The sequence below is a fragment of the Grus americana genome, chromosome 6 (genome assembly GCF_028858705.1).
Source record: "Grus americana isolate bGruAme1 chromosome 6, bGruAme1.mat, whole genome shotgun sequence".
NCBI classification, from domain to species: Eukaryota; Metazoa; Chordata; class Aves; order Gruiformes; family Gruidae; genus Grus; species Grus americana.
Window position 1 is genome coordinate 26,540,898 of NC_072857.1, and position 549,667 is coordinate 27,090,564.

General features: G+C 39.9%; 2 protein-coding genes and 1 pseudogene across 6 annotated transcripts; 2 read left to right on the forward strand and 1 right to left on the reverse strand.

The window, feature by feature from the left end:
- Positions 1-38,917: 38,917 nt before the first annotated feature.
- On the reverse strand, positions 38,918-318,668 carry CWC22 (CWC22 spliceosome associated protein homolog). Of its 5 annotated transcripts, none has more exons than XM_054829280.1 (20): positions 318,658-318,668; positions 72,432-72,546; positions 69,488-69,555; positions 68,543-68,659; positions 68,150-68,407; positions 67,543-67,671; positions 65,114-65,282; positions 64,693-64,746; positions 63,624-63,759; positions 62,874-63,080; positions 62,691-62,753; positions 62,229-62,324; positions 60,864-60,945; positions 59,567-59,627; positions 46,696-46,773; positions 45,420-45,572; positions 44,372-44,499; positions 43,358-43,459; positions 43,074-43,270; positions 38,918-39,754 (listed from the first exon to the last, which is right to left on the reverse strand). In XM_054829280.1, the coding sequence occupies exons 2-20, from the start codon at positions 72,456-72,458 to the stop codon at positions 39,171-39,173; spliced, it is 2,709 nt and encodes a 902-aa protein (XP_054685255.1). In that variant the 5' UTR covers positions 72,459-72,546; positions 318,658-318,668; the 3' UTR covers positions 38,918-39,170. The 5 variants fall into 5 exon arrangements, with proteins under 5 accessions (XP_054685255.1, XP_054685257.1, XP_054685252.1 ...); XM_054829282.1 differs by lacking the exon at positions 318,658-318,668 and adding an exon at positions 73,124-73,201 and having other exon boundaries at positions 68,150-68,404; positions 72,432-72,543; XM_054829277.1 differs by lacking the exon at positions 318,658-318,668 and adding an exon at positions 73,124-73,201 and having other exon boundaries at positions 72,432-72,543.
- On the forward strand, positions 53,102-59,383 carry LOC129207810 (uncharacterized; annotated as a pseudogene).
- UBE2E3 (ubiquitin conjugating enzyme E2 E3) lies at positions 318,505-376,280 on the forward strand. The gene is made up of 6 exons (XM_054829283.1): positions 318,505-318,911; positions 320,107-320,309; positions 322,466-322,516; positions 372,429-372,561; positions 374,353-374,500; positions 375,646-376,280. Exons 2-6 carry the CDS (start codon positions 320,116-320,118, stop codon positions 375,741-375,743), a joined length of 624 nt encoding a protein of 207 aa, XP_054685258.1. The 5' UTR covers positions 318,505-318,911; positions 320,107-320,115; the 3' UTR covers positions 375,744-376,280.
- The last annotated feature ends 173,387 nt before the right edge of the window (positions 376,281-549,667 follow it).

Here is a 549,667-nt window from a genome sequence, read left to right on the forward strand (position 1 = left end):
GCTGAAGTTATCCTTCAGAAGCCCATTTTACTCTCATGAGATACTTCTTTCTGCTCATTCATTTTTCAAAGCCTTTTGCAACTTTAAGATTGCAGTAAAGCTGACTTTTATACCTTATTTCAGTAGATCTCTCTCCCTTGTCTGACCTGTCACATTCCTTGGAGACATTTGGTAGTTTTTCAACTTCCTAAACATTTTACTATTTAAGAAATAAATAAAAATATTCTTTTAGCATGTCCCAGTTAACTTCACAATGCAAAACATCCTTGTGCTAACAATTCCTCTAATAGATCCCTTGATTAACGAAGACCTTGCTCTCTCACACTACCTTACCTGGGTGACCTGTGTTCAACTTACATCTTGCTGAATAGCTGATAACTGAATACAATTTCTGCTAAAAGACAGTTTTAAACACACTTATTGCCTTAAAATATCCAGTGTATTGAATATGCCTCCTGTGCTGACATCACAAACATGACATTTTGAAACATCAAACATTGGGAAAGGTTCACTTAAGAAAAACTAATTTATCAATCTGATGTCTCTCTTGCTTATGATACTCCACTCATCAGTTCAGGGCTGCTAGCTCTCAGAATTGTATCTTTCAGTATTAGGCATTTTTGTTAAGCCTGGCTCATGCAGTCATAAAAATCACTAGAACTCTAGCTTTTTAAATATCCCTCTAATCCTTGCAGAGATGACTGAAAATATCAACCCTAAAGGCTCAAAAACTAGAAGGGAATTAAAGAAAAAACAATTTCAATTTTTTTTTAGGACCTGACAAGATTTTTGAATGTTCAGAGCTGACAATATTTCTGGCAGCTAGGCAGGAGCGTTGGTGTTCTCTCAGCCATGCACTTGATCGAGTCCTGTACTGCTGATATGCTTTATCACTGTAAGAAACACAAGAAAGAAAAAAAAAAAAAAAAAGACCCTCAAGTCAAGTCCTCATGTACCTCAGTCAGGACAAAGCTCCAAAAATCAGACCTGTATTTGGCCACCCAAGGTTTTCCAGGGTGATCTCCAGCCACTTGTTCTGGGCCAATGCTGGCTGTTGGTTTACAAGATTCAATTTCCCTGGTGCGTGCAGTCCATAAGTGCATCAGAAGGCAGGTGTTTCCTCTTCCCCCGTGTTCCCACGACCTCCCCCTTCCTTTAGCCTTTATTTTCCGAGACTAAGGAAGTCTACCTATAAAAACCCAGGATATCATTTTCCCCAACCAGAACCCTTCTCTGCACCCATCTCATTCTCATCACAAGCAGCAATCAAACCAGTTCCCTGAACTCCAGATGGGGACTCATCAGTTTTGCAATTGCAACATTAATGCTTCCTTATCCCTAAAAAGCAGGATGGTTAGGCATCACTAGTTCATTTACCAAATACTTATAAAGAATATACAAATCAACTTTTTTGTTTAATCATGTTTCATTAGGTATAGCAAAAAACTGGCAAGTATCGGTGAGAGTTCTCAGCTATTGTAATTCAGTCAGCTTATGCTAAATGGCCAATTCAATCAGTAACCCAAACTGTCAATTAAATGCCACTTTATTTTTTTTAAATATTTATCAGTCCTTAGCTAGGACATGAACAAAGAAAGTCCAGTTCAACTGTCAGCAGGAACAGACTGTCATCTGCCACAGGAAGCCACGTATGAAAGCAACTAGAGTTGAGAGATCCCACAAGATCTTGCAAGATTCCATGCAAAAGAATGGATATTAAGGACTTAGTTTCTAGAAGAAATTTCCAAATATATACAGCTGCAAATTTTCCAATTACATTTTCTCCTTCTCTTGGAAAATCCTGTTTTGTAGCCAAAGTCTTCTCTAGAATATAATCAATTTAGTCAAAATGTTACTTTCAGAAATTGCACGGTCATTAAACAGCATCGTGAGCATCTGTTTCAGCACTGTCGAACAAGCATCGCAAATGGAAAAATTGAAAACTTAAGAACTCTAAATTTTACAGGAGCAACTTCCAAAGGGTTTTTTGTTTGTGTTTAACATGTAAAGACTGTTCCCCAAATTCAGAGCAGAAATCAAAATTGACACTGAGAAGTTAAGTGAGGTAGCAGCTTTTGCTTCCAAACACTTTTAATCAACAAGGTCTTAAACGTGGAGACCCTTTGTGAACTAGGCTGATACTGCAAGTCTCCTCAATCCTGCTCATGTTTTGAACTGGGGCATGGCAGATGTAGCTGTTCTAGAGATGATAAAATATTTTTCAGGAAATGGGGTTGTATCCTAATCCTCACTTCTCCCCCTTTGATATATGAAAAATCTCTTCTAAAAAATAAGCAAAAAACCCCAAACCAAAACAAACACAGGCAATAGGGAGAAAGAAGCATCTTAAGGGCTAACACTATAACTCAGTGCTATAGCAGAACCTTCAGCCACAGTACATCAAAATCCTGGTATTGATCAACCTGGAGCTCTTGATCTATAAAGATATTCAAGATTCACATCGGATCATGACAAATTCTTAGGAGAAAGTCGTGGGCCAGTCACCATTTGCATTTTACTGAGTTTCTCATTGCCTACTTGTGCCCTACCTTTACCTTCCTCACACTGCAAAAATTCCCAAAGGTAACTGGAACGTACAAAGAAGGGGAGCAATTTCACATCCACCTTTGGGTTTGACCAGCTTCATAAACTCCAATGACCAAAAAATTCAGAAAGCTAATCACCTATGGATTAACCACATCCAAAATGTCAAAAGCTGTAAGACACATGTAGTCTGTCAACACAAGAAACAAAATTTAACAGGTTACTCTATCCTATCTCCTATCCTATCCTAACTTTGGGCAGATCAAAGTTCTTGCACAACTCCTTAAGCAAGCATGATACGTGACACCATCGTATTCCATTGCTACTGCTGGGCCATGCATATACACACACACATATATAAAACATATATGGGCACCTTGTCAGATTCTCCCACTTTACCCCTTCCATGAAGCAGTAGTAAAACAGACATCCTGGAAGCCAGATGCATGAGCCAATACTCAAGTAGTTTTAACTCTCAAGATAGCACCTGCAGTACAGTTACCATTTATTGGAAGTCTTTTTTATCCAGCTTCTCAGTGAGAAAAGTCTTGCATTTCAATACCTAAGCAGTATCTATTACAGAAAACAAATTAAAATAAGCGACTTCACAGGCTCCAAAACCAAATAGAGGTAGGTCACAATTTTTTTTGTCATGATTTTCTGAAGTAATTTCAGACTGCTATAAAATAACTGCATTTAAGGTCTCCTTTCAACATGCGCTGAACAATGTCCTCCCAGTTGTGCAAAGGTGTTCACCAATAACTTCTGTACCAGGTAAGGTTCTCCTAACTGCGTTTTGAATTATACTGGAAATCCAAAGGACAAGATCCATACCTACTTACACTTGCTATAGCATTAGGTGTGTCTACATCAAAAGGACAAAACATGACCTAGGTACTAATGACTCCATTTTTGCTCTCAAAACAATCTGTCAGTATGGGACACAGGCTGATCTAATGGCTGCTCCTGCTGTGAGGGCATATCTTATTTAGATTATCTGAATAATTCCTGAATAATAATAAAGGAATGGTTCAATCATGCTCATTTTCTAGATGCGAAGATGGAGAAGATAAAACAGTATAATTTTAAATGACCTTAACTCTTCTTCCTGCATCTGACTGCTTGGACTGTAAACAGTAATTTAGGACCACTTCATCTGTTCTATTGTTGGCCTTCCCAAACTAGACAGACAGATGGACCAGGGAACCACAAAGTTAAATTACTTTTCCTTTTGCAGTCATTCATCTGATTCCTTTAATAAACATGCGTATTTCCCGGTAAGCACAAATTCTGGGGGGAAATTAGAGAACCTGAAACTTTGCAAAGTCTTTATTGCAAGAACAACCAAAAAAAAAAAATTACTATAGCTCCAACACTGAGGTCATTAATAAATACAGCCTGCCTAAATTTTTCATTTCACATCCTAAACAATGTTATATTGTACTCCTAAACAGTTGCCACTTCTCACTCTCAGGACATCATAAATTCATCGTTATGTGATGTTAATTCCCATTTTTAAAATACACAGACCCTTCTCAATGCACACAAATTCACATAAATTATTATCAGTGATAAGCATTTACTTGCCATTTTTAGGCATTAACATCAGTAAGCATTCTGGAAACAAGTTCATATGAAATACCAGTTACTCAGTTTGCCTTTTTTTTTTTTTTTTCTTAAATACGTAACTAGACTTCATACTCAGTTGATAAAAGACATGAACAAGGAAGCAGCTGATTTTCCTAAACCAAATCACACTAACAATTTACACCTTAGCATTCTGCAGAACACTGAAATAAAAACACTGCAATTTCTCTAACGTGCATAAAAATCAGAGTGAACTCATTTACTGAAAGTAGAAATCTAATCAAAGAAAGCTGCATGGAATAGCTATATTCTACACAATAATAAATTCAGGAATAACAAATAATATTTCAAATTCATTCTTGTGCAAGAGAAATAGTTGGGAACAAATAAATCAGTGTCCTAAAATTCTGTCAGAGAGTGAACTCATTTGGGAACTACAGCTGTTGTGCTTCAGAGATTTAGATTAAAATCCATCATTATCTTTCAGTTAATACTCTTTCATCGACCAATCAGCAGTCATATGGTGTTTACCAACCCTGGTCACTTAACCCACTTGAATGGCCTTTGTGCTATAATTTGTACTTCAATACAATCAGATTACTTCTAATCTAAATGATTTGTGTCCTTTATGGGACAGATAAACACTAATCCCAAGGTTCCTAAAACACAGCAAGCCTAAACAGCGCCAGTATGGCATCCACTGTTTGTCGTTTTAATAGAATATTTCATTCCACTTAGGAAATATTTGATTTGATCATACTGACCCTGCCTTTTAGATACTTATTCCAAATTTCTTATATAGACAAAGAAGAAAAATTTATCAGCAAACACCACCACTCAGATACACAAAATCAGCAGCAAATAATCAATATACTAATATTTAGATACTACTTTTTGATGAAATTATTTCTCAGGAAAAAATATATTTATTCTTTAAAAGCAGGCTAAGCAAGGGGGAACATTTTAAAACTCTGTTCAGCAAGGAGTTACACATAGTAACAGCCCATAGTCCCCAGTTCTCACTTTAAAAAGTCCGCCTCTTCAGAATGGTTTTCCAAGAATTCAGCCATTAAAGTGTCCTCAATCATTTCTGTTCTTCAGTTAATCTTGGGTGACACTTGGAAGAAATTGTACTACAGTGCAAGTCTAACATCTAATTACATTTAACAGTAATACGCTTAGGCTCTGATCTCACAAATGCTTCTGCACAGGTGGATCAGTGAGCATGCAACAATCTCCCTAGAAAAGGAGGGACCCACAGATGCAAAGATATTTACGTAATTGGAACCAGGTACATCAATGTATCTGTACCTCAAAAAATGCTGGAGTCAGGAACAAGAACAATTGAATAGTTCAATAATAACCTCATGGTGACAGCAAGTATGCAAATACCTTTGTACTTAAAGATATTCTCAGTGTTACCCTATTATATTAACACATTCACCAACATATATATTTCTTACCTAAAAAAAAAAAGTGCAACTGAAATTCCAACTCCCTACCAAACATATCACCTTGTAAAATATAATTGATTATATCCCAAGTTAAGCCAGGATGAACCTACTCAGAAATGGATAAAACATTCCCCCCGCAAAAAAATTGATGTATGATTTTATATAGCATTTGTAACTATTACCTTATGCAAATCTAAACATGTTTACTTGTAATACCTCAGTACATCTGCTTATATTTCATATTAACTAAAACTCTTTCCTAGTTGAAGACCTGAACTAGAAACAGAAAGTCCATTTTCTTATGGTATCCTCATTCACATGCAGAGCTGCTCTCAGCAGGTGACCTCAGCCTACCTCGTAGTGATGAGTGAGTGAACACACACACACAGAGAATCAGGAACCATCACCATTGCCAAAATTCTGTTTTACAACTGAGGCACAAGCCTGACACATAAAGCTTTAAAAAGCCTCCATCCAGATTTGAGAGGAATGAGGCAGATGATCTTATACAGCAGCACATAGGGCATGAGAGGGATTGCACTATGAAATTTGCCATTCTGGCAGCAAGTACTTCCAGGAGTATTCAGTGAATGGGACGTATACTCCTTACTCTACTCTGAAAACAGCTCTTTTGATGTTCCTTGAACTTTAAGCAAGATCCCTGGTACATATTACAAAACATCCTCCTTGAAAGGTCTAGCAGAAATTACAGCTTGTTTGAGATTTCCCAGGAGAAGCTGCAACAACCTCAGAAGTGCTAGGAAGCTTCTATAATTCACTTCTGGAATTATGAGATAACACATCACCAAATATAGAGTTTAAGAGGACTGATCTACCTTTCCAAGAGCAGTAACCTTTGCTTTTCACTACTTTCTCAAGCTCTGCCACAACCTCAGAAGGTTGCACAGCTCCTTGAATACTGTATTTCTGGTATCTTAACTGCAGTCATGAAGTAAGCACAAACTATAATGGTAAAATGGCAAGTCACAGTTTCTCTTCATTTACAAGAATGGAGTCCAATACCCAGAAGCCAAAGATACAAATACGACGACCCACACAGCCCACTTGCAGAATTAGACCCACGGCCAGTGCTTGGAGGTCACTTGGAAGAGGGGGAGTGTTGTTATTTTTTTCCCCAGATACCTACAAATTCCTGGACCAGCTGTCCCAAAGACTGCTGGTTCCAGAAGAGACCGTAAAGTCCACAAATACTGAACAAATATTTATGAATATCAGAAAGTGATCAAAAGTTTGAAGGCTGAACTTGTCAATTCTACAAATCCTTAGATACTTAATTAATGAATAAACACCTGGCAATATGCAAAATATTACCCTCTGTGAACCCCAAAATATATGTCAGAAACTGTACCTCCCATCATGGGAGTAGGTAAGAGTCTTCACTTACACACTCAGTAGTTCATGTATACATTATCATATAAACTGCAAAGGTACCACACAGTTCTCTGAAGATTAAGAGCAGTAAGTCTAAACTTCACAAGAGTGAAAAAAGAAAAAAAAAAGAGAGAAAAAAAGAATAAGGATGGACCTACAGATCTCTCATGACAAACCACAACTCTCAGATGTGAGCCTGCAAAGGGTCTAGCCTTTGTAGCTCCATAGACATAGGACTAAGACTAAAGACTGGACTAAAGAATATGTAAGAAATGCCTATAGATCACAACAGATTCAGAATTAATAGTGTGTGTCCCATAGAGGTGCTAGAAACAGGTATACCTCTAATGTTACTGCGCTCTTGGTAGAAGGTGATAAGTCTTAAACTACGCAGCTGCACACCAAATGAAAAGGACCTCTCATTCCACTCCTGTATTTCAGATGGCTCCCCCCCAGCGATTACTGAAAGCAGCTGCCCCAAAGAGAAACCAAATTTCTGGAGATAAAAACAAGGCTGAAGTCAGTTCATTTCTGTGATATCCCTGATTTTTTTCCCCCTCCCCACCCCAGAAGAAACACTTAGACCACTTAAACTATTAAGAATCCAGAATTAACTAATTTGAGTTTACAGTATTGTAGTTAAGAATATCAGAACCACCATATAAGAGATGTTGTAAAGACAAATATTCTGAAACTAACAGAAACATCAATAGAGAAAATTCAGGTGTAAGAGTAATACAGCAATTACCTCTTTCTTCGAAAAAAGTTTCTTAAGTAGTCAAAGTAGCCATTTGAAAAAACCCTCCCCAAAATGCCTTAGCTAACAAAAACAGTTCGCCTGCTAAGGGTTTTCCACCCCATTATTGGAATTAAGTCACACTGGAATACTATTTCTCCAGTATCAAGAAAAAGTTCAAGCTAGATTCCAAATATATGCAACAGCTGCATTAAACTAAGTTTGAGCAAGAAAGATGACATCTGCATTTATATTCTTACCTGCTATTTTTATGCTTTAAGGAAGAGCCACATTCCCTCCTTGCTCCAACGAATTGTATATGTGACAAGGAAGCAAACAACCATAAGTCACAGCAACACAGACTTTTACGTTCTTGCCATAATAAATGAGAAGATGCTTACGGCTGCTTTCTTCTCCTCCAGCACACCAGTCATCTAACTAGGGGAAACCATTAAACAACTAGAGGTGTGAACCCATTCTAGTTTTCCACTTCATTAAATCATACATCATTTTCACATAGGAGTCATGGAGCTATAAATCATGTGAGACAGAATGAGAGCTAATTAAAGGGTCAGCTAAGCATACAATTTTCCATTGTTGCATATCAGAGAGCTCTAAAATTGCCCATATTTTCTATAAAATATTGTCGAATATTAAAAGACATTTCAAGCACATAGGTATTTTCTTCTAAGAGGTGGGCATTACTATCTGAAAGACATCAATATTTAATTTCCTAGCATGGAAGCCACATGAAACCCTAAGTCAGCCTTTTCTTTTTAAAAAACAGACTTAACTCTGCCTTGCACACGTGTTGCAGTGCAGTCTTGTATACAGTCCTTGAACTTAGTCAATTTTTCTTCCAATTAGAGCAAACTCCTATGCTTCTGAAGACAGAAATTCACAACCCAAGAAATCTCTACATGCGCTACAGCAAAGCATTAATCAAATGCACATAAATCTGGCAGTTAAACTTAAGTGTGAGCACTTCAGGCTATGTACAGGATTCCTTTGCCCATAAGGTATGGCTCACTTGAGAAAAAACAATCTATTTCCTGATACCAGATTTCTGAGTCGGTGCAATTACATGGCAAAAGATCTTCTTTGAAGGGTTAGAGGTAAATCCGATGCAGACACGTTAACTGAAATATATATATATATCTCACAACCCAAGAGGGCTTTTAAGTATGCATAATATTGCTGTGACACTTAGAGCATCCATTAGCAGGCAACAAACCCATTATACCCAAGCCATATGAAAATACAGTATGAGGATGATCCTCTCAGAGCTTTTACTTTCAAGGATTTTTATAGAGATATGAGTATATGTTTTATAGTTATTCCTTCTTTACCTTCTTTTTAGTGACCTAATAATTGTAGCTACTAAAGCAATTTATCAAATGCAAGAGAATTAATCTCAGAGTAATTATTAATTTAAAATATACATATTCATCAGTCTCAATAACGTGTAACTGCAAGGAATAGTCAAGTGCTTATATGGCAGTCTTATACTCCATTTTTTCTAATTTTGATCTCCCACCACATACCTTAAAATAAGGAAGAACAAGTGGTTTTCCACTCTGAATGTATACAGAGGTTTGACAACTACACTTTAATAATAAAGACCATTCTTATTTTACTGTACTGAAGGCAAAAAAAAAAAGTATGTTAAATTTTTTAAAAATACTTTTATTTCAGGTTTGACTGACTGGAAGAGGGGCTCAAAAACTTTTTTATTAAAAATGGGGCAGCATCCATCTAAAGATTCACATTTTACTTGTGTATCCCAAGCATCCCAGAGAGTCACTGGCCACTCTTGCAATTTGTAGAACTAGGCTGCAATCAGGAAGGGGAGCACAGATCAGATACACAACTAGGTCAAATACTAAGCTCACCAAGCCAACATGGGGGTCAAGAAATTAGAAAAGTCAAGAAATACAGCTACTGAAGGAAAGGCCAAAGGCCAAGGCAGGTGTGGAGGATGACCAGGAGCAGAAGGGACGAAAAGCAAGGGCCAGGCAGGGCTGCCGGCGGTCAGCCCACGAAGCCACAGCTCACTCTCCTGCAACCTTCAAACCTGAACGATCCCAAGCAATCTCAAGGAAGTTTTTCATCTTCACACTATCCCACTAACTTTAAGAAGCATTTGGCAGTACTCTGGTAAGTGAATTAAGTTCTGCCTATGGCTTTTCTGGAAAAACATAAAATACAAATCCTAGTAACAAGCATTCTAGAGAGATTCTGATAATGTTTAAAAAAAACCCACTAATGCCCATTTTTGAAAACCAGCCCATTCAGAAATGCAAGCTGAAACGATCCTTTTAAACAACATAAAATACTTTTGCAGCCCAACGCCAGCTACTTCAACCTTATAAATAATTTTAAAATATATCTGGTTTTTGCAAAAAGTCATTGACATGAAAGGAATTTGAGGGTTGTCATAGGATGGAAGAAGCAGTGTAACAGTAGCAACATAACAATAAATGACAGGAATGGATTCAAAAATATATTTAGTCAAAAATATGTAATCAGAAACATTCAATACTGATGTAGTGTCACACAAAATGTGATCTTCAGCTCTGTAAAAACGAACCACTCCATACAAAACATCATGTAAATATTACACATTTATACGTTAGTAGGGTACAAAAGCGAATCTGCCAAGACCCCCACGCTCAGCATGAAACATGCTGTTGACTCCTAACTCCCCGTGACAGTTCCCATAGTTATCACAACAACATGGTAAAACAACCAACCTCTGGCCAGCTGCGTACGGCAGACGAGGCAGGAAGCGGCCGCAGGGCTGCATGCAGAGATTACAAACCCCACGTGCTCTTGTCCACCACAGACTCCTTGCCAGCCCTTCTGCGTCATGTCATCTGGGGTTTAAAACCACCATTTGCTTGCTTTTTTTTTTTTTTTTTTAAAACATTCACCAAATCAGATTAGTATAAATCTTTTCCTCCAAACAAGAAGGAAGTTTTCCTATCCTTGCTCAAGATCCAGATGTCCACTTTACAGATGGAGAAGAAAATTCAAATCCTTTCTTACAAAACTACAATACAGAAATTTGATCAATATTCTAATTTACAGTTAAGAAAGCAAGGTGAAAAGCTTCCAAGAGCTACAAATTACACATAAGAGAGGTCCATGGGTTTCCTTCAAGGGCAGACATCTCTCCAGCTCTTTTAAAGTGTAACAACAAACCAACACCAAGTCATATGCAAAAATATTGGCTAATGCAAATTCACCGAAAGAGTTAAAACCAAGCATTAGAGCATTCATGTTTTGTCTGCCTCTTGCTTTCTCCTCCCCATTCTGATTTACATGATAAATTGTAATTATGAAGGGGACGATTGAGATTCATCAAGTTTACAGGTAGCATATGGGATTGTGACATAGCTGACAATACAACCAAATTGTGAAGTTGACAATATAACCAAATTTTGACATTAATTCTGTCAACATTTGTTATTACTGATCAATGCAACTTTCTCTGATGCTTGCTGAAGTCTGTAAAGCTCCATTGTCTGCTTTCTTAAGATGTTTTTGTAGCATTCTTGAGTTGGTGAGACTAACCCACATGCCAAGGAAAGACAGCAGAATTTGCTTTGAAATGTTTTCTCAAATCTGTTTGAAAGAGAAAGAAAATGCCAGTGTAGGCGGCTCTTGTCTAGCCTTTCAGGAATATCACTTGCTCTAGCGCGCCTGTCACCTGCCTGCTGTGGAGAAGGGGTCCAGAGTACAGTGGATTTAGTCTTACTCAAACCTAGACCAGTAAAGCTACAGCAGTTTCAGATACTTCTAAGCGAAAAGTGATTTCAATCTTCAAAATTCAGTTTATACATTTGCAGACACACAAATATTAATTTTAAGCAGTTTAATACTATATAGAACAAGGCAATAGCACCAAACATCCCTACCCATATGTCAGAGTACTTCATATTTTTCATATTACCTATGGGACTAGGAGTGTCATAACTCTATTTTGGCTGCCCAAAACTGTCTATAATAAGGTTCTACTGCTTCTGATGTCACCTGTCTAAACGAATGTGCTGAAGTTCTCCAGACTGGGATCTGACAATATCTGAGCAAACACCAGTGAAATTCAGACAAAGCACCTCAAGCCTCTAATGCTGCTCCACACAGAAGTATGAAGTTCATTTCCTCAATCATTCCATAAAATCCAGAAGCCAGGCTCTGGATTTAAACATTTGAAAAGCACTGATGAACAATTCAAGATTTACCATGATTCCTTAGGACAGAATTTACAGATTCTATAACTTGCCTTTTTTTAAAAAAAAAAAAGCTAATAGGCTCTTTAAATTACAAGATCATGTTTTTCCTCTCCTCACAGACTGGAGATGAATCAAGACAATCAACATAAGAACAGCTACCTCCTGAAAAAAACTACCTCATTTGCTGTAGAAGTTGGAAGAAAAGCAGGAGACTGCAAGAGAAAAATATTCTTTCAAGGTTACGGCACTTGAATGCTGCAGTGCGGAATCTATCTGTAGCCTGGGCTCTTCCACAGAGCTGCTAGTAATGCTAGGCAAGTTGCTTAAATCAATCCTTCCACAATCACTAATTGCGCACGCCTTTTCTGAGAGCCCAACTTGATACCTGTGAGCTCTAGTTTATAGAAGTAAGTGCTGAATCTCGTGCTGCCATTCAACGCAACACAAGCTCTGCTGTGAACATGTGATACGTCATTCCAAGTGTTGATGTAGCAGACCCCACGACTCAAACTGAGCATCTAATACTGCTGAAGACCTCTCTCTGTGCTGAGCCTCCCCCCCATGTCAGGAGAAGACCATTCATGTTATGAAAGTGTTGCAAAGATTTATTTATTTTACTGTTTGTGAAGCATACAGCTACTATAGGCTGAGCATCAGTGAAAAGCCCACATTCTCGGAATAACGTTTGAGTGACAAGCCACACATTATGTCTATTAATGTGGGTATTCTTGTTTCTCTGATTAACAAGGGACCAAGTTAAGCATCAAACGTTATACCGACTACGCACAGGCCTCGCCATATACCAAATATGCAGCTGTTTGGCACAGACTGCACCTGCATTGCAGATAACAGACTGCAGAAATGGACGAAGGCAGGATCTTTTTCCGTAAACCTTTGACACTGATTTATAAGGGGTTTTCTTAATTAGTAACATGTATTAAATAATCTCATTTTAAAAGAAAGATGAAGTGCATCTAGGCACTTACATGCACTTGCAATTCGAAGTCAAAGATTCACCAGCCAATTATTAGCAGGTGGCCAAAGGAAGAAAGATTATGCAATTTTTTTTTTTTTGTCATATGCAGTCATGCAAAGATAGAAACTAGGCACTCCTCTGCTAGCTTGTATTAGCATTTCCATTATAAAATCCCATTAGGAGGTTCCTATACCTTCTTTGGAAATCTTGCTGCACAGGGCAGAGTAAGAACTTTGAGAGTGTTTACTTAATATCCTACCCAAACTCATCTTCTCTGGGATATGTCTTGATAATGAGTCTCTATGCTCAATTTTTTTTTTCCTGGCTTAGGAAAACAAGCTCATTTTTAAAGCTCAAAATTATGATAGATACAAATAAACACTGTAAAGCATAAACCAAGTTACATAAAAATCACATTATACTTTTTTTTCCTCTCTTCCCATTTTGAAGCATACTGTACTAAAGCTGCCTGTCACATCACTAATCCTTAAACTAATTAATCTTTGAAATTGTATCAAATTGTAATAGAACTAAGGAGACCTGATAGTCTACTGTATTTAAATGGGATGTACTGAGAAGTGTCAAATTAAAACTCAACAGCATGAGCTGTTAAACAAAATCTCCTACCGTACGTTTAACTTTCTGGTACCTGCACAAGTACATACAGAGAAAACAACATGGTCTACAGCCATAACCACTTATGCTATAAACTCATTAGATCTTACAAGTGCAGTAAGGCTGAGCAGTGTTAAAGAGTCAGTAGGTGGCATCCTCTGCTGGGAATCAGCACTACACCAGCCACTGTTATGCAAATCGTTATGAACCACTTGGCACGAAAAGACACTGGTTGTAGAATGGCACCATTCTGGCTGCCATGATGCACCAAAGTCTCACAAACTCCAAAAATACCATGGCACGTTAAAAAAAAAAAAAAAGTATGTTTTAAGGTCACAATATAATTCAAGCTTCATGTCAGTTAGTTTTACTTTGCTCTCCTGGCCTTAACCCTATCATTTCAGTCAGGTACAGAATCGTTCTTCAGTGCCTGTAGTAAGCAGTTACATAGCCTTCCTTTACACGCGAGACTTACCTTAGTCTTACGAGGATCGCCTTCCCTGCCACACAGACGCAAATAATGGGGTGAACGTCATCATGTTATCACAGAGTGGACTGGCTTTGAGCTTTGTGGTTTGTTTGCAAAAGGAGACATTGTGAGACATCTCTCTGTATGATTCAGTGAGCCGAACAGTTCGCCAATAGAAAGCCAAGAGTAATGAAACGCTGTCCAGTACATTCCAAAATCGTAGCATTTTACCGATACCACAACCCATCATCCTGTCACACAGCAAAATCACCAGGAAAAGGTCTAGAAAATTATGAACCAAGATGCATAACTATGCAGATCCTGCTTTCTGCCACAGAAGAAAGTGCATTTCGCCTATTTGTAAACTGAAACCTGTTTATGCAGGTTTCTGCATCCAAGGCAGACTCACAACATTTTAAAACCTATGAAACACTTAAACAGAGAAGGCTATGTAATTGAAAAGAATTTAGGTATATAAAGCGAGGTGAAAAGGACTTTAGATGTCTAAAGCTTCTACTTGTACTCATGTTTAGTGCCCCCTCCACCTTAAATTCCTTATCATAAATGTTTAACACCAAAAAAAATTGTCAATAAACAAAGTGTTATTGGATAATTTCCCTGGGAAATGAAGTATTAGCAATGTTTTCATAACAGCCTAACTTGCTTATATCCAAATAATCATCAATAATGTAACAGCACAGTTCTAACGTGCCTAGATGTGTATTAGCACCCCCTGTCATTACAAGATCTGTCTGGCAGTTCAACAGCAGCAAATTGGTAAGGTACCAGTATTGATAAGCGAAGGACTGGCACTGCACTGATATAGTTAGATTGGTTTACAAGGCTTCTATTTTTACAAGCCTTGGCAGCTCAGGTTCTCTAATGAATTTTTAACATGTCAATTAATATGTTTATAGAAAGCAATGTCAGCTTTAGCTAATACATAACAAAAATCACAGTTGCATGCAAAATGTACAACATACGTGTTAAGATTCTATGCTTTACATTTGAGAAATTCAAAAGAATTATTGCAGATGATCTGATGAGAACACTCATCTAGAAAGGAAACACGATAAAATTGCAAAAGTTAATGGGCATGATTCATCACTCTTGGAAATGTTAGCTCAACTTCATGAAATGTGATGTATTGCAGGGCGTAAGAAAAAAAAAAAAGGCTTTATTTTTGGCAGACAAAGTAAGACCTTAAGCTCCTGTCATTAAAAGCCACATAATACAAAAACAAATTACCAAGTATTTTGTTATTTTTACCAACATGCAATTGATGCCATAAATTAGGCAATGCTTACTTAATAATATATGCTTCCACTGAATGTAACTGTATTAGAATACCAGCTACTGCTTTGCAGCACTTTCTCCAGCAACATAGAATGACGTCAAATGACTGCACTGTTTTTCTCATAATTCCCCAGTTTGCTCTGTGCATTACATAAAATCAGAAAACAGATCAATTTTATGAAAGACATCTTTGAAAATCCTTAAGACACAAATTTTCAAAATGTTTTAGATGTTTTGATTTAAAAACATTGTCATTTGTTAAATAATGAAAACTATGAACTTCCAGGAGTAAGATTATGCATGGTCTGTGAAGCTGCAGTAAAAAGAGAAATTTTACCTTTGAAAAGAACCCGTACATTTTGCACTTGTGGACAAAGCAACAATAGAAAATAGCCCTTCAACCAACATTTGAACTGCATCTGTAAAGTTAGGCAAGCAGAGCATCTGGTGAAAACCTACCAACCTCTGCAGCTAGAGGGATGTTACAGTCACACAGGAGAGTGAAGTTCCTGTAATTCCTTCAACTCTCTGTGCATTCATCAGCTTGAGGATAAAAGATGCAAGTGCAGTCTATGGATTTAGGTAAATTTCCCCTCTGTTAACTGGGATATTACGGCATTTAACATCTGCCTTTTCCTTCGCTGCAACAGAGGTAATGCAGGATCATATCAGATAAGATATTCACACTTGTATCTTTATGGGTGACATATATTAAGTAGTACAATTTTCTAAATGAAATGCAAAAGTTACAGGACCAAAATATTTATCTGTTACAAGTTGAATTCAAGAAATTTCAATTGTTTTAAAGCAGATAGCAAAGTGATAGCAGAATTTCAGAAAGCAAGCTACTCAGACTGCAAAGTCATCTTTTCTTCCCATTAACTACAGATGACCTAAGCTTTGCAGCGTATTTCAGTACACTAGAGAGAACCTTACACTCCAGTTCCGTACTTGGTTACATCCCAACACAGCCTGACAAATGTTTCAGGATTTGAGACTACCACAGCTGTACCATATGTTCATTTTTAAAATCACACTAATGTGTCATTTCATAAATTCTCAAACTCTTAGAGCAAATATTCTTAAACCACAGTCCCTTGTGATAACCTAAAGAGCAAAGACTGCAACGACGGTTAAGCATCTGTTATGTTTTGTGCAGCAATCCTCGCTGCTGTTTGAAATCCTAGGACTGGCAGAGCTAATTAACTAACAAGCCTACACTCCCCCAAAAGATTATCTTCCATAAGGTTTCTTCCTGCTTTTATACCGCCTTATCCCTGAGCAACTGCACTCAAGTAGGAAGATATCCTCTCAATTAAAACTTAGTTGAAGAGATCCAAAAGAGGAAAAATTAGATGCAGACAGCTGAGAACAGTTGGTTACGAGAGATTGATGCTGGTGCGAGAGTGCGCAGCATAGACAGGGCGCAGGGGCGATGGACAGCTCCCGCTAGCACGGGAAGAGGCGAGGCGGCACAATCTCTTGGTACCAGCTAGTTTCTGTTAATACTTTTAAGTTCAACCAAGCATCCATTACATTATTCATTGGGGAAAAAACACAGGAACATGGTAACTTAGCGAAGGTATCATGTAAGAGGATTGTTTCTTTTCTAATGTCTTACTACCTTATGGATTATTTAATCAAACAACAGAAAAAGAAGTTAGTAACGTGACCAATTTCGCAACTCCCAGTTTCTCTTCTGCCTGCAGGGTTCACACAATCACATCAATCCTTGCTCACTGGAAAAGGTGTGAGGTACAGAAAATCCATCTGGGGCAACCAAACACCATGAAAAAGTTTGTGGCCGTGCAGGAACACCTTAGCAACCAAGAAGAAGAAAACCCACATCCCTCATCCCTCCCTCTAAGCGGTCTACTGACCTGGTGAGTTGGAAGGAGTAGCAAGATTATTTATTTGGAAAAGGAGAAGCAGCATAACCCATTCAAACCCACCTAGCATCAGCTCTGGACTATGCAGAGACACCACTTTTTCCCCTTTTCAGAGCTGAAGTAACAGGGCAGGGGACTGCCCACTGGTAAGCACGATGCTGCCGTGAGAGGCAGAAGCTGCACAGAGCAGGTCCTCCCAGCATTTGCCAGCCTGAGCATCTCACCGGTGTCCCACCATTACCTCGTATTTTGTTGCAGTAGCAACACTTCATCTACATCTATTGCAATCACACACACGCGTCCTCATCAACTTCAGGTTTTTACACTACCCTCTCATACTACATTTCATTCAGATATGAAAACTTACAGGTTCTTGACAGTAATAGAGGACTTGCTTTGCACCTCATTTTCATACTTTGTGAACGACATCACTGAAGTAGCAGCAAAGACAACAGGAAATAAAACTATCATCTCCCTCTTACTGTAAGTAGTAGTTTGCTGCAGTTAAATGTTCACTTTGAAGATTTATTTAAACTTTTGAGTGCTCACAGTGCCACACTTTTCTAACTTTTCCATTCGAGCTTAATAAAGACCTGGTGCCCAGAAGATTTAAAACCCACGAAGAGAGTTCCCTAGTTTGTTTAGGAGTCAAAAGTCATCAGAAAACAAACATGAGCATTCATACATGCATGAATATTCTGATAATTGCTCTGAAAACAAGGAATTTTCGTGTCTGTACCCACAAAAAACACAACCTTGCACCTACCGCTCCTTCACACGCTTCAAAACATAGTGTCAGCAGGACTTAAAGTTTAACATTTTAAGCATGCCCTCACTGTCCACGGGCTCGTGATGAAGAAGCCTGTGAAGCCAAGCACTTACACTTATCACGGGTGATTAGCTCATCAAGGATGACTCCTGCATGTAGGTTAAATCCTCCTTTACTGAAGAAATTTGCCTGTCCCAAAGTCGTCGTGATTTACAAAACAAGAAAGCCGACCCACGCTCACGCAACTATTTGTTAAGAAGTCACTCGGTACGCAAGGAAAACAGAGCTCGGGCTAGCCTGGAAGCCCAGGAACAAGCCCCGTCCCTTTCCGAGGTAAGGGAAATTACTACGCAGATCTCGTGCACTGCTGAAGACCCTGACCTATTTACAGGTGCGCCTCATCTTTGCTGGAAACAAACGTACAGCTGGCAGAGACGCCAATAAACCCGTCCGCCCGGGCAGGCTGAAGCCCCGGGGAAACCCGCACCGCCGCCCGCTACCTGCGGCTCCGCTCCCCGCCGCTCGCCCCGCTCCGCACCCGCAAAGTTTGCCCGGCGGCGCGGAGCGGGCGGCCGCGACCGGTGGCTCCGGCTCTGCCCGCGGCCGGGCTGGGCATCCCCGGCGCGCTGAGCGCTCGCCCCAACTCCACCTCGCCCTCCGCCGCACCGTGACATTGAGCAAGGTCCCCGCCGGCACCTGCCGAGCCCCGGGGCACCGCTCACCCCTTACCTCAGCTGCCGGTGACGGAGAAGGAAGGAAGGAGGGAGGGAGGGAGGGAGGGAGGCGGCGGCGCGGGCGGGCGGCCGCGGCAGCCCCGCTCCGGCCGGGCCGATGCGAGCGCGTCCCAACTCCACCGGACCCCGACGCTCGCCCGCCGCCGCCGTCCCAGCGCATGCGTCCGGCCGGCCCCGCCGCTACCACCGCCCCGCCGCCGCCGCGCCGCCTCAGCGGGCACAGGTGGGGCGCGCGGGCCGGGGGGTCGCCCGCGAGGGCGGAGCGTGCGCGCTCGCGGCTGGGAGGCGGTTGGCACCTGCGGCCGCCTCCCTTCCCTGGCTGAGGGGCGACCTGTGGTGGTGCTGCGGGCTGAGGGCTGGGCTCACCGCGGGCAGTCCCGGCTCGGTCCCCGCCGCCGCCCGGGAGGTCGGGAGCAGCGTCTGGGTGGCTCCGCTGAGGGTTGAACTGCCCGAAGTTGTGTCGCAGCGCCCGCCCCGCCAGCGGGGCCCCGGGAGTCTCTCGGGGAGGGTGGGCGAAACCTGCTGCTGTTGGAAGTAACCTCTACAGCACAGCGCGTTTATTTTCCCTGGGCAAACCCGGAGACGGCCGATGGCGGTTACCTCAGTGTTTTCCGATTCCTCCGGAACTTGTCGTGCCAAAGTACCACAGCCGTGTCCCTGAAGCAGCACCTTCCAAACCAAACCCCGGCTGCAACACCGTGCCTTCTGCTTTTCTTGCCCCCTTCAGTTTCTCGTCGTCAGGGTTTTCTCTTTGTTTCCTAAACTTAAACCGCTAGTGATGCTCCCAAACGTTTGGCTTCCTCAGCCCACCTGTGAGTGGTGCAAAACAATAAACATTGCTGGTGGGTTCTGTTTTGTAAACTTACAAAGCCGTATCTCAAATATAATCATTACACTAGCAAACATCAGGTTTTGTAAGTGTACTTAATAGAAAAATAGTATGAAAGACAAACATTAAATTCAATACAAACAACTATAAACATTTTTATAGTGTCAGCTTTTATAACTCGAATATCCCTCCTGTAGAACACGGTGCAAATGGGAGAAACCCTACAGTACTTCATTTGTTCCTCTGCAGAAAAGAAAAGAACATTCAACATTGAAGAAAACCTTCTTGCTGTATTTTAATTTCAGCTTTTGGAGAAGAGCAGTGCTGCTTAATACCGTTAAGAATTGCATCATTCCTTGTTTACTGGTTTATGTTCAATAAGTTCTTTTATAAATCAGGACAGGAAATTTTCAGAGTTTGAATTAATCATCCTGTGAAAACATGAATGTAGCCCTTTTTCTGGTGCTTTACCTACCACAAACTTCTCGCTCAGAAGAAATCTGACCTCTAAAGCATCACTGAGTGGTTTTGAAAGATTTGCTGATGTCTCCTACAAAAAGCAGCTGAAAACAGGACACATTTCTTTTTCCCAGAAATTTTGAGTTTGGCTGAATCTGTAGTGGCAGAATAGATGACACAGTAGGAAGAATCCCCTCTGAAACTGGGAACATCATTGGTAGAGGAATTGCAAGCGTACACAACCCCTTCAGTAACACAGCTCACAAAAATAAAATAGAAAAAGACCCAGGCTGGCAGGATTTGGGGTCACTCAGACACCAAATTGATTATTTTGAAAAGGAATATCCATGTATGATCACACATTAGCAATATCCAACATTTTCATATTTGATTATCTTTTGTGTATCCTTTAGCACTTTTCAAGACAAACTTGCTGTAATCTAGAACAAGTCTCCAAAATATGTTCAGAAATCTCAAAGTATCTATCATGACTGGAAAAAAATAAGCAATTTTCTCTTCATATCCAGCTGTTAAGTCCTATTGTAAAGAACTAAGAATATAATGTTCATGCAATATTATTTTTCTACATAAGCAGCTGTTGTAGTTGCCATAGAGATGTTACTCAATCTCAAATTGAAAGGTGGTCTACAATGACCATGCACCATATTAGCTGTTAAGATGAAAATGTTTGAGAACCCCTGTGAATAGTATAACATTCTTCAGAACAAATACATTTCTGTTCAGTAGGCTCATGAATTACTTTCTATAAAAAAATATTTCAGTGAATGCTAACCATCAACCTCCTACAGAGAGATGTAATGGTGGATAGATAATTGTATATGGGTTTGAACATTTTATATGAAAGTATATTTTGGATCTATCTTTGAAAGAACTGTTCTCATCAGAAACAGCCACATTTAACCCATAATTGTAAACATCTTTGTAAAGCATTCCGGTTAATCTTCGCAACCCGCCATTCTTGACTCCAGCTCCCTATCAAATGCTGACCTCTAGAAGATGGTATAGGTGGGAAAGATGGAAAATTTTAAATGTCCTGTGGTCTGTATTATCAAAGCATCACATTTCATCTCTATCAAATGCTGAAAGCACACCAGAAGTTATGAAATTACAGAATCGTTGTACAATTAGTATTTCTTAGGAGTTGAAGAATATCACAACTGTAAAAGTGGCGTGAGCAACAGGAAGACCATTTAACCTAGGCAGAGCTTATAAGGAGGTAACTGCTCTGTAAACTCAGAGGAACCTCATGGGAAGGAGAGGCTGCTACTTGCTGCATTTCCACTGAAAAACTGCATAAACCAACTTACAAACCCAGGTAGAGGTGGGATGCTATCCTGAGTCAAGAATATGCAGAGTAGGAAAATGACATGCTAAGCATGAATTAGAATTGCATTTTAACTTTTCAATTTATTCAGAACTTTAAATTTGGTTCTACCAAAATAAACTTAGATGGTTTTCATTTTCTAAAACATCTGTCACTGAGAATAGATATAGTGTGATGTGATTTTGTCACTGAAAGGAATAGATCTGTGCAGAATGGTGTGTGCAAGCAAACCTCTTAGGGATGCCCGCAACCCAGAATCAGTTAGGGAAATCCCCAGAGCTGGGAAGTATTTCTGGCCAAACTGAATGGTAATATTAAAACTGGATGACATTTTGTATCAGATTATGAGGAGAGGTCACCATTGGGAGGCTTCAAGCAGCCTCCACAGACATAGTGCAAAAAATCTAAGTAACGTTTTCCTCCAGAAAACAAGGCAACTGCTGAGTTCTCCACACTAATCCATTTTAGATGTATGAAAGGCCTGCTACTTATTTCAAGGAAGTCTTCCTTTACTTGACTGTTGAGAGAATTAAGGGTCAATAATTTATTATCATCCATTTGAAAATTAAGCTGCCTCTAAGCACCACAGGGCATTTGAGTTAGGAATATAGGCCTTTTTTTTTTTTTTTTTTTAATTTTTGGTCTATGCAAAGTATGACATTAGTGTCCTAATGCTCCAAGTGTTGATTTGCCTTTCTGGTGATCCCATAAGGCCAGTAATGCAAGGCACAACAAGAAGAATAAATACTTCCAAGGCACTTTACACAAGTCTCCCTCTGTGGAAGTAAACCCAAGTGTTTCCAATACAACTTTTCAACTGGCTTCTCCAGTAACCTATTCAAAATTAGCCTTGGTGAGAAATGTTTCAGTAAAAAAGACTTCAGAAATTGGGAGACCAGATATAGAAACAGAGACTACAGGCAGAGTTAGTTTGATATTTCCCCTCCATTAAGTACCAATTCTTCTTATAATGGGAGATGTTTCTAAGTGATTACTTCAACATATCATCTTTCCCAGGGTAATTGGCCCAGACTCTCTGAACTCATATTCTCTTGATCTTAACTGAATATGGGCAGCATCCTGTGTTTGCTTTGAACTCTACCCATTCCAAGACAGTAATAGCCTTGTCACCATGTAGATGTGAAGAAAAACTTTGAGAGGTGTGTGCTTTTTCCCCCCCCTGAAAATTTTTACCCATTTCTATGGTCTTCAAAATTAACGTCTGATAACAGAGTTTTAATAAAACACAGCTAAAAATCTAACCACTTACTTTCATGCATGGAAAAAGTATGGTGAAGAAAGTCCCACCGATTACTGAAGTATAGTCTTCCATGCCTGAATCCTAATCAAACCAAGGTTTTCCTGGTATTTTCTTACAATATTGCTTCAAAAGACTTTCTAAGACTTTTTTTTCCACTGGCATGCAGTTTCTTCTTTGTCACCGTTTGGGTTTGTTTTTTTTTTTTTTTTCCAGTAAAGAAGTTCTTTAGAGTTGTTTCTGGATCAAGTTTTTGAGTTTTTTTGTTGTTGGTTGTTTGTTTTTCTTTTTCCCTAAGACACTTGAAACTGCATTGATTTCCTTACTCAAATTAAAATTCACAGCTGTATGCATGTCTTGAGTTTCGGTTCCTCTAAGGGAATCTGACATTTTATAACCAGATATCTTATATGCCTGTACATTTTCTAGCTTCCTCGTTACTGCCTCTGGGGAAACAATCCCAGATTTAGTAGATCTCCATCTGCCTCCCCTGTAAAAACAGACAAAGCAACTGCTTAGCCACCTTGCTACTTGCTAACTAATCTATCTTTATTTTTTAAGTAGGGCAATGATTTATTTTGTTGTTCTTTTTTACCTTGCATCTATATTTGATGGAGAGCTTGTTACTTGAGATGCTTTTTGCAATTTGCTATTAACTGTTTACTGCTCTGTTTATTTTTCCTCACAGAATTCCAATTTCCTAGTGTTTTTAAAGTGTGTTTAAGTGTCCCATTTGTCATCTTAACTGCTCGAAGATACTCCTTTTTTTTTAAACTTGTGTCTGCTAGCTATAGCTAGAATGCACAGTATCTGATGAGTTTAGCTTGGGGAGGGTGCCTGCAAATTATCTGCATTAATCAAAATAACTTATTTGATAAGTTGTTTATATGAATATACTCTCTGAATTATCTGCCAACCATTCAATCTTACATAGCTATGCTATTTGTACTGTGTGACAGGTCACTTAGTTCCATGATAGTGTTTCTATTTCCTGATTGCATGTTGAGTAAAATTATGTGGATTTAGATTGTAACGTGTTTGGCACAAGGAATTCTCTTTATTATCTATGTCGTGCTCAGAAAACCACATCTATGAGCTATGATTAGAGTTGTATGTGCACATTCAATATAAATAATAGACAGAATAACCAGATACTCATATGAATGCTTCTTCACAAATCTGTTGTCAGTTATATACTCACAATTCTTTTCAAAATTACTTGTGAACAAATGTTTGTGTTTTATACTAAGTAAAAACAATATTAAAAGTTGCAAATCAGCAATAAATATTTTGTTTTAATGAAATATTTGCATTTGTACTTCATTACCTTTCCAGCTATGTTAAATGTTTTTATCTTTTTGCAGGATGTTGTTCCTTTGAGAAGCTGAAACAGAAAAAAAGTGATCTAAAGAAGAACATATGACATCTTTACAAGCACTCGAAAAGCAGCTAAACTCTTCCTTTCAGTCACAATCTGTTCCAAGAATGAGAGCTCACTGGTACGTATTAAGACTATTCAATGTTATCCTGTCCCCTGAGAATATCGGTTTCACAGATAACATGGAGGCCTGTTCCTCTGCATAACCGATTTACTGTGAATGCTGGAAACACTAGAGATTTTGTAATTTAGAGGATAAATAATTCCAACAACAGACAGGGGAAATCTTTGCAAAAGAGAGTCAGATTTTTAAAATTCTAATTCAGTTCAAGAAATAATATAATTCCTAGACAGGGAGGAACAATCGGGCAAAGAAAGTACATTAGTAATATAGGACTTAAGAAGTTGTAAACTGGTAGAGAGAACATCTGAAAACCTCCTGGTAAAGTACCTGGGTAGGCTAGCCAGATGGCACACTATTTGTTTTCACTACTTCATTTAAGATAGAAACAAATTGTTCTTCAGCTGAAAACCAAAACCAATTAGAATATTTCTTTCCCTCAGTGTTGCTAAACCAATGTCCATTAAAAATCACCGAGGGTTTCCAGATAATAACTATACAGTTTCTCTTCTGAAGTACAGGTGAAAGATCAGCATCACCTCCTGAGTTCCCATCTGTTTTTAAAAATACTACTACCTGCACAGCATAGGAGATGAGGAACTGTGAGAAGGGTAATATAAGGAATTTGAGCTAATGCATTTGTTCTTTGGTGTTACTGAGTCAAAAACAAGGATGATGTATCATGTATGCTTATATATTGGAAATTTTTCTATTAACATAAAAATAGTGCAACAAAATATGATTCCAAGAAAATCTGAATTGAAAAGATCATTCTTCAGCTAAGGTATGGTCTCTTCTCTAAGAGATCTGCCACTTCAAGGACAGACAAGAAGCCAAGCATATGCAGCATAGCTTTGCCACTTTACCCTGATGGAAAACTATGAAATGCAAAATCCAATGTAAACACTAGTGGTTTAGATCACATGGGAAACTAGTCATCTTCTGTCTTGTGCTGTGGATTGAGAAAGGTACCAAGGACAAAAGTAATCTTTTATTCTTTACACAGCCAAAGCTTACCTTGGAAAAGTTAGCGGGGGGTAAAATGAGAAGGGTGGTGGTGAAAGAAAGACTTTTCTTTACAACAGCCTCAGGACCTTCTCTGAACAAAGAGAATAAAAGAAAACATTATGAAAATGCATTGCGATCCTTGATTGCAAGTACTTGAATTAATGCTATTCAGTATGAAATCTCAGTGCATCATCCAGTATTATAAAATAAATAATAGTCCTTCTAATTAATCCCCAGGGAGAATTACTCTAGTGACAGCAAGAATAGGATTTGGCTCTAACTGCAGCTCCGTCTGTATCTTAAACAAGACTACCAGTGCAAATTCAGCAACACAGGTGATATTACTTAGCTACTTAACTGCACAGGTATAGCATGCCATACCATTTGATGTATGGGTGTAGTCACATCCATTAGGTGCTCTATGCTGGTATTGCGGCATATTCCAGTACGGGAAGGCTATGCAAGCACATGACTATACCGGGATGTACGTACAGACATCAGCTGTGCTGATACCAAGAGCCACACTAAAAGTCTGTACTAGCATTACCTGCGTTATTGCACACTGCGTGCTATACTATTATTTCTGAAAATTCATAAGTAACTACTGGTTTGTTGTTTTTCCCTTACCAGCAAACAGACTGCGTATCAAGACTTCTCTTTCATATGGAAACTTTTCCTTTTCCACACTAAAACTTTTCTTTTTTCTTTTCTGTTTCTGTCAAAAGATTACTGTTTCAGAAAAATTCAGGACAAACCCCAAACCTAACTTAGTTACATCCATATAAAATCTGAACAGAGACCAGGTCTAAGAATATTTAAAGGACAAGCTGCAGCTGTGCTTGTTTAATTTCAGCAGAAATGTGAGAAATTGCATCAATAGGGTGGATGTCTCTTAGACACGCTGGATGACTCATATGAATCAGTCTACAGGGCACAGTAATTGGACACCTGCAAGAGCATGTTTGTGCCGTAAGAACAGCACAGAAAGAGAAACAAAAGGTGACCAAGAACAAAATTTAGATTATTCTCATTTCCTACATTCATAGGTTTCTTTATGCCTGCATAGATAGATGTATTTGAGTTCCAGAAAGCTACTTCTGCTTAACCAGTAGGAGGGCAGGATGTATTATGTGGACATACCAATTTGAAAATACACAGGGATTTTATGCAGTGTTCAGACTGGATTATACTATTGGTTAAAAAGTAGAATCGTGATTATTGAATTTTAGTTGGCAGATAATGCAGTAAAATAACTTCAGGAAACTTAAGATGGGTTCCCCATTTTAAAGATTAATTTTAATATGCAGCTTTGTAATTACATTGTATATTTTTAAAAAACCCAACACAGTGTATAATTAAATAGCTGCTTATTAAACATACAACCCCACAGCCTTACAAAATTATACCCCTACAATTACTGTATTTGCCACTAACTCCCACAACAATTTTTAAATAATTAATCTTTCCTTAGATTGTTTGTATGGATCCTGTACATTAAGATTTTAGGAGGAGAATAATCCTGATAGAATAGAAATTACATCAACACTTCAATTCTACATCTGATTTTCTCAGGGTTTATAACTCAGCTGAAAAAATAGTTGGTTTTTTCCCAGCACATTTTCATTCATTCATTTACCCATTCATTCTGTAGAAAAAAGACAGGAATAGATGCCGCTTAATTATATACTGAACAGATCAAAAGCTGCCTCCGTATGATTACACAGTTCCAGAAAAGAACAGTCACCAAAATAGTATCCACCAAAGCAAATTACATGTGATGTAACCACAGAGAAGTGAACCAAACCTCATGTCCAAGGTAAAAATCTGCACTACTGTGAGATCTGCCTTCTCTCTAGGAGGAGGCTCAGTGTGTGCAAAAAAAAAAAAGCACAGCTTCAGCACTGTCAAAAGAAAAAGCAGAATGGGAAGATCTCAGAAGCAAATTGCTTAGACTACAGTCACACAAAAAAAGCAGCACCTACTCTTGAACTGGTGGATTTCTCACCACACCGAGCCCCTCAGGGATGACGCTGCTGGAGCAGAGCGGAGGTGGTCCCTCCATGAAACCCTTCCCGTCACTGCGCCATCACCACGGGCTGAGCCACCCTCGTGGTCAGATGTCTGCAGGCCTCGCGGGCCAGAGGCGCTGGTTTGTAACGCGTGCCAGGCACCGTGCTTCCTCACAACCAGCACAAAAAATACATCATGATGTTTCTATTTCGTGAGGCCTCTGTTGGCTGTAGAACAAATCCCTCTCCTGGGTGTTGCGAGTGCCAGCGACAGGCTGTGAGGAAATAGAGCAGCGGTCCCAGGGATAACGATAAGGCACAGGGATCTCTGGGGGCTTTTCAAAGCCTGTTATAAGTTTTGGAGAATGTGTAGATTTGGGTGCCAGATTTACTGCGTGTGCCAGAAAGGGGAAGCAAATTCCCCCTGAGCTCCTACCACATCCATTTGATGGAAGCTCCAAGGGGACCACTAATGAATATTCTGCTTTCCTCGTGGATAAGAGTGTGCTTCAGTGAGCAGATACGCATTTATCTACAAAACAACAAATGCAGTTTATATATTAGGGAGGTTTTATCAAAGGTGGTCCACCCTGTAATTATGCTGAGAAATGAATTGAATGGAATTTGAATAACTTAAGGTAAATGAGCTATTACCCTACAGGATATTTCACCAAATGATTCATGTGCACTCGCTCTTTCCCTCTTCCCTCTCACTTCACCATAAAGGTGAAATGAATAAGTGGATCAGGACATCAACCATCGTGGCTGCAGTAGTGTTCAGCAGAAATTAAAACCAACCTTCCTTACACTAAACAGTCCAGATACATTAAAACAGTAGGATTTTTTTATACATGTATTTTCACAACACTGGCAAATAGGAAAGAATCAGGCAAGACACTGGGTAGTCTCATTTTTTTATAACAAGAAATCCCTATTGGAAACAGCCACAGAAATTAATGAATTAATTCTGGGTTCAGGCTGAGAGGAAGACAAAGTGATGCTCTGCTCAGATCTACACCTACACAAAGTCCCTAGCGCTCATAATTTTTAGCTCATTAGGGACAACTTTCCATATTTCTTTTCCCAGTAGGCACAGGAAATCGGCACTTTTGAAAATACGTGACAGTCTGACAACTGCGTGGCACAGACAGGCTGTTGCGTCTCAGCAGAGGAAAGGATCTGACACGACTGTCTCTACTGCCAGCCATTGTCCTACAAAACTGTACAGCCTCCACCGATTCCCTTTGGAGTTTAAAATCTTCATGACAGCAAATGTAGTGGGGAGACACTCTCGCCTCCCCCCCTCGAGAGCGTGCATTCCTTCCTTCTTCACAGTAGAATGAGGAATACTAAATGGGAAAAAAACCCAATAAGTTTCTCAAGAACTCTTTGCAGCTGCAGCTTGGTTGCTGCCTGCGGGCAGCCCCTGTTGTGCCGGGCAGCATCAGCCCTTCTGGTCAAAGGCCGTTAAGATTAGAACCTAGAAATAACATAAAACAGGATGAGAGAACTTGCTACAATTCTGATGGAGAGGAATCTGTGGGACAGCCTGGGAAGACGCAGCCAGCCCTGGCTGTCCAGCTCTGAGCTTCTCCGGCATTCACCATGTGCACGAAGAGCATGCGTGTAACCTAAACGGAGCACATTGTGTGCAATGGTGTCTACAATAAGCCCAGGCGATTGTTTCCTGTTCCTGTATGAGCTTGCATCAGTCAGCCTGGAGGTTCCCACATGTTCTCCTCAGGGCTGCACCAGGTAGGGTGCAAGGGGCAGCGCTGGGCTCAGCACCGGGCTGGTTCTGGGACATCGCCCGCCCTCCCAGCACTGCTTCCCTCAGCTGCCAGCCAGGCTGCTTCTCCTGCCGTCAGTTCAGCTGGCCAGAGGGTGTGGGGAAGGGCCCACTCAAGCACCTACCACTAAACGAAGGCAGAGAGCGAGCGAGGCAGATGGGGCAGTGCTGTCCTGGGCCTTGCCCTCCAGCCTTTTTGTGTGACATCTCCCTGTGCTGCGTGCCAGGCTGCTGCATCCCTGCCTCTGGGGTCACACGTGGCCTGACAGCGGATTAATAAATCCTGAGGGACTGTGTTCACACTTCCTCCTGCTTTTGCCACCTGCTGTAGCAAGTCAGGGACACAGCAGCTCTGTAATGTCTATTTGTGATTGAACTAAGCAGTTCAAGGGATTAAGATGGTTTTCAATACGTAAAATATTTTATTTCACTGCTTTTTTTGGTCCTTGGTATGAAACAAATTAAACTCTCACTGTTCCTGAAGTAGTTTCAAACGAAGCTGCTCGACCACCTGGAGCCACAACAAGGGAGAGGATTTTTCACACCCAGTCTCTTTATCTTATTCATTAAATATCTTTCCCTTTAAATAGCTTTTTAAATTTATTTGAACTTAAAGTCCTTGAATTATCCCCTTTGAAAGATTTTCATCTATTCTTCAACCATTTAATCCTTGAATTCAAGTTGTCAGCTGTATAAATTGTATCAAAGGTCTTTGGGGGAATTATTTGCCTCATTTTTAGTTACATGACAAATATTCAGTAAAAATTAAAAAGTATTAACTTAAATGTAATTAAAATTATAGGAACCACCAAAAGATACAGGAAGTAACCTACCTGGAATAATCTCATTCATTTGGACTTTCAAAAAGCCTTTAACGAGTCCTGCACAAGAGGCTATTAAAGAACCCAACCAGTTGTGAGGTAAGAGATCAGGGATTTGAAACATGGTGCTAGAATATAACGCATACAAGGACGTGGTCGATATTCTGCGTGGCAATGGTTTAGCAGTGAAACAGTCCCAGAACCGTGTTCTAACGGTGTGTAGTTCTGCTAACTGTCATTCAGCTTACTTTCAACAAAAGCGATAGGAAAGTAAAAGAACTTGAATTACTTGAAGGGACAACACAATGACAGCTGAAAGTCACTGTTGACAAGAACATGGTAATGGACAGCAGAGGAAATCTTGTGAATTATTCATACAAGTGTGGTGTACCAACTGCAGAAGAAAGACTGGAGCATCACTGTGGACAGCTCCATCTCCCTGATCAACATTCCGTGGCTGTCAAGAAGCAAACATACAGACTCTTCCAAAGCATTAGGAAAAGCAAAAGAATACAGAAAATACAATGTCATTTTGAAAATTAGTGGTATGGTCCCATCAATGGGGATGCTGTGTTTGATGGTCCCGGAGTACGGTGTAGAGTCACACAGGACAGAGCGAGAGAGAAAGGAGAGGGAATGAAAATGATTACAGGCTGTGAAGGCTTTCCTTCTGAAGTGAAGCTCTGAAGAAGTGTTTACAGAAAAGATGAATAGAAAAGCACTTAGTCCTGGACATTGCCAATAATGAATATTATATGGAAAAGAAAATGAGCACTTCTTACCCTATCTCATAATAGGAGAGACATTCAATGAAAATGAAAACACCACATTTAAAACAAATTACAGCTTTTTTCTTTTAATATTGTAGACAATTCCATAATAATAGTCTGCAAGATTTGTGGCATCATCTTCTGAGGCACTGACTGATAAGGAACTACATATTTCACATGTAATTCAGAACAATTGGGTGGAGTAGAGTCCGTCCCCCCCCTTTTAATTTCTTTATAAAAAGAGATTATCATGGTCTTCACAGAAAAAGGAGAGACTGGAGTTATTAAGAACAAGGAGGAAGATGGAGTTAAAGCCAATGCTAGGGTTAAAGTGCAAATTAAACTTGTCATTCAAGATGAGAATTTCACAGACTGATGACAACTGCCAAGCAACTAACCTTGAAACTCTCTCCCTCGACTGGAGTTTGATATATGGATCATTAAAACAATTGGTCTTCATGCTGTACTTTCTTTATAAACTACAGTGAAACTGCAATTATGGAAGTAAAGCCTTCCTATAAATACTGTGAAACAAAGGAAGTTTTTGATTATATATGCACCCAAAATGAGGTAGACCTCAAGAGTCTTGGGTAGAAACCCTGCGCACTAAAGCCAGTCATTGCTCCTTGCCACGCTGGTAATCAGAGTCACGCAGACCACAGGATGCGCCACCCATCTGTCCCGGTATACTGAGGCAGGGCCTCATCTTGACGTGCGTACTCCTCTAGTTCAGCTTCATCTTGACGTGCGTACTCCTCTAGTTCAGTTTCAACTTCAATTGCTCTGGGAAAGGAAAGTATAATTGCATGTATATAAAACATCAGAATGTGACACCAAAATATATACTAACAATGCTGGTATCTATAATCCCACCTTTTGAAGTGCCTGCCATTAGGTACTATAAAAAAATAAAATACCGTTTTCCACTTTGGTGGCATTATATTACACCACATATATCACCACAGGACCTCAGTTAATGTACCACACACAGTATTTTTTTTCCAGCCATATTTTGCAACATCAAGCCTATGAGTATTTTGTACTGTTTAACAGGGTATAGATGAAAAATAATGTTTGGGAGCTATTCACATAGTACAGTGATAAAGCTCATTACACAGAGTATAAATAGCCAAAATGTATTCTAATGAACTATCTTAATTCACACATACAACAAATCCTAAGCTCTTGTGTACAGAAAGAATGAAAATAGAAGACTTTGTATGCAAGTGCATGTGTTTATACATATGTGGAAAACTGAAATACACTTCTCCAATATGTCTGCGCCTCTGTAAAGAGAGAGCTAAAAATGAAATGGGAGGAAAGAATTACTTTACAAAATGAAACAAACAAACCAACTCTGCGTGCACAGGGATGAATTTAGCCTGAGGTTCCACGAGGAGCATGGAGGCTGCATCCTTCCCTGCCATGGGCATAGTGACCAACCCATCCTCACAGTTTCTCCTCACAGCCATAACCACATAAATATACTCAGCAAGAGTGGAGGAAATGATGGGCTGTGAAGCACTTGTGGATGACATCTCAAAGAATTCCCGTTTTAAACAAGTACAGTGATCAAAATAGGCTGATGCAAATAGATGTAACAAGGGTTTTTTTCTGTGCAAAGAGATGGCAGGAACAGAGCTGCAGAGGGACTTTTTTTTTTTCCTTTCCAAATGCATATTTTTCATTTCTTATTTCAATCACCGCTCAGGTAAGTCACTTGGCTTCAATTTTTTTCTTAAACACTTTCGTGTCCCATCTCTGGTGACTCACAACAAAGTGTGTAGCACAAGAAGAAGGGGGCCCTGTGAATCTAATCAAAGAATGAGAGCCTACGGACAGAAGTCCAACCTCAAGGCCTGAATAAAGGAAACATTCATTAAAAGTGTGTGGCCCGTTCCAGGTAGTCATCACTGAAGTATTCCTTCCTCATACGAAGCCATGAAGGCTGTCTGCACCCCTGGCATTATACGATCTAATATGTCCACTTTTCAATTGGCTATTTCAACCCCTAAATTAACAAAACTTTTTGTCCCCCATGAAAGTCCTCTGAGACTGAACTCTGTTAACACAGGTTAACTGACAGAGGAGACCAGGAGAAGGCCACAAGAAACCCTATTGACTTCTTAAGCCCGCTTCTCAAGGTGTATATACACACACCAGATCTGGGGCATGCGATGCCATTTTTAAAGGGAACAGAAACAGGTGACCCTCTCTTCCTTTTAGAGGGGCACATGGGAGATGGGAAGGGGAAGACAGTTTTAGATCTGATGTCACACATTTCCTTGCAGAAGCGCATTTAACACTCCCACCAGTAAGGGGTGGTGGTGAGAGGGAGGATGGCATTCTCACCGAGACTGAAGCAGCAAAATAAAGGGCTGCTGTCAGCCACCTAACCAGGACCTGCGGTGCATCGGTATAATCTTTCTCCTGGCAGTGCTACTGGCCCACATTATTGTTCCAGGGGAATTTTCAAGTTCTTTGGCTATTCAGGCACTTCTCATTACCAAATGAAAAATTGGGACACTTCCCAGTTTCACATGAAACAACCACCTATGAATGAGAACCAGGAAGAAGATGAAGGAACATATTTGCAAAAGCTCACCTTGGTGTAATGAAGCTCTTCTCTCCGCACTCTCTTTACAGCCAGGAAGATCTTTCAGTTCATCATATGCTGCAGTGGTTTTCTTCACCTGACACGTAAAGCGGCCACAGTAGGTGAGACTCCCAGGGCTCAAGCCACCCGTCGTGCAAACCTTCTGTGCCTGTGAACAGCTGACCAGACCTACTGTTTACCTTGCTTGAAACATTGCTGGAGCAACAGTCATCAAAACAGACATCAGCGCAACCTGCCCAGCTCTGAACTTGCATGGTGAGGGATGACAAGGAGGGGACTATCGGATGCATCTTCCTCCTAACAGCCTTGCCCAGGTATAGGGGATGGGTAAGCTGGCCGAGCAGCGGACACCTCTCTCCATGAGCTTCTGCATGAGCCTTTACAGCCAAAGGCCTCAGGCTGATTGCATAGTCTGCCAGTACGAAGATAACAACTCTTAGTATTCTCTACAGGCATGCGGAAGCCTATGGGATCCAACTCTATGCTATATGCTGATCCCTCTTTTTCCGCTGTTACTAATACCACTACAGCTCCTCTGAGGCAATATCGGCATTTACGAGACCCTTCAACTGCCTCTTTATCTAAATGCAGAAAGATTTAAAACTCCATCAAAGCTTCTTCCTAGCAAAGGCGGTGCAAAATAAAGGCCATCAGAATGAAACATTTACAAATACAAGACTGATCAGGCTCATCAAATTTGCAATTGTCCTGTAACTCACTATGCCAAGGTAAGAAGGCAGGAAGCATGCTGCACACTTGTTTTTATGGTATGTGTGCACACACACTGTTCCTTTAGCCAAGTTATCCTTTAAAGATCATGTTTGATGCATTATGCAAGTGATATATAGTAAATTTTTTATGTGTATTTTTGGCATTCTACTTTTCTAAATGGCCAACACTGCATGTGACACAGAACAAAGTTCAGAAGTGCTAGAAAAAGAAAAAAGGAAAACCTGTAACTGAAGAGCAGGAGAAAACGAGGAAAAGCCTAATGAGAGTAGGAATACTGAGCAACGCAAGTACAGTCAGTGCAGGAGCAGCATCTGTAACCAAACAGGTGAAAGGTCTTATTCCTCTCCCTTTTAAATCAACAGGCATCTCTCTAGCTTCAGTATTACTCCAGAGCCAAAAAGGATGCTGAAAATTTCCAGTCTTTATGAGATGGAGTGGGCTTATCCAAGGGGACTTGAAAAATGTAAGGAATATAATAGAAAAAGGTAACTCAAAATGGACATGGCTTAAGCAGAGTCAAAATGTGACAGTTTATTTTCTTAATAGACTTGTCTGTTGTATGGGTTAACAAACTGTTTTCCCAACACCACTAAGGTTTTAAATTGCACCTCCTCTTTTTTTTTTTTTTTAAGTTAGAAGAAAATGCTTGATGATAATCATGAGTAGACAAGAAAAGAAAATCCTTGACTTTAGACTCAGCCAAATTACAGACTTGCTTGAGGATAACATAAAAAGCAGAACATCTCTGAAGTGACCTCAAGTTTTTCCAGCATATAAAGTAGTATTTTGCTCATGCCGCTTTTAACCTAGTAATATATGTTTTATGTAGTTTTAATTAAAATACTCCTTTAGTCTGCATTTCGACTTCACAATTTCTTAAAAAAATATTGAGTAATAAAAAAGTTTTTTGAAAAATACAAACTTACCTTATTGAAAATAAAGTTTTCCTGCTCTCTGAGTGTTATTAGAGAAACTGGAGTCAATTCTTTCTGCCACCGTAATAATAGACTCTTGCTTTTTTAGATTCTCCAGGAAAATTAGCCGTATGGCTAGGCACATTTCCTCAACAGCAAAAGATAAGTCAAAATTGTTTAAGAATGATGAATGAAGATGAACTAGTGTCTTCTTTTATATTCATAAAACTGTACAAATTTAATGAGAGGGAGGCACTTAAATTGCTACTGGAGCTTGAAGTGTCCACCCTAGCTCATGTATTTTTTGGTGGCTGACATGTGCTAAGCTATTTTAGAGTACAGCTTGCATCCAAAAATCTTAAGTAGAGTTACGTTACTGGAGCCTGAAGTAAATTAAAGAACACCATACTCCTAGGTTAAAATAATATACCATCTACATCTAATTAGTACTACTAGTAATTTTCAAAATTAAATTTAATTTTCAGTATGTACATGATCTGTTTGTAAAATTCACTTAACGTGAACAACGCAGACAGAAAAATATTTTTGTAGCCAGGTTCCCATCCCCATGCAGAACTGTGGAGATGAACTATCTAGGATCTGAAGACTGCAATACTGCTTAAATAGCAACTAAAACTGCTTTAGAAATCATGATCCATTAATGACAATTCTGAAGTATTTTTATCGGAGTGAATAGTTTTGTCCCAAAATGTATCTTACTGCTCTCATGCTGAGGTCACATTTTGATGATTTATATAACAAGATGGCTTAAACAGTGGTAGTCTTTTTTCCCCCACAAAGAAAACATTTAGACTTGAGTATATGAATAATCAAGCTTCACAGATCTTGCTTTAATAAAATTATAGTTAGAGAACAGAATTACGGTTCTTACAAATACCATGAACACTTCAGTCAAGATTCATTCTTACACGGATGGTGAATCAACTGAGTGAGCCCACAGCTCCTCTCTACAACACCTAATGCCACTACCGTGAGGAAACTCAAACTCAGCCAGGGAGCTCTAGCTAAAGGGATGCAGTCTCTCTTACCGTATCTAAGGACTTGCATACTACAGCCACTTCTGAAAAGTACAGTTTAAGCATACAAGGTCAGAACAGGTCATCACAAGTTCCTTCCCAAACATCTTTTTGGTTCGTACCAGCTCAGAGCCAGCCAAGTCTGAACGTCTCCTCTGGCAGCTGTGTCCCTTGAACAGCGAGGGCGGTTAGTACATACAGCCCAAACAGGAGCTCACACTGCAACTGCACGAGGGACTGTGGCACCCAACCCAAGAAGCTCAAACACAGCACGAAGACCAATGCCCAGATGGCCAACACCGCATCGCTATGAACACCCTCACTCACAACACTTGAGTCCAATGGAATATGTTGCTAGTTATCGGGCCAATAAACAGCACATTCCTCCGACATAACATTTTCACTTGTCTGAGTCAAGAGCACTCATGACTGAAACTTCCAGTTCAGTAAGACCAAAGCAGCTTGGTGTTTATTTTATCCGAGAGGCAGCCAAGCCATTACCTGAACACAGCCCAGAGGTATCTGCGCTAGGTGACTTCTGGTAACAGAGGTCTATTAAACAAGGTCATAACCAGCACCAACTGCAGAAAGCCGAGGCTAGGCTGCTCCAGTCATGTCCAATCATGCTTTTCAGTAACAAGGATTAACAACTGAGCAAAAGTGTGTTATAGAACTCTACTTCTTGAAGTCTTTCAGTCAAGACTGCTATTCAAAACACAACCTAGAGCTCCAGTATTAATTACAGACTAGACATATGACTCAGTACATTACTGCGCATGGGCTACAACTGGCCGCTCCTGCTGAGGAAAGCAAGCCCAGGATCACTTTGGGTCACTCAGCTCTACAGCAATTGAGAGGATGGACTGGAAACAAACCAATCCCCAAAATGCTTATGTCACTGGGCAACTCCTGGAATACCCTCATTTGTAATATGACATAGTATTCTGACTTCTTTTCTCTTATAAAGCATATAGTAAAATAAACAAAGGGCAGGAGGACTGATCAGGGCTACAGAGCCCCACACAAGAAAAGATTACAGGTGAATTAACTTATGGAAAAGAATATACACCTTTAGGTCTATAAAATCACACACAAGATGGCAAGCAGGAAACGACTACACACCGTTAGCCAGAAAACGCACTGGAGAGTGGCAAATGAAAGTATGAAAGTGATCAGGCAGAAGCTATCAAAGAAACATACGGCACAGTAAAATACTGGAACTCCTGGCATGGGATGCTGCAGAATCCCCCCAAAAAACACCCAGAAATTGTAACTGCAGCTAAGACCCCAGCTCAAGTCCTAGTCTGACTCTCTCCGTTCTTTCACCATCAAAGAGCACATATTTTTATTTTGGTTTGTACCAGCTCAGAGCCAGTCAAGTCTGAACATCTCCTCTGGCTAGTATGAAACACCACAAAAAATTGGACATGTTTAAGCTGGCATTTCCTGATCAGCATGTCTGAGATCAAATGCTTTATTTTTTAAGAAATGTTTTATGTTTTTGCATTTATTGTTTTAATATATTTCCATTTATTAAAGATGTAATTAACAAGCTTTTTAACTTGAACAGAATATCTCAAAAGTTATGGGTTAATAAAATTTACGCTAATAAACCCATAACACAGTAAGGGGAGTATTACTGTAGATAAATTAATTTGTACAATTAAACCATTATGAAGTACAGATCATTTTCAATAATGTTTGCAGACAGCTATCAAAGCAGCATAATAATTATCAACAAAATTCTTTTTAGAAAGCATTCTGTCAAATTAAGCTTTCCTGGAATTAACACACTGCCAAAAATGCACAAATCATTTGGAAAGTGAGAACTGCGTTGGACAAAAACCCACCACAGTTTAAACAACATATACCTCATGATGCCACTAAAGCATTTTTAGCTGTGTGGTTTATTAAGATAGAAACCTTATTTTTTCTCTGCAATATGAATTTATTTTCCATGCAAATGTTTTCAATTGAAAATGTTTTATAACATGAAAGCTTGCAGTAATAAATTCTGTTAAATACAGAAAAAAATTTTAAAATGTGACATTTTTCTTAGAAAAATGTTGTGACAAGATTTAGGCAAAATGGATCTACTTCCTTAGGAATTGGTGTATTTTCTGCTATAAAACAGCTCAAATTTTCTATGCTTTATACAAGATGAAATATGATTTACACATGAAATGTGTAAGTTCTCATATGCCCAGCAATTCCGTTCATTTCACAAAGTAAAAAAAACCCATAGTCTTACAGCATCAACAACTGCATAGCATACAGCTATCACCTCTGTCTTTCCTACTGACCATGTCCACACCATTTCCTATTTCATGCCAAAAGACCTTCAAAATTTTCCTTAGTTACTAATGAGATTTAGAGTCTTAACCAGATGATTTTGATTCATTACTCATGCAATGAATGTTGAGCTAGTTGCTTCAAATGACTCCAGGTAGAACAATTTTATATTAGAAACTGCTGCAGCAACTGATTTTTTTTTTTTTGCAAACTTTGTTTCCAATAAACCTGAGCACTTCAAGCCACGTAGTTCAAAACATCTAAAGCTTTGAAACTCCTCTTATTTCGATTTCTTGGGGGTTTTTTTATGTACTAGAAAAGATGTTCCACTTACTTTGTAGGACTAGAGTTGAAGTCTATTACTTAAAAATCAAATTCATAGTTGAAAAAAACCCAACTTTTTTTTTTCCTCCCATCTCTAAGATCAGAAGTGTAACTAGCTCAGGATGTTACAATATTAAAAAACATTGTGAAAAGTAACAGAACAAGTTGACACAGTTTCAAATGTGACATTTAAAACAGCAATATTGCTTTCCCAATTTTTAACTCTTGAAGAAAAAAATAAACTGAAGTATTTCCTGAAAATTTTGGCCAAACTTGCTTTCATGTTTGCAAAGCTGAAAGAATATACAGCTATAGAATGCCTGAAGTGCTCATGCTGACATTTGAAAATTTTTATAAAGTCTTCTCATTTAACATTTACATTGTAATTTGAAATTTTTACATTTATCACCCTAGCCTCAGTATCTGACCTACAATTAACAAGCAAAGTTAAAACCCAATGTTTTTTAGGCTACAAAGTTACAATTAAAATACTTGAAACTAAGTGACAAACACACCCATTTCGCTGAGATCTTAACAGTTTTATTCACAAAATAAACAGCTTTGCCTTTGCAAAAGAAGACTTTAACAGAAAGACTCAATGCAATAGTTATAAAAAAGTGGTACTGAAAATTTGAAAAAATCTGATAAAGTTTACAAATGCAAACTGTCACTTTGTACAAAATCTTTTTTTAAAGAAAGTTCAGTAATAGATTTTAAAACATGGTTTCAACAGCTCAGAAATGCACATTTATTTCAAACTCTGGTTAGGTATTACTTTCGTCTGTGTGGGGAATTCTCCCTTCGTCTGTCCTCCTTCTTTCTGGATTCTCTGTACTGGTCAGAATAACGGTTGTACTTCTCTCGGTATTTTTCTGAACCATTTCTGTATCGGTCTTCTTGGTCCTCCTCTCTCGGACTTGAATTATTATGGGCTCTCTCTCCAGATTTTGATCTTTCCCTTTTTCTACTGCGATGTCCATTATCTTTGGTCCAGTGTCTGTAACTTTCATCATCAGACAAAGAAGCTCTTCTCTCTGCTTTCTTCGGTTTTGAATTATCGTGTTTATTTTCTAGATCCTTACTTCTTTCATGGCTCCTGTCCTTTCCACTGTGGTAACTGTCTCTGCCATTGGACTCGTCTCTGTGATATTTTGATAGGTCATCTCTCCTCTGTGATTCTCTCACGTTTCGGTGATTTCTTTCTGATTTGCTCTCAGTATCACTCCTTTCCTCTTGCTGCCTCCTTCCCATTTTCTTTTCAAGTGATTTCCTTCTCCTTTCTTGTTTTTTCCCAGAAACTTTATCAGATTCTCTACTTTTCTTTTGCATTCTCTTTCTTTTGGCTTTAGGAACATCTGAAATTATAACAAATTATGGGAATAAGGTTGTATTTTAATTTATTACATCTAACTTGTTAGACTACATAGAAAGTTCTAAAGAGTTATTTTGTCAGAAAACTTTTGTGGGTCTGTATCCGGACAATTGTTACCCCCACCCTCAACTGAATGTCTCATGCAATGGGGGAAAATTCATCCGTTCTTGAATTGAGCAGGTACTGATTATTTTTAAATAAAAATTACGTTACAGGATTTTTATTTTACATAAAGAGAAATTCTCTGTAAGTGTGAACTGACTATCAAGCCCAAGACTAGTTTCCATTTTTCCTCTAACCTTCAATATTTCTCAGTAACTCCACTGTTTAACAACACTAGAACCTCATGTTAACAAAAAGCAAGGTCACAACACATCATCCCAAAACCTTAAGAGCATACAAACAGGAAATTAGGGATTAGCCTTCTGCATTTCATCCCATTTGCAATACCTACACATGTATGAAGAACATGATGCAGATTAAACCAAGAAACTTCTTCAGCTTACAAAAACCCAACAAACCTGCACTTGAACACAAAACATTACTAAGCAGTCATGCCAGTGTCAAAATAGAGTAACTCACTAAATGGGAAACTGATATAAGATCTGCAAACCTGTCGATCCAAGAATTTTTTGGTTATGTAAGATATGCTTTCATATTTGAAAAGATTTGAAATTCCACATACTGACAAAACTAATAACCTTGCTCCCCCCCGCCCCTTCCCAGTTAATTGCTTAAAAGGAAACAACTCAAATTTGTACAGATGTGGCTGTCACTTGAGTATGCATCAGCAGGACTTTTATCCCTTCCCTCTCTGCAAGTGATGCCTGACTTTTGAGAATCTCTACCCATTACCATGCTCTTGTTGACTCAATACAAAAGGACCAGGCATAGGCTGTAAAAGTCATATCAAAGCACTCTCACAAATATTTTTTTTTTTAAGAAAGATCACCTTTCCCAGACCATTCAGTCTCTTAAAATCATTTGCTTTTCCAATTACTTCCTGGAAAAGCTTATCAGTCAATGGAGATTAAAAGCAGCAGATGGGGAAAAAATCTCCAACACTATCCTCTGAGGAAACAGAGGCATGCTGAAATGGCTTGAGATAGTGGTACCACAGCAACATAACAATGGCTCTTTGGCTCATTTTCAGGAGAAATAGTGCCAGCTTTGTCAACAATTTAAGATTAAAACTTGTGTATTTCTAAATGCACAGTAGTGCTCATCTCAGTGGAAGAGGCCTTACTCTTCCTGTTTGCCCTTTATAAGGAACCTCTAGATTTCACTCGACAGTATTTACCAGTAAACACTGAAGTTATAGCCATTTAGAATAACCATCAATTCACCTTACTGTATGAACTATAGTATCATATCAGCTGTTTCTAATCACTTTTTGATAATATTACAGCCATAAACTGATGTATAGTACATCAAATATCTGTGTTCTACAGCAGCTGGTTAGTCTTATGTCTGACCTAAGGCTTCCTGGCATTCTGAAAAAAATGTGATGGTTGATCACTTCAGATAGATTTTAATACATTAAGTTTTTTAAACAGTATTTTCCCTATTATTTTACATCCACCAGAATGCAGAAAAAGACCTGAGAAAGTAAATACAAAGGAACAAGCTGCTTTGATAACAGACAAATTTCATCTTCTGCTGGTCCTGTTTTGGTTGGCATGACCTCTCCAGAGCACTGCTGAGCTAGGTGGTGAAGTTTCACACATTAACTGCCACTAAGACAGTGATCTCTAATTTAGCTCTATGCTCAATTTCTAATCAGCAGTTTTTCTATTTTCTCTTATATATTGCACTGTTGAAACACTGAAATACTGTAGCACATTCCTCTGAGAAATGGGTTTCGACTCTACCGAGTTATTTTAAAGATTTAAAAAGCTGCAAACACAGGAAGGCTTGGAGTTATAACCAGTAATGGACCTCAACCAAGTTTACCATTGAAGAATATAGCTGTATTTAAGTACACAAGAACTGAGGGGAGGGGGGAGGAGTGAAACCAGGCTGCAAAGATATCAAAATGCAAGTTTTAATGAACGTGTTCCTGAGTGGAGAAAGGACAAGTAGTAAAAGGGAAGGTCCTAAACTTACAAGACTAAAGTCTTCTTACTAGCAGACTGCAGACTCAGTTGGTTTGTCACTAAGGACTTACCTCTCTGGTTCCTACCAAGCAGCTCAGCAGAGCTGCAGCTGTCTATGCAGGAGCCATCTGGCTCTTTGCTGAACTAATGCCTCCTCTGACCCTGTTTAACTGTGCCCTCCTCCAGTGCTTTGTCGTCATTCATGCGATTAATGCGATGACACACAAGTCAGATGTTGTACAGTAAGATTGCAATGGAGAACAAAAATGCATTTCCAAAGCATGAGCGGTTCACGCCGCTTTTATTTTATTGATCAACATTTTCATTTCAAAGGCATGTGATAAATCAAATTAACTTTGAATCAGCAAGCTTCTGTACTATAAAAAAAAAGTCATGCTGTGTTATCACCTGCTCCAGTTATATGCAGTGGGGGAGACTGCACACACTAACTCATGCTAGCATGTACTTTATAGATTAAGCAATGTTTATGATGCTTCATGTCAAATAGAAGGTTCTACATCAGCAGGATGGTATTAAGATGCTAAATGCTAATTATAATGCATAAAACTACAAAAATACCAAGCTGTCAGCAAAAGCTAACTGTTCCTTGGAGATTTTTCTACAGACAAGAACCTTCACTATATCACTACACAACCTCTTCCTGAGGAAGAGGAATTAGAAATGGAGACTCAGAAGGACAGTAATTCAGCTAGAATGGAACAATGTTATTTCTGAACCATGAAGAGGCACATACTTACAGGGAAGGACACAAGTAGTATCAAGGTCACTCAGTCAAGCCAAGCAAAAAAAGAGCTGTAGACATCAGTCTCTACAGTTCACCAGGAAGCATCTCACAGAGATACTAAGAGAATGACTCTAAGCCCTCTGTCCTCCACTAAACGGAAGTGATAGTACTGCACAACAGGTATCGACTGTGTAAAAAAGTAATCTACAAAACAACACTCCTCAGATATTTAAGTCTCTAAAAATGGAACTCAAGTTTTTCTGAATTCTAAAATAAATTTCCATTAACAATATTTAGTATTTTAAAACTTGTAAGTTTTTAAAAAAATGACTAGTTTTTAAAGCAAAGAAACAAACACTGTCTATAGCCAGTTTTCCCCCAAAACAAGTATACATAGAAACAGAAATAAATAGGTGTATAAACAGAAGAGAAGTAAATATTTATATCCAGTGTTTAAGTACCTGAGTCACTGCTGTTGCCACTACTAGATGAGGAGTCACTGCTACTGGATGACTCTGAGCTACTACTGCTGCTGTCAGAATCAGAATCTGAAGAAGAATTTGTCTCTGAAGATGAAGAGGAATCTGATGACTCAACATCTTGTTTCTGTGTCATTATCATCTTTGGTGCATTTTTAAGATGTTCCCGTAATTCATCCCTAATTAACAAAAAAATACTTTATTTTTTTTTCAAGGGCGGGGGGGGGGGAGGAAAGTAAATATTGAATCAGAAAAGTGTTCCTCACGTTAGTCCTCCAAGGCCAATAGAAGTGAAGAAATTGATGGCAAAGCGAGTGTTTCTTGGATTATCCCGAGGCAACAATCCCTCAAAGAAAGGCTGCAATGTTCTGATGAAAACAAACATCTAAATTAAACATCATGCCATCTTAGCACTAGTTCTCATTGACATTAATAAACTGATAAAGAAACTGTATGGATCTCCATAGGACAGCAGAATTTTTCTCTTAATGCATTTTTCAATACTTTCATTGTTTATACCGTATGTGATCAAAATGCTATTTAAAAACTTGATCTTTTACGAAAACATAAGCTACTGTCAGATTATGACAACAGAAAGCCTGATGTTGGGAAGCCCTGAAGAGATTTGTGAAATCACAGTAGCCTGTGATAGCAAAGGATAATACTTGTTGACCAAGAAGTTCAAAGATCAAGGTACCTATACTGAAATCCCAAACAGTTTAAGTTCACACGAGCTAAAGCATCTACTAAATTCATCATACATAGAAGAAATCCCAATTTACAGGAAATAGCTCAAGCAACTGAAGTGAACATTGCCAGAATGCAATGCATTAAATCACATACAGGCTTAAAAGAATGTTATTTACACTATACTTAAGGATGAGCAACTAATCCTAGAAAAAATGGAATAGTTACGTGCTTTTTTCAAAGTTTTGTCAGAAAAAGAAGCCACAGTAACATTTATTGCAGAGCTATATAGCTGACAATATATAAAAACAGACTTGCACCTGGAAAAATTCTTATACAAGCTGAACTATCATTGGGAAAAAAAACCCAACATACAAACATCTTGCAAATGGTCGTGCACATACCTGAACCCAAATTGACGGTAACATACTCAACAGGACTCTCTGCAATGACTGAATCTACACATGAACTTATTCTTGAAGTACTGCAGCTACAGAACCGCAGTCTTAGTTGAACTTGAAAACGGAGTTATCTGTACTCTCAGATGAAGAAACTAATAAATTCACAGTTTTGAAAATAAAATTCGAACTTACTCATCTTTTAATCTTGCGTTTAGATTAGGAAGTCCCATATATTCACTGAGTTCCTGAAAGAATATTTTCACAAAAATTCTACTGGAGGATGTGGTAGTTTCTTCACTCAGTATTATACATTCAAGGACCTGAAAATATTTAGAAAAAACCCTTAAGTTTAAACATACATTTTTTTTATTTATCTTAAAAATGTGTGTCCTCCTGAAATAACTAATAAAGTCTGATTTTTTTTTTTAATTTTTTTTTCCCCCCAAGAACATAAACCCTGTAATTCCTCTTCAAGACTGTCTTTGTCAAAAATTCTTTTCTACCATCTGGGAGCAGTTTCTGATATTTATACTAGTAATTCTTTACGGATTTATTTTATACAGGAAAGCTTCATAAGATAAAATCAGGTGTGTGAACTTCTGGGAAGTTAAAAATTTGGGACTTAAGTTCTAAAGAGGTGAAATATTTGGACTGACTTGGGTGTGCCTGAAGAATGACAATTAGACTGGGATGTGAAACAAGAATAAAACAGTAGGAAGAGAGAAGTTACGTTGATACAAAAATATGACATTAAAATGAAGAAATAAGTATCTCAGAATGCAACAAGATTGCCTTTATTTATCTGGCACTTAAATCACAAAATGGCAGTATTTTTAAGTTCCTTATAATTATATAAAACTTTTAATTTCATATTTAAAGATAGTTTTAAAAGGTTTCTTTAGGCTTTTTAAACTGTTCTGCTATTTACATTACTGATTAAAAGTTCAAAATTCTAAAAAAATACATTTTAATCAATCGATTGCAGCTGAGCTCCACAAAACAGCACTTAAGTTAACAATACTTAAGAATGGAGGAGAGAGGACAATGATGCACAGGGGGCAGAAAGACATGAAGCAACACAGAATTGTTCAACAGTTGTCTGAGAAGATACCTAAAATAATCCAGTTTGCTACAAATACAAGTCGTTCCAAATTGTAGAATAAATACTAAAACTAATGTACTGAATACTGAGGATTAATCATTGGAAGAGAAATCTAGGACAATAGCCATTTTTACTTACACTCCAGGGAATTGAATCGGTGTACAGTAGATGAGCAAACATCTTGGCAACATTCCTCAGTTTGTTCGTTTCCAAACGATGAATGGTATCATACTGTTCTTTGAAAATAGCTTCAAAGGATTCCATATATTCTTTTTTTAACATGCAGAAACGCTGAGACAACATTGCACAATTTAAACCACCAGATTAAACAAAACATTAAACATGCAAATAACCTACATGTAAGTGACCTAATGGTGCAAATATTTACTGCAAGATTTTGATTTTAGGAGGAGAAAATACCTTCAAATGGATACATTTTATTGCTTTCAGCAGTTTGTCAGAACAAGAAACTTATCTGCATTGCAAATTAGTAATTATCAATTTTGAACTACAGCAAATTATTCAGCAATTTCTTTTACTTCCATACATCCAGTAGGGAATGTAACCTGATGTAACTCCATCAAATGTAACTTTTTTCATAACATCACTGACTATTTAAAATTAGAGAGGCAGCAGGGAACACAGAGCTAAGGTATTTTGGACATAAACATTCCAAAGAACATGGAAATTGACATTTATATGCTACTGAACACGTAGATTCATATAGTCAGTTACGAAGCACTAACTATTGGCAGAAGTATTTCCTCAAATACTGGATAAAGTATACAAATGGAAAAAAATCCCCACACTCCCTTTCAGCATAACTTGCTCCCTTGAGAAGACAAGTATTTTATCTTAACTAGTGAGATCTGTCAATATCATAGATAGGGAAAACTTCACTAAGAAATAACTGCAACTAAATTAGCAGTTAGTTATACAAAATCAAAGAGCTAGCTGTTTACTGAAAAACAAAGCAGCCCACCCACAACCCCAGGACAGTAAATATTCAGTCTTGTGCTCTAAATAAAACCTATTAAGTAGCGATGAACAAAGTAGTAAAGGACAGGAGTCTCCAAAATTAATCTTCAGCACTGTAAAAAGGTAACTCATAATACTTTTACCTCTTTTTAGTACCATTCCTTTGTCACTGATTATTGTTCTACCGTAATGAGAAAAGAGGGAGCCAAAAAAAGCAACAATATAAAGAGAAAATGAGTCCTCTCATTCTGCAGTCACTATGCTTACTACAATTAAAATGTTAATTCAATCAACTAATGCAATCAACTAATCAAACCATTTTCAGAATGATAGAAAGACTATTAGTTTTATTTATCCATTAAAATTTAAGTTTGACACACAAAAACCCCAATGAAATTATCTACCATAAAGTGCAAAATCTGAAAACAGCACTCACCCCTGCCAGTAACCCAAAGAACTTCTCATATGTTCTTTGCTGAGCACAACAGTCAAGTATCATATTGCAGAGTTCTTTCTAGTTTAAGAAAAAAAAATAATTGCCTAGGTAAATAATGTGTGGCAGCAAAAAACCATCATTACCAAATACCAAATTACATTGATGTGAGCTTTGAAACAAGGGCATTTACATAAAACTTCATTGGCAGTATCAGTAGTTTTCTGAGTTTATCATGTTTTAGAAATTATCTGGGGCATAAATATGAACTTTTGCCATTTAAATTTCTTCTTCTGCTCAAGCTAAAATTTATGAGTTAACACACTGTACATCTTGACTGACTTTACCAGAGTGCAAAAAAAGAGGCATAAGATTAAAAAGAGAAGGTTTGAGGTTTTGTTGTTGTTGTTGTTTTGCTTGTTGTTTTGTTTAAAATAGCTCCAATCCCTGCCTTTATAGAAAATGAAGATTCTTTGCAACTTCCAAATGTGAAAATCACATACAGACAAGCCATTTGGAAACTTAATTACAACATGCATGCTCAGCAGTGTATTTCCAAAATCAGAAATATCTGTAGATTTTGGTATATATTAATATTTTAATTATTCAGCCATCATTTTCACCACAAGCTTTGCTTACCATAAGCAAGCAGAAGGCAGTGTTTCACTGCAACTGCTTCACCAGACAGGCCTGAGGGTGACATTCAGAAAGACTAAACTCAGCTTGGGAGACCAATCTGCCTAGACTTCCTCTAAAACCAAGAGAGTGAGAGGAACGTTTCTAAAGAAGCTGTTTTAGGCTCATGTTGCAAGTCACCCTCTAGAACAGCATCTCTCCTCCCTGGCTAGGAAGGAGCAGAGGAAGCCTAGCCACATTAGTCTCCCAAAACTTTTGTGCATCCCCCATCGTTAACAGCCTGCTTTCCATTTTTCCACATCTCCCTGGTGGACAGGGATGTAAATACCAACTGCGGCAGTCCTGCAGAAGATGCTCTCCTACCATTGATACAAACTATCTAGACCAGTTAGAATCAGTCTTTTGGGAGTACAAGTTTTCTGGCTCCCTTTCTCCTTGTTCCCCAATACTATCACCCCAAGATCATTATCAAATCACCCTCTGGCAGCTACCACCTCCTGTTCTTTCACACACACCAAACCAAGAACCAGAAGGAAACACACGGGTGGATTCTGCTTTGTACCTCGCCCCTAGGAGCAGAGCAGAGAGCAGTGATCTAGGCAAGTAAGCATACATGAGCTTAAAAACAACTTACTCCTCTGACCTACTATGTAAATTACAGATTGTAATATAGCTATGAACTGGTTTAGGGCATGTTTTGAAACATTACTTAAGTGAAGCAAACACCTTTATATAAATTAAGAGTCATGAAACACACAGCACAAAACAGGACTGCAGTTTTTCCCATTAACTTATTATTATTTTCTTGTAAGACCAACTTCATAGCATAAACCAACTTATGACATTCCCAAATAGGTTTTCAGGTGTCAGTCATATATCTGTCACTGTTCGTTTAATTTCTCTTTAAACTAATAACACTCCCATTACAAAACATTGGATAATTTCAAGCATTTTGTCCTCTCTCTCACACCAGTTTACTGTACCATATACCAGATTTCATATCCTCCCACTTGTGCCATTCTGCCAAGCACCTATTTCAAAAGGAAAACTCTTGCCCGTCACAAAAACTCAGAACAAATAAAAAGCCAACCATGCTGAACAAGAAGAAAATACCCCCTCCAAATATTGAGGTAGTAATGTATGAAACATCCTTACAAATGTGTTTAAAGGCATTGTTTTCAACACTGTCACATCGTGTTAGTGTGATGTATTAAAACGTGTATTAACTTTTTATATTATTCCATTTTATAGTAATGCTGCAGTTAATCAGTTTTCAAACAATAAAAAGGGTAAAGTGCTGATGCCACTGCTAATAAAGTCAGCAAGACTTGAAAAACAAATTAGTTTTCTTCCTCATCTTAAATGCAATTACAACACTGGTATCCCCTGTGGTTTACAGTAATTAAATATTTTAACATTTTAATTAAATATTACAATGATTTCTAGGAGGGTATCTTGAATAATCACATGTATGAAAATAGATTTGCCCACAAAGACATTCTTGCTAGTGTTACCAAAACAACTCCAGGTTAGGTCTAGAGGAACTGCCTTCCAGATTAAAAATTAACAAACTTTCAAATGACTTAATTATTTTTTGAGAGATGCAACAAGTTCACATAATTCTAGCTTCATTTATAGCATTAAAGGTTAGTTAACTCATTTCCATGCTCCCAATGATAACACTTCTGGTGATGTTTATGGCAGGAAGAGCTTGTTTTTTAGTCCATCACTTGCTGTAAAGAACACAATGAATTTGTTTCCTGATTTTACAGGCAATTTATATACCATGTTGTTCCAACAGTTTTCGTACAATGCTCAACAAGTGATTATTCAGCTTAGTTAAGAAAGTATGTATAGCTACCCAATCATGAAGTAAAATGCCTTGAAAATATCTGACATCCCATACAGATGGTGAATGATCTTTTGTAAAGATCTTTAATTCATTATTGTATCATGGAAAAAACATGGCACTTCCCAAAACTGCTAAGACAGAAGATAAGGAGAAAGCTCCTTTAAATACACTGCTTTTCTTACAGTTCTGCCTAAACATTTCCTACTAGCTCTTACCCAAACAGGATAATGGTTTAGACAGACCATGGCTTAACCTAATATGGCAAGTATCAGGGTACATTTAGAGATGCTGAAGGATAAACTAGGAAGACACGAAAAATCGGACCTGCTTTTTTCCCCAGCTTTACCATTTTAAAAAACAGGCATACTCTGCCCACTCTGTATTCTCCCGGCTTCACACAAAGGCTACGCTCACTGCAGATAGCTGAGTTGCTTTAGCAGCTTCTTTCTCACTCCCTCCTGATCATGGGTTTATTTATACAGTTACTAGGTTCCCCCCCCCCCCCATTTCTTCTTCCCTTATTTTTTGCTATTTCTTTAATGTTTGCATTCAGCTAAGACTGCTATTTCGGAGCTGCCCCCCAAGAGCAACACATTTTCCACCTCCCCTCCCTTGCCAGCCATGCAGCTTTGGTCCATCCACAGCATACACAAGCTGAAGCAATCATGAGACATTCGCACCTAATGCAGCTCCTTAAAATAGAAAACTATCAATCCCAGCACTTGGTTTCTACAATCATACAAGGAACCAAGGGAATTGATTTGCTGGAAGCAAACACAGTAAAGGACATAGGTTGGTTTAAATCAATGTGAAATTAGAATTATATGAAATTTGTGCCTTGCATTTTATACATTTATACATACATACTGCTTTTACAGATGGTATGTTTTTCCTTTTTCCTCTCAGCTGAAGTGTATTTTACTTCCGCTTAATACCTTAGAGCTCTCTCTACTGCTGCATATTTCAATGTGTGTAACCATCATATGCACCTATTTTTTCCAGCATCTCTCCTCTTCTTCTTCTTTATTCGTAGAATTACCACTTCGAGCCACGGCTGGCAAAGCCATGGAAAGTGTTTCACTAGGCAGGTGGCTTCTGGGCAAACTATGTGCAATGTTTTTGACAGCTACTATACTGTCTCCAGGTCTGTCCTGTGTTTGGTCAGCTAACGGTCTCTCTCAAAATTTTACTGTCCCTTTATTTACCATTTTTTACCTCAGCTCGTTTTATGCTTAGAGCAATGTGTGCTTAAAGCTCAATACGGTTATCAAAAATCTTGCACAAATCAGACCTATAACATATAACACAGAAATCATTAACTGGATCTAAGGATAGATATATTTTTAATCATGCTGCTACAAGCCTGCAACACACGCACGCACGAGTCTGGTGAAATAACAAATTAAAGCCCCGCTGTATCCGCTTCCCTTCTACCTGAAGGCTACACATGCAACAATTTTAAATGATGTCACTGAGGTAATGTGAGGAATTCCATCTCCTTAGGTTAAATGCATACACACGTTTGGAAGATCAAAGTCCACCCAGAATTCTAGCTAATGCCTGTTATCAGTAACACACAAAAGAAAGCTGGAAAGGGACTGTTCACAAGGGCATGTAGCAATAGGACAAGGGGTAATGGCCTTAAGCTGAAGGAGGGGAGATCTATATTGTGAGGGTGGTGAGGCACTGGGACACATTGCCCAGAGAAGTTGTGCAAGTCCCCTCAAGGTTGGGTAGGGCTTTGGGCAACCTGGTCTAGTGGAGGGTATCCCTGCCCATGGCATGGAACTAGATGATCTTTTGAGATCCCTTCACACCCAAATCATTCTATGATTCTGTATGTATTCTATACCTTCATTCTGTAGACATCATCATGTACCACAACATATACAGGAAGGGCAATGTGCTTCCCAATTATATAATGAAACTGGCTATTTTTACCTCATTAGTATATTTAATGCCATAAAGATATGCAATTATAGAAAACTATCTTGTGCTTATTGGAAATATTTTAACATAAACATCACCTGTCACATTTATAGAATATATGCAGCCTATTTTCCAAAATACAATAAAGCTTTAAGCACTCAAGATAATTGAAAATTAGTCTTAGATTTTTTTTTTTAAATATTTTCTGGTAGCAAAAGAAAAAAAATTGGTAAGACCTGAAAAATTTAAACTCACTAAAACTTATGAGCATATGCTTAAAATAATCTTATCTAATAGATATCGTGTATTTAAGGGAGCACTTTTTAAAACATAACCTACCTTATTAACTGGAGAGAAAGAAGGTAAACTGATTCCACAAATGGGTCTTTCCAAATTTTACCTCAATATCCAGATTCTGCACCAATACATGCATTTCCTGATGTTCTGTATCTTCATGGATTACACTGATGTCACACAAATTAAAGCCACCGAAGCAGCAAGACCTTGTCTATCAAAGTTTCATATATCCTAGCTATAGAGCGCTCAGAAGCGGGGTGGGGTTTTTTTGACATTGTAGTCTTCTGAGGCTCCTACATTTATGAAAACCAGGTCTAAAATACTATGTAATCTGTAAAAGTTTTCATCAGTGTAAAATGACCAGACAGTAACATAACATAAACAAGTATACAAATCAACACTTTGACTTGAAAAATGTCAAAGTCAAATTTCTAGTGGGAGTGTGGACCTACTTCAAACTCAAGGCTACTGATAACACGAAGACCTTTGGAAGACTCTGCAGGAACAGACATCAGATTGCTTGTGATCTACACATCTCTGGCATCAAATATATTATTTCCATTTTAAAGATATTATTCACAAGCCGTATAAGCTAACCTCTGTATCTTATGTACTCAATAAACACCCTGTAAACTGATGGACTGTCAAAAATATTCCCAGGATCATAAAGGTCAAAAGAGCCAAACAGTTTAAGAAACTATGTCCTGTACATAAGGATTGGTTACTGCACCTTGGATTAAGAAACAGCTACAAGCACACACAGTCCTTTTCAACACAAAGGAAATCAGGCCGCGGGCCAGCTTTTCCAAAGTTTTGAAATATATTACAACATTCAGCTATAAATGTTTTTAAAGAATTAAGAATTTTTAAAAATTATGTATTACATAATATAAATTCTTATTTTACTGTTATTTATCATACTAAAACATCTGTAAATTAAGATAACTAATGTCTTGAGCCACACTGATGTTCAGATGAGCAATTTGAGAACAAGATCATTCTGATTTTGATGGAACTTGCAGATTTATGGCAATGTACTTGAAAAGAAGTACAGTTAAATTTAATAGGACAAGGGGTAATCTGAACTAAATGCTATGATAGCCCAGGCTAAAATAGTATATATACGATTCAGAAAATCAGATGTATCATGTCATTAGGCTCATACTTCCAGACATTAACAACAACAAAAGAAGCAGGGAAATAAAGGAAGTTTATGCATTAACAGTACTGTAATTAAGCATACTTTTATAACCTTAATGTCAGTTACTGCTACGGACTTTTTTTTTTTTAATTGCTAAATTATGAAAATTCAGATTGATTCAGCATCTCAGGCCCACAAAAGTCCTCCTTCAAAAGACAGAAAATCTTGAGGATGATCATCTTTCCCAGGCAGCAGCAAGCCTGTGAACTAATCATGGTGCAGTTGCCAACCCTACCAGTTGCAATGCCCTACAGTAACAAAGGAAACCGATGAATCTAAGAAATCATCAGCTTGATCAAAACATAATCATCAGCTTTAGACTATCCCACTCTATACCAGTTTCCTGGACTACAATCTCACTGAATGTCAAGTCAAAATAAATACTTGTTATCTTCAAGACTCGATGCATAAATAGCACAAGAGAGACACTGACACCCCCACTCCTCCAACTAGGGCTGTTTTGAGCAAGTGTGACACCATCCTGTAAAAATGAAAATGTGTCAAATGCATAGTTATTTCAAGAAGGTTGTGCCTACAATAACTTTTCTCTTTTCAAGTAAAAAAATAAATACCCTGTGACCCATGACCTTTGCATGGGGTAACTACATTGAGGGGCAGATATCCTTACAGAAGGGGCTCTAATTTAATTTAGCAAAGTTCCAAGCATTGCTGTATACAAGTTTAGTTCTCACCACAACCAAAAAAAGGAACAAAAGCCTGAAAGCCAATCTGGTTTAGGCACATTATGGTTGGCTGTTTTTTTGGTTGGTCGTCCCCACTCCCCTTCCTTGAGGGAGACTGGGTAACAAGGTAAGACATTTGCCTTTCTGCTCTCAGCTTGAATGATGCTAAGAACCTTTTAAAATTAAGTATTCTGTGGGAAGTAGCATCTTAAAAAAAAAAAAATCTATGTTCCTCATGTATGTTTTCCTAAAGATAGATCAATTCTCTAGCTAAGTAGTTGTCACTCCTGTCTAGATTTGCATTATTGTGAGGATCCTCGACTCTCTCTTTCAACTAAAAACATTAGAAACTGAAATGTACTCCACCAAGAACAGAGGCAACAAAAATTTCTTAAGGGAAAGCATAAAGTAAAAAGCCTGTTTCTGACATTTTAGTCGGACTTGTTTATGTGCTTTCCTCACAGTTCAGAAGCCAGAACAACTGGTAATACCATACTCCCCTAACTACAGTTTTAATTTATTTAAATTTTCTTCTTTGGTAATGCATGGGATTAATGCAGCTTTAACACAGATAATAACAGTACTTTTTTAAAAACAGAAATAGTGTGCTCTGCCAAGGCTGAACATATGCCCAAAGAAGCAACTGTAGGGCTTGTTTAGAACAGCTTCTCACCGGCTGCAGTACAGACTACAAACTTTTTCAACTTTTGATCTGCAGGCTTCAGCTGGGTCTAAAATAATGCCAAGAAAGCTAGCCTCCTCCTATTTATTGTTAAAAGGAAGAATTTCAAATATTTGAATTTCTTTTTTCCTTAAAAAAAATAATCAGAATAACACATGAGAATTAAATTCTGAGTATTTGACTACTTAAATATTACCACTTAATGCAGAAGAGCAGAACTAAGATACCAAAGTCAGTCAAATCAACAACAACAACAAGCATTGTTAAAGCTTAAGAATCCACATGGAAGAGTACGAGAGAGTTCCAATGCACAGGAGATGCATACAATTGTCTTCACATCTGAGTTACAGTAACGACATTCACAGATCTGAAAATGAGGCATGCTAGGTTAGCAAGAATCCATTTGGAACCTACTTCTCAAGTGGGGATGGATGTCAACACAAGAGATAGTAAAGTAGTAAAATGTAGAAGGTTTTCATACCTGGACAAGAATTCAGAAGACATGTCCGAAACAAAGGGGGGGAAAAAAATAAAAAAAAAGTCAGAGCCAGGAAGATAGCAATACCATTTAATCTGCTGAAGTCGTAAGAAACAGAGTAACAAAAAAACCCAAATTTAACCTGAAGAGGCTTTTAGTAATAGATTTAGGAAAAATTCTCATAATAGAACTGAAAAAAAGTTACAAGATTTCTTTTAAGAAACAGTGGTGGAACAGGAAAGGATCTACAAAACATCACACACAGAGGGATCCTAAAAATCTGTAATATAGAAGACTGTGAAAAAGGATCAGGAAGAAAATTTGTGACAAGAGAGTTTCAAAGTGGCTTTGGGACATTTATATTAAACAGACAATGTAAAACCACAGAGGAGTAATGCTTCTCCTCATTTAAGGTAACCATGACATGCCAAAAAAGGATACAGACAGAAGAAACCCAAAAGGTTACAAAAAACCACAAAAGATAACCAAGAAAGCACATTGCTTACATCTATCAAAGATTAATAAAATACAAAATAAAATTATACATTTTAGGAGATTTAATTTTTAATGACTAAAGAAGGGCCCTTTTGATACAGAAGACAGACATTGAACATGCTGGAGTCATCTACAAAAAGATTAGAAAGGGCGAGAACCAGATCAAGTGTAATCAGGAGGATTAAACTAAGACAAGGTCCAGATACAAGAAGCAGGTATTATATTTCCAAAATGCTGGAGCAAAAATAAATGAATGAAAGAGTCAAGGAAAAAAAGAAAAACTGGAAAGCTGGAAACAAAACCTAAGCTTGTGAACCTGGAAAAGTGCTGAAAGAAAAGGTGTTTTCTAGAGAAAGAAAAATGAGACACTGTAGTACGCAAACTTTTCACCCAAAAAAAGGGTGTGGGAAAAAAAATAAAAAGGACAAGGAGATGGAAATTAGTATTTTGAGGAAGGAGAATATACAGCTAGAGACTAAAAATTAACTGCATGTAAATTGGATGGGAAATGGAAGATGGATGTTTAACAGCATCATTCACTTCTGAAAAAGCAGCATTTCAGTTCATGGCAAAATGAAAAAAATGTGTTAATCTCAAGCTAGAACACAATTTTAGGCTAGTAAATAAAAAAAAAGGCTGCCAACATTCCCCTCAGTACCCGGTACTAAACTGCAATGCCAAAAAGCAGTATTATGTTGTTCTGTTCCATAGATGATCCATTTGAACCTTAATCCTCTTTCTGCCAGTCAGAGCTGTGCGACAGATCCATTACTGGTATTAAGCATACAAAACACTTGTGTTGCACAGCAGTTAACGTGACATGGTAATTTGATAATTCAACCACTGATAAAAACTACTAAATATATTCCTGAACTCAGCCCCACCAAATCACGCCAAAAGTCTCTGTAAATAAAGGTTTCTGGAACAATTAACCTGCAAGAAAGTCGTTAATACTGTATAGTTTCAAAGCTGTTCTTCATGTCTGTCTTTAGGTTTTTAAGTTGTATTTAATCGACACTTCAGTACTCAAAACCTGTGGAAAACAGTCAGTGACAAAATACCTGCTTTTCATGATAATCACCATTTGTAGTAGACGTTGGCATAGAGCTTGAGCTCTTACCTACAGGGTCTTCACCGTAAGAAACAACCAGCCATGACATTATCACCTCTACTACACAACATAAATTGCAGTTTTCTTACAAGCATAAACAAACTTTGAAGAGTCACCCAAGAGTTCAGCAAACGTTTCAGGAATTTCTCAAGGCTGGTTAAAGCTTTGAGTCATAAGGTGCAAAGAAATTATAAAGACACATCATCCTGCAATACAGGTTGCTGAAGCCTTCAGTAAGAGAGACCCAAAAAAGTGCTTTTTATGGCTCAAAAATAATCTTGTCATTTGTTTTGATAATGAAGGCAGGGGAAATCAATTTGCTAAAGGCTTCAATCAGAAGGTATGAGCTTGAAAGAATAAAAGATTATTTTCCTTGTTTAAAACCTGGTAGTTAATTCAACCAGAAATTCCTGTTGAGTGCATTCCGGTTTTTATCCACACAGACTCGAGCCCCATAAATCCTTGAATAATTTTGTCTGTGTCATGCTGTACTTTCTGCTCTCACACTGATCAGGAAACCTTGTTTTCTTCCTTTTTGCCCCCATAAACACTCCTTCAGAGCTGTAAGTCTACACAATGAGCAAGTCAAAGCTCTCACATCTCTGATTAAGGTGAGGTGAAAAGTAATGATAATTATTGGGGGGGAAAAAGAAATTGGCACAAAGAAGATGCCACATGTGATAAGACGATGCAGTTTTACAGGAGTTTTGAACCTTGAATTGTAGTAATTCCTACAACTAGTACTGAATCATAGGTTGATACTGATTTATCTCTTTAGATAGACATATACTTCCACCCACACAAAATGCCAAAAATAACACTTTTGCATTTTAAAAGCATCTCATTCATAGCAATTACAGCTGAATCATCACTACATCACCTCAGATTCCAAAATAAATTGCTACAAACTGTAATATTCAAATACATAAATTCTTATTAATCTAAATGTAGTAGTTCTCAAAGAATGCTATAAATTTTAATATTAAAAACTGTGATGCTTAGTGAATTTTGCACATTTTCCAAAGCACAAAGTGATAGCAAAGAATCTGTTGGAATGAGATGTTAACGGAACAAAGTAATATTGCCTAGAGACTTGACTAGACAGCTAGCGGGATATCGTATTTTGTCTCCTCCAATCATTTGCTCTCTAAAGAGACATGAAAGTCAGTAGCAACATTTCAGAGATTATAGTGCTGCTGGTCACACAGCTACTGTACTCTAAATTAGTTTGCATTGTATTTAATCGATTCCCAACAGTTCCGTATATATTTAATTTACTTAAGTCTCAAAACTAGATCTGGGAGTTGATCCGAGAGCTCTCCTACAAAATTAGGAATAACAGTTTTTGTTTGCAGTGCAGCAGAAAAAAATCCCAAACATGTTTGCACATTTATTTTTTGTACAGAGTAACATTCATGTATTTTTAATTTGTGATTGATAGGGGAAATATAAAGTTGCTCAAAGATGAGACAGAAATAAAGCCCTTCACAGGATTATGTAATACAAAAAAAAAAATATTTAGTAAATTAGCACCTCAAAGTATATGAAAAGTAACACTTTAAATTCATCTGTGTATGTCTGATTCTTTTGCTTTCAGTGAATCCTTCACTTACTGCAAATAAAAATAAAATAACCTGGCAGCAAATAAGTCATCAAATCCCAAAAATATCAAATAAAGTGCTGAATGAAAATCCACTTTTTTTATACACCTAAGATTCTGACTAATTGGTTGTTTTTTGGGGTTTGTTTTCTTTCTTCCCCCATTAAATCTATTTTTTCTGAGCAGATCTTGCCCACAGAATAGTTAGTAGTTGACAGAGATCACAATGGTATTAAATACCAACAGTTGAGTGGTTCTCTGAGCAGTTACCTAACAAGCAGCGTTACACAAGTTACGTCTCCATTGTATGATCTGGTACATATATTCTAGATTGTTCTCTCTATTCTTTAGAGCTGAACTGATTTGCTGGAAGACAGGATTTTTTTCTCTTTACAATTCTTCGGGTTATGCTTCACTGAGAATTATAATCCTATGCATGCTTAGTATTGCATTTCATGCACAGAATTAAAGAATTAGGTAAGAAAATACACAATCATCTGAATTCTTAGTTTACTTCCATGTAAACTGCTTAGTAACAAAATAGTACAAGAACTGAAAAAAGAATAGAAAAACCAATTTCTGATTACTAGATTAAACCAAGTTTTCAAAGAACACCTCACTGTAGCCTAGATCTCCACTTACTAGTTACTATTACGCTAATAAAGTTGCTTCTACACAGTTTCAAATAAAACAGAATAGTGATAATTAAAACCACAAGAAAACGAACAGCCCTCAAGTGCAACTCCCATGATGATAGCTTACATCTGACTGAAAAACTGTTTATATTATTAGATGAGTATTGACATTCTACCAGGATCTAGTGTAAGTACCAGCTGAAGGACAGTTTCCTTTCCTTGAAAACATACCATTTGTATTGATCTTACACATAGTGTCTGAGGACAAAACAGATATTGTCTTATGATCTCCAAAGATTACAACAAAGCAATCACTTGGGTCACAACAACCCCATGCAATGCTACAGGCTTGGGGAAGAGTGGCTGGCAAGCTGCCTGGCAGAAAAGGACCTGGGGTTATTTGTCAATAGCCAGCTGAATATGAGCCAGCAGTGTGCCCAGGTGGCCGAGGTCAACAGAATCCTGGTGCTTATCAGAAACAGGGTGGCCAGCAGGACTAGGGAAGTCATCATTGCCCTGTACTCAGTACTGGTGAGGCTGTACCTTGAGTACCGTGTTCAGTTTTGGGCCCCTCACTACAAGAAGGACATTGAGGGGCTGTGTCCAAAGAAGGGCAATGAAGCTGGTGAAGGGTCTAGAGCAGAAGTCTTATGAGGAGGGGCTGAGGGAACTGGGGTTTAGTCTGGAGAAAAGGAGACTGAGGGAAGACCTTATCACACTCTACAACTGCCTGAAGCCAGGTGGGTGTTGGTCTCTTCTCCCAGGTAAGAAGCAATAGGACATGAGGAAATGGCCTCTAGTTGTGCCAGGGGAGGTTTAGATGGGATAGCAGGAGAAAATTCTTCACCAAAAGGGTTCTCAAGCACTGGGACAGGCTGCCCAGGGAAGTGGTTGAGTCACCATCCCTGAGATATTTAAACAACATGTAAGCGTGATGCTTCTTAGGGACATGGTTTAGTGGTGGACTTGGCAGTGCTAGGTTAATTGTTGGACTTTATGATCTTAAGGGTCTTTTCCAACCTAAATGACCCTACGATTTGAACTGCTTGACAGAGGATCCAATTGCATAAGACAAATGTCTTATGAAATATGTGTCAGCCTATTTGCTCTAAAGGTTGTAAGACTCATTTTAAGGAACAACATCTGTAAGGCATCACTCTCATTCACCTGCTTGCTATACAAACTAGGTCCCAGGACAAAAGTAAGGATTCTAGATACTACCACAGTACTATTTCTTAATAATGTTTGTAACAAAAAAGAATAAGTAAGGCTTACAGTCTGACTTTCAGGAAAGTCCATCTTCAGCAATTTGTGAGCACATTCTTCAAAGTCTAAGCTGCAATAATAGAAAAAGTACTTCTCATTATCTGTGCAATATACACTATACTAAAAACATTTCAGAATTGACTGCTGGTGCTGAAACTTCAACCGTTTTGAAATAAAGTCTCTCATTAATATTCAAAAAGCAGACTGTTTTGTTGGTTTTTGGTTGTTGTGGGGTTTTTTAATAAACATTTTATATTTCATGAGTTTATATGCGAAAATTAATCCAAGGTTACTACATTTGCAGACAACCTGAAAACGAGGTGACTCGGGTCATTATTACTATTACATCATCTTACAAATCTTAGCAAAACACAAACATGAGCTCATTTTGCACATCATGAAAAACACTGAAATGCAAGCACTGTGTTTCAGCCAGTATATACCACACTCTCCTCTTTGCACTCCTGTTCTTGCATGTTGAAAGCCTTTAGCTACCAGTACCTCACCCCACCTAAGTATAAGACGAACAAACTTAAGTATAGCAAGAAAGTATTCAATGGTAACTTTGAGAAATATAGAGTGCCTTTTGTACATCTCAGTATAGTATTAATTCATTTGTCTAATGATCAATACCACAACTACATTATCTCACCACTCATGCAGGTTCAGACCTGCAGAATATTGTGGGCCATGCCTACTTTCAACAACAGAATTGAGTGGCACACAACAGATTAATCTCTCCTTTCGCCCAGGCAACACAGGAGCTATACCACCACGTTCTGATTATTTGTGCCATGTACTGCAAGGGGATTTCATTCCCAAGATGAACACAAATACAGTACGCTTCAGGGTTGGTATCTGTATACTTATTTTCCAAACAATGCAGATGGTAACAGGCCTAAGGAGTACTATGCTGCAGAATTCCTTACTCTTAGAAGTGGAGGAAGTCTACAGCACCTGTACTTTCAGAGTCACACTTTTTTTCAGAAATTCTTAAGATGCCGTATAACCTGAAGATCATTGACTTTTGTTCACTCAGAAAAGTTTTGATTACAGCAATCCTCAGAGAAAAGTCCCAATGCACTACGCAAACAACTTGAAACAAACAGGATTTATCTTAGAATGAGAATTTGGGTACCCATTTGTCAAAACAGTCTGCTTTATACAATTAGGTCAGGCTCCATAAAGAACATTTCCCTGCCTTTTTTTTTTTATTGCACACTAAAAAAAGAATTTAAAAAGAAATTCCAGTTCATCCATTTCAAAAGAACTATACTCATAGGTGGACAAACTATATTATATTTACCTTGACTGAATAGCAAGATAAATTGTACGACGGAAGGAGACCAGGTTAATTTCTGTTTTGTCATGGACAGTAACTTTCTGACCTGAGAAAAACAAACATGGTTTTGTAAAGAGCAAAACATTAAGGCAGATATATGTAATCTCTTAGAACAGCTCTATAGATTTATTAAGTCTGTAGCACACTGTATAATACATTTTCTAGAAATATTTAGGACTGTTTAGCAGGTTTATTTTTTGTTGTTACTTTTACAGAGAAAGGGAAAAAAGCTGCATTTGCTTCATTCATAACTAGCAGGTAAATATTTAGAGATACAGTTTTAAGAAAATTAAAACTGTACCTCTGAATATTTAACTCCCCTTTTAAAGGCCTTTCACATAACTTAACCACTGCAAACTCTGGGTTTAACATTTTTTGTCTACATTATTAGCACGGCATTTTCACATAATTTAACTATACAATGCTTTATGTAGCTTTCCTGATTTTAACAGGAAATTCTTTGTTTCTGTCATGTGTAGGATCTACGTTTCAGCATTCTGCAAAGTTCTGTTTTGTCCTGGAACAAGTGTAAAAGAATCCATTCCGAACCACAGCACTTCTGGGACCACCTTCATTCATGAGGTATTCACTATTCCTTCATTCTTTTAAAGTTTATTAATAGCATAAGTGATGAAAAGTTATGTGAATTCTTATACTTTTCATCAACCTGGAAGCTCTGCTCTTCTGTGAAATACTCCAGCAAACAGGTGAGGAAATCCATTCCTGGTATTCTACAAGAACAGGACTTGGCTGGCTTTTCGATTACTCACACAGCCTGCACAAACATTTCAGTTATGCTTCTCCATCAGTTTTTTTCCTGGTAATCAAATACATTCTTTGAAAATGTGTAAACACTGACTGCTTCCACTAAAGATCAAGAAAGGGGGTGAATTGAACTAAGAAGTGAGGTATAAAGGATGTAAATAGAGTTGTAAGAAAACCCATTCTGATTTTGAAAGTGACTTACAAATACAATAGAGCACTAGAAAGCATCCAGAAAGGTTGTGTCTGCTAGTTGTTAAGGAAGTGTTTTCACATTTGTTATTTTTAATGTCTTATGTTTGGCAAGGCTTTCTTGCATGAAATCGATAAGGTAAAGAACAATCAAGCAAAGTTGTTTTCTGTTTTCGGCCTGTGCTGAATGCTTCCTTTTAGGCCATTACTTTTACATTATTTGCTAGTAAACACTTAGATCTCAGAATAGTTTAAGGTGAAAACATCCCTTAACATTTGAACATTCTTAGTTGAACGAAACATGTAACAAGTTACGCTTTTCTTTCCTGTTTCACCTACAGCCAATCACTGGAAAGGTGCCAGTCATATACTTACCATCTTCATCCTCCTCTTCATCATCATCTTCATCTTCCTCACTACTTCCAGCCTCTTGATCCGCTTCAGATTCACTGTCACCTTCATCAAGAATTTCTGAAAGAGCAGTATCCCAGATTAAAGGAATACAGACCGCAGTAGTTTCATAACCAAAAAAATTTGGTCCAACACCTGAGAGTGAAAGGGTGTCTCACATGGACAACGTGGCAGAGCCATAAAAATTGGTGTATCATAACCAAATGAAAAGGTAGCTGGAGAAATAATACTGGAGAAAATAGTAGGAATACATTGGAAAGGTCTACGATGAACTGAAAGACAGTTGTTATTTGGGACACAAGTAACCAGCCATGGTTAAATAATAAAGTTTGGTAACAATAGTTGGATAAGTAAATGGTCTATAAGTAAGTGTGTAAATATCAAAGTATTATATATAAAACTGTGTATACACACACACTCCCCTACCTTTCTTCAGCATTTTGTATTTCTCTTCATTTTCCATAAAGTTTGGATCCATCTTGAAAACATCTTTAGAATAAAAGAGAATCTTTATTTAAAATACAAAATGAAGAAAACAATGAATATTTAATCTTAAATTTGTTTTCATGGGGAATGCAGTCATAGAATTATCTTCTGTTTCTAACTTACTAAGAACATCTTCTGGGTTGTAGTCATCTTCTAACGGCAACATATGAGTAAACTGATCCTCCTCTTCCACTAGATCTAATCCCTCTGGAATGATTGGATGATCCTTGAAGCCATCCTTCCGTACAGCAAACATGACTTCTATCATATACTGCACACGCACATCAATTTTAGATTCATGCAGAATGTGTCGAAGACGGTCAAAGATTGCTTTGGAAAAAGACAGAAATGTAAATGTGTACTGGTTTTGGCTGGGACAGTTAATTTTCTTCATAATAACTAGTACAGGGCTGTGTTTTAGATTTGTGCTGAAAGCAGTGTTGATAATACAGGGATGTTTTCATTATTGCTAAGCAGTGCTTACACAGAGCCAAGGCCTTTTCTGGTTCTCACACCACCCCACCAGCAAGTAGGCTGGAGGTGCACAGGGAGTTGGGAGGGGACACAGCCAGGACAGCTGACCCCAAATCACCAAAGGGATGTTCCATACCATATAACATCATGGTCTGTATATAACTGGGGAAGCTAGCGGGATGCATGATCACTGCTCAGAAATGGACTGGGCATCAGCTTTTTTTTCCCCCTCGACAGGCAGTGAGCAATTGCTCATTCTCGTCCCCATCCCACTGGGGGTGAAGTGAGCAAGCAGTTGCATGGTGCTTAGTTACCAGCCAGGGTTAAACCACAACAACATGAAAAGGATTTACTAACACAAACACCAAAGAGACAAATGTTCTGGCTAATTATACTTACCATTAATACCTCTAGGAGAAACTTCTGTTAATTTGAGCCCACTCTCTTTAATAAACCCAATTGCTACTTCAATACTGTCATCAGTAGGCCTTTCGAGCAGCAAAGTGAGCATTTCCAAACATAAAACCTCATGAGCCTATGGAAAGAATATCAGTAAAGAATTTGAATGTACAATGTTATACTATTATTACTGATTTACTTGATGAAGCAGTCCAGCCTTGGAGGGTGCCACAACACACTTAATCACACACACAAGGCAACAGTACTGGGACAAAGCTAATCAAAAGGAAGTAAAAATTTCAAATACAATTTTACAACCTGTAAAATTTTACACCAGCTTTGTAGTGAATGTGACTATGCTATTGAAATGAACAAGCAAGCAATGAAAAACAATTTGCCAACAAGAAAAAAAATAGAATGCATTTCCAAGAAGCAAATAAAACAGCACTTACATTACAGAAACTAGTTCTAAGTACATTGTGTCTATACTTAAATCATGTCTTCCAGGATCAGGCATATAAGCAAATGGCACATCTCAAATTAGTTTCCTCTTTACCAATATGCTGTATATTCCCAACGCATTCCTGAAACACTGCTTCTTGCATTATTTAAATTGGAGTATCCTGACTTCTAATACATAAAAATGTGACATAGAGCTGGATACAAATTTGATTTAGATGCAACTGAGTCTAGTTCTGCCTACAAAGATGTTTAAGTCAGATGACAGTACTGCAAGGAAGTGCTGTTTAAGATATGTAGGACAGAGCCTCACATGAAGCTTGCTTTGCATCAAGGTCTGTCTGAATACTAGCCCAAACACATTTACGAAGTCTGAGGAAGCTCTGGAGTATAAATCCAATGGTAAGCAATGATAACTGCATAGGCAATTACCAATGTCTTTTCTAAAAAGGTCCTAACAACTTACAACAGACATTAAAAGGAAACCTGAGCTCAGATTTTCAGCAGCCTTTAGAACAGTGAGAGCATCTTCACTTAGGCTACTGCTGTCTTGAAATTAAGGAAATGGCCATACAGGGTTTGGATTGAGTAGAAACATGAAGTAACATACCACATTCTGATTCATCAAGTGTGCAACAAACTTTGAAGACGTTAAACAGAGTTGCTGCAAAAGAAATAAAATAGGAAATTTTAACACATCTTATATGGAAGAAAAAAAAAATACTTTTGTGTATGCATCTCACAATCAAATTAAGTCATTAAATTAACTATTTTGGGATAGTTGAAGTGATAGTTTTTCTTTGGAAGTGTACAGTCCTAATTGTGAAAAAACTATCACAGTACCAAACCAGAATACGTTGTCAAGCTTCCATGATACTCTAATACTACTATACTTAATGTACTAGTGATAGGTCCCGACCCACAGGTCTTGGTTGTGCTCCTTCGAAGTATTTAATTTGAACACACTTGACACAAGGTTAACACCGCAGAATTACAAGTTTCAGCATGTTGCTTCCTCACATTTTACATACCTTATCATTTCTGCGATATCCTTTGCGAAAATTTAGTATCAACCTCTTGAGAATCAATTCACCAATATTTGGAAACTTTGAATTGATAATTGCCACAAGAGCTGCATAAACATGGGTAAAGATTGGAGAGGCACTCTGAGCTTGCAAAATGGATCGAGACAGCAATCCCCTGTAAAAATAGATAAGTTTAAGATTTTTCTGGTAATTAAACATTTAATGTTTTTATTGAGTACATATCACATAAAATAGTATTGTACAGTTGGAATAGTTAGAAGATACCAGATGGTCATTTTCAAACCATTGTTTACCATGCCACAAAAGGAGTTTTGCAAGATACATTGCCCAAATGTGTCTGAGCCAAGAAATTTTTAAACTGATACCTTATCTTTCATTAAATATTGTTCTTATTAGAACTACATTTGGAAGTGATAAGCATGTAAAAAGTCTTCATCTTGTATCCTGCAATTATACCTCTTTAACGTCAATGCAGGCTCTTCTTAGCTTTGAAATCTGCGATTGTGCTGTTTCTTTTCCTCAGTTGAAAAAACAAAATCCTGTTTGTGACTGAAAAAATATCTGCTCTGTAACTGTTTATGAAAAACATAGAATTGTGATCTAGTATCATGATAATTTAAACAAGCAAAATTCTAAGGAATAAAAATCACAATTCCATAAAAGGTTCCTAAAAAATAAAGATGGACCTAGAAGTAACAAAACAGAATGTTCAGCAAAACTAGAATGGGCAAAGTAATGCTTTTCAGTGTTTTTCTCAAATGAAACTGCATATTTTCAACATAATAATGTTTTGTAAATGAAAACTGATAACAAAAGACTATACTTAGAGCCTAAATGAATGTCAACACAAGGCTCATGAGATAATTGTTCTTTTATTGTACTAACAGCCTCTCTCACATTTTTATCAAGACTAAAGTTTGAAAAGAATCTGAGACTCCCACCCTCAGTATACTAGAGCATTAGAAAAAGCAAAACTGAAATTGACTTTTGCTGTATTACTCCACTACGAATGTGGGCAGGGAGGAGGGGACAGGGAAACCCCACCAAACGTGAATTGTCAAAGGCCACACTAGTGTAAAACTCTATCTTCTCTGTGGTCTGTTGAAATCCTCCCGAAAAACTCCTAAATGGTACTAAGTACAAATTGCACAAGGATCTTATTCCTACTTACTTTGGAGCTGACAAATGGAATAGAACTCATTTCATACAAGTGCACAGAAACAGAATGTTTCATTTTGAAACTATTAGTTACTTCTCACAAACTGAAATTGGTCTGGTTCAGATCCTATTTACCCTCTAGACAGAAAATTCAGAAAAGCACTTAACAGCTAGGTAAAACTTTATGTCATTAATTTTATATGCACCTTTGTGCAAAATTGGAAGTAAAAATGAACTGTGAGAAGGGAAATGGTGTCATTTTCCATGTAAATTATTTTGAAATGTATAGGCTTCTAAGGCACACACAAAAACTTTCAGACAAATGTATTCTAAAAAACATGCAATAAGCTCATTTTTAAACTAAAATATTACTGCTTGTATGAAAATGAAGTTCTGGGGACATGAAATGCAGGCAAGTAAAAAGTAGCTCTACAACAGACTATTCAAGACTTCATTATTACTTTTAACAGAAATCACATTTAGGAACCACTTGCTCACTCTCCAGATTTTACTTCATTCTCTTCTGTTATTTTTATGCTATTTGCAGGATTCTGATCTTCCCATCAGATATGACATACATGAAAGTAACATATTCCTTAGCTACAACCTCCTCAAATAACAGTGATTAAGTTGTGACAAAAAAAAGTGTTGCTATCTGCTTAAAATGTAACAGAATTATTTCTGGGTATTTTGTTCGGAGGGGGGTTTTTTGGTGGTGGTGATTTGGTTTTGCTCATTAAAATGCCAGCCTATCTAAGAAACCCATACTCTTTTAGGCTAGCATATTTAACCTCTATTGACATGAAAATTAAGCCAGTCAAGTCATCACACAGTATTTGTACTGAGCTCAAATAGCATTACAACAATAAACAATGCAGCCATATAACAGTAGTAAAACTTGTTTTGCTAAATACTGGCTACAAATATTATTTGTCCCACAGAAAAAAATCCCATAATACAAGAGTAAATATCCAGAGACACCTATAAATTACAAGTCATTCAAGTAAAATGTGTAGGTAAAACCTTTAAGAAAAGGAAAAATATACCATCCGTTGCACTCTTATTCCTCCAAGCGTACAATCCCTTCCCCGTTGGCCCCTTCCCCAAGTAGGGGACCACTCTGCATAGGACAATATAGCCTATGGTTAATTTTACATCTGACTAGCATCCATACACTGCACATAGCACTCTGATGTACACATGAACAGTATATTAGCAGAAAAGCAGAAGAATTGTTTTAAAATACTAAGACTTACCTTCCCCGAACAATATTTTCCTGCAGGAGCTCATGAATGATGTTTTCTATATTAGAAACGTTCACTTTATTGACAAGACCATTGATCGATTTCTTCAAGGCTTCCCAACTCATCCTCTGATATGCCAAGCTATTACAAAGGTATCACAAATTATTAATGCATAAATTTGAGGTAGCACCAAGTGATTTTATATATATATAGATGAAAACATGAATAAGTTGTAAAGAGTACAATAGGTAAGAGAATATTCACTGCATAAATTTGAAGACTAGTTCACAATTATACATTTAACTACTAGGAAATCACTGAACCAACATGATATACAAAAACGTAGTTCTCCAGATATGATATAACCCAGTATGTTCTGGTTTTGAAGATATTCCAAAAAAATCCCTTGTTATGTTCTGTATCCCACTTTTCTATTTAGACTTTGCAGCAGAAGCAGGTACAGTCATAATCTGATTCTCTTACCCTTCTTCTGATAAAAATATACCTTCAAAAGAATGATCACAGCCCTCAAAAGGTATCCCATGTTCACCAACATTCACTAAAACCCTTTACTGTTTTGCTTCTCAGTCAAAATTCTAATATGTTACTTTCAACTCACCTATTTTTATCAGTGATTTGCTCTTGCATCATCCTGAGCTTGGCAGGTGGAATATATGCACCACCTGTGCGAGTAAGGATTGGATCCACTTCTTCTTTCTTCTTCTTTGAAGTGGTCTCATCATGAGCAAGTGAGCTCTGGACTGACGACCTCTCTGGACTCCTACGATCAGGTGATGAGTATCTTCTCTGCTTCCTTCGATCAGATTCTCTCTCCTCCCATTTTTCATGGTGTCTCTCTCTCCCCCTTTCCAACCTTCTAAAAAAAAAAAAAAACCCACCAAAAAACAAAACACACCACACAGCACTAAAACACTCAAGGGTTCGTGAAAAGTTTTCACATTTCATTGTTTTAAATTAATATTTTATTACTGATTAAGAAAAGGCTTGATACCTTCCATCTGAAGTTCTGTCATCATAGTATTCCCTTCTTGAATATTCCTGATCATATCGGCTGTCATCAGAGTACCTTCTCCTTCTGGGAGATGGAGATCTGTCACACTCTATATCCCTATTTGCAACACAAGACACAAAATTCTTAGTAATAGTCTTAGAAAAGCAATGCTATTAATTGCTATGTGCAATACAATGTTACGTATATAGTAACTGTTCCACTTCTACAAACTGAGTTTCAATATACACATCATTCAAATAGAAGATACTTGTAGAATAATTTGTTGTCAGCAAAAAAAAATAAAAAAATCAAAAGCAGCACTGTAAAAGGAAGCTCCTCCTAGACCTTAAAATTAAATACTAAATGGCAATAACATCAAATACCAAAGGTAAATTCAACACCGTTGAGTGTTCCTTGGAACATATGCATTTGTTTCACCTACTTTTGCCTGTGTAGCATGAAACAGAATAGACACTATTAGCTAAAAAAAAGATACTGTGTTTAGTACAAGAGGTTTCATTCTATTTAAAATGTAAAAAAAAAAGGTAGCAAACTGGTCACAGTTCATCTCATGCCTTGGCAGACTGCACTTCAAATGATATTTCTCCACCTCCCACTGGCATCAATAATCTTGCTCTAAAGTGACAATTGTGGTATCACCAATATGCAAGTCCAAGCAAAAAGCTGGCATCTAATTTTCATTTTCAAGTCCCATGACAATTTAACTGCATGCTAAGGATTTTCTTAAGATTTAGTTTTAATAACAAATCTATTCAACTACCCCTGTATTGACGTTCACGTATTTTATTAAGCCTACACTTATTTTTCACTGCTCACTTATGATAATATATAAAAAGAAACAGAACCAGATTTTTTTCTTTTATCTAACTCATTATGCAAGGTATATATACAGAATTAAAGGGTATTACTATCAAATCATTCTACCTGTCTTCTGGAGACAAACTTCTTTGGCGTGAACTGTAGTTTTCCTTCCTTTCGTAGCTGGAACCATGCTTTAAGAAAACAGAAAGAAAAATCAAGCTCCAGCATTATATGTTAATTACTGTCAGCACACATATCTTGACATCAAAGAGTTCCATGCCTTTGATTCCCTACTCCTTCAGGGTCATCAAATAAAGCTAATGGCAGTCAGTTATGACGAGGAGAGCTGGTTCTAAATAACAAGTACTGAAGCAGCTGGACTCCCTGCTACAGGATGCTGCAGATGCCAAATGCTTACATGGGTTCAAGAGACTGGATAAACACTGAAAAAAAATTCACATGGGTTACCAAAGGAATTATCTGGCTCGGGAAGTTGCAAATAGGCAGAGACTGGGAGAGTATGTGTGCAAGTACTTTTATGGTTGCCCTATTCCTAAACTTTTCAGCTATCCACTGCTCCTGGAGACTAGAATAGACAAACCTTCCGTCTGCCTTTTCTGCTTCCTTCTCCCATATGCCGGTTTACACTTTGTTGCATCACATGCAGTACTATTAACAGAATTCTACCATTTCTTGTTTAAAGAGTGTCCTTCCTCTCTCCTAAAGATCCCCTTTATTGCATTTTTTTCATTACCTCCCTCCTCTCTACTAAGGATTTATTCTCTCATGAGTCATTTCTAGCTTCTACATTCTAAACATCTAAGTTACGCTGTTCCACTTGACACATCCTGGAAGTAAATTTCATTCTAGATTTTTGAAATATAAGTTTATAGGATTGCTTAAGGGGTAAACACATAGTTCACAGCAAATTCTGTGGTCTGAACCATGACATATAAAATTATGGAGTCATATACAAAAATAGGAGTATGACAGCATCTACAACGCACACAGAAAGACATGAACCTCATCACGATGTTTCAAAACTACTTTGGTACAACTAAGAAGCAGCTTTTATGACCTCTATACTTTCATTGTAAGGGCCATCTCTTCCCTTAAAATATTATTTCATTTTTTCAGAACCACAATCTCATGTTATCAGCTGTGAAATAAGTAACACTTCACCTTGATGCAGAAACTCAACACAAGGATGTGCTAATGCACCTTGACTGAACTATTTTGCAGAAATATTCATCTCATCAGTTGAGGTGGCATTCTATCCATTAACATGCTGGCACAGTAGTTTTTGCCCCACCAAAGAACCAGTTAAAACTGCTGGGTTAGGAATACAATGACACCTCCTGCACAAACAGACCCTGATGGACAGTTATACCCAATGATGTCCAAAAACTTAATTAGAAAGAAAGTAGCTTTACTAAATAGCAAGTGTGGCGTTTACAATGAGCTGTGCAAGTAAAATCAACATTGACTGAGGCTTCCTAAAGAAATAATAGCAACAAAAAGATTACGAGCATCATCCTATCAACAGGCCGATGAAGCTGACTTGCTATCACTCAAATTGTGTGTGTGTGTATTTACATGTAAATATATGTATTTATATTTTTGAGGCCATTATAACATATCCTAGAATACAGTCTTCTCTAGGGTATGTTTCTAATGCTGTGTTAAAATTATTCCCTTATTATTATCTTGCCTGAACCAAGACAATTGTACAAAACAAATGCATTGCAGCACTTACTGGGAGTATGCATCTGTACAGAACATCCATCTGACAATTTAATTCTAGAGCATAGAGCAGATCATAATAATACCATATAGCAGATCACTGAAATCATTCAAGGTTTAAAAAAAAATCCTTAAGTTGTTGGGGTTTTTTTCCCAAAATAATATAATGCAAGACTGTATCCTAAGCTTCCAAGAAACCAGTAATAAAATTCTTTCAAAAACACAGAACAGTTACTGTATTTGAATAATATTTAGCAGATGGGAAGAGGTGGGTCTTTTTCCATTGATGATCCATTCTCATGAGTTCTACATCATCTGCCTTTGCCCAAGCAGACCCAAAAAGACAAGTGTTAACAGAAATAAAACAGTGTTACAGATGTCTCTGTATTTGGCAGTTCTCATGTCTCCTTGCAAAAAGAGCTATGTTTGCTGAAGAACTTGTCACTCTCCGCTCTTTGTGACCAGGCTTTCTGCCACAAGTTAGTCATCTTCCTTGTCCATTTTGATTAAAATTATTAACAGAAAGTGTCCAAACAGTGCGCTTTCACTAATTGGCTTATTTTGACAGATGAAGGAACACTACCACAACCACCAGACTGGGAAGATATGAGAAGATATCAAACTACCCCTCAAGCATCCCTATTAAAACACACTTCAGTCAGAAGAGCTGGAACCAAAAGAGTGAAGAAGCCTATGCAGGGTTGACCTCTAGAAACACAGGCAGAGAAATTTCACAGATTTGAGACAGCGTATCAGAGGATTATTGTTCCACTAACCTGTCCCAAATTTAGTGTACTTTACAAAGGTGGTATTTCTAAATCATCATCTTAGGAGAGTAATTTTAAACCAAATTTTTCCTTCTTGCATTCCTAAAAAAAAATAAATCCATTCTTATCCATTCAGAAATATACCACACAGCTTTTAAAAGGGAAAGCTTTAACTTTCTCTGTAAGACATACAGTTCCCACATTAACTGCTACTTCCTGCCTCTATCTTTTCATCTTTACATCGATGTTCATTTTTCAACACCTCTTTTCTCCATTCCTCCACTGGCTTATGTTCTTTGTTGAGCCATCATTCAGTCAGTCACTTTTCACCAATTACTTAATCACTGTATGCTAATAATGTTCAGAACTTCCATTGTTAGGACAATAAGTATTAGAAACAATAGTAATTGACTTCATAGTAATATTTTTCTTGTAAACAGCTGCTGTCAAGTATGGATAGTTTGCTTGACATTCAGGAAGTTTTATTTACCACATCAACTGCACACCAGTAATAAAGAAATAATCAAACCCCACAACTTAGGTTTAAGAACACTTACATTTACTTGTGTCACCCTGCTCTTCATCTTGACTTTCTACTTCTTATGAAGTTCTGAATGTGCAGCAGTAAGACAATCCAAAATGGAGTTCAGCATATGAAAACCATTTCATCTATAACACAGAGAAGACAATAAAAAACCTTTCTATTGCACACAGCGCAGGGACCTGTGGTTTTGATTTGTTCTTTAAAGCTACGCTTGCGTAACTCCTTAAAACAAAACAAGCAGCCCCATCCCCCTCCAAGCCAGCCAGACCCCTGACGGTTACCCAGCACCTGCCGCGGGAGACACAGGCTGTAAAACGGCAGCGTGGAGCTGACCGGCACCACCGCCGCGGCCACTCGGCACAGCCAGCCCACAGACCGGGGTCCAGGTAGCGGCAGGGGAAGCCGAGGCCCTGCTCACAGGCCCCGCCACAGGGCGCCCGGGCCCGGCCCCGGCCGCCCACCGAGCTCTCCGCGGGGCTGCGCAACCGCCCGACCCGGTTCCCCCGCCCGCTGCTGAGCTACGACCGGAGAGGGGAGGCCGCGACCACCCAACCGCGGGCGGACCCGCCGGCGAGCGGCGCCCAGGGTCTCCCCCCACTCCCGGGAGGAAGGCGGGAAGGGGAGAAGGGAGACCGGCCGCCCCGCCCGCGGGAGAGCGGGCTGCCACCCACCGACCCACCGCGGCCCGCCCAGCTCCGCACCTACCGCCCGCCGCCGCGCACCGACAGAAACACCGTCACTTCCGATGGAACGCGGCGCACAATGAGCGCGCCGAGCTCAGGCCCCGCCCAGGCGTTGGGCGAGCGCACGCAGCTCCGCGAGCACCGCAGGGGAAGCGCGAGATTTTGGCCGCGCGGGCACCGCTGCGCGACGGGAAACGTAGTTCGGCGGCGGCCGCAGCGCCCGGCCGCCATCTTGCGGTCCCGGCTGCGGCCCCGGCCGTGCCATTGCCTTCGAGTCTGTTAATTAGAGCGGACGTGTTTGTAGGGGTTGTTGCAGGGGAAGAAAAACCCGGCAGGAAATAAGGCAGTAAAGTGACTCCTAAGTGAGCAGCTTTACAGCAGGCGTATTACTCCTTCGAGCTCACCCCGTGCTTCTCTAGTGCCGACTTTTCTCAGGTGACACATCTCAGAAAAAACAGCCCCGTTGGTACCAAGTGTACGGGGCTCCTGGCAGAAACACAGGTCACAGCAAACAAGCACTCAACTCACTTCCCTTAAGGAAGAGAAGCTGTCCAAAATCTTCCAGCATCTCTGTAAAATTTAGTGAATTTACTGAATGAATTTAGCACACCTGCCCCTTAAATACCACCTGTGGCACACACTTCTGTCACTTACAATGAGGTGCTGGTTAAACATTCCCTGAAATACATCCAGGACATACATAACCCATTGTACCATCTTGCGAGTTACAACACTGTTGGGATACCTGCTTATTGGCGGGGGGGGAGGTGCGCACCTCTAAAAGTTTGCCGTAATTTAGCACCACTGATTCACGCTAACAAAGGGCCTGTGGCTTGTTATAGGCACAAATTTGTTTGGATTGAAGACCATAATTCAATGCACAGGGAGGGGAAAAAAGAAGAAAATGCTATGTAAGGCCTTAAAATGCTTATAGTTCATTTTCAGCTCTTGTGAAATAATGAAAATAATCTCTTAGAGGACACAGCAGATCAGGGTCAGAAAGGCATTAATTCAGCCAAAGGCCAGATGGTTCTCGCAGGGACATCTGTACCAGAGCCGTGTGGCAGCACTGCTGCGCTACAGACCGCCGGCATCCACATCCGAGTCCCTGTGCGTGCCTGTGTAGTGGGACACGGGATTTGCTGAGGGGAAGAAGGTGGCAATGAGGTGGGAGCAATGCTGGAAAAATGCTGCTTGCAATTTCCTCTTTCAAACAGAAGGGAGAAACGCATCAGCAGCAGAGTAATTCTGATGAGCCATAGTGTACGTTGGCCTTATGCTGACTCACAGCCAAAAATACAGTGTTATCTGCTAATGCATGCCCTGTGTTCCTCCCACAGCTGAAATTTGCTCAGCTATGATATTCATAGACCAATCCTTAAGATTGTTTCTGGGGAGCCACAGGTATTTGTCTGCAGCACCCCTGCAAGGACCAGGGCGTGAAAGCATGTCATTTTACTTGTCTTAGTCATGTTCCCCCTTCCCCTCCTGTGAGAACCGCACCCTCAATCATGCACTCTGGTTGTGGCAGTGGGAAAGGGCTCCTTTACTTTCTCACAACTAGGTACTGTCAAGAGGGAGGTGCCTTCCGCAGTGCTGTAGAGTCCTTGTCCTGTCTCAAGCCCCTGGGGCAGCTCAGGTGGCCCAGAATCTGGGGGACTCCTGGTATCTGGGGACCTCCTGGTTGTGCCTCGGGTCACGTAGCCTTCCTCTGCCACATGTTTTGCAGCCCCAATGCACTGCCTTGGTCCTCCGGGTTGGTAAGCCAATCTGAATGAGTTTTTAGTGGCTGTGGTCCTAAAACCTGCAAAACTCAAGTCCTCCCTAGCAGTTTGTAAAGCAGGAAGGGACTGGATAGCCAAACCACTCACTTCAGGTGCAGATTGACTACGGTAAGGGCTTAATCTCCCCTTTGCATTGTGATGCTGGCCAGTCTCACGTGCCAGACATCAGCATGGGGAAACATAGGGAAAAAAAAGCAGAGATGCATTATTTCCTGAAGCAACAGGAAAATGTTACTGAAACGTTGCAGAAAACTAGCTCATTCAATATACCACAAAGTATGGAATAAACAGTGAAATCAAAATGGTGAACTAAAGAAAGCAAAATGAAGACATTTCATTAAAAAAAAACCCTAGATTTTGAAATTTATGACTCATAGTTCTGTGAGAAAACTCATGTAAAGTAGAAGTCCTATTCAGTGTTTATTTTTGAGGAAAATACCTTCAATACAGAGTTACTAGAAATCTTCCACTGACTTATTCTGCAAGATTTATTGCTTAGGCTACAAATTTTAAGCTCTACACTTTTTTGGAAAGCATAGTTCTCAGCATCTTCTTGTTACTTTCTAAAAATTATTTACTGTCAGGAATCCCAGAATTTTTTTCTTGTTCACAACAGCTCACGCTTATGTGCAATTGCTGGGATAGCTAACATTTTTAAAATGACCTTTCAGGACACTGATTTGCTTCCTTTATTATTTAGCAGTCTCATTCTTCTGTTAGCACTTGATGTATACCCCTGTGAGTCAGTTCTCATTGTGGGAATGAGGCTTCTGCTTTTGGAGGATTGAGATGTTGATTAAAAAAGGTAGTTACTGAAAGGATGGGGATATTTGTTACTCTTAATAACAAGAAAACTTTAATTTGTACATGCTCTGAAAGATTTGTCATTGCTTAAATATATGTGTATAGAACACTAGATGAGAGTATTAAAATTTAGTTGTGCTTACACGTTTAATACTTCACATTTTATTAATTCTCAGCAGTACGGAAATACAGTGTTTCTTTTGTGAGAATTCTCTTGGGACAAGGGTATTTTTACTGAAATAAGATGTTTTTAAATCCCAGTGATTTAAAAACCACCTCCTCGTTGCGCCCTGTGTATTGCTTGGCAAAGTCAGGACTACAGCATCCTCTGTATCCCGTTCTTGCTTGAAGTGAAGTGAGGGGCTGGTGAATTTGCAGAGCTGGGGCCTAACAGCTGTGATATTGTAAACACCATGGGCTTAGCATGATGACTTTGACTGAGACCTTATTGCTAATGGAATTTTTTTTACATTTGATTTGCTTATTTCCTAAGGGTAAAGGATAAACTTAGCTATATAGCTTGTAATTGTTACCATAATTATGCTTCACTTTAAATAGGGCTTGATTCTACCACCAGGTTCTGTCTTGCAGATGATTACCAGTGACACTAGGACAAAATATCACTAACCAGATGTTCTCAAAAGCTATAATTTAAAAGAACCATTGCTCCCAAACATTTATGCTCACATTGAGTATATATTAGTAAATATGAGTCTGGGATTTATTTTTTTATTCAAATATAGGAAAATGTTTTAATCATGATAACTTTCATGTAGTCATACCATATAGTTAAAATTCAGATCCAGCATTTCATCCAGCAAAAGTAAATGAATGCCATTAAGACGACACTGTCACTGAAGAAATACTGGTTTTCATGAACATATCTAGTTGGCTTACAAAATATGTAAAGGAGAGAATAGATGAAGTACATCATAATCAAATAATTGTTTTGACGTATTGTTAGTATTTGTTTCCATTCTGCTGTCATCTGTTCTCAGCATTCCTAAAATGATGCTACCTCTTTTCTTTTGGACATGCACATCTCTGTTTTAGTAGGGTCACTAGTAGTAATGAGTGCCACATACAAAACACACACATCTCCTTTTAATATAACAAGAGGAGAGTTTGGCTCAAACTCATGCCTAAGAAGTTATTTACTACCGTTTTAGAGCCTACAATCCAAATTCCTGACCATTTCTGCAGATGGCATTTTCCTGATTTGCAAAGCACATGCTTTCCTGCAACATCAGTGCCCTACTTTTCCTCCCTCCTTCTCACCTGTCACTCACTTTCCCACCACACCTTTGTCATACTGCCTGCCTGTCCTTTGCTTTTTCTCTTGTAAACTTTCAATTAAGAACAGCTTCTGAAGAGCAGCTCTGGTTTCTGTTCTCTGAAAGTGTGAATCTTGGGGGGGAACAGGCTGTTCGGCACCAGTTGTACTGCTTTCTGAGGAATGCTGCTTATGGCCTGCCACAAGAGATTGCAGGTCTTAGGGAGGGAATCCCTAGATGCTAAACGTGCTCTTACACCAAGGAAAGAAATGTGTGCCCTTACTCTACAAAAATTCCCAGTTTTCTACTTGTGAAAGAAGTTTACTCTTATATTGTATTTATCAGGTTACCTGGAGCTTTTTGTTTGTTTGGGGATTTTTTTTAAATTATATAAAATATTAGGTGGGTAAAAGACTCATTTTATTCCATTAAACTATATAGCTGCAATCATAGAAACTGTTGATGATGCAATAAATACATTTCTAAGATTACGCATGGGTCAGGGTCCTTCGTGGGTACTTCAGTGACTCAGGTAACTTGAAAGGGCAATCGCTTGGCTCTGCACCTTGCCCCGAGAGCGCTCAAAGCATTCAGAGCCCCGTTTTTTTTCTTTCAATGCCAAAACAAGCAAACACTCTCAGAGCTCCTTTCTCTTTAGGTCAGATGACTCATAGTTTTTATAGCTACTCTTTCATTCCACTGCTTCATTTAGGCAGAAGAAGGACACAAGACAAAGAATTCTGCGTACTTCAGTTTTCTTCAAGCAGGAATCCAGCTTCCTGCTTTATAAAGGCTTGTTTCTTATGCCCTGCTCAGGGAAATGACTTGCCTTTTCCCCCACTTCTTCCCTAACTGTTCTTAAGTTACGTGTTCCCTGATCCTTAATGATACCATATTCCTGGCTGTTGGAATGGAATAGCTTATTTTCTCCTTGCCCATATAATTTCTGTTCAGGACTCCTGAGTTGTTTTTCCAGTTTTGCCAATGACTTGCTGCAATACATTGGGCTAATTGCTAATCTTCCTCGCTATTCAGAGAACCCTTTTCTAGAGGAACACAGAAAACGCAGCTTCCCGGGGTGTGTTGGGGGTTTTGAGATCTAGTTTATATTTGATCACAGTTTTTGGGGGGGGGTATTATTATTTTGTGGATGAAACTATATAAATGTAATGCAATTAATATTTTTAGTTGGTTTTTTTTTTAAATATTTTCTGGTAATGTTCATTTTTACAACTATCAACTGAATTTAATAAAACTTTCTCAAGGTTGGAAAATGCTACAAGTTGGGGTTTTTTTCTTTCTTTTTCTAGGTTCTTAACATTTTTTCTTTACTGAACATTATAGTACTTCTGTTTTGTCACATCATGTAACAGAACTTTCATTGCAACAAGTATTACAGGCTTAAATCCTCAGTGCTCAACAAAAAAAAATCCTGACATAGTGAGTAGGGGACATTCATGATTTGACAGACTAAGTCTGGTTAATCTGGTGCAGCGGTTTAAGACTTAGGCACCAAGATTTAAGCTGTCTGCCCTGCTCTTCTGTCCAAGACTATGATTGCACAGAAGAGTGAGAGAAAGGGAGCATCAGCCCGTGACTGAGATGGTTGCGTATGCTATGCAGCATTTTAACTCAAAACCGCTTTGGTTTAAACCAAGATACCAGTCTTTGCTCTCAAGCACTTGAAGTGTTTACAAAATGAGTACAAACCTGTTCTCAAACTTTTCCAAAGGCCAGTAGTGCCGTTGTAAAATTGTGCATCATACCCAATATAAATATTCTGCACTCCAGAGATAATAGCTGTTTTTACTTACAAAGTCATAAAAGTCAACTCTTTCATTTACTTTGCAATACTAAGAAGAATAATCAATAAAGCAAGAAATTCCTCATCAAAACAAACACAGGGATAAGGTACGTAAAGTAATAATAATGGGAAAAGTATCTGAATTTTTTTTCTGATTAGAACTAAGTTTTAACTACAGAATTTTATTCCTTTGGCTTTCAAAATGATTTGCAACTGTGGTGCTTACACAGGAGACTGAAACCAGCATGTATCTGGATGGTTATACAGATTCTGACAATATGAATTGTTAAATGCTTTCACTAGATATTCTGCAAACCCACTGCAAATACATCGCCTGCCCGTGAACTCTCTATGGTTTCCCATTCTGCTGTGAAAGTAATCTTTTTCCTGACTCACACTGTGTAAACAGGTGTCATCAAATAAAAAGGCATATGGCATCAATGTGGCGGCAGCATCTCAGGAGAAGGACGTCCTGTGGCTGATGGCGCACGTACCATCGCTCAGGCTGTCCCTCTAAACGCCCTGGGAGAGAGGAACACGGACAGCTGAGCGTTCCCTCGGAGGGAGCCTGAGGACAGGGACGGGTAATAAACAGGCTGCTTCGAGGTGCCTTCACCAGGAGACAACTGATTACCTCAGAGAAACAAGTTCATGTTTTGAAAGCAGCTGAATAACACAGGGTGACATAAATTGCACTTTTCAGTTTCTTTGTTTAAATGTGGAAAGCAGAGTAGGGGCTGGGAAGGTGGGATTCATTGAACAAGAAATGGAAAGGGCAGTTTAATACTTTATAGAAGCAGTGAAGTTTTCCCTTTCTCTTTTCCTAAGTTAATACTTTTACTATTGGATTATGGAGTGAAGCTCCCTTCTGCTCATTTCTCCTCTGGTCTGCTCATCTTGCAGTCCCTTTTCTGTCACTCTTACATTTTATTCCTCATCAGGGTGAATGGAGAATACCTTCAGTTTTATAGTGGGTCTAGTCTTGTGGTTTGGCGATGTGCTTTGAGAAATGTAAGTTTTAATTCTGTGAGGGTGAAAAGATATGCGTGTCCAAAGCCTGCACTTCTTGAGTGGATGCTTTAAGGAGCAGGCAGCAGTGCAGGTCGAATACCCCTAGACCAGCCTTTTTGAATCTACTACACTCCAGATCCCAAATGTACAGAGTCTGAAGTAGAGCAATGACTCTGGTTTCTGTCTTGAAGAGAGTAGGAGGAATTCAGGCACATCCTCTTGCTTGGTGTGCCTTGCACAGCTTCTTGCTCAGTGTGTGGGCTGCCTTAATTGCCTGAGAAGCACTCAGGTCTCTGTGGTTGTGGTGGAAGAAGCATCTAACCGTAGCAATCCTAATCACCCTGCAGGAGTCATGCAGCTAGTCTGTAAGCGTAAGATGGCTAGGATCTCTTATCTCTATCTCAGTCTGAAGTAAATTCTTGCAAGTGGAATGGAGTGTGATTATGGAGTCTGGAATAAAAAAACTCAAAGACGAAAACACACAAGAAACAAACAAGCAAAAAGAAGCCCCAAAGAAGTGTATATTCCATCACCAGTCCTACATGGATGCACAAGAAACCCCAGTGACCTCACAAAGCTGCCCCCACGTGCACAAAGCAGGTCCCCAGGTAACAGCACCTTCACCCAGTGGAACCAGTCAGAGTGTGGCAGGACTCTGTTCAACCCAGTACCGAAACTCGACCCCTCCAGTTCCAGTAAAATGCATGAAAGCAAGAGTAACTCATGAACATTATTAAACAAGCACATACTGGAAGAAACTGCATGAGAGTGCTCTAACTATAGCTCTTTGGACATTACTTTCATATGCGCTTATATGTATTTCTGAGTTATCTCAGGGCATGTCTACTGCACAGTGCGGTGGAGTGGGGATACCTCAGCTAAATTAACTCTAGATGAGCTAGTTCTGGTACCAGAAACTACGTAGCTACACTAAATAGAAATCTGTGCTGTCTGATGCATCTTGTTTCATTAGGTTAGCACAGTGCTATGGACGGGCTAGCAGGATCACATCGCTTCTGGTGTCTGAATTAACTCATGCCAAGTAGCTTTATGTATATTTAGGACAGCAATAATCAACGTAGAATGCTTCTCCTTCTTTTAAGTGAGCACAGTGATAGATAAGATCTTAAAATACAGTAACACCCTATTCATAAAAAAATTAAATCAACATGAGAAGTTGTGCCTTCAGATAAGGCAAATTTAAAATATAAATTTCCGCATACTGAAAATGCTGAAAGCAGTGACAATTCAACTGAGACTAACAGCAATTAAACCAAACATAATTACAATCTTTGAAACCTGCACAAAGGGAGAAAGGATAACGTGTCCAACAAATTCATATTCATCAGCTTAGTGTCGTGCATGAATACTCCATTAGTAAGCCACAGGAAACATAGTTTTAGTCATGTTGTTTTCCCATGGCAGTTTTTGTCATTGTGCTTGAAATGATCCAAGTTAAAAATCATCCACACGCTGCACTCCCCGGGCTGGCGCCTCTCCTGGCATACGCAGCCGCAGCTCCAACTCCCAGTCTTCTGCAAATGAGCGGTAAAGGTTTGTGTCTAGCAGCTCGCTGACAGTACCTAATGCTACTGGGAAAGCAATAATAGCTGCTCCAGTATCTTACTCTGGTAGCCAAGTCTGTGCAGTTAATATTGCTTTAATTAATCACAGAATGATGGATTGGAGGCTGGTTTCCCTGCCTGCATTATTAGGAGTAAGGCATTTATACCCAACTAATTCCCATTCCAGTTAATTGGTGTGACCTTTAGCATGCTGTAGAATTAAAATTTGGTGCAAGGCTCAAATATTTCCAGATAGCTGTTACAATGCACCAGCCGTAAGACATTACCCCGCACCTCAGCTGACACAAGAAATTGCATCCTCTGCGGTTTCAGTAGGAGGTCAGTGAGGTGAGCTGAGCCTAGCCAGCAAAAGAAGTCTGAAACAACAAAGCTGAACTTGTTCGGAAGTGGAGTGGGACGTGGCTGTGCAGTCCCTTCTGCTGCCTTTCTTCTGGCAGAGTAATCTCTGCTACCAGGTGTTAAGAAGCAACATGTGTGAGAGAAAGAAAGAAGGAAACTCTTACAGCACCTATATACTGCTGTTTCAAAGGGATTTACCATCTATGCTGTGAAGTCCCATCACTGTTATATTGTAATAAATGGTAGAAGATCATGGATTTACAATATTAACTCATTTTAGTACCGCAAATGGGTGACATTCGTGATACTCCATCACAATTTTTATTTCTTCCAAGAAAACACCAGCAGACTCCTACCTTGTTTGGAAACCTCATCAACGTAAAGCTATCCCCATGAGCTCAGTGGGTAGGGATGATCATATGTGGAACTTCCACACAATTTTCACTGTGTGAAAACACATCACATATGTTTTCTATTATTTTTAATGACAAGTCTCTCAGCTGCTTCTCATAGTAGTCAAAAATCTGCTCAGCTCCTGTTTAAAGCAGGTTCCTAGTCTGTACGCTAGATTTTCCTTTCTTTTAATTTTTTGGCAATGCTGTTCTTTGACCAGCTTCTAGTCCTGGAAACAGTCCCTGTCCCTTCAGGCACCTTCTACCCTCAAAGTAATACGCAGAGTAAGCATGTTATTCAGAAAAGGAGGGCACAGCAAATGCAGATTGGCATAAAGAAAAATAATCTTTTTTTACTCTCAGGTTTTGCTCATTCGTGTTGTTAATGTTTGTTTGTTTGTTTGAAGTCATTCCTATTTAGTGGTGTGGATTGGAGCTGGAGGTAGTGCTGTAGGTACAGGTCACTCTGGTCTGCGTGGACTGGTGTTCTCCTGCCCTTAGGTTCACTTCATACTTGTCACTGCAGAACCCCAGTTCTTTTCCACAGTGATGGGAGTTCATTAAACCAAGGCGTTACTCTACAGCCAGCTCCCTGAAGAATAAGTCTGTCTAAAAATTTGAGGCTATACCATGAATTGAACTGTGTCATCATTTGGCAGCCTTAGCTCATTTAGCAACTAAAATCCTTTTTTAGTAACTAAAACCCTTTCAATTATGTTTTTTGTTTCTTTATGCTGATTTTTTTTTTTAGCCTCTATGAAATATTTTTATATCTCCTGGCCTTTAAAGGAAAAAAAAAATCTCTGCTGTTCTGCAAAGCTGGGGCAATAGATCTCCCTCATGGTGACACGACATTCAGTGCCAGAAGGTGGGTTTGTGCCCTGAAACCATGGGACAGGGTATGACAAATGCACTTTTCTTTTGGCCTACCTGCATTGAACTGTGATTGTATAGCAGGATGCGCTGGTTAGTGGTTTGGGGGGTTGTGTCCACATTCTTTGCTAAGCCTGCAAAGCTTGTGATATAATCCTGCTCTTACTGAAACCTTCACGTATAATTTAACGCTTTAAATAGAAAGGGACTGTAACTGTAAAGATATCAGAAACAAGAATATTCCATCCATACTGGAAATTCCATCTAAATTTTGTCCTGTTTTAAGAACCAATGAATTAATTGTTGCATGCTTCTAAAAATGTGACTAGATGGTTAGACCATACTTCAACTTTGCCTTTCCAAGCTAGAAATGGAAAATATGTGTTCTTTCCATAGTTTATCTTTCACAACAGTGAAAATAAAAAAAAATAGTCCCTTGCTCCTTCTGTCACCTTTCTGCTGTATTTTTATGATTATTTCATTGAGTAGAAGCAGCCACTCGTGCCTTTAACTAAAGGACAAGTTAGCATAACTGCTTCTCTGCTACTAAACTGGCATTTGGAGCTTGGGTTCATCTTTCATCTCTTCGGCAATGCAGAGGGAAAGGTACTGGAGCTAGTGACTGCTTGCAATGAATCTCGTATGAGATTAAAGCATAAATACATCAGGGTAGATGGTATATCATAATGTACTGGAAAGGACCTGACTATATATGGTTTGCCTTATATTTAGTGGACCTGAAACATTAAAGCCCTGTATATTAATTACTTCTTTCAAATTGCTTCAGTTTCTTGATAAATCATGGTCCTGATGTCACGACAGAACATCCAGATATTGGCAGGACACTGAGCACCCCTTGGAGCTCCTGGATCTTGCAGCATATCCAACCGTGGGAGTTCATCTCAACAGAGATTTAAAAACTTAGAAGGTTGTTTGAAAACATTTTCTTCAGAGGTTAAACACACTAACAAAGCTGGGAAGATCCCGTGAAGTATTTCACAAAGAACTTTATTATATACAGAACAGTAACATAATTGAAAAAATAAAGGCAGGAGAGTATGGTAACAAGAAAAGTAACAAATTCTAAACTTAAGCATATTTGTATTAAAATACTTAATTCCTCTATAACAGCCAACTAGTGTTGCAGTAAGCATTAGGTTTTGTACAAAATGTGATGCCAATATTCTTTTTTTGGAAGTGATATATTTTAGTTATATTAAAGAGCAGCTCTTCACTATGTGAGATCAACAATTGTGTTCAGGGTGAAAGTGATCCAAGGATTTTCCCTGACTTGTGATTGTAGCTGGTCTAAATCCTTGCAGAGCCTTAATGCTGTCTCCTGTCTCTCATATTTATCTTCTTAATCGTAGTCCGTATCATAGCCATTGTTCCTTAGTCCTACCCAGAAGACTCTTTTTTCCTAAATCAAAGCTTCTTCTGGTGGTGTGTAATGGAAGAGTTAGCACTTCAATCTAGAAAAGAAGATATTTCAGTCAATAAATACAGATGCACTAAATAGATAAGAACAATTACTTTGGAATGACAATACGTATGTAATTCAATATGATTTTAAACAAAATACAGAGTTTCTGTCATGTTTAAAAATACATATATTTAAAACCTGGCAAAATTACGTGTTCAAAATAATGAAAACAAATGTCAAAATGTTGATGCTCCTTTGATAGTTTTACCAGTTGTAGTATGGTTTTGCACACCGTATATTCAACGGTAAGAGCTCTTGGCCTTTTTCCACTTTACCTAGAGACAGATGTAAGATCTGTTAACATTTTTTTCCCTTTAAATCGCTATGGTATATTGTCTAAAATTCTACCGAGAGCAGTGTTATCCAGAAGAAGTCACCATAACAACCCCCTTTAGAACTGCGTTCATCATGTCATGAAAAGCTACATTTGTTAATTATCTTTTCTTAGTGCAATAGCAGACCTTCAAATTAATAGCTATTGCAAACTATAGGCAAACAGTAGGTGCCTGACTTAATTAACTCTGACTCTGTGTGATGTGATTTGTATCTCGGTGTTCCTTGTGCTAAAAATGGGCACTGGCTTTCCTATGGCATATGGCTGTATTTCTCCAAAGGGCTGTGATATAGCAGCTGTAGGATCTAGAATACTTTATTGTTATTCGATGATTTTGTTAGCATTGTGGCCTGCAGATCACAAGATCTGCAAGCACCAGGGCACAGCTAATAGACTAATGCCAAACTAACTGCATTATTGTTTTGATGAAGAACTCCTATAAATAACAAATAAAACCCTATTAATAGCGATACCAGAACAGATTTGCTGTATGGTCTAAATAGAAACAGACTGTATGATGACATGGGTGGGATCTCCTGAAGGGCAGAATCCCATTGTACTCAAGGAAGAGATTTCTTATTTTCCCCTGCAAGGCTAAATTCTAGTCCCAAGCACTGCCTCCTCCCTGCACCACTGCGCACAGTTCCTCGCAGCTACCCAGGGCAGGACCTTCAGCTGCTCGGCTGCTGGTATGGTTATACTGCTTTGCTGTCCTATTACTGGTAAAGTATCTACTTCACAAAACTTCTGGGGACTCCACGACTGCAGTAGAGCACTGACAAAAAACTGTCTGCTTCCCAGGAGCCCTTCTGGACAGACAGATTTCATTCTCGCTCTGGGGAGGATCATGTGAAAGAATGATGCTGTTCTCTTCTGAAAGCACAAAGCAATCATGAAGGGGGCTCACAAAAAACCTGTCTGGGTACAGGTGGCACCTCTGCGTCCCGCTTAACAGGAGGCATTCCAGCGCACTGACACATACGTCAATTTGTTGCAAATTTGTAAAAATTTTATGGGGCTTTTTTTTTTTCTTCAAAATACGCAGTTGTGAACGTCCCATCCTTTTTGGTCCTGGTGAAAAGACTTCTACATTTTCAGGCATGAAATGCAGCACGGAAGTATACACAAAACCAGTAATTTTCTTTAACATTTTGCTACAGAATGTGTGGTAAAGCCCATATCAGAAAATGACATATATAATAACTACCAATCGATTAACTAATAATTATATCAATACTTAGAGTCACACCACATTTTAATACCTGATGAATATTAATATTTTTTCATTTTTAATGGGCTTTCTCCTCAGATGTTAAATTCGAAGGGAGGCAGTGTACTCATCTTACGGTTGGTAACTGTACTTTCTATTTTGAGCTGAGTCCTTATGGTCTTTGCAAAGTACCAAATGCTTCTATTTCCTATGAGAAGGGTTTCCAAACAAGCCTTTGGCAATATTTCTGAACAAAGTGGGACCACTGTAGAAATAAACTGGCTTTGCATCTCAAATCTCCATGGGGCTTATGAGGCAAAATGACTTCAGCAGAGAAAGTAGGTTAAAGCAAGGACAGCCAGCCTCCTCAATTAACAGAGCTGAAAATAAGCACAAATACTCACCCCATTCCGTACACTTCAGATGCAGTAGTTCTAAAAGAGAGCACAGGTCAAAAAGAATAAAATTACTAAGATTTACAAAATCATGTTCTTTAACTCTTACTTGGATGAGGCGTCCTGCAGATCTGCTACGACTCAGCTTTAAACTGGGTTTACTTTATAGATGTAATTTTAACAATGGCATTTGATATAATCTTAAAATGTGACGGTAGTCTGGTTTTGGACATGAGCGTTTCCTGAAAACCTGATTTGATTTTCTTTTTGGTGTGTGTTCCTGCCAGTATGCATTAGTAAGCGTTGGAGGGTTTGGGGTTTTGTTGTGGTTTTTTAAAGCATTGGATCATAGGTAATTTGCTCGTATAAGAATTAACAGGAGACAGAGTGTCTGGGTAAGCAATTCTTTTTAGAATTTCTTCTTTCAGGCACAGATTCACTAGGAATTAAAATGTGTTCATATTTTTTCCCTACCTAATCAAACAGCTGTTGTTATTTTCTATGATACCGATTGTTAGCAACAACATGGATTTTTTCCCTACCTTCTACCTATAGCTGTAATGAGCCGTTACTTCTGGAAATCCTTTCTTAAGATCCCTAATATATTGTTCCACTGCTTCTCGGCTCCAGTTCTGAATTACCTTGAACGTAGTTATTAATTTTTGACACTGAGGAGTTTTCATAGTTCCAAAATTTACTGATAATGCTTCTACCACTTATGTGTCATTCTCTATAGTATCACTGTGTATCATTGTGGGAAATTAAATTCTGAGAACACAAGCAGCTTTTTTTTCTCAGCTTTTCTCCCTTCTTTTCTTAATGAAACAGTGCCCCCAGGAGCTTTTATTTAGGAAGGGGCAGCTTAAGAAAATTAAGTCAATTAACTATTCACCAGTATATTATCTCCAGTATATTCCAGTATATATTATTCACCAGTACATATCTCTAAACATAAAAATTCTACCAGGCGTTGCAACCAGAGATGTTGGTTTGAAGGACAGTCGAAAGACAGTTTATTTTGGTTTTCTTATTTTATGCCCAGTAATAAAAAGTCAACTAAATGACTGAATTCTTCTAACATTTCCAGTACGGAGAGCTCTGCCTGCAGAGGACATCTTTGCTGGCATTCCGAAGGAAGGGAGGATGCGCTGTCTGCCGAGGACAGACTGCAGAGCATCGCTTCTCAGCGCGTTCCTTTATTGCCGGGCTGGTTCTGTCCTTTGCCGGTTGACATCGGGACAGCTGGCGGCAGTTCAGGAGGCAGCGGGAAGCACTGGCTGGCTGTTTGTTTGTTTGTGTGTGTGTGTGTGTGGATAAGCAGAGGAGAAAGATGGCGTGAAGTGAAGAAGAACAAAGAGAGAGCAAACAAGGAGCAGCTTTAGCTACAGCAGAGTCATAAGAACACAAACAAGAAGCCTATTAGGCATTTTCCCTAAAATACATGAAATACACATGAACATCATCATGAATAGCCTCTAAATCTCATAGAGACAGATTTTTATAATAACCTGAAGCGATACCATTTTTTAGCATTTTTTTAGTGTTAAGAGCCTCACTACTTTTTGCAAGTAATACACAACAGCTGAGTGACAGCATCATGACTGTTGAAACACTGAGAAATCATCATCATAGCATCTAGTAAAGTCATCATCCCCAAAGGAGGAATTGCTAAAAGCAAAATTTGGAAATGAAAAACTGACAGTTTCTCTGTCAATGGGCCTTGACATTCAGAGAGAGCATGAGGGAGAGGGGAAGGGTAAGAGAGAAAAAGAGGGCTTGAAAACAGGAAAGGATGACACTTGGGATAAAGATCCCTTAGTTAATCTTTGCATTCAGTGTAGAACTGAATTCAATGTATTATTAGCACCACAGAGCACAAGAAGAGTCATAAGCGGAAAGGGAAGGGAAGGGAAGGGAAGGGAAAGGGAAAGGGAAAGGGAAAGGGAAAGGGAAAGGGAAAGGGAAGGAAAGGGAAAGGGAAAGGGAAGGGAAGGGAAGGGAAGGGAAGGGAAGGGAAGGGAAGGGAAGGGAAGGGAAGGGAAGGGAAGGGAAGGGAAGGGAAGGGAAGGGAAGGGAAGGGAAGGGAAGGGAAGGAAAGGAAAGGAAAGGAAAGGAAAGGAAAGGAAAGGAAAGGAAAGGAAAGGAAAGGAGGAAAAGGAAAAAAGGAAAAAAGGAAAAAAGGAAAAAAGGAAAAAAGGAAAAAGGAAAAAAGGAAAAAAGGAAAAGGAAAGGGTGGGTTTTGTGGAAAATTAATCACTGGCTTCAGTCTGCAAACTATCCAAAGCTGTCTGCAGATTACCTACCATATACAGACAGGACGACTTGGACTGTGGATCTTCCCAGAAAAGATGATACTCCACCTAATCTGACTGCTTGATAGTATTTTAATGTCATAGTTATCTACAGAAAAGTAGCAAATTTTGTGGCTCAGCAAAAGGGTGTACATCAGAGTGATGCTACAAGTTTGTGCACGGGCACTAAACATTTAGCTCTGATTATCTCATTGCTGGGAGCGGCAAAGGGAGAGCGAGGGACCGACTGGGAACTGTAGCTGACAGCCTGAGGTTGGCTTTGTGAGAGGAACAGCCAGGGGAAGCGGGCATGGCCCTTCGTTTCTCCATAATGGTTGGTCTTCTCTGGGGGTAACAGATCTTACTGGAGAGGAAAGCAAGAAAAAGATTCCTATCAGTGAGCTCCACACCAATGAAAACTATTTCAAAATAATCTAAAATGAAAGGTGAGAGCATCTGCCTTACACAGCAATTACTCCATACAGCAGTGACAAAAATAAAATCCGTGAAATGGAAAGGAAGAATCCCCTGGATGGTCCTGGCAGACAGAGTCTCCCCGTCACTCCCATACACGAGAGTCACTGACACATGCCGCGTGCTGTGACGTTTCGCAACGCAGGCTACTTCACACCAAAACTGCGGAGCTGGGAGTGTGTAAGTGCAAGGCCATCAAAGTCGCACGTTGATGCGCTCCACTGCCCAGCTGAGACACCTTCTGTCCTCAGCAGGGTCCCCTGCTGCTCTTTGCTCGCTCTCTCTTACTGCTGGTTCAAGACAGCTGCCCTCTCCACAAACAAAATTTGTTCCCCTCCAGTATTTTTTACACCACTCTGGTGCCCTAATATTGTCTAGCCCTGACAAACATCTACCACAAACAAAATTTTGGGTAGTTGTATGTCTTTCCATCCCATCGCATGGGTTGGCCATAAGTTGAAATTTAGAAATGAAATTAGAAAACTTCCATATGCAAATAATAGCTTTAAATAATTTTCACTAACTTGTCATGGGAACAGCTCAGGACTTCGTCTACCGCTGCCCTGGTTTCGGCAGGGATAGTGTTAATTTTCTTTCTGACAGTTGGTGTGGTGCTGCGTTTTGGATTAGGATGAGAACAACGTTGATATTTCAGTTGTTGCCAGGCAGTCGAGGACTTTTCAGCTTCTCATTCTGCCCTGCCAAGGAGAAGGCAGGGGGTGCACAAGAAGCTGGGAGGGGACACAGCCAGGACAGCTGACCCCAACTGGCCAAAGGGATATTCCATACCATACGACGTCATGTCCCGTTTGTCAGCTGGGGGTCGTGCATAGCATCGACTTCAGGTGATAAGAAATTGTGCTGTTCATCCACTTGTTTTGTTGTATATTATTGTTATTGTTATTATTTTTTTTCTTTTTTGTGTTTGTCCTATTAAAATGTTTTTATCTCAGCTCACGAGTTTACTCACTTTTACTCCTCTGATTGTCTCCTGTCCCGCCGGGGGGGTGTAAGCGAGCGTCTGTGTGGTGCTTAGTTGCCGGCCGGGGCTAAACCACGACAACCACAGAGGTAGGAAGTTTAAACAGTAGGCACGGTCTCCCCAAAGAGCCTGCTAACAGCTCTCTTTAGCAGAGTGACCTAGTTTTCTCAGGTATATCTCAATTTAACACCGAAAGCTTTAGAGGTCAAAGCCAGCACTTTGAACTCTACCTGGACACTACGCAGAACATTTCAGACTGATAAAGAGGCGTAAAAGGCTGGCGATGTGGTAAGATCTGTGCCAGAGGAGCATTGCAGTAAACCAGATGTTGTTGGGATCAGGTGTGCAGCCTGCCAGGTGTGGTTAGTTCTGAGTTGTACAGATCTGTGTGAATGAAAGTATTATAAAACACACGTACAAGAAATACATCATAGCATTCCTACTCCCAAGTTCCAAAGAGTTAAACTCTGCTCTCAGTCGCGGGAGCAGCACCAGAATTAAGTGTAACTCTGTGATGTGTAGCTTTGTTGTCTGCACAGGAGATGTCTAGATTCTGCAGCTTCCACCAGCTTCATTGCACAACCACAAAATATTTTTACATGGAAATTATAAACTCATTTTTGGTCGCAGAGTGTGTCCATTTTTTATCTCGCTGAGCTTAAAAACTTAATTATTCCATGCTGTATTAGAATTATAACTAATTAGATTCAATAATAATAATAATAATAATGATAGCACTGTAATTTATCTGTTGAATGCATCTATGGTAAACAATCTTTTAAAGGCTATACTAGCTTCTCAAGTAAATGTAAATAAAGGATTATAGAGCTACCCTGTTAATCTCTATATTTTGGATCTTTGGCACAACACATCTAGTTTTTCCAGTCTGCATCACAGCACATCCCGTAGGGATGGAAGAATAAACTCTACTCTGAGAAAATTAAACAGGTACTCGTTTAAATTTTAGGTGCCATGTGATAGTTATGGTAACTTGTATTTTGTGCTTGATATAAGCACAGGAAAGTTGTGGTCCACCTAATCAGCACACCTTTGCACTACTGGGCATTCAGTGCCCATTGCAAATCTTTATTTGCCATTCAATGGATTTATTTTGTTCTGATTAATAATCTGACAAATTTCTGAGCTTTGGGAAATATTTCACCATCTGACATTCATAGATATAACACCAACTTGATGATTTTATTTTCTGGCATTCAAAATTGAACATTTGCCTTTACCTGGAAGTTTGTTCTTTCCAGCATTAACTCAGTCAAATATGAAACCTGGAGAGGTGTATCAATGAGTACGACATTCCGTCTCCCAGCACAGCCAATACTTCTCCTGCTCTTGAAGTTTCTTGCCCTTGACAATTGTAGTCAACATGTCCCAACTTAAGCTGGCAATACCAAAATGTGATCCCACACAGCAAGTCACGTGCTGGTAGAGCAATGACCTGCAAGCGCATACGTAGCGTCACTCCTGCTTGAAACTACAGCATGCCAGCTTCGCATTTGTTATTTAGTTTGTGTGTGGGAGAGGAGATCTGCTTTTTTTTTTTTTTAAAGGAATATTTGTAACTAATTTCCCCATCTCTAGAAGTAATTTCCACTTCAAATTAGAAGTAATTTCAATTGCAAAAGCAGGCACTGATTTTTCTCTTTCTTGATTTGATTTCTGTGTGACAGTCAACTTGCCAAAGACAAAATGTTGTGGAAGAGGAGGAGATAATGGATGGTTTTATAACTGGGGTGGAGTGAATTTTACAAAACATGGGAGAAAGGTGACCTCTGTTCAGAACACTCCCTGCTCATTAGCAGATGGCTGTGGTTTAATGATTCCACTGTGGTGCAAAGAAGGAATCAAATTAGATGTTGTGTGAAGTTGTCATTACTCTGTGTGTTTCTCTGTATAGTTCCAGCTTAAAGCATGTCGTTCCTTTCATGGCAGCCCCTCAGATGACTGTATCTCATCCTTTCCACATCAAAGTGCTGTCAGCACTTTTATAGTATAAAAAGGATGCAGAGATAATTTTACAATGCATTCTCTTCAAACAGCATTGACTTGTACACTTGCAATGTTTCTTTTTATTCTAGGATTTGCAAAAGAGGATGCGCCAAAATGAGTAGCATCTTAAAACTGAACAAAACCAGGAACAGAAATATCTACTCAAAATTCGACCGAAGCACCTCTGCAGGGATGGTGGGATTTTAGAAAGTCAATTCTTCTCAAATGCTGTCTGAATTATATTTCAGTCAGCTAGTAAGAACCATTGTGAATGTGCAAAACATGTCCATTCTTTGAAAAGCATGGATTGTCTCTGTTCATTTACTAGCTGAAAAAGTACAGTACCTTAAAAAGCCTTCAGTGAAATCTATACTAAGTCAGATCCCTCTCCCAACATCAAAGGCAGAGCCTCAGCAAGCAGCCAGTGAGCTGGGCTTGCTGTGTTGACCTTATTGCTTTATGACAAAGTAAAAAAAAAAAAAAAAAAAAAAAAGAATACAGGAAGGAAAAGAGTGAAAGGAAGCAAAAAGACAACTTTGTAGGATTGGCTTTAACTTTGTAGGACTTTCTTTAAATCCACTCTGCCAAGAAATGTGCTTTCTTCTTAGATATTCATCATGCAGCAACGCATATGTAATCTGTAACTGTTTCACATTGTATTTCCTAGCTATGTTCATCATTTGCCAGCCATAAGAGGCTGTCACAGAACTGGGTTATGATAGGACAGGGAACGGAAATGTGAAAAACTGATAGATGAACTTCAGAAGGGCAGGCAGCCAGCGTGTCGGCCAGCAGACAAGCAATTTGATGTGGTTCATCTGCCCACCTCCCGCCTCAGGTATTCTCAACAGCTGGGATTGGAGCGATATGACGTAGGACTTTGCCTCTTTGCCCTGGTGGAAGGATAAAGGTGGTGGATCTTAGTACGTCATTGGTGCTGAACTGTGCTTACTACAGTCAACCTTTCCAAAACAAATAACATACGTCGGTTTTCTGATATTCCTCCTGCTATTTTCTACATAGGCAAGAAATAACGTAGCAAGGTCTGGAGTTTCAGGTGGACGTGGTGTGCCATTCTCAGGAAGACTTGGGCATCTCTGCGATGGGATGGGAGTTGAGCGCAACACAGCACAGAGGAAGAGTTCCGGACAGAACAGACCTAGCTACTGCCATAGAAAGGATAAGGCTTGGTCAGCAGGCAGGAACTGCATGTTTCTTTCACAGAGAAGTTCTAGAATTTTTGTTTTATCTCAAATTTCAAAGAATTCAGATTTTTGTACAACATGAAATAGAACTACAAATCAATAAATAATTACCAAAGTGTTGCATTTCATTTTCAAGGCTATAGTACAACATTCAAAGATCTTTTTTTCAAAATAAAAAAGCAAAGTATTACTGTCAAGTAAGGTGGGCATGTTCACATGAAAGCATAAAGTTCAATGAGAGAAAGAGAAAAGTGAGTATTTGGATAACTCATTCTTTTGAACTTGATGGAAAAAAGATTTTTACATTTTGGAAATTAAAATTTACAGCTATATACAGTATGTTTGTCAGATCCATCTCTGTCGAAATGCTGTTCACGTTTGTCTCAGAATTATAAAAGATTTGCACTCAAACTATTTCTTCCTTCCTCAGTCATCTGTTGCTCCCTCATCTTATTAGCATATGACCATCAGTGCTGCGTCCTTGACTCTTCACGAACACAGAAGGACAAACAATAATGTTTCATCCTGCACAGAGGTCACAAGCTGATCTCGGTTATGTGAGTGTAAAGCTGGAGAAACTCAGCTGAGATCAATGGACTTACTCAGGCCTGAAATCAATTATTACTCTGGTGTAAGTGAGAGGGAGCCCAGCTCATCGGCCGTTCTGGCATTGAGATGCAAATGGGAACCGCGGGGAACGGCGGAGCATTGCCCAGGCGTCTCGGCGGCGGCCCGGGCCGCGCGGCGCTCCTTGGCACTACTCGTGCCGAACAGGCGAGCAACAATGCCGGGGCGTGCCGGGGGCTGCAGCCCATGTCGCTACACGGCCAAGGAGCAACCAGGGAGAGATTCAATACAAGTGGGTAATTGTTATGCAGCCATGCAAGAACAGAAACAAAATGCAGCTTAAATGCTCCTCCCCCAGCCCAGCCCTCCCAATTATGCCTCCGATACCCACAGTGGTAGCTTGGTGCCCATTTTTCCATTTCGGTCTCTGGCACCTGTGGCAGTCTCTGGCACCGAAGCAGACCCCAGCGGGCGCCTGGAAGGCAGCGCTGTGCCAGGTTAGTGACGGGCTGCATCAGTTTAGATAAACCGATGCTTCCTGACACCCACCCTGTGAGAGCCACCTTGTAGGAACAGGCTGCAAACACACACCACAAAGCTCCGCTTCATCTCCTTCCTGTGCCCTACCTCCTACCGCCAACCAACAAGCAATTAAGAGCATGAAGTAATATATTGTGCCAATTTAAAAATTACACTTCCCACCCCATGTGTGTCATTGCATCTCTCTTTACACAGAGAATTTAACCCAAAGTTTCGCGTGTCTCCTATTAGTGGCTGAGTCTCAATTGTCCTCGCAGAGGCGCCCCGGTAGCACAACGGGATCTGCGGAGGATCCCCAGGGAGCCTGCTCCCCAGCTTGCATTAGCTTTAATAACAGGCAGCTTAAGAGTTTTGTTTCTTTTGCCAGATCGGTCTTCTCTCATATAGTAACTATTACTCTATATAAGACAAAATAACACTGAAATAGATATTTTTATCCTTGGTGATACTTATCCACTAGTGATTTTTTTTCCCCTCTAGTAGCTGATGTAAGTAAATATGAAGAACAGAAATATTGATTAGGCAGGTAATTCTGAAAGCAAAGAATGACATCAAATTTAACAAGCAAACTAATCCTCTGTTTCTTTTCGTTCATTTTTTATTACAATTACTTAATGCTGTTTACCTTTCTCCATTTGTTATGCTACAATTGGCAAATCTGGGAAAAAACAGTAAATAAATATATGACACCTTGATAAACCCCTTGATCTATGGCAAGGAGAGGATAAAGCCTCATTTGGAAGGGATCAACAATAAATATTAAGGAATTACTCAATTTTTTTGAAGTTTGCTTTTTTTTCAAAATTCAAGTGTACAAAATATTAACTCAATTTTACAGTAAGTTGGAACTAACTTAGCTTACGCTTTGAAAATGGGGGGATTCCATGGTGGACAATATTTTCTTGACTGGATTCGTCACTTGATTTTGAAAAATCTCTCTAATAGGGAAACTTTCTTGTTCCCCATTTAACTCCCTACTGCAAACTCCGTATGACTTTTCAAGCTGTTGGCATACCTACTGTATCAATATGCTGCTACTAAAACCGAGGGTGGTGATTTTCTTCATCCATAGCACTTCTAGACAACCTGGAACATATATCCATGTTCTGCCCACTAGTTATGTAAAAAATATTCATCATAAATGCAAAAGAGAAAGCTGCCAACTCCTTTATTATCACCTCCTCACTAAGCTCTCGCAGTTAAGAGATTTAATATGGAGTATAAAGCCACCAAATTAAAACCAGTGTTTCAGGCACATCCTGTTTCGGTGAGAATTACGGATCTTTGCTGAATATGGGCCTCAGAGCTGACAAGAATCAGGATAACAAACGATTGCCTCTGCTCCAGCCCAAAGTCCCCAGAAGATCCAGAGGGGTGCTGGGCAAAGGCTGAGGAGGGCAGGGGTTTGCCACTCCGCTTGGTCAAGCCCCGGACGTAAGAAGGAAGATCGTTACTGGAGCCTCTGAGAACTGAAAGGTGGTTGGGGCTAAGAGGTCAAAACGAAGGAAATTTCTTCACATCAGTGTTACAGAATGAGATTACATGAATTAGTAAGAACTCCATACTGAGGGCACTGAAGATAGATGGAAGCGTTATGTTTCTAGTTATGGGGTGCGAAAGGCTGTGTCACAGCCATGCCTGCAGTAGATGTTGTCACGCTGTGGGCCATATGCTTTTAAGTTGCTCAGGAATTAATAAAGTCACGACTCTGCTTCCCCCAACCTCCCCCAGAGGTCAGCCAAATTACGGGTTGTGCTGCCCTGGCATGCTCTCTCACAGTAGTGATACTTGGAAAATCAAGTCTAAATACATCTTCTTCTCACAGGGAACACATAATGATTCTACAGACAAGTATCGAGACAGCAACTTTGAGATGCAAATATCCTAGCTGTGATGAGTGAGCTAATTGGACTGCGTAGGACGCATACAAGTGGAATTCCAGTTTTATATATGGGCACACGCTAAATAAATTTTAGGCATTGTGATCTAGCTAAGCTCCTTTCTGCAGAGCTTGAATCCATCAATCACCTACCAGATCTATAGCATTTATCTTCTCTTGCTAGCCACAAATCTGAGACAGCCCCGATACATGTCAGTCAAACTTCTAGAAATATCATCCCTCATCCTTGCCACTGAGTGTATTGACTGTACAGAGAATTAAGGCTGATTAGTTAGTTATCCGAGGGCTCTTGTAGAGGCCAGAAATAAGAAATAAGGACTGCATTTAGGGCCTTGTCCTTCCTGCGCTGCCGAGTCACCTCATTTTCTGCAGACTTCAGTGAGGAATGGGGGACAAAAGCCCTTCATGGAACGGTGTCTTTGGGGAGCAGCGTTATCTCATGACAGCCAGCAAAGCCGTGCTGGCAGCGGGGACAGCTACTGCGCTCACCATGCATCTGATGTTACTCAAGTGACATTACTCGGAATATTACATAGCGCTGGTGTGTCAGAGTAGAAGGGCACTGCCGCTGCCAAATTCTGCGTTTGTACTTACAGAAATAAAAGCCATAATAGAAAAGATATATATATATATAAAAATTCCTTTCCTCTGTTACTATGGTGATGAATCTTAAAAGGTACTATAATAAATACAATGAGTAATAATTATTCCATGTAAAAACAAACAAACCAACCCCTTGCTCTAGTTCCCTTGAAATGTCAAACAATTCTGACTGGAATGGGAACTATCTGCTAAGAACAGTGGAGGGTGTCTGCTTTACAGAGATGAAACTAATGAATTAAGGGAAAAACCCAACACTGATATGATAGATCACAAAAAAAGAGGCTTTTACTAGTTGTTTTTTTTTTTAAACTGGAGTATGCTCGTGGTGTTAAAAGGGTGAATGTATAAAAGCAGTGAATTGTAGAATCTTTAATGTTGACCTTCTTTTGATAACTTGGCTTTGGCGTTGCCTCTGCTTTTAAATGAGAGCACTCAGTTTGTAGTGCTGGCTTAAATTCACTGTCTGGCTAGCGAGCTTCGGCAGGCCCAGTGCTTCCCTACTTTAGACACTAGTATTTGTATGGTTTTTTCCTCCCCAAAGTAGTAAATTATTTATACAGCACCAACCTTTTTTAACCTAGCTTCTGACAGGCTGGGATTTTTCCAATCTCAGTTGAAACTGTCTAAATAATTTATCAAGTATTCTTTCAAAGTACAATGAATTCTGAAACCTAAGAAATGTTAAATGAGATTCTTTGCCCTTCCAGTGTGAGTGGGTTACTGAGGTTAAGCTAGTATTTTCTTTGAACTTTTTTCAGTCCCTGTTTTCTCCCATTGTATACATTCCCCTTTATCCCTCCGAGTCTATCTATTCATTTTTATGACATTTTCTATTTATCAGACTTTTCCTTTGTGTTTCTGTATCTCTTGCTAACTCTTCCCTTGCTGATGTCTTCCTATACCTTTTATTCTTAGTTACAGTAAGACAGCTTTCCCTTTAGATGGTCCTCCAGAGAAAGGACCCATTGATTTCTGTGTCCCAAGCTGTACAGGCACTATCAGTCCAGGCAATGTCCTCAGTGTCAGATTTGTCAGTCCAGCCTCAAATGTAACTGAACATTCTCCCGTCCCCATGAAGAAAACAGTGATGAACAGCCTTAAGATCTTTGGTAAAGATGAGCACAAAGAAGTTTGCATAGAACTTGGATCCGCAAACAACATGTCGGCTTGCAAGGACATACTTCCAGGTCAGGCAATATTTCCAGGACACCCTCGCCTCCCCATTTCTGTCTGGTCAAAATTTCCTCAAAGATAGACTTTTCTATAAAACTTGGATAATTATGTCTCAAAGTGCCAGTATAAGAAGTTTATAAAAAGCACAAAAACCGACCAAAACAAACCCAAAATGACTGGGGCTATAAGCAGAAGAAAACAACCACCAACCAACTCGAAATGACTTGCGCTATTCCAAATTTTCCAGCAGGTATTTTAATCCTTTAAAAATTTTGTCAAATGTTTCAAGTGGCTTCCTTTACCTGAATCAATTCATCCAGTTCTACCCACAAAAGAACTTCCAGTTTTCTTTTCAGAAGGAAAAAATAATGAAGTAGCACCCCATACAGATTTTTACTTAGACTCAGCAATTCAGTATTGTATTCTTTATAAATTAATGATATCATGAACTCTGCTTCCAGATGTCTGAAGTAGCATCACATCTGAAAACAGCAGCAGAAACATAGACTAGCAGCTGAGTTTCTGTTAACCTGTTTAAACTGAACATGACTCCTTTCAGGAAGCTATTTCATCGTAAGGTTTTAAAGCAAGTCACAAGTTGCTAAAGGGAACAACCGTCGCCGCAGCTATTGAGAGCCAGCAAGCTCTGGTCGGTAGCCGTTACTGAGCCACAACAGCTGATTTTACAGCAGCTGTCCTGCATGTGTCCCCATGTCAGAGAGGAAATAGTGCCCAGGCACGATCTCGTACGAAGCACTCGGTAAGAAAAGGCAGAAGGTATATGGGTAACCCGGTAACTATAAAATGGAATAACCCCTATTTTCTTTCTCTCCTTCATTTCGTTATGATGTCACACAGCATTTTTCAGAAGTCTTGCAAGGCAACTTCTTCCCCCCTCTCCTTCATCTTAACTTTTTCTTTCTGCCATAGTAACAATAAATACCTTACACAAACTGAGCGTAAATTGACCAATGCTCACTACAATCAATCTCCTGTCACCTTCTGCTCTCCTAAACCCACAAACTGTGGCCTCCACTGTTTGGCCCCATTTTTTCTTGAACAAGAATGGCAGGATACAAATCAGAAAGGAAAAAAAAAAAACCCCACAGCAAAAAAACGGATGCAGACAGCAAACTAACTAGCAGGCAAGCTTCTTATAATTATTCTTTGTGAATTACAAATATATTGCAAAGTTTTTGATTTATGCTTGCTGAATTTTGCCATTTTCTGACTTACATTGAATTCCTTTTCCAAAGGTTTTCTTACACAAAACTACATTCTTGCTCTAAGTCTTAAAAAAAAGAGATTTGTTACATCATAACCTTTCACCATATATAACAAAAGATCAGTCAAGAATAAAGCCTTGATCTTAATTTGGGGAGTAACAGTTTTTCCAATGTATGGCCACCATGATATTACTAAAAATACTTTACAACTCTGTGTGTAAAGATTTGTTGTGAGATATGCAAGTTTGCATTATTTAATGATATCTATTTGTGGAGAATAATTTTTTAAAAGTCTACAAAATTTTAATTTCACTCCAATACTCTAGTTTCCCTTTTATATTTGATAACAGTGTAAAATTTAATTATGAAGAAAGCTTTGTCACTGAATAGCTATCCCTGCTACAGTATTTTTCTTTTTGCAAAACAATATACTTTGATCCTAAGAAATAGTAAAGCTATGTTGATTAATTCCGATTTCCCAGTAGATGGTGCTCCAAGTACAAAAACACACACTTCAACATGGTCTTAAATTTATGTGTGGATTACTTTAAACACATTACATGTACATTCATTTACAGATCTTATGTGTTCATAAAGATTGATGATATGGAGGCACAGTGGTCTATGAAAAATTCAAAAATCAGTGTTTCTTCTATTCAAAAGTTTTGGAAGCTGCTGGCTAGATGTTTCCCCTCGTATGCCTATGACTATAGCACATCATTTAACTTCAGTATTAATGGTTTTGAGCATGTCTATTCTACCACAAGTGACAACAGCATTTTTTTTTTATTTCCTTTTGCTTGCTTGGAGTTTATGCATTACGTTGTTAAATGCCAAAATTTACTGTGCTCCACTCCAGTAAGGCGTAGTAATTTGAATGGCTAACTAGATATTAAAATACACCATATATTATATACAAACACACCCACTCACACAGATTCACAAACTGGAATATGCAGACACACACTATTAGGTAACTATGAATTCACCTGATACCTCACAGATATCTTTACATAAAATATAGTGAAGCGCCATAAAAGAATTACTGTCAGGACAATGCTTTCCTTGTTAAGTGTGTGCAACATTTCTTTCTAAAAGATGTTAGACCACATTATGAATACAGAACTTCATTGCAGAACTTGATCTGTTTGCGGTGCCAATTGTGTATAATCACTTCAGTGCTGTAATTGTTTATATTTTGTATCATCTATTTTAAAAAATGACATTTCAATCTTTCCTCATTTCAAATGGCTGAAATGTTTATTGCCAAAACACAATATGCAAAAAGAAAAAAAAATCTCTAGCAAAATTCCAACCAGAAAGGTTACTGTTCTCAGCAAACAAAGCTGAGCTTAAAAACGTTTTATGTATTCTAACGTACAGTTGCCTCTGAGCGCCTTATCAGCAACCTAGCGTGTTGTTCAATCTGTATGGAAAAACTTTCCGATCAGGGTGAAGTGGGCACACAACACAATAATAATAGCGTTAACTTGTTTGAAGACGCCTTGTGTTTGCATCAGTGGCAAACCTGACATACAAATTCTTTCAAATCCATGAATAGTAAGTTTGAAATGTGTACTAAATTCGAAGATTGATGTTTGCAGCAGAACATTGACGCACAAGATTATTAATTGCTACTTTTATTTTCATTGGTTGATAATGTTAAAATATTTCATGTCTACATTTATCTCAGTCTCTGAACGTAGGTATTTTAGGTAACATGGCAATGACAGCTTTAATGGGAACAGACTTGGTCACCCTGCTGTGAAGGACTACTGAATAATGCTATTTTAATCTTTCATGTATTGACTTTCTAACGCTTTTAAATACATTCAGCTACAGACACAAAAGATATTGAAGCTCTGTTTAATAAACAATTTAACAGGATTCTGATCTTCATTAATAAATTACAGAATATATTTACTTATATGAATGCCTGACCTGAATGTCTAAATTTCTTCTTTGCGTCTATATTTACTTGCTAAAAAATCCCTTAATCATCTAGCTTGAGATAACTTTTATTAGGATTGTCACTAATGATATGTTTTGTGGATTTATACAAAGATTTTTTTTTCTGTAGTTTTCTGCCAATGACATGCTATTTTCAATACCATCCATTTTTGATAAAAAAAAATCCTTGTTGCTTGATAAAACAATACTAAGGGTACTTAAGAAATGAGGTACCAATACTCTTATTTCCTGAAAAGTACCAGGAAGACAGGGGGGGAAAAAAAAAAAAAAAAAAAAGGATGTTTGAGCCTTTAAGTAATCGTTACATGCTGTTTACACCCTGCTTCTGCCCAGTGAATGGAGACTTGTGTCGACGTATGACTACACTGACTGCAATGGTTTCAGGGCACAAGGGGAGGGCTCACACGAATCAAACAGCAATGTTTCCAGTTGCAAGAAAACATAAATCATGACCTGTGCTTCCCCATTACTGCAAATAATGAGATTTTTAAAATTATAATATTTGATTTTTAAAATTTGTTTTATAGTTTTACCGCCTTTTGGCTTCAGATTGTCAACATTTTATTTTTTTAGTTTAAAAATAATTCCACGCTTCTAGTTCTCTTAGCTACACTGGCAGACCTCTTCCGTGTGCTCAGCTACGTCAGCATAAAAACGCTGTCTTTGCTATGCCAGTCAGGAATGTGGTGCTGCTATACCAGCCAAAAAATTCCTTCCGTCAGCATGTCTTGGAGCTGCACTAGGGCCTCTGCCAGCCAGGCTAGTCTGGCAGAGCTGCAGAGGCAAGAAAGACAAGCCTTCAGAGCCGTGCTAGCTGAGGACCTGCATTGCCAGAGCCCGGGTTGACCTCTCAGCACCCTAAGTGATAAACAACGATCAGCAACTCCAACCTGGGCTCCTACCTTGAGGATGAAATCTAAGAGTTTTGTCCTGAGGTGTGTTACAGCTTCCCTGCAATGTCAGCTGTGCACAAGGGACGCTCTGGCATTGCAGAAAGAAAGAAATGACGAGGAGTATGGCCCAGGTGGAACCGTGGATGCCAAAATTAACATCTCCCATGCTCATTTAGACTATATTTTGAGAAAAGCCCATTTCAAACTCTGGCTGAGGCAAAACTGAGATTAAGCCTACCCCTCATTCTGTCTCATTTGTTTGAACGTAAAGCTTTCTCAAGCCGGTGTATGATTTTTTTTCCTCCACATTCAAAAACAGGAGAGTGAAAAGCATGACCTGAGCTCTGACGCTGAGCGAAGTCTACACCAGAGGCATGCTCCCAGGCACTTGGGGTGGGCAGGGCGCAAAGAAGAGGGTTAGCAAAGAGCGCAACGTCTCTGGGTTTGGTCAATAACCCTGAGATCGGTGCTCTGAAGAGAACAGTGAGGGAGAGAAAGGAGAGCAAACAGGGCATCATCCCAGCTGTAAAAAAAAAGCTTTACTCAGAGCACCTTTTTGAATTAAGGTGAGCAATAATTTTTCTACCTCTCTGCATAGCTCTTACCCATTCTGTTTATACGGTATTTCAAAACGAAGGATCGGAATAAAATATTTGAAGTTGAATTGAATCGAGAAGACAGACATTATTTTAAACTGAAATACAACTAATATCAAGGCAGAGAAAGGGAGAAGTGTTTGAAAGTCAAAACACTCCTTTGCACATCTCTAATGTTTTCCATCCCAGGATCTCTAGTGCTTTACAAGCTTAATGTGATTAACTTTATGCTCAGTAAGCAGTTCTACCCATAAAAATAGGTAGGTCTTTACAGGATTAGGGCCTCAGTTTGTCCTTAAGGTGGTGAGCAGTGAGTATCGCTTACTGCCTTAACAGACAGAGCTGTGCAAATAACAGATACTGTGATTTGCCTGAAGATCTGTCAAAATGAAAACTGTATTGGATTAAAGTGAAACAAACAAAAAAAGTGCGCACATTTGCAGCAAGCTGCAAGTAAAGGAAAGCAGAAAGTAAAAAAGAAAAAAAGAATTAACATAATGAAACATGTCCTTTGATTCAAAAATGAAACATTTCTTTCTTAAAGCTCTTGAAGCTTCATTCTTTAGAATAAAATGGAAATTATTTAAAATTACCAGTTAGACTTGAAATAATAATTCTTAGTACGTCAAACTGAAACGTCTACTTTTCTTTGTACAGAGCATGTCAATTTTCACATCATTAGAAATATTCTTTGGTATGAAGTGTTTTTGGGTCTCTACGTTACGAGGGGTTAAGCGGAGCTTTTGACACGCGCCTGTTTTGGTAACGCATCCTCTCTGACAGGCCTCCAAGGATTTCTGAGCCCGGCTTTGCCGTGTCCCGCGGCCCGCGGCTGAGGGCATGCCTCGTGCTCCTTGGGCAAAGAAACACCACATACGGCCTTGACGCGTGTGCCTCCAGTGACCAGTCCACAAACAGCCATGGTCGTGAGAGACCATTTCCACCATCCTCATGTCCCCCATTGCCTCACCAAGAGAGCGGAGCGCTTGGCGCGTTACCCCTGGCTAACGCCTGACGCGCACTGGGCCAAGTGCCTGGCCCTGCATGAGGGCGGGGGCAGGAGCGGACGGGGCGCCCAGCACAAACCCCACGGTAACACCTCGGGGGCGCTGAGGGACGCGGAGGGACACGTTCGCAGCGCCTTCGCAGCCCCCTCTCCCTCCGCCGGGCAAGCGGCGGGCAGCGCGGGCTCCTTCCCACAAGATGGCAGCAGGCGGCAGCAGCAGCGAACGGGGACAGAGCCTCCCCGGGGCTGTCACGCCACTTAGGCCGTCGCCTCCCGTCCCCCTCCCGCCTACCCGGGCAGCGAGGCCCCCGTTGCAGGGCGGGCGCACAGGGCGGCCCGGGGCCGGTCTGTCGGGAGTGCGGGTCAGGGCTCGGCCGCCATAGCCATGAGGCAGAGAGGTGTGGGGCAAACAAGGCAGTGGCGCAGCTTCTCCTGCCCCAAGAAGGCAGTAGTTACGGCATGGCTGTCCTGCTCCCGAGCCCTCAGCAGAACTGCCTTTTGGCCTTACGCAGCTGTGCCCAAATACTGGAGAACAGTCAAGCCAGCAGTGGGGATGGCCCGCTTAGGGCACAGCACGGCATGGCACGGCACGGCCTGCCAGAGGCACGCATCAGTTTTGCACCACTAAGACCAGCTGCCCGTCAGTCAGCAGCCACCGCAGCCTGAAGCAGTCTGAGTTCTGGATGCCATAGGCCCATCTACCCCTTGTGCCCAGGCCGGCGCTGCGGCCCTGTCCCTTCTCCCCCAGGCATCACTTTCTCCTTTCTGGCTCTTCTTGTATCTCCTGCTATACTCTCTCTGCACGCAAATCCCACTGAAAATTACTTTTTTTTTTTTTTTTTTTTGGGTTGTGCTAGTTGGGGAAAGATGTAGGACTCTAAAAAACTTGCCTATCGTATTCTAACAAAATTCCACTTGGAGGACAAGCCATAGCAGAACCACCCGCAGGGCAAAGGGCTGAGGAGTCCAACAGCGAGAGCACTGCTGTTAGGGACTGCGAGAGGGTTTCGGCAACTGTACAGAAACCAGGGCTCAGGGCTGAGAAAGTCTGAAAAGTTCCCTGAGGCCTGCTGCTAGCTTGGCGGAAGAAGAGATTACAAAAATAGTTTTTCAAAGAAGTCATACATATATATTAAAAAAAAGATTATTTTTCCTCTTAAAACTATTTAAAATTTAATGTGAAGTTATGTACGGAGCAAGCATGTGCTAAGACTTACACTTAGTATAATTTACTGCTAAACAAAACCATGTTATTAATTAATAAGTGCCCTACCCATTCTAATGAGTTAAAGGATGTTACGTTTTAAATTATATGAAGAATCACTGAAACATTTTTAGATTTTTAACATTATCTCAACCATTTTATTAAGAACATATAATGTGCTACTGACTACAAATATATTTTCTATATATCTTTATAACAGAGCAGATGATGGGTTCTGTTTACTTTTGAAGCTGTATTTTCAGGACTGCAGAAAAGCTTTTGGCCAAATGACTTTGTGCTGCAGTTCAGCAGGAATAGAGAGAATATGTACTTCTTTTCCAAATAAGTCATTTCATAGTCATGAGATCAATTTTTGAGTTGAAAAGAACAGCCTATTTTGGTATTTCAAAATCCATGAATAGACACAGCAAGTGAGGATGAACTCGACTCATTATGGAAGCCTGAAGGTCCCAGCGCAGTTTCTTGAGAACAATTGCAAACAGGTGTCTCTGGGGATTTTCAAGACTACCTACAGGTCACCTGCATCCGTTGATTTCTTTGGAAGCAGGCATGTGATTGCCAGTGCCGTTTCGAAAATCTCCTTACCCCTCTACTGCAGATAGAGAGTCCTAAAATCTGTCTGATAGCAAAAAGAAACAAGCTTCCAATTCCCTAAGTGCAGTTAGTACTAATATAATGCTAATATATGTTTTAATAAACAATGCTACTGGATACATAAGAAAAAAGAAAGGTTTACTAATAACATTTTTTTAAATTTCAATTTGTACATCTTTTGCACTGTAATGGTACATTCAGCTTGCAATAAATTAAAAAAAAAATCTACTGAAATTGAAGATGTAGCGAACTATTTTTTAATGCAAGTTAAGGTTTCTATCCTAGAACTTGAATAAATGTATGTTAAACTTTTTGCTTAAACAAAAATGTATATGAACAGTGTGTAGTAAGAAATATCCAGCTGGAGTAAAGGCTATGTGCAGTAGCAATTTTCAACGATTATGCACACCAGTAAGAGCAAACATTTTTAGAATAACAATGAAAAGTGCAAATGCAAACCAAGATTAACAGCAGTTATTTAAATCAAGGTTCCATGATTCAGATCTGTGATTTATATCACTTTGATTTACATGTCAATCCATCGTGCTTACAGTATTTTCCTGCAATGCAATTAAGCTCACGAATTGGAGACCATATCGTTGTATTGAGCTGCAAAGATATCTTTCTAATCTCTCTGATTCCATTTTACTCATCTGTTAAGAGGGAATAAAAACTTTTGTCTTTTATGGGTGAAGGTACCATGCAAATGCAAATGATATTATACAAAATGGTAATTGAAATGGTAAGGGAGCAAAGGGTTTTAATAAAATGACAATTCAAGACACATGCAAGTGTCCCTGTGTGAATGTTGATTGAAATGAGGAAAGTTAAGAGTGAATTTTAAGTGCCCATAGAAAAATGCATTGAATGTTAAGAGTAAATTAAGAAGTGCACAGGCCAAGGGACCGAGCCGTCTCAGAAATGGATAAAGAAAGAACTGAAATATTCCTTTGAGGATCTGGGACAAAGGATCTCTCAGTCCTCGATAAGAGTGCAAAGCAGGTTGGGGAATAGGCTGTGGGGAACACAGGCGTAGTGACACTTCAAAAGACCCAGGAACTTGAAAAAGTTGAAAATGCAGTTAGCGACAGATTTGGATCTGAAGAGGGAAAAAAAGGAATAGTGAGCACAGCTGGATATGAACTTTGATGTTGAATTACGCAAGGTTTAAGAAGAATTAGGGCCTTCAGAAGAAACCGTCATTGGAAATTCTGAGGGGTGACTCCAGGGCAGAGCAAGGGCCAAGTTCTCCTCTGCGCTCCCCAGCCCGAAGCTGCAGCTGGCAGCTCGCTCTGGTAGAGGCCGGTCCAGGTGAGCCCGGCACGCATCGCTGCGCAGGTGCTCACAGCTTCTGGGACGCACTCGCTCGGAGGTGTCTAAATGAAGTGAACAACAAGGATAAAGAAAGCAGTGATGGCCTCTCAGGTGCGCAAGAACCAGCTTTGAGATACTACTGCTGACCCTTTTGCAAAGTCTGTGTGACAGGCAGGGGCTTTCAGATACTCTTTAAAAGAGTAAATTTAAAAAAAAATAAAATTAAAAGTCTTTTAAAGGTAAATTTAGGTATGGGCATGATGTACGTACACTGAACGATAGGGAAGCTGCCAGCCCTCTGTAAGGCTGTGAAAACTATCCTTTCCTGTTTTCAGGAGCACTAGAGTTGTGGCAGTAGTCTTTCAGATTTAACTCAAAATTGCAGAAAAAGAGTACATCGGTATGATGTTAGGAGGAGAAGAAAGATGACGAGATGTCTGAAGAAAAGAAAGATGTAGTTTAGCCCTTCTCAAACTGACATGGGCATCCGTACTAGCAACATAAGACTTATCACTGTACGAAAGGTACTACTGAAAACATTATATGTGAATTCTGCTTTTTAAGGAAACCTTTTTTTTCCAACATGGGAGTGTGTGAGTGGGGCAAAAGAAGACGATGCGACTTGCTAATGGACACTCTCTCAAAAATGGCAGAAAAGAATTTCCAGCATTACCTTGCTAATGCAAGAGCTGAGGAAGAAGGCAGGAGAATCTCACCTTCTTTTGGGAGGAGGAGTTCTTTGGCTGAGGCTATTTACTGAGGCCAGGGTACGGAAAGCTTACTGAACGTGAGGAGAATGGTGTCTCTGTGAAATGACAGACTTTTGCAGCGAGTAGGAATTTAATGCCAAGCAGCCACATCTTGCTGCTGGCATCTAAACTCTCCCAGTTGGTGTGCTCCAGAATTCGCACCCCAAAGTGCAACAAGAACCAGTACAAGAGAAAGGATCATCCCTGTAACTCCTACTGTCTCTCTGGAGACCGCCTCAGACGATCAAGTCAGCAGTAACCAAGAGTTTCAGTGTCAAAGGACATTTTCTCTGATAGACCAATCAATCAAGTCAATCCCTCCTCTCCTCCATGCCTTTCCCCCCACTCTTTTGAATTCTCACAATTGCCACTACTGATGGAGCCTCAGTGCTGAAGACAACAGCTGAGAAAACACCAGTACTGAAGTTTTTATGGTGCCCAGTTTAAAAAAGGTCAGCTCTTTTGAATTGAAAAATAAATAAATTAAAAATAAATACATAAATCAGTCATTTAAATGGATTCCAACTGAGGAAATGATAGGACACTGAGCTATACTCTGTCTAAGATAAGGCTGTCTTCTCACTTTTCATCATTTTACTGTCTGCTCAACTGGTTGGCAGTTACGATGCTGACAGTTTAATCCTAATTTCTAAATCAGTGTCAACAACTATTTCTTTCTCTGGAAATGATACAGAAAGACCATAAATGACGTAGAGCACAATGCCAAACAAGCCCATTCCTTTTGGCACACCAGGAAAAGAAAAAAAAACCCAACAAAAAACCCAAATGCCAAGAAAATATATCCACAGCAATTCCTTCTTCCTAGGAAACAGCAAACCAAACACATTTTCCCAGCTGGCATGAGCAGTTACAACTGTCAGAAGATGTGACCAAATTACATTTGATCCCTTTGCTTGTTTAAGTTATAGATAGTTGTGCTTCTAAAAATTAAACTGGCAAACTAAAGAAATCCTACTGGATCAATGATTCTGTGCTTTTCCTGAATCAAAATAGATCATCACTACAGGAGAAACAAGGGGTACTAACTTTAACCTGAAATCAAATTAAATTTACCTTTATCAGGGGAAGAGGGATAATACAGAGCATGTCATAATTTTTTACGTGTAAATGGAGTAGGTTCAGTGCACTTTTATTTGAAAAGCAGCTGTTAGTGTTTCTAAGATTTCAACAGCCCTCAGGCATGAACGAATTCACTAACTTAAGCAATGGTGTCTGGATCAAATGTATGCATAGAATGACTTACCTGCTCTATGTCCTTTGGGTATGAGGTTTTGGTTGTATAGGGATGGACTGTGACCTTGGCATGAGCCTAAATGTGTGAATGAGGTAGCTCACTCTATGCTGCTGCTGCATAAAATGCAGCTTGGGAAGTAAAACGCGCATTGTCACAACCCACTTCTTGCAGGCACCGTACCTTGCGCCAACCTACCCCAGTGGAATGGATCCCTTCCAGCTCATGTCTTTTTTATCCTGTATCGCTGCCAGACAGCATAAAACCCCTTTAGTTTCAGTATGGATCTCGTGAAGCTTATTACGAGTAGATGCTTATCAAGAAAGGCTTGCTTCTGAATGTTTCTGAAAAGAAATGCTGTCCATTATTTACCTAGGAAGCCTTATTGTGAAACCCCACCAACAGCCTCTTCCCAATCAGCTTCTGCTACCCTGTCCTGAAGCCTGGGCCTGGAAGGTGCACGGTATCCTCAGCTCCCCCTGGGACCACGCGGTCCTGTTGTCTTCAGTGTAGAGCATGTTCTCAACATCACGCAGGATGTGGTCTTCGGGCCTCAGTTCACAAACACATGTGCTTAACTTCAGCGTGCGAGTAGTCCCATTAACGCTGAAGTACTTAAAGTTAACCATGTATGTAATTGCTTCCAGGGCTGGTTCCTTAATTAGCTACACTCATCCTTTAATCCTCCCTATCTTTTAACCTCTGTACTGTTACGTGCCTCAATTTCTTTAATCAGATAATGAACGTTAGGGAAGTTGTTATTTATTGCTTCTCCTTCAAGACTTGAACTAAAAAAGAAATAATAAATGGACTGTGTGTAGAGACTTATTATTAAACATGGTAACAATAAAATAACAATGGCATAAAAAGATGTTTGCAACTCTGTTAAATAAATGACTTTTCACACTTCTCGAAGTCATGGAGGGATTGCTTGATGAAATTTTTCCCTGAGTTTAAAAATTGCACATTCTTTATATGATAACCTTTCAGGTTTAAATAAAGTCCTATTACACTGGCAAAGCAGCAAAGCAGAACTGAAATGCAGCAATGCAAAGATACCAGAACGGCCACGTTGAAACAAAACCCACCACCAACAAAAAGCCAGCAAAAAAAAAACCAAAAACAACCAACAATTAAGTTGTAGAAACACAAAATCGCACAGGGAAAGCAAACAAACGAACAACACCTCTGGCCAAAGTAGTGTGGAAGAGGCCATTTTCCAATTACTGTTTTTCATAAAAAGTGCCTGCTAGTTGCACTTGGATATGCTGGTTGCGCTGCCTGCTCTCTGCCAATCTCTCCTTATCAAGTCCGAGGCTGCCAGGAGGGCAGGAAAGCACATTTGCAGTCGTCAGGTTTCATTGCCTTTTCTACTCCCTTGACCTATTTTTCTTCCTAATCTTTAAATATCCTCTTTTTCGTAGTTCAGCACATTAGCATTCCTCCAAATTTTTAATTATTCTCCCCGGTAATTCCCTGGAGCCCTCTGCTTGAACTTCCTTTTTCCACTTGCTTTACCTCTAAGTAATGAGCACCTATACTATACTTTACTGGAGTCTAAACCCCTGTAAGTTTTCTTTACTTCATCTGTATGCTGCAAGCTGTCCCTTTTGGAGAGTTGCCTTGCAGTTTGACAACACTGGGAGTCTATTCTTTCTCAGATGATATTCTTTCTCAGATGATTTCCCTGTCAGGTTCACTGCTACTGAAAACAGGACTACTGACAGCATACGTTTTGAATCCAGCCATGAAAATCGCTTCGTGATAATCTTTACCAAATGCTGCATTACATGGTATGACATTTGCTACTGGGCCGGGAATTCTTCTCTGTTTGTAAATCTGCTTTTATGACCATATTATTTTGAACACTTCATTTCATGCCTAGTACTGAAAAAGGAATAAAGTATCACAGCGAAGCATTAGATGCTTACCTAAAAAGGGGTGCTAGCCTATGCAATTTTCTTACAGTATTGCTCACTTAATATAGTGAATAAGCCCGAGGTCCAACATGATTCCTTCATAATGTACACTGAACTGTATCACTGTCTTCCTCAAGCCGGTTTGCCATTGAGCCAGATGTCCTCTACCCATCTTCTCATTACTATGATCAATCTTCTCTCCACTGATCAGAATTTAATCCTATTAAATCACTCGGCTGGCAGTAAACGTGTATCATACACGCACATGCTTGCCACAGCAGATTACTATAACTGCCTTTATTTTTGGAACATGCTCTCAAGGCTCCCCCAGGCTAATCCGTACAACCCTGCTGCACGGCTGCGGGAAGCGGCACAGCCCTCCCGCGGAGGAGAAGCGGAGCGCAGGCACTGCATGGAGGGCACAGACCCCCCAGCCTGTGCTCCAGGAGCACCAAGCTCGAGCACGGGTGGCAGGGAGGACAGGGCAAACGGCACGGATGTTACGGGCCTGCTTTCCACCTGATGCAGCTGCTCGTGCCTGGGCGGGCAGCTGGGACCAGTCACCGCCTATGGTCTGCGCAGGCTTCTACGTATCCTGATACAGTCCACTTTTCTCCATTTTCTTGAGGTTTTTTATTATTCGCCCTAAAACAGTAATAGAGCGATAAAGGTCTTGACTAGAGGAGAAACGTTCCCAGTCATTTAGTAATTTGTAGCTGCCAATGTTTCAACTAGTTTGGGTCACTAGAGGGTGCAGATTAGCCTCTTCAGTCTCAGTCTGGACATTTGTCTTGTGACATATAGACCCAGCCAGCCTCCTGATTTACGGTATTACGTGCTTCAGAGAGGAAGCATCAGTTACTCATTTTGAGTCTGTTTGCATGTGTGCGGTTTTCCTTTTGCAAGCACACACTACCGGGGTGCTATGTTATGTACAGCAAGATCTTTTTATGCCTGTTCCTGCCATATAAAAGCAAAGATTTTGTTGATATAACTATTGAACAGAATAGCAACGTGAAAAGTTAGGTATGGCTTATTTAGTCTTTTAATAGTCTGGAAGCAGCACATTCAAATTATGTCACTTCTTTTAAAAACAGAGAATACAGGCCAAAGAGATTTTTAGCCTGTAATTGAGCTGTTTTCAGATAAAATGTACAGAGTTTTCAGTAGATTCTTATTCCTTTCTGTGTGTGACTTGCCAAACTATTTACGCCACTTTACTGCTGCTGATAACATATTTTTATAACTTAATGGTATCTAAACTTTTTAGGATTAACAAAGTGGCAAGGACGTAACAGATTACACTTGAATTAAAGTGTTAGTAACTTCTACATTTGAGTACATAAATATCTGCGACCTAAAGGATATCTTCTGAGCTATAAATACACAACTGCTAATGTTTTTCACATTTTATGTAAAAACATGACCATTATATCCGAACCTGGATTTTGGTTTGCGTGGCAATAGTTTTAGATCACATTTTCATCTAGCAATTGTAATGAGCAACTTGGATTGACAAATATTCTTGCCAGAGAACTACTGGTTTGGAAAATAAGAAGGACGAGAAACCCTTCCTTGTTCTCTGTGCCGGCTAGACTCTTAATGAGAGATAATGGTGATGAGCTGCAAAGCAGAATGGTCCAGCAATGTTCTCCTGAACGATAATCATCTAATCGTCCCAGGAGCCGCCCAGGACAGCATCCTGAAACCCCTTGCTGAATGAAAGCATCTGTCCAGAGCTTAATTAACAAAAAGTTATGCATTTAAGACTACTTAAGAAAGTTAAGATCAGTTAATCAAGAGTGTATCTCTGAGTTCACATGGTCATTAGTGGTTCTTGTGAAGATCTAAGCTATTGCAATAAAGAAGCAGAGAGTTTATAAACTTTGGCAGAAGGAAGCAGATGTGATTTTTTTTTATGTTATATGCAGCTGGATTCACTTGCTGGACCACAGGTAGTTCAATAAATACTATTTAAATGAAAGCCTTTGCCCGCAATCATCATTTTGCTATTTAACTTGCTAAAGAGAAATTTCGTTTATGAACTAGTCAGGAGTTAACAGTGTGAATTTAATTCTTGACAGTACTCAAATCTGCCATGCTGCACAGGAGTCAAAATGTCATAAAACATTATTAACAACATGAAACTAATGCCCCATGCAGGTTCTCCAACTGCCAGAAGTACACATAACAGCATAATTGTGGCAGTGCAGACAGTGTCTGGATGCCAATTTGTCTATTACTATTTTTATGTCTACAGTCTCCACTCTGGATCACAAGTTCTGTTCCACAGCAGAAGTGGATTGGCAACAAAGCAACCTGAAACAGGTCCAACAACCTGTTAGGAAATGGGGCTGCAGATAAGTAAAGCTTAGTCACTCTCTGTCAGAAACAGAGAGGTCTGAGTAGGGAAAGAGGATATAGTAAAGACAGAAGAATTAACATAAACCCATTGTCTTTTTCTACTGTGAAAAATGATACCCCTTCTATGGTAGGGAGCTGCTAGCACAAAAGGGGAAAGTAGGAGCAGCAGCGTCTTCAGCTTTTCCCAAAGACATGCAAAAAAATTGATGTCTTTTGTGGAATTGTTTTCAGGATCTAAATTCATAGACTTCATTAATTATAAAAGTCTCACATGCTATCCAACAGCAAACCGCGCGCTTTAAAAATTCTGGTTCAAAGTTTGTTCTTTACCTGACCTGTTAGATGACCTCAGATAATTTAACCATAAAGAACCGAGTGCAGCACTAGAGAAAGGACCTCTGAGGAGCGGGTGACATGAAGGGGAGACTCAGTGTCGATGCAGGGGCTCGGCAGGTGGGAGATGTCCCTCGTTCCAGGCAGAGCTGGCACAGACGCGCGCTCTGCAGAAGCATTGCTCACAGGGGAGCTCTGCTTTTGGTCCATCGCGGGCAGCGCGAAGTGGACGAGCTCTCCCGAATCAGTGTTTGGCGCTCTGCACAACCACGTGAGGTGTCCCTGCAAAGGCGACTGTGATAAAAGCACTGTGAGGTGACTCCAAAGGGCGTCTGATGAGCACGGTAGGGCTTTCCAAGTGCAACCGGGGCAAGGGCGGTGCGAGTGAGGAGCTGAATCAAACCACAAGGAAAACATTACTTTTCTCAGACAGTTCTTATCTCAAAAAATGAGGAACCCCTACTCTAGAGTTGCGGACAGGATTGTGACTGGCCTCGATTCTCTGCGGAGGGCTGGAAGAACATAAAACCCACTGACAGCAAAACAGTCACTATCCAGCGGGGAGATGCCATGGGAGATGTAACAGTAGCCTGTAAGTAGATATATTTCAAGGACTGATACCATATGGATTATTTACATGAGGATGCTGTGCAGAGAAATTTATGGTGGAAATTTAAAGCACACTTAAATCCCCATGTGGACATCTCCTCACAGTCTATATTTGAAAGTGGAGCAAAATACAAGGCAGCAGGAAATAAGAGTCTGCTTTTCTTCAGCTGTGGAATTCAGCACAGAGCAACTGTGTTAGAAATTATTCTATTCTGAATCAAACTAAGCTTAGGAGAGAGGTGGTTTAATCAAATCTTAGTTCTAGTTCAGTCGTCCATGTCCAGGAAAAAAAAAAAACCAAACCAAAAACCAAACAAAACCCCAAACCTGAACAAAAAACCCAACGTCATATACCAAAATAACAACATCATTAGATGAAAAGGCTTGAATCAAAATTCCTAGTCTAAGGTAAATGTTAAAATGGTATTCTTTTGCTCATGAGTTAGGGACATACATTACAATATCATGCTATTTTTTAAATCTGTTCACATACTATATATTCTTTGAAAAGTAAATATAATGCATTTCTTTCAAAGGTACCTTTATAAGCAGAGACAGTTAATTTCCTTAAGGAAGATTTTTTTCAGTATCTTGCCTATATTCCTTGCTATAGTGTAAAGGACCAAAAAAAAAAAAAAAACAAAACCAAAACCCACTGCATTTTTCTCTCTTTTTTATTTTCTTTTGTCTTTCATTTGTTTCTTGTATTGTTCTTGCCATTTGCCGAACATAAATGTCTAGATCAGTGAAGAGATCCTTGTCTCTCCACTAATCATTAGCATTTTGAGACAGATTCAAGTCAATGACCTACGAATTAAAAGCGCTACAGCCTGTTACCACTCTACCAGGATAGTTTGCCCTAGTGTTAAGTGTCATTTAGCAAAGAGGTCCTCTAGTTCGTGATCTTCTACATTTATTGTTTAATGAGGAATTAATCCTGAAATAATTAATGCCAGTTTTTATTATTACCATGTATCTGTAGGCTTCTGTTCACTCCAGCTATGAATACAAGGGGATTCACTCTTTTCTATCCTTCATGGTTCAATCCCTGTAATTGTACTTCACGGTCAAGGTATCTGTCAACACATTGCTCCTTTTACTGGTTGATAGTTCATACAACAATGGAAGCTATCTGCCAAGCCAGCACCTGTCTTTTCAATAATTCAAGATATTAAATAAATAAAATGGAGTATGTACCCGCTGCCTCATTTTCTTTAAACTCGCTCATCCCTCTCATACACATTTCATGATAAAAGCCGGAGGTTAAGAGGCACTGATTTGTCATCACCACAGAAAGTGCACTAAGTTACAACCAGGGAAAACTTTGCTTTTCTACCTTACTGTTTCCCTACAAGAGGAAAGATAGCTTCAAGCCGCTGTCACAATGAGTGTGACAGTTGTTCAAGTTAGCCAAGATGTGTGCATAAAGTCAATGTGTTATACTGCCTGTGCTTTTACACAGTTATAACAAAATTCCGTCCCTTCACATGGAATCACGTTCAACACAGTATTTTTTAGGATATAAATTACTCTGACTTTTTGAATTAAGAAAATCTCTACCTCCTGTATGTTATTTCTATTGTTTTATTTTCTTTAACTTCTCAATTGAGATAGCTAACCAGATAAAGTTCAGACCTAAATGTTGAGCACAGCAAGGTTAGAAATTTAACTGTTACTTCCACGAAAATTTTGTAACTGTTCTGCTATGGTCTCCATCACAGAAGTATTGTGATTACTCACAATGAGCCTACAAAGTGTAGTTTGAAACAGAAAACTACTTTTTGTTGTTGTAGAGGTGGGGAACTGGCCCACAGGGACCAAATCCAGATCCTCAAGAGCTGCTTAAAGATCTTCATACCACCAAGTTAATTGCAATGTTGTTTGGCCACTTGGAGGATCTGACCTGGCAGAGTTGTCCAGTGTCATAGGTGGAGTCGTTAGTACAGAAATGGTCATGAAAACAAACCTTTCATGCTGCAGGCCCTAGGCATGAAGGTATCGTTCCATTTAATTTTTTAATATCTACTTTGAATTTTGTTTTTCAGTTAGCATATATTTGAATAATCAAACATTTATTTTTATCAAGACAAAGTCTGAAATGTGAGAATTCACCGTTCTGTACTTTTCCCCCAAGCAATCTGTGGAAAGGCAGTAGCTGTATTTCACAGATAACATGGCCATTAGCACCTCAGTCTGCTGCTTCTGACCAGCGGGATTGTGTCACACACGGTTTTGGTATCAGAACTGAAAGCAGCAGTTATCCACTTTAATTCATTTTTCCCTTACAATTTCAGACATGTTGCATCTGGTTAGATAATACACGTGGCAACTTATCAAAAAGCAACAACAATTGTGATAACTGAAAAACGATCACAAAAAAAGCCCAAACAAACAATTAGTAATGTAGGCAAGCGCATGGGGGGGCAAGGAGGGGTTTGCAGAAATTCAGATGGCAATCTTCCTTGCGTACAGCCTCTTCCAGCCTGACGGTTTTCGGAGCGTGTCCAGAGTTACAGCAGAAGCGTTACTCAATTACTGCACTGCGATGTGGATGATTTCAGTGGCATAAATGGGTTCAGATGGTCAAAGTGCTAGCATGGCCTTGTCCTTCTATGATAAGAGGCGGTTAAATGAGGTTTGAGGTTCTAAGTAAAGAGATATCGGTCTGCCTATTTCCATGGCAAACCACCACTGTTAGCGATCATTTTAGCCTGTTACGTAAGATCAAGCTAGGGTTTTTTTTTCAGATAGTGTCGAAGATAATGACTCTCTTGGAGAGATGACAAAATGAGAGGAGCAAAGAGAGAGGAGCAAAAGAGCAGCTCATGTCTCTGAGACCGTCTCTTACTTGCAGTCCGTAGGCCAGAGAAGGAAGGCACTGCCCATTGCCTGATCGGTCCCTCTAGATACAGCAAACGCCTTCTAGTCTTACACTGAAGTTGCTTTTTTTGATGACAGGTTCGCAGCATCACGGGCAAGAGTCACCGATGACTGTAAAAGGGGTGAGGTAGTTTGGTTCCCTTTGATACACATCTCCTCACCCCAGCGAGGGCCCGGGGGCACTGGTGAGTGTAGGAAGCGGCTGGATGGGACATACTTGATGACAGGAGAATGTTTCTTTTGCTCCTTCTGCACTCTTAGCACTGATATCAAATTATATACTCCTCAGGGCCATGGCTGAATAAATCTGACCTTTTTGCTGACTAATTTCTGACATACCATTTTTAGTCTCCAAGCTCCTGTCTTTGCCCTCTTCAAAGAGCTTTGCTTTGTCTGGCTGGCTGTGTAGTGTGCACAACCAGACCCTTAGCTCCTGCCTGAAGACTTGGAGACTACAGCGTTTGGGAGTCTTGAGAGACCCTGTGCTTCCCAGTCCTGGAGCGGCTTGTACCTGAATCTCCAAATGAGCCCCCACAGGCTTACCTCTGAATCAGGCCCTAAACTTTCTTCATCTTAACGAGCTACCTTTTGTGATCAGCAAAATAAACTAATGAAGCTGCTGCTTTGAAAGCTTAAGGGTTTGCTAAAGACTCGGGACTTTGGACTCATTAGGAAGGATTTAGGAAGAAGCGAAGCACGCACATGGAAACCCATCCACCTCTCCACAACCCGACGCTGGAAGTGCATAAACTCAGAGTGCCTGGAATTTTGCTTCTGTGTCCTAAATTGCTGCAGGGTACAGCAGCACAGGTACCTTTCACAGAAAGGTAGTGGCCATCCAGGAGACCCGAGTTCAGCACCCTCTCTACCCAGTTCTACTGTCCGGAAGAGTGTTATCAGCATCGGCCTAAGGTTATTTGGGGAGAGGACAAAGATTCTTTCCCTCTTCTGGTGGACTGCTTTTGAGCTATTCAATATCAAAAATAATGGAAAAAGGAAAGAGAGAGAGAAAGAGAGAAAGAGAAAATATAAAAGAAAAAAAAAAGAAAAAAAAAGAAAAAAATAACTTATATCCCCAAGGTATTCCTCTGAGCAGCATTCTGGGTGAACTGCATTTCAAGGACGAATCTAAGACACGGCTGTAGTCATTGAAGTAGGGACCAAACCTCTGTGCTCCTTTGGAAGCCCTGTGCGAGGGCCCTTCCCCCAGCAGGAAGAGGAGTTCTGCTGCTGCTTGTGTAACTCACACCCTCACATGCATTCTCTCTCTCTCGCTCAGCACATTTGCCTTCTGGGCTGCTTTAAAGCCCACGCAAAATTCCTTGATGATGCAGAGATGAAGCCTGCAAAACCTCTGCCCAGGTATTGCCAGCAGCATCCCCATGACTCCGTGGATTTGCACCACGCAGCATCATTAGCACTTAGACTGCGAGCTGCTTGGGCTAAAGACCCTGTCAGTGACTAGTTTTGGCAATTAGTGTGTGCAGCTATGACATTTGAATGAATCACAATGCATCACCAGGCTACCATGTCAGGCAAAACATTTTAGAGCACAAAGTGAATAAAAAGAAGTGAAAAAAGGCCTTGGCATATTTAAGGAAAAGAATGTTTTTACTCCTGCTGTAAAGGGAAGAAAAAATAAAAAAAAAAAAAAGAGATTGATTGCCCAAGTGTGCACATATTATAAAGCTGTCATTTACAGGAATGAAGCAAAAATAAACTCCCTTGCTACTACTGACATAGTCTAATAACCTGCATTGCCTGCTGTAGAATCTGCACAGAGCTAATGACTTCAGGTCTTGCTGACCCTGTATGGCTCAGTTCCCAGAGTCCTACTGAGCATATGGGGAAAACAGCCAGGTTTTGTACAAGCACAAATGTTTGCTTGAGCTGAGCCCAGGACCAATGCAGTCTAACCATCATCTTGGGAAAGGAAGTTTTGTTGCCAAGTAAAAATTTAATCTGGAAGCTGAGAGTCAGTAAGAAATAGAGTTGTTTCCTTAGACAGTCCTTCTCTGCTATGAAAATGAAATCCATAGTAAGAGGAGCAGATTGTAAAAAATTGTACTATGATGATATCTAAATACCTCCTAAAAAAGGATTGATGACTTTAGTCTAGTCCTGAAGGGAATTTGCAGAACTGCAGGGCCACTGGCACTGATGTGGGGATTGCAGACAGCACAAATCAGGCTCTAAATAATGGATCAAAAAGAGGAGCCTCGAAAGCTACTTTTTATTGCTCTTTGGGGAATAGCGCAGACTATTATAAAATACTGCAGGTTGTGAAGCTCCAATAGCATCGTGTAGTTTAAAGGAAAAAAGCCTCAAGGAAGACAGGGAAAGCTCAGTGGCAGCGAGCTGGGTAGAGCTGCACCTCTCCGCAGTAGGAGACAGCGGCACACGGGGCAGGGCCGGCGGGACGCCCTGGAGATGGCCACGTCCCAGCCTTACGCAGTGTTCAGCACCCTGCCCCTCAGCCTTCTACAACCTAATGTAAACTTGCAATGCCTGGGTGATTCAGCTGGTCCCTTGCGATCCTACATTCTTCTCAAAATAAAGCAAAGTTAACTATATGACCTGGTTAAACGAGAGCAATCGTAGGATGATGATATTCAGGTTTATTCAGCTGGTTGCTGCTACCATGTTTTATCTGAGCACGGTCACACCAGGAACCATCTCTGTTCCTTGTGCCAACAGGGGCAGGCATCATCGGCGTGAAACAGCCTTTGTTAGTTCAAACTGTTATTATAAAATGTAGGACAGACCTATCCCCAGTCAAAGCCCTACAGCGTGCTTGTTTATAGCTTCTGGGGTCTTCTCCCAACTGATTTTTGGTTGGAAAACAAGCAACAAAAATACAAGATCAAATATGACCAATTATAAATTCAATGAAAATTAAATACAAGATCCAACTATAAATTAAAATGCAGCAGAGAACGGTCATTTATTTTCACCTGAAACTTAAACAGGCCGATAGCAGTGAATGCTTGGCTATCTCCGAGCAAACCAAGAGCTTGGTTGCCAGACTCAATCTCTGGTGACCAACTCTTTGCAGCTACATGCAAGATTCAGTAAGAAAACAGATGGTACACTGGAGCTTTGCTTCATGAAGAATAATAGATGAGTAGACAGAGCCTCTCAATCTCAGAGCGGCGCACAGGGTGATCAGAATCCTAATCACAACCACGCTGTGATAAAAGAATCTGGATGAAGAATGAATTAAGGTGGTTTGGTCTGTTTTATCAATAAAAGTAATAGCAAGATATATTTCTTACAATTCTTTAAGTAGAAGACGACTCGCAGGAGTGATACATACTGCTTATAAAGCAGTGTGAAGTGGGATAAATCACACTGTCCATTTAATGGTTGTGCGTTTGCTGCCTCTGTATTATCAGCAAGATTATTCCCTGCATTCTGGCAAAATGGATAAGAATATATAAAAGATACACAGACCAAAATTCTCCTTCTGGCATCTTTTGTGCCCATACTGTGAAGGCTGGTACAGGTTAGAAAACAAATCATTTCCTTTATGTTGCGCTGTTTTGTTATTATGATACATTACAGACTTAATACCGGATTCTGTCATCTAGAAATATTTGAGCAAGATTTCCATATTTGAAAAACAATTTCATGTCAAGAAGGTAATAACAAGTGAAATAACATCAATATAACTAGAATATTAGGAGAGCCTAAAAGTAACGATATTGCATCCTAAGGTATTAGAAGGAAATAGCTTGAATTATTCAGCAAGTAAACTGATGTCATGTGGTCAATGCACTACATGCTTCGCATATCCCAATTAGAATTAATGTAATAATAAAGATTGATTATTAAGTAATAAACACTGGCCAAACAAATTACTGTAAACATAAGTCAAATCTGCTAGGACAGCATATCTCTCTCCTTCTGGTTTGCACAGCAAACCTTGACACAAGCCAGAGCCGAACAAGCAATTCTTCACAAATTTTTTCTGACTTCTTTGTAAATATACATCAAATTATCTCAGAAGAAGTCACTGAAAATTTTGTGCACGCTTTTTTCTCAGTGTGTTACTGTCCAAGACGTGATAGAAAAAAAATATTTCTTTGGGCTTACTTATATGAGACTGCACTGCAGTTACCTATGCTGGTTATAACGAAATGTGATAAACTGTATAGGGAAGGCACACATTTTTCTTTGTATTGCAGCACCAAATTCGTTTGGTAGAAGCAGATTCATTTAGGGACTTCTGGGGGTTTTTTTGTTTTTTTTTTCTTTTACTGAAAGTAAATAATGATTTATGCTACAGGGATTTTAATACTGAATTGAATCCCTTCACAAATGGCAATTCAACCAGAGTGAGGAACTGCAAGGCCTTGCAGCTTTCACGCAATGCCGCTCCTGCCTTCTTGTCTCTCAGATGGTGTCAACTGGGACAAAGTTGTGCCACGACATAGTTAGTGGCAGATAATCTGTCCTAATAGTTTCCTTCTAATCCAATGGAAATAGTGCATTTTCGTCTTCAAATACAAGCTTATCTTGCCCACAGACATAAAATGAAGCTGAATCGTGGATCCTATGGGCTAATGCCAAAAGGATTTTTTAGCTAAAACAAGACTCTTCAGGAGGTCTCACAGAGCCTTCAGACCGTGGGATGGGATTCAGTCTTGTTCGATATGCAAGCACTGACAGAAAACCTATGAGCCACCTGTGGAAGCCCCTTCAAGTCCTTCATATTTGTTTTCGCCTCTTCGGGGTGAGGTGAAAAATTCCCATTAAACAGAACTTCTGGCACGGCGCTACTGCTGACCTGCTCTCAGATGTTGTTCTTTCATTTCTTCATGTCGGGCAAACCTTCAGGCTGCATAAAGTTATAAGTCTATCATTCTAAAGGGGTTTATCGCTAAGAAACAACCAAGGAAATGGAAATAGAAGAGTGCCCACCTTATGGTGGACGGCACTGCTATGAAAAGGCAGGTCCATGTTGCTGGCGTGGGTCAAAAGACAGTGAAATACAGCTTATATGAACAAAACTTTTTTTTTTTTTAAATTAATATTTGGCATTAGATCACACAAAGAATTCACTTTGAAATATTCAAGACCGATTAGAAAATTAACAATGGAATACATAATTGTTAGAGGGTCAGTATACCTGTGCAAGACTTAAAGTAGCATAGAGAGTACATTTCCCCCTTCAGGATGTTAAAGATGAAAAAATGGAAGGCTTTGTTCCAGATTCACCTTATTACAAAATGTCTGTCCACATTGCATATTGCTCTGGTCGGCATGTGTGAGAAATACTCGATGAGATGGGAATCCATTCAGCCTTTTCATAGAAAGCTTACTTCCAAAGTTACCGTAAACCAGTACTCTGAGGAGTCATTGGTAAAGGTGACAAGCTTGAAAGACGCTACCTGTTGTTTCTAAATGTTCAGATAACAAATAAGGAAACACAAGACCACCGCTTGATGCCCTAGATACTTTATAATTCATGACCACTTAGTAGAGAACTTAACTGAGATTCAGTGCTTTGGAGACACTTGTTCAAACACACATTGCTCTCACCAAACCTCTCTCCTCCGTCTCTCGGCACACTGTGCAGTCCTACCCTCCATCAGATGTACATGCGGTATACGCCTAGATCTTGAGATAAACTAACAGGCGTCTGAAAGAGACCCCAAATGAAATATTCATGAACTGTCATAACATTCATTACCATTTTATGATTCTCTACTTGGTCGAACAACAACACTTTCTAGCACTCTATTAAATCAGCTAGCAAACTTTATAAATCACCAGCTAAACTACATGAATCTGTCACTTCTTAATGTACTGTCTGGGCTCCAAAAATACTTGAGCACATGGCAAAGTCATACTACTTATATGACTCTCTTTGCTGTCATTCTTCAACATTGAGTTTTCTGGGTAAGCTCCTACTGTATTAGGAATTCACCATCTTTTTATGATTGAGTTTGAGTTTAGTATATAGATGAGCCAAAGAAATAGGTAAAATCTAACAGATATTTATTTTTGCAATGATGAAAATATATGTAACTTGTCTAGAAAAAAAAAATACAAATGTGCATGGACTCACCAACTAAAATTTTTTTTTGCTGAGCTGTAGTGAATAGAACGGGGACGTTAAGATCTAGCTAAAGCTCTGCAAAGCTGCTAACGCTGGGCTGAAAGCTAACTCAGGCAGCTGGAAGATGATGCTAAATCCTAATGAAGGAAAGTGGAAGTGACTGGAATTGCTGAGGACACAGATGACCTAAAGAAGAATCAGACCTGTCCGTTTCCATTAACATTGTCACCTCTCGTTTCAGGGCTTTCTGGGCAGAGATCTTCCCAGCTGCCTGTAGTACGCTTTTTCCACCTATCTGTGCAGGCTAAGAGTAGCTTTCATACCAATATCAACTTTTATCAATGACGTGCTGCCCAGGATCAACATGGTCCTTTTATCTGTCGTATTCACTGGAGTCAACACCGCACACCTCATCGTCCTCCTGGTTTCTTCCCTGGTTACACTGGGTTTTGCTTACCCCGTCTCTCCACGTTGCTTGCTAAAATCCAGAATCTACATAGTTCTTAGTCATGACAAATTTTGGACAATTCTGTCACGGCTGACTTTGGCCACATCAGCCTAGTCAAACAATGTAACTGAGAAAAAACTCTGTACGTTATTAAGTTAAAAAAAAATAATATGCATCTGAACGGAAATAAAACTATCTCCCGAATTTATTGGCTGTAATTGCATCTGACACTTGCAATATTTTCAGCAGTATCCATTCTGTTGATAACGTTCTGCAAGGTCACACTCACAATAAATTGTGTGTTCTGAAACGGAAACTTTCTGTATCTGAACCTTTGGCCTTTTTTCTACTATGCCCTGGGTCTTACTGATTTGCGTGACTTTTGCCCCTGAAGCTATGGAAGCCTAAGCATATTTTGAAGCTAATTCCTTTCCTCTGAGGAGCTGGTAGATAAGCTAGAAATTATTTACGCACAAGGTTAGCCTTTTGATGCCTGTCATGTATTCTGGTGCTTGAAGTTAAGCACTCGTTTAAGCGCTTTGCCAGGTTAGGGAAACAGAGCCAGGTTCAGGGCCCCTGACATCAGCAGGAGACGTTTGCAGCGGCAAAATAACCTTTGGATTTAGCCAAGAGTATTTATAACCATTACAGGAACATTCGGCATGCCTATCTATTTATGTATGCATTTAAAAATTTATACCAAAGGCAGAAAATTTCAGAGTGGATTGTAAAATTTGGGTAGATTAAAGTTGTAAGAGATTTTTAGTGTAACTACAGAAACATTGTGCTAAGTGATATGAAGTATAATTTTGAATTTCAAGTTCAGAAAAGAATCACCACAGAGAAAATGTTAATTTTGGACCTGTTGACATGCTAGCTTTTTCTTAAAAAAAAAAAAAAAAAAAGATAAAGCTTTTCATTAGTGCTTAAACTTTTGTACTTCTTTCTTGTCAGTAGACCAGACCAGAGATTTGGCTTTAGAGTTGATTCTGAGCAATCTGCAAAAAACTCTAGATCTAATTTAATAAAAATCAGCTAAGTCCAGCCTAGCATCCTAGTTCTGGCTTCATCGAGAGCAATGGCAATACTCTCGTTATCTTAAACAGGGGCATATTTTATTTTTGTTGAGTAAATGCTATCACAAAAAGTTCTAACATCTTATTTTTTATAAACACTTCTCTGTAGAGCATGTTACCAAGAGATGAGCTTTCCCTGGGAAAGGTCTGAGCTTCTTTTGAAGAAGCCCGTAGCTTAGACTAGAGATGAAGTAAGTAATGAGCAACATGTATCTACTGCCAACTGAACTCTTAATGTTCGACTTTTTAACTTGGGAAGAACATTTGTTTTGCACATACCTTTCCAAACATGATTTATTATACTTTATGGTCACAGAGCTGAGTGTTGCTGAAGTTAGGAGAGCAATATGGCAAAGGCACTAAACCAACAAAGCATCACAAGATGGAAATGATTGCCAATTTTCCATTGGAGTTTTTTTTTCCAGAGGAGAACTGGTTTTGATTAATCAAACATTTCTACAGAGGATAATCTTTTTCCTCAAAAAATTTCAGGTTATGAAGTTTTTATCTTTAAAAAGTTCATTTAAAAGAAAAAAAACCCCACACCAAACCACCCTGTTCTTTCATTAAACCTCACTTTCCTGCTCCTATGCCTGTTGTATTGCACTAACTTCAAACTTGGTAGTGCATTACACAAGTAGTGTTCTCTGACAGAAGACAGCAATTTTGTTGCATTTTATGCATAAGGGAGAATAAAAACCAAGATGAGAATTCATGGTTGAATTTTATTGTTTTCACTAAACTTGAAGAGCACTGCTTTCCAGTTCAAGATATTTTGTGTGAGCATTCTAATTTGTTATTGAAGTTTATGGATGTGACAGCTTTATAAACTGTCAAATGTTCCAATGGAGATAATTCACTACAGGTCAAAAGTTGACTTGGTGTAAATTGTCACATTCCATAGGCTCTAGCTGAAATTTAATGCTATGATATCAAAATTCTCTGATGCACAATGCAACATGTCATAATGGTACCAAAATTATCCTCGTTTCCAAATAACTGCCGTTTTGCTTTAGGTGTTTAATTGTTTTGTAACAATATTATTACTTCGCTTCCTGATGTGATGACGAAATTTGCTAAGGACTGGCTTTTTCAATTCTGGGTTGCAAAAAAAAGCCCCCAAACCAAACAACAATTTAGCAGATTTGCTTATACGTTTGCATCAGACATAACAATGGCTTGGAAATTACTGCCACCGAGATGTTCCAGCCTTAACAAGAGTATCTCACACCAATTTGTATTGTTAAAATGAGATATTTATATTTGAGATGGAGAAGGTGAGATTCAGGTGCTCAAACGTGTTTGTCTAGTGACATTTGAGACATCCCAGGGTATCAGTGACATCCATGCAGGACGGGCAATGGGATGCAGTACATAGGAGAGATCCAAGTTGCTCTGAGGCAGCAAGCGAAGGCCAGACAGGATACCCAAAAACCAGGGACCGAATGCCATTTTTCGATGGCTGGGGTATCTGAATTGTTTCAGCATGTACACATTATATAGATAGAAAGTATGTAACATTATATCATTAATCCTCCCAGTCACTGCATAGCTGGACAAATAATTTCTACTGAATTGTAAGAGAAGGTGCTATGAGGTCCATGCTTTGCTTCTGATAGACGTATCTTGATGTAGGCAGGTTAGTTATGGACCTTGTGCAGACACCTAATGTAAGATAGTGTCATGCTTGCACACTAACAAATCAAGACGTTGAGTGTCTTACTTGGGTAAAATCACAGGGGAGTGAAGCAGATGGAAGTCACGGGATTGTATATCATGTCTGAAGTAGCTATTTTTCCTTAATCCTGCAAAGCTTTGTCTAGAGAAATTCTTCTCTCTGCTTAAACCCTTAGGAGAAACAGAGCATTATTCCCATCTGAATTTAGTTATCTAATTTTTACCAGGAAATCTATTTAGCAAAGCCCCCTGAGACCCTTTTCCTGTCAGGGGAGGCAGGTGCTCTGAATTCCCTGCTGAAGGAGCCCAAGTTAAGCTTCACTCAATTGCTTTCTGGAAGGCTTACATTTAGGGATGAGATCTCAAGGTCAGGTAATCTAATATCATTCTTGATGATCAAGCAACGAAAACTTCAGGGTTTTTGTGTGACTACAGCAAGGATTTTCAAGTCTGCTTTGGTGCCCTAGCTACTTTATTATCCACCGCATCTTTCATCTCCTAGGAGAAAAGCTGTTTTATCAAAAGTGCGCATTCTTTCACATGACATTAGGGAGGCTGCCTCACATCAGACTCCCACAGTCATAGAACAAACTATAATGGTCCAGACTCTGCTTTCAGTTATATCAGCTTGGATTTTGAGTCACTGGTGGACATAATGAAATTATACAACATATGTATTATGATAATGTGATATGATAATGATGATATAGCGCTTAGAGATAATCAGATGAAGAATTATTTGAAATATGGTAGTATAATCAATAGACAGTAAGTAGGAAAACAATTAGATAACCTTTTAGGAAAAGCTTTTTGTAAAAAAAAAAAAACAACCAAACCCCACAAAACAACAGAATTTATTTAAGGAGTTTGGGATTTATGGAATCCTGGCTTAAGAATATGATCAGCATTTTTTAAATAGACACTCTAGGACTCAGAAACATGACAGATTTGTATCACAACTATGCCTAGATGGAAAGGTGGGAGAGAAATAACTTTGCAAGAAGAAAATAACAAATTCTTCCTTGACCATTGTCTAACAAAAAAAATACATCACCTAATGACATTAATTGTAGACAAATTAAGAGCACAAGAGGATCTCCAACATCAGGCTTTGTTTGATAAAAACTTTGATGCACATGGGCAAGATGGACAGCATAAGGCCAGCTGAACCTCATGAGACCTTTATCCAGCTCTGCTTGGGCACAGTCACATATAAACCTCTGCACTTCATACTTGCAACACTGGCTCCTAACGCTCGTTTCGCAGGCTAGATTTTTCTAGTGCACATAGGGGCGTTCTCCTGGCTCTAGGCCCATCCTCTCTGACTTCTAGCCATGAGCCATTAGCCAGATAAAAGGAAACCTGGGAGAAAAGGGAAAGGAAGAAGGAAAGGCCATTAAAAAAAAAAAAGGGGGGGATGTGGCCTAAACCCAGACAGCATGATCTCAATGGCTTCTGTAGGGTGGCTTTGTGATCATTTCAGTGCCAGCTGTGAGTACTATCAGGCCTTCAGCAAGACAGATTCTGGCCCACAGTTTGATCTGCTTTGCTTAGCAAATCTCTCTGTTCAGGCTTTCAGCACAGCAGATGTCTATCTCCAGCTTCAGACGTCTGAATGCCTTCCAAACCAGCAGCAGCAGAGAACAACTTCCCTCCAAGTTCCAAAATAAAAGCTACAAAAATGGGGATCAGATCGCTACTGATGCTGGGCTGGTAAACGAAAGGGGTGCCATTCTTTGATCACCGTATGGCATTACATTAATTCATACTTTTCAGGATCAATCGGGTCTGCACCGAAATCACTACATAATAGCAATATTTTCATAATACTATTTAATTAATGCAGCTATTTTAAACATTGTTTTTTAACATACCTCCAGATACCTCAGACTATTGAGCCAATGTCTAACTTACGGGCTCCAGCTTCCCACCTACAAACTTTCAAGAAGCGACCACATGGTGTAACACCGCTCCAGTGTCTCTTCTGCACTTTAAACAACCACAGACATTCTTGCAATCCTAAGAAAATCATTTTGGCCTTTGATGAGACACTTGGTGAGAGGGCACTGGATTGATAACCCAGCCTTTATTAGCTGGCAACGCTCCATGGAGAAGAGGAGCAGTTGTTACCAATGGCCATCCTTCCCTCACCACCGAGCCACCTCCACTGCCAACCCAAGGCTGCAGCTGCCTGCGCTCACTTCCCTGTCCTCCTGTCCTCCCCGCCATCCTCACGTCCTTCTCCTCAGAATTTCCAGTGCCTATTCACTGCTTTAGCTAACACATTCTTCCATCTATATTTCATCCTTTTTTTTTTCCCACATTAAAAAACAACTTTTATGAGCATTTCAGTTTTTCTTCACTCTTTGTATCAAATATTTTAGGTTGCTCAAATAGCCGTTAGAAAAATCTTTAAGTGAAACATTCTGTAAATAACAAAGTTAATTTTAAGACATTAACTTAGACTCAGATCTCATATTGGAAGACAGCCCTTTAGTTAGTGCAGCAGAGCAAAGGAAACCATGGAGCCCCCCCATATATGAAAAATGCTACAATTATGTTTCTAAATAGCATTTGATCTGTTTCCCAGAGCTACAATACTCATTTTTCTCCTCTTTCTTCCTAGTTTTTCTTTATATGCTAGGTATTTAGCTGAAGGCAAGAAGCATAAGTTACAAATAATATTTTCAGATGTTAAAACAAATAGCTGAGTCGGTAGGTAAACAAGTTTGCAGCACATTTTTGATGCTATTTGTTTTCTTTGTCCCTATACAATTCAGGAGCTCTATTAATCTTAAAGTATGCTGATTTTTCATTTCCTAAAAAACCCTCGTGTAATCCATTTACAGATACATAAGCCTCATATGTGAATAAATTGGTGACCATAACAACTTGCAATAGCTGAGATCCAACATCTGAAAATGAAATAGACTGACCTTGGAATAAGTTCCTCAAGTTCTATATATCAACAAAGTGATGCAACATAATTTGCCATAACACGTACAACAGTAAATATCAAGGGGATGAAAACATGACTCTCATTTTACTGCATGTGACTAGACTTAACTTCTTAGCGTGGTGATTTTGGTCATTTCAAGAATTTGGGAGTAATGAGGTCCTTGTACATTAACTAGCTAGAACTAGTCTCCAGATACGTGCAGCAAAGGAGTTACTTGTCGGGCAATGAGTCCCAGGAGATGTTGAACATTCTGGATCCAATTCAGCAGAGTATTTAAGCACATATTATTTCACTTTAAGCATAGGAGAAAATCCTTTGTTTCAGCTATGGTTCTCGGTGCCTTGAAGAACTAAATTCTGTTTTCCTAAATTTGCAAGCAATATAACCAATGAAGAGAATAACTCAGTCGGATGATGCAAGTCAAGCCATAAAGAATGCACAGCAACAATAAAGACTACTTGTTCCAGCAAGCCTGTTTCCTTTTAGCTTACGGCCTCTCTGCTTTGCAACTGTCGTCTTATATCCATGTTTTCTCTATCACAGCTAGTTAATTCCTAAAATACAGTGCACAGCAATATTAATTTCCTGAACGTCTCTCCTCCTTGAATGAGGCAGATGTGCTTCAGTTCCATACTGGCTGTCGGCTTCAGTTATTGCGGAGCCAGCCGAATTGCAGTCACGGTTGTCGTGCTAGTTGACTTGGCGAGAGCAGGCTTGGTCTGTGAGACGACATACATATCCCTGCATTCTCCCCGCTTTCCTAAGGATCCAAACCAAATTATCCTGTAAAAAACTGTTTAAACCAAAACTTGAAGAACTATTGCAGAGCCAGTTATTTTTGAGGAGCAGAGTTTTGGGGTAAATAGTGACATCAGCACTTCTTTGTTTTGAAGATTTCAATATATTGAGGTCCTAATGAGAAGAATAGGCTTCACTGCTACCCCTCATCAGAAAAGCAGGATTTACTAGCCTAGGCACAGCAAAATTTTAATGCAAATAGCATCTGAACTGAAGTAGCTTTTAATTTTGGCGGCTGAGATTAAATTGATGCATCACCACCTGTACCGTTCCCAAGTAGGATTCCTCCAAAAGTTCAGAAGGGTCACTCACATTTGTAGTGCTGGGTTCAGTTTCTCAGATCAGCAAGACAATTCCTATTTTGCAGAACTGTTAGTGTCCATCCTGTTCTTGTTCTCAAAAATTTTAACAAGCAATTAAAAAAAAAAAATCCATGCCAAAATGAAAGTTTGGCTTCTCAAGAACAGAAATATCTGGCACCTGACTGATGGAATTTGGAGTGCTTCAGTCCCCCTGTGAACACAATATCTATTTGATGTCCAGCAGAGGAAAGAAGAGAACAGTAATCATTGGCATAGTTAGTCTTTTCATAACCTAATGAGGTACATAAGCCTGCTAAAGAGGGTTTGTTTGGGGGGTTGTTGGGGGGTTTTTTGTGGGGGTTTTTTTTTCATAAAAAGCTTTCTAGAATACATGTTGGGCGTCTGTGCTTTTGCCTCCCAGTTGTTGAATGCTGTCCTGTGACTTTGGTTAAAAAATTGAGACAGACTCCAATAATCTGTATTCAAAGAGTAACCGAATTCCATATTTTCTTAAAACTACACATTCCACCAATAGTTTTTTTCATTGCTTCCAGCCTATACAAGCACAAGTTTGTTCAGTTAGCTTCTGGCGACGATCCAGTCAGATGGTTAGATGCTTGAATGAACTCGGAGAAATATTTTTACAGTGTGAAGAATTTGTGCTTAATCACTTGGAGAAAAAAATATTCCATTTTGATTCTTGGCTACAGTACTTATCTTAAATTGCTTAGTCACGTGAAAGTAAAATTTCACTAGCTAGCAATATCCCTTTGAAATTTCACTTGCAACATGCTTTAGCTCACCAGCTTTGACCCTTATAGAAAGCCATCTACACAGCTGTTTAAATAAAAATATATACCATGATAACCCACAGCGTGCTTCAGTCATGCAGAAATGTGAGCGAACAGCTATTGATTGCAGTGTCTGACATGACCTGCTTGTAATCAGGAAATCAATAACCTGGATTCCTCCTCTCCTCCACCACCACCCGCCTTTCCCCCAAATTCCAAACATAACTCTGCGTTCAAATAATGCTGATATTGGGTTTCCATCCCAATTGTGCAACATAAGCATTTCTCTCATACTTAAATAATTTCACACATTCTACTTTGGCCCCAAGGTCTGGACGGTGGTTGCGGAAGGAATGTATTAAATAGTGCAGAAAGAATGTTCAAAGGAGGCCTCGGAACAAGGCAAGGATATAGCAGAATTTGGCTGATATTAAAATCATAACTGGCATAAGAAGAAAATATCCAGCAGAGAACACTGGTCAAACTATTGACACCTCATCATTTCACCCAGTTGACAAAATAGTTACCGAGCACGATCTCCCACCCTGCCTAATCCCTTACTGCTACGTTACCACGCGGCAGGGAAGTCGTAGCCCTTTCGCAAGATGCTGGTTTTGATCTTTAGCACCGTTATACCTAATTGACATTTCCGAGTTAGCTTGTCACTAGGTACTCCTGGCTTCCTTCAGCAGATTTACACAATGTTACGGCGCTTGAAAACATTTGAGGTTATTGCTGAAGAGTGAAACAGGGCATGCAGACAAACTAATGGAAGAAATCAAATATTTAAATAACACATGTAAAAGACTTCAGGCATCTTACATAGCATCTCAGAAAAGAGTCAATTATGGTGCACAGAAAGAATCTAATAATAATCAAAGTAGGCCAAATGCAAACACTGTCATCCTGGCAAAAAATTTGAAAGAAGCTATACAAATAGCAGGGAAGGAAGACAAATACGCACACTCCGAGCATGCATACCCCAGAGTACCCTCACTGAATCACCTTATGAGAACATGATCTACCAGGCTCGGGGAATTCTGAATTCAGATACATTTCACCTGAAAAGCCTGACAAACCCAAGCTACTTTGCCCTCCAAAACTGCCACAAACTCAGAAAAAAATCACGGCAAGTACTTTTGTACTTACCCTTTTTTAGCCAGTAGAAAGAATCGGAACAATGCACCGTGTTGCATCGTTTCCACTAGGCTTAAAATGCCGAGGCGGCAGCTAAGAGCAGCAGGAGCAGTAATCAGGAGAGAATAATGCTGCGGGAAGCGCAAAGCAAGGATCCGAGTTTCAGCAAATATTCAGAAATACACAATTTGCTTCCTTGCAGCTTCTGAAGGTTTTGCACGCATACAAGGTACTGACAAAACAGCAATGTGTTCCAAGACAAAACACAAGCATAAGAACCCTCAGTGAGACGCATTAGGAGTTATTCAGTGAATGTTGAAAAATAGAGTTGTCAAAAGGATATATGTTTTTTCAGTGGAAGCTTTTTCAAAATAAACATACATTTTTAAAAACAGCATTCTCAGAAAGAATCTGGTTCTGGTACAACAGGTATAAAAGTTCATCCTTCATTGAAAGTACTATTCACTAGCCTCCAGTCTCTTAAGCACTGTATAAATTACCACATCAGTGTATGAGGGTACAGATTTGCTTCCCTAAAAGAGGTCAACGTAGTAAACTTCAGGCAATGCTTTTGTACCGTCCCAGGCTTTTGTGACAAAAAAATTGGTGACTCTGGGAATGGGTTTCCACGGACTCATATGCTTGTGGTGTAAGACTTCACAAAAAACTATCTTTCGGGATAAAAGTTTGTTTACTCCTTAGCAGGCTTTCACTTTCATGCTCTCACTTTCAGCCTGCGGTGCCTGGGCCAGGTTTGGAGGGCTCTGGCGCATGCCCAGCCAGCGATGCTCTCCCTCGCTCTCCGGGGGACATTCCAGGGCTTAAACGCCCCATTTCCCAGAACTCTAAGGTTTGAGCGCTGAGGGTTTGTAACCTAACACATAGGACACACACGCTGCTCTTCGCAAAGGTTTCCATGCTTTTTCTCAGAAGTAAAGAGAACCTAAACGTTCTCGTGGAGGCAGTGTGGTAAATGGGATCAATGCAGCGACATAATTTGTGATAAGAGACTACCCACAGCATTTTTGAAGCACAGCTAAGGTGGAAACTTAGAAGTGGAAATGAGATGCCATTTTGGGAGCAGAAGAGGGATGTGAGAATTTAAAGTGAAAAAAAGCCTACAGAGTCATAGCTGATCTCCTCACAACCCAGACAAAACCAGGAAAACATTCCTCCCTGTTTGCTCCTGACTTTGCATTAATCTTCAGAGTCTGTAGAGCAATACAGAACACTTTCTGTTCCAAAGCCTGCTTTTTTACCAGGGAGTCTCCTTACTTGCCCCAGGTTTGTTTCCTCTGATCTTCACATCAGCAATACTGTGCCTAACTTTCATAGTCCTGCTGCAAAGCACCCCTTCCCTTCTCCTCCCCACGTTTTCATGTAGTTAAGAAAATTAACTTGGCCTATCAGAAATCATTAGCATGTAAAAATAAAAATACATTTTTTCTCTTTTTTTATGGGTTTATCAGTTACTCTTACCTGCAAAGTAGTAGAAACATTCAGCTCCCTCTGCTTCTGCCTCTCAGTGATTTTCCACAAGTACCAAAAATGCAAAGTTTAATTATCATAGATTGGAAAGAATAGCTGTGTACCACAGCCTTGCTACGAACTGAGGTATTGAACGCTACAGCAATCTGATTAAATTGCATTGCAGAGACCTCAAATCATGCGACATTCTAATCCCAGGACTAGGCTTGCTTTTTCCCTTTTTTGAAACAAATTTTGATGATACTCAATTTCTCACTTCTCTACATTAAGACAAACCTTACAATAATCAAAATAAGTCCCAATCGGATTGCTGTAAGCATTTCAAAGTACAGCATACCACAGTCAGTCAGTCACTCTGTCTGTCCCACCACCTTCTCACACTTACATTTGACTGATGCTTTCCAATACATGGAAACATTCCCTTGCAAAACCCCTTCTCATCTTTCAGTGAAAGCCTTGCCCTGGCCAGAGGCTTGGTCCTCTTTTGCGTTTATTTAACTGGTTGCCATTCGACATGCAATAGTTAACACATGGTGACAAGTGCAAATCTCCCCCCTTTGCAATCATTTCTTCCAAGACACAAATGCTTGCGCCTCATCCTGGCTTGCTTGAGAGCAAGCAGAGACTACAAACAACTATTTGTTTCCTGGAATAAATTTTTAGGGAAGGTGTAAATTTGCATTCATTGCCATTAATTAGATCAAGTTAATTGGCAATTAACTCCATTTAAAAAGGAAGCAAATGTTTAGTCTAAGCAAATCCTGGTCTGTATATTTGTGTGCTTAAGAAACTGGAGTTAACTTCTATGAGTGCATTTCATCAGGTAGGAGAGTGAAGCATCACTTAGAGAGCTCAGCTGGGACAGAACAAAAAGGCCTCTCAGAAGCACCAGTCGCGGCAGTTCTCATTCTGAGGGTGTATATGGCTGGTTTTCCACTGGTTTAACACCGTTTGTAACAAAGGAGGGCTGGCACTCGAGGCCCTGTGGAAGAAGTGAGTTCCGAAGCAGTGCTTTCAAGGAGGAAGGCATTGGCAAAGCTGAGATAAATGAGTATTTCTGTCAGCAGTAAGGCCAACTTAAGCATCCTCTGTGCCCTTCTTGCCCCATACTCTTCTCTCTGGTGCTGATACCACAGCTGGTGTGGCTGCGTGGTAAATGAAATCAGGGCAGTGATCCCATTTAGGAAAATTGCTTAAAACCATCAATAACCCTGTAGGTACCATTGTAAAGAAAGGACTTAGATGGAGAGAGTAGAATACATTATAATTGATCTTTTCTCCCTAAAGATGGAGCTGGGAAAGCCTTACCGTGAGGGAGGCTTCAGTCTGTGCCGTGGCTGTGCAGACCAAGAGGCAGGACAGGACGCACATCGGGGAGCTGGTGGGGGGGCCCCGGTGTGCGGCTGTACGAAGCGCGGCGGTCGGAGAGCCGTCCGGGAGCTGTGAGGAGAGGCGAGCTGTGCTTCAGCATCCCCCGTTTCTGCCTTTTCCAGCTGAACCGCAGTGACAGAGCACCGAGCTGTCTGACAACAGAGGGGGTTTTTTTCCAGTTGCATAAGGAAGCAGTCAAACCTTGCTGTTCTCGTAATTTGTCTCCAGCTCAGCTGACTAAAAGATGTGCGAGTCAGGAACTAACATCTTTCTTATCAATTTTCCAACCATTTTTTATAGATGCTGTAAACTACATTGAAGCTATCCCTTTTCAGTTCACTGTGGTGGGCTGTGAGCATGCAACAGAGCTCAGTCCATCTTACGTAGCTAATTTCAAATATTTGCTACATAAAATTATTAGTTGATAATATTTATTTAATGCCTTCATGTGGCAACGGTAGATTATACCATCCTACTACATAATTATTAACAGTCCAGAGGATCCTTTAGTCGTTAATGACACAGAATATTTGGATACTGCAGCAGTGTTGCTTGAATGACTCTTTCTTTAAAAGCTGTATTATATCAGAGATTTGTTTCAATTTACATTACCACTGATGGTCTCTCTTCAGCCTTTACACAGAATTCCAATTAATGTCAAAGAGGAGTAATCACACATGAAATGAATGGAGAATATACCCCTTAAAATTTAATGCGTACACGAGAGATTCTTATTAACTATGGTCTTACTTAATTTTTATACTAGAACATTAACTATAATTTGCAGAATAAGGAGTTTCTGAATTCCTGTCCCCCAAAGAAAAGGATGCGCTGCTGTTCATGCTAGTGTAGCCTTGCTGAGCTCAGAAATGGGGCTGGAGGCTGTGGAGAAAATGATGCACTGAATTCCCCAAACCACTTTAAAAAAAAAAAAAATCTCAAAACATCTCACACTAAAACCACACATGAGATTGAACCTCTGAATTGAGATTAGTTGCCATGAAAGCTGATAGGATATAGTCTAAACCAACAAAATACCACACCCAGATAATGAACTAGTTAATCAGAAATTGAGATGCAGTATTCACTGTCTGTGAAGAAGGAGAAGGGCTGAGAATAGAAGCAAGAATCTTGACAGGCCAGTAGACAAGCTTCATAAAAGGTAATTTTTTTGACTGTAAAGGGATGAGCAGGAAAAAAGAGACAACAGCATAAGTAATATATGAAACTATGATGGCAATACAGCTTCCAAGCAGTAAAATGTGGTGTAATTTGACTGAGACAGTTTACGTAATGTCTTTTCAGTTGATGACAAAAAACCCCGAAAGAACTCACTGTACCCAAAAATGCACCACTTCCCTGGAGCATTACTGAACTAAGGCTAAATTTAAGGTTAAAGCCCTCCAAAATTTCATCTTCATATAGCTGCTTATTGCACCAACTTAACTGCTTTGCCCTCTCTTGAAGGTTTTGGCACTTTTCTTACAGCCACAGTGAAGGACGACGTGCAAAAATCTCAGGGCTCTTCGAAGAATGCAGCACCCAAGGCCACGCTCTCAACACCTGCCCTCAGCACTGTGAGCCGAATCAAAGCCTCAGTGAGCCAACGCAAGTGCAAAAGTGGCTGGGGACAAGATGTTACGGGAAGAGGATAGCACTGAAAGGCAAAAATCTCTCGAGGACCATTGATTTATACCGGGGAGAAACAAAAGCAAAACAGAAAACCTGCCACATGGCCCTTGCCTGGCTTGTTCTGTCCGCATTTGGCCTTCAAACAAAATGTGTGCACCCCTCGAGAGTACTTCTAGTATGGAATCAGGGATAGTGGGATGAAGCACAGCATTCCGGAGTTATTTTTGCTTACTTGAATTCATCTAAATCTAGCATGCACTACTTGAGCATTTCATTTCTTTCTGTGTGGTTTCCAAGTTAAAATGGTGCAAAAGCATAGGCAGTAGCCTACGTAGGCTGTGTAAGTAGGGAGAAAATACAGTTTGGAGAGGACTGTGCTGGTTTCTAGAAACACTGAGTCCTCAAAAAAAGGTAACGAACCTTACTACTGTTGCTTTTAGAAGCTTCAGCTTTTCAGTGAGCAGACTGGATTGTTTAATGAAATCCAGGCCTTGTAGGAAGGACTCACTGGCCTCTTCAGTTTTGTTAGGTTCAACATCAGCAAGCAGTGACTCAGGCAAGGGCGACTGTAGCTAGAAAAAAACCCAAACCAACGGAGGGTGTCTGCTAAAGTTGCAAGAGATGCATTAGCCTTGGTATATGAAGAGTCAGTATTTCATGACTGTAGGTGTAACTTAAAAGCAAAAACACCTACAGAAAATACTTGGAAAAGGACTTGGGAAAAGAAGCATCAGGGAAGCAATGCAGAAACATGAAGCGATTCCTGTGTAGCAGACCTGGCCCTACTCCATACCACTAAGGGACCATTTCTAGAGCACGTGCTCCACCTCCGTCACACAGTCAGTCTGATACAAACAAGCAGTAGACCTGCGTGTGTCCTAAAGAGACCTTCACATCATTATCTGCACCCATGGGAAAAATCTGGATAGCGCAAGAAGGTTATTGGCACGCACGGCAACAGCAACCATTAGTAACAGAGGAAAAAGAAAGCGTCAACATATCCCTATCCATAAATTCCAACTATAAAAGGGAGCTTTCAGAAATGTCAGGAATACTCTTGAAGGTTACACAAATCATGCTTCTCAAAATGAGGAGAAAGAAAGTATTGGCAGGGATTCCCAAATGCATTGTGGGCTGATCGGATTAAATAGAAGAGCGGTATGATTAATGACATGGAAGAAACAGATACTAAAGTAGAGAATTTGTCAAGTATAAGGATTCCCAGAGAAAAGGGCCAGTCATAGCATCTCAACTAGTTACAAGTGACACTGGCAAGAGTGAAAATGTGCAGCTTTTGGTTGAGCAAATTGTGAGCGTATGACTTACAATGGACTGGGTCACCGGTCTTCCAGTAGGCGTTGTGCCCACAGCTGTGCCATGGAAATGCATAGTGAGCACCAGCTCAGGGACAGCAAATTCCTGCACTGTGCTTGCAGTAATGACTTTCATCCTGAGACCTCGAGCCAGCTTTCTTCTAGTCGGTGAGTTGAAGGAATAAACAGACAGTAAGTAGGAAAGAATTTATGCTAAAATGGAAGGACGCAAACCAAGTTTCCACAGAAGAGCCATATGTTGCACCATGCAGCAACTCCGGTGGGCACAGCAAGCCCCCGCTCAGCTGATAGCTACAGCAGGAGAGAGGATGGTTAGGGAGATAGAGAGGGAGCAAGAGACCATGGAAGAAGAAACAACTGTAATATTGTAAATTTAAACAATCCCAAATATAGTATGTTGATATAGTGAAAATGCAGCTACAGGACCTAAAGCAGTCAAGACTCAGTAATCATCTACATACTGTGGTTGCATATGAGGACAAAAGTAACATGAAAAACACAGGCATCCTCCTAAAATATCCCAGAACACAAATGCCAACACACAGAAGATAACTTGCAAGCTCATCACATTATTGTCTGAGACTGAACAACCTCACTCTTAATGCCTTGCACGCTTGCCTACAAAAAAGCACTTTGGGAAAAGTTACAGACTCCACCCAGTTCCTGTTGGGCCATGGCAAGCTTGTGTTTGAAGTAGCACGAGTGGTTCAGTCAGTTATTATGTTTGTTTGTTCAAGTTTTCAGCTAAATTTAATGGTGTTTCATTTTAGGCCTAGTTAGATGCAGATCTGAGGAAGGGACCTGATGCAGCAGAACAAGTGCTGGCGGTCCACGCTGCCTGTACCCTTGGCACAGGGGAGGGGAGAATATCCTTTGATGCCCCGAGTGTGGGTAAGAATGCCTGGAAGTTTGTTCCTTATGTCTACATGTAGTATTTGTTCTTTAAAGGTTTATTTTGAAGTAGTCTTGCTCATCTAGACTGTATTCAATGGCCACACCTACATGAAACGCTAGCTGTTGGCATGCCACTGATACATTATGTATCCTCCTAAAACCTGTCAAAAAAGATGCGAAGAGAGGAGTCTAAAGCATTCGCTTGGCTGGAGAGCGTTACGCAACGGAACTACAGGCTGTGAAAGTCCTCACTGCTTCACATCGGTGCAACTTTAGTAGTAGAGATTCATCATTTGACACAGATCTAAGAGTGCTTATTTTGTATTTAAGGAATAGGCACAGAAACCTATGTAGAGAGCTGAATGCATGTTCTGGAGCAGCCAGCCCCGGAAGACCGCAGGCAGCCCGTGCCAGTGAAGTACACCTCTTGGGACCTAACCTGCCTTCGCCATGCACTGGGTTCAGAGGATGCGGGCCCAGTTCTCTCCTGCCTGGATGTGAGCATCACCCACTGACATCAGTGCTATTACACGCATCTTGCAGTGCAGGAGTTGGTCTGTTTGTGTGCGATTTGAGAACACTTGCAAAAAAACCACTAACAGCGTACGAGAGCTCTCAGTTATCCTCTGAAGACTAGGCTGTCTGCCAAGAGAACAGCACATTAGACAGACACATCAATAATTCCCATCATCTATCTATCAAAAAAAGAGATTCTGTTTACCTTAAAATGCATCATATGTGGATTTTACTATGCTGAAAAGAGCAACACTTGTAGGTCTCTGAACTATCATAATATAACAGGATTGGTTCCCCTTAGTGCTGCTCAGATGCAGCTACTGCCTCAAGGAATTTATATTAATTCAGCAAATTCCATCCCTTCCTTGACAGGAGTGGGCTATTTAGCCATAAATTGCCTAAACTCTATGGCTATAACTGATCAAATGAGGTGTGCCCGTACATAATGTTTAACCAGAAAATTTAACTAAAGAAATAAAATTTGAACATCCGCCAATAAAAGCGGACGGAGAAGTGGCAGCGATGGTCTCGGCAGCAAAGCTATTCCCAGCACTGGGGGCAGGACAAGCGTTTCAGAATGTAAAATTAGGTGAGTCGAATTCCAAGCTGGTGATTTCAATATACCTTTTAGAAGGTTAAATTTAAACTGAATGCTGTTGAACATGCTATTTGAATGTCATTTGCTCTTCTGCTGCTAAGTATTTCAAAGGTGTAACACAGCCATCTCAACGGAGAAGGAGGCCGGCTGTGTTCTGCGTCGCATTTTGCCTCTTACTGGGTCATTTTGGCTGACGCTGTGTTTTCAGCTGACTCTGCCTGTGCTGCTCTCCCTGAAGTAAGGCAAACAATTCTTGCCTACACATCTGAAAAACATTTTGATTGATACAGAAAAAAAGGCATTTTGGTTTGGTGTGCTGCTGTTTGCCTAGGAATGGACTTAAAATTTGGGGGGAAAAAAAAAATCCCCCCTCCAACCCTCACTATGAAACTTCTAAGCATTTTTACATCTAAATACTGACTTAGATCATCTGGAAATTGGGAACCTGTAAGGAGGATAAATAACTTAAGAGTGAAGATATGTCTGGACATCCATCGCTGTAAAGAAAGACTAATTAAAGAGTTTCTAGATAGCCCATCTGACTGAAACTTAGTTGCTGAACTTGAACCAGACACGGGTATTGCCAGATCAAACCCTGGACTTGGCAAAAGAAGAAAAGACTGATCTAGATTTTTGAATAGCCTAGTTTACATCTGGGCTGACCAGCTTTGTTGTCAGTGATTATTTGCTCAGTACTGACATTTTAATGGGAGAAAGTCACTCATCCGAGCGTGCATGGATCGGTTTGGGCCTGAGCAGTACGGGCCGGTGGATGAGACACACCTGTAACAGCTCCAGCCCCACCAGGAGCTGGGGTCCTCGAGCCATCAGACATAGTGTGTGTATTCAACATATTCTGTGCTAGGTACAGTCATCCTTTCATTTTTATCCCTTTGAGAAACATAACTTCAAAATTCCCAGTAGTTTGGTATAAGTGCAAGCGATTAAAATATTATATGTGAAATATACTTATGGGCATAGAGATTAGGGAAAAGAGAAGACGGGAAAGGGGATGAGGGGCTCAGAACTTGGGCAAGTAAGGGTGGGCAGAAAAGGTTAATTAGATGTGTCAGTACCAGGGGTTTGCATCCCCTGGCCTGGTCCCGCCTTGCGAAAGGTGGAGTCTGGGAGGATCACATCTCTCTGAACGGGGAGCAGAGAGCAGATGTTCCTACCCCAAGAAGGTTCTCTCTTTCCCAAGCTTCTGAGGGCTGTCCTCTGGCAGGCCACTGGCTCTACCTCCCTCCGTCTGGGGTATTCCCAATGAGGTTGGGCAATTACCATTTGTCCCTCAGGCTAACTATCTACTCAGACCTCCTGGCCAAGTCTCAAAATAACCCCAAATCCCTGCACAATACTTGGGTGACAAAGGCTGCAGCCACTCGAGGAACAGCAACAAAAGGCAAGAGACAGAGCAAGTTATAGCTACAGTAAGGAGAATTTCTCAAAGCTCGTCCCATCAAACCCACCGTAAGGTGCTGGTTTTTAGCGTCCCACGGGAAGCAGTTACGAGAGCCAGCAGCACAGCAAGCATTTTCTCTCTGGGATATTTTGAGTCATTAAACGTTACTAAAGACATATTTGACCTTGAAAGTTTTAAAAGCAAATCTTTTCAAAACCTGGTATGTGGGGCTCCGTGAGGTAATGAGTGATGTGAAAGAGCCAAACATTAGATTCCAAGTGCTGTAGTATGGTTGAAATTTCATGTTACCTAGAGGATAAAGTAAAATTCAGTAACGTGTTTTGAAACAGTGTAAGCAAAAAAGATTTCTTGATTTTATCAGTGCTGTTCAAGATTTATTTGAAGCTGGCATGCAGCAGAGGATCATTTCGTACTATCACATTCTCTTTGGATGGTTCAAATGTTTACCATAAGCAAAATGAAATAGGATTTCAAAATAAACTGCTTCTTCCTTGACTTTACCCTGGCAAGGTCCAACACAGAGACAAAGGTGGGTGATTTTCTATTTAATCAATGGCCAAAACTTCACTTGCTGGCTTCCCCAGGAGACTATGCTGTCCTCGACTGCTTGTGAGACTGGTAGTGGTGCTAGAGCAGGCAACAGTTGTCTGTCAAGACAAGGGTTTGAGTAATCAAGATGGGAGAAAGGCAAAGGAGACAGAGAAGTATTTTCTCCTTTCTTGCTCTTGGCGAAGGGCGAAACCAAATCTTGTTCTAGGCTAAATGAGATGTAGAGGTAGCAAAAAATGTTATCTACAAATATCACCAACCAAGACACAGTATTTCTTTTGATTTCCCAGGAGATAGGACAAGTAAAACATCTGCTATCACCTAGCAATATCTCTCTTGCAGAAAAGATCTAACTGGGGCCAGGCTTATGGCATTTGTCTGTACTGCCCCAGGGGAAACCCCTGCTTGGGCACAGCAAGGGCTTTTTACAGCATCCACTGCGCAACGCAGATCTCCGGGTGAAGGACAATTATTCCTTCTGGAAAAGGACACATCATGTTCTTGCATTAGAGTGAACATTCAATTTATTGCAGATGGATCATAACAGAGCCCTGATGCCATCTCTAACCTGGGCATGCTGCCATGCTGCAAGTTCATTCCAGCGATGTACTGAGATGGCTTTGCTGCTCTTAGTTTCGAGTCTCTTTGGAGACAGTCCAGGCAGGCTTTCCCTACTTTGTGACAGCTTTTGGCTAGCTTCTTCTGGACTCAGCAGTTCATTTTGAAATTTCCCATGCTCCTGACATTGCTCCTCTTTGATTCAGGTCTGCCCGAACCATGCAAAAAAGCCGAGGAATCCAGGCCCTTCTTCAAGTGTGGAGTTTGGTCTCCAGATGGTGAGCATCCACACCTTGCTTCATCTTTTCCCAGCCCCTCAGATGCCCTCTCAGTAGGAAGACTGAGGTGTTATTACACTCCCTCCTGTGCCTCCCGCTGACAATGGTGCAGGGAGGGCCTCTGCTGAGCATCACCTGCAGCTCCTCAAAAGCAGATTTAGAGCAGAATTCCACCTGCAACAGAAGTAATCAGAGGAAAGCCCAAATAGTGTCTCCTAAATACGTAATGCTCTCCCTCCCAAGGAGCAGGTCTTCACACCCTCTCTGACTGAAGACTGAAGACAGGACCAGAAGTTGTGCAAATCCAGATGATTATTTCTGATGCTTTTAGATGCTGGCTAACAGTTCTAAATATTTGCTTGCTGTTGGTAATCATCCAGGTCTGTGAATTACTCAGAAAATATTCAATTAGCAAGAAATTAATTGCGTTTTTAATTGTCCGCTCTTCTGTGATGATATATAGTATAAGCATAGCTCGGATGAACATAAATGCAGAAGATTATGCGTGCAGAGTTGGAAGCCTTCCCTGAAAAGCTTTTTTCCAAGTCCTGACTGAAGCTAGCAAAATAAAAAGAAAGATAATTGTGGGAACTGGGGAGAAAACAACTGCACTTTTAAAGTCACGTATGGGGCTGGATTCAAACTCAGGTCTGACACAGGACGTGCACCAACTATAATCATCCAGCCAGTCCCTCAGCACCAGGTTCAGCATGTTCAAACCAAACCATCCCTTTCTTCAGCGTTTCCTGTCAGGCAGGCATTTCTGAAGCCTCAAGTCAGCTGACAGAAAATGCTTGACATGAGGATAAAGGATGGACGCAGGTCTTCCAAACACAGCACTTGCTATCTTCAGGACACTTTGGCGTTAGATATAGATTAGCTTGCTGTGGTTCAGGACAAGGGAATGAAGAGATGCAGGACAGGAGCTAAAGCACTTGGCCGAGCTAGCGTCCAACTGAGGTGCCGAGCTGCCCTTCTGCACCACAGATGTGCCAGCTTGGCTCCTCAGGCCCTTTTATTGATGCACTCTTGGCTAGGTGTTTCCAACAGCTTTGGGATGTCTCATCTCCTCAGCGTGCCAGAAACTCCATTTCTTGGCCTTTGAGGCAGAGGATACCTCCTGTGACGTTTTATGGACACTTGAAGGAGGTGGTTGAAAAGACAGATACATTTTCCTGAAGAACTATGGAGAAGCTTACGCTGCTTTCAGTAAGGAGTCCGTTAAGCATTGATCACTTCTAGATTTTGCACAGAACAGTGTGTGCTTTTAAAATAATAGCAACTGTCTGTAGCCTGCCCATGACTGGAGTCAACCTAAAAACAGATGGAGCAGAGACCATGCTGGCAATCCAGCCTGCCAGGCAGCCCCAGCTCTGCAATCCACGTCTTGGCAGTAGGGCTCCCAGTATTGAACCTTACATTTTGTTGGGGCACCATTTCTTTTGTTCATCACACCCTTACCGAGAGATGCCTTCGCCATCGATAGATGCATCTAGTAAATGCACACTCAATACACTCGATGATATGGCAGTGTAAAATGATGTGCTATCACGGGAAGCTCCATACGGAGTTTGAACGAGCAGTAGATTTGCCACTGAGCGCAGATTTAAAGTTGCCAGACTGGTTCGGTATAATGAAGGTAGCTGCCTGCTCTCTTTCAGAAATCAATGACACGTTGTCAGCCAGTGCAAGATAAACCGAGAACTCTGAACTAAGGTCTTGACAGGTAAAATGCCTTTGATTTCGCCTTTAATTCAGCAAGCTCACAACATTACTGGATTCTCTGTATTAATAATAAATACATACTGAAGCTCTTGTCAGTAGCAGAGTTTCAATTCTAATGTGGTAACAACATACCTCTGTGAACAGCACGGCTGGGAAAAGCAAGACACTATTCACAGTGTAGCCCAACACAGAGTCAGGAAACGTGACAGCTGTTTAACAACACAGGGAAATAAAGTGATGGTAATAAAATTTGTAATTAGATCTATAAACTCCTTTCTTATTTTCAGCACTATTTGTTCAGTCAAAGAAATCCAGTGCAATTATTTTCTTCAATTTTTTTCCCAGTAAAAGGTCTGAAAAAATGAAGATCCTGAAGAACTGGTTTGGACCTCAGAGCTCTTTAGGGCAGGAACTCTTGCATATATTTTAATGATAGATCCTGGGCACGGATGTCATTGCCCCAAATGACAAGCTGTTCACGTTCTACTTGCCCGTATTGCCATCCTGCAGAGGCCAAGCACACGTGTCCTTCCCTCCAGCACAGGCTCAGGACTGTGACCCTGGGGTCTGGGTTTCGGATCTGCTGGGGGAGCGAGCTGGCGCCCTTCCTGGCACACAGCGCTGGTGTGTAGGTTTGCACGGTGACGAGCACAACGCAGCCTGAGACCTCAGCTGGAAGCGTTAGGAATTACCATGAGAAAAAAAGAACAATAAGCGAAATATGGTGTGGAAGTCATCTCATATCTTAAACGCCAGTCTGAGGGTTAACGTTGCCTTCCTCTGAGACGGGCGGAAAAAAACTTGCCTTTCAGTTTGTTTGATGAAAGGCAGCTTAATTTCTGTATTTTAAAAAGAAACAAAGTTGTCTTTCATTAACAGCCTAAGTTGAAGACCGGTAAATACTGTGGTATTTTTCAGACCAGATCCATTTATTTCAACAGATCTTTAGAAAGTGGAGAATTTACTTCTAACTGGTGTAAGCGGGTACACAACACCAGCCGTGGCCGTGAAGCAAATAAGCCATTGCCATCATTAAGATGTTATACATTATGCAATTGCTGTGGCTTGGTTTGCTGTTTATATCCACTCAGAGTGAACTGGATTGGATCCAACAGATTTGAACCTATCTATGACAGCCGAAGTTGGCCCTTTTTTGTTAATGTAAATTTGAACTGCAAGACCTCTGAATTGATTTTCCTAGAGGAAAGCTGAAGAACTGTATTTGGAGGCTGTTGAAAGCATACAGTGGACTTTTACATAAAAAGAATGCATTTGAATCTATATTTAACAAATCACTGGATATTAGTTGCATTGAATTCAGTCTCTTGGCCACAGTAACATTAATTTAATCCTCATCTCTTATCTCAGTTGCAAAGCAATTCTGTATTTACTGTACTGTATTTAGTCTGAGGGATCATTAACTCCATTAATAACAACAATCTGGAAATTTTTCTAATTTACAGTTTCTCCATTGATCATTATTTTCTCAATGCCATGAATGATTATGAATCTGAGTGGTGCCAAACCACTGCCACCTTCGCTGACTTCAGCAAGAGTTGCAGCTGGTCTGCAAATTACGGCCTTTTAGTCTTATGTTTGTGGCAGAGTGGCAAAGCCAGGAGGTGAGGGCTAGTGGTGTGGTATTACGCTGGCTTTGAATTCAGGAGAATATTTTCTTGGAAATCTCAGAAAATAATATGATCTCTCTTCCACATCCTAACAAACTCTTTCTCTGAACCTACCCGTCTTCTAAACAAGGACTGTAAATTACTGCAGTTATGGGCGATAGTACAGGTATATTGCATGTTGTCATACAGGATTCTCTAAACATTGTAATACTAAATAGAGCTATAAAGCCGATGTCAACAGACCAAGTTATGACAGTCAGACACGGTATTAACATTCCTGGGTACAGCTGGTTTATTTGGTGAACCTGTGTCTTGATTTTATTTTAGTGTTTTTATTGCTATTCAGTTTTGCAAGTATTCAGTGGCATCTAGGCTTTTTCTCAATACCTTCAGTCATATAAATTGAGGTATTGATTTCTGCAAATAACCTAATGGTCTTGTTGAATTATTGGCAGACTATGCTGCACTTCTCTTGTTCTGGTTAGCAGCACCCATTTAATCAAACCTTTAAGACATTTAACAGAACATAAGGATGGTTACCAATCTTCTTGGAAAGACTTTAAAGCCACTGCCATCACCAGCATCAAATGAGCAGTCCAATGTATGGGTGTTTCATAGTAAAAACAGATCTGATGATGGAAGCTTGGTGGACACAACTCAATATGAATCTACTTTAGAAAAGATTTGTTAAAACCTAATATATAGCAATAGCCAAACAGTAAACTGACATAAAACTCAGACACTGCTAGTGCATAAATAATAACGGGAGGTACTATAGAGTCTAACCTAGATCAGGTCAATAATACCTTGCAAAGAATAAATGTCTGTGACTGAAGCACGAATATGAAAGGTGCGACCCCTCTCTCCATTAGGACATGAAGAATACCTCTAAGAACTCAGCAAAAAATTTTGGATTGATCTCAACATTCTATAGCGAGACCTATAGAAAGGAAACATCGATGTTCTCATCCATATCCCTAAGATAAAGATACAAGCTGTTCAATTACCACTACTAAACGCTAAGCCAATAATCACTACAGTATTACGTTCTCCTCCCAACACGAACGTGAAAGATTTGTTACAAGTGACATGACACCACGAGTCTCTGTGCACGTCTTCATTGCAGCCTTAGCTTGGGAGCGGCCCTAAGGGCGCACAGGCACTCCTGAGTGCCGGTACCAAATCCACGAAGCGCTGATACGGGGAGTTATTTGATCGTCCCTCTGGTACAGCTTTACAGCACAAGTGCTTATATTCAGGTGAAACCCATTTCTGTCATAGGTGCTCAGATGCTCAAGAATGCTATCAAAGACATGGATCTTTAACAAAAAAAGGATTAGATTTAATTTGTCTTATTTTTTCCTAAACGGTTCAGCACTTGTTTTGGTATCTTAAGTAAGCTGCACTTAAAAAAGAGCCTCACTGCACAATGAGCCCATCTTTTTTTCCCAAGATTCAGCCATCTTATTTTTCTTAATAGACATCATGAAAGTTTTTCATTGACATATGATGAAGTACTGTATTTACACTAAATTACACCAAGTACATAAAAAACATCAAACACTTCAGAGTATTTCTGTCAGCTCTAAGGCTGGTATCATTCATGACGATAACTTTGCTAACCACACCAGCCAAATAATGACTAAGATAGTTATTGTCTCTAAACACAACTGCTGAAGAAGCTGTTTGAATGCCTTTCTAGAGATGCTAAGTACTAAGTAGAGAGGGAGTGGCTTTAAATCATGGTGGGAAACCTGATGCAGGATTCTGATTAAATGATATATGAAAATAACAACTGCAAGAATACAAGTTGAGAGTTCCTAAGTCCAGAAGTGAATACCAACTGCATTTATTTAAAAGATCCATTCAAGGGAAGTATGTGCAAAATACAAACGGTGTCCAGTTTGATGGAGCAAATAACTAACATTTTTTTCTGCTTTTCACTAACAGAGAAGACAGATGACATTTTAATTGTGTAATCAAGACTCTGATTGCCACTGGTGACAGAAGATGCCATGAGAGCCAAATGGCTATGATGGATAGGAGCACTTGTATTGAATTTGTGCAGTGTATGTCTCTGCTTGAAGTGGCGCATGGTTTTGTTTGGGTTTGCTGTGGGTTTTTTCTGCTGACAAAAGTCCTTGCAATTCTGCATCTTTTTAATAAAGCAGCAAAGGGCATGATGGAAGCCTGTGAAGATAGGAGAACTGTGCTCCAAGTTTAGCATAACTGCTGTTTTCACGTTGGTCTTCAAAGTTAGTTTCGCTAGCAGGGTATGTGCAACTGTTTCACTATTTGCAAGAACAATTTACAGCTAATAGCTCTGTGCTAAGAATCACAACTGAACACTGAATCACTCCAATGGATTTCTTACAGTTTTAATGCTTGCTCTCTCTCATTAACAGCGGCGAAGTTTCCAGGACTGCGTTCTCAGATTCGTGATTTTGGAGGTCTTTCTGTAGCAATTTCTGCTCTGGTCATATTCCCTCTTACACATTTTCCTGATTTTTAGGGTTTGTTTTGGTTTGGTTTGGGTTTTTTGTTTTGTTTTGTTTTGTTTTGAAGTATACAGTTGCAGCACTCTAGACCATTTATTCTCCTTACTGAAACATTTACCCTTGGCAGGTTTGGAAGGAAGGTCTTCGATATATACAACCTTGTCCTGTATCCTTGATGTGCTCACGTCTCATAATTAGGAGGAGAAATTTGGATCCATAACGAACATGTGGTGGGGCTTTCAGTCCTAACTGTTTAGCCAAGCAATTACAGAATCACAAAAGTTCAAAAGGCACACAAGGAAGTGTCATAATCAGAAATGTAAATGAACCATGATACTTGTAAGAAGCTAATTAATAGCCTAATAAATCCCTGTAGCAATGGATTAATTCCATTAGAACTCTGGAAAAAGAGGAGAAGCAATTTCTTCATTTACATGGAAAAAATGTTTCAAGGATACCTTGTGAGTCAGACCAGCACTGAAATTTAGAAAATTATCTGACATCCCCCCTCCAGAAGTACAAATTGTAACCTAAAAATAACTTTGAGCGTTGCTGAAGGATAAGCTGGTGGAATAAGAGTCCTTCAGGAACAAAGAATAAGCATTACCTCTCATTTTCAGAAGTTCACATCTTTTTCCGTGCATATGTAGTCACCCCTGACTTTATGCTTTTCAGCTAGCTACATAAGAGCTCTTCTGGATTTTCTTTTGACTCGGAGACATCTTTTCTAAGCTAATTATATAAGGAGGTCTACTTGCTATCAAGTCCACATCGCCTGTGAAGACCCACTTGGTGAGCCAAGTGCTGTTTCCCTGCGGGTGGCAGCAGTACCTGCTAGCCACGCTGGCGCTGGGGACGAGCCAGGCCTCCGTCGACTCAACTAGAATACAACATGCTGTTTTGTCATAGCACACCTGCCAATATCGTATTATGCAACGCTACTGCAATTTGAAAGTAATCGATACCTGCAATTCCATCATTTATAGAAACTCATTTAACTACAATGTACTTAAGGGAAGAGTGAGAGGCTGGTAAATGCCTCTTAAAAGAGACAAATTGTTCTATGCTAGAAAAAGAAAGGACAGGACAACCCCACATCCCTTTCTTACTTTTTTAGTTTTAGATGCTGTAACTGAGTAATGTGGTAAAACATTTGTTCTGGTCTGCATCCCTCCGTACGAGACCAGATGTGCAAGGTGAGACGAGAGTCCTGCGTCATCCTGGTCACCCTGCGGAGTCTTTGAGGGATGGTGGAAGTTTGGGGATCAGCAGTTTCTCTCCGTAGCCGTATTTGCTCAGAAGTAGCTGTTAATCGTATGTTTCGCCACCTCGACAATTTATGCCAATATAACTTATTGGCTATATTGGCTGTTTCCCGGTCTGCCTGTTTTCACGCCAACCATTTTGTAATCAGATCACATCACTCTTCTGTGAGCCAAATTTATACAGCATAATTCTTTCTCCAACTTCAAAATAAAACCTTTAAACTCAATTACTCAGTTTTTACTTACCGTCTTCGCTGAACAATAATTGTATGAGCTCAAGTCTTTTTTGTAAAAATTTTATATTAGTGTTTTGCATATAAAAACATCACTACAATCAGATACCAGAGAAAAAGAAATAGTCTAAATTATTTTATTCTTTCATAATTTAAGAAGGGAAAACCCTTAAAAATTGTAAGCAGACCTTTATCCAAAGGTACCAATCTTTGTAAAGGAGCTTATGTCAATGGGGCAGAGGGAGCGATTTTCACACTTACTTGTAACTGCTTTTGAAACTGAGGGTGTCAGCTGATATTTCCAGAAAACTAAATACAATCCCCCATTGGGCAAACCGATTAGTCAAAGATTTCTGGTCCTTTATTCTATATTTGCACTGCAATAAAATTTAAAGCCTTCCAAGAAGCAGCCAACGTGCAGGGAGAAATGGGTGGAGATGGAGGACAAATAAATCAGCCTAATGACATTAATTAGGGCTTCAGTCCTTCACTACCGATGCGCACGTTTTAAGCTCTTCACTTGAAGTGCCTTAAAGTTAAGAGGTACAGTGGGTATCTCACAAGCGCCAGCTGGTCACGAGCTATGATGTCATTCACTTGCAGGTCATAGTTTTAAATGCTGCCAGGATTGCCACTGACCAACCGATGAAAACGTTGTGCCCGGGGTCAAGTGCTGGAGAACGGTCCAGCGCAGCGCAGGGTTAGGGCAGAGCCGCCAGCGCCGGTGTGAAGCAAAGGGGCCCGTGACCCCGGGGAACGGGGACAGCGTCCTTCACAGGCACCATCCTCACCACCCGCAGCGACTGGGCCTGGCCTGGCCTGGCCTGCTGCAACCCGCACCGTGCCCGTTCCGGAGGAGGTTACGGGGCTGCAGTTACCGCCACGATGCGCAGGTCTTTTCTCCACAGCTGAGTCGGCCATATTGGGTTTGGTTGTTTATTTTTTAATTAACATAGTCCTTAGAGTTCACCAAGTGGCTTCATTTTACCTAGATCTGAAGATGTGCTGCTTTCTTCGCCAAGGCACTTGTCTTTCTCTGTCAAAGACCTTACCTTCCTGCTAAAACATTTTAAAGCAGGGAGAAACAGGAGTTTAACTCCGCAGGTGTGGAGGGTGCTCTACAGGTGCAGTGAATAAACAGAGTTAGAAGGCTTCCGTCAGCCTAAAATACTCCCTAGGATTAGGCTTGGTAAAATAATAATAATAGTTGTAGCACTGGCTGAGGCTTGCCATTGAAAACCTACAATTTTAAACAGCTGTGGCTCCCAAACTATGACAGATACCAGCCTGTATACCTCTACATTTACCCCCTTGAGTTTCTGTTTCTCTTTGTCTGTGAAAACAGTGGATCAAATTTGCCCTTTGGGTAATTCCCCTGATTTAAACATCCCGTATTTCCTCTGAGCAGCAGCGCACAGAAGCAGGGTTGACTGCCTAGCCTGTGACATGGTCTCAGTGTGCTCAGTTCTGATTAAAATTAGTAGTTGCAAAGCTATTGAGGTATCTGAATCTGATCGCTTATAATTAGAACAAAACTGTCACGGTAACAAAGCGACATGAAAATGTGTTGTTCCTTTAGAGAGGAAGCAACTGCAGAGGAGCCACTTTGCAGATATAGCATTTTGCATAGCTAATAAATCTGATTAACTTTCCAGGTCATTCTGCATATGCAGGATGGCTTGAGTTTAGAGATAAACAAGCTCTGGAATTTCCTTTTTGTGACAAGTCCCACTTGCAGAAAGTATTTCCAAGCACAACTGCCAGAAGAATAGGACATTTTGAGCTCTCCGAAATGTTGTGACATTATTATTTTTATTTTTTTAATAATACATTTCAGCACTCCTGAAACCTTGATGATATATTCTCATGTCCTGAAACAGGCTACTCTTGAGTCAGCTTAAGTTTCATAGTAAAGCACTATTTTCAGGAGTGTCGTTTCATAGTAAAGCACTATTTTCAGGGAGCTGCAATTTGTTAGAACGTCTTTTCCCTGGTTCTGTTCTCTTTGACGAGCCAAGGACTCCTGTTGGGATATGCATCCCACTGACAGTACTGCTAATAATCAATTACAGCTCATTGGCCACACAAAATCAGTCAGAAACATTGTTATTCATTAAAGCTTTGAAAGCACTGTTATAAAATATTTTGTTAAGAAATGTTAAAATAGGCTGAGTTTTAAAAATATTTATCTGGAGCAATAATCAATACTGCTCGCATAGTTTACCAAGAGAATCTGTCACCCTCAAACTACATGTTTTTTAAAAAGCATTTGTGCATTTAAATACAATGAAACTGTCTCTTATCCTGTGCTAAACTTGATTGCATATGGATGAGCAACTGCACAGAATATTTTCAGAATAAAATCTAAATCTGTGTTGTGTGATCAGAGATGTAGCTCTCCGTGACCTTTGTACGGGGGTGAATGGGAACACTGGTTACAGCAATGGAGATACAAAAGTAGAACTTAATATGTTGAGTCATTTTTAACATAGTTTTGGTTGGGAAAATTTGACTATTTTTAATCACAAGTATATTTTTGTGTTTTTCTAATGACATTTGTTACATCTTTGCATATTCAGAGATTTAAAAAAATGGAAAACCAAGTGTATTTGCATCATCCCACAGAGGACAATCCCATTCCACTCTTTCCTGTTCAAGGATTTTTACTCATGCTTTCCTCATCGTTGTTTCTTCTGAGGGATCTGAGGCAAAACTATGTATGTCTCAAAGCGTGAGACACCTAAAAGTGCAGCAGTGCCCTTATTGAGGAGTGCCGCAATTGGTCACCAGCAGGTCTTCTCTTTACTGTCCAGTGAACAAACCACTTGGAAGTGGAGAAGAGCCAAGAAAGGGTAACTCTTCCTTGCTCGTGATTGATTTCATTGCAGAACGAGACGTTTTGTTTCCCAGGAGCTCCCAACAGGGACAGATAGACCGGCTGATAAACCGAGTTAAAAAATAAATAGGGGAAGCATTAAAATTACAACTTTGCTTTCAACAGTACACCGCCAAAACCTTGCCCTGCCTGGTAGTGACGTAGCAGGGGCCAGTTTTTGGCAGTGACTACCCCAGCCCTGCCTCCTAGCTCGACCCGGCACTGGCCTGCGGGCTTCCAGCGGGGCAGCTGCTCTCCGTGCTGGCTACAGCGTTCAGCCGCCTGCGCCAAGAGCTCTTGCAAACTGTCCCAGTGTGTCTGGTAATATCAGCATTAAAATGAAAGCCAGGAAAGCTCAAGTCTTAATTCCAGACCTGGCATTCACTTGCCATGTCTAATTATATGTTGCATTAAGTATTCATGAAGAAAGAAAAAAATCCATAAGTGATTGACTGTAATAAAAGGGATTTAACAGTCTGTCCACAGTTCAAGCTGCATGCCAGGTATGCAAAGCTTGCACTGTGGTTGTGACTCTGGTCATCATGATGTGCCTTGGTGTCCTTGTTGCTGTCTTCTTACCTTGGCTGAGTGCTGGGATGAAATCTGGTTTTTTTTTTCCTTATGTACGCCACTATACTCTGTCTGTATGGTGGGTTTTAGAAACCCATTATGCTGTACTTAGGTTTCCCAGGCAACAATTGCAATACAGGCTTCAGTATCTGAGTTATTTGTGTTGACAAACCACATGCAATCTCCCATTACTACAGCTGTTGACTCTAGCACTTCACGGTTTTCAAACTTTTATAAGAGTGAAGGTTATGTATCATTTAATACGGGGAGAAACTAAGGCAGCCGGTGATAGATCTGCTCTGGTACACGGCTATCGCACAAGCTACTATGCCATGCTGTCTCCTTGTGGAGTTGGTTGGTTGGTTGGTTGTCAATGGAAAATGCAAGAGTGATTTGAAAAAGTTTCATTAACTGCATTTGCATATTCATAACTTGAAAGAGAATTAACACATAAGTAAAAAAATAAAAGCATTAAAATAAAAGCATTAAAAAGGAAAATAATACTTGATCATACATTCTTACCAATTTTTAAGCAAAAGAAAGGAAATAAAACATTTTCTTTTAAACTAGCCTTCTTTATGACATATCTAGTATTGATATAAAGAGGGAAAGAGAGCCTGAAACCTGGCATGCAAATCAGAGTTCAGTGAGGAGAAAGATCATCTAATTCTGTAGCAGGTACACAAAAACCTGCGAGCAGTACACAGCACGTGTTCATCATTCATGCGTGCTTCGCTTCCTTGCTAAATCGGCGCTAGCCACGAGGTCTCACCAGGAGGACAGGGCACAATGTGACCTGCCCCCGGCACCGGGTCCCCTTGCAGGAGGCTGGCTCTGCCCCAGCCCTTCTGCAGGCATCTCCCTCCCAGCAGAGCGGTAACTTCTCACTGCCTCTCCCGGAGAACGACGCGGGGGTCCATACACCTCAGGAGACACAGAAATACCTTCTCCAACTCTTTTTCTCCTCTTTCTCTCTGAGGCTTTGGGCAACGTGGTCTAGTGGAGGGTGTCAGTGCCCATGGCCGGGGGGTTGGAACTAGATGATGTTGAAGGTCCCTTCCAACCCAAACCATTCTATGATTCTATGATCCTCTTTTGGAATAGTCTTAGTCGTACAGAAAGATTGATTTTTGCCATTTAAAAGAGTGCAAACATCAAAGAAATGGCAGCTTTTGTAAAGGACTGAAACAAAGCTCATTTAAACTTTTTCTTAACAGCAGTCCTGAAGGACCCAGGATAGGAAAATTAATGGAAGAAGACGCAGTTTAAGTTACCAAAAGCATTGGCAGACAGCAGCTTAATCCCAGAATTGTTGTGTCAACTTAAACCCTTCCTCTGGCAGGGATTCAATTCTTTTCATCTCTCCTGGGAGCTTGAAAAGGTCAGAGAGAGAACATTACTCTGTGTTCACACGCAGGCTTGATCCCCTTTCTAGAAAGCCATCTGTGCTTGAGGCTTCAGCTAGCAATTCAGGAACGGAAGGAGCCAGGTAACCTAACTGGGATGGACACCGTTCAGTTGTTGCTCACACTGCACACCCGTGACAGGCAGCCACAATCCTTGGTGGGTCCTCAGCAGGTGCCAGGCACCCATGGGACCCCGTGGAGCCCATGGAGCCTCCTTGGCTGACAAGGCCACCTGTAATCATTTTCAGCATTTCCAGTTGTACTCAGTGCACATCCCCATGTAGCGGGGTCTGGAGCATGTCTGACCCTGCTGATACCCTGGAGATGCTTTCCCTGTCATGGGGAAAGAGGGAGTTTTGCTCTTGGATCTTGGGGTTTGTGTTTGGTTTCTCTGTTTCTCTATCTGGTGTAACAGACCTATCTCCACCTTAAAGATTAGAAGGGAACAGAAGAGATATGTGATGCGTATCTGTTCAACTGCATATCCCTCAAAGCGTACAAATAACCTACACCTTTCCCAGATCAGATGCACTGCTGAACACTATGATCACAGTGCATCAAAACCGCACTCAGAGGCACAACAGAAAAAAAACCCCTCTCTTCTACATGTAATGGTGATCTATGCATCAAGGCCTTATTATTAAAATTCCTTATAGTCAGGAATGGAGCCATGGGCGTGGAAAAACTCCAGCTGAGATGAAACACGAGAGCCATCTGCTCGGCAGCAAGGGCTGTGCAGGCTCATCGCGGAGGGCTCCCTTCTCCCCTCTGCTCCCTCTGTGCCCAGCTCAGGTTTCTGCCCAGCCCCCCACGGGGACAGGGATGGGGACTGTACCTACAAGTACAACAGTATATGTATGTACATATGACCTTAGAAATTGCAGATCAATACAAGAAGGTTTAGTTCTTGCTCAGTCATTTTTCATGTGCAGGAAAACATGCACGCATTCATGAATCCATACGCACAGAAAGAACTTGTAGCATAACCCAGAACAAAAAAATCTGCGTTGCTGAACTGCGCTTCCCTGAGATGCCAGGGAACGGAGGACAAAGCCACATGCACGGAAGCCGGGCTGCAGCACGAGAGGTGCTGAGGAGAGGCTGAGCACGGCCAGGCCCTGGGGAAGGTACACACACGTGTTCTGCATCCCCCACGTAACTGTCTGCCTCCCCCCTCGCTCTCCTGGCCCCGGAGGCGCAGCAGCAGATGTTATTCCCGATACCAACACATGGCGGGACAGTCAATAGGAAATGCAGGAGAGCCCGCGCCCCGTCTCAGTTCATTTTACCAAAGGCGCTGGCCGCACGCTCTTCCCTTCGCTGACTTTCCAGGGAGCATTTTTGCTCCTCGTCATCTGCAAGGTCTTCTAGGACCTGCCAGGATAGCCAAAAATCTTCTCTAAGCACTTGATAAAGGTTTCTGCTCTGCACCCACGAGCACGCCAAAGCCTCGGCTCATCACCACGCTTCCCGAGGAGAGAGCCTCCTCTTCTGAGCTGCCACTCTCCATCCGTCTCGTGGCTCCTGAACAACGACTGAAAGGACAGCTTGGCCCCAAACGACTTTCCCGTCATGGCTTCCAATCAGCCTAATAAATTTTCATAGTCACTTTATTTGAGAAATTTAACAAGACACTACTGCCTTTTTTTTTTTTTACGTCAGCTGTCATAGACTTTATAGTTTTCAGGAAGTTTGAATGCTCAAAGGAAGGATTAGGAATGAATCTACTCTTGTTCCTATCTGAAAGGTTTAAACAAGTTTGGTTTAACTTAAATTTCTGTGACACACACTCATGATTTCATACTTTTAAAAGTATCATGTTTCTTAATACTTTCTAATAATTCAATGTATCTGTAAATGCCTAGTCATCAACAACATTACTCATTACGCTGAACCCACGTAGATATGATTGTCAAAAATGGGGGTAGGCAATTGAGCCCTCTGCCAGAAAGCCACACACATCCGTGCATACAGCTAAAAAAGAAGAGTTTTAGGCATTTCTATTTTAGAGGTGATACAGGTTGATTTGCTACATTCTTTCAAGCAGTCCTGAACATTTTTCTTCATTCTTTTTCTCCCAGATATTCCTTCTTTATGAAATTCACAATACAGTATAAGAGTGTATATTTTTACAAAGCATAAATCTTCCTCTTTTCTCTCCTAAACTGCCATTTCTAGTTGCTGAATAAAATTATGATCACTTTTGTCATACTCTGTATATTAGCACTGACTGATCAAAGACAAACTTTGTAAGACAAGTGTCAGTGTAAACATGTACACTTTAAGAAAGTTTAGAGTTTGAACTCAAGAAATAAAAATTAGAACTGCAAACTCATCTTGACATTGGGCCATATTTTGAAAGAAGACAATGAGGGGAAGATCTACACTTTAAATAGTCACTTTGTTGTGCTTGATATTGAAATCCCATGGACTTTCATAAAAGGAGCAGAAATATTACAAACAGAGAAGTAGCAAATGGAAGAAGCAAGCATCAAACTGCAAAATGTCTCGTAGAGAATACACCGTGGGAACTGTTCATGGTTTTTCACTGATGGAGCAGAAAAGAAACACTGTGGAAAACATAACTGAACAACCCCACTTATTGTTTTCAGACAGATTTATTTCCATCCGGACTCCTTGGGACCATCCTAAAATTACTTCTCAAAGCCTGCAAGCTCTAGAGTTACTGCAGGAAGGATTGGAAAGCACATTTGGCTCGTAAAGAAACCAAATAATCTCTGAGTATCTCTGTAATAAGTGACTCTCAATCACAAACTGGCTAGGCTACATACTAATTCTGTATATTGAAACAGCTCATTTATTGGGAAAATGTTGTCCTGAATTTATCTAGATCTGTTTTAACAAAATATACCAAGATACCACCTCTGGCTGCAACCATGCTCCATGTGTGTGGCATTCTCTAGTAAACGGGTACTGAACTGTGGTCATTCATGGACCCAAAACTCCATAGTCTTGGTGGATTATCCTAAGAAAGTTAGCTGAAGATTTTCAATTTCATTTTTTGCCCAAGGCTGTAAGAAAATTATTTGAATGTATTCAGATATCCAAGAGTGAACTGAGCTTGTGAGGTTCTGATTTTTGTACATTCAGAGATCTAAACATAAGATAAAGTGGTGATACAAATCACTATTTAAATTTGCATTTATAGCTCTCTGCTAAACACAATAAAGAACTCCCAGCAGATAGTATTTTTATTTGTGTGTGGGTGTACTGCAGCTCTGCATTTCATTCTCAAAGCAGCACTTAGCAATATTTATCCAGTTATTTGAGTCTTGTATAACATATACAGTTCTACTTTTAGATACAATATCAACTTTGGAATACCAATACCATAATATCCTTTTTCAAAAACCATAAAGTTTGCACTGTAAAAATCATTATATCAAATTAAAGTCCTGCCACATTGTTTCAGATTTTCATGGAATACTGTAAGATCGCTTCTGTCAGGCTTTTAGCTCTACCATAGCAAATGGCTGAAAATTCGCTGTGTCTATACACAGAGCGTCGGCAGCGCGTGCGCACCGTGCGGCGCAGCAGTGACTGGCCATGCAGCTGCCTGGGGCAGACACAAACTGCGCCCTTCACCAGGTGTGGGCAGCAGCCCAGGACGTGATCCCTGTGTTTCAGCCGTGTGGCAGCAGAATGGGATTTATCCTTGAGCCCAGTCCTAATGGCATCCAAGTAAAAAACCCTTCTATTTCCCCCATATGTGACCCAAGCAATACAGATAATCGAGATTGCTGCTATAACCCCACAATAAGTAAGTGTGATGCCAAGTGAGACATCCCAAGAGCAGAAAGTATTTAAGGGCATTTTTCCCTATCCCTCTCACTCACTGGAGAGCGTGTCTATATTAGTGCTTTAGCTCAGACGGCGAGTGCCACTTTGAATTGAACCTCCTTGTAGTCCCTGCTGCCCTCAACGTTTGCTTCATGAAGCAGAATCCAAGTACACAAACTGGATTCCTTCAGAATAAAACAAAGCTGGAAGATATTCTCCAGCAGTGCATCTACATTACTCCCATCAGTAAAAGACATTCACTCTGCAGGACCAGTCCAAATAAAACCATGAAAATGCATAACGAGGATGTCAGGTCTTCAGCAGCAACTGTTCCGCTCTGCAGATCTGCTCTTGCTGACCTGCACTACTGACTGACGTACAAGCCTAACCTGCATGGTTTGGTTTTTTTGCTACTGAACGCTTGCCAGGCAGAGTATGACTGAGTATGTATTTCTTATCACATAAACCACCAAGATAATCCCTTCGTGTGATGGACATTTGTTGCATCTCTGTTCAGCATCATATGAGTTTCTTGGACAAAGTCCATCATTTAGATGTTGGCTAGTGCACATGTTTATTTTCAAAGGAGTTTTTAATCCACTGATGTTTAAAAGATTTATTGGTTTAATTATTAGTTTATTTTCTGGTTTATTACTACCCTTTGATGTTACTGGTTATTACAAAGCTTCTATAAAGGCCGTTAATTACTCATGCCATTCAGAGATCTATCGAAGTATGATTTAAGGCATCACATATATTGCTTGATGAAGAGGAGATCGTAAATTCTGTTTCACTCATTAAAGAGAACATTTTGCAGAACATTTTCATAATGGTGCAATGAATACTAAGTCTACATCGGGACTGTCTGATGGAACATAAAGCTGAGGAAAGGAGGGAGGTGAATTTTCCAAGTGCCACTATCTGATGGCTGTGGAGGAATATCTGGGTAAGAACACTACAAGATGCTTTGGGAGTGGAGCACCCATCAGAGACTGAGGTCTGCTGTGCTGAAAGAGCAACACTCAAGTCACTGTCAGATGAACTTCATATTCCCACTGTAAGCAGGCAGAGAATGGTGTCTAACCTCCATCCTCAGCAGGAGAATTACTGTTGCACACTGCCTGGAGTTAATAGGGGGTGTTCCTGAGGCCCTGAAAACTGGAAAATCGCGTTGTTTGTGTCAAGGAGAAAGGTTAAAAAGCTTATCATACATCCAGTCACATTACTTTCTAATGCTGAATGGTTCTTGCTAAGTTACTAGTTTTCTGTTGTGAGAAAATCAATAGTCTACAATGATCATCACAGCACTATAACAAGAGCCAGGATTATCACGTGAAAAAATTTTGAAATGTTGCTTTTCATTGGCTTCAAAACAGATGAGAAGTAGACAGCAGCTATAAGCATACCCAGATTTAAAACATTAGTTCAAAATCTGCCTGTGAGTTTTGGAACAGGTATTACATCTCAGTGGCAGAACTGACAAAAAGCTTTTTTGATGTGCTAATGAAATAGAGACTGACACTGCAAAGTTGAGAGCCAAGTGTCAGGCTCCCAAATGAAAGAGGTCAAATTTTAGGAAGCGGAGTAAATGCAAAAGACTGAAAACAGTGGGAGTTGCAGGCTTTCAGCAGCTCGCTAAAGCAGACTCTTAATATTTAGAAACTGAACTGCAAACTTAGTATTAGTCCAGATGTTAAAGATAAAAAGCATTACAATGATCAGTCCATCGAATTCCAGTTCCAAATCTCTTCCAAAGTATATGCGCCTTCACAAATCCACTGCAAATACAGCCTTCAGCTTTTGGCAGTAAAACAGTACCACGGAGTGCAACTCTGAAAAAATGAAATCTCTCTTATCCCTTAACACAGACCAAAAGAAAGATTGTGCATCTGAATACTACCAGATTATCAGAGTTGGTGCTAACAAAGTTCCTAACTGCTTAGAAGAAAATTACTCAGGGTGCACCCTAATCTTGCAACTCTATTTTATAATCTGAAGGTGTTTTCAGTGACATCTCTTTGACACAACCCCGCCAGGATTGCACTGAGGGCAGCTCTCCCAGCTCCAGATTCATTTACATCGTCATAAGCTAAAAGCAGCGCTTCTCAATTTCTCAGCTTAAGAACCAGCCGAACCAGCTAACGAAGCTCCTGGTTCAGTGCGCTGTGACTAGACGCTCCACGTAACAAGCAACTTTGTTGTCTTCGCTTCTGGATGGACTGAAACGTAACTTGCAGAGAGCGAATATACTCTAACAGTTCAGCATAGGGAAGATACAGGTGTGTATTATAGACCTGGTTTCGTACAAATGCTGGCAATCCTACAGTCATTGTAACACTGAGTCAGCCTTTAGCCTTTCCTGTCACTGGTGGGTGCAACCACTGGATTCTTAAAATCAGATGAAAATACAAGAGGAAGAAGCACTTAACTCATTTGCATTACGTTTCTCAAAAAACTTATTCCATACTTGACACTGTCACCTCTGACACAATATCTGTATGACGAGCTTTGACCCAAAGCTCTACCCTTACTGTTATACTTGGTGCCAGTGTGTTGACAGTAGGTAGCAGTATTCTGCACCCCTTTTTATGGGCCACTGCAACGAAACTCTGCTTCCATTTCAGCTGACATGCAGAGAGCAGCTCCAGACCATCAGCTTGTTGGATGTCAGTTCTTGAATGTCGGTCAATACATACAAACTTAATTCAGAAACGACCAAGGTATTGCAGCTTGCATCCAAACACTGTTTAAAGCCATTAGATATGCCTCCTATTCCTTTTGATGGAAACCAAATTGCTCCCACTCTCATATAGAGTCTGAAGGTCATACTTCACCCTTGGAAAAGCATGCAAACTGTATTTTAAAAGTTCCACAGTGTATTTTGTTGGTTTTTTAATTACATTCCATACTAAGAAATGGTCATTACTTAATTTCTGCTAATTTTTTTGCTGTTATAATATTAAATTATCTGTTGTCTAGTGGAATTTCCATTTGGTAGATTAATGTAAAATCCTGATACACAAATCCCGTAAGATTGCCAAAAACTATTGCTGCACACAAGAGGGTTGTGAGGAAGCTCTGGTTGGGAAGGATCTGTGCATTTCAGGAACTGTGTGAAGCTTTAGAGGTCAGATACAGGGGTCTACGTCTCCCTTAACCCGTCCTTTCTCCACCAACCCGTGGGGAATAAGATCCCGCAGATACCCCACCAAGCAGTGATCCTCGCCCATGAAGGTCTCATCGTAGCTCGTGCCCTGAGCGATTACTGCCGTTATTGGTATTGCAGTCCCTCCTGTGGCGGCCTGTGCACAAAGCTGGGCCTCCACCTCCTTGGGGTGAAATTATAGTCAAGGTGGGTTGATGTCAGAAATCTTCCTGTTTCTGAACATAGACCAGAATATGACATGTTAAACTCAATCACTGATAGGCCTCAAAAAGAAAGTATCTGCCAAACAGGAGCTTGCAAATTTCTGGCTAATTTAAATATCTACAGGAAGATGCATATTCTAAAAATAAGATTATTCTCAGCCTGCTTTTTTTTTTTTGGTAAAAATTTTTTTATCTAAATATTAATACATTTCTTTAATGGATCTCATGGATGCGAATGCATCTTTGCTGAGATGAGCAATAAAAATCTTGTTTTCTGGCATTCTCCTAAGTTTTGGACTTGAAGTCATTTCATTGTGAACAAATAAACTTTGGTCATGTGAGGTTTTAAAGCAGAGCAAGACTTAAATATAGTATATCTTTATAATCATAATATCTTTTTCTTGATGTACGTATTACTTATATTCTGCCCTATGTTTGTGTCTGTAAGTAAATAGCTGGGGTTTTGTGTCTGTAAAAAAGAATTTAGCCTCCAAAATTGGTAGAGATTTTAAAGCACTTTCAGACCTCTTTCCTAACTGAGTACCAATTAGGATGAATTTGCCTGTAGTAATGTCCTAGCTGAATCAACAAACATTAACTAGAATTTCCAAATCTGTTCCATTTTCCCACACCAAATGCGTTCTTTCAATGTAACTGAAGAGCGTGATTTCCCCTGATCACAATGGATTAACATGAGTATAGGTTTAGACTACATCATTTAACAATCAGTTTATTAAAGATGTATCTCTTGTTCTGCCACGGCAATGAAAGCCATTACCAACTGCCTGTGTTAATTTTGCAACAGATTACAGTGGAGATCTGTATAACCTGTTAATGTAACAGGGGGTTTCCAGTGCTTCCACTCTGCGAGTCAGTAAGAACGCATCACTTATTAAATAGACCACCAAAGGATTTTGATAGCTGCAAGTTACAGCTACTCTTATTTATTTAGAATGATGCAGGAACCAGTGCTAAAGATTAGTCACATTAATATTGATGATAACATGCGAAGAAAAGGCATGTATTTGGTCTACAACCACAGATGGCTAAATTTATTTGTGAAAGCTGCAGAGCACAATTAAACAGAGATGCGGTGGTTGTAACTAGCAAAATGCAAAAATACCAGGAGTTTTTATCTGAGAAATCAGCACGTGTGAAGTCAAATTCAGATGACAAGGCGAGGGCATGCGAGAAGCTACAAAGCTTGAGCAGTTGTGCTTTCCAGTCTCGCAGAAGCAGAAACTCAGACATACGAACCAGCCAAATCCCATCAGCTGCGCTTGTTGTCTTCTGCTTAAATTACCCAACCATTGAACACTGCTGCAAAGATCCTATTTATAGGTTCAGTGCCTGCTTTCAGACTCTGCCTTGCACAGATCATGTTATGTTGGCTAAAAGATGACCAAAAAAAGTACAAAAAGCAACTTTCTGTGCCAGGGTTAGCTGAGCTGCTGACCCCACGTCCATTGGAAAGAAGCAGGTGTTATAGTACAGTCTCAGATTTACTCTTACTCTATGTGCGTTGATGATTTCCCCTCCACACGTGGTTAACGTTTTTGAACAGAGTGCTTCCTTTCTCCTCTTCTAATATTAAACCCACAGAAAATTGCTTAGAAAATAAATGAGCGTACATTTAATGCTGTAATGCGATAGTACAGTGACTGAAAAATTAGTCACAGTCAACTGCCTGAAGTGTGGAGAAATGATGTGATGGAAAAATGTGGCTGTTGGAGCTACAGAGGAGAAGAGCGGAGAGGAATGTGATGATAGTCAATAGACACGTGAGAGCTAGTTGCAAAAAAGGAGGAGGTGATCAGGTCTTGATGCTCGTGGCTCCTTCGGAAGTAATCATGAATCATTCAGGTTAGCCTTTGGGAACATCATTGTCAAGGTAAAGAGAGTCACACACGGGGATGCTGTCTGAGAACAACCTCTAATACTAGACGTATTAAGACCAAATATGGTATCAGTATCTTGATTAGACTTTGACCAAAGGGATGGATTACATGAGTAACTTTAGGTTATAATGGAAAATACCAACAAAACCCCACCGCGTTAAAACATCAGGAAATCCAAGCCATTCCAAGAAAAAGAACCAGCCAATCTCCTGAGATCAATATACTGAAGTTCAGTGTGAGACACTGACCCTGGGCCAGTACAGCAGTTTGGCAGAGACATACTGGGCAAACCAAAAAGTAGCCAGGTTTGGCTAACAGAGAATGGAGGAAGAGCAGCATGTCACACTGCAGAAAACTCTCACTGAGAACAGAGGACCAACAGCATAAAACAGCTTTTGAAACATTTCAGATAGGTACCAGAGTAAAGACTTAATTTTTTCATCGACTCTCCCAAACCAGTTGAAGTAGCTTACGATGCTTGTGCTTATCTTAAAGAGCAACATCAACATATCAGACTGAATTCTTACACCATACTCTGTCGCTAACAATTCTGAAAAATAACAGTAAAAGTCTTTGTGGTGAGTTTATTAGTTTCATGGTGCTCTGGAAATGTGAAGTGCAGTACAAATACTGAATACGAGTGAATAAGTCGAAATCCTGGGAGAGGACCCACAAGGAGGAAAGAATACAATTTATAATAAAAGGGAAGCCCTAAAGATACTAAGAAAGAAATCTGACTGATGGCACAGGAGTGGGCTAAGAAGATCCTTCTACTCTTCCCTCCCCTGAGACGGCAAGTTGGGGGAGGTACACTCTGAGTTAGTCATCTCCTGGCCAGTAAAGGCCCCTAAAGCCCTTTTAGAAACAACCACGGTAGTCCTTTCCCTGAGAAGACTCACACACAAAGAGCTAAACGCTCCAGTGGGCAAGAAAGGAGCAGTATGAGCCAATATTTTTGTTTTACTTTCACAAGTAAAATTAACTTTTCACAGGCCTAGCAAGTCTGGGCTTGGGGGCTAATATAAGTAACCCAACACGTTCCGCACAAGTCAAAGAGATGCTAGCTGCTGGAGGGCTGCTGCATGGCAGAAGGCTTACTGGGATAGGATCAAAGATGTTTGATTTACAGGGAATTCAGTTAAAAACAGAGAAGGCAAGCAAGAAAGCTTCGTTGGTTCTCCATTGCTTGTGCTCGGTGCTCTCTCTCTGGCTTGATCACTTCAAGCGGGTTCTGTTGAGGCACATACACCTCTCGAGAAAGCACCAAGGGAAAATCTTAAAGGTGTCCGAAAAGCAGCAGAACTACTGAAAACCATGGAGACCACAGCAGAAAACAATCTTGCCGGCGTGACAGAGCGCCCATCCTGGAGGTTGCAGAGGCTTGTAATTTTACAGTGGAAGTCGCCAAGCAGGAAGCCTACAAGACTTTGCCACGCAGGGAATCTTGCTAGGGGACTCCAGCACGCACCCAGGCTTCTGTTTTGCATGTTGACGGCAGAAGCAAAAGAAAACCTGCAAGAAGCATGAGACGAGACTTTTTTCACCTTCAAAGCGGGATGAGTTTCTTTTCACTCCTGGTGCTAGGCATTGAAACAAGGAAAACTGCAACCACAGGAACTTCTGAGAAATGATGCCTGCAGGCGACTCCCTCAGAACTGTCATCCTCCCCTACCCCCGGAGCCCGCGAAAAAGAGGAATCCTTCAGCATGAGATAAGAGTCAGCAAATTAAAGCTCTCGTGGACCAAAGGAAAATAAAGCCAACTCTACCGTGGGACTCGCATTAAGCCTTTTTTTGTTCTTGCTATCAGAGCAACTAGCTTGAATATCTATACTGATTATAATTGTTATGCTACCACGTAGAAAAGAAAGCTTCTGTAGTGAAATCATAGCCCGAGCCATTTAGTGATTAGCAGCTCAAAAATGGCACTTTCAACACCACCCAGATATTCAATAGCATCGCTGCAATGCACCTTGTAATTGACCCAGCCCATCTTGCAGGAACGCAAAATTCAGGTTGAAAGTGTTTCCTTAAAAAAAAGCACGATGAAGTCCCGGAACAAATCTATTGTGGGGCTAGTGGGACTGTAGCACTCGTTTTTCCCATTAATGCCTGTCTAGTGCAGTACATGGACTCCCGCATCCCAATACCCTCCGCTCAGGTCAGGGCTGGATCTCTCCCTGTACTGGCCAAACCTCAGGGTGATGAAGGTGCATATAGTAATCACCAGATCCACACCTAACAAATTAAACCAAGGGAATAATTCAAAGACCTATTTAGAAAAACATGTATTAATGACCTCACTACAAAGTGGCCTTTAGGGATATGAAACAGAATGATTGCACTGTGAAATCAGAGGCAATATTGATTTACATGTGGGTTCATTTTTTATAATTTAATTTTAATTTCTTAAATCAGTTGCATCCTCTCTATTATGCCAGATCCAATAAACAATTAATTGTTATCAGACGTTTATTATTGTTACTCATGAGGCTTGAGTACTGGGACACATCAAGACATCTGTATAAAACTCACTTTTGGTTGCATACTTCAGCTGGCACTGCACCAGCTCTCTAGGAGAGCTCAATATGTTATTACATTCTTAGTATCCCAGTGGGCTTTAATTATAATAATTTAACTTACCTACTCAAGCCAGAAAAAGCTGTGAAATAATGATTTTTCTGATCAAAATAAAAAAATGTAAGAAGCGTATTTTGCTATCATTCTGCTCTTTTTCTGTGTTACTATAAGGATAAGTATTATCTTTATTTTCACATCTGGAATTTACTGTAATAGAAAATCCTAGTGAATTGTTCTTGCTGCCAAAGAAAGCATCACATAATTAGTACTATGATTGTTGCTGATTTTAGGACCATGCACACGCGCGGGAGAAGGTAAAGATAAGAGAGCATGTTTTCAGATTACATCTGAGAAAACAAGAGTAATCATCATATAAATGAGTGTATTTTTCTCAGTTGTCAGAGTTACAAATCCCCATGTGTTAACAAATGGAAAATAACACATTCATTGCAGCCAATCTAAAATAATCCCAGTGTGAAGAAAGCCAGCAGCAGACCTGCCAAGACGTGCAGCGTCTCAGTGTGACCACACAGACTTCATTGGTCACAAGCGGAGAAGAGCGCGCAATTACATTTAAATGCCGATGCAGCTGCCAGCGTTGCTATACCTGGGATTCACAGTTTATACTACAAAATAGCAGAATATCACACCTGCGCGTTGACAGGTGTTCACTTGAATGTTTGAAAGCTTATGAAGCTAAATCATTAAGCTGCTGCAAAAATGGTGCGTGTCTTGAGTCTTGACATATGGAATAGCTTTTCTAACATCCTTCTCTCGGATTCAGAGTAATTTGAAAAAAATATATGTCTTCTCTTGATCTTTAATACGCTCATTTGTCCCATGATCTTATCACACTTGTATTTGTTGATTGAGGAAGCTCAATGGTATGAATTAAATGGTAATTGCTCACAGAACCAGACTTGCCAGAGAAAGTTTTCAGCTTGTTGAAACGCACAGATCTACATCCCAAGAGTGTCTTACTAGAAACATCTTCGTTAGGTTCATGGCTTAACTGTGTCTTATGCTTTCCCAATTAATCAGACTTCATAACCCCTGAGGTTTCTGTGCAAGCAAGATTTGTCAGTAAGTTTTGAATTCAGGATATTCAAGAAAAGTAACTACTTTGGCTAATAAATCCCTCAAGTAACAATTAGCGTTATCAATGTTTCATACGTCGGTTATGATTCCAGTAAAATTGCCAAATGTCGTCTTTTATACATTCAGCCAGACACACTCATAAGGTTTAATTCCTAGGAACACGGAAGTTTGCCCTGGCTACTGAAAATGCAGCCAACAGGGTTTTTTGCGAATTAGGGCTGCGTCCCTCACAGGGGTGCCCAGTGCTCCTTGCTACTGCACTGACAGTGCAACAAGGCTGTCACCAAGTCAAACCCCCAAGGCTTCATCCCGAGCCACTGATGCGAGGAATAAACTGTTCCAGATGCAAACCCAGGACGTTTTAAAATGTAGTTAAAAGAAAAAAAGGGGGGGGAAGGAGAAGACCTTTTACATTCTTTATTGCTCCTCTATACACCGTATTCTAGGCTTCCTCACGCTACCTCTAAGACTGTCACTAACAGCATGAACCACTCAGCTCAATTAGGGAAAGACTGATATAATTTCTCCTCTTGTCTGAGAGCAGTGAGTTTGCACAAAATGTAAGAGAGGCCAACAGCATGCCCGTGGTTCAGGGGACAGTTAGGATATAGGGGGTTTTTTAAGTCCTATTATCCACCAGCTGAGGAGAACACTGCTCAGAAAACCATAAAATGAAAGAACCTGATTTCAACCTTGGTCCTTATATCCACACATCATAAAGATTTATTTCATTCTATAATTCACTTAGTGGTTGCATGAAGTAAAATATTTCCTGGTGTACTGTGAAACTTACACCTGAAGTTTGGAGGTGTCGCAGACTCCATTCTGATATTTATGAATATTTGTACTTGAGCAAGGTAAAGCGGTAAAGAGAACTTGTAAATCTGTCTGCAGATCCAGATGTTCATGGTTTTCCTGCATGGTAACTCAAATACCTCCAGCAGAATTGATAAGGCAGTATTAAGAGCAGAATCACAGAATGGTCTGGGTTGGAAGGCACCTTTAAAGGTTGCCTTGGTCCAACTCCCCTGCCATGGGCAGGGACATCCTTCACTAGATCGGGTTGCTCAAAGCCCCATCTGACCTGGAGCTTTGAACAACCTGATCCAAGTAAGGAACGAGTAACAGAAAAATGCACCATCCATAACTTCTCTACAGTAGACTCTGCAGCCCCTTGCTTATACTAGAATTCATAAGAATTCATTATAGCTTGAGTGAAGCTTTTTAGAAACTACTCAGTCAAGAACCGAGATAGTTTCAGTTTATATTAAAGGAATACTGTCAAGGAAAAACAGCATGAGGGTTTTGGTTTTCTCCTGTGCTTGCAGCATTTCATCCCTGCACCTCACTCGGTTTGGATAGTGAACGTAGACTATTCACTTTTCTATTTCGCCTTTGCTTTCAGTCATTTTTGTTTGTTTGTTTTGGGGGGGTTTTTTTGCCTTTTCCACTAGCACAGTGCCACCAGGATTCCAAGAGTCTGGGAAACTGTTTAAACCTCAAACCAAATACAAGTGCAGTAATCCTTTCAGTAGTGTAGGTCAGTAAGTTTTTTGGTTTGTTTGTTTTTAAACCTTGCTTTTTCTTGAAAAAGTCCTACCCATCTGTGGCTTAAATTGATTGACAGCCCTCTGAAAATTGTCATTCATGACAGTATAATGCCAATGAGCCAATTGATAGCCTTGGGGTTGTCTGGATTTTACTCCAGTATCGCAGTTGTATGTGCCACTTAATTAACTTCAGCTTTATAAAAACTCCTAGTGGCACGGTTTAAGACATACTAGATGTACCTGAAAGAGGAAAATAAATAAACAATAGAAGCTGTCATATAATATTCTGAATGCTAGTTTTACAGACGGCTTCTTGTTTATCAGCTAAGGATTGCAGTGCCACTTTTGTTATTAGCTGTATTTTAGAAATAATACAAATGTGCAAAATAAAATGAAACCAAATAACTAGTAATTCAATTTTTCTTCTATTTATATTCATTTATATATATATAGACCAGACAGATACAGTGCAAAATAGATTTTGAAGATAAAAAATGAAATTCCTGAATATTCAGACCTTCGAGTCTATTGCACATTGTCTTTTGAGGCATCTCATTCCCAGATAAGAAACTAGACCTGGATCTCTTGGGCAGGAAAAACACACCAAAGTAGAATTGGTTCTTTAACTAAAAACATACATTGTCCAGGTTTATAGATAGCTTTCTTCGCTTCTCTTGAGACCCGATAAACATTCACAAAACAATATTGTATTAATTTGCTTAACTTGTAATTGAAAATACATTTTGGAGATTCATAGTGTGATCTTGGGGACTTCAGCTGGCCTCCTGGTACACAAACGAAGGTGTAACACACTTCACGTGGCAGCTGGATCTGTCACTAAAGGAAGCTCTGCTGTATCCTGACTGCCATTAAAAGCAGCCTGTTCAACAGCAAAGGAAAAGGATCACGACATCTGCTCTCCTCACTGGTACTTTTTTGCAGGGTTACTTTAAAAAAAAAAAACAAATCTTTTCGCCACCAGTAATCCATGAAAATATGAGTCAGAGGCAAATTTAAAAATATACGGATTTTTGACTCTGGAAAGAGTTAAGATGAGAACAGAGGTACTTCTCTGTGCCCCATGGTCCACTTCTGCCCTCTGGCTCCATGCTGAGGATGCCACCCCCACAACTAACCAAAGGTCTGTTCTTACTAACATTCCTCTCTTCCTGTCCTTATTTCACTTTCATGTCATCTGTTATCACTTTGGCCATCACTATTCAATCTGCAAACACCTGCCCTAAAAAAGAAATAATTTTTTTATTTTTCATCCCTTAGTCCTGAAGTATGGTAGTGGCACCCATTCTCCAAAGAGTCTTAGTAATTCAGCGTTAGTCCATCTAGGCATAATTTGGGAATTAGTGACTTAGACATATAGGGTGTGACACCTCAGGTGAAACATCGTACAAGGACCAGACAGAAACATCCTCGAAAACAAATTCAGAAGTCCTTGACTTCAGCTGTCACATAAAGGAGACCTTCTCACAAGCTCTCCTAGATTTCAAATAAGCACGTTGGCTTACTTAGCCTCTTAATAGCATCACACAGGAGAGCTCACATAAGCAAATATGATGTATGTTTTCTTGAAGGTCTGAAAAAAAATGCTTGAAAGGAAGTAAATTCTAATTAGCAGATCTGGGATGAACAAAATTAATTCTAATTAGCAGATCTGGGATGAACAAAATTTTAGGACTTCCTTATCCCACATTTCCTTCAGTTAAAAACAAAACAAAACACACCCGCACCCCAAATCCAGAAAATATCTAAAAAACCCCATGAATAATAAATTATATATGCATTTTTTATATATAGTTTACTAAAGACTGCAAGCATTCAGCATGACTACAGAAGATATTTTGATCCTATTTCTTTAAAGGTTTTATCACTCGGTTGCAAATCTTTTGAATCACAAACCTTCATTGCAAACCATTTATATCATCTCAGCAGAAGAGAATTTTATATTTTTTAAAACTCTAATTCTGTCTAGACTATAATGATACAGAGAGTATATCAAAATAGTCTTTTTGTTGTCACGCTTCTGGAAGTTGCCAGTATGTTCCTTTTCATAAGATATTATGCTACTAACTATATGTGTCCTCTGTGCGCAGATGCACTTTTGTATTTCCTCAGAAAAATTCTATGTCCCGTCTGAAAATTTCCCACAGATTTTTAACATACGCTGTTATTGCTCTGTGGAGCATTAGCACCAACCTGACAGACTGCGATGGCACTGATGAAACCCTTACAATATATTAGCTTAATAATCTTTGAATTTGAGAGAGAATCAAATAATGTAACAAGATTGCTAACAGTCATCCCAGGAATTTGGAGTAATAAGTTCAATTTGGTGAAATAAATATTCTCTGTTTGCAAAGTTGACTTTTTAAATTGTTTTTTTCATTCTATGCTCAGGAGCCACTATCGGTTATTCATGTGCCCTCTATGATAATTATATATGTGCATATATATATATTTTAAACATTAATATAAAAGCATGAAGCAAAAAACAGACTCCAACTTTAGTCAGTGCCAATCTCAAAGGTAGCCATTTTCTAGGATATATGTAATTATAAAGAACATATTGATGTCAAAAGAAAAGGGCCCAAATTCTCTATAGGTGCAATAGGTGCATCTCTTCGTATCAATTCTGGATGAAGTAGCTCCCGAAAACTGAGATGCCATCAAACATTTTTTTTTTAAATGGTAATTGTAGCGTTTGATTATCTGCAAATCTCTAATATTGTTAATATTTCCAAAATATCTTGCTCTTAGATTTCATTGAAACATTCTTAAACCACAAATTTAATATTTTTTTCCCTGGGGAAATACTACTTAAATATTAAAAAGTCCTCTTTATTATAAAAAGAGAGAATTTCATACCTTTCCTTTTTGAACCAAACTCCATAAATACATTTTTCTGTGAATTAGTTTTAGTTTGGCACTTGAAGTTTTTGCCACCTTTTGCAAATGCAGAAACTGCTGGCCTGACAGAAGTCAAGGCTACACTTGTTTCCTGAGGGGAGGTTCCTCAAGGTCCAGCCAGCCAGCAAAAGGATCAGACTCCGTATGAGCTGCTGAGATACTGAAGCAATCCACTGTTTCAGGAGATAAAGTTTTAAAATTTACTAATGTGTTCTTAAGGGACCACTGAAATAAGCATAAACCCCATGAGCTAATACCCACGACGTCTTGAACGCTTATATTTAAAAAAGATGCTAGTAGCTAACATCTCAAACCAGTTTTTATTTCTCTTACTGACTGGTCGTTCTTTCTATTAGTGATTACATTTAGCAACAATAACATGACTCCGGGGCCAGTGCAGGAATCCGTGTAATGGGGTGGAAAGTACTGATGATGAGACCTTATTGCAATTAGGCAGATACAGGGCAGAACTTACTGGATCAGCAAAACGCATTCAGGAACGTTTCAAGGACGCTTGGCAGCCTGAAGCACACATGCATGCTCTCATACATACAGGAATTTCCTCCCTCACAAAACTTTAGCCTTTCTAATGAAATGAAAGACAACTTTGAGTTAACGTTAAATCAAATCTAAATAACAAAGAAATTCACAAAATGACAATATTAAGATTCCTATAACCTTACTTGTTCAAGTTGCATACAAAGAAGTATTTTCTATTTATACTTCATTAAATATCCATCTAAATAATCTGGTTGTGATAAAAAAATGCCACAGAACACAAATTATGACAAAATGTCACTTTTGGAAATTCAATGAGTGCATTTCTTAACTTTTTCATTTCAAAGTCAATGTTCTCATATTTCATGAGATTAAAGATCATTTCATCTCCTTGAAAGAAAGAGAAAAAACAAAACCATTAAAGATTGGCTAGCATCTAAATTTTCTTAATTTGGAATTACTGTGCATTAGTTGCTCAGGATGGTGGTGTTAATATACAGAGATTTTTGAAATTCATAAAACTGTTCTGTAATAATATCACAAGTTTTCAAACCTCTTATTTCCTGGAAAAAGCACTTCCAAACATCAGTTTGAAATCTTCCCTTAGCCATATTTATATAATATCCAGAACTGTGCTATTAACAATCATACTTCACCGTTAAGTAAGCTGCAGATATTTTTAATAGTAGTATGAAAAATATATACTTTTAGCTTCCTAAAGTTAACTTGCATCAAAACCTCCCCTCAGGGAGTGAGTCTCACCCAGCAAAGCCCTGACCTTTGACAGAGCTTCAAACAGAACAGTTCCCTGCCCAACAAAATTATAATTTCTCAAACACTATATAGGAGAAACCAAACTTTCTGATCATAAGCCACCTTCCAAAATCACATTGCGAAGAGCTATGAAGTTTGTCATACAACATGCCATACGTGTTGGAAAAGCGAAGGGAAGAGAAGAGGGGCTGTGAGAGCTGCTCGCAGGTGAGCTGTGGCAGTGATTTCCTGGGGGACTACTACTAAGTACCACTGAGGGATGACACTACCTGGACCTTGTGGTGACTCTGTGGACTCCCGGAAGCCCTTCCACAGCCTCAGCTCTCTGTGCTCTGGATTGCGCAGCAGACTGGATAACTCCTAGGAGAGTGCAGCCTTTGAGGAAGTCGCAGCACGTGAGCTACACAACTGGTGTACAACTGACCAGTGGTTCAGGAGCTGCAGGTTGGCCGCTGCTGCCAGTGGCAGCTACTGAGCTTGTCTACGTCAAACTGGAAGGGTCCCTTGTGAACCTCGGTATGGTCCAACGGATGCAGTTGGTAGGTGGTTTTGCTTATGCCAATAGAGAAACTGTCTCTAGAATATTTCTTGCTGAATTGAAACAGTAAATACCTCCAAATATGATTTCGAAGTACTTCTGGCGTGACCTCTGCACCACATGACATCAGCATGTAGCATCAATAGCAACATTGGTAATCTCGGTCAGAGCGGCACGCGTGAGCGCAGACTGCAGGAAGTATCAGCCCCAACTCCTTTCCCCTCTTCTGACATGCATTCAAGCCTGCAAACCCTACTGTGTCTTTTTGACCTATCAAAATACTTGATAAATACTTGATAAATAAATGATAAAGGTTGTTCCATTTCCACACAGTTCTGCTGAACTCCGAATGTTGAAGGCACGGCTGTTTGCTACCACATCTTCCTCCTGGAACCACGCACTGACGAGGCCGTAAGTAACACATAGCTGCCACCCCCCCGTACCTGGAAAGCCGCGAGAAGGGCCAGGCACCAGCCAGGGGATGCAGCAGCTATCCCAGCCAGACACCACGGCACGGGGCAGGGCAGCTCTGGGACAAACCACAGTTTCGTCTCAAGCTCACTAGATAAGACTCAAACCAAGTAGAGCAGGCGTGAAGCCTAGATGGGTCAAGCTGGAGCACAGATCGTTTCCTTTTCTTTTGATTAAGAGATAGTAGAGCCGGTATTTACCAATAATTTGTGCTTAGCCAGCATCTGAGATGCAACAATATTTTCCTGTACTCAGAACATAACTATAGTCGCAGCTCTGACTGAGAAATCAGGTTGTATCTACGAGGTACTGCACACTCTAATAACTGTTATTTTGACAGACTGGCCCAGATTCTCATCTCATTTCTTGAGAGAAATGCTGTATTATTTCATAAAAGAACTCCCGCAATACCCATTTATGTCAAAGTAAAATCATAATGCAGTCTTGCAGTCAAGGATGATCAAAATTTCTCTCCTGAAAAATTCTAGGTTATGTTTTCATCTTGAGAAAAGTGCCAGCATTGGGGTCAAAATTTCAAAGTTAGTTTGTGAGGGAATATTTATTTCATTATTCTTGATATACTAACAGAATTAAAACTTGGCTTTTGACATTTTCAAAGGTGGACATAAATTTATTTTATTTCTGCCTTTACAGTGTAAAGGAACGGGGTGCAAGGCTATCAGACTGTAAGCGTATGCAGTGAAAGCAACACTGGCCTGTGCTTTTCCTGGTGACTTTCAACTGATGGAGGAATTAGGTCAGAAGAAATGTGTCTCTCTCCTCTGCATCCAAGAGAAAAGAGATGTGATAACTAATATTGCTGCAGATTCTTTCAGCCATTTAAATCTTTAACTCTTTTGAATTTTGTTCAGAATTATGAACACATGGCAGTGATAAGTAGAAGTCTGCATGAAATTTCCATTAGCGGTAATTCCCTTGTAAGACCTAGAATCTCCCTAAGCGAGATATTCTTTCACATTACAAATGAGCAAACCTGGGAAGGCTCAGAAGTTCACTGTGCTTACCCCACCCCGTAGATGGTCTCATACCACAGACACAAGCATTAAAAAACCACTGGGTTTTGCTCATGTAGGACTGAGCTATTAAACTGAACAACTAGGCTACAAGTCTTCCAGGAACAGAGAACTAGAAAGCGATATTTTTGTTATTTCCTGCTGGGACAGAAATACTACAAAGAGTAAGTTGAGTAAGCAGAAATACTACAAAACCACAAGAACGAGTTGGTCTCTGGAACATCACATTCAGGTGCGCAGCAGAAGGAAACGGTGCAGCCTGTGCCTTGCGGGGAAAGGCCAGCCGAAATGGAAGGTGGTAGCCTGGACTCCAGTGAGCTTTTCACATGAAACTGAGGTTTCCTTGTGCATCCAGAACAGCTTTATCCACCTATTCTTTACCTAAAAATTGAGCAAATTGATTGCCATGTTCTATGTGGGAACTCAGTAAAGGTGCTGTAAGCGTTTTCTAAGGTGACGTGCTGTACATTGCATAGTTCAATTCTCATGAAACATCTGTAAGCTCTTGACAGAAAATACATTTTGAGAAAATACCCAGGTTCCTTCAAAAGCAAACAGAACAATTTCACTTCTACTCTGTGACCCCCATTGTTAGAATATATTGTGCCAAGTTTGGCAGTTACTAGTTCATTGCTAACATTTACAGTACTAAAAGCCAGATCTGCTACTACTAGTGGTCAGCAGCAGGATTCACGAGATTTATAGGATCCATATTTTAAGTTTTGATAGCAAATAATAAAAATGAGACTGCAAACATCATGTCAGAAGAGCAGAGTTAAAGAAACAGATTTTTTTTAAAAAAATCTTTCTCTAGAACAAGTTGAATTCATGTATCAAGAGTTTTTTACAATCATAACAAATGCCATATGGTTAGCTAATATCTGACACGCACTGGTATTTTAGCCCTATCATTTATGCTTTGCAATATACTTTAAGCAGATGATTTGATCCACCTTAGTTTCTGTTTGTCCCACTTGTGACTATATTCATTTTGTAACAGTTAATAATCTTTGCATACCTTTCTACAGTCTTGAGGATGACTCCTAGCATATCTGATCTTGTTCTGATAGAAGCCTAAATCAAAGCAGCAAATAAATACGAACTTGTCTCTAGCTCTTTATCCTTTCTCTACAAAACATGTACCTCTGGCTCGTACCCTCCCTGGAGCACCCAACAGCCTGTCACTTGGCCCGATATTTGCTGGGGTAACTATTTTTCCTAATTCCCCACTGCAGAACTGGGGTCAGCAAGCAGGGGGATGCCCTGAGCATCCCTGGAGCTGTGACCTCTGAGAAGAGACATCACAGTGAGTTCCTCTCCTACCAACCGGAGCATTTCTGCCCCTGGGTCCCGAATTAGCGTAAGACCTCCTTGCCCACCATGCTGCCCTATTGCCTCACATTACAAACTTGTGAGGCAGTCAGGTTTGTCTGAAAACTCACAGGTTTTGGAAAACCAGTTTGGGACCAGATTAGTGACAGCGCAATCTCCTCAAGGGATCGGCAGAAACTCAGTACGGACTATAGTTAGGATAGCCCCAGCTGCGAACCTTGTCCTGAACACTTGATACGTACAGAGTACGCGATCTCATGGCCAGGGACGTTAATCCCGTCTGTCAGGACAGAGTTGTGCCTGCTCTCAAGTTGGCTGGCCCCATGCCCTGGCGCACAGCTGCCCGGCAGTAACAAGTTTGTGGCCAGCCTGCAAAACACAGCAAGCAGCATTGCTTCTGCAGGAGGTTCTGCTCGTGTGCCAGTGCTGAAAAACCAGCCAGAGAGAAGCTAAAATAAAGTACAGGAGACTGTGTAGAGTCTTCATTTAGTATCTAATTCTCAGCAAAAGTTAGACAATGACAGCAAGTTCTTCAACCTAAAAAAGGATGGCAACCATTGGCTCTTGCTAAGAAAGACCCACTTTTGTTCAGCCTGTGGAATGGGTTAGGGACAGACCCACCATCTGGCCGCCGGCAGTCCTCGAGTTTGCCCTTGCGTGCCGGGGCTGCCAGCGGCGGCTGCGTGTGCACCCCTCCTCTTCTCCAGCAGACCACCGTGCCGAAGCAGACTCGTTAGCGAGATCAGCGGGACAGCTACAGACGTGCCTGCCGCTTGTGGGCAGCTCACGCCCTGCTGTTAAGCAACACCATCACTTGCTCAGAGCTTGCTCTCCCCATAGTTTGAGGATGCTCTAATTGGAACCAATTTTATGGCAATGTTACCTTGCTAGTCATTAATATCTTTCCCTAAAGTTTCTTTACCTGTCAGAAACTACTAACCATGTCATTCCCTACCTGTGGAAATACCTATATTTTAAAAATTGTAGGGCAGATTACAGTGGAATGATTTTTGCCTAGTCTACAGCACTAAAACAATGGTATCATTTTATAGTGAAATCCATTCTGCTACAAATAAAATATGCCTTTAAAAAAAAAAAAGTCTGTGAGGTTTTCTGCCACTAACTACAATCTCTGCTAAATTTTGTAGTACAGACTTTAATGTTCCTCTCTACACATGCAGGTTATTCCTTCTGGGCTGCGTTCTTAGAGCCAGTGTGTCATGGGACCACATCCAGGGTCTACAATTTCAGTGTAGTGACTGAATGATTACCTGCATGAACTTGCAAGACCTTGATCCTTCCCAGTGGCTTTTTTTTTCCCCTCTCTCTCTCCACTTCCCATTTATTAGAGATTGTGAATATAACATACAAGCAAGGTATTTACCTCAGCCTTGTTTTAACTTTTCCACAACTATGTTTATTGTGCATCCCCATGGCAATTTGTTTTGTAAATACATATTTCTGTTGAGCACAAGAATGTTCCCTATGACTTAGTATCCTGTATACTGAGGTAGCACAGGAATATTCTTGTTCCTGAAATCTCAGAATTAGTTTTTGTTGAAACACATGCCGTGTTTTAAGGTCAGGGTGCTAAATATCTCTCAAGATACTGACAAAGTGGGAGTATTAACAGGGACGAACCTTCCTTTAAAGTCCTGCCTGTTTTCACAGGTGCTTTCCTGCAAAAGTAACTTCATTTTTTCCCCTTCTGTGAAATTTCCTGATCTTTGTTTTAACACCTCTCCAGAGCTTTGAGGGTCACAGGACCACACTATTGAGTTTCCCCACAATAATTCTAGGAATAGGTCCAAGATATGAATCATTATCTCCTGCCTTGATCATCAGATGCTTATACAGCCTGTGTTATGCCCCATCTGGATAACTCTAATTCATACATTTGGGGGCCTTCCTGCTATTTCCCCGGAGCCGCCTGTAGCTTGTGCACAGCTCCATTGCCAAGACAGTAACCAAGCCAAAATCTCAGTGTGAACTCGGCGCTGAAAGACGTTCATTGCCTTGTAATGAAGTAGAGGATCCAGTTCTAAGTCTCACGCGGTGTTGCCCTACCACATACACGAAAGTTGGTTTGTTCACGTTCCCTGTAGCTTTTCCATCACACTAGGTGAGGAAATGCAGGCTTCTTTGCCAGTCAGAACTACAAAATAGATATTATTACTCCTTGTTATTTCCCAAACTTACTCTCTAGCCTTGTTTATACTGTCTGAACGCCTGTGCCTTACTGTTCCACAATACGGGTCCGATTTCAGCCTTATGCTTCAGGGAGCAGTGATTTATTCAGGCGCAGGGGGCTACAAGAGGGCAGGAACACGTGCTTCTTCATACTATAGGACACCTGTTTGCCCTCGCCTGCCAAATAACATTTTGTTCACGGACACTTCTGGTTGCCACCAAGACAGATTGAATTACAGCAGGTGCCTGGGAAACCCAGGAACTTTTTGGGGATAGAAGTCTATGTAACAGGAAAGCACTTACTGTGTTTGAAGCCAGCTTATACTTGGAAAGACTGGTGGGGACAAAATGAGCCACAAGGAAAGGAGCCTAATGGAGCTCGCAAAAGAAACGTACCCACGGGGGCTGAGCCACCAGCTGCGTCCAACTAGTGGAAATAGGATATCAGATGCCTTCTCTGCTCGGGAGAAGGCCGAAATGAAGTTTCCATGTCTGAATACGGGGAATAAAGCGATGCTGTGGCAACAGGCGCTGTAAGGGCTGGCGAGAGGCAGGAGTGGTGCATCTGTGGCTGGTGCTGCCCTGCCGTGCCCTGTCCTTGTCCACCAGCACCAGCTGGTGGTGCTCTTAGCAGCGTTTTGATACATCTAAAAAACGTATGGAAAATATAGATTTCCTCAATCTCATGAACACTACACTCAAATATCAACTGGTTCCTTCAGAAGATAACTGGTTCACACCACTACACGAAAACCCACTGTCACAAAAAAAAAAAACCAAAACCAAACCCAAACACCCCAAATCCCCCCAACATTATTGAGGCCAGTTTTAGCTCCCTTCTAGGTCTACAAAAAAGCCATAACAGATGTCATCTACCACGGGAAGTGGAGGTGGCATTTCCAGGGAGCACTTAAATATGAGAGGAATGACATCTAGCAAGGCGCAGGCTGCTTTCACGAAGGCTGGTTTTAGACAGAATGATTTACACAATGGCGACTGTGCTGATGGTAAGGACCTGCTTGATAAACAAAATGCACTCACAAAATAATCAAGACATACACGCTAATCCAGGGGAATTAACCCAGAACCTTAGAAGAATGATAACATGTAGAACTAAGAATGATGAACCAATATAGTTACTATATATTGTGAACAATTATTTAAAAAGTGGTAAGTTGCAGGTGGCACGAGCAATCTTATTTTTGATTTTTAAACATGTTTTAGTATGTGACAAAGTACACATGTCAGTACAGTTCAGGCCTGTAAAAAAACCCAAACCTGTCAGATGTAAACTGTAAAATGATAACTGTTTAAATCAGATATATAATTAATAATTCTACTTTTTTAAGGGCATATCAAATCCTATTGTTACAGTCTCTGTGGATCACAGAGGCTGAAGAAACTTTTCCCTTGAAAATGTCAGTTTTGCCAAAATAAATCCTCCTCCTTATTAAAAGATTTGTCTTACATTTCTGTCTTCATTTTTGCCAATTTTAAAATAGAAAAGTATCTTTAAAAAACCCCAAACCTCTATTTTATAAGGGACTCTTCTGTGCTTTCTCATAACGTCCGTCGTTATCAAAGGCCAAAAAAATACAGCGTCAAAAAAATAAACTTTCAAAACAGTTCCACAACGACTTCATAACAGGTCTTTTTTCCCCCCAACACGTTACTCTTAGCAATTTTGAAATCCAAATTAGTCACCTTTCTAAAGCGTACGTGTGTTTAAACATTAATATATGAGTAATCTCATGAGAGCGTCGATGAAACCTCAGGGGTGAGTAAAGCTCATGACGTGCCTACGTGTCTGCGGGACGAGGGACCAGGTTCGCTGCTCTCCGACTCTTCAGAGACACGGCACCATATCTGCTGGCCTGTTGGGACGTGCCGTACACGTGCCGCTTATTTTTAGCGCAATATTAAAGTTTGTGGTCTGAATCAGAAGTGCAGAGTTCATTTAGATCTCGTTGACTTTGGCTGGGGCTACGAAGCACACAGCACCACTTCAGAAGAATCAGGCTCTTTGTTTAGTTTCTCTTTAAAATGGTACTGCGCAACCTGGGTAAATTATGTGGCTCCTGTTAAATCTCAGAGTGGAAGCATTACGTGCACCTAGGACTCGTGCAGTCTAATAAAGAGAAAGATGTAACACATAAAGAAACCTTCATGGGACAGTTTACAGCATGCAGTGGTTTTTAACTATCGTATAGAATTTAATAGGCAATTATACCACAGAGTAAGATGTTAAAGTACATTTAAAAACACTGATAAAAATAACATTTTTGTTAAATTATACAACCCTGAAGAGTAACGGAACCTGATTTAAATGCATACATGAAATTTTAAAGGGACTTCCATGTGCCAGGAAAAATAATAATAGAAAACAGGTGCAAAGCACTTCAAGAAAGAGGTGGAACTGAATTTACAAAGTGACTGAATTTAAGGAACAATGGCTAGCTAACTTAGCATGAATGTGGGTGTATGCCGAATTCCTTCCATGAAGATGGCAAACTATGTTTTAGCTAATTAAATATAGTATTCAATGGTAACAGATAATAATAATTATCTGTGATTATCTAGTACTAATGACCTGTTTGACCTTCGGGGTTTTGTTGATGCCAATAGCTTTTCTGCTCACATATCTTTAATCTCTGCTTCTACCACCCAAAATGTTATAGCCTGGATGTAGAGATTTTCTTTTAGTTATCAATAAATCTTCTGGCCTTCCTCAAATTTTAATAGCAATCATAATAATGGAATTAGAACTTACTTAATGAAATGGCAATTTGGGGCTTAGTATTTTTTTGCCAAATGAGCCTTTCTTATCCATTAGCTTTAAAGAGGAGAAATAGGGCAGAGTTTTTAGCTGGGCTTTAAAGCCAAATTATTTTTAAATAATGATATTTTTTCAGATCCAAGAAGAAAAAAAAATCCCTTAAATCTTTAGGGAAATGGGATTAAGCCAAGGTACTTCAACTGATATCAGTCTTGAAGCAATAGAAGCTTTCCTGATAGCCTGAGATTAGGAGGGACAAAAGAGCAGAGCCTGTTCTCAGGTTGGGAAGAATATGAGGCAGGAGATAAGTACTTACTCATTACACAAGAGGCAGCACTTAATATGATTTTGGAAATCAGAGAAGGGCTTGAGAATCCCTAGTCACTGACTAAATTACTTAGGAAGATGATGTTTCTTCAATATATAATTGGAAAAAACAGAAGGAGAGAGAGCTTGAGTGGATATTAAAACCGAAGGTATGATTTGTTAACCAAAACACACAGTTATTTCAGTGATGGACAAAGAAGAAATGTAAAAGCACCTAGCCATAAAATACAGAGGGACATTTAGTATCTCTCCAGGATGGAGCTTGAGTATGGTAGGACCCTTATATGAAGAAGCCTTAAAACCATGAGCCTCAAGGTCAAAGCAGCTACCACTATACCAGTTTCAGATACTTCACTGAAACGCCACAAGATCTGCTCCATCAGCTGCTTAAATAAATTTCAAGCAGCAATTCATCAGTAACGCCAAATTTTTTTTTTTTTTTTAAACAAGCATATTACAATCGGCTGCCCACCTTTCCTCAACAGAAGTAGAGACGCTAACGAGTGTGTCACTAATAGCTCTGCTTCCTAAAGATACGTACAAACTTATAACCCTTGAATTTGTCTTTATGGAGATGAATGTGGGAAGCTTTCAGGAACCAGTGATCGCCTGCAGACATCATTCTAAGATCTGGATGATATTTCTGTAAAGAAGTTTTCTCTTAGAGGTGTGAGGAGCTGAGACACTGAAGCTGTTCTATTATACACTAACCTAAGTTCTGCAACACTTTCATATCCTTCCAAAACCCTTCCTATAAAATTTTTAAGGGAGTTTCATGGGATTGGTTTTTTTGGTTTTGTTTCTTTAAATGCCTCACATATAGCTGAAAATGACATTTGGTTTAAAATTTAAAAACTCGCAAAAAAAGAGATTTATTGACATGATTGGATAGTCATAAATCGCGAGAGAAGCTAACTAGGCTTGAGTTCTAGATTCAGTTACATGACTTAATGATAGTTTGCACTTACCAGCAAAGGCTGAGCCCAAATCCATAGGGGCTGTGATGCACAGGGGTAGAATTTCCCTCCTCCTCTACCAGTCAGGCCCACTCTACCCTGCAGGAGAAAGCAGATTGTGTTTGCAGGGCTGCATTCCAGCTGGGATTCTGCCAGGGAAGGGCAGCTTTAATTTTTGTCCCCTTTTCACCATGACAACTTCCCCAACCTGGCTCTTACCACTTGTTTTTTGTGGCAGTGTTAGCTAGAGAAGGATTACAGAGCAGCGATGTTGACTTGTGGTGCTAGAGCTGCTCTTTGGGTAAGGACAGAATTCTGCTTGCAAAGCTAGGACCTAGGCATAGAAGGTGCAAGAGATGTAATTTATTGCTCATTTAAAAACCAATCTACAACCACCCACCAAAACCAAAAGATGAAGCAATTGAGATCAGGAGAGCTTGACAACTTGCTTGCTCAAATTAGTGTCATAATTAATGCTAGGGCCAAAATCAGCTACCTTGCGAGCCATCCTGGCTGACCCCGGAAAGCCTCCCCTTGGAAGAAATTTAACCTTTCTGGGTCTGAGACAGTCTCCTAATGTACAAAACAGAGGTAATACTGTTGCCCTACATATAGCTATAAATGCATTATGAGCAGCGTACGTGATAAAAATAATTTCCCTGATTTAGAGAAGCAGAAACTGAGAAAGAGAGGTTAAATAAGATTTTTTTTTTTTTTTTTTTTTTTTTTGCAGATTGCCTAACATGCATTTGGCAAGTATGCCGGAGTGAGCACAGCCTGCCTGCAAGAGATTGCATGGGAGTTTGACTCCAGCCGTTCCAGCACTCTGTGAATAGACCTAACGTCGCAGGCTGGATAACTAGAGAATTGTGTTGCTGTTCACTTTAAAGCATATCCCTTTGCCTCCCATCACTTCAAGAACTACTTATTTCTTGAAATGAGCTTTTCTAGTGTCAATCCTTCCAGCTAAACAAAAAAGGAGATGAAAAAAGGAGTATTTCAAAGTCTGTTCTTCGTATATGAACAAATGATGTGGAGTGAAATACACTATTCTTCAAGCGCGAGAGGTGAATTGGTATCCAGCTAGGACTGAAGCAACCCTTAACAATAATACCTGATAGTTCTCATTACACTGCAAATGAAAGTGTTTCACAAGGATCACTTGAAAGGCTCAAGTAAGATATATTGTTAGCATTTTTCTGTTTGGAAGACCAGTGGGATAAGAAACAGATTAAACTACCAGAACCTGTTAAAGGAACTAAATTCCACAAGCACGAATGAGCTGGATGAGCCAAAATAAGCTCTTTCTGTCCTGTTCTCCCATACTCGGAGACCAAACAGTTCTTTTATTCTGACTGACATTTGTTTAGGCAAGAAGAAAACACCCCAGAGGTCAGTGCCCGCAGCAGAGCCCCGGGCATGCTTCCGTGCACCGCAGACGGTGCTTCTCTGCGGGGGGCCTGGCCCGGGAGGGGAGCTCCTGGGGTGCTGAGCCTCGGCAGGGATGGTGCGGCTGCCCTCGGGTCTTGGGAAGGTGTCGAGGAGCATGGTGGGGCCAGAGCAAGAGCAGCCCTTTGAGCAGGGGAGGCAGCAGGCGAGGGGGGTCAGTCCTCCTCTCTGCACCCACTGACCGCCCCCAGAAGGGGCTTGGGGTTGCACAGGTGTTTCTGCAGTGATTGCCAAGAGGAGAGGAGGTGCGAGTGCTACAGACCTTACTACAGCTTTAGAGATGGTTTTTTTTTTTTTTTTTTTAATTTCTTGACAAGTTTTTTTTCCCTTTTGACAATGTTTTACATGTTTTACGTAGGACACCAGAACAGACCGCACTGCCTCCCCTCATGCCTGCCAATGAGCAGGAAGACAAAAAAAAAAATATCACAAGAGAATTGTTTTGCAGATCTAACAGGCCCTTGGAGCTTAGCGAGTAGATTACTGGATGCTGTCTGCAGGGAACCTACTCAGCAAGTCCTTCACAAAATCTAGCCCATAGAATAAAGAGTTCAAGCTGGTCCTGCAGAAGGAACTTACAACTTTTTTCCCCCATCCTCCCCAGCCCTCCCAACACCAGAATATCAATATAAAGACACATTTCTACATGCTGCCCTTCCAAGCACCCTGAGCCTGGTCTGCGCTCACAAGTAGAGAGAGAGCTGGAATTCATTTGGGCTTTGGCCTCATTGCCCCCTGGAGCTGTAGTATCGGTGAACATCCTGAGAGAACTTCAACCATCAGCTGTGACCCAACACCACCAATCCTATTCATTTTAAGAAAGTGCACGCAGCTCTACAACTACTTTGAAAGCATCCTTTTTGTTAAGTAAATTACAGACTGGGAGATACCAGAAACAGAAACTAGGTTTTAGTGGAACAAAAACCCCTACTGAAATGCTTAATTTGACATTGCTTCAAATTGTTTTAACAAGAATCATCTAGGCATTGTATGTGAAAAACAAACAGAGATCTCTCTTTTTTCTTTTAAACTGAACAGTGAAGAGCAGAACTAGCTTAATGTCATTTGATTTATTGCCTGAATAGAAACTAAGCAGGAAGAATAATTAATCCTCTTTGCCAAACAGAACATATAAAATCTTAATAATTCTTTAAGTGGCATTTATTGCTGAAAGAAAAGTGTTTTGGTGCTTCTAAATGGAAGGAGAGGCACAGAGATGACATTTTTGCATTTTATACCATACTTAACAGCATCAGCTCATGGCTTAGAGATTACCACCTCTGTGTTTGCTTTGAATTAAAATTTCAGTAAAAGCTCAAGCTTCAGTCTTTTGGGAATGCCAGTGCAGTTTAAATGACATTATCCAGAGGACAGAGCGTAAGGGAAGCTGCGTGGTGGCTGTCTCAGGGATGATAAAACAGGGCTGTTCACAAAGGAAACAGGAGATTCAGGAAACACCACCATGCTAGATCTTTCTCCAGGACAATCCGGAGGAGCTTTAATGCCTCTCCTTCTAGATAACAACATTTGAAATGAATCAATGTTTATTATTTAAATGGCCTTGTTATGGCTCTAGCAAAAAAGCTGTTTGACAACCCATTTCACACAATCAGTGGCTGAAGCCCTGCTTTGGCAGGTGGTCACTGCTGAATAGGGGCTCCTGGGGTGGTCTTAGAAATGCTCAGGACAATTTCTGGCTCTAGGGCAGGACTCATCCTGTTCCTCCCATTCAGAAAAGCATGTGGTGAAAGGAGCAGCCATCGGCATCACGGCTGAGCTCACTGCGCCAGGCGGTCCCTAGGAAACAGCAGCCCTTTCATCCTGCTGGCTTGTTCAACATCTCTTTCTCCTGTCACAACTAAAGGAGTGGCTGAAACACTTTTATAAACATTTTATAATTATTAGTTTATCCAACTAATGAAAGCTTCACAGCAGTGGAAGTCAAGTCAGGCTGCACCTGGCTTTCCGCCTGGACCAAAGAGATGGGCACCTGACTTCATGACAAAAAGTATTAAGGGGCAATAGCTGTCCTCCACCCTGAGAAGGAAGGGAATGAAATCAGCACCCTGCATTACTACATCTAGCACGTCTAACTTAGCATTAGTACTGCCAGGACTTGGAAAATAACTTCATCCCTGTAAGTCACAACCCGCTTAGGATAGATCCATCTTTTTCTTGGTGCAGACATATCCAATTTCAAAGCTCAGGTCTTTTATCACACTGTATCTATGAGACTTAGATAAGCTTAATAGAAGATTCTGTAATACACAATAATCAATATTTTCCAGGAATATATATGTTGACTAAAACACTCACTGAGTGGAGGAGGATACTGTAGCACACCTAGGGCAGATGACATTGGATTTTTGGGTGAACACCGCTGCATTCTGGTTTGGCTGCCTGTCGAAGGTGCGCAACGTGGCCCCAGTGGCGGCCGTGCTGCTGAGCTCTCCAGCGTGCGTGGCTCCCTGCTCAGGCTGCGGCGTGTGCTTCCCTGTGCGGGGAAATCATTTCCTGCTACAGAGGCAAACCTGCAGCCAGAGACTGCACTTCCATGTTTTCAGATCGACAGCTTCCTTTTCTCCCATGTCATTGTTTTTGCTCCCCATTTCGGCTTTGTATGCAATACTTTTGCTTGCAAAGCAAATGATAGTTGAGGGAAGTTAATGTATGGGGAAACTTAGTTCTTGGGAACAGCATTTATAGTTGGGTATACAAATTTACTTTGGTAGGGGAAAAAAGAGAGAACTTTTGTTTTATTTTCTATTTTACCTCTAAAAGGAGAGCATTTCTTTTTCTACTCGAGAAGAAAAAAAAATTTCTTGCTATTACTCATTTTCTACCAAATTTTGTAATTCCTCTGCATTATGCTCTATCCATACCCATAATGCCTTACTCTGCAAGCAGTCCTGTTGAAATCTGCTGTGCCAGAGGAACGGCATTTTGAGGCAGTCTGTGAAGGACATTTAGAACTCTGCAATTCATTGAGAGTGGGACATGTACAAGTTTATTTGCTCTGTTGTTGGCTTCCATTGCCTAATTCAAGCATGAGTCCATTTGTACGCAACAAAACACACTTTCATTTACCAATAATTTTTTACCACATCAACAAATGGGACCTACCTGGATGAAATAGTTCTACCTAAATGTTAAGTTTACTGTTCAGCTAAAACATACGTACTCGTCTTATACTGTGATTAGAGGTATTAGACAATGTTTTCTTTTGAAAGGCTGATTTGACTTTTTATGTTCACCTACTTATTGGGCCATCCATAAGGCTAACAAGCAAGACTCACCAACTTAGGAGCTCTGGAGAACCCCATACAAAGTGCTCAAAATGCCCTCAGGCAGCAGGTTCCCTCGGAGAGAGGGAAACCCAAAAAATGCAGCTCACGACTAGGAAAATGGTACGCAGGTCCGGCTTTTTCAAAGCAGAGCTTTTGACAAATACGGAAAACAGCGTGATGTCAAACTGCCAAGAAACTGCAGACTGAGCAACCTCATGTGGAAACTGTGGAGTGAACTCACATTTCTCATTCATATGATTTACTGTTTGCAACCCCTTCACTTCATTTTTTCCTTCCTGACTATTCAAACATTCTTCTCTACTCTTCTTGTTTATTAGGCGCTTGCTGAGAGGTGAAAGCATCAGCTATTATTGGTACAGTTACTAACCCCTTTTATACGCTGCATGGGTCAAAGACGCTTACAGGAATAAAGTTGCAAAAGTCACATTCCCAGAAGACTTTTAAAAGTCTTAAAAAAACCCCCACTGTTGAAATACAAAACTCCACACCTCCAATAAAAAAACAGAAGTGTCGTGTAACTTATTCATGTGAATGCATACTTATAATTAATAAGATGAAGAACTTCAATGTATTTTGTGCTTAAATACCATCGATGCTTCACTACACAGTACCTACTGTTCTTCACAGCCATTTCATCATCAAAAGAAACCACAAAAAGACAAAAAGTATTTTAAATATAAAATTAAAAAAATAGAACAAGCTCAGCCTAGAGAAACTAGGTAAGAAGGCTCTGAAGCCTCTGACCGCTGGAGAATGAACTTCAGATGAGAAGTCAGCAAGAGTTTCAACACAAGTCTTTATATAGACATTTATCATCATTTTCTCTACCTAGTAGCAAGGTTTGCCAGCCCATTCAGACTGTCATTACCATTGTCATCCACACCAGACTCCACTGAGGGTAATTAACCAGTACCTGCCCTAGGTTTTAGTTGCTCAGTGATCTTAAAGCACGCTTCACTCACGAATCTTGTATTTAAAACCTTCCCAGACATCAGAATAGGAGCACGGGGTCTGCGTACCAACGCAGGGATAACTCAGCAAAGGAAACCAGAGATCACCTTGCTTTTCCTCCCTGGCTTTGCCTGAAGCGATAACCTCCCTCCAAAGTGCCGCTTCATTCATGCCCAGGACTAGACCCCATCTGGTTATTTTAGGGGAAGGGAGGCAGCAGTGAGTGGGCCGTTCGGTTTTTTACTTCAGGCTGATTTTTTTTTTCTTTTAATTATACTACTACTATCATCATCAATTAGGTAATCTGAGCCAAGCATCAACTACATAATATTTAAAACCCTGTGTATTTAAAGTCCTGTTAATTACCCTTCTCCTCCTGACTACGGCTTTTATTCCAACAGAGTGGCTGCTGGGAAAAAAGTAAATATGCTCCACTGAGGCAAGTTTACAATGCCATTTCTAACTAGCTGATTACCTTACTGTGTGACTAATGCATCCAAATGGAAGTCTCTAATTTTGTTTCTGCCTCACTAGTTCATCTCAGTGTATTAGGCAAAAGGAAGCAAAAAAGTATGATAAAATTGTAAGTATATATTTCAGTGCACTGTAAAACACATGGACAAATGGTAAATGGCACTTGATTGGTAGATATTCCTCTAAATCTCTCTTCTGAAAGTATTAAAAATGGGCCTTATTTATGAAATAAAGATCTCCTTCAGTGATATTGTTCCTAAGTATATCATTTGTTCCTTGTAAACTAGCAATTTTTTGTTCATTATTAAGTGAATTTGATCGATAGAGCCTCTGAAAGCATTCACTGAAGATGTCACACTGACAGATTACTGTACAGCATATAAATAAGGTGTATATATTGTGTCGCATATATAGTCTTTATTTTCTTTTATGGACTCCAAAACGGTTGTCCAAGGATCCCATGTTGGAAATCGTTACATCAATTCAAATGCAGATTTTTAAAGCTGGTGAAAAATGAATTTACACATTGAACTTAAATCCAAACTCTTCTTTCAGGCTCTGATTTTTAGACTCACAGCTGGGTTTGAGTGAGTTGCATTAATTCTGACGAGACCTCTTGTTCTCAGCTTGAGGTTGAATATGTCTTGAAGGAGAACCTATGCTCCAATACCAGTGATGAAATTTCTGTCTATAAATACACACGATCACAGCACATATACTCTGTTTCCTCATCTCAGCTTCAGGACTGCAGTTTCTTGTTTCAGAAAGCCTTAAACAGCAGCATTAATGTAAAGAACGGATTCCCTCTGCCTGCTCTTCCATCTTAAAGTTAATTTATTTTTGCTGAAATAGAGCCCTAAGGCAAAGGTCTACACAAGCAATGTCCTCTGTCTCCCTTTGCATTTTGTTCAGGCAGGAAAAAGGTCCACTGAAGATAAGGCCTCTGGAAGCTCCCGTAGCATCCCAGGAGAGATGCAGCAGCTCCACGTCCTACACAGGAGGAGCTGCACGGCAAGGAGGGTTACGTGTTCCCTCACGGGAGCACCACCACGCAGCTAGGATGGAGCTGACTCCTCATTTCCACCAGCCATCTCCGCTCAGGGACTCAGTTCTGCAGGCAGCATCAGGCCGGCCTCTAGCATTTCCACAAATAATAAAGAGGCCAAATATCAGAGAGTCCAACTTGGTTTAAGTGGCTCAAGATTTAGTCCCAGCAGCCTTTGCAAGTAGCTTACTGATTTTAAGCAAAACGACCTGCATTTTGTACACTCAAAGTTACCGCGCCAAGTGACCTACTAATAAAGCTGAATACAAAGGTTAGCATATAGGAGCTGAACAAACAGCATGGCTCCTTCCCTAAAGGGTTAACGCACCACCAGCCTCATGCAGAGATTACAAACGGGACACCGTGGGACAGGGTACACTGGGAGCGTTCTGGTCAGGAACTGGGGGAACTGGGATGGGGGAAGCTCTTCTGGGTTAAGAACATTTCTGTACAGCGCCAGATTTAGCATTACACACATTATGTACACATAGGTACTCCAACATATTCCATGAGGACCCACTTTCTTTTCAATGACTAGTATGCATTCCATAAGAACAACAACCAAAACGTCATTGCTGCTCACCACGTGGGATAAAGGAAATACACCATTAAAAGCTGTACGTCACTCCAAGAACGCTTTCTACTCTGTTTCTCCAAATCACGATTGGCCTGGAGAAAACAACAACGTCACAAAATCCCCTCATTGATTTAAAACATTGCAATTTAAATAACAAAATTAAAGACAGGAAATTTACTATTCTAATGATATTCAAAAGATTGTAATATTTTTCAGAAATGTGTAAATGAAGTTCAGTATATGCACAAGATTAATTTGGTGAGAAAATCTGGTTTTGGAAATTTCCAGTCTCACCCGCTAAAACCATACTAAAATTAGGATCAGAACAATACGTTTTAATTATAAGACAGCTTTGAAAGAATATATATCAAGGTTTGTTATTGTAAGGCACAGTAGGACTCAACTCCTCAGCTGTGTAGAGCACAGCTTCTGCTCTGTGAGCAGAGACTTTAAATCAAGTGGACACTAATGATTTTATGGTGAGTAAACCAAATTTCATCTTTTCTTTCCCAGTGCCATGGTTATGAGATGCCTGGTAATGACATGCAACTTATCAAAGAGAGGAAAAGGAGGGCAAAGAGGCAAGGGTTTGACCTCCTGCCCTGTGGGACTTCAGGATTTGCTGCAGGCCTGTACCGCCAAGATCTTCTAAACAGATGCGTTAAATTTAGTGCTGGCTACACCTCCCTCTCCATCCTCCAACCACTAGATCTTTGGTACCAGGCTTTGTTAGAGCACCAGTTCTACCTCCTTTAGGTAAAACACCTGCCAGCATCACTACCTGCATCCTTCCAATTTCTACCATAACACAGCTCAGTTCCCCCCCCACCCCCCCCAAAAAAAAGACATGCACAGATGGTTTATATGCTATATGTTATAAGTAATAATTGCATGAGGGCAACTAAAGCTAGCTGGGTCCTGAAGTAAATTTGTGCATTTAACATATGCTACACTTTATCCTCTGTTTTGCACTTTCAGAAGATGGAGCAAGCAATCTCAAATAGGGTGACTTCTACCTTTAGCTGCACAGCAAATAAATAAAATGAACCACCACCTGGTATAAGCAGCACAGACGAGATCCTCAGTCTGCTCCGGGTGGTATGTAAGGGCTGACCTGGGCGACCTACAGCCAAATCTAGTTTTAATCTCCACAGAAGTTTTTTTTATTACCAATATGGGATGTCAGCATAGATGCAGCTGAATCAGCCCTGTAAATGATTTTGCCAAAAGGAAAGACAAAATGCAAGCCACGTGTGGCACCAGTTCAGCGGCTGACACCGGTTTTCAGCAGAGGATTATTTTGTAGGATACATAAGCCCTAAGGGCCTGATTTTCAAAGCAACTCGTACCCAGCAGCTCCAGCTGAGGCACTTGGGGCCAGTATCCGTGAGTGTGCTGAACCCGCATTCAGACCGAGTCCTGGTGCTGAGAGGTGCCCAGCACCCACAGCCCCGGTGAATTTCCAGGGGTTTGAGAGCATTCTGAATTAACATCAAGCTTACCGTCAGCTCTTCTTCTACCTCCCACCTCCCTCCTGTTTTATTACCAACAGTAATCCTATTCTGGGAATCCTAAATCATGTTACATGATTTTCTCTGTCCTATTATCAGTTTCCCTCTGTGGGAATAGCTGGCAAGTGCCAAATTTATTCTGTACAAATTGTTTTAAGGGAAGACTGATGTTCTTCAATCTCTCCTTAAATTGAACATTGTATCTTGCTGGTGAGGACTGCCTATCAGAGGCGTTTGACTTGCCATGCTCCTACCCTGTGCGGAGAATTAGATTGATGCTCCGTATTACGGAATAGATGTTCTAAACAGCTGGGAACACAGCTCACAGCCACTTAGTGCATTTCTTCATTTTTAATATCTCTTCTGTTACCCTTTAACAAACTGCAGCCCAATTACTCTCGGGGGCAGGTAAAGGGCTGACCCTCTCAGGCTGCTTCATCAATCATGATCAATACTGTTGTTTGCAATAAATATGGCTTAAAAGATGGTGTGTAGTCTGCAAGGGGAGGAGAGCAGGACAGATACCCAGTCACACCGCAGCATTTACCGCAAGAAATGTCCATTATAAAGCAATGAATGAGAGTACAATCATACTATTTGTCATGTCTACTCTAAGTATTACTGGACTACAAAATAACCAAAAAAATGTTTTGCTTTCTTAAATTCCATTTTCGTCCCCTCATTTCCCCTGCCATCCCTCTCACACACGTGCAGGCACATGTCCATGCACACACACAGAGCTTCCCTCTTGAAGCTTGCCAATTGCCACAGATTCATCTTTCTAAGTACATAATTCAATCCACTGAGCATTACGCTGTGGTAATGCTGATGAGCTCTTAATTCTTCTGTATTTATTGCAGCAAATTTATCACTGACCTTAATGAATCTTCCATTATGACAAAAATGTCAATGCCAAATCTCTTAAGAAGGTCTGGCATACAGTGGTTTTAAAAGGTCAATGTGTTTTTTTTTTTTTTTTTTTTTTTAAATGGGTCATTTAAAAAATAGGCACTTACATTTAAAAAGACAAGATTACACACAGAAAAAAAAAATATCACTGACTCATCTGTTTGGGTCCTGACAGATTAACATTGTTACTTAACTAACGCTCAGAAAATGCATGGGGAAATTATTTTTTTAAAAGCTCTGCTTTCATGCGCTGGCAGAAGTCAGCGAGAGCCATGTGGTCATATCTGCATGCTCATGAGGACCCACCACTCCTGAGAGTGTGATCCAGGAGCAGAAGACAGGACGAGGAGATGGGGTGGGTGCAGGAAGAAGCGCGGCAGGATTTGAGTCTGCCCAAACGCAGCACAGAGCCCTCTGCCTTTGGCTGCCGACAGCTGTCAGCAAAACTCTTTGATCAAGAAGCTCATGCATATGGTGGAGGAAAACTTTATTGTAAAAGTAGTTTTACCGAGTTACCGCTATTTGCTGTGAGTGAAATTATTTACTTATAAGTTGCATAGTAGTAATAGTGCCTATATAATGCCCTACAGCATTGAAAACTCTCAGGGGGCTGAACAAAGGCAGACAGCATCATTGCCCTGGTTTTACGGGTGGAGAAGGAGAGACAGGGTAAAAAGTAGTTCCGAGGGTGAAATGGCAGGTGAGCAGCTGAGGAAAGGAAAACCAATGTTCACGTTAACTGCATTTTATTGCCTTGGCTCCGCTTGTGCAGTGTAAATATCAGAAGAAAACCGAGCTTTTGGAACGAAGTATGCGTTCACTGGAAAGGTTAACCACCCAGGAGAAGGGCTTGAGAGTAGACACTAGTAGAAAAATCTTACCATGGTACATGAAAAACTCCACACTGCTAACGTACGTCCTTTTATAAAGCAGCCTCTGAGGGAAACGCTGCCAGGACAGAGGACTAGAGCATCATTTCTCGGCCAGGGCTTGGCTCAAAGTAAAATTCATGTCCCCAAAAACCAACGGAGCCACAACAGTTCTGTCTACAGCTGGCTGCAAGAGTCAAATCCAGAATTAAAGATACTCATTGTCTTAATAAACCCCAATCTGGCCTTCCCCGTTTCATTTCCCAGAGCTGTCTAAAACCAAATCACTCCTTCCAACAAATCAACCTGCAGCCTGAGTGAATTATGAGGGGGAGAAATCAACATTGTCATCTGCTTGTGGAACGATAATTATCCCTTGTACGCTACTCCAGAAGCAACGCTGTTATCAAAAGCATCATGCCTGTAAAATAACACTTCTGGGAATGGTGCCAGACTGGGGGCTCATGGCTTTCGCTCAGTTTGTGAAAAACAAATCAGCCTAGGTGTTTGTTCTTGCTGCTGCCTTCCCTAATGGGAACCAGGTCCTCAGCTCACCCGTACCAAGCAGACCTGTGGCAAGAGCAGACCTCGTCCCCAAGGTCAATTAAGACATTACGTGCCCGATGACACTGGGAAGCACAGGTTTCTTGGGGATGCTGGGACAAGCAGATGTACCACAAGCTTCCTCTGCCTCCAAACCCACGGGTGCAGGTAAAGGGACTCTACCTCCAGCCTGTTGGACTGGGAGCTCTTACTGAGCAGCCAAAGCCCGTGAGCCCTGGTGACAAACCTGCACAGAGATGAGCAGACGTATTAGGAGGTAGCTAGAGGCTAGCACACAGACCCAAAGTGATGATAACAAAAGAAAGTACTGTATCTTCAACAGTTCCTCTAGGAAATTGGTGGTCCTGGGAATTCACCGTTTCCCTCCCCACATTAGCCGCTTCCCTCAGGGTGGACGTCTGCCGACGCACCGAGCTGACTCGGCACAAGAGAGCCTGGGGACAGGAAGCTGCCCGGGGGGCTCCGCCAGCACAGGAAAAAAATTTTAAAAATCACCTGACATATGACTAATCACACACATTTCTGGGTTCTGCTCGTTACTTACGACAGATAAGATGTCAGGAAGAGGCAATACGCATCCAGGAGAACTACACTTGTAATTTGGATTACGTGGGAGATAATCAGATTGCCACTGGTTTTGAGCTTGTTGAGCTCGTTTCTGACATACTGTAATGCTGAAACTAAGTTGTTGTATCAGCCGGTAAGTGACAAGTTCAGTGCTAATCTATAAAAATTACAGCCTCCTTACTGCTCAGCTCATTAAACTGACTCTGTCTCCCGGCCACTCATTCATCTTCATAATCATCCCCCATTCAGCTACTAACCTCCTCTGTGTGTGCAGTTTACAGTACATCAGGAAGATAAAGTGGACTGATATTTGCTTCTAAAGAGCAGTGGCTTTTAATTTTTACACACACTTTAAGTACAAAGATAAATAAGATAATTTGATATCACATTTTCAGCTCAAACATTAGAAAAACAAAAATGTATTCAGATTTTATAGCAACATTAACTTGGCTGCATGCAACATTTTTTTATTCCTATTTTTTCTAAGTGTAGTTATGTTTACGTAGCACCAGTGAAACATCTGCGCCTGAAATCACACGTGCAACAGCACATTTCTCTTGCACTGTCCCGCCAGAGAAACAAGGGGAGAAGCACGTGTAAGAAAAGATAAAATTCTGAGTTTGGGTCGGTATTTGTGAAACGACGTGCTCGCAGACAAGCGTGCCGGTGTGCACACAAAAACCTACACTGCGCCGCATGGAGCACGCCGGCCGCTGGTGCTCCTCCAGCCCCAGCGCTGTGCCGAACGAGCACTGCAGGAGCTGTACCTCACAGCACACCTGAAGGAAAAAATACAGGTGCTCCAAAAACATCTCTCTGCTTCTGGCTGGAAGGGGCAGTGGACCACACACAAGAGGTGTGGACCACAGAAAGTACAAGTCTTGCGGAGGGCGAGGAGCAGCCGTCCCGGGGGGCAGGAGGTGGCAGGGGCTGTTGCCTCAGCCACATGGCTGCCTGCATGATAACTGATTGTTTCGACCCCTGTGCTTTATAAATCCAGCTGTTGTAATAGATTTGCAGATTTTATGGGTAGAAGAGACCATACGATAACACGGTCTGAGGGATGTTTAACAAATTCTAGGGTTTCTACTTCAAAGTGGTGCAACAATACACAGAAGACAACATACAAAAAATTTGGCAGTTTTACCGTTGCTCATGTGTGCATAATCAGATTACGCACAAATTATGAAATACTAATTCTGATTTTACATTTAGCCCTACGTCACCACCCCACTTATCTCTGCGGCAGCTCCAAACCTGAAGGAGAGGTGTCTGCACTGACCCATTGCTTCAGCAAGAGGCCGAAGGAGGGAGTGCTCCTCCCTCATCCCCACCAAGGGCAGAGCGGAGAGGTGATGGCTCAAGCACAGATACCCACGTGTCCTCCGCAGAAGGGTGTGGGCTGTTTGGGACAAGGGATGTCCTGCTGCTGCAGGTGGGGAAGTGGCTCGTGTCTCCTGGAAGCTGTAGCCTGCAACAGCCTTGACTCCAGGGTAAAGCCAGACACGCTGCAGACCGGAGCAGCTTGATGACAGGTTAGAAAGATAAGAAAAAGAAAGCCACTGCCTCTTTCCTAGTGTGACAGCTGATAATTTGTTGGTGCTCCAGTATATATGAGTATTGTGTGAACTTCCAACAGTACCATCCACATGTAGTATACAGCAGACCTCTTCTGACTTTGTCACCTTTTCTTCTGGACTACCAGGATAGAAGGTCTGAATGGTTCGGATGCTCCAAAAAAAGTGAATTTAAGGGATTATTTTATAGCTTGGCCTTAAAAGGCAAATTTCAAAAGTCAAAAGCACTGCTCCCCAGTGAATTATATTAATCAAATTGTATATATTTACAGAGAAGAAACTGAATATTAAATTTGTTCTTTAAGTGACAACCTTTCTTTCAAACGCTGGTATTTACCATACCGTAAAGAGTGTGTCTGCATCGGTAATGGAGCAGAAGTGAAGGCCAGGAAATACAATTTTTTCAATGTATTTCAGCCAGACTGAACACAAAAGAGTTATTGTCTGTGCACGTCAATTTTAGAGAAACTCAAGGTACAATCTGTATAAACTGGGCTTTACCAACGACAAGACATACCATTTTTAGTTTGAGCACAAGAAAACGATAAGTTTTTCTTTCAATAACGGAGCATATTTACAGAAATAGGCACACCAAATATCTGTCTAAAGTTACGAGATTTGCTGCGTTCTCTCTTCTGTCATATTCAAAGTTAAAACAGATAAAGCAAGTAAGGTTTGCAGGCACCACATACAGGCGTATACAAAAGGGCACACAAAATACCTATATGGGCTTACACACCACGGAAGGTCCAGCTGCAGGATATGGCCCTAATGACACAGGGAACATCACTAGAAACAGCAGCTGAGCAGTAACGTTTAATGTGTTCACTAATTCCAGTTTCCCTAATCATCGCCACGGTGAACGCTTTTCTAGCAGGGAAGAAAACCCTCTCAGCCTCACCGATGCACGTTAAGGAGCAGGGTCCACAGGGAATACAAAAAGCAACGATGCGGCCACTGGAGAGCACGTGGGGAGATGCTGAGGAACAGGCAGAGGGAGAAAGAAGCCACCAGCGTGCTGCTGTGACTACAGAGGTCCAGGGGTACACAGGTCCAGGCTGATTCCTGCCTTGACCTGAACTCCTTGGCTTTGGACTTCAGCTTAAGTGTTATGGAGATCATGAGCCATTTGGAGACATTATACAAAGAAAAATAAAGCATGAAATAAATTTGTGCATTATGGCAGGGAACCCCAGAATAAGATATCAGCTTTAGAAAACTGGGATTTTATTCAAAATACCTATTAGAAGTTGGCCTTGTATTTTTTAGAACACTAATTTTAAAAGTCCTGCTCTCGTACCCCTGACATTTACTTACCTTATATAATAAGTTACACTTTTTTTAACTGACTGCTTCGAAACGTAAAGTTCCTTGTTCATCTTGCAAAGGAGTGGATGAGAAATATGAGAAACCATCTTGCAAAATTGTTAGCTTTAAAAGCTTTTCCCTTTTTACAAGAGGGAAACAATTGTCTTTGAAAAAATTGCCCTGAGATCTGTGCAGAGGAAAGGGGAGGAGGGAGCAGAGGCAGCACAACATGACATTTCCCAGACAGCCCCTGTCAGGGGGTGAGAGCAGCCACCAGCCGCAGCACCAGACTGGCCACGCTCTGCTGCCTCCCAGCCCGTGCAGGTCTGAGACCTCGATCGAGCTGCTTGCATTATTTCACATTACAGCATAAGTTATTAGCTTTATTCGAGATGCAACGTGACTGGTAATCAGAAGAATAATCATGGAAAAATGCACTTTGTGGGTCTGTTTCTCAAGCTTATCCCTTTCTAGATTTAACGCTCCTTTGGACAAGGCATGAAGTCCCTGCTCTCTGAAGAGCGGTACGGCAGCCTGACCTGCTTTTTCTAGCCCACCTTGACTCCTGATCCCTGACAGTAACAGTGATGAAGAAAGCACTTCTGAGGTTTAATTAATCAAACCAGTTTCTCTTTTCTGCTCCTATTCAAAGGGTTTGGCCATCAAGTGCGATCTTGTCAGAAAACCAATAGTTAATTACTTACTCCCAGTACACTGAACCTATTCAATTCACTTTTCCTTCTTTGATTAAGTCAGTCTGTGGGTTTCAAATAAACATTAAACAGAACGTCTCTTTGAAATACATCCCATTCTTGCTTTATGTCCTTTGCATTGCCAAACACGGAGCCGTTTTCCCCACAGAGCCATCGTCCCGGCATTCTGCATGATGAGAACTGTTAAAAGCAATGGGGCTTGTCCTGCTTTCGAGCTCAGAGCCTGCGCACGCTGAATGCAATCCACGTTACAAGCTGTAAAGTACCTTAACTGGCTTTGCCGTGCCACTGAAATTTAATATGAGAGTCAAAGCAAATGTTAGAAAAGCTCAGGAATCAATACGTTCCCAGCGCAGGCTGACAGCTGTGCCCATGGGGAACATGCTTCTCCATCCAGGTCAGTGGTCAATGGTCTGGCCAAGGGGGCCAAGCCGGTCCCTGTCCCAGCACTCCCAGCTCCCCGTGCATTCATCTAAGGGTGATACTTGGAAGGAGCATATGAAGCACACTTAATGCTCTTTTGATACGTGCTGCTATAGTGCAAAAATGCAGAGTCTAAAAATTAAAGAAAAATTTCAGTCTCAAGAGAAATACAGCGGAGTCAGTAGTAGTAGTTCCATGGATTTCACTCTATGTATGTGAGTTTGCTTTGAGAAGCCAGCAACAGGGCTGTTCCTGGAGGGGAGTCACTCTAGGGACTGAGAACATACTTGCTAAAGCATCTTGAATCTACATCAGCCTCCACTCCTCTCAAAAAACCAACATTCTAAAATAGTCCCTGCATTTCACAGTTGTGTTCATGTTTACAGACTATAAAAATCTTTTACATGACACTTCATGCTATCGCATTTCCAATTTATATTTGGCCCTAAATTTACAAACATACTTAGCATTGAAAACAAATCAGCACATACCGGTCCTTTAAATTACACAAAATCAAAAGAAAACCTGAAAAGATAGTACATTCCAATTTTAAAACAAGACAGTAATTTTTAATTTAAAATTGGATACTTTCATGTAGTTATAAATTATTAGTATAGTCAATAATTCAAATCGCTTAGAACTGATAACTAAAAGGTGTTACAGCCCATTTTACATTTGTGCAAAGGCAGTCTTAAATGTGCTGTTGAAGCAGTAATTTTTTGAGCAGTGAAACAGTTACTCTGTTCTGCTATTATTTTTGAAGCCTTATTGGTAGATTTAGAGGAGGGTTGGTGGGGTTTTTTTTGAATTTACTAAGTTTGTTTCTCTTTATAATGCAGAGATTATAAGAGAGATCCCCTCTCTAACAAAGTCATGCATTATGAAAACTTCCTGTGGTGCAAGGGGAGCCTGATGCCACAGTACTTCTACCACAAAGACTTGAGGTTACAGGATCTGACCCGGGACCGCTGAAGGGTTTGCACTAGGCCAAACCCCTTTTTCTGCCCAAATCACACTCGGTCACCTGCTGCAAGTGAGCCCCTTCCCCGTTCTGCCTTAGGAGACACATGGGGGAAGGAAAGAAAAGGGAAAAGAGTCTCTTTTCATCCAGTCTACTTTCAAACACGGCTGTGTTACTTTTATGCTAGAATTATTCAAGTCAGAGGAGACTTTGAATCTCTCTCTCACGCAAAGTTAGGGCGCTCTCAGCTCCCTGGAAACAGCAGATCTGTGTGTGTCAGATGGAGATGCACGTTCCCCATCGGCACTAGCTGTCAGAACTCAAACATCACCATACCAATCCGACTTATTTTGAAGGAGAACCCCTTACTATAGAGATGCTTCTTACAGCCTCTACCTTCAGGAAGGAAGCGTTTTTTGCAAGACATTTCACACCCTATCCTTGCTCAAACCGAAGGCACCCTGCAAGCCAGATGCCACCCACCACCTCCAGGAGGAGCTGGGTTGGCTGCCAGGGCTTTGCCAGCACCATCAGCTGGTGGAGAGTGTGGTAGGAATTGTTCCATCTCTATCCCTTGAGATAAAGCCACCACTCTGATAACAGGCTGGTCTTAGGTCAATGTGAACAGCTTTGACAAACGTTTCTTTGGAGTAAAAGTTGTAGATTCATCCACAGTAAGACTTTTTAAGTAATTTGCTTCACTTCTGCTAAATTGCTCATGGGTTGTGGTTTTTTGTTTGGTTGTTTTTTTCTCCAAGAAAAGTGGAAAAAACCTCAAAATTTTCCTGATGTTGAAATACAAACTTTTCAACACCAAGCAACTTGTTTTAACATTCCCTTTGATTATTTTTAATTTATAAAATCTTTAAATTGCTTACATTCAAATACAATGCTTAAATTATTTCTGATTTGCTGAACATTTTAAAAAATGGGCAAACTGATTTTGTTTTAAGTCACGCTTGGTCATTTTCCCTACAGTTCTCTGGAACTGCTGGCAAACCAGGCAAATACCCACAGACCTTCTGGATACTCACAACTGATATTTGATGCACTCAAATTTTTATTAGGTGCATCCTGAAGTGGAGAAGGAGTTACTCTGTCAAAGAGAACATATTATATTTGAACTCTTTTCTTTATGGCGTGAGGGATGAGCCCCATACCACAGTGGGGCTGAGCAGCGGCCACCCTCACGGTTCCCATTTCCAGAGTCACCAGGATCCCAGCAGCACCACTGGCACATATTAATCAGACATTACAGTTTTACTTGTTGAAGTCTTATTGTTTCCTGTTCTTAGCATCCTGTGGGTACAACTGAAACTAAGTACTATATACACATAAAAGACAACACGGGTCCCTGCTGTGCAGATACTATAATCTAATAAAGCAGCAGTGCAAAAAGGAGCGAGCAAAAGTTTTACTGTTCCTGTCAAATAAAAAAATGTCTTAAGTTGCAATGACATAATGATAAATTGCTCTTTTCAAATATGAAATTTGAAGATGTAGTAATATTCTTTTTATATAAAATCATAAACAATTAGAGTGGTGCCTCTATCGGCACAGCTGTTTAACTCAAATATACAATACTCATTTTTGCTTTGAGCACCACTTGTGAATAAACCAGCAGGCTGTATATTATCAAGTTATATATTCAACTTCTGCATGGTCACTAAAGAGTTCTTTTTACTGAAGTGTTGTTCTCTTTCATAAACAATTATTGTAAATAATGTTGGAATAGGATTTGAATATTTTTTCTAATTCTGTGAGCTAAGATGGAAGATAGAGTATAACAGAAAAACATGACCAGCTACATGTTTTAAGTGTTAAAAGCTGTCTCTTCTTGGATACATACTAGCATATATAGCACGAAGACAAACGTGACTATTATTCTCTTCCCTTTCTGCTTCCGCCGGCTAATACCAAGTACTGCTCTGCTGGCCTTACTGCTACCCCTAAGCACAAGAACAGTATAATTTTGAGTCTTGTCCCCACTGTCAAGCTCAAGGAACTTCACAATTTCAGAAGGTAAAACTCCTTCATAGATACCTTGTTTCCCCCGCATCCTGCCCTATGGTATATGCTGAGAAGGACCCTCATTAATCCATGGAGAAGGTTTACTCTCAAAAATGGTAACGGCTGGTTTCCATAAACAGCCTTTATTTGCAAAACCACATAAAAGCTTAAAAGTAGAAAAACCTAACATAGCAAAAGAAGCAGCAGCAGAGCGCTCCAGAAATGCTTGTGTTTTCTTTAGTTTTCCATATGTTGCAGGAGCTGCTGCTAATCTGTATGCAGTGCCACCCAAAAGCCATGAACATCATTTATATTCTAATATAGGTGCCTGTTATCAGGAGACAAAAATTGATCTTCTACACTTTCTAGGGCATATAATAGAGCAAAATTAAACCTTTTAAAGAGTTAATTTTATTCTGAATAAAGTGACTACACCTACTAGTAAGGGATTCAGCTTTACTATTGGAGGACAAATGCTAAACAAGTTTTTGCAGAAACACGTCAGGCTGTGAGTACACACACCAGACCTTCCGTGAGCCTCACTTGAGATAACACACACAATCAGTGCCGAGACTTAAATGCCATCCGTACTTCACGCTTCTCCTCAGTGCGGGCAGGGGAGGATAACCCAGTGTCTGCTTTGAGGAAATGAGTCCTTGAGCTGTCCCAGTAACCGTGGCTGCAGAAAATGGTTAGAGAGCACTTCCACACCCGCTCCCTTCTCCAAGAACCCACCGCTGCCTCCTGGTTACTGACAGTGGGAATTATCTTATAGAAACTCAATGGTTTTGCCCAGAGTTAGATTAAAAGTCTAAAGACAGAAAAGTCTAGTTTTAATCAAAAGGGAACTTTTCATACAGTTGTCATCCAGTGGAAACGAGCCCTTGGCACAGACAGGCGTGATGGATGAGATACTTCCACCCAGGTACCGCAGGGAGTACGTGCTGGTTTTTATTTTGTACCTTAGTCTTACAAGGCTAGAAGTGCATGGAAGAAACGTAGCACTATGATTCAGCTTTGCTGATGAGCATAAAGGAAACCTTTAGAGAGGAAAGATGATCTTCAGTTCAAGAGCCTGGGCTACACATCAGGAGTGCCAAACTAAATCTGTTGAGTGCGTTTCACCTAATAGTTTTGCTGGAAAAAAGTTCACTAAAAAAATACCACCATGATAGGATTATATAAGGTCACTTAATTGAGATAACACCTTACTAAAAGTTATCAAGAAGGTTTGTGAAAAAAAAAAAAAAGTATTAAAACAATCTGAATGGGGCTGTGTCAGCAATCAATTTGCTAGTATGGAGCCTGACTTGAAGAAAAAAAAAAAAAACCAACAAACAGTTTAGATAAAACCAAAAAGAAAAGTTTGGGCTTGACCAACAAAAATAAATGAAGTGTTTCCATTTTGGATCATATCATTCACCCCATCTCCTCAAAGAAAATAAGACATGGATACATGAGGGGGAAAAGATGCCATTTTTGCTGAATAGACAGCAACCAAAAGCACCATCCAGTACGGAACGGCCTGGACAAGAGAAGAGGTCTCTCCCTCACAGGACTGGGGCTCACCTCCTTGCTTTGCAGGAGAGGCCACAAGCACCAGGGCACCTTGCTATTCCACCCTGGTCCAACGAATATTTCAGTTTTGATTTTTTTTTGTCTCTTGAATCAGTTTGTCACAAGCAAGTCCTCTGACCATCAGGTTATGGGGTTGTTTTCCGTCCCTCTAAATAATTAACTGCCCCTACAACATGGAAGCAAATCAACAGGAAACAGCAATCCCAGACCACGCTACACCTGCCTGCTGCACCAAAGCCGCATCACTCACTGACCTACACAAACAGGCTGTATCTTTCCAAGATACCTATGACACCATTAGGAAAAAAAACAAAACAAAACAGCCCCCAACCCTTTCACCCCAGTTCACACACTGAAGAGGCAATTTGCACCGAGAAGCATTTGCTGCTGTGCAGTTGTGCAAAACCATAGAAATTGCCCTACAAAACGCTAAATGAAGAAGTGAGCCAATTCACAGAAAACAGCACGTCAGAGATTGTTCAAGTTCAGAGAGGCTCTAAAGATATTTTGTGTATCCTGAACAAAGTATGAATAAGGCTGTCAGAGGTGAAAGTTCTGTGGTGATGCCTGGTATAATCCATCCAATTCTGCAAGGATGTGCAGCCCTTTAGGCAATACATGGTGTTTCTGCTGGCTCCATTTTTATATTTGCATGACCGATTTAAATGACAAACTGAGAAAAATCCCTACATAGCACATAGTCAGACAACACCCGGAGCCCACCACTGCAGGGGCCAAGCTGTTACAAGAGATGAGACTTTTTCCATAGGTTTCAGCTGGCTTCAATACTTCATTGAAGAGACTGAGGAGCAAAACATGGCTCCAAAACATATAGGGCCTTCCAGTTTGCCTCATGCTCGTGATTTTCTCTCCCCTCCTGGCCTTGCCACAGACTGAAGAGGCTGCAGAACCTCCTCTGCATTTGGCCCCAATGGATTTCCGCAGTGAACCTCATTACCTGCATGTTGTCAGGAGCCTGGCTCAAGGCATGATAGAGGAATTGCTGCCCATGAACCTCAAAACAGTAATTCCCTGCTGTCGAGGGCTATTCCCGCTGTTTTTTCCTTTTAAAATTAACTGTAACGCTTGTTAACATATAGTGTAGCACTTCTGTAGTATTTATCTTTTCTGCTCTTTAAAGAGGCAACGTGACATTTTTCTAACAGTACAAAGGGTACAATATTCCTAGCCTTTTACTTAAGCATACGTTGAAATTTTTATGCTAATAGCAAGACCTTTTCATTTTGCTACTCTCCTTTTTTGTCAAAATAAACGCTGCTTCTAGCTAAGAAGTGAATAGCTGTTTCCCAGAGTCTGTCGGGGTGTTTTTTGCACAAGTGCTGAGTACAAAGCCATTCTTACTTCTCCCGCAGCTCTCTGGGACTGCTGTTCACATGTACGGCAGATAAACTAAAGATGTGAGAAGGAACAGGGGAATCTAAACATCTCCCGGTGCAGGGCACCACAGATCAACAGCTTGCATGTTCTGAGACACGAGTGTGTTCACAAAAATCAGTGGTTACTCTCTACCAGTGTGATTCCTTACGTTAGTGGTATATGCACCTACTTTGGGATCTGTGTAAGAAAAACCAAGTCTCTTCCTGGAACCGTAGGAGTCAGCAGCCAAAGTTGGCAAACAGTATTTGCTTGGAGCCTGACAGAGCAGACGCAAGGCTTATGCCCTGCAGGAGTTAACTGGTGAAGCTGTCTAAGGGAACAGTATGCCTGTGATGATAAAGGATAGAGAAGAAACACACATAAGACAACCAAAGCAGATTAACCAAACCAACTCATCCCTTAAAAATAAACTCAAATTCCTCTCCAAACATTCCCAACCACCACCAAAAGGAAAAAACAAACCAGAAAACCCACACAGAGGCAGAGCAGTCCTGGTAGCATTAGCTGATAAAGAAAGATTTGTGTTAACAGGCTCACTACGAGAGGCTTGAAATGGTTAGCAAAGGAAGAACCTCCTGTTGATTTCAACTGTGCTCAAGAAAACTAATCAGACTTTTTACATGATTGCCTTTTTATCCTTTGTGAATAAATGAAATTTAATCAAAGGGATACTTCATGCACCAAAACCTTTCTTTCTGCTCAGAGCAAGGGTCGGAGCAAGCTCACATCTGTCCCAAATACACTGTATAAACATTTCCACTATCCAAGAGATGTCAGGCCTCTGCAGGCTTCTAATGCAAAGATGAATAACACAACTTTTATTTTGTTTTAAAATCACAGAGTAGTTTGGCTCTTAAGGAAGCTTTCGTTTCTGATTCTTCCTTCCCTGCCCCGCAGTCAAGAGACTTTGTTCAGCAACAGTCTCTATTTCAGTTACAAAAGCAAAAAGGGTCTGAGAAACATCCTTCCTACCTCAGACAGTAACATACGGCAAAACCCACAAAATCCCTAAATGAGAAGACCCAATTCAGAAGCTTGAGCTGATAGTAGAGAGCAAAGATGAAGCTAATGAGGCTTCAGAGTTACAAGATTTAAAAAAAAAAAAAATCAAACCAAACAACATCCCTGAAAAGACCACAGTAAATGGTAACAGCACTTTTCATCACATCCCAACATCAGTAAGGGCTCCCAGCCACAAACACGAGTTACCCCCCTGCCCATGCCTGGCCTTGTTATTGTCCCCATTACACATCGCAATCAACTGGATTCCCAGATCCCTCTGTGGCTCATTACTTCCCATGAAAGTTCCTCTCCGGGGATATCCACCAGTCACTCATTTAAAGTCAGCCTTTCCTGGCTGGAGCTCAAAAACTATGTCCCTGGAGCCCAAAGTACCATCACATCTTGACTCTAATCTACTGAAGCCAGAATTACGTTGGTTGTGGAGACTCCTATGGACTCAATGTCCTCAACCAACAGCAGCGCTTCCCTTAAGTTTGGTTTGGGCTTAACCATTAGAGACTGATGTACCTACAGTGATGTCTCAGCTGCAGGATTACTTCTGGAGTCATGAGTCTGATAAATGAGTGATCTGGGCAATCCCAAATTTGATTTATTCTTATATCCAATACAAACTTTTATTGAGCAATGTTAAGCAGAATGAATGGATTTTTTTTTTCTTAAATATATTTAAAGTTGATATATATACACTAGTGACTGTAATAAAGATTTAAGAGTGAATATGCCTAAGTTACTTTATGACTAAACAACACAAATTGAAAAAGACAACGAACCATATTATTTCACCTTTGTGCAAGCTCACTTAATTTACCTTTTTCATTTTAAGCATGTTTTCCTGGCTTAGCAAAAGGAAGCTACTTCCACTACTTTCCAGAGTTAACCCATATCCACTATTATGTCCCTTTTAGGTGCTTAAACATACATATGATTTGCCCCAGATTCAACGCTCCAAGGTTCTTGTAATGATCCTACTTTCTGTGCCTTTCATTTCATGGGAGATATGTACATTAAAAGGGTAAAAGGACTTCAGTTTCTGTGCAATATAACAAACCTCTGGGAACCGGAGATGATTTAAGAGGAAAAAATACCATTTGTTATGGCATTTGGCTTTAGCCACAAGATATAGATGAAATTGAGAGAGGGTCAGAGCTAGGTATTTTGATTTAATCCATGAGGTAATAAGGGCATCACTGAGAGGTTTATGGCCTTGATTCTTATACTACTAATTCTGAAATCTGTATCACTAGCTTTATTACAGCAAGAGCAGTTGCACATCTGGTTCTAACCAGCTTCAAAAATTACAGGTTTGGATACCTTTATACATGACTGTCCATTTTTAATCACAGCAGAATTTAATCAGAGACTGGAGAGACAAAGAAAAACTCTTACACCAATAGCAGCAGTCCACATTAAAAATATTTTAAAATCAACCACTACAAGAAATATGTGAAAAACATCTGTAAACAGTAAGGGTTTTTTACTGAAGTAGATACCTACATGTTTCTATTTCTCTTAGAAAAGTATAGAATACATTTGTACTATTAAAAGTTGAGAAACATTTGCTTTACAGGTGAATCATTTTAATCGAGTCTAAAAATAATGTTTACATTCATGTATTGACAGAGATGGTACAACAACTGCTATCTTTCCATGTCAGTTCCTTCGGTGCAAGTAAAGGATTTCTGCATTAAAGGAGCAGGCACACTTTGTAAAGGTGTTATTCTGATCAAGAATTTTGTTTTGGGTCTTTTCCCCCCATCTTAAAGGAAATATTGATTCATGTAACAGTTCATATATATGGAGTGATAAATAAGGAGCAGAAGAATTATAATAAGCATCTTTGTATTTTCAAAAAGATTAGGCAAAAATTAAGTCAAATTACATTTGGTGTAGTACTTAAAATGTGAACAAAACCTATGGCATCCTGAATTTTTTCACCCACAGTAAGTCAATCTGCCATTGAATTGCAGTCTTAATGAAAGCCCGTTGATTTTTACTCTATAGCGAGGAAATATAAAAAGCTGCAAGCTTAAAGCAAGTCTTAAATACCTATGTACATCGATGTATGTTTTACGTACAGCAGTATCTTGCATCCATTTATCCAGCTATCCACTGGTATATGATGGGAGGAAAAGTACTCTTTACTTTTACCTATTGCGGTATTTTGCCATCAAAATTAATAGCAAGGACAGCTTTATCACAGCTACTATATCCACAGATGCTGTACATAATCTTATGACTAATTTCTAATTTTTTTTTTTTTTAATCACAGAGGATAGTGACAGATGGCACTTGGGGAAATTTAGCATTATGGGAGGGGGTGGCTATGAATAATGACAAAGAAAGATATAAAGCAACTTGCATATCAATATTTTGCCAGTTTTGTTTCTACCAAATTATAAAGAAATAATGTTTTGACTACAACCTCCAGCAACAGCTGAGACAATGTTTGTTTTCTCTCTTATTTTGAAAGAAAACTTGTATTATTGTCCATTATTAAAACACAAAAAAGCTGGGGGGGGGGGAAGAGCTATACAGCTCCACTTTTGTTTAGCCAGTGGCAGCCAACACACGGAGTCAGAGTCTCACTGGACGAGAGGGATGAGCACCTTCGGAGCTTCCCACCATGACCACGTCCCTGAAAGGGTTGTTTTCCTGCCTTCCACTGGCAACCCAATATGAGAAGCACAAGCCTGCAGTGAGCACGGGATGAGGCAAACTCTCTCGTCAGCACCAATTAGTCCAGCTGTAGGCTCTTGAGAGATGTCACACACCACTCACACTAGGATTTTCCGTGATTCACTTGCTGGGCAACTACCATTTTTGTACTTCAAATATGCAGACAACACACGGGCCAAACGCCATCATTAAAAGCATTTACTGACGTGAGAACAGACACGTCTCTACCCCAGGAGACTTGCTGCAGCTCAACGGCCCAAGGATTTAAACGCAAGATTGCGATTTCCAAAGTTAACTAAACAACACCTACAAGCGGTATGAAGTCTGTAGTCAAATACACTCTGTTCCAGTTACCTTTTGGGTGCAAGGCCCTCTACAAGGCCACCCTCTCATACGACTTGCACACAGTTACTTAAAGTTTTTCATGAATTTCGGTGATGATGTTTCCTCTACTACTAATCTGCAAGAGATGCACGTGGCTGGTTCCCGAGTAACGGGCAGCAGGTCTGTGTGCTGCTGAGGTACGTCTGACCTGTACCAGACAGAATTAGTACGGTTCTACCTAACCAGACATGGCATGCACCGCATTTCTGCTGGCTTTATACTTTTATGCTGCTTTTATGCTAGATCTCTTGGAAAGTTTGAGTAACTCATATTAAATGATGTCTAACCTAGTATAAGGTCTGCCAGGATAAAGTGACCACTAAAAATATTGAGGTAACATTGCCTCCACTGGCTTTTAAAGCATCAGATATAAAAGGGCAGACATGCAGACTTCAGGGCTTCCTCCCGTCTGGGAGAGGTAATTAGATTCTCTTCCGATAGGATAACATCTGTTTCACACTGTAGCCACACCAGCCTCCATACTCCTGCCACTTCCTGGGGCTTTTTTTGATATTGCAAGCCCCCATTTAAAATTGGATAGTTGGAGCTCAATCCTGTATCTCTTCTTTCCACTGGAAGCAGAATCAGGCCACAGAGTACCTACCTGTAACTCTGCTCTTGCCAGCTGTGAATATAAGTGGAGTTTCCAATATATAATTTTTATTTTCTCAGTTGCTAAGTACCAAGAGTTAAATTCTCTTTTCTGATCATCACACAGGTTCTCTTGAAGTCTATCCTACAATATCTGCTCGTATTAAACTTCAATTGATGTCAATAGGGGTGCTGTACTCACAGGGAAAGCGGGATAACTTTGAAGGGATGTGTTGCGTGTTCAAGGAAAAAAATTAACCCTTAGCTTCTTAGTGTTACACTTGCAATCTTCTGCTTTACTACAGCTGCTGTACATTTGTGTGTGTTTGAAAACAAATCTTTTTTCTTTTTTTTTAAATGTCTTAAAATGCTGCAGGGAATTAAAAGGGCACTCCTAGGAGAAAGTGAGAATTAAATGAACAGGAAGAGTTACACATGCCATTACACGGTTTATTCCTTTTTTCCTAGAGGACGTGGCTGGTGGTATTGTCACAGAATTACTTTCTGCTCTAGTCCACTGAGTAGATGAGCCCAAGTTCAACTCCAATTTGCTATGTGACATACAGGTCTACTGGATATAAAATAGGGGCCTGAACTCAGCGACCACAGCAGCTTCCACTTTCATCCTGTGGCATGATTCGTGGTAGCAGAAAGGATGCTGGTAAGCAGTACATTCCTTTAAACTTTTTAACTGAAAGTGATAATAACCACAAACTAGTGCACATCAACTACAACACAGAATATCAAAGTTAAATAGACATTATGTAATCATTCCTTGAGGTGTCAAAGCTGCCCCAGAACAAACAGAACAAGGACGTTGAAAGCAGTGAACATTACCATCCAGAAAGAGAGCTGACACTTTTAGTTTGTCCCCTCTTTCCAGCAAACTCATGTTCACCATTGGTTGACTGGAAAGCCAGCTGATTGCCTGTGGCCCAAATCCTGACACGTACAGGATAAATAGTTTAGAAATCGTCCAAAGACATTTGAACTTTTGGCCACGCCTTGGACAAAACAGCACCAATACTCCAGATTCGGCCACATTAGAGCGTTCTTGTGTCAGATACGATGACAAATAAAGTCCAGTTTATCTATATGAATTAAAGCAATCCTGTAAGAACTTGGGAGAAAAGCTTGAGGACACGAGCGGGTGGATGTGAGGAGGTCAGTCTGCACGCCCACCCAGCAGGCAGCTGGAATCCCAAACCAAGACATCCAGGAGGAAAGCCACAGCTTCACCGGGTGCGCGGCTCGCAGGAGAGCACCGTGGCCACGATGCTATAGCCACAGGGCAAGCAGCAGTGCCTTGAACACACCAAGAGGTTTGCACTGCTTATCCCTGGCACGGTGCGTACGACTAGGACCAGTTGACCGCAGCAGCAGTATTATGGGATAACATCATCGAGAAAGCCTGACTGGACAGCCACTCTTGCTACAGTCCTAAGGCAATTTCTCTGTAGATACAAGGTGATTGATACACCACTTCCTCAGTGAACGATAAAGCTGCTTCCTCAAAGTAATTCAGTGCTCCACCTAGCACCAAGGCAGTAATAACATCCTACACCTATAAAGAGGGCTTTGCCACTGAAAGTAACAGGATAAGCATTTAGCAGGTGCTGGAATGGGTTGGGGGCAGCATTTTTCAGCAACGAGTGGACAAAAACCCAACACATTTTGACAGCACAGAAAAGCAAGAAAGTAACTTTTTTTTTTATTGCTTATACCATCTCCTCTGAGTAATTATATCAAAAAAATTAAAACCAACTAGCAAAGCCTCAGATGGAGGGGGAGGAGACACCAAAGATTAAAAGTCACTAATCAATCTATGTAGAGTATGAATTAATTAGAAACTAATCCTATGCAGATTAAAAAAAATAAGAGGAAGATAGATAAAAAACTGTGAGTGAAACGAATAATAAAAAGCACTATGAAAATCAATCCCTTTTCCATAAAAGCTAGCCATCCTAATTCATTTCCTGTACAAATTTATTACAAGTCTAATTTAAATTGCATAAGTAACTGCTTAATCTTCCACAGGAATTCCCTGTCTCATGCTTTCCTGTTCTTGCTCCTGTTGATCTTTTCATATATGAAATAAAACTCTCCTAGGGGAAAGGTGGGAAGAAGAAACCAAAATGCCTGTCTTAAAGGGACGCAATCAATAAACATGATCCTATTTGAAGCAGCTGGGAAATATTTCAAAGGAAATCCCTGCCTGTCTAGAAAATGCCAACAGCAAGAGCCCCACGATCTTTTGCAAGAGCGGGTTTTCACACCTGGGAACTGAAGAATTTGGAAGAAGTCAACTTCGAGGACATTGAATGTAGGACGATGATTTCTTTGACATTTTTGTTGGTCTGGCACATCAGTAGTTTTAGCTAATACAGAGTACAATTGGTGACTGTAGAACACAACCGTGCACTCTGTGGAGTGGGTCACGGACCCTGCTGTGCAGCACAGCGTGCCCCCAGGCAGGCTGCCCGACTCCATGCCTCGTCTTGCGTGGTTGCATCCCGCACAGCCACACTGGCAGCGCCCGGGCATGCTGTCTACAGCATGAGCACCCTCCACCAGCTTCTCCTGTGTTCTCTCCTTTTCAAAGCAGCATTTCCACCAGAACACATCCATTTTAACACACTGCCTGCTCTCTGGTGAGGGCTGGACTGTACCGCGGCTCTGCCATCAGGCGGTAATTACCTACCGGGTGCTGCGGTACGTTCCTGGAGCCTGCTCCTCAGCTCGGGGCTAATGAGACAGATCCCTAGCGCGTATTCAGAACAGCCACCCGTGTTACACCAGCAACGGGGTCAGCTCATTTCACCTCTCAGTGCTTGTGTCAAAGGGAATCTCCGTCTCAGCTCAGTTTTTATAATTGCTGATACGTGAATGTTGACTTACAAAGGTTTCCTAATTACATAGATTTCTATTGCCTTTTCCACAAATAGATAGCAATGTAAACTTGAGGGTTTTTCCAGAGGAAGAACACACCTCACTGTTCACACACTTGCATTTCCTCCAACTCTTCAGCACCAAGGGATGCAGCTAGCATAGAGCCTTTGGCATTGCTGCTACACAAAACACTGGATACATTTTAAATGTGATTTCAATAAAGCTTTTTACATACCAATGACCATGACTGGATTAAATGTCCTTAGTAAAGCGTGGGCCTGATTTGACCAAAGACCTTGCAAAAGGAGCAAAATACCGAGTAAGCCAAACTCACATCACCCGAGAATCAGGCCAGGGACACAGTACATAGAGGAAAGGAGCATTTGCTAAAGCCTCCAGGGTTACAGAAGAGAAGCCACACATCATCTGCTCCAGAGTTTGCTTTCACCTGTGTGTGAGGCATGATATGAGGCTGGGGTGCCCAGCTCTCGGGTTTTTTTACAGAGCTGGGTCAATATCAATTGGTCACCTTAAACCGTTTTCTTCAGTACCTCCTTGTCACAAATGTACAATAATGAAGCAGATGTTAACATTCAAGAAACCTGTCACTTAACTTGAACTACTCCATTTCTATTGATCTGGCAGGAAATGTTACAGAACTATTATCAAATAAAATCACAGCTGAAATCAGAATAATAAAGTTAGTGAATTAATAATGATATTGAATTAAGTCAGCCTTAAATTGCAAAGCAAATATAGCGGATAATTGAGTCACAAATCTACAGCGACAACTCATTGTTTTCTAACAGTCCAAAAATCAAGAGACTGGAGAAGATAGCTTTTTAAAAAAATACTAAAGAACACCAAAAATCCTAAAAGCTTAGATTAATGAAAAAGTGCAAATAAGTTTTCTGCTGGAAGAGTGAAGTTCATTTAGCTGGTTAAGGACACAAATGTCCATTTTGGTTCAACAAACACAAAAAGTCATCTATAATGAGGTTTGGGAAGCAAACTGCATTTTTTTTAATGTCAATTGGATCTTTTCCTCTAGGTCTCACTGTTGTTATGGAGACTCAGATTTCTTTTCCCCATTGAACTCCACCCTACGCACAAAGCAAAGCTGTTAATAAGCTGTTGTGCTTCAAACTGTCACTATGCTCAAAAGTTAGGAGAGGTAGGACTAACCAAGACAGACAAGATAATCATTTCCTCAGTTATTTTCAGCACAGTTTCTTAACAACCTTGCCAGCAACAATATCCTCATTCATGAAAACATTCTCTCAGTGTGCTGGAAAAGAATTTTAGTAGTTAGTGACAGTCTGAGGCATATCTTACTGACGAAGGTAAACAGGGAAACAGCTGCACGTCTCAAGTGTGTAAGTCACTATGGCTTTTTTTTCCCTGATTTTTTAAAATCTCGCATGCTTGTTTAGACAGATTCTGTCATACACAGAGACCAGTAAATTGCTAAGTTTTAGGTCAATACCTCTAAGTATGTGTTCAGAATAACCTAGAGAAAAATAAAGGGGTTTTTGTTGTTTGGGTTTTTTTTAAATTTTCTGAAATAATTTTTCCATCCACAGAGTGAAGAGTGCCCAACAATCCAACATGAAGCTATAAACTCCCTGTACGCTCACAGCAGACTTGCTACTCAAGTAGGCAATTAACACTTAGGATATAGACAGACAAATCTGGCTACTAATTAGCACACTTGGAAAGAATACAGTCTGCAGCATTGTTGGATCACAGAACTGGCCATTTGCCTCTCTTCACCTGTTTACTGCAATTGTAGTTTCCTTCTTGTCCAGTACTACAGTTTGTAAGTTTTCCTCAAGTGTTGGGTTATGTGTGACCAGACCCTAGCACCTCCTCAGACACATTCTGATATCCTCTAGAAAATAGTCAAGAGCTGGAGAAATTTGTCGCTGAAGGTTAAACCACCTGGCAAACTTGGTGCTTTTCTCTCCCCACTCCTCCTAGCCCATGGTCAGAGAGTTTCCTCCGTGAGAGGAGGAAGAGGCCCTGAAGCACAGTCCTGTTCTGAATTACCCTCTGGGTTCATTGACTGGAGAGGGACTTCAGTCTGAATTTAGGTAACATGAACTTGCCCATCACATAAATGCAGCGTCCCCCTCCCCTTCATGAAGATTTCACACTGAAATCATTAAACCTGCAAAGGTTGAAGCCAAGATAATATATCACTGCTTTTCTGGCCCACATGAAACAGGTACTCCAAATGCACCTGGCTAGTCCACTCACTGACCTAACCCTGTAGTTTAGTGGCATGTACAAGAATGTAGAAGATAATGAAGTTTTTCAGTAGTTATATTTAAAAATTAATAGAATTTAAATCTAAAACTAAAATAAATTTTTCTTTATAAAAAAATCTTTTGATAGTTTTATCTGACAGTTTAAGTACTGTAAAGGGGTCTCATCCAAATTTCAACTAAAATTTCTTTTACAAGGACGTGTAAAAATAATCCACCTCTTCGCGTTGTCAAAAATTAGTCACTTCAGATAAAATAAGAATCTGTAGCACCATAATAGGTATTAATTCAGATTAAATATATATATGCCATTAAGAAGGTATCTACGCATTTCGCAGTCATTGATGTGTTTTTCTGTGTGTTAATCTATACTTCCTTACTTAGCCTCATAAAGTTCAGACGTTAATTATTTAAGCTGTCAGTAAGTAAACCCTGCGTCTCCCTTGCCCCTCGATAGAAACCAGTTGCCATACTGCACAGGAGCCGGTAACGCTTGCTGTTAAAACAAAAAAGGCATTTTGTTTGCAATGGACAACTTCAAGTTACTGCTGTTTAGATTTATATTCTGCATAGCTCTCCCTTAAAATCTTTGCGATGTTTCAGCCAATTGCTTGTAAAGTTTCTTTTCCTGCCAAAGGCAGAAACTGGAGTTGCTTGAGTTCACTCATGCTGAGCAACTAACTATGAAGGTGTTAAGGAGATAAGAAAAAAAAAAAAAAACAAAAAAAAAACAAACCACCAAACCACACACACACACCCCCAATAAAAACACAAACGAAAAAACCCCACAGCACAAAAGTCTTCTGTCATTTCCAGACACAAGTTGCTTCACACTTCAACAACAAATTGAATTGTCGCACACCTCCTCTGGCTAACAGGACACAGAGAGGAGTTTATGCCTTTAGTTTACTAAGCACTGCTTAAAGAAAATCCATCTCTGTTGTAACTTGATATGAAAGAAAAAGGTTGCAAAAAGGTGAAAATGTATTATTAAGAAGTGGTCAACGCTACTGATAACGACTGCCCTGAGAGCATTTAGATACCTTTAGAAACTGAGAAGCAATTTGAAGACAATAGAGACTTCTAAAGCAATATAATTCTTCAGAGGCTCTTTTTAATTTAGCACGGTTGGTGGTTTTACCTCACATACAATTCACGATTTTAAAGCAAGAAGTAAACCTCAATAGCTTTAAAAATCAAAACATTAGCTACTTCCTACGTAGCATGACCTTTTTATCTCCAGATTGTATGACAACACAAAACCTTAAATTGTTCTTATTGCAAAATAACTTTTCCTTCCTTATCGAAAAGATCCCATGAAAAGTCTTTATATGCTGCTTCACCCTATGTGCATTAGTGAAGATGATGTGTTGTGAAGTGACCATAACTTCTACAGAAGAGATAAATTTAGTCCAGAGAAACTATTGTCCTATCTCTACTGAAGATGTCATACAATTACAGTAGTAGAATTTTAACTACTTCTAATGCCCCCGCATCTAGATCTATAGTACTGATTCATCTGAAGGGAGAACCAAATAAGCATCAGACACATTCACACTTCATTGTTGTGCGACCCACAGGGTAATATAGTTCTGGTAATGGTCAACTAATTTAACAACAGAAACATATTTAAGAGCAGAGTTTTGATGGCTTGGAGTAGGACTATGGATTACTTTGGTGAGTTGGTTTGGGTTGTTTGTTTGGGGTTTTTTTGTTGTTGTTGTTTTGTTTGTTTGTTGGGGTTTTTTTGTTTTTTCATATCCTAGGAAAAAACAACTCAAACCCAAACCAAATCCCACCCCATTTTCTATAGTTTGAAACAAAACATGCCTGGACACCAGGTCATCCACCTGAGAGTCTGCATTTCATATTTGGTGCCTGTTGTGCTGCCTGCTCTACCCTTCAGCTACATAACCCAGTATTTATTGGTGCTGCAACTTGCCAAGGTCTGAACTTTGCAGAGCAATCATGAAAGGGGGGGTCAGGGAGAGAATGGAAAGATTTGTCAGCTGAACATTTCGGCCTGTCAACCCTTTGTCAAGTGCTAAGACACAGTAGCTACAGGAGAAACATGTACTCAATATTTGAGGAGCTCAGTCATTTTTTAGTTTCACAGCTCATCTGTTTTTCTGATAAGAAAACATCTTCCTCTGGTACCAGTATTTTGAAATGCAATAATAAACAAATAAGTGTATTTTGAATCACTTATAAATTAATCTAGTTATGGGAAAAATAAAATTTTTTTTTTCCACTGAAAAAGTTGTAAGTTCATAAAAATATGGGAGTGTTTTCAACTGTAAACTGTGTCTGCTGCTACAAAGATTACATCATGATTCCATCACCCTTTCTTACACTGCACTACAAAGAAACACTGGAGAAAAGTTTTCAACTTGCATACTTCATGTTGTGTCATGCCTTTACAGGGAGCTGACAGCACGTGGCAGCTGAAGATCTCTCATGGAGTAGCACATGATTAAGATATAGCAGAAAGGCAGAAGAGTGCAGCTTTATATTATTACAATAATTAAAAAAATGTGAAACATTAGGTTCTAATGTAACTTGCGTTTTAGTGGTTGACAATGAAAAGTAATTTAAGACTTATGATATGTTCATTTATTCTGGTGTCAGCTCTATACAGAGCCCCTTATCGCTTTAAGAAAGACCTCTTCCCTGCTAAATCACATTATTTCTATTACTTAGGGAATTACAATATTTGTACAGTTTATACACATGTAATACAATGGGATTTACATAATATGAAAGGCATTAGTGCTTTGATTAGCAGAAGAACCTGCACAACCTCTCAAGAATTAGTTTCTGGTTATTCTTTTAACCCAAGCATTTCCATCTGACATGTTAAAGCTCCCAGGGAACAGTCAAGTTTTATCCAGGCTACAGCGGCAGAAGTTGCCACTGCTTAAGGCTCTGTTAATCCCCCAAAGCCAGTGTGTGAGGACGTGAGATCATCTCGACTCACAGGAGACACCGCACTGTCAATTCTGCTGCCAGGACAGAAACATCAAAGATGTGGTGCTTTACATGCTCCTCAACCAGCTAAGCAGGGAAGGAAATAAGAGATTAAGTGCTTGTTTTTCCTGAACATCGCATGGAGAGCAACGCTACGTACTTTTGTGAAAACAGACACATCCTTTAAATTCTATCGCCTTAAAATCCTGAATGAATTTGTCAATGAGATAACATTCTCACCCATGTGAAGAGTCCTCAGATGATAATTTTTCTGTAAACACCCTTATCTTGTGGAAAATGGACTTCCACTGCATCAGTACACCAGCTGTCCAAGCTGCTGTGGTGGTAAGGACAACGCAGCAGCTTCAATTCCAGAGCTCCCTTTTTGGTCCCTAAAGACGCTCCAGTTGAAGGAAGCACTTCAGTAGCATTGTAGCTTTTTTGCTCATCATTTCTCACAGGCAATTGAAGGCTACACGCTTACATTGGAGAAGAGCAATACGCACAGTTAAATTTGAGGGAAAGCACTGAAGTTTCCCTGACTAGTGCTCACATTTGGTGCACAGGAAGGGGCTTAATTATGCAAAACGCTCTGCTCATCTCAAAGACTTTGCAGAGCTTGAACCCTGACAGTTCAGTGCCACTATTTAGAATGCCTTAAAAATCCTTTAACACAGATTCACAGGGAAAGGTAGTATGCTGGATATAGATATAAAAATAAAGTAGGCTATCTTTTAAGAATACAAATCCCACTTTATAGCCCTGAACATAGGTTTTCTCCAGATCAGCATTTGTAAAGCTCCTGAAAACAAAACAAAAACCAAGTAGTATTCCTCAAACTTCCCAAAACAGAGTAAAGGCTTCAGTTACTGCTTACTTCTGCTCAATGTCCTGTTAATCCATTACAGGTTGGAAGAACTAAACCTGTTACTTAGCTTCCCAATTAAAAAAAACCAAACAAACAAACAAAAAAACCCCCAGAGTTCTCCATTATAGCATAGGTCTCCCTTCTCAGGAATTTTTGTTGCCAGGTTTTGACAGATCAATTTATAACAGTTTTTGGTGTTGTAAATTGGATCAAAAGGAAAGAAAATAGCATCTAATACTGTAAGCTAGCGAAATAGTTTTGCTACTTGCATGTTCAGGATGGCTTGTTGCAGTGCAGCAAACAGGGGAGTTTTGTATCCTGTTGGACTATCTCCCACTCTACAGCAATTTTACTTAAAAAAATAAAACCCATTGAGATCAGCATGAAACCATGATGTGCTTCTACAGGTATAGAACGATAAGACTAAAAGCATTTGTGCAGGTACAAAGCCTCCCCCCATTTCTGACCCTGGCCATTCGGAGACTCCTGGGGACCAGGAGGAGCAGGCAGGGACCTCTGCAGAACGCCACTTCCCAGACAAGGCATTCAGGACTGCCATCACACCAGGCAGCCAAGGATATTCAGAATATTTAGGGCAAAGCCAACTGCCTTACCTACTTTACCACAAGCCGTTTGATTTATAAATCACTAACATCCGTAAGTGAAGAAAACATGCATCTCTCGCAAAACCAGAGGAATTTATCTTAAGGCTTATTGTGATTCAAAATCTATTACAATATTTAAATGTTATGATTGGCTTTCTATGGAACTATTATTAGGTTAATATTATGATTTCACTTTGTCATTTCAATGAAATTACATATTGATGCCTTGTTTTTCCACAGCAGCTTACCCTGCTGTGTTTATTTTGCTTGGCAACTGGATTTCGACTTTTAAGCAAGTGTGCAAGTTGGAAAGAATGAGTTCCATTAAGTAATCGTTTATAAATAAACAAAAGGGATCAGAAAAAAGTATTTTTCTGATGTCTTGATATTCTCTGAAGTTGCAGTAAGCCCTTCAAAAGGCAGACAAAAAATATTACCTCAGTGAAACTGAATGCTAAAAATGGAAAGAGAGAAAGGAATGTAAATTTTAAATCTATTTCCCCAGTGCAGTAAGACAACATTAATACTTATTTTCCTAGTCCAGACATCACATAGTCACAACAGAATTACAATTTACTGCAAGAAATTTATGTGTAAAAAAGAAAAGTCAGGTGCTCCTGTTTTCCAGTAGAGAGATACGTGCTTTCTAAAACAGATGCCTTGCACAGTACCCGTGTTCTCCTGACAGTATATTTGCGTTAACACTGTGAATAACCATTTACTGATAGGTTTAGTATTCTCTCTAGTTTTCTTCTGGAAATATTATTTAAGACTCTGCTAGGGGAAAAAAAAAAAATCTTTAGGTGACATGGTTTTGTCATAGAGGCAATTTCTTAATCCTTTGCATTCTGAGCTAATGGTTTTATTTAAAACCTTTTCAACGGTTGTATTTAGGACAGTCAATTAAAGACAAAAAGTCCGTAAATCAGATCATGTGTTCTTCCCTTCAAAATTTCATTACTTTTGTAGGACCAGAACCTACCACTTACATTTCCACCAAGTACGTAACTTGCATCATGAGCAGTCTTATCGATATTATTAGTCTCATTTGCTTGACAGAGTAAGAAAATGAATATATGACATGGCAGATTTCATTTTTTAGGACAACAAATTTTATTTGTAATTGCTTTTACAACAAAACCATCTCAGAAGCACCAGTTCCCCCTTCCAAAACAAAGGACACCTCTTTGCAAGCACTCAGCTTAATACTTAAGACAAAGGACCAGCGAATCTCTATAGTCCCATTAAAATAGCACTGCACTAGATTCCTCCTGTATTAAAATCACTTTAGAAGGCAACTGTTTGTCATCCAGTCTACTGATCACATTTCTTTCTCTTTTCAACAAAAAGAAAGGTAGCATTAAAATACTATTACATGGGGAGATTTAGAACATGTTGCAAATGTTATTGAGTAAAGAATGCAAAAGATGGCTGGGGAAACAAACGCCTCCCGCTCAGACTCATAACTCAACCTTACTTGACTCTTACTTTTACTTGTAAAAATTCATCATTATGTTTCTATATCTTTAATTGATTTTTTTTTTGTAATATCCAACTAATTTCTTTCTTGTTCTTCACGGTTTGCTGCTTTATAGCATCTTTCTGCCAGAGTAACACCAGCAAGGAGCACATCCTGAGGTCTCCCTCTTAACTACCAGCAAGGCTATTTCCCTAGCACAGCCATTCAGCGCATTGGTCCATTCAGAAATTCAAAACCCAGAAGGTGCAGCTGGATGTGCAGCCAGGCATAATTTAGTGAGATTTCTCTCTGTAAAATTACCACCAAAATCCTATGTTTATTAAAATATATTTTACATTTGAATAACATTCTTGAATGACATTTAAGGAGATTAAATACACTTAAAGATTTAATGGTGGTGATCGACAATGTATAAATTATCTCTTTTAGTGTACTCAAAAGGAAGAAGGGTTGGTTCCACACAGCACTGCATGCAGCATGGGGCAAAGCCCCCCAGGACAGGGGCAGGGCGGGCTGTGCCTCAGCAGAACAGCCTGGTGGTTTCCCAGCCTGCCGGGCATACACCCCCCCACCACTATGCAAACATAGCTGAATAGCTAAGAGTCTCTTTTCCAAGATAATTAGAACTCTCAGAAACCACCCAGGAATCTTCTCTGCTCCTAACATTAATGAGGAAACAAATGCACGAGAGGAAAAAAGATTAGAGACATATTGAGGCCAAACCTGCCCAGAGCTCCAACAAATGCCACAAGCACAAACCAAAAGATAATCTGTGGCATCTGAAAGACAAATAATTATTCTGAAATGTTCAACCTGTTGGCATCACAGAACAGTAACTGGTTAATTTGTCACCCAAAAATTGCCCTGGGTATGAGAAACCCTCATATTTCTGAAGAAATCCATCCTTTCTCAGAAACCTCTCCCAAGTTTTTTAGAAACCTAGTGGAAAAAAAAAAGAAACAACGGTACTATTAATTTAATTGCTGATATCTGTTAGAAGAAACTCAAAGAAACACGCTGCTTTACCCCCAGATCCAAACCCCCCAGGCACACTGGGTGAATACCTTGGTCCTGCTAAGAGAAGGAGCTCCCCCCTCGCAGCTTGCCAAGGACAAGGCCATCTCCTGGCCCAAAGGGGATTCACGGCTCCGAGTCGGCATAATACTGATTTTTCCAGGGTCTAGCCCATTGATGCAGGTGAGTTATGATTTCCAGCACTGCTGCCAACAGCCGACCTGTCTTGATTTATTGTGAGAAGCTATTTAAACAGAAAGCTAGTCTGTTAAAAGCCAGAAATGTGCAAGGTGTAAAGGGCTTTGGCTTTGTCAGAGCTGATTTGCCATGTGGAGGCAGTCTGGGCTACAGAAACCAGCTCAGCTGGCAGCATAGTTCAAGTGTCAATTAAGACAAGACATCAATCTATTTATTAGTTAAAAAGATACTCAAACATGATAAATAGATATTTGCTAGTAAAATTTGGTCATGGTTTTAAAGGATCTCTGTTACAATTATTGGGGTGGAGGAAAACAAAGACTGAGAGTTATGATTATGGGAAAATTAGGATTCAAACCAAATAGAGCTGAAGTAAGATACAAATACTGAGGCTGATTGCTATATAACCCTATGATTATAAGAGACATGAACTGGATCTGGACTTAAAGTTCAGAGTTAAGAAAAGAGCCCCATCTCAGGCTTAACTATTAGCTAGCATTTTCTCCAATGTATCTCTATATCACCTTTTGCAGAATGTAATTTTACAAATCCCCTTACTTGGTATATACCTGTTAGTTAGGAATTTGTAAGGTACCCTAAAATGTCATTATTGCTGATAAAGATCTTTTAAAATTTCTAATAAAGTCTAATTTATCTATGAATTTATATATAAATCTGTAGAGAGATGGGAGAAGACTGAATTTTCTGGGGATGTTTTCTGTTGGATTTCTTTTCTCCTCTATACCATGCCCTATTACTTCAAGATGGGCACATCTGTTATTAATCTAACTAACACTCAGGAAAGTTCACAGTAGCCATATGCCTAAATGAATACTTTCATTTCAAAGTGGCCTTGTCTCAGCTTAAGGCAGGTCCTTGGTGAGCATGGTTTATTTTTGTATCTTTCATTAACGGGGCTCTGGTTGCAGAGATATCCTTGTCTGGACAGACTCTGACTCACTGGAAATGTCACTACAGACAGGTAGAGGCCTCAGGCAGAGATCGAGGTCCTGTTATCTTCAGCATTTCATAATCGTACACTAAAGGATCACTACTCCTACAGGAAACAGAGAAAGGATCTTCAGGACACAGGAAAGGGCACAGCAGATGAATGAAGTGAGGAAAGAGGAGGCGAAGAAGAAAGGCAAAGGGGCAGTAAAATAATTTCCCACTTAGATTGAAGTCCTGTGCAAAATTGAAGTTGACAACTGTTTCAGACTTTTTGACTAATTTATTTAGTTGCTCAGTCATTACAAACATTCCCTTTTCCTGCCACTTCTTTTGGGGGTGGGGGGGAGGATGTGGTATTTACTCCTTTCCCAACTGCTTTGATATCTTTTTTCCCCCCCCTCCTCTTTCTAGAGGTATTAAGACCCAGTAAAATGTCAGAGCTCCCTCCTACACAGAGCATCTCTCCTCCAGGCATTCTTCTGCCTCTATTTTCCTGAGAACCCTAAATTCACTTTTCAGAAGGGATGTTTTTATGGTAGTTTTAAACCAATCTAAGGCCAAACTGCTGCGAGAGAAAAAAAGCGTTTATCCCTTCCTCACCCCTGCCTTGGCAGCTCATTGCTGCTGAATCAGCCAACACAACCCATATCTGGTGAAAGCTGCTGCCAATGCCAGCGGGGCGGGAGCCTGTGGAGGCAAATGTGTGACTATCCCTTTACAGCAGAGCAGCGTTGGCTTAGATCCCTTTAAGCCAGCCATAAAAGTATATCCTGCTCTTCTTCCTTGGTCCTTAATATCATGGTTTCCAAACCACCCTCGGGGCGGTGGTCTTTTCGTCCTCTCTCGTTCCTCACAGTAGTCTGCTTCACTGTCAGTTTTGTTCTGTCCATGGGCTCTCTGCATGTTGTTCTTTAGTTCTTGCAGTATTGTTGGCTCTCAAAGTCATAGAACAATCAGGGCAGGAGGCAAACTGTCATTAATGAATGTGTAATGAAAGGTAGGGAGATTAGTTTATGATTGATGTGATAGTGAAAGGGAGCCGGAGAAAGGAAGGTGAACAGAAACTGGGAGCCCTGGCAGCACAGCAAGCTCAAAAAGTGGTTTTAGCAGCAGAACTGATAATGGTATAACCAAGAACAACCCTACAGGTGTTGGGGGCAAACAGAAGGATGTTTAAGCAATGGAGATGTGAAACAGTATGGACATAGAGGAGTATCCAAGTCTTAGAAATGTTGTGCAAGAGAGTGCTGGTGCGACAAGGACACACAGGGCCACAGAGACAATGCAAAAGGGACAGAGCAAAGGGTTATTGTTCTCCACAGTACAAGACAGGGGGAGGGACGTTGCATGGAAGAAGGGAGAGGAAAAGCCCCAGTTTACCCATACTGTGGTTGAGTTGATAGAAACATAGGGATTGATTTTAGTCTTCATCTACCAAGTATGTGGGACAGCCTGCTATAACTAGTTCTGAACTGGTTTTGCCAAGGGGAAAGTCTCTCCTCCTGCTCCAGTCCTTCATGAGTGCCTCTGGTAAGCAGAAGAGCTGCCTCTGCCCAGGGTAACAAACCCACGTTGATCAGGTAAAATTCATACCACATCATCCTGCTCCCTGGCTGCACAATCCCCTTCATCCTGATTAAAGTACAGTCTTGTTGGAGGAATACAGCAGCTGCCAAACCTATTTTCGTCTCAGTTAAGCACCGCTCCAAGAACCATTACCACATGGGGTTACCATTTCCTATCCCACAAGCTTCCGGAACAACATATTTCAGGTCACAACATTGTTTCACTAAAATCAAATCATTTCCTTCAGAATGCAGATCTTTATACTTATTATATGACAGAAGATGTTCAAAGTTGAAAGCCAGCTTGATACATTACAGCAAAAAGCTCTGTTTCAAGGCAGCAAAGGAAAAATGCTTTCTGTAACAGGTTGTAAAAGTCAGAGAAATCAGGCATCCTCCCCCCTTCCCCCCATTATTTCTACTCTTCCTTCCAAAAAGTCCCCTAATAGCAAAATCTCCTCTTGGCTCTGTCCTTTCCCCAAGCTTGCCCCTACTTTGGAAACTATTACACTACAATAAACGAGCGGATCCTTTGCCTTATTTGCAGTTACAGTTGTTCTGGTTTTGCTGACAATACTTGTTTATGAGTATTAGAAACACTCACCATTGTCAATTCAGATTTTTTTAGTAATGACCAGGTATAGAATATTTAGAATAATCACCTCTGAAACCTGGCTACCTTCCTGTGAAAATGGCAATTTTTCTGCTCAGGAAAAAACTTTAGCAGTCTCCAAAATAAATAAAATATCAGAGACTGCATCTGTCAGCCTGCTGGGAGTGGAGCTGGTGATAATGTCTGACAACAGAACAGTCACTTCAGTCAAGAGAGTCTACCAATTTTTTGATCAAAATCTTCACGTGTGGTGGAAGAAAGTTTAATTCTGCAAAGCTGAACAAAGAATGGTAACAAAGACCTCACACTTAATCACCGATGCATAAGTGACAGTTCTAAGCCACAGGCATGATTTGCAGTTTTCTCTTTAGGAGAACTGTTAGGCAGTTATATTAATTGTGGTCATTTCTCCATTGCCTCCAGTTATTAAGAGACAGTTTAGTTCAAACTGGAATTTACCTGCTGAAGTTTTATGGTTTGTATGTGGTAACAATATGATTAATAACACATAAGGCCAGAAGGAATCATATTGTTGGAGCTGCTCTTTGCTATCAGGGCTTGTCACCATTGCTTCTAAGAAAAGATAATAGCTTCTATTTTCCACTAACTGACACAATGCACCAATTTTATCTCTGTGTATTCCTAGTGAAAACTGAGATTTACGGCTAGCACGAATTGAGACAGTGTAGTCTGTAACAGTGCAGTCTTTGTCACTTTGCTAAGCTAAAATTTGTTGTGCAGTTGACAACTTCAGTAAAAACTCTATTCAAGTATGTTGCATATATGTTAGTGACCATTGTGATATTTCTGCAAGTTATATGTTCGTAGTAAGTGTAATGCCACAGTAATATAAATTTACACTAGTGACAAATAGGAACTGAAGCATCCATCTCTACCACTTCAGTTAAGAATTAGAAAGGGAGATCCTCAAAAAAAGGAAATGTTAGAAGATACAATAAATCAACCACCACTAGCAGGCAGAAATTCAAATGTAAACCACTTCAGTAAAGCAAAAGGTCATTTTGCATTCAGTTCTGTGCATTGCTGTTGCTAATAACTGATAGTACAAATTATGGGATCAGAGAAGAGTCTTTCGATGTGAGATCCAGCGAAAATGGGTAGAAATATGGAGGGAACTGACTCAGTGAGGACACCCGCTGTCTGTTACCACCTCTAGTGTAAGATTTTAATTAGCATTGTAATGCAGTAGATTTAACCCTATATTTAATTTACAGTGTCTATAGCACAAGTCATGTCACATTGTCATAGTAATTGTTTAAAAAAAAAATAGTCTGGGTATGAAATCATGACTTGGTTTGTGCATTCATATCCCTAGAGCAATATAGTCCTAATCCTTCTTAAAATGGCAAAAAGCATAGGAGAAACAGGATCCTTAACTACAGACATATATTTCAAGCTAGAAACATTGCTTTAGGTCAAAGGATGAGGTTTACCACTAAAGCCGCTCAAATCATTCCATTCTGATAATCCTTTTACTTGCCTGACCATCCCAAACATTTTTTTTTTGAATGCAGTTGCCCATACTGCTGTCTGCTGAGCCCAATTATTTTTCTTTCTGAAGCTTGTGCCAAAGCAGCTCCACTGCTTCAACAGTAAGACGTAATGAAGAGAGAAGAGCCAGTGTACTTTGCCTCCTTTCTTGACACCAGAGCAGTGCAGAGAAGGAAAAGGAAGGGCAGAGAAGGACATTAGTCAAGCACAGAAAAACAAGAAATAGTGAGTGAGGAAAGATGTCCAGGACAGCTTGGCAGAGAAATAGGTCTGGAGGTAAAGCTTGACATCATGGAAAAAAACCGCTATTTTGGCAAAGGACATGGAAGAAAGTCATACAAAAAGGGCCCAGGCAGGTACTGGGAGCTGAAGGAACAGGAGCAATGAGGAAGTTACGGTGGCAGAAGCAGAAATCCTACTGAAGCTTGCGCTGCTACACAATTGTAAATTAAATCAGGAGCCCCAGCTTTCATTACACCTCTTTCACAAACACAAAAGCATGTTTCACCTTTTTTTAGTACCTCATTCTCATAATGGGGTTACTCTCTAGCTCAAAACGTACAGGTCTGCACTGCAGATCTCGATATTGACTTCTTCCTAGAAGTGACTCCTTCACACGCAGAATTTCTTAAAAGTTTATGACTTCAGAGGCTCTATCCAAGAGCATACTAATCCAGCACATTTTAAAGAAGTCAACAGCAGGCAAGACAACATTGCTTGGGCAATCGTTACCACGTTCTTAATCACACGGTTGCCTCTGCTGGCACTCCGGGTCAGGCAGAGGCAAGCTCTAGCTCCAAAGCTGGGCTTGTGCATACGCTGCAGCGCCACGCTGACAGCGCTGCCTCCACAACAGGGTTTCTTGGGTCCCAGCTTGTTATCCAGGCCCTGCATTGACCCACCGGGAGCAGAGCCCCGAGCACCAAACCACCCCTAATTTCCTTTGACAGTCCTTTAATCTTTAACAGCCCTTCGTGTTTTCTGTGCACCAGCTACATCTACAGACACTGAATAACTCCCATACCTACAGAGTGATTTGCAGAAGTGACAAGTACTCACGCACCCACCTTACGATTAAAGTTTTTCCTAATATACGAAGCACTTTAAAAATAAGATCTCTTCCAAACTGAGCCCTCAATGTCAGATAAGTTTAGTATTAACCTTGCATCTCATAGCCTCATGTATGAGATATGTATCTATATCTAATCATACAGTCATACGCGTACTGTCTCCCATAATACGTCCGATTTAATATGAATTCATTAATACTTGTCACAATACCACAATTGATGACAGTGCCATACAGAAGTCTAGGCATACATTAATATTGGGTTTTTACTGTAGAGTTAGAATAGCAGGTAGTTAATAATGCATGTGACCACACACTGAAAGATGAAGAGAAAAAAATACTTTCACAGAAAGCATTGAATAAGGCAGAAATAAGGAGAGAAGAAAGGAAAGGAGAAGAAAATAATGGAAAGAAGTTAATGATCACACCATATACTAGGATACAAAGTTAGGGTTTCATAACCCTTTTGAACTCAGATTTGTTAGTTTTTCTGTATTTCACATTGTAGTCTTAATAGCTTTTTAAGAAGGGGGGGGGGGGGGCTAGTAACTTGCTTTTAAGATGGCGTGTAGAAATTTAATACATTCTGTAAAACTACTATGTAGGAAATCTACTATTTAGAAAACTGAAAATCTTTTAGCATGAGTGTTATCTTGTGTTTCACCTAATACCAGGAAAATACTTCCTGTGAGAACTGGCACAATTTCAGTATTTTTCCTGAGAACCATTATACCAGAAACATTGTTTTTCTATTAAGTCCATTGCAGCACTTCATATTGATAAACTTTAGGATAAAGAAATAACTTTAAAAGCACTGACAGAATGAAATTGTAACACAAGAACAAGACTGTAAATGTAAAGGTACACATTTGAAGGTAATCAGTGAAGCATTATTAAATGTGTGTTACAAACTAAAATCCTGGACAAAAACATCACTTGATATCTACCTTCCATATTCTTCTCATTTCAATGTGACCCCCTCCAAAACATTTTAAATGCTAGATACTACTGTCCAGAGACTTATTCTGCAAGAAGAGAGGAAGCAATGAATACCCACACCATAACAAGTTCATAAAATGGCTCCGTACTGACAGAAAACCCATTTCCAGTATCCCACAAATAACTCAAATTATGAAATCATTTATTATTTCAGCTGCAAGCAGGGAGCATGCTAAAATGCATTTATAATAGAATGGGAAAAGGCACACAGCGAGTAATATTTAAGTGCAATTAAATTTCATTTCAATAATAAATTATGTACCATTGTAAACCCAGTGCTTTATATAAATATCACTGATGACAGTAAGTTCAAATGCAAGGAAGATATAACTGTTCTAGGACATTTTCTCTATTGAAGCCAAGGGTAAAAATCAAGCAACCCATGTGAACAGCGGCTCTTGATGTTTCACTTATTAGAACTCATCTCTGCTATTTTTGGTTTGCAAGACACTGCTTGAGACTAGAGCATATGTTGCTTACCTTCTAAGCTGTAACCTTTTAGCTGAGATGTGTTTGAGTACACACATAGCAAAGATGATGAAAGGATTTGCTGCAATCATCTCTGGTTTCATACATCTATGGATAGCAGAGTTAAGAAACTCAGAAAAGAGGTTTCCAGAAATCAGTGAGGAGGCTAAATCATTGACTGGGCGCCAGGGAGCAAGCGCCATTGGGACAGGTACCATTTTCATCTCTTCAAAACTTCAGCCCAGGAGTAGAGCTGGAGTGAAGACATACAGGAAAGCTGTGCTGGAGAAAGCTCGCGTTAGAGGTAGAAGGTACTATGGCAGAGGAGAGGCGATTGCCAGCGCTGGCTCCTGAACTTAAACCTGCTACTCAGCACAGTGATTTTGTGAACTGTGAGGAAGCACTGGAAGAAGACATTTTGATAATGAAGTTACCCAGCTTAGACAGGTGCTCTTGTAACCTGGATTATGCAGAGTCTGAAATTTAGATACTATTGTTAATGAATAACTGTCTAAAGAGATAAACCTCTAAAGAAATTTATCTGACATGAGATACAGCTCTTGGGAAATCAAACACTACTGATAGCACTTACTGACTCACATCTGCAGTAGTTTGTAATAGTTTGGCTTTAGAAAGGACTTAAGGGAACCTTTGAGAGTGGACTAAATGCTGAGGAGAACAGATAGACTAAAAAGTTGATAGAAAACAGCAGCATCAAATTATTCAACAGCTACATCCTACACACTTCCACAGTGCAATATAATCCTGATTTAGCTATATTCCCATGGGTTGCCTCCGATTATACATATTCTGAAGTTTATAAGTATGCTATGAAATATATTATTTTCAAGAAGTTAAGAAGCTGCCAGCAATTGTGTGTCCTGGGTCTGACAGCCTCTTTAGAGATCAGTGAGATTCCAGTCCAGGCTCTCACCCCTTCAGTCCTTCTGGTGCACAGTGTTAGCGTTGGACAAAATGCCTGCAAAAGGGGTCTTTTTCTTTTAATTAACCGTTCATACTATGTTTTAGCGTAGGAAAATCTAGAAGTATTTAGGATTTCAGGTTTTGTAGCTGGAAAGTTACCTCCCCATTGTAAACCTTAGATAAGGGGACAGAAAGAGCATTTGAGGCTACAGATGCAGACATACCTTTAACAGAGGTTTATTTAATACCCCAGAGCGGTGAGATAGCTCACCCATCAGCAGAACTGAGAAGGTGTGGGCAAGAACGTATGCTCCGTCATCTCAAATAGATGATCAACTTGCCTTTTGATTTCCCACCATGCTGCCAGCGGTCATATTTTCTCAGGCAGAGCGTTGCTCAAAGCTCTCAAGGAAGCAGTTTCATCCACTCTCTTCCCTGAAAGGGCCAGTGCCTTAAAGGCATAATTAAGTCCTAAGTACATAATATTTAGTGACATTTAGTGAAGCATGTCATCTCTGGCAAACTGCCATTGTAGAATGAACAGCAAATAGACAAATGTATTTGCATTGTTTTCAGTTGGTTTATATTTTTTTGTAATTGTATTGTCAGCAAATGCAGAATAAAGTATAGATGAAATATGCTGGTTAACAGACTGAACTAATTATATTCATGCAGTGAAAAGAACTAATACATTTTGAAGTAAGATGTATTTGGTGACAAAAATAATCTCTTTAAAGCTACACAAAATGCTTTATTTCTGCTACCAACACTTCTATAGTTTGCACTTCTCCTGAGTACAAAGCTTGACAAATAAAACAATCGTTACAAAATTAGAGCAACACCACTGTGTCCTGCTCGGCTTCAGATAAAACAGACCTTCCCTCAGAGCCCTGCCCTCGCACATCCCTCCTCTCCACAAACTCACTCTAAAGAATCAACTTTTCACTTCTTAGAACAGGAGACTGGCATTACTAGGCAAGAATGGACAAAAAAAATGCGAACGCCTTGGCTTGCAATCTCCTTGCTCCCACGTTACACCATAGCAGCTGACGGGAATACCTGGTTATAATCTCCAGCAAGAGGGAAAAACCTAAACTCAGAAAAAAAAAAACCAACCAAAACTGAGTAGAATGTGGCAGAGCTTGATATTTTCATTTAAATGTTCTCCAATTCAAAGACATGGAAACTGTGAAAAAGACATCATCTTTAACCAGGAAATCCTGTTTAGGAAACAGATATTCCCCATTAGAGATTACATGAATAAGCATGTTTCCTCCCCCCTCCATTTTCAAATGAAATCTAACAGGCTTTAATGAAATAATTTTCAGCTAAACCCGCTAGGCTACACCTAACCCTTTAAGTCATCCCTACTAGACCTAAGAGCCTGCCTGGTGAAGAGAGGTTAACTGCTTTGGCTGGGCACGCAAATAAGTCCCAGCAACCACCTATAGTGGTTTCAAAATTACTGCCCAAGCCATCAGTCCTGCCCTTCTGCTTTAATTGCTGGAGAACATAGCTTTCAATTAACATGCTGGACTTGGTAATGGATGGACTACAGCATGGGCTATATTGCTGTCTGCTAACTTTAATAACAATAACCTTCAGTACAGGTAGGAAACACCATCACAAATTGACAAAGCAAGATTCAATCAGGGCACATCTGTTAATGCAAAAGTTTTCTCTATTTAGTAATGAGAATATCTTGTTACTGAATGCAAGTATTTGCCAAGCATTTTAAGTAATACACTTTGAAAAAATAGAAAAAAATGGTATTTCCTCTCAATGACAGCAACCTCCAGCCTTACTGTGCAAGACATCCTCTCAATATCAAGTTTAGATAAACCAGGATAACACAAATGTAAAGTTGTGCTTAATTTTACAATCCAAGGAAATTCACTATCAAGACAGTCGTAGCTCTGCCAGAAGCTCTGCTCACCACATTTTGCGAGATGAAGACAATCTCTTAGCTCCAGAGCCCAGGGTAGAGAGGCCAAACATGAATTCTGCAATTTTACAACTGTATTTGTTGTGCAGTTAGATTTTGCGCTCATGTGCTTCTCCCTTGTAGCATGTGATTATTTAGGGTCTTTAAAATTGCCCAAAAGGTCTCATCCACAAGAATTATTACATTCTCTTTAGCTGGTTTTAAAACACTGAATTTTACTTTTATTTATTAAAAAAGAGACACTGGTAACAAACCGATGAACTAAATTCAACTACCCTAGTCAAGCTAGATGTATTGGATGTAAAGACACTGTCTCGGAGGCTTTTGGTTCACCTGTCAAGGTCAAACACTGACAGTAGTACAGGGTCCAATGCTAGTCTCCTCTGCATTTTTTTTATACCAAGAATAAAAACATCATAATAGCAAAAACATCGAACTCATTTTTCAAGAGTATGTTTGCTGGCTTAATCATTGAGATATCATTTTCACCTCAGAATTCAGAGTTGGCAGACATCCCCAGTGTGGAAAATAACAAGCAAAGAGGATCCTATAGCATAAGTAGTAAATACTATTTTTCTATCTGTGCCAAACTGAAGATCGTAAATATTCTTCATTGGAGCACTTTTAAAAAAATATTCAAAAAAGCTCTTTTAAGTGAGCTTTAGCTTTGAGATCTAGTCTAAAAATGCTTAGCTTACCAAAGTCACCACATTGTTATAATATCTGCCATTGTTCCCCTCCACCTCCCAGAAAAGTGCTTTTAATAGCATTTGGCACTTTGGTCCACACTTTAAATTTGTGACCAAAAAGCAGAAGAAATTGAGAGAAGTCCTCCAGCTGTTAAAAACCACTTTCCATTCTTCAACATACCTTCAACAGGGCTCAGAAAAAAAATTTAACATTGGATTACATGCTGCAAGCAGCTGCTAATTTGCAGTAAGAACAAGTGTCAGCACTAACTATGCAGTTATTGACATTCGCCCCATCAGACAAACAAAAAGATTTCGTATAAGTGGTTAACTACCTGCCACAGCTCACACTTTGAATACAGAATATACGCAGGCAACTGCTGCCCATCCATTGGGAAGTGGAAATCAATGAGGAACCATTAAGATAAACTTAGAGATATGTATGTGGCCATACCAAGAAAAGATACAGGAGCTGAAGCTCTGGATTGAGCATTTAGAGCAAGTTTTTGTTTTAGCTCTACAGGTACTCATAGAGCACCCTCAGATTTGCACGGGTGGGGGCTTCCCATGGCCCCGCTATGGCACAGCAGCCCACACCTCGACTTCGGCCAGCGAGAGGAAGGCTGACACCATCCAAGGTCTACATCTAATGCTGCAGCCAACCTCAGTGCGCCTTATAATCCCCCAAATCAGCATGTTTGCTGTGGAAAAATCACTCAGAAGACACTGTCTCAGTTGTGGGAAAGTGTGGAAAGGGAACTGCATGTGAAAGAGCACCTGAGCTATGCTAACAAGGAGGTTTGGAGTGATTATTCCAGACAGTTTAAGGGCTAAGCTGCACAAAGCCCCTATATAAAGAAGAAGTAGCCCAAACACTCAAATTTTACTTTTCCTTATCAAAGCGTGCCCCTAGCACAACAGCTTAGCAGTGACTGACATCTTAATACTGTGTAACAGTAACCAGTAACTATATATTTCAAAGCTAAGCAAGTTTGCTTTTAGCTAAGAGTGAAACTATAGCACAAGTACAGAGAGTAAAGACTTACTGAGGGAGTATGGTTCAACTCTTCTGCATAATGAGCAGTGTTTTCCGTTTCAAAGTGACAGTGCTTTGGGTACAACAGGCTACTGGAATTTAAAGCTATAAAAATCACAGGAAAAAATTAGAATCACTTTGTGCCTAAAATAAATATCTAACTTATTGCATTAAAGACTAACCCAAGCCAGCAAACATAATTTTGAAATAAAGCACTTGCTTAGAGCACATAAATGAATGGAAAACAGATGCTGGAAGAGATTTTAAACAGCAGGCTTGAACCTTATTTTTTTAAAAAGTATTGGATAAAAGTATGTATCTTTTTGCAATTTCAGGCAAAACAATCATGCATCTAACCTGGTTCAGGTACGGGGTGCAAAGTACCTGTTGGGTGGCCTTGCAGCCTGCAAAAAAGGAGGGGAGGACCAAACACCTTGGTTCGACTGCTTCTGTTACACACAGACATCTGCCCCCTTCTAGCAAAAGAACAGAAAGTCTCAAATTTCATTTACAATGGGAAACAGCACGTTTATCACTTCTCCACTTAGCAATTGCAAGTCACAAGAAGTATTGTTTTATTTTGCTCTGAGGAAGAGCCTGAATGTTGATTCTCTGCGCTCCAGCTGCAAGGCAGGCAGAAACCCCGCTGAAGCCCAGTCAGTCTCGTGCAACAGCGAAAGGTCTTTTCTAATCCTTCAGTGCGCTCCAAGGCCTCGAAGGAGTGCTTCTGGCTGTCGACATCTACCAAAAGACAAGGAACAACTCAGAAGGAAGAGCTGGGGAAAACGGACATGAAAGTCTTGCTTCAGCGAAGGGGCCAAAGTCCACGTAACAGGTACCTCCAGTAAAGCTCCTCCATGGCCCTGCCGCTGGGAGCGCAGCGCTCCCCTTTTCACCCCAGGCAGCTGTCATCACAGTTCTGCGACACAATGAGGCAGCACAGCAAGCGTTTCTTCTCTGAGAAAAGCAGCTCCCACACCCATCTCAGCAAGCGGTACATACGCACTTAAAATGAAAATTTACGACTGACTCACTGAACATGCCCCGCAAAACTTGGTGCTCGGCCAAACAAGCCTCTGGATCCCAGCACCAGCATTCCCGTTTGGTTTGCCACGTGGCTGTGTGAGGGCGGGATGCAGCTGCCTCTCAGAACTGACACAACCAGATGATGTCAACTCCCAACCCACTGCTGATGCCTTTACTTCCAAGTTTCACAGTGAAGGTCTGGAGTCTCTTGCTATCTCTCTCCTTCTACTTTCTGGGATTCTGGAGCCCCATAATTCCTCACTGTAAAGCTATAATTTATATAAAATCTCTTTAGTGCACCATCTATTTCATACTCTGTTTAGAGGGCAAGCTCTCTGTGAGCAGAAACTGTCTCTCATTCCACGTTTCTGTACTGGCAGCACAACAGGCCTTACTCTTGCTGGATTGTGAGACATTACGACTTTAACATAATAGTGAAACTAACATAAATAGTTTTGCCACAAACCTCAGTTAAAAAAAAATGGGATTTTATTCCTACTATTAAAAAAATGGACGGACATCAATTCCTGCTTTTCACATACAACTTCCAAACCCAGAGGGCAATTATTTAGTTTATTACCCTTTGTCCTATCCAGGATAGAGGAGATGCTGTTAAATTGCTTATCAGAATTAGTGCACGCCAGTGAATTAGACACAGTGAATGCTGTAGCTGTGGTTGATTCCCATTTAATAGCTGTGGATGATACCATGTGGTATTACTCTCCTTTTGTTGTTTTATGTATTTTGTCATAGTTGGCATTTACTTCTGTGGTACTCAACTTCAGTTCAACACAAATGAAAAAGTTACAGTAATACTGAAAATATTGCTTTAATATTTTAATGGTTCAGGATATATTGGCACTTCTCTTCCATCTTTTCTTGCAGCACTGCACAATTATCTTTGCGGTATTTATTATTTGCAGTGACTCAAAGTGCTGGAATTACGAAGTCTTGTTCTAACCTTCTGCTTTTGTACCTCGAAGTACTTTCCTCCTTCCTGATGCAATCCGGAACTCAAAAGGTCAACCATGTATATTATATCACAAGGCTTCTGGTATTTCCCTCCCTTTGAAGGTGCAGGTTAAAAGAAAACAAAAACCTAAGCCACAATGACAGTTCAAATACAGAACTTTTAATGTATTTTCCCCTCACTTGGCCTGCAAGACTGAAAGAAGCACAATCAACACCATTGAAATAAACAGTTCAAAATCTTTAAAAGCGAGAGATAGGCAGGCCAGTTTGGAGGTGCCACAAACTGAAGCCTTCCACGGTATTTTGCTAACAGTAGTCTTTGCCACACAAGATCTTTAATCTCCACCTAACGTCCAGCCACAGTGCAGACAATAATACAATTTCGCTGCTATTCATTTGGCTCTGAACAGCGTTATATTGCTATATCGTAACACAGGTATATTAGTCCTTTGTATTTTAGTTACAAGGGGGCAACAAAGCAGTAGAGAAGAGATTCTTCAGAAGTGTAGCAAGTACATACAAGCACTAAGACATGATGGGTTTTAAACAATCTCCATCATCTCTGCCCCCCACCCCCACGTCAACAACTTGATTATGGATAAGACTTGCTCTAGTTTTAGCAAAGCTTCCTCCAGGAAAAAAACAAAATTCCAGAGTAAATCATGCTCTGAGTTCAGTGACAGTTTACCAGAAACTGTCCTGTAAAACCACTATTTATAACTCGGCTTGTCACATTCTAAACAATTTTCTCTCCTCCTCATGCCTAAACAGCCCCCCATGCCTGGGCAGCTTTCTTCAGCACCACACACAACTGCAAATGCTCCACTAAGCTGCCTTACACCCTTACGATGCTCCTGCACCTGGAGGGACAACCATAGCTAAGTCAGTTACGAGATGCACGTAAGGAAGTTTAAGACTTACTCCTTGAATAAATGCTTTGCATGTTCACCCAAGCCTTCTGCCTCATTCTGTAAGACACAGATGTCCTATCTTTCTGTGACCGTTTGAAGCCAAGACACCTACGTCAAAGATGCCCCCAGAAGGGCACCACACTGCTGCTGGATCAGAGGATCATCAGCAGGGTAGGCTTCTGAGAAGGAAGGGCAGCTTTGCTTGCTGCTCAAAGCAAGTGCATTTTAGTGAGGAATGCATTTAGGCTCAGCACTGACAGAAGGGCAATCCTCTGAATGCCAGCAGATTCATCCTATAATTTTTAAAACAAGTATATTGTCCACACCTTTTGCTCATATCTGACCAAGAAAAACCTGGCTGATTTCAAAGAGTACATCTTCCTAATTTTCCATATGTCAAACACACACATTTTTATCAGAGCTGCATTCTTGGGGTTCCCCCCAATTCAATGTCAAAACTGATTAACATTCATTGCCACTTAATCTGTTATATTTGTTTCCAGATATTGCATACATAAACCAACTGCTGTTGGCTTGCACATCCTCCTTTTGCATTTTTCTATATTCCATCACACCTGCCACTTCTGAAGAGTGATTATTTAATTGTGAAGTAAAAGATGATTATTTAATATTATAGCTAGGCAGAACAGAGTTACTTGGTCAGAGATTAATAAGTACTCTGACTTTTACAGTTAGCAAGTCAATTCATGTTAAACATGCTTTGTCATCTTCTGTAGTAAGGTCCTGAACCCCAGAAGGAAGATAGATTACTCTGAGAATTTGTTAATGCCACTGGCATATTTTGATTCTCCCCTTACCCCCTTCAATGGCCTACATCAGATTTTCATCTTCTGCACTGTAGTAATTTGGTTTGGGGTTTGGAAGGGGGTTTTTTTGGGGGGTGGGGGGGTGGTTTTGAGGTTTTTTTGCCTGCTGAAATGCATTTTAGTGTCTCGGTGTTATAATTGTCATATTTAAAGGAAGTAGACAAATACTTAAGCAAATTAGAAACATCTCCAGCTCATTCCTGTCAAAATCAGTAGTTTTCTGATTTCGTCTGTATACCTTTGAATTATCAGAATGAGAACATTGTTTTTTACTAGAAGATAAACTTAAAGTTAAATAACTGTCATTTCCTCCCAGTGAACAGAGGTGAAAACTGGAGCATCTGACCACTGAAGACAATAGTTTCAAAACTAACATAACCTCTAGAAGCACCTATTGCTATCCTACTTAAAAATTCATGCTCCCTAAATATTATTTGAAGCCCTTCATTGAGGATGGAAAGAGGTCTCTATAAACCTTACAGCCAGCTAGCCACAGGGCTTCAGCCACCTTCAATGGGTTTCACAGTTGAAGCCAAGGGCTTCAACTATACAACCCTCTTTCACCCTATTTAATTTCCTTTTATTGGTCACACAGCATCTGGTGTTATTGGGTAACCAAATAGAAGTATTGCTTTTTTAAGCCCCCTGAAAACATGAAATTTGTCACTCAGAAAAGACACAGAGACACTAAGATGTATTGGGTCACTTCTACAAGCAGCCACCCATACAGAAACACGGCTACCAGCAGCCTGCGGCACAGCCACCGCTTCCCTTGCGCTTCTGGTAATTGTGCCCCTGGCTATGCTACACATCTGGAAGGAAACCAGAATTTTTCCACATATTTTCTTCTTTTTCTTTCCTTGTTTAAATACAGTGATGACTAATTCACCTTCAAATTCAACCGTCCAATGGTTAGCTTTTCATCATATGCATTTGGAAGTTTCTGCAGATTGTCAGTCCATACCTCTAAGACGATTAGCTCTCCCTGATGGCTTTGCGTGTGGTGAAGTATTTCAATGCTGCTGTTAAATAATATCCTTTTCCTCAAAGCAAGTCAAAATTTTGCTATGTAGGGTGAAGCCTTGTTTGCAAGTACTTCAGGTTAAGTAAGTGAGCTCTAACCTCGGGAAAAGTGAAGTTAGTAGGCTGAGCAGAAGTGAGATTTGGGCTTTGACTTACATGAAGTTCATTATCTCCTTTACCAGCTCATGTAAATAGCTACCTGAGGAATTGGTAAACTATAAAATAACACCTCAGTTCACTAAGTTTTCACAAGTAGACTCCCAATTTGACTTTTTCTGAGCAAATAGATTGTAAGCTGCTGATTTAAAGCCTCATCGTTAGGAGTTTGGGAGGAGATCTATATGATGGAAAATCTTATGCTCAAAACTGGTTCTTTACCTCTAGTGCCTTTGCAAGCTAGCCAGTCGTCTGGGCTATTTCAGAGCACGTTGTTCTTTTTATTGCTAGATATTCAGTTACACCAACATGACCACTCAAGTACAGGCAAGCAAGCATACACAAGGCATACCATCAGGTTGTCACAGGCACACACATCTGGTTCACCTAACCTGAAATTGGTATTCAGTAAAAACACTGCAACTCTATGCTTTCCTATGCTTGGAACGCTTAATTACTTCTTGAAAACTTCAGCACAGATGCAACACCATAGTCTTTCACTCCTGTTGCTTTCTCGAACACAGATGTTGCTATTCACTACTGGCTTCTCATCCTCCTCTCTCCCCCCACCAGGTTTTGAGATGGGAGTCATGGTTCCTCACACCTTTACTAGATGACATTTCATACACTGTTGTGAACAAAGCCTAGAGTTCAGCGGTGTCCAAGAGATCCATGCTCAAATAACCATTTAGTTTTCTAAACAGGAATAGTCATGTGTGTCTTTCCCCTGCACTGTCTTAGAAGTCAAATGTAGCAGATTACAGTATTTTAAGTTTTACACCCATAGGGGTACTACAAGGAAAGCAAAAAGTTTCTTTAAGGCAGACTAAAAGCCCAGAAGTTTTCAGTCCAAAAGTCAGTTTTCAGAAGAGCTGAGAACAGCAGACTGGAAAGAAATCATCTGGTATAGTATTAAGTCAAACACCAACTACCGACACAACCGTTACTGTTTCTTGGGAAAAAAGGTTATGTTCATACTCTGTCCATCCAGATGACAGGTCCTGTTTAGCTTTCAAGGTTCCATACAATGAAGCTATTTTTAAGCAAGCCACTGATCATTACTTGATTACCCATTACCATGTAAGTGAATTAGGAAAACAACACTAAGCATTTAATAAAACATAAAATAGATTAGCAATTAAGTACACAATTGTTCTATTGACTTGTTTTCAGCAAGCTTTCTCAAGAGTTTTAGAAAAATAACTGTATAACGCTGCTGTTTACAGCATTCGTTTTGCTTTTTGAAAACAGGATAATATTGCATTATTTAATTATATAGAAGAAACCTGAAATGTATCATTAACACTATAAAAATATAAAAGTCAAATGGATTGAATGCACAACTTTGTATTTATGTTTGAATACTCGAATCTGGAAGATTAATGCTTATTATATTTACCAGTAACTATAATATGTAGTTATGAGAGGAGCAAGTACCATCAGTCCTCACAAGGATTGCACAAAAAGACTAAATCTGTAAAACATGCAATTCTTGTGCAACGCTTCTCTTTAACTTCCATTAAAAAGTAAATGCATCACATGAAGTGATTCTGTAATATGCTTCTCATCTCTTCTTATTAAAAACATTAAACCATTGAGGAAGTGCAAGGCTTATATTTTTTACTGTGCAGAGTAAATGAGCCTACGCATGCCTCTGGTATCCCATAAATTTACTATATAAAACCTTTAAAGGTTGAAACCAGGTGTTCGAATCTGAAAGAATTATATGCAGCAATATCAGTTAGATATATTCACTCTAATACATAAAGTGCCTTAAAAATAATATTTTATACTCCCTATGTTATTCTAGTAGATATTTTCCACACTAGTGTGTGTGTTCAGTGCTTGTAAATGCCATGTAACCATTTTTTACTTAAAAAGAAGGGGGGAATCCTTTTATTAGCTGTGATTTTCTGCATATTGGTTCACTTAATCACATAATTCTGTTTGTAAAACTATGGTTTAAACCTAAGGGTACCAACTCACCAAAAAAGCGTGCACTGAATAAATCCCACTGTCAGTGCTTAATTACTTGATCAAACTTGATAAATATTGGAGGGCAGCTAGAAGCCTGAACTCCCTCGTGCACTTTTCCTCTGTCAAATTTTTCTTATGCCACTGTCATGGGCTATAGTAGCAAGCCATGGATAACATCACTAAACATGCCAGCTCTTACAGGGACCTTCCTACTTGTATGTTTTCAGCTACCTTTACCCGTTTATTACTGTTATGCAGGGAAGGAAAATATGGGTGTCTATCTTAACCACGCTAAATAAAATACACAGGGCAGCGAAAAAAAAATTGCCTTAAATCTTGGTCCTACTGGAAGCAGGAGTAAGAGACTTTCACTTACTGCAAGGTCAGGTGCTTACCCCGTTATCCTTGTTCTCACTGTACAAGAGCAGATGTCAACAGCAGGTTTGGATGATTCACTGGACAAGCCACAGCAGGGACGTGAGCAGAATGACAGGGCAATGTCTGCCTCAAGTAAATCCAAACAAGGGAAAGGGAAAATATCTGGGGAAGAAGTATTTGTTCCACATGATCAACAGAAGGTCTCTGCAAGGGGAGGGAAGGGGTAATACATGGTTTATTATGTCGAGGAGGAGAAATTGCCAAGTATAGAGCAAACTACACCTCTTACCATAGTATCTGCCTACCAAGCCGTAGGAAGTGTGGAATTGGGGCGGTTAATTAGCCATCTAAGGCTCCCTCTTTCTCCTGTGCAGGCATAGGCAGTAGCTAGCACACACACATTTAGCAGACCAGCCTCACAACACAACAGGGTTTCTTTGCCAAGTTGCATACTACCGTATTTGAGCAAGAGTGCTATTACTCATGTTTGTGTCACTGAGGTCTGACATGACCCTTTTATTTCCACAAAAACATTTACATCTGTCATGGGAAAGTACCACATGCCACTGAAGTCACCTCCACCACTTCTGGCTTTCACTTCAGCACAGTAAGAAAGATGAAGTGAACAATGAATCTTTGACACTTAGGACCAAGCTTAATTCAACCACATACTCTTGTTCCCTTTTCCTCTAGTAACCACAGCTGTGATTTTACATCTCAGATCCTTCCGTAGGACATTATAGCCACATGAAGTCCCTCCAAGCTTCCAGCTGATGCTGGGGCAACAAGAGTGACTTCTCCAATTCACCAACATGGTGGGATCCAGCTTCCCACTGCAACAGTGCCACCCAGTTAAATGCATTGGCTGGGGATGGGGAAGCTACGTTACAAGGCAGTGTAAAGTGTTTCTCTATGGTCATGTCATTTCACTTCAGCCTACATTTAGCCTACCAGTGCAGCTCGATATCACCAAAGAGCAAATAACTGAATATATTGTCCCTAGGCTGAGGCCATTCATAACCATCTTTTACTGAAGCACCTTTCACTGGAACAAAACACATAGTTGAGCAATTCCTATTTGCAAAGAGTGAGACAAAAAAGAATGACGAAAACCAAGGCAAATACCTGCGTTATGCGTTATAGTTTATTGAAGCAACTGGACAACGTACACACACCTGGAAATACATAGATAATTTAGGAAGGAGTAACACATGAAAAGAAAAGGTTCATAAATAAAACAAAAAAGACTGAGTGTGGTTAGTATGATGATTACAACTCCTGTTTAACCAATTAGAAAAAATAGGAAAGTAAGTTTCAAAGAAAATTAATTTGAAAATATCGAAGGAAGAAATGCATTTAAGAGGGGAGAAATATCTAAATAGGGATCCACACTATTATATATTACTATTGGACCATGGCTTAAACCTAGCTTAGAGTCCTCCCTTCCTATGGCGCTCCTAACATTACTAGAAAGGCCAATTAGTAAGCCTATCTCCTTTACAAGACCATGGAATAAACTGGTCATAATATCTAACTGTTCCAATATGTTTAAACTCATGGGATTATTTATCTGTCATTAATTTTTAGTGGTCAGGGAACAAGCAGCTTTAAAAAGTAAGCCTTGCTGGACTAACCCAAATGCCATTTCGGTAAACTTTTAATGTCTCCCAACGCCTAATAGAAAAATGGCTTTCCTTTTAATTTGAAATAATCATGTTATATTTTATAAACACTGAAAAGAGAGATTCAGTTGACAGCAGAAAACTAATCTTCCTTTCCTCTATTCTACTTTATTCTCTCATCTACCATGGGAGAAAAGAAAAAATACCTTTTAGAGAGTAGGTGTTTAAGACTGATCTTATCTTTTACCTCTGGTCACAGCACATGAGTGTACATTGCCTTTTTCTTTTAGCTGCAAAGGATTTCTCGCTACAAGGACATGGTAACTACTGTTCATAGGAGGAATTATTATCAAAGGAATAACATGTAATGATTATAAAGTGTGAACATGCAGGCTGGGGCTATCAACATTTGTCCTTGCTCTTAAACTTGTCTTTGTTAATAATAAAATAAATTATCTAAATTGATTCATAATAAAGACAATCTTCCCCACAGGATAAGAATCAAGATGGTTGGTTTCCTTCCCTTTATTCTGTTAGCACAGAAGAAACCCTCTTTCTCCACTGGGCTATTTACTAATTACGAGCAATTAATCATTAGTCTGAGAGTTTATACTATGGGATTTTGAAATATTATAATTAGGAAAAACTGAGCATAACATTTAATTGTTTGGATATATTTTTCTGCACTTGCCAACGTCCTCCGTAGTTGCTTGGTTCTGAATTGGATGCAATTCAAAGAGATGGGAGCAACAGCAACTAATGCCAGGCTCAGGTCAGGTCCAATTTCTTTTTTAATATATTGGATAATCATATTTTATTCCAAACCAAAAATATGTTTAAGCTGGAACAGAACCAGAATGACAGTCTGGGAGAGCTATTTCAGTTTAAAAACCCTATTCATCAATAACTGATGAAGAAACACTTAAAAAGGGGATTTTTGGCACCACGTGAAGTGATTAGAATGGAGCTCAATGAGCATTCATTGAATAAGTTTACATTATGATGACATTAATCAACGTGGAGTATTTAGCATGCCCTTAAAAATACAGGGCTCAAGAGGAACAACACAGATTAGTGAGATGAATCTTAGAAGGTTTGGAGGTTCGGATTAGCTAAGCATCCTGAGACTAACTGCTTAATAGTTATTGGTCAGACCCAAGACACCTGGATGGGTCAAACCCCTGGCGAGTCATTCAGCTCTGGAGGTTTTTTTAGAATGCAACTGGAGCTGCAATTTTTTTTTTCTTCTAGTGGCTCAGCAGCCTGAAATCAGCTGAACAGGGCACCAAAAACCTACCTACGAGAAAAGCATTCCTGTTGCCCTTGTACTGTACCCACCTAGGATCAGGCAACGAAGCAAGGCAGGAGTGCAGCATTTCAGGAATCACACCACAATCCTTATTTTACAAGGTTCAGCTCCCTGGTCAAAACATGGCACCTTGTCAGACAAGGACATTAAGTCAGATAAAAGAACGTACAAATAAGCTGTAACATGATTTCCGTTCACCAGATGGTGGTATTAAGGTACTGCAAAAAGCACTAAAATGATGTTTGAGCAATGTTTATTGTTTGCCCCAATATGTTTCTTTAAAAGCATTTTATGTATCAGGAATACAAAGTACTCCATCTCTTGCTCCCTTAGTTAAAATCATTTTCCAAAATCTGCTGCAAAGCAGGAATCGTGAGCTTTTAAGGCAGCGTGCCATATGGCATTTCTAAATTAGAGGTTAACTGGAGCAAAATCCCACGGAGCCTAGGGGATACATTTTCTCTCAGGGAGAGAAGATGCTTCCAGCCATGTTTTTCAGGGGCATCTGTCTCCGACCAGATACTGTGGCTCCAACTGAAACTCCCGTCCAGGCCTTTCTGTCTCCTCATAACCCACCCTTGGGACACACGTGCTGATCCGCACGTCACCCTGCAGACAAATCCTCTTACGCACTAACTGCTTATCTTGTCTTTTTTTGTTATTGTTCTACCCAATGTACACATATATTTGTATTTTTACACTACCTAGCTATGAAATGAAGGGTCTGTTTAAGAGTTATATGACAGAAGAAGCTTCTTTGGTACTCTGTAACAGTGCTTTACTCCCATATAGGTTTATAAACTTGAGTTACTCAAGACAAAAATCAGACTCCATTGCATGAAAGAAAACATTCCTAAGATTGAAGAGCAACAAAAATGTTATTTAAGAAGATACCGAGACCTAGGAAGCCCCATCTGCTTCCAAACTTCCTATAAAAATAGGATTAATCTCTTTCTATGCCCACTCACAATGCAAGAACCACCCCCTCCCTTCCCCTTCCTGCGAAAAACCCCAACAATCAACAACTGCATCAGACGCTGAGCAAGGAGAATCACTGAAATACCAAACACAACAATGAAGGCTTCTTTCAAAAGCAGCAGAAGTTTCAATTACGGCGAGCACAGCAGCAAAAGAGCATGCACGTCATGGCACAAGCCTTGATGACATCTGAATCTAACACGCTGCTAACTGGTAGTCACAGAATCCCAGGGGACAGTACCTAATCTTTCAAGTCTAGGTCTAAATTGCTAAACCGTGTGAGGCAGCAAACGCAGTAGCATCACCACTGTGTATCGTACCAATAAAACACCAGTAAGAGGAGACTCATTTTATGTGAAACAGAAAAAAAAAACCCCCACAAAACAAAAAACCAGAAACAGATCACTGGGGAGGGCAGTCAGACAGAAGAGAAAATATTATGGTATCATTTCTATTTCCTATCACATAAACATGTAACTGTTCACCAATTACTCAGCAATTGCCAGACAAAGGCAGGCTTTATGTTTTCTTGAAGAAAACACAGGGTAATTATGCCAAGTTGCCTGAGACACTACTGTAGCTTGTAACGATTAGGCTTTATAATAATGAATCATCACAGAGGATAGCACTAATCAGCCATAATACCAAACGTAAAAGCTATTATTCATGCAGTCCTTACAGTTATTACTGTATCAATAGATTGCCTACATAGTTTCCATACTATTATTAAAAACTGTGTGTATATACATATTTATGCACACAGCCCAGCAGGTCTTCTGACTGGCTCAGGTTCACAATTAACTCTTTTTTTTTTTTTTTAAGCTTACCAGATCTTCATCAGGAAAGAATACAGCCCAAGACTATTAAAAATATAGGTCTTTACACTTTAAAAGCCCAAGATCTGAGAGAGGCAGGCAGATATGAAGGCATTTTTCAAAGGTCTAAGAGCTGGAGTGGGTTCTAGTCTAGAAAGTACAAAGGCTGCATATATTATCTAAGATTGCTCTCATTACAGAAGGCACCATAAATCTTGAAGTACAGATAACTAGAGAATTACACTGAAGAGGAGGAATTCCTGCTAATGTACTTGTACTCTGAAGAGTGACTTTGTTTAAAGGGCAAAGCCACATTCGATCATCTCCAAATCTCAACAGCACAGGCAAAATTGCTCCCGGAGCAGGAAAGCAGTTCTATTTACTGCCCTTTCAAACTCCGCAAGAAACTTGCAATTCATGCTGGTTAGTTCTGACTTGCAAAAATCTCCGTAAGCGTGGATAAAACAGATGAAGTCATACCACATTTATGCACCTTTTAATCCTGCAGTCTTGGGAACCACACAGAGCATGGAACAGGCGAGGATGTGAAGAGGCTACTGAGCAGCTGGCCATCGTTCAGACCCCATCACCACTTTCGCTGTTGCCCCCTGGGCCACAAGACCCAGTAGATACTTTTTCATACCTGGGTGAGATTCACAGGGCTGACAGGTGTATGTAACACCTTACTGTTTAAAATGAGGTAAGAGACTGCAAGCCTGTAGACATCCAGTGATCAGAAATGCTGAGTAACACAACTTCTAGGTAGCCACTTTAAAACACAAACCCCGCAGTTTAAGGGTTCCTTTATTCTGTCTTCATCTGAACCCAATGAAGTTTGTCATGGCTTGCTGTAAACACTCACTAATGTTTGCACATAATAGTGGCTAAGATTAAGAATAAAGTGTTAGTGTTTGCAGTTTTATATTAACCTCTTGAATGGCACTTTCTTCAACTGGGCATGCTGCATAATCCTCTACCTTTGATCTAGACTTAACAACCGCCTTAAAAGAAAGTATTCTGTTTTATGATGTGCAAGGCTGATTATAGTAGGCTATGAATTGTTAGGTGTCTGTTCTCAGTTATATGCTCAAATGTTTAAATGTTGAGACAGATTTTTGAACTCTTCCATAAGTAGTTCATGTTAATAAATCCAGATGAAAGCCCCAGCTTTCTCTAGTACACAGGATGATTACACAGTGTTTGAGTTCGTATGAACTAATAAGACATACATTTCTGAAACATTAACCATTATTCCATCACATTCTGGGATTTTAAGGGTATTTCAGTCTCCCCGTTCAATCGCACGAGGGCTGATAAAGTCCTCCTTTGCATGCATTTGCCTACTCACATGCCTTGCACTAACTACAAAAGAAAACCTTCACTTTTTGAGCAAGACTCCACCGATCTTGTTACACCATCCAGCTCTAGCTTGCTGTCAGGGCTAAAACAGCCTGTCACAACTCGGACAAGCCGTATGCTTGCTCACGGTCTGAGCCAGCACTGCCTGCAGATGACAGCAGTGCCCAGCAAGTTACAGCACTGTCCTGCAAATCACAAGAGGGACACCTGGAGATGTTTGCTTCGGAAACCTATATGCTTCCTTTCTACAGGGCATTAAAGCTGCTCATAACAGCTGAAAAGTTTTTCTCCTGATTCACTGCTTCAGTGGCACTACAGTGCTTCATGTAACATTACCTTTACATGTTTTAATCCAATCCATCATTCTGAACAGTTAGTGTTTCTAGGAGTGACATACTTTGGGACGGGCATCATCTGAATTCACGTGCACGTACTCGCATAGCACAGCAACACTCCTGTACTGAATCATGTTATTTTAGGTCCATGAAGATGAATTGGTTACCGTTCTTATGCCATTTTGCATGCCCAATTTAACTCCGGGTTTTTTACTTCATGAGATGTAGAATCTACATCTTTCTGGTTCTAGGACTTCTATTATTTAGTTCATGCTCTACTTTTGATAACTGGAAAAATATTTAGGGTTTTTTTTTAAAAAATATTTTATTGTAAGCAACGTGACAGTGCTAAACCTGTACAATAACAAAATTCAAGGATGGATGGTGGCTTAACCTTCCATTGTCCGAGTCAGGCTTAATTTTTAAAGTAAGAAACAGTTTGGATTCAGTCCAAGGTGAGAAAAGCTCCAGTTTCAGACATGAACAAATATTAGCTGTTTGAAAATATAAGAAAAATAAGAACCACCCACAGTACGTACTTCAATTATTTCTTGGGTACCTCCACTCCCAACTCCTGGCATTCAAAGGAACAAAGTAGTCTGAAAGTTTGAGTCAATGACTTATGCACTAAAAAGCCTTTTCTCTCAAATTCTGTCCCTAGCTGATGATTTTTCCTATTGAGCACATGCTAACAAACTTGTATTTTGAGAAGCAAACAAAATATCATATCAAATGTTATAAGGTAACAAGTGTGGAACAGAAGATATTTTTTGCTCCAGGAAGCATAATTAAGGACATATGAGGGAACAAAATACTCAAAAATAATTGTATAACTTTTTTTCTAAAGAGACAACCAGACAGCTCAAGGAGAGTGCAGCAATAGGGGAATCTACTATTTACACTTTTTATGACCGAATGTTTACAATAACTTTCTCCAAGAGGACAATAAAAGGTTAATCTCCCATTTTAAGTATCATTTGCACAGCATCTATTTCCATTAGAAACATTGTGGAAGACGGATGGTTTTCATTATTTATAGCACACAGGTATTTATGGACAAATGTATTAATGAGTTAACAGACAGTAATGGAAAGTTTCTTGCAGTCAGGCCAGATTCTATTGCCTATATTCTTTCAGTAAGATTCTTGTCCCTCTCACTCACGTTTGGGAAGGCTTTCAAAAGGCACGTGTTTCTGAGATTGCTATGGATGCATTACATCTGCAACACTATACCTTATTCTTGCAGCCCATCAGCCATATTCCAAGAGCTGCTATGCATAGCTGCCGGGTTGACACTGTATCTTACCTTCATTGCAGCATTCCCGTTTAAGCTAATTTCTCTAGCATGTAGAGCCAAACTAGAAACTTTTCACATCTCTTGCAGGTGAGAAATATCTCCCTCAGTAATCCCATTGAGCAAGACTAGCTCTTCTAAGTCTCATTCATGAAATCTTCTTCCCTGATAGCTTGAAAGTATTTTTTTTTTGTCTGCTACCCCATCCAATTAAACTAATAAGGCAATAGGTTAAGAATGTTTTGGCAAACTATGTAAAACTGCTCTGTACTTCTTGGTCAAGTTTTCTTACTGCTGAACATTGCTGCTTCAAAGAGGGAGAAAAAAGACCACTGTTAGGAAACCACACCTTCTGCCTTGCAGAAGACACACGTGCAGAGGACCTCGGACCGCAGTACACACAGCAGCCCAGTGCAGCCCTCTGACAGCCAACCCTGAAGCTGGTCATAGCCAAAAGCAGTTGTCTGCAAAGAGGTCAGCTGCATTCATTGGGAGAGATGTAGGTCTAGACCAGCAGGGAGATTACATGAAGCAGCTTTACAGTGCTGTGAAGAAACATCAGAGGAACAGTGATCTCATGGGGTGGAGACGGGGAAGGAGAGACCCTCTATGTATGATTAAAAGCAAAATTTTTTTAAAGTATTTTCAGATAAACAGAAATAGCTTGTTTCAGGACTGTGTTACATAGACTACATCTGTCACAACTGAGGGAGGTTTTTGCCAGTGGGACTGTCAGCAGTCAGGTGGCAGATGGACACAATGTCTAGGATGACAAGTAGCAAAGCGTCAACTTTTGTGGCAGGCAACACGAGAGGGATGAAGATGCAAAGAACAACAAGGATTACGGAACTAAGTGAACATGGTCTTCCTTCTCATAAAGGGATAAAAGGCTTGAGAAGGAAGATAAGTTCTATGCAGTAGAGGTAAAAAATCAAGTGAGACATCTACAGATTGCAGGTGTACTGGAGCAGTGCCAGGACCCAGAGTTAAGACTATGTGGGCATGTACCTTAACTCGCTTGTTCCTCCTTTTCATATCTAGGCACCTGCAATTTGATCACAGATGTATTACCAAAAAGCGGTAAAGCCAGACTTACAAATCTCTCAGTTTTGACCTCTTAACTATTTGGCCAAATAGAGATGGAGGGAGCTTGGGGGCCTCAATTACACAAGAAGGAAGAGCTTCTGTTTGCAGAATGCACTGGGTAGCAGATGAAAAAAACCTTTACTATCACTGAACAGGGTTTCACCAATTATTTGCGTCTATCATTTGGCAATATATTCAAAATACACCAGGTGGGATGAGCTAAGGAAAGCAGGTTCTCTCTGGTGGATTAATAAAGGTCTCACAAATAACGTTACTGGCATGAGAAAAGTGTTTTGTTTCTGTCCACATCTCTGGAACCAGCCAGAAGAGCAACTGGAAAAAGCAGCCATCATTTTGGAAAACAAAGAGGCTCCAAGTACACTATGGTAAGATAAAAAAAATCCTAGTACATGAGTACTACTAAGGTGTGCAGATGAGGTAGAAGAGACACACGGGTGGCCTCCTCGCAGTGAAGTGGTGCGTGTGACTTACTGGAAGCCAGGGCGTGCAGAAGCGCAGGCGCAAGGCCCTTCAGCCCAGAGCAGCCGCAGTAAATAGTAGCTGTGGCAGGGCAACTAAAGGCCAAGGGAGAAGTTTTCAAATTCAGATTGTGTTATCAGTGAAAATTTAATGCCGACAGAAAATGATTAATTGTTCACATCTGCAGATACAAACATCATTGTTTTTTCCCCCCAAACAACAGAAAAGTGATCAAATGGAAATAAGCTGTCAAAACTACACCCACAGAGACAATTTCAAGGACAAGCTGCATCTAGAATACTTATGCACTTGCAGCAAGGAAAAAAAAAATAATCACACTTTGGACTGCTTTTTGTATATACACACACATATATGCACACACACACTAATTACAGCTGAACATGGGCTAAATTTCTCCTGGTTTGAAATGTGGAATTCAGCTGAGGTCCCTCTCTTCACAGCTGACTCACCAGCCCTTAATTAATGAGCCCCTACCCAGTACAAGCCTGATCAAGCTCTGAAATGGCACAGCATTTTTGCAGTACCAGGATAAGGGGTGGGTTCCAGAGAAGAGCAAAGAAAGCTAGAAAGGGGCTTCTCTTTCTTAGGAAAGAGGAGCTAGGAGTTAAGGAAGAACAGAAGAGGGACAGGGACCTTGCCGGAAAGAGAAACCTACCAAGCAAGTCCCCAGGCATTACAGAAAACCAGTGACATTAATCTGGTGCATCTGTTCTTTCCCTACATCTCCAGCAACGGAGGTCTGCAAATGATGAGCTCACAGCAGCCCTGCTATTTGAAGTGTATAATTTTTCATTCAGCATAGCTTACAGATTTTCAGGCTAGAACAATCTGCCAGTATTTCCCTGGGACAGAGGCAAGAATATCCTAATACAAATTCTATTCCCTTATACAAAGCTATTTCAGCAAGAATTACGCTGAAAGGATGAGCAACAAAAATAAGCAGTTTTAGTGAGAAATAGTCAAAGCTTTTGCTTTTTTTTTTTTTAATTTGTACTGACATTTGCATGACCCAGAGCAACATGAAAAAACTGAAGACTGTCACTTGCATGGCACACCTGCCCTTCTATTGTGGGCTTGGCATCAACTCCCACTTTATTTCTCACCTCAGTCCCAGCTCAGAGTGCACAGGCACTATGAAGAACCACCACACCACGCTGGGGGGTAACCAGGACACCCTTGGGCTTAGGGGGTGCAGGGGCAGGCTCAGGAGCCGGGGGACCTGCCTCAGGGACCCCTCCCTACCTCCTACTGTTTTATCAGGTCCTGTCCATCTGCGAGTGCTGGGCTTCCCCTGCCGAGACACATGCACGGACACTGTTGTGAATTAACTTTAAAACCAGAGCGCAACGTTGCTTGCAGTAAGCACTATAACAGCAGCAGGAGGGCTCTGTTAAACATACTGCTATAACACCAGCTCCAGAGCAAAAAGCAACAGCTAACAATATATGCTGCTCACCAAAACAGCACTACTTTGAGATGGGGGGGAACTTAAGAGATTTGTTCTCTGTGTCAGAAAAATCAAAAGGCCTTTTCTCATTGCATTGCTTCCTCAAATACAGGGTGTATATTACATTAGAAGACCTATATTTGTTAATGATACAGAAATTGCCTCATGGACCACAGACTGTCTCACATAGGCTTTCAAGTGCCACTTATTTAAATAGTATTACTCCCTAGAAAGAAAACAGTGATCAAGGAGCATAATATATCATTTCTGCCCTGGGGAGTACACAACCTTATTTACTGTACGTCAAAATTAGCAAAAAATGTTTACTAGACCTTTATAGCCTCATACATAAAAGTGCAAAATACAGTGCTGCTTGGAAAAGCAGCCCCAGAGAAATGGTGTATCATGGAGATACAATAAAGAATGAGCTCAATCCTTCATTTTCTCAATTTAGAAAAAAAGCGATCATGGAACAAGTGATTAGGGTATAGTTTTTTCCCCAGCCTCCAGACTTGTAAAATTACAATAGGATCCTCCCTTCCCACCCTTACAATATGATCAATACAGAGCGTGATATGCTAACAGGGGTTTCTAAACGAAGAAAAGATTGTCCTTCTTAAGCTCTACATATAGTGCCATGAACAAAATCAGCAACAAATTCTTTTTGAAAGAGGAGGTTTTTGCTATCGTATTTCAGCTATGAGAAATCCTATTAGAACTCCATAAAGGCATAATCCAGACAACTGGATTTGAAGCTTCCCTTATTTACCAGCCTATCTCCAAGACAGATGGAAGGGCTACAGAAGAGGAGCTCTCATGCAACTCACGAGCTTCTTTCTAGGGAACAGGCACAGCAGAGCAAGAAAATGCCCAGTATATATTAGGGACGTCACTTAGGACTTGCAAAGGCAGAAGTAGCACAGTAAGTATCATCCTGTAGCCACTAAGCTACCAGTGCAGCCTAGGGATTGTAGGTACCATCGTGCTTGCTCAGAAGGTATTTAAGTACATCTGCTATTTCTTGTGATAGCTCCAGCCTGAGCACAATTCAAGAATACTTGAATGCAGAGCACTCTACAATAGTCCACCCCTCAGACTGCAAAAAAGTATTTAAACGTCAAGGACCAAATCTGTGCAGAATGAGCCTCTTTCTGATGATGGGACTTGGGTTTTTCATCCGTAGAAGAGTTTTGGAGCTCCCAAGCATCAAAGGACTCTGGAAACCTCTGGAGGCAAGAGACCAGAGCACCCCTGGATTTTCTCCAGCCTTCACCAGAAACGAGCTTTTGCTTCTATAAAATATGGCAACAGTTTTTGCTCACAGTAAATTCTTATTAAACAATCTCATCATTTGCCTGTCCAGCTATATTTGTGTAAAACAGATTATAATTGTTCAATTGACAAAAATACTTGTGTCATGCAAGGCTGTAAACAAGGGATCAAGGAGCATTCTATGTGTGTAGACCAACACTGGTGGCATGCCAGCAACCAAAGACCTCAAAAACTTTTCTTTACAGCATCAGAGTGACCTTAGTCTTCCTTCACCCAGCATTAGCTAGCTGCTTTTCACCTGTTTCACCTGATCCTTTCTAAAAATACACTCAGAAAAATGCAAAGAGCTGACCATTTTCTGTAAGTTGCAACCCAAGCTGACATCACCTCATCCCCACAAGGTGTTGAAAGAATCATTAGAGCACGTGTCCAGGAAGAAATATCAAGGTCTTCCTACCGAAGAGGACTGCTCACAAAGCCTGTCTTCCACTTACAACACCACGAGATCATCCACTTTCGTATCTCAAGTCAACATATTACAAATCAGGCCCAGGGAACTTAACTTCCCTGTCTGGAGAAAGCAAGATGATCACTACGCCTCAGATTGAGGCCCAAGAAAAATCCACCTATTCACAGGATTTAAATACACTGAGTTGGAAAAGTGTTAGACAAAGATGGTGTTTTCTGCCACATTATTAACAATAATTGTTAATTCTTATGTTAACAATGTTAACCGTTGTCTTGGTGCCTTTCCTTTCTTTTTGAGCCCAAATGAAGTTTAGGAAGTTTGGCTACTGAAGTCAGTAGACTAAGTAAAAATGGGTTGGTGTACCAGAGAGAAATCAGAACAGCTGCAACTTTGAGCTTCATCTTATATTATAGCCAACATTGATCAGGTAATCGTTCAATCCACTTATGAGATGTAGTCTGAATTAACTTAAAGCAGTAATACACACTGAATATATTCATAGTGAGAAAACACTGGATGAGACTAGGCTGATTGCGAAGGCTTCAGCAGGTCAGCTCTAATGAAGCAGTTCAGCCATCATATTCCCTATTTTTGACCTATACTCCCAGTATATTTTTGAGCATATTAAACTCTGGTGAAGCATTTTAATTGAGAAAATTAATCTGTTCTTACAGCATTAGAAAGGTTGAATGCTTCACAACAGTTCGGTTTGCCCTGCAATAATATTCTAATCATTTTTTTTTCTTATCTCAGCTCTGCATAAGGTTTGTATCCCTAATAGTATTCAGTTTACTAACACGTCAATGGTACTTTCTTCCCCTTCCCCCACCAGCCAGGGAAATATGTTAATTTCTAAGACAACACATTCCCCCCCACCCTCCTAGTGTTACATAAATGATTTCCCTTTGTTTCACTCGCCACATACACCTCATTTGCACATGTAAATATTTGAAGGACCTAAAATTTCATCTGCCCAATATAAGATGTTGATGTTCCTGTTTGAACTTTTTTAAGCTATAATATTTCTTTTATTATCAATGCATTAAGATCCTGCAAATAGGCCTCTTTAAGACCTAAAAATAGTTACTGTCTCTGCAAGGGTAAATCAGCATATTTTCTTTGATAAAACTGTGTTAGTTAACAACAGCCAGGATCCAGTCCCAACTGGATTGTCTCTAAAGTAGATAAAAGTAGTACTGAACTCTGAAGCACGAGCCAGCACCAAAGAGATTTCAAAGACTGACTGCTTATGTTTCCCCAAAGTTAAATTCAGATTGAAGCCACCCACTACCCTTTAAAGAGCTTTCTTTTTTCAGACATAGTAAGCAATTGACTAACTTGCTTGAAAAAATTGCAAATGGAATAGTCCAATAGATACAGTTCTGCTTTGCAAAGGTATCAAGGATCAGTAATGATATGCTTTTACTCTGCAGCATACAGTATACTCAATGCAAAAGTGAACACAGCTCTGAGCAGTCATTTTATTTTAGAAAAAAGAACCTGTCAAACTAAATATCATAATCCTGTGGCATCCGTTCATAAAGTGAAATGCTCCTCAAAACTGACTGAAGCTTTTGTTATACTACAAGGTAAGATCTTGGCAGATAAAGCTGCTGCAAATATTCAAGATGATCTTATGCACATGCTGGCTCAAACAACAGGTTAAGGCACTTCCTTCCATTAATGAGTTGGTGCCTCTTTCTCTAACTAACAGGCTTGATTTTTATTTTAGGCTGTATGAGAAACATTCTTTTGCACTGTAGAGTCTTTCAACACTGTCCTTCACCAGAGGTTAGGATAATGTTAAGTCACTTGCTTGGCACATAATGACTGAGAACATACATTTTCCTTGGTGGTGGGGAAAGGAACAATATTACCGAGTATTTTCTCAGCTAGCTGTGTTCCAGCCACCTCACAACTTAACAAAACCAGAACAAATTAAAAGGCATTTGTCCTATTCAAAGGCAATCACGCAGAGTCTTGTGCAGTCCTGTGCCTGAAGTGACAGCGTAAGCCAAGCTCCCAACCCTCTAACGCCTCTGAGTCAGGACGGAGGCCAGGCGTAGCACTGTGTCCAGGTAGCTCCTCTGCTGCTGCTCCCATCGTCATCATAACTGTAGCTTCAACAAAAACTCAAATTGCTTTTGGCTCAGATGTAATAACAAACACCTAACCTTATCTTTTCAAGGCAACGTATACAAAAGCACAATACAAGACTACAGGAAAGTAATTTTTATTTTTTGTAGACAACTGAAATGGAATTCAAGACAATGAAAGATACAGTCTTTCATCTTTTCACTGTCTTCAGCTTTGTGAGCAACAGCCTAGCTCAATTATTCACAGATGATATAAAGGCTACTGCTAAAGGACTACGGATCAGTTATCAAAAAACATCACCTGAATATATACAATGCCTGTTAGGTTTGCCACAAGGGTAATGCTTTCTATCTTCTATTTGCCTGAGGAAGTATTTCAAATAATTATACAATTACAGAAAGCTGCATGAAAGAGTTCAGTATGGATTATTTCACTTAAATTTCACACTCTTCATTGCATTCCAGACTCTTACATTATCCAGTATAATTACATAGCTCAGAAGACAAGCAAATCACCTTTTATTAAACTTTAATAGAAATAAAGTAGCAAATTTCATAGATGCAGCATAATACTAGCCAGAATTCATGCAGTCCTGATGACAATTTAGGGAATTCTCCTATTTTTCTTTTTGCCTTTTATTTCCTTGATAGTTTCATGTCTTCATGGATTTTGTTGCTTGTGGGGTTTTTTTTTCCCCTTGGGCAGGGGGGTGGTGGTGCTGAAGAATACTATGCTATTTACATAATTTTGGCCATTGACTTCAATGAGAATAAGGCTAGAACCAATAATGCATGTTATCATAAAAGCAGCTCGCAAACTAGCTAGTAATTCTTACCACACTGCTGCGAAGGTGCAATTAGCACTGCCATTATCCTCGCTTTACACTGCAGAAAGAATTGTAATGCAGAGGCTGAGTGACTGCCGGGGGCCTCAGAGGGAAGCAATGTTTGTACAAGAAAATAGACTAAGAAAGAAGCTCTTGGCTCAAAGGGCAAAAAGCACTTTTCATTACTCTGAAAGGAAGAGAAAAAAAGCACACTTTAGCTAAGAACACCCTTGTCAGATGTTTAGGTGGAAAATTAAGCAGCAATAATAAAGTAATCTCTTTAATTATCTTAGATGTATCTAACTTTAGCATACCAAAAAGCATCTGTGCTTATGTGGCTAAAAATGATGATGCAGAGAGAATATACACATCCTCTACACACACTCACATTTAATCTGCTGAGAACTTGAAGGAAATACATCTGAACACAAAGTTTACCGAAGTACTTGTACATGAGTTGCGTTGCCCATTCATATTTAGATACATTCTTGGCTATGAATCCCCATAAAAAAAGATAGAGATAGCAATAAGTACCTGTGCCACACAAATCACGGGAAGAGAGAAGTTTGCACTGTTACCATCTATTCTCATTTCTGTGAGTGCATGGTTGAAAAATTGTATTGCTTTAACTAGGCTAATATTTCTCTCCTCTTTGCTGTCTGTATCTGAGCAAAACCTTCTTTCCATGGGCAGAGTTAAACATGAGATCGATTATATTTAATCAAGGCTGCAGGACTATGCACCACCTGAAAAGAGGGTTACAGCAGCATGGGGAGTTTATCCAAGAAACTTTGTTCCTGTAAATGAGTGTAGAATTAATACAGTACCAGGGCAGAAAGCCACAGAAATTAACACAAAAAAAAAAAAAGACTGCTTTGATAGGCCTGATACCAAGGTAAGTAAAGTTAAAGGCTGAAAATTACATGTACATGCCTCAGCACGTAAAACCTGAGGAGAAACTATTTTGTCAGAATATAAGGAAATTGAGTTTCTGCGAGTTGTTAAGTTTCATGATAATTTCTAGGAAAGATGCCATAGACAAAGTCCAAAGGGTTCTGAAATTAAACTGAAAAACAATCCACTGAAAGTTAGCATTTCTCTTTATCGTCCCCTTCTCTCTAAGCAGGTTTCTTCAGCCCAACTGCTAAGTTGAATCACGTAACACCCTCTCCCAAAGCATGGCCGCTGCACAGCTAATAGGAACTGCCCCACTAGCTTAAGTGGAAGCAGTTATAGGATTCAGAGGATGCCATCTGACCACGACTAAAAGATCAGTGCCCAGCAACAACTGATGGTCAGAGCTACCTACTCCAAACTAAATTAATATCTTCTCTGCAAAGGAGCTAAACTACCACTACTGTGTACTCAACTGAGGAATCTACTAACGCAGTAGGAGGGCAGTAAGGGGAATAGACATGGAAGTCTTCTGCAGGGCAGGCACAGATTTGCCATAGCTGCCCCACTGAGGGAAGAGGGGAGTCTGCAGCAAGTTAACCATTTGCACACATATAAACTACACTGCTGCTGAGCTGCAGGATTTAGGGGCCTTTTGAGAAAAAAAAAAAAAGATTAACAAGTATTTGAGTTACCCATACAATTAATTTGACCCCATAAAGATCTCTGGTATGAGTCCTCCATATTTAGTGAAACAGAATGAGCATCTGAAACAAAGATGACCAATAAGAAATTGACTCTAAGTGTTTTTCATCATATGGATTTCACTATGCAAATAATGTGTAGAAAGTCTATTCTTGACATTGCACACAACATGCAATGCTCCTTTCTTGGAAAGGAAAAAAAATCTTGCCTTGGCCTGGGAATGAACTCAGTAGAGACAGAGAAAAAAAATCAGTATTAATTTCAATATAGTGTCAATTAATAGGTAGCAAAGACAAGGGTGAAGGGATGTGCAGAAGCCAGGACAAGTACAAAGTGCCTGAAATTTTTGTAGGGTTATTACAACAGAGTAATCGTACCTTGTTCCTTTGTGCAAGCTATAAATAAGCTCATATGAGTGGCATCACTGTCCAACTGCATAGCTTAAAGAGAGCTCAAGACAGAAAGCACGGTCAAGCAAGTACATTTTTGCATTTTTTTTTTTTTACTACAAAGCAACCTGAAACACTTCACCTAACATGGGGAACGAGAAGCAAAGACAGGGCCCTAACTGTTAAGTGTTCAAATCAAAGGCAATACTACTAGAAATTATTCTTGCTTCTAGAAATATAAACCCAAATTAGCAAATGATTTATGTTAACAGATTTGCTGATATCTAAGCCTATTGCTTGTCTATGCAGAGCTGGGATGTATTCATCACACACCAATCTGGTGTTTTATAGGCAGGTTTATTTGCTCTTAACAGCTTCAGCCATTGAGCTTGTTAAACTGGTAAAAATCAGATTATAATCAATATAAAAATAACAATCATAAGAAAAATATCTATCCTGAATTATTATGATATAAGATCTATAATGCATCATATAAAATGAGAAATTTTTTTTCCTTTCTTTTTATTGGCTAAGCATTAGCTTCTATCTTGGGGACAGGACTATACAGAGGATTGGTAATGAAATACAGATTGGCAACGGAAAAGGAGCTTTTAATCGGCAGGCTGCCAGCTAAGTCCTGTCCCATCAGCAGAGATCCTCCTTGGCCTTCTGCAGCCAGCAGGCCAGCTGTCCCGCTCCGCTTCTTACCGGATGTATTTCCATATTGAAAAAACCTAAACTGCCTGGACTGGACACCGCCCAGTGCTGACACACAGAGCTGCCCTCTCACAAGCTGCTGGCAGGCCTGCAGACCCAGGCTAACCGGGATGGTTGCAACAGCATTAACACCTTACGTGCTTAGAAAAACAAGCAACCAGCTTCAGCTGTGCTACTGTATTTTGCAACATGCCATTCAGTTACAGAGCGCTTCTGAGGAGGCTTTGAGAAATCCCTGTCTTTGAACTAGGTTGCTTTGCTGCTGGGTGTGTTTCCTTGCTCTTTTTGATAACCACACCAATACTGTTTGGCACTTGGATCGCTCTGCATTGTGCAGACTCATGTTGAGATTACACTCAACGCTGTTTTCTGGGAAGCTAAAGGCTACAACTCCGGAGTGGCTGCATAGACAGCTGCTTGCCAGCAGCAGAAGCCTTGGAAAGCTAAGTAGAGAGTAATTTAATACCTGTTCCTTTGACTAGGAGAACACTTTGACCCAAGATATGAAGCAGCAATTACTGAAGTGCACTTACAAAACTGTGGAAAGGAACTCTACTGCAATAATGAGCAACAATATTCTCCAGACTGGATACATGTGATGCATCATTCAAATGAGCACTCACACTGAGCACAGGCAAACAGGCAGAGACACAATGCACTCAAGGAAACACTTAATGCCAGTCTTGCAGAAAAAAAAGATTTCTAGTGAGAGAAAGGCCACTTTTATATCTGGAGATGACTGGGCTTCCCAGGAACACTCTGCCTTCACAGAAATAATGTCTCTCTCTGCATCTTCATATCCCAGACATGCTAGATTTAGGCAAGTCTTGCCAGGTGCTGTATCTTTTATGCTTTTACAATGCTTTAAAGCTTATTGCCATTATTATTATATCAGCAAGTATTTCTTGGTACCACTGAGGTCATAAAATGCCAGGCAACAGAATTCACACCTAATCCTCACTTTAGAGTCACAGATTTGTTTTTAAGACAGCAGTGCAGATATCAAGAAAGGGAAAATTCCCATTCCTCTACAAGTCAATGGTAAAACTGTCATGCACCTCAAGGTCTGGAAGGTAGCCTGCAGCATGAGAAATACATCAGCAACTCAGGAATTTGAGTGCTCCAGGCAAGCTATATCACTCATCACTGAAGCCAGGACTAGCATGCTGGACTGAATTATACAATGATGGGAAAGCATTTTCTGGAGGAGAAATCTCAGACTTGGAACAGCCAGAAGAGCACTCAGGGTGCTCAATTCATATACCTTGCTTCTCAAGGGCAAGAGCAATCCCATTAGGGATGCTTTTCCTTTTCTTGCACTGCCCAGGAGTCAAGAAACAAGCTGGAAAGTGAGAGGCATGGTGTCTTAGGACAACGTTTAGGTTTCTCCAACTTGCTCCTGCAGTTTGGGTGTGGTGGCAGCTTCCAGATGTTGAAAAAAGCAAGAGTGGAAGCAATCAAACCTAATTGTTTCTTTATTCAGGTCAGGTATTGTTTGTGATGCTTTTCCTAACATGCGCTACAGACTACATCAATCTTCAGGTGTGGGGTATAGAAAGCTTTTTATTAAAAAAACCCAACACACCACAAAACAAAAAACCAAGTGCACTAAAATTGCAAAACTACCATGTGAAACCACCTTCTACTCAGCAGCCAAGAAACCTTGGTTGAGGCTGTGTGACTATTTAAATCATGCCTTGGCAAGTTTCTGTGCAGTTGGTGGTTTGAGAAGGGTCCAGAGAGGCTGCCTGATCACCAGTCCTGGACACAGCCACACAAGAAGATGTCTCCACATCTGGCAGCATTTACTATTGCTGTCCTGCCTCTGGCAGGGAAAGGAGGGGGGAATGGGGACTGGCTTGCCGCCAGCACTCTTTAGCTAGCCCGAGGTACGAAGGGGGGCACGACTTTCCATCTTCACAGCCATCAGCTCCAGCTGAGAACTCCATGGGAACAGCTTTACTTGCTGGCTTATCCCAACTCTGTAATAGCTGTAGTTGACATCAGAGATTCATTTAGACACTTCATTTTGTTATCAGTGTTATATTGCTTCCATGAGCACATCACTTAAACCAGCCAAAGCCAGAACACTTAAAAACCAAAGTTATTCAGAAAGGAAAAAACCCCAAACCAAAACATCTAAACCCAGAAGAATTTTAATTTGTCAAAAGGTTTCTAAATCACAAAGAAGTATATAGCTCTGTCACCTCAGAGTTCAGCTTTTCTTGCTGTTCCAGGATGGAAACAGCTTGACCTAGAAGGTCCTGTCAATTTTCCCATTTATCTATGTAGAAGAAAAAAACTCGCTCATTACAATAAGGCAGCTGGTTTTTGGTTTTTGATTTTTCTTTTTAAAAGCCACTTTCCCTAGTGAAGAACTCTTTCTGGAGAAAAAAATATAATGGATTTTGTGGGGAAAAATTATGTTTGGGCAGGGGGATAAGAGTTGATAACTCCTAGCTTACTGAAGGTAAAAAGCACTCTCATTCTAGAAAAAGAGTGTTGAGTGACACCATATCCTGGGATAGTGCAGTGGTAGAGAAAGTGTTTATAGTAGTTGAGAAAGAGGAAGAGCGGGTGGCAGCAAGAACTACTTGGCATAGGTATGATTTTACCACTCAGACTTTCCACTTTTCCACATCTGGGCTGGTCTTTCTCCAGGAAGAGACCAAAATTATTTCTGATCTGCACTCTTACAGAGTTTTTTGGGCCAGAGTCCACAAGTTTTCAGGGTGCACCTGAAAATAAATATTAAGCAATGGTCTCTGCAAAAACTCTTTAATTAATTTACTCAGACTCTGCCTATAGGGTCCTCAGATTAAGTTAAATACTTTTTTCAAAGGTAGCATTCATGAATTCCAAATGCATTTTACAGGTTTTATATCCGAGAAGATCACTTCTTGGTTTCCTCTGCTCCAAGAGCTCAGGCCAAATCCTGTCCTCATTTAAAAGCAAACTGTCCCATTGGTTTCAGATGGGGTGTAGCCCAGGTCAGAACTTTCTCTACTCCTGTATTTCCTGAATGAGAAAGCCATGCTCTCGTCAGGGCATAAAAGATCCTCTATAGGATGAGTAGTCCCATACAGAACAGTCTCTGTGTGTCAAACAAAGCCAGCATGCATGAATCGAACCACACCCTACATGAGTTCTCACAGAAACAGCAATATCCCATTTCCAGTGAAAATGGAAGTAAGTATAAGTGGGACAAATAGTCTATTACAGTTAAGACAAGTATCATTTGATAATTTTTGCTGATGTTGAGATTTTTTTTTTTGTTCCCAAGAAGTACTGGGCAGACGCAGTTTGGCCAGAGAATAGCTGCCATGATGCCAACTGAGGTGATTTAGCACATACTGGCTTTAACCTATGTTCTTCTCCATTCAGACCTCAATTCTTCAGTCTGTCTTGACAGGATTTAAGAACCTCTTTAGCATCAGCTTTAATGGTTTTTAGTAAAGAGATGCTTTTAAACTGTAATTAAACCCTCTCAATCTGAAGTTGTGAAAACCAGGTGTGGAAATACATACTTTGAAAGTAAAGCATAAATACCGTGCCCCATCACACTTTAAGCTTCCACTTAGTAACAATTCAACATGGCTAAGGGCTTCTCCAAGGAACTTTGCAGATTACAAAGAAACGTAATACAAAACGGTAGTCAAGTTATCATCAAGATTGTATATTTAGTAACTAATTTTACATGCTCTGCTACTTCTAATGGCTCTCTTGTCCATGCAAAGGGTTTTCTTTGCTTGGGAGATCAAAGTAACCTGTAACACTTCGCAAAACGGTGTAAGGCAGCCTAAGAGACACAGTTCATCTCCTAGTCACGTAATCTGAAGCCACAAAACAGCTACTCAGTGAAGGTTGTGCAGAGACAAACACAGCCTCAGAGAGTAATCTAACAGCAATAATGCATACTATAGTGAATGAGCACAATTTGAAACCAGTTAGCATTATGACAGCTTTGGTAAGTATATTGTGCAAACACCTATAATATCAGAGTATTGCTTTAAATGGGAGAAGGAAAGAGGTAAATAAAGCTATCATGTTTTGCACACATACCCAAATAACACATAACATAACCCCAGAAGCTTAGCAGAAGTAGATGGTACAGCTTTACCATTTTCAAGTAATTTCAGAGCGAGCTTTGTGCTCCAGAGGTCCATCCCATGGTTTCCTTTTTGTCCCCAGAGCTGCTTAACAACTCCCAAATACTCTTTGGAATTGGTCAGTCTTGCACTGAATATAGTGATTGAAGAAGTGTTTTGGTCTCCAACAAAATCCATGTTTCTAAGTTGAACAGTGCGGAAACAATACCTACGTACTGCAAGAATACAAGAGATGTTTTGTACTGTCTTTTCAAAGTACTAAATTACTTGCTGCCTCATTTGGTAAACAATTATAAGAGTTGAAAAGCCTTTTACAATCCACAGGTAGGTCACTAGTGATCAGAAGCTAGAGTCATCTATAAAATCTACAAACAACGTATTGGAGAACTGAATTCAACCTACACCAAAGAGTACTTAGATTTTATTTAAATCAGGTGGAGAATAATGCACTATTAATTATGTACAATTCAATTCACATATGTATTGCAGAATGCACCAAAAGCCTCCTGCCAGCTGCTACAGGGATCCAACACAAAGCCAGATTGAGGACCCGTGCTGATGCCTCAGAGCAAGAACTTTAATACGTCTCTCCTCAGAAGTGTAGAGGCTGAACAAGAACATTTCACATTGTAATTCAGAAGGTGCTAGCCAGTCTCTTTGCAAAGCGTGTAGGAAGGAGACGTTCTTTGCATTGCTTCTGAATAATTCTTGAAGCATTTTCTAAAGACATTTTGTGAAGATTATCAGTTTAATTTTATGTAAAGCAAGCCCCCCAACTGTGAATAATCAAACAATGCCTTTACTTTCTGTTCCTGCAACTAATTGCTTTATCTAGTAACTTTTCAAAACACCCAGCTTCAGAATAAGGAAATATTTCCTTTTTTTAGTTTTTCCTGAACATTTGAACATGAAAATTATTTCAACTACCAAAAATTAAATGCTCTTAGTACACCCATTTCAAAATTACCAATCACTTAATAAACCAATTTCAAAAAAGCAAGCAGTGTTTGTAAGGTCTTATTTCAACCTTTTCACAAGTAATTTTTTCTGCCAGAAAGGATCAAGTTCAATTCAGCTATATAGACAGAAAGTTAATATTCAAAGGCAAACGAGTCAGTCATCGTAAAAAAGAAAGTCATACAGAGCAATAACACAAAATAGCCCTTTCAATGGAGGCTTGCAATTTTGCAACAAATTAGTCTTTCAAAAATAAACATTAAAGAAAAATATAAAGTCCTGTAACAACTGAATCAAAACCAGTATTTAAACGGAGAAAACCCTTCAGTTTTGGCTTAGCCAAGCCCTTCTTAAATGAGGTAAAACTCCTTAAATAAGTATGGCTAATTTTTGTTTCGGATAATGCCGAATCAGATTTGTTGTCAACTGTATTTCAGTCAGCCAAGAGCTAAATTGTATTTATTCCATCTAAATAGAACATAGGACTCAACTACATTCCTTTCTGCATATCAAGTGTCACGCACCGTTAGTCTCATAAAACGCTGGTAGTCTCAGAGCAACACTGATCGATATATTTTTCCCCCCAAAAGGAACAAAGTGTACGAATGGGAAGCTGCAGAAAGGACTCAGCCCAGAGTCAGGGTCAGAGCACGCACGTTTTCATGCACATGCAGGGGATGCCAAGCTCTCTGCACAGATTAATTCCCCCTCAGCCAGACTACAGATGTACATTAATGCTTTCCTTGCTGTACCCCCAAGCATCAGTATGGAGGGTCATTATGCCTAATCCCACATGCCAGAGTTTAGCACAGTTTTTTGTCAGATATTCTGGGTTAGCACCATTCTGTTTATTCAGCCACACTATAATAAGCAAGAACTTCAATACAGTTGATCAGGCATTTATTTTGGACTTATATCTCATGTGTCTAAATTAATATGGACTAATTACTGAAACCATTAAAGCTACATAAATGCTTTGTAGTATTTGTATTACTGCATACAATTGCTTTTGACTGCATTTAAGGAGCAGGGTAGGCGATTTCCTGGTGTATCAGATTTTGGGATGGCAACTCCCCATGCCCAACTTTTCAGCTTCCAACAGAAAGCTCTTATTTCTCCCCACAAACAGAACATCCAGCAAGACAAACAAGATGCCTGGGACCTTGCATGCAACCTTGGGGCTAATACCAGGGGGGTTTTATTGCTCTTTGACACATTTTTTTAGCAAGAACTCCTATAATTTTACCCTATTTCTTTAATGCGATAGCCTACTCACAGTGGCATGCAGTTAAACACTAGTAATATTTCTACACAGAGAAGAGAAACAGCCTTTCCATTGCAATCTTTTGTGGTTGTCTCTCTCAGCTTATATCTTTCCACATCCTACTTTGTTCTCATGGCTTTTCCCCACTTCCACCAGTAGGAAACCTTGTAACTAACACAGATGCTCAAGTGGCCCTACTCCTTCCCTCCGTACTGACCTTTCTGCAACGTCACGTACAAGGCAGCCAGGCTACGGATTTGTCATTCTGCCACACAGCACCAGGAACCTCTGTGGAGACTGAAACTGAAAATCCTATTCAGACTTAAAGGCATTTAAGATATGGAAGAACCGGTGCAGAGCTTTCACTTTTTATTTGGCCTGACTTTTCCACCCCTGAGTCCTCAGACAAATTCTGACGGCACTGACCTATTTCAATAGCTACTTTTACCTTGCACTTGCCTGTGTCACTCTTCACCACAGGCTCACAAATTGCTCTGCGATTCCCTTTTTCTCCTGATAGTTAGACAGCAGCAGATTGTCCACACATCTCCTCAACAAGGCAGGAAATTCTGTAGTTTGACACAAAGGCAGGGGTATCCACACTGAACACCTTCCCATTTTAAGCTTCTTTTATCTCTACAGAGGGTCTGTGGTTTTCCCTACTATTTTAGCAGGTTGAACTCATCAAGTTTCTCAATGTGGCGCACTGTTACAGCTTTGCCAGTTAAAAGCACAAGTGTATTTTATGCACAGTAATCCTCACAATTCCTCTGTAACATGGGAAAGTGTTATTCATGCTCATCTTATTTATACTCAGAAAAATAACTACTCTAACACAATGCTACACAAACCGGATAAGAACAAAGCCCAATTACTGTAGCAGGACAACGTGTTCAGAACTTGAGAGCAAGGCTGATAGGCAGCCAGATAACAGACTAATGAATAAAATGCCTGCAGTCTATTAAATGGCTAATGAAGGTATCCAAGACACCTGCAGCATTTTATAGAAGATATTAAAAGGTCCAAATCTGGCATTTAAAAATACACCATATACTCACGGTATACTTGTCGACTTAGAGTGTGAATAAAAATTATTTTTCTGTTAACTTGTTTATCATACAAGTCTTACCTGGTTATTCAGAACAACATATACAATGGAAATCAGTAAACGTGTCCTGAATAAACAGATCGATCTGCATAGCGGGGCAAGGCTGAGCCTTGGGAAAGAAAGTGTGGAAAGACTCTGGAGCCCTACCTGTGGCCATAGGAAAGTAACTCCTCTCAGAATTTTATTTGTAAGTGCCACTGGCCCTGCAAATACTTAATCCAGAGGGAGACAGAGACCCTGGAGAAAACAACCCAATATTAACACTACAGCTGTTTTGATTTCTCAGCAGGACTGATTTCAGCATGAGCACAGTGCAGTGACTAGCAAGATAAACACAGACCAAAGCTGAGATGTGTACATCACAAAACTAGTGACCATAAATAGCAGCTGTAGCACCGCTTACTGATATTAGTAATATTATCCACCTTAAACAATAAATATTCTAAGAGTTCTGAGTCTGCAACTATCATAACTTCTAGCCTGAAGCAGTGTTTCTCTACTTAACAGTGATAGTTACGTTCATTTCTTCTTGCTTGTTAGGCAAACAACTAGCAGTGGTGGAGGAAAAGTCATCATGACAAACCTTACAAAAGGCCTCGTGATAAATGGCAACAGTTACGGTCACCAGCAAAATCACTCTAAATGTAGTGAAGTTCTCTGGCTCCCCATCCAGTTTGCTCATATAAGATCTATTGAAAAACATGTGTCTCAGCAACAGATACAAAAAAACAAGCTCTGTTTTTTCCCCAAAACAAGGCAGAGTGCACAGCAGGCAAAGGCACCAGAGGAGGACGCAAGTATGCTTGCTTTTCCTTCCTATTTTTCTGTGTGACTGTCATGGTTTAACCCCAGCTGGCAACTAAGCCCCACACAGCCGCTCGCTTACTCGCCTCAGTGGGATGAAGGAGAGAATCAGAAAAGTAAAAGTGAGGAAGCTCATGGGTTGAGATAAAGAGTTTAATAGGTAAAGCAAAAACCGTGGGCACAAGCAAAGCAAAACAAGGAGTTCATTCACCGCTTCCCATGGGCAGGCAGGTGTTCAGTCACCTCCAGGAAAGCAGGGCTCCATCACAGGTAACAGTTACTCGGGAAGACAAATGCCATCACACTGAACATCCCCCCCTTCAGCTTTATTTGCTGAGCATGAGATCATACAGTATGGAACATCCCTTTGGCCAGTTGGTCAGCTGTCCCAGCTGTGTCCCCTCCCAACTCCTTGCACACCCCCAGCCTACTCACCAGTGGGATGGGGTGAGAAGCAGAAAAGGCCTTGGCTCTGTGTGAGCACTGCTCAGCGGGAACTAAAACATCCCTGTGTTATCAACACTGTTTTCAGCACAAATCCAAAACATAGCCCCATACTGGCTACTATGAAGAAAACTCAGCCAAAACCAGCACAGTGACCTTGGGCATAACATTTCATTTTTGCAGAGGAGAAACCGAGAGTCAGACAGATTGAGATAACTACACAGGAGCACTGCAGAATCCACTAACTCTTGAAGACTGTCAAGTACTCAGCTGAATCAGCACCAAGTACATAAGACGAAGGCGGCTGACATGCTAACATACCTATAACAGGGCCTGATGCAACACAACAAGGGGTAATGGTTTTAAACTAGAAGAGGATAGATTTAGACTAGATATAAGGAATAACTGTTTTACAATGAGGGTGAAAGACTGAAAGAGGCTGCCCAGAGAGGTGGTAAATGCCCCACCCCTAGAAACATTCAAGATCAGGTTGGATGGGGCTCTGGGCAATCTGATATAGTTGAAGATGTCCCTGCTCGCTGCAGGGGGGGTGGACTGGATGCCTTCTAAGGGTCCCTTCCAACCCAAACCATTCTATGATGGCTGAAGTTGTGACTGGACTGCCATTAGTGTTTTCACTTCTTCCCTCCCCAAGACGTAAAGATAATCTGCTACTGGTTTATCACCAGGAAAAGGAAAATCAATTTAAGAGGCAGTATTTTAAACCTCGAAAGAGCTCAAATACAGACTTCCCAATAATCAAGCCTTGATTAGGGTCTAGTAACCCTCTGTTTTGATCTGAATATGGTAAACTGAAAATGAGACTGCTACATGCTGGCCTTAACGTTAACTTATTCTCCCTTTCAAAGATCTGCATTTCAGCCTCAAATACCCAGAAAGATGACATTTGTTACAAAATATAATCAAGTATTGCAATTTTAGTCATGCCAAGTTGAAGTTCCCATGCCTATCAACATTACATACGAAGATGGTTTGTTTATTAAGACAACAGCTGCTGCAAGGAGAGAGGGAAGTCACACCAGGGTTTGCTTGCTCTGCAGCACGTTCCTCTCCCCTCCAAGCTTTGCCCGTGACAGCCCACAGCAGAACCCACGGTCCCTGCAGGAATGGGGACTCCCGTGTCCCCACTTCTGTGCAGGTGACGGGGACTGCTCACCGAGCAACAGCCAAAATCCTGGCCCCACTGGAGTCAATGGGAAATGGGCCATCGACCCCCAGGAGGCTAAGTTTCACCCTTTACTGAGGCTACGAAGCATAGACAGCCCTGACTTATTTCCAACACCACACTGATATTTACAGGCTGCAGGAACATGCACATATTCAGCACCCTGCGTCACTCAAACTGCATGATTTTGCACTGTTTTTTCAGAACAATTTCCAGAAACAGGATGATATTTTTAGGTTCATGTTGAAAAATACCTTAAAATAAAATCTGATTTTACATTTATTATTCATACATTATTTCATGACATAGGTCAGTGATAACATTTAATACAACATATGATTGTACCAAGTCATGTCACAAGCTTTATAATCATAATGACATGTCAGATTAAGGCACACCTGAAATATTCTATTTTTAAAAGCTTTAAGGGTAGCTGCTGCTACTACTTAGTACTCCTTGAAACTTCTTACTTCTTCTAGATCAAAATATTTCCTTTTTCCCCTGTAATGAGACACATCATTATTTTCCAGATCAAAGTATCAAACTACTTCCTAAACAGGAGAGCAGCTGCTTTCAATATCTTTAAGCTTCTAGTATTAAATTAAAACAGCCCCTTTTGACTATGAGGCCTGTCAGGGACTACAGTTACTCAGTACCTAACCAGAAATAATGCAAAAATTATATAATAGCTATATATAAGCACAGTACATTTTAAAATTACAGTGCTCTATTAGTCAATTTGAAGTTTCAAATGCCTTCTGAAATACTTAATTTCAGGAAACATTCTAATACAATTTTTTGGTTTAATATGGAAAGAAAACATAACAAGATGTTGGAACTTCTAATATAACAAGTTATCCACGTTAACCAGCTCCAGGTCTGGGATGAGATACTGATAGGTGGAAGAAGCTGAAAGGATCCAGTTTATTAGAAAATGATACTTTCAATTTTTATTTAATAACCTGGAATTAGTTCATCCTTTTCCCTCTGCAGCACAGAAGTTGCTACAAGCCTTGGGTTTTTACATGACTCCGCTCTTCCAATACTTTCAGGTTTTGATTGTTTGTTATTATCCAAGAACAAACTTCTAATACCAGGTTTTTGCATAACAATGGCACAACCTTTAGCAGGGACATCTTACAGAAGAGAGTCAGAGAACAGCACAGTGCCAGGCAGAGACCAGGCGCACCTGCGCAGACCACAGCCATGCTCTAGCCACCAAGAAATTTCCCCTGTGCAAAGGAGTTCCCAGAGCAAACAAGCTGCTTACTCCACCTGCGTTTCCTGCCAAACAGCACTGAAGTTGTAAGTATATGCAACAGGGCATGGTTTCAGCTGGAGCTGAGGCTTCTCTCATTGTTTGGGAGGACCCAGAAGAAGGAAGAGGCAAGAAGGCAGAGCAGCACGCACAGGAGGAAGCAGCAGCAGAATATTTGGAGGGGTGGGTTCCAAAGTTGAAGCAGAACCAGCCCTTTCCTCCAGGCTTGGGAACGTGAGCATTGCCAAGCATGACACCTGCCCACAGTCACCCGTGCCCACACGGAGGACAGTCCTGCCATGGGGACACACTGTCTCTCCTGCTGCCCGGCCCCAGGGACAGCAGCCACACTGCTCCCAAGTGCACTCTGTAGGCAGTCTCATAGTGACCTCCACACCACCTAGCCCCCAGTAAATCCTCATCAGCATTTACTCTGAGGAATTAACGGATTACTTCACAAGAACTGCCTGAAATAAATACCCTGGAGACAGCTGCTTTAGTAGTTTACTAAATGAGCAGGCCCAGTTTAGTTGATGCATCCCTAAGAGCTGCATGAGATTAAGTAGTGGCCTCCCATTGCCCTGCCCCACCCTCCATCAGCCTCCTCCTGCACCACATCTCAGGTCCTCAGCCATACCCCTCACCTGCCTCCCTGCCAGAAGCAGGGCTCAGCCTGCCTCCTCTGCTTTTGGGCACCAGGAGTCTCCTCCTGCTTTAGCCACAAGAGCCAGGCTGCATGTATGGTTGTATTAGTGTGCCAAGAGCTGAACCCCTAACCCTTTATTAGTGCGAGCAACCCTGCACAAGCTTTAGTTAATGACAAGAACCAGACAGCCCAGAACTATGGGAGAACAGAGAAGAATGCAAGCAGGCATGAAGAGTTGGGCTCTCGCTGTTCAACTGCTTCTATGAATAGGCAGTAAATTTACATGGTTGCTTTTCCAAAGATAACCCTCTTCACTAAATCAATCCCTTGTTCCTCAAGTCCAGAATAAATCTGACTGCTGTCCCAACCTGCAAGACTGTAGCACACTAACTCCTACAGCACCTTTAGGGGGTACACACACATGTACAGAGAAGACAGCTCAAGGAACAAGCAATAGCAGCTGCACACAGCCAGCCAGGGAGTAGAGGTACAGCAGGAGGGAGGCAGGGCACACAGAGACACCAGAAGGCACATGAAATAACATTGAGTTTGTCCAATTTGTCACCATAACACAGGGCTGCACATCCTGCTCCAGGTTCTAATGCACAGGGGGAATTTTAGGACCAGGTTAGCTTAATTTGTCATGGAGTTAACTAGCTCCCCTAGCAGGGCCACACATGTCTGTCACTCCACATTCTGGAGGTACTGGCACCTTTAGGAATATTATCTATTTTAATCTAAGCTTCAAACTCTCTTGGATTTTTTTTTTACATCCAAAACAACATCACACGAAGCCTGAAAAAGTTCTAGGCACTAGTTTTTCTTTAATCAAGCACAGCTTACACCCAAGTGCTCCCAGAGTGTCAGCTGAAAGCCACACCAAGCCAACGTCTAGACTACAGAAATTCAGCACCAATGCATTACACATATTAAGTGTTTCATAAATTCCACAGTTTGTGTCACATTCAGATGACATGAAAGAGGAGCACAGTGGGGACACGTTACAAATTTTAAGTAAAAAAGAATCTAGCCACCCTCTTGTTAGCTTTTTTCACCTGAAATGTACTTGTCCAGAAAGAGCAACAAATGCACCCAGTGGAGCCACCTCAGCTGGGAATTCAGAATTAAAATTCAATTATGAATAATACCCTATGTTTTCAATCAAGATTTTCTCCATTTCAAGACATAAGCTTCAGACCAGAACAAAGTAACTCAAGTGGCCACTTAATACCAGTCTTAAGGTATTCTCAGATACTTACAGAAGTTCCAAGAGCAGAGGAAGGAATGCTTTTCCCAAAGGGTTTTCTGCATTGCTAACCATGGAGACCCCTGCATCATTGGCCTCATCTCTCCCACCTACTGCCCTTGCCTGAGGCACCAGCAGCTCCATGCTCATTCCACATCAGGTGCACTTAAAGTTAGATCTCCAAGTTCAAATTAAGGCTACTTAATCTGTCATTAATGGAAATACACAACAGGCATGCAAACCTCCCAGCTGCCGTATGGGAAGGGTGAGACTTGCTGCTTGAGCTTATGCCAGGAACCAAGGAAATATCCAGGCTCTCTAGAGAGTCTATTTTAGCTCCTTCAGACAAGTGATCAAGCCCTTGCTAAGCCCCATGCCAGCTGTTACCAACTATAACCATCAACCAACCAAAGCCCAATGGCAACACAAGCAGAAGCTCAAGCACTTCTCCCAGTGTTAGGCAAGTGGATTTATAGAGCCTTAAAAAAAGTCAGAGGAACTCACTTGAATTTAGTGGTCCTCTCACATGCGCTATATTTATTTATATTTGTGCGTATGCAATGTTGGCTATTCTACTTCTTTCCACAATCACCAGGACCTATGTTACAGTAAGGAACTTTTGGAATACAGGGTAATAAACCCAAAAGTTTAACATCATGACTACCAATATTTTTTCTGCAGCTACAGCCTTTTTTTTGGTATTCACTCTTGGGCTGTTCCTGTGATGTATCTTCCAGTCAGTGCAATCTACCAGGCTGGTCTTCATATACATTTAAATTAAAGAAAATAAAAATCCCCCTAACTCTTTAGGGGAGGAGGAGGAAATTACCCCTTGCTTACAGGGCTTCCCCACAGACTACATGGAAGCAAAAGCTGCGAGGAGCCCATTTCATCTACTTTGTTGGCAATCTTGAAACAAGAGTTTAGGAATCTGCTGCCAACAGCTCAGTTCACCACCATTTGCTGTCTCCCTTGACAAGTGGCAGGCAGTAGCTGCTAACATCTTCTGTGGGATCTCTGAGAGTTCAGTAAGGGTTACGTATCTGTATTTTCATCACTTTTCATGAAGTGCTTTAAGTGTTAATAATAAAATTGGCCAGAGACTATTAAATACTGACTGAAGTGACAGCTTGGCTATATTATTACAGTGTTTGCACAGCAATCATTCTGCAGGTTAAGTTATTTTAGGATGAGTGGTGTTTAAATTAAATATAGTCCCCTGTGTTCTTGTTTCATTTAAAGTCAACCACAGACTGCATGCCTGAACATTGTGCAGAGTCAGTAAGTTTTGCCGAGTCTCATTTGTTTGTTTTGGTTTTACCCCTTAGTATTCCTTTTGCCAGGCAAGATGAGGAATTTGAAAAAAAAAACCAAAACCTGCTGCAATACTTAACAGGCTTTCATAGCATGAACCACCACAGAGTGTGAATGACACTAGCTTGGTGAAAACCAGGCTGAAGCAATTTAACCCATGCAAAATCTGCACACCATCTTAATCACTGGAACTAGGCGTTAACCAAAGAAAATCTGAATTTAAGTTTCCAACTTGTTTTCTACTTCAAAGTGCTACCAAGTTTTATAAAGTGAATAAAGACAGAAAGCCCCAGGTCTGTCCTACCCAGATCTTTCTCTACAAAGAGAGATAACAGAGCTGTTGTGTTTAAGGTAGAAAGAACAGCTTCAGTCTTTGTTATGTTGTTAATACAGTTGGACACAATTATTTACCTATTAAATGCACTTTTCAGATATGTATTATCTTCTTCAGACAGTTTATGCTGTTTAACTAATCACTTTCCTGGAAAGTGAGCACACCGCAATACTTGTAATCTAGCTCCTTCTTACCAGGGAACTGTTTCAAGTTACAGTAGTTTATACTCCACTTTCCCCAGTGGCTTGAAAACCCATAGCAAACATTAGTATTATCGCCATTATTAATACTTATTCAAGTACATTTTAATAAACACTACATACATATGCATACAAGTACATACTCTTGCGTTGACCTTTGAACTGCTCATAATAAGGTATTTCCCAGAGCATTCACTGTTCCTGCTATGCCACCAAGTGCATTTACTGTTAGCTGAGAGACAGCTCGATTTGTAGGACTAGGAAGAGTAAAGAGAGCAGTGTTTGTAAAGCTGTAGGGAAACAGAGCTGTGAAATAAAACAGCGAGTTAGACAGAGGGCTGCAGGATGGTGCCTTCCCAAGGGCACCACCAGAGAACAGCCCACGGTGGCTGCAGAGGTCACATTCAGTCACAGGGTTTATTCAATTTTAACATGAAATAACATGGGGTGGATACGATAGAGAGAAGCACCAGAATATTTAATAATCATTTTTATCACCATGAGAACCAGTAGCAAGACTAGACCCCACACAAACAGTAGAAAAGAAAAAACCTCTCCCTGACATCCAAAGATATGCCAGCAGCACAGGGACTGGTGCACTCAACCCAGCAAGCTCCAAATTAGTTAATCCCCAGTACCAGTAGTAGTCTTTCAGAGAAGAGACAGACCACAACCAAAAAGCCTGACCCACACTCAGCTCAATGCTTCCATGTTTGTACAGCTATAAGAAACCAAACCAACAAATCTAAACCCAAGCATTTCAAAAGATATTTACTTAAGAAACAGTTGTGGTATCTTAATACACTGCATTCCCTACCTCCTCTCTTGGAAGTTACTCATCTTCTAGAGCCCAGCAACCTCAATAACTTACCTCCCAGTCCTGCAGAAATAGGGCTACACAAAGCTGACAACAGCCCCCATACTCCCACCATCTCCTGTCTACAGCCAAGCCCACAGACACAAGGAAAAGCCTCACCTAGGCCACCTCCCTTCCAAATCAGGCACCTCCAGCACAGCACTCATTGCAAACAGCTGAGAGGCAGCAACACCCCAAACAGCTCCAGCTGTGAGCCCAGGGCCAAGCCCCACCAAAGGCAGGCACATAGCCCACACCTGAAGTACATCAGTGTAATGGGGACACATCTTTAATGTCAGACAACTGAGAACAAGAGAACTGCAAACAAATACTAGCTAAACTAGGCAGGTCACACCCTTGTGTTATAAGTTTTACTAAGGGAATAGTTTTAAAATGCATTCTGATAATTTTTTGTTGTTTGTTTCAAACTTAAGTGTGTGGGTTTGGATAACAGGACATGTGGGATATTGCTGCTGGAACGTACACAAGTTTTTAAAGCCACCATGTGAAAGGGGCAGGTGGACGTTCCCTGACGGACAGAAGGCAGTGAGTGAGAAGCAGCCCAGGGAGTGCTGGGTGAGGGATACCAAACACAGTCAGGAAACTGAGAAGTTGGTGGCGTACATGTTAAATCACCTATTCCATGGAAAAGGCCAGTCCTCTGACTCAACACAATCAACAAACTTGTACTGATCACCTTTTCTAAACATTGAACCACGGAAAGCTGGGCTTTGGGCAGTTAGGGAAGAAGAACATGAAGTGATCTAAACAGCTACCCCACATTTAGCTGAATTAATATTTGCAGAATTTTAAAGCCTTTGGACATCATCTTTAGAAAAGATTTGTTTTCTGGATGCCCAGAGTAACAGCTTAGAAGGATCCTGCAGTTCTGAGCAGACAAGCTCATTGCTTCTAAAGTTAGGCTTTTTTTACCTGTCATAAGCTGGAGGTCCCAAATCCCCAAACAAGTGAAAACCTCGACACAGGCCACATGTTCCTGGAGCTTGCTGTGCCACAAACACTCAGTCTCGCTGAACGCAGCAGCCCCCTCAGCTGAGTGGTGTTTAACTCATGCGTAGGTATTTGCAGGGTCAGGGGCCTAAGCGATAAAGAACTCATGGGATATACTATAATAAAAACTGGAACTAGCAAATTCTTGCTTGAGTAGCATTTATGAAGATTTATTGTAAATATATGTAAACATTAAGTAATGAGTGTTGTAAAATATCAGATTGTTACATGCTTTAGCTGCTCTGTATGAAAACATTTTACCTAAGATAGCTTTTAAAGTAGTCCATGAATATCCATGCTTTGCCATCTGCTTTCGAACTGAATGATCCCTCGAAAGCAGCACCATAAATATTTCCACAAATGAGTGATCTGTTCACATTATACCCACTAATGCTATCTTATGGCAGAGCAAACAAATAACTCAGATGTCACATCACTGCACACAGCAACAATAAGGTGCACTCTGTCTGGGCTTTAGCACATTACTAAGAACTGCATCACTGGTTGTCTCTGAGGATCTAACCTGGCTTTTTAGAGACATATTTCTTGACAGCCTGTCAAGAAAGGCTGGAGATGCACACTGAAGAAAGAATACCTTTAGCATCTCATTTTTTTTAGAGATGATGAATTCTAATCTGGGTTAACTCTCAAAAAGATCTGAACAAAAGGATGAATAGGAAGTAGCAAAAGAGCATTTATAAAGGTGGTTTTATAAAATGAAGTCTTAAAGGCAGAATATGCAAAAGAAAATGTTTATGCATCGGTTATACAATCTGCTAGTCTAGTCAATATTTTAAAATAAAAGAAATAAATTTTCTATGTTTATACAATTGTTAGCTATTTCAAAATGCTCTCATCAGCTTCTTGGGAGGCAATGAGAATTGTACCAGCCAAGCAAATGCACACACAGGGTTTGCTGAAGTTCATTGGCTGAGGAAAACGGTTCCTCGTCGATGTTCATAAACTCCAGGTCCCTGCTTGATCTTCCCAGCAAAGCGTTCAGGCTGAAAAAGGGGCTTCGGCATAGGGGATTCCTTTATATTTATTTTCTGTTTGGCACTGGGCAGATCAGTGGGTCCAGAGGAGAGGGGTGCTGAGCGGTGTGGGGAGCACGCCCACCCTCCCTCACAGCTCCTGCTCTCCACAGCCCCCACTGCCATTCGGGCTTGAGGAAATCAGCAGCTTTGCTCCAGGAATGGGCTGATTCGGGTGCCTACACAGCAGCAAGGAGAGCTTAAAATGCAGCTTGTCTCTGGGGCAGCGAGGCCAGGGAGGCTTTCCAAGGCCCCGTACCAGCCGAGTGCTGTGGTGCTTGCAGAGTCTGCCCGACGTCTGCTGCTCCCCGGTGGGAAGCTCTGTGGACACCCCTCTGTTGTTCCTTTTCTTTTATTTTAAAGTAACCACTGAAGAAAACCACAGGGTGGGTGAGTGATGTCAAATGCTTAAAGGCAGCTGAACAAAACCAGTCTGGTCTACACTTGACACCCCATCACTTACTGAGTTTTTACTTCAAAAATGAATGAAGCAAACCACTGCTTTAATAAGGCTCTTTTGTTTGTCAGAAATAAAGAGCCACAAGTCAGGAAATTATTAGGGAAGATGAGTTAAAGTGCAGTGAATGCAGTTTTTCTTATAGATGCTGTTCTTGTGACAGATGGCCTGGTCTTCCTGCCCTCCAAACAGGAAAAAAATGGCCCTGCGGGAAGAAAGTAAACAAAATTTCAATTAGATCTATTGTTTCAGCAGACAGGAGAGACACCATACACTCAAGCAGCTAACAGCACCGGCTGACTAACCTCAAAGCTGGTCTTTCATACGAGGATAGACCTTTTCCTCTATGCTGCTTCTTCAGAGTATCCTCTATGGCCAGCCGTGCCTGGGAGTTAGGAAGCTGGCTTTAACGTCACAGCATCCAATGTTATATCTAATTTTGCCCTTGGGTTAACTGGTAACATCAAGGATATTACCTATTGGCTAACAAATAGGAAAAACGAGGCACAGTGGTGGAAATAATAATACTCATATGATGGCACAAAGATCTACAGGTTCTAAAAACATTAAGAATACCAGATGTTACTGTTCCTTCCAGTTGCCATGCAACCACAGCTACCCTGCTATGCTTCACCTTCCTAATCTCCTTAACAGCTAACTCTAAAACAAGTACAATTAATTCCCCAATGAACAAGACAGGACATCACCCAGCCCTGTGGTTACAGAAGTACTTTGACTGTTGGTATATAAACACTAAACAGATCCAGCACCAGCACACAGCATGGCACCGAGCTGCGGTTTTGTAAGACTAACACTGTTGCAAACTATGATCTTTCCTGTAGTACAGGTTTTTACAACAACTCCTAACAGGTATTTTTTGGGCTGCTTAGGAGACAGTCCTTGCCACTCCTCTGGTGATCCAGGCAGCCTCTTACCCTAGAAACCCAGATAGAAATGACCGTGCTGCGCTTCAGCTGAGCAGCATGTAGAGGCATTAGGACGTGTAGAGTATTAACAGTTCAGTCGCTATGCCCACTTATGCCCTCTGAAAATAACTATATGAATAATGATCGTATTTTTGTCTTTTATGAGCAACGTCTCGGGTGATCTGCTTTGTTGTGGTTTTCAAACAAATAGCTGCTTGACCATACATATAAAAACATGATTGTTATAGCTAAATCAGATCACTTCCATTATCAATAAAATAAATGGTGAACAATGGCTTTTGCTTCTAACAAATGTTCGTATATATTTGTATATTTACGGAAAGTAATAAAACACCCCAAAATCCCTTTTATTCTGAAGTGGGTCTCATTTACACCAAGCACAGACCCATGCTCCTAACATTTCTACGTAGCTTCCTTACCACAGTGCAGAGCTGGTGAGCGGCCATGGAAATGATTGGAACTAGCACTGAATATGAAGGTGTTCCCAGAGTTTCTGATTCAGCAATGAAGATTTTATTGTAATGAGTATAGATTGTACAAGTGACGTGCCAGTTTTGTGCAATGCCTTATTTCACAATATGGAAAAAAATACATGAAAGAGGAAAAAAGCTTTTCCATTTCATTTCATGTGAATTCAAGCTCTGGGGAGCCGCATGTATTTGCATATAAGCTGTGTAGGAACAATAACCATGACATTTAGTATTTCAATAATTATGGCTTGCTGATATTTTTAAAGGTGTTCTTCAATGATAAATACGTCGGTTAAGCACATGATATATATGCTCTCAAGCATTTACAAATGGTGATAATTCTCCATTCATCTGCTGTAGAAAATATTGCATTGGAAAAGGCGGGCAAACACACTGGCTGTGAAATAGGGTGGTACTAAAACCTTTCTTTTTCAGACCTGCCGTGACTGTCCAGCTCCCTCTCAGAACTTCTCATGGGTGGATTGCTATTCCTGCCTTCAGCCCACTGCCAGGAGTCACCACATCCCTCCAAAGTAATCAAATTTCCCAGGCTGAGCTGTCCATTTTTGATACAGTGACCTTGACAACGCGGTCAAAACCAGGAAAGAGTTAAACAGCTAGGTGTGCCAGGGCCAAGTCTTCAGGAGAAGAAAATTATATTAGCTATATTACCAAGAGCAGACCCATGCCTGGGACCCTGCTTCCAAAGGTCTCCTCCAAAGATTTCAGATGCCTGGTTCGGAAGTGCAGCACTGTGGCCAGCTGTTCTGGTGGATGAAGATGAGAGCAGGACTGACTGGTTATTCCCAAAAGGTACCAATAAGTGGATGGTGAAATACCCATTCACCTGTCAGTTTGGGGCTTTTAAGGAGGAGGCTGATAGGAAGCAAGTTAACCAGGGCGTGGGGTGGTGAAAGAATTTCAGCACTCTGACAGGGAGCAGCGTTTGATCTTCATTGTGTGTAAGTCAAAGAGATCTTACCCTTGGCTTCATGGCACACGTATGTACTTGTCCAAATTATGCTTTCATGAGTTCATCAGGTTTTTGGGATTCGCCAGTCTTCATGCACTGTTAACTCAAAGAAAGGTTCACAGAAAAAAAAAAAAAATCCCATGCTGTCTGCATGAAAAGGTTTGCGTAGCTGTGCTCTAAAGCCAACTCACGTTTCAAAGTCAGGAATGATCGTGTTAGGCTAGAACTTGTCATAGCAGCAAGCACTGGTGCCATGATTTCCCATTTACTGTTTCTCAGGCATATAGAAACGCACAAAAGACTTTTTCAGTGTCATACAAACTAATAACACAAACCAGTTAAAATGCAATTTTAACGTTCTGATTATATATTTAGATTATTAATTGCTAGTCCAGCCCTCCTTATATTTTGCCCTCTTCTCATTATCTTGTTTTTGCAATAGATGATAAGGGAGAAAGACAGAAAAATCTGAATGGTATTGTAGCCAGAGGGGCATTTAAAATATTGCCATGCACCTGGGAAACAGGTTTAATTACTGCCACTGTCAAAATGTTTTAATGTAAACATGTTTCCTGATGGATCACATTTCCTTACTGTGAACTATCATCCCCCAAACACAATCCACTTTATGGTAGGGCTTAAAATGCAGGTATCATAAATTAGAGCAATGAAGCTTTTATGATTAAAGATGCTTCATCTGCTTTTAATGCCTCAAATTATAGAAACTATAACAAGCCTTCACATTAAAATTTAAATAGGATTAAGAGTCTGATACTCTCTGTAAAGTAGGTATCATAGGCCTGATTCATTCTGAGATGGTGCAGTGCTTAGCACAGACATAGGAGGGAGGCAGCTCCTGCTCCCACTCTTTTGGACCACTTGGAATTGGTCTAGCTGTCGGCATATCTCAAAAAGGGACTGAGACTGCCCTAACCTGTCTTTGTTTGTCTTTGATGTGCCGAGGGAATAATGGGATTGCCTCAGCCATTCGTCCTCTGTCCTGTAACACTGCTCCCTCTGGAGACCTTCCTAAAAGGCACCACAAAGCCAGAAAGCATGCTCTCTGCCCGTGCTTCCTGCTCTATTCCTCAGGGGTACTTTGGATCCTTTAAAATAGGCAACGTACCTCCTGTATATCTATTCCAAAAGAGGATTAACCATAAAAATACCTCCACATGAATTGAGAGATGATTCTGATTACCCTGTTGTATTTGATTTATGTAATCATCTTATCCCATTCACATTACTCTTGGTAATAACTTCTGAGAGCGTGTTTCATATTAAGCAGTGTTTGTCAAAAGCAGATTTAAAATCTGTAATTAAAGCATTTGCTTCCACAATATATTTATATTCTGCTCGTGCATTCAAGATACAGAAACATGGATCAATCTTGACCAGGCACCAACAGGTAAGGAAGCTGAGTTTTCAGATGTGCATATTACCTCAGAATTTAAAAAAAAAAAAAAAGAAAAAAAGGTAAAATAAATGAAATTATTTCACGTAGGTGGTACATGAAAGAGGAACCTCAATTCATCTTATAAATTATTCATGGCGAATTATTCACTTGACTCATATAGAGATAAAGAAGGTGCTTTTTTATACTATAAAATCTACTCAGACTTAAAGCCTGTATTAATATGAAGTAATGTGTGATTATAGTTAGAGATGTACTTTTAAATTATCTTTGTGAAACCTGAGTTTGACTGAAGACATTTACTAAGTATGCACTCTGTTCCTTGATACCAGTAGTCACATGGAAAGTGTGCAAGTGAAATGCAGAATTCAAGAAAAACCAAAGGGCACCCAACTTTTTAGATCACAAGTTCCCTCATTCTTTCAGGGGATGAAGCAAATAAGAAAAGTCTAACACACTAAGAGGGCATTCCCCGAGATTTCTGATTTGTGTTGTGGGACCGCGGCCTTCTCTGCATTACCACAGCAGACTTTTCAAACTGCGTGTATTTTTTCTATTACTTACCATTTTGGACTCAAAAAATCTTTTTGCTAAATTATGGAAAGTCAAAGCCCTGATCCTCCCAGCCTTCAACCATGTTAACAACAGTACTGTGAATATTCCCACTGATTTATTGTTGTAGCTCAGAGTGAAATTACATGTACACCTGCATGTTAGCAGCTTTGGAAACACAGGAAGGAAACTTCATTAATGAAGGCCAGTCTTCCAACACTAAGACACTACAGTAAGTAAATGCCCTACAGAAACAGAGTTCTGTATTTGAAACAGTCCTTTTATTAGCTGAAAGCTCTTCCAGAATCTCGTTACTATGAGAATTAGGAACATTTTCCCCTAATTTCTGTTCTACATTCATTCATGTTTGTACCATTTTGTCCTGCTTCAGCATGTTAGAATTAAGACCTAACTTGAAGATGCTCCAAGTTCGATTAATACCTCACTTTCTTATCTGACATGCAGTGTAACACATCTCACACTTGACTAAACACCACTGTACCACATGAAAAGTCATCTTCAAAAACTAACTTTCTTTGCTGATCAAACATAACTGTGCTAAATGAGAGAAACTGAAGTATTCTGCAGATCCAGAAACCTGTTCGCACGTAACAGCATGGACTACAAAGCAGTAATAACCGCATGTTACCTCTATACTATACACGCTAACTAGTTTCCATGGTGATTTCATATTTCAGAGCAAATACTAACACTAGGCAAACTGGATAGCTGGTGAAGATGTCTAGATGTTGGTATGGTACTGGACATTACAACCTTTCTCTGGCAATGGCAGCAGTGAACCCATCCAGACTTACAAGATCAGGGTCATATTTGGTCTTTCCCAGGAAGCTCCTGGCCCACTGTCTCAGCAGTCAGAAATCAATGTCATACTTTAACTTCCCTCTCTCCAGATGTTGATGTAATATTGCTGGGTATGTTATGGGCTCCACTTGGTCCGGTTTACTAGAACACCTATAGCTACCCCTGGCAGCTAACTTCTGATTGTACCACACCATGCACAATATCACCCATGGTCTGTTGCCAGACTTCTGTGCTAGCAGAGTCCACATTTCCTTCAGAAATAGAAGCTTTAAGTCCAAAATTTTTATGAACGAAGGGGGGGGGGAGGGGAAGCAAGTGCAGTTTATCATTTAAAATCAAAGCTCTATGTGCAATAAACTTAAAAAAAAAAGGTGGTTAAATTGAGATGCCAGAGTTATCTAAAATCACTCAGTGACATTCAAGTCCATGGTTTTTTTCTGGATATATGTTAAGATGGCTGGTTTATTTGTTTTAAGCAGGGTCTTTTCTGTTGATGCTCCTTTTAACTGATGAGATTGTCGGTATGAACTTTTGCCATTTAAAGTCAGGCTTCATTCCAATAGTGAGATTGTCGCTAAGAAGAAGATTGATAAATTAATGCAAAAGAAACCTGATATGCACAAAGTTGTGCCCAGACTCCCTCAACAGGATGGCAGGTATTTCATTCAGTTCCCTGGATTTTGTTTGCTGATTTAGAGTGGTACAGATTTTGTTCTGAAGATATTTTTTTACTTTAACTTACAAATAACTTCAAGATATAAAACTATCTTTCGTATAAATCATTAACAGGTTTGAATTTCATTCAGAAAATTTAGAGCACTGGTTATTTTCAAGGAAACAGTATAAATCAGTAAAAGAATAAGTTGTGATGCTATTGTAGTCATTTATTACATCACCCAATACTAGTAGAGACATGGTTCAAAATGAGAAACTCACCAAAGAGTTTCTATTTTGAGCCCTAACCAGATGACCACTTGTCTTTAGACAGTACTTTTGATTAAAAGTATGTTTTGGATATAGACACAGTAATTAGAATTTTTAATTATAATGCAGATTCTTAGCATCCTTTATCTCACCTTACCTTTTGCTTTCTGTTAAGAAATCACCCTCTTCTTCCCTCTCAGACATATTTCTATGAATTGCATAAGACTTTTGTATTTTACTTTCACCTTTAAACTTTTAATCCCAAGTATTCAATGCATTTGCAAAGGATTCAATAGGCACATATTAGAGAGAGGCCTGGGCTGCAAAATTTGCATCTGTACCGTCATTTTCTTTACAGATATTAGGAAAATAATCAATAATCTGTGTGATTTTGGAGAAAACATAATGCCAAGTAAGAAGACAGTTGAAATCACATTTTTTTCTTCTGGGAAGAGATTTCCTGAAAGTTTCCTCTCTGGAAGATCCAAAATGCAGCTATGAGATCCACAGCTGACAGTCTCACTGTCCAAACAAGGCATTGCAGAGAGCGGGAAGTTCTGTGCCTTTGCTCCTTCCTTGCAGCTAAGCAGCCACCGTGCTCCTTCTAAAAGCAATCAAAAGGGATTTGGACATTGCTAGTGGACAGGCATAGAGCTGTCATCACAAAATTAAAACACAGAAAATAAAGGTACAGCAATTTGAGAAAGTCTAACTTTGTAAAATAAGCTTTTCTCCTTCAGTTAATTCTGGGGAAAATTTTTGATCAAATCTTGTTTTTAACCTCGCTGTCAGGTGGTGAATCTGCCTGTTTTTCTGAGGCAGGTGTTGGCTGATAGCAATATCTTATCTTAGGTCATACGACTCCAAAGACTTCTATTTTTTAAAAGAAGGCTTACACTGGGAAGGGACAGGAGGTCTTTTGAAATTACTGTACAATGCATATATTTAAGTTTATTTGTAAGATTTTGCAAGACATGTGCCCAGCAATGTGCCTCTCATGAAAGGTGTTTTGATTTATCACTGAAGCAAACATTTGAATGTCCTTTTCAGAAATATAAAAAACTGACGTAACGCTTTTTCTAGAACAAATTGTTGAATGAATACCAAGTAAAGTCATTCTTTTTGTGCTCTAAACCCAAAACTTCTGTTTTGGGCGGGGAGTGGGGGAATATTGATTAAGAAGCACTTATTACTTAAAAGAAGGATAATTACTTTTGCTGCTGTGAGAGGGACTGGATACTTACATCTGGAAAATAGCTATTGCAACTACTTTCTAAAATGCTTCATAATTACACAGCAGCACTGCACACTGTAGAGTTGTTTCCATGCTAAACATCAGTTTGGACATGCTCAAATTTTACAGAGTGAAAACGAATACGCATTTTTCTCTAGAGGACTGTGTTGTGGGGAATGTTCATGTTACAAATCTGACACATAAATTCATACACTCTCGGTGCCTTCTGGAAACTGATCCTGTATCCTAGGTTTGAAATTTATTATGTATTAATTACAGCGTTCTGTTTACATATAGAATAGCAGGCTATCTGGTACTTAAATTTTAGTCAAGAAAAATCTGGGAATGTGAAACTTACTTTGGCTGTTCCTTTACCAGGAGGCAGAAATGCAACAAAACATGGACAAGTTAGTCTGCATTTGAGCTCTGTTAGATGTTGGGTTGACCATTAAGTGTCTGTGATGCTGCTTACCCAATTACTATTTTGTGTAAAGGAAGAATAGAGCAACAGTGAAAACATATTGCAGAAAATCCAAAGTTAGCAACTTTTGCAGCTGAAAAGGAATCTTTGGAAGACCTTCCTACCAATTTTATAGGGAAAATACAGACAACTAAAACAACGTGTGGATTAGTTAGGCCTTCGTATTATTGCTAAGTGAGGACATTTTCTTTATGGTTCTATAGCCGCTTGTTGAGAACAGAAGCTTTACAAAGGGCTTTCATATTGACAGTTACTTTTGCAGGAAGCAGACCTGGTCAACTCCCACCTTATCAAAGAAAATTTCAGTCCTGGACACAGAAACTGTATTAAAGGGTTAAGACCCATCTCCTGTGAGCTAGCTGCAGGTCGTCTGCAACTGTCCCATGAGGCGCTCTGCACCCTGGATCATGCTACAGGGGACCAGAAGCTTTAATTCATGTTTTATAATATTGGTCAGGGTACCTGTCTTTTCAATCCCTCTCTGTACCCTCTTCCTCTGTGAAATCTCAAGAGTCAAATTTTTCCAATATGTGGGTGAGGGTGAACACAGACCGGGTGCAGAAATGATGGCTGACCACAGTAATTAGATGTGGACCATACTCAGGGAGTGAACACAGGCTGAGGACTTCAAGGACTCACAGCCTTTTAGCCGCTGGTCCCTACCATTACTATAACACCCCACTGCCTCGAAGCAACTAGCTGGTGCAGCCTCCTCTGGCTGTGACTGTAAAAAGGGAGTGCTGCTCAGTAACAGAAACTTAGAGCACCATATACTAATTCCAGAATAGATATTTTTATAACCTTAGTACAGAAGCCAGATTTCTTGTATTTTTAGTGAGTGCTGAATATGACCCTTTCCATGGTCCTTGCAGTCAAGCAGCAGATAAACACTGTTATCCATCCCCATCATATTTGTTGCATTACTACCACCTGCCTACCCTTCCAGTTAAGCTTAGGAAGTCACTTACAGAATAAACCTAATAAAAAAAAATGCCGTAAGTGGTATTCTAGTAAAAGATTAAAATTTATTTGTTGTTGTAAATAAAACACAGCATCTGAAAGGATATTTCTCTGAGTGACTGTTGAAAATCCATTATCTGTAATGTGTGCAGCAAAAATTTCAAATCCATGCTCATCATAGCATTAGGGGCATGAGAAGAATCTATTCAGTTCAGTGACCATGATCCATGCTATTTGAATAGATGCAGCCAATGGTTTTTTATTTGGATAAAACTCAGCTTAAAACATTTTTAAGATTTCTTTACCGTTTTAAGGAAAATGTGAAAGATATATTGTACCACAGTTGTTTATCATCCTAAAATGGCATAGTATGAATCATTTAAGCTGAACTACAACAAAAAAAAAAAAAAAATCTGTTCACTATACATGAAGGGAATCAGTACTTAAGAATTAGAATTGTGAAAAAAATGGAACTTGCAAAGTACTTTAACACCTGAAACAGAAACATTAAGGGCCACAGTTTTGAGACACAGCAGCACCTGAAGATACAGAGAGGCACCTTGTGGAATTTCACAAGTCCCCACACATGCATTCAACCCACGTTTCTGTCAGTATGAATGTCGTGCTGGACATATCTGTCTGCACCTTTACGTTTCGGTCCCCCTATTCCTTTTTTTTCTGACATACTATATCTGCATAGAAATAGCCAATATAGAAAACAGGGCAACTTCTTACACCCTCTTACTCCACAGTTCCTGCAGCCTTTCCTGGAGAAGCCAGGGGTCTGCCTGGATCTGAGCAGGCTCAGCCACGGGCCGCTCTGAGGGAGCAGAGGGCCAGCTGTGCACAGCGCTCTCCGTTTGGCACCGTTATTTGCTCAGTTGTGTAGAGCAGCAGCTCACCCTCTGACAGCCAGCGGCTCCGCAGGTTGTGTTGACTGTGGCTGCAGGGGAAAAAATCGCTCCAAAGAGAGACTGTTTTGGCTGCAGTCGCACGGGAAGGAGCCCATTTAGTCCTTCTGCGCTCTCCCACTGAGACTGGTAATGTGCACCTTAGGAAGGTGCTGTCCCTTTACGATGGATGTGGGCTTATTAGTATTTATTAGGCAGAATACAGAATACAATTTTGTTGGCAGTGTGCTATACTGAATATGGATGAGCTGCAATGTTATCAATGAAGTTGCCTTCACTGCTGACTGCTTTCCATTGCGTAAGATAAGACCATTCACAGTTAAAAGCTGCTTCTTCAGCTGTCTTTGGGGCCAGAATTATGGAGAAACTTATGCACCCCCTAAATCAAATGAGAATTATGTCTAAATTTTTTTCACAGTCGGGCTATCAGTGACTCCAGTGCTCACAAGAAGTCTACTTTATTTTGTATGTAGTGCTTTATGGCAGTATATAACAATGAGATAAGATTTGCACCGCTCCACTTAGACTTTCATTTTTTTAAGGCACAGTCCTCAAACCATACAACCCACAGATAAATTTGTCAGTGGCTAGGAGCATACTCAAGGAGAGATTAATAGCAGAAGAGAGAAAAACAGGTTGCAAAGTGATTTAAGGGAGGAGAATCTCAACAGGAATAAAGAACCATAGACACTTTTAAAATTTCCTTTAAAAATGTTAATAAAGAATATTAAGTCCAGAGGTGCTCTAAGGAAACAAGGCAAATGCAAATATCAAGAACAAAGCAGCAGCTAACCTTCAGGTTTTGGATTAACACGTGAAAGCCCATCAAGTCCAATCTATATTCCTTGCCTTTCTCCAGGTCCACATAGCATGGGACAATTTAATGCTTAGGCTAAGAGGCTTAAGTATTGGCTTTTACACAACGTTACCGCTTTTCTGTCATCAGGGCTACAGCTATGACTATTGCTACCACTGGTGAAGAAATACAAGTTCAGATTTTGCTGAGTGCTTTGACGTACTTAGGCAGATAATGCAGACAATTAAACCAAAAAATAATCATCAGTTTCTCCCAGGGAATGTAACAGAAAAATCTAACAAAATTCAGCAAAGGGCAACGTTTTATAAACAGATTAAATAAGCTTTGGTGGATATGACAGAATAATGGACTGATAAACAGAAAGTCAGAAATGAAAACTGTAGGATATCTTTGTTCAGTTAAAAAAAAAAATCTGATGGGAACATAGGCAGTACTGTAATGGAATGACTCTTAATTTTCCCCAAAGAGAAGAATAAACATTTTTAAAGAAAAGTAAGTTCAGGCAAGAAAGCAGCAAAATTAATTGTCTTTACTGATGGTATTTAATGCTTTTTGTAACTAAATTTCAAAGCAGTGTTTAGAGAGAGTTCATCACTATAATCTTCATTTTATAGACATGGAAATTGAGACACATGATCAGAACAAGTAGATTACAAAAAAAATGTATCCAAGAAATTGCCAACACTGAAGAACAGATTGTGGAACCAGCAGGCAAATGGATATAAAAAAGAGAGATAGTGCACATGTAAGCCATTCTAAGCAGCCCACGTGGTTGCTATTCATCTATTATCCTCTGTACATATAATGAACTCTCTTAGAGCAAAAAGTTAGCCATACAAATCTGTATCTGTTTCTCTTATTGCACATAATTATTTTTCTTTATTTGATAAAACAGATTTAAGTTACTGCTGCATTGTCAGATTATGTTTCTCTGGCCTATTTTATCAAACGCATTGGCTAAATCTGTGTCAGGCGACAATTTTGCCTGCTTGGATTTAATGTAACTGTCAGGCATATAGGCCATTTCACCAGTGCATCCATAAGTATGTAACACCATCCCAAATTTCCGAAGAGCTGTCAAGTGCACAAAAGATGTATTTTCAGTTCAGCAAACTTGGTACCATCACTTCTGGTTTTTGTTTATTATGCAAACCCAACAGCACTCAGTATTTTTGTACAGTTGATAATTGCTAATTATGGAAGGAAAAGTTATCTGATTGTCAACCATGGAATCGAATGAATTGAAAATATCCCATCAAGCATTTAACGAAAGTGTAGGAAAAAGACCAACTAAAAATAACAATGAACATGGTTTTTGCATTGAAAGATCATTGGCAGAAGTAAATCGCACAAAATTCAGATCCTTATTGCTTAATCATCTCACATTTCATTAGCCACAGCTGCCAATTGTCTTGTGCAATGCGAATTGCTTTCCATGACCAAAAAAAAAAATAAAAAAAAAAATAAAAAAAATGTTTCTCAGGCTGGAAATCGGTTTCACTAAGACGCAGTGTTGGAATGCAAATATTCATTTCTGAATTAATTCATGACAGAGGGCTTTGCCAACCTGAGCTAATCACACCCCTGGGGTCCTCTAATCCTCTAAAGCTGATTATCTCATGATTGTCACACCCACTGGGAGTTCCCTTTGTCAAATTCAAACTGTAGTTTAAAAAAAAACCAAACTTGTTTTGATGCTAAGGTTGGGTAGTGAATAGCAGCTCCAGCTCTAATCCTTTGGCTGGCTGACAGGAGGAAATGCACTCTAGTAATGTCTCATTGCTCCTTTAGAATTATTAGGATTCAGAGACACCCTACAGCTAGCAAGTCAGGTGGCAAGATTATATACTGATAAGACAGCTTGGTCCCTCCAAACTTAAAGCAGATGCCAGTAATACATGCAGTTCTCTTTTTTTCTATCCTGTGTGTGTGTCTGTTTTGATGGCAAATTGGCATCAAGTCATGAAGACATTTGTGCAACGTAAATTGCAAATACGTTGTACAACACGTTTCGTGATGTCATCTTCAAAATCCGTCTTCTACCAAGACAGTAGAAGCTGCCGGAGGAGCAGACAAGTTCATGGCATGGATGTGAAACAGCTGGTAGTGAACAGGTGACATCCATCTCCAGCAGGTAATTCTTAATGCTGCTTACTAGATTATATCAATAGAGAACCAAAGGCAAAATTTAAAGCCCGCTGCTGGGGCTATTACATCTTCAAGCCCTGCAAATCACAGTTTGCACACTCAGCCACATTGCACTGAAAGTATCCATGTAAGATAACTTTCATTTATTGAATATGAGTTTTGTGTGCTGCAAAACTTGTGTTGTACAAACACTATAAAATTTGAATTTGTGTCAAGCTGGAAAATTGTGCAGCAAAGCTTGCAGTGAGGGTATGCTTTGAATTATTCATCACAGGTGTTGGATTTGCATTGTTTGTTACCAGCACTTCCAAGCTGCTGGAATTTGCTTGATATGTTACCTATCTAACCACTGTATTAAGTGTACCATAGTGGCTTGCCACTTCCTAATCCAAACACTACTTGTCTGTCATCTGAACTGTTTACATTTCTAATAATGACTCTGTATTTGTGGGATTTTTTTTGGCGCTCTTTTTTGTTTTAAATAAAAAATAATTGCAGGTGGGCAGACGTGTGTGTGCATGTGCAGGTATGGGATCTGCAAGAATGTAAAATCTATTCACTTTTGCAGCTGGTATATGAGAAAATTGCTGGTACTTGTTTGATGTTCTTAGAAATACTAGTATGACATATTCTCATGTCATTTATTGTGTATCCATCCATACATTTAAGGTTTCACTCAGCTGTAGAGCGTCCAATCCATATTACAATATGCAGCTTGTCTTGCTCTGTGAAATTCACACTGATCCTCTGAAATTTTGTATTACGAGATTTAACACTCCTTCTGCATGAAAACTTTTAAGATGCAATATAGTGCCTATTTTGTGAAAACGTGGAATGTGATGTGGAATATGCATAACCTGGCTCATAATGTTCCAGCAACATAAAGAAGTGCGAGATCTGCTGTAAAAACTTTAATTGTGTGTGGTTTGCAATTAATTTTGCATGCAACATGACGCTTATGCTACTAAATTTGTGTTCTTTCTTGAATGGGCTGAGAAATTTTTATCAGGCAAGTTAAAATGTATTACACTTTGCATATTGAAAATCTGTTCTCTGTCTATTGTGAAGTCGGTAGTGCATGCGTGCTGCTAGTCATGTGAATATTTGCACTTCCCTCAGGTGTGCTGTAGGGACTGTATTAAATGCTCCAAATTATACAGACATGCTGCGAAATCCAAGCTACACAATGAGAAATTTGTGCTGCATTTACCATGAGTGAACCACTTATCTCTCCCACAAGATATTTGCAACGTGTATTCTGTGAAATTTTCACTGTAAACAGGAGATCAGATTTTACCGAAGGAAGGCAGTGCTATAGCAAAATCATGTGCTCAGTACACAAAAACACAGACTACGATCGTGAAGATATTACAGACTTTACCAAAACTCTTAATTATCAACATACAAAGATTTTAGGAAAAATCTTCATATGATTCTGCATGAAATTCCGTATGAAAATGTAGTTTCGCATAAAAGATTTTAGGTACCTTTGTGTGAGAAACTTTGTATGACAATCATAATGAAAGATTTATAAGTCAAGCTCATTCTGGAAATTCATACTATGTGCATGCATAGTACAAATTATAAACTCAAACCCAGTGCTGCCAATCCTCAACATTCGGAAGTCTTAATATACATGGCATTTTCATACATCCCCAGCTCCCTATAGCAAACACTCATGGAAGACTTCAAACTTTAATTTACACAAATTACTCATGTTAAAATTACAAAGCAAGAATTGAAAACACAAGGCTTTATGCACATGGACCAAATAAAAATCAGCCACCTCCACAGAAAACTAACTTCTTTAAATTGCTGGACAACGACAGTAAAGCTTCTACAATGGAAATGATGGAGAAATCTGAAATACTAAAGTCATGTATCTCAAGCAAGTTATCCGGCTATTCAAAATAATGATTTTAAGAGGCTGCTTTTCCCATCAAATTTATAGGGTATATTAAGTTGAAAAGCTGAAAAATCTAATCTTCTAGGATCATGTAAGAAACCAGTATCAGAGTATATGAATAATCTGAATTACAAATAATGTACATTTTACTGTAAGGAGCAGTTTGCTGGTTTTATTTCTTAAAAGTTATACATCTGAAGCAAACTATTTTTTATCATATCAGTTAATACACTGTGAAACTCCCATGGAGAACATAACGTCTAAACTACTGTCACACAACAGCAAAAACAATGGAGCTGAAAGAACTGAATTTACAATTGTATTGGAGAACCCAAGGCTTACTGTGTACTTGCCAGTGTTTTAAGTCTTCAGCTTTTGTGGCAAAAATCATTATTTTCCTCATTGCAAAAATCATTATTTTCCTGATTGCTTTAGAATCTAAATCTTCAAACTGTTCATTAAACCTTGTAAACCACTTAGAAACTTTTCAAAATGTTATGATTCAAGCTTAGTTATCTGGAGTATAGATGTGTAGAATGCGTGTGTGTGAACATACCTTCCTCAGTGTGTCACCAACAAAATGAACTGTCTTATTAAGTACAACTGAGCTTTTTCCAATGTAACTATAAAGTAGAAAAGAGAAATGGGATTTTAAAAAACCCCTCTCACTTCTTTTAAAAGCTCTGCGTAAATCAATAATTTAGCATGGGGAGGAGGAAAGAATTTTGATAGATATGACAGATTTGGGCAAAACACTTTTTTTTTGTACTGATCTTTTGGATAAACTTTCTTCAGCATCATTGTAGTGCTCAGTGTCACCTGTTTTGTATCTGAAACAACTGACCTGGAATCATCTCCAACCATTCACGGGTAAGTGTGAAGACATGGGTATGATGTCCAGTCATGACATGTCGCATTTCCTCACAACATGCCTCGTGTAGGGAAAAGTCTTGTAGCAACATTGAGGCATGTCAAAACTGTAGCAGACCGCATGAGTGAAACGGAAATCAGCTTGTAAAAGTCTTCTAAGCCTGGGAATGCACTAGTCACATTTACTTATATTTATTGTGGTAAAGCAGAGGCCTTACCAAAAATAAGGTTCACTCTGTAAGAAATGTGCTTTTTGACCCCAAAGGAGGAGGACAGCTTGATGGCTTATATTGCATATTCTATAGACAGTTATGTGGACCCTACTGGCTTCTGTAATATTTTGAAAATGCATTCACAGTAATATTCTATTTCCACACTAGTAATGTCAGTGGGAGTCCTGGTAGTACGCTATTTAAGCACATTGAGAAAATAATAGGATTTACAATAGCTGGCAATTTGTTTTCTACTGCCACAATGTCTGCTTTTGTTACAGTCTTTGTAGCTGTTAGAAATTTCTTTCTGGCTATTCTGTTCATCTTTTCCACAGAAATATTTCTTCACTGTGAATCGCTTCAGTTTGAATTGGAGTGTTTTTGCTGCCATAAGTTTTCATTATTAGACCTAATATAAATAGTGCAAATGTTTTTCCGGGAATAGTCACTCACATTTTTAATGTTTACTAGTTCTGTTTGTGGACCTGATGGATGGTCTCACCAGCAGCACTAGCATACTATTTCAGAAGGCAGAGAATATCGCCAAATATTGGTAGCAAGCTGTTGGGGTTTTTTAAAATCTAAAAAAAAATCAGATTTAAAAATAAGATTTTTTTTGTTACTTTTTTGGGTAATGCTATCTGCACTAGAATGTTTGTTCTGTGAAGTGTGCTTATTCAGTCAGGGAAAGTGATCGTGCAAGGAAGTTTGATCCTCATCAAAACTAACCAACCAAAGTTCATGTCAAACACGGCAATCACAGGTCAGTTGGCTGCACCATTTGCAGAATTCAATGAAAAAAAAATACTGCCAATAATCAACATATTAAAGACAATTAACAAAACCTGACATGTTAAAGACCTAGCAAATGTTGTCATCCAGTAAAATTGTTCACTGAAATTCAGTATGACACCCCTAAGAAGGACAGGGTTTGGGTTTGTCAGTTCAGTGTTTGTTGCGTAGCTGTATGTTGTATGCTGTGAAGAAGTGTATTTCCCTGCTGGTCTCAGGTTTGCACATCATCACATAACTATTCACGATTACTCTAAATGTTAAACTCGCTTTAGATACTCCAAACTCCAGTGTAAATACCATCAGATCTGGGAAAATAATATGCTATGTGATACTGTAAGAATCCATTATAGAAAACCTGTGAATTTTCTGCACAGACGAAAAAGTACACATTCAATTATGAAAAGAGATACAGACAAATACTTTAAAGCTGTTACAAATTATGTGTTGCACATTGAATTACATGGGGAGTAGGAAAATTAAAACATAATAAACTGCCAAGATAAAAATAATTTTCTTACTTCAGACTTCTGATACTTAATGTCTCAGTGCAGTGTAAATATCTCATTCATATACAGCTATATACTTATAATTTTTAGAATATGTTAGTTAGAAATTGGTTATTATTTTTGAAAAACTTGCCAAGAATAGCATTGCCTAATATTTGCTGTGTACTTGTGATCTAGTTCTTCCACTTGCCTCACACTGTTTGTCTGGATTGTCACCTGCTGCATTGCCCCAGACATGTAAATATAAGAAAATAAAAAGAATGTGACCTGTTAAGCTGCAACTTTGCTCTTTTAACTTATTCAGTAACCGTCTGGCACATACGGAATGGTGAAGGTCATCTTTTCTTTCTTAATGACTTCCAACTATTGGAGGAATCCTAGTCTCCAGGTCTTCCTTCACCTGTTGCCAGACCATCTGGGGGATCTTTCCCTTTTATATGTGTGTTTAAAGATGGAGGGAGGGGAAGGAAGAAATGGTATTTGTTTGTCATATCTTAAATGGAGAACTATAGTCCTAAACTTATTTCTGAAAGTCCATGCAAATCCCATAGTGAATTGAGCGTTGCTCTGGTCACCTACCACACAAGGATAATACTAATGAATTTTCTTCAGGTTAGTCAGTCAGAGCTGTGTTCCTGCAGGAGTACCCTGCAGAACTTAATCCAACACTTGGATCCACAGATCTAGTCTCAAACTCAGACCTATCAAACTCCATCCACTGACCAAAAGATGTTTGCAGCTAGTGCCTGACTCCTAAAGATGTATTTCATTCTGTGGCCTCAGCATTTGACTCAACAGCCAATTTTTCCAGCTGGGTAGGGATGAGTCCAGAAGAAGCCAAACAACTAAGTGTAAGGCTAGATTCAGGAACTGTCTAGTTAGATGAAGTTTAGAAGTCGCCTAACTGAGCTAGCACCGTGGGACAGAGCATTTGGTCCCAAGGCTGGGGTCCAGACAGTGGTCCCAAGGGCACAGTCTCAGCAGTACCCTCTGTGGACTAGGGTTAATGAACTTCAATATTCTGTCTTTCTGTACTCAGATCAGAGGATACAAACACATTTAGTAAAAGATGATTATTAGAGGTTAATTTGCTGTAATTTTTTCTGCCAAATTACCAATTAATGTAGCTGGAAAGAAATATTTTACACATCTATAATCAAGCCCAGAAAGAAATTGGAGCTTCAATTGGAGCCTCTAACTATTAATGTATTAAATTATCCTGATATATCTTCAGCTGATTATATCAAGCACTCTTCCAGAATTTGAGAAAGTAGCAATAAATTAAATGATAAATTACTATTGATTATTTTTAACTTGTTATCATCCTCTAGATTTTGATACGGATATTGCCAACTGATGCTGAAACATGGTGAACACAGGCAGTGGTTTCAAACAAATACTTAACATCTTCATAATAATTGTGTATCAGGGTTGCATTTTTTCTCTATGCTTTATTGCTAGGTAATGATGCACTATGGCTGTTCTTTTTAGGCATATATGTATGCTTATGCACACAATAGCAAGTCCTCTTCAGATGCATGTTGCTGATGTATTTATAGAAACATTTTTTGTTGTCTTTTACGGCAGTTGCCAGATTAAGTTCTAGTTGGGCTTGGGCTCTTCTCATTTTCTCCCTGCACAACCTCACATCATCTTTGTAGTCCTCCTGAGCTGCCTGCCCCGTCTTCCAAAAGTTATAAACTCTCCTTTTTTTTCCTACGTTCCAGCCAACGCTCTGTGTTCAGCCAGACCAGTCTTCTTCCCTGCTGGCTCGTCTTTTGGCACATGGGGATGGCCTGCTCCTGCACCTTTCAGATTTGCTTCTTGAAGAATGTCCAGACTTCCTGGACATTTGCTGTTGAGGACTGCTCCCAAGGGACTCTGTCTACCAATCTCCTAAACAGGCCAAAGACCAAGGTAGCAGTTCTGCTGAGCCCCCTCCTTACTTCTCCGAGAATCAAAAACTATAATTTTGTGATCTCTATGCCCAAGACGGCCTCCAACCATCACATCACCGACAAGTCCTTCTCTGTTCCATAACAATAGGTCCAGCGGGGCACCTTCCCTAGTTGGCTCACTCACCAGCTGTGTCAGGAAGTTATCTTCCAGACACCCCAGGAACTTCCAGGTTTGCCTGTTTCTTTTAAAAAAAAATCATCCACATAGAATAAACATAGTGTTTGATCAATATACACGCTAAACAGAGTGTGCCTGGGTACACAGCTATATATGCACCACAAAACAATTGGAAGGACTGCGTTTGTCAATGTTTAAAGATCTGGAAGTCAGAAATGCCATTGCCAACACTTTTTGTAAAGCGTGATTGCAAAAAAGTCCTGAAAATGCTACTATTGGCATACAAGTCATGGTGGCAACATTATCCTACACAAAGAAATATTGTTCTAATCAGCAATTTTCTAGATGCCAAGTACTTTTGGTTTCAAAAGCATTTTGTTTATCTATGCAGAACTGCTACTGACAGTAGGTTTTCTTTAATGCAAAAAAATTACTAGGATAGATAATAGCCTCTATGATACCTAAATAGTAATATTCATATTAGTACAGTAATTCTAATAAATATATAATTTCTTGTTAATTTGTAGCATAATAAATTCAGTCATTTTACAGCATGTAAGAGTGTTTTATTGGCCATTACAAAATTCCATTTCCTTCCAGATAGCTCCCTGCAGTTTTGTCTTCCAATTACAGAAATATCCTTGAATGCGTTTTTAAGAGAGTCACAGACCAAACTACATAAAAAGACAGCTGCAGCCCAGCTGAAAACTGACTTTTGAAAGTGGCCAGCTACCTGATTCAGTTTTCCTTAGCAAATTTGGCCTGGAAATGCAATCACAAATTTAGGTCCCACAGGTTGGTGGAAAAATATCTTTACTTCCTACTTGTCCCAGGCTGTCCACCTAATCAACTTTTAATAGGGAGAGAGAAGCAGATGCAGAACATTACCCTCCCTTGAGAGAGATTTGTGTGGGTCCAGGTGGCCACGTGGCATCAGAACACTTTTGTGCTGCAGCAGAGAGCAACCACAGTCGTCACATCAACAGCAAACAGATACAGATTTTACACTATTTTGCTGTCCTTGGCGCAGTCCAAGCACACAGTTCTGGCTGCGTTATGTCCTTGCATATAATCAGCTGGAGGACATAGATGTGTGATGACTGGAAAAGAAAATGCTCAGGATTCTGAAATAATAGTGAATGAGTTAATAATATTAAAGGATGGGAATTGCATGTACTGTGAGTGAAGAACACATAGGATGCAGCTGGATGGAGCAGCCATTCAGTTAAAATGGAAACAGTTTACGAAGGTTGATCTCTAAAATAAAATCCATTTTGCTGTCATTACAGGAAGCTGGAATGTTAAATCTGACAAAAAGGCTAAGCAACATCAACTGAAATTTGATTTCATGTGTATCAGGTCAAATTACGCGTTGCAAATAAGATTTACTCTAAGTTTAGTGTTCATGAATCATTTGTGAACAGATTTTCTTTATTTGTAGGCATACACCAAATTGCTTCTATGTAAGCATGCCACAATCTTCTGCATTGTTTGCGAATCGCTCATATTGACTATTCATAGCATGTAATTGATCATTTAGCTCACAAGCCAGAATTTCCATTCTTGAAGGATGACTTAGAATGTCCAAATAAAATAGAGATGAAATAACAAAGAAAAATACACTTTTCATATGTATGTCTGGATGAATACTTGTCTCTTCTGAAATATGCAAAATTTTAGTAAATATTCAGAAACTGTGCAAATATGAAGGCTGGACAAAAAAAAGTGAAAGTGAATACACTACAGTGTTCATTGATTAAGTCAATAATTAAGGACTGTTTTTTAGCTCTAATCCTAATAATTTCACAGAAAAATCATGTAGAGGTATTAACATTTCCCCAAAGAAAGAAAAAAATAGCTTTGAATGTAATGAGTAGCCTTTGGATTAAAAAATAACTGAACTATTACTTAATTCCATGGAGAAAACAGCATAATACAAAAGCTTAATAAAAAAAATGAAAATACACAAGGCAGCAGAATACAACTCTGAAAAAGTTTGGAAAATTAGGAGAAAATTAACTTCACTGCAAGCTAAAATAATTTAGGCTCCACAGCCTAAAATACATACTTCATAGAAATGAAGATATAACCAGCATTTTTTATGAAAAAGACCAGCCTACTACAGAGAAACTACAAAGATTAGAAAAAGAGGTTGCAGAAAACAATTGAACAATGATCTAAGAAAACATGAAAGCAATTCCCTGAGCACAAGCAACTTTATCTGCAACAGAATCTACTGATAATCCAGGAATGTTTAATTTGGAGAAAGCTTTTAAGGCAAATCTAAAGAAGAAGTGTCAAAAATCACCATAAAAGAAGTTTATTTTTTGCCAGACAGAAATCCTTCCTTCTTCCCCCTATCAGTCTTCAGTCACAAAGATACATGACCTTGATGACCTTAATCATCAACCAACCTTAATCATCACCTATGATGATTATTTGGAATCTTAACTTGAAAGCCATGAAAATGAAAACAATTATTCTAAATACAAGCACTGCTTCTTCTGTAATGTGTGATCATCACCTTCAGAAACTATGTGAAAATACTCTGGTCAGAAGGGGGAAAAAAATTAAGCTAAATGAAAAATTGTTAAACAAAAATATTGAGAAAAGTAGTGGAGTGATTTTACTATAAAATTAAAAGAATGGCAATGTTTGAGAAATCTGATCAGTCAGTAGGACATTCCTGAAAAGGTGTCCTATTCAACAGAAGAGATTTAAGTATCTTCTGGTTAATGTGTAAAATCTTGCAAGACAAAATTAAAGACATATATCTTACTCAGTACTTGTTAACTTTTAAAATAATAAGTAGATTCAATGAGTCTATCATCAACACTATATTCTGACTGACTGTTTTCAGCACAGCAAGACAAAAATGTATTTCCCTTTACAAAAGACCTTTATGAATTTGGGTAAATCAGTGAGTCATGACATCAACAGTTCTTGTCATTTTTTCCTACTTTTTCTTGTTTGCTTTACTCTCTTACAGGTGAAACAGTGAGTATGAAACAGTGAAAGTAATGAAAATCTTGAAAAAGTAGCCTCAGTCACAAAATATTATATTCTAATGTCCACAACAGCAAAAATCAAGATTGCAATAGCTCCTATGAATAAAAGCCTTGTGGATGATGGAGTTAACTTTTTCTAAGTGCTCAGGACAAACTGTTTGTCTGGTCACAGTGGCCTTTTTCCTTCCTAAAGGACATGACCTCAAAGCAATGGTAGACATTCAAAAGGTTTTTGTGAAGAGCATGAAAAATGTATTAACTTCTCATGCAGTGTGACAACTTACCTGCTGTTATTCATTATTATATTCAGTAACAGGAATAGGGATTGCTACAGAAAAAAAACCCCAAATAGATCCTTCAGTTGAAGTTAGAGGAATACTGTTGTGTTCGATGGTTGGTTCGATTCAATTCCAGGGGGTTATATAGCCACTAACACACTGGGAGGGATAGGAATGAAAAGAAGAAAAAAAACAACACACAGCATAGAGGTAACAGATCATTTTGCAACTGACATTCTAACAGGGGGATGACATAGCCAGGCACCATCTAAAGCAACAAAACTATTTAGGGAACACTGTGCACAGAAGAAGATGTACAGAACTGGGAATGTAGATGGTGCATGTAAATAGGAACTGAGACAGAACCAGGCTTTTCTGTTATCTACCAAACTTAGATATCCATTTTTCTTAGATAAAGCAAACCAGTTAGAAAAACCCAGGATGCTCCATCCTGGCTTAAAGCAGCCCAAAGCAAAGGGGCTAGTGTCTTCAAGTTCTTCAGCTTGTTACCAGCACTGATATTAAAAAAATATTGCACAAATTTGCACAAATTTTTGAAGGCATATTTAGGTAGTTTTCTATTAATAAGGCACTATTATAACATTGCTATAGCAACCCTAGAGTTATGGTTGAGAAGGCATTTTCTAAGCCTTTCTACCCTGGTGCTTCTAACTTTTAAAGCTTTTGAAAATGCTTTAAAATGCTGACTGGTTCAGCTTAAATATTTCAAGTCTGTTGTTAACTTAATAGCAAACACTTTAGAAAAGTTTTTTTGAGGGGAAATGTCATGCTTGACGAATCAGCGTGTATAAATATTACACTTCTTGCATTAAGAGATATGTTCAGAACATGAGGCAGTATTCAATGAAAAGGAAATGAAAGACGAAACATGTTGATATGAGTAAGGCTGTAAGTTTATACAAAACTCAGTCAGTAAATTAAAAATTATGATATCCTCAACACCTGTAATGCTGCCCTGAGCAGAAAGATTAACATACTAAGCAGTGCACACATTAAATGATTAAAGTAAGCAGCATATACAGCAATACAAAGCACTAGGTAAGCACAAGTTAAGGTTATTTTGGGAAACAATTTCTCCACTTGTGTGTACAAAACCTTATGCTAAGATAGGACCGGATTTATTCTTTGGCAGAATTGCAGCAGAGATGAGAAGAAAGCCCATAAGCCTGTCATTGGGAAGCGTTCCTTTCAACAGATTGTTTCCACTCAAAAGTAACAACAGTTTTCACCTACAGATCTATATGCAGGGCCTATGGATCAGCTCTGTAGGTCGTCTTGGCCACCAAGCGAAGCAGAACTACTTTGGCTCCCTGCTATTCAAGACCTGGACTGCTCTTGAAGGAAGCTAGACCTGCGCGGAGACTTCTATTCCTCCAACTATGAAAGGACCCTCTAGGCAAGGTGGAGTACTCTAGGAAGCCCACTATTTTTCTTTTCTCTGAGTGTCGCCTGAAGACTGTGAAACAAATTGGACGTTCTCACAGCTGACGTTTTCATTTCTGGTTAAAAGAGAAAAATCAAATTTTCTCACAGAAGGCAAATGCTTCGATTTTTTTCATTTTTTGAGCCAATGCTGAATCGCGCTGTTCTGGGGACAATGAGACAATCATGACTGGAATCACAGGAATATATCTCCCTGCTCCAGAACAGGATTAAGCTATTTCCGATGGATATTTTTCTCTAACACCTTCTCAGAAATCCTCAGTGATTCCACAATCTCACAAGATAACCTGCTTTACTGTTGTACCACTCTTAGGGCTAGGATGTTTTTCTTGATGTCTAACATAAATCTCTCTTCCTGCAATTATGCTGAATTTATCTCTTGAAGATAAAGTACTATGTTCAGCAGGAGATGATGTGTGAATGATGATGTGGTGACTTGTGAAACTACATCATCACTCCTCAATGTGCTATTCTTACAGGACAGGCGGTTTCAATTTTCATTTAGTTGAAATTGATACATTCAACTGGGGGAAATAAAAAAGTCCAAATTTTCATTAAATCTAATTTGCTACTACTAATTTTTTTTTCAGTTTTACACGGGATACAATATACAATATTGTACACCATACAATACAAATATACAGTCTCCTGAAGGGTTTTTCATGGAATGTTTTCTGTTACATATAATGTAAATTAGATCTTGAAGGAAAAAATGCAATGTTTTTTTATTTTTGCATTTAAAAGCTTTTTCCCATATGTGCTGAACAGTCTACAGAAAAAGTCCCTTATAAGTAGCAGATACATACTAATAGACATTAAAGAGCAGAATATTTTCAAACATCTCTCGAAAAATTCACATTGCACAAGTTCCTTGATTCCTGCTGAACACACCTACCAAAGACACTGCTTTCATAGCATTTGTTGACAGAAAACGACAATTTCCTATTTTAGGTAAGTTAGAGATTTTACATTTCCTAAGGTTAAAGGTTCCTAAACACAGCTGTTTCTGGCATAATCAGAGAAGAAATACATATGGAAAAGACACTAACTGAAACGTTATGTTTCTTCCCTGCTAAGTGAGTAGTTTATCAAAATACCTGACTTTTTTTTCTTCAGAAAGAGATGACCACATTTAATTGGGCAAATACTTTTTGTACAGCTCTTACTTGCTGTATTTTATACCTTCGGATACTGATTAAACATGACAAACAATGGATGAGAAATGTAGAGAAGTATATACAGGCCACACTGCTCAGCTGCGGACCAAAAAAGATTTCAAACTTAGGGGACAGAAGGGGACTCAGACTAAAGTAAGTTTTTACATCAGAAGTGGTGAGTTTAATTTGCACATCAGTCCTCAAAAAAAAGAGTAACATAGGTTTGGCTGAGATACAGAGGATGTGATCAAAGGCATCGATGTAGGATGAAAGTAGGATGTAGTGATCACAATCTCATTTTTAATAAGGGTATTGAAGTTGCTATTGTTGAAGGTCTAAATTCATTCACTGTCTCAGCAGTCCAAAGGGATGATAACAGCACGCAACATAGTTAAGAAAAATAAAGAAGCTGGAACATCCCAGAAACAGAGCTACATTTCCGCATCGAGGCAACGTGGCAATTTAGTGACACCAAAAGCTGACAAAGCAGGAGAGACAGCTGACACATACTGCTGTAGAGAATCCTCGACAGTACAACAGCTCCTGGCAGGGAACTTGCATCCAGATCCAGACCTGCTGCAGCGTAATTGCAATTCCATGGAAATCAACCATTTAAACTCTGTAAACTGTGTCTGAATTGAATCTTTTGAGTTTTATACCGGTTTCAAATGAGCCTTCTCATTTTTTCCCACGATAACAACCATTGGTCTAAGTGCTACCAACAGAGTGGAAAGATGACAGTGGATAACAGCCACTTTGGGATTCTTAACAATTCTTCTGTGTTGCTCATGGAAGTGCTGAACTGGTGACAGCATCATCATTACTTTTGTTTCCTGGCTAAAATGAAAAGTGCTAGGGATTCAGCTCTCACTGTTGCCTACCAGGAGCTCCATAAAACAGTAACATGCTGTGGGTTAATTTTCCACATGGAACATTTCACACAGCTCTTTCCATAGAAAAGGAATTCTCAAAGGAAATGCAATCTATTGACTGAAAATGGTGGCTGACAACATGGTGGGTGTGTATAAACAAACTGGTTATATTTGTAAACATCTATATTAACCACTTAGTTAACACTGAATCAGAATACATTGTGTTTTCCCGCTCTTAGGATCTAGTCAGGCCTTTTTCCCTGCAAACCTGTCCATGAAATTATATGGTGTCCAAGAAGTTTTGCAAAGTCAGAGAATAGTCAGCAATTAAATTTGATAACTAGTCACTTATTGTGAAGGTTATATAGAAATATATTTGCTGTCCAAAGTGCTCATTTATCACTTATATGACACCTAGGGGACATAAGCATGCTGAAGCAGGAAAACAGCACGCTAGAGTTAAAACATTTTTGTTCCTTCCTTTTCTTCACACCTTCAAGTAAGATATATGATGTTGCTATTGAAAACCTATTCATACTTGAAACCAAGTCAGGTCTGAAACATGTTTAACATATTCTAGGTGGGGGAAAAGATAATAAGTAAATAAGGAAAGCCATTTATTTAGCAAACCCCTGCAGCTACTGTATTATTTATCCCAGTGCAAAATGTTACCAAATAAGAATTGTGACATTCCACACAGGTGTAAATGATTAATTACACACAGGACACAGAGTGTACAGCAGACTGCACAGGATGCAAAAATTTTCCCATTTTTACTAAGATTCATTTTTAACTGTCACTAAATCCACCTAAGTACAATTTCCAATTTTTTTCATACCTTTGGTTTTGGTCGTGTGTGTGTGTGTGTGAAAATATCTCTCTGTAATCACTAGTCTTATATAATTCAGGATAAAATAGGGTGAGTTACACAGGTGCACCAAGATTCCTGAAGGAATAATTGCATAAAACTATCTTTACAAAAACCAGATTTTTTTTGCATGTTTTCTGATGTTGTCTGATTGTATAATTCTGGTATTTCTGGTGAGGATTGATTCCCTGCCATTTTTTGTAGTATCTGGACTTGCTCACTGCAAGATGAGTCCATTCCACTGTAGACCACAGTCACTTCTCATCATTATACACTGCACAGCTATATTACTGTAATTCATCTCTTTCTAAATGATTTAGGTATTTTCTGCTTTGATTTCAACTGGGATACTATTACTTATCTTTGCTTATTATTTCTTACACGTTTCACACCTGTAAGTTCTGCATTTCTGAGAAATGCCTGTATTAAGAAATCCATAGTAATAAGTTAAGACTGAAATATTCCAAGCATGTGTTAAGGAAGCTTCAACTTACTGCTGTCAAAAGGCAGTGCAACTGAAAGCATGTGTTTTCTTTAAGCTTCCTAAAACATACTTAACATATAGAAATGTTTAAAAACTATGGGAACCATTTTTCTAACTATAACCATTGCTTACTATTCCAATACAATATAGTGATCAAAAAACCAGAGATGATCCCTATCCCAAATATTTGTGATCTATACAATACACAGACAACAGATTAAAAAGCAAGCGTCAGAAAACAGTAGTTCTGTAAATATCAGAATCCATGAGGTCTTCTTTCCATCGGAATTGTACATTGTGATTGATTGATTTTGTTACTGAATAATATTAACGATATACTATGAGTTTACTTGTTACTGGACAGCAAAGAATGCACAAATAATTTGAAGGCTGCAACTGTGGGAAAAGCCAAAATCAGAGTTTGCATCTGGAGAGTCCACAGAGGAGAGAAACCCAGACTGAAGCTCTAACAATACAATCTCTAAAAATGTAATACCTAATACAACGAGAGTCCAACAGTCTTCTGCGTGGATATTCTATTGTCTACTAAGAATGAGCTCAAACTGCATTCTTTCTTTTCAGAGGAACACAAAATAAACTCCTTTTTTCTGTGTGGCCATCTTCTCTGATAAAACTTAAAGACACTTTAAATCTCTCTACTCCTCTTCCAAGTTTTGCCAAAGGTTTAACAAATTATTCACAGAAAAGGGTAAATATATGCATCCATACAGTATAATCACAGAAATTTTGTTTCCTCAAGAAATCAGGCCTAAAACTGGATGAAGAAAGCACTAACAAGGAGCAGTTGTTTTATTACAGTGAGAGGTGACAAGCTGGACAAGCAGGCATTCGAATGGGAAGAACTGATCTAGAATGAAAGGTCAAGTGAGGCCATGAGGTGAGTGGCCAACCTGCCAAATGAGAACTTAAGGGGATGAAAACAGACAAATGCAAGGAAAGAGAAAAATGAGACAGAAAATCAGAGAAGAGAACAGGAAAATGGATGAGAATGTGGAGAGTAAAAAATGGCCTGTTGGGGAGAAAAGATTGACACTGTTTAACAACTAGTCCCTCTGGAGGACATCATCTCAAATTATTTGCAAGCACAAATTCATTCATCTTCATGCAAATTATGCAGGGAAAAAGAGGAGGACATCTCAGAGGAGATGTTATCCACTCAGTCCTTCCACTTCTCTGAGGAAACAGCAACTGCTCAGCCCTTCCAAGGCAAGAGAGTGAAAACTGGCTTTATATAACATTTGCAGAGGTAGACTGCCACAAAGTCAAAGTAATTCATTGCTCCTTCAAGAGCCTAAAAATTCACAGCTCCTGTGATCCACTGCAAGCTTGTTGGGGGCTGTAACAAATAGTTTGAAGAACTCTCCTGTAGAGAGTATCAGTTGTGGGAGCACAGAGGAATGATACTAGCAATGGAACCTGCGAAAAGAAAAAATCTATATATTTCAGGTGACACAAGAGATGGCAGTGACCAGAGGCTCTGGATGTCATTGGTACTCTCCAAGGTGGAGCAGAGGGAGCAAAAAAAAATGTTGCATACTGCAACTGCAAGAATGAGAAGCTGTTCAGCACAGATATTTGAATGATGTTTGAAAATAAACTTCAGTAAAAGAAGGCTCGTGCTCCAGGATTGCCTTGGGAAAGAGGTCATGGTGAGAAAAGCTACAGAGCTGTGTGACAGCTAATGGGTAACTAATAATGGATAACTGTTTGTAGCCACTGACACTATAACTAGTTTGGAAATGCTATAAAAATTGGAGTAACTTTAAAGATCAAAATTAACCTGATCTGAAGATGAAAAGGTCTGGTTTTATTTAGTAATTTATTGTGGGCTTAATGTTAGTTTAAAACCTAGAAATGCAACTGGATGATTTTAATCGTTTCCTGACATTGGCTTAATGAGGGCCAGACCATCTCATCAGCTCTGGTACTCTCCTTGCTAATAGGAGCGCCGTGGTGGTTAGTGCTGAAGAGGATGTAAAAGGCAACCCCCTCCATAACTGCCCATGCCCACCATGCTCTTCAGAACCACGACACTGGCACAAATCACATCCTGCATAACTGTGGAAAGGCAGACATCAAGAAAAGAGCACAAGGGCTACAGTTTTGTTTGCATCACCTACCCCTACAGAGATGAGACCTCCCCACTTCTCTATTGCACCTTCTCCAAAAGAAGAAATGCATAGTTTGACCTTCCCTATGACAGCAGCTGCTGAACAGTCCTCTTTTCTGGTGGTAAGAAAAGTGCATGGTATGGAGGGAAGAGGCAAGGTTGGCATCTTATTTTCAGTTGTTGAAAATAAATTAGCTCTTGCCTTTGAAAGAAAATACCAATTTTGTTTCCAGAGAACGGTTACACGAGGAGCCCGAGCAGTCTCTGAGGCTGTGCTTGATGGGAATGGGGGGAGAGGGGGGGACAAGCACCACAGCAGACAGGAGAGCGCATTAGCCGCGCTCCTCTGCTTTAAAATTAGACATATGTTTCAAAACAACCCTTCCTTCTTCTCATTTTTAAAGTTGATTATTTTCCAAGAAACTCTGAACTGACAGTACCTGGTTTTTAAATGAATTTGGCTAGAATATAGAGAGATGGAAAAGACAGCCCAGAAGACACAGGTTATTCTGTATTTCCAACTGCTGGTCTCAACAAGCCTTAACAATAAGCACCGACTAATGCTTCCAAGGACCCTGAAATGTAAGTAAGTTCTCATTTTACAGATGAGGAAACTCAGACGCAGAACAGTTCTGTGACTGCTGGGGTCAGAGTGTAGCAATCCTATCTATCTCATCTGTCAATCTCTGCTGCCCTTTCCCACAGTATATGATCTTCTCTCAAGAATTAATAACTAATATTACAACAGGCCACAAGTCTAAATTCGCTCTTTCCTTTCCCCAGACAGGGTTTATCTAACTTATTTCCCCTTCTCACTCTCCATGCTGACCTTTTCTGCTTTTCTCTTTTCTTCATTGCTGCTTTAAGCTGTGTACATGGTGGGGATAGCAGGGCTAAAATAACATGTTATACTTTACCCTGAAGGCTGCGAAAGTTGTGATCATTCTTATCTGTTTCAGCAAGGGGTTTGAAAGTCTTCCATGTCTTCTACTGTCATGAGACTTACCTTTGAGGTTAGGAGAAATGCTGTTCCTAAAGTAAAGTAGACGTCAGGAGAGAACGTTGTCTGAAAATAAGCTGCTCTAGGTAGTGACTTGGAAAACAAAGCTTTTAAATTTAATAATGATATTCTGAAACTGACCCAAATTCTGTGGAAGGTCAGCCTACAGAGGGAAGCAAAACTCTTAGATTCCAGGCAGCAAGGTAACTATTAGTGAACAGGTACACCTGAAGACTGAATAGAAATCTCCCCTTTCTAGTGGCTGGCGGAAAAGGACTATTTATTTTTTAGTTGGAAGTTCTGTTGTAATGTGGAAATGTCAGGAAAAGTGATCTGACTTGAGCACAGTGCTGAACAAAATACAAGTTTGCTTCTTTTGCTTCTTCAGATACAATCATGACAATCTCACAGCCCCTTTGCCAGGTGCTGAAGCATCCTGCAGCAAAGCTGGACAGGCATCACCCAAATCACAAGTAGGCACATTGTACATTTCTAGGGAGTGCCTTTTCCCAGAAACCTGCCAATATCTTTGCTGGATATTAAGTCCTGTGCCTGCTGCATGATTACTGCCTGCCAAAGGTTGACCTGTTCTTGAAAGTATGCTCATGTCTCCTTACAGTACAGTCCTTCCACAGTTCACTGCATTCAGCCTGGTGTGAGAAATTAATCCACAGCGTCAAGATACTAGAGACCCAAATTTCAGACTGTGGAAACCTCAGTGACAGAGTTTATCTGCAAGTTTATCTGCAAGTATGACATGAGCTGCAAACTATGTCACAAATTGGATTTGCTTTATTCCTGTTATATCTGACAACACTGATAAAATGGAGGAAGAGACAGGAAGAAAGGTGAAATATTTTTACAAGTGGTGTTCACCTGCAGGAGGCTCCACTTTCTCAGAAAAAAAAAGGATGATTTTTTTCTTTAAAGTACCTGAGCTGAAAGATTTTCATCTTGAGGGCAGACACACCAGGGTAGGTGAGCAACTCTATTTTTCAGGCCACACCTATGTTTGTAATTGAGTTTGTGATGTGACCAACATATGCCAAGGTGGTTATCTGAATGACAATCATGTGACTGGAGAGATGATTTGGGAATGTCCGAGTACAGTCTGTGTGAATATCAAAGTGCCTTAGGAAATGAGCTTCACCAGCATGTAAAAACTACAACCAATCTCAGGAACCCTCTCTTGTGGGGAGATCTGAGAGCTGGCTTGAAGGTAGATACATTCAAATGATACTACTTCCATTTTAGCATTTGTGGCTGAATAGTATAGCATACCTTCTCTCCTTGCTGTTTTGAACAGCCCAGTGGACTGACTTTGGCTAGCTGGCACCATCTGATCTGGTTTTGTTAATGAAGGTCAGGGTGGAGCTGTAGATCAGCTCTGAGGTCAAAATTCAACAGTTCTGGATCTTGCCCTCAACAGCATGAGTTTTCTGTTAATAAAGTACAAAAAGAAACAGACATAATCAATTTACCTATAATTATTCAAGAGAATGGTGCATTTATTCATCTCTGTAGGGTGGGGGTTTTTTGCATCAATGTGTAGTAAAGGACAATGCTAATGGAGATCTATATATCTGAATACTGTGGAGTGGTAGATAGGTGCTTTCTCCCACTCGTTTCTCATTTTTGGTTTTTTTCCTGGGAGCAGAACCACAGCTTATCACCTGTTAGCCCTGAACCTCAGCACAAAAGCTCTTCCTATTCTGCTGGACATTGCTTGTATGAACTGTGCTTTTCGATAGTTCAGAATGACTCCAGCAATAGCATATGAACTGCTAAGAGACAATGCAAAGAAAAGAAGTTGATTTGCATTTTAAAATTCTCTTTTATGTACGTGTCTACTTAGAACCATAGAATCATTTAGGTTGGAAAAGACCTTTAAGATCATTGAGTCCAACCGTAATCCTACTTGTTGGGTAGGATTCTGTGAAAGATAAATTTGGGAATGTAAAGACTGACTTCGCTGCTTCCTTGAGACAAGAAATCAACGAAAAATAAAGTATCATTAAAAAGATTTTTGTTTGCTTCAGGATTTTACACAATCTGAGTTACTTATCCATGATATCAAAGCTTAATAGCTATTAAGTCAATAAAATGAATCTTAATGTCACTGTATTTCTTCATTGAAAGAGGTATCGCACAAGGTTTTCAGCCAGAATTATATTAGCACCATACTATTTCAAAGTTAAGTTTGAGAAAGATAATTAAATAGAAAAAATGTACTCTGGAGAATTAAAATGCACATTGCAAAATGTCCATTATTAAATGGATATGCTTTAACCAATTCTGACTAATGGAACCATTTTGGTTCTACATCTTCTTTATCCTTCGTTTGACGCTGAGACAGGAAAGTACCGATATGTCAGCTATCTATACCAGATGTTAGAAGATATCATACGTAAAGTATCAATGGGAGTTACTAGGGGTTTTTTTAAACAATCTGGCCACCTGTTTATGTGCTGGCATTTAAACACTTAGCTTTAAATACCTGTGTCCCATTTCAACACCACATTAGATGAATCTGATTCCATTGACCAAGACGTTTCCTATCTTAACATTTCCACTAGTAGGATTAATACAGTGTACTAGCAAGAAGATTACTATTTAAAATCATGATCAAGCAAAGGCCAAAAGTTCATTCTCACACATAGTTGAAATAGGGACAAAAATAAGCAGACCTCAGGAATGATGATCTCCATTTAGCCAATTAATTAAAACAACGTAAGGTAACTTAGGAATAAGAATACCCCTGAGAGATTTTTTTCATGGCTTTCAAGATCATGGATACAGTACAAAGTAAAGTAATCTTTGATGTTAGATGAGTGGAAGCAGCTTCATTGGCATATTTTTTCTGCTGTTTTGAAGTTAGCACTATGTTCTTATTTGTTCTGGTATAGTACAGTCTCCTCTATTTTTATTTAACCAAAAAGCACTCTTTAAAAACATAGTATGTTAATATTCACATTAAATATTAGTGAGAACATAGTAAAGCAGTAGTAAAAGATAACTTAGAAATTCAAGTATGAATAGGCAATGCTATAGCTAGACCAATCCAAGCAGAGCTGGCATGAATTAAGCTTGCTTTTCCTCGTCTTTCTCACCAGTGTTGCACAGAACACAGGACCATCATTTCAGCTTAACTCCAGTTGGAAACACTAAACCACTTTAAACTTATGCTTTAACTGACACTTTCATTGTGCTAATTATATTTCAAACTTCCACCTCAAGCTCCTGCCCCTCCACACTGTGCCATCCTCAAGAATAGCACATTCAGCAATATACAAGTGTGGTCATACAACTCTCCTACCTGAAGAGATAGAGGAGGTTCATTTACATATTTATTAAACATTATAAGTAGAAGCATGCACTGCAGTGCCACGTTGCATTGTGAAGGAGGGCTCCAGTTGCAGCTGGGATTACTGCACTGGAAAACACACAACAGTCAGTCTGTTGACATACATGTGAATAAAGGTAGGGAAACGACACAGTGGGTATTCAAGACAAAAGCAACTCGAGGGATAACTGCACTCGGCAGTGCAGCTGTGCTCTGCAGGGGCACGGAGAACATCCTTGATCTCTCATTCTCTGCTGGGAGTGCAGTAGAGACAGCACACGTGGCTGGCCAGGAAGGACACTCATCCATCAGCTGCTACCCAGCCAGCCTAGCAGTAATGAGGGACTCCAGAGAGAGCCTGGTTCAGTTCTTGCTTGGAACGAGGATGTTGCTCAAAAGCGTAAAATGGAAATGCTCATTATAAAAGGAATCAAAAGCTGAAAGAAGAGTTCATTGTTGAAACCATGGGACAAGACTAAATTCAGACTGGTCTCACACCTGCTAATCATAACTTCTTTCCTATGCAAAGATTTCTGGCTGGTGATACTAAAAGAGCTACATGAAGATAGTCACATCTTGACATCACACAGATGGGGGTGATAAAAATGACTGTAACACTAAAAGCAGCTCATTTCTAAGTCTGCACCACTTCACCACTCGAATACTTCAGAGAAACCTTTCAACATGCTCAATGACAAACATAAATCCTCCACTTACCCTGCAGGACTCAATCCGTTCTTGCCCTTGAGTTCTTCCACTGTATCTCCAGGGCCTGACTTTCCATCTCAGATGGCTTTAGCTACAATTATTTAAGACTGCACCACCCAGGCTCTCTGCTTAGATGTGACTGCTCCAGCAGAGGAGGTAACACAGCAAACACGTGGAAGCTCTTCAGCCAGGGCTGTCCTCCCCTCTCAGCCCTCACCACCACCGTGGAGACCCATTCCAGACACACATTTGCTCCTGCTTGCAACTGCTATGGGAACAACTCCCACTGACCAAGGCACAAGAGAGACTGCTGGGAGTCACAACACCTACTCCTGTTGCAGAAACTGCCCAGCAAGCTCAGGAGTCCAGGCTGTGGAAGATCAGCCCTGCCCAGTTATTTGCAGTTGTGATTTATCAGGATCAGGTCCTGACCTGTCTTTCCAGTCCCTTTGTGGGAGGTTAGGGCTCCTGCAGCAGGAAACGAGTGGATAAATGCAGACAGTAACATTCCTAGTCAAAAAGCAAGATGCCACAAAGCTACTCCACAGGAGTCTTTGGTAATCCTGATCTTTATAGGCTAAAAAAGGTATTACTTCTTTATTGTAGAACAGACCATCAGCCAAGCTGGCCTTTTATCCAGTGCAGACATGATAATGGGAAGTATGTATAGGTCTCACCCTATAATTAGGGTGCATTCAGAAGTGTCACAGGCTTTCCAGGCAAGCAAATGTAAAGCACCGTGACTCATCACTAAAGGGTGTGACTGCTCTCGGATTTATAAGATTTTCTTTAAATGCTGATCTGTTCCTTCCTCTTCGATGGGATGTCAGAAACCAGAATTTGAAGAGCCTGTCGGGGCCGATGTGTCAAACTGCTGATAAGCCAGATAAAGCTGTTTGTGCCAGTTGTCACCAGCCCTGAAGGTGATGAAGGAAATCTTTTACCCACCTAACCCCAGGGAAATAGGTTAGACAGACTGAAGCAGTAAGGAGCTGTCCAGGATCCTTTTTTTTTTTAACACCCTCAGAAAGGACCAATTTACTAATGTAAACTTTAATTTTTTTAAATTTTTTTTTTTTTTTAAAAACCCCATCAATCAGCTTGTGAATAATGCCTGCCTCGGGTATGTTTCCTTCTGACCTCAACTTGGTCAAGTGAGTTTGACTTTATAATTATCTTGCCTTCTTCTGGCTGGCATGAATGAGGATATTAGCTCTATTACTACCAGCCTATTAACTTTCTGCTTTCACTCAAACTTTGGTCTTTTGGAGCCAAAGGTTTCCAATCTAAGCAGTCTATAGATAGCACTAAGATATATGCTTGTGTACATAATAGATAAACTGAGATGGTTTAGGGGTGGAATATCTCTATTTGTAACAGGGAAATGAGAGGTTTACTAGGCCTTCAACATTATTCACCTCAACAGCTACTACTTTCATAGCAGAATATCACACACTGAGAATGACAGCGCTATTTTACTATGCCCCGTGTGCAGAAAAGGGGCAGATTATCACACTGAAAGTTTTCTGAAAATGCTGGTCTGCCAGGGTTGTATCTATAGAACCAAGTTCTCCCTAACTTGTGATTTACACACTATACTGTCAAACATACACCACAAAATTGTTATATGGAGCTTATGAAGTTGCTTATAGATCTCACACTTTGCTACACGTAAAAGTCTGCTGGTATTCGCATTTTACTCTACTATAGTCAAACATTCATGATACTCTACTAAAAATCAAGTTTGTGTTAAAGCAAGCTGAAACTACTCATATATATACATATATATCAAGGGTATATTTTCAATTAACATTTCAAGGAAAAAAAATTTTCTTAATGACATTGCTTGCAGATGAATACTCACTTAAGTAATGCTTATTTATAGAGGGAAATAACCTTAGGAAGTATGTCCAGTAGACAGACCAATCCCATCTGAATTTTCTCTATTTAATTTTTCTCACTTTTCTTATGGCTTTCCAAATAAAATGAGAATTATAGAGGTTAAAAGCTGGCTAATACAAGCTGCTTTCAACAAAAAAAAGATGGATTTTTTTAAAGTACTGATACTCATTTGACATGCACAGACACTGGAATGACTACAGGAACTCCAAAGGGGCCATTATGGTTTTTTCTTGCATCAATAATCCACACACAAGGACAGAATTTACACAATAGAATACAAGGACTCCATGGGAACACTGAAATAAAAACATTTCCACGTGACTTTGTGCTTCAAAAACATGGATTTACCTGTTATGTTTTTTAAGTGCTTAATGCTAATCTGCCCATTAAAAACTAGTACCCAACTGACCATTTAGTCTTTTAGTGTGTAAAAAACAACTCTGAAATACAATGTATACCATACATTGGTAAGTAGAATTTACTATCTACTTCACAGGATTACGATGAAGATTAATTAATATCTGTAGTGTTTTAATATATGTTAAGTATTTTTCTATGGATTTGGATACAGCAGTGTTCAACACTATAAAGAACCCCGGCTAAGTAGCTAACTCCTGTGTTAAAATACAGCTGGTAAAATTCTCTTCCTGGCTTTATTCAAGCACATGCAGATTAAGAGAAAGTAAAGATATCCTGAAAACTCCCCTAAGCATCCCAAGTTCCAGGCTTCGTGACACTCTGCATTAGAGCAGTCTCAGGACTATCGCTGAGCTACAATAGACTCCAAAAAGTCATTCTTCAAACAAAAACAACTGAAGCACAGCAGTGTTCTGGCTCTTGCCTTCATCTCATTCCCCCCCCTGCCCCCATCCTTCCTCCACCATACTCCAGTGCCAGGATTTGTAAGGTGGCAATACAAAACCAACAGATGGGCTAAACTCCAGCTGACAAAGGGACCGGGAGGTGGTTTCCTTACGGCTGGTTCCTGCCCACTGCCACGCTTACCTCACTTCTTGGTCTGAGGACAAAAAAATTACCTCTGCTTTTCTTGTAAATTCCGGAGGATACAAATTAATTGAAACATAGTAGGAACATTGTTCTTTAGGGGTTTATTTTTCATTCATAAACCATAAACCCAAGTGAACCTACAGCATCACAATGTAAAAATAATCTTATTTATGATAGTGATTTTAAGTTTAAGGCACAACAGGATGAGCTGCAATTACTGACTCTGTAGCAGGCTTCCTGCACTTGCTTCTCTTAAGTTGCTACATCTCTTCCTTGCCCAAGGTTTTCACCTAATGTACTTTCCTAGCTCTCTCTGTTAAAATTGTTAATTATCTTGGAAAAATACAGGTTGGATATTTGTCCAGGATCTACCTTACAAGGAGCACTAGTTGCTACTATGACACTAATTACTAATGAAAACACAAGCTAAATTTTACCCTATCTAGTTTTAACAAAAATATTTTATTCATTTCCTGGCCCTGCAGTTTGTGCCCAGCGTCGCACAGCTAGATGCAACCAACAGGTGCTTTAACAACACAGCCTGGTATGGGAACACACACAGAACAGAAAGATGCATTGTTAGGTGGAGATATATTTAATGTCAGGAAACAATGATTTTGTGATAAAGAAGATGGAGTACACAACTGTAAACATTCAGTAGTATTTTCAACTGAGCTGCTGTTAATCATGAAAAATGTATTCTGGCCTTATTTTACCATCTGTACACCCTTAAAATGGTAGGGGCAAGGAGATCAAGCAATAATTTTTCCATCCCTCAGTTTTCTTGTGAGAAGCGAAAAATGCCTTTCACCCTAGTTCTGGTGCCAGGCATTGAGTTGTTTGCTATCACACAATTTCATGTCAGACGGAGGAGACTGAACTGTGAATTCCTAAACCTAGAAAAATATTTTCAGATGTCTGTGCAGCCTAAAGCAGCTGTTAAACCTCCGCATGCTGACAGTAACTTCATACCTGTGCTCTGATAGAACAGGGATGGAGACATAGCCAAAAAGACATTGGGCTTCTGAAAAAACATCGACCAACTTTGGGAGCAGGGCTTGTAAAAAACCAACCAACCAAACCCCCCACAAATAACAAAGGTGACTGATTGGACTAAAAAATGCAGGCCTCACCCACTCCTGAACACCCAGGACTGTTCGGACAAGTCCTGAACAAGGCCCTGCATTTCACAATACCAGCTGCGCTTGTACATTTCAGGTACCCAACAAACAGGCAGAGAAAAAGCATTCACGATGGGTACATCAGTTAAAATTACACTGATGTCAAATCACAAGGGATATGAAAAGCCAGCGAGATCGTGATGTGTAGCTTTGTAATAATGGCTATTAAAATCGGCATTTCTCCCTCTCCTTCAAACTGTACCGTACCTCTCAGCACAGTACTTTTTCTGTGGTTGACAACATAACAACATACCCAAGGAAAATACAACCTCGTAAGAAGAAAGTGTCATCCTTTGAGACCTGATGTCAAATGAATGAACATTCATTCAAATAACCATCTGTTACATCCACACGTTGCTGTAGTAAATCTGTTTTAATAAGGTACAAAAGGCTGGGAAAAAATAAAATCTAGGCTGGCTTTTCAATTAGTCTCTGTTAAATGGGCTTTCTTTATTTTCACTTTGTATCCTGAAAGCCACAGAAGCCACACAATGTGTAGTACCTGATGTGGTGTCCAACCTTGACTTACTTTCATTCTGTAGATGCATACTCTTCTAGTACCTTTTTTTTTGGACGCCTGTGTTAATTTTCACCTGAAATAAATAAAAATTTAAACACTTAACCCTGACTTTGAAAGCTCCAGCAAGCCTCATCTTGAACATCATCAACTGAAAAGAAAAAAAAAAGAAATAAAAAAAGGCTCCCAGTGCTGACTGATAGATTTTTGATATTGCCATGCTTCCCTTTTACTAATTATGCCCAGATTGCTCATCATGCCAGATACTGTTTATGCTAGGAATTTTCTACAGCATACCTCAGGGGCAAATTGCCTGTAGTGGTGATCTGGGAATTCTCTATAGCCCACTTTAACAAACAAACCTCCAGTATTCCTCCACATCACATCATTCAACTCTCTTGCCAAATCTTCAGCATACTTTTCAACTGAGGTACCCAGAGTAGGGTATTCCCTGCCACACCGATTGTTTATTCCCTCTAAAGCACAGTACCCTCTCTGACCCCTTGATCCTACACAAGCTAAGAAAGCGCAGTAGTTTTAAGTCATTAGGCTGTTGGTAATGAAAGCCCTTGAGGTAAAAGCCATCGAGGCCAAAGCCCTTGTGCTGGACAGCAACGTTAGCCTGAGATTTCATGTAAATTGCACAAACATTTACAGTAATTGTTAATTCCTTCTCTGCTGAAGTCAGTTATCCACAACCTCATTTACTTTTCACAGATAGAATAAATCTTCTTTTACAAGTGGATTTTATTGCCAGTAAGTTTAGAATATTTACGTTATTTCAATTGGCAGACTGCTTTTACCACACGACGTACTCCAGGCGTACGGCGAGAAAAGATGTTCAAGTGCATTCATGATGGACCAGAAAATAAACTAAATCTCCACCCTATAGCATCTTCCTGCGACACCTACCGCAACTACTATTGAGTATCCCCTTTCCTCTTTAAAACAGTCAGAATTTGGCATGCTGGCTGCTCGCAGAACAACTCCTAGTTCAGTTTTTAATCTGGAATACTCCTGTTAGGAGCAGTGAGGCTGCAGGGTGGCACTCCTGCTGCAGCGGGTGCAGCACTGTTTAGGACGCAGGCCCTCCTGGCACCTTGGGTCTCCTCAGCCCTGCACAGGGCTTGGCTGGCGGGACAGCCGGGGCTGCTGCTCTGCAGCTTGGGCTCCCGCGGAGGCACTATGCCAGACACGAGAGTTTCTCCAGTTCCCACACGTGAAGATGTGCCAAGAGCGGAGATTTTTCAGAGGGGAATACATGAGGGAAGCAACGGCGGGGTTAGAAACCACCGACGGTCCCATTCCTGTGTCGGCGCCGGGCTGGCCTCCGCCCTACCCTGACGCTAGGCATAAGGTGTGAGGCAGGGAACGAGGTGCGAGGCCGAGGCGACTGAGGAGGCCGGGGGTTGTGGAGGCCCCGCGGCCCCCACCGGGGCGCAGCCGTTGGTGGGCACCGGCCTGGCGAAACCCACGGTAGTGCCCGGCGGGCTGGAAGCAGGAGCCCGCCGGGACCCGGGCTCAGCCGGAGGCCGCAGCAGAGGGACAGAGGAAGGAAGGGAGGGGGAGAGAAAGGCCGCGAGCCGGACCGGGCCGAGCAGCCGTCGAGGGCCGCCCCCCCCCCCACCGCGCGCGCCGCCGCTTTGTCCTTGCCCGGCCCGGAGCGCGCGCGCCCTCGGCCGCGCCGGGAGAGCGCCTGCGCGCACCCCGGCCCGGAGGGCGGGCGCGCTCCGGCGGGCGCCAGGCGGGAGCGAGCGCCCCCTCTCCCCTCCCCCCCGCTCGCCGGGAGCTCCGCCGGCGGCGTCGCGGCGGCCGCGGGCGCGGCGGCGGGCGGGGGCGGGAGGGCCGGAGGCGGCCGGCGCCCCCTCCTCCGCCCCCGCCGGCGCGCGCCCGCCGCCCCCCGCCCCGGCCCCCCGGCCCGCCGCGGGAACCCGCGCCGCAGAGCGGGGCCCGCCAGCGCCACCCGCCGGCCGCGGGGCCGCACCGCGCCTCCCCCCGTCCCCCCCTGCTCCGGCTCTCAATGTTCCACACTGCCCGGCCACAGAGCCGCCGCCGCCGCCGTATAGCCCCCCGGCCGCCTCCGTCCCCTCCTCGGGCGCCGCGGGCCCGGCCCGGCCCCCCGCCATCCCGCCCCTCCGACCCAGCAGCGGGACAGGACGCCGGCGAAGGTAAGGGAGAGGCGGGCGAGGCGGCTGCCGCGGCGGCTGGGCGAGCGCGGTGGGGGGAGGCGGGGAGGAGGCGGGGGGGCTGGTAGAGGAGCTTTGTTCTTGTTTTCGGCGCTCGCTGCCTGGCGGCGGCCGGGGGCGCGGAGCCGGCCTGAGTTCACGCCTCACTTGGTGCACACGCACGGTGCGGTGCGGGGCCGGGCGAGCCGCCGCCGCCCGCCGAGCCCAGCCGAGCCGCGCCGCGCCGGGCTCTCCCCACAAAGCACGGCCGGGCGGCCGCCTCCAGCCCTGCCGCAGCTCCCCGCCGCGCTCCTCCTCGGCCCCCCCCGCCCCGGCCGCCGGGGCAGCCCCCTCCTCCCCCCCCCTCCCCTCCCCCGGTCGGCGGAAAAATGTCGGTCTGCCTGGCGGAGCTGCGCGGGGAGCGGCGGCGGGGAGAGCTGTGCAGAAGGTGCAGTTTGAATTATGCTTCTTCCCCCTCCGGCAGCTCTGTGGTGGCCAAATGCAGTTCTCGCTGCTGGCCATGTAAATAACCGGGGCTGCTGCTGCCCGAGTTGCGTTAGATGCATCTTGGGGTTTTTCCCTTTTTTTTAAAAAAAAAAAACAACAAACAACCACCAACAACAAAAACCCTTCGTCCCCGTCGTGTCCGTCCTCGTCCCCCCCCAGCCCTTTAAATGCACAGAGCATGTGTACATTTCCATCTGAAATCAACCCAAGTGTTATTGGCAATATATTTTCTCAGAGAGGGGGAGAGGGGGGATCTGGCGTTTGGACCCAATAAAATGCTCTGCTCCAGTGTAAATATTTACACGGTATTAGTGACTTTTTAAAAAACATTTTCAGTGAGGTCTGTTATTTACCATGTGTCATAAGTTATTAATGTTCATTGCCTAAGTACCCTGCTAAATCTGTCTCATGCCTTAGAACAAAGTCGACAATTGGCATATTGTTTAAAGTATGAAAAAAATGCAAGTGGGTTTAAAAAATTGGAAATATCTCTATTTTCAGAAGTGTAAGTATTGCTTTGTAGCTGTCAAACTGCAGCCCTTGGGGATGAGACAAAGAAGGATATTTTGGTTAATTTCTCAGTGAAACAGAGTTGTCACCGATGCAAGTGTTCTCTGGAACTTGGGGAATGGCAAGAGAGAGTCCTGCCTGTTGTATTAACTGCCTCTTTTCTTCTCCTTTCCCAAAAAAGTTCCCCACGATGTCCAGTGATAGGCAGAGGTCAGACGATGAAAGTCCAAGTACCAGCAGCGGTAGTTCAGATGCCGATCAGAGGGATCCACCTGCCCCTGAACCTGAAGAGCAAGAAGAACGAAAACCCTCTGCCACCCAGCAGAAGAAGAACACCAAACTCTCCAGCAAAACTACTGCTAAGCTATCCACTAGCGCTAAAAGGTAAAGGCGGCCGTAAGACAGTCTGTAGTGGTTTGGCACAGTGTTTTGAGTCACGGTATTTGCGTTGCACTTCTCAAGACAGAGGGGTTCTTCGTGTAAAGCTGTGTGGAAAAGAGCGAAGTACCAACTTTTCTAGCACGGGAGCCTGCCAGGCAGTGACTTCATTAATGCGAGTCTTATTGGGGTAATAATTACACAGACATATCATATGTCTTTTGGAGAGTCGTTTGAGAACTTGGTAACCTACAGGCTGGCTGGGGGGGCACCTAAATACGTTTAGTATTTGCAAAAATGCACAAGAGAGTGTCAGCTTCGGCTGCCTTTTTCAGAGTTAGGTGTCCATGCCTGATTGGTATAGGGTGGAGTCCTCCTGGTGTGTGTTTTATTACGGTCTGTAGACTGATGACAAGCAATGCTCTTTAATTAAAGAAGTCACAAAACCCCAGTGGCTTCTGTGGGCCTTATGACTAGCTTTTCATGTCAGTGCACGGAAGAGCCTTACACACCTTGAAGTAATGGGTTCATTCTGCAGTTTTTTCAGGAGAAACGTAGGCAAGTTTTCTCCCTTAGGATCTGCGGATTCAACCCATGGGGTTCTACAGGTAGCCTCTACCTTTAAATACCAAAATCTTGGGAAACCTTGTTTAGTTGTATCTGTTGCATTTTTGTTTGCATATAAGGTTACTGGCAGCCCAGCTGTCAAGGCAAACACTGATAATTTTCTGTAAGTTCAGCTGTGTGAAATAAGCAAACTTTAAATCCCTTGATTCCAGTGATCTTCAGAGATGAAACATAACTTCCCCTGGAGTTGCTTTACTTTACAAACATTTACAAATATCCTGTAGCAAGAAAAGCTGTAGAGTAGCCGGAGTAGCTTCAAGCTTTGCTTATTCAGTGTGAATACTGTAGTTCTAACTTGTAGGAACACTTTAGTAATTTTGTATTGGACTTAAATTCAGTAAATACTTTTTTTGAAATGTGTTAAAATTGCTGCAGAGTATGGCTGGGTGGCTTTGATGACTTTTGAGCTTGTTAAAGAAACCCTTTGAAATAGGACTGGCTAAAGAAAGAAAAGTTCTGGAACTACTGTGTGGGCTTTATAATTTGTTATTACTTATCTTTTTTGAAAAGCCCAAGATGCAGGCTTTCGAGACTGAGCTTTCCCCTCTTGCCTTTATTTTGCTTAATTGTTGCAAGTCTAATTCCGTACATCTTGAATAGTTCAGTGTCGGACTGAACTTATTGGTACTAGTGCAAGGGTGTGCCAGAGCAGTTTCTGTTAGCTCATATTTTAACACTTGCTATTCACATGAAATTCACAGTCCTGCTCGTATGGGTCCTCTTCTGAGGAAAAGTCTTATCTGATATTTTTAAGAGGAATTTACCAGGTGTCTTTTCAAATTACACCTCTTACGTACCTGAATAAACTGTTAAATTGACAAAAAGTTTTCAGCATTCCTCTTCTGGATCTTAACACCTTGGGAATGGTTCAAATAGAGTAAAGCTAACCAAAGAGTATTTCAAGTTATTATATCACTTTTTATCATGTAAATACAGCTACTGTGTAAGGCTGGGGGAGGAAAGGCAGCAGAAGGTGTGGAGAGAAGCAAAGTTGATCCAGGGAGATTATTCCAGTAACAGAGACAGCCTGGCAGATCTGCAAATCCACTTTTTAAACACACTGCAAAGTAGTAGGTACAATACTGCAAAAAGAGCGTGTCTGCTGCCAGCGCAGTTTGCTTCTTCAGCCTCGGTCCCAGGTCCGTAGCGCTGGTTTAAAGTCACTGTCAGATCTGCCTGTGCAGCCCCCCCCTTGCCTCATTTGCATATTAGCTTGAACAGAAAATCTCTCTGGTAAAAAGTGTTCGGATGTGAAAAAGAACGACCGTTCGGAATACTTGTGGGAAATTTCTACCCGACTCAGTTGTAAGTGTTCTGTTTACATACAGCGTGGAGCAGGAAAAAAGCTGCAAAGTTTCTCAGCTGTGGGATTTGGGTTATGCCTCTGAGAACAAAGAGGAAGCAGCCATGTTAGCATTACTGAAGGCAAAGCCAATCTTGCATTTAACTGCATGGTGGTAGAGGGCAGTGTAATTCCCTGATTTATTCTATAGACTATCTCAAATGCTTTGTGTCTGTTCTCATTTCACCAACAGAATCCAGAAGGAGCTAGCTGAAATAACCCTTGATCCTCCTCCTAACTGCAGGTATGTAACAGCTTCTTAAATTTTGGATGGTGGTAGGAGATTAATACGCTCAGGCTAACAAATGGGAAACTTAGTGTTTACGACCGGTGACTGTTAGACAAAAATTGCGTACAGCAGATTGAACAAGCATAGGGAACGTTTGATATTGAAGTTTGCTATTTTGTCTGCATGTTGGAGGCGTAGTCGTTAGTGATTGATGTACGTAGTAAAGTGTATTCAGTTTGGTTTTTGTAGCTGGTCACTGCCTTCGTGAAACATTAATTATACGAACTTCAAAATATGCTGAAGCTTTTAACTTAATGTCTGCGTGTAGTTTGAACTGGCTTTTTGAGTGCCAGGTTTATAGAGTTATCACTTCATTCTGAAGCAAAGGTAAAGAACCATATGTGATTTTTATATGCTTTCTTTTAGTATGTTGCTTAACAGTTAGGTAAGCTGAAATATTGCCTTTAAATTTCTGTGTCTGTTGGTCAAAGTTGTAGTCTCTTGGTAGAGAATGTTTTTAAGGCAGCTCCCGCCTCGGGAGACACTTCTGTTAGGTTTTAGAAAATGAAATTGTAAGCTTGGAAGATTGAGTGATTTAGTGTTACATAAAGTGATGGTAACTGGAGTGCTTGATCTGTAGGAAAGTTAAATAGTAGCATAGCTAGCTAATTTCTTTAAATCTTTTGCATGTTTTACTTTCATTTAAAGGATACATAAAAATTCTCATTAGTTGTGAGCATCCAGTGTTCAGATTTGCAGTAAAGCTACATTTGAAGTTGCTTTCATGTGATGCGTCTCAGTATCTGCAAGGTATCTTCAGATTAATAGCTCATGTGTAACAGCGAGCCTTGTACACATTTAAGAAATGCTGGAAGTGCTTTCTGATTTTATGTTGGAATTGTCTGGCTTTTTGAATAGTTGGAAAGGTTTGGTGCAGGTCTTGTGAATGCAGTAAAATGTGAGTTGTTCTCCTATCTGACTAGTCCATGAGAGCAAGGGACTAATCAGAGCTGTGTTTTACTGAATTTGTGGTAAAGGTGTCTTGCCGTGAGCACTGTGCTGTAGATTGCTTATGGCAGTCTGATGTATTTGCATGTGGGGGTCAGTGGCTCTCCCTCTTCAATAGAGGCAAGCTCTGTCAAGAGCACAAATGTCTGTTGGATTTGTTTAGGGTTTTTTGAGGGTGTGTGATTGTTTAATTATTTAGTTATTTAATAACTTACTGAGATCCAGTTCTGTGTTGATGACGCACTTTATACTCGGACTCTCAAAGGAAGCATAGTAGGAGAGAAAGTATTTAAATGAAATAGAACACCAACACTTTGCCTTATTGTTGCTAAAAAGGTAATTGTAGCGGTTTCGGGTATGGCAAGTTACAGCTTGGCTTTTAGAAGGAGAAGCCTCCCCCCTCACATTCTCCAATACCATCTGATACTTAGCTCCTTGGGAAAGCGTGTTCCTCTCGTATTAGCACAAAAGTATTGCAGGGAGTTCTTCTGAGCAGGTACTACCAGATGCCCAGGAATGCTGTTGAGAATGATGAAAACCCCCCAATGTGTCTAAAATTATTCAAGTTTCTTTCCTACAGAGCGGAGGGGAGAAGATTATTTTTTTTTTTGCCAATGAGGAAGTCAATGCTGCTGTTCCCATAAGTATTTTTAAGAGGAATGTAACCCTTTTATTCAATAGCAGCTGTATGATGAGTGCATTTTTACCTTTCGCAAAATAAAAAATATTTACAAGAGATACTGGCCTCTGTAACAGAAATTCTGGGTTTTCAGGATGAACAGTTTGAACAGAGTTTCAGTGCCCGAAGGATTACTGTTACATTGGAATTGACTTGTTAGGAGGAGCCTTTCTGGTATCAGGAGGTAAATGCAGCTGTGTGTTATGTGCAGAGCAGTTGAAGCTGGTAACATGCTTTCTTAAAGGGTGTAGTAGCACAGATTAGGCAACAGACTGACACAGCAGGCATATGACACCTCGTCATTGCTCGTCATGCAACAAGCAGCAGAATGCTACTTACTACATTTCTTGTAAAAGAAAAAGAATTTGTAAAAACCTGTTAAAAATCCTGTATAAATTGGGCGTATCCACGTGTGTTTTAGAAATAAAAAAACCTCATGTCACAAGTTCTCCCAAAGACATTTCTTCATGCAGAGTAGTTTCTCTTCCAGTTCTAGAGCACACCCTTATCATTCGCAGCCCACGTGTTGCAGGATTCACGAGAATACAACTGCCAACCAATGCTCTCGGTCATTGATAGCCCTTCTTGTTACTCGGCTACATAAGTGATAAAAAATTAGCATTTTTTTAAATATGATAATGGCACATACAAAACATTAAATGTTACTTTAACTAACAGGATACAGTACAAATATCAAAGAGTAGGTTGAACTCTCTCGTGCTGTGTTAAACACTGATGGCTGCTGCCGCTTCTCACCTGCCAGTGTAACTGCATGTGGAGTCGCTCCATCAGAGTGATCTGAAGCTAATTTAGTTACTTTAAAATGACACCGACTGGTTGGACTGTGATTCTCATGCAAAAGAGGCGTAGGTTTCATCAGCAGTTAAATTTCCCGCAGTCACATCTATTGCTGTAACATCTGTTTTTTAAAAATGCCAGAGCCCCGAGAGCGTCCTGTTCCTGGGTGTGCTGAGCAGGCCTGGGCTGCACATTAACTTCTGGTTTAGGCACTGGGATAGCAGAATGACAGGCACAGTAAAAATGTCTAAATAGCAGGTTTTTGCTCGCTTGTCTCAACAGTAGAAATTGATTTCTGATTCTGTTAATTGGACAATGAACTGTTAGAAAAATGGTGTTGTCATGCATCACGTTGTCATGTCTGTGAGCAGTGAATACAAACTGCATCTTGGGGGTACCAAGTATAAAACTTAATATCTTTATGCTGATAGCTTTAATCTTTAACATACAGTAATACTCTGAATTCCTGTGATTTCCAGAAAGATAGAATATCAAAACCAATAAAATGAGATTTGGTCTTAAGCCACTAAAGATGTTGGAGGGAAATTAAGTACTGCTTCTCCTCATATTTTTTTCCTGTCCAACAGAAGAGCCTGAAATGAGTCAGTTACTGTCCAACATATACCATGGCACTAGGACAGATAGGTAAACTGAGGACACAGGTGTCTGATCTTGGTTTTTCTTGCTTTTGCTGGCTTAACTCAAAGCTGTGCTACTTGGTGCAGTGTGCTGTATTTAATTCTTTTGTGCTTTTAATAGCATAAAGCAAAGCTAAAAAGGTCTTGGCCCTATCGCTCCTAGGCAGCTCAATTTCAAACCATGGCCAAGCACTTACATGTACTTCAAGGTATGGAAGTGTGCCAAACCCCACTGTTACACATTCTCAGGAAAATGCTGCAAAGATCTTGCATGTAATGCGTGGTAAATCTGGGCTGCAGAGATGCTCTCAAACAGGTTTGACATATCTGGAATAACTATTTTCAGTTCATGGCATAAAACTGTTTAGTCCAGAGGTCACTGCTCTGTGGTTAAGGTTATATGGAAGGCTGCTGTTCTGACCTGCCCAACTTGGAGGCTGCAGCTTAGGTGGAGCAGGGCACAGCCGGCTCCGACGCTCATTCCTGGATTTTAGGGCTGGCACAAGTGAGGCCATTCCCAGGGGTACCATGATTTATAGCAGTTTCCTTTAGCTGTTCCTGGCTGCCCTGCTGATCCACAATAGCAAGGATATGTACTCCCTGTCTTCTTTCCTCACTCCTCCTCATTTCCATTCCAAAATTAATCGTTGTTCATCTCCGTGGGAAAGCTTTTGAAGTTCAACCCAGTATTAAGTAAATTTACTAACACACATGCCAGCTTAGTTTATAGTTTACAACTCATTTTACAACAAATCCAGTTTGGTATAAACTTTGTAGGGAATGAAAGCAAACACCAAAATTGGTGTATCCACTCAGAGCGTAATTCATGTGGCTTAAAAAGAGGTGAGTTAAGATAGCGCATCTTTCCCATGCAAGTGGGAGAATTTAAGCATTTTATAGTCTGTTCTGTCAGTCGGCTTTAATCTCTTCTCTTTGTTAAAGATCAGACATCTGAAAGCAAGTGGGTAAAAAAAAAAAAGAAAGAAAAAGAAAGGCCAGATAAAACACGTGCCTTAGAGCACTGGTCAGAGAGACAACTTTTCCCCTTTGTAGCTGCTGGGAAATGGGAATTCTTACCAAGGGATTGCTGCTTGGATCATCCCAAAGGCTCCCTGCTCTGTCTCATCCTCTAGCTAGTGAGTGCCTGATAGGTCTGTTGAAAAGATTTTCCTTAATAGGGATTATTGTCTCTATTACTATTTATTTTCAGGCCTTGTACGCTAGCATATACTAATATGATTTATTGAGCAATACTACAAAAGGTAGCAGTTGATTATTTTACTGTTGGTAGCCTCTCTTAGACTTGCAAGCAGGTTGATATTGAGTAGTTAATTTTTAAAATCACCTATTTTAAAATAACACTCCAAAGCATGTGTAATGAGTGCAAAGGAAGCAAAACACATAGGGGTTGGGTTTTGTTTTAATATAGGATTCTTCTGCTTCCTAGGGACTGCATTTGTCCCTTTCATTACTGCCACATCTTGGGCTAATTCTATGCTGCAGAGTGTTGCCAACCCAACCACGGTCTGGAGCGTGACACAAAGAAAAATGCCTGCAAAACCCTGGCAGACGAATGCTATTACTGATTTAGTTATGGACCCATGAATCCAGATGTTTGTAACTGTCTCACTGTGGTTATTACCCCATCAGTGGGGAAGCATTGCAGTATGTATTTAAAGCAATATTGTGAAGGTATTCTTCAGACCAGCAATTTAAGGTCTTTCAATTGAGCTGTCTGAAACAATGAGGAGCAATGAACAATTGTGCTGGCGATGCAAGTTCTTCCACGTGCAGAGGTAGTGCTGGATTTGAGCTAACGCAGCCTTGTGTTAGCGAGGAAGGTGCCACAGCTAAGCTGGTAGAAGCCTTCCTTTTGTTAACATATTCTATCTACAGTCAGGTTATAGGCAAATGTTTACTCTGCAAACAGTTGTGCCTGTTGAAGATGTTACTGCACAGCTGTGGTTTGCTGCAGTTCTGCCATGGAAGTGACTACTCCAGTCACTAAGCGAAGCAGATTCATGTGATTACTCCATAGTCCTCCCCAGGGAGGGGAAAAAAAAAAAAAATCATCCAAGTTTGCTTAAACGGTTTAAATAGGTGATTCAAACTAACTCTGCTGGATTTTTCTTCCCTCCCTCCAGAGTAGGCATTGTTCACACGAAGCATTTTGTCAGACACACCAGGATATGAATAAGTCAATCCATTCCTTTGTCTCTCAAATGTAATAAGTTTCCATCTATCTTTCCTTTGTCAAAGCCAGGCGTTAGTTCTGTTGCTTTTTTGAAATCAGTATGAGGAAGAATATTCTGAATGCAGTCAAATACCAGGCCCCTATACAGTAGCACAAATGTGTCTTCACATGTACTACTTTTTTTTTTCCAGTCAAGCTGTTGACTTTTCAGATCAGTGGCAGTCCACCAGTTTTGTGTTTATTCTGTTAATTTCTTATTGGGCAAACTTCTTCATATTGCTAAACATTGAGTCTCACTGAGGAAAAAAAAGATGTCAGTTTTGCTTGTTTTCACCTCTGCAGTGAAAACCCTAACTGTAAACACTAAATATTTCCCTACAGAAGGAGAAGTTGATTAAGGTATGTAAGAGACAGTATATTAGGAGTATGTGCACAAATGCCTGCGCCGAAACTGAATGAGCAAAATTTAAAAAACATCACCCACAAACCCTACTTGATAATTTATCTTCTGATAGATACATTATACTTTTTATTGTCTCTCCGTGCCCAGCACTTTCTCACCACTGAGTGCAAGAAATGCATGCTACAAGAAAAGAAAGCTGAAGTTTGCAGAATGGTTCTGAGAACACAAACCCACACGATTATTTCTAACACTTCCTTCCCTATACAGAAGTTTGCAGTTGCAGTTACAAAAATACAATGAAGAGCGTTCACAATTCCTGTAAGAACATGTTTGAAGTAGCTCTCAAGTGAATATTGAAATGCTACTTTTTAATATTGTCCAGCTCTAAACATTGTCCTGTGGTTCCTTCTAAAGCAATCCCTTCATTGATAGTTGCTGAACGTAAATCAGTGGCTCGCAGTGATTTAAAGATATGTTTATCTAGTGATAGCCTTGATTTATCTAGAATTATTTCTAATAAGTGTTTTCTTCCATTCTCTTTCTTCCCTCCTTCTTTCTTACCAGAAGTGTATAGTCTAGATCAGAGTAGGAAGGACTGGTATAATTTAGCACAGCAATCAAAAGTCCGGTATTTTTGTGTTTCTGTCCATTTGTAGTAAAAGCCTGATGCTGCCATCTTTATGGGTGCAGAGCGGCTTTTACCTTATTTGCTAGTAGTCAGTGAAACTGTTTAAGGGGTAGGGAGGAAACAAATTTAGAAAGGCATTTCTGTAAAACATTTAAGTGTTAAGTAGAGCTAGAGTGCACTGTTATTTAACATGCTTTTATTAAAAAAATGCGACAGTAGAAGATTGTGTAACTCCTGAATGTTTTGAATTGTGAGAATATTTAAATTACTCCCTTTTCAGTTGAGAGTAGATGACAGATCCACTAACTCAAAATACCTCAAGTTTTTTTTCCCCCTGTGCTAGTATCGACCTCTTGCAAGCTATAAACCAAGGTTTTTTACCAACCCCCACACAGTGAATTTCTCATGCAAGTAATCTCAGTGGCATAATTAAGACAGGGTTATGCAACACAAATCAACATATCTACTCACAGGGGTAAGTTTTCATGCCTACAGATTTGCAGGTTAGGCACTTGTGTAAGCGGTGTCCACAGTGCTGTCGTACATGCTCTTAAATATCTGTGTCTTAGTCAAAAGGTCGTATAAATCTTTCACCAGTTTTCATTAGCATTACTGTCAAAATGAAAAAAAAAAAATCATGGCTGTCTATCTACTCTAGAGTTGTAGAAATAGTTCAAATATGTTTCACTCAGCTACTGGTGTTAGAGAACTGACCCTCATTATGTCTAAGTTTTATCTGGAAATAATAGAAGATCCTGAGCCGGACCAGTTTTTTTAACAATTCTTTAAGCATTGTTGTGCAAAAATTTGTAAAAACCGCGAAGTAATGTGTCCTTAGACTTAAGGAAAAAATCTGCTTTTCAAATTTCCATTTGTATAACTGTACAAAGGCCCTTCAGGCTCTGTGATAAAACTGATTAAAATATGCTATGTATATATTTCTTTTTACACTCAATCTGTGCATTGCTCACCGCTGTCAGCCTGTCATATTTAGTTTGTGATAAACAGTATGTAAGGCAAGGTCCTAGCACACTGAATGCTTCCCCATCAGACTGATTTGTCTGTGTGTATCAGTTACTTTTCTTTGATCCAATCTTTACATTTACAGACTCGAGACACCTAATTTTAATTCAAATTAATAAAGTGCAAATATAAGAGAATCAGCTAAACTACATTAAACCCTTTATTTAAAATGAGTTGACTACTTCATGTAAAACTGATGTGTGGAGATTTCCTGGAGCTGGTGTAACTAGAATTTGCATAGATGTGGAACATTTCGAAACAGGTAATACAGACATCATGAAAAATACCTTGAGCATGTTTTCTGAGTTCAGGGCTAACTAGGCAGGAGCAAGGATACCCAGCTGCCATCTAGGACAGGAGCATGCATACCATTAAGCTAGCCAGAACTATGCTGTAACTTTAAATTGATGCCTTATTTTGAGCCAGTGACTGCTAGTGATAAACAAGCCTACTTGCATTAATTTGGATTAATTTTCCCTGTGCAGAGAGTGCACTATTACTGTTACCTAGTTCAGAACTGTCGCTGAAGCAGTTGTTAATTTTATAGCGCTTACTGTAAAACAGACTGGCCAGATCTTTTAGGAACTCACATACAGATTTAGTTGACAGTGTTGAAACTACTGTTGTAAGCGTCACTTTCAGAGGCAAATCAGGGGAGAGATTGCCTTGATGAAACACCAGGGTGACCTGTAGTTACCAGTGGGTCACTTTCAGGTTGGAAGAATTTGTAGGGAGGGTCTGTAGAGGACCATCCTGCAGTCATTAGTAATTGATGCTTTCATTATTGACGTGGATCTTGGATTAGACGATATAAATATTGCATTTGCAGGTAACAGCAGGGAGGAAGGGGTTGTAGGCACATTGGAGGAGGACAGGACTAGAATGCAAACTGATGTGGGCAAATATAGGAAGTGACCTTAAAAATAGCATGTAATTTAATAATGAGAACTGCAAGGCACAGCACTTTAGTAGGCATAATCAGCTGCACAAATCCATGGGGAAAAAACACTGGATGAGGAGCAGTTCTTCAGAAAAGGTACAGCCACTCTGAGGATCGTGTGCTTTCCAGGAATCAACAATACGAGGCCATAGCAAGAGAAAGAAATAGAACAGCAGTCATAATAGGGGGATGTATTTAAAAAAAGAAAAAATAAATAAAACATTGGAGCCATGGTATATAAAGTCATCCCATTCAGTTCAGTGCTAGTACAGGCCAGCTGGAGTACCTTATTCAGTTTTAAGCACAATACTGTAAAGTGACATGGGCTAGCTGGAAAGAATACAGATTAGAGGAAAGAAAGAAAAGAAAGAAAGAAAGAAAAGAAAGAAAGCTCTTTGGATGCAGAGGAAAGTTGCTGTAAAGGAAATAAGGCAATTGTTGCTAGTCCTGTCTGGTGGTTATGGACAGCATCTTAAATTGCCATAACGAAGATCTAATTTAGACGTGAGGACTACCTTAGCTATAAAGACAGTGTGTGTAAGGAGGTGGTGGATCTGCATCACCAGAGGTTTCTAAGAACAAAGTTTAGGCAAATGACTGGCAGGAGCAGTTTAGATACAGTTGATTTTTATCTTTAAGCAGGAAATGGACTAAATGACTTCTTGAGGACCAGTTTGACCAAGCTATGTGTGATACCGATTTAAATGACAATGTTAAAGGAAAGCTCATCAGGAAGTGATTTTCCTCTAACTTAAAAACTCTATTTTGATCAGAGTTTTGTAGTATAATCATCCTGGAAAATATACAGGTTCTGTGATTTCAAGCAACAACAGTAACAGCAATTGTTAAAAAAGTCACTGGAAGTGCACAGGTTTTGTCCTGTTGTCAATTAAAAAAAGCAAATGTCTAGTGATTTTTCTGCTGATTTATTATATATCCCCTGCCCACCACCACCCCACTCCCCCAATTTTGACTTTGTTTTCATTTTGAGTCCAATCCTACTTTCCTCGCACAAAGTTGTCATGTTCTGGTAAGTAGAAATAAGCTAGGCACTTGTCATCAATTCTCCAGAGGTAAATCACCTTTGTGAGAAACTAATAGCACCGGTTGTGCAATAGATCTTGATTTTTGATTCTTATGTGCTCTGTGCTTGGGTTCTCTGCTTTTGTTCCACAGGCACGTAAGTACCTCTAACACTGAGATAAACAAAAGGAAGGCACATTTTTTCCCTGCTTCATAGAGGCAGTTTGCAGTAGATATGTGAGCCCTAATGCATCTGTGCACAACACTCCAAATGGATCCAAGCACATCAGAAAACAGTTGTAGAGCAGACTGCCTCTGACCATGGATCCTATCTCTAAGCACCCTCTGGAGTCAGGGCTCAGAAGATTGTAGTGAAAATGTAAGCAGCCTGGCATGTTTCCAGCTGATGAGTTAATGCTGCTATAAACTTCAGTAGTTCCTCTCTGAGGCATGCAGAAGGGTGCAGGCGCTGGGAAGGTAGCCAACAAAGGCAAAGAGCAGACGGCAAAGCTAAAGGCCAGCCTCGAGGATTCACAATGCGATTGTCTTTGAGGTGGGTTTCTCCCTTGCCAGAAACCCTTCGTGTAGCTTCAGTGGCAGGGCTGGAAATCAGTAAGCAAATTCAGTTATGCATTCAGTGCAAAGCCAGCCTGACTTGTGGATGCTTGATTAGCACAGCCCGAGCAAAAGTAGCTGTGCCCAGCACTCGAGCCACCCCATAACTGGATCAGCAGCACAGGGTGCTGCTGAAAGCCAGGGCTTCTCAACTACTCTGGGTCAGTTCATTGAGCTTAAAGCTGCAGTGAGGCAGTTTAGGTTTGAACTCAGGTTATCACTTCACTCTGGAGCCCAGACATGGAAGTCATGAAAATATTGAAGACACAGTAAATCAGTAGAGCATCATCAGGTCAGATTCCATGGAACAAATGGAAACCAAACTGAAAAGAGAAACATTGGTGTTTTCCTTTCTATAAGGGAAGGTTAGCAGCAGAAAGCTATTTTTGTTTGCAATTTAAATAAAGCATTTAGACTGTAAAAGCTTAAGCAGAGCAAGTTTGGGAGAAAAAAACCCAAGCATTACAATAGGTTAGTAGCTATGCAATAGGAGATATGTTCAGCTGATGGTGATTCTTGCTGTGAAGCCGCTGCTATTGTAGCAGACAATGGACAGCCGGATTCCTCCCTGCACACAGGCACCTTTTCTAACAAAGGACCTGTCTACTGTGCAGTCACCGCCTGGGGTGTGCTAATGCTTTAACTAGCTTTTGTCCTTCCCCCTGGTATCTCAACATCAGAGACCTCATCCAGGCTGGAGGATCCACAGGACAAGTGAATTGGTGCAGGGACAGTTAGTTGACATTGAACTCTGTGTTATCATGGTACATCGGTGCCCATCCTAACTTGTTCATAGACACCTAGTGCGTATCTGTATCTGCTTCATTAATATCGATGGCAGAAGCTGTAGTGTAACATTACAGATTTAGCAACACCTCCCTCTACAGACACCTTAAGGGCCCAGTGAACCAAACCCATTATGCCAAAACCCAGTTTTGTGTTTAGAGTTTTGGACTTCAACATCTTGGGTGAAAAAATGAGATTTGGTTTAATTTCTAGCCTATAAGGCAAAAACAAAGAGAGGTCTTAAGAGACTAAAATCAACTTGTAATGAACACTGTAACAAACACTATATTCCCATGGAAGCAAATTTAAGTGATCTAAGTTACACAGCACAACCTACTGCATATTAAGCATAGTCTGAGTGATTAAACAAACTCCTTATGCAAAAGGTAGAAATTCAATACAACCTAAAATTCTACAAGCGTGATTAAACAGTAATCAAATCTGAGAGGGTGATCTTCACATGATGAACTATTTCAAGCACAGTCTATGGCTGCAAAAGTGTTTGGTTTTCTGATATTTTGTATGATACCCATACAAATTTTATACAGCCAGGTAGTGCCTAGCTGCATGTTCCTTTTCCTCCACAGAGTGCAGGGATTACTAGGGTAGTGTGAAGAGTTGCAATAGCAACCTGGCTACCTCATTTTTTTAGTTTGGTTTGGCTTTTTTTTTTTTTTTTTTTTAGTAACTGAGAGCCAAAATTACAGCTGGTCTACCCACTTACACCAGAGCAAACACACAGTAACTTAGTTTCCTAAAAAAGAAACAAGTTACTAAACTAAAAGGGACATCACCAAAACAGAGCAGTAAGAGAGCAGTGATTTGATAATATACAGTACCAAACCTTAAATAGATCACTACATGGAGAAATTAATTACTTTCTAGAGTCTCTGAGAACAACTACAGTGAAAGCATTTTTCTTTCAAGTGTTTTGGTTGGCTGTTTATTTTTCATGGTAATACCGCAGACTAGCATTATTTTGAGTCTTTGGGTTTTGTTAAGCCTGCTTGGGTTTTTTGTCTTAGGAACAGAAGAAACAAAATAATTTCTTATCAGTTAGAATGCAAGCTAATAGTAGTGGTTGTTGATAGTAAAACAAGTATTGTAGGCTGAGCCGGTGTGGTTCTCCCAGATACAAAGGGCATTCTGGGTGAAGTTCCCATACAATGCCAAGTGTGCCTTACTGGAAATTAGTGAAGGTGGGGCCAGGGAGGGAGGAAATAGAGATCTGAGCTGTGCTGATCAGATAAATGTTTTGTCATCACTTTTATTTTCCTTCTGTACAGAAAGCAAGCTGTGTAAGAATATGCCTTCAGTTAGACTGGTAATTCTGATCTGGGCAGAAGGAACTGGGAACTGTTACTTCCTGTGAATTGCTCTTGTTTCTTTTGCGTGATTTTTCAATGCTTTACATACAATGTCTAAATGAAGCTAGAAATAATTATTTGCTGAAGGTCTAATAAACTGAATTTGGCCTGCATTGTGTGATGGTGACTCTTACAGTTCTCTGTAGTGTTCTCTGTAGGTTCTGCAAGTTGATGCCAAGGTATAGAAGCACCTGTGAGACATTTTGAGCTTTTTCTGTGGAACCATGAGTTTATAGCACTAAAGCTGTAGTTAGCAAATATGTAAAGCTGTTTGCAGTAGTAGAATCTTTAAAAAAGTATTAGAATGTTGAAGTGGGAAAAAAAAATCCCGAAGTTGGGTTTTTTTTCCTTTTTAACAGTTAAAAGGATTGCTATGTTAGGCACTTTCCATTAGGCAATTGTTGGCTGGAGAGATGGAAAAGGTTTCTTCTGCTTTAGCTAACCTTCTTCACCTTTAGCCTTCTATCCCCTCAGACACAACCAGTGAGAAATCACATTACTCTTGGCTTGTTACTACAGGTATCAAGTGTTCTCAGATTCTCCTTAAAGTTTCTTTCTATCACTTTCCTAAGGGGAATTGGTGGTTGCAACAAACTCTTTCATGTTTGGGATGTGGATGTTTTCTGGCTCAGTGCTTTGTTTCAGGTGGCGGGTGCGGAGAGGCCCTGTGGAACGTGTAAGTCCTGTGCCCTGCACCAGCCATGTCTCAATCTCTGTGGCAGGGGCGTCACTGCGCTCCAGCACAATTCAAATGCTAGAGAAGCTGATGCAAAATTCTAAATTTTTTTGTTAAATCTGCACAGTGGCACCTTCTGCTTTGCATGGAACAAGGTTAATTTTGTACCTTGTGTGCTTGTATCTGGATTGGCGCTTGATGAGAAAAGTTGAAGCATGTGAAGGATGGAGTTAGACAGAGGGGTTGTGGAATGGGTCAAACATGTTTGCTGGCTGCTTCTGTTCGGTGATCACTAGTGAACAGTTACCTGCTGACATTTTAATTCTCACACTGAGATTTTATTAGAAAACTTCTAATTCCCTGGGTCCTTATCCCATTTAAGCATAGGGGCAGTTCTATAGTCTGAGGCAGATGAAGCTTTTCTAGCCTAGAAATCATAAGCCTAAATTAATCTGTCCTTGCAAATACCTAGACTGTATGCAACATTGGAAGGATAAATCTTTGAACTTGGGACCCAGCTTTCTGGATTTCTCAACTGCCCAGTTCACACAGCTGTGGGCACGTTGTATTGGTGAGTTCCCTGGTACGGCGCTGCCGACTGACACAGCCCAAGTCCCCGCAGGTGGTAGGGCTGTGTGCTGGCAGGTCATTCCCCTCTAACCAGTACCTGCACCTTCTGCAGGCTGCCTAAGTACAGGATTGAGCCATTCCATGAATGAATGTGACTCCTCATCCTGTGGGATGCTATTTAGGCTGTTTGCATTGCCTCTGAGTTGCTCTGTGTGCTGCTCTGTGTTGTTAGCTGAGGAGCAGGCCCTGCTCAATATTTGTGCTGTAAATGACTACTGTCTGCTTTTTACTCAGGCAGGACTGTAAGAGAGGTTTATGTAACTCTCTGCTTTGTTTTCTGACAAATGCAAATTTGGTGTGCTTAGTTTTTCTTTACTCCTGTATTCAGATTCTGATCTTTGAAGAGTAAATGTAAATAAAATCTCATATCTGGATTGTCAGACTCAGCTGTGCTTGCATTCTCTTTTTGTTTTTAAACATGGGAATAAGGAGAGAGGAGTGACAGGGAGCATACCTCTTCCTACACCTGAGATAAGCTGGATACCTCCCCTCTAAAATCCTCCATCCAGGCTGGGCAGCTTTCCAGTAAAGATGACACGTGCCCACCAGTGTGATAGCAGCTATTTTCAGGAGGTGGGGAGATAAGAGTGCTGTTTGAAAAATACTGTTGCACCAATAGAAATAACACTTTGGTTTTTGGCTTCTTGGAAGTGTGCAAAGAAGAACAGGTAGTTACAAGAGACCGTATTGCCCCAGGCCTTAGTGCAAATCCATTTATGCCCAGAAGTGTTCCAGGTTTGTTAACTTTGAAAGAGCCACTGACTTTGGAAGCCTGAAGGGCGGAAAAAAAAAAAAAAGCAACACTGAATTGTCCATGCAGTGCACTGAGTGTTTTTTCTGAAAGTAATTCTGTTGATCTTTTTCTGAAGTCGGTTGCTGATCACCAAGCTGAGGGGTCAGTTCTGGTTAGGTTTGCAGTAGAGGTCATTAGGAATGAATACTTGACGAGCAGCGTCTGTGAGATGCTGGGCTGCAACTGCTTGTGCTTTCCATATGCAACATCTCTGTTCGGTACAAAGTCAGCTGGCAGAGAGCAAAGCACCGTGAGTCATCCTGGCACTGCTGGAGTGTGTAACTACAGTCTCTAAGTGAGGTGCAAGCCAGATCCTGGATTTTATCTGGTCTGTATACAGAACAGGACAGAGAAACAGTGCAGAACAGGGCAGAGAAACACACCTTTGCACTCTTCTGTCCTAGAGTGGGTGTATAACCTGCAGTATCTTGGGTGCTGTTTGAAATTGCACCAGCTGCATGTGGTGCCAAGAGGCTGAAACTTCTGTTAGGAGCGAATGTGTTTCTGGGGTGCCCCAGCTCTGCTCCAGAGCCAGCAGCGCGGTGCCAGCCAAGGGCATCCCTTGCTCCTGGGGAGAAACAGTCTTGGCCCAGCGTGCTAATGGTGTAGCCATGCTCTGCTTGTAGCATGACTCAAAATGACTGCGCCAATCAGTATCGTGCCACTCTGTCAGTCAGTAGTTTCTCTGATCTTTTTCTAGCTCTAAAGTTTTAGTGTTGGAGTCCGGATTGCCACTGGAATAGGAATATGGGGAAAAAGATCTTCCTAAGTGAAGTTTGAAAGCAGAAGCTTTACTAAAAACCTTTCTGTTCTCATTTTTGGTGTCTGCAATAAGTTGTTCCTGGTATTATTAATTCTTCTGGCAGGTGGAGTTAACTTATTTGTGTATTAGTCTTCTTGCTGCTGGATGAATTATAGATTTAATTATGGTCCAGGTGCTCAGAGCTTTGCTGTTCTTCTAAATGTGAAGTATAAAGAAAAAATAAGTCTGAGTAATTTTTTGGCTTGTTGAATAAATGTAAACATCAGCAAACCATGCCAGAGTATAAATAGAGAGGATTTACTTTGCAGAGAATGTTATTATCTACTCCAGGGTATTCTACTTTGTGGGGAGGATTAGTGCTCTGTATTATACTGGGACATACCTTTTTACAGCTACTACTCTATGCAGCGGAAGATTAAAAACTTCTCCCTACAATTCCTTGTGTTTTCAGACAAAGTTTCTTTTGCAATTACAGCTGGTTACTAGTGGCCAAAGGTTGAATGGAGTTAACATAGTCATAACAAGAAACACTCCCTGGTTCCCTGGTAGGTGTAAATAAACTACCTACTACTTGTAGTATTCCTCTTCATCTGTGTTACTCAGTCTTTTCTTTTCTGCCTGGCACAGTTTTATTCACAGTCCTTGAATGTTCTCATACTGCAAAGCTACTTATTTATGTTTGTTTGTTGTCCTAAAACAGTTTTCCATCATACTTTCCCTTAATCTGTATGAAAATTTACTTTTTGGATGACATTTAATTCCATGAGAGCTCTCTTCATAACTGGCTGTTCACAGTCAGCCTGGAATAAAAATCCATGAAAAAATTCTTTTTTTACTGAGATTTCATAGGATATTTAGGCAATGGGGAAGTGTATGAGCTATGTTAATTAACTGGGACTTACTTGTCATCATTCCTCTTTTGTTTCTACCTTTTTAATTACTGCCTTTCTGCTTTGTGGCCCTGAGTCATAAAAAGCACACCCTACCTTTCTCACCTTTTCCAGGAAAACCCGTGTGTGTTTAAATGCTTTTCTGAAGGGAGTGTGAATTGGCCCTGTTTCAGCTGCCACTAAACATCACTTGGCAAGGCCTATGGAATAATATGCCTGTGTATCTGCTGCAGTACTGGGGACAAAATAATTTAAGACTATGCTTCTTTAATATATTTCACTATGATAATATGCCATTTATACATGCAATAGCATGAAATTTTCAGATGAAAATCAACTGATTTATTCTTGCAATTGCCCTCTTATGCTCCTTTTAATTTGGGGGTCAGAAAAATTCATGTCATGATTTCATTTTTCTTTTTGGGGCTGCATAACAGCTACCTTCAGGAGTCCACTGTTCCTCAGACAGAAGTAACATATTTGATGCATCTCCTGAGGAAGCAGCCAAAAGTGCATGTTCTGACCTCATCTTTAAGCTTTTTCATTTCCTTTACTGACACTTAATGAAGTTACTATCACAGCCATTAAAGATAATTTCGTAAAAGTAGATTATGTAATTATTGCAATTTCTTGTTGTACTGTTTTTGGTACAAAGTCAAGTAATGATGCTGGTTCTTCATTTTGACCCAGTATGGCAATGCCAGTTTGCTCTGGTTGTTGGAGATGAAGCGTGTGTTGGGCATCTTGAGTTTGAGGTGCGTAAGGTGTTTGTTTTGGGGAAATCTGCATATTTTAGAGCACCTTGATATTTTTATTTGAGATAAGACATTAGGTTAAATTGAATGGATCCCTTTTTAATGTTTCTGTATTTTCCCCTTTCTCTTTGATGCTCAGTGCGAGGGATCATTTCCAAATGTTTTGCCGATATCACTGGACTCAGTTCTGGTTGATTGGTCTTGACGTTATGAAGGGCTGTGCAACTGTCTTCTTGATGGCACTGGTGCTAGTGGGCCTAAACGTGGGTTCTTACAATTTTTTTAAGCTCTTATGACACACTGCACCTTTTGGTTAGGGAGGGCACGCACGCAATTTCTTAATTTGAATACATCTTTAATGTGGTTAAGTTTAGAATAAGATTGGGAAGTAAACTGTTCATAGGGATTTTCCTATTATAGAGCCTAAATTTAGCTTCTCTTTTATATAAGCGTAACTTTAGGTCATGAAGTACCTACACTTTGTGGGAGGTTTGTGAATGAATGGACTGGGGGCTGCCAATGTATAGGCTTTCAAGTCCTTTACTCGAGAAGGAAATGCAATTGGTGTCAGCATGTTAATTTGATGGAGTGTGTTTATAGGAGGCTTTATATAACTGTTGGGTGTTAACTTAAAACCGTGTCTTCATTTGGTACATTTGTTCATTTGCTGTGTCCTTAGGTTATTTAATAAAACATGCAGTGAAACGCTAGAAAAGCTCCTGGACTTTGTCTTCCAAACAGCTCTTGCTGTCAGAGTTAAGGTTCTTCATGTCTTAAACAAAAGTCTTTCTTTACAGCAAAAGTGTGATTCTGAAGAGTTATTTACTCTTAATGTATTACTATATATTTTTATTTTAAAATGGAATTATCTGGAGTGGGGCTTTTCCTGGTGTTGGGAAGTCAGACTGAGTGCACTGTAATTTCTGGAGATAAGAATGGTACTATATAAAATCCTTATTAATATAAAAAATATGCAGAGAAACAATTCGAGACAGTGCCACACAGTCCTCAAATTCCCATTGTTTCTAATACTGACAGCCTTTGTGGGCTTCACACATGTATTTTTATGTCTGACCATATATAACTGCTTTCAGTGGTGCAGTGCATTAAACAAGGTTGGCTTTGCACCACTGAATTGTAATCAGTCCGATCTCATTATTACTCCTAAATCTTGGTTCGCTGTAAGCACACTATAGATGCTCCCTGTTTAGTGCTCAGGAACTCTTTCCTTGAAAATTGTGTGCCTTTTTAATGTGTCATGGCTCAATTATCACATTCATTTTTGGCTGCCAAAATAGCCATATATATTGTCTCACAAGTGACAGCCTGGGCCTTTATCTCTTCCTGGCTGTTTGCCAGCTGTTTAATTGCAGCCCTGTGTTTGCTGCATGTCACATCTTATGGTGGTCTATTATACCCAGCTAAAACAATATTTTGAAAATGTTTCAAATGTAAACTAACTCTGTGAGACTTTACGTCCTGTTATTTACATGATCTGCTGAGGATGTAATGTAGGTCATGTTTTCCCCTACAAATACGAACGTTTGTACCTCCGATCATCTCATGAATTTCTGGAGCAGAGAGAAGACAAGATGGGGATGCAAAAATGCTATCTCTTCCCCTTGAGAGATGTAATTAAAGCCGTACACTTTTCATGTAATTTCTCATTTGTTTCCGAGGCATTTTTAAAGCCAAATATTCTCTTTCTTCTGCCCTTCAGAAAAGAGCAAGCATACAGAAACTGAGCTGAGATCTCAATGGGAGTAGCAAAGCCCATGGGCCATATTTCAGCTCAAACAGATACTTTGGGTGAAGACAACGTTGGGTTTTGAGTGAATGGTGTCTTAGAGAGGCAGGGAATGATGCAGGCACTGTGCAAGCACATTGCATTTGGCAGCCGCCTGCTTTCCATCGGGAAAGACTTAAGGCTCGTGTTACTCATAGCACAGCTGAACGACTGGTTTGTGTCCTACAGCCCCACAGCGCCTGGGGGATGGAGCCAGGCGGTGTGAAACCAGGATATCAGAGGGCTAAGCACTCCGCAGCACTTAAGTGTGCGGGGAATCCTTGGACTAAGTATGAATCCAGTCTTCCCTGCTCCTCTTTGTACAGCTATTAATCTCTTGCTCACTCTCTGAAGAGCATATGTCTTGGAGAGTTTCAGCTCCTGGGTGAGATTCCTATTTGGAGCAAACTGCTTTAGCCTTGAAAGCAATGAATGTAGCTTAGCTAACATCCTCGGCTATGTAGATTTTTGGCAGAAACTTTGCTTTTCCAGTGCTTAAAGAAGAAATCAGGATTTGTTCTATTGCTTGTTTAATAAGAAGAATAACTGTTTAACAGGACAGACATGATAAAAGTCTTGGGAAACAGCTTTGCGATTTTAGGTCAGAGGAATGCAGAGCAGAAGAAAGCTTAAGAAAGATCCCATTTTTGTGCAAAACACCAGATTTATAATTAAGTAGTAAGTGTTGGCTTTTTAAAAAGGAAAGAAGATAGCCTGTAGGCAGGATTAGATATACAGGATTTTTCTTCTTAATTGGAGGGGAAAAGATCCCATCTAGCTAAAGCCATCTAGCATGCTGGAAGAGGTTTAATATTAAAATGGGCTTTTTTAAAAGGAAGTAAAATTGTTAGAGTGCTCTTAAAGCTGCTTTCTGTATAGTGTAATATTGTGTGTGAGTAAGATCATCAAGCATGTGCATGCATGTTTTTTTCTGGTTAATCTGCTAGAAAAGTTCTGGTAAATAACCCCCTCACACACCTTTTTCAGAAGCTGACCTGTTTAAGTAGGGTTACAAAACGAGTATTAAAAGATATTGAGGACCGGCTTGGGCATATATGGGGCAGCTGGAGTGTGAGTGGTTGCGGCAGTTCTGCTGTGCTGTCACTGTGTGTCTTTTCAGGAAATGCATCAAAACAGTCGCTAGCATCACTTTGTTGTAGCTGGATCTACATAATTCCAATAGTTTACAATGTGACCAGTTGATCTAGTGTCAAAAAAGGCCACTTTGCCATGCTTGAGTTTCTGCTTGACTAAACTCTTCTCTGTTCCATTAAGCTTTCATCTAAGTCCGGTATTTAGTATATTTTGCATGCGAGTTTCTCATGTATCTCAAATCACTCAAATTACTTTCTGGTGAATCTGAAGACATCATCGACTGAGTTTTTAGTATGCAGATAAGGTGGATGCTGAAAGGTAGCCTGACAGAAATACTGATTCTGTACAAGCCGTCTGGTTTGATAAGGCAGGTGTGCCTGTGTGCCGTTGACATGGAGACTTTAGGCAGCCCCCTGATGTAGATGTTTACATGATTTGTTAAGAAGTTGTTATTTCTGAAGAGTAGTTACAACACCCAGTTATAGATACCATCTCTCTGAAAACAATTGCTTACATGTTAGGCATGTCCATTGCAAATTAATGAACCTTGGGGAAGTGAAATATTTGTTTGCCATTCAAGGTCTTCAGGTAGCCCCGGGAGTTAGAGACAAGGTAGTTAAATCCCAGCAAGCCTTTCACAAAGCCCAGCATGGGCAAAGCAACAATACCACTTATTCCTCACCCTCACAGCTGAACATTCCATATCTGCTTGACAAAGTTTACATGAAGGAGGACAGGACCAGGACAGGTCACAAGAATGTACAGTCTATACCCCGATGCAGGCTGGTGAAGCCCTGAATGTTGAAATAATGAAATACTAATCAAACGCAGAAAAATGGGGGAAGGCAGGGTGTGGAGCAGAGCAGAGTGAGAGCAGGTACGTGTGCAGCAGTTGCCATGGTACTATTGAAAGGTGTGATATGGTGCAGCCAAAATAGAGAATGGTGAGGAGCCCATGGCGTTTGGGGTGAATGTGAACCAGCTACTTGAGGGTTTTGCTTGGCTTTCCACGCACTGGGCTCTGCTTCCTCTTGCAAGTCCTGTTTCATGTGCTACCTTTATTCTCAGTTTCTGGCTTTTCCCATCTTGTCCCTCCCTCTCCTATCTTAACAGCTGTGAAGTGAAAATAATTGGGGCTGAACACTGGCTTTTTCAGAGGACTATTTGTTGTATATTTGTAGTTACTTTCTTTGAGGATTCAAAAAAAATGAAAAAATGATACATCCTCTCCAGGAACATGCAGCGTATTCAGGGTTAAAGCTGGCCATGAAAAGGGACACTTCCCTTTCTTGTCAAATTGGCTTTGGTTTCTTAGATCCATCACGCTGGAATGCAGCCCTGAAATGCCAATTTTCTTGTAAGGAGGAAGCAGAGCCAATTGATTTAAACTTCTAGTTGTGTCTGCTGGCAATTTCCACCAGAAGCTAATTACAGCTAGCAGCTATCGCCAGCAGATGAGTGAGTGGTTCCACCTCTTAAAGAGGAGACTTTAAACCTCCACAGTTTCTTTTCCCTTGGGATTGTAAGGCTGAGGTAAAATTTTTCAAGCAAGTATTTTATACACACCAGCAGAAATCTTCAAAAATTAGGTAAATGGTTTTATCACATGAATATTGCCTGTAGCTATTCCCAAAACTGGAAGGTAATTTATTGGGCTTTGCACTGTATCCCTGTATCATTTCAAGACTGCATGGTGTGCGTGTTTAAATTCTGCTGTGATTAATCCAGCTCACTTTCTGTGTTGTCAGTTCAGTAAATTAACTCAGGGTAAATAAAATTGTTTGGACTTTTTTGCTAAATTAACACTCTAGGTTTGAAAATGCTCATAGGTACTGAAAGTTTTGCACCTCTTGAAACTAGTTCCACGAACAAGAATTTTGCAAGAGAAAACCTTTTCAATAAAGCATGGAGCATGATTTTTTTTCAACTAGCATCACTAGATGGCGTTGCCTAGTAGTCTAACAGTTGAGTGTTAGTTTGAAAATAGCTGAAATTAATATAAATTGATAGAGTAATTACAAATACTTAAATCTTTCAGTGTGTATGTCTCAGGTTTTTTTCTCTTTTGAATCATGCTTCTAATTGTTCAAGAGAGGGCGTCTCATTTAAGTATTTCCGCATGTATAGCTCATAGGCAAGCAGTCTGCTGTAGTTTCTACTGTGGTTCTGCTCTCTTCCCTGGCTTGCTTGAACACTTCTTGAAGTCACTTGCTGAGGGACTGAGGCTCAGCCAGACCCCATGCCACTGTTTCATGTATGGTTCTGTCTATACAGAATTAGCCTCTTTTAGTTGTATGCTGAAATATTAGCAGTAGGACTGCTTGGAGGATGCTAGATCAGACACACAGCAACAAAAAGCCATGACAATATTCCTTTATGAAAAGCTCCTGGGATGGCATATTTTTCTAAAGTATGATGTCCACAGTTATTACAGGCAATGTGAAATCAACGAAAGTGTGGTTTGGGGGTTTAATTCTGTTTGTTTATTTTGGTTTAGACACGTGCATTTTTTTCCTGGCTGGTTTCCTCTGTTTTGTTAGTGGTCAGTCATGCTCCTGGCTGCAGCACTGGCATGGCACCGCCGTGCCTGCACGTGGGGCATGACCATGCCTGCACACTGTTCTCTGGCGGGCTTTTTCCCAGGCAAGGCAAGAGGAAACCTGCCATTCCTGTCATCAGCGCATTTAGCTGAAAGCAGAAAGACATCAGGTAGGTGGGTTTATTCAGGGAGGATGATAAGGACAAATGATGAACTCAAGCAGCTTTTGTCCAGTGCTTTCTGTTCAACTCCATCATCTGCCTCTTCTAAAATGTAAGTGCAAATTTGGCATAACCTACTCCTTTTTCTTGGTTCACCAGCACTTTTAATTTAAAAGATCTCCTGCTTAAAATTATAGTTATTTTTAAATTCTTTCTTAACCCATTGCAGAAGTCTTTATCAGTCTACTAAAAACTGAAGAAATATTGTTGGCAGGAATTGGTATAACTCGCTTGTTTGGCTTCTTAGTTTAAATAATGGTTCTTTTTAATGTCAATCAATTTACCTGAAATTCTACGTTTAGACGTAGAAAATGTACACACCTCTGGTTGCTCTAACACTTGTATTTACAAGACAGTAGTTTTAAAGTTTTTATAACAGAGTTGTAGTTCTAGGATAATGTTGCTGATTTACATTAACAGCTTGGACACCTATAAAGCAGTATCAGATCTTGCAAAAGAATGAGAAATAAAAAAGCCAAATTAAAGAAACCAACAAACAGTAATCATGTACCAGAATGTATTTTGATGACACTAGGTCACTAAAGCTACTGTTTAGTTAAGAGATTTGAAACTTGGTGCTAGACCTTATTTGAACAACTTTCTGAACACCACTGCAGTGTATTTCTGTAGGCTAATGTAGTTTTTTGTGAAGCCTCTCTTTAGGGAAATATCAAATAAGAATTGAGGCAAGATCAAGGTTGTTTGAGAACTTCAGCACGATGCTTAACAGCCTCCTCTTGTGTGCCGGGGGAGCGGCGTAGGAATACCATGACAGAAAAACACTTAATCTGCTTTTACATGTCCATGTGTTTATAAGTCAGAATGAATGGGAGTAGCTATGAAGTAATCAAATCACAGGCTAATTTTTCATCACTTTATATAGGGTAATTGATAATAAAGGTAGAAAATTTAGTACAAAAGAGCATTGGTGGGAGAGGTCTACGTTCATTTAAACACCCCTTCAGTAAAGTACTGAAGCATGTGCCTATCTCCCACTGAAGGCAGTGGGTTTTAAGCATGTGCAGAAACGCTTTCCTGAGCTGCATCCGAGGGAGGGGAGTCAAACGGGGCCAAACGCAGAAGGAAGAGGGGAAAGCAGTGGGGTGATCACGAGTCAGAAATAGCTATTGTGTTCAGTATTTTGCAGGAGAAAGCTCTACCTGTAGCTGTGCAATGCACTGCTAATATTTTTAACAGATCTCAAAGCCTCATCTTCAAAGATGTGTGATCCACCAGTGGCTCCGCATGTGGTTCAGCCCAGCCTCAGGTCAGTGCATTTGGAAAGCATAGCCTTTGGTTCCTGAGCAGGGTGAGGAGAGGGAAAGGGGGGGAAGTGGGACCTGCCTGCTGTCCCCTCGCCTTTGTCCACTTTCTTGTCGTTTCAGCAATATGCCATTCAAAGGAATAATATTTCTGCCGCACCTCTATCCCAATATGCTGTCTGCAAGCAGCGAGAGGCAGAAATATGAGGCCAGTAGTTGTTAGGAACTGCTCACTACATTGCTGTTAGGAAGGACTGTTTCATGAGCATAAAATCAAAGTACACATTCAGTGCCAGTTTTTTCGCCTAATTTTTAACATGAGGGCTGAATGCTCATCTAATCCTGTTTATTTGGGGGCATTCAGCACATAATACTAAATGTGCTTGATTTTTTTTTTTATTTGCAGGTCACCTTTTAATGGAGCTGTAAAAGTAAGTGTAAACTGCACCTTCCTTTGTCATCAGTAAGTGCTGAAGGGCCTAATACTCAGGGCAAGAGTGTCTCTGGGTCACATGTGGGAGACGGGTGGGCAACCCCTAGCACTACCCAGTAAGTAAAAGGTTTGAAAGGTAACATGGGCATTTGTTCATTTGCACTGTCGGTTTGTACAGGCCTCCTCAACACTGCAAATACCTCCTTTTTTTCTCTTGGGATACTAGTCACGGGACCCTGTTGTGCTAATCCCAACACAAACACATTCAGAAGGACAGTCTTTGCTCTGAGGAGTTTACCCGCTGTAGCTAATGGTTCTCCTGCCTGGTTGAAAGAGAAGGCTGGATGGCTTGTCTTGATGACCTCCAGGTCAGACATAATTAGGAAGTAGAGCTCAGGCTGTTACCCAGCATAGGGAGGTAGCACTTACCCCTTTCAGACTGTCTTACAGAGGATCTTGGTCCTTGGAAGAAGTCATTCAAGTACATTTTCCACACCATGTGGGCAATTCGTGTGGTCCTTATGTGCAGTGAAGAAAGTGTGATCCAGGTGCACTTTGTGCATGTGCCAGAAATTCAGGTGTAAGCCAGATGAAGCAGCCATAGATCTCAAACCCCCTTTTCTCCTGTCTGATTTGCAGCTGTTGCATTCTCTAGCGATGCACATAAATGGGCAGTGAACCCAAATAGGGGGGAGCAGTACCCTGCAAAGGCTTTGGGCTGTAATCTGGGTGGGTGGTGGAATAAAATGTCAGATCTGGAGTCAGAGTGTCTTTCTGAGCTGTCCTCTTCTGTTGCAAGAGCAGCTTATAACCCCTAGCAACTGCTGCTCCAGATCCTCCTCACTCACTCCCTTCCTTGGCAGCTCCTGTTTGAATAGGTGATGTCTGCATATCCATGGTGATGGGAGGAGATGAGCCTTAGGGTGCTTTACCCCAGAAGATCAGTCCCTTTCAGGCACCGGGCAGGAATGGGCAGTGTCCGAAGGGGGCTGCCCAGCTGCCAGTGCTCTGTGGGTCTGTCTGCCCGTCCGTGGCTGAGACGCCTGGCCTGGGTGCTGAGCAGTGCTATTCCTCTAGCAGATACGTGATCGCTGACATTGGGATTCTCATTTTCAAAGGAAACTTTGTGTGTTTATTTTAAGTCACAACTTAAACAAACCCAAAACTGTTTCACTATTGTGTTACCAGGAGGGTGGGAAAAATGCCAAATGGAAGCAAATGTAGTTTTTAGTGGTTATGAGAAGCAGGTTTGAGGATCTGTGTTACAAGCGGCTGCCATCAAGGCAGAAGTTGTCTTCCTCTGGGCAGAGCTGAGCTGCCCAGTGTAATGTCAGCATTGCAGGAGATCATCTAAAGCAGATCTGATGTCTTACCTCAGTGTCAGGCATGTGAATTTCTCTGTTTGCTTTGAATCAGTTGCAATAAAAGTAAAAACCTTCAGCTTGCCCTCAGGGCCTGAAACATACCTTTATGAGGTTGCAGGTGATTTCATCCCACAACTGTTGTTTCAGAGCAAAACAACTTGGATGACATTTGTTGGGTCTGTTCTGTGAACACGGAAGAAAGTCACAATGAGTGCTGGAAGCTGGGAGCTCAGAAGGGCCTTGGTGCTTGTGCAGACAGAGCAGTGGTGAGGCGCACTGTGGCGTCAGTGAGCTCTTACGGGGAGTTGTGTGCATATTTAAAAAGTGAAGGCCAGGCTTGCAGGCAGCAGGCAGCTGCCAGAGGGTCTGTCTCAATTTGCTGTCTCCTCTGGGAGCTGCTCTCTGTGTGAACTGGGGTGTGTGACTACCAGCAGTAGGAAACGCAGAGCAGGGCTGAGGCAGCGGCGAGCTCCCTCCCCATGCTGCTGGGAGGGTGGCGAGGAGCGTGAAGCACAGGTGAGCTGCCAGGCCTGACAACACACGCCGCAGCGACCTCCTTTTGCCTGTAAGGGAAAACCGACTGGCCTAACTTCATCTTGAAGGCTGCCTGCTCAGTACGGAAACATCACTGGGTCCTGCGAGGAGCTGCATTCACAGACCAGAGACCAACGCAACTGAAGCAAGATGGCCGGCGCCCCTGAGAGAGACCACCTCACCACCTCCACGTCCTGCACATGTGTGGAGACAACAGGAGCGGCCTGGGGCGGGAAGGAGTGTTGTTTCCCAGGAGAAGCTCTTCCCTTGCCTTGTATCTCCCAGTGCTCCAGGAAAACGGCAATACTGTGACAGAAAAAGATAAATGCTTTTTTTTTTTTTTTTTTTTCCCATAAAAAAACTGGAGCTTGCTGGGAGGAAACCCTCATGATTTTTGTGGGGACAGAGTGGTTGGTGTGGGACGTTTTGTGTTAGGGCTGCGTAATGAGGCTTGTGCAAGAGGCTCTCCTCTGCCTGTCCCCCAGCTTGGAGGCAGTGTGGCGTAGCTTTATTTTTTTCAGACACTGTGTGAATCAACTCAGGAGCAGGAGGTTGAAGCAGCAAGACAGCTGTTATCCTCTCCTTGGAGACTGGGAAGTGTCAGCATGCCACCAGACCTGCTTATATTACGTGTACTAAACACACTCGGTTCCTTTCTTCTGTCTGTTTTCCATCAAAAGGTTAGAGCACAGGCTGAAAGAAGAGGGACTTTGAAGGGCAGGGCCCCCTGCCTTATTATGTATCAGGCATCTTATAATAAACAAATGAGCTGGAGGCTGTTTCCTAAGTGGTCTCATTCCTGTTGTACAAACCCACAAAGGCGTAGTGGTGTTCAGTTCCTTCTGTCTTGATGTTCATGGGTGCTCTGCTCCTCAGCGCCTTCTCTGCCTGGAAGGCTGCTCTCTGCCCAGGGAGACACTCTTTCACCCTGTTGGATGTGAGACAAGGAAGGGAGGATTGCTGTTTCTAGGGAAAGTACATCTCCTTGGCAGTGAGCATTTACCTGGGAGAGCCAGGAACAAGCTTGGGTGCCTGCCAGCCCATTCCAAAGCTGTGATGTGGCAAATGCGGGCAGTAGGAGGGAGGGCACCCAGCGAGAGTGTGGAGAAGCACACCTAAAAGGCTGTTTTGTCCAGCTGTGTCCCCTGGGAGTACCTTGGGCTAGCTGGGGTCCAAGCGCTTCTTTTCACCTGCTAACCATGCTATGAGACCAGCAGTCTATTACAGAAAGGAAGAGCAGATTTGCAGCCTTCTCCCTGTTTGGTCCCTGGCAAGATGTGAGCTTTCAGGAGTGAGCTTGGAGAAATGCATCCTTAGCAGTAGGCTTGACAGCTATTTCAATGGCCGATCAGGACCAAATGAGTGTGCTTTCACTTCCAGATTTGCATGGTGAAAGGCAGCCCACCTCTCCAACAGTCTCATCTTCTACATGTTCTTTCTGGCAGCTTCCGCCGTGGTACCTCTTTGCCTTGAAATGCATCTTGTGATTGTTTTTCCTTTTATAGCTTTTCAAATTGTCCAGAGGTACTGCTGCCATTCTTGGCTGGCTTCCAGTTCAGACATGAAAATGAGTTGAAATGTCCACTCTCTCCCTTTTGCTGCTGGACAGTCAGATTGTTGCCTGCCTGAAACTCTTGCTTCCCCAGAGAGACCCCGGGGATCCAGGGCAAGGGCTGCACAAGGACCTCTGTGTAAGTAGAACGGGAGACAGAAGTGTCTGCCCAGCTAATAACAGTGACAAATGTTGTGGGAGAAGCACCGTCTGGGTTTGTTTGGATTAGGAGGACAAGGAGGCATTTACAGAGAGAGAAAGGAAAGCTCGGTTTAAGCATATTTAATATGTATTTGAGTTTAAAAGCACATACATGTTTATAAGCAAACAGAGAATTCAAATTTACTAAAATATAGCTTCAACAAGAAAATGTTGCAAGCTGAGGGGTTTGTGATTGCTTTGTTGATGGAGGATGGACTTCGCTGAGGCTATTACAGTATCGACTTGAAGAAGATGGATTTGCTAACAGAGCTTGTGATCCTGTCTGGTCTCAGACAAGGCAAAAAAACCCCAGCAAACCACATGAGGGAAGTTAAGAAACTCGTGCCAGTTTGTGGCATTGGATGAGTAATCTCAAACAGCCATACTCATCTTGTAGCTTTAAAGTTATATAAATATATGAGAGTGAAAAGGAAGATTTCATTCAGTAGACAGGATAGTGGCAGCCAAGAGAATTAGTTTACATTTTTATTAGGCATTCTCATTAAGGGAATGGGAGAGCAGGATTTATACTCTTCCCATCTCATAAGGCTTATATGGGACATTTCAGTACTGGGATGCTTAAGCATCTCAAACTAATGAAAAGATCATTTCAGGGCTCTTGAACTGCTTTATAGCTTGTGATAACAGAAAAGATTTGTTTATTTTGGGAAAGATTGTTTAACTGGTAGAGAAACGTGTGCTTGAGCACTGCTCGAGCAATATGCCAGCGATTGTCGCATGCATATGTAACACAGTAGCTGCATCTGTGGATCTAATCTGTTTACCAAGAAACTCAAATAATAAGATTGTGGGTTTTGCCTTTGCTGACAAGAACAGTGAATTAACCTGAAGAGATTTTATATCTTATGCTAAGAGATTGTATCTTATTCGAAAAGATTTTGTATCTTATTTTGGGAGATTGTAGAGGTTCAGAGAGAGATTTTCCTGTAAAACAAATATTAAATCTGATGAAATTGTAAATTGATTTTTATCTAAAGCACTGGAGGTCTGTTTCATTTTCGGTTTTATTGCCTCTTTTTACGCTGTTTATTAATGCATTAGCTATACTAATTCATTAACTATACATGTTAATTATTGTTAATTTTTAATGTTAATTATTAATGTTAATTCATTAGCTATACATTAAAGTATTCTTTATCCTTTTACTATACATTTATAGATAAAAGCACAAGTTGTTGTCTTTTTAGAATTTTGAATTAAGTAAATTAATTCTTACTAGCATTTCTTAGTGTCCAAAATATAATATTGTGTTGGTATAAAGCAACTCCATTAACCTGAGTGACATTAGTCAAGCCTCAAGACGAGACTGAGAACAGAGTTTGGTCAAAGGGACTGAGTACACTTGTTCATTTTAATAATACTCTGCATAGCTAATGCCAGCAAAATATTTCCTATGCTAACTAAATATACTGACCAGTGTATACCCTGCATGTGTCCTGTGAAAAGCTACAGATTAAAATAGTTTTGCTGAAATCTCTTCTACCCCCTCCATTAAATTCGGGGGGAGCATCTATCCAGAAAGCATTTAAATAGAAAAATGTCCTAAGTTTTGGGTCTTCATTGGTCTTCATTGTCTCCCCCTCTCCTGCCCAGCTGCACGTTTCTTGGATTTGCAAGTAAAAGCCATTAACAGCCCAGGAGCTAAATCTGCTCATCAGGCTGACAAAGGCAGTGGCTAGTTGTGAGAAACCAACTCTTCCCACTAGATCCTCCCTGGTTCCCCGAGAACTAGTCAAGGTCCCTGGTAAATCTTCAGGAAAGGGGAGAATAGAAAATCCTCCTGTATATGTTCTGCATGGGATGTTTCTAAAATTATTCCAGCCAACATAAACTCTGTCTCTTTAGGAACAGAAGGTAATGCTGTGTATTACGCTGATCTCATTTATCATTTTAAGGCTCCTTTTAGTTCACACCATGCTGCTGACATTTGTAACACTTCCTAGATAATAAAACTGAGCCGCTGTCTGACGTTCCGTAACCACCAGGAAAGTGGTCCTCTCCTCTCTGCTCCTCTCCAGCAGTTCCCACAGACCCACTGCTGACAGTTCCTCGGCCGTCATATGAATTCCCCCTCCAAGTTTGGACCTGAGCATGCGGCTTTGGGTTCATTTTTGGACATGCTTTTGAACACTGCTCTCCTAAGTAAGAATCAAGATTGCATCCAGCTGCTCCAGACTATTTAAATTTTTCTCAATGTGTGTTTGTTCTGGAACAGCCCCACTGAAACGAACAGAGTAGTGGGATGTGCCAAGTGTATCCTTGGCGGCTCTGAACAAATCCCTGCCTGATAACTTGTTTCGGTTTGTTGTTCAACAGTGGAGTGAGTTTATTGAAATTTCAATGATCATAATTAGGCTTCAAAAGTTAACGCCGCAGCGTGCAGGAAAGAAGTTGAATCTTGTCTTGGAGTCAAATTTCAGACTTGGTACTGCTTGTTGCTGTGTGTGCGGTACTTCTGCCAGAACAAAGATATCTGTAACCTCTCCTCCAACTGGTATTCCCATCTAAGATCAGTGACGGGTCTAGTACAGGGCACCCTGTCTGCCCTTTTGGTGCAGGACATACAGGGGGCAGGCACCCAGGGCTGAGGGAACAGCACCGACCCCTTTCCAGCCAGATTTATCTTTCTTTAAAATCCTGTGCGAGCACCTTCATTTGGTTGCAATTCCTTGGGATACAGTGAGTCTGCTGACATCAACTCATTTACTTTGTCAAATAAGCAGATTATTCCCTACCTCAGCAGAGTTTACTTTTGGTGTTTCTGAGGAAAGTGTGATTAAAAAAACCAACCTGAGGTTGGGTCTTTCTGGTTTGTTGTTGTTACAACACCCATGGGATTCACTGAAGTCTGGAGGTGGTGGTTGACTTCAAAAACTCCTCTCAGTTATGGCATAGGACACAGCCCAGGCACTGTCCAGCTAGTAGAGGCCTGAATCAGTAAATGCCACATAGATGGCTTTAGCTTCTCCTCAGCATTACCTGTCTTGCGTCAGGCAGGGAGATGGACTGATGCTGCGCTCAGACGCGAGCTGGCTTGTTTCCAAGCTTCATTCGTGGAGTCACCACGGACAAGGCCAGCTCGTGCCTCCCTCAGCCTCTGGCATGGTGTATATTCCCAGAGCAGAGCAGCGTGGTTGCACTGAGGCGAGTTTTGGGAAAAGTAACTTTCATATTTATCCATATTATTTATGTGCACCACACCCTGGTGGAGCTTTTCTGCTGTTCTTGCTTCTTACTAGTTGCTTATTTCTACTGCTGGAGCCTGATTGTTCTTGAAGGATTCAGTCATGATTCAGTAGCTGCGCAGAAATTCCTGAGGATGTTTTTGTAGGTTTGTCGTGGTTTAGCTGGGTTTTGGGTACTTTTGCCAATGTGTCTTCTGTGAGTGTTCCTGCACTGCGAGACTGGGATATCCAGCCTCAGGCTGATAAACTTTCTTTGTCCGTCAGGGAGACGTGCCGCTGCTGGGATCATTATTTTGTCTTCTTCAGTACTGCAGATATATTTTTTAATCAGAGTCCTCAGTTAAAGTAAAAATAAAGTGTTTGAGAAAACTAAATCCAAAGAAAGCAAATGTTTCTGTTGTTTATGTGTTCTAAATTAAAAACAAACAAAAAAAAAGGATGATTTTATTTATTGAGGTAGAGGAAAGATGAAATGATTTCTTTACAGATGGAAGTCATTCTCACTCTTGAGGGTCTGCATAATAAATTATTCAATCCTATATGTTTTTTGTGGATATTTGAGTATTGACATGTATTGTCTCATGCTCTGATTTAGCTACAAGTTGCAGAAAAGTAACAGGAGTGTCAAGTAGCTGAAAGAAAGGAGGAGGTAGGGAAAGGTCTTGTGTTTGGCAAGTGTATAAAATGTAATGCTCAGGAGACTGAGAGCAAGCAAATTTCAGAGTGTTTGGCTGAGAGTTTACTGTGAAGAAGTCAGAGATTTTCTTATGCCTTACCATTTTTCGGCTTTCTTACCAAAAAAAAGAGGATTCAGAGGCTAAGCTCAGAAGGAATGCAGCTGCTGCTGCTGCTTGGATAGCTTTACAAATGCCCAGGTGTCAAACAATTGCGAATCTGAATGTTTATACGTATGGATTTTTCATGTTAAGCAGACTTCTTGCAGTATCTCTAAAACTGTACATACAACTGTTCTGTACTATACAGTCCCTTTAAACTACTGTTTGTTTTTCAAATTGGTGGTGCTATTTTTGCCTATGTTTTCATACACACTTAATACATCCTGTAATATTTTCTGTCTTGTATATTTTCATCATTCTTATGTTATAACACTGGCATTAGTTTGATGTCTTTTCTAGGAAAAAACCACTATTCCTCAAGACTTTTTCTTTCCTATCAAGGTTAATAATCATGTAACGTGTAATTCACTTCAGCAGTGCAGCTGTCTTCCTCGTAGTTGTTTCAGGGGCTATGTTAGTGGTGAACTTGGCTCAGCGTATGAACCATAGGTGTTCTCTGGTACGTTGGTATTTTTGACTGGCAGGAAGCAGGTTATAGATAATTTGCTCTATAGGTTATAGATACAAAATATTTGTCTTACTAAAAGTGGTATCTCTAAAGTTGTGAAAAATTATTTAAGATACAATGTACAGTCAGATAATTGAAGGGAACTTCAGGAACTTGTAGGAGTGTTTAGAATTAAGGTCACCATGTGTAACTTCAAATTTATCATTTCCTAGTTTATGAATATTTAATCAATCTCCTCTAATATTTCCTTGTCATTTTCCTTTTCTATTTCTGTTCTTCACTATTGAAATATTTCTAGATTAAAAAGAAAGATTTTTAAGGAGAAATAAATGTTGACAGTAGAAACATAAGCACTGATAACAGATCAAAGTATTTCAGGTACCTACAGCAGATTTGCATTGATATAGGTGTTTGAGATTAACATGCAAACAGCTATAGGCAGTCTACCATCCTCTTTAGACTTAATTTATAGTAAAAACATGATAGGTTATTTCTGTATTATTATGCAACAGGCATAAACCAATTAAGCAGTATTTTACCATGCATAGAGAGGATCATTGCATTCATTTAACCCGGAAGAAAAAAATACTCTAGTTTTCAGTAGTTTCTGGTTGTTATGTGGTTATCTCAGGCACACTCAGAAGAAAAGTTTTATAAACAAAACTTCTCCAATTTGAATATGAGTCGAAGGTGAATAATTCAGTCTGTGTTGGAATCTGTGATGGCGAAAGATACTTAGGTATTGCTGTCTGTCTATCTGATGAATATTTTCAATAGATAAGCAGCAGCAAACTCTGCCATTTATAATTTGTATTTCTTCCTTGAGTCTGTTAGATTGTCAAAGAAAAGGATTTTTGTCTTCATGAGATGAAGATTGTCTTCATTGTAAAAAGAGCAACAGTTTGAAGGAGTGCTAGGGGCATATTCAAGGGAAGAGGAAGGACATCTCTTTGAGAATGGATGGAAGGTGTTCGGCTGAGCCAGACAGAGGGAGAGAGGTAGAGCAAATGTGGGCACATTCTGGGAGAACCGTGGTCGGATTCTGCTGGCTGAGATTTTAGTGGAAGACGTATACTTTCCTTGCATTTCTGAAGGGAGGTTGAGAAGGATGTGAATGGAGTGGAGTGGTGTAGAAGAGCTTGAAAAGGAGGCTGAAAACCTTCAGTCTGCAGAAGTCGTACATTAGTTTTGTTGACCTAACTTGTCAAAATTAATCAAACAGCAAGTTGATAAGGGTGGGGGGAAGTCAGTGTTTGAAAGTTGGGATTTACTTTCCTGTTGGATGCTTTCTGATGCCAAATAGACAGTTATATTTAGTTTGTTTATGCTTGGCATATTGAATGTACCATGTTGTTTTGAATGTGGCCCATATCCGTACCTGCTTCACCTTGTGTCTTGACTCCCATGATGCATTGCTTGGAGCTGTGCCTAGAGATCATTCAGAAGGTAAAATCCAGCCTGTGCCTGTTTGTTAGGCAGCACTTTTTTGGGAGTGCCAACCAAATTGCCTCCTGGCTTTTGAATGGATTGACCTTCAGAGCATTAGAGATGTTCAAGGCCCAGGTATTTGAGAGATGGCTCCTCTCTGCTCTATACCTTCTCTCTGGGGAGGATGCTTAGGTTCCTGAGGTGCGTCCCAATGGCACCCACTCCCCAGAGCCCCGCAAGTTCACCCTTTTCTGTGCTCCACAAACTTCTCCCCCCATCAGACTGCAGGTCTGGTCAGCATTTGTACCTGCAATATAATTGAGCTGAGTGGATTAGTTTATGACTGTGTAGGCAGTTGATGTTTAAGTGACTAATGTAATTCTTGTTTGTAGGAAAGCTTGGCATAGCCGCTTAGTTGATCTGAGAAGCACAGAAATGCACGTCTGCAGAGTATGTATAAAGCTCTAAAAATGGAAAGAAGAAAGTTAAGAAGCATCGTCCGGAATATATCATCATGATATGTTCCACTTCATATTGCTAATCACTGTCTTCATATCTTCAGTGGTTTTGTGCCTTGTATTAAAGGTGGTCTGCTGCTGCTTCCATGGCTCAGATGAGTCAATGGTTAATGAGGTCATGCCGGGCGCTGGAGGTCTCTCCAGGGCAGATCTTTAAAGGGAAGTGCCTGCTCTGAAGTGTTTGAGAGGCGCGTGGAAGTGTTGTAGAGTGACTGTTTCAGAGCATGTTAGGAGATTTATCTTTTCACAAAACCATGCTCATAAAATTGCTCTAATAATGACTAAAATTTGTTAACATTTAAAGAAAAGAAGCATTCGTAAGTGTTTAAGGCATTCAGGATCACATGGGGAGCCAAGTGCCCTGGAGGAAAACAGTTTAAGTCTTTTTTTTATCTTTAATACACAGAAACTTAGGGTGGGCTCCTTAGAGCTGACAAGAGTGACTGTTCCCATTGAATGCAAGAAAAGCATATGGAAAAAGTCAGATAGAAATTACTGGTGTCATCACTTCACCATTGACTCTCAGCAGGAGAATAGTAACAGATTTTGCAATACTTCCTTTCCTAGAATATATTTTAAACAGTTTATTGCTTTTAGTCTGATTGGGAAAAAACATTGCTGCTGCCTTAGCATTATGCTTTTGGCTCCCTTATGGCAGACGCACATGGACCTCAAGTTCATCACGGTCATGTAGTTCGGGAGCGGCACTGTCTTTCAGGTATTGCAGTTGCACTTCTGTAAATGGGGGCAACTCTTCTACCCTGTTGTCTGGAATTCTTTTGAATGAATGAGGCCTCTTGCTTCCTTTCTTCCGAAGGCATGAAGGATGTAACATGGGGCAGAAGGGTCCAGTCCTCTCACTGAGTTTTGCTGCTTGGGAGCTGTGGCCGTACTGGTGATGGAGGAATCATGTTGTTCTGCGCCTGCCAAAGTGGGAGCTTCATGTGACTATAATCCTCCTGGATAGTTGTCCATATGTGAACACAGCCACTAATTATATGTGTGCCACTTTTGAGGTTTTGTAGTTAATACCAGTGTTTGCTTGCAACAGCAGCTCAAATGAAGATTGTGATTTAAACGTCATTTGGTTTGGGGCATAGCTGCTCCTTCTATAGTGGCAGTTCCTATAAACTTGATGTTTCCTGAGTGCTTTTGTGAAAATAATCTGCTGAGAACAATATTTTGGGTATTTAAGTTAGTATTTTGGAGGGAAGAAGGATGCTGCTTGTAGCAGATGATCTTCAACTACCAAGAAGCATAGCGTATTTTAGGCTTATTATCCAAAATGCATGCATCTAAATACATTTAATACTGAGTGCTGAAAAAGGTTGTCTATTTTTACACCACGTCATCTGCAGCATCCGCAAGGTAGAATTTGTACAAAATAAAAGTGAAAGTACTGCTTCCAGTTTTAGTCATGACAGAGTCTTTCCAGAGCACGTGGCATCCAGCAGCCTGGGTGTTTTGCCCAAGGTGCAAGTTCTTGCTTTATTTCTTTTGGCCAAAGAGGTTTAAATAAAGCAACTTTAATGTTAAACAGGACATTCCCACTATATAGCTAGCAAAAAGCTGTATGTCACCCATTCCTCTTGGCCCTGGGCATAGGACATGTCTCCTGGGTAGTTCAGAGTCATCTTTCCTTCCATAGCACAGTCAGAGCATGGTCAGGCATTGGCTCTGCCATCAGCTGCACCTTCGGAGATGTCACCAGCCGCCTTCTGTGGTTGGTTCAAACCCCTCCCAACTCTGCCAGCTGGAGGAGTCATGTGAGGGGGGGGTCTATATTCCTGCTTCATACTAAATCCATACAGTTATTTGGTATGGATCCCACTGAAATAGGTTAGGGAGAACTGACAGTCTCCTGTGTCAGCAGTACTGTAGGAGCAGAAATACTCAACCAACTCTTCGTCTTTTTCACTATATCCCCCAAGAGGAGGCAAATGAAAATCATTTCCATTCACGTAAATTGTAGACTTGAATGCTCAACGGTCTGCAGAACATCTCTGCATCGCTACTAGCAATAATTCAGCATAAAATTTTGTGGACAGAATGGTTGCATCTGAGCAAACATCTGACTTGGTCCACTTCTCTTTTCAGCCCCCTTTAAGATTTTCATTTAAGTTGTCCTCAATAAGCGCAGCATTTGAGTGCCCATATGTTTGGCAAAACACATAAATAATTTACAACCATTGTTTGTATTCATTTTTGTAGTTCTGAAGTTACTTTCAAGAAACAGCCCAAAGCACTTTTTCCAGAATTAATAAATTTTCACATAAATCTGGAAATGCCTGTGCTTCTGTTCAGATCTCCAGAAAAGTGCATTTAGTTCATTAGTTTCATGCTGAACTGTTAACATTTTAGGTTGTTTTATTAGGAGAGAACAAAGAACTCCTGGCTTGTTGAAAATTTGTTACACAGAAATAAGGATGAAAAGGTTCCAAAAGAGCTGATGTTAAGCATTGCAAACTGAATGAAGTTGTGCAGATTGGAAAGATTTACAAGACATCTGGTAATTAGCTTCCAGCTCCTATGGAGTCCTGCCCTATGAGAGCTGCTGCTGCTTGCACTGGAGGGGGAGCAGGAGGGACGTGAAGCGTAACCCTGAAAAGCTACATCTTTGCGTTCACAAATCAGTGGGCTATTGAAGAGTCTCCGGGTACCTCTTTGGAAAACTACCTCCTACCAAAAATATGCCTGGCATCTCTCCCTTTGCACGATTGTCCTCTCTGCTGGCATTTGCTAGGTGCAGTGGGGGAAGGGGAATGAGCTATCAAAGAGCTGTTTATGATTTTACCTGCCTGAGCCAATCTGCCAGTCTACCCCACACCAGCTTGCTGTGCTCCCCAGGGACTGCGCGGCAGCTGGGAATTGCTGGAGTGCTACCGCCTGAAGTTACCTCCCTTTGCCCGGCCCAAAATGCTGGTGATGCTTGAGACTGCTGTTAGAGCTGGGTACCTGGTGAGTAACCTTCTCCAGGGAGGTATGGCAGCATCCTCAGGTGCAAGGGACCCAGAGCCAGGCCACAGAGTTTGATCCTTTCATTAGTATCATTATTGTTGTCATTATTACTACTACTATTACTACTACTACTACTACTGTTATTTTCCAGCACTATTTTTAAAATTTCATTAAGGAAGATTTAAACAAGAAAGAGAAACTTTCTATTTGGATTCATTTTGTAAGTTGTCTCTTGGGAGCACCTGTCCACAGCCTGGTTATCGGGTAAGGTGTGTTTGTGTGGTTTCTGAAGGTCAGGCCTATGAACCTTCAAGCACTGAATGAATGGGAATTGCTGAGACCTGGTGCTGGTTACTTGTCAGACACTTGGGAGACTTTGCTTCTGTACCCCATTCTGTCCCTTACTGTCACTTTTAGCAAGTCATTGCCCTGTCACATGTATTATTCTGTCTGTAAAACAGAATATTGATCTTGTCTTAGATACCTGTGATAAAAATGGTTAAGATCAAAGTGCAATATTTACTCCTACTTTTTTTTGTTACAAATATTTTATTATCTAAATATCAGTAATCAATCTCAGCAGGCTAGCTACTAGTAAAAGTATTTATCCTTTCAGCTCTGAATGTTACTTACAATGAGCAGGCAGCCTGTCTTAAGTTAATTTATCTAGCAGTGCCATACTTTAAAATTTGCAGCAAAGAGCGAGCTTTGTTGAGATTAGTTATCAGAAAGAACATTATTTTTCCTAGATTGCAAATGTAAGCATATGTGTGGGTAATGGTGTTCACTAATTGAGAATATAAAGGAAGTAGAGTTATGTATCAATATATAATATTAGAACATGTTGGAAGAGATTATACTTAATTTGTATATAACCCAATGAATTTTGCAACAGTAGTCATTAAGTGTATTCTTTCCTCTGATAAATCATGCTTATAGTGTCAAATAAAAAACACACACAGCCCGAGCCTTTTCTTCTTGAGGTTACAGCCATTCTGTGTCCTTGTGGTGGTGGTATCTAACTCCTGAGAGCAGTGCAACTGGTGCTGCAACCTGATCTGTTGGAAAGAAGGATTTAGCCCCCAGGAAGAGGTTGGTGCTGTCCACATGCTTTTGCTTTGCCTGTGGTCTGAGTTGCTGTATCCTACTGCAGGCAGTAAACTGCCACTTTCCTAATAGCTGCCTTGAATCTGGGCTGTGGGGGGAAATTACATTTCTCTTTGATCAAAGTTCTGAACAGACAGACGTGTAAAAAGGTGGAATGAAGTTGCAGTGTATTTTAGTCCACTGGTACCAGTGATCCAAGCTCTACAGCAAAGCTCTGTGCAGGTCACAAATTTCTTAGCTCATCTTTTAGTGGTGGCAACTGTCTTAGAGGAGGGGTACAAAGCCCTGCTCCCAAGGCTAGCCCAGACAACTTCTGCTCCATGTGCTACAGCTGTCTCCACCAAGAAACATTCATTTGGAAGAGTTACTCATTAAATTAACATTGTTAGAGGGAGCAATAGTTGAGCTGGAGCTGGCTTTTCAATAAACAGTTTTTACTGAGTGAGACTTGTTTCACTTAGATGTTTATTGACTTTGTTTCCCTGGAATGATTATTATTTTCACATTTTTCTTTAGTGTAGTACACTTTTGTGGAGTAAAATGAACTCATATCAGACATTGATTTCTGTGTATTTGTATGCTCGATGCTTTCTCCATTCCTTTGAATTGCTGTGCTTTTGGAGCTAAAGCTGGTATTTACGGGGTTTTTTTAATGCTTTTAATAAACAAGATACATTTATTTCTACTCTATACCAAGTGTTGCTTCAGCTGTCACCAATTCTGCATTATACAAAACAGATTCCTATCCTCAACTGCTTTCGTTTTGAAACTCTCCAAATATACATATTCAGCTAGTGAAATGTTCGTTGTTGGGCAAACGTTTTAGCCCCTGAAGCAAGTGTGCCTTAGGTACAGGCCGGTTACTGCTCACACTGTTGGGTCACTCTACAGCTTGTGTACTAAATGGACAGAGTGGGATGGTGAAGAGACAGAGAGAGGATCCTGAGCCTCTACTTTAGTAAAAAGGACACTGTGGATCCAAAATTGTATTTGCAGAGTATAATTCTGGCATGTTTTAAGCCAATTGAGGTTGAGCTGCTGCATCCCCCTAATTCTGCCCTACTCCCCGCTGCAACTTCTCGCTCCCGTTCTTGTGTTGAGGCTGGCAGCCGAGCCAGTCCGCAGCCAGCTGCTGCTCCCAGGAGCGCAGGCAGCCTGACAGCAATCCCTCGTTCCTTCTCAACCCGCTCAGCACCGCAGAGCAATTCCGCATGTGATTTCACAAGCACCTCTACAGGTGTCAAGGGAAGGGAAGGAGTAAGAGGAGGCATGGGGCTGGTTTTTCTGGGGTTAATTGGTTGTGGGACAGCACTGGTCACCTTGCGCTCAGTCTTCTGGAATGTGTTATATCCCAGAGGTTTGATTTATATATTCGGATTGGCAAAAGCTTATTTGCAGAACTGTTTTGTTAAAAGTACAAAGGTAAAAAATCTAATATCAAATCATACATGAAATATATAAAAATTGTCAATGATGATGAACTCATGCCACACACTGAATGTGAAACTTGTCATCATTTTGCTTTAAGCAGAGTTTAAAGCCCATAGCCAGAGCTCTGATGATCATTTCAGACCATGAATTTTGTGAAAAGGTGAAAATCTCATTTAATCAACCCTCAGTGTAGGAAATTTTGTTAACCAGTGTGGGAACAGGACTAAAGACAGGCCTTCTGAACACCAGACCGTTGCATTGAACGGGGTTCTTGGGTTTTGGCTAACCAGGTTGACACCCCTTCAAAACAGCTGACTTCTTTCAATTCAGACAAAGTAGCTAGTGACAAAAGCCCTGTAGTGACCCCACTCATGTTAGGAAAGAGACTTGAGAGGTCATCCTTATGGTGCTGGAGGTGGGGAAGGTGTTTGTGTATCAGCCGGGAAAGGTCAATTTTATTTTGGAGAAATATAGCCATTTACTGGTTACTGAGACTTCCATCAGACTTTTATGGCTTCAAGTTAGGCACCCGACACAGGGAGCTGTGGCACGGCATTTGCTGTTTTGTTAGGCTGTACGTTGTGATGTGGAAATGGATAGAGGCAAGAGGGAGAAAGTATTTAAAAGTAATAATAGAATTACATTTGGAAGAAAGCCTATGCTAGAAGGTTAGGAAGACTGAACCGAGAACTGTCTTAGATGATGGCAATACAGACTTCTTTTGAAGGAGAATATTCAGTGCTTGCTGCAGGGCAACATTCCGGAAGTTAGTATGAAGCACCTAAAAGTGTGAAACTAATGTGCATGTATTAAAGATCATTAAATCCCTAAGTAGGTGCCTCTTATTCAGAGTGTTAATGTGTTTCAATGGAAGCAGGCTATCCAACTGACTCGTTTTGTCTTGTCTCCCTCTCGGTGTGGGCAAGCTGTAACTTTGTCGCTGAAGTTGAAAGCTGATTTTTGGGGGGTGGCGGAGGGGGAGACAACTTCTAGCTATATGGCTGTGAAGTGGTGGAGAAGCCCAATCCTGGACATCCCGGAGGAGGAGGTTCCCCTGTGGTAGCACCAGACACATTGGGTGTTCATCTTCTACAGGTGGATACACCCGCATTTCAGTGAAGGTAACTTCCCAGCAAGTCTCTCTTTTGTGGTCCTTGGTACAGTCCCTGAATAAATCGTGTTCACTAAATTGCACTTTCTCCTTTTACAATATTAGACGAAAGTTTTTCCACAACATTAACACCATTCACAGGTTTAATCGTGGGGTCTGCCTTTAGGCTTGAATTGTCGGGCTGTGATGATTCTCGAATTCACTCGTGTGCTTTCTGTCTTGAAAAGCACTGTTCGTAGGTGGAGTTCTTGTCAATTTTTGGCTGAAGATACGTTTATGTTAGTTAAGAAACAAAACATCATCCACAGAGCAGTGAAAGATTTTTTAATACATCAGTCAGTATTTGAAATTGCCTAATGTTTAGGTATTTTGGGTAAATTGATAGCTGGGGACTTCATTTGAACAGCTCTAGTTGACTTGCAGGCTTAGTCTGTTGAAAATTGCCTGATTATTGTTCCTAGGCACGAATCTTTATAAGTTTACTACAGTTTTAAAGCCAGTTGTCTTTTTAGATTAATTAGATCTGTTAGAGAAATTAATTGTTTTAACTGTTCTTTCTTCCATCCAAAGTGTGCGCATAAAGGATCTTGGGAATAATAGGGTTTTTTTGTTATGTTAAAAGCATCATTGAAAATATTGGTCGGAAATCCTCAGCAGGATTTCTCTGTGTCACTTAGCTTTTGGACATGAAGATTTTGCAGTGAATGATGGCGGTGACTGATGTCTAAAACACGTGGATGCCACAGAACTATTGAATGAGCTACTAATAGTGTAATCTCAGTTCAGCGGGTAAGGTGATGGCCTGGGATTTGGAAGATTTACATTGCAGTCATACTCCACAGCTCACGTGTTCTGGATGACATTAGGTAAATGATCCTGTGTCTGAGTGCCTCCATTTTGTGTATTTGTGGGCAGACGCCTTAAACTAAGGCTGCACGAGTTCTCAGGTACCGTGCAAGCCTTTCAGTATGGAGGCTGTAACATATTGAAGAATAAAATATATGTGTATCCCAAATGAGTTTTGTTTGTGTTAGGGAGTTGAGAAGGATCCTCTCTCATGAAAGAAAAGCAAAATTTGCCATGTTTGCTAAATAAAGGTTTTTCAGTAATTTTGAGTGGAAAGAAAAGGTGAACTGTACACCTCGTAGCCAAATTTCTTTGACAAAGAGATTTGGCCTTAATACAAATTAGGCTTTATACCAACAGCAAGAAAATAGCACACGTTTTGCCACTAGTACTACTAGTGTTTCAACACTGATGACAGGGAGCTGATCTTTCATTTTATGCTAAATTACGGCTTTGTTATTATGAACACATGGTAAAGTAGCAGGAAATGTTTCTCTGACTGTCCTGCTCTGTGTTTTAATAGGGAGTATGGATAATTTCTCTAGTGTCAGCATGTGAGAGGGACTTCTATGCAGATTTCAAGATATTTAAAATAAACCAAATGTTCAGGACAAACTTTCTTCATGCCTGTGAATCCTGTGATTTCTCTGTTTTCAAAACCAACTCATGTTTGGTAAACTTTTTATATATTCCCTGGGTAGTATATATTTACAACTCCTCAGTCAAGAGCACAGACAGAAACAATCTGATATGTTTTTTTACCTGGTTTAAATTCAGTATTTCTGTTGTAATTTAGCAAACTACATTCTGGGGTTAGTTATTTTTCAAAAGAAAAATTACAGGAATTCTGCCTCCATAATTGGCTACGGTTGTTCTGGAAGATGGAGAGAACCTGAGCAGACTTCTAACAGCAGCAAGAAAGGTCCTGGTAACTAGCAGGAATACAGAGAGGAAAGTAAAGTTGAGCTATTGTTGCAATGAACTAATTTAATGGAGCTTTTGGCAGTGGAAAAACTATCAGCTTTCCAAAATACATTACTTGGGTTATCTACATATTACAGCTTTGATGGAATTATCAAATGATTTGTTACTCAGCTTCCTTTAGTAACAACAGTGTATATTCTTCTGCTAATGGCAAGTTTAGCGCTGGAGGTTTTAATCGTCTAAAACACTACAATCTGGCATCTTTCTCTTTAGGGTGATTAACAGCAGATCTGCACTTGGTTAGACTCCCCTAATAGTACCATTTGACGTGAACCAAATACGGCCGCATGATTACATTTCTAAGCCGGACCGTGCAATCTAAAGTTTATGCCCTCTTTATGCTGGCTGCAGGAGGACAAATGATACCTGATTAAGCATAAAGCCTGGTGTTACAAAGCTAATCCACTGACGTTTTGGAACTTAGATGGTTTGGCCAAGCTAGTTTACGTTGGATCAGCACTTTGCTTTGAGTAGCCACGCTGCTTTTGATCTGGTAGGAGGAGCTCTCAAGTTGGATTTACTGTTGCATCAAACCATGGCCCCAGGCACAAGTCCTACACTGCTTTACAACCAGCTGAATTAGCAGGGGATCCATGAGTTAAAAATAGGCACTTTTTTCAACAGTAATTTCTAGATTTCAGTCTTAAGGGCATGATAGACTTTAAGGAAGTGACAGAAGCAAAGGAGTTTGTACAGTGAACTAGACTGTGTGTATCCTCAGTTACACAGAGCCTCCGTGAATCTGCTAGAAGCAGTAAATAACCTTTTTCAGCAAACAGATGTAGCAGATAGTTCAGTGGCAGGTAAAATAAGAACAGTTGTAGCTATATAAAGAACACAATAGACTGAAACCTTTTCTTTGTAAGAAATTGCACATAACCTGGAAACCTTAATAATAGTGAGTACCTTATAAAAAAAGTGTTTTCAACACGGATTTGATATATTGCTGTAGACAACCCACATGTGTCCAACCCTAGAAGAATGCTGTAATCCAAAAATTAGGGCTATACTTGAGGCTCCTGCCAGTGAAACCAGTATGCTTTCTGTGTATAGAGGATGTACTACCTCCATTCTGTAAGTACAGGTGCTTAGGCGCTGGTGCTGATAACATGAACGCTGAGAAGAAGCACTCCAGAAATGCCCTGTAAATGAGGCATTGAAAAATAAAGAAAATGGAAAATGCTGTCCATACTTGTTAGTTTTTAAAGGTCACAGGACTGAAAGCCACAAATGTGTGTCTGTTAATTAATGTTCATTTCCTTTCTTGCGCTCTGTAACCAAAAATACAAGAGCGACTCCACAACTGGGGAAAGAGGATTAGGAAAAAAGGTAATGGATAAATTTTCTTCAAAATGTTGAAAATATCAAAGCAGGAAAATAAATAATCTGAGCATCTTTCCATTTCCATGTTTAATATTAAAATACAACTAGTGGTAGGTGATTTGTGCTCTCTCCAGGCTTCACAGAGTAACGCTGAACTGTCAGCTAGTTTGCACCAGACAGAGATCCTTTAGTTCCTTGTGAGGATTTTTTTTTTTAATTACCAGCAGCATGGCAGTGTGTATTTATGTCTAGATGAAAAGCTAGTGTGCTACAAGGTAGTGTGTGAATACAGAGCTAGACAACCTTTTCTCACTGCATGGAGGGTGAGGAGGACTTTCTAAAGTACTGAGCTTAGAGGCTTGAGTGAGGAGCCAAGCTCCCCATGCAGTCAGTGAAAAGTAGGTGTCACCAGAGGGAGGTGGAGAACCTTGGTATTAGGGAGTTTTTAGATGCTCCTTGTGCTGCAGAGTCACTGATCTGTCTACCTGATTGTCTGGGAAGTCTGAGGTGCCAACATCAGCATCCACACTAGATACCATACATGGTAGAGATGAGGCCCCAGCTCTGCAGTAACTTGAAGTTACCTGAGCCTGGGGCTTTCTCCTTCCACTGGAGATGAGTTCGTCAAGCTTGGAAGCTTCGTTGGCGAGACAGGCAGACTCACTACAGATGGGACCTGTGTATTTGCCTGAATTGTATATGCTGGTGGGATCTGTTACAGCCCCATTAGCCTCTAGTGGCATGGTACTGAGCTAGAGCATCATCCAACAGCTTTAGTTGAGACTTTCCTGTCCAGTACAAAGCCTTTCATGCTGGTAACGTACTGAGTGCCTTTCTTACAGCAGGATTTGTAAAATTCGATTTCTGAAGATGGGTTGTGGATTTTGCAAGGCTCACTATGTAGCTTTGTGCAGTGGATTTTTCAAGGATGAGGTTGTGGAACATACTTAAGGGCATTCATTCTTCCTTTCCTTAGTACCTTCAGTTGAGTTAAGAAAAATCAAAAAAGGTATCTTACTCCTTTCTTAAAGCACTGTCTTCACTTACATTGCTGTAAAAATTATAATTATACCATTGTGACAGAGTCGCTGTGGTTGAGCAGCCTGTGAAGAGCTTAGGGAGTTTTACTTTTGCTGAATCTGATCTTGAGATGAAAGTTTGGGGAGGATGAAGGGGGCTCTTTCCTTACGTAACCCTCATTCCAGGTACCCCATTTGGTTTGCTAGCTGCTGCCTTTGTGAAACCTGCCTGGGTGTCTGGCCTAAGTGTGAGGCCTTTGAAAGGAGAATGTAGGAAAATATTCCACCACTTAAACCTGCGCTAGGTAGGCACACCCAATGGGCACCTTGGGATATAGACCAGTACCTTTAGTTTTATGGTACCAATGACATTTCTCATTAACGTTTTAGTCTGACAGCCTTTACTGTTGAGAAGCTTCCTAAAAAACAGATCACTTGTTTTTTCCCCTCAGTTGTATCCTATTACAGACTCAAATTGTTTCTCATAATGAAGTATAACACAGAGTTAACATCAGATCTAGCTAAATTACATCTTCCTTCACCCCTCACCTTGTCACAGTCTCAGTACTATGAAGTTGCATTCTGTCACCAAATTTAGAGCCTCGTGTTTCAGAGGAGTGCTGTTGACAGGAGAAGGGCATTTAGCAAGTGCAGAAAGCAGCATGCTGTTAGCATCATGTAGATTGGAAATTTCTCGTCCTGCAGCTAGTTCCATGTGGGCAGCTCTAATGCCTTCTGATTTAGTGAATTGTAACAAATGCTGAATTCTGATGTCTGTAACTACTGCATCAGGACTCTAACAGACTTCTTGCTGGTGTGAATGCCGCTCCATCCATGTGAATGCTTATAGCACTGTGCTGGAAAAGCTGTTCTTCATCTTCATGAAACCTGAGAGCCAGGGTTCAGCAGAGTTAGGTTTAAAGGACCTGGTCTGACCCCCTGGGCCTCTAGAGTTTAACCTCACGTCTTCTCAAATTCACCATCTGAAGTCACACTTGTAAATTAAATCTCTTCAGCAGACTAGCTTGGATACAGTGTGGTTATAAATCCTTTGTCTTATCTGGATCAGGTATATACCCCTCAGTGAAGTGGCATAATGAATATTTACTTAGGAAGCAGATGTAGCCAGTTAACTTTATTCTGTCAATTTATCTAATTTATTTAAAAAAAAAATTAATCCAGCTTTTATGATGAAGTAAAAACCCCTTAACTTTGCAAAGAATATTTTGTCATTTCAATTAATTTGCTTTGTTATTTTGTCTGAGAGTTTTGTAGCCCATATTTTAAAAAACTAATCAAGTGGTTCTTTTATTGAAAATATACTGGTGGTGCCTTTACTGAATTGTTGATGTTCTGTAGGCTAATTTAGGAGGGCAGCAGGCTGGTAGCAGTGAACTGCACATGTATGCAGTGTAGCCAAAACACTGAAGTTGTCTTCAGATCCATTGTTCCGTCAGGATCTTGATTTTTAAAGGACAGAATAGAGGAGGATTTTGTGTCCAGATGGATTCCATGGCGGAAGTCAGAAGGACCTGCGTCTTCAGGCGATGAAAACAGGAAAGGGAAGAAAACCATGGAAATTCCCCTTGGTAGCACTCTGCCTGGGGTATTCTGTCCAGTGTGGCTCACCATGGCTCTCAAGGTTTAAGGTGAGATGCTTGCAGCCTATGCTTGCAATAGGAGAGTAAGTCTCTTGAATAGCAGGAGAACTTCTGGGAATAAAGAGCTTGAGCACAGCCCCTAGAAGCACCTTCTGTACTAGTCTCTTTAGTGCCCAACAGAAGGAGAGTATTTCTTCTGGGTGTATCAATGAAATAGAAAATTACGGAGAGAGGAAAGCTTCCTTATTCCCAGTTTTCAGCCCGGGGTTTTTGCTGTCCTCTGTGGGAACGAGAAGTTAGATTTGCACCAGGGAGTGGTGGTTCCCTCCTTGTGACTTTCTGCAGCACCAGGACGATGCTCTGTGGTGATGGAGAGTTGGAGACAGCGACTCCAGCAGGACTCCAGGGCTCGCAGCTTGGTACACAACCGAAGTGTTGCCTGAGGCAGGACTGCGCTTTCTGCTCTTTCTCTGCAGTCGTCCACATAGGTGTAACCCCCCTGTGCTGTCCACGTGGGTGTAACCCCACTGTCCTGTCCTTGTGGAAATCGCTGCAGAGGCCAAGACTGCTGTGAATACATCTGAAGTGTTTTGCTGAGCCTTAGAGAGTGTAGTTTGTTTACTTCCAAAAAAGATTACCTTGGTATGTACACAAAAGACATGGGTATGGCTGGCTGAGGACGATCCCCAGTGGAAATATACGGGTGGTAGAAGCCAAGTGCGATGTCTTGTTTCTGCTCTTTAATCTTGTGTCTCCTCACACCAATAATGTAGTAAGGGCGAGGATTTTCAGGTGGCTACTGAAGCAGGGGTATCTTTTACATCACTAGAGGTGAGACACCACTTCAGCTGTTAAAAAGAAATTTCACCAGCCTCATTCAGGTGTAATGAAATTGTTTGATTTAACAATTTTCTCCTTTATCTGAGAGCAGTTATTGTTACAGCTTTGTATTACTTTTGACATTGCAGCAATCTTTTCTCAGCAGTAGGAGGAGTTTCGAACACAGCATTTTCTTCCTCTAATGAGGTTAGGAATTCCCCTTCTCCCACTATAGCCCGATCCTTTTATGTATTGCTAGCGGTAGCATAGAAGAGGATAGCAGCTAGTAATAGGCAGAGAGCTATTGCACTTAGCCTCTGGCTACTAGCTGATAGGTGCCCTTGCTCTGACTTGGTGAGTGATTACCAGATAGTTTGGCACCGGACTGGTGCCGCACTTAATTGTGACTGATTCATTGGGCTGAAATATGTCACTAATTTAATTCAGCTATTTCATTAATCTGATTGAATTGCATCCAGCTGTTAGAGAAGTATAAAAGAAAGGTACCTGACACACGAGGCAAGAGCACTAACCTCTGCATTAAACTATAAAACAGTCATTAGGACATCTAATGCTGAAATTGAATTGCTCCATAGAAATTTGGTTTCCAAGCACAATACTAATTAGCTGTAAGCTTGATGAATGTCAAGAATTAATTAAAACATTTCAGTGGCCTGTGTGGGTTTTAAATATTGTCATTATTGCCCCAATATTTTCAGTTCTTACACTAATTGCTTTTTAGAGAGCATGAATGGAATTATCTTCTGGAGTCACTGAGGGTACGAATGGTTCATTACATCATCGAAAATGGACCTCCTTGCCTATGGATTTCCCTTTTTTCCCCGAAAATTTATCTACTGTTTTTCTTCCACTTTTGTGCATGCATTGCAAATAGAAAGATAAGATCAGTGATTTTAGACCCAACTTTATTTTGACAGCACTTCTAGTTTTTCTTTCTTGGCTGTACTCTGGAGGCCAGCACACTGTTGTTACCTACTTTCATTTTGGCAACAGGAAAATAGCTACAGCTCCATCAAATATTTTTTTAATTAAATAGGATGTCAGCCAAAACCCATGATTATTTTGTCCTGTTAATGAAAGGCCTGCAACAGTTTAAACATTCAGTACATGAAACATCCACAAGATAAAAAACATGTTGGGAAATTATGAATTGAAAGGGAATTCATAATCAAAATCAGCTTTCGGTTGGTTCTCAAATATGATCTAAACGTAAAAATAGCTACATTTTTGGTGTGGGAATTGCAGATGCATAGTGCAGACTGCTCATATTCCTTGTCTCTGATGACTGTCTCCACGCATTTGGCTACGTAGTAAGGATGAATGTCCAACATGCCATGTTATAGACTGCGGACATATGTATGACAAATACATGAGGTGACATGATGTGGGAAGTGCCTTGTTCTATATTAATACTTGGAGGGTTGTAGAGAGGCTCCTCCGAGTGTCAAGCAATGCCAGAAACCACAAACATCCAGGCTACAGCTTGGTGCCATGCCCTGTTGCTTGCTTCATGTGCAATCACATATGACAGTCCTCAGTGCCTGTTCCTTGGGACCACAGAGGGAGAAGGATGAGGGACTCTTCACCGCGTGTCTGCGAGACATACGTGGTGCCTGGGTGGCTGCTGAGGAGGGGAGAATTGAAAGGATCTCTTACGGTGCCACATTATTGACTTGTCTGCATCGATAGGATGAGTCCACCATGCCTGCATGAGCTCAGTGGTGGTGTTTTCCATAGCAGTCAGTTTGGATCTCAGTGGTTCAGATTCAGGACCTTTTGCAGAAGGTTAGCTTAGTTTTTACCCTGAGACTTGCATACAGAAATGAGATTGTGCTTTGATTTTTTTTTGTGAGGAGGTCAGATGGTTACTGTGTGATAATAACATTAAGTATGATGTGTCAGATGTCGAGAAAATGCTTGTTCTTTATCCCTTCTTTCAAAGCTTTACTTAATTAATTAATTATGCAATAGCCCTTCCCCTAGTGAGAAATGTGTTCACTATTGTACTTCTTAGAATAAACTATTTTTGGCTAGTAGTCTCACTGCTGATTGCCTGGAGGCATAACACAAATATATCCTGAAGAAAACAGTTATTTGGATTAACAGTGCTGTAAGAAGCTCAACTCCAGGTTACTTGGTTCTGTCTGTCCCATCCCCAGTTTTCCTGCCCAAGGGTGTAAGATTTCACTCTGCCCCATGAAACAAGTGCCAATAAATGTGTATTAATATACATGTATATGTCACATTGCTTATGAAGGTATGATCCGTTTATTGCCTGGAGAAGATGAAAGTAGTCAAGATATACAACTCCATTTCTGTATGAATATGATGTCATTGGAAGGGCATGATGTAGAGGCTCAGAGCAACCTCATACTCAAGAAAGCAGATCTGGGGATATGTTTCATTCAGAGTGACAGTCCAGTAGTTCATGGTCAATCTGTGTCACTGCTGTATCTCCAAAGGGACAGCAGAGTGCCCACCTTCTGTCCCTGTTTAAAACACTGAGCCCACTGAAATCAGTTGGAAGTTAGGGAGATGTTTAAGGTAGGCAAGTGGTTTGTATTCAACAAAACTAATATAGAAGGGAATCCATAAAATGCCTCTCTCAAAGGTACACCTGACTTTTTCTTCCTCTCTCCTCTTTCTTTACACAGTGCCGGTCCTAAAGGGGATAACATTTATGAATGGAGATCTACTATACTTGGACCTCCAGGGTCTGTATATGAAGGAGGTGTTTTTTTCCTGGATATCACATTTTCATCTGACTATCCATTCAAGCCACCAAAGGTAAGGGTAAGGTTTTTATTGTGTTTATCATTTTTTCACATGTGAGAAGAAAGTAACTAGCAGCGAGTGAGTGCTCATTGCTTTCTGAATATCAAATTTGTTTATGGTTTGAAAACTACAAGGTCCAGAATCTTGGCTTGCAATTTCAGAAAAATCCTGTGTCTAATTCATTTCCTGATTACCGCAGTCAATACTGATTTCCGAGTTTTACCAAGCAATAAATGAGTTGATTATTCTGATCAAGAGTTAAGATTCAAGATATATTAATTTTAATAGAAGACAGTGCAAGACCTCCTTATGCTTCCTTCCTTTCATTCCAGCTACTAAAATATATGTATAATAAACTTTTTTCTGTTATGAACCAGATTCTATATTATATATTTTCATGTAATTTTTAGCAAAATAACAGAAAACTAAAATAAGTTTAGATAGACAACTAGAGTGTTATATTGTGACTTCAAATTGGGTAAATTAATGTGATGATTTCCACTATTGTACGATGTCAATCTATTTACTACTGGCGCGATCAGCAGCCTTGTTTGATAATATTTTTAAGCAAAAGCTCTTTTTATTAAATGAAATTAACCTTAACTTAAACTAAAATTTCATTGCCTTGCTCAGAAATGGTATGAACACTTAAGAAATCACAATTTACTAACAGATATCAAAGAAGTTAAAGGTTGTTCCCTCCTCCTCTCCCTTAATGCCGAATTACAGCTCTTGCCCAGCTCACCCGAAAGGACTCTGCTGACATTCTCAAAGACAAAATACCTTCTACCACACAACGCTTCTACAGCTTATGGCTCTTTTGGCTACAATGTTGCTATCATAAATCAGAGATCTTTTTCATTCCCAGAAGGATTACGGCATAAAGAATAATATACCCTTTATGTATTTCACAGTTCTTTGAAACTCACAAAATTCAATATTCGCTGAGTTAAGATTGTTATAATGAAGTGACGCAGAGTTTTAGACAAACGCCTCATGAAAATCTTGTGGATTTTTTTTAAGAACATGATCGTTTTTGAATTTGCAGTAGTTTCAGAAAACATGGATTTTCCCTTCCTGCATCAGTATGAAAAAGAAAATTTTCCTCATCTTCTTATGCGTTATGTAATTAAAGCACTTACGTATATCTAACTTCTCATTTGTGCAGAATAATGCTTACATGCTCTACCGTTATTAGTCTGGAATAATTTAAAACTGAGGATGGTGTTAGCTAGTGGGATAGCATTATTTTGGATGTATATTATGTCCTGCCTAATGAAGGGTAAGGCAAAGATTTCATTGCTAATTTGAACAAGAATAATACAATATTCCAATTTTAAATATTAATTTTCATGGTCTATGTTTAGGCTTTTGAAATAAATGAAAAAATCAACTAATACTGCACATGCAGCCAAGTTCTGTCTACTTCTTCACCTCCAGAAACCACAGTAAAGTTATGTTTGTGATTAGATCATTCTTGACGTTCAGTATGTTCATTAAATAGCATACAGTACTACAAAGTAGGTCCTAATTTTTGTGGGTGCCAGACTGAGGGCCTGTGTGAAAGCAGTTTGCGCACCAAGGATCTCATGGTAGATGTCTTAAAAGTAGCCATGACTACAGTAAACACACATTCTTCTGTTAAATAATTGTGGTTTTGGAAACGAGCAGTGAGGAGCTGCCTCCACAGAAGCTCTGCAGAACTGGGAGCGCCCCAGGCGCTGCTGCTGCTTAGAGACAAGGGGCAGCATCCCTGGGCAACACCGAATGACTCTCTTTCTGTCTCTTATGCTGTGATTCCAGGTTACTTTCCGTACCAGAATTTATCACTGCAACATCAACAGTCAGGGAGTCATCTGTCTGGATATCCTGAAAGACAACTGGAGCCCTGCTTTGACTATTTCAAAGGTTCTGCTGTCTATTTGTTCTCTTCTGACAGACTGCAACCCGGGTAAGGAGCTGATAGGTTACTGAGCATCCACTCTTAGTCGTTTGACTTACTTGCCATGGAATGTAATTTGGATACTTATTGTATGCAGATTAAATAATAAATAATATTTTTAAAATTGGGGATGAAACACTCCCGCTTGGATGCAGTCCCATGTTTAATGGCACTTTTCACTCCTGTGGCACAGCAGAAAGTAAATAGCATTAAGCCCTTCTTTCCCCAAGGTATGGTGGAGAAAATAAGCTGATGTCATTGAAGGTCTGTGTTGCAGGAGCTGCAGCGAGTGGTCGATCCAGGAAAGCAACAAAGTTCTCTTGAGTTGTAAACTCATAAATCCTGCAGGTTGGAAGGGCCCTCAGGAAGTCCCTTCTCTTAAGACAGCAATTGAAACGTTCGGTCTTGCGAATGTGAGGGGGACAGTGTTCAGAGAGATTTTTCACTTTTTCAAAGAGAGTTCCTTGTTCCTGTATGGAGGGGAGGAACTGCCCTGGAAGCAGTACAGTTTCTCAGCAACAATCGTGTGACCACTGTCATTAGGCAATGAATGCCAATTGCCTGGAGTCAGGGCAGGAACTGAGCAGTAGTGCTAAGATGACAGTTCACATACAAAAGATGATCAGGGAGAGATGGATTAGCCTCTGATACAAAAGTTTGGTGACTCCTGAAGCAAACTGGATCCCCTGGGCATGTATCCTACAGTGCCGGTACCCTAACATACACAAGGCTTGTCCCAGCACTGTGATGGGAGTGTGCCAGGCTGCGCTCGCGGAGCGTCCCCAGCACACAGCAGCCCTTCCAAAGGGGTGAAAGCAGGGTGCCTGGCTGAGGCACGATTCATTAATATGTAGGGAACCACAACAGACTGTTCTCTTTTCTTTTTCTGTTCATTGTGCCTGCTTTAGCAGGGGGGTAGGACTAAATAATCTCCAGGGGTCCCTTCCAACCCTTACCATTCTTGATTGACTCTGTGCTTTCTCTCGGAAATGTCTTGTATGATAAGAGCCCTGCTATATCTCACAGCATTTTCTGGCCTAATAAAGACTATATTTTGGAATAGATTGTGTATTTTAAATCATGTGGTGGTTTTGGTTTGGTGGGGGTTTTTATTGTGTAATGGTTTCTGATGCATCTTCTCCTGCCTTTTGCAGCTGACCCTCTGGTTGGAAGCATAGCCACTCAGTACCTGACCAACAGAGCAGAACATGACAGGATAGCCAGACAGTGGACCAAGAGATATGCAACATAAATGACAAACTACTTGTGCAGTGTGAAGGTGCAGAAGGCAGCTTTGCAGTGTGCAACAAATCTTTATAGCCTTTACAATACGGACTTCTGTGTATATGTTATACTGATTCTACTCTGCTTTTATCCTTTTGAAGACTGGGATACTGCCCTCCAAAAAGGTAAATGCTATCAAGAGTAGAAATTTGTAGCTGTAGATTAGTTATGTTTAAAATGCCTACTTGCAAGTCTTGCTTCTTTGGGATATCAAAATGTATTTTGTGATGTACTAAGGATACTGTTCCTGAAGTCAACCAAATATTATAGTGCATTTTAGCCTAATTCATTATCTGTATGAAGTTATTAAAGGTAGCTGTAGATTACTAGGAATTATGTCATTTGTATTAAACCCAGATCTATTTCCAATATGTGGTACATGCTGTTGTGAAAACTGTTTTAACTTTTACCTTTGTCAGTTTGTAACGAAAGGATTTCCTTTTTCCCTTTGTAGCTCAGAGAGCACCCAGTGTATCATCTCAAACACAATAAACATGTTCCCCAAGGAGTAGTTTCTTTGTTTTCCTATTTTAAATTAATATTTGAATAAATTTAATTATAGTAACAAGGCAGGGCCAATGTATCACAGATCCCTGTGGATAATCTTTAAATTAATATACATAAGCAAAGGCTTGCTATTAAATGTTTAATGCACACCTGTGGATTGTTTAAGTTTTCCCTGTTTTGTTTTATTTACAGAACAAACGTCATTTCTACAATTTCCTTAAATTTAATACTGTTCGGCTCTTTCTCGAGTTGGAATGAGAGCATTGCATAGGCTTACTCCAGAAGTTAATGTAGCTGGTTGCTTCAGGGCCAGTCCTGCTCTCATAACAGGCTGCCTTAGTCTTGCTACAAATTTTTTTTGCAGGATGAGGGCCAAGTTAGAGACAGGCTGATGCTTTTGTTTCCAAATCAAGCAAGTCGGACTTGCTGATCTAGATAACTACAGTTACCCATTGAAAATGGTCTTCCAAAGCATGATTGAACACTATATCATCTGTCCAGAAAAGAAAGTAGTGGAATAAATTTAATCAGATTTTTATGACATAAAAACAGTTGTGGGGGAAATGAGCCTTTGTTAGTGAAAATTAAATCTGTAAAACTTTTAGACTACGTTCCCCCCCCCCCCTTCACTTTCTGGCTTGGAAATTTTGTAACATCTGTAAGTAACAAAGATATACAGCTTTATAGTACATACGGTTTAAAAAGTAGAGTCACTAATAGTTTTATAATTTAAGCTTTTATAGGTTTCCAGTCAGAATATTGATTATAAAAAAAGAGACTTGATCCCTTTAAATGATTTTTAAAATTACACTTAATTTTAAACTTTACAGTCTCCCTTACTACCTGGTGTTTTTTGAGATAATGTAGCACTTCCATGAATAAGATGCTCTGCTCATTTAATATATGAAAACTGAATGTTAAGTTTAAATATTAAAGCAATAGAAAAAATGTTAAAGATTTAGATCTAAAGTTAGCCATCACTATATAGGTCCCTGTTTTTTGTATCACATGACCTTTGACCATGAATTGTCCACCCTACTTTAAATATTTCTACAGATTCCTGAAGGTGGCTTGAAGAACTGTGTATCCCAAATATCTCAACCTAGAAGCCAGTCTCTCTTGGTAGCTACAAGATAGCTTTAGAGTTCAGGTTATAAAGTGCAAAAGGGAATGAGAAACAGGGGATCTGGCAGGTGAATATGCCTAAGTCAGGTAACAGACTAATGCCAGGAGATGAAGTGCTGGAAATCACTGCTGAAGGTGACCAGAGTTTCTCATTATGTCATTGGACGTGTGAGAAATAGCACAGATTGGCAAAGAAACAAGGGGCTATCACATCCAGGCGGGACGTCTAAAGTCTGCTCACTGCTGACCATTAGCGCACTCGTGGGTGACACGGTGCTCGTACACCACTCCAGTGACTTTCCAGTGAAGAGCAAACTGTGTATTTCACACGTTAACTGTGTTGCCTACAGAATTTACAGATATTTATATCATAAAATATTATGGTATAAAAATACAGGTTTTATTCCTAATTTTAATGTATTTTGGTTTTATATTGTACCTACAACTTCAGATACCTAGGTGTACAAGTGGGATGCCTTGTTAGTGTTGCCCCATTTTGCCTTCCTTGCAATTGGATCCTTTACACTGAATTCCCATCCTTTTTTTTTTTTTTGTTGGTTTGTCATGATTCTGTTCTTTTTTACTGTAGTTTTTTTTGTGTGTAAATTTTATATTTACTGAAGTAAAGGTTGTTTTTGTGTAAACATTTAAACTTTAAAGAAAGAGAAGAAGCTAATTTTGTTTCTCAAGTTCTCTCTGCTAAACCATGCAGTAGAAAGAAATTTGTATTGTTAAATAAATCAATTAGTTGTTAAATGAGAATGTGTGTCTGTTTTCATGGGGAGGGGAGAAATCCCTGCTAGAAATATATCCAAAATACCAGTTGCAAAGAGCATCTGGTGTTTTCAGGCTATTTCCTTCCTGGCTGTGCTGGGGCGAATACCGGACACGACCAAAGTACAGCACTGATCCTATTTTGCAGTTTTAATTTTCAGTTCCATCTTCTTATCGCCAATCACTGGGCTCTGTATTTGGGAAAAAGTGAACTGAAATGACACTTTTGTGCAAAGACCAGCTAAAGATACTGCACATCCCCTCTTCCTCTTGGGCTTTTCTGGTTCTGTTGCCTTTGGGATTTGAGTGAGGAACACACACAGCTGGCTGGGAAGATGCCTGAACTGGGCTCCATGACCTCCCGGCACAAGGAGCACTCACGTGGGAACCATCTGTCCCAGCCTTTGAGCAGTGACACTGCTGAGGAACAGAGAGGGCCAAACCAAACGGGCAAACACAGTCACATCTCTCTGCTTTTCAGCTGAGGTGGTGGGAACGTTCAGAGCAAATATTTCATCATATCGAATGACAAGGTATGGGTGAATATAAACCTATAAAATATATTAAATACAATGTAAAGGTAAATATATATTAGCCTTGTCATTTCTGTACTAACATGTTCTTGGTGAGCTGCTTCATGTTCTGTGATGCCTTAGCAATGTGTGGGATGCCTTATGTGGAGACGGTCTCACTTACTGACCAATGTTGACTACTGTATAGCTGGCAAGGGAGTCATATGGGGCTAGAAAGCAAGATGCAGAGTAGCCTGAGTCACGGGCCAGGCTTGCACAGCCTCATAAGGAAAGCAGGAACTGAACCAGGTCTGGTTTGTGCTCTGCTCCCTCCCTGCCTCTGGCGGGGGGGAAAAGGAAACTGCCACGCTTTGCTGCTCACCGGTTCCTGCTCTGTACCAGCTTATTTGTGGCTGTGGGTATTGCAGAAGGTGAGACCGAACTTCTCCCTTTTTTCACCTTCATGTGTGGGAACCAGATTTATGGCCTTGCAGCAGCATCCCCACTTGCCTGCACCACGACGCAGGGCTGCAGGGCTTGGGCTGAGGGGCTTCGCGCCAGCTGGGTGCAGCTCTGAGCCGCGTGGCAGCCTCAGCTGCCCCTTTGCTGCTGCCACCGCAGCTTCCCCATAGCCCTGCCCCGGTCACCACAGTGCTGTGGGGGAAGAAGCTGGAGACCACAGCAGCTTCTACACTGATCTCGTCGTCTTCTGCCCCTGGGGTTTCATCTGCATGGGTGAAGTGGCAAAGGAAGGGCTCCTGACTCCAGGCTGTAGAGTGAATTTCATCTTTCCTGCATTTTCTTCAGCAAAACTCAGCACTGGGTATTTATGTGAAAGAAGGAAGGCCTGTGCAGGCATCCTGAACTAAAACAGCTTCAAAGGACAGTGACAGTAGCGTGACTAAAATGAGATTTGATTCAGCCATAAACGAGCATTGTATTTCTGCAGCCCGTGCTATAGCCAGGGAAACAGATGCATTCGAGAACTTGGCACTGCTTTGTGTGCAGTATCCCTTCAGCCTCTGCATGGTGCACCGCTTGCATTTGCACTGCATGGTAACTTCTGAGGCTGAACCACCACTCCCTTTCCTTCGCCAGCCACCCAGACTGAGAGCGGCTGGAGAGGATCCCAAGACAACAGGAGAGATCGTGTAATAGAGCGGGTGTTTTAAAGGGAGAACTGAGACAACAGCGCAGCTGCTTGTACTGCTGCCTGACCTTGCTGATGTCGATGATAATTAGACACGTTCAACTGTAGCTTAGGTGGAAGAGCAGATAATGCACTTGGAAGATAATTGCTGGAGCATTTGCAGCACATAGGTCCTTTTGCTTTTTTATCCTTAAAGAGGAAAACCTGCTTCAGCTTGTCTTCTCCCACCTCTCCGCATGCATGTCTCTGGAGTGCAGTTATGACTACGTCTATTGCTGGGTAGAACAGAAAGCATCCAACATACTAGCAACAATTTAGGGGAACCTTAAAAACAAAATCTGCCAGGAATAGGTAGAATAAGAGGCATAATATGAAAAATATACATATCTCATCCCTTTGTGGTGACTACATCTGAGCACAGGCTCTGCATCCATAGGGATGTAAGGTGTGGTGGGACCACGTGCATGGATAACAAATGCATATAGTTGTCTCTCATTGTTGCTACTGCTTTTCCGCAGGCAATGAGAGGACAACACTATCTGTTTAGGAAGGGTTTCCAAATATTGGGAAGCATTTTGTAACTTTGTTGTTCAAGATAAACATCACTTTGAACAATCCTAAATTGTTACCATCCACAACATCCTTTGATGGTGAATGCTACAGTTTAATTACAGACTCTGTGAAAAAATACTTTGTTTGCTACGTGATTATTTCATGTAGCCTACTACTACGTGAACACTTCATTTTGTCTCCTAGTTTCATACTATGAGAAATAATAAATAATTGCATCTGCTCTCCTCCTTGATCCCATTTATGATTTTATGTACCATCATTATTATCAGCCCCTAGTAACCTCTTTTTCCAGGCTGGAAAGTCCTCTTTTATTTAATCTCTCCCTGTATGGCAGACGCTCTGATTATCCTGGTCACCCTTGTCTGTACTTTTTGTAATTCTGCTCCAGCTAATTTAAAGGAATGAGAGCTGCGCACTGGTTGCAAAAGGTGAACTCACAATTCATCTGGAATAATGTTTTCTGGTTTGGTCTGCTTGCCTAGTAATTTTTATTACTTTGCCTTTTTCACCATTGCTTAGCTAATGCCTTCATTAAGCTGTGTTCAGAGATGCTGGAATCTCTTTTCTGAGCAATAGCTAATGTAACCTTTTATGTAGGTCTAACAAATTTGTCTTTCGCAATATCCACCGCTTTGTATTTATCATCACCAAATTCATCTGTGATCTTATCTCCCAGAGCTCAGTATCATGAAATCCTTTATGACTCTTGGCAGTCAATTTTAGTTTAGTCTGCCTTGAATATGGACTCCGTGTGTGCCACATAGGCTAGAGGTGGGAGGTAACAGCAAAAGTAGTAGCAAAGTGCACTGGACAGGTCTGGCTGCCAAGAAGTGATGGGTCCCCGAGGACAAATTATCAGCTGGCTTCTGAATGGCACAAATGAAAGCAGCTGCCAACTGTTTTCATCAGTCTGGGCTTTGTCTCCCTCTACAGAACAAATGTCAGGTCATTATTTAAAGAGGAGCTCAGCGTGGGTAAATTTTCCAGAGTGCTGAATGAGCTGTCATCCTGGAGATTAGTTTTCTGGGATATCATATAGGTAGACAGGGGTGAATTGCGAATCCTGTGGGAGACCGTTCCTCTGAATGTAGCAATTGGATGTATCTCTGAAGGGTATGGTTGGCTTAGAAATCTGCAGTCTGGTGTTTGTTCACGGAGCCAGGCAGCAATAGTGGGGCTGGAAATGCAGAGGCGATAAATGGAAGCGGAATGAAGCTGTTAAAGTACAGCAGTGCGTGATGGCATTTTGTATACTGAGGAAGGCAACTTACAAGCATAGAAATCTATGGTTGTGCTTATCTACTCCAGCATTTTAAATCCGCGTACATTTGTGAAAATTGGAATGAAGCTGGGTCTCTCTTGACTGCATGCTAAATAAAGAGGTTACCAGTACTTACTGTTCCTAATTTATAGGCAGTAGAATTAAAGTGACAAATTACTTTAAACTTGTTGCCAGTTTCTGAAGGAGAATATTAATACGCTCTCTGCTTTTCTGTCATTGCCTGTGCTTCCCTGTTAGCTGGGAAGCTGATGTGCTGTCTTTTCACTGATTAGTTACTATGTACAAGCAACATTTTTCATTCTATTGATTTCTGAGTGTTGCTGTTTCTAGCCAATTTTTTTCATAGGTATGGATTTAATGAAGAGCTAAAAACATTAAGATATCATTTAAGCTTCATTCATTGATTTAGTTGATATTTTACTGTAAAATGACCTGAACTGTCTTTCTTAATCTAAAAGAGTAAGAATTAAATTACACAGCAGTTCTTCTGGAAGATTATGCTGTTTATTAGCAGGCCTGTTACCTAGTTCAGTACATTATATAGGTAAATCATGGGCTTTACTACAATTTTCCTTTGCCTATTGCATAATAGTTCATCTGAGCATTTATAAACTAGCAGAAGGAATCAATGAAAAAGATGAAGTACTGTGGAGTTTTGTTGTAGTGAGGGAGAAGGAAAATAGAAATTGTCATGCATACAAAATACATGAAATGTCTGAACTTTGCATTAAAGAAAAACTAAAGTTAGGATAAATCAAACCAAATGCTGGCATTTCCATGAGGAAATGCAGGAAATAAAATAAGTAGCCAAATAAATACCAACCCAAAGAAGTAGCCAAATAAAACATTTGAGAAGTTTTCACTTGAGCAGGCTTTTTCAAGCCCAGCTGTAGCGGCAGTGGTTCCTACTGAGCCACGCACAGCTATCTGCAGGTGCCTGCTTTTTGGCAGAGCGCAGCATCCCGGGCTTAGCTGCTTTTGCAGCTCCTCTGAAGCCCCCTTAGCAGAGCCGGGGGGTGGCCGTGCTCCCCCAGGCAAGCGGAGGAGCTGGGAGCCCGGAGCCAGCAGCTCTCCCGCGGCGGGGAGCCCCGCTGCCCCCCCCCGATCAGATCACGAATGGCCCGGCTTATTGCTCAGCGTTTTCCCCAGTCCCGGCTTGCTCCGGCAAGTTGCCGATGGACGCGAGAAGCCTTTAAAAGGAGCCAAGCCGCCGAGTTTCAGCAGCGCGGCGGCGGAGCCCGGACCGCCGGCCGGTGCCTCGGCAGCCTCAGCCGCCTCAGCTGCGGGGCGGGACGAGCGCCGCTAGGTGTCGCTGCCGCACCGGGTACCGCCGCGCTCCGTCCCCGGCGAGGGGCGCGCGGGGCGTTACGGGACACCGGGCGTTACGGGACACAGGGCGTTACGGGGCTGGCGGCCACCAGCTGCAGTGCAGCCACAGCCGGCGAGCCTCCAGCGGGGAATTCGCACAGCCCGTGGCTGTCCTCCCGCGGTGCCTGACTCCAGGCTGGAAAAATCCCGGAGCTGCGGGCTCGGCGGGAGCTGGGTGCAGGCGTGCGAGCCCCGGCACCGTCCCCTCACCCGGCAGCGCAACGGGGGCTGCAGCGAGCGTACACCGACACCCGTGCGGGACAGGACGGAGTCATCCTCTGCCCCAGGGCTTCCCCTGCTCCTGGGGATGCCGGCAGGATGACTTACTGCCTTGTTCTACTCAACAGCCACTACGCTGCACTCTAAGGACAGACAATTCACTTAAAGTATATTTTCACCCCCAAATTGTTAAAAATAAGAAACTGCAACAAATTATCTGAAATAGCTGCTGCCAGCCTAGTACTTGATCTCTCCCAAGTTCATTAAGCTACCTTAAGCTCCACAAAATTAAATATCACTTACATAAGCCCGACAGCCCGAGAGGGACATGAAGCGTTGGTGTGCTGGTCAGTGCCTCTCAGCCTACTTGTTCATCCTCTCTGAGCACCTATTTTTTTTCTCAGCGAGAAAGATCATATATTTAGAACAGTGCTGCTGCACTTAGATGCCCCTGCTTCCAAAGAAGAGGCAGTTAAAGAAAATAAATATGCAAGTTAAGAAGGGAGAGCTTTCAAAGTTAAAACTTTGCAGATGGGTAGATTTAGTCCATATGGACTGAAATATCATGTTTAGTTTCTATTTTCTTTATTAGATTAAATATTAGGCTCCTGGCACCAGAAAGTTCTTTTTCCTCTTCTTACAAGCCGTATTCATTCACAAGTCCCACTCTGAAAACTGGCCTCGCAGACAGCTGGTTTTCTTTCAGTGACAAAGGATTCCGGCGGCACTGCTTCCTTTTCCCCTCTGCACGGTCTGTTCTGCTGTTCAGGTCTCGGAGGAGTTTATCCAAACCCGTGGCACTTGTGGGAGAGTACTGCTCTGTAAGCCAGCAAGGCTCTTCCTGGCCCTTCACTTGTATTTTGCCACTTGAAGGGTGACCTCAGCTAAACACTGGAAATCAGGTAAAGCTGACAGAGGTGACTTGTGACTTTCTCAGCCTTTCAGCTTCAGTAATACACTTCCCTACGCAGCCACACTGTACTAATGATGTTTGTTTTACCCCTCCAGCAGCAGTTCCCCTGTATAACAAACTGAGTTGTGCTGGTCTGGTGTTGTCTGCTTAAAAATGATGTATGGATAAATATTTTAAATTTACAAAATTGCTAATGATTTTCAAAGTTTTTAATTGAATGATTAAAGCAGCCATTGATTTTTCAGGCCTCCATCTACACTGTAATTCAGATGCTCTGCAAAGGAAGTCATGCACAATTGGATTTAGCCATCACTCAAAGTGAGTCCTATGCAATTATCATCATCAATGTCAGGTATTCTGTTTGCCGCCTTAACTTACATTAGGAACCTGTAGTGAAGCTGTGAAATAGCAGTCATCTTAAGATGTTTCCTGTGGTAGGGTTTTTTATTAAAGACATTTACAGAGCCATAAACTGCAAAGGGGGATGGTTCATGCAAATTGCTGAGATTTATGCTTTGAACACACTGTAGGTCTCCAAATGTGCTGGAAATCCTACAAAACTACTGCCAAGTCCCACAGACTGCATTGGGAGGGACCAACACTTCCTGGCTGTGGACTTTTAAAACATGTAACAATTTCAACAGCAGCGGTGCTTGGAAAGCTGGTTAAAAAGGACCAGGCTTTTTCCAGTCAGGCCACGATTCAGGTTGGGAGTTTGGCACTGGGCAGCATTATGGGGAGCTCCCATGGCACTAAGCCCCCACCCCAGGTACCTCACGACCCATCTGCCCCATCCATCACAGTGATGCTCCTGATAGGCAATTGCTACTTCATGAGGGACCTTCTCACTCTCTCCCTTGGGGTGGTGGACCTTCTAGCTGCTCTTCAGTTTGGTTGGCCTTTGGGAACCTTCAAACTTCCATTTAGAGAGGGAGCTACAAAGACAGGAGGTATGTTTTGTGACCCAACCCAATTTATTTGTATAACAGCCATCATCCACAGCTGAGGAATGTTTGCCACACAGTGAAATAAAAATGCTCACAAAACAATAATCAACTGAAAAGCTTATCTGAGAGCAATTTGAAAATGTAGCAACAAGCTAGTCCTTGGTATCAACTCCCAGCTCTTCAGAAGAAGGGAGTGGACGAGGTCTTTGCAGTGCCCTGAGACTCAGGCATTTGGGAAACATGAAGCTCTGCAGAAGGGAAGATTTAAGTGCCCACAGATACTACCTGCTCCAGCCTGGTAGAGCTGGCTTTTACTGTGAGGATCTGGCTTTCTCTTGGAATCTAAGATTTAAGACTTTTTTGTTTTCATTGCAGATAACTGAGGGAGATGACTTCGCTCTTTTCAGGTCTTGTCCCCATTTTATTTTTCTGCCTTAAGTTTATGGTAGTTCCTGCTTTCCTGCTTTAGTTGCCATACAACTGACTCTGCCGTTCCTGGCCATTGTTAGGGACACATTGGGAAAGCGGCTTTGGGAGCTGCTTCTGCTGGTTTAAGAACAACCAAGTTAGTTACTGTAGCAAGTGCCAAGCAGGCTGCAAGCACCAGATGAGTACACCTTCCTCGTGGTGTTCATACTGTACACCAGTACAAAAGATTTTTCTCCCAAGACCATCCTTCCAAACCCTGCTACTGCTTTCTTTTCCTTCCACTTTAAGGCTTTTGAAAGAAGAGATAATTTCCTTCAATTCATTATTATGAAAAACTGACTAATGTGAATCTAGGGGTTCAGTCTTGAATTAATATAAGGTTAACACTCATGGCAGCTGAGTGATGGGGAAGCAGAAGCGGCTCTGGCTTACACTGGCTTGCAGAAGGTCCCTGGAGGCCATCACACTGGCAAGAATTATTGCCTGAAGGGCAATTACATTGGCAAGCATCAGCTGGAGCACTGTGCACCCTACTTTCTCACCTCATCATGCCAATTCATGCCGCCAGCTTTGTTCTGACACCCATCCTCTATCACAGGAGCAGGTGGCAAGGAGCCAGCTACGCTCAGCGTGGGGTCTCTGCTCCTCGGAGAGCCAGTAACCGAGGGCCAGCTCAGCCTGCCACTGTGGCTGCAAAAATCCAACACAATGCAAAGGGCAGAAATAAAGCCTGACTGAATAAAACCCAAAAGCTTGGACCGGTCTAAAGGACTTCTCTGGTAAACAAGAGGAGCAAGACAGTGGGAGTGAAGCAAATAAAACTGACGTGCTGGAGCTAGGCCTGACTGGTGGCAAATGAACAGATGGACAGCTCTACTCATCCTCCTCCTAGGGAGAGGGATGGTAATTCGACTGTGAGACAAAAGACGTGGATGGGAAGGTGCAGATTTCCCCATCCCGACTGCCGTGCCTGCTGCCTTCTGAGACGGCTGTGATCCCACTGGGCCTTCACTGCTCTTATCCCATTAGGGCTAGGGATGGAGTTGGGAGACAGACAAAGCCTGACGCTGGGTTGGAGTGCTGCTGGACAGAGGCCACCAAGGGAGAGGCCACGCTGCCCAAACACTGGTCCCCAGATGAGTTTATTCTCTGGGCTGTGGCTGGGGGACCCAGGCTCAGCCTCAGCTCCAGACCAGGGTTAGGGATGAAGTTGGTTCTGGAACTGTAGGACCACTGCACTTTTTGTTTAATAAAATAATAAGTGATGGGAAGAAGGAAGCCCAAGATTTAGCAGCTACAGAAAGCACCCATAAATGAAAAAGAGAAGCACCACAGCCCTACTCGTTGCAGACAAAATGCTACTTTTTCAGAGCTACCCTGAAATAAGGCCCAAAATATACTGCTGCTCAGCATCCATACTGGAGCGCCAGAAACCAAGACATATTTGGTAAAAGAAATTTAAAAAAAGAACTACATGAAAATGTAGAAGCCTGTTAACAGTACACTAAGAGTACATTTAAAGGAGTAAAATCATTATAAGCAGACTGGAAAGTATCTAAAGAAACCTGTTTCTGTTGAGAAAGCATACAGGGTCTCAGAGCAAAGCTCTTATCAGGAAAGATTTTTAAAAATATGAACAAAGAAGCTACCTACAGGATAAGGGAAGCTATGAAAAGCAATCAAGCAATAGAGGGCTGAATACTAAGGGGACAAAGTTTGCTGCTTAGTTATTCAAAGCAGTTAAGAGGAAAGCCGCCTGTGAAGAACTATCAAAATAACTTACAGTGACTAGGATTTGATACCTCAGGCTATACTGAAACCAGTGCTCCAAGGTACTGATCTGTATATCCTCCACTTCAGTATTTCTCAGCAGTTTCAGGAAAAAAGACACAGTGAAGAACAAGAAATAGATTACGTGCTGGGCTGATTTAAATGGCAGCTCAGGTGTTTTGGGACAGGAGCTGTTGCATAGGTGGGAATGACAGTAGCAAAGAAATCCATGTAGAGAGGACTCTTAGCTCCCTACAAAATTAGGGACAGCAGTGGTATACTTCTCCGTCTTACAGTGAAACTCAGGTCCTGTCTTTTGCCTGAATTCAGTTACACACTCCTTCTGCTCCTTCTTTCCATGCTGGAGAGCATCCCGCACTGTAACTGAAGTTACACACTGCCATGTGTCAAAAACACACAAACCCATGGCATCCCATCCCCCATAAGTTGCCAGGTAAGTCCTTGTGCTAATTTGAGCTGCTGGTGCCAGGAATGATTTCTGTCCGGTACCACCTATCCTTTCCCATGCTGCTCTTCTGAGTGCAACAGCTGAAAATGACCAGCAGAGAAAAGAGTATTTCCTGGGAGAAGAGCTGCCAGCAGAGAAAAAAGTCTCCTGAAACCTGCGGATTTCCAGAACATGCCTCAGGACTCTTTCTAGTGGCTCAAATCAGGGAGTTGCAATAGCAACTAAAAATGAACAGACAACAAGACAATTAACCAAATCTGGGGAGTCTCAAACGAACAAAGAAACAGTCCATTTAATGAACATACAATGCATAGATTCATAGTGAATCTAAAAACTGATGAATATGGCGATATTATTTGGAATTGAAGAGATATGCATTTCTGAAGTTGTATGTGATATGGGTGTAAATCAGAAACATCTGCCACCAGGCAGGAAAAATAAAGACAATGGCCTCAATACGGAGCATCTTCCCAAATGCCAAGTCAGTGTGATAGATGTGATGTCGTGATTCCTGACACCCAGCTCTAGGCAGGGCAGTCTTGCTCTGCCTCTGAAAAGGGAAATGAAAAAAAAAAAAAAAAAGAAAAGATCCTTCAGTGGGGGGAGTTTCCAGCAGCTGCATGCTGATGCAAAGAGAGATTCAGAGGCAGCAGTTGCAGCAAGCCAGCTCTGGCTCCCCAAAAAACGAGTTCCCAAGAGACAGAGCTGAAAAGTATCTCAAAGCTTCAATGGCCCTGTGGGAAACACAAAGAGCAGAGCAGCATGCCACTTAAACGTTCCTCCTCTCTGCACAAGAGGGTGCAGACAGCCCCAACCTCACTGTGCCTGGCCTCGGGACTGGCTGGAGCTCACCAGCCCCAGTGCAGGCACCACACAGCGAGGTGGGCTCGCTCAAAGACGGAAGGGACAAACAAGCCCTGCTGAGGCACTGACCACGCAAAGTGGAGCTGTTCTGTGGCCCTGGGCAGTTTCTCATTGCACTCTGCAGTCTGGCAGTATCTTTGGCTCTGATTTCTTTCTTCTTTTCTTCTTTTTCTTTTTCTTTTTCTTTTTATTTTCTCCTTCCTTCCTTCCTTTCATTTCATTTAGCAACCTTGTGTTTTCAAATAATGATGATACATGTTTTTTGAGTTTTCCATACCACCTGTGTTCTCCCCATGGCTGTCATTAAATCATCCCATGCTTTATTTCCCTCTCATCATCTCCCACTTCTAAACTGCACTTTATCCTTCCAGGCAGGAGTACTTTGCAGTGCCAGTATCAGGCTTTTGTCTGATGAAAATAGTTATTACAGTGTGTGATAGGTGAGAAACGTGTCAGGAGACTAATTTTGCACTTCGCTTTTTGACAGAATTTTAACCACATTCAAAATCCTTTGTGTGGGCAAAACTTCTGTCAACATCAGGAGGAGCTCTGCTCAAGTCATACTCCCCAAATAAGGCTCTTTTTAATGGTGATTTATCAATACCACTGTTCAGTCTACATCCCTAAATGTTGACATGCCACTTACTGGCAATTTCCTTGCTCTCCACGTCTTTTCTAAATGCCTTCAGCATTAAGAAATGAATGTTCTTTTTTGGAGGAACGCCATCTTTGTTGGAATTATAGAGAAAAAAAAAAGTGACAAGAACACAAAAAAAGAGGGGGTTGATTTTACATATATGTAAAGCCCAGATGTGTTTCACAAATGATTCAAACATCACCAGCCTAATTTTTCTGTTGGCCCAACATCAGCTGCACTGACACCAACAGGTACTGCACTGGTGCAGGTGTGGGGAATCAGACCCTACACTAAAGAAAAAAACGATCTTTCAAAACACGTCAGGAATCACATTGTTAAATCACTGTAAGAAGCCCTGCCAGACCCACTCTGCTCCATACATCCGGGCAGCTCCTACCACACGCGGAGGACTAAGGACTGTACCTACCAGGAGCTGTAACAGCTGAGAAATGAACTGCAGGCCAACCCAGCTTAGTAAACCAGCAGACAAGAAATATAGGGGGAAAAGATCTAGTTTTGTGCAGCTGCATTATGCTGCATCAGCTCAGTTTGGGGTCAAACAGGTGCCAGAGCTCATGCACAGGCGTGGATGAGACTGCATAGCCATGAGCGGGGCAGAGAAGCAGCCACAGGGAGGAGAGGAAGCTGTCTGCCCTTCCCAGTGGCAGCAAAATGAGAAGCCCTCTCCCTACTAAATGCTTAGCTACTTGCTTAAATCTGAATTGGTCCTAAATTGGGGCCTGTAAGCTCTTCAGGATGGAAACTCTATCTTCAGACTTGAAGGTGCTCTGCACTCAACAATAAATTGCAGGAGACTTCTTTCCCTTTTACATGGCTTTCTAGCAATATTCAGTTGCATTCAATTACAAATAACCTTGGAAATCTGGCATCGGTAGATCTTCCTGACTAGTTATCAAGAATGTCATATTAAATATTATATTATCTTCACTCTCTTACCAGATAAGTCCATTATCTCCTGTCAGTAGCTGGTCAATTTTCCTCTCTATTGAATGTTTCCGTTTCATGATAGAGCAACATACGCCAGACCAGGCATTTCTAGGCTTTATTTATTACCTGTCTGTGGTGCTTGAACACTCTCATCATTTAGACTACGTGACTTATAAATGCATTCAAGATACATACTGAAATAAGCCATTTTTCTCTCCAAATACAAATCTTGTTATATTTAATTATTTCCATATTCATAAGGTTTAGTGTTTATTCTTATTCAGACACAGAGCGAAGCCAGCAGTGCTTACTACTGACTACAAAAATCGTGTGCATTTTTCTTTCTGGTCTTTAGTGGACTTACATGAAAACACAGCTACATTTTTTCTTTAGGCTGTGAATTGTATATTCTTTGACAGCATCAAACATTACCCTGTGTTATACCTATAGCCTAGAGAATGACTAGCAGCACTGTCTCCCATCTATTTTAACTTCATTTATGTCTCTGTTACTTAAAAGTGGATTTGGATGTGTACCTGCAGTACATGTACAGGCATGATTTCTCACTCTTGTTGGCTTGTGAGTGGAAAGTATTTTCAGTGCCCATTCCCCGCATCACTTCTAGGTATTGGGTAGTAGCAGGTTCCAATGGACAGAGATGAGTAGTACACGCTACAGCTACCTTTGGTTCACATTCACTTTTTTTTTTTCCTATTTGCCTGGGGACCAGAGTGCCAGGCACTCCAGCCTCCGGTACACACTGCCAGGTATGGCAGTGACATACACAGAGGTGCTCAGCGCTGGGATACAAGGGAGGAGGTTTCCTCTCAACACGTTATTATGATTTAGTTAGGCTTTTCACAAAAAAATCACGCTTAGGTCCTGTGTGTTCAGTTTGGGAAAGATTGTGCTGTAGGAGTTGAGGAGATGGGAATGGGAGCACACAGAAATTAGCAGCCGTTAAGGACTGTGTGAATAGATGTCTGTGTGGTTTCAGATTCTGGGATGACTTGAAGACTAAGTCATGTGGATAAGAAATGTCAAATAATAAAGTACCATCTGGGCCCTTGCCTACGATTTTGAGTACAGGCTTTCCCAAAGTTCACATTAACATGTATTTTTTTCTCAGTTCTGCATAATCTAGCTCCAAACAATCCATCTTATGTGAGGTCCTGCTCCAGCCTATTTTTTCAGGTCCATTCACACCAGCTAATTTGGCGAATGGTCGACTCGGTTTGGGTTTTTGAAATCAAACCTCTGAAAATCCTCCTGAGCATGTCTTCTACCCCAGAGCCAACTCATTGCTAATTAGCACAAATCACAGGGACAATAACCTTTGGAAAATACTGCTGATGCACAGTGCATTTCAAAACAGTACTCAACATTACGATGTGATATGTAGAGAACGTTGTTATAAATATTCTTTTGCAAAAGAGAAGCATGGCTAAGCAGAAAACCTTATCTAATCCTGTTTTATACCACATGCCATTTTAAATGTATCAACTGCTATCATACAGGATCCAGATGTAAACATGCTGTTGGCTTTAACCGTATACTAATTTTATATATAAATATAAACCCTATGGCTGAAATGCCTTTTCAATTTTCTCTTCCCTATGCTGGATTAACACCTCAACAGCTGTGAAAGAATGTTTTCAACCATGCCACAGAATCTTATTATTAAAAAACTGTCCTGTCATAAAGTCCAACAAGAGAATTTTAAGCCTTGATTGCTCTCTGACTCTGCTGCACGAAAGTGAGCAAACAGCAGGCTTAACTTTTCAGAATTTCCTTTCATCCCAAGACAGAATAAGGACCTGAAATTTTGAAAGTCATGGAATGGAAAAAAAACATGCACTTTGGGAATACCAAAGGGAATTTATTCGGACATTATGCTGAGATAAGATCAGAGCACTTTGTTTTGATGTTACTATTTGCACATGTGTCTTCCAGAGCACCACTATTAGCATCCGAATGAGCAGCCAGAACAAAGTGGCTTCACCAGACCAAAGATACAGAGGGGATTCCTCAATAATTTCCATGAAAGATAATACTGATGAACATCATGTGTTCTTGCAAAACTTTTGATTACATCAAACTTATATTTCTTCGATAAGGAAACAAGAACTTCAGAAAGTTAAGACAGGGATTGGTTCATTGTGCAGGGATGGTTAGAGGCAAAAGCTTTTGTAGGTCTTACAAACAATGCAAAATTAGACCCATAAACCCCATAGCCCTACTAATTTTTTTCAGTAAATGCGTATGTCACCTGGTAGGGAGTTTCCCTTCACCATTGTTTTGTTCTCATCCACACCTATATGAAACCAGAGTCACTTCCCTCAAGCTGTTCTGCTTTAGGTATTTTCATTTTTCTCTGCGTGAATTTCTGATTTCCTCTCTTTACATTTTGCATGTATCTACTTCTTTAATCCCATTTATAGAGTCCTCTTTTCAGTCCTGCTTCAATTGCTCTGGAGATTTTCACATCCTGCTATTTCAATGAAACAAACAAAAAAATGCCCCTTTCTTATGCTATTGCACAATTAATGTTGAATTTACAGCTATGCTTTGGAGTAAGATGCTTTTTACAGTTTGTTTTAGCCAAAAGGGAGAATATAATATCAAACAGTAAGCAGTGGCAGGCCCTGGTCTGCTGCTCACTTGAGGGAGTGTTAAACTTTGCTGAGGATCCTCCCCACCTCTACCAAATCAAACATGCAAAAGAGTTTTCTTCTCTTTATAGGCTTTATATGTCCAACCCACGTCTTCATTCATCAGATGGTGGCTGATGCTACAGTGACCTGTCAGTCATGGTCTCTGCTCTGCTCTGTTCCTAACTGTGTAGAGCACAGGCCCAGCAAACAGCTCCAGGCCATCTTCTGAGCTCTCCCTGTGCATGAAGCTCCCTGGGGAGATCCGTCCTTCAGCTGAGCATTTACCAACATGCTGCTGCCTACAAGGAACTAACAAGCACACATAGAATTATCTCTTACCTACTTTGTGCTCTTTTGTTGGATCCTCTTTTCATAGTGCAGCTCCAATTTTCAATATAAGCTCTTTCAGCTTTTGGGGATAGCTTTTTGGGAGAGGTACATTTTTTTAAAATCGTATGTATGAATAAAATCTGGGACAGATGCATTCCGAGCCCTGGAGAAGACAAATCCTACAATTATGACAATCTCCTCCCTCATCTTTGCTATCTTTGGCTGTCTGAACAAATGCGGTTCTGAAGCAGTGAAAATGCTGTCACATCTCTCTTCAGATTCAAGTTTTCAGTATCTCTAGCTATGCCATTGATGGTGATTCTCAAAGTATCCTACTCCCACTGGATTCCACAGAAAATAAAGGTGCACAGCCCTTTGCAGGTCAGGCCTTGTGCCATTCAGTGACCTGCTTCTTTAACTCCTCTCTTTCCACGATGGCAGCACTGTGTCTGTCACACCTGTTTGTACCTATGCAAAAGTCCTGTCCTAATCTAGACGAAAAAGGATGCAGCATGCAAAGGCAAATTATTGACAGCAACATCTTTGAAAATAAAGCCATTCTTGGCTCTGTGCATAGCCATATATATCACCATTCCTCTCCATTCTTGTAAGCAGAGATATTTCTTACCTACTCAATATTTAGGGCTGAGGCACACTCGCATTTATGACAGTCATTAGTGTACCATCAAGAGAGTCTCTGTACCATCTTAACCAGTATGGATATATAGACTTTGGAAAACAAACATCCTGAAGTACATGAAGCAAGAGCAGTGCCATTTGAAGAACAGACTCTAGTCAGAAATTGCTATCTCTAAATTTGCTGTTTGGACTAGGTTGAAAAAAAAAGCACAGAAATGCCCCTCCTGAACACCTGTCTGGAGATTTCTCTGTAGCCCTCCAAGCCCTTTTCCCTTGTCATCCTTAGGTTTACAACTAGTCCCTCAAGAGGAAAAATGTAACTCTGCTTAATGATGCGTAGGGTCTCCTTCCTACCCCCACCTCACGCAGCTTCAGTATCACTCGGCCTTTTTAGACAGAAAGAGGGCAAAGCCGCGTCTCTGCCTCCCCCTCCCCTTCCCCGGCAGTGCCCGGTGAGAGCTCGGCAGGAAGGCCGCCCCGCTGCCCAGCTCGTCCGTGGCTGGGGGAGCATCCAGGCGCGGGGGCAATGTGGAATCGCCAGATAAAAGCTGCGGGCTGGCAATAAAACCGGCTGCTGGGGGCTGGGTGAGGCGCTGCCGAGCACACGCAGGCTGAACCGGGCGCCCCTGCGCGGGGAAGTTTTTGGGGTCCCCTCAGGTTATTAGAGGTAGGCAGATGTGGCGGAAGAAGCGCGCAGGGCTCCGCCAGCACCGCCCCCGCCCGGCCGGGCTCTGCCCGCTAGGTGGGGCTGCCGGGCGGCGCCGGCTCAGCAAAGGCCGGGGGGGGCCGGCTCGGGGCGACCCCGGGGCTGGCGTGACCCTGACCCTGACCGTGGCCGTGGCTGTGGCCGTGGCCGGCGGCGGCGGGACTGAGCCCTCTGGAAACACGCAAAGCGCTCGGCGTCCCTACGGGAAGATGCAGGCGGCCCAAGCCGTGCGTGGGTGCTGCGGTGCTCACCTATGCACGGGCAGAAATCCCCCCCTCCGTGCCGGTGGGGCTGTTCGGGTAGCTTTGGTTTAGTTAGAGATCAGAGAATCGAAAATAATCCTGCTGTTTCATGTTTTGATATTGCTTGATTATATTTACATATTTTCTTATCTGTCAAAAGTACATCCCTATAATCAGAGAACGTGACTTTCTTTTTAAATTGATTTTGGCTTTCTCTTTAAATTGGTTTGGCAACAGATGATAATTTTTATTAGATGACAATTTGAATAGAATCATAGAAACCCAGAACGGTTGAGGCTTCATCCCTCACAGGATGAAGAATTTTCAGTTACGCTTAAAAGGAATTTTTCGTGTTGAAGTATTGTAAATAATACTTCCTGAAACGTGTTGCTTCCAAACGTCGGAAGAGTGTCAGATGGAAGAGAACGCTCACACCCTGACAAGCACAGTCGTGGCTCTCTCAGTGATACTGAGTGAGATATAAAAGCTATACTGCTGATATAGCTTTTAAAATTGGATGTGGTACATTCATTCAACAGTTCTTTATGTACACGGATCAAGTGGAGAATAGTTTCTTTACTGTATTTTCTAGCCTTTATACAATTCCCAATGCTTCCCAACAGCTCAAAACAATCTTCAAGTGAGATGCTGTTTCTGCTGGTTATCAGGCCATTACCCTGTCATTCTGTCACTGTTGCTACTGAATAACTTCAACATGCCTGGTACAGCTCTATAAATATGAAGGTAATATTTTGTAACTTCAGTGTCAAATTCTGTAAGCTCACCACTTGCATGACATTCTGTTTCTTTTTTCCACCAGAGATTTGATAAAAATTTGAGAAAGAAAATATATTATTTCCCTCAATCAAACTGGCAGAAGTTACCTGGTCCACCACTAAATAAAGGTGAACAGCTCTCAACTAGTTCAAAGGCCCTTAACTTTCCTTTTTGACCCATCTTACACCATTTTATCTCAGGGGCATCTGCTCCTGATTTACACCGACAGCCGAGCAGGAGGATCAGACCCACTAATTCCACAAGAGCGTCTGTGGCATGGCTGTGTCCAGCTACAGCTGCCCTAATGCAGAGTCAAGTGCATTTGATTTCTTTGTTTTACTGGGCAGGATAATAAAGCTTTCCTGAACAGCGGTATTTAAAGCAAGTGAACTATGTGAAATCTCTCCCCTCAACCGCTATTACACAGCTTGCAACCTTTCGTTCAGGAGATTAAGTTTGCATCTCTTCGCATTATCTCTTTGTAATTGGAAAACTTTCGCTTTGACAGAGACAATGTGGCAGCCTCCCTGCGAGCCTCGCTACAAGCCAGTGCTGAGTGCCATCTGGAGAACTGATGCTGAAGTCAAGCAACAACATCCTGTCATATTTTATCTGGAACTTTGCGACAGAACAACTAATAACATCTTAAGCTTCATTTGTCTGGCGCTCTCGTGCTCTTGGCAGAGGTCATAACCAGTAGCAGCTCTGCTGATTTGCTGCATCAAAACTAATTAGGTTACAGTGCTCACTGCCAGAGTCTCTCATAATGGCATAAAAGCCTCCGGCTTTACCTTTACTCATTATGTCAAAGTAAAGTTTAAAACTCATAAAACTTGCACCTGTATCAGGTTCCCAGTCGTAAACTTTAACATCTATTAATGGTGCTTATTCAGCTTGACAGGGCTATCAGCCCCTTAACTTAATTTCTCCCTTCCTTCTTTAAAAGTGCTGCTGGTGAGAAGTGGGGCTCATGGCACGAAAACACATGCCTGACGTTGCAGACACAGATTTCCTAGTCCAGCCTCTTTGGTTTTTGCATTCTTTACAGCAGCAAGAATGCCCCGAACTGACTTGGTGTGGTTTGTAGGTGAATGCACTGAAACTGCCTCCCACCTGCCTCTGAAGAAAAGTTGGCGTAGGTGACCTTTTCACCATGCTTATTGGAAATCTATTCTTTTACCAGACACTTTCTCAGTTTGTCTTACTGAATGAGTCAGTTTTAAAAATCTGAGTAAAATTAAGATAACCGTTGCACAAGGTTAAAATCAGGGCAATGTCCAGGGTAAAAGCCGGGGCACATCTTAACGGCTCTTACTTCAAGTGAGAAACCAGCAGGAAAGAAGAATTCTGTCTGCACAGAGGGGAAAAAGAGAAGTAAGGTTTAACAGTTTCCTGCTTAAATGTTGTAAAACATGTCAGCAGGGGGCTGTGGCAGTAAGAAGAATTGTGCTTTCTCACAGCAGGAAAGTGGCACTTCACTAGACTGGCTACATTGATTATCAAGATGAGGCTGTCTTAAAAAGCAAGCACAGCACTTAAATGTATTATAATGGGTGGAAGAATCATGATTAAAAAAGACAGCACTGTGTCTTTGCTCTAAGACTTTCCACCTTCTACTGCTTGCAGGGACTACAGTAGTGGTGAGAGCTCATGCAATTAACCTTTTTGCTTGTCTGATGAAAATATTAGCTGAATCCTAGGGATGGCTGTCAATTTTGCACTGCACTTTGTAGAGAGCCTGGATTTTGTTGGACATTAATGTCAGATCATCTGTGTGTGAGAAAGACATTAGGAGTGTGTGAGAATGAGGCTTAAATAAGTATGTATTTATTTACTTAATTCTTCCTATGCTCAAAGGGATTACCCTGTTATTTAATATTCTTGCACTTCCTATTTATCTATCTATTTATTCCTTGCACTTTTTTGCATAAGGAAAACACCATGAATTTCTGGAACTTCTAGTGCTCTTATTTGAGATAAAGGCTTTGAATTACATTAAATTATGAATTCCAGTTTAGAGCATTGTAAATAACACTGCTCCTTTAGACTTGCCTGATTCCTCTTGTTAGATAATACTCTGCTTTACCAAATCTTCTTACTCCTTCTGTCTTATTTAATGTGTTTCATGCATTATAAAAAACAAGTACAGAAAATCTTTGAGCAATGCACATCCATTCCAGTGTCATAAAATGGAACATATGCTGTTCACCCCCAGGAGCATATCCAGTTGGGAGCTGTATCATTCTGAACAGGGATGTACATCAATGGTTGTGACAAACCATGTGAATGAGTCGTATATGATAATGGACAGATGTGAAGAAATCAGACCTGGAATATCATGTTCATATTGGGATACTTAATTAACTGAGCAGGATATTTAACAGGGAAAAGTTACTACATGATTAATGATCTGGATGGATTGCTTTCAGAAAGTAGACTAACCCAGGCAAAATATGTAGCTTGGCAACGCAGTGTTTAAGGAGATTATAGCTGTCTGATTCAACAGATATTTGAGGAGGTTCAGATCCCCAACACACTATGCATGTATACACATTTATTGCTTTGCCACCTTCATTTTGGATTCCTTGTAATAACAAAGTTAATCATGTACATAAATATGTGCAGGACTACAGTCTAGTGATGGAGAGAAATTAGTTAGCATGTCATACACTGCTCCAATTAAGAAGTAGAAATTAAAGGAAAGAAAATTAAGACTGAAAATCAAGAGAGCCCTTGTCACAGAAGATGTCAGGCTATGATCTGTTTTCCATGGCTGATGAGTGAAGTTTCATTGTTTGGGTCTTAAAACCAACACAAAGCAACCAAATTATTAATCAAAACAGAACAGCAACCAACACACCCTAAAATGGGTGAGGCATTCTCTTACTGTAACCTCTGCATCCACGTGTGTGTCTCCAGACTGACATTTTGCACTGATCACAACAAAAGCAATATCTTATTATATGTGCTTGGTAGGAGCTACAGGTACAATCATTTAGTCTCTTGGGAATATACACGCGGTGGTATGTGGCCACAGGGCAGTACAACAGCTACCACTTCTGTTTTGTGAACATAGCATGAGCTAAGTAATCCTCATGGTCCCTAGCTTGAAGTATTTTTTATTATTATTTGATTTAGAAAACTTAAAATTCTGAGACTGCTCTCTTGGGACAGAAAAATTAGCCAAGAGAGGAGGCAAGAGAGAGGCAGGTCTGGAGTTTTCACTGTTTCTCCTTTAATTTTCTCTTGCACGGAGGAAGAAGATACAGAAGACTAAACTGAATTAATCTGTCTTAGGGGTACACTGAGGAATTATATCATAGGTAAATCCATATTTATGGACAAATAAATATACCCTTATTTGCATACACGCAGTAATATCACTGAAGAGTCGGGGAAAAAAAAAAGACGTATACTTATTTTGTGGATTTTTTAAAATGGAGTTTTAAACAGGAATGATGCAACACAAACCGACACTGTGCACATAGCTCAAGTTTTGAAAATACGCCTTCAGAAGATATGCATATTTCATTTCCTACTTTTCTTACACCGCTCGCCTGAAATACGAGCTTTGAAACTGCTTACCTCAGCAAAAAGGGTGTTGCCTGAATTTTCTTACCACATTAGAGGGGTTTGTTGTGACAAAACATAATGGAGGCTGGGTGAGACTCCTGCCCATCGCTCCCGCCTGCTTCCAGTGCGGGAGTGCTGTGAGGACCATGTGTTACAGCTGCTTTGTCCCATGACGTAGCTTAAAGAGGGACATAATCCAGCCATAAATTCACAACAAAGAATCCCCTGCTGTAGAGGAACGCTGCTGGATATAAATGTGCCACAGTCAATCTGTGCATAGACATAGAAGCGTGTTGGAAAAGAGGGAGCAGGACTGAGGCGCAGTGGGATTACATGGCGCCTCGTCTCTGCTGCTGTGTGGGTACCAGGGTGCTCCCGCTGCTGGCGCACGTGGGACTGTGCCCAAACACATCCCGCCCAGGGCTGCCCTCTGCTCTCCAGTGAGGACAAAAATGACTGTGTGAGGGAATGGCCTTCTGAAAGACTAAAGGTCTGGAAACTGAGAGGCTCCTACTCCACCTGCCTTTTCCCTCGAGTTCTCGTATTACACAGAAACAACTCGTCCCAGCATTTATGCAGTATATGCCAATGATGTGTGTCCAAACTTGCCTCTTCCAGCAATGTCTTTGTAACTCCCAGGTTTTCAGTAGCATGAACAGGGAAACTGATATAAGCCGTATAAATTTGTAGTGAAGCTGAGTTCTTCAGATCATTTTCCTTCATGGTGGAGGGTTACTTATTGATTCAGTTCTAAAGTGAATCTTTAGATTAAAAAAAAACCCCAAACATTAAGAAGCTGACACTGGTTACAATTTGGATATCACAAAGTAGATCCAGAGAGTAGTAGCTGTTACTGATAGAATAGCACAGGGTGATCAAAATGGAACTGTGAAGTGGAGCTGTGATTTAGACTGCAGGGTTTGGGCATGGAGATTATCAGGTCCCCTCCAAGACATCTGTAGCCACCTTCTGTTTCTTGTTTTGCTAAGTTGCCTCTCCACAGTTGGAGATGGGTGCTGAAGAGACATCGCCAGTACCCAGCCTCTCTGTCAAAAGTGAAACTGTCGCCAGCGTTGTGCAAACTTGGTTTGGCTTCTGAGCATGCTAAATCATGTTTGTTCCATGTTGATAATTTTCAGTGCATTTATCTGCCTTCTAAAGACTGTGTGGATTGCATTTTGTTGAGGGCTATCTCTGAAAGTGGGCGTGACAGGGAATTACTGGATAATACAGGGTTCAGTGCTGGAGCAAGAGAGGCCCTCATGGTTCCCCCTGAGTTCATGGCATGCTTGTACAAGCTAGATTAATATTGGAGCTTCATGCTTCTTATGGGACTTAGTTCTGACTGCAGTGAGTTTTCTAAGCCCACTCAGCTGACACCACTACACACTGAAGAACATACTAACAATCTATTTAAATGCAACACATTTTGTTTGGAAACGTATTTGTTCCATAGACTGTTGACATGGTTTAGCATCTTGTCAGCAGTGTTCAGAGTTCAGTATTTTCCCACACTCAGCTAGCACACGCTTTTCCTTTAGTTAGTGTGTTGCCGAGGTACGCTCTGTTAAAAAAAGGACAATGCTCCCACAGCCTAAGGAGAGGCAGTTCAGATTGCTAACAGTTCCAGAAATATAGAGATATATCTGCTGTATATCTTGTCCTGTAGGATTTTAAAGAGAACTGAAATAAGCATCAGCTAAGCCAGCCTGTCTCTGTTGCTTTGAGGGAATGTGATGTCTCCATCTGTTTTTATGTTCAAAAGAGAGAGTGCTGCAGCCCATAAGACTTATCTGACTGAGGTCCTTCCTGTGGTTTAAATAGGAGAGCCAGGTGCTTGGTGAAGGGAGGTGTTTTTTAGCTCCTGGCATTCCTAAGACCCAATTTTTCTTTACCTCTGCAGCAGATTAGCTGCCAGCCAGCTTCTAGACCTGTGAAGAGGCAGAGTTCAGGTGGTCTGTTTGTAACACAGAAAGTCACTGGCTATGTGGTGGCACTGAGGATTCTGTTGGGAGCTGGAGCACAGCACCCCTCGCTGCCCATATAACCAACCGTCACTCTTATCAGGTGCAAGCATTAGTTCCTATATTTTGCAGTGCAAGACGCTGCATTCACAAAGGCCTTCCTCTGAGCAGCTGGAGGGTGAAGGAAAGGGCTTTTTCTCTTTGTTTCTGGCTCCTGGTTAATTTAAAAAGTAGCTTGCATCCTTTTTTAACCCTCAGTTCCTTTTAGCTGCTCTCCCTCTCTAGTTGACAAGTCCTAGAAGTAAAGGCCACTATGAGTTTTGCTGGTGGTCTTTCTGCCTGCATGAAAGGAGGCAAGAGAGAGGCAGGTCTGGAGTTTTCACTGTTTCCCCTTTAATTTTCTCTTGCACTGAGGAAGAAGATACTGAAGACTAAACTGAATTAATCTGTCTTAGGGGTACACTGAGGAATTATATCATAGGTAAATCCATGCTAGACCACTTAAATGCCATTTATGTTGAGAAATAAAGTTGCAGCCTGCTGCTTAAAGCTTTATCTGCAATTGCCTTCATTCCCCTGTGTGTCCCTCTAACACAAGAGCATGCTGACAAAAATATGGAAGGAAGCCACATATTTTGCCTTCAAAAGGCAAGTGTAAATGTTGTCATAGCAACACAGGAAAGCAGAATGCTACTTCATAAAGGTGATGGTGGGGAAACGAGGGAGGGAGAATTATAAGTTTAGAGAACATGCAAAAAATGACAGTTCTAGGATGAGTAAACGAACAGAAATTTGCTGTATGACATCTCCAGCTACTTGCAGGGAAGTTTGTGTCTGAAACACAAGCAATTCCAGTGAACTAAGTAACGTATCTAAAGAAATCAGACCCTTCATCTCCTGTGTCTTATATGACAGAAAACCTGATAAACCAGGGCTCAGACAGACCCTGAGCTTACCTAGGTTTATTATTGGAAAAAAAGTCTGATGACTCACAGTATCTTTCATTTTTATGAGCAGCTTGTGACATCCTTCAGCATGGTCAAATTTGAAAGATTCCACTGAAACTACTAGGTATTAGATATTTAAAAGAGAAAGAGCTAGGAGGGCAGATGTTATCATATCTATCTCACACCTTTGGTTATGAAGCTTTGTCTTTTGCTTATGTCTTCTCTGGTGATGTAAAAGATGGCCCATTCTGGTGTCCCAAAGGCTTAGTTTTTAGTAGTTTTACCAGGGAACTGAACAAAAATGGTTTCAGTAAGAAAAAGGAAAACCAGGAAGGAACAATTAAATAACTACACTTGTAACGACATTAAAAATATTTGTCGCCAATTTTGTTCTCATCTAGTAAAAAAAAGCTGTGTTTATTTCCAAAACACAGTTCAAATTATCTTACGACTTTAAATGTTTTGTGTACATTTATTTGTGTAGGTGGTGCATCAGGGCGCTGCAGACTTGAGAAGCTGCTGTCAACAAACCCAAGGAGACAAGAAAGAGCCCACAGCCCTTTGGTGATTGACAGATTCAGTCACTTAAATGCTGAGCCCAAAACTGAAGCCTGAGCAGGGCTGGCTTCACAGAGCTGTGTGAATGCCATTGGAAACTTTTTTCATTTTAGCTTGTCATTTAAAAATATCAACCATCTGAGCACGATTCATTCCCAGGACTTTATATAACATGCAAAGTACTGTGAAGGGAATATTTTTAATGTATCTGAAGTTTGCTTTAGTATCATAGAGTGAAAAAAAATGTCTTAATTAGCTTGCTTTTCCCCATTCCTGTAGCCTGTACTACAGGTACAGATAATACTATTCAAGAGGGAACAGAAGGCTGTGTTTTCATTTGGAGTTGGCAAGTGGCACATCATTTCCCGATTTATAAAGGTGAAAAGCTGTATAAAAGGAGAAAATTTTCTATCTGCAATATTTAAAGAATAAAAAGCTGTTGCCAAATGCCTTGAAAACAAAGAGAAATAAATGTCTATGTAAAGAAATCTTTCAGGCAGCTTTTGCATCTACCTGTATTTCTGTCTTTCTGATGGATTTCTGCAGGTCATAAATCCTGTTAAAACAACAGTTGTAAAAGGATCTGAAAGACCCACAAGAATCTCTCTAGAGCCTCCTCTTCTTGCCCTCTCCAAAGGCTAGTCTCCCCATAAGTAAGAAAATCATAAAAGTAGGGAAATGAAGTTGCCAGCAGCCAGGGTACTGTAGGTGTTTTGGCTAGAACAACTTGCCATTTCCTCTCTCACTGTTTGCAAGTATTGGCTGAAGGTGGTGATGGCTGGAGATGAAAAAAGCAATACCAAAGTAAAACTAACACAATGAAAGTCAAGTGCAAAGTGGTCTTTCCAGTCCCTTTCATAGACATGACGATGTTTGTAAAACTACATGTTGTGTAAGAAGTCAGGAGCTCTGTTCACCTAGCAGGAAAGAAGCGTTACCAGGTTCCCTACAAAGTCAAGAATTTACTGTCTCCTCCTTTTCTTCCTACATAAACAAATCCATTTTTCATTAGCTGTAAAATAGGTTGAGGGAATTAATTTTTACTTAATTATTGTCTAGTGTGGCCAGATGCCAGTTTGTAATCCTGTCCTGGATCATAAACACAAAATAGGTGTTAGTATCACACCCAACTGCTGTGCCTCTAGCCACAGCACCCTTCAAAGTGCCTTATTTGCCACGTTCAGTGGTAATGGATGCAAACAAGCTGTTATTTCCTGGGGAGCATGCAGACCTAGCGACGGGACAGGCGTGCAAGCTCTAAGCCAGTTTTTATAGCAGTGTACAGCCCTGGAAAGCCTTTCTCTCCTAAGTGAACCTATCACAACAATGTTGGTGGGTGTCCAGGTCGATCCTAATTGAATTCCTGTACACATAAATAAGCTGTGACCAGCACGCTCTCTCTGTCACCAGGACATTCCTGGTTCTGAACTCCTATTAGTAGTTCTTTCTAATGAGAAACCTTGCTCACATTTTAAATGTTTGCCAGTCCCTTTGAGTAAGTGCAGATCTGGAACATCTTGGGTTGGTCCCTGCTGAGGAAAATTAGAAATGATGCCTCACAGCCATGGGGAAAGGCTTTCTGACACTTTCACAAGCATAAAAAAAAAAAAACCCACAACAAAAAAAAAACCCAAAAAAAGAAAACAAGGAGAAGTGAAAAACAAAACAACCCTCTGCTGCTGCCTCTGCCCTAGACTTAGATTGTCCCACTTGGTTTCCATTTAAATATTGAGCAAGGCTGTGAGTAAGTTGTTTCATATGAAATTTAGTTCCCAGATTTTACAGTTTTGAACTTTGCAATTATAAATTTCAACTAGAGTTTGTATCATTTTATTCCTTATTCTGAATCTTGTGCAGGGAAGTAGATTATTTTAAAAGCTCTTTAAAACAAAGATGGAGTTTCTTTTAAGAACACTGGAAATGGAATCACACCAATCTAAGGAGTTTTTTTAAGAATGTCACCTTGGGTTCCCAACCTGCAGCCACATGCAGAGGGGTCTCTGTGGCAGGTAGGTAAGGGTTGCTATCAGAAATCATAGCTGTATGCACGTGCGTTTATGAATGGAAACATGATCACGTCGAGGGGATGTGTCTTTTCAAGAAACTCAGTTTAAAGATGTTTCTAAAATTCCTAAGAAAACTAACCTTAGAACTAAAATTGTGAGGCTGAAGCAGAGAAAGAAAAGCAAGATTGTTATATACAGCCCCCTATGGAGGAGGAAATTCCCAGGCAATGTAAAGCAAACCCATTTTAATGCTGCTTGCTGCTTGTGGCGAATGAGTGCTCTGGCCACTGGAGCAGACTGTGCTGCCTTTACTCCTGTACTCCTAGTCGCCACGTGGTCCCACAGTCCATCTGGAGTACCAGCGCAGCACAGAGTGGCACAAAACCATTGGGAGCCTTGTATGAAGCGAAGGGACAGCACAGAAGGAAGTACAGCAGTGTTTGCAGCTCGGCAGCTCCTGCAGACCCCAGCCAGACTCGCTGGGCAGAATGAGCAAGAGGAAATCCACTCCCACCCCATTAGCTACATGATCCTTAATTGCTTTCTCTTGTAGAGATAGCGAATATCTTTGTAAACAGCATGTTCAGATTGTTATATGCAAACGTACATGTGATACCTTTATGAAATATGCAAAATATGATGCACTGGGCTATGATCTGATCTGCGTGTGTATTTGAAAGCCTTTTCCATGCTTTGCTTCGGGTACTGAACATTTCTGACAGTTTGTTTGAGGTAAACAGAGCCAATCTGTCAGCATGATTCACATACATCTGATAAGTATGACTGAACTTGCAGCAGGCTTGTGTGTTTCTAAAGCACTTGCCTGCTTTGCAGTTAGCAAATTACTGTGGGGCAAAGCAAATGCAAAAGGAGATAACAAAAGGAATGATGGATTTGATCACATTACAGAGGAAGTGGGATGATGAAGAGATTGCTTTACCTAGCTCAGCCACCTGGAAAGCAGAGCGTGTGTCTCAGCTGCATCAGAAGAAGTGTGATCCAGAAGCCCCATGCTGTGCACAGGCACTGTAACAAGAGGCTGTCATCACATATTGTCCCACATTCCCTTTTGTATGGATTTCCCTGATTAAGTTTCTGTTTTGACAGCTTTTGAACAGTAACACCTTTCTCTTTTTGCCTCTGAATTTCCTCCCTTGAAAGGTGCAAATTACGGTTTTACTGTGGCCTGTTAAAGGTGCAAATAAGCACAACATAGCAGAACTGGGACAGTTTTGAAGTAGTAAAATATCAGGGCTGAATCCTGTTCAAAGATAATATGTATATATTGATGAGCTAGGGCCAAATGGTGGGAAATATATGTGTGAATTTTTTCAGGTAGTGTGAAGTTCTGCATTTGCACAGCCTGGGAACTTGGTAATGCCAAGGACAGGGAAGGCACAAACAACGTAAGGATGGTTAAATTCTGGGAATGAAACCACTTTTGGTGGCAATTGCTACAAGCAAATAACGTTCATGTCCTTGCTTCACTCGGCTAGGAGTGCCTCACAGTGTAAAATTGTACCTCGTGTAGCTTGCTTCTGAACTTACTTTGACTTCTCAGTATTACAGAAATTCTGCGCTTGATTCAAGCAGCACCACTGGTATCTCCTGGTATATGGAACAGAAAACCACTTCCTTGACCACAACTTATCGCTAGCTGTTTATCACAAGCACACATAAAACTATCATTACTGTATTGCAACTTCTTGGTACTAAAAGCAGAAAAAGAGAAGTAGAACCACATTTTATTCTGTATTTTCTTTAAAGACTGTCATGGAAATAGGCTAAAAGAAATTTATGAGTTTGTGCGGCTTTGTTTCTATATCTTCACACTATCAAAACTAAATCAATAGTGGTTAGAATCCAGTAAGAACCTATATATTCTGATCTGCACTAATTTAGAGACACACAGTCCAACACAACACATTCAGTTATACGCTATACGTGCTACTTTCACGTACATGGAGACAGAAGAAAATAACCTTTCAGGGACTTGTGCAAAGCATTTGACAATGTCCCACAGGACATCCTTGTCTCTAAATTGGAGATACACAGATTTGACAGATGGAGATCTACACTCAGTGGGTAAGGAATTAGTTGGATGGTCACACTCAAAGAGTTGTGGTCAACAGCTCAATGTCCAAGTGGAGACCAGCAACAAGCGGTGTTCCTCAGGGGTCAGTATTGGGACTGATGCTGTTCAACATCTTTGTCAGCGACATGGACAGTGGGATCGAGTGCACCCTCAGCAAGTTTGCCAACGACACCAAGCTGTGTGGTGCAGTTGACACACTGGAGGGAAGGGATGCTGTCGAGAGGGACCTGAACAGGCTGGAGAGGTGAGCCCCTGAGAACGTCATGAAGTTCAACACAGCCATGTGCAAGGTCCTGCACATGGGTTGGGGCAATCCCAAACACGACAGGCTGGGCAGAGAATGGATGGAGAGCAACCCTGTGGAGAAGGACTTGGGGATGTTGGTGGACGAGAAGCTCAACATGAGCCAGCAATGTGTGCTCACAGCCCAGAAAGCCAAACGTATCCTGGGCTGCATCAAAAGCAGTGTGACCAGCAGGTCAGGGGAGGTGATTCTCCCCCTCCCCCATTTTCACTTTCTATTTTTGCTTGGTCTAACAAAGATCCTGGCTCTGCCTGCAAACAAACCCTGCTTCTCCTGAATTAGCAGGCTACAATGGCTGATTGTAACACCATTACTACTACAGGAATTTTATTACATGACTATAAAGTCCTTTCTGTGGCATCAGGGTGTCCTTTTTCCCTACTCAGACCAGGAAGCCCACGGGGCCTAGGCTGAGCTAATTGTATGCAGGAGCCTGTTAAGCTTCCAGTGTAACCACACAGGAGAGTCTTTGCAAGCAAAAGCTGCCACTTGAAGCTTAGGAAAATAAAGCTGTGAATGGAGAAAAAAAAAATCCACATTGTGTATTTTAAGAGTTCCTTCCCATTTCTAGTGTATACATAATACACAAGATCCATTAGGCTTTCTTTTAAAAGAAGGGTGTGTTTTTACCATTTACAGTCACAAATATAACCCAGCCAAAATATTACTCTTTACTTCTGCTATTTAATTCAGCCTTTTGCCACAGTTCTAGGTACTCCCAGATCTAGTTATTTCAGTGAGATATGAGCTTCAGTGGGGATACTTTAGATATTTTTAAGATTCATACTCCTTTTTCTCTTCAAAATGCTGAATGGAAAAACAAGCACCAGGCTACGTTTAAAATTCAAGTTTTAAAATCCAAATAATGTAAAGTAAATTAAATCAAAAGTTACCATTTTAACACTACATTTGATTGTATCAATTTACCATTACTCTAGCAGAAGTGAAGTACAAAAGAGTAGCTCCCTCTGCAGAAACATGCATTCATACATGTGCGATGCAGCCAAATGAAGAGTTTGCAGTAGAAAGCCTCAAATATCCCAAATCTTTTGAATTAATGAAGGATTACTTCTGTTTGATTGTTTTTCTTTTCCATCCTTTGCTTAATAAACTTTAGCTTATCACTTCATAGAGATTAGATACAAGTGCGGCAAAAGAGTTGTTGGTTGGACACATTTCTGTGAGCAGAGATGACACAATTTCATACACAAGAGAGCAAATTCTGCTGGGTTCCCTGGCTTGGAAACTGCTATTTAATTTTTCTCTTTTGTTCATTTTAAACCTGTCTTGAGTAAGCTGCTTCTGCAGCCTGACACACACTTTCAGTGCCACCAGGTTACAGAGCATCACGTGACATAATACATTTTGACACATCCATATGTAACACGATGCACATGTCACAAGAAATAAAGCAAAGTAGAGGCATTTAATTTTTCTTCTCCTTGATGGACTTGTAAATATCCACAGGTGATTGAGGCTTTCCTCATATATGCCCCCATTCCTGTTAAGGGTAGCCATGAGCATCAGCAGGCTGTAGGACATCTTATGTGCCTGCTGTGTTTTAACAGTAATAACATTTGTACAGCCCAGCAAGCCCTGCCACATGCATTTAACTGGGTGCCACACAGCTGTATGCGCTGCATTAAACTGAGGTTGCATCAGCTGAGTTTTCCTCCTTTGTGCTCCTGACACAGAAATCAGACAGGCCACGTGCACACTGATTTTAAGCTCCTCTCTGTAGATAGCCGTGACTGCGGTAAGGCCAAGCAGGCACTGCTGCAGCCGGCACCCGGCAGACAAGTCGCCGCTGCCCTTGCTGGGTGCAGCAATGCCTTTGGGCATGGCCGTGCCTCTGTCGGAGGGGTCCTGAGGGTTGCTGGGACGGGGCAGGCACAATTTAGTTGCTCTCTGGTCTACGCTGCCCCAAGCAATAAAGATGTAGTCTCGACAGTATGCATCGTTTCCTGACATGTGGCAAAAGCAACAGGAGTGCGTAACAGGAGTGTGTTAAGATGGAAAAACCTCTAAGCATTTTTTTCCCTCAGGTATCAAGCATTACTTAAAGCTGAGAGCCAAAGGTGAGAAGTGCCAGATAGGTGCGCTGCAGTATTACTCTCTTTAGTATAAAAAGTGAGGTAAAATAAACCTTTGTTAGCATTTGAAACTGGTTACTAATTTTACAAGTGCTGGCAATATAAAAGAAATCATACTGTAAAGGCTGAATTTGCTATATTTGTTTCTTACTGAACAGACTGACCTTTTGGGGGGAGGGAGGAGTTTTTCTTCAGCTTTGAAGGCAGACAGCACAACTAACAGCATGACTAGTAGCGAAATTATTTACTCCACTTTCCTTTCCCCGTCTAGGTACTGAGATACAAAGTTGAATTTATCAGCAAGCGAAGCTGAAAATTTTCTTCTTAGTCAGACAGCTGTGCCAAAGCAGAACACAGCGGGAAAGCAGTCCCTGTCACAGCTCTGTGCCTCCTCCAGTCCTCTCCAGTAATCCCTTTCCATGCAAGCCAATAATCGTCACACTTTCAACTTAAATATGTATAGGTGCAATAATAAAGACTGTTGCTTTTGTCAGACTGAAGATTTGCCTGCTAACACTGCCTGAGCAATGCCATCCGACAGCTTCCTGCTGCTGGTGCAAGCAGGCAGTGCTGCATGGACAGACACCAAGACAGTTTCATTCATGAGATTGCTACCACATCTGAATCATATGGAAATCATTCTTTTAGGTGGTGGTTTTGTTGTTTGCTTTGTTTTAAAGGCAGAAAAAGGCAAACATATTCATTGCTATACAATGAATGACATTTGCTCGACTATGCAAATGTAAGGGGTTTTTTTTTTATTGCAATGTGATACTTTAGCATTGTATCCCAGATCCATTTGCCATCACATTTTACAGTTTATCCTTCTGCAATAAGTCAACCACTTAATCTGGAGAGAAAGGGTAAGATTTTCCCGGGACTGAGATGCCAAGTTGTTGTGATTCCAGGTTGAGAGCTGAGGGTTGTAAATTACTTCATGTCAAATAGCTTAGGGATTTTGAAAGGGGTTTTTGAAGACTTTTCTTCTCTCTTTTTTTCCATATAGAGGATCTTGTTATTTGTTTGAATGATATTTTTTAAAGCTCTGTTTTCCTGGGAGCTGTCTGGATGGCTGATGTTCAGGTAAATTTGCTTTTAACTCAGATTTTTAATCAACTACTGTAGAGATGCTAAACCACAGTGATTCAAAACAGAAGATAGCTAGTTACCCTAACCACTTCTCTCAGACAGGTTTTGATAATTTTCTTGTAAACATAAATCACTTGATCTGGTTGGTCTTTGTACACTTGGGGAAAAAAAGAGTTCACATGCATATATACATGTCTTGGCATAAGAAAACATAGTGCCATGTGTGTTTGTCTCTTCCTGAACAAAGGACATTGCCCTGAGGTTAATGGACTCTGAGTCCTTCCCTTGAATATTATCAGCTCTTCTGTGGGTATTTGAGTTGCAGGGAAGAGATGTGACGCTCTTCTCTTGAGAGCTCGGATAGCAGCCCCCCACTCTTGCTGGTTTGTGGTGCCAAGCTTATCTGTACACGTAAACTCATCTGTATGGGCACAGTGAGGCTATGAAACAGCCACTTTTGAATTGCTCCGTGTTGGCAGGTTTGCATAAGCACATTTGTATGTGCTCACAAAATAAGCCCTAATGTGGTTAGGATAACCTTTAAGGGGAGGCATAGGGAATCTTCATCAGTCCTTTCCATATTCTCCTGCCTCTAGTCTGCTGTTGACTTGAGCTAGGTAAACAATTTTATTCTACATGATTAAACATTTCAAAGATACTGCAGGGGATGGAAGGAAAAATTATATGCCTTGAAGATAATTTTTGTAATAAATTCAAACCAGCCCAACTAATTCCACTGAAGAAAGAAAACTAGTCAATAGAAATGCTATAATCAGTATGAAAGCCTGATGAATGACCAGTAGGCACAGCAAAATGTACCCAACTAAATACAAAACTTTGGAAACAAATTTTTTGAAACATCCATGACAAGGACAATTCCTGTAGAAAGGATTTTATTTTTACACAGGAAGTAGCATTGGCCTGTAAATCTCTGCTCTGCTCTCAGAGATGTTTCCCATATGGATCCAAAGACATTCTGATTTCCATATGTCCTGAGATATTTCCTCAGCCTCTGATCCTGCAGTAATCCAGCATATCATATACAACACAGCCAAATGTTAGATGGGATGTTTATACATTTCTGTCTTGTGAAATGCTTCAAGAGAACTCTTATCTAACAATTCAAATGTATTCCTTTGCTCCCAATGCATTTGCATTTAATTTAGCATACCAACTTCCTTCTGGATTAAAGTCTTTTCTACATTACTCAAGGAAACATTTCAAAGCTCATAAATGAAATTTTATGAAATTTTTGCTTTCAAAAGTATATCAACCTTTGGGGTTTTGGTAGGAAATCTATTGGTTTAATAATCTTAAAACATTTTGGTAGAAAACTATGTTTTGAATGATGCTACATGAACACCAATGCTACAATCTTCAGTCATAAGTAAGATGGTCTTCATGACATTTTAAAAGAAATCAATGCCTGTCAAATTTTAAATGAAACAACTAATTCACTGTGCTTGACCTATAGATCTAATATAAATTGGTAAATTATTTTGAACAAACCTGAAAAAAATGCTCATGAAAAAATGTAAACATAAAAAGATGTGCAGTTGCAATTCATAAAATGAAGAAGACATTCTCGTCTTTCAAAAAGAAAAGGTTATGGGCTGGTATCAGATTTGCTAATTTGGTAACAGATCCGAGCTATTCCTGGGACTCTATTTTAGGAAAAGAGTTTTATATTTTGTTGGACAGTGTCACAGCTGTTGAGAAAAAAAAATAAAAATCTTCCAGATCCAGCTTTGGCAGTTTGTTCAATGGGAATCAGATGGGACAGAGCTCAAACAATCCTAGGATATGCGCCATCATCTGAGACCTCTTGATAGTCATATGAATGACTTAGCAGAGGATACTGGGGAAAGGTGGCATTTAAACAGATAGAGATGAATGATTGCTGTGATGATAGTTTCCCATTAGGCAGTTGTAGAAGTCTAGTGGTTGGCACACAGTGTAAAAAGATGAATTTGGATTTTGAACATCCAAAATTAAAGCAAACGCAAAGATAAGAATTGACATTAGACAGCTATTCATAATAGGTGTTTTTCAACACTGAAATCTGGAGCAAGCTCTTACTTTTACCACATCTCTTTTCAAGAATGTAAGAATCATCCTCATGCAATAAGACATTCACAGCCATAAAGAAATCAGCACAAAACCTAACAATGAAATGGACATAATTCATACCTTGAAACCAAACAGTAGATAAAATTCTCCACTAACCAAGGAGTGACCTTCTTGCCAATCTGTGCTCTTTTAGAAGGAATCAGAGCATGTCCAAATGTTTCCTAGAACTTTTGCCTGCTTCATATGCTGCTTTGTAGTTTGAGAGGAGCTTCTCATCTCCATTGCCTTTTTATTTAGCTAGTCATTGAGAAAATGAGAGCAGTAACTCCAAAAACAATAATTTAATTTCTCAGTCATTGATCTGTTTATTCATTTATTTTCTGCTTTTGAACTTGAGATGTCTTTTAATAATATGTATTTTTCAAAGGAGGGATGCTGTGGGTGTATTGGCCCCGGTGCAGATTCCTCTTCAAGCACAAAGAAGCCTCAGGGGCATAAATGGCAAAGACTTCTCCTGCATATAGAAGCAGCTGGTTTCTTCACAGATTCCTAAGGTGGCCCTGGAGCTACCCTTGGGCCTGTTGTGTGATTAAGCTGCAGATGGTTGTCTGGCTTCTTTAGCCTCCCACTTACAATTTCTCTTAGTGTATCCCAGATTCTGAGGAACTGAAACACTTTGGAAAAGAAGATCCGGTTCAATTTGCTTTCAAGGTATCTATTTTGTGAAAATAAATAAATAAACTAAAGGCTGCACTTCTATTCTTAACGGAATTTCAGGAGCTCACCCACTGAGGCCAAAGGAGGTACAGCCACATTTAGCACATGGGAGACATGACGTCAACAGGAAAGGTAAGCCACGTTCGTGTTCAAGTTCTGTGTGTTTCCCTTTGAGTCAGATACTTGATATGCCCTTTCCAAACTGTGCTGTGCAGAAGAGTTGGGAGACTTGTGGCTCATGCATAATACCTCTGCAATTCCATGGTCTTAGGCTTCATCAAGACTGTGGTAAAGGCTGCAGAAAAGGAGCAGCTCAATTTGATAAAAGACAGCTGGACTTTTTCAAAATCTCAGGAAATGTTTGTTTGAGTTTTTTGTCATGCTTCAAGTTGCAACACTAGCGTGGCTGTTCAAAAAGAAGCTCAACACATTCATTATACCATTGTGCACTCAGCTGATAAATATGCAGAGAAATGCTATCTGTTTAATCTATGTGGGCATTCAAACCTTGTGTAATACTTGGTAGAAATAACTGGGCTGAATAAAGATTAATTATTTGTACTGCAGGAAAATAAAGCAATTCTCACAGCAGCTGTTGTAATCTTGGTAGTAAAAGCAGGAGAGTTTGTGCAGATGCTCCAATCTTGGGAGCCATAGAGGCAGATATATCAGAGGAAATACCAATACATGGTTTTGCCTATTTTCTTCTCACTAATCACAGCCACAGTAGCACCTAATTTCTGTCCATCACCCTTTTCTTTCATCACTGTTTCCTGTAATGCATCAACACCACCCAGCTTCTCCCTTCTATTAGCGGGCAACACTGTACAGTAATGTAGCAGTGCTGACATACATCCACATCTTTCCAAAAAGTGAATTTTGCTAATGAATCTTTCTTCCTATGAATAGGACACTAGCAGTTCCACTATCTTCTGTACTGGATTTGTATCTCAGCTGAAGGAATAGGTTGGGCGTGCTTGTTGTGGTTCAGCAGAGCAAGCAGGACAGAAGCAGCTCGCTCTTGCTGAAACAAAAAGAAAAAAGTCTCCTCTGAATTACATAGATTGCATTTGTTTCACAGGTCTGGGCAGAGGTATCAATAGCAAGAACCTCCAAATGGTGGCTGGTGTTGGTCTGGAAATGTATGTTTTTCAAGAGAAGATATTTGAAGATGATGATGTGAGTTAACTCCAATCGCCAGAAGAGGGAGGAATTGTAAAAACAAGAAGCATATGGAAGAATTCGCAATGAGAGAACAGTAGGAGAGTAGGAAGTGGGGTAGGAAGAGCAGAAGGAAGATTAGGAGGAGAAAGGACAGCTGGTCCTTGCCAGTGGGTAGAAATGATTGCTAGACTGTCATCTTGATCCAAGTTCCCATTTCACTCCTGTGATGACTTCTCATACGCTCTGTGTTTTGTTTGCACATTTTGTAAATAGAAACAGCATTTACTCACTTATGGGAAAATGTTAAAGAAAAAATGCCCGATCCTCACTTTTTTTTTTTTTTAGGTGAATTTTCAAAACAGATTATAGAAGTTTTAACACCAATGCCTGCCACCACAGTATACTGAAAAGTTAGATTAAGTAGTGTACTAAGGAACATGACAAATATCTACCACATGCTGTTCATTTCTTTTCATTCTCTCCCTAATGGAAAAAATGAGTACTTGGGAGTTTTTGTTTTCTTTTTTCTTTTTAAATAAAACAGGTCTGTCCTACTGCATCTGTATGAGAGGAGACAGGCCACAGAGCTGCACTTTTCACTTGAGAGGAGGGCAGGGATGTCTGCAGTGGCTGTTCTATTTGGCACGGATTTGTTCTCTAATCTGGGATTACTCCAGAGCAGCTCTGTCTTCTACATACATGAACTTTTGCCCTGTGTTAGGGATTTCTGATGTCAACCTCAAACCTCTTCCTGAGTTTTACAGAGAGGAAGGGAAGGTGGAGAGAGGGGGACGGGCTCACTGGGAGATGAGTGGTTAGGGGACCACACTCCTCTGCTCTTTATCAGTGTTTCCTAAAGTCTCAGTTTCATGGCCAGATGCATTGCTATTTTCCTTGCAGCTAGAGAAGACACATATCCAAGATGTGTCAGGGTGGGACACATTCCCCTACCAGCCTGAGACAGCAGAAAGTTTTACTTGAATGACTTCTACAATGACGGATTTAACCACTTACTCATACATGTGTACCATTAAAAGAAGATGACTCCACCATGTCTGCAAATTCTTCAAGCATTTCCTTCACAGGTCAGCATCACCTTTCTTTCTGAGGTTCATTTTCAAGCAGCCATTTTTTTGCTCACCATCTGATCTTGTCCAAACACTGAGACTGATTAGGATTGTTGGTGTATGAGTATATGATATCTTTTTGTCAAATTGTGTTTACAGGAATATTGCCAGTGCTTGCTGACATGGCATCTCATGAGCTTTCTTAGGGGCTGCTTGAAGATGTTGATTTGCACTGGAGAGCACACTGATCATTGTAAAATTTTGTAAAAATATTCATGCCACTAGAGTTAGCGGTGGGTGAGTAGTATGCCAAACAAAGTAACACCTAAGTCACCTGCAATCACCTAAAATTGGTTTGCTTATTGCCTAGGTTTAGTTAAAGGATTATTGACAGTGAAATGGAGCATAGAACACAGCCTTGGAAAACTATTAACTGTGAAGTATTGTAGAAACTTGAATACTACTAAGTCAAAGGCAGTTACATTTCTGAAAACGATATTTTGGTTCAGCTATATTTGGATCAGCTACCTCAACGGCTTTGAAAATTGAATTAACAAAAAACAATTTTTCATTAATTCAGGTTTTAACATCTTTGCGTGTTGATCAATGTTGACTCCAAGATGCTACTGAGATAATTTGTAGGGCTGACAGTTGCTGTTTTTCAAGGAATATGAGTACTAGTCTCCCTTGGTTAGTTTGCAAAAATTTCTTTTTTGCTGTAATATCCTGGATAACTTTTGCTTACGCTTTGCCTAATTTAGAAACACCATAGGGCTCTCAGCAAAGATTCAGCTGGCACACTCTTCTAGCCTAGGGCCTTTCACTGATGAGTCTTCATGTTGTGGTTATAGAAACACACGTATGTCTTCAAGTTTGTCATTTAGTCAAATTGCTTCTCTTTATTTAGTAAAGGGTTCAAGTGATAAGTAGGAAGTGGGAGAGTTCTGAGGGCTCTTCTGTATCTTTGACATGCCTCCTCACATGGTTTTAGTGGATGGGAAGACTTTCTCAGCAGAAGGGGGGAGGTTTGCCTGAAAACCAGTGAGAACTATGACATTCTGTGCATAAGACCCTTATGGTCACTCATAATCAGGCTACCACAGTCAGATCAGCCCACAGCAAGACTCCAGCAATCATCTCTATTTGAAAGTTTTTACAGGAAAGTTAACAAATTACAGTCTGATTTAATCTTGCTCAAAATTTTCTGCTGCTTTCTTGGGGAAAACAATTTCATTCTCCTTGATCCCACTCCTGGCTGGGTAAACCTGCCTTATACCATTATTTCCTCATAAGAATGCACGAATCTCTTCCATTCACCATGTTGAAATTAGCTGTCAAACAAAATTACTCATAATAAGCAATTCCTATATATTTTTTCTTATATATTATTGTACTGCTTAGTGCTAAATCTACAGGAGAAAGCACGGGCCACAACTGAACTGCTATATCATTGCATGAAATGAATTCCAGAAATCAGTGCTTCCAGGAGAAAGATCGACCATTGTGCCAGTTTTTCAGCTGTTTGGATCCATGCATGATGTCTGTGATGTGTTGGCTAGTCAACGATTGAAGAGGAGCACTACAAAAACTATATACCTTTGGAAGACAGCCCATTAAAAAGGCATTTTAATTTATCAGAAAAGATTGTGCTTTTTCTTGTATTCTTTTCAAATGCTTTCTTAAATAAGAATCCTGTAATTAAGTAAGTTAATTTAATGCAATGTAGTGGATTAGAAAGCCTTAAATGATGGTCTCAGGCTCATGGCCAAAGTATAAAGTCATTGACTATATCTATTTTTATTTCAGAAATGACTAACAGCTCAGTTCATGTCTTTCCCAGCTGTAGCCGTGCAGCTGAATGGGGAAAAAACAGATGTTCACAATATGAAAACTTCCTCTGATAGTTCATGAACTCACAAATGTGTATGGAAGGAGAGTGGACTGTTTCTATCACAAATGGGAAATACTGCCGTCAAATACAGCTTCAGATCCATGTCAGAAATTGTTTTACTGCAGAACAGTTCTAGGGGCACTTCCCAGGACACAGACAAATCCCAAGATATAGTATTCCATATTTTCATTGACATCGAAACTCATATGATTTTGGTTTACAAAAATGTATGTGTAAATGTCAGTTTCTCATACACGCATCACTAAAATGCCTGTGACAGTTTTTTTGTTTAAAAACTAAGTTGGATTATACAGTTATTATGGCTGTTATTATTATTATGGTTCAAGTGCAGAAAAGGAAGTTGGAATTAAAGTGACTTCCCTTCCAAATCTTTACATACTCTGCCTTTTGGATACTGTGATCACTTGTGTGTAATACTCAGTGACCTGAGACTTCACAAAAATGAGCTGTTAACACTAGCACAGTGTCTAAGATCAGCTTATATGATAAGCTTATATGATAGCAGATCTATGATTCATAAGCATTGGATGATTACTCTTCCCACAGATGTTTCTTACTCTTCTAATTTGAAAGTGAAAAAAAAAAAAGGCAGAGATGATCTCTGTTCTAGTAATGTGTGTTTGCACAGAAATTTTTCCAACAATAAAATTTGGGTGATTCCACCACACCTATATTGGAGACTTGCTTGGCAAGGAGCTGTGGTGCCCCTGCTGCCCATGCCCAGCCACCTTTTCCCTATCACTTCCAGCACCATCAGCATTAGGTATCCCCAGCTCCGTCATCACGAGGAGACCACAGGTACACAGCTTGAACCAAAGCACAGCTGCCTTGCTTTTGCTGGGGTGGAGATGTTCCCCAAGACCCTGCACCCTCTTCAGGGCATGCCAGTCTCTAGGCCACACAGTTATTCCCCTGCCAGACTCTGCAGACAAGCCCCCTGTTACTTTAGGTTTCACGCCAGATATCAGACCCTAAACCAGAGTACCCTACACTCGAGTTGCCCCACTATATGTGGGTATGGCCTTGCTTTCCTGTTTCCTTTAACATATATACCTTCATTCCAATTTTGGGTCACTTCTTCCTTCAGTTCCCCTGTTATTACAGCCCAGTTGATTATTTTCCCCCTAAATGATACTTATAATGCTTTACCTAAATGCTTCCCCACACTAAGAGGGTCTGATTTTATTTCCAACTTCCAACTTTCCAACTTTGCTGTCCTGAACACTTTACTGTGGGTTACAATCACGTGAAGCTTGTGACTGCACGTCCAACAAATCCTTGACTGAAGTGAGACTGAAGAATGTAGACACAGTTAAGCTCCCACTGGACCTGAAAGGTGATTCAAACTCTTTCCGTACTTCTCCTGTGAGTTTGTTTTTCAGGAAAGTTGAGTGAAACTTACTGTTTTTCTGGTGGTGGTGTTTTGTTTTGTTTTTTAATTGTAGTACTTCTTCCAGATTTGTTCTAAGTGATTTGAAATCTCTTCGCTTTTGCAGAAATTACCTCCGGTTACTTCAACCTCAAAACTTTGTATATGATGGAGGAGGTTCATGTGTTTAAGGCACTGAGCCAGGATCTATCCAGTTCTCCAGTCTCCCCTCACCTGTCTATCACTCCTTGTCAGGGGAAAGGCAGGGCAGAATTGCTTAAAGTGTGTCCAACCTACTGGATGTTTTTCAATCAAGCATATGAAACTTCCTGCTCATCTGTGCCTTTTTAATTATTATTCGCCACATCTGCCATCCTCACCAGTTTCAGCATTATCAACACTAAATGTTCTCTCTCTAACAAGGAATGTTCTTACTACAGTGAAACCGATATTTTTATATCTTTAGATTGCATAACATGAAAACATGTATAACATGGAAAAAAGATCAACATGTTAATAACATTCTTTGTACTCTGTTCAGAAACTACCTTCTGGAAAGATTACTCAGACCTCACACAGCAATAAGTCATCTACAAACTCTGGATACATTTCTATCCCTCCAAACAAGCTGGGTTAAAAGTGGCATTTCACAATGGCATCAACTAGTAAGACAGATTTATGTTAAACTAGAATGAACTTAAAAATAAATGGACAAAATAAAAAAACAATTTCCAACCCAAACCAACATCTGTTACTGTTTAATATTATTAAAGGAAATGGAGACAGCCAGGTTTTAAACTTATGTTTTGCACATGCACAAAGCACTGCTTTTAGATAAATTTTGATTAGGAACAGCATGAGTTCTGGTTCATAATTGCATGGCCGACCAGACTTGTGGTCTATTATATACTTAATATTGGTCTCCAAAATTTTTCTAATCAGGTAATTGCTAGTTTATCATGTAGACAATGTAGCCTTAAAAGGGCTGTAATTACATCATTATCATCCACAGTGGGCTGTAAAAGAGCTATTATGGAATGAATAGTCAGTGTTTCAACCCCAGTATCTATGGACGCTCTTTTATTTGCAGAGAATAAAAGGAAAAACCAGAAGTTTTCATGTTTGTTTGCTTTCAGGCAGCCTAAAGAAAATTTAAGTGGGTGTCAGTTTAAAAGAATCCCAGGAGATAGGACATTGGTTTCCCTGCACGGATGTCTTTTAATTCCTGTAGTTTTTCTGTGGGAATTGGAGAAACAGGGTCTTGTTCTCCACCCACATGATGTTAGTAATTGTCAGAATAAGGAATTTTGCAAATTAAAGCAACAAAAAGCCTAAACCAAAATAAAACTCCAAGAAAAGCTTAGTAAATCACACAGCGAAACCTTTCAAATTACGAGGCATGGATTTTATGTCCACTTATAAAATCATTCCCTGTCTAATCTCACAATGAATGCCCCTTTATCTCCTCCTTAAATTGAAAGTCCAAAGGTTGGAACTTTAATACAGAGAATAACCTTGGGAAATTCCTAGTTAAAGAGAGTAATACTGATAGACTTGGTACACAGCTATGTGGAATTACCTTATCTGTACACTGCAAACATGGTTTCAGTAGAGAGTGAAAACCCTACACTGACTGATTTAGCTATTGTGGATTATATAATAAGCAATACCACTTGTTTTCTGTTAAATAAATACTGTCTTTAAAAGGTTTTATTATTTTATCAGCTTAGGAAGTTATTATATCTTCACTCAAATGTGAATGTTTATGAGGTCTACCTATTTATTTTAAAAGATATTTTAATGTCACTTTTTTACTATATGTGGCTAGAACTGAAATTTTCAGAAGAATGTGTGAGCAAATGATCGTTGTGTTTCCTGCATATCCTGAGCCAAGGTACTTAGAGATCTATGCACACATGTGTATTTAATGTCTTACATCTGAGGAAAAGGAGAAAAAGCAGAAATATTTATTGCAAGAAAAAGAAAAGAAAGCATTTGTTTTACTGAGAGAATTAAAAATACATTTAAAAAGAGGCAATTTTTAAAAAGATTTATAGAGTATGAAAATGATACAAGACACTAGAAAACTAGCAAGTGGAAAATGTTAAAAGTAGCAGAAAAAAGAATAATCTTAGGAGCTCTCTCACAACATTACTCCATGCAGGCAGGAAAACCTAGTAACGATTCAGGAAAGGTAGAGCTTGACAAATCCTTCTGTTCTGGACTAGGACACAGGTAGATAGAGCCCTTCTATAGATAAAGGAAATCTTAGACAGAAACATTTTTAAACCGGCTAGCCTAAATAACCTCTGGGAAAGAGGTTTTTCTAAGCAGGTGTTTAGCTGCACACATCTCTGAGGTCACTGGCAGGTGAGCTGCATTGCTCATTCTGGCTCTGGAGGACTCAGGAGCGCAGCCTGAGAGCATGAGGCACCTCTGATACCTGGTGGCCACTGAGGGAGGTCCCATTCCTGCTCTTCCTACCCTGCCGCTCTCCTCCTCTACCTTTGCTCCTGCCTCTCAGCTCTGCACAGCCCCTGTCACTCCCAACATCCTTCTACAAGCCACTTCCAACAGTACAGCAGAAAACTGTCTGCTCTGGTTTTTTGAAAGTTTAGGTTTGTGCTGGATTAGTGAGCTGCTGCATCTCATGGCTGTTGAGAAGAATATCGTAGCTGGCACCATGTAAATAATGAATGTAAGCAGATGGGATTGTGCAGGAAAAGGAGTTGGAGGGGGAAACTGAGACTACTGTCCTTCAGCAGTGGTGGCCAGTTGGAATTCAGTGACCCTCTCTCTCCTCCTTCTGATGCAGCTTCATTCTTGTTGAGAAGCACCTCAAGCGCATACCGGGCTACACAAGAGACACTGCTGCAGGGAATGGACTGCAGTACGTGGGTTGTGTGTGTCCCACACGGCTTGCAGACGCTGAGTTCCAAAAATTGCTCAGCCAGCATCACTAGAGGAATAAACTGAGCAATTAATCAAGATGAAGCTCCACAGAAAAGGATCCCAGACACAGTCCTTACATAGGTCTGCACTTGGTCATAGACTGTGCCCTTCAGGCCTTGCTTTCACTGAAAGGGTGTCAGACACTGTAGACACTCAAGAGGGGACTTGAGTGAGGGAAACAGTTTGCAGACCCCTATTGGTCTTCCCATTATTTTTCCTTTTGCTTATTATGTTTAACCAAGGCTTATTGTTTAAATCCACTCAAACAGACATTTATGGATGCTGATTAAACTCAGTAAGTGTTAGCAAACATGTGAGTCAGTCATGCTGTCTCCTACTGAAGGATGCTCAGTTCTTCCTTTTCTCTCCCGCCTTCTCTGCTCTGATAGCTAACCTTTGCAGATGGCTTTTCCTCATCATTTACACAGGGAATCTTTTCAGTTAGAGTGACCCACTAATTACATTGCAGCTTTAAGAGGGAAATGTTGAAATCACATAGCCAGGAGCAGTAAGGAGCATTACAATACTCTTAGGCAGAGGCTCAAAGCTAAAAAGGAGCCCTCTTCAGCCTACTGGAAATTTTCCGTATTGTCCCATTTCTTCAAGAGTCTGATTTCAGTCCTTGAAAAACTTTAAAATGCGGTTGGTAAAAGTAGCTACATAAATGTAATAAGCTTCGACAGACATTTGGCATACTGTTCCTACTGACAGCTATTTGTTTAGATTTGTCTAATAAAACCATCTAATATATGATTTATTGATACGGTGTAGCATTAACTTTTCAGTTGGGACTTAAGCAGTTTTTACACAGGATTTACAAGGATTTTAAACCGTTCCTATCAGTACTGAATATTCACAACAAACTGGAAAGTACACATAAAATCATGGCGAATAAAATTTACAGATGACCCAAAGACGGGCAGAGTGGTGAATCTCAACAAAGACAGCCCGGGCTAGTTGATGCAAAGTGCATTCAGATACAGCTAAATGCAAAATACGTCTACGGATAATGAATGCAAACCACATGCCCAGCATAAGGGACTATATCTTGGAAAGCAGTGACTTTCAAGAATAGTTAGGGTCAAAGTGGACAACTAGACACACCCTTATGCTGTGACTAAGCAAACTCTTATGCTGTCACTAAATACATACATATAGGGTGAAAATGAGAGAGAAACAATTTTAACTCCGAATCCCTCATTGACAAGGATGATATGAAAACAATTCATTCTATTCCAGTATCCACATTTTAAAAGGGTATTGAAAGTACAAAAAAGCCACACAACTGCATGTAAAAAAAAAAAAGTTTTTTGAATGAGAGAGGCAAAGAATTCAGTCTGTTCGCTGGAAAGAGGTGATTTGACTACCATGCACAAATAGCCGCTGCATAAAAAGAAGAAATACATATTGCAGATTCTTTAACCTAGTGGAAAAATTCATAACAAGAACCAGTGCCTGGAAGCTGAAGCCAGACAAATGTAAATGAGGCGTGCTAGATGAACCTTAGATGAACATTAGATGCTATCAGATGAACAGCTAGAATGAGTAGCTTTTGGAGGTCATGTACTTATAGTCCTACATTTCCTTCAAATAAAGAAGATATGATCTTCAGTAGGATAGGCTCTAATTAAATGCAAGTGGCATATTAGTAATTCCCAAAACATCAGGTTAACAGGTGTTTAGCAGGTCATGAGACAGCAGTATCTGATGGTCCTTTGTGCTTTAAACTCCATGAATACATGCACAAAGTTGACCACAGAGGCTTGCTTTTTTAAGTCTACTTTCTGATAAGTTTTAACTGCTTCATTTTAAAGTATTTTCCCAGGAGTGTCTGAACTGACTGGCCAATATGAAAGTGATACAGTAGTATGCAGAAACCTGAAAATCTAACAAATGTGTAAGCACAGAAGAAAAATCTTGCATGTCTCAAGATCCAGACTTCATTACAAGATCTTTACAGAAGGAATGATACAGGAAGTGTGACTGTAGTCATTCTGCATTTTTCTGGCTTGCCACACATACAGAAACACTTTTGGGAGGTAAGGAACTCTTGCTGATTCATTCTAGACTCTTCCTCAAGTTGCAGCCCTTATGTGCATTTATATATTACTTCTGAAAGGAAAAAAATATGGATTTGTGAATTTTAATAAAATATTTATTGCATTCAACATTTCAGGTGCTGCAATACTTGTTCTTACAAAATGACATGATTTATGTGTGTGCTTCCTTGTGAGGAATAGCAGAAGTGGGAAAGGGGCAATGCTACAGCCTCTCTCCAGCACCAGAAAAATGGGTTTTTTCCAGGTAGTGCTGTCCACTCAGGCTCCCAGTGGCAACCTCACCTGTTCCTACTTTGTCCGAAATATCCACAAGTATTCACAGGCTTCCCTTTCACATGAGTTTTGAATTCCTGATCAGAAGGTCACTGTTCTTTCCTAATCTATCCTGTCTGCATTTTGATACAGGCTGACTCACACTCTCCTATTTGAAATCAGTGTTCTGCCATGACCATCTGCTTCAGTATTACTTTCTTCTGCTTCATAAATATGAAAGAGAAAAAATAACTCCAAAAATAACTCTAAATGCAAAAAGAGAGATTGCCCTAAAATTATTCTATGGGATTAATCACGACATATTTACTTAAAGTAGAAATTTAGGGCCACTCTGATTTCCTATATCGAACCAACCATTTTCAGGGCAGTGCTTTAACATAACTGGCAATGGAATATGAACTGACTTGTATTAATTCATATTAGCAATTGATTCAAATATATTTTAAGATGCAGCTTGCTGCCTTGCTATACTATACTGTCTCTACTTTGTCTATACCGCGTTGATAAGTATAGGCTTTCTGTTCCCTAGATGCACATTAATGCTAACATGGTTAGTAGCATACTTGCGTTATAAACATATCTCAGGGGGATGTATCTGTCTGGGGTCATTGATTTCCTCAGGGCCAGGATCTCACTGAGTGTTAATGAGAGCTTCACATCTGGCATTACTGTTGAACACGGTTGCTGATGTGGAGGTTTCCCTGTCCCCTCGTTTCTTGCCCGGCAGCCTGGGAAAGAGCTCTGGTGCCAGCAGCCAGGAGTCTCACGGGAAGTTTACAGGCAGTACGAAACATTGCTCAACTGACGAACAAATCTGTGGCCACGGAGCTGTGATACATATGCAGTTTGTGAACTAAGAATTGAATTTCATGGGTTGCTGTTCCTTGTCACTTCAAAATTAGAACAGCAAGGTAATAAATAAAACAGCTAGTTAATAAAATAGGTGATAGTGTCATTCATAAGCCACACGCTCACGCATGTGAGAATTTATACGCAAGGCTCTCAGGGAACTTGAATTCGAATCTATGACTCCAAAATTTCCTTGCAAAACTACACTGTTGCTGACAGTAGGAAATAGAAAAGCTATTACTTCATTTTTATTTATTCCTTACATCTGAATACTGTTCTTCCCTGAGATATCTTTCACACTGTTTTAGAACTATTGGTAAAATTCTGTATTTATTGGGAATTTCCCTCTGATTTCAATGGATCAGAGCTATATATCATACTGTGCAAAGAAAAATAGGTGTAAAGGATTATTTTGCAAGAGACTCTCAGTAATATGCAGAACGGCACAACAAATTCATTTTTACTGAATGCCTGAATTTAGCAAATCCAAAACAATCAGAAATACCCATTTAGATATGCTGCCATGAAAGCAGCAATGGAGAATAAGGTAGTCCTAGCTCCCAATGAAGCAAACGACCTCTCTTGGCAGAATCTGTCTCCATCGCTTTCCTTTGAGGAAAAGATTTCAGACTGTTCTTTAAAATGAAAATTCTGAAAAGAATGACAGAGTTCTTGGGGTAGGTTTGCTTACTGTATGTGTGACTCTAACGGATGGGTGGATTATCTCTCTGCTCATGGTTTCATATATTGATATATAATTATATGCAGTGTGTGTACAAACACACAGGCACTGAGTTATAAAAATAACAGGTGATCAGCCTCACATTCATGCCAAAAATTCCTGCTACAAAATCCCAATCTCAATCATGAGCTTTCTGTTGGGAGCTGCTCTATTTGTTGAGAGATGTCTGTGTTTGTCGGGCTCTTTTGTTGTTGTCTGTAACTGTGTAAATTTAACATTACACGTAGCATAGAATAGTCAGGGTTCTGCGCACAGAAGTCCGGCTCTATCGGTTTCACACATCATTCACTTGTAGTGCTCCTGCTACAAATAACATTTGTTGTATTAATCCTACACACCCTCTGATACAGAGATTTGTTCTCTTCATGAGCACTGGGGAAATTGCCACTGGGGGATTCCTAATCATCTAGGAGAATCAGATTTTCTAATTATAAAAAAGGAAAGCATTTCAGGATGGTCATATTACTGATTTCCAGGAGATCCTGCAAGTATTTCTGTTCAGGATGGGAAAAGATTAAAATGCCATTTGCATGACTGATGTAAAACCTTCTATCTTGTAGTCTTGTAAATGAATTGCTGCCTCACAGGCACTTCATGTTATGAAAACATTTTACATTCAACTGGAATAATTGCACATTTAACTTCAAAGTTACAACCTGCCTCAAGTATCAATTTGTCAGGTCCACACTGGAACTGTAGAAATGTCAAAAGAATTGGCTCAGGATAGAGCTGTCATGCACTGCAAACTTTCATCTTCTCTGCAGTCTCTACTGCAGATATTGGATCAAAATTTCTCATAGTTCAGACAAACTCAAATACTTGACAATCACTTAAGAATGTTTAGTCTGCTTGAGCAAAACTTCTGGGTAGTATTATATCGTACCACTGCCAGTTTGCTCTATTGCTTTTAAATTGGTTTTGTATGCACAAATAGCTATGGAGATAGGATATGGTCCTCATACAGATAGGTATTTAATCTCTTTTAAATTAAAAGAAGGCTGTGAAGTTGGTTTTATTTTTGAATCACTGCAGTAATGAATACTTGCAAAGAAATAACAGCCCTGATAATACAAGCATGAGTAACGCCCAAGTGATTTCATTCACTGACCGTACAACGTTCCTGCCGGTTACAGAACAATCTGGCATTAAGGTCTTCATGGCTTTATAGGGTCTGCTGAGAAATGCGATAAGACACCTTAGAATTAATGCCGGTTTCAGATGTTTGTGATTCAAAATCAGTGAGAAAGATTTCACTATTTTCCACTTTTTTTCTTTTAATACCAATGATCAGAATTAGATGATGATGTGTGTGGCAGGTTAAACAAAATAAACTGAGATAAACCTAATGAAGTTACATGGCACCTGGGGATTCATGAGGTTAAAGTAGCTATTTCTTCATTTGGCAGGATCTATTTCACAAAGACAAAGCCTTTACAAATAAAACTCATCAACTCAAGTAATTAATTAGTTTATATATTAATGAGACTTTTGACCATGACAGAAGCTTGATTCTGCATAATATGTTTTGCCTGAATAAAATACCTGCAGAAAAGTGATGTGAAAATCAATCATGAAGCAGTAGTTTATTATTGATTTTTACTGAAAAGCTTTCTTCTTGGAATTTGGTAACTTATTACTTCAAATATGTCTTTACCTTAAAAATTATGATGACATGGGAGCTGCAGCTAACTTTAAATGATATGTAATCTCTTAAGGACATTATTCTATTTATTATGTTTATTTATAACATCATTGTTTTAAAATTATTTCATTTGTTCAACCTTTGCATTTTCCAATTTATGTTTAACATTTAATAAAATGAACCCTTTTTTAACTTTCCCAACCTAGATTCAAAGGGGGAAAATGGTGTATTTGTAATTCAAATCTGGTATTTCTGATTATTTCTATATAGCTCCTCCATAACAACTTGATATTATGCTTGAGATAGCTCTGAAATATTTGTGGGCTAAATATCTCGGAAAACATTCGTTAAACCAGGAAACTGGTGCTATCACCATTATTGGAGTGAAATGTTCTTGTTAAATCTTTCCAATAAATCAGTCAATGAGGCGGTTATTTCATTTCTATGATCTAATGTCTTCTGCTACTTTTAATTAAAAATGTATCTAATCATGTAAACATTATTATGAGCAAAACATTTTCTACTTATGAGTTTTTAAGTGTCAGCAAACACATCTGGAACTTTGCTTAATAAATAATAGAAAAAGTGTCCAATTTTGCCAAGAACAAAAATATAGACAGCAAATTTCAGGAGAAGGATGGGATGTTGTGTTTATCTGAAGCAGTCTGTAGAGGTGATAGATAACGTAATGAAGGCTTCATTTAACCACCACTGGTAGACCATTAATTTAACAAGGTAAGTGCTTTCAGAGAAGACAAGACATGCTGCAAATTCAAGTGACCTGCTTTCTATTTTCAGCACTTTCTATAAAAAAAGTGCATAACAAAACCTGCAATATATCATAGTATGTAACACCTACATTTGCAGAGAACTGAACAGCTATCACTCAGTCCACTGAGTGACACAACGTCAGAGGGCGACACTGACTTCTCTCAAGGTTGACTAACCACTGTAGCTTCTGTTGAGGGATGTGGATGTACTTAAATGTGTTAATCTGGGAACATGTTCCAGTGGGACATTAAAAATTCAAACAAAGGGACAGAAATGTTTTTGCCACAACTGGTGTGCATCAGAGCCTTGGCTCCCTGCTGTTTCCCGGAGCCATGGCAGCAGCTGGGTAAGTGCTGAGGTTGGTTCAAGGTGAGAGTCTGAAGCAAGATGTTCTATCTACACCACGCAATTCACTGTGGTACAGAGATACTTCAGCTAACAGGAAAACTGGGCTGTAGAGGTCGATGAAATGGTGACTTGATGAAGCCAACAGTTAGTACTGTCACTAATTTCAATGGGGCTGCATTTCTTTTTCTGTGCTGTGGTCTTTGAGGTATTACAAAAGTTGTATTTGCTACTGAAAGGAAAAGCGGATCTTATTGGATGCTGCCATTAAACTGCCTGCTGGTCGCACTGGGGTCAGTGGAGATCTTGCCAAGGTTTCTCTTTCTTTGCTGTAGGGATGAAGGCTGTAAAGTTGAGAGGGGAGGCAGAGGCTGCCTGTTGTCAAGAAGCAGCAGCACAGTTACATCAAAATAATCTTTCATCTGGCTGTGCTTCACCTGGAAGGCCCACCTCACCATGAACGGAGGCATGGATCAATCCTACGCAGCATCTGAGAAGCGTGACCAGCAGGTCAAGGGAAGTGACTCTCCACCTCTACTCTGCTCTCATGAGACCCCACCTGGAGTATTGCGTCCAGCTCTGGGGTCCCCAGTACAAGAAAGACATGGAGTTGTTGGAGCGAGTCCAGAGGAGGGCCATGAAGCTGATTGGAGGGATGGAGCACCTCTCCTATGAGGACAGGCTGAGAGAGTTGGGGTTGTTCAGCCTGGAGAAGAGAAGGCTCTGGGGAGATCTAATTGCAGCCTTCCAGTACCTAAAGGGGCCTACAGGAAAGCTGGAGAGGGACTGTTTACAAGGGCATGGAGTGACAGGACAAGGGGTAATGGCCTTAAGCTGAAGGAGGGTAGATTTAGATCAGATATTAGGAAAAAAATTCTTCTCTCTGAGGGTGGTGAGGCATTGGAACAGGTTGCCCAGAGAAGCTGTGGATGCCCCATCCCTGGAAGTGTTCAAGGCCAGGTTGGATGGGGCTTTGGGCAGCCTGGTCTAGTGGAGGGTGTCCCTGCCCATAGCAGGGGGGTTGGAACTAGATGATCTTTAAGGTCCCTTCCAATCCAAACCAGTCTATGATTCTATGATTCTATGATCTGGCTTTTACAGGAAGTGCTTAAATTAGAATTTGGGTTGCCCTAGGCTCTCTGCATAGCTAATAGATGAGAGACATTTCCAGAGCATGATATAGCTAATCCATCACATTAATTAACCCAAATCTAAGAAACTCTCACGTTCAGCAAAGTTGGATTCATGTAGGTCATGAAAAAGCCAGGATTTAAAAAACAGATAGGTAAAATCAGGTTCCTAAATATCTTTTCAAGTTTTTCTCTTGTTCTTTTTACAAAGTCTCATTGAAGTCAGTGTTTTATATGTGATGTTTTTTATCAGCTTAGGATAACAACTTTGACACCACTAAAAATTTGCCATAAGAGGGCTCAGTTAAGGTCTATTAATAATTTGAAAAATATTTTGAGTGGCCTATTCAACAGATGATGATCCCATTATTATAGTCCCTGACAGTCATTCTTACACACTACTGCATAGAAAACCTTATGTTGATAGCTAATGTTTGTTATGTAAAATTGCTGGATTCTTGGTCCACAAATTAGAGGGGAGTAGTAAGAATAATAATGAGATACACCTAGCAGAAATAATAGAATTTTCATTTAGATATTATTTAGACCGCATCGTGACTGACTGCACAATAGTAGCACTGTGCAAATGATGTTTAATGTTTAACTAGATTATTAACTGTTATGAAATCTCGATTTTGGATCATAAAATTTGAGAGCATCTTCCAAAATACCATTTGATAACCTGCAATTTTATTCCTAAATTAATAATGTATCAGCACCATTTTCTAGTGAAAAAAAAGAGCTTTGTTCAAAGTGTTGATAGGCAGCAAGGTATTATAAATGTTGTCAGACTTAAAGCATGCGACTTTATCAAACAGAAAGTAAAACCATGTTGTTACTGCTTTGTACAGGAATGCCACAATGGGAACCTCTGTTTAGAGAAAGGCATCTCAAGGGCACCAAAAGCGCTTTATTCACCAGCATCAAAGTGAAGCTGCATTTAATTTAGAAGCTTGTTTGGTTTTCTAGAACAGCTGCTGATCTGTTTCTATGGGATTCTTTCCTGATACACTGCAGAGTGCTTTCTGCCTACACTAACATATTAGTTACATTTGTGTTCACTGTAATGATTGCAGGGAAAGGCTTAGGAAGTCTTGGGTTTTGCAGGCAAACAATGAAATTAAATTCTTGGGTTCATATACATAGTTGGTCATTGACATCCATTTTTTAATGTAAGAATTCAGCTTCTCTGCAGTTCCTGAGGAGTGCTCTTTTGACTGAGTAATGACAGTTCTGGTCCTTGTGCCTGTCTGTAACAGGAGCCGCCAAGGTGTTCTGGCAAAATAATCCCTGTTGTGCCACGAACGGAGCCAACAGCTAAGCTCCCACATGGCACTGGCATGTGATTTACATGAGTTGTGCTTGTGGGTGCATGCTTGAGCTGTGGACCTCCACTGTTGGCATCTTCTTTAACATTCAGGTCTCCCTAGTTCAAATACGCTTGGCTTCAAAATTAGCATCATTTGCCCTAGACACTCTAGTGTGTCCCTGTGAGTTGCATCAACAATGCAAATATTTTGAATATTTTACAGTTTATTTTTTTCTGGGGCACAGTCCTTCCTGTGATAAACCAGAATGCAGCCTCATATCTAGTGTGATTAATTTTCAGTGAAAGTGCACAGAAATCATGGACACAATGTTGTTTGCTGGAATGAAGTTTCATTTCAGCAGGGAGTTAAAAAAAGCTATGAAAAATACACTCCAAAATTATCCTGTAGGCCAACAGGTATGTACATTACAAAAACTCTCATACTACAGAATCGTAAATTTTACTTAAAATCTATGGGAAAAGTATCACATTGTTCATTGTGGAGAGGGGTCACGGAGGGAACAGGGGACATGAGCAACTAAAAATCTCATTAAGTTACTCCTGTTGTTTTCCATGCAGAATCAGTGCAAAATTAAGGGATGATTCCAAATGTAATCTGCTTCAACAACAACAAGAAGACATCAGAAATACAGACAGCACTGGATTCCTTATGAGTTTAAATATAAGTACTATGATATTTATAAGTTTATACTTGTGTAATTATATTCACAACTACTGACCTACCACTTATATATACAACTATTTTCAGCTGTTGGCTTTCTGAAATTAAAAGAGAACTGCATGTACTGGTAAGTAGCCATTATGATGATGAGAAAGTGAACACCACAGTTTTTATTTTTGTGTCATGCTACAAGTGCTCTCCTTGAAGTTAGCTTATAAGTGTCTAACTATATGTATTCTTAATTGGTAATTATGCCTTCAGTGCTTTCAGCTGGTAATATATGGATTTTCTAGGAACTTTTACTCGAGTAAATTGCCATATTTAGCAGTTATATTCTTTCAGATCCTTTTTGAAGCCATGGGAATTATTTCTTGCTGTGCTAAGGCAGCAGGACTTTCTCTCTTAATTCTTATCATTCCATTAAGTAAACCCGCTGAGCAAATAGCTGTTATTAGAATAGTGTAGTTTTCCCTCTGCTCCATTAGAGTGAAAATAAAGTTGATAATTGACCGATATCTTATAGCATTTATCCAGTGTCTTAATTTAATGCAATCCCTATTCAGGTGTTCTGTTTGTTGCCTATAAATACCCAAAAATGTGATCAAGCTCTGGTAAAACAGGAATGAACCACATGGGCTGTGACTTACTAGTCAGCACAGAACAACTGTCCTCCAAAGGAGAGTCTGATTCTTACTCTCAGTGTTTCAATTTGTTGGATTCATCTCTGCTCTGTTTAATTTCTTTGATATATTATTACATTGCTGATTACTCCATGAGTTTAAGATGGGGTTTTCAAAGGAGTCAGATAAATGCATGCACCCAAATCCAACTGATTTTGCACTATACTGTGTTTTTCTACAACTACCTGAAAGGAGGTTGTAGTGTTGGTCAGAAGGTGGGTGTTGGTCTCTTCTCCCAAGTAACCAGTGATAGGACAAGAGGAAATGGCCTCAAGTTGTGTAAGGGAAGGTTTAGGTGGGATATTAGGAAAAAATTCTTCACCAAAATGGTTGTCAATCATTGGAACAAGCTGCCCAGGGAAGTGGTTGAGTCACCATCCCTGGAAGAATTTAAAAGACATGTAGATGTGGTGCTTAAGGACATGGTTTAGTGGTGGACTTGGCAGTGCTAGGTTAATGGTTGGACTGGATGATCTGAAAGGTCTTTTCCAATCTAAATGATTCTATGATTCTATGATTCTATACAAGTGAGGTTTTTCACACACTAGAATTTTCCTTGCTTCTCCTTAAGTAACCAAGAAATTACACCATGATCTTCCACTGCAGAGTCACTGCAGAGCAGAATGAAATTCCCTGTAAGCATTCCTCACCTAAGAGTAAGCTCTGTAAGAGATCCTGCTACCACATGAGCTGTTTCCCTATATAAATTCAGCTGCTAGGAAGGATTAACATTTTTAATGGCAGCATTTGCACGATCTTTTCTATACGAGGCCAAGGATATCAATCCCTTTCCTGAAGAGCTGTCAGGGCAAACTTCTGCAATGATCATCTTTCAAAGTCTCTTCATTCAAATAGCATCCTGTAAAAAGAGGATGGCTGCTCTCCTTCGACTCAGAGCTCCCTTTGTGATGGGCCCTTTAAAAATTCAAAGGTAATCAGCATGGTGGAAAAGGCATGCACTTTAGAGGGCAAGAGAAAGTTAAAACAAAAAGCAGGTCCTTAGCATTATTTAAATCCTCATGAACTTTAGTAAACGCTTTGGGTTTAGATGCCTGAAGTATAACATTTTGGTTTTAAATCTAAATGGGTAGGAGAGGAACAAAAAAAGAATTCAACATTAAGAAATGGACAACATTTCAAAATAAGGGTAAAAGAAGGAGCTAATTTCAGATCAAAATACAGGCAAACCCCAGAAATGCAATGGGTATTGCTTTCATATTGCATACACAGAGGACATGGAAAATTTTTTTCAGAGTCCAAGTTAATGGTTACTTCCTAAAAGTATCCAACATTTCAGTTTTCACATCACAGCTTCACTCAGTCTGAGAACAGACTAAGCTCATCTAGCTGCTATGTTTAAGAAAGCAATAGAGGCTGGAAATATGGTTTATGTTTTCACCTCCCATGAGTTGTCTGGGCTTGTGACATTCTTGCTGTAGCTATGTCTTGATCAGGGGACATTTTCCCATTAATTCCAGCATAAAAGACCCACAGAGACTCTATGAGTTGAAAATCTCAGACTCTTGATGAAAAACTTCCATTAGTTTTCCATAAAGAAATTTTAAAGTAATGAGTTTATGTTCAGGGAATAAATAAAAATAACTCAGAGAAAGAGAAATATGTGTTATAGTAATCATGAGAGCAATTTAGCTTTTTCTTGTATATGTCTTGGCTCTGATCTTTGCTCAATGATCAAGGTAGCTCGCCTAGACAGGACTGAGTGTGTAAGGATGTAAAATCCCTTTTCATTTCCTGATCATGTGCTATTCTTGCATTTTTTTTTTTTAAATTGCTAGTTTACTCACTATTTATAGTTCCCACATTCAGATATGGGAAGAAACTGAAGGCACATTCTTTTGCTACTCTACAAGGACTTCAAGGTCTTTCTCAAAACAGAGAGTAGCTTGTATTTTTCCAGTTAACATTTTCCTTTTTTAACATGGAACTTCCTGTTACGAAAGAATGACTTGTATAAGGAAACACCAAAGTAAATGTTCAGCTCATGAGGAGTGCAGTTTGTAGTACTAAGTTATTTTGCTGTGGTTTACCATCCTTTGGGAGATTATTGACTAATCCATAAGAAATGAAAAAAAACCAATAGCCATATCTGCCTAAGGTAAACACTGAGTTGTATATGGAAATAAAGATAACAATTTTTACATTCCTCCCCACTTACTAGCCTTAGCATGTAATCCTAACACAATAAATAGCTAAGAATTATGTTGTATTTGCACCCCCTTTACTTCTATCCTCTCAGCAGTGCACATAGCTGCACACACTGCTATAATAATGGCTGTGCGTTACCAGTTGATACTGTAAATAGCATGATTATAGATAACATGTAAACCTAATTTCTCTAGGAAAAATTGAATCCAGAAATCTGGCCCAGACACTATGCTGATGCCTCTGGGCTTTTACAGTGTTTTTTTCTTTGGTTGTTTGGGGTTTTTTTTTGCTTCCCCCTCTCCCCACCAAAAAGTGCTGTGGAATCTTTTTGATCACCAAATGTTGGGAATTCCATATTTTTCTTACAATGACTGAAGGCAGCCAGAAAGTTTGGTGGAGAACAATGCAAAGTAAAACCTCGATGCTTACATTTGGTGGATGCAGTTTTATTTGCCCTTCAGCATTACAGGAAAAACTACGTGAATGACATTGGAGAACCATAGGCTGAGAAGGCTGACAGCAGCAGCAGGGTCTCTGCCAAACCGCATAGTCATGCAGCAGCGTATGCCTGAGCCCTTGCACTGGCCCCAGCTGTGAATCAAAAATCTGCAAGTTATTTCATCTGGTTCACCTATACATTGATTGTGCTTGGAAAGTCAAGCTACAAACATCTGACACAATCCTGTACATAGTGTAAAACACTGGGAGATCACATCAATATGCTTGACGAGGTCAGAGGTTCTCATGCTGTGGATTGATTCCCAAGGTGATGAGAAAGGCTTTGCAGACGGTCACACAGTGTTTTATACCAGAGTGATTTAGCAGCAGACCAGTTTTCCCAAGGCAGAAGAGAGAAAGCAGGCCCTAACAAGTAGTTGCAAGTGACTCCACTACTCCCAGACAAACCAGTGCCGTAACTGCTGAAGGCTGAGCAGTTCCTACAGACAACTACAAGGTTGAAGGGGATTGAGAGAAAACACTCAAAATCAGGTACAGGTTTTCTTCCCTCCTTCCACAAGAGCTCAGCTGATCCAGAGATATCAGGTTTGGGTCACGATGGTGACCCAAAAGAGGGTCACCATCACCTTCTAAAATTTGAAAAATCCTAATTTAGGGCAATCTTGTCTGGCTGCCCCAGAAACCCTGTACAGTGCTTTTCTATCTGTAATGTAGTTGACGTTTCCATTTGGGAATATTTGCATTAGGCAAGGAATCTGAGCTCAATCAGTGTTTTTAACATGTCAAACTCAGAGATAGGCAGCAGAGATTTGTGAACTCTTTGTTAGGTATCATGAGAGCCAAAAGCAGAAGAAGCTTCTTGTAAATGTTCTGTTGAAAAGCTATTATTTAAAACTTTTAAAATCCATTTGTTTTAGGTATAAAAAGTTTACACAGCTTGTATGAAATCATTTTTTGGGACATTAAATGTCTATTTCTATAGTTCTTTTATCTCATTTCTCCCTCTTCCCAAGCAACCAATAAAACACAGAAATGCCCATAAAAATAGCTGTTAGAACCAGTAAAATAACTTATTTACTTATATAAGATTCACCCAAGGGATGTTTTTTTTCTGTAACACATACTGTGCAGCATGCACTGTCGTGTCTTCTTCCCCTCAGTGGCAGGAAGATGTCTGATCTAATTCAGAAAGATCATCAGTTAACTATTTTTAAGAGTGGCATTGTTTTCACATGGACAGCATTGAAACCATATGGTCTTTACTTTTTCTTGTCTTGTGCTTTCATCTAACAGATATTTATGTTTGAAAGTACTGGAAAGCATTTAGCTTTAGAATCTATCCCTACCTTCTGGCACTCTGCTTAATTTCCAAGTTTTTACATCAATGACTGCAGTATTTCATCCCTTTCTCATATCTATCTTCCAAGGCAAGTGTTCCGTGCTATTGAGCAAACAGAGCAAGCTGAGGACTTGCTGAAAAGGGGCAGTTTTGTCCAAAACTTTTTAAGCCCTTTTATGTGAACAACTACATGGAAACAAACTTTCAAAAGCATGCATGACTTTAATAGGAATTATGTAGTGAAAAACAGCTAAAATTGTATGTTGGATGGTAAAAGTTCTAAAAATTACATTTATCTGGAATCATTCTGCACTTGAAATAATTGAAAATATTTTTTATTAATAAGGACATACTGGAGTCTATCTTACTCAGCTGAGTACTTCAGTAGGTGCATGTGCATATGTACAGCTCATCTGAACAATGAGAGTTACACTGGTCTTGTTTACTTGCAAATCTGATGTGTAATCAGTGTTTTCTGAGGCTGGAACGTGGCTGATGGCACACCCCGTGTCCTCTGAACCAGCAGCTCCTTGCCTGATATGTCCCAGGGGACGTGATGATTTGCACTTCAGGTCACATGTGGATGAAATAGATCCCTGTGCCCTAAGCAGAAGTTAATCTCAGCTCCACCCGCCTATTTGGTAGTGTGCAGGTTAAAAAAAGTTCAAGGCTTGGGCAGTGAATGGGCACATTTAGGAAGCCATGAGTTGAACCATGATCCTCTTTGTGCAGATGAACGCTTAGCTGTATGTTCTTCCATCTGCCTCTGATAATCATGGTCACGCATCATTAGGGAGCTATGAAGGGGCAACCATGCAAGAACAAGTTAGTCCGTGCCTTCTTATTTTGCTCATTACATTTGCCTCGTCAAAATGTACACGATAATCCTCATTTGTGCCCTGCAGGATCAACCTCCTTCTCTACTAGTTATTTCCTTGTCTTCAGAAACTTTTATTTCTCTAAGTTTCTGCGCATGGGTCACAGGCACTTTTGTGAATGTTAGTAGCTAAATTTTGGTGTTGAATCCAGAGAATCCAGTATGCAGTGATGTATTCCAGATCTGAAGAGGCCATGGGCCACCCAGCAGCAAGGGTGAGAGTTTGCAGGGGAAATGAGACACATCAGGGAAACCAAGAAGATCTGGCATTTATTCAGTGGCATAGCTGACTGCTGCATACCAAGGAACGACTCTGGCTAACTGGAAAGTCACACTGAAGGAAAAGTATGTGTGAACACAGCATTTATTATTATTTCCAGTTTCAAAAGGGTTCAGGAAGTTACTTTTGTGCATCTTCTGTCTGCACAGATCTGACCTGTGACCTTTTAAAGATGTTTACACAGTTACGTACTTTACCTTTTAAATTGTAGTTGCTTTTCCTGACACCAGGCAAAGCTAGTTTCTTTCCTATGACAGCAGCAGAAGCAACTTTCATCCCAAAGAAGTTCAGCTCATATGCAGTGTCCTTGTTACTGGCACTGCCATGCCAAGTAGCCTGCAGTTATGGTTGGACTGGATGATCTTAAGGGTCTTTTCCAACCTAAATGATTCTATGATTGTATGATGAGCCCTACTAACTCTCAGGGGATTGTGAGCTGCTTCTTGGTGCTGTGAAACAGAACCGCTGCACTGGAGGTGCCACTTCTTTGGGAAGAGACTCCTGCCTTATGCTATCTGGTATTGAAACTGGTCAATTTTATGCAAATGCAAAATGAGAGTATTTAAATAAAGTGAAGAGCTTAAAAATTAATTAATATATTTGGAAGCATTGCATGCTGATCGCTAGAGAAAGACGTAAATATAAAAGAATCAAGCTCTAGAGAAACAAACTTTTTCAAAGACCTGGCTTTAAAGGAACTATACTAAACATATTGATGATAGAATATAAAAATGAATGAAAATAGCATACTACTAACCTATAAGATATACATATATATATATAATGCTAAGAAAGAAGAAAAGTGGCTAGGCTGTTGGAAGTAAATCTTAGCCACACCTCAGAAGTTAAACTGGAAGGGCCAAGAGTGTCTTTACACCTGCAAATGGAAATCTCAGCATGGGAATGACATCAGTGTCAGAAAACACCATCCTATTAGTCACCTGTCTTTACAGACATTAGATCTGAGATACAGCCTAATTTTTTTACTCTGAGGTTACCTGAATCATTGGGGTCTTGTTGCCTGTGGTCAATTTTAACTGTCTGTGGTTAAAAATGAACTGTGCATATGCCCATTTCTTTGATTCCTTTTCCTTCAAAATCTCCCTTTTGAGCAACTGAGGATAAAACCTCTCACATTCTCATATAAAGGTCTAGAAAGTGCTGCTATGTCCCCTTGCATTGTTTTTATAGATGATGCCTCCTTGCCATTAGGCTTAGAAGCAGTGTTTCATTTGCACAGCATCTTGCACACAGGGATCTTTGGTTACCTCTAGTTTTGTCACAAGATATGACACAGTAACTATTCCTTCTTCTCAGTCTGGTCTGGCTCCAAGGCAGGAGTTGTGCACCCATCGGCTACATGGCTGTCAAGTTAAGCAACTAATAGAGTTCCCTGGAGGGGGGGAACTCTCCCACCCAACTGCTCCTCCCCTCTGCCGCTCTCGCCCTCGCTCAGGGCCAGCGCTCCGTTGGGTGCCACAGGAACAAATCCAGCGGAAAAGAGGAAAAAATAAAGGCTATGTTGCAGGCAGAGTGAGAATGGGCTCTGGCTCACCAAGAACTGGGTTTCATGAGACTGCTTTTGATTACACGGTATGGGTATAGATTGCATAGATATTGCCCTACTATATATTTCTTTTCTGTCTGACTCCTGTCAGGTGATTTGAAATGTATAAATCTTGATTCTACTGAAAAATTAACGGGGACTCTGTGAAGAGGTGAATGTGAATGTTTGTGTGTTCAAGGGGTCCCTTTCTGGAGCGTGCTGGAAGGGCTGCTAGAGCTTCCCTGTAGAACCAAATGGCCTGAAACTGCCTGAGTGATGCCAGTTAAAGATGCTACCTTGCAATACAGAGCCAAAACATTTCCACAGTAATGAGAAAAATAAATAAATTGGTAACAGTTTGGGAGGCTTTTTGAAACTCTTTCCATATAAAGCTGTTTTTCAATCTGTCAGCAATCTGCAGTAACCCAGTGAAGAAAAACAGAGCTATGGTATCAGTTTGGATGTCAGATCCAGTTGTAAAAAGCTGCTAAAAACATGCAAAGCCAAATTTGGAAGATCTCAATTTCATATTCCTGGAAAAGGATGCATTGGCAGAGACATGAACAGAAGTTTTAAGTTCTGCAAAGAGACTTGCCTAAAACATGTTTATATTCCTTATTTGACCAGCCTTTGGAACTTGAAATATCATCTCTTTTTCCTGAGCAGCAAGGTTTGCTTTCACAGTATGAGAGCTCTTAATCTGCTGCTGGCATGGTTAAGGTCAGAAGCATTTGCACGTCTTGGTTTCACATATCCTGACCAATCCTCTCCTACAACTATAAAGAAGAATTTCACAAAGTAAATACTGAGAAACTCTTATGACTAGTGATTAAAAAAACTTCAAAAGGTTTAAAGGCCCATCTTGGAGCCTGCTGTTACGGACAGTTTCCCAAGGTTACCACAAAAGCTTTGATAGACTTTTTCTACAACAATCATTTTGTGTTGCTGTTGCCTGCCTGCAGTTTTGTCTTCTCAAATGAAATTAATTTATCTTTTTTTTCTGATTGCATTTCATCCTACTTCCAGGATCCCTAGATAGACTCTTCTTTTTCTTCCTACAGGACATTCTTTTTATTTTTTTTTTATTTTCCTCTTTTTTTCCCCCTGGAGTTCATAGAAACAGGAGCTCAAAGGAAAAAGGCCTTTCTGTCACATAGAATAGATTGTTAGAAATTGTGTTGGGTTTGTGTGGCAAGGTTTTAGTAGCGGGACTAGAAAACTAATTGTGTCTGGCTCTTTGTGAAATTAACTCTATCCTTGCCAGAACCAGGACAGAAATACAGTTAGTTTTCTAGTCAGCTCCAGTGATTTCAGTGGCAGAAGAGAATAGGGATTTCTCTCCCTTTTCTCTGATGCCACCTTTTTCCCAGAGACGCCTTGGGTTGCCGGGTAGTGCCTCTGAACTAACTAATGACTTAGCCCGGTCACAAACACACCTCTCAACAGGGAGAGCAGGAGAATGCCTCTACACTGTCTTGTTGAACCCTTGTCTGCTGTCCCAAAGCCATTTCATGGTAATTATTCGACCTGTGCTAGAAGCTACCTATCATCTTCTCAGCTAGGGATCTTATTCTAGGCTTCTGTAAACATGAGTGTAAATTCATGCTTATGCTGTAAAGACTGAGCATTAAAAAACTTTTGCTTGTATAAACTGCTGTGTTTACTTGCTAGTAACATGTGGAAAATACATTAAGACTATGTTCCCTTATTTGTAAAGCATTTCACAGTGTTTCCAGGTAAGTTAAAAGTTGAACAAATACATTCTAATGATCCTACTTATGTTAGAGATTGGTCGTCTTTTCCAAAATACTGGCTCCATAGCAGCTTTAACAAAGAGACAGCTAAATTTTGGCTAAGAGCTTGAAGGCAATTTTTAGATCTTCTGTATATTCTGCCTAGGTTTTTTTCTGAAGATATGAGTTATTCTAGGGAAATTCTAAAAGAAAGTCCAGGAAGACTTTCGGACTACAATGGCAAATCCTTTATAATACTTATCTGCTATTAAAAGAACCATACAATGCCTGGAGGTTTTGATGATGTTTTTTAGTTTACTTAATGTAAACAGACAAACTACAAATAGGAAAGCACTGTGGAAATCTGACATTGGGCATGTTTCAGATGAGTACGGGTCCCACAGATTCTATTTCACCATCAGATCATGGAAAAATTATTCTTCATAGGATCCGTAGTTACAAAAATTCATTGTTCTGAGGTTTATCTCAACAAGCTTCAGAATAAGAAGTAAAAAGGCTCATAAAAATGAGGAAACTCATAAAAATATTTGGCATTTGTACAAGAACCAAGTATGTTACTAAGAAAACATATGAAAGATTATTTTCATTCTAGGTTCAGATTAAAATGAGCCATATCATAGGGAACGTACATAGAGTCAGATTCAATGGTGACAGATCATGCAGAAGTCTTTCTCTGGTGTTCCCATTAACACATTGAGCTTCACACCCAGGTATGAGCCTTGGGGTATCATAAAAGTGTCATAGCTGCTGGTAGACTTTTAGGTTTAAACATTAACATCTGGAGAATCACAAGGATGATTAAAAGATAATTAACACTAGGATTTACATGTTTTGCTCAGACAGACAATATGTATGTTTTCTTTCATTTAGTTATTATAATATACGATCTCTTTAAAATGTCATCATGATGTCAGAACACTGTTTCTAAAAAGAATAAGATAAAATAGATTTCTGATTGCTCTTGGCTCTTTGAAAATGGACAACAGGATCTCAGGTAAAAGCAGTTGTTAGACATTTATGTGTGTTATATTTCAGATTCAAATTGGGTAACCGTATTTCCAGCTCAACTTGTAATTAAAGGATTACGTTAATATTTTACCATCACAGAAGAAGTTGTTTCAAAAGGGTTTTGTAAATTTGAACAATTTTCTTGGTCAGATAGCTTTGAAAGTACAATGTCTTTTGCAGCCTGCTCTGAAAAGAAATACAGCCTTCTGCACGTGAGAGGGGCAAATGTTGATGCACAAGGTGCTCTGGGCTGCTGAACCTGTTCAAAGGCTGTATCCCACTCCTCTCCACCTTGTAAGCTGCCCCTGAGGCTGTGTGTTTGCAACAGAAACAGCTCTCTGGCAGACTACAAACCATTTCATGTTTGAGACATGCTCTCCTGCAAAACAGCATTGGTCAGTGGATCTTGCTTATGTATGCTATGATGAAAATGAGAAGATGGACAAGGTTTGGGACAAATTATTTCTATGGATATCTAAAATTGCAATGTAAAGAATCATAATATTCAAGAATTTTGGCAGGAATATAAATCCTCATGCTTGCACTTCAGGGTACAAAAGAACCACTGATCAACAGCAACAGGGAAAATGTTTCTGGACAACTTAATGAGGACTGCAAGTTTTCCTGTACATCTTCCTAAAGCAAGTGTTATTGTAATATTGAAATTAATATTATTTTCTTTAATTATTCATATTGCATTACTATTGTAAAGTTTTATAAGAACTAGCAATAATAATTATATAGAGACAGAAGATAAGATAGTTTCACTAGAGTGCTAGACTCTTCAATCTTCAGAGTGGCATCATCAGCTCTGGCTCTTCGTAAATCAAAACGGGTGGAAGTGAAGAAGCGTAATTCATATACATTGGATTTCTTCCCAGTTCCTAATTTTCCATTTCTATTGAGTCTGTGGGAACTGGTTGCAATCCAATTCCCATGGTATTTAAAGAGCTGGCTTAAATACAGATATATTTGTGGCTACATATTAAGATGAACACGCACACATAGAAAAAGAAGGTGCCCCACAGGAGATCAAAACCCAATCTTCTGTGCCTTCTTGAGATCAGCGTCTAAATCTTGCAGGGTTCAAACTTGTTCTTCTGCAGCTGCTCTACACATACTGAATCCATGGAAGTATAATGCTGGACACTACCGTAGGTTTATATAAACACTGAGAAACTCCCTACTTAGACCTGAAGAATAAGCAAAGCTAATGAGATGAGGAGCTGTCTGTAAGACAGCCAGAGGTGCACATTTTACTCTTCAAAATATGTTCTTGTTACAGTCTATGCCTGTAGTCTATTTCTGTCATCCAGTGATGACTTTCTGGAAACAGAAGCAGGAAGAAAGCTTTGTAAGGACGCACTGCACCTTCAGTGCTGCTCTCCAAGCTAGGCTTATAGCCTTCCTTGGCTTTATTTGGATGGAATTACAGTGGCAACAGTGCTTTCACTATCAGAAAGCTTTACATGTCTGTAATGTTCTAGGGCACAAATCTTCCCTGCTGTCACACAGAGCACCATGAAAGAATTGTGCAAAGGTAATACAGAGTTCCACTCAAATACCACATAAGAAAGTATTCAATTATTATAAAAATGAAAATGCAAAAATTATAAAACTTCTCCCTGTTCAGTTCAGGAGAAATCAGAAACTTGGATCTGATGTTTCTGAATGAACTTTGAGAATTTCCTCTATATACAATTGGCCAATGGAAGAGCCACAAAACTGAGCACTCAACAGATGCTGAAGAAGTTCAGGATTAAATCAATATTCCAACCTTATTGCCCTTGCTACATTGGTCACTGGATGTATAAAATAAAGCTAGGGATACTGCCCAGACCCAAGAAATAGTGTCATGCTTACCAGATTGAGTTGATTATGTTATTACTATTTCTTTTCTTTTTTTTTTTAATAAGTAATAAAAAATGGAATATGAGAAGAGGACTTCAAAGACACAACTGCAATCTGGGACTGAGGATGATGGGGTTAAAAGTAGTTTCTTCAATGTACCCAAAATGGGGAGGCAGATTCTCTGAGCTGTGGTCTTCTTTACCAGAGGTATTTATCATGAGAATCAGAGAGCAAAGTGAACATATGATAACTAATGAGCTGCAAAATACAGCATGCCAAATAGAAGAAAGGAGAAAAGAAGCTGTGTGAAGATCAGACTGCTTTTCTGGAACACTTCCTGCTCTCTCAGTATCTCTTATTTTTCCACTGGTATATTAGCTCTGACTGCATGAGTCAAAGTGTCTGGCAGCTCTCTTGCCAAGAGAATTACAAGTGGTTGTGTGGAAAAGAGATACTGAATCTGTTCCTTTTGCGTTGGTACCTTTTATTTTTAATAGTAAAAGGAGCAGCAACAGTACTATGAAATACTTCCTTCATACAAGAAATTTCAAAGGTAACAGTGAAACAGAGAGGGCCTGAATGTATAGACCCTATAGTGGCAAAATCTCCAGTTCAAATCAATGAGCTTTACCCTGCTCCGAAGGCATGGCAGAACGCGCCAGGCAAACTCCTTACAATGTAATTGTAGCCCTGAGTGAGAGTGATGAGCAGAGCATTTGGAAAGAAACTGGTTTTTACAAAGAAGCACTACTCAGTGAGAGACCTTACGTTTGGGATGGCAGTAATCTACCTGATTTACAGACGCTCTGTGCTATAATGATATCTGTCAGTGGCAGTGGAGGAATACCTGGTTTTCCAAGTAATTTATTGTAATAGAAATAACCTGTTTCTTGTGACTACTCACCACCCTTCCATCTGCTGAACATTTGGAACAGACACTTTCCATCCAAATTGGATCAGATACTAACTACACTGGCATAAATGAAATGCTACAGCCAGCTATTCCTGCTTGGCAAAATTTGTCCCAGACAAAGCTCAAAACCTTCTTCCACTTACAACATTTGACATGCTCTGTTTGTTCTAGCAAAATAGGTCCTCTGTAATGAAATAGAGGATTTTATAAAGGCTATTTTTTTACCGTTCAAAACCCACAGCTCTCTGATTTCTTGAAGCTAAGAAAATTGTGAAATTGTGAACACTTTCAGTGAGACAACACTATAAATATTAATGATAATAGCAAGGAAGTGTTTACAGGATTGCAAAAGACACATTTTAGCCTTTAACAAATTTTACTGTGCTCTGCAGAAATTTCCAACTGTCCCACTGTAGTTCAGCCTCTAAGACTCAGTTGTTGCAGTCCAGGCTTTACAGTAACCGACTCATTTTAAACGCAGGTTTCACAGAATGCAAGTGGTGCCAAGATGCTTCTCTACACACTCTAGTTCATCTATTTTTCTTTTAAATGTCAGTTTGCGTAAGTAAACATCGGTTCATGAACTTTTGGGTCTTTGTCTAGGTTGCTTAATAGCTTGTTAAGCCTCCTGTGACAATGCAGAGACTGGCATATAAAACCAGAGTATGCTGGTTTTCTGAAAGAGCAAAGCTTTACTTTTTTTTTTTTTTTAATTTCTGCACCACATAATGTAGCCCTGAAATCTATCTGTAGGGTGCAGCTTGTCATGCTCTGGTATTCCTTAGGGTGAGAATCCCAGCATTTAGAACAATTGGAGACTTTTAGTGTCTTTTCTAAATAAAGATACAGTAATAGCAGCTGTTTTGATTAGATTCTTATTGATAGAGTAGAATGATGAGGTTTGGTATTGGCTTGGGAGGTTTTCTGGTTTTATAAATAATTGGCACTGCATGTTTTCTGTGGCAAGCAGTTTTCTTTTCACTCCACTTTTATTTTCTTTGTTGCTGTGTTGGAGCAGATGTCATTACCAATGTCCAATTCCAGACGGCTTTTTTGATGCATCTTAAGGCACTGACCAAAGAGAAAGTGCTTTGCTACTAAACATTCACAACAGCACAGAATTAAAGTCCCATATTTTGACTTTTTCAATCCTGCAGGACTCACACTGATCTTGTGTGAAATTTTAAAATTCACTAACTTTTGACCTTGTGCCTACTATGCTCCTGAACACAAAACTTTAGCCTTCTGGTGAAAGGATGCTTTGAATTAATGTAAACATTCATCATTCACTCATTTCATTTAGCAGTATTTGGTGATTTAACAGTATAATTCCAGAATTGTTCAAGCTGCCTTTTTTTTTTTTCTGAGATAATGAATATTTGTATTTCTAATTATTCATGCAAGTCTTACATTTTTAAAAGGTGAATAAATTTTGGTTTATCTGCTTTAATTGTATTTTAATAGATTCCATAAACCCAATAATTATGTGCAAAGATTCTTGTTTGTTAGTCTCAAGGGATTGCAAGAACATATAAAATTAACTTCTCAATGGGACGCAGATAAGAGACAGAACTCTTGGTAGCTTATGTCACCCACCAAGCAGCAGTGAAACATCATTCCTTTGTAATAAGTATTTCTCCAGCAACATCAGGTCTTCATTAACAGTTCTGTGATAAGAAATGACCCTAAGAAGGTCTCTTTGGATCAGTTCAAGATCTTTTCTAATAGCCCACAGCTGTTTGAAGAATGATGGGGGTGGGAGTTGTTAGGAGCTGTGCTGAAGGATCTCAAATGCCTTTTCAATTGCCTCCTATGGTTTCTTTTGGGTAACTGGTCTGGTGCATTATTTTACCCATGGTGGTTTGTTTCTGGTTTCTTCTCAGTTCTTGACTGTGTGTTTTTTCTGTTACTCACATGAAGGAAACTCTTCATGCGGAAAGAAAGAAGGGAGGTAGGTGCATTCTTTCAAAATGATATAAGCATATTGTGGAAAAGATAAGCTTTATGAAATCCAGTAGTATTTGGTCTCCCTGTTTGGGTCACTTCTGAGATAGAACAACTGTTTGACAGACTGTTATGCTGTCTTCTTATTTTGTGTAGAGTATAAAAAAGAGTGGAATGAGGGCCACTAGTATGATTCTTAAATCACATTAAAAATGTAGCTGGAGCATATTGTCCTAAAAAAAAAAAAGTCACAAGGAGCATACTGAGGCAAATGTGAGAACATTAAGGTTAAAGATATTATGAACAACCTTAATGGAGTTGTTAAAAAGTTGAACTTGGTTATTGCATCATAAAAATATGTTAGGAGGTACACAGTAATTTTTCCATGTAATTTCTATATGAGAATAAAAGCATAGAGAATATGATATCCTAGAATAAAAATATTAAAGACTTGTGGATGCACATCACAGTGGAAAATAAGTGGGTATTTCATATTTCTATACAGAAATAAATGTACAGAAGAAAAAGGCGTAAATTCTAAGCTAGACTTTTATTCCATTGCATAGTGTTATGTGCTTAACATGATAGTTAATTTCTTTGATTTTTTTCCAAACTGGCATAAAAAGTCATTGCTCTAAAGAGGCTAGAACTTCTTCTCAGGTTTCAGCTGACACTGTTTTGACATAATGTGACCATACTGTTGCAAGGACATAGCTTTGTGCATATTCTCATATGTGTGGTCTATTTATTGTCAGTTCACCATTGTTTTAAATGAATTTAGCAAACTGATTGTGTAGCAAAAAAAGCTGTTTCTTTTTTTGATGAAGTTGTTAAATAGTTCATGCAGCAACTTTATAAGCAGTTCAAAATCCAGCCTAAATGGCAACTGCTGCAATTTTAGTTAGACTAAAATGTCACATTTGTACAAGTTCACAAACTTAATGCAAGTTAAAAGACTGCCAGACAGCATACTCCAGGTATGTTTCAGGTTTGCCTCAAAAAAGATCATCAAAAGAATCCACTCACAGCATGGTTCCACATTGCTGAAGGACAAACTGGGACCAAAGCAAATTTTTCACATTTACTTTAAACCATCATCACAAAGAAACTTGTTTCAAACAAGGGATGGGTGAATATTTTTGCCCATTTGAGATTGCTCTGATGCCAGTTACAGTCCACTGTGATTCTTGCCAGCCTGAAATGCACTTCCTCAGGGGAAAACAGAGACTGGGGCTACCAGGGAGATCATTCTTTAGAAAAAGAGGAGTGGAGCAGGGCGGACTTAGCTGCTTATGTAGTACTGACTAAGGTAGTGTCAGCATTTATATTTTCCTTAACTTGTGACATAAGGAAAAGTCCTTTCATAGATTATTTAGCTGTAAAGAGGAAGAAACAATAGTATGACATTTTCTAATCAGATATTTGTCCCACTTTTCCAAAAGACAGTGTCCATCTGTTTTAGCATCTGCTCAGTGTAGTTCAAAACCCTCCTAAAAACAACAAATAAGTAAAATGGTTTCACTGCCTTCAAAATATCAAGATCTAAGAATTTCCTGGGGGAAAAAAAAGTTGCACGTGTTGTCATTATTGCTGCAAAAAATGTCTCTGATCCTTGATCTCTCTGTCTGTTTAAATATAGTATGCAATCTCTATCTATTTCAGCGGGTTTGAGGTACTTGACTCAAAATTTGATGTTTCCAAACACAAATGATTTATAAAAAATGCAAATATTTGCTCTGCTCTAGACTGAAGGCACTGACCTTTTGTTGCACTTTCTTTGGAGCCTTTACAGCAATAATGAGGGAACAGACTATTCCCTCAAAATGAAGTACCACGTATTACATGAAGCGTTTGATGGAAAACATATTTTTGAAGTAATAAATCAGTCTGCACAGGTTTTGACTCCACATATCTCAATACGCAACAGGAGAACGTGGGAAGGAGTTGTTAGTGAAAGACTTCTACCGGCCATCTTTCCCTTTCTCTGAGTACTCACTAGCAATCCCCATTCTGTTGTGTTCTAGCTTCCCCAGCCATGAAAAGCAGATGCTTTCACTCCTTCCTAAAAACCTGAAGGCATTAAATTTTCCTGTCATTTCTACTAAGACTCCCTGGAGGGTAGTCTTTGGATCACACTTTTGCCCTCAGGTTTGCTCCTTCTGCAGTTCCAATGATCTAGGACACTTCAGAAAAGTAATTTGATATCAATATTCATAAAATATTTCAAGTTGGAAGGGACCTTTGCAAGTCATTCAACAGCTCTGCCTCATTAATCAACTCACATACTATGTTCATAAAAGAATTTTATCTCAGTGACCATAACTTGATGGCATACCAGATATTGTCTGCCTGGCATGTGAACACTTCTGCTGAGTGCTACATTTATAAATTCACTTGTTTTTTCATGCATGTTTTAGGCTGGCTTGTCAGATTGAATTTATCTGTAAATGTTAGTTCATAGAATAAATATTCTCTCTTGATATGACAAAAAATAATGCCACAATATTTCAGTTCAGTCAAAAAAAGTGAAAAAGAATAGACTGAGAAAAAAAATTACTCTAGTTTGGGATGTCCTTTTTCACAGTTTTGCTAATTGCTTAAATCTGTACTGAGTTTTAGAAAGTTTTAAAATTATTGCATCTAATATTCCATAGTCTCCTTCCTATGTATGCTGACCCTCCCTCTGCCTTGCACATTATTGATTCCAAATGTAACCTTCCAGCTTGTGTTTCTGTTATTCCATGTTGTCAGTCTGACATTACCTGCTTGAATGAGGAAGAGTGGTCTAGGCACAGCTTTCCTGAAAGCATCAACCAGCGTCAGACAGCTATGAGGTAATCTAACCATAAACTATCAAAAGAACTGGAGGATCTTTTCCCTGTGGGATCCAGATGAGATTCCACATGAACCAGACAGTAATACGTCTACAAAAGACTACTTGCACTCAAAACATGTAGCAAATGTATCTCTAATCAGAATAATCCCCACAGCTGTGCTACCTGGGGGTTTCAGGCATAAGGAATGAGACACTATTCCATTGGCCTTGTTAACGTTGAAGTAACCGCCCATTTTATTGAACACCAGTGGCCCATGTTTAGCATATAGCAGCAGCAAAGGCTTCAATTTTGCTTCTGTTTTTACCACTGAGCAGAATGCGAGGTCTGCAAGTAAGGAAAAGTTGTTCATGCATGTGTACTGACATCTGCATTAGTAAGCAATTAAGTCTGATTTATCCCACCTATTTCTGTTCCTTCCTGTATCCCACAGTTAGAGTTGCTGCTGGTTATGATTAGCATTTGTACATTTCCAGTAGATCAGTAGATTTTTTTTAAAAAGGGGTTTGGAAATAGCAAAAGATGACAACAATCGGTGACTGATACATGAATTGTGTTAACGACACTGCTATCCTACTGACAAATGGTAGGACAGCAAAGCAGGGTGAGAAGCATCGCAATGCCTTAAGAGAGAGATGAAATACAGTGAAATGAAATATAGATGATGTACATATCAAAACAAATACATCTAAATGGTTGACCTTATATAAATAAGGAATGACATTTATATGGCAAAAGCAATGGAATTTAAATTACTATGTTTAAATGGCAGTAATTAAAAAGTATGAGGCTACAGCAGTCTTCTGTAGAAATAGATGGAAAAGTCTCCATTCAGTACATAATTCTCATCAGATTATCTTTATCTGAAAGCAGTGCTATAGCTTTATCATCACAGTGACTAAAACTGAATGAATTAAAATGTCATCGGGATTTAAGTCAATCCTTTTATTATTATTCATTCTATCAATGGAATCCTTACATGATGGGGGGGGGACACCAAACCCCAAAACAACCCACAGTTTATCTGATAAACTCAGTATAAGCAGTGATTTCAACCTGATATGATTGTTGTTTTCAGTAAATTGGTTAAAACATGAGTTGTGTTAAGGCTTCCTACTTACATATTTTTAGCTATATGGACAGATTCATTGAATCAATGGGATTATACTTTCTCCTGAAAGTGTACAAGAGCTGGTCTATACGTAGATTTTGGTGAGAAATACAATTAACAGCTATAAATTTTAGTGCAGATCTAGTTACAATTATATGAAATACTTATTTACTGTGATATTATAATAAGTATTCTTCTTCCTCTTTTTGTCTGATAAATTCTGTGGAAGCTTAGCTCAGGTTGCTTTAGAATTAGCTTTGTAACTGAATATGCATTTGGGAGAATAGTCCCTAGAAAAAGGAAATGTATTTTAGAGTATTTAAGTGATGATATCAAATCAGGAAACTGGATAGCAGCTGAAGTTGTGACTATAAAAAATGTTTCTTATACAGGCAGCAAAAAGGATGAGTCCATATATCAGATATACATAATCATATGTACAGATTTTTACAAAAGGTCCCATTTCTGAATATTAGTGACTATAGAGAGGCTTCCTTTCTTTTTAATGCACATTTGTGACAATAGAAACATGAATGAACTCTCCTTGACAAGGAGGTCAAATTCTACAGTCATGGAAGCAGTTATATTTATTTCCCATACACTTTCACTAATTTTTACTTAGGAGCGCTCTCAAAGCCATTCCTGTGAGTTGCTGAGCCCGGCAAAGGGTTTGCATTTAGAGGGGACTTGTAGCAGCACGCGCCCTGGGGGCTGCTTGCCCCCACATGACACCGGCTGCTGCTGAAGCAGGACTCAGAGCTCTGTAAGTGCAGTGAGGACAGTGTCTTGCTCAGGTGATTGAACTGATGAAGCGGCTCAAAGCTTTCCTTGTTAGGAAAAGCTCCAAGACTGCTTTTAAATTAAACCACTGGTCTCCAACATGTTTAACTAATCTTGCAACAGGAAGGAAGGAGAAAAGCAAGGAATATGTTTAAATTTTTCTTTTGCACTCCTACTAATAATAAGAATAAATCAAGGAAACTACAACAGAGTGCCAGGTTTGTTTATCCTGTAGCACAGTGTACTGTTCTTTATAGCGTCTGGGAACTGCTGCTTCTGTATGCAATTCTAAATATTCTATACAAGTTGTTTAAGGAGACCTTATACACAGGAAAAGTATCTGTTAGTGTATTTAAGCCTAAGCATGGATGAAGTATAATGAACAATCTGTTAAATGTTAATGTAATTTATCCTTTCTTAATTTACAAACATGACATATTGCATGTATTTAGTGTTAATCTGTTTTAGACACTCATTTGTTTTGACCTATGTCCATAATATATTATGTACCTTGAGATATTTATCTTGTCACTTTGAAACAAGATTACAATTAATATGACACACATGAGTTTAAATTAGTACTCCAACTAGAGATGTGTGAGTAATGAATTAGCCACAGTCTTGAACTGTTGGCAGACAATTTAAATTGCCTGCCTCTTTCTGATGCACGATCTGGAATCACTAAACATGCACACAGTCTTAAGTCAACATGTTTTTTAGATCAGTGACTGAGCAATACTCTTTAAACAATTTTTTTCTAAGGGAAAATAACAAATAATAAAAAAGTTAGTTTGGGACTGTATAGTCAGATGTCTGACTGCAAACAATTCTTCCACAGATTTGTTTTGTCACACCACATTTGGCTTGCTATTGTAAGGTCAAGCCTAAAAAGTTAAGTGGTTGCCTATAGGAAGCAGGACTGTAATTGTGATATCTTTAGAAATACTGAATTGTGGATAATACTTTCTATTTGTACTTGTCACTTGTCTGGTTTTTGACAAGAGGAGGCAGTTTTGATGGGCTTCCTGTGGGCCTTGTGTTTTTTATCCTGTTATCCAATTTTCTGCTGCACTGCTTTCCTTCTGTCACACTGACTGCTAGCCAGCCTTGCCTCCTTTACTGGAAGGGCATACAAAGCTTTTTGCTATAGTGGACAGAAAGAAAAGGAGAGGCAATAACAGAGCTGAATTTTGATAAGTACCTTATGTCCCTTGTCCAGGGTAAGTCATACATGATCTATATATCACCTGAAGGCCTTTCAAATATTACAGAAAAAGTAACATTTATGGAATATATGTATATAACCAAATCTATACTTTTTTAAAATCAAATCCTGAAAAGAGAGAAAACAATCGATGATTTTAAGGCCTATTTGATGATGACAGGAAAATTTTTAAATGTAGTGAGCTTGTATTCTTTGAAAAAGTGAGAAGCAAAAAAAACCCAACCAGCCCATAAACCACTACATAAGTCCTAGTATATAAATAAGTATATACCACCCAATAAAACTCTACCCTTTGTTCAGGTAACATCCAATAGTGTTGGCATATGAATTTCTACTAACTTTCCAATTTTTTGGAACTGGAGTTTGGCATGAACAAGATTTATTGTATACAAGGTTTATACTCTGCACATGTTTACAAGCTGATTTAATCTGCTTTAGATATATTTTATGCAAAACTGACTTAGTCTCTTCTAATAGTCACATTTGCTCCTATTCACTGAAAACAAGTGTAACCATTGTGTAGGGCTTGACTAATTGCATGAACCCCTGGCTTTTTGCTATACTTGATGCCAAAATTATTTGTCCGAGTCTTTTAAAACCCCACCCCCATAAACTTAAGGACACAAGCACAATGATGTAGGCAACACATCAAGGCTATGTCTGAACTGGCACAGCTAGGAGTGCTATGAGTTCCTACAACCAGGTTCATGCTTCATTTGGATGCCATCGTGAGGTTAGGAGAAGTTTGTAAGAGCCAACCTGCCTCTCACCCTGCCCTGGCTTCTTTGGCAAGGACCTGCAAAGCAGAAGAGAGGGGAGTGGCAGAACATAGCCATCAGGTTCCCAGTCTACATAATCAGGAGCCTAGGGCAGCTGGTGTCCTAGATGCATTGTGTGCCATCTAGACATTGCTCAGGAGGGCTGTATCCCATTCTGGATGTGCCTAGTAGTCTGTTCTAGGTCTTCGAACAGCTTCCAGCTACTTTGGTTCCCTGCCTTCTTTTTGCATAGCTGAGGTAGAAATGCTCTTGCTAGCAGCTGTTACTTTGTCACGTGCCGTAGACTGCTAATAACATTGCTCTGGGCATTGCTGAGAAAGAAGATATGAAATGGAAAAAAATTGTTCTGTAAGCTATCAGAGACGTAGCAGCATTACCCAAAGAAAGTACGTCTAATGTGGTGCCATTGTCATTGGTAAGTATTAAAAGAACACCTGTCATCTTATTCATTACAATATATTTTCAGTACAGGAAATTTTTGGCTTATGTAGAACACCTTTTGTGTAGCTTATCTATTATTATTCTTGCTAGATTCAATACCAACATCTACGATAAAGGAAGAAATAATTGCCCTGAATATCTGGGAAAATTTCATAACGCCATTTTTGCAGAATGAGGCAGTCTCCCAAAGAAGCATCTGAATCCTTGTTAGTCACTTTTAAAACTATTTTGAATAATGTAATGTCATGAGTTTATAGATAAAACCCCTACTTTAGTCACGGGTTGGGCTATGATTTAGTAGATCTCTTTTTATAACTTTATTTTTAAGAGGGTTTTTATATGCCATATGGGGTGTAGGATGTAGTTGGAACAGATTGGTGTTCATTAATCAGTAATTCATACTTCATACAGAGCAGAATTAGTGTTAAAACTAATGAATTCTCTAACATTCTTGGTCAGGGACAGCAAGCACTTACAAGTATAATGATTGCTGTCCTTACAGGGCTTCTTCCACAGCCGCCTCCTTCATTCCCACAGTACAGTGAGAGTATGTAGTTTTATGTTTGGAAATGAATAGTTGCAAGAATCAACACTCTCACTGATTTATTAAGAGGTAAAGGTGATTCAGCCATGATCTAAGAATAGTTCATCACACCCTGAGCAAAACTGGGATGAGACCACAGGAATTATGTGATATCATAAGAAACTTAAAGGTATTACCAAGCTTTGAGAAGTCAAGAAAAAGAAAATCAGATCAGTCTAATGCTTGATGGTTTGGTAGGTCAGAGAGGAAGAAACATTTTTGTAAAGAAATACATGGGATTTTTATTATATACTGTAACTAGCTCTAAAACACACTACCCAGTTCTGGGCTCCCCAGTTCAAGAAAGACAAAAAACTACAGGAGAGAGTCCAACGGAGGGCTACAAAGATGATTAGGGGACTGGAGCATCTCTCTTATGAGGAAAGGCTGAGAGACCTGGGTCTGTTTAGTCTGGAGAAGACTGAGAAGGGATCTGATCAATATTTATAAATGTCTAAAGGGCGGATGTCGAGAGGATGGGGCCAGACTCTTCAGTGGTGTCCAGCAACAGGACAAGGGGCAATGGGCACAAACTGGAACACAAGAAGTTCCATCTAAATATGAGAAAAAACTTCTTTACTGTGAGGGTGACAGAGCACTGGAACAGGCTGCCCAGAGAGGCTGTGGAATCTCCTTCTCTGGAGATAATTAAAACCCACCTGGAGGTGATCTTGTGCAACCTGCTCTAGGTGATCCTGCTCTAGCAGAGGGGTTGGACTAGGTATCTCCAGAGGTCCCTTCCAACCCCTGCCACTCTGCGATTCTGTGTGATACCAAATACATTAGCAGAGTATTTATATGTATTTTTGTCTTATTTTATACTACCAACAATCTTAAGAAATTTTGCTTTTCATTAGACCACTTCAGTCTTAATGAATGGATGACATCTGGTAGCTACTATGCCTAGGATCGCAGTCAGCAGAGCATGCACTAAGGAGTCCTCTGTAAGGTATGAAAGGTGCCCAGGAAGTGCCTTCAGGCAAAATAAACCCTTTCTGAATTCTTAATTAGGTGACTTTCTCTCAGATTGGTTTTATTCTTACATATAATCTGGCACCAATTTATTGACCTTATTGTAGTGACATATATTTCTTCTATTTTTATTCTGTTCTCTCTTTTACATACTTATGTGTGGTTTGGGGTTTTTTTGTTTGTTTGGGGGTTTTGTCGTTGGGTTTTTGTTTTTTTTACTCCAAGCATACATCTGCGTGTGTGCTTGTGCTAATGTCTGTTCTATTCTTGGGTTCAGGGAGAGTGTCACAAATGCCTAACACTGAAAGAGCTGAAGAAGTTGAACTTATGCCCAAATAGGTGCTATTGTCCTTAGTGTGTTACAGAATAGGTATGCATCCATGCACCTCAAAGAGGTCTTTTAAAGTTTTAGATTCAAGTACAGGCTAGATGGATATAAATCAAAATGCAGGCAACACAAAGACCTATTCTGTTCAAAAGCTTACCTACATTAAGATTGTGCTTTTCTGTTTTAGTATTTCTTGTCTTCTGGTAGCTTTTATATGTTCCCGTGGTTTAGCGCTGGTAAGTCAAATGTGACTGTGATGCATATCTGAACTTCTGGATTCTCATTCATACTGAATCTCTAGGTGTCTTGTGTTTTTTGTGTCATAATAGAATGATACAAGGCATTTAATATTGTTGCAGCTCACCTGTGATGTAAGGCAAAATGTTATGTATTTGGATTTGAACAAGCCATTTCAGAAAGAATTGGGGTGCTTTTTTTGACCCAGTGACTCTGATCTGGTAATTTCAGTAGCTTTATAACTGTGCGCTCTCTGGACTCAACCATAGAAACAAGGTTTCAAGTTTCCTTAGGAGTAAATGATTGCAAGAGACAATTCCTCGTCTAAGCAACAATTAGAGCATTAGCTGAACAAAGAGCTTCATCTGGCAATTAGTATTCCTGTGGTGAACAGGGAGAGAATTAGTCAGAGATACAAGAGGCTCAGGCTGCAAGAGCTGAAGCAAAAGGCTCGGTGTGCAAGCTTTCTAATGCTCCAATGCCTTTTCTCCTCCCAGTTTGAGCATCTCTTGCATTTATTTTTCACAATAGGTTAATGCTCTTGTGTTGAAAGAATACATTACAGCTCAAACATTCATCTCAGCTTCAAAAGATAGGCAACAGCTACTGGAAACAGCAGGGCTCTCTGCTGTGTTTTTAGTCCTGAGGCTGATCAATAAACTCTGGTGACACAAGGGAGGAAGGGGTAACGCACTCACACACTGCTCAGCCCCAGGAATGCAGAAAGGATGAATAGAAAGCTAAATGTTTCTTTAAGGAATGAGACCCAAGCACAGATGGCACTCTGTATTCATAGAAGGCTCCCACATGGTGCAAAGAATTAGAGCCTGCAGGGCTTCATAAAAATAATGGAATCACCTATACGCAAAATCTTCAGCCTGATTACTCTCAGCTACATCACTGTAAGATAGTAGGAGTAAAGGTATTAAAGCCATTGGATTAATGCAGTGTAATGCTGTCCTTGGAGGTGAACCTCACGCCCACTCTCTGAAGTGCTTATTCAAAGGGCTTGTAGTGACTGCATCATGAATAAACCAGGCAAGAAACCTAAAAGTCCATCTTTACCCACCATGAACCAGATCATGGATACTGTCTGGGGCCATGGTACTCCTGTTGAGGTGGAAACAACCCAGAAATCCAGCTTAATGGAGCGTCTGGGGATTTCACAGGGATGGGAGTTTAGTCTTATGTTAGCCATTTCTAAAGCACCATCTTTATGGTTCTTTTCTTTAGCTCAGTAGTATGAAGTCAGGAGAAAGAAAAAAAGCCTGATCTTTCTGACTAGTAATCATCACATGTCTAAAGCTCCCTTAAGAGAAAAATACACTAATGTCATGCTCAGCCTTCTAAATTGCAAGTCAGAAGAATAAATTTCCAGATATTCCAGAATTTCAGATGTCCTGGCACAGATTAAAAAATTACTGCTGAAGGAACTTGGCTAATTCCAGGAATCTGCACCTTAAATGGAAACAAGCAGAATTTATCTGCTGGACATTTGTAGTGGATATAAATAATGCATGTCACTTAGAGACAAAAAATTTTATTAGTTTCAGCCAACTAAATCTTTCCACAGTTTCTATATCGCTAAATTCACTTGGGCTACTTAGATCAGTGCTAAAACAGATGTAAGAAGATAAAATGATCTCTTGATTTTGATTCAATAAAAAGGCTCGCAGTTTAGTTGTGTCTTTGTTCTCTAGTAGATCACTCAGCAAATAAAGTAATTTCTTCAGAATTTAAGTGCTGTGGGTGTGTGAGTTCTGAATTCTCCCTAATAATGGAAAAAACCAGTTATGCCAGTATCATGTTTGCTGATTCCTTTAAAATGAACTTGTATTTGAATTTCTGATCCTGCAGAACTTCTGTTAAAAGGACAGAATGGTAAAGTTAAAGCAATCTGGGGAGACAAAAACCTCTCCATCTAGCTGCTGCACACTCAGATCTGCAAGATTGCACTGGAGGCAGCAAACTGGGGAGAAGGGAGGTGTGACTCTGTCTCTAGCCCACACAGGCCCCAGGAGTTGTGTATGTTCCTGCCTGAGGAATCTTCCTTTCCTAAGTTTTTACCAAGGAAAAGGCAGATGGAAGAGGACTCATTTGTCCCACATCCTTCATGTCTTCCAATCTCAATCTTCTCAGCCACGAGTGAATTGTTGTGTTGTGGTTTTCTGTTGAAGGGGGCCCTCCACTCTGGGATGCCCCTTGGGCTATGCTCCATCAGGCTCTGGACCAGGGAGGGCTTTCAGGACTCATGACTTGGTGTAAACCCATCAAGACTGGACCTTGAATTCCTGGTAGAAAGAGCTGCTGTTGAGGTACTAGCTGTGAGAAATATGTGGTTTTGAAACAGAACTGACTTTGGAGGGAAAGAAGCATCATAAGATGAGAGTCAGGGCTCACTATAAATCTTGTCCAGGTATGTTTTGAATATTTGAACTTGGGATAAAATTAGAGGCTGAGGACAAAGAGAGGATTGTTATGTGAATAGCAATGGGATTGTTGCAATTTATGAATAACAGCATGCATTTTAATTACAATGTCAAATGGAGGCACTGTTATCTCTGTACAGCTCCAGAACGTCATATCTGCAAGCTTTCTTCCTGTCTGGCCATATATTAACCCTTAGAAAACTGTCCTCCCACACCAAGGAGACCCCTCACAGCCTAGTCACACAGCCTGCAGAGTCCCTCTGTGCCACTACTAACGGCAGCTGTTGCTGCTAGGAAGGACACTTGAGTATAATACATTACTTACCAGACAGATTTTCCACAGGTACTACAGTTTCCTAGGTGGATGATAGGTTGTTTATCTGATGGAAAAATAACCACGAGCAACATAAAGGGTAAGAGATCAGGCTGGTCTTGGGCATATAGCTTAAATACCTGGTCTGAGGTAAATAACCTGAGTGAGGGTAAATTAAGCATTGCTGAATTTGGAGATCATAGAAGCAATGATCTTACAAATATACATGCTTATTACTTGTTATAGAGCCAGCACATAAACTAAGTCAGAGTAATTAAATAAGAGGAAGGCGAAGGGGTGAAAGAAAACACCATCTGCTAACTCTTGATCAGTCACTTATAAGCAAACTGGAATATAATGAAGGCCATTGCATTCTGATCATGAATAGATCCTTCTGCTTGGCTTGTGTTATTTTTCCTCAAAAATAGTGCATATGTTTTTTAACAGTTTGGTAAACACATGAAAAAGGGAAGAAAAAGAAAGCTAAAAATCTCTGCTGAACTGTATGAAAGGCAGCAATTTGGATGCTTCATGACTTTTTTTTTATTTATTTCACAGGCACTTAATAATGTTTACAATATCAATAGTTTTATTTGCAAGCTAAGAGCTTGATTTTGCACTGTCAGCAGTCTCACATTGCCATAAGATCATTGTATTTGACAGAGTGAATCCAGATCAACACTAATTCATGACCTTCCATTCTTGGTTATTTATAGCCATTAACTGATAAAGTGATTTTATTAGCTGACTGGTAAATGTAGGGTATTCATGGAATCTCCTCTAGGGTTGAAATAGCAATTGTTTTTTAAGTCTGTGCATTTTCCAACATGAATGATGACTTTCTAAGCTATTAATATAGAAGAGCGACATAAAATGGCATACCCACCTGTCGTGTCAACTACCAGCAGCCAATAACATGTCAACACAAGGCCAGTGTTCTTTTAATTAATACTTACAAAATGAAAAAAAAAATCTGTTAATACTTGGATTAGATGCAAATAATTCAATTATTGCAAAAGGTAAAATTCATTGCAGCATTGTCATGGGCAATCAATCCTACTTGTGAAACACTTAAGCAGATGAATGACTTTATATGAGAAAGAACATGCCACAATACATGGCACAATGTATGTAAGATACTCTTGTGTTTAAGTGGTTTTTTTGAAAGAGATTATATTGAGACATGAAATTACTGATACAGTCTTTTAAGGACACTTTCAACCACACCTGTGGTAAGGATTCAGTCCTAGTGATGTTAGTTCAGCTTAATTATGAAATCAAGGAAGAATTTTGGGAATCTCTGCAGAGGTTGTGAAGTTGGTTATTTGTAATAATATTTAAAATTCAGTGTCCCTGAAAATTTCATTTGAAAGGAATTTAAAACAAACAAACAAAAACCAAAACACAAAAAACCAAAACAGCAGCTCATCCGTAGATCATTTAGAATGAAAATATTGTATGCCATTCTCACTTTTGAAAGTTGATGTTGCTTTCCACTGCAGCTAGTGCTGTGCCTTTTTCTGATGTTGCCAGACCATGGTATTATAAATAGCAGTGTTGGATCGGTGTCAGATTCTTTATTGTTTCTTTGGCTTTGGAGTTACCAGCAATCAAGCCCTTGGGCTTATGAAGTCTATTGAAGCACCCCTTTGCAGGGAAGGCAGACTGCTTCACCTGTGGAAGGTGCAACTACACCTGCTAATGCAATGGGACTGTATGGTAAGCAGCTGACAAACTTCAGCTAAAACAATTCTACAGAAAATATAAAGTCTGCACCTAAAATGCATATTTTTTTTCCTGCCTGGAACTTCTTGAGGAAAGAGTGTGTGTTGCTTAAAAGCAGCACTAAGCAAAATAAACCCAACAGGATATTCATTTTGTTTTAAAATCATGTTTCTGATGATATGCCATTAATTTTCTTTTCTTTGGTTACAGTGACAAAGACATGTTTCAGCATAGAAAAGGAAACATGGTGCATTTACACCAGGCATTAATTAGGACTTTGAAGTACTTGAAACACTTGACTTGATTTTTAAAAAGAATTTATATGATAACTCCTATGTTTTGCTGCTTGCAAGTGCTCTTCTTTTGGTTTAATTTCAGTTAATGACCTTTAACTGTGAAAAGCAAACTTAGGAGACACAGATGCAATTGTGCTTGAGATGTGCTATTAATGTTCTCTGCAGAGTCAGCATGTTTGCATCTTTGCCAGCTCTTAGCATGCTTTTAAAGTTATGCTTACAGAGATTACAAAGTCATTTCAGTGCATTTCAAATTGGTTTTAAGGCTGTTCAGGCTGGAGGATTAAAGCACAATGCTTAGGTTGATGATATTTCAGCCCAGCAAACCAGGGCAGCTCAAGCTCACACGTGAATCAGAAGTATATATGCCTTCTGGGTACTCATGTAAGATTTGAGGACTCTCAAACAGAGAAAAGAAAAAGTACATCCAGTTTGCTTAAAGGAATGTTTTTCTCTAGCAGCTATCTTTTTACTGGGGCAAAGTGAATTGCTCCCTTTACATTCATGGTAAACAAGCTATCACCAGATAAAATTTTTCCACTAATGTGGCTCCCTGAGGACCCTTCCCATAGCACCATGCTTATTTGCCTTGCAACTTCCACAAAAATAAATGAAAACCACTATGGAGCTCTTTATACGTGAGTCTTTGGGATCTGTTTTCTAATCTCCACAGTACAGTAGGGGAATGTCAGAGCCGCATAATGATAAACATGCAGGAGCTGAATTTCTCTCATTTTAACATAAAAGCTGCCTTTTCCCTCATGTTTAACTTGGTATCACATAGTCATCAGGGAAAAGTGGGTGCTGTGGAAGAATTATGTGGGAGTAACTTCCACAGCTAAACTCTTGATTATCTTACACCTTAATGCAGAAAATGCATCTTCACTGTGATTTTATTGTCTCACTGGAGTTATTTTGGCTTAGCTGAATGCTACAGTGAGCTCCAAAATAAACCCCCTGCTTCCCTGTTTGACATCCAGAAACTTGAAGAGGTTAGTTGCTGTCTAATGTCATAGTCAATTACTTTTTAAAAGACAATTTTACCAGTTGGCACCCAGCTAACTGACCATAGCTGCCCTCTCCTTGGAGGCAGTCTCCCTAGGTCAGCTCTGAAGCGCACAGGGAGAGTATATACACCATATCTGTTAGAAATAAATAGATGACATCTCCACATAAGAAATAATCTGAATTACCCTCTGGTTTGCTTATGCTGATTTATAAGAAGGCAGTGACAGGGCGTTTGTAGCTGCCCCTTATTTCATCATTAAACTCCTGTCAACTCCCATTCCTATTAAAAATTGAAAAGGAGGGGGAAAGAGTATTTTAGCATCCTGAAACATGCTATTCCTTGCCTGTCATTTCAAAGCAAAGTAACCATGGTCCCTGTCACCCATTCTTTACAGGGAGAAAAGGAGAGGAGTGTTTCAGCATAGTCAGACAGGCTACTGTGGTGAGAGTAAACAGCTGCCTTTCCCTTAATATTCAAAAGTCCAAGAATGTTATAGAAGCTGAAAAGGAATGAATTGGCTGGGTATGGTTTAACTCAATAGGATGAGGAGGCAGGAACATGGTGTAGACCAGTAAATGTGAGACTCCCAGTTCAAAAAAAAAAAAAAAAAAAAAAGTGATTTTTCCGAGGAATGTAGGTGCCACTGTTACTGGTTTTAACAGATAGGCACAAGGGACTTCACAGCCATGTGTTTTTGCATTGACAGTATTGGCCTAAATACCAGTTACACACTGAGCTTATTTTGCATTTATTGACAGTTTCTGTGTTTTACAGTGAATAAATTATGTGCTGGAAGCTCTCATGGGGCTTCTGAGAAAAATGTATTAAAAATCTGCCACCATATTAAAGGAAGGCCTGGGATGATGTTTTGCTTCTGTAAGTGTCCCTGCCCTCCCCTGATTTGGTCCCTTTGCATTAAACCCTGTCTGGTCTCCTTTGCATTAGTATCTAGGCCCCTTTTTGCATTAGTATCTAGGCCCCTTTATATGAAATCAATCTTGTTCTAAAAAGAAAGCAATTTTTAGCTTCTGTCCAAAAAAAGAATCATGAAATATTGTTTGAAGACCAGCTATTGCTGCTTGTGGAAAAATGCAGAAAAACATAGCACTACTTATCTTTCCAAACTTCTAGGAGAATGTTATGGACTATTCAGGCTATACAATATTTAGATAGGGTGAGAAATATTAACATTTTTCTCTGGTGTATAATTGATATAGTGGTTAGTGTTGGGCAATCACATAAATTCACCAGCAGGAAACCATCCTCTTATCTTCCTTTGTATTCTAACAGAGAGTCTAGGATTAACAGTCCTGAAGTAGACCTAATACTCTGCTCTGACTGAAGAGGAAAGAAGGTGGTTCCAAGATTTCAAAATAGAGGGGAGTTTTTCGTGCCTCTCAGGAGCATATTTTTTGTGTACTTTACCTGACTGACAGACAGCAGGAATATAATATCTTTCTTACTAAAAAATAACCTTGTCCACATAGAAAATATAGAGGTAGGCTGCTGACACAGGACTCCCATGCTATCACAAATAGCTAGTATATTTTGCTTTGACTATGCTCCTTTTCACCTTGCCAATTAATAGTTAACTGAACCTAGAAAGTGAATCCCTGCTATGAGGCAGACACACACAAAAGATTAAGAAAAATGATGAACATAATAGTACAAGTATTTTTAACAAAGGACTGTAAGCAGAGAGGTAAAAAGGAAGCAAATTGTACTGCACTGTGGTACAGATAGTGTGGTAATGACAAGATGTGTCTGTGGGAAGGTGAAAGTTGTACCAAGTTTTCATGACCTGTCTTTGATTTGTGTCAGAAATATCACACATGCTGTGACCTTCACAGCTTCCAGAGGAGACTTACGTATACAGCATTTCCCCCATTGTCCTTGGCATAAGGGTCTTCTCGTGAGCACAGATGAAAGCTCATTCAGCACAGCTGAAGATTATATAAAACAGTTACATCCTAGAGGAACAGTGTGGTTCCATACATTGTCTGTGAAATATCTGAGCACCTCCTTCACAAACAAAAGATCATGAACCATCCTGTGCAAGCAGGAACCATGAGACTGCCACGTCTGGTTTGGTTTTGTTTGGTTGGGTTTTTGTGTTTTTCCTCTCTCTGGGATCATATGACCCAGATCTGTAACTCCTGGAAGGCTCCCTTGAGATGCATCTCAGAAGTGTTGTAGATAGATAAACATAGTTTTAGATAAGTATGAATGCCTTTGTTGTCTTGGCAGCTGGGTTAACTTCAGTGGAAAACAATGGCAGTGTACAACAAATAGGATGAAATAAAATTTGAGGTTGCAAACTGTCATAAAAAAAAAACAGTGGAAATCACATGGATCCTGCAAGGCTATTCAAGATGCATGCACAATTTTAAACCATTCCCACCTCCCCAAAGATGAGGGTTTTGAGTCCTGTGCCAATGTTAGTACAGCCCCTATGTATTCCAAGACCAGATCTTGAGCTCTCTAACATTTAAAAATGTTTACACAGGGACATTTGGAAAGATAAAATCCAAGTAGTCTTTTAAACGTGAACAAGTAAACCACATAAATCCCTTTCTACTCAGTTTAAAATGATTTATTCTGAAGGAGAATATTCACACATTGGGATTTAAGGTAACATAACTAACTGACTTCAAATCCCACCTTTAGCCGCTTCAGATAAATCTTTTTTGTGTGAAAACAAGCCCTGAATTATAGCTGATATGTGCAAGGCTGCCCTTTGCCTCCCTTGGCTGTTTACCTGAAAGCTTGGGGAAACATGTTAAAATAAGTGAGTTAAAAAAAAATAATAAATTAATTAAAAAGAATACCTGCCTATTATTAGAAATAGGTAGAATTTACTCCTCATGGTATTACAGGTAGAAATTTATCATCACTGTATTGATGGTTTTCAAAGTCATTCTAATGCTTTGTGTTACTTATTATTTTTTAAATAGAATTTGCTTTTTAAAATTATTTTACCTATCTGTCTAAAAGTAATGTACTTAAATATCTGAAGATAATATTTCCAGAAAGTGTGCAGTGCTATTTTATTATTGGTTTGTGTCTCTAAGACATGATCATTTTACAAGCCAACTTAATCTCCAATAAGCTTACAGAAAAATGCGAAAATTCTCTGAAAACAGCAACACTATTCAGCGTTGCATGAGAGACCGTGGTTGAACAGGGTGACTTGCTGTGATCTCTAAACTCAGGGGAATGGGAACTCTAAAAGGATACGTAATCAAAGCTTGACCTGTAATTTAATTAACAGCTCAAGAAGTCTGGGAACTTTCTGAAATACATTATGATTTAATTAATGCTTTGTATGGTAAAGATGTACATTTTAATGAAAAAGAATGATAATAAAGCATTCAGTTTAAAAAACAAATTAACTAGCTGAATAGAGTTTACATTGTTTTACTCATAGCTTGCACATATTATTAGAAGTAGCCACATTGGGTTAGATTCAGTATATGCAACATTTTAAGAGACATTGAAGTACGCTCAAGTACCTTATGCCTTAAGAAACCAATAAACTGATTTTAAGAATTCCTCTTCATAACATTTGTAATTTTAATATGCCCTAACACACTGTAGAGTTTCTCTTTTACAAGACTCCCACATGGTCATACAGAGAAAAGATTGTCATGCATAGCAAAAAAATCGGTCTTCACCATTTGGTGGCATACAGAATTACACTTCTCCTTAGTAGAACTGTATCTGAGGCAATATTTCTGACGGAGCTTTGTAATATCATTAAAACAATAGTGATATTATAGAATTATTTCATATGTGTCTGTTTTCTTCCATCTGGTAAGTCATTAAATCAAGCGTGAAATATTTGTACAAGAAAAAGATGTGATCTCACTATTGATGTCAAGAGACAGTTCCCTGTTACGTTCTCAGCATCTCTGCCTTATACTAACAAAAGAGGAAAAGATACACCTAGTGTAACAACTAGTATTTATTATCATCATTTTTGTATAAAATGGAGATTAAATGGCAAGAGTCATCATTAAAATCATATCTGGAAAAAAAAAGGGATTTTAAAGTAAGTAGATGTTCCTACGATCAAGGACAAATTTTAGAAGATAAGATAAAATATCTGCAGTTATTTGAATCAGATATTAAATGCTGCAGGTCTTTGTTAGTTTATTGTTCAAATTTGAAGTGCCATTGTATGTGATAATAATGTATAAAAATGGACTGACTCTTTTTTTTCCAAGCTGACCAAGAGATTGTCATCTGTAACAAGTTATACTCGGTTTGCTGTTCTCACCCAAGCCAAGAACTACAGGGCCTGAGCTGAACTCTTTAAAAGAGTTTCCCTTAGGTTTAATAAAGGTTTAATCAGATCCTTGGATCAGAACATTATGATAATTGCCAGCACCTGCCTTCCTAAAAGCAGAAATGGATTTTACGAAGTAAGTTTGGATGTGCATTGTTTTCCCGTGGATCTATGCCATTTATGAAAGCTAAAGAGTTCAAACTGCAAATTCTAAGGTCCTTCCCAAGGTTCAGATGGTTAAGATTTATTTGTAATAGAGTAACTTCAAGAGATACCAACTAAACCATCTTTTTTCTGTTTATTTTTGTTTTGTCTTTCACTTGCCCAAGTATAAGATTATATCCTGGAAATTAGAGAGAAGTATTTTCCCTGCATTATCAACTTGACAGTACTTGCTCTTTACTTTGTTTCAGCTGCTTCCCCTTTTTAAATGTTTCCTCTGCTTTTTTTTAACTGTTTTTTCCACAGCAACAAAGGCAGCAAAAATATTGAAAAACAGAGCAAGATCAGATTGCCACAAAACCCTAGGAGGCTTATAAATTGCAAACACCTAAAAAAACCTCCTCCTGAAGCCCACAGTCTCGCTTCTTGTAAGTGCAAATAGAAATTGTTGACTTTGGTGGAAGTTTATCGAGTGTACTGACTGCAGCAAAGTTTACCTCATTGGTAAAGGGCTAGGCAGACCTGTTTTAAAAGGTGTTTTCCAGGGTCAAAATAAAGAAATAAATTCCATGAAAATACAGAGAAAAATACTTCAACAAATATGCTACTAAAAATGCTGTGTCTGACTGGGAATTTCAAAATGTCAAGCTTCACATTTGTATATGAATTGCAATATCATATAATGTAATTAAATATATATAATATTGTATATTATATATAAAATACATATAAAATAATGTAATTGTGTCATTTTATGAGCAGTGAGTAGGATGCAACACATGTACTGGTCAGAATATTTACTTCTCCCAGAGTACCTGCAGATACAGTTTCTGGATACTTTAAGGCACTCTGTACACTTCCGCTGCATTTTGTGCTCTCTTCGTCTTTGGTCTAGGAAGAGACTTTTCTGATCACTGGAAATTTTCCTGAATAAAAGATGCCTCATTTACATTTAATGGTGTCATATCACCAAAATCAGATTTAATCTGTTTTGCCATAAGTTTTAGGTTCACACTGGTTGAAAAAATGTAATGTTAATGGCAGACGCATATTTTGGCTACTATGCTTCAAATGTCCTTGCTGTGCATGAAATTTCAGTAAAACTGTCTTTACAGCAGGCTTTTGGTGGAAAAAAAAAAAAAACAACTTGTATATAAAAATATACAATACATACTTTCAATTGTAAGCACTGCCAAAGCACAGAGAAGAGAAGCAGATTTTGGCCTGGGCGAAAGTCACAGAGCGAGTGTTTCTGTTAAGTCTGTAAGCAATCACTGAAGTCAGTTGGTAGCTGTAGGAGCAGTTTAAATTTATCCATAACAGAAATTCATCATGTACCCTTGATGATAAAAGAATATGTTTAACTTCAATACATAACCCTGTTTTCATTTGTATGAATAGGACTTTCCTTGTTTCCATCAGCAGAAACAGACTAGATACTTTAAATCTCTTTGATCGAAATATATAATCAAGAAATGTTAAAATTATTATATGTGGTGAATCCAGTAAAAAAAAAAAAAGTAATCAAGAAAATTTTAAATTAAGCCCCTGATAAAAATAGATCCCTGGGAGAAAAAAGACAACTAAACATCCTTTTTTTTCCCAGTGACCTCCAGCAGGACTTCTGTCAATATCCTTGTTGGACATAACTTACTATATGGGAACTTGCCCAGGAGATATCTATTATTTCTGTGATATTTATTATTTCTAAAAAACTTGTGAATGTTTCTGAAAACATCCTACTTCAAGTCAATAATAAAATTATTTTGTGAACTTTTGTTTGTTATCAGCTGAATGCTGTGAGCTTCTTTCTGAATATAGCTCAGAGTGAAAGAGCTGAATAAAGGAATGTTCTTTGATCAAACTGCTATTTTCTCTTTTCTGTATTTCATATTTTAATCTTCTCCCTGCATGATAAATTTTGTCTGTGGCATATAGATAACTGTAGTTTTAAAATACAGAAGATAATAGTTTGTCACAGGGATATAGAATTATACAAAAGGTAAAAACATGTCAAAAATAAAACAGTGAGAAGAAAACATGGCAAAAAATATTTTTTCATGAAATCTGTCTGCTTCTTCAGGAAATGCTTTTACTTTGGGTACCAGGGAAGGCTGGACTAGGCAAAGTCTTTTGGAACAGTGTGGCCTTTTAACATAACTGCTGGAATAAATGCATAAAAAGTATAACTATAATAGTCCAATTTGAAGGGCTACAGAGACTTCTGAATTTTTTCCAATTATTATCACAACATTTACTGGTTCTTTATATTTTTCTTTCAAGTGTATATTTATGTGTATTAAATATGAGAACTCATGGCCTATACATCTTTGTACCTTCATTTGTCATGTTTTACAGTACTTATCTACAGTACATGGGATAAAGTCAGTCAGGCACTAGGGAAAAAAAGAGATTTGATGAGTTCATTCTGTAATATTCAATCAGAAGATGGGAAATTGCATCTTGTGTCCTTTTATTCATTTAATCCCTCTAAATTCAGTTCCATACTCAGTGGAGTATTTTGTTTGTGTTTTCTATAGGACCCCGTGGGAGGATCTATCCATCATCCAAACCTACGTACAACACATAATCTGAAAAAACACAAGTTGAATTCACCAGAAGCTTTGCCAACAACACAATAAAATACAATGACATTTCTTCACATACAGTTGCCATGTCCTATGTGTTTTGCCCTTACAATTAACCTTCTGGGGAAAGTAATATGTGATAAACTTGCTGCAGGTGGTAATAAATTAGTAAATGCAGAACGGACTCAGAGCAGCCATGTCCGCCCATCTCTAGCACAGATGTTCTGCAGAAGATTTAGAGACTGTTTTGCAGTCGCTTAGCCTCTGAGGTGAATTAGTTGCATGCTTACACAGAAAAATGGCATGTCCTTTTTTGCATGTGGTCCCTTGATTTTTTGCTTTTTCCTTCCTCCACGCTCTTCCCCCACAGAGCTTCCCATGCACGGCCTGTCCATGTGTGTAGGTTGAAAGCAGTTTTTAATCTGCAGCACAATATTGCTTCTGATGCATGATTATTGTCCTTTAAAGCATCTCGTAGTATCTTTACTGGGACTTCTAATAATTTCAGTAATTGTACTCACTAAGTCATCAGAAAGTACTTATTCATTTTTCTAAGAACTGTTACTAGATTAGAGAGGCATAGTTTTTCTGTTTTGAAGGACAGGTTTGGTCTGTCAGGCCAGGTTTTTTCTATGATAATTAGGATTTTGGGCACAGGTAAGGATGACCTGTATATTATCATATTTAACTCCCAATGTTTAACTCCTTTGCTTAAGGAGGACCTCTGTTACTATGATTTTTGACAATGGTAGGTATTTTAGAGATGATGCCACATAGCCTTCTCAATCTTACTGGTGTTTACTACATAATTCTTTTCCTTGGCACTGGCCTTTAATCTCAGAAATCTCATTTAGAATCCAAACAGACTGAGAAAGGTCCATCTGGGCTCTCCTATGACAGCTGAAAAAGGTTATATGTAATGTACTCAGATAGGTTCAGCAAAGCTGTCCCTCTCTAAATTCAAATAATTAATCTTTTCCAGATTGGCAGTAATTCAATATTGAGTACATAGAAGCTCAAGCTTTGATATTCATGTGGCTCCTCAGCACTTCAGGATAATATATTACTAGGTTAAGGAGTACTGAAGACAAATATTTCAGTCCTTGCAGTGCCATTTCCCCCAGTTGTCGTATCTTTAAACTAAAAATATAACGGTGACAGATAATGCTTATAACTTTATGACAAACTCTCCTCACAATGTCAATGGCATTTCTATTAATGGCAGACAGCAATCTTGCTGATCAAATGAATAAAGGCTACATTTAAAACCTAATATGCAGACAGGACAACCTGGCAGTGACCACAGCCACCGAGAACTTGGACATGCGGTGAGTGGTTTCTTGTATGTGTTCTCAGAGGGCAGCGTACTGTAGAGCAGTAAAAGACTAAAGGAAGCTCATAAGGAGGCTAATTTTTTATTTTACTGTGTGATGTAGTTATAAATTAAGGCCCAGATCTGTGGAGCTATAGAGGTGCTTTAAGTGCCTTCTACCTACATGTCAGCACTGAGACCTTCACTGAGATAGATGGGAGTTTTCAAGCAACTTTGTAGATGTGTACTAACTTCCCTAAGCACAGCATCGAGTCTAACATTACCAATGTATTCATTACACATCTCAACGATTGTTGTGATCCAGCTATTTATCTTTAATGACAGAAGTATCAAAAACAAATAACCAACACAAAATGAACTGAAAGTAATTACTTCCTGGTCTGATCATGTAACACACCCCCCCCCGCCAGCTCACAATAAATGTACAAAGAGGCCAACAAAACGTGTAAATGCAAATTTTGCTCATCAGACCTCCTAGTGTAAGTGCGCACAGCAGCCCCACACCCCACTGCTTGATTTGTAATTGTTAATACTCCACACCCTGAGAACCATAGCTCTAGAATATCCCAAAAGATTTACCATCACGGATGGAAAAAAGCACACTTGCTTTGGGGACACAGAAACCTTTTCTAGGTCTGGGTCTACACGTTCTCTGCTTCCCAGAGCACCTGCACAGCTCTATCTGGATGCAATCTGTCATACCTGTAGGTGCAGAACAGTCTCTCTATTGGTTTATTTTGTCTTTTGCAGCTCGAGTGCTATTCCCTCACACAACAGAGCTAGCTAACCCATGCCAAACTGGGAGGAAGAGAACTTCAGTGCACAGTTGAGCCAATTCACTAACTGCCACAGAAAGGATTTTGTTTGTACCTCAGTTTTTAGTAGCATGACATGCTGTGATAGTCCATGAGGACTGGTATTTATTGAGCTGTGTCCTGATAAATGTCACCTCTGCTTGGTAGGCATCATGAGTAATGAATGTACCCATTGTATTACACTTCACTGCGTGCGCTCCTCGATGCTTCAGTGGTGAAGGGAGCCTGACTCCTCATTTCATATCAGCTACAGGAATGCCCAGGATTCACTCTTTCATTTGGATGAACACATAGACTATCTAAACTGGCTTTTTAAATGGCGAGTGACAGAGAATATATCAGAGTCCTTGGATAACTGCCATTGCCGATAACAACATAGGTTATTTTATTTTAGTCTGAGTTGTTCTAGCATTAATGACGGCTATCCAAATCTGTTACCTCCTACTTGATACTTGCCTTTAGCACACTGACAGCATGTACAGATGTGAACTGGTACTTGCAAGTAAGAAATTTCTACATGTTTCTTCTTGCTTAATACTTTCCTACTCTGCTGTATCTGACAACTGTTGTTGTATACCCATTCGCTTTTATTTAAGCAATCATATCCTCAAGCAGGTTTAAGGCACTAGCACCTTTTTCTATGCCAGAATGGTCTGTAAAGTCCAAGGGAGCCCAATTCTAAGCAAACCTCCAATTTCACAATCATTATGGTGGTGACTACCCATGGTGCGTCCTTGCAATCAGAAAGTTGAGGGGAGCAGCTTCCAGTATAGGGAATAGTATATAGCTTCCAGTATACCTCATTTCTGAGGTACAGCTGAGTTAAGCATATGAAAAGTAGCTGTCTGTGGCTTGTGGCTTCTGTTGAGTTGTAAAGGCAGTGGGAGCTGAGAGCCTTTGCCTCGCAGAGGAAAGATCACTGTTTCGTGTGCTGTAGGAGTGGGAACCAAACTGCTCTCATGCCCTGAGCACCAAGATGTCTTGCCCTACGTGATACAATATACTGATGCTAAAGTTGCACATAATTTAATGCAGCAGACAGCTACAGATTCACAGCTGAACAGACCTGCAAAGAATCATATTACTGTGCACAGAGGAAACTGCATGATATGAATATGATCTGACACAACTGACAAAACCTGACAGTATGTATCAAGCTAATCATGCATAGAGCAAATTTGGGCAGGTTTCAGAAAACAGTTTTTTGTTGTTTAGTTATTTTCCAAAATACTGCATAAAAGCCTATTTTTTGACCTTTTGCCCAGTTCACTGAAAGTGATGGAAAAATCTTCTTTGATTTTTCTGGGTTGTTGGATGAGGCCCAGAGATTGCAGTAGTGTAGCAATTTAGTCTGAAGGGCACTGTCAAAGCCATGCAGAGGCAGAGGGTTAGGGTAGGTGGAGAGATTCAGAATGGAGCTGAGATTCATAAGGAGAATTATTAATGTGAAGCTTGCAAAGGCCCTTCTCCCACTGTGCATACCTCTGTTTAGCAAGATCAATCACTCACTTCCACATCAACCAAATTTGTCCAAGATTAGGAAGATGGTAATAATAAATAATTAGCATTTACATCACACCTTTCATCTTCAAAGCATCTTACAAACATTCACTAATTAATCCTCACAACAGTCTTGTGAGTTAGGGATTTTCATACCAGTTTTACAGCATTCATTAAGGACTCAAAAAATCTACCAAAAAAAAAAAAAAAGCAGCAAACTCCCCCCTCCCTGACTATATGAGTGTTTACTGTAGATCAGTACATGAGAAAATGTGGTCTGTCTTGGGAACGCTTCTGTCCCAGTAATTCTTGCATTGTCTAAAAAGTAAATACCTATGTATCATAACCTCATGAAGGAAACATAAGGTAAAGTAAACCCTATTATTTTAAGTCTTTGTCATTGTAAAAAATATTAAATACATGAATTTTGAAACAATTACACGATTATTTAATTTTTTTACCAGTTACTATGCTTTTCTGTTATAGATTCCTGAAATATCAAGAGAATCTTTGAAAGTATCTATTAACTATCTGTCAGATGAGTGCTGGGAACATAAATGCAGTGGTCCTAAGAGACTCTAAAGCAGCTGTGTTTCTCAAAGCAGCTAAAAGGACACATGAAATATTGCTTGTAATGTCTTTTATATCCAGTTTTACATTAATTCTGTGCAAAAAAGAAGCTGCTAATGGGAAAAGGAGGAAATGTTAACGAATTCTATCCCTATCCAAAGTAATGCAAGTTACTTAGGAACACGTGGTATCTTCAAATCTTTCTGGTTAGCACACAACATGGAGAAGGCGTTACAGTAAAGGACAAAGAATTGCAGAGAACTACAACTGCTTGTGACTCCCTGCTCCCTATTGTGTGTGTAAATTGGAATAGATCCACTGAAGGAGATGGGTCTCAGCTGATTCATGCCAGGCAAAAATGCAGCATGCCTTTGTGGTTTATAGACCCTCTTTGTCTCAGAGAATGTCCCCAATAGGCAGCTCTACACTTTTCCAAATGAAAAAGAACAGGCTGAGAAACTATTCAGTGGAGATCCAGTTTTGCTCTGGGGTTGTTTCTCAGATTTTCACTTTATACATGGGCAGAAGAAGTTAAACAAGTAGCTTATTTGTTTCAGAAGAGAGAGGATTTTCTTGTACTTCTTCAGGATTCATACAAAGCAAATTACTGTTACCTTGAGGTGAAAATAATTTCATTTAGCAGATTAAAAAACTTCTTTTCTTGCACTGAATGCTAAAAGGAAATAATCTCATTCTTGGGAAACACAGTGAAATAGTGTATTTACTTGGTATTCTGTTTCTACAGAGGCTGTTCATGCACTATTCAACCTAAGATTTTTCATATTACAAATTACTATAAAGTAAGGCTACAAAAATGAAGAGTTATTCACTGAATAGCTGCATCAGTTTGGATTGTGTTGGAGACATAACTGTCTGGGGCAATGTTGGTAGAAAAGCTAGTTTCTGAATTGAATGTTAACTATCTCCAGAATCATCTAATCCTTTTTGTCATCTGTCCTTTCCCAGAAATCATAAAGCTTCATAAATATGCTGAGTTCTGCAAGTGACCCCTTCTCTCTGTTTAGATTCTAACCTCCAAACCTCTGCTTCCCTACCTTCTGGCCTCACCTTTGGATCTGGCTGTTCCTTGCCTGTTGTCCACCTCCTGTACTCTTCCTTCTCAAACTTAGGCCATGATTTTCAAAAGTTTTTGCAAGCCATACTTTTATATGATTTTTTTATTGGATTCAGTTTCATTCAGATCACTAGATGCCTGCTGCCAATTCTTACCCACTTCCAATTCAAAAAGTTTGCCATTTTTCTAGTTTGTTTGGGGTGTTGGGGGGAACACACAACAATTACCAGGTGTCACAAATAAGAGTTCACTATGATACAATTTCACAGGGTGCTTTGTTTTGCTCAGGAGACATTCTGGATTATATTGTGTAGCACATTGCCAGACGCTGATTAGAAATCGCTGGAGTGCAATCTAAATGGCCAATTAAACCCCTGTATCCTATGCCAATCTTATCAGGATGAGAAATAGAGAACATGAGGGACATAGCTCCCCTAAACCAGAGCTTTCTAAGCAGGTCAGCCTCTTTTTGACATCACCACACTCTGTCTGTGGTAAAATACGACATTTGACCACCTGACAACACGTATATTTAGTACAGATTGCAGTGCATCCACATATGTACAATACGCACATTTAGTATGTATTGTAGTACATGCAATGCATGCATACATAGGGTTGTAATTTTTCAATGCCGTACAAGGAGGCTTACACACTCCACTATTCTGAATTACAAAGACTTTCTAAGGGGATAACTGGACAGCAGAAAATTGCTAACCCAAAGAGGTAAAGAGTGTCAGGAAAGTAAGTTCACTGGACTTTCTGGAACATCTGTCCTGGTGTCTTCTACTGTATACTGCATCTATGTGAAAACAAGGGGGATACTTCACTCATGGAAAGAAGCCAGAGATGGACTTGTCCAAAGTAGTTTGAAAAACTTAAGTAAATTTCACAGAAAACTCTAGAAAATCACCCTGGCCACAGATGATAACTGTTAGGACAATCATATATCAACAGAAGACATAGATGTGTCAGGCCTTCGTCTCAAACAACAGTTACTATCATATATGAAAAATACAACAACTAAGCAAAACTGTGCACATTTTACCCCTAGGAAAAAAAATAGCATTAAGGTCTATATACTTCTAAGAGATGCAACTGCATAAGCATGTGGGATGTATGCCTTTAAGTGCTAACCAGTTTTCTGTTTGTGCTTTGCCAATCAAAAACATGTAGTTATGAGATGTCTCCTTGTTTCCCCTAGAAACAAGAAACATTCCCCTAGAACTATCACTTCAGGTCATGGAATGTGACTGAGGGTGAGAATCCACTGAATCCAGTTTTCACTTTTCTTGGGGCTTAAGTGAGCAAGAGGGATGGTTAAGAGCTATAACTGTGTAGAAGAAGATGCTCTCTGTAAAATGAGGAGCCTCCAGCTACCGAACATAGCTCTGTTGTGAGTGTAGACTTGTGGTCAAGACCAAGAAGCTGGGCAAAGAAACCTATAATAATACGTTCTCTGGCAAAGCTCCTGTTTCGTGTGCAGGTTCCTACCTGAGCACTCTGTATTAGCACAAAGACTTGTCTGTGTATGTCACTTCTGTATTCAGTAGTGTCCCTTGGTAGGTCACCTTCCTGTATCAGCTGAATACTCTTTTGCACCAAATCTCTTTTTTCTTTCTCCATAAGCAGAACTCCCTTCCAGTCTTCCGTGCAGCTGAAGGGGATCATCAAACAGTAAATCCTCAGTCGTCTTCTCTTCTTGCTTAGGGCATCATGTGCTGGGCAACATTCCTGTCCTTGGAGTTGCAGAATATCTGACAGCAGAGCTGAGGAGGGCAAAAATAGAACATCTACTTTTGGGGCTACCCCCAGTCTCCATGGCAACTCTGCCAAACTGGCTTCTCCTTCACTCCTGAAATATTGTTCTGAGAGGCCTGACTGATGAAGTAGATAAATTACTTCGTACTTTCTTTCCCAAGGCATTTAAATTTTGTTTCTGAGACCATCGCAAGACTAGGTTTTTGGAGAGAAAGGTGCCAGTAGGTACTTGTCTTCAATGTCTTAGTTTCCTTCTTACTATCGGTAGCAGGGACAGCTCACATACCCAATAATAGGTACAGTCCTGCCTTTCTGGACTCACATGGTCACAGATAAATCCATATTTTCTCTTGTAAGGATGTAAGATTCAGCAGTCCTGGAAATGTTGACCCATCTGGCTTGGTGCTAGGGTCCAAGCAGAGTTCTCTGGGATGTACTGTCCTGCAACTCCAGGTGTGCTCGGGAAGCAGAGCCAGGCCAGGATTTGTGCAGCAGTAATTTTAGACTTAAAGACTTGTGATTTATCCCCATCCTTTTACAACTCAGGGTCATAAAGCTCCTTTCCAAAAGCTCTCCTGGAGAACATCTCACTATAACTGTACCTGCAATCATAATTCTCAAAGCTCATGAGTTGCAGGGTTCAAATTTGGAGTCCTTCCCACATCAGAACTATATGAAAACATGACTTTTTTTTTTTAATTCAGAACAATAAAATTATTCCAGTTTCACTGGAGAAGTTGCATGGATCCTCAGAGAAATTAACACCTTTTTGTTGAACTTAGCTTGAATAGGAGGTTTCAAAATCTGGAAAGTGCATGTGGTTTGGTGACTAATTATAATCATCTTACAAGTTCAGTCATTTTTCACTAATCCATGAATTCTTTTTCTTTCAGAAAAATCATGGCTCCATTTTGTTAAAGCTGTGAATTATTTTTCATTTTGTGGTTTTTTTTCAGTAAGGCAATTTGGACAGTTTGTATTCAGCAGCAGAACTCATTTTGAACAATATGTAGGTAATGGAGCAAAAGAGGTATAAGGTAAAAACATGTGCTGAACATATGTACCCCTCTGATACATGCCAAACTTAATTAAAAATCAGACCCTAATTTGCTGTGGGATCTAGACAGCGTACTGGTTTGTCCAGATGTTTATAAATGAGAAAAATATATTTTGCAGACTCTGGGAAAGTATTGTCCAAGTGTTACGCAGTCTCAGTTCCTTAAATAGCAACATTCACATTGTTGCAAGTATAGTTTATAAATCCCAAATACAATTGAGGCCCTCTGAGGATTGCTCATTTTACGTTAGAGAGACTCAATGTAAAATGATGAATAGAAGTCTTAATAAACCCCACTGAGAATACAGGTTCTTAGGCTATTCAACAGGAACTTGTCAGTCTTTCTTCTGAAGTACAATACAAGCAATAATTTCAGATTTTCCAATATTACTTTTGTATGAAGCATGAGAAATAGAAAAAAACCCCACTTATTTAAATTTTATACAGTTTATTGATATAGGGTATCTGTTGCTTGCAAATATTTCAGCATACTGATTTGCTCAGTGTCCTTTATTTCTGTACTGTAACAGAGGAAATGACTAGAGGACTTTGGAATCCAGTATAATCCTGGATATACTCAATAAATGCAATTTTGAAATTTTATTAATAGCTCTTAATGCTATAAAATTGTATTCCAGTAAAAAAAAACGAAACCCAAACCCAAAACCAAAAACAAAACCACCCCATTTTTAAATACCTGTTTGCACCATGTGCAGTGATCTACTCAAGAAGAGAAAGTAACTTCAGAAATTACTCTGGAAATTATTTAGGTAACAAGTCAATCAAGTCACATTTTGTTTTCAGGGAACTTCTTGAGGAATGGAAGGAAAAAAGTGGTTTATACTACTAAAGTTAGTTTCTTCCACACAACTATTTATTTTTAAGATTGTTAGATTTTGATAAAATATTAACAAAGGTGTAGTTTATAACTAATAGTGTTCACTGAGCATAGTGGAAGATGGAAAATTCCTGGCCCTTATATAAATCACTGACAAAATCTGATATAGTGTTTTGCATCTTTTGGGCACCTCCACTGTCAAACAGAAGAGTAAGTATCCCTAAATGATCTTTAACTGGCATGCAAACAAAGTTTTGTACTTGCTAATGTAATGAAGTTGGTATTTAACAAATTAAATTATTTCATTTATTATGCAACACTTTTTTAATGCCCTCTTTGCTGCAAAAATAGTTACTATTTAAGAATGTTTAAACTAGCCAATTCTTTCTCCCATTTTTGTTTAATATTTACCTTTTTATATGGGAAATAATATACAATCATGCAGATTGAGTTCAGTAACAGTACTGAAGTTGAAAAAAATATCTGAAGCCTAACCGATGTCTCAGAATTAGAGTAATTGATCTCATTAGCAGTGGGGAGTTCCTAATTTAAGACCAAGGTCTTGGAATGACCAAGCTGATGCTGAGACCTCTGTTCCTCATATGATTCAATACTGGTTCCATAGTTCCCTGGGACTTTCCACAGCTCTGGATCCAGCCCTCTGACTGGTCTTTTACTTAGGTTGTGAGCTTTTTAGAAATGACAGTATTGTCATGCTCTTTGTTTAGTACTTAGCAGAAAGACATGCTCTTTCTTGGCTATCTTCTGGGCAATAAAATACATAATTGGTCCTGTATTTCTGGGCAAAGACTTCTTGCTGGAAGAGAGTTTCTCTGTGTCCCCTTTTGACTGCGAGAAACATGACAGAAAGATTCTGCATCAAGTCACAGATTCTTTACCATTGCAGAAGTATCATGAAAACCTGCCAGATTTTACCTTGCTAAGAATATTGTAAGCAAGAAGCAGCGTTGACTCATGCAATGCTGACAATAATAAATGCTGAAAGTTCTCAGAGTATTTATAAACCTGAAAATTTCTCAATACCTCTGAATACCTCACATATAAAAGGACTGATTCACTAATTGTTTTTCTTCTCACAGTTTCTATTAACAAACACACTTTTAATATTTTTCCTGTTATTTTAACCATTATTTAACTATTTACAACAGTGGAATTCTATAGTCTATTGTGCCATTTCCCAGTACACCATAAATCCCCCCAGCACCAGCATTTCTTCTCCTGTCTTCAGCACTGACTGACAATTGCTTCTACTGATCTGCTATGTATGTAGAAGAGCTCAGTGGAGATTCAGCTCAAAGGAGCAATGACAAAAGATACTGAAGCTCCTGTAATAAAGCCTTTCCTAACAGTTGTCTGTGCAGTAATGAGCAAATGAGGAAAATAAAAAAAATAGCAGGAAAAATTCTCCCAAGGTCACTTGATTCTCTCGCTTGAGATTTAATAACTTGCGCCAAAGGAACATCACTGCTTCTATTTCATCTTCTGTCGATCAGTCATTTTTCTTTCAAGTCTATGTGAGGCAAGGAAAGGCAAGCCTTGCTTTGCACATTTGTAACAGTCAAAGGAGTACCTTTTCGATGTGCAAGGCTTATACTGTAACACCTGTGCTGGCATCAACGGGACTATCCACTCTCAATGGGTAGCACCTTGGAATTTCTCCTTGCATTTTATAAGAGCAGAATCCTGCTTTCTATGTATCTCAGTGTTTCCATGTGATGCTAAAAAAAGACTGTTAGCAAATTAAGAACTGTTTCATGAGACATTACAAAATACTAAATATAAATGGAAAAAATAAATAGTTACACACTCAGGAAAAATAAGATTATAAAGATAGGTTTGAAAGAGCTCTGGTCTGGTTCATTAATATTACTTCTGTATTTTCATGGTATACTTCTTATTATTCACTGCTAATAGTTTTAGGTGTAAGCATGATAAACTTTATGAGAAGCAATATTTTTCCTTACATTGTAACTATCCTGACAATGTCTCTGAAGAGTTTAAGAGCTGCATACAACTGATTAGCTTGGCACTGTTCCTGCTACTATCCTTCAGGTTAAGAACAGAAAAGTAACTCCTTGCCAGCAAACACTCAGAAGATTATTAAATAATCACTGCTTCCTACTTCAGTGAATTATCCAAGTGTACAATATCTAGATCAAGTTATAGGGTTTGAATCAGTTCATCAGGCAAAGAACAAATTCTAAAGTGAAGACATATCTCACAGTGTAAATATTATGTGGATGTACATGTACAGGGATAACAGAATCTAAAGATCTTAAATACTGAAATGTCAACAGAAGGTGTTACATTCTGAGAAAGGAAAACAGTTACTAGCTTTCTTCCACCTAGAATAGTTGCTATTAGTGGCAAACTATGTTATTTATTAAACAATTTATTTTTTTTTCCCCTCTTGATTCCCCAACAGGGAAAATAATAATCCATTATTTAAGTATTGTATTCCCTGGCAAAATTGACTGAAATTTAATATTTGTACGCAACAGAATAATTTGTGTGAGAGAACAAGATTCATTGCTTCCAAAGGTTGAGTACTCTCTCAAGTGGTGTAATTGGTACCAAGCCAAGATATCACCTGTCTCACCAAATTAACCAGTAAATAATAATTTTGTAGTCATCAGAATGGTAACTTGTGAAAAATAGATTAAGTTTATCTATTTCAGTGCAACATTGACCTTCCAGTACCATAACTGTTTTGACTTGTGTCCAGCTAATTACACATGTTCTAATTTTTATCCATGTGTATTTGTGACTGTAAATACATAGCACAGATATATTATCTACAGGAACAAGTGAAAGGCCATACACTAGGCAGAAACAATTGATAAGCTTCAAAATGTGATTAATATTTTCAGCTGGTTACTAGAAAAGCTGCCAGCACATACTTTCCTGTGACTGTAAAACCCCAGGAAGTAAAGCTCTGTTACGCCGTTTGAGGGGGCAGCACAGCGGGGCCCAAGGATGGGAATATACAGCCCAGAGGTTGTATTTTGGACAGTCACAATCATGTCTTCTACCATTACCATAGGGAGAAAACAGCTTGGGGAAAATATTTGGCTGAAGCAGCAGAAGGATAGATAATTCCCCTGGGGAAAGCAAGAATGAATGGAGCAGAATATAATTCCAGAAATATTGGAGAGGCAAAATTTAGCTAGCACTCATTTAACCCTTTAATAATCCATCATGTGAGACTGCAGTTTCAGATGACAATGCATCAGGGTTCTGAACTCTATCATTTCCCAAATTAAACGCTTATTTCCTTGCAAGATCTAAATAGGTTAAATTGTCACATCTTCTGTGTTGTTTGAAAGCGTTAGAATCTTCAACACCATTTTCACAGCTGCCTCATGAGAAAGTCAAACATTTATGTATTTTTTTATATATATATATATAAAATCATAAACTTTTATGCAGGTCCTTACCTAGAAGTTTCTGTAAACAAATGAAGCTATAAGCTATACTTAGCATTGTAAGCCAATTTCCTCATGTCTTTTAGGGCTGCAAAGAACCACCTGTCTGACTGTGTCAGTAAACCAGAAAAAAACTGTATGATTTACACCCACTAGTTTCCTATGAGCTGTGGGAGTGTAACCTTAACCACCATCTTCTTGTACAAAAGATCCTGAGAACCACTTTTTTTTTCTTTCCCCCCAAGAAAAGCACAGTGAATGAAATATTTCTTATACTTCCTGCCTTCACATTCTCAGAACCTGACAGGGATAGTATCTCTTTAGGAAAGCAACTACTATTTTTCATGCAACTTGAGAAATGCTAATTGAGTCAAGAATTTCTGTGCTGCAGCAAGAGCCTAACTGTGTAGAGTGAGCTCTGTAAAGGTAGTTAGACACCTAAATCTCAGTAGTATTAGAGCAATTAGGCATCTGAAAAATTTTCAAAATTTGGCTGTTATGCTACAGTCAGTCTTACTGCAGAACCCAGTTCCAGACCTGAAGTAGTGAACTGCTACCCTTGGCTTTTTAAGTATCCATCTCTACTAAAGGATTTGTTTGTGACATGTTACTTGCATTAGGCAATAATTCATTTTACACACAGTCATAGACTTGAATGGAAGAATTTATGAAGTTTTATAGTATTTAGTAAGTTAAAATACTCCGTAAACAGTTTCTTTAGGAGAAGAAATATAACAACACTATAATTAAAAAAAATGAAAAATACAGTAAACAATTTTTGCTACTGGAATATCATTCAAGACAAATACGTAATAGACACTTCTCAAAATCCCAAACCTTTATAAAATGACAGGTCAGAGCAATGCACAGGCCATCTCAGATGTTAGGGATAGAGTTTCCTTTCAGACTTGGGGCTGCGGCTGTATGTGGACACACCGTCCCTCACAGCTAATGCCAAAGAGTCCTCTCGTTACTCCCTGCACAGCTTCCAGGGGGGAATCTTCTCCCGTGAATACAGAAGGAATCAATATTTTGTCTCCTGATTCACAAGATAAAAGGTCACTCATGAGTCTCTAAAATAATTTCCTCTTGAAAGACTCCAGCTGGCAGATTAACCCATTTATGTGGTGTTCCGTGTAGCTCTCTGAAGACCTACAACCAATTCTTTTGTGTACTACTCTGTGCAGTTCACTCTTTCTGAGAGATGCACAAGCTGGATAGAATGAAATGTATACATCACAGGAGCATAGAAAAGCCTTCTTCCCAGCTGTCTGCAACCCTAATTTCTCCTTCTGTTTTCCTGTGGTTAGAATAAGACTTGGTAAACACAAATAGTTGTCTTAAAATTAGGAAGAGCGAAGCAACTGCCTGTGAACAATATCATTGTGACCTTTGATCATGTGTAATAAAAGGAGCCACTTTTTAACACCATGAGATCCTGGAAATGTGTTAAAATTTGCTTCCCATATCTACCAGATAAATATGCAAAATTACGTTCTCATACTCCTCATTCATGCAAATAAATGAGGACAATTTCTCACTTGAAAAGTCCTTCTACCCCTCCTCATTTGTGGCCTGAAAACTATTGCAAAAAATAAAGTGCTTCAGAAGCATTTTTTATCAGATAGAAAGTTACATAGACCCTATTCATTCCAAGAAGATTCAGCACACAAGATGGTTTAAACCATCCAGTTGTCCTCAACAGTTTCAACTATGGCATTTTATCTGCTTTTATCTCCTCTGATTTTCCACTCAGAATATTTCCTTAGCTCATTTTACTCCCAGTACCATGTGTTTTCAGTAATCGTTCAGAGGCAGATTGTGTTTCATTCAGCGCCTGTGCCCTAACCCAACAGCACTGCTAAGCACAAGCTCCCATCTTAACATAACAACTGGTTCCAGCTGGCTCACGCTGGGGACCCTTGGAGGTACACGCTGCCTACAGGAGCTGCTGGGCTGCGAGTGTGCTGCAGCCCTTCATGATACGCTGCAGCTGTTGGTTTGCAGAGCATGGCTTGGGGAGACATGCTGATCCCCATCCTCAGGAGGGAAAAATATCCCCAGCGCTTTCTGTAGGCAGCACAGCACTGCTCTTACCTGGCAATTGATAACCCAGAAACTCATAGGTCTTACTAGTATCAGATAAGCTAGCTGCTGTTACAGGGAAGAAAGAGAAAGCTGCATCTCCTTCTGTTAGGTTACTAAACCGAGTCTGATTAGCTAATTAGATAAACTAGGGTGTGATATTCAATTCAGTAAAGCTTTAAAAGGCTATATATACTCTTAACCTCTTTTACTTTCTATTCTCTGCCATCCCTCATGCCTGTGCAGGTAAGTATTTAAATAATATCTTACAAACATATGTGATAATCTAACTCTCTTTTGTTCTTATTGCTGTATGTAGCAATAGAAAATTGCTTCATCTAGCCCAAGATGGCTTTGTATTTTTTATTTCCTGAGAGTGCATTATTTTTCCTCCTTTAGCCCTTTTCCTGCCAGGTATAAGGACCTCACAGAATAAGGTCAGCTATGAAGAAGGTCATGGCTATTTCTTTCCTGACAGTGGGATTTGGTGGGGGGAAGGATGGGTGGACATGGAGGGGAATGATAGCTGCTAGGTATATCTTGTCACAACTGGGCTTCACCAGTAAAAAGTAAAATCATTATGCCAAAAGTAACATGAGGGTGGAAGATGGGCGTGTCCGTCACATCCTGCAACCTGATTTCTTCTTTAAATTTTTTGGCTGGCTGTCAGAGTTGCATCTCAGAAGGCAACTGTAGTGTGCCTTATCTCACTCTCTCTCGCATTCAATTCTACTCACGAAATGCACGTTCAGGGGGCAGAGAGGTTGGTTGTTTCTTTGTTTTTAATCAGTGACAAAGTTTTTGTTATGTAGCTGTTCCCCATATTTTCTCCTCAGGGCAGTTGTCCCTAGATTCTGATCATGGTCCAGGATGCTAGCATGGAGTGCATGTTAAGCTGTGGGTTTTTCTCACTGGTGGTTTCCTGCCTATGATTTAGCAGGTGTCATTTTTTCCCCTAAGAAAGGACCAGAATTTATTCGCTACAGCAGAAATGGTACTGCCAGGTTCTAATGGTGCTTTACTGCTGAGAAAATTTAAGTGAGTTCATGCTGATAATACCCATGGGAAAGGGAAAGATATGCATGTAACACAAGAATTCAGAGATTTTATAAAAATTATTCTGCTTTTTTAAATTATTAAAATCATGCAATAAAAAAAGAGGGGGAGAGTGTAGCATGTTAAAAAGGGATGTTCCTAGTATTTATCAGACCCCATGCTTCCTTTTCTCATTTATATTTTGTGTTTATAGCATTAGGTCTTCATTAAGTTACACGGATTTGTTATGAAGGTCAGGTCACATGTTCTCATTGTAAACAGCTGTGCTTGAACAGCAGTTGGTGTTTATAACTAATGGATATGTTATTATAGTAAGATATGGGCTTAAAATGTAACTGCAGTATTTTTTCTTTAAAAGCACATTTCCAGTGCTAGGGATCTAGTTCTGTACCTTTAGTTGTAAGTAAATCTTTGCTGTTCCAAAGATCAAGCACTTAGTACTCCCAAACTGCCTTTCAAAATACTAGTGTCAGGAGTCAAGTAAATGGTTTTCTGCAATTCACAGACTCAGAAGAAAAAAAAATCATCTACGTTTTTCCAAAGCTCCTCTTCTGATTTTCACAATCAATCCAGCAGCTTTTTTGCTTATCTGCTTTTGTTAAAATTATGTGCAGTAAATATTATCTAACTCACTCCAGCTGCAGTAGGGAGAGAACCACCTGTAACAAGCTATCTCATCAGTGATGAGCAACTAATACACCAGTTTTAACTTGCATGGTCCTTGAAATGTTTTATGTCTTTCAGGTGTGAAAGCCCTGTTCCTACAAGGCTGCATGTTTCAAGTAGAGGTCTCAGCTTCTGTTTCAAAGCTGCATTTAATGATATATAGATGATATCTTTGAGGCAATGCATGCTTGATAAGCATGCTAAGAGTAGCTGAAAATGGTGAAGATCACCTTATAAAGCACTGTGAGGATACACCCATCTGCAGATAATAAGTAATGGGAATATACCACTAAAACACACAGTATTTAAAATAATGTGCTGATTTGAAAACAGAAATTGTTTCATCAGTTTAAGGATTCCCAGAACAGTCCTTGATTTCTGCACTGAGCTGCAAAAGTGTTGTACAGTGCATGGCCACACTCTGTAAAATGCTTTCTTCTCACGATCAATGCAATAGAAAGTACAACCTGCAAGTAGAGTGAAGCAAACTTACTTGTAAATGTCTCAGTGAAACTTGAATTCATATTTCAGTTCTAATACTCCCTTTTGCAGCAAAATAATCAGTGAGTCCCACATAAAAAAATTAGGCCTTCTCCAAGCTAATCTAGGGAAATTATTCACAAATGTTTGCATGAATTCTAAATTGCTTTTCTATTCAAAAGTGTTCACACCCATTTTGGTGATTAATCTATGAACATTTGTGCTAATGGACATCTGCCCACACAAATGTTTGGCTCTTCACTAAGTGACAACTTATTTTATTTGCAAATAAGGTATTGGTGCCCCAATAGGGCACTCACCATCCTCCAGTCAAAGAGTAGGAACAGTGCCATGTGATGTAGGTTACTAATCTTATATAATGAGTTGTGAATCGGCAAAGATATAGCAGAATTAACAGTTGAGGAATATCACATGAGTAGAAATGTGCTCTGGCTGGGTTTTTGGCACTTCAAACAACTAAAAAAAAAAAATTAAGCTGTTGTGAAAATAGGAAAAGGGCTGCATCAGATAAAATGTTTCTGTAAGTAGTATAACCTGTTACAGCTGTACTACTATAGTCTGGTTTCAGCCATGTCTGAAACTTGATGGGTTGAAGTTTTAGAAGGGACTATAAGGAAAAAAATACTCTTGGGGCATATACACAAAGCAAGGAACTGAAGAATTTATGTAATTGGATACACACCTAGTAGTAACTTGCAGGCACTCTGCTGAAACTCTGAACCAAACTTTCCAAGCTCTTAATAGCTATTATTGGGTTCAGAAAGGCAGCCAAAAGTCAACATATATTCTGCAGCTTTTGGCCTCAGAAGTGAGCTGGAAGTGTTAGGAAAGCAGGCTTCTGATGGGGTTTTTTGTTTGCAAGCCTGGCAATATGTCAGAGCTGTTGTCTTAGCTATTGATTTTTCAGGTGGCACTCTCCAGTATTTAACCAACAGCTTCAGGAAAGTGCTCTCTTCATCCTACTGACAACTAGGACATAGGACAACTGTATTAAGAGTATTCCACTTTTCACCTACCAGAAACATAGAACAAACTTGCATCTTTGCAACTTCTTGCCTGAATGATGAGAAAGCCATTTCCACTGCTTTAATGAGAGATCCCTGACTAAATTTCTATTTAATTTGCCATCCTTCCCTCAGTAGGATCTCTTTTGACATGCAGCATTTAAGACCCCTGCAGCAGGCCTTAGTTACCTTAAAGAGTAACATAAAAGAACACTATTGCAATGATAAGAAACTGTGGTCTGTTCTGTTGATGCATCTCTGCTATGTTGTGGCTTATACGAAACACTGAAGACCAGTAATTGTGATGGAACAAACATCGATTTGCTTTGAGGATGTAGGCACAACTGTGTAAAATGGAAGTAAGCTCTACTTCCTCAAATATGGTTTTCCTGCTAGTTTGTTTTCATGGCAGGAACCTCTCTATGTGCAGATATTTAGCTAAGAATCTGTCTGTCCCTAAGGAGCTGGATATCTCAGTTTACGTACAAGACAATTCAAACCAACAGACTCATAGGAAACCAGCAAAACATCATTGGTCAGTGTGCCAGTCCAGGGGCACAAGAAACCTGCCAACTGCCTGCTCTCAAATTTTTAATAGTCTTTGCAAGAAAGGAAGATTTTAAGGAAAAATTTGAAAAATGCCATTAGTTGAAAGGTATCTCCAAAAATTTCACCTTGGAGTGGTTGAATAATTATTTGAATGTAACAGCTTAAGACTTTACTTGCTCAATAAGATATAAGCAGCAAGTAACTGATGATTACATACATATCTGTGGGAAAATGCCAAGTTGAAATCCTTTCCTGATTCAATTTGAGACTTGACTTTGGACTGTTCTGAACAAACGTATGCTCTGTCTAATCCATGGAAAATCATCCTGTCTAGCAGAAGTTTTAGTTTCAATGACTCAACATCTTTGGAGGAAAAAGTATCTTTTTCATCAATGCTTCATCACAGAATTTTCAGCTGTAATTCTGAGCTTATTTGTCATTTTTGTAAGTATATCCAACAAATTATAGCTTTAAAACTTATAGTTTTCAGTGACTAGCTGTCAAGGAGTAATGCTTTTTCCTGAAACACATTAGATCTCTACAAACTTACATGTTCAAGCAGTTGCCGTATAGATACTCTAGTACCATCTAATTGCATTCTTGATTGATTTCAGATGTCAGGAAAGGTCAGGCCTCATCAGTACTTGGATGGGCAAACTCCCAAGAAACCTGACACAGAGCAGGTTGTGGTGATCAAGCATATGGGACTCACACCCCATGGCTGTCTCTCAGCAAGGGCTGGTAGGTAGAACTTTCTATTCCAAGATCTTGACAGCTTGTAGTTTCTGCTGTTCCTGCAGTGCTCTTTGTTATTGTTAGGATATTAAGTGTCATACCGTAATCAAGCTTTTATTGAGAAATTACAGCAGGCCTAATTCTGCCCATGTTGAAATAGTCAAATTGACTTTAGTGGAAGCAGAATGAAATTATAAACCGTTATAAACCTAACAGTTTCTGCATAATTTCTGTTTGGTAGATAATCTTTGCTTTTTGTTCTCAGTCACTGAATAGTGTTATGTCCCTTTAAATGGCTCCCCTCTTCTACTCTAGAGATAGTCGCAATTGTGTGATAGATTAAGTTGTCTCTGCCATATGCAGCATATAATGCGCTTACATCATTGCATGAGAAATTCTAGGCGATTATATCACCATCACTATTTCTATTGTGGACACAATAGCCTCCCAGTTTGCAGCAGCAGTGTTAGTTCAGTTTCAGTTGTGATAGGAAAGAAACACAAACAGAAGCTCAGAGAAAGCAAAGGCATAATCACTATTCAGCTTGCCTGAATATGCCAGCAGCATTTGCAATATTCTGCTCAATATATTTAGCAGTGAAGTTGGTGGACTGTTCTACTCATTCTCACTTTACCTCTGTGAAGCTGCCTTCAGTACATGCCTCTTTCATATACTTCTTGCATTAACATCCACTAACAGCTAATATTGAAGTGCGTAACAGGCAAAATGGGTGCTGGTCTAACCCAGTGCATCTGCTCTTGTGTTACTCCTATTCACAATGAGAGTTGGACAAGCAGTTTTCTCACTTCTTCCTTTTTCGCCAACCCTCATTTTGGTGGGTGTTCTTTGTAAGCTGTTTCTTTTCCTTCCTGCCCTCTGCACAATATTGTGTAACACGTCATGAGAAACAAGGGTAGTGCAGACTGCTCCTGCGTGCCCCTGTCACTTCAATTCTCTTGTTCATTAAAAGCTCCTATTGACTTTAAATCAGTTCCACAGGGCTTTGTGATGACAGAAATTTGCCCAGAGACAATTTGGCTGAATTTTGTTTTCAGACTTCAAAGAATGTTGTGCTTGTACATGTAGTTCAGACAGAATTATTGATAAAGTTGGAGTGGGATTAACAAAAAGTGCTGCTGGGGCCACAGCTGTAAACTCTGAACCTGTGATATGTCATGGAGCATCGGGTTTTATATTATGGCTCCTCAAATCTTTATGAATTTGAGACCATCATATATGTATTGTTTGTTTTCTACTTTCTGCCTGTTTTATGATCTCAAATTTTACACAGAGATTTTTGTGTGCATCTTTTACTACCGGAACTTCAGCCTGAGGATGCTCATCACAGTCAAAAAAGATAAATCTAAGACCTTTAACATGCAAGAACAAGCATTACCCTTATATTGCATTATCTTTTTATTATTACATGTAATAGTATGTATATTATCTATGCAAACCATTGCCATGTTCTGAAAAGCTAATCTTTTTGGAAGCCAGATAAGCTTCCATGCCTGAATTTTGGTTTGTAAGAAGCATTGGCCAGATTAGATGGCATTTTACCTAGCAAAAGATTTTCAGCATTTGAATTGACAGTCAAATCTGAACTGGAGTTAGAATGGGGGAAGAGTGGGATTAAATTACTTTAAAAATTTTAAAATGAAAACTTACATGTCTCAAAAATGGTGAAATGGCACTTGAGTACCCTGAAGCTCTTTTGAAACGTTCTTAAATGGGATATGTATTCACGTTCTTTCCCAGGAAAAATTTGTTTCCAGGAATCACAATAGAAAAAAACCATAGTCCTACAAAGACCTGTGCTGAGATCTAGTCCTGAATCATTGGACAGGTGGTTCCAAAAATTCCACCTAGAAAAGTGTGACTTAAGGTTCTTGCTGTGGAGAGGAAGGAGGAGGAGCCTGCCTAGAATAAAAAGCACAAAGCATTTGCTACAACTGGGGGGGGGGGGGGGGGGGGGGGGGGAGAAAAGGGGGGGAAATCTTTTAGGGGTTTCTTGTCACAGAAGATTTTCACTGTGAAGTCTTGCTAGTTGGCTAGCTTTAAGAGAAAGATTTAATGTAGTAGCTGGACACACTTTTGCACACACTTATTTTAAGTCCACAAGGCTTCTCCTGTGATGACATTTACATGGTTTACTTGAACGTTTCCAAAATAAAAAACTTTGTTTCAGGGCCAAGTTTTCCCCCAAAAAAAGTTTTAAAAGTAAGAACCTCCAAACAATCCCCCATATAAAAAAAATCTTAGAAATTCCCCTCCACCTCAACCCGTATGCTAATATTAAAACAGCACTTTTAACTTAATGAGATATACTATAGTTCACACTTAAATTTAAAGAGCATAGTGCATTCAAATGAGGCTGACAGCTCATGGGATAACTCAGTGTTTTTAACTCCAGCAGTTACTTGATTCATCTAATTGGACTGGGTAGAGTCAACTGTTGTAAAGCCTGATGGGCTGTTACGTCCTTCTTGCTAACTACCTTATCATCCCTTTCAGTCTGCCCCTATTTTTCACACCACTGGCATGGTTTTCTACAGTAACTTCTCTAAGTAGATACATTATGTGTAATTATAAGTAAGTAGATAGATTATGTGTAATTAAAAGTATGTACATTATATGTATAAATGCATGTATATACACATTATATGTATATCTACATATATGTACAGATATCTTATTTATACTTATATATTTTATTTCATTTTAAAATTTGTTTTAGATGTTATATGTAATGTATGATTAAAAGTGTTATCAGTCACTGACTTCTGGTGTATCAGAGAGCTTCCCTGCTGAGCCCAGCACAGTGGTCATGAGGGACTGTTTCATATTAGGACCTTTGAGCACTCACAGTAGAACATTTAGATCAAATCCTCAAGGATTAAATCCACAGAGACACCTTTGACGGTTCTTCTGGTGCTGCTGGCGTGCTGTACATCTCCCACTGCCTGCTCACAGTGAGTTGCCCAGAGTGTGCAAGGGCTCGCAGTGGTCTTGCACATGGGGTGCTCCCAGTGCCATTGGCAGCACTTCAGGCTGGAAGCAGCATGTGTGAGGTTCAGCAGCACTAAGCATGAGTCCTGGCCATGGGGGACTCCTCAGGGCCCCCAAAGATTGAATCCCTGCAAGTAGGCACTGCTATCCTCTGCTAGCAGAGGACCGTGGGGCTGGAGGGAAGGCAACTGGCATGCCCACCTCCCTGAGGACAGCTATATCTTATACCAGTGCAAGTCTGTTTCTATCTCAGTTTCACATCAGGGAATACCTCCAGTTTGGGGAGGAGATTGCAACCTTTCATGCCCTGAGACAGGGCTGGAGAGTATGTGGCAAGGTGGGGACAACTCCTGTTTGGCTTGGGATCTCCTCTCCAGGAAGGAGTCTTATTGGTAAGCCACAAACAATGCCAACCAGAGGCAAAGCACACCATATGGGGCAGCAGCAGTGCACAGCACACAGGCTGCCTGCCCTTGTTTCACATCCAGCGAATCTAGTAGTTTTGAGTCAGGAGTGTCTTCTGTTCACAAGGGAGACCTGATGGAGAAAAAGCAGACCAAAGTCTTCAGCAATAATTTGCTCCTTCCTGTTCATTTGTTTGAAGACTGGAAAACACACACATAGTCTGTAGATGTGAAGTCTGCCTGTGGGAGCCCAGCAGACAAAGACAGTGGGATGGGGAGAACCCAGCATCTACACGTGGCCCTTCTTGGATGAAGTACAGTTAAATCCTTCATTGGTTCTTTCTAAGACACATATGGTTTGGCACTCATCTGAGACAACTCTCAGTTTTCCCAAATTAGGAGTGATATCACCATCAGTCGCTAACAGCCAATCCTATCAATGTCTGTGAAAGTCAAATCGCACGAAGATGAAACCCCCCTCTACATTGCGGTGAGTGGTGTTTCACTGAGATGTTGCTGGGTTTATTTTCCCTGTGCAACTCCTGTGTTTGCAGACTGAAGCAAACAGGCGACCCAGCAAACAGTTTACAAATACCAGTCACTTTGCAGCACATCAGTAGATTTTCCATATGTCTGCCACAGCTGCCATGTAAACCCAAGCACTCCCCAGTTGGAATCTGCCTTTTTTGTCCTAGGGCACTGTGTCACTTTGATCCCTCTGTGAGCATAACTGAGCTTAAGTGGGCCAAAAACTCACTGAGCCACACAAACATTATACCTCAACCATCCAAGGAGGAAGGTCTCAAGCACTTTCTCTCCTACAAAAATAAATTATAAAGCTACCACTATGGCCTGCAGAATAAAGCAAGCTTTGTCTCAGAAGAAAGCAGTGAAAGGGTTATAAAATATCTCAAGGTAGCCAGTTGGTGCATGTAATATATTTCCTTGGAAAACAAGGTAACACATTGCCTCCCATAATGAATTAGATTCCAGACAAATTCCAATGAGAATAAATTCTCATCAAGGTGAGAAAAAATAATAATAATCCAGCCTTAAAGGAATATAGACTTTGACATTTTGTGGCAGTTTATGTACCTGGTAATGAAGATATAACACAAGATACTCTGGGTGGTGCAATGGAGGCAAAGAAAAAAACATGTTGTCATGTTTCAACTCCATAAGACAGCAATTCCACTGCACTGATTTCTGTGAAACTTGCTTCTAGGAAACACTGCTCCACTTCAGTTTAGTTTCTATTTTATATCTAATTATAAAAAGACTAAATACTGCTAAGAAGTCGCTTTAAGAAGGCAACAACAAGATACAGTTATAAAATAATATACACCATGAAAGCCAAAGCAACTTTTGATAAGTCCTGATACAAGAGTTGTTTCGTTTTGTCTTAGTACTTGCCTGAAAACAAAATGTACTGTGAGTACACGTAAAACAAAATCTGTTTCAAAGCGTAACATGCAAGGAAAACAAATGCTTTTTGTACGTACACAAATCTTAAAGCCCTTTATGTGCTGATGGTATGTGAATTATGATACACCTATGGTTAAGACCAATGGTTTCCACTTTTTGCCTTTCAAAGTGTGTGGCAAAAACTTATTGCCTCATCATCACATTCTCAGTAATTGGTTTTGGTCATACCATGCAAAGCTCACACCAGTGCTGTGTCAAAATGGAGTAGACACAAATTCTCCTCTTTGGTTTCTTAATACAGATATTAGGAGATGAGTTAGTTTTCACAGTATTGTCAGGACTAATGCAAAGATTTAAATCTATTCTTTCACACTGTCAATTTGATAAACTGTTGCTGGTTTGGATGGGAAAGTAAGAGGGTTTAGAACAGAGAAATCAAGATGTTTCTGAAAGTGCAGGGTAGTGCTAACAAGGACTGGACATCCTTAAGTGTGCAGGTCATCAGATCCTGCAGCATATACTTCCTGTGGAAGCAGTGAACGAGTCCAGGTGGGAATTTGGTGATCTGGGTGATCTAAAACAGTTGCATGTACACTGTGGATGAGTGCTCTTCTGGCTTATGCCAGCTTTGTGCACACCATATTCAGCAGAGAATAAATTCGGGCTGACAAACATCCTTAAATACCAGTAAAGGAAATTATCCATAAGGTCCCCAGCAACTACATTAAACATGCTGAGCAATCATGCTGCCAGCTGCAGCAAGGATCACAATGAGAGGGAGTGGGATATCCACCCAAACACTACATGTTGCAAGAACTGTGAGGAGCAGTTCCTTAGCTCCTGTTCTGCTGCAGCTACTGGGCTGGGCTGGTGGGGTGGGATAAATTCCCTGGCCATCATGGTTAGGGGTTGCCTATTCCTTCCCTGAAATCCTGGTGAGGAAGATTACCTCAGAGCTGCTAGACAGGTGAAATGGCAGAAAAAGGGTTTAGAGTCAAGACACTGTGGACTTCTGCAGATCTAACCTGTTTGTGCCTTGAGGCACAAGTGAAACACAAGTGTAAAATGTGGCCAGAATTTCACGTTAATGCAAAAGACTTGCTGAAAGTAGCTGTGTGAAGCCAAGCTAGCTGGCTGTTTGGTGTATGTGCATAGACAGCAGTTTCACACACTGCTTTTTTCCAGCTACACAAAGGTGTGATGTCTTCCTGGGAAAGAAATAGCCAGTATGATAAGCCCACAGTGGCTTAGGACCACCCACAGATTTATTTCTGTCCCTAACGCTATGCAGACACCGTCTCAGTATTTGGTGCCTGCCTTGTGCCCCAAACCTATCGGATTCTACCTTGTGGCAGTGACCGAAAGGATGAGAAAAGCAAGCCCTCCCAGTTCCCCTCCCTGCACTGCAGAGAAGGCATGCCAGTGACCACCTCCCACTCCATGACTGCACACTGGAGAGTGCAGTGCCAGCTTTGAAGCAGTAGGCATACCAGTGCTGCCCACCCATGTGAAGGTGGAAACCTGATACGATCCTCAGAAAATGAGAGGACAGCTTTGCAGGTCACCATGTGTTTCTTTTGCCAAGTTTGATGTGTTCTGGTGATGTGGAAAGACATAGGGGGTGGTGAGAGGTCTCAGGGATACTTATGGAGGACTCTGGATGATCTGACATGAGCCAGGTGGCTGCTGGTCACTTTTATCCTTTCTTAAGGGATCTTCCACTCCCAAGCTCAAGTTTTACTACTAGCACACAGTAGCTGTGTGCTGAGCTACAGCAGACATAAACTGAAGTGAAACAAAAATTTGAACCTGACCTGGCAGGATAGTATAGGTTTAGCCATGTCTCTAACGTGGCTTGTAACCTGAGTAGAAAATAATTTCATATCAGCCAATCATGCTTCATCAAACAAAAAAACCAGAGCCTGAAAAGGTCCTAAGGGATCATAGTTACTTCATCAGTACAGAGCGCTGAGAAAAGATCCCAACAGTCCCCGGGATCTTGGTAAGACTGAAACTTTTTTGCCAGCATTGCAGATGGTATAGTTAGACTATTAAGAATGGATATTCATCAGGAAAAGCAACATTTGTTTTCTTTCCTCTTTTCTGTCTTCTGTCTGAGAATAAGCTGTCACCATTGTAGCTATTATTTACATGAATTTAAATCAAATGCCAAGTACAGAAATATTTCTTTCCTTACCACTGACTCCCTCCAAGTATTGTGGTAAATTACCTCTGCTTTTCATTTAGTATAATCAGTAAAGTTGACTTGTGTCCTATGATAGTAGAACCTATCTCCAGCCTCAAGTTGAGACTTTTTATTTGTCTGACTGTTTTTAATTGTGTTTCTGAATAGGTACAGTGTGTTTCAAGTGCCTGGAGTTGAGATAATTGACTGCAAGGACAAACTGGGTAACTCTATGCTGAGAGAAATGGGGGGCATGTCTTTGAAAAATAAAAGTGGCAATACCTTGGAAGAAATAGGATCTTTGAATAGTAACATCAAGAAATGGCTTCTGAGGTGAAGACTGTGCCTATTATTTCAGTGCTGGCCATAACTGATCGACTTTTCTTCTCTGGTTTTGGAAAGTTTTGAAGAAATCATGTGAGCTGAATCCTTGCTGAGGTTGTAGTTGATCTATTAACACACTTCTGTGAGGAAGCACTGTACTATGTCTGGAGTCTGGCACTCCAAGAGGTCACATACTCTCCAATAAATTAATCAATGGATTTACTGGCCTGCAGCTGTCAAATAGCTCTTCTCAGTGGTGCTAATTTGTTGTGACAGGAGTAGTTCACATTACCCTTGCATTAAAAAGAGCAAGATTGAGATCTTTATTGCCCCCTCTTCAGGGCAGTTGTGGTAAAGTGAAGTTACCCACTGAAACTCAGGGAAGACACCAAGATTCTGTGTGCATTTGAAGAAGTTTCTCAATTTTAATAAAGCAGCATTGGCTTTTGAATCTAAGCATGAGTAAAACTGGTTTTGATTAATATTTTTCTTATGTACTTGAATTCTCTGAACCCATCCTAAGTTGTGCTTAACACTATAATCTTAACTTAAAGTAGGTATATCCTTTGGTATGGAGCCACATAGGCTAGGAGGATTTAAAAGAATCTTAACTGTAACCAGCTTTTACAAGTTGCTAAAGGAATCGTTTCTCACTTAAATTATTAGATTATTTTCACCTCTCTTCATTGTATTTTTATTTCTTGAGCTTATTCATTACTTAAACACATTAGACAGATGTTTTCAAACAATACATTGAGGATACTAAAACCATATTCTGTATAGATTCTTCAGTGATCACCTTAGCAGCCACTTGTAGGAAAGCATTAAATAATGTGAATAACACCCCTCTGTTTGCTTTCTTCTCCCATATTCTCACTAGAGGGAGGTGTATATTTTGTAGTTACTTGTTTTGAAAAGGTTTATGTTTGATGAATTTGTTTTTTCTTGAGCATTAGAGAAGCACAGATCGGTTTGTTTTGTTGCTCTGTTTTTCTTCTGATGGAGAAAATAAAAAAATCAGTGTGCACTTGAAGTAGTAAATAAGAGGTTTATACCTGGGGAAGATCATTTCATTTCCAGGTGAATTCCACAGAAATTTTAATTTCAAGCTTTACTTCTTCCATAATAAGCAAAGTTGCCAGGCACCACTTTCATCTTAGAATCTTGGTGGGAATTGTTTGAGTTTTAATGTCAAACCACAAAGACAGAGATTGAATCTAAATTCAATTGAAAGTTTATGGCAATTTCTGAGATGCTTAAGGCCTAAAGCCTACTGTCCAGTTGCTGTGGTCCACAAAAAAGCTGAAGGAAGTTATTTAATTCAGTTTGAGAAAAAGTGCAGTTTGAGAAATAGTAGTTCTTTTGACCTCAGTAGATGAGTACTCGAGCATACGCTGTGAAATTTAACCTTAAGCAGACTTTCTGCTGACATTTATGCAAGTCTTATGGAAAGTCTTATAATGTCATGGAGAGGAACATGGCTAATTCATGTGATGTTTGGGCAGACTTTTGAACCTTTATTCACCCAGTTGTAATCCTGAGCCTGCTAAGGCTGCATTGCTAAGTACCCACTACCTGTGTGAAAGCCAAAGAGTCTGCAGAAAGGGTCAGCATCTCTGCATTTCATATGTTAGTCACCGCTCATCAGGTCCTAGAGTGCTCAGGATGTCCAGCTGGCTATCAACATGCAGTTTTTGCTCCATGGCTTACGGATTTATTTGAGCCAAAAGGGATAGGTAGGAGAGGAATGAGTGAGAAAAATACACAAATCAGGTTTGGATACATTGTCTTAAACATGTAATGCAGATTGGCTTGGTGTTCTAATGTTGCAACTCCAGCCCCAAAATTGTCCCTTTTTAAGAAAAGGTTTATAGGAACCAGGCTATGCAATCTCAGTGGAGTTCTGCCAGCGAGTCAGACAAGAGATGCAGAAGCTCTGGAGGGCTGTGAGAAGGCCCCCGTCTGCCAACAGCTTGTGGCATGGCAAAGATGACTTCCAGGTCATTTTACTCTGTAGTTGTGGATGACCTCTGCAATGTTTTCTTCTTCACTTATTTGCTGTAGTTTTTCTCAGAGTATATGTACACTGACAGAGCTCCAAGCAACTGGAAGCAAATCATGAGCCCATGCCAAAACAGTCTGCCTCTCAACAAAACCTTTCGGTTGAGGTGTGGCATGATGTTAACCACAGCAGATCTGCCATTAGCTAACAGTGAAAGCAAAGCTTTAATCTTGTACAAAGAGGGCGAACAGGCAACAGGGCTTTGTATTTCTTGGTGAAAGATTTAAAGAAAACTTTAATAGCACAGTTTATAGGAATCAGCTTCACACATCCGTGAGCAAAAAGGAGAACAGACTTCTTTCCTTTGACCTTTCCCGTAATGCCTCGAGCATCTTTACAGCTGACTATCCCCACCCAAGTGCCTCCATCAGGCAAAACCACACAAATGACAGCTCTATAGGAGAGGAAATGGTAGGGCTTGTGTCTTTCTACCTCTGCTGCAACAAATATACAGGGCCTTGACTGTCACATGCCTTCATACAGATAAAAAACATTGCTAAATGCACATACAACCCCAAAACACTTCTCACTTACCACAGACCACAAATACCTCCTTCACCACTAAATGAAAAAGGAGCTTTAAAACATTATGTCTCCACTTTCCAGACTAGCTTTTCCTCCTCTAATGTCTTGCCCTTATTTTGTGCTCATCTTCAAGTTTTCAATGGAGAGTTCAACAAAACTCCCAATGCTGTAGGACCCACCACAGACACTGCCCAGCTACTGTCCGACCCAGTTCTGGAGTTGTCGTAATTAATGAGGAGATTCCTGTTTCTGGCTGTAAATGCATGAGCAGGCCTGATCTGTGATCCAGCTGGCTTACAATCAAAGGTCTATGAAATGCCGCTCTCTTTGAAGATGCTTGAGAAGAACCAAGCACGGGGATAAGTTTCACCTTCTCACCTTTCAGACCAGCACTAAAGGTTATGCTGCAACAGATCTGCTTTGCTTGGTTATTCAAATCTGTACAAAGGTAGCTTGTATCAACTGGCAGTGAGGCAGTCTGGAGGTTTTATAGGTCTTTTATGTGACAATTTTGCTAATAATTCAGAGATTTTAGTCATTTTAACCAATTTCATTTTTGTGATGTGACCTCTTAATCCATTTAAATGAGGTTTAGTACAGTCATCTAGAAACTCCAGCGTAATCACACTAGCTCAAAATTAACAGAACAACATCTATTTACCATGAAGATATAGGACTGATTTTTTTTTTTCTTCTGTAGAAGGTGTGGGGTTTTGTTTAAGAAATACATACATATTTTCAGATGAAAATATTGGATTTTCAAATGCAAATTTTGAATTTTAATATAAATGACAGGGCTTGATTGTGAAATGTCCATGTGAAGAAGAAACAATGAAAAACACTGCTTATCCAAAAATCAGATAATGTAAATTATCTGAATGTCAATTTCTATTCTAGTAGTTGCAGCTGAATTTATCTTTACTGAAACAAATTAACTGCAGCTGGGGATGGTGCTAACATCCTTTCTTATGGTAGTAGAGAAAGAGTTTAATTTTCCTCCTGAGCTAGGAAACTCCCATCTCAACATCCACCAAGAATTACTTTTGTACAAGTGTTCTTCTTCTCTATGAGAAACTATCCACCACTGCTGTGTACCAACATACCAAAATATCCACTCACAATAGATGGCAGGCACAGTGGCTGACTCTTTACATTTTTCTACTGTTGACTGGCTTTCATTAATCAGCTGAAAAATGCAAGGGAGCAGTTAGTCAGAAAAGAAGCCCTGCCTCACAGCTGTGACAGTCTGCCAAGACGCATCTATCGTGTCCAAGCCCCCAGTCATAATTTCTTTCCCTCCATCTGCTATAAATATTTAGTACTTTTCATGTCACTGTTTCAAAAAAATTGACTTAGGCTATCTAAATATTCAGGTGTTTCCTGCCTCTGATGTATTTTGAAGGAAATGGCATATCTCAACCCTTCATCTACCTGTGTTTTTCTAATGACAAAATAACTATTTAGTGATTTTTTTTATGGTGACTGGAACAATGGCAGCCTTGAACGCCAGTTTAAGTATTTAGTAACAGTTACAATACCCTTGCCATTCTCAGCACCGAGAGGGTTTACTGGATGCCCCACTTCCCTGTTGATGAAAATGAGAATAGCTTTGGAGTTCTCTTCCTCCGACAAAATCCAATAACCTTCACCAAAAGAACGGTGGCGTTTCTCTGAGAACTTATCTCTGTAAGGTTTTCTGATTTAAAGTGGGTTTTCAGTTTTGCTGGTCCTTCTAAGTCCAGTGATTACCTTCAGGCTCTTAAGAAAAAGCTACTCTAGCATCAGTGGGCATGAGAGTTTCAAAGGGACTAATTGTCTGTAGAAAGAGGAAGCATTTCACTTGAGCTCTAATGTTGTCAGCATCTGCTTGTTTGTTATACCTTGTTGCTGAGGTAACCTCTGAAAATAATTGATAGTTGTAATAATTTTAAGTAGCATCCACTGCTACAACACTGTTGTAGTGTCTTTCCATTCAAGGTTTATTACTACTACATGCATTTGCTGCCAGACTGATTCAGGAAGGAAGAAGGATAAACAAAAAATTTCTCAAGATGGTTTTATTTCCATCTAAAACACATCCGTACAAAAACATGTGAGTGAGTCCTGGCCATGTGGCAAACCTGTTGAGAAGCTCAGTTGGAGCTTCTTACAGAGGAATTTTACAGTTGGAGAATGCCATCTGCGAAAACCAAATTCTGTTACTGAAGCCCCGCTTTATTACACTAAGCGTTGCACTTCTTTCATTGCCTCAGTTAGGTTAATTCTGTCCCTGCTCTTCTTCCCCAGCACTGCCTGTAAGCTACCACCTGCAAAGGGTGTTAGGAAGAGCGTGCTTACTTGCTCATGCTGCGACTAACAACTCTGCAAAGATGCAAAAAAAAAAAAAAAGTTTTTTTATTGGTAGTCAGTTACTGGGGCCAAGATGAGAGGGAAAAAGCTCCTTCTGAAACCTAGAAATGATACCAGTGCTAGAAAGAGTCTAGTCATCTTCCTTTAAAGGGATGAAGTTGTAATGCTCTGCTTTGAGGAAGGAGGATTTAAATAAGAGGAAAACGGACAAAGATAAACAGGGCATGAAGATGGGTTAAAAGAAAATAGAGAACACTCAGAGTCATTACCCTTTAACGTAACATTCACATTAAAAAATTTCTTCATTTTCTTCCAGAGCATAATGTGCTTTTGCAGACTGCTTTAGAAGCAGTAAAGACACATTCTTACAGAAGAAATTACAATAAGCAAAGAAAACAAGAGGAAGAAGAGGCCTTTGAGAAATGAAACTGCCCAGTATGAAGTCCAGCAGGAATTGGATCTCATGGAGGACAGAAAGAAGAGAGTAGAGGTATATATTTGACTTTTTTACTTAATGCCTACTATTTCATCCAGAAGCCATTTTAAAATAAAGAAGGTAACAGCAGGGAACAAAAATTCAAGTGGCATGAAGGCATGAGTGCTCCTTGCTATAAATCTCAGTGAATGGGGAAGCTGAATATGTGTGGTGGTAAGGAGGCAGCCCAGGCACCTCTCCCACACTAAATGTTTTACAGTAAGAAAAAAATTTTTACCAATTTTACTGGCACTGAACAGTAAAAACCCAATACTGCACTCTACAGCATATATGAAAGGAAGAGCAAACATAAGAGGAAGCTAGTTTAAAGGGATCAGGATCAAATTCTGCCTTTTGATTTTCAGTCAATATTAGACTTAAAATGCAGACTCTTATTGTATTGTTCAGCCCTCATTCTGGCTTTTTGATTCAGATTTTGTTGAGACAGAATTTGGCCCACCCATGCAAAGAATATAAGGTGAAAATGAGGTTCCCTGTGTTTGCAAATTGGTTTGAAAATTCTTCCCACTGCCAGAATGAAGCTATTCTTCATGCTGCATGGAAGTCGTTCTGCAGTCCTGACCCAAGCAAAACTTCTGTTGATTTGAATTGTATCTTCCTGGCTGTGGGTTATAGTTCTTAAGAATTTTTTTAAATGTGTGTACTTTTCCTTAGCAGGATGTGAAGCACAGCTGGATAAAAAAAAATAAACAGTTTTGAAAGTATCATTTGTTTTCACACTTGAAAGGGCAGCTTCAGCTAGAGTATTATTGTGCCTGTATATGCAAGCATAATCAACATTTCTTCTGGTGACTTAGTATTATATTGCTTTTTTAAATGTCTTTTAAAACGGTTGATGAAATCATCTTAATTAGATGATTTGCTTTAGCATCTGCTGCTGTTGTCATTTCATTTTCTGTGTTTTCATTTGGCGAAAAAAATTTCTTTTCCATCTTGCAAAACAACATAGTATCTGTGTGCACATATGTAACTGTAGAGTGTATACATGTATTTTTAGTACACTCTGTTACTTCAGCTGTACTTGGGTAACCTGGTAAGCTTCATTTCCTTGTGTCTGCATGATCATAATGCACAGCATGGGGGGACTTTTGTAATGTGATAAAAGAGCTGTGAAATCTCACATTTGCTTGTAGAAATAGAAAAAAAAATCTGTCTCAACACTAGCAAAGAGTTTTTGTAGGCTACAAAAATTCTTTAAAACAAACTCTAAGTGGGGAATGGGACCACAGTCTACTGTAAGTGTAAGAAGAATTAGTGTAAGCTTTGAGTAGATCAATATTTAGAACTTTAAAACTGCTTCCTGTTATTCTCCTGGCTTATTTTCAACCATTTTTAGACTCAGTCAGCTGCTGAGATATTTCCTTTGTGTGAGACTTTAGGTTTTCATGAAGAGCTTCTCACAGTTCAGCAGTTTTCATTTGAAGGAAGTCTAGGAGCTGAACACCAGAGGAACAGATAGGCTGGAAGGCAAGAGATTGAGACTATTCTATAAGCTCAGGAAGAGCTAACCACTTTCTTCTGAGGGTAAACAGCAAATGTATGAACAAATCTATCATATATACTCTAATGAGGATCTTGATCTCTCTTTATAGTAAGCAGTGTTTTCTTCACTCCTCACCCCAATCTTCTGAGTCAATAAATAAATTAAAAACATGACATCTTATTGTATCCTGACTTGAAGAAACTGTACAGAAGCAAGGGAGAAAAAAACATGTGCATATGAATTATTGCAGTTCATTTATTAGAAAACTAATAAATTAGATGGCACTTCTTTAAGATAGGGAATTTTGTGTTTACTTTTTTAAATTAGAGTCTGCAGAGTATAAACTGAGTAGACCATAACAGTGGGAACTCTACTCTTTCACTGGCTTCCTTTCAAATGTTAAGCTAGATGATATATGGAGTCACTGTTAGGTGTGAATGGTAATCCTTGTAAGGGCAAAAGTTCATCACTGATTTCAATGGCACCAGAGTTTGACTAGTGATAAAATACTCACTGGCTTCAGTAGTTACAGAGCTGCACTGGAAGACTGGTTGTGCTCAGACAGAAATGGTATGAAAACCAATCAACTAAATCCCAAACAAAATCTTTTTAACACATGTAGACTGAGGGCTGAGCTATTACCTAAATGGAAACTGCTGTTTCTCAGATGCTGTGCTGTTTTCAAGTGAATGTGGCAGTTCGCTTTGGCTGCAGTGTCCTGTGCAAACCTTGTGTCCTATAACATCTCCTGTGGGGCTCCGCCGTGGCGGTGGGCAGAGGGACCAGACGTAGGTGCAGAAGAGACTCCAGGAGAAGATGGCAGCACTTTGGCTATCTTCAGAGGCACTGGTGCCTATTGAGAACTTACTGGGGAGAAAAATAAGAACCTGTGGACTTGAGTCATGTGGACTTGAGTCATAACTGGGGTGGTAGGGTGACAGGAGCCCAGTTCCTATCTTTGATGAAAGATACTTCATTTCTTTGCAGCTCACACTGATTTGGAGAGAACTGGTCAATACACTTGAGGGCAGAGCTGCCATCAGAGGGACCCAGAGAGAATAAAGGGCCAACAGAAATCTTGTGAAGTTCAAGGACAACACAATTCCTGCACTAGAGAAGGATGAGCCCTTTGCAACAATATGGGCTGGGGACTGCCTGGCTAGGGTGGACCTCTGTGGAAAAGGCCCTGTGAACCACAACTTCTATTTGTAAAATATGCTTTACGTAGTGAAGGATAAAATTCAGCTCTTAGGAAAAATGCCTGGTTGGGGACATAATGCAATCATTTCATCTAATACTGATCACCACACACTGTATAAATAAAAGAGAGCTATATAGTTCTACTTCTACTATTTCAATAAAAGGTGAGTTACACTTTCCCTTCGGGGAATGCAGAGCTTTAGTCTCTTTTCAGGGGGAACTCAGACTTTCTGAAAGGAACATGTTATATTTCAGGCTTGCCATTCACACTGTACCAGCAAATCTAGAAAACAGCTCAACTATGAATATCATCCCTTCCCCCTTCAATTTAACTTCAAGGCAGTTCAGTGCCTGTTTTCATCATATCTGCATATACTAACTACTTCTAACAATGTTTAGTAACTACGTGCTAAACAAAACATGTTCGCAAACCAAAAAGACTGGTTTTGTTATCTTCTCCATAGGCATGCAAATTACAGTGATAGGGTTTTGGGTGGAGTACAGTTTGGTTTGTTATTGCCTATGAATCAGACAGCTCATACATGAGTATGGCACTGAGTATATGACACTAATTTCCACAGAAGACTAGAGCTCCAGGTGGCTGATGTAGATGTTGCCATCTTATGATTAAACAAGCTTGCTCTAACACTGATTTAAGAGCAGTGTGGGGATCAGCACTGGCTGTAATAGTCTTTTCAAGACTTTGAACAGTTTCTTGTTACTAATACTAAGCGTGCATTTTGGTAATTTGTCCCTGCTGAGCTCTGTGCTGTTCTGAATGCTGCTAGCCACTGAACTAAGTACAGCGGATCTGTGTATGTAAGCAGCAGTGCCCGGAGACATTGGACAAATAGATTGAAACGATCTGCTTTTTTTTTTTTTTTCTTCACCATTTGTTCCTACTTTTAAAAACATGCTCAGTTTCTCCAGGACCCCTGACACAACACCCTCTCTCTCCCTCTTGCAGGACTACAATGAGTCCTTGAATATCACAGAACGGTCATAGAGAGATACTATTTAACCAGAATGTCTAAGGGTATTTTACATTTTAGATCAATGTTGTTAATGGGGCAGTTACCCATACGCTTCTCTATCAATACGCAGTGTTTTGAGTAGTACTTCTGCACAAGATAAAATTACTTCTGAAATGAACAATTCCTTTCCTTTATAAATGCATGACTGAGTTCTGTAACACTTGTCACTCTGTGTACAGCTTGTGTACAGGTATAGTATAATCCATTTTCACAGTCCTTTGCAAGTAAGTGTCGTCTCACTGATAGTGGTTTCTTCACACTCTTTCATATGGAGACTTTCTTAGTCCCTGGAGCTGTCACCGAATTGTGCCGCATTACATGCATCTTAAACTACCAGGGAGCCACAGGCACAATAAATTAATTAGTCCTTAACATCAGACACAAAGAAAAGGTTATCTGGTTGAGTATGTTCCTTTATGTCAAAATCACAATGCTATGCTAATAAAACAATACAACACAATACAACATGAATCTTAATGCATTTTGTATGCTGGCATTTTTATCAATTATTTCAGACATTTTTCTATCTGGGCTCCTTTTCTAGCCCAAAGACATCTAGAATGAACTTTTAAGATAAGTAAAATATCTAGCACACAAAGCCAACAACAGTTGTTCAAGCAATAAAATGATTGTATTATGCATTGTAGTGATTTCCTTAGACAACATTTTGACACCTATGTGTTACGACCAGTAGCTTGTCATGGTGGGTTTAAGATGGCATGCTAATCCTTAGGTTTGTTCTTTTGCTGTTTCCAGTCTTCAGCACAATCTCTCTCTAAACAATCTGAATTTGTCCCTGTTCTGCCTATGTGTGCTGAAGAAGATTTAAGCTGTTGTTTAAGTTTTAAGCATTAGAAGTCAAAACAGAAAAGCTTGTTTCTAATATGAAGGTGAAGGAAAGATTAGCAGAGAAGCCAGATGGATGGCTGATGTGGTCTGACAGTTCAAGTAGGCATAGGGAGAGGAAAACTGTCACAGTCACAATTTAAAGACAAGAATTAGTAGGAGGTGAGACACAAATATGACTTCAAACAATAAGTGAGTGGCTGTCTGGGATGTGATACCTTCTCATTTCTTACTGACAGCAATAGACTATGAAGTGTCTCTGAGAAGTCTGAAGAAAGCAGCGAGCACTTACTGGAACAGACAATCTGCCTCTGCTTTTCTGAAACATCGCCCTCGGGCTCAGTAGGAGAAAAGTAATGAGTGTAAAATGCACTGCTGCAAGTGTCACAAAGTAAGAAGACCTTAAGCAGAGGATAACACAGTCTACAGATGTGGATAGGCTTTGAACTAGACCCAAAACATGTCATCTGTAAGACTTTCGAAGATGAAATCTGCTGATCATGAAGCAAAAGAGAACACAGGGAAAGTATCAGTATTACTTGTGCCAGAATCTCTAGTGGCTAAGGATAATGAAAAAATGACTTTGAGGATGGAGAAACCTTTGCCGATGAAACAAGAATGAAAACCCTTGTTTTCCTGAATATTTCAATGTTTACTGCTGGTGCTCTTGCTTTTGACGGCTTGCTACGAGTGGGTAGCAGTCCTGGTTTCATCTGTGTGATCTAAAACCTGTACTTGACAATAATCACTAACTTGTCAGCACCCTGTACCTTCTAAACCCTGGCTCCATGCAGCATTTTTCATTTTGCAGTCAAACTATAGCTCTTCCTTTCTAAAGCCTTTTAGGAAAGACAAGAGAAGTTCAGTAGCTAGGTGGAGATCTTAACTTGCCAAGGCAGAAGAAAGGTCAGGTAGTGTTTCTGCTACTTCAGAAATGAGACAGTCATCTGCCTATTGCCTAACCATACTTCCTGTAAGGTGGGTAATAAAAGCCTGCTGTAAAGGCTTTCATGTCTAAAATGGGTTACTAATCTTACAATCGGAAGCCCATCCCATGAAACTCAAACGGTGATGAACAGACCAATCACATGTCCAATCACATAAGGGATAAACTAGTATGGGAGAATCGTGTGTAGAATTATCCCTACATGTGTTTGGTACTGTAAAAAAAATAGATTTATGGTAGTAGGTTAGTATGAGAAAGATGCTTTCTCATAGGGGAATGTGGTACTGACTTGCTATACCTGAGGGATAGTTGGTAAGAAGCATCATCTGCATGTACTGCAAGCACCATGTTACTGGTGCTGCTGCTGTTGAAGGACCATGCAGGATCACATAGTCAGCTCATGAAGCTTGGAAAGGCCTGTGGATGGGTTCTTACCAACTACTAAGATAATTTTTAATTAATTCTTCAAACCATCTAATATCTTAAATACTATAGGATCACTAAATAAATGTTCTACATTAATACAGGTTTGAACTACTAATTACAAAATTAAAGAAGAAAAAATAACAATATAACACATGATAATGCATCAACAAATGTAATATAGTATTTGAGGACTGTTATTTTAGTGGCAATTGCAAATGGCCATCTCATTACTGCTGTGTATTTTTAGCGTAATGCTTTACCTCAATGGTATGAATGTTATTTTTGACTTCTTAATAAAAATACAAAACATGCAAGGGTTTCCTTAGGAGACAATTTTTGGCCTGAAAGTGCTTTTTCAGTGTCAGTAACATAGTTCTAGTACACAAGGCACAGATTCAGCCAGTCAAAAATAGCTGGCACAAACATTGCAATTTCTATGAATTTCTTTCTCTTTTTTTTACATTTGAATGTGATTGATGTATCTCCAAGCACTGACTACACAACCTTGCGTCAAGAGATGAGTCAACTGAGGAAAAAAGCACATGCAAAAAAAATTCAAATAAATTCTTTTTTCTTACGCCAAACCCTACATTTATAAACCCTGTGCAAGAAATTCCTGTATAATTGAATGGAGGTTGTGCTAAAAAAAGCTCCACACATCAGTCCAATGCCACTAGGACTCCCCTGACATTTTATATGGCATTTAGCAATCTGCTTCAGCTGCACAGGGAAAGTCTTTCCAAAATTAGAAGTTTACCAAATGGGGGAAACTAAGGCAAGTTCTTGCACATGTAACACCCTTAATTGTTCTCATGAGACATTTAGGTGATTAGTCCGACCAGTTCATACTCCACCAAATATGTGGTTAGAATATTTGGTTAGAGTCCTTTGCTGTGGGTTTTGCAGGTCAGATTTGCTCTTAGTATCAACAGAAGGCAAAATGAAAGCTTTCTCTGGACTGAAAATACTGCTGGTTTGCAGTTGCTGCTTCTTTCTAACTCATCTCACATATTTAACACCTTAATTATATATGAATAATACAGACAGATGAAAGTCTATGTAACTGAGAAGATGGTGGTATCGTGGCTGCTAACAGGTAAAAAGAAAAGCTCAGAGCTGTGAGAGTTTTTCCTGCTGATGCTCACTTTCCACAGTAGTAGGTGTAGGATAAGAAATTAGGTGTGTAATAGGATGATGTCTCAGATCTGATTGAGAGAGGCACCTTAAAAAATCTGAGTGATTTTGTAATAACTCAGAACCATTGTCCTCAGGAGAATATCAGACAATGTATGTGAAAAGTTCACAGAGATAATTTAGAGATGTAGAAAAGGGTGACAGGACAAACATTTTTTAAATAAATGGTTTACCAAGAATACAGGAAATAAAACTATTCTTTCACTTGCCAGAGGAAAAGATGAAGGAGAGACCTGGCATAAAACAAGCAAGAGAGAAAATTGGAAAAATTAGACAGAAAGAGAAAAACTTTCAGGAACCAATGATACGGTAAAAGTAAGTAAAGCTTCTACAGGGATTAAGCAGAGTAAATAATTAAGGGAGAAAGAGGGAAGTCAAGATGGAAGGCATGTATTTTCAAAGATTTTGCCAGGAGTTCTGAAAAAAGTAGGGAAAATTACAAAATGAGAGAGAATACAGAACTTGCTAAAGTAACAGTGGCTGAAAGGCTACCCTCTTACCATATCCTAACTGTCCTTAGGGTGAAGAAAGCTTTCAGACTGCAAAACATGAGTTTGTCACAAATATTTCAGCACATCTGCATCATGCATCTTTGGGAGCAAATGTAAACAATGAAACCTTTAAATAAACACCATGAAAAACACTCTGTTTTCAATGTATTTGGAGGTAATTTTCAGTTCCCCTCACAGAAATCTCTAAACACAGATTGTCTATAGTCATCCTTTCTGAAAACAGAACATTCAAGCTCTCAAACTAACCAGGCAACGTTAACTCCTAAAATTCCGTTCTTTCTTTGCTTTGAAAAATAGACAAGGGGCCATATGCCCATGACAACACTGACTACTGTGCTAACTCTAAACTGAAAACCAAAATAACTTGTAGTTCTAAGTTATTATTCATTTTCTGACCGAGTGGTTAATGAGGTTCCTGCCATTAACACATCTGCATGCCCACCACGCCAGCTGTGCTTATTCACCTGTTTGTGAACTCTTTTCTCTAAAGCAGAACTGTAAAATTATCAGGTTATAGCAAGTCACTTCCTTAATCAGCATTTGAAAAGCAACCTTTCGTAAACTTAGTCCACAGAGTGGCCACATGAACTTTGCTCAGGAAATGGGAACTTGCCCTGCTGAAGGATTTCCAATGCAAGAATGCAGCCTGGGACTCCTGAAAGGGCTGAGACTCTGCCTTTCAGTTCTTGTGCTTTGTTTATGCAACAGGGGCTCTAGGTTCAGGTCTCAGATCCCCCACAGACTTCGTAGATTTCCTGCAAAGCATTTATTTGCTTAGTTGGATTTCTTGCTAAGTGAGTGTTTAGTAATTATGGGATTCTATGTACTGCATGATGTAAACCATCCACAATTTTAAAAGATTGTAGTGTACGTTTATGAATTTCTTTGGTGGTGATCTTCAGACTCAGCAGCATCACAATACATGTTTCAAAAACAAGCTAAGCTTGTGACAGTAAAGACAACTATCATTTGCTACAACAGAAGATAGTTGTTGTGTTCTCTAGTTTAAGAGAAAATACCGTCTAGGGGAGGGGAGTCTAACTTCCAGGATCTTTGTCTCCAGACACTTCACTTAAGCAAATCTTCAACCATCCTCCCCTCAAAAAAAAAAAAATCCCATTACGTTTTCTTGCTACTACAATAAATGACTTGGCTTAAGTACTTTTTTCCTTTTTTCTTGACAGAGAGTCTCAGCGTGAAGGATGACAAATTGTCTCAAATAATATTTAATCTTTAGAAATTATTTACAACAAGTCAATGCCCCCAAGAACAAAAGAAAGCATTTAATGTGGCAGACCATGATGTAGGGGAAGCAATAAAAGGGAAACACAGCTTGAACTGTAATATTGCTGGGTAACTTACATCTCCCTGCTGAAGGCAGCAGAGTTGCCGTTACCAAACAGCTAATCTGTTCTACTGTTTTTTAATCAGATGTTGGCATTATCTGCCACTAATTGCTTTTTCATTTCCACTTGTAATTATTCCATTGCATGTTTGTGGTGAGAAGCTGAAAATGAAGCAGATCACCACGAAAGAATTAATTGTTAATGAATAATCATCAGTAGGAAGCCAATTTCATTATCTTCAAAGAGGTAGCCAGAGATTAACTACTAACTGGGGTTCTCCTACTTTCAGTGCATGACTGTAAAGTAATCACAAATAATCACACCCTCCAACTTCATCAATTATTTTCTATTATGTGAATCGATACCCATTTTTTGTTTTGTTGTTTAATGTTAATGGTAGTATTCAAGCTGGGGAGTGCTAATTGGAAGGTGTTGTATTCAGTGGGCTTTGGCCCTAATTATTAGAGCATCTTTTTCATTAGCATGTGATTCTAGAAGGGATACATGGTGGCAGCTACTAGATTTACCATGTTATAAATGCATTATCTTTATCAATAAATTTTAGACAGTCACTTAAAATAGAACAATACATGCAAAGCTACTTTCTCAGCAATGCACAGCAGTAGGTCTGGTTTTAAAACATGCCATTAACTGTTTATTGAGAAATTCTCCTTAAATCAACATGTCAAAACCAAAGGCTGCTTGGGATTTAAGCAATGGGTATAATAGTGTCAAAGTCTAAAACAAATCAAATATAAAATACCTCTTATATACCAAGCAGAAGTTAAAAAAAATCCCATCTGCCTCATCATTATTGCATAGATGGTCCAGTGAGAATTGTTGACTCTCAACTTCCCATTCTGCTTGCTACTGACTTTTTGTTCAGTCCTCTGTGATACCGAAAGCAACCATAAAGAATAGCTCTCCTAATGTTTTTAGATTAATTCTGTATTAAAATTTTGTATTTTTTATTGAACTGCTATAAAAGAAATAATGCCAACTGTAGGATAGATTCAATCTCTGTGTAGTACTGCACTCATCGAAGCCTCTAGTCTTCTCCATGTGTGGATGTCTGATAACACTGGAAATACTGCCTGTATTTTTTCCAGCTTTGCACTTCTGCATGTGAAACTCCTTGAACTTTCACCAAGGGAACTGTTGTCACCTGTTAGTTCTCTTCTATTTGAACTAATGTAAGACAAGCCAGCTTTTACACACAATTTTATTTTTCCCTGGAACAGGGAACATAAGGCAGCCCCACTACCTGCATCTGAAGGAACAAATACATTAAAAGTAGTTTTGTTCATGACCCTCCCCAGCAGCCTCATTAATCCTTTAACTGGGAAGAATGACAATATATCAATGTTCCGGAAACCTAAAGAAGTACCAGTAAGGAAGATGAGCTCTTTATGAATTCCAGGTTTTCTGCAAAAAGAAAGAATGGAACTTTACAGCAATCTTTCACACTCCTAACAAGCTGCATCTCAGGGACACCACCAGGTGTGGTCGGTCATAAACAGTTTCTGAAAATCATTATAATGAACATAGAAGTGTGACTTTTGCTGAGAAGTAAAATTTGGCCTAAATGGAGTTTACCCATCCAATGCGACCAACAATTTAGGAAACTGGAAAGTTCCATTCAGCTACATGCAACTTTAAAAAAGCAGATAGTAGTCCCATCAAACAGTGATCTGTTGTCAATCGTATAACTAACCCATGACACCTCTTTAAAGCAGCAATATGGTCCTTTCTTCTGAAGATTGTATTCAATGTGTTGTGACAGAGCTTGGATGACTGAAATACTTTTCAGCCAAAACAGTCAAAAGCAGCAAAGGTCATTTTCTCTTTAAGGCAAGATATTTTTCTCATCTATCACAACAAAGCATGATGTGCTGATGTCACTGCTGCCACAAAATATTCCTCAAATTGTGCATGTTTGCATTCAGAGTAGGGTGGCTTCTGTTATATTTCTTTTTTGGCACAGAATCTGATGATCTATTAAATAAATATTAATCCCTTGCTGCCTTCAAAGCTGTCTCTGCCATATTAGGATTTTAAATATCTTTATTAATTGCTTAACTACCTTTTCCTAAATTCCCAATGGGGTCCTTTGATACTAGTCACTCAAATGTGTTACCATGTGATGCATGGCTTCACTCTGCTGTAAAACAGAATGTATTTTTAGCCAATTTTGTTTTACAGATGTTTTGACAAAATGGAAATTCAACATTTTCAGACTCCAAAGGTAAGCAGACCTAGAAAGAGACATTATAGCACTACATTTTTTAAAGTATAGAAAGCAGTTCTGTCTCAGTTCATGTTTGTGGAAAATGTTTGTGATCAAAACCATTCCATGGGTAAACACCTTCAGTTTCTAAGCCACACAGAAGACGTTAGTATGAAACTGGCAAAAGAAGCAATAGGAAAGGTTGATTATTGAAATATCCATGATGAAATTATTGCATGAGGTGATTATTCACATGAAAATGTTCTTACTCTAAGTGAAGCTATGATAGGATAAAAAAGGATCATAAAGAAATGCTAGTTTAAACAAAATGCTTACACCTGGTGCAGAGGATCATTTACAATAGATTTTAAATATAGTCCAAGATTTTGGTTGCCTTGCTACAAAAACTAGTAGGCAACTGCCTTGTATTTGTTTTCCAGTTGCTGCATGTCACAAGTTGAAAAGATTGATCAAAAGACACAACTTTTATGTATGTTCAGAACGTGATGATGTTCTGTATATGCAAAAGCTCTCAAACTTAATCTAGCCGCATGCCCAGGAGAACAGAGGTGAAATGTGAAAAAGTAAAATGGCAACCAGGAAAAAAAAAGCTGTGCTTTGTGATAGTCCTGGAAAGTTCACTCCTGAGTTGTAATAGGAGAAAGTTACTTTCAGTAAAATAATTTTGGCATCTGTAAACAGTCATGAGTACCACAAATATTATGCTTGTGTACTGATGCATTCATATTTTTGATGCAAAGGTCCATTCCTATAACCTCAAAAACCAAATTTGCCCACCTCCTCCAGTCTCTGGTAAAGACAAAGTTATACTCATTTTCCCATAGGATACTTCATGTTGAAATGATCACAATATTTTATAACCAGAGGTTGCATTACTTATTTTGTCATTGTCTCTTCTGTTTAATCATTTTGTTTAAGGGGGAACAAAAGATCTGATGAAGCATCTCCTGGCTCCCCTAATTAGAGATTTGGGTTCACTGATGAGAATCCTGATCTAATTAGCTATGCATATTCTTTTGTAATTGGCCAGGAAAAACTGATCTTCAAGAATATTTCAGACATTTTTTGCTGTGTCTTATTCTGTGGTATTTTTGTCATGCTACAGACTCTGAAGAAAGTGTAAGACATAGCACTTGATCTTTCTCTAACAAGCGAAAGTTGGAGAAGTGTTCATCTGTTGTTGGGCCTTCTTCTGTGAACTTCCCAGCTTTCGTTTCTGACCTTTCTTGCATTAAAGGAGGCAGTTTAATTTGTATTGCTAATAGCTAGCTGTCACACTTAGCCTGATGCATCATAGACACAGATAATACCGCAGGCTGGGTTTCCCTTGTGTTTAACCTAAATTTATATGAGCTTATATGAGAACTCTTTGACTATCGCTCACTTTGAAATGAAGGTGATGCCTTTATACTAAGAAAAGTGTTTTGAGAAAGCGACATATTGATGGCACAGTGGGAGATGGCAGGAATGCCATCTTTTTGTTACAAAGATTCATAGCCAAAGGGTCTTCAAGACTGGCTGGTTTTATTGTTTCCAGTGAGGAAATGCTGATCACAAGATAAAAAATTCAGAAGTAGGTCCATAGTCCAATGCTAGCTAGAATATTTCTTATAAGAAAATGCAGCCTTTCTTTTGGATCTAGCTCTCTTCCACATTGCGTTACTCCTTTGTCATAACCAGAAATGATTATTGCAGTGAACCTTTACATAGCAATACACCTAACTATTAATCTCAAAATTTCAGGGAGCAGAGCATAAAGTTGCCTGCCTAGCTGGCTTATTTTTTTGTAAGTGACATTTTACAGATACTCAGAAAAATGGATTAGTATCCATTTTATTTCTGGAAATAAAATAACAACTTAGTATAGATCACTAAGCACTTTAGAGTTTATGTCCTATTTCCAAGAAGTGAAATTAAGTGGGGTACTTGAATGGCGAGCCTCCAACTTATACATCTTGTAGAAGACCCTGTAAATTTGTAACTTGACTCAATTTTTAGGCAAATTATAGCTGATTCCTTCATGTATGTAGTAGAAGGAAGGAAACTTTTCAAATTTGGTGCATGATGTAGAAGAGGGATGTGTAATCTGCCTATAGAATCCAATGATAGAAAACTCCTATTTGAGCAATTAACTTGAAAAAATTGTGGAGCTGGAACACAAAGCATCTTTATCTTTGCTGTTACCACCAAACAAAGGAAAAGTGCTTCCTTAAAGCAATAAACAAAGGAAAATAAGACCTTCATAGAAGTAATTCAGGTTTCCAACAGCAGAGAAAGATGTTTCCTCTGTCACTGACTATAAAGAAGAATTTATGACACTTTCAGTATTTCATCTTATTGTCTATTTAGCTATAATATAAACATGTGAACTATTAAATTTATACTCAGTTAGAGACCTCTTGCATCTATCACATAAATCATCATAGGTCATGTTCTGAAAGCCCAGTTACCTTCGGCTTTAAGGAGAGTATTAGGCATCAAAAGTCAAGCAAAATAGTTCATGATTTATGTGGCACATTGTGAAAGCCAGTACCAACCAGTATGCCATTTCTGATCAAGTATCAAGACTCTACAGTCTCTGCTTTCCTTAGCTGGATTCTTCACATCGCAGTCAAAATGTCACCGAAACCAACACAGAGAATATTTAGGTTTATTCAAGCACACCCCAGCTCATAGATTGACACAATGGACTTTGACAGTTCTTTCAGAGTCATTCCAGTCCATCATGTCCTGTGTGGCTGTTGTTCATGTACACAAGTCTGTGCACTAAAACTTCTTATGAAATATTTATCCCCGGAAAGTTAATGTGCATTACCAGTAACAACTTCCCTAAACAAAAATAAGTTAGTCATTTGCCATTTCCCCCCAAAGCACTAAGTGTGCATCACAGATTAATGTCTTAAAATCTTTAGCTAAAAAAAACCCAAACCAAAACAGATAGCAGCAAAAAATATTTATAATTTATAACTGCCTGAATAAACTAGGTGAAAATTTTATGCCTTTCGAGCACTTTAAAGGGGCCAAACAACCAGCTGCAAAGTGGAATTTATAATTGGAAGCAGTGACACACTATGCCCTACAGCAGCATCAAGAGTACTTTTATAATACTGTCACCTGAATACAGCATAATTTCATTTGGCAACAAAGTCCTTGTATCAGCCACTCCAGAAACACACTCAATTCAATAATGTAAAATACACAGTCATTTTTTTTTTGCATTTATTTATAGGCTTTCTTTTTTATTCCAAAACAAAATTTCAACATAGCATACATAATTCTGTCTGGTTTTAGGGGGTTTTCATTAAACTATAAGTGAATTGCCCTTCTAGCTGAAAATCTGTTTTCTTTTGCATTCCCATCTCTCCTATGTGCTGCATTCCCTCTTAAATTCCACATGGATTCTATAGATTTTATTTAAGCAGGGACAAGTTGCATGAATAGATCTGCCCTAGAGAAGTTTGCCTCTTTTAGCATGCAACCCACCACTAATGCTCCTTTTTCATTTAGGTTTTCAATTTGGATGAATTCCAAATTACCATTTATTCCAATAGAAATGCAACTAATTACACAAAGCATCTTAATAAAGAATGGAAACAAGATTAAAAGCCCTCCTCCTTCTGGTGTTTCAATGTGTGGAATTTATAAAATGCAGAAAGGTGCTTTAATTTCAGTTGTAGTTAGGCCTCTTTATCTTTTATCTGGTGTTTTACTACTAGCCAAATAAAACAGTATTCAAGTTGAAGGCAAAATATAGTCACCTTATATGCATTTATTGCACAGCACTTGCCTTCCTCACTATGTTTTCTCATGTTTTGCAAAAAATAACAAACAAGCTCTTCATATATGATGTGTACAGAGCACCTATTCTGCCCTGGATAATTCCCCGCCCTAAGAAAGATGTTTCTGCCTTCAAGATCTTTGCACACTATGGAGAGATAAACAAATAGGTAAATGGGGGAAAGAACAACAGTAGACATTTTACAGGTCAGCTTGATTCACTGAAATCAAAACACGAATTTGTACAGCCTCTAAGAGCAGTGTCCAGTTGAATAAGACAGGTTTCAAACAAGCTCTTAATGGTTACACAGGTGTAACAGTCCTAAGCAGAAAGAAGAATGAGGCTGGAAATGGTCAAATTAGACAACAATTATGAGAGATGGAGAAGAGTAGGGAAAGAAGGTATATTTAAGGAAGATAAGTATTATGTGAGTGGTAATAACAGTAGCACTGATACCACTAGAGATGTGAAGAGGGTGATTGAAGGCTCAGAAGGGAGCAACGCACTCTGCAAGTGGGCAAGTCCAATGACAAGTTTTTAGTCTTGAAATTACCCAACAGAAAGAATGCATGTACTAGGAAGGCCAAAGAATAGATTTTTCCCATGTAACCATTGCCTACAGTGAAGCCTATATAATTACAGATATGTGCTGGCAAGAACAGATTGCAAGAGTACAAAGGAAAGGGTATTTCCTTCTGCTACCCCCTCTGCGCCACAAAGAAGCTCTGGCAGGATCCAGTTAAAATAGCCACTGTACAGCACAGCAGATCACTTATGCAATGCTGAACAGTTAAGACTCAATCCCTGCATAAGGAATCTCTCATACCTGTGATGTGATCTGTTGAACAAATTACAGTATTGGTGGTCAAGCAAACAGAAAAAAATCTGGTACAGAACTAAATGAGAGAGCTGGAACTCAGTGGAAACTTGTGAGAATAATGGAGAAAGTTAAAGCTGGAGATTAAACTGGAGTAAGGGTGTACTTTAAATCAGGCAATACTTTGCTCTGAACCTTCATGTTTGTAAGAATTTTCCATTGACTCAGAGGCTACTTGTGAATGAGTGTTACAAAAGTTTACAGAATAGCACAGGAAATTTATCTGGCCACCCAGCAGGGCCACTGCCACAGCTAGTACTCCTCCTCCCAGATTCCATGGGTGTGTGCCCTCTCCCAAAAGCATAGTACACTGTTTTTTTCTTTCCTTGTCAATTATTCAGCTCATGGTTATATGCAGCTTGGTCAAATATAGCATCTCCTGGTGCTACAGCAAGTTAGCATGTAGGAATGATTAAGAGGTCAAAAATGGGATGTTGCCAGGATTGCTTGCTTCATCCTGTGTTTACTTTTCAAGGGTATCGCCATGAGAAACTAATGACTATACAGAAGAGATTTCCAGATCTCACTGATGGAGCTCGTGAGATTGAACAAGGCTTTATACATACGTACATACATACACACACACACCAGTAAGATTGATTATGTTCTCTGGTATATGTTCACTTTATAGCAACAAGCATCTGAAATACCTAAGACCTCAGGAGTATGTAAGAGAAAAACAAAGCCTTCCCAACTGTTTTAGTCAATTTATTGCTTTTAAACCTTTGAAAGTTTCATTTACATTGCCAATACATAGGGGGAAGACAGCGCAAAATAGAATTCAATTATTCCAGGGGAATTTGTCCTTCACTCTCAGCACAAATGAAAGGATAGCACAAAGCAGTGCAAAGGGTCTCTTTATCAATAGAAGGTAATAATTAGTAATTTATATCTTATCCTTCACAAGCATCACTTCCTCAAATTTAGGGTACTGCCAGCTAGTAATCAGCTATTTAGAAAACCAGTTCACAGTACTTTCCGGTACTAAACTCCTGACTGATCTTTGCAGTGCTGTTAAAGACAGGATGACTAGGAAATCCCACGATCTGACAGCATAAAGGTCAATAGCTGGGAGCACAGCAGAAATATGCCAGAGGCTAGAGCCAAATGGTCAACTCATTACAGAGCCCTGGCCGTAACCTTTCAGCTCCCTCTCCCCAGCAGCTTACAGAAAGCATGGCCTTTGTTTCCACAACAGCTTCCTTGAAACCTCAGTGTCCCCACTCTTCCCACCCCCCATGGTGTTATCACAGTAGACAGGATATAGTTACTAATAACAACGTTACATAATTTACAAAAGTGGAGCAGTTTTTGTTGTAGCGTAGACTATGCCCTTCTGTACTAATTCATTATCTCAATATTGAGTGCTAACAGTTCTCAGTAGTCTCACTTACAGACAATACGAAAACACCATAAATGCTGTACACATCTGCAGCTGAGTACTTCTGTAAGAATACCAGTGCTATATGCACCTATATTTCTTATAGTGCATCTTCATAAAACTGATTTGTTTGGGGTTTTTTTAAGATCTAGGAAAACTGATTAACACTGCATCCCTTTGCTCCATTTGGGCAGCTCTATAAACCTTTATATATTTTAAAGATCCAGCCAGAATGCATCACTGAAACCTCCATCAGCCCAGTTCTGCAAACCTTTTTCAAGTAAACTCTCACCGAGAATCTGCATAACTAAGCACCTTCAGAGCAGGGTGCGTATTCAGACCGTCAGTCTCTTACTGCAGATTTTCATGTCAGTGGCTGTTGCAAAAGTACCCATTCTCTGTTCTTTGCAGGTTAATCAAGCCCCCAAGATATTGAGAACTGACAAAGTTTCAGTAGAGACATGTAAACTGGAAATAGTTAGGAAATAAGGGCAAAAGATTAATATCATTATCCTTGGATTTTGAGATATAGCTGTTTCTTTTAATTTCCCATTTATTTTCAATATTGTATCAATTGGCTACTTCTGTCAAGCTTTCATCTGGAGAGACTTTAGGAAATATAAATTGTCCAAGTGCTTCTGGATTTATCCAGTGTTTGGATCACATAAAGAAAAATTGAACAAGACCTGACTAGTGCTAATACATTATTTTCCTACAGCAATTGCTGAGCTATTAATTATTTCACATGAATTAATGAATGTTTACATGATCTAATTGCATGTTAGTTCCCTCTGTCTAAAAATTAATTTTAAGAAATATTTTCTCTATGTGGAAAGAAGAATCACATTTATCAGCAATTACAGAAATCTGAAATTCACATCCATTTTTACTCTATTCTTGAGCAAATATCAAAACCTCACCGCTTGGTCCAATGTTGCAGTAGTATTTTAATGATAAATCTGCATTTTATATTGAACTTGGAATAGATTCTATTTCAAAGCACTCAAATTTTACTTTGGTAAAACAAAAACTAAAGTGTCATATATCAAGAATATCTCTACTGAGTTCTAGTTAGTTATGTGGATGTAGATTGAGTTAACTGTACAAGTTGCATTAATAAAAGCAAGATAAAAAGAAGTATAAGTATTTTGTGAGGGTAATGTTTTATGGATGATCAATACAAGTAGAAGAGTATACATGAAAGACTGGGTTTTCACTCAATGTGTGTGGCAAAATTATATGATCGACAGTCACTACCCAGTTAATGAGATTTCAGAAAACAAAGGAAGATGATCCTTGGTTATTGTTTGATAATAGAAATAGTATCTCAAATTTGCATAGTACATCAAAGGCTTCCCAGCTGTTTTATGAACCAAGACATCTGTGAATGTGTTAAACTGACCAAAGACAGTTCACTTGTGTTAATATAGCAATACCTTTATACTTGCTCTGCTTATTGCCCAAGTGAAAATCCCACCCGAAGAGTTGTCTCAAAACAGAGAGAAAACTGCACTAAATGCTGATTTGACAAGTAAATTACTTAATTGACTTGACAATTTTAAGAAAAATACTAATTAATTCTGTAAGAAAGATTCTGAACACCATCGCTGGCCCTTTCCATACTGAATGAGGGATATGCCACATCCCTGCCTGTGGACTGGCTGACTAAAAGAGTGTCCAAAAGCTGTGTTAAAGCTGTGAGGAAGTAAGAAGCTGGGAAAGCCACAAAGACCAAGAAGTTATCAATCAGCCAGCACATGTAAAGTGCCCGTGTAAAGCAGCATGGATTAAGTCCAGTGAGCTGCTAGTTCCTGGCAGTGGGATCACAAAGGAGAAGTTATCAAAATCATTTAAAATCTGTGAATGTAACTAGACTGCAGCTGAAGCAGTGGGACAGGCCTGCGAAAGACAGCATGCCTCTGTGTGCTTTGAGGGAAGAGAACACCACCACCAGCATCCCAAACATTTTTGGGACATCATTGCATGGCATGGCTCCCTGAGAAGGATGCTCAGAGGAAATATGAGTAGTGGAGCTGGCAGTTAAAGGTACAAATATTATAAAAAGAAGAGGAAAAGGTAGCAACAAGGCGGCACAGTCAGTTCTCAGGAGAGATCCTTTTATGATCTAACAACCTTATCTCTAGTTGTTTCTGTTCACTCTGTGAATGCGTAATGTAAAACAACAGACATTTGAGTTGTTAAATTTCCTTCCCCTACTAACTTTGTACTAAGGGGTAACTCCTGTTCTTCCCTTGCTCACACAAAAGAAGAGCCAATATGGTCTCTCTTCCCATAATGATTGGGGATACACAGAAGACTGGGATCACTGCTTAACCTGAGGAACAGCTGCATGGATGGGATCTGTTTCAAATCCCCTCTGAAATGAAAATGTTAATGCAGAGGTCCTTTGTAGATGCCAGACCTAATTTCCTTCACCCTAGCCACTGGGCCTCTGGGTAAAAGAAAAAAAAAAACCAACCCAAAACCAAAACACAAAAGTTGCTGTTGATATCAGCTAATGACCTCAGCAGGAGCTGAGGATGAACGGCTGCAGCAGGTACCTTCTCCAGATGTTGCCAAGAAGAATGCCTTTTGCACACTTATCAAGTAGCTGTGCTCAATGCTTTCCCAAACCCTTCAATAGCACCAGTTTATTCAGCCACACCTTCCTGTGCACTTCCCCTTTCTCTGGTCTCCCCTCTCCATATCCCTTCATCTCCCAACAAAAGGCCATTGCTTTGAACTTTATAAAGGTACAAACAGAAGTGCTGTGGTATTAATGCGACATCTCAAATCGTCACTGTTTTGTCTGTTTTATCTTCTCTCTGCTTTGCCTGTTCAACTCTAAGTTCTCCCAGATGTGAAGTCCCTATATCTTGTCTGTTACAAAGTAGTGTCATTCTCAGCTGAAATCCCTTGGCACCACTACAAATACTAATGTTAATAAAGTCATTATCTTGGACTACACTGAGTGTAAATGTAAATAAGAACATAACACCAATCAACTCATTTAATAAAAAAGTTTCTCATACTCTCTCCTTTTTCCCCTCCTGCTCATTACTTAAAAATATTCTATCAAAAATAGCCAATTACGTTATTTGTCTCCAAATAGTGAAGTGTTTGCAAACGCAACTTTCTGCAGGACTTTCATCTTTTTCTATATATCTTCATCCTAAGTTTTTGCCTGCCTTTAATGCACATTTAACTTACTTTCTCAGATGGAAGGTGCCGTCATGTGCATTTCAAAGCACTTGACTGAGTCCTGGAGAATTCACACACAGCTATGATCCACAATACTTCCTCACCAGTGACAGACAGCAGAATAATAAATAAAAGAGATGCCAGAGGAGAGTCACTGGCACTAGGGAAGGACTCAAGCTCTGTCTAAGGATTTCCAGCAGGTCCAGCCTTCTGAGCTTGCAGGCAATGCACCTAAAAGGTGCCACTGTGAATTTATCAGTCGCATCACTGATTCATTGCCTCATGTCTGCCATCAGAGGAGCAAGACTCTGCCAGAGCGTTGCCAAGCAACCCTGTCTTGGGCTAAACACAAAAATAGGTGCCACAAAGGCTTCATGATTGACTGAAGTCCCTTTTCTTCACACTGGCAATCTTGCCTTCAGTTACCATGCAGGTCTCCATGGCCCCAAAACCTTTGCTGCTGCTAAGCTCTGAATGGGATGTGTGGGAACAGTTCCCTGACTGCAGTGAGCTGCAACTAACTGCTGCAGTGGTATAAACAAAAGGTCTTTACCTTGTCATTCTCCTTTAGCAAGAATGTTAGACCCAGAGTATGTTTTTGATGATGCTGCCATTCACTCAGCCTACAACCAGCAAAAGATCATCACTAGACTTTTGGCTCACATGCTGCATATAATAAGATTGTAATAAGATCCATCATCTAAGAGTCACGGACTCAATCTATGCCACACAGCAGCAATGCTAAAGAGGTGTTTGTATTCATTTGTTTCTTTCCAGCTGCCTTGATAAATACACGTTCTTTTCCAATGCCAGTCCTTAAGCACCATTTTGAAAACACCATCAATGAAAATTAAAGTCTGTATTTTGGAAGGCAGAGGTTAATAAAAGAATCAGCTTTTATATCCCTATTTATTACTTAGAGCTTAGGTAATTTGATTTATTTTAGTGATACTGCTCTTGGTAGTACTTTGGTTTTTAATGTTACTGACTGGTTATCCATTTTTAACCGAAGTATTCACAAGAGTGTTTTGTTTAAAAATGCACAAAGGTATCTTATTAAATAATGTCACAAACATGAAGTTCATTATTATGCAAATGCCATCCTCAGAACAGATTTGTTAATTGCAACTCATTTGCATAATTAATGAACTCTCAAATGAATAATGCCTTTCCAGATTTGTGCAGCATTGTTTTAAAATAAATTATAAAATACATGTCAAATGAAGAGTGCTTCTTAGATTCCCATAGCATTGTTTGAAAATTAATTACCAAATGCTTGTCAAATTAAAATGAGTTTATAGTTTTTACAATGTTATTTTTAAATTAATCACAAAATAAAATGTCACCATATTAAAGTAAATAACTTGTTCTTTTTTTCAAAAAAGAAATGCAGAAAAATATGTTTAAACTTTAGTTGCATTGTTTGTTATACTGATCCTGAGTTTTAGTCATTTTGTCATAGCATTATGATTTAACAAACTTGGTAGCTGTTTGTATGTTAATGTTTTAGGAAATTGAGATTAATTTAATCATATTGTGTTGCATCTCTAATAGCACTAATGATTAATGATGGTGCATGTAAAAATGTTGTGTGGGCAAGGTCATGATATATTAGTAACAAAAAAGCCTGGACTTCCAATGACTGTAAAGTCATGCTTCCTTTTATAAAGGCTTATGTATCTTTAAAACTCATTGAGTTTCTGGATTTTTTTTTAACCAGTGCCTTGAACCAGAACTCTTCTTTCTTGTCATGTAACTTCTATTTCCATTTTTGACAGAGAAAAACAACCTGAAAGTTCAGGAAAGTCAAAATTTTCCTGCATTCATAACGACGCAGCCTAAATGAAGTTAGATCAGTCTCAGGAATTCAGCACTAAAGCTTGATATCCCTTAACTGTCTGCTATTTTAAAATCCAGATTATGGATGATCTTCCACTCTGAGACATAAAACCTTAGGCAGATTCTCTGCTTTCTGTAAACTAGTGTTCACTGGCTCTACAGGAAGAAAACCTCTTTATGTCCTGAGTAGCTGAGCATCTCTGAAAATGATGGAGGATTCAAATATCCTGTGAGATGCAGCAAAAAAAGGCTATGGAGGCACTTTATTAATTCATTGCAGATTAGCCTTGCTAGGTAAAGAGAGAGCTCCCAACCATTTCACAACCCTCCGAGTTATGTTATTCATCCCAAAAAAATTAATAAGGTTGATAGCCTTTTTTTAAGCACCCTGGCAGAAGAACAGACCCTTTGTTCTCTTTTACATTGTCCATATTTATTAAGAACAGTTCTATTGTGTAGAAGCTATCTTATTTATGATTTTACTCAGTCCCAAGCAGTGTCTTGACAATGCATACACAAATATATATGTGTGTGTGTCTGTGTCCGTGTGTGTGTTTGTGTGTATGTAAAGAAGCATCATTTGAACTCAAGACAAGAAGTTAATTATTATGGGAAATTTCATATGTAAAAAAGAGAAAAATAAAAATATTCCAGTTCCTGGAATTTACCCTTGGATACTTATGGTTGTGGATGACTGTGGAGTGATAAGAGAAAATATAAACATGTAAAATAGATTGACCTATTTCAAAGACTTCTTCAAACTGACAGTCCTTGGGATATAGGAGTAGGCTAAATAGAGATCAGGTATGTGATGTGATCAGAGGGAATTATTTTTTCTGCCCTTCCAATGCAGCAGCTTTGGGATTCACACTTCTAAGAAGTAATAGGGATTACCAATAAAAGAGGACAAGCCTTCTCTTGGGTTATGTTAGTATAAACTTGAGGCAGTGAGATTTGTTTTCACACTCTGTAAAACAGACTAAAAGCACACAAAGTATGCAAGAGATAATAATAAATTATATCAAATGAAGGAGCATCTTGCCAGAGACATTTTTAAAATATTATACAATGTAATGGAGGAACATGATAACTGAGTGGTACAGTAATACCCATACACATTTGGTCATGCAGATGACAGGATTTCGTTCTGTGCCTTCAGCTGACCGTGGTTGCCACAGCAGTACTGCTACTAAGGGAGAACAATCTGTAAAACACAACAAAGCTAGTGTTGTTGCAGAACATGCTTCTCCAGACATTTAGCATGGTGGCGAGTGGTTTCTGGCCATGGCTAAACAATGGAATTTACTGGGGACAGTGATCAGAGATGACACACCAAAACTCTGGAGTGATACAGATTACATTCAAGAAATCATGAAGTCCTTGAATTAAGGTGTCATTAAGTCAATTCCAGGTGTGAGAGCTTCTAATGGAGAAGACTATAGCCATTGTCATTTTAAAGTTTATTTCACTTGATTACTCAGGAGCTAACTAGTTCTATATGAGTCATCCATCAGCATGACTGTTGCCCTGGAGATTTAAAATGCTTAATGTGTTGTTGCTGTATTGTGTCACTGAGTTTACTGATGTAGAGGAAGTTAATGTCTTTGCACAGAGAGAGTCCACACAGACAACACTGTTTGCCCTTCAGACTAGTCCCAGCACCTTATTACCAGGAGGAAATATTTGCTCTGATGATACAGAGCCTGTTTGATTACTGTGGAAGACTGGTCTGCATTAGCAGTTTGGAAAGAGCCATCAGTTTTAGAAACTTCACTGGATTAAGCAAGAAATGTTTCCCCTTCAGAGTGTCATGGATATTAGTGGCCTCAAGATTACTTCTTATTTGAAGATGAGTTTACATTCTGCATTCCTTGTTTACAAAATCTTCACTTGGACAAAAGAAAAAAGCAATTTAACTTAACTTTACATCACTGTCTTCTTTCTTCCTTCTTGTATCTGTGAAAAAGCTATAGAATTTCTGGAGCACAGGGTGTAAATTTCTGGACATCCAGAAGGATACATTCTGCAAATGCTCCAAATGGTTGAGAAAGCAAATGTTTAGGCTAACATACGCTGGTGCAGGTCAAATTGTATTACTACTAGTGCATACTGCCAACAATACTATGTTGCAAATATATGCTGACCAGATCATAGGCAATCCCCTATGTGGATTAAAATCTAATTTTCATAAGAAAACCACCTCTTTGGCAAAAATACCACATATTGCAACAGAAATGAAAAGTAATAGAGATGAATATGATACACTTTATATGTACACATATATACTGATTAATCACAAAGCAGCTTGCAGAAATAATGAAGCACTGTAATCTTAATTATTAGTTGGAGAAACTAGAGAATAAAATAGTTAAGGTTCTTGTCTGGAATATCACAGGCAGTTAAAGAAATAAAAATAGAATCAAGATCTTAATCTGAATAATGCGTGCTTTGTTGTGATTCTACATTTTAACTATAATGAGAAGAATTCTAACTTTAAAGTTTCTTCTCAGTTGTAATTTTCTAAATTCACCATTGTTTCTATGTGCATTAGTATGAAAAGTAGACATTTTTGTCTAATAATTATGTTGCTGACTTTTCTGTTAGTGCAACAATTTACATTAATTTATATGAACTTCTCAAATACACAATTATAATTGAAAGAGAGTTTTTGCTGTTAATCACTCTGACTTTTGCTTCAGAGCAATCAGTGGAATTGCACTGATCTGTTAAGAATGAGATCTGGCCCTGCTGTACTGGTGTTTTACAATCACTCCTATTACTTATCATTTTCTTATCATTTTCTTTAATGAATGCCAGTTTTTCTTGCATTACTAAAAGCTTCTCTTCATCCAATAAAATTCAATAAGAATACCATTAATAAAGCAATGATTTATTTTCTCTGAAATCTGTATGAGTGAAGGACCAGATTTACTGCAATTAGGCAGGGTGGAGAGCAAGTCTGTGGAAAAGGCCCTGGGACCTGAGCACGGGTCAGCAGCGTGTCCTGACAGCAGACACAGCCAACAGCATCCCATCAAACCCACACAGCCTGGTGGGGTTTTTTTTTCGGGGGGAATGGTTATTGAAAATCAAAGGTAGACATGCAAAATATTTAATTCTAACAACTTATTATTTTAACTTGCTTAGGAAAATAAATGCAAGGAGAGATGCTAGAAAATAAAATTGTTTTTAAAAATAAACAAATACTCAACCCTCGTTAATAATAATCAAGGAATAGGTTTCTCTATGAGTTATACACAAAGTGGAAAAGGATTTTTTAAATCCCACAAAAATGGCAGTGAACTAGTTACATAAGAGTCCAGTGCTCTAGAAAATAAAAAAAAATCACTGAATGAATTAAACTCTAATAGACCTGCCTTTAGAAAGTCACACATTCAATGTCAACTATAGAAGGATTACAGAGGACTTATTCTGTAGTAATCTTCAATTTATAATCACTTAGTTTCTTTTGGATTAGATCCAGTCCATTTCATTAACCTGTAGTAAGGTTTTTCCTTTCTTGCATTTTAATCCACTCTAGCCTGATTTACAAAGATTAACTTCAGATTGAAGTTCTTGAGATCCACATCCCCAAATCAGAATATTTGACTTGGAAACACATATATAATAAAATATGTTCGAAATAATGGCCCTTTCCAATTTGATTAATTAAAACTATATCAGTCTGAAAATGATTGATTGACAAGTTTATAGGGACACCAAGCTTCTCAGATATTCCAAAACCTACTGTTGAACCAAAAACAAACACTAAATTTAAATATGCCTTTAGTGACCTTGAGAATAAAAAATACTCTTTCTGATCTAATGAAATAAATAAGAATTAAGAATGATATATAAGAAATAAATGAGAATTAGAATGAGAGAGCATTAGAAGAGCAAGCAAGACAGCTCCTATCTAGTAATAAAGCCTGAAAGAGACCTTAGTTTAATTTGCTTATCATTCATAAGTTTGAGGGAAAAGTATATAACCATGTAGTGAGACAATCTCTTTCTGTTTTCAGTTATCATGGTGTAAATTCAGTCCAGCATTATTGAATTGCAGTAGACTAAAGCTGAGTATTTGAGAGTACCTCATCTCATATATTTTAAATATTAAAATATACCTGAAAAGAAGAGGCGGATAGCTGTATTTTGAAAAAGTAAAAAGAGTTCTGATACTTATTATAGTTGTATATGATTATTCATACAGATGGTGACTATGAATCAATCAATATACCAGTTCCAGATGTTATAATACATCTTTATTCGTGAAATAAGAAAATCAAAAGGTTGGGATACTGTTGTTTTAAGACACTGTGGGCTATATACAATGTAACCTTGATATTTCAGCTTTTCTATTTTGTTTTTAATGATGGATACTTCCTTCTAAAGTATTTCCATTTCACAGTAGCATTTGGATTTCGAAGTATTTTCATACAAAATAATAAAGAAAACATAAGCCTTTAAGCTGTCTCCAAATATGACTGACATTTTTTCAATCCAACCTGCATTTTTATTCAGAAAGTTCTGTACTAGAATTTAAATAGATTACCAGTTTGCTCAATGTATTTTGTTAACTGAGATCATTAGAGTTACAAAAAATCTGAAATCATGAACTGTCTTAGTCTACATTGGTGCCAATGACAATCATTTTAGGGTTCAGCAGGTATTTTTTTTTTGAATCATTCATATCTTTACCTAGAATGATGTGAAATACAACAGGATCACATTACAGAGCAAGGACATGAGTTTAAAATCACACACATAAGAAATAAGAAAAGGAGTTGAAGCAGAAAATGCTTTTGATATTTATCATCTTAGACTTGGTTTTGGCTCTGCCCCTCTCTGTCTCCAAAGTGAACGCTCCCCTCTATGTGGCCACAGTAACACCATGATCCACTCTCCAATGCTGGGGTTGCTGTGAGTAGCCCTCACTCAGTTGTTGCTCTCAAAGCATTTCACATCCAGCCAGCATCCTCTTGCTTCGGAGGCAGGTGTCAATAAAATGCCTGAGTACTAGGAAGGCTGTAGAGAATCAGGTGACCTATGTATTAATGGGATATTTGTGGGTGCTCATCAGTCAGCTCTTTGCCCAGGGGATGAATATCACACAACACTGCTAACGTTCAAGGTCCCCTTTCCCTCTTCTCTCTGAATCAGACAAGAGAATAGCATGAAACACAGCAGTCCCTTTTCTGTGTTCTCTGCTCAAGGGATTCATCTTATTTTTTCTCCATCACATGCTGTAAGTCCTTTGAGTGTTTAATAAATTTAGTAGATACGCTGCCTAGAGTTATCCTGGGGTGGAGGTTTCCATCCCTATGGAGAGTGACCTGAGCACCTCATGCACTGAGCTCTGTCACACAGCCTCCTAGCAAGTATTTGCTGAATCCAGCCATGGCATGTACAGCAATACCATTAGGATTGTATAGGTCATATTCTGCTGCTTTAGCAGTATGAGCATCAACAGCTTGATGCAAGGTGCACAGGGATGTGCATTAGCTTACACTTAATACTCTACAATCCAAAAAGATCAAAAAAAGTAAGGTTGATGTGGTTGATCAAACAAAAGATGAGTTTAACATGTGACTGTGGATGAACTGTACGGGGTTTGTATCTATGAGGCTTTTATACGAGCCCAACAGCCTCTGTTTGAAAGTGGCTCAAATTAACATTAATGCATGGCCAGTTGTGTCCAGGCCATGCCTTTTAAACTAATTTTAAGCAAATAACATTCTATTTAAAGGTATTTCCTCAATTAAATATTGTCTTTTTTTCAAAATATTAGTTATGGCATATTTCTTTCTTCTCTATGTGGAGAGACATTATAGCAAACAACCGAAGTAAATAAATATGAATCTGTCATTACTCATGGAAAACCATAATGAAAATGCATGCCTAGCAAGAGTTGAATTAAAAATATTTTTCTGAGAATTGCTACAAACTTTCTTTCACTCATGATTTTTCCAGAGAATTAGCTTTATACTCAAACTCTATACTACCCGTAAAAAGGGTTTTATTAAAGCTGGGATAGATTGTATTTTTCATTTGGAGATAAAAGGTATAAACTAAAAATACTGATTTTTCAACAAAGAATCAAAAGAAAATATTCAGAAATGCCTCAAAACCCAAAATGTTGTGTTCAGTTTATATTTTTCATGTGAATTAACCAAACAATTCTCTTCTAATTTTCTTCAAGATGAAAGTCAAATAAAAAAACTTTTGAAACAAGACCTCAACATTTTATATTCTTCAAATGCTTCACAGTATTTTTTCTAAAATAGCACTGTCATAGTTGGTATATTTTTGCATATTTCAACTTTGACATTCATGTTCAAATTAATTTACTTACAAAAGAAAAAAATGTTGTCTGAGAAAATTCCTGACCCACCTGAACTCCTGTGAGCTCCGGGATCAGATGTTACTTTGGCAAATGTCTCAACCTCTACTGTAGTGTAGGTTGAGTTGCTTGGGGGTTGGGGTTGTTTTGGGGGGCATGTTTGAACTTCTGGAATCAAATTCTGTAAATTACCAGGGTATCTTTAACAAAACACTTTTTCATAGTAAAAAATTTTCAGTATTGGAATTTCCTCAGCTTCAGGGTAAGTTTTCTTGCTAATGTAAGAAAGAAAACAACCTGGAGAGACAGGATTCCTGATATATTGGATTCCCAAACTCATCAGGAATATGACAGACCTTTCTCACTTAGAGAAAATAGAGATTTCAATATGAGCCCCTATATTCTAGATGAACATATTGGCCGCTTGGCTATTTGGATGGTTCTCACTTACATTGCTTAATTTTAAAATTTGAAAGTTCAAGGTTGTGAGTTGTTTTCTTTTTCCCCAATGTAGAATGAAGGCCAAATGCTTGAAATCATTTGCAAAACAGAATTCTTGTTTTATAGCCAATCTCACAGCTGACTTCACTGGAGCTATTTACATGAGTAAGGGAAGCAGATTTTGACCGCAGTAGCTGTGTCTAGACTAGTAGATTTAAGAGTGCCAGGGAAGCGCTTCCAGGCACTGGAATTTGATTGTCTACACTGTTAAATTGTTAAAAGAGTCCCTGGCACACTCCTGGCTTTTCCCAGCTAAAGCAGTTCCAAACAATTCACAAAGGCCTTTCCCTATAGGTAGCACGAATACAAACACCCTTTGGACAGTGAGGCAATTTCATAGCATGGATGTGGGCCAGTCTGCACCGCATGCCAGAGAACAGTCATGAGTAAGTTTGATTTACTGATATAGAAATAATAAGTGTGGATCAAAAAATAAAATCAAAATCTTGACTTTCTCTTCACGGAAGGGAAGAAAGGTGGGAAGAAAGGGGAAAGGCAGTAAACGATTCTCTAATTTAAGAACCAGATTTTTTAAAATGGAATATTCCTTTCTCTCATCTTCTCGATGCTAGGAAAACCTGATGTTCCTTCTGACTGTTCATACTGGTTTATTTTTATCTCACCTCCCCATTTTCCTACTTTGTAGTAACACATCAGTAAATTAACAAAGAAAAAACCCATGGGTTTAACTTATTAGTAAATTTCACAACAAAAAGTGTAGCTCCATTAATTCTGAGCAGGCCTTTTGTCCAACCCAAACATTCTACTGAAGTTTCTGTGCCAAAGAGCAAAAGAGGGGGCTGCTCAAATCCTTCTCCTCCAAATAACCTACGGCCAAAAGAAAAGATGCTTTTGAATAACACAGATCAGCTCAGTTGGGGAACTAAAAGCTAAACTGCGTTTGTGTCTTTGCAGAGATACACAAGGGCAGAAGGGCACCTTCTTCAGGCATTCAGTCTCTGCACAGGGTCGAGCACAATGGTAGTGATTGTACTCATGGAATGACAGGACTCAACAGGGCTAAAGCCCCTAGAATTTATGTGTGAGAAGGGGTATGCCCTCTCACTCGCTTTACTGCACCATGGATATGGCTGGAACTGGGAAGCAGAGTTTTCCGGCTGCTAAGTATTTGTTTTGCCTGTACCGACTATGTCCACCTTTGGGATTCCTAGGACTGCATGGACTGAGGCACTGTGGAAAGTCTCTGAACTCTCCGCTGCTACTGCTGTGATTCAGGTTCTTTTCAAGGACCCTTCTGGAAAAGGCAGTGCATGCTATCCTGTTAGAAACAGACTCATTGAGGTGGGAAGGTCTGCTAAACTCAGTTTGAAATGGTTCACAGAATCAAGTGTCTGTTTTCCTTTTATCTTTCTTCTAATTGGAATGAGGCAGCATCCCAAGTAAATGCCCATTGCTAGTTTCCCATCTATGCACTGCAATCTATCCCACAGAACTGATTTCTGCCATAGTTTGGAGATGAAAAACAGTAGACTGATTAATATCTATCTTTTTTGAGAGTACAGTACAGTCTAAGTATAAAGGCTGTCTTAAAGAAAGGTCACACGAATTAGTTGATTTGAGGATTCCTCTAGCATTTCAGGGGGAATTTATTTCAAACCATGTATATTAATAAAGCAAAGCCCATGGTGTTTCCAAGCATGCTTGGTGACATGTGCAGAACTGCCAAATGGTCCATTATTTCTAAAAATTATGTGTCCCAAGGCAGTAGCAAACTTGTTTTCCAGACTGTGGGCATCAGTTTATGTGCTACATTTAGCATGTTCCTTTTTCTTGTGTTTTCCAATATAAGTTTGGTTTTAAAAATCTATTCTTTGAATAATATTTCTTTTTTTCAGAATACATCCTAAAATACCTGCTTGTTCTGTGTTGTCCACTAAGCATTAACACTGTTCAAGACAGAGAATGAAAAAAGCCAAGTATGAAAATGAAAGATCTGGAATGTAATGCCTGTGTTATAGCAGCACATAAGGTCTATATAGTAGTCAAAAATAAGATATTGCTGCACTTTTATATGCCCCATGTATTTTATCATGTTAATGATCTGTTCATTAATACTGGTGAGAGCAATTATTTTCTTTTGGGGTATAGTATTCCATATAAATCATGATGCCTGAGGATTTTTAGAGGTTTGGGTTTGGTTTTGGCATCTACTGGATTATTTCATACTGTAGTGACAATAAGAAATTCAGAGACAATATTTCAGACCATCTACTTATAGAAAAACTGAATTTGCTTGCATAAGAAAAAGCTTTTAAAGAAGAACATAGTATTTAATTCAGTCAAAGCTTCTGGTAATGGTATCCTGCTAAAGATAAAAATAGAGCTTACCAGTGACAAATGCTTATCAGGATTTTAGACTGTATACAAAAGGAGGAAAAAAACAGGCATGATAATGCAACAGGGCAAATCCACTCTTCTTTACAGATCCAGGGGCTACTTGTGAGCATGTCAGTCATGTTAGGTACTAATTCAGGAACTAAAATATACTCATTTTCAATTTTAACAGGCCTGCACTTCGGTGCAGCAGACCTCTACCAGGTCAACTCAATTATAAAGCATTTTCCGCAAAGACTTAGTACCACTGAGAATTTTGGATTCATGAGGAATCACGGAACAGATCTCAGCTGTCCCCTCAGCCTATAAAAGAGAATTCAGGGGAAGGGTGATTTTGGAGTCATGAGAAAATTGCTCAAATAGCTACATTGTTCTCAGCACAGTGTGATTCTTCCAGCTTTTAAATAGGTGACTGCACGGTCTTATGGAGCACTGCCTGGTAGAGCAGAGATATCCCTGGCTTAGTATCTGACTTCAGGGAAGTCCCTCTATCGATTTCTGAGCCTCTCTTGTGTTCTGTCATGTGAATCAACATACAGACATAGTCTCTGCCTCAGTTTCTCCACTTTGCAGACAGAGATAATCCTAATGTCCTTTGTAAAGTTCTTTGAAAACTGCTGATGAAAGAGTATGTGTAAGTAAAGTACTACTCATGTACAACTGATTCTTTTTCTCCCTTTCTGGAGATTAGAGTGCCTTAGAAAATAAAGAAAAATAAAACTTTTTTATTCATAAAACAATCAGTCTTTACTAGAAGAATGAATGCTTGGAGTTGATCAGTTCTGCCCTCACCAGCAGAGCTGATAATAATCAGTCACTTATGTGCTATTTCACAGCTGATACCTCCTCCAAAAAAAAAATTAATTGCAAAAGTTTCACAGATGTCTGCAGCAGTTGACCAGAGCTCTTGGGTTATTGCTTGTCAGACTATTAATGGGTTTGGCTAACCATGACAGTCATTACTTTCCCCCTCCTGTGAGCTACTTTCTGTGTAATTTATGCATAGGTTTTGCCAAGATTTGACAACTTTCAGGATATTAACATAAAATTAGACTGCAGAGCTGAACAATGGGTGGCATTAAAATTAGCAGCAGTGGAAACCAATCAAAGAGAATTGGTTTCTCTCCTGCTTTGCTTTTAAGTTATTATTTTTTATTTATTTTATCTTATTTCGTTATCATTTTAGAAGGACCAGTAAAAGAATAAATGCTAAAACCAGTTTTGTTTTGCTGGGTACCTTAGGAACCTTCAGAATTGCGAGGAAATTTCAATTAGACAAAATGCCTGACAGCATCTTAAACAACAGCTATCCTGAAATCAATCACAGAGGAAGAAAAGTTATGGGTTTTTTTGAAAAAGGGACTTTAAACAGAGCAGAGTCTGCTCCACACAGATTGTTTAGTGAATGCCATTACAGAATGCGATGTGTGTGTTAATAAGTAAGGACATCTGGTAACCAGCTTTTTTCTGATTCATTAACTGACTCTGCTTCTGTGGCCACAGGGCTTGATAGGGAAGGCTGCAAGACTTTTGCTCCCAGAAAATGGGACTTTGATGTATGCTTCATTTCTTTGACCCAACCATATCCTTTAAATTTCCTCTTATGCCTGCATTATAAATATTTAAACTCGAAATCTTGCTGGAAACACTTAAAATCTTAGAAGAATACATCCTCCTGTTTAATTGTACATAGCAAGAAGTCATATTTAAAATTCCTTCATTGATCTTCTACAATAATTCACCCCATCAACACACATCAGTAAGTGACGTTCTCTACTTGTTAGTATCTTCCACGGCTACGTTTAATTATGAAGTTATTCTCCTGTTTCTCAATGTTTACAGTCTTTCAAACATGATTCATGACAATGGATGGAGTATTTCTGAAAAAGGACTTTGAATTGATTCCTTTTTATGAAAACTACCATTTGTGCCAAACCAGTAGGATTATTTTTTTTAAACCCTCCATGAGATTAATGAGCTTGGACAGAGAAAGTAAAAGCATCACACTGCTCATATCAAGTGCTGTTTTTCTTCATATAATACAAGTGAAACAGCTCCAAATGCTCTAGAGAGAATGATTGAGCAAAAGAAATCTAACTTGATAGTACATGTTGAGGGATGAAATGGACAATGAAGTTTCCATATGTTGTTTTTACGCAGTAATTAGAAACTGTCACACACCGTTTCATTTTTTAGTTTCCTTGGGCTTATTTGCATGTATGAGGCTTTCCTTAGAGCAGAATTGCAAGCATCAAACTGGCACCCAGTTGAAATCCGAGGCAGTGACACGTGGGCTTCTTCCACCTCATGGACAAGAAGCCAGCGGCAGGTACTGTGACAGCCCAGAGCACAGCTCAGCAGCAGCCAGCTGCAGCCTCGCTTACCTCTCTGCCTTTGCCGAATTTTGTTTTCCAGGTTGAAGCAGTGGTCGTTCCCGTGGCGTGAGTCTGTACATTCTTGGGTATGCAGACTAGCTTTCATTTCCAACAGTTAGAAGGAATTGAACATATTAACCTGCATGTACGTTCGGTGGGAGTTTGACTCCTCATTCCTTCAGGTTCCTTGAAAATCCTTGCAGTTTCTCGGGGCAAGACAGGCAAACAGTGCTCTGGTTCTTGGTTTTCCTCATGGATGCAGAAAATTGCCCACATGATTTTGACAAATCTTTCAGCTCTTTGGTGATTCCTTTCTATATCCTGATAAATAGCTGGTTCACTTAAAACATCTGAATTTGGTCTTCAGAATTGCACCAGAGCAGAATGACCAATAAAACTATTTCGCTTTTTTCTTCATTATTCTGATGGTAATGATGACTGAGGACTTGGTCATAGTGACCTTTTTTTTTTTCCTAAAATAAGGGATAGATATGTACACTTCTAATGTCAGCTAAGAAAATAAGTCAGTGTGTGTGTTGTGTAAGTGGGTTGATGTTTTCTGTCTCTGAACTGTTTTCCAAGCTTTTGTAAAATACCAGAAAGCTGGATGCATATCTCTCTTGTCCATGCAAGATAGATTAGCTCTCTGGATTGCTGTTAAATCGCAACTCTTAAATGATCTATAACCCCAACAAGCAGGCCTCTGAAAAACATCAAAGGACATTGATTACATTCACAGTTACATCTGAGAGGCAGAATTCAAAGATCTACCATTAAACTACTATTTTTTAAATGCTAGACCAGATCCTTGATGTTACTGATTCTCTTTTGTTCGTTCCTAAGGCAAAATTGGGTTTGTTTAAAAAAGGGCTGAATAAATTTTTACTGTAATCAGTAATTATTTGTACTGTAATAGCACTGAAATGCTCCCCTCTGCCAGCTACTGTACAACTTCCCAGAGATCCTCATCTTCACACTCAATCCAAAGACAGCTCTAACATAAACCTAATTCATCCATGCAAACGAACCTTTGAGGAGAATAGGTCATGCTTACTCGTAGTCACTTAAAACTACAGAACATAGATCTTTGCTTTTATGTGTATTTTACTGAATATTTTTAGTTGTTATTTATATTATATTCAAACTATAGTTAGAACTTTTTTCTAAACATGGAGGCAAATCCTCAGGAAGCTATGAAGATAAGCTGTTGATTTATAACCACAAAAATATGGTTATTATACTTCACAGAAACATTCAAAGGCAGTTACGTTATCTTGCTTTATTTTTACAATCAGAAATATAATGAGAAAATGAAGAAAGGAAAATGCTCATATGGAAAATGATGTAAAGCTAGTTTGAGAGAGAGCAGAGTTATTGGTCAACACAGTGGAAGGCATGTCATTGGTTATAGCACAGCTGCTGGAGGTGACTGTGTTGGTATCTGTAGCATGTTGATGTGTGAAGTGCAAAAATGAATCTTATTCCTCAGGAGAGTCCTGCATATGTCATGTATATTGTCTCATTAAGCCAATCCATTTATCAACCCACCGAATGCCAATTAAATTGCACAGGATGGTGCAGGTATATGGTGGGCTGATGGTGCCAAACTTTATTACAGCTGAGCTTTTCTGGCTCAGTACATTCCTGCATAGCAAAATGGCAGACATATCAAAGCCAAATTAAATGTTCTTGAAATAATGCTTTTAAAGAGGAAGAAATGCCACAGTCTGGCACAAAAGAGTATGAAATGTAATGTCACTTCTTAGTGTACTTTTAGTTCCAATGAAGATGTCACGGCTCAGATCCAGCCAGTGCCAAATGTCTTCACAGCGTGCAAATTAGATCAGTGTAATTTCATCAGGATGATGATCAGACTCTGTTGTAGTTATATGGCTGCATACACAGCTTCTACTGACTGCTGCAGTCAGACTGGCACAGCTGAGCTAATGCTGCCATCCTCAGAAAGAGACAGAAGTTGATTTTATAGCATTCTCCTGATGCCAGAGTCCAAAGGATATTCCTAGATTCTGGGAATATGCTGAATTAGTATTTAGTCTGGAGTGTCAACTCAAAGAACTCCCATTTTTATCTTCAACAACAGTCCCCCTTTTATCTCTAACAGTCCTCTTCTTATCTCCAACAACAGCAACATGAATATCTTTATTCAATATATTCTTGTTATACATTATCAGAGGATCAGATTTTGAATGAAGATTTTTCAACTGTTAAAATGTGAGCAGCAATAACCTAGCCAAGAAATCCATTCTGCCGCTCTGCTCCAAGACACTGGCTGGTACCAGACAGCAGAAAAGACCTACTGCCTTAGCTGCTTTGGTCTAAAGCCTATCAGATGAACACAAACTTATCCTCTTTGGCAGTATTCATTAAGGGTCCTGACAGATGTACTCTGTTGGATTAACATCAGTCTCTCTGGCTGTCCACCTCACTCCTTTCCCGGAAGTTACAGCCTGCAGAGCAGAGGTGGGAGAAGTGAACATTTCCCAGCTCCTTCAGTTGACAATTCACAATTCACCATATTAGCTTGACTCGCTAATGCTTAACTCAGTGTATCTGATCTGCTGAATGTTAGGATTTCAATTCCACTGCTAGAACAGTTGGTGCACAAGCATGCATTTTGTTCTGCTGATAGGGTGTGGAGCTGGTCACCCCCAGTGCTGGGGAAGGACAGATGGGTGGGAAAAGTATTGTCTTAAAAAGGCTCAGGATGCCTGCTGCTTTTTGTATGCCAGGTCTCCAGGTAGGCAAAATAGGCCTGACTCTTCACAGAAATATTGTTGTACAGCAAGATTAAACCTACTAAGTTAATGATTTGCTGATAAATACTTTCAGAAGCAGGAACATGATTTTTGGTGCTAGATAACAGTACCAGGGCCAAGGCATACCTTACGTATATTGAAGGTTTGGTTTTGCTTTAGCTTTTGGCATAGAGGATTTTATATGTTAAATTGTTAGATTTGGTGAATTTTTTCTCCCTAAAGCATTTGGTAAAGAGCAATTACTTACACATATAACAGCTAAAAATCCCCAAACACCATGGCACACAGCCATTTGAGGCAACTTGCCAAGTCTGTAGCTTCAATTAACCTTCATATATCCCCCCAAACTTGGAACACTATCAGAAGGCTATTATGTTCAAGCCTTACTCATGTGGTGAGCACTTAGCCGTTGAAGTTGAAATCAATAGCACTGGTGGATACATGATTGCTCATGTATTCAGGTTTGCACAAGCAGACTAGAATTTGTAGCAATTTCATCCAGACTGAAGTAGCAGTAACTTGCAGACACACAGCCATTTCAGGATTTTGTCACAGAGATCAAGCCCGTTGTCCCTTACATATGGGCAGCCTGGTCTAGTGGAGGGTGTCCCTGCTCATGGCAGGGAGGTTGGAACTAGATGGTCTTTGAGGTCCCTTCCAACCCAAACCATTCTATGATTCTATGATTCTATAGCATTTGTCCATCACTGAACCTATTTGGGCTCAGATAGTAGCTACTGAAGGTGGACTGGAGTTAAAGGGAAGGGAGCACAGCAAGAATCAGACATCCCATTAAGCCTGTGAAGTAGCCCCTGCTTCCAGTAATAGCTGTATGTTCATCAGAGGTACCATGCAAATGGGTTGCTCTCTCTGGAGACTGAAATGGAGACTCTATGCCTCCTAGATGTTCCTAAGCAGTTTACTTACCCTCGCCTGTATGCATTTAATTCTCAAGATGGATGGAGTTGGAGCAGAAATGGACAATGCAATAAAAAGTCAGTTTGGGCTTTAAAATGAAAATGTTACTTATGCTCACATTGAAAATGTAAAACTTCAATAAAAGCAAATAAACACATTTTTTATGTGGGGGCAGACAAAGGGCTAGATGCCCAGCTGGTATAAACTGGCATAGCTTCACACTGAAGTTGATTAAGCATAGTGCAGTTTGTGCCAGCTGAAGATCTGGCTTACAGTTACTGCTCAGTATCCCTATTGTGTGGGTGAAATCCTATCTGTCTAGGGCAGACTATGGCATCCAGTGATGGATAGCTCAAGTGCAAAGGCCACAGGAACCTCATAAGATTCAGTCTGAAAACTTACACAATTTTTAAACCTCATAAATGCCACTACAAATTAGTAGAAATTGAGAAAAAGTACTACTACTCAGAGCCTGAAATCTTAGGAAACACAGAGCTTCTATCAATAGAAGAAAAGGAAATAATATTTAATATATGTATACAATTTTATATTTAGTGAGAAATATTTACTCTGTGGTGCTTTTACTTGAATATTTCACATTTGCAGATGTGCAGAATCTGCAGTCTGAAGCAAATTAGATCTTTCAGCTGAGACAGGAAGCAACTCACCCAGCCTTTCTGTTTGTGCACCTACCCTGACGAGGGGGGGTAGCACCCCGGGCCATTCCCGGGGCATGCCAGGACCCAGATGCCAAGTTTGGGAAGGCCCTAGCAGCAACATCTGGCTGCATGGCGAGGTCTAAAGGCAGTTGTGCTAACAGATCTGGAATAGCCTCTGGGTCTGGGCTCGCTTGCACTCTCCCAGGACACATTTTCCTTCTGCTCACCTTTGTTTTGTCAAATGTGTGGGGTTTTCATCTATTACACACTAGAGGAATACGGAAAGGCTTTCTATCTGATCAGCAAGGATGTTTCCTATACAGTACCTTTTATTCTCCTGCAAATCCTTGCCTCAATATCTGCAGCCTATACAAGTTCATGCAACTTGATTTTGCCTCCTTTGTTTTATGATTAAACTCTTTGTAAGATCTTATTGCTGACTGGAAACTTGTGACATGAATTTGTCACCTCATGTTTAAATAGAAAAATGTATTTTTAAAAATCAGTTTTCTAAAGCTGAAAAATATCAGGGGTACTAGTATCTTTTGATTACACATATATTTTTGTACACATTAGAGGTAGAATTAAGCAAGACTGATTGGATTTGCTCTAGAATTTGTTCAAGTTGCTTCTGGTAATACAAAAAATACCAAAAATAGGACATGAAGCTATGAAAGTCACTACCACATTTAAGAAGTAAACTTTTTCATACTATTCTTATGTCTTTAAGCCTTTGCTGTGCATTGTACATGCAATGCAAGACTTATGACAAGGCAGATCCTTGCATCATTAATACTGAATGAAAAGGTTAAGGACTTTTGAATTCACGGTAAACCTTGTAATTGCTCGAAATGTACACATATGACCTACTGAAAAATTGTTCAAAGACCATGAATTCTGTTGCATTGACACTTGCATGCTTCCAAAAATTGAGAGGTTTCTTTGCAACCTTTATTTTAAAACAGAAATTTAATAAATTTGGCTTAAATGGATCACAGCTTAGGAACTCACTAGGTAAGCTAAATACTATCCTGCAAACAGGAGACTAGCCTTTGGCCCTGCGCTAGCAAGAAATATGTCATTGCACATCTAACATTCACTAACATTTAATAAATTAATGTTTACAGTATGCAATTTTTTCCATGGGCAGAGTACAAAAAGATTATGGGATGGTATATACTAGTAGCAATGTTCTGTGCACTGCTAAAGGTGTTCAGCAAATTTTAATACAAGCTGAAATTTGTTTTTATAATTCTCTATATAGCAAATAAAGAAATATATGGTAGACAAATAATGCTCCAAGCATTCCCGGTGTCTAATGGCAAAAATTTATTTTTTCCTCCAGATTTGTGGGGATGAAATAACTACAACAGTTATAATTTTGTGAAACTAAAGAGAATCTTACTCTTCAGGGATTTAAAAAAAAACATTCAAGAAAGGATAAATCCAGAAAACATAATCCAAGGGAATCAAAAAGGACATGTGGATTAATACAGAGAAAAATTAATTGGAGCATTAAATGTTAAAGAAAGCATGAAATGAATAAATGAGAGATCTCTAACTTACGATGATGCTTAGGGATTTATGCGGGGCTCTGCTTAACTACAGGCCAATTCAAGGGTTTAGGCTCGGTTTCTCTTCAGTTTAGAGTTAATCTTATGGTACATTTAAGAACCCATACTACGGTTACAGCACATATGAAGTGTCAGAGAGCTGGCTGAAACTACATTTAAAGGAGTGTGGAGTTGGGAATAGAGACGGTGTAGTGTTAGCCATTGTCACGATACTAGTATTTGAAACTGTCTCATGGCACATGAGTTGAATATGACAAGCTCACTTATACAGATTTATGATTGAGATAACTCATAATCATAAGTGAGGTTATCACTAAAACTAACTCAAGAATGAGTGCAAAAGAGTTGCTGATAGTCTGTAAAGCATATTTACACACATAAATTGGAATCTTGGGATGGTACTTACCAATAACCCAGTTAGTACAGACCCCCAACTATTGTTTCCTTGCATCACAAAGAGGAATGTAGCCTGCTGTTCACAATCTCCTAGTACAACATATAGTCAGCTTTTCTGCTTTTCGCATGCATCTGTGGGTGGGTAGATGACTGAGGGAAGCCATTCCTTCTAAATTAATTCAAAATGACTGAAGTTAACTTCATAGGGAAATGAACTGTGGAAAAGAATATTGGCACCAAAAAAATGGTAAAATATGTCTCACAGATTTTTCTTTAATGTCCAAGCACAGCTGAACTATAATAGGGTGAATGATTAACTATGATTAAGAGGTGATGTCATTATTTTTTTTAGCATATAGGAAAAAACACATTTACTCAATGCAAAGGAATTTATAACCAACTGACTGTTAGAGCCTTGCCTGTGTTCTGCCACACAAAAAGCATCAAAATAACTCCAAAAGAGGAAGAATAATGTTCAACGCTTTACCCTGAAGGAGATTTCACATCATTTTCCCTTGATGAGGGAAAGCTTACCCTCATCATGTAACTTGCTTCTCTTCCAGGAAAAACAATGAAAGCCATTAGCCTAATGTCCCTTCTGTGATATACTGAAGAAGCAGGGCACTATCCTCAGAGGGCACAGGGGGCCAGCCCTAGGGAGACAAGAAGAGGCAGCCACATGCCCTTCTGGATCAGCTAAGAGTGATTAAATCTGCCTCTTGTCATCGGTGGCATCATCTAGGCAATAATAGACAAGAGCTTTATGAAATAAAATCACCTCACTCCCTGTTCTCCATATTGCTGAACTCCATATGGCTTTTCTTGAATAATACGCTCCAGTGACAGGAATTTGTCAAAATCTCTTTGCAGAGTGCTGCCTAGTTGATGGCTTTGCCACAAGCCCTGACAAAGCAAGTAGCAATGTTTTCTTTATAACAAACTAAGGATCAAATATATTTACATTATCTGGTCCATAGCTTCTCTTCTCCTCCAGATACGATATACCTAGCCCAGCTTGTACCTGGTGAGTGGAGAAGTTAGGTAGGGAGTCCAGGATCACCTTAGACACAAGAGTCTCACATTCTCAAGACATCAGTGCCTCTGAGCTTCATCACAGGGCACACAACAAACTCCTACTTCAACTTTCAGTATGTCTACATTGCTTAATTTCACCTTAGGAAAAGCAAGGGACACAATAATGTATTTCCTAATCGTCATCTATTTTTATTTATAGTTGTTCTGCTCGTCTCTCTCCTCTCCTATTACTCCAAACAGCAGAATGCAGCCTGGTTTTTTTTAAGCTAAAAGAGTTTCAGCGGATCACAAGACTACTGAAGACATGGACAAAGCCTGTTGAACTTTGCAAGCATGGACCCAACATCTCTAGCTTAGGCACACCTCAGATTTACATGGCTGGAGCTAGGAGTGAGCCATTTGGGCCTCTGATGTGGCTGCTCAGGGGGTCACCCGGGAGCACAATCCAAGCGACTTTGGAGACACTTCCACACAATCTTTCTTCTTTCTTGGCCACATATTTTCCTGAAAGTTACAGGGGTTTCAGATTTTGTGATTTCTATTCTTCCAACAAATGAAATAGTCCAGTTTCTCCTGAAACAGCAGGTTATAACACTTGCAGGAGAACTTTTTTTTTTTTAAATTAATAAATACTACAAATTAACATAGTCCATTGACTGACATGCACCTTTTGATAACAAATCCCTGATTTACAGTGTTGCATCTGCTAACAAGACTGGCCTCATTGATGCATCTGGCCCTTTATTATTGTTTTGTTACATGAGTACTATTCAAACTGCAAATTACTGTGGAATGTTACATCATGTTCATCTTTTCTAAATTAACATCCTTCAGCATGCTTCTTTGGTTAATGCAAGGAAGGCATGGATTACAGCCTTTCCCATTGGGTGTAACAAGGGGAATACTCTGTCATAAAATACCGGTCTGGAATGTATTTGGCAGATTTATGGCGATGACTTTGGAAAATGTTGGTTTAGAAAAGTAATTTCCAGCATTCTTTTCAATTCAAGCAACTTTGCTGCTCTTGGGAATTTCCTCTTGTTAGTACCAATCTTGACTATATGAACTACAGGGAACTTAGAGCAAATACTTGGATGTGCAAAAATGAGCTTTCACAAAGGCCATATATAACAAGCCATTGTTGCTTTATGACTGTAAGTAAGTAACAGCATCAGATTTGATATTTATTAAATATGCTACAACCAGGGGGACTTTACATAAAACATCCCTGTGGAGGGATAAGAGCTGTAGGCTGGCTCTGGTCTGTCATGACCCTGAGGCTGATTTACACAGTCTGTCCATGCCACCACAATTTATTCTAACTCAATGGCCAAGAAGATCAGTACTGAGACAGCAATAACATAGCTATCATTGATAAATGCCTTTTTCCTTGGGCATTCCAGCCTGGCTGGTTGAGGAAACTTGAAGAGAAATGCTGACTTTTTGACTTTCTAGTTTCTTGGATCCATGTCGAGAAGGGAAACAGAGTAGGGACAACAAAAATAGTGTATCAGACAGTGATCCTCTTAAGTAGAAGCGGCCCTTTAAGCCCACCCTGGGGCTGGCCTGCAGAACAAAAAGAAGCTGAATGCGCTGAAATACTTAAGAGGATTCAAGCTTATCTTAAAAATGTATGATTGATACCTGCAATTGTTGTTGAATCATGCAAACCCAAACTATTCCATGGCTCTAACACTGTTGGAAACTAAATTTTGCCCTTGTTTGGAATTATTGAAATTAACCAAGTTGTTTCTTTAAATACATATATATCATTTATAGATACTTGACTGTCATATTAGGTTACTCCAAGGTCTGAGGACAATATGCAGATGCTTACCACTGTAGTTCTGTCTGGAGCTAACAGGAGTCTGCATGGTTAAATATGACTCGTTGCTTTGACAGTATATAATGCCCTTAATTCTTCACACACAGATCAGATGTTGGTAGTGGAAAACATCTGTTTCTACTCATATATTATAGAAGAAAATCCCAAAGATTAGAAATTGGTAGCAGAGTTGCAAAATTCTGTCTCAGAACTTAAGCAATCATAATGTTAGGAGTGCCTTCTTTCCTGGATTGCCTGGTCTTTAAATTTTTTTAATATTTTAATAATGATCTATTGTTTAGTTCTCTTTTTAAATTAAGCAGCAACAGGTATTTTTGCTAATACTGAATAAATATATTTTGTAGTTGAATTGTTTGAAACTTTGAACAGGAAAATAAGATATTTGAAGGTCCATTCAGTCCAATTTAGAAGTATCAGCTAATTTCAGTTTGTCACAGGGCATTAAGAGAGCAGCAGTGGAAACCAAACCACATCATTCGGTGTCACAAAATGTCCAATTTGTCTACTAGGCAGAATGGGTATAGCAAAGAGATGGTGATTTTTGCTGTAAGATTTCTGTTCCATAATATGCACATACTCTGTGCAGACACACAACAGCCAGGGCCTTGCCCCACAACTCAAGGGAGCATGATGCTTGCTCCAACGTGCAATAGATCCACCCAGACTTCCAGGCATAGTACTCCCATCCCTAGCTTAGCCTTCTGCATGGGGTTGGACCTCTGAGGAGTTGTGCCCCTAGTGAGCTATTTTTCCATGATTTATTGATTTCTAAGTTGGATAGTCAGGAAAAGCCACCAAGGGCCTTATTAAACCATTTGACCCCCTGGCATGGTCATTGAAGTAGACAGGCAGGAATCCATGGAGCAAGGGCCTGAGGATGAGGTGGCCCCACCGAGTGGGCCTTTGACTGTCCCAGCAGGCCACCCAGCTTTGTAGGCCTTCAACCATCCCACTCAGAAAGGCAGCAGCTCTGCAGTAACCAAAGTCCCCAGGACACAGGGGAATGAGCCTCCCTCAGGGCTGAGGTCCCTGTCATTGAGGTAGCCCTGGCTCCACAGTAGCTCCACTGGGTGACCATGCAAGGATTCACAAGTCCAAGGAATCGCATCTTTCTTTTTTATTTCCCCAGTTGAACACTAAAAATTTCAGTCTGTTTGACCAAACTAAAACTGCACTTGTCAGCAGAAAAGGACTCTGACAGAAAATTTCTAGTCAGATCCAGTAATTTCTGCTTGTGACTGAGACAGTTTTCCTTTCTACCTTTTCCATGTAACTTCTGAATTCCTTTTTTTGTTAAGTTCTCTCTTATATTCCAGTAAAATTGCTCTTGCAACAATGATAGTTTCATATCAAATTATTTTCCATATGTATGTCATGGATATTCATTTACTAAATTAAGGTTTTCAGCAGTACCCTCATCTCTTTTGAATTCAATGGGAAAATTCCAGGGTCTCACCTCCATCATTTATCTGGATTGTTTAAACAATTTAAAATCACATTATTACATAATATGTTCTATTTATCACAAATGGTGGTAATTTAATTTAATACAGTAGGCATCCACTTTGTATATTTTTAGAAATATTTAACAAAGTAACTACAAAAATGTTCATCCTGTTTGTTCTCGTTAATGTTTCATTGTTACAAAACTGTTAATTAATATAAGAAAACAATTGTTATAGCTAGCAAGATATTAAACATTTTATTAGAGGTATCTTCCATGAGTAAGCCAGATATTACCTCCCAGATAATAATTTATATGTAGATTAAATACTTTCCTGTGTGTCTTTCATTCCTTTCTCCACCTAATGCTATTGTATTATACTTATTGGAAGAAAAAATTGCTACAGATAACTGAGGAAATACTGGATCAGCCTCAACATTTTCTGTCCTTTTTTTTTTCCTGTATCTAATTCCTGTTCAGTACTACAGTCATACTTACAGCAGATGTCATCTGGACACTTTTCATGTAGGGTAGAATGTTATCATGTAGATAAGCACAACTAGATGTAATATTACACATACCTCAATTTATTGTCTTGTCTTCAGAGAGGAAATGGACCAGTGTAGGTAACTGGGACCATCTCTTGGATAAATAAGCTGCATTCTTTTATTCTAGTTCAAAACCAAAATGGCTTGCATAGTATTAGATTTATTCCATATACTCATACAAGCTGATATCTCCATACATTTTAGGGGGGCTGCTGATACTGAAGCCTTTACCTTGGACTACCTCCACCTAGTTCCATTTCTAACTCACGGGTATGTGACATGCCCAGACCTTTGGGTTAGAAAATCATTCCTGTTTTTTCAGATCATGTAACTTCATCCTAATTTCTGTTGATAGTAACCATAATCGTATCTAACAACTCTGATACAAGCTCTGTACACTTCTGAAAAAATATTATAAACCAGAGATCCTGAACTTCTTCCTCTACCCCATTCTCCCACCCATTTTCTATTGTGTCCTTCAGAAATCAGCCTACTTTACCACTTACATACAATAGTCTCTTTGTTCTTCACTAACTTTGCATATAACTTTCATTTACAAGCACCTTCTCTGCTCAGTACTGTATCTAAAGGATTTTAAGACCTCTTTTACCCATAGTCAGCAGGAAAGAAATTTGGTACTGATTAAGAAATATTCTCAGTATTTTTATGTTCTTATCCAAGACCAATAAACAGAGTATTGGTTACATTCTCTTTTCTTTTTCTGCGATAAGAGAATAATCCTTCAGATATGCATGGTAAAACTTCCAAAAATCGTATGTTTGCATGCTATAAAAAGTTTTGCTTGCAAGTAGATTACACTAAAGACATAGAAAAGAGTATATTAAATTAACGACAAGATTTTCAAAAGCACTCGAGGGTTATAAGACTGTATCTCTAAAAAGCTCATAGGAGCTAAAGGATGTGGTCAAAAACAAGTTAGAAAATTTCACTTTAAATATTTAACTAGAAAGTAATTGTTCTTATGAGTTGGAATATAACATAGCAGAATTTTTCCAGTCATATGAAATAAAATAAATATTAGTAATAAACCATAACTGTTTTTCTGAAATTCCCTAACCCTTTCCAAAAGCCTTCCTTTGTCTGTCAGGATCCAACCATGCATGTAAATGGAGTCCCTTGCAAAACGCTTTTCTGTTTGGGCTTTGTTTACATCAAGCTCCCAGTTACCAGAATTTCTACCAAAATGTCTTGTGAAAAACATTGCTCTTGGATTGTGAAAGAGAGCTCTGCAACTGCATTAAACTGATACTGAAAACAAATATAGGGGGAAACAAATAAAGAGGAAAGAAGTATATCTTGAATTTATCTACTTAGATGAACTAGGTTTTATAATGAAAACATTCTTGTGATTTCAATAAAAGTCAACTTATTTAAGTTATGCAACTAGATTTTGTAAATTTTTTCTGCTCCTAGACTCATTTGTTCCTGAGAGTAACAAATTAAAATAAAAATCTACTGAAACTATTTATTCTCTAACAAACCATCCCGATTTATTGTTGTTTCATATAACTGAAGTCTCTCAGTTACATACAGACTCCTTCAGGAAATTTTATCCCACTCCCAAGGCGGTATAGGAATGAAAATGCTAACAATCTCAGTCCTCCCTTCCTTGTGGAAAAGTGGAATGACATCCTTCCCCTGGATCTTTCCAAGAAGTACTCAGCTACATACACCATAGGGCAGCTCAGTTTAGATTCTCTCAGGGCATAATTTAAGGTAAGTCAGAAGACAGTAGGAACAAAGAATTGCTGATAAGAAAGGAGAAGCATTGGTAAAAGTAATCTGAAAAAGAACATTCCATCCCTTCTACTCCTTTCCCTTAGAAAATGTCACCAAAACTGGAAACAGAATTCTCTTATTTTACTATTTTTAATTAAAATTTTCTAAAGTTTGAAAACAGAAATTTCTGTTGCATAAATACTGCAATACTCAAATGGGAGTTCTAAGTTTGGGTGCTTCACAAGTTCCCCTGCTTTGTACAGGCTGAACTGCTGATTTGCCCGCACCTGCCTTAGTGTCTTTTATATCCTTTAGTCTCCTCTCACCTTGAAAGGAGGTGTTTGCAAGACAGGAGCCTTTGTTCTAGCACATCACTGGAAACATAAGCTAGCTAGTATCTATGCTTATTTGAGCACGAGGAGCTTGAGGAAGTCAAACCACACCTTTTGAGGAGGCCAGAAAGACCTATCCAAATAGAAATAGTTCATTTCATCTGCTGAGAATGCATTTGTCCCCTCATTCCCCTCTGAGATCCTTTAAGTATCGGCAAATTCATTTTACAAAAAGTCTAGTTAAGAAGAAATTAGCTCCAGAATCTAAAATATATATTTCTTCCTATAGGAAGAAAACCTGATTCTGCATGGATATCAGAACATACTTAAACTTGGCAGGTCATCCAGCAATAGGGTCCACAAAAAGAGCAGATAAATATCCCTACCATCTGCTATTTCTCTAACACAAGATGATAAAAAAGATTAAGCAAAGGTTTGTCAAGCAACCAACCTTGAAGTCAAGGATGGCTGAAGAAGAGCTGTGTGCTATTCAAAAGATGAAAGGGCAGACTTGTGTAATATGGAAAAAAGGCAAACAACATTACTAGCTACAGGCTGAATGTTGTATTCAGTACCCATAATAAACAGTGTTAACAAATAATTTATGCTACTGTACACCTCTCGGATTCTAGGACTTCATTCTAAATTTCTGAAATCTCAGAAAGACACTACTTAAAGGATGTCAGATAATTTGGAGCGCTCTCCAGTGTACCTAGCTTGTGAAAACAAAAACCTTTAAGAGATGAAAACTGGAACCATGTGAAACTGACAAGAAAAGCAAAGAAGAAAATATTATACATCTGGCTTTTTTGGATTAATACTGTCACCAAAGACTGTTTTACTGTACACACACAGCTAGAGTTGCTCATTTTGTAAGGGAGCACATTCCTGACTTGGTATCTATGAGTTATTTGCAATACATAAATGGATTGCTGAAAATGAGAATAGAAACCGTCTCATCTTTTCCCCAAGAAGCCTTTTAGTAGAATTGGATGAACTGTTCAAAATTAACAGTGTTTACTACATGTCATTTTCCCTGTTAGAACTGAACCACAAACCAGTAATGATCCTGCAAAATTTGCTTGTTATTCATCACTGTTCACTGACACTTGTCCAAACAAATTACTGCCTATGGATTATCTGAAATGTAAGGCTATTATTTGCACATAATTATATGTGATAGATCACTGAAGTCACATGCTATTTCAACGTTAATTAGATGATCTCTGTTTCATAAAACTGAGCATACCTGAAAATCATTTACCTTTAGAATTCCTTTAGAGATTCCTTTAGAATCTCTAAGTGATTAGACAGAGATCTAATTCCAGGATTTTTTTTTTCTTTTGTGTGTGTGTGTGTGTGTGTGTGTGTGTGTGTGTGTGTGTTGCAGGGGAAATCTGACTAACTAGAGACATCTTTGCTGGTAATATATGGAGATCTCAGATTTCAAAGCTCATTCTGGTTTGAGTGAGCTGCCTAACAAAATTTTCATTTCCTTTTTCCTTGACATACAAGTCTCAAGTAATAGGGGAGACATGTGCTTGATGCTGTTCATATACACTGTCCACAGAGCCTGGTCTCACTTTGACTGCTTATATGTGTGCGGGAATTACTATATCCTTCCTCGGTAGCACAGTATTTCAGACACCTGTTTCATGCTTGGCCTGAAGCCACTGGCCTTTGTATTAACTTGAAGTGTCACACCTAATGTCATTCTTAATTTTGCTGGTTTTTCATCTCACTACACATGCCATGCATAAAAAAAACTATACATAGTGGTTATTAGTCCAATGGATGTAGCCCAGTAGTGGCTACTATACTAGTGGTTTCTAGTTCCAATGGCTGCAGCCCTGGGAATCCCAGACAACAGCCGTAATCCTCTCTTCCTGCCTGTCAAAACTGCAGGACAGAAGAAAGGGAAAACCTGGAGAAATGTGAGCTTTAAGATTCTCTTTACAACAAAATGATATCCCAAAACATGTTTTTACTGAAGAACGGCTGAAGAATAAATAGGCACTTTCAGTGCCTATTTATTTCTTTTTTTCAGTACCTAATTGTTTCTTCTTTTCAGCAATCACCTTGAGGATGGGATTTAATTTTGGATCTGCTGCATGGATGTAAAAAGGTTACGCACGCTTTGTACTTGGAGTTCCTTACAGTTGTTAGACATATTTATTTTAAAGTTACTGTAAGCAGTCTGTTTCATCAGGCATTTCATCCTGTTCTCTCTGACTTTCATCTAGTCATGCAAAACATTCACTTCAGTCAATGATACTTTTGTGGAAGAACTAAAAGTATGAGCCCAACATGTGGCTTGATGAAGTTAGACTTCCTTCCAGTATGTTACAATGGTGTATCTATGCTGCAGACGTAAAAGAAACACAGTTTTCTTTCTTTTTGATATGATGAAAATAGAAGCGATTTTGTAAGTGCCTTAACATAAAATAATGCAGGCTAAATCACAGCAATCATTTAAGTGAACATGTCATTTACAGCTTTTAGATGGAGAGTTGATTTGATATTCAAAATCTTTCCA

What these genes read in the sequence shown, in the direction of transcription:
- UBE2E3 (XM_054829283.1), top strand. Translation starts at nt 320,116, where the DNA reads ATGTCCAGTGATAGGCAGAGGTCAGACGATGAAAGTCCAAGTACCAGC. An exon ending in CTATCCACTAGCGCTAAAAG is followed by an intron (nt 320,310 to 322,465) that starts GTAAAGGCGGCC and finishes TTTCACCAACAG; the next exon opens with AATCCAGAAGGAGCTAGCTG. An exon ending in GATCCTCCTCCTAACTGCAG is followed by an intron (nt 322,517 to 372,428) that starts GTATGTAACAGC and finishes TTCTTTACACAG; the next exon opens with TGCCGGTCCTAAAGGGGATA.
- CWC22 (XM_054829280.1), bottom strand. Translation starts at nt 72,458, where the DNA reads ATGAAGAGCAGGGTGACACAAGTAAAT. An exon ending in CAAATCACTGATAAAAATAG is followed by an intron (nt 67,672 to 68,149) that starts GTGAGTTGAAAG and finishes CCTTTGTAATAG; the next exon opens with CTTGGCATATCAGAGGATGA. An exon ending in AACGCAAGATTAAAAGATGA is followed by an intron (nt 43,460 to 44,371) that starts GTAAGTTCGAAT and finishes TGTTTTCATCAG; the next exon opens with AACATTGCAGCCTTTCTTTG.